The 449,708-nt window shown below is 51.4% G+C and overlaps 172 protein-coding genes and 3 non-coding genes across 175 annotated transcripts; 87 read left to right on the top strand and 88 right to left on the bottom strand.

Annotated features, from left to right (window-relative positions):
* Nucleotides 1-9,308: 9,308 nt before the first annotated feature.
* On the bottom strand, nucleotides 9,309-11,608 carry BZA70DRAFT_302650 (uncharacterized protein; the record flags this gene model as incomplete). The annotated part of the gene is made up of 3 exons (XM_064914742.1): nucleotides 9,309-10,838; nucleotides 10,895-11,011; nucleotides 11,366-11,608. 3 exons carry the CDS (start codon nucleotides 11,606-11,608, stop codon nucleotides 9,309-9,311), a joined length of 1,890 nt encoding a protein of 629 aa, XP_064766078.1.
* A 401-nt stretch (nucleotides 11,609-12,009) lies between these two features.
* On the top strand, nucleotides 12,010-14,499 carry BZA70DRAFT_312842 (uncharacterized protein; the record flags this gene model as incomplete). The annotated part of the gene is made up of 4 exons (XM_064915001.1): nucleotides 12,010-12,447; nucleotides 12,497-12,604; nucleotides 12,676-12,798; nucleotides 12,859-14,499. The coding sequence occupies 4 exons, from the start codon at nucleotides 12,010-12,012 to the stop codon at nucleotides 14,497-14,499; spliced, it is 2,310 nt and encodes a 769-aa protein (XP_064766077.1).
* Nucleotides 14,500-19,287: 4,788 nt separating this feature from the next.
* On the top strand, nucleotides 19,288-20,696 carry BZA70DRAFT_302646 (glycoside hydrolase superfamily; the record flags this gene model as incomplete). The annotated part of the gene is made up of 2 exons (XM_064914741.1): nucleotides 19,288-19,908; nucleotides 19,977-20,696. The coding sequence occupies 2 exons, from the start codon at nucleotides 19,288-19,290 to the stop codon at nucleotides 20,694-20,696; spliced, it is 1,341 nt and encodes a 446-aa protein (XP_064766076.1).
* Nucleotides 20,697-20,961: 265 nt separating this feature from the next.
* Nucleotides 20,962-22,992, top strand: BZA70DRAFT_297559 (Transketolase, thiamine diphosphate binding domain-containing protein; the record flags this gene model as incomplete). The annotated part of the gene is made up of 1 exon (XM_064914568.1): nucleotides 20,962-22,992. The coding sequence occupies one exon, from the start codon at nucleotides 20,962-20,964 to the stop codon at nucleotides 22,990-22,992; it is 2,031 nt and encodes a 676-aa protein (XP_064766075.1).
* A 763-nt stretch (nucleotides 22,993-23,755) lies between these two features.
* On the top strand, nucleotides 23,756-24,846 carry BZA70DRAFT_302644 (uncharacterized protein; the record flags this gene model as incomplete). Its single annotated transcript, XM_064914740.1, has 3 exons — nucleotides 23,756-23,813; nucleotides 23,879-24,495; nucleotides 24,529-24,846. The coding sequence occupies 3 exons, from the start codon at nucleotides 23,756-23,758 to the stop codon at nucleotides 24,844-24,846; spliced, it is 993 nt and encodes a 330-aa protein (XP_064766074.1).
* Nucleotides 24,847-24,887: 41 nt separating this feature from the next.
* Nucleotides 24,888-27,279, bottom strand: BZA70DRAFT_312839 (uncharacterized protein). Its single transcript, XM_064915000.1, has one exon. The coding sequence runs from the start codon at nucleotides 27,147-27,149 to the stop codon at nucleotides 24,981-24,983; it is 2,169 nt and encodes a 722-aa protein (XP_064766073.1). The 5' UTR covers nucleotides 27,150-27,279; the 3' UTR covers nucleotides 24,888-24,980.
* A 214-nt stretch (nucleotides 27,280-27,493) lies between these two features.
* On the top strand, nucleotides 27,494-28,708 carry BZA70DRAFT_261033 (uncharacterized protein). Its single transcript, XM_064910891.1, has one exon. The coding sequence runs from the start codon at nucleotides 27,569-27,571 to the stop codon at nucleotides 28,643-28,645; it is 1,077 nt and encodes a 358-aa protein (XP_064766072.1). The 5' UTR covers nucleotides 27,494-27,568; the 3' UTR covers nucleotides 28,646-28,708.
* Nucleotides 28,709-28,795: 87 nt separating this feature from the next.
* On the bottom strand, nucleotides 28,796-29,860 carry BZA70DRAFT_302639 (Aldo/keto reductase; the record flags this gene model as incomplete). Its single annotated transcript, XM_064914739.1, has 3 exons — nucleotides 28,796-29,566; nucleotides 29,653-29,788; nucleotides 29,850-29,860. The coding sequence occupies 3 exons, from the start codon at nucleotides 29,858-29,860 to the stop codon at nucleotides 28,796-28,798; spliced, it is 918 nt and encodes a 305-aa protein (XP_064766071.1).
* A 525-nt stretch (nucleotides 29,861-30,385) lies between these two features.
* Nucleotides 30,386-31,889, top strand: BZA70DRAFT_291847 (major facilitator superfamily domain-containing protein; the record flags this gene model as incomplete). Its single annotated transcript, XM_064914336.1, has 2 exons — nucleotides 30,386-30,599; nucleotides 30,703-31,889. 2 exons carry the CDS (start codon nucleotides 30,386-30,388, stop codon nucleotides 31,887-31,889), a joined length of 1,401 nt encoding a protein of 466 aa, XP_064766070.1.
* A 229-nt stretch (nucleotides 31,890-32,118) lies between these two features.
* BZA70DRAFT_251653 (fungal-specific transcription factor domain-containing protein) lies at nucleotides 32,119-35,145 on the bottom strand. Its single transcript, XM_064910712.1, has 6 exons — nucleotides 35,012-35,145; nucleotides 34,868-34,938; nucleotides 34,512-34,811; nucleotides 33,522-34,277; nucleotides 32,787-33,470; nucleotides 32,119-32,741 (listed from the first exon to the last, which is right to left on the bottom strand). The coding sequence occupies exons 1-6, from the start codon at nucleotides 35,107-35,109 to the stop codon at nucleotides 32,191-32,193; spliced, it is 2,460 nt and encodes an 819-aa protein (XP_064766069.1). The 5' UTR covers nucleotides 35,110-35,145; the 3' UTR covers nucleotides 32,119-32,190.
* An 11,614-nt stretch (nucleotides 35,146-46,759) lies between these two features.
* On the top strand, nucleotides 46,760-47,545 carry BZA70DRAFT_302631 (uncharacterized protein; the record flags this gene model as incomplete). Its single annotated transcript, XM_064914738.1, has 2 exons — nucleotides 46,760-47,238; nucleotides 47,524-47,545. 2 exons carry the CDS (start codon nucleotides 46,760-46,762, stop codon nucleotides 47,543-47,545), a joined length of 501 nt encoding a protein of 166 aa, XP_064766068.1.
* A 24,501-nt stretch (nucleotides 47,546-72,046) lies between these two features.
* On the bottom strand, nucleotides 72,047-72,654 carry BZA70DRAFT_284595 (uncharacterized protein). The gene has a single exon (XM_064913626.1). The coding sequence runs from the start codon at nucleotides 72,316-72,318 to the stop codon at nucleotides 72,088-72,090; it is 231 nt and encodes a 76-aa protein (XP_064766067.1). The 5' UTR covers nucleotides 72,319-72,654; the 3' UTR covers nucleotides 72,047-72,087.
* A 3,305-nt stretch (nucleotides 72,655-75,959) lies between these two features.
* On the bottom strand, nucleotides 75,960-78,183 carry BZA70DRAFT_261023 (permease for cytosine/purines, uracil, thiamine, allantoin-domain-containing protein). The gene is made up of 3 exons (XM_064910890.1): nucleotides 77,746-78,183; nucleotides 77,336-77,680; nucleotides 75,960-77,266 (listed from the first exon to the last, which is right to left on the bottom strand). Exons 1-3 carry the CDS (start codon nucleotides 77,921-77,923, stop codon nucleotides 76,065-76,067), a joined length of 1,725 nt encoding a protein of 574 aa, XP_064766066.1. The 5' UTR covers nucleotides 77,924-78,183; the 3' UTR covers nucleotides 75,960-76,064.
* A 2,507-nt stretch (nucleotides 78,184-80,690) lies between these two features.
* On the top strand, nucleotides 80,691-82,720 carry BZA70DRAFT_89908 (general substrate transporter). The gene is made up of 5 exons (XM_064915522.1): nucleotides 80,691-80,899; nucleotides 80,986-81,056; nucleotides 81,128-82,235; nucleotides 82,316-82,438; nucleotides 82,502-82,720. The coding sequence occupies exons 1-5, from the start codon at nucleotides 80,816-80,818 to the stop codon at nucleotides 82,643-82,645; spliced, it is 1,530 nt and encodes a 509-aa protein (XP_064766065.1). The 5' UTR covers nucleotides 80,691-80,815; the 3' UTR covers nucleotides 82,646-82,720.
* Nucleotides 82,544-85,042, bottom strand: BZA70DRAFT_89903 (fungal-specific transcription factor domain-containing protein). The gene is made up of 4 exons (XM_064915521.1): nucleotides 84,906-85,042; nucleotides 84,084-84,848; nucleotides 83,939-84,005; nucleotides 82,544-83,875 (listed from the first exon to the last, which is right to left on the bottom strand). The coding sequence occupies exons 2-4, from the start codon at nucleotides 84,719-84,721 to the stop codon at nucleotides 82,796-82,798; spliced, it is 1,785 nt and encodes a 594-aa protein (XP_064766064.1). The 5' UTR covers nucleotides 84,722-84,848; nucleotides 84,906-85,042; the 3' UTR covers nucleotides 82,544-82,795.
* A 629-nt stretch (nucleotides 85,043-85,671) lies between these two features.
* Nucleotides 85,672-88,211, top strand: BZA70DRAFT_251641 (general substrate transporter). The gene is made up of 3 exons (XM_064910711.1): nucleotides 85,672-86,160; nucleotides 86,225-86,310; nucleotides 86,382-88,211. Exons 1-3 carry the CDS (start codon nucleotides 86,012-86,014, stop codon nucleotides 87,773-87,775), a joined length of 1,629 nt encoding a protein of 542 aa, XP_064766063.1. The 5' UTR covers nucleotides 85,672-86,011; the 3' UTR covers nucleotides 87,776-88,211.
* On the bottom strand, nucleotides 88,212-90,822 carry BZA70DRAFT_284572 (uncharacterized protein). Its single transcript, XM_064913625.1, has 2 exons — nucleotides 89,961-90,822; nucleotides 88,212-89,892 (listed from the first exon to the last, which is right to left on the bottom strand). Exons 1-2 carry the CDS (start codon nucleotides 90,706-90,708, stop codon nucleotides 88,334-88,336), a joined length of 2,307 nt encoding a protein of 768 aa, XP_064766062.1. The 5' UTR covers nucleotides 90,709-90,822; the 3' UTR covers nucleotides 88,212-88,333.
* An 11-nt stretch (nucleotides 90,823-90,833) lies between these two features.
* Nucleotides 90,834-92,694, bottom strand: BZA70DRAFT_89840 (uncharacterized protein). The gene has a single exon (XM_064915519.1). It carries the CDS (start codon nucleotides 92,528-92,530, stop codon nucleotides 91,073-91,075), a length of 1,458 nt encoding a protein of 485 aa, XP_064766061.1. The 5' UTR covers nucleotides 92,531-92,694; the 3' UTR covers nucleotides 90,834-91,072.
* Nucleotide 92,695: 1 nt separating this feature from the next.
* Nucleotides 92,696-94,929, bottom strand: BZA70DRAFT_89872 (uncharacterized protein). Its single transcript, XM_064915520.1, has one exon. The coding sequence runs from the start codon at nucleotides 94,639-94,641 to the stop codon at nucleotides 93,019-93,021; it is 1,623 nt and encodes a 540-aa protein (XP_064766060.1). The 5' UTR covers nucleotides 94,642-94,929; the 3' UTR covers nucleotides 92,696-93,018.
* Nucleotides 94,930-95,216: 287 nt separating this feature from the next.
* Nucleotides 95,217-96,719, bottom strand: BZA70DRAFT_269626 (uncharacterized protein; the record flags this gene model as incomplete). Its single annotated transcript, XM_064911228.1, has 1 exon — nucleotides 95,217-96,719. One exon carries the CDS (start codon nucleotides 96,717-96,719, stop codon nucleotides 95,217-95,219), a length of 1,503 nt encoding a protein of 500 aa, XP_064766059.1.
* A 644-nt stretch (nucleotides 96,720-97,363) lies between these two features.
* On the top strand, nucleotides 97,364-98,799 carry BZA70DRAFT_302618 (Pex12 amino terminal region-domain-containing protein; the record flags this gene model as incomplete). Its single annotated transcript, XM_064914737.1, has 1 exon — nucleotides 97,364-98,799. Exon 1 carries the CDS (start codon nucleotides 97,498-97,500, stop codon nucleotides 98,797-98,799), a length of 1,302 nt encoding a protein of 433 aa, XP_064766058.1. The 5' UTR covers nucleotides 97,364-97,497.
* A 226-nt stretch (nucleotides 98,800-99,025) lies between these two features.
* Nucleotides 99,026-100,834, top strand: BZA70DRAFT_291827 (FAD binding domain-containing protein; the record flags this gene model as incomplete). Its single annotated transcript, XM_064914335.1, has 2 exons — nucleotides 99,026-99,103; nucleotides 99,161-100,834. The coding sequence occupies 2 exons, from the start codon at nucleotides 99,026-99,028 to the stop codon at nucleotides 100,832-100,834; spliced, it is 1,752 nt and encodes a 583-aa protein (XP_064766057.1).
* Nucleotides 100,835-100,988: 154 nt separating this feature from the next.
* Nucleotides 100,989-109,446, bottom strand: BZA70DRAFT_284568 (cell morphogenesis N-terminal-domain-containing protein). Its single transcript, XM_064913624.1, has 5 exons — nucleotides 108,805-109,446; nucleotides 107,796-108,743; nucleotides 103,679-107,737; nucleotides 101,341-103,619; nucleotides 100,989-101,286 (listed from the first exon to the last, which is right to left on the bottom strand). Exons 1-4 carry the CDS (start codon nucleotides 109,306-109,308, stop codon nucleotides 101,370-101,372), a joined length of 7,761 nt encoding a protein of 2,586 aa, XP_064766056.1. The 5' UTR covers nucleotides 109,309-109,446; the 3' UTR covers nucleotides 100,989-101,286; nucleotides 101,341-101,369.
* A 398-nt stretch (nucleotides 109,447-109,844) lies between these two features.
* On the top strand, nucleotides 109,845-111,326 carry BZA70DRAFT_284566 (chitin synthase III catalytic subunit). The gene is made up of 3 exons (XM_064913623.1): nucleotides 109,845-110,003; nucleotides 110,061-110,096; nucleotides 110,159-111,326. Exons 1-3 carry the CDS (start codon nucleotides 109,977-109,979, stop codon nucleotides 111,059-111,061), a joined length of 966 nt encoding a protein of 321 aa, XP_064766055.1. The 5' UTR covers nucleotides 109,845-109,976; the 3' UTR covers nucleotides 111,062-111,326.
* A 125-nt stretch (nucleotides 111,327-111,451) lies between these two features.
* Nucleotides 111,452-113,158, top strand: BZA70DRAFT_251633 (Ssl1-like-domain-containing protein). Its single transcript, XM_064910710.1, has 2 exons — nucleotides 111,452-112,101; nucleotides 112,153-113,158. The coding sequence occupies exons 1-2, from the start codon at nucleotides 111,506-111,508 to the stop codon at nucleotides 113,081-113,083; spliced, it is 1,527 nt and encodes a 508-aa protein (XP_064766054.1). The 5' UTR covers nucleotides 111,452-111,505; the 3' UTR covers nucleotides 113,084-113,158.
* A 1,073-nt stretch (nucleotides 113,159-114,231) lies between these two features.
* On the top strand, nucleotides 114,232-115,809 carry BZA70DRAFT_241875 (armadillo-type protein; the record flags this gene model as incomplete). The annotated part of the gene is made up of 2 exons (XM_064910548.1): nucleotides 114,232-115,348; nucleotides 115,466-115,809. 2 exons carry the CDS (start codon nucleotides 114,232-114,234, stop codon nucleotides 115,807-115,809), a joined length of 1,461 nt encoding a protein of 486 aa, XP_064766053.1.
* A 308-nt stretch (nucleotides 115,810-116,117) lies between these two features.
* BZA70DRAFT_89760 (uncharacterized protein) lies at nucleotides 116,118-118,186 on the bottom strand. The gene has a single exon (XM_064915517.1). It carries the CDS (start codon nucleotides 118,087-118,089, stop codon nucleotides 116,485-116,487), a length of 1,605 nt encoding a protein of 534 aa, XP_064766052.1. The 5' UTR covers nucleotides 118,090-118,186; the 3' UTR covers nucleotides 116,118-116,484.
* BZA70DRAFT_284562 (vacuolar import and degradation protein-domain-containing protein) lies at nucleotides 117,972-119,821 on the bottom strand. The gene has a single exon (XM_064913622.1). It carries the CDS (start codon nucleotides 119,478-119,480, stop codon nucleotides 118,284-118,286), a length of 1,197 nt encoding a protein of 398 aa, XP_064766051.1. The 5' UTR covers nucleotides 119,481-119,821; the 3' UTR covers nucleotides 117,972-118,283.
* BZA70DRAFT_284557 (ribonuclease P 40kDa subunit-domain-containing protein) lies at nucleotides 119,820-121,385 on the top strand. The gene is made up of 6 exons (XM_064913621.1): nucleotides 119,820-119,984; nucleotides 120,048-120,207; nucleotides 120,265-120,327; nucleotides 120,381-120,467; nucleotides 120,524-121,064; nucleotides 121,120-121,385. Exons 1-6 carry the CDS (start codon nucleotides 119,850-119,852, stop codon nucleotides 121,331-121,333), a joined length of 1,200 nt encoding a protein of 399 aa, XP_064766050.1. The 5' UTR covers nucleotides 119,820-119,849; the 3' UTR covers nucleotides 121,334-121,385.
* Nucleotides 121,386-121,512: 127 nt separating this feature from the next.
* Nucleotides 121,513-124,861, top strand: BZA70DRAFT_260998 (adaptin N terminal region-domain-containing protein). Its single transcript, XM_064910889.1, has 2 exons — nucleotides 121,513-121,869; nucleotides 121,943-124,861. Exons 1-2 carry the CDS (start codon nucleotides 121,571-121,573, stop codon nucleotides 124,518-124,520), a joined length of 2,877 nt encoding a protein of 958 aa, XP_064766049.1. The 5' UTR covers nucleotides 121,513-121,570; the 3' UTR covers nucleotides 124,521-124,861.
* Nucleotides 124,862-125,146: 285 nt separating this feature from the next.
* BZA70DRAFT_284553 (RNA ligase-domain-containing protein) lies at nucleotides 125,147-128,091 on the top strand. The gene is made up of 2 exons (XM_064913620.1): nucleotides 125,147-125,709; nucleotides 125,780-128,091. The coding sequence occupies exons 1-2, from the start codon at nucleotides 125,260-125,262 to the stop codon at nucleotides 128,024-128,026; spliced, it is 2,697 nt and encodes an 898-aa protein (XP_064766048.1). The 5' UTR covers nucleotides 125,147-125,259; the 3' UTR covers nucleotides 128,027-128,091.
* A 263-nt stretch (nucleotides 128,092-128,354) lies between these two features.
* On the bottom strand, nucleotides 128,355-139,905 carry BZA70DRAFT_242056 (uncharacterized protein; the record flags this gene model as incomplete). Its single annotated transcript, XM_064910554.1, has 10 exons — nucleotides 128,355-128,465; nucleotides 128,524-128,643; nucleotides 128,705-128,913; nucleotides 128,971-131,992; nucleotides 132,047-133,251; nucleotides 133,371-136,583; nucleotides 136,634-136,726; nucleotides 136,790-136,909; nucleotides 136,969-139,540; nucleotides 139,603-139,905. Coding segments are annotated over 10 exons (10,968 nt in total), but the record flags the coding sequence as incomplete, so codon positions are not given.
* A 964-nt stretch (nucleotides 139,906-140,869) lies between these two features.
* BZA70DRAFT_291816 (Di-sulfide bridge nucleocytoplasmic transport domain-containing protein) lies at nucleotides 140,870-142,289 on the bottom strand (the record flags this gene model as incomplete). The annotated part of the gene is made up of 2 exons (XM_064914334.1): nucleotides 140,870-141,055; nucleotides 141,117-142,289. 2 exons carry the CDS (start codon nucleotides 142,287-142,289, stop codon nucleotides 140,870-140,872), a joined length of 1,359 nt encoding a protein of 452 aa, XP_064766046.1.
* A 770-nt stretch (nucleotides 142,290-143,059) lies between these two features.
* On the bottom strand, nucleotides 143,060-144,046 carry BZA70DRAFT_269613 (uncharacterized protein; the record flags this gene model as incomplete). Its single annotated transcript, XM_064911227.1, has 2 exons — nucleotides 143,060-143,914; nucleotides 143,975-144,046. The coding sequence occupies 2 exons, from the start codon at nucleotides 144,044-144,046 to the stop codon at nucleotides 143,060-143,062; spliced, it is 927 nt and encodes a 308-aa protein (XP_064766045.1).
* A 1,329-nt stretch (nucleotides 144,047-145,375) lies between these two features.
* On the top strand, nucleotides 145,376-147,016 carry BZA70DRAFT_89674 (uncharacterized protein). Its single transcript, XM_064915516.1, has one exon. The coding sequence runs from the start codon at nucleotides 145,534-145,536 to the stop codon at nucleotides 146,746-146,748; it is 1,215 nt and encodes a 404-aa protein (XP_064766044.1). The 5' UTR covers nucleotides 145,376-145,533; the 3' UTR covers nucleotides 146,749-147,016.
* BZA70DRAFT_89658 (putative pantothenate transporter) lies at nucleotides 146,838-148,791 on the bottom strand. Its single transcript, XM_064915515.1, has 4 exons — nucleotides 148,409-148,791; nucleotides 148,154-148,354; nucleotides 147,301-148,100; nucleotides 146,838-147,249 (listed from the first exon to the last, which is right to left on the bottom strand). The coding sequence occupies exons 1-4, from the start codon at nucleotides 148,694-148,696 to the stop codon at nucleotides 146,928-146,930; spliced, it is 1,611 nt and encodes a 536-aa protein (XP_064766043.1). The 5' UTR covers nucleotides 148,697-148,791; the 3' UTR covers nucleotides 146,838-146,927.
* A 946-nt stretch (nucleotides 148,792-149,737) lies between these two features.
* Nucleotides 149,738-150,567, top strand: BZA70DRAFT_284547 (uncharacterized protein). Its single transcript, XM_064913619.1, has one exon. The coding sequence runs from the start codon at nucleotides 149,821-149,823 to the stop codon at nucleotides 150,505-150,507; it is 687 nt and encodes a 228-aa protein (XP_064766042.1). The 5' UTR covers nucleotides 149,738-149,820; the 3' UTR covers nucleotides 150,508-150,567.
* A 13-nt stretch (nucleotides 150,568-150,580) lies between these two features.
* BZA70DRAFT_89325 (uncharacterized protein) lies at nucleotides 150,581-155,554 on the bottom strand. Its single transcript, XM_064915514.1, has 3 exons — nucleotides 155,407-155,554; nucleotides 155,327-155,348; nucleotides 150,581-155,265 (listed from the first exon to the last, which is right to left on the bottom strand). Exon 3 carries the CDS (start codon nucleotides 155,260-155,262, stop codon nucleotides 150,655-150,657), a length of 4,608 nt encoding a protein of 1,535 aa, XP_064766041.1. The 5' UTR covers nucleotides 155,263-155,265; nucleotides 155,327-155,348; nucleotides 155,407-155,554; the 3' UTR covers nucleotides 150,581-150,654.
* Nucleotides 155,555-156,671: 1,117 nt separating this feature from the next.
* Nucleotides 156,672-157,343, top strand: BZA70DRAFT_269608 (uncharacterized protein; the record flags this gene model as incomplete). The annotated part of the gene is made up of 1 exon (XM_064911226.1): nucleotides 156,672-157,343. The coding sequence occupies one exon, from the start codon at nucleotides 156,672-156,674 to the stop codon at nucleotides 157,341-157,343; it is 672 nt and encodes a 223-aa protein (XP_064766040.1).
* A 694-nt stretch (nucleotides 157,344-158,037) lies between these two features.
* On the bottom strand, nucleotides 158,038-162,383 carry BZA70DRAFT_291809 (uncharacterized protein; the record flags this gene model as incomplete). The annotated part of the gene is made up of 4 exons (XM_064914333.1): nucleotides 158,038-161,313; nucleotides 161,373-161,485; nucleotides 161,572-161,838; nucleotides 161,921-162,383. 4 exons carry the CDS (start codon nucleotides 162,381-162,383, stop codon nucleotides 158,038-158,040), a joined length of 4,119 nt encoding a protein of 1,372 aa, XP_064766039.1.
* A 700-nt stretch (nucleotides 162,384-163,083) lies between these two features.
* BZA70DRAFT_284545 (mitochondrial F1-F0 ATP synthase subunit F of fungi-domain-containing protein) lies at nucleotides 163,084-164,090 on the bottom strand. The gene is made up of 6 exons (XM_064913618.1): nucleotides 163,994-164,090; nucleotides 163,696-163,802; nucleotides 163,525-163,576; nucleotides 163,434-163,460; nucleotides 163,321-163,351; nucleotides 163,084-163,256 (listed from the first exon to the last, which is right to left on the bottom strand). Exons 1-6 carry the CDS (start codon nucleotides 164,054-164,056, stop codon nucleotides 163,219-163,221), a joined length of 318 nt encoding a protein of 105 aa, XP_064766038.1. The 5' UTR covers nucleotides 164,057-164,090; the 3' UTR covers nucleotides 163,084-163,218.
* On the top strand, nucleotides 164,091-165,069 carry BZA70DRAFT_284542 (ETC complex I subunit conserved region-domain-containing protein). Its single transcript, XM_064913617.1, has 3 exons — nucleotides 164,091-164,551; nucleotides 164,623-164,828; nucleotides 164,888-165,069. The coding sequence occupies exons 1-3, from the start codon at nucleotides 164,296-164,298 to the stop codon at nucleotides 164,945-164,947; spliced, it is 522 nt and encodes a 173-aa protein (XP_064766037.1). The 5' UTR covers nucleotides 164,091-164,295; the 3' UTR covers nucleotides 164,948-165,069.
* On the bottom strand, nucleotides 165,070-166,901 carry BZA70DRAFT_284539 (uridine kinase family-domain-containing protein). Its single transcript, XM_064913616.1, has 5 exons — nucleotides 166,582-166,901; nucleotides 166,446-166,525; nucleotides 166,259-166,378; nucleotides 166,097-166,196; nucleotides 165,070-166,042 (listed from the first exon to the last, which is right to left on the bottom strand). The coding sequence occupies exons 1-5, from the start codon at nucleotides 166,723-166,725 to the stop codon at nucleotides 165,113-165,115; spliced, it is 1,374 nt and encodes a 457-aa protein (XP_064766036.1). The 5' UTR covers nucleotides 166,726-166,901; the 3' UTR covers nucleotides 165,070-165,112.
* On the bottom strand, nucleotides 166,890-167,844 carry BZA70DRAFT_284537 (uncharacterized protein). Its single transcript, XM_064913615.1, has 2 exons — nucleotides 167,362-167,844; nucleotides 166,890-167,300 (listed from the first exon to the last, which is right to left on the bottom strand). The coding sequence occupies exons 1-2, from the start codon at nucleotides 167,814-167,816 to the stop codon at nucleotides 167,057-167,059; spliced, it is 699 nt and encodes a 232-aa protein (XP_064766035.1). The 5' UTR covers nucleotides 167,817-167,844; the 3' UTR covers nucleotides 166,890-167,056.
* Nucleotides 167,845-168,168: 324 nt separating this feature from the next.
* On the top strand, nucleotides 168,169-168,584 carry BZA70DRAFT_300226 (translation factor sui1; the record flags this gene model as incomplete). The annotated part of the gene is made up of 2 exons (XM_064914694.1): nucleotides 168,169-168,202; nucleotides 168,286-168,584. The coding sequence occupies 2 exons, from the start codon at nucleotides 168,169-168,171 to the stop codon at nucleotides 168,582-168,584; spliced, it is 333 nt and encodes a 110-aa protein (XP_064766034.1).
* Nucleotides 168,585-169,097: 513 nt separating this feature from the next.
* Nucleotides 169,098-172,042, top strand: BZA70DRAFT_284533 (major facilitator superfamily domain-containing protein). Its single transcript, XM_064913614.1, has 4 exons — nucleotides 169,098-169,854; nucleotides 169,912-170,307; nucleotides 170,368-170,443; nucleotides 170,496-172,042. The coding sequence occupies exons 1-4, from the start codon at nucleotides 169,551-169,553 to the stop codon at nucleotides 171,937-171,939; spliced, it is 2,220 nt and encodes a 739-aa protein (XP_064766033.1). The 5' UTR covers nucleotides 169,098-169,550; the 3' UTR covers nucleotides 171,940-172,042.
* A 950-nt stretch (nucleotides 172,043-172,992) lies between these two features.
* Nucleotides 172,993-174,581, top strand: BZA70DRAFT_300224 (RING finger protein; the record flags this gene model as incomplete). Its single annotated transcript, XM_064914693.1, has 2 exons — nucleotides 172,993-173,077; nucleotides 173,131-174,581. The coding sequence occupies 2 exons, from the start codon at nucleotides 172,993-172,995 to the stop codon at nucleotides 174,579-174,581; spliced, it is 1,536 nt and encodes a 511-aa protein (XP_064766032.1).
* A 579-nt stretch (nucleotides 174,582-175,160) lies between these two features.
* Nucleotides 175,161-176,102, top strand: BZA70DRAFT_89234 (uncharacterized protein). The gene is made up of 2 exons (XM_064915513.1): nucleotides 175,161-175,755; nucleotides 175,825-176,102. The coding sequence occupies exons 1-2, from the start codon at nucleotides 175,451-175,453 to the stop codon at nucleotides 175,973-175,975; spliced, it is 456 nt and encodes a 151-aa protein (XP_064766031.1). The 5' UTR covers nucleotides 175,161-175,450; the 3' UTR covers nucleotides 175,976-176,102.
* An 11-nt stretch (nucleotides 176,103-176,113) lies between these two features.
* On the top strand, nucleotides 176,114-177,949 carry BZA70DRAFT_284526 (Thiolase, N-terminal domain-containing protein). Its single transcript, XM_064913613.1, has 3 exons — nucleotides 176,114-177,318; nucleotides 177,373-177,553; nucleotides 177,615-177,949. The coding sequence occupies exons 1-3, from the start codon at nucleotides 176,304-176,306 to the stop codon at nucleotides 177,658-177,660; spliced, it is 1,242 nt and encodes a 413-aa protein (XP_064766030.1). The 5' UTR covers nucleotides 176,114-176,303; the 3' UTR covers nucleotides 177,661-177,949.
* Nucleotides 177,950-178,609: 660 nt separating this feature from the next.
* On the bottom strand, nucleotides 178,610-179,361 carry BZA70DRAFT_242073 (uncharacterized protein; the record flags this gene model as incomplete). The annotated part of the gene is made up of 2 exons (XM_064910556.1): nucleotides 178,610-178,834; nucleotides 178,915-179,361. 2 exons carry the CDS (start codon nucleotides 179,359-179,361, stop codon nucleotides 178,610-178,612), a joined length of 672 nt encoding a protein of 223 aa, XP_064766029.1.
* Nucleotides 179,362-180,026: 665 nt separating this feature from the next.
* Nucleotides 180,027-181,996, top strand: BZA70DRAFT_297518 (uncharacterized protein). Its single transcript, XM_064914567.1, has 2 exons — nucleotides 180,027-181,314; nucleotides 181,372-181,996. The coding sequence occupies exons 1-2, from the start codon at nucleotides 180,405-180,407 to the stop codon at nucleotides 181,596-181,598; spliced, it is 1,137 nt and encodes a 378-aa protein (XP_064766028.1). The 5' UTR covers nucleotides 180,027-180,404; the 3' UTR covers nucleotides 181,599-181,996.
* Nucleotides 181,997-182,053: 57 nt separating this feature from the next.
* On the top strand, nucleotides 182,054-182,894 carry BZA70DRAFT_284519 (uncharacterized protein). The gene is made up of 3 exons (XM_064913612.1): nucleotides 182,054-182,268; nucleotides 182,369-182,442; nucleotides 182,565-182,894. Exons 1-3 carry the CDS (start codon nucleotides 182,172-182,174, stop codon nucleotides 182,598-182,600), a joined length of 207 nt encoding a protein of 68 aa, XP_064766027.1. The 5' UTR covers nucleotides 182,054-182,171; the 3' UTR covers nucleotides 182,601-182,894.
* A 446-nt stretch (nucleotides 182,895-183,340) lies between these two features.
* BZA70DRAFT_284516 (WD40-repeat-containing domain protein) lies at nucleotides 183,341-185,477 on the bottom strand. The gene is made up of 4 exons (XM_064913611.1): nucleotides 185,037-185,477; nucleotides 184,854-184,970; nucleotides 183,637-184,800; nucleotides 183,341-183,574 (listed from the first exon to the last, which is right to left on the bottom strand). The coding sequence occupies exons 1-4, from the start codon at nucleotides 185,154-185,156 to the stop codon at nucleotides 183,482-183,484; spliced, it is 1,494 nt and encodes a 497-aa protein (XP_064766026.1). The 5' UTR covers nucleotides 185,157-185,477; the 3' UTR covers nucleotides 183,341-183,481.
* An 836-nt stretch (nucleotides 185,478-186,313) lies between these two features.
* Nucleotides 186,314-186,395, bottom strand: BZA70DRAFT_t91. The gene has a single exon. It is a non-coding gene; the product is annotated as a tRNA-Ser (tRNA).
* A 150-nt stretch (nucleotides 186,396-186,545) lies between these two features.
* BZA70DRAFT_284510 (uncharacterized protein) lies at nucleotides 186,546-187,779 on the top strand. Its single transcript, XM_064913610.1, has 6 exons — nucleotides 186,546-186,687; nucleotides 186,811-186,875; nucleotides 186,956-186,984; nucleotides 187,040-187,171; nucleotides 187,259-187,429; nucleotides 187,490-187,779. Exons 1-6 carry the CDS (start codon nucleotides 186,681-186,683, stop codon nucleotides 187,668-187,670), a joined length of 585 nt encoding a protein of 194 aa, XP_064766025.1. The 5' UTR covers nucleotides 186,546-186,680; the 3' UTR covers nucleotides 187,671-187,779.
* A 136-nt stretch (nucleotides 187,780-187,915) lies between these two features.
* On the bottom strand, nucleotides 187,916-189,043 carry BZA70DRAFT_226701 (putative mRNA splicing protein; the record flags this gene model as incomplete). Its single annotated transcript, XM_064910219.1, has 1 exon — nucleotides 187,916-189,043. A coding segment is annotated over one exon (1,128 nt), but the record flags the coding sequence as incomplete, so codon positions are not given.
* A 950-nt stretch (nucleotides 189,044-189,993) lies between these two features.
* BZA70DRAFT_291794 (membrane fusion mating protein FIG1) lies at nucleotides 189,994-190,761 on the top strand (the record flags this gene model as incomplete). The annotated part of the gene is made up of 1 exon (XM_064914332.1): nucleotides 189,994-190,761. One exon carries the CDS (start codon nucleotides 189,994-189,996, stop codon nucleotides 190,759-190,761), a length of 768 nt encoding a protein of 255 aa, XP_064766023.1.
* On the bottom strand, nucleotides 190,667-192,003 carry BZA70DRAFT_89071 (uncharacterized protein). The gene has a single exon (XM_064915512.1). It carries the CDS (start codon nucleotides 191,883-191,885, stop codon nucleotides 190,923-190,925), a length of 963 nt encoding a protein of 320 aa, XP_064766022.1. The 5' UTR covers nucleotides 191,886-192,003; the 3' UTR covers nucleotides 190,667-190,922.
* Nucleotides 192,004-192,805: 802 nt separating this feature from the next.
* BZA70DRAFT_89051 (uncharacterized protein) lies at nucleotides 192,806-194,709 on the top strand. Its single transcript, XM_064915511.1, has one exon. The coding sequence runs from the start codon at nucleotides 193,205-193,207 to the stop codon at nucleotides 194,522-194,524; it is 1,320 nt and encodes a 439-aa protein (XP_064766021.1). The 5' UTR covers nucleotides 192,806-193,204; the 3' UTR covers nucleotides 194,525-194,709.
* A 1,191-nt stretch (nucleotides 194,710-195,900) lies between these two features.
* On the top strand, nucleotides 195,901-198,057 carry BZA70DRAFT_88841 (Rad51 variant). Its single transcript, XM_064915509.1, has 8 exons — nucleotides 195,901-196,098; nucleotides 196,174-196,289; nucleotides 196,350-196,426; nucleotides 196,483-196,550; nucleotides 196,604-196,806; nucleotides 196,873-197,081; nucleotides 197,171-197,211; nucleotides 197,832-198,057. Exons 2-8 carry the CDS (start codon nucleotides 196,197-196,199, stop codon nucleotides 197,954-197,956), a joined length of 816 nt encoding a protein of 271 aa, XP_064766020.1. The 5' UTR covers nucleotides 195,901-196,098; nucleotides 196,174-196,196; the 3' UTR covers nucleotides 197,957-198,057.
* Nucleotides 197,950-200,800, bottom strand: BZA70DRAFT_284495 (uncharacterized protein). The gene is made up of 2 exons (XM_064913609.1): nucleotides 199,938-200,800; nucleotides 197,950-199,883 (listed from the first exon to the last, which is right to left on the bottom strand). The coding sequence occupies exons 1-2, from the start codon at nucleotides 200,688-200,690 to the stop codon at nucleotides 198,159-198,161; spliced, it is 2,478 nt and encodes an 825-aa protein (XP_064766019.1). The 5' UTR covers nucleotides 200,691-200,800; the 3' UTR covers nucleotides 197,950-198,158.
* Nucleotides 200,801-200,950: 150 nt separating this feature from the next.
* On the top strand, nucleotides 200,951-203,434 carry BZA70DRAFT_284494 (AGC/NDR protein kinase). The gene is made up of 5 exons (XM_064913608.1): nucleotides 200,951-201,494; nucleotides 201,559-201,866; nucleotides 201,921-202,028; nucleotides 202,082-202,330; nucleotides 202,387-203,434. Exons 1-5 carry the CDS (start codon nucleotides 201,092-201,094, stop codon nucleotides 203,110-203,112), a joined length of 1,794 nt encoding a protein of 597 aa, XP_064766018.1. The 5' UTR covers nucleotides 200,951-201,091; the 3' UTR covers nucleotides 203,113-203,434.
* Nucleotides 203,435-204,487, bottom strand: BZA70DRAFT_284491 (60S ribosomal protein L14). Its single transcript, XM_064913607.1, has 3 exons — nucleotides 204,168-204,487; nucleotides 203,641-203,892; nucleotides 203,435-203,575 (listed from the first exon to the last, which is right to left on the bottom strand). Exons 1-3 carry the CDS (start codon nucleotides 204,294-204,296, stop codon nucleotides 203,525-203,527), a joined length of 432 nt encoding a protein of 143 aa, XP_064766017.1. The 5' UTR covers nucleotides 204,297-204,487; the 3' UTR covers nucleotides 203,435-203,524.
* A 455-nt stretch (nucleotides 204,488-204,942) lies between these two features.
* Nucleotides 204,943-206,088, bottom strand: BZA70DRAFT_88627 (synaptobrevin-domain-containing protein). Its single transcript, XM_064915506.1, has 3 exons — nucleotides 205,759-206,088; nucleotides 205,472-205,662; nucleotides 204,943-205,350 (listed from the first exon to the last, which is right to left on the bottom strand). Exons 1-3 carry the CDS (start codon nucleotides 205,855-205,857, stop codon nucleotides 205,293-205,295), a joined length of 348 nt encoding a protein of 115 aa, XP_064766016.1. The 5' UTR covers nucleotides 205,858-206,088; the 3' UTR covers nucleotides 204,943-205,292.
* Nucleotide 206,089: 1 nt separating this feature from the next.
* BZA70DRAFT_88652 (synaptobrevin-domain-containing protein) lies at nucleotides 206,090-206,770 on the bottom strand. The gene is made up of 3 exons (XM_064915507.1): nucleotides 206,526-206,770; nucleotides 206,261-206,451; nucleotides 206,090-206,198 (listed from the first exon to the last, which is right to left on the bottom strand). Exons 1-3 carry the CDS (start codon nucleotides 206,610-206,612, stop codon nucleotides 206,141-206,143), a joined length of 336 nt encoding a protein of 111 aa, XP_064766015.1. The 5' UTR covers nucleotides 206,613-206,770; the 3' UTR covers nucleotides 206,090-206,140.
* A 1,263-nt stretch (nucleotides 206,771-208,033) lies between these two features.
* BZA70DRAFT_88596 (DNA replication factor Dna2-domain-containing protein) lies at nucleotides 208,034-210,170 on the bottom strand. The gene is made up of 3 exons (XM_064915505.1): nucleotides 209,736-210,170; nucleotides 208,508-209,678; nucleotides 208,034-208,447 (listed from the first exon to the last, which is right to left on the bottom strand). Exons 1-3 carry the CDS (start codon nucleotides 209,973-209,975, stop codon nucleotides 208,233-208,235), a joined length of 1,626 nt encoding a protein of 541 aa, XP_064766014.1. The 5' UTR covers nucleotides 209,976-210,170; the 3' UTR covers nucleotides 208,034-208,232.
* Nucleotides 210,171-211,811, bottom strand: BZA70DRAFT_88547 (uncharacterized protein). The gene is made up of 2 exons (XM_064915504.1): nucleotides 210,420-211,811; nucleotides 210,171-210,368 (listed from the first exon to the last, which is right to left on the bottom strand). The coding sequence occupies exons 1-2, from the start codon at nucleotides 211,485-211,487 to the stop codon at nucleotides 210,366-210,368; spliced, it is 1,071 nt and encodes a 356-aa protein (XP_064766013.1). The 5' UTR covers nucleotides 211,488-211,811; the 3' UTR covers nucleotides 210,171-210,365.
* A 325-nt stretch (nucleotides 211,812-212,136) lies between these two features.
* BZA70DRAFT_269587 (uncharacterized protein) lies at nucleotides 212,137-212,862 on the bottom strand (the record flags this gene model as incomplete). Its single annotated transcript, XM_064911225.1, has 3 exons — nucleotides 212,137-212,178; nucleotides 212,238-212,366; nucleotides 212,434-212,862. The coding sequence occupies 3 exons, from the start codon at nucleotides 212,860-212,862 to the stop codon at nucleotides 212,137-212,139; spliced, it is 600 nt and encodes a 199-aa protein (XP_064766012.1).
* A 323-nt stretch (nucleotides 212,863-213,185) lies between these two features.
* Nucleotides 213,186-213,649, bottom strand: BZA70DRAFT_291784 (40S ribosomal protein S20; the record flags this gene model as incomplete). The annotated part of the gene is made up of 2 exons (XM_064914331.1): nucleotides 213,186-213,214; nucleotides 213,349-213,649. 2 exons carry the CDS (start codon nucleotides 213,647-213,649, stop codon nucleotides 213,186-213,188), a joined length of 330 nt encoding a protein of 109 aa, XP_064766011.1.
* A 292-nt stretch (nucleotides 213,650-213,941) lies between these two features.
* BZA70DRAFT_284415 (uncharacterized protein) lies at nucleotides 213,942-215,553 on the top strand. The gene is made up of 2 exons (XM_064913606.1): nucleotides 213,942-214,736; nucleotides 214,806-215,553. The coding sequence occupies exons 1-2, from the start codon at nucleotides 213,998-214,000 to the stop codon at nucleotides 215,192-215,194; spliced, it is 1,128 nt and encodes a 375-aa protein (XP_064766010.1). The 5' UTR covers nucleotides 213,942-213,997; the 3' UTR covers nucleotides 215,195-215,553.
* Nucleotides 215,440-215,916, top strand: BZA70DRAFT_269584 (mitochondrial outer membrane translocase complex, subunit Tom22; the record flags this gene model as incomplete). The annotated part of the gene is made up of 2 exons (XM_064911224.1): nucleotides 215,440-215,829; nucleotides 215,890-215,916. 2 exons carry the CDS (start codon nucleotides 215,440-215,442, stop codon nucleotides 215,914-215,916), a joined length of 417 nt encoding a protein of 138 aa, XP_064766009.1.
* Nucleotides 215,917-216,183: 267 nt separating this feature from the next.
* On the bottom strand, nucleotides 216,184-218,146 carry BZA70DRAFT_88541 (uncharacterized protein). The gene has a single exon (XM_064915503.1). It carries the CDS (start codon nucleotides 218,072-218,074, stop codon nucleotides 216,479-216,481), a length of 1,596 nt encoding a protein of 531 aa, XP_064766008.1. The 5' UTR covers nucleotides 218,075-218,146; the 3' UTR covers nucleotides 216,184-216,478.
* A 61-nt stretch (nucleotides 218,147-218,207) lies between these two features.
* On the top strand, nucleotides 218,208-218,775 carry BZA70DRAFT_312785 (uncharacterized protein; the record flags this gene model as incomplete). Its single annotated transcript, XM_064914999.1, has 2 exons — nucleotides 218,208-218,530; nucleotides 218,594-218,775. Coding segments are annotated over exons 1-2 (402 nt in total), but the record flags the coding sequence as incomplete, so codon positions are not given.
* An 869-nt stretch (nucleotides 218,776-219,644) lies between these two features.
* On the top strand, nucleotides 219,645-220,139 carry BZA70DRAFT_284409 (uncharacterized protein). The gene has a single exon (XM_064913605.1). The coding sequence runs from the start codon at nucleotides 219,825-219,827 to the stop codon at nucleotides 220,098-220,100; it is 276 nt and encodes a 91-aa protein (XP_064766006.1). The 5' UTR covers nucleotides 219,645-219,824; the 3' UTR covers nucleotides 220,101-220,139.
* On the bottom strand, nucleotides 220,140-221,539 carry BZA70DRAFT_284408 (PQ loop repeat-domain-containing protein). Its single transcript, XM_064913604.1, has one exon. The coding sequence runs from the start codon at nucleotides 221,068-221,070 to the stop codon at nucleotides 220,240-220,242; it is 831 nt and encodes a 276-aa protein (XP_064766005.1). The 5' UTR covers nucleotides 221,071-221,539; the 3' UTR covers nucleotides 220,140-220,239.
* On the bottom strand, nucleotides 221,540-223,388 carry BZA70DRAFT_284406 (autophagic serine protease Alp2). Its single transcript, XM_064913603.1, has 2 exons — nucleotides 222,962-223,388; nucleotides 221,540-222,787 (listed from the first exon to the last, which is right to left on the bottom strand). Exons 1-2 carry the CDS (start codon nucleotides 223,337-223,339, stop codon nucleotides 221,810-221,812), a joined length of 1,356 nt encoding a protein of 451 aa, XP_064766004.1. The 5' UTR covers nucleotides 223,340-223,388; the 3' UTR covers nucleotides 221,540-221,809.
* A 239-nt stretch (nucleotides 223,389-223,627) lies between these two features.
* Nucleotides 223,628-224,670, top strand: BZA70DRAFT_284405 (uncharacterized protein). The gene is made up of 2 exons (XM_064913602.1): nucleotides 223,628-224,167; nucleotides 224,232-224,670. The coding sequence occupies exons 1-2, from the start codon at nucleotides 223,996-223,998 to the stop codon at nucleotides 224,648-224,650; spliced, it is 591 nt and encodes a 196-aa protein (XP_064766003.1). The 5' UTR covers nucleotides 223,628-223,995; the 3' UTR covers nucleotides 224,651-224,670.
* BZA70DRAFT_284403 (uncharacterized protein) lies at nucleotides 224,671-225,953 on the bottom strand. The gene is made up of 2 exons (XM_064913601.1): nucleotides 225,162-225,953; nucleotides 224,671-225,099 (listed from the first exon to the last, which is right to left on the bottom strand). The coding sequence occupies exon 1, from the start codon at nucleotides 225,810-225,812 to the stop codon at nucleotides 225,162-225,164; it is 651 nt and encodes a 216-aa protein (XP_064766002.1). The 5' UTR covers nucleotides 225,813-225,953; the 3' UTR covers nucleotides 224,671-225,099.
* Nucleotides 225,954-226,883: 930 nt separating this feature from the next.
* Nucleotides 226,884-227,999, bottom strand: BZA70DRAFT_242064 (uncharacterized protein; the record flags this gene model as incomplete). The annotated part of the gene is made up of 2 exons (XM_064910555.1): nucleotides 226,884-227,590; nucleotides 227,645-227,999. Coding segments are annotated over 2 exons (1,062 nt in total), but the record flags the coding sequence as incomplete, so codon positions are not given.
* Nucleotides 228,000-229,700: 1,701 nt separating this feature from the next.
* Nucleotides 229,701-232,193, bottom strand: BZA70DRAFT_297494 (uncharacterized protein). Its single transcript, XM_064914566.1, has 3 exons — nucleotides 232,025-232,193; nucleotides 230,163-231,964; nucleotides 229,701-230,101 (listed from the first exon to the last, which is right to left on the bottom strand). The coding sequence occupies exons 1-3, from the start codon at nucleotides 232,114-232,116 to the stop codon at nucleotides 229,881-229,883; spliced, it is 2,115 nt and encodes a 704-aa protein (XP_064766000.1). The 5' UTR covers nucleotides 232,117-232,193; the 3' UTR covers nucleotides 229,701-229,880.
* A 51-nt stretch (nucleotides 232,194-232,244) lies between these two features.
* Nucleotides 232,245-234,839, top strand: BZA70DRAFT_284397 (SDA1-domain-containing protein). Its single transcript, XM_064913600.1, has 2 exons — nucleotides 232,245-232,533; nucleotides 232,588-234,839. The coding sequence occupies exons 1-2, from the start codon at nucleotides 232,271-232,273 to the stop codon at nucleotides 234,803-234,805; spliced, it is 2,481 nt and encodes an 826-aa protein (XP_064765999.1). The 5' UTR covers nucleotides 232,245-232,270; the 3' UTR covers nucleotides 234,806-234,839.
* BZA70DRAFT_284394 (uncharacterized protein) lies at nucleotides 234,840-235,826 on the bottom strand. Its single transcript, XM_064913599.1, has 5 exons — nucleotides 235,621-235,826; nucleotides 235,493-235,567; nucleotides 235,373-235,431; nucleotides 235,015-235,322; nucleotides 234,840-234,960 (listed from the first exon to the last, which is right to left on the bottom strand). The coding sequence occupies exons 1-5, from the start codon at nucleotides 235,666-235,668 to the stop codon at nucleotides 234,899-234,901; spliced, it is 552 nt and encodes a 183-aa protein (XP_064765998.1). The 5' UTR covers nucleotides 235,669-235,826; the 3' UTR covers nucleotides 234,840-234,898.
* A 243-nt stretch (nucleotides 235,827-236,069) lies between these two features.
* Nucleotides 236,070-238,561, top strand: BZA70DRAFT_260914 (GC-rich sequence DNA-binding factor-like protein-domain-containing protein; the record flags this gene model as incomplete). The annotated part of the gene is made up of 2 exons (XM_064910888.1): nucleotides 236,070-238,059; nucleotides 238,132-238,561. The coding sequence occupies 2 exons, from the start codon at nucleotides 236,070-236,072 to the stop codon at nucleotides 238,458-238,460; spliced, it is 2,319 nt and encodes a 772-aa protein (XP_064765997.1). The 3' UTR covers nucleotides 238,461-238,561.
* On the top strand, nucleotides 238,562-239,642 carry BZA70DRAFT_260911 (O-methyltransferase, catalyzes two different O-methylation steps in ubiquinone biosynth). Its single transcript, XM_064910887.1, has one exon. It carries the CDS (start codon nucleotides 238,721-238,723, stop codon nucleotides 239,597-239,599), a length of 879 nt encoding a protein of 292 aa, XP_064765996.1. The 5' UTR covers nucleotides 238,562-238,720; the 3' UTR covers nucleotides 239,600-239,642.
* BZA70DRAFT_87816 (Snf7 family) lies at nucleotides 239,526-240,736 on the bottom strand. Its single transcript, XM_064915501.1, has 2 exons — nucleotides 240,282-240,736; nucleotides 239,526-240,217 (listed from the first exon to the last, which is right to left on the bottom strand). Exons 1-2 carry the CDS (start codon nucleotides 240,345-240,347, stop codon nucleotides 239,645-239,647), a joined length of 639 nt encoding a protein of 212 aa, XP_064765995.1. The 5' UTR covers nucleotides 240,348-240,736; the 3' UTR covers nucleotides 239,526-239,644.
* Nucleotides 240,737-240,978: 242 nt separating this feature from the next.
* BZA70DRAFT_269571 (3,4-dihydroxy-2-butanone 4-phosphate synthase) lies at nucleotides 240,979-241,706 on the top strand (the record flags this gene model as incomplete). The annotated part of the gene is made up of 3 exons (XM_064911223.1): nucleotides 240,979-241,015; nucleotides 241,068-241,472; nucleotides 241,534-241,706. The coding sequence occupies 3 exons, from the start codon at nucleotides 240,979-240,981 to the stop codon at nucleotides 241,704-241,706; spliced, it is 615 nt and encodes a 204-aa protein (XP_064765994.1).
* Nucleotides 241,707-241,980: 274 nt separating this feature from the next.
* On the bottom strand, nucleotides 241,981-242,865 carry BZA70DRAFT_291768 (putative deacetylase LmbE-like domain-containing protein; the record flags this gene model as incomplete). The annotated part of the gene is made up of 2 exons (XM_064914330.1): nucleotides 241,981-242,752; nucleotides 242,816-242,865. 2 exons carry the CDS (start codon nucleotides 242,863-242,865, stop codon nucleotides 241,981-241,983), a joined length of 822 nt encoding a protein of 273 aa, XP_064765993.1.
* A 276-nt stretch (nucleotides 242,866-243,141) lies between these two features.
* Nucleotides 243,142-243,816, top strand: BZA70DRAFT_269569 (uncharacterized protein; the record flags this gene model as incomplete). The annotated part of the gene is made up of 1 exon (XM_064911222.1): nucleotides 243,142-243,816. One exon carries the CDS (start codon nucleotides 243,142-243,144, stop codon nucleotides 243,814-243,816), a length of 675 nt encoding a protein of 224 aa, XP_064765992.1.
* A 753-nt stretch (nucleotides 243,817-244,569) lies between these two features.
* Nucleotides 244,570-246,368, top strand: BZA70DRAFT_284382 (ribonuclease T2-like protein). Its single transcript, XM_064913598.1, has one exon. It carries the CDS (start codon nucleotides 244,745-244,747, stop codon nucleotides 246,224-246,226), a length of 1,482 nt encoding a protein of 493 aa, XP_064765991.1. The 5' UTR covers nucleotides 244,570-244,744; the 3' UTR covers nucleotides 246,227-246,368.
* A 3-nt stretch (nucleotides 246,369-246,371) lies between these two features.
* BZA70DRAFT_307654 (molybdenum cofactor CnxF) lies at nucleotides 246,372-248,255 on the bottom strand (the record flags this gene model as incomplete). The annotated part of the gene is made up of 2 exons (XM_064914835.1): nucleotides 246,523-248,255; nucleotides 246,372-246,389 (listed from the first exon to the last, which is right to left on the bottom strand). Exons 1-2 carry the CDS (start codon nucleotides 247,780-247,782, stop codon nucleotides 246,372-246,374), a joined length of 1,278 nt encoding a protein of 425 aa, XP_064765990.1. The 5' UTR covers nucleotides 247,783-248,255.
* BZA70DRAFT_88110 (mannosyl-oligosaccharide alpha-1,2-mannosidase-like protein) lies at nucleotides 247,951-250,337 on the top strand. The gene is made up of 3 exons (XM_064915502.1): nucleotides 247,951-248,346; nucleotides 248,429-250,077; nucleotides 250,134-250,337. Exons 1-3 carry the CDS (start codon nucleotides 248,264-248,266, stop codon nucleotides 250,157-250,159), a joined length of 1,758 nt encoding a protein of 585 aa, XP_064765989.1. The 5' UTR covers nucleotides 247,951-248,263; the 3' UTR covers nucleotides 250,160-250,337.
* Nucleotides 250,338-250,834: 497 nt separating this feature from the next.
* On the top strand, nucleotides 250,835-253,880 carry BZA70DRAFT_291763 (uncharacterized protein; the record flags this gene model as incomplete). Its single annotated transcript, XM_064914329.1, has 5 exons — nucleotides 250,835-250,842; nucleotides 250,908-251,033; nucleotides 251,103-251,232; nucleotides 251,294-251,462; nucleotides 251,518-253,880. 5 exons carry the CDS (start codon nucleotides 250,835-250,837, stop codon nucleotides 253,878-253,880), a joined length of 2,796 nt encoding a protein of 931 aa, XP_064765988.1.
* A 165-nt stretch (nucleotides 253,881-254,045) lies between these two features.
* Nucleotides 254,046-255,774, bottom strand: BZA70DRAFT_284377 (adenosine kinase). The gene is made up of 7 exons (XM_064913597.1): nucleotides 255,546-255,774; nucleotides 255,463-255,478; nucleotides 255,230-255,380; nucleotides 254,690-255,175; nucleotides 254,419-254,618; nucleotides 254,231-254,344; nucleotides 254,046-254,168 (listed from the first exon to the last, which is right to left on the bottom strand). The coding sequence occupies exons 1-7, from the start codon at nucleotides 255,583-255,585 to the stop codon at nucleotides 254,135-254,137; spliced, it is 1,041 nt and encodes a 346-aa protein (XP_064765987.1). The 5' UTR covers nucleotides 255,586-255,774; the 3' UTR covers nucleotides 254,046-254,134.
* A 207-nt stretch (nucleotides 255,775-255,981) lies between these two features.
* On the top strand, nucleotides 255,982-259,349 carry BZA70DRAFT_284375 (P-loop containing nucleoside triphosphate hydrolase protein). Its single transcript, XM_064913596.1, has 4 exons — nucleotides 255,982-256,156; nucleotides 256,241-256,401; nucleotides 256,460-257,466; nucleotides 257,525-259,349. The coding sequence occupies exons 1-4, from the start codon at nucleotides 256,134-256,136 to the stop codon at nucleotides 259,232-259,234; spliced, it is 2,901 nt and encodes a 966-aa protein (XP_064765986.1). The 5' UTR covers nucleotides 255,982-256,133; the 3' UTR covers nucleotides 259,235-259,349.
* A 58-nt stretch (nucleotides 259,350-259,407) lies between these two features.
* On the top strand, nucleotides 259,408-261,418 carry BZA70DRAFT_284372 (major facilitator superfamily domain-containing protein). The gene is made up of 2 exons (XM_064913595.1): nucleotides 259,408-260,601; nucleotides 260,657-261,418. Exons 1-2 carry the CDS (start codon nucleotides 259,504-259,506, stop codon nucleotides 261,323-261,325), a joined length of 1,767 nt encoding a protein of 588 aa, XP_064765985.1. The 5' UTR covers nucleotides 259,408-259,503; the 3' UTR covers nucleotides 261,326-261,418.
* A 1,199-nt stretch (nucleotides 261,419-262,617) lies between these two features.
* Nucleotides 262,618-265,011, bottom strand: BZA70DRAFT_269561 (TIP-1 family-domain-containing protein; the record flags this gene model as incomplete). The annotated part of the gene is made up of 7 exons (XM_064911221.1): nucleotides 262,618-263,037; nucleotides 263,092-263,865; nucleotides 263,924-264,056; nucleotides 264,118-264,228; nucleotides 264,288-264,476; nucleotides 264,535-264,830; nucleotides 264,898-265,011. 7 exons carry the CDS (start codon nucleotides 265,009-265,011, stop codon nucleotides 262,618-262,620), a joined length of 2,037 nt encoding a protein of 678 aa, XP_064765984.1.
* Nucleotides 265,012-265,141: 130 nt separating this feature from the next.
* On the bottom strand, nucleotides 265,142-266,269 carry BZA70DRAFT_87719 (orotate phosphoribosyltransferase). Its single transcript, XM_064915500.1, has 2 exons — nucleotides 265,706-266,269; nucleotides 265,142-265,638 (listed from the first exon to the last, which is right to left on the bottom strand). The coding sequence occupies exons 1-2, from the start codon at nucleotides 266,015-266,017 to the stop codon at nucleotides 265,279-265,281; spliced, it is 672 nt and encodes a 223-aa protein (XP_064765983.1). The 5' UTR covers nucleotides 266,018-266,269; the 3' UTR covers nucleotides 265,142-265,278.
* Nucleotides 266,270-266,604: 335 nt separating this feature from the next.
* On the top strand, nucleotides 266,605-267,580 carry BZA70DRAFT_300205 (methylenetetrahydrofolate reductase 2; the record flags this gene model as incomplete). Its single annotated transcript, XM_064914692.1, has 3 exons — nucleotides 266,605-266,691; nucleotides 266,774-267,408; nucleotides 267,475-267,580. The coding sequence occupies 3 exons, from the start codon at nucleotides 266,605-266,607 to the stop codon at nucleotides 267,578-267,580; spliced, it is 828 nt and encodes a 275-aa protein (XP_064765982.1).
* Nucleotides 267,581-268,162: 582 nt separating this feature from the next.
* Nucleotides 268,163-269,389, bottom strand: BZA70DRAFT_87698 (uncharacterized protein). The gene has a single exon (XM_064915499.1). The coding sequence runs from the start codon at nucleotides 269,146-269,148 to the stop codon at nucleotides 268,378-268,380; it is 771 nt and encodes a 256-aa protein (XP_064765981.1). The 5' UTR covers nucleotides 269,149-269,389; the 3' UTR covers nucleotides 268,163-268,377.
* A 365-nt stretch (nucleotides 269,390-269,754) lies between these two features.
* Nucleotides 269,755-270,393, top strand: BZA70DRAFT_242013 (Longin-like domain-containing protein; the record flags this gene model as incomplete). Its single annotated transcript, XM_064910553.1, has 2 exons — nucleotides 269,755-270,270; nucleotides 270,331-270,393. The coding sequence occupies 2 exons, from the start codon at nucleotides 269,755-269,757 to the stop codon at nucleotides 270,391-270,393; spliced, it is 579 nt and encodes a 192-aa protein (XP_064765980.1).
* A 503-nt stretch (nucleotides 270,394-270,896) lies between these two features.
* BZA70DRAFT_87536 (putative DNA ligase I) lies at nucleotides 270,897-274,250 on the top strand. Its single transcript, XM_064915497.1, has 5 exons — nucleotides 270,897-272,015; nucleotides 272,084-272,554; nucleotides 272,624-273,563; nucleotides 273,625-273,745; nucleotides 273,829-274,250. The coding sequence occupies exons 1-5, from the start codon at nucleotides 271,047-271,049 to the stop codon at nucleotides 274,037-274,039; spliced, it is 2,712 nt and encodes a 903-aa protein (XP_064765979.1). The 5' UTR covers nucleotides 270,897-271,046; the 3' UTR covers nucleotides 274,040-274,250.
* Nucleotides 274,251-274,649: 399 nt separating this feature from the next.
* On the bottom strand, nucleotides 274,650-277,679 carry BZA70DRAFT_241882 (uncharacterized protein; the record flags this gene model as incomplete). The annotated part of the gene is made up of 2 exons (XM_064910549.1): nucleotides 274,650-276,674; nucleotides 276,729-277,679. The coding sequence occupies 2 exons, from the start codon at nucleotides 277,677-277,679 to the stop codon at nucleotides 274,650-274,652; spliced, it is 2,976 nt and encodes a 991-aa protein (XP_064765978.1).
* A 1,445-nt stretch (nucleotides 277,680-279,124) lies between these two features.
* BZA70DRAFT_87557 (uncharacterized protein) lies at nucleotides 279,125-279,938 on the top strand. Its single transcript, XM_064915498.1, has one exon. The coding sequence runs from the start codon at nucleotides 279,326-279,328 to the stop codon at nucleotides 279,872-279,874; it is 549 nt and encodes a 182-aa protein (XP_064765977.1). The 5' UTR covers nucleotides 279,125-279,325; the 3' UTR covers nucleotides 279,875-279,938.
* Nucleotides 279,939-280,297: 359 nt separating this feature from the next.
* On the top strand, nucleotides 280,298-281,407 carry BZA70DRAFT_284362 (uncharacterized protein). Its single transcript, XM_064913594.1, has 2 exons — nucleotides 280,298-281,175; nucleotides 281,245-281,407. Exons 1-2 carry the CDS (start codon nucleotides 280,480-280,482, stop codon nucleotides 281,251-281,253), a joined length of 705 nt encoding a protein of 234 aa, XP_064765976.1. The 5' UTR covers nucleotides 280,298-280,479; the 3' UTR covers nucleotides 281,254-281,407.
* A 628-nt stretch (nucleotides 281,408-282,035) lies between these two features.
* On the top strand, nucleotides 282,036-282,851 carry BZA70DRAFT_269552 (uncharacterized protein; the record flags this gene model as incomplete). Its single annotated transcript, XM_064911220.1, has 1 exon — nucleotides 282,036-282,851. The coding sequence occupies one exon, from the start codon at nucleotides 282,036-282,038 to the stop codon at nucleotides 282,849-282,851; it is 816 nt and encodes a 271-aa protein (XP_064765975.1).
* A 612-nt stretch (nucleotides 282,852-283,463) lies between these two features.
* BZA70DRAFT_312754 (uncharacterized protein) lies at nucleotides 283,464-284,512 on the top strand (the record flags this gene model as incomplete). Its single annotated transcript, XM_064914998.1, has 1 exon — nucleotides 283,464-284,512. One exon carries the CDS (start codon nucleotides 283,464-283,466, stop codon nucleotides 284,277-284,279), a length of 816 nt encoding a protein of 271 aa, XP_064765974.1. The 3' UTR covers nucleotides 284,280-284,512.
* On the bottom strand, nucleotides 284,458-284,555 carry BZA70DRAFT_t90. The gene has a single exon. It is a non-coding gene; the product is annotated as a tRNA-Ser (tRNA).
* A 703-nt stretch (nucleotides 284,556-285,258) lies between these two features.
* BZA70DRAFT_228980 (uncharacterized protein) lies at nucleotides 285,259-287,161 on the bottom strand (the record flags this gene model as incomplete). Its single annotated transcript, XM_064910233.1, has 4 exons — nucleotides 285,259-286,556; nucleotides 286,612-286,731; nucleotides 286,792-286,937; nucleotides 287,016-287,161. Coding segments are annotated over 4 exons (1,710 nt in total), but the record flags the coding sequence as incomplete, so codon positions are not given.
* Nucleotides 287,162-289,959: 2,798 nt separating this feature from the next.
* On the top strand, nucleotides 289,960-292,571 carry BZA70DRAFT_297467 (uncharacterized protein). Its single transcript, XM_064914565.1, has 2 exons — nucleotides 289,960-290,390; nucleotides 290,449-292,571. The coding sequence occupies exons 1-2, from the start codon at nucleotides 290,357-290,359 to the stop codon at nucleotides 292,491-292,493; spliced, it is 2,079 nt and encodes a 692-aa protein (XP_064765972.1). The 5' UTR covers nucleotides 289,960-290,356; the 3' UTR covers nucleotides 292,494-292,571.
* An 80-nt stretch (nucleotides 292,572-292,651) lies between these two features.
* Nucleotides 292,652-294,319, bottom strand: BZA70DRAFT_241898 (major facilitator superfamily domain-containing protein; the record flags this gene model as incomplete). The annotated part of the gene is made up of 2 exons (XM_064910550.1): nucleotides 292,652-294,031; nucleotides 294,083-294,319. 2 exons carry the CDS (start codon nucleotides 294,317-294,319, stop codon nucleotides 292,652-292,654), a joined length of 1,617 nt encoding a protein of 538 aa, XP_064765971.1.
* A 2,670-nt stretch (nucleotides 294,320-296,989) lies between these two features.
* BZA70DRAFT_302581 (H+-ATPase G subunit-domain-containing protein) lies at nucleotides 296,990-298,144 on the bottom strand (the record flags this gene model as incomplete). Its single annotated transcript, XM_064914736.1, has 7 exons — nucleotides 296,990-297,383; nucleotides 297,466-297,566; nucleotides 297,645-297,687; nucleotides 297,804-297,842; nucleotides 297,912-297,921; nucleotides 298,033-298,067; nucleotides 298,139-298,144. The coding sequence occupies 7 exons, from the start codon at nucleotides 298,142-298,144 to the stop codon at nucleotides 297,219-297,221; spliced, it is 399 nt and encodes a 132-aa protein (XP_064765970.1). The 3' UTR covers nucleotides 296,990-297,218.
* Nucleotides 298,145-298,175: 31 nt separating this feature from the next.
* On the top strand, nucleotides 298,176-298,576 carry BZA70DRAFT_284351 (uncharacterized protein). The gene is made up of 2 exons (XM_064913593.1): nucleotides 298,176-298,284; nucleotides 298,349-298,576. Exons 1-2 carry the CDS (start codon nucleotides 298,189-298,191, stop codon nucleotides 298,505-298,507), a joined length of 255 nt encoding a protein of 84 aa, XP_064765969.1. The 5' UTR covers nucleotides 298,176-298,188; the 3' UTR covers nucleotides 298,508-298,576.
* BZA70DRAFT_284349 (Aldedh-domain-containing protein) lies at nucleotides 298,577-300,885 on the bottom strand. Its single transcript, XM_064913592.1, has 3 exons — nucleotides 300,095-300,885; nucleotides 299,870-300,037; nucleotides 298,577-299,816 (listed from the first exon to the last, which is right to left on the bottom strand). The coding sequence occupies exons 1-3, from the start codon at nucleotides 300,665-300,667 to the stop codon at nucleotides 298,638-298,640; spliced, it is 1,920 nt and encodes a 639-aa protein (XP_064765968.1). The 5' UTR covers nucleotides 300,668-300,885; the 3' UTR covers nucleotides 298,577-298,637.
* Nucleotides 300,886-301,035: 150 nt separating this feature from the next.
* Nucleotides 301,036-303,034, top strand: BZA70DRAFT_284347 (natural resistance-associated macrophage protein). The gene is made up of 2 exons (XM_064913591.1): nucleotides 301,036-302,847; nucleotides 302,911-303,034. The coding sequence occupies exons 1-2, from the start codon at nucleotides 301,130-301,132 to the stop codon at nucleotides 302,954-302,956; spliced, it is 1,764 nt and encodes a 587-aa protein (XP_064765967.1). The 5' UTR covers nucleotides 301,036-301,129; the 3' UTR covers nucleotides 302,957-303,034.
* BZA70DRAFT_284346 (uncharacterized protein) lies at nucleotides 303,035-305,082 on the bottom strand. Its single transcript, XM_064913590.1, has 3 exons — nucleotides 304,360-305,082; nucleotides 304,139-304,297; nucleotides 303,035-304,045 (listed from the first exon to the last, which is right to left on the bottom strand). The coding sequence occupies exons 1-3, from the start codon at nucleotides 304,851-304,853 to the stop codon at nucleotides 303,088-303,090; spliced, it is 1,611 nt and encodes a 536-aa protein (XP_064765966.1). The 5' UTR covers nucleotides 304,854-305,082; the 3' UTR covers nucleotides 303,035-303,087.
* A 203-nt stretch (nucleotides 305,083-305,285) lies between these two features.
* Nucleotides 305,286-306,593, top strand: BZA70DRAFT_269543 (uncharacterized protein; the record flags this gene model as incomplete). The annotated part of the gene is made up of 2 exons (XM_064911219.1): nucleotides 305,286-305,366; nucleotides 305,439-306,593. The coding sequence occupies 2 exons, from the start codon at nucleotides 305,286-305,288 to the stop codon at nucleotides 306,591-306,593; spliced, it is 1,236 nt and encodes a 411-aa protein (XP_064765965.1).
* Nucleotides 306,594-306,806: 213 nt separating this feature from the next.
* BZA70DRAFT_87283 (transporter protein smf2) lies at nucleotides 306,807-309,308 on the bottom strand. Its single transcript, XM_064915496.1, has 2 exons — nucleotides 307,258-309,308; nucleotides 306,807-307,202 (listed from the first exon to the last, which is right to left on the bottom strand). Exons 1-2 carry the CDS (start codon nucleotides 309,204-309,206, stop codon nucleotides 307,157-307,159), a joined length of 1,995 nt encoding a protein of 664 aa, XP_064765964.1. The 5' UTR covers nucleotides 309,207-309,308; the 3' UTR covers nucleotides 306,807-307,156.
* Nucleotides 309,309-309,752: 444 nt separating this feature from the next.
* Nucleotides 309,753-312,444, bottom strand: BZA70DRAFT_291738 (N-acetylglucosaminyl transferase component family protein; the record flags this gene model as incomplete). Its single annotated transcript, XM_064914328.1, has 2 exons — nucleotides 309,753-310,987; nucleotides 311,043-312,444. 2 exons carry the CDS (start codon nucleotides 312,442-312,444, stop codon nucleotides 309,753-309,755), a joined length of 2,637 nt encoding a protein of 878 aa, XP_064765963.1.
* Nucleotides 312,445-313,671: 1,227 nt separating this feature from the next.
* BZA70DRAFT_291737 (AMMECR1 domain-containing protein) lies at nucleotides 313,672-314,525 on the bottom strand (the record flags this gene model as incomplete). Its single annotated transcript, XM_064914327.1, has 3 exons — nucleotides 313,672-313,978; nucleotides 314,054-314,116; nucleotides 314,206-314,525. The coding sequence occupies 3 exons, from the start codon at nucleotides 314,523-314,525 to the stop codon at nucleotides 313,672-313,674; spliced, it is 690 nt and encodes a 229-aa protein (XP_064765962.1).
* A 51-nt stretch (nucleotides 314,526-314,576) lies between these two features.
* Nucleotides 314,577-316,107, top strand: BZA70DRAFT_87150 (mitochondrial carrier domain-containing protein). Its single transcript, XM_064915495.1, has 3 exons — nucleotides 314,577-315,024; nucleotides 315,103-315,142; nucleotides 315,203-316,107. The coding sequence occupies exons 1-3, from the start codon at nucleotides 314,977-314,979 to the stop codon at nucleotides 315,985-315,987; spliced, it is 873 nt and encodes a 290-aa protein (XP_064765961.1). The 5' UTR covers nucleotides 314,577-314,976; the 3' UTR covers nucleotides 315,988-316,107.
* BZA70DRAFT_284332 (uncharacterized protein) lies at nucleotides 316,009-317,111 on the bottom strand. The gene has a single exon (XM_064913589.1). It carries the CDS (start codon nucleotides 317,016-317,018, stop codon nucleotides 316,227-316,229), a length of 792 nt encoding a protein of 263 aa, XP_064765960.1. The 5' UTR covers nucleotides 317,019-317,111; the 3' UTR covers nucleotides 316,009-316,226.
* Nucleotides 317,112-317,348: 237 nt separating this feature from the next.
* On the bottom strand, nucleotides 317,349-319,796 carry BZA70DRAFT_284326 (major facilitator superfamily domain-containing protein). The gene is made up of 7 exons (XM_064913588.1): nucleotides 319,287-319,796; nucleotides 318,814-319,236; nucleotides 318,273-318,752; nucleotides 318,059-318,211; nucleotides 317,897-317,988; nucleotides 317,771-317,843; nucleotides 317,349-317,705 (listed from the first exon to the last, which is right to left on the bottom strand). Exons 1-7 carry the CDS (start codon nucleotides 319,601-319,603, stop codon nucleotides 317,630-317,632), a joined length of 1,614 nt encoding a protein of 537 aa, XP_064765959.1. The 5' UTR covers nucleotides 319,604-319,796; the 3' UTR covers nucleotides 317,349-317,629.
* Nucleotides 319,797-319,978: 182 nt separating this feature from the next.
* On the top strand, nucleotides 319,979-321,019 carry BZA70DRAFT_284324 (uncharacterized protein). The gene has a single exon (XM_064913587.1). It carries the CDS (start codon nucleotides 320,248-320,250, stop codon nucleotides 320,878-320,880), a length of 633 nt encoding a protein of 210 aa, XP_064765958.1. The 5' UTR covers nucleotides 319,979-320,247; the 3' UTR covers nucleotides 320,881-321,019.
* On the bottom strand, nucleotides 321,020-323,026 carry BZA70DRAFT_284323 (ribonuclease H-like domain-containing protein). The gene is made up of 2 exons (XM_064913586.1): nucleotides 322,592-323,026; nucleotides 321,020-322,533 (listed from the first exon to the last, which is right to left on the bottom strand). The coding sequence occupies exons 1-2, from the start codon at nucleotides 322,889-322,891 to the stop codon at nucleotides 321,028-321,030; spliced, it is 1,806 nt and encodes a 601-aa protein (XP_064765957.1). The 5' UTR covers nucleotides 322,892-323,026; the 3' UTR covers nucleotides 321,020-321,027.
* BZA70DRAFT_87007 (putative mitochondrial distribution and morphology protein) lies at nucleotides 323,015-323,773 on the top strand. Its single transcript, XM_064915494.1, has 4 exons — nucleotides 323,015-323,271; nucleotides 323,340-323,359; nucleotides 323,439-323,489; nucleotides 323,573-323,773. Exons 1-4 carry the CDS (start codon nucleotides 323,181-323,183, stop codon nucleotides 323,696-323,698), a joined length of 288 nt encoding a protein of 95 aa, XP_064765956.1. The 5' UTR covers nucleotides 323,015-323,180; the 3' UTR covers nucleotides 323,699-323,773.
* A 150-nt stretch (nucleotides 323,774-323,923) lies between these two features.
* BZA70DRAFT_291730 (nuclear protein 96-domain-containing protein) lies at nucleotides 323,924-329,668 on the bottom strand (the record flags this gene model as incomplete). Its single annotated transcript, XM_064914326.1, has 5 exons — nucleotides 323,924-324,388; nucleotides 324,452-325,759; nucleotides 325,819-329,306; nucleotides 329,365-329,463; nucleotides 329,524-329,668. The coding sequence occupies 5 exons, from the start codon at nucleotides 329,666-329,668 to the stop codon at nucleotides 323,924-323,926; spliced, it is 5,505 nt and encodes a 1,834-aa protein (XP_064765955.1).
* Nucleotides 329,669-329,997: 329 nt separating this feature from the next.
* BZA70DRAFT_86937 (uncharacterized protein) lies at nucleotides 329,998-337,390 on the top strand. The gene is made up of 10 exons (XM_064915493.1): nucleotides 329,998-330,382; nucleotides 330,436-330,561; nucleotides 330,616-330,711; nucleotides 330,771-330,922; nucleotides 330,985-331,124; nucleotides 331,177-331,370; nucleotides 331,437-331,864; nucleotides 331,919-332,285; nucleotides 332,339-332,425; nucleotides 332,478-337,390. Exons 1-10 carry the CDS (start codon nucleotides 330,080-330,082, stop codon nucleotides 337,353-337,355), a joined length of 6,771 nt encoding a protein of 2,256 aa, XP_064765954.1. The 5' UTR covers nucleotides 329,998-330,079; the 3' UTR covers nucleotides 337,356-337,390.
* A 12-nt stretch (nucleotides 337,391-337,402) lies between these two features.
* BZA70DRAFT_260826 (glycoside hydrolase family 31 protein) lies at nucleotides 337,403-339,550 on the bottom strand. The gene is made up of 2 exons (XM_064910886.1): nucleotides 338,580-339,550; nucleotides 337,403-338,525 (listed from the first exon to the last, which is right to left on the bottom strand). The coding sequence occupies exons 1-2, from the start codon at nucleotides 339,463-339,465 to the stop codon at nucleotides 337,426-337,428; spliced, it is 1,986 nt and encodes a 661-aa protein (XP_064765953.1). The 5' UTR covers nucleotides 339,466-339,550; the 3' UTR covers nucleotides 337,403-337,425.
* Nucleotides 339,551-340,213: 663 nt separating this feature from the next.
* On the top strand, nucleotides 340,214-340,990 carry BZA70DRAFT_291727 (uncharacterized protein; the record flags this gene model as incomplete). Its single annotated transcript, XM_064914325.1, has 1 exon — nucleotides 340,214-340,990. One exon carries the CDS (start codon nucleotides 340,214-340,216, stop codon nucleotides 340,988-340,990), a length of 777 nt encoding a protein of 258 aa, XP_064765952.1.
* Nucleotides 340,991-343,938: 2,948 nt separating this feature from the next.
* On the top strand, nucleotides 343,939-346,129 carry BZA70DRAFT_284298 (uncharacterized protein). The gene is made up of 2 exons (XM_064913585.1): nucleotides 343,939-345,339; nucleotides 345,393-346,129. Exons 1-2 carry the CDS (start codon nucleotides 344,218-344,220, stop codon nucleotides 345,657-345,659), a joined length of 1,389 nt encoding a protein of 462 aa, XP_064765951.1. The 5' UTR covers nucleotides 343,939-344,217; the 3' UTR covers nucleotides 345,660-346,129.
* On the bottom strand, nucleotides 345,774-347,479 carry BZA70DRAFT_86914 (uncharacterized protein). Its single transcript, XM_064915492.1, has 2 exons — nucleotides 346,483-347,479; nucleotides 345,774-346,426 (listed from the first exon to the last, which is right to left on the bottom strand). Exons 1-2 carry the CDS (start codon nucleotides 347,320-347,322, stop codon nucleotides 346,184-346,186), a joined length of 1,083 nt encoding a protein of 360 aa, XP_064765950.1. The 5' UTR covers nucleotides 347,323-347,479; the 3' UTR covers nucleotides 345,774-346,183.
* A 79-nt stretch (nucleotides 347,480-347,558) lies between these two features.
* On the top strand, nucleotides 347,559-348,720 carry BZA70DRAFT_284294 (glutathione S-transferase). Its single transcript, XM_064913584.1, has 3 exons — nucleotides 347,559-347,736; nucleotides 347,800-348,069; nucleotides 348,158-348,720. The coding sequence occupies exons 1-3, from the start codon at nucleotides 347,656-347,658 to the stop codon at nucleotides 348,578-348,580; spliced, it is 774 nt and encodes a 257-aa protein (XP_064765949.1). The 5' UTR covers nucleotides 347,559-347,655; the 3' UTR covers nucleotides 348,581-348,720.
* Nucleotides 348,721-348,868: 148 nt separating this feature from the next.
* Nucleotides 348,869-349,376, top strand: BZA70DRAFT_291723 (uncharacterized protein; the record flags this gene model as incomplete). Its single annotated transcript, XM_064914324.1, has 2 exons — nucleotides 348,869-349,144; nucleotides 349,239-349,376. 2 exons carry the CDS (start codon nucleotides 348,869-348,871, stop codon nucleotides 349,374-349,376), a joined length of 414 nt encoding a protein of 137 aa, XP_064765948.1.
* A 75-nt stretch (nucleotides 349,377-349,451) lies between these two features.
* On the bottom strand, nucleotides 349,452-350,427 carry BZA70DRAFT_284292 (beta 6 subunit of the 20S proteasome). Its single transcript, XM_064913583.1, has one exon. The coding sequence runs from the start codon at nucleotides 350,226-350,228 to the stop codon at nucleotides 349,488-349,490; it is 741 nt and encodes a 246-aa protein (XP_064765947.1). The 5' UTR covers nucleotides 350,229-350,427; the 3' UTR covers nucleotides 349,452-349,487.
* On the bottom strand, nucleotides 350,390-352,095 carry BZA70DRAFT_86723 (uncharacterized protein). Its single transcript, XM_064915491.1, has 2 exons — nucleotides 350,959-352,095; nucleotides 350,390-350,797 (listed from the first exon to the last, which is right to left on the bottom strand). Exons 1-2 carry the CDS (start codon nucleotides 351,912-351,914, stop codon nucleotides 350,794-350,796), a joined length of 960 nt encoding a protein of 319 aa, XP_064765946.1. The 5' UTR covers nucleotides 351,915-352,095; the 3' UTR covers nucleotides 350,390-350,793.
* A 286-nt stretch (nucleotides 352,096-352,381) lies between these two features.
* BZA70DRAFT_284290 (uncharacterized protein) lies at nucleotides 352,382-353,501 on the top strand. The gene is made up of 2 exons (XM_064913582.1): nucleotides 352,382-353,179; nucleotides 353,233-353,501. The coding sequence occupies exon 1, from the start codon at nucleotides 352,635-352,637 to the stop codon at nucleotides 353,127-353,129; it is 495 nt and encodes a 164-aa protein (XP_064765945.1). The 5' UTR covers nucleotides 352,382-352,634; the 3' UTR covers nucleotides 353,130-353,179; nucleotides 353,233-353,501.
* A 486-nt stretch (nucleotides 353,502-353,987) lies between these two features.
* On the bottom strand, nucleotides 353,988-355,804 carry BZA70DRAFT_291719 (putative pantothenate transporter; the record flags this gene model as incomplete). The annotated part of the gene is made up of 2 exons (XM_064914323.1): nucleotides 353,988-355,220; nucleotides 355,274-355,804. 2 exons carry the CDS (start codon nucleotides 355,802-355,804, stop codon nucleotides 353,988-353,990), a joined length of 1,764 nt encoding a protein of 587 aa, XP_064765944.1.
* A 1,489-nt stretch (nucleotides 355,805-357,293) lies between these two features.
* On the bottom strand, nucleotides 357,294-357,851 carry BZA70DRAFT_241977 (CAP domain-containing protein; the record flags this gene model as incomplete). Its single annotated transcript, XM_064910551.1, has 1 exon — nucleotides 357,294-357,851. One exon carries the CDS (start codon nucleotides 357,849-357,851, stop codon nucleotides 357,294-357,296), a length of 558 nt encoding a protein of 185 aa, XP_064765943.1.
* Nucleotides 357,852-360,128: 2,277 nt separating this feature from the next.
* BZA70DRAFT_312726 (putative pantothenate transporter) lies at nucleotides 360,129-362,546 on the bottom strand. Its single transcript, XM_064914997.1, has 2 exons — nucleotides 361,805-362,546; nucleotides 360,129-361,749 (listed from the first exon to the last, which is right to left on the bottom strand). The coding sequence occupies exons 1-2, from the start codon at nucleotides 362,071-362,073 to the stop codon at nucleotides 360,285-360,287; spliced, it is 1,734 nt and encodes a 577-aa protein (XP_064765942.1). The 5' UTR covers nucleotides 362,074-362,546; the 3' UTR covers nucleotides 360,129-360,284.
* A 363-nt stretch (nucleotides 362,547-362,909) lies between these two features.
* On the bottom strand, nucleotides 362,910-364,505 carry BZA70DRAFT_284281 (uncharacterized protein; the record flags this gene model as incomplete). The annotated part of the gene is made up of 1 exon (XM_064913581.1): nucleotides 362,910-364,505. A coding segment is annotated over exon 1 (249 nt), but the record flags the coding sequence as incomplete, so codon positions are not given.
* A 1,751-nt stretch (nucleotides 364,506-366,256) lies between these two features.
* On the top strand, nucleotides 366,257-368,033 carry BZA70DRAFT_291716 (major facilitator superfamily domain-containing protein; the record flags this gene model as incomplete). The annotated part of the gene is made up of 2 exons (XM_064914322.1): nucleotides 366,257-366,772; nucleotides 366,825-368,033. The coding sequence occupies 2 exons, from the start codon at nucleotides 366,257-366,259 to the stop codon at nucleotides 368,031-368,033; spliced, it is 1,725 nt and encodes a 574-aa protein (XP_064765940.1).
* A 1-nt stretch (nucleotide 368,034) lies between these two features.
* BZA70DRAFT_284275 (P-loop containing nucleoside triphosphate hydrolase protein) lies at nucleotides 368,035-372,762 on the bottom strand. The gene is made up of 3 exons (XM_064913580.1): nucleotides 372,165-372,762; nucleotides 368,869-372,114; nucleotides 368,035-368,814 (listed from the first exon to the last, which is right to left on the bottom strand). Exons 1-3 carry the CDS (start codon nucleotides 372,679-372,681, stop codon nucleotides 368,126-368,128), a joined length of 4,452 nt encoding a protein of 1,483 aa, XP_064765939.1. The 5' UTR covers nucleotides 372,682-372,762; the 3' UTR covers nucleotides 368,035-368,125.
* A 1,093-nt stretch (nucleotides 372,763-373,855) lies between these two features.
* Nucleotides 373,856-375,704, top strand: BZA70DRAFT_86696 (uncharacterized protein). Its single transcript, XM_064915490.1, has 2 exons — nucleotides 373,856-374,569; nucleotides 374,621-375,704. The coding sequence occupies exons 1-2, from the start codon at nucleotides 374,141-374,143 to the stop codon at nucleotides 375,470-375,472; spliced, it is 1,281 nt and encodes a 426-aa protein (XP_064765938.1). The 5' UTR covers nucleotides 373,856-374,140; the 3' UTR covers nucleotides 375,473-375,704.
* Nucleotides 375,705-376,031: 327 nt separating this feature from the next.
* Nucleotides 376,032-376,130, bottom strand: BZA70DRAFT_t89. Its single transcript has one exon. It is a non-coding gene; the product is annotated as a tRNA-Pro (tRNA).
* Nucleotides 376,131-376,449: 319 nt separating this feature from the next.
* On the top strand, nucleotides 376,450-381,309 carry BZA70DRAFT_297433 (uncharacterized protein). Its single transcript, XM_064914564.1, has 6 exons — nucleotides 376,450-376,656; nucleotides 376,746-377,811; nucleotides 377,865-377,945; nucleotides 377,997-378,128; nucleotides 378,180-380,956; nucleotides 381,025-381,309. Exons 2-6 carry the CDS (start codon nucleotides 376,758-376,760, stop codon nucleotides 381,169-381,171), a joined length of 4,191 nt encoding a protein of 1,396 aa, XP_064765937.1. The 5' UTR covers nucleotides 376,450-376,656; nucleotides 376,746-376,757; the 3' UTR covers nucleotides 381,172-381,309.
* A 717-nt stretch (nucleotides 381,310-382,026) lies between these two features.
* BZA70DRAFT_291712 (uncharacterized protein) lies at nucleotides 382,027-384,091 on the top strand (the record flags this gene model as incomplete). The annotated part of the gene is made up of 2 exons (XM_064914321.1): nucleotides 382,027-382,844; nucleotides 382,903-384,091. 2 exons carry the CDS (start codon nucleotides 382,027-382,029, stop codon nucleotides 384,089-384,091), a joined length of 2,007 nt encoding a protein of 668 aa, XP_064765936.1.
* A 111-nt stretch (nucleotides 384,092-384,202) lies between these two features.
* On the bottom strand, nucleotides 384,203-385,117 carry BZA70DRAFT_284268 (uncharacterized protein). The gene has a single exon (XM_064913579.1). The coding sequence runs from the start codon at nucleotides 385,069-385,071 to the stop codon at nucleotides 384,313-384,315; it is 759 nt and encodes a 252-aa protein (XP_064765935.1). The 5' UTR covers nucleotides 385,072-385,117; the 3' UTR covers nucleotides 384,203-384,312.
* A 218-nt stretch (nucleotides 385,118-385,335) lies between these two features.
* Nucleotides 385,336-388,252, top strand: BZA70DRAFT_284266 (V-type ATPase, V0 complex, 116kDa subunit family). The gene is made up of 3 exons (XM_064913578.1): nucleotides 385,336-385,436; nucleotides 385,514-385,614; nucleotides 385,692-388,252. Exons 1-3 carry the CDS (start codon nucleotides 385,415-385,417, stop codon nucleotides 388,056-388,058), a joined length of 2,490 nt encoding a protein of 829 aa, XP_064765934.1. The 5' UTR covers nucleotides 385,336-385,414; the 3' UTR covers nucleotides 388,059-388,252.
* On the bottom strand, nucleotides 388,253-389,309 carry BZA70DRAFT_284265 (putative CDC31-spindle pole body component, centrin). Its single transcript, XM_064913577.1, has 4 exons — nucleotides 388,969-389,309; nucleotides 388,849-388,902; nucleotides 388,666-388,780; nucleotides 388,253-388,607 (listed from the first exon to the last, which is right to left on the bottom strand). The coding sequence occupies exons 1-4, from the start codon at nucleotides 389,209-389,211 to the stop codon at nucleotides 388,375-388,377; spliced, it is 645 nt and encodes a 214-aa protein (XP_064765933.1). The 5' UTR covers nucleotides 389,212-389,309; the 3' UTR covers nucleotides 388,253-388,374.
* An 8-nt stretch (nucleotides 389,310-389,317) lies between these two features.
* Nucleotides 389,318-391,349, top strand: BZA70DRAFT_284263 (uncharacterized protein). Its single transcript, XM_064913576.1, has one exon. It carries the CDS (start codon nucleotides 389,394-389,396, stop codon nucleotides 391,263-391,265), a length of 1,872 nt encoding a protein of 623 aa, XP_064765932.1. The 5' UTR covers nucleotides 389,318-389,393; the 3' UTR covers nucleotides 391,266-391,349.
* BZA70DRAFT_86577 (ubiquitin-conjugating enzyme) lies at nucleotides 391,342-392,223 on the bottom strand. The gene is made up of 5 exons (XM_064915489.1): nucleotides 392,082-392,223; nucleotides 391,882-392,020; nucleotides 391,697-391,822; nucleotides 391,546-391,625; nucleotides 391,342-391,482 (listed from the first exon to the last, which is right to left on the bottom strand). The coding sequence occupies exons 1-5, from the start codon at nucleotides 392,090-392,092 to the stop codon at nucleotides 391,419-391,421; spliced, it is 420 nt and encodes a 139-aa protein (XP_064765931.1). The 5' UTR covers nucleotides 392,093-392,223; the 3' UTR covers nucleotides 391,342-391,418.
* Nucleotides 392,224-392,254: 31 nt separating this feature from the next.
* On the top strand, nucleotides 392,255-398,438 carry BZA70DRAFT_86340 (uncharacterized protein). The gene is made up of 7 exons (XM_064915484.1): nucleotides 392,255-392,552; nucleotides 392,623-392,695; nucleotides 392,760-392,884; nucleotides 392,948-393,152; nucleotides 393,213-393,263; nucleotides 393,314-397,284; nucleotides 397,346-398,438. Exons 1-7 carry the CDS (start codon nucleotides 392,472-392,474, stop codon nucleotides 398,285-398,287), a joined length of 5,448 nt encoding a protein of 1,815 aa, XP_064765930.1. The 5' UTR covers nucleotides 392,255-392,471; the 3' UTR covers nucleotides 398,288-398,438.
* Nucleotide 398,439: 1 nt separating this feature from the next.
* Nucleotides 398,440-400,293, top strand: BZA70DRAFT_86341 (uncharacterized protein). Its single transcript, XM_064915485.1, has one exon. It carries the CDS (start codon nucleotides 398,607-398,609, stop codon nucleotides 400,143-400,145), a length of 1,539 nt encoding a protein of 512 aa, XP_064765929.1. The 5' UTR covers nucleotides 398,440-398,606; the 3' UTR covers nucleotides 400,146-400,293.
* Nucleotides 400,294-400,880: 587 nt separating this feature from the next.
* On the bottom strand, nucleotides 400,881-401,990 carry BZA70DRAFT_284252 (uncharacterized protein). Its single transcript, XM_064913575.1, has 6 exons — nucleotides 401,884-401,990; nucleotides 401,644-401,744; nucleotides 401,460-401,576; nucleotides 401,374-401,403; nucleotides 401,250-401,304; nucleotides 400,881-401,196 (listed from the first exon to the last, which is right to left on the bottom strand). Exons 1-6 carry the CDS (start codon nucleotides 401,909-401,911, stop codon nucleotides 401,018-401,020), a joined length of 510 nt encoding a protein of 169 aa, XP_064765928.1. The 5' UTR covers nucleotides 401,912-401,990; the 3' UTR covers nucleotides 400,881-401,017.
* Nucleotides 401,991-402,221: 231 nt separating this feature from the next.
* BZA70DRAFT_86495 (LPS glycosyltransferase) lies at nucleotides 402,222-403,882 on the top strand. The gene is made up of 2 exons (XM_064915488.1): nucleotides 402,222-403,096; nucleotides 403,160-403,882. Exons 1-2 carry the CDS (start codon nucleotides 402,659-402,661, stop codon nucleotides 403,841-403,843), a joined length of 1,122 nt encoding a protein of 373 aa, XP_064765927.1. The 5' UTR covers nucleotides 402,222-402,658; the 3' UTR covers nucleotides 403,844-403,882.
* Nucleotide 403,883: 1 nt separating this feature from the next.
* On the top strand, nucleotides 403,884-405,414 carry BZA70DRAFT_86345 (uncharacterized protein). Its single transcript, XM_064915486.1, has 2 exons — nucleotides 403,884-404,512; nucleotides 404,568-405,414. The coding sequence occupies exons 1-2, from the start codon at nucleotides 404,075-404,077 to the stop codon at nucleotides 405,291-405,293; spliced, it is 1,164 nt and encodes a 387-aa protein (XP_064765926.1). The 5' UTR covers nucleotides 403,884-404,074; the 3' UTR covers nucleotides 405,294-405,414.
* Nucleotide 405,415: 1 nt separating this feature from the next.
* Nucleotides 405,416-406,841, top strand: BZA70DRAFT_86346 (uncharacterized protein). The gene is made up of 4 exons (XM_064915487.1): nucleotides 405,416-405,646; nucleotides 405,703-405,792; nucleotides 405,857-406,393; nucleotides 406,447-406,841. The coding sequence occupies exons 1-4, from the start codon at nucleotides 405,482-405,484 to the stop codon at nucleotides 406,693-406,695; spliced, it is 1,041 nt and encodes a 346-aa protein (XP_064765925.1). The 5' UTR covers nucleotides 405,416-405,481; the 3' UTR covers nucleotides 406,696-406,841.
* BZA70DRAFT_291701 (uncharacterized protein) lies at nucleotides 406,726-407,853 on the bottom strand (the record flags this gene model as incomplete). The annotated part of the gene is made up of 2 exons (XM_064914320.1): nucleotides 406,726-407,232; nucleotides 407,284-407,853. The coding sequence occupies 2 exons, from the start codon at nucleotides 407,851-407,853 to the stop codon at nucleotides 406,726-406,728; spliced, it is 1,077 nt and encodes a 358-aa protein (XP_064765924.1).
* An 83-nt stretch (nucleotides 407,854-407,936) lies between these two features.
* BZA70DRAFT_284238 (uncharacterized protein) lies at nucleotides 407,937-409,235 on the top strand. Its single transcript, XM_064913574.1, has 6 exons — nucleotides 407,937-408,105; nucleotides 408,170-408,283; nucleotides 408,369-408,537; nucleotides 408,601-408,815; nucleotides 408,868-409,008; nucleotides 409,062-409,235. The coding sequence occupies exons 1-6, from the start codon at nucleotides 408,043-408,045 to the stop codon at nucleotides 409,209-409,211; spliced, it is 852 nt and encodes a 283-aa protein (XP_064765923.1). The 5' UTR covers nucleotides 407,937-408,042; the 3' UTR covers nucleotides 409,212-409,235.
* Nucleotides 409,236-412,032: 2,797 nt separating this feature from the next.
* Nucleotides 412,033-414,674, top strand: BZA70DRAFT_86337 (Sec1-like protein). The gene is made up of 4 exons (XM_064915483.1): nucleotides 412,033-412,435; nucleotides 412,509-412,589; nucleotides 412,647-412,976; nucleotides 413,038-414,674. The coding sequence occupies exons 1-4, from the start codon at nucleotides 412,352-412,354 to the stop codon at nucleotides 414,496-414,498; spliced, it is 1,956 nt and encodes a 651-aa protein (XP_064765922.1). The 5' UTR covers nucleotides 412,033-412,351; the 3' UTR covers nucleotides 414,499-414,674.
* On the bottom strand, nucleotides 414,560-416,231 carry BZA70DRAFT_251411 (uncharacterized protein). Its single transcript, XM_064910709.1, has 4 exons — nucleotides 416,005-416,231; nucleotides 415,853-415,945; nucleotides 414,854-415,798; nucleotides 414,560-414,801 (listed from the first exon to the last, which is right to left on the bottom strand). Exons 1-4 carry the CDS (start codon nucleotides 416,034-416,036, stop codon nucleotides 414,615-414,617), a joined length of 1,257 nt encoding a protein of 418 aa, XP_064765921.1. The 5' UTR covers nucleotides 416,037-416,231; the 3' UTR covers nucleotides 414,560-414,614.
* BZA70DRAFT_260783 (uncharacterized protein) lies at nucleotides 416,232-417,029 on the top strand. Its single transcript, XM_064910885.1, has 2 exons — nucleotides 416,232-416,307; nucleotides 416,364-417,029. Exons 1-2 carry the CDS (start codon nucleotides 416,275-416,277, stop codon nucleotides 417,009-417,011), a joined length of 681 nt encoding a protein of 226 aa, XP_064765920.1. The 5' UTR covers nucleotides 416,232-416,274; the 3' UTR covers nucleotides 417,012-417,029.
* On the bottom strand, nucleotides 417,030-417,949 carry BZA70DRAFT_284230 (uncharacterized protein). Its single transcript, XM_064913573.1, has one exon. It carries the CDS (start codon nucleotides 417,912-417,914, stop codon nucleotides 417,177-417,179), a length of 738 nt encoding a protein of 245 aa, XP_064765919.1. The 5' UTR covers nucleotides 417,915-417,949; the 3' UTR covers nucleotides 417,030-417,176.
* Nucleotides 417,950-418,071: 122 nt separating this feature from the next.
* BZA70DRAFT_284229 (carbonyl reductase) lies at nucleotides 418,072-418,930 on the bottom strand. Its single transcript, XM_064913572.1, has one exon. It carries the CDS (start codon nucleotides 418,883-418,885, stop codon nucleotides 418,121-418,123), a length of 765 nt encoding a protein of 254 aa, XP_064765918.1. The 5' UTR covers nucleotides 418,886-418,930; the 3' UTR covers nucleotides 418,072-418,120.
* A 359-nt stretch (nucleotides 418,931-419,289) lies between these two features.
* Nucleotides 419,290-420,559, top strand: BZA70DRAFT_284228 (putative xylitol dehydrogenase XdhB). Its single transcript, XM_064913571.1, has one exon. The coding sequence runs from the start codon at nucleotides 419,358-419,360 to the stop codon at nucleotides 420,441-420,443; it is 1,086 nt and encodes a 361-aa protein (XP_064765917.1). The 5' UTR covers nucleotides 419,290-419,357; the 3' UTR covers nucleotides 420,444-420,559.
* Nucleotides 420,560-423,912: 3,353 nt separating this feature from the next.
* BZA70DRAFT_86126 (fructose-bisphosphate aldolase) lies at nucleotides 423,913-425,446 on the bottom strand. Its single transcript, XM_064915482.1, has 2 exons — nucleotides 424,383-425,446; nucleotides 423,913-424,323 (listed from the first exon to the last, which is right to left on the bottom strand). Exons 1-2 carry the CDS (start codon nucleotides 424,973-424,975, stop codon nucleotides 424,047-424,049), a joined length of 870 nt encoding a protein of 289 aa, XP_064765916.1. The 5' UTR covers nucleotides 424,976-425,446; the 3' UTR covers nucleotides 423,913-424,046.
* On the top strand, nucleotides 425,228-426,586 carry BZA70DRAFT_251398 (mitochondrial carrier domain-containing protein; the record flags this gene model as incomplete). The annotated part of the gene is made up of 4 exons (XM_064910708.1): nucleotides 425,228-425,491; nucleotides 425,575-425,730; nucleotides 425,792-426,094; nucleotides 426,176-426,586. The coding sequence occupies exons 1-4, from the start codon at nucleotides 425,438-425,440 to the stop codon at nucleotides 426,584-426,586; spliced, it is 924 nt and encodes a 307-aa protein (XP_064765915.1). The 5' UTR covers nucleotides 425,228-425,437.
* A 107-nt stretch (nucleotides 426,587-426,693) lies between these two features.
* On the bottom strand, nucleotides 426,694-427,722 carry BZA70DRAFT_291690 (uncharacterized protein; the record flags this gene model as incomplete). Its single annotated transcript, XM_064914319.1, has 1 exon — nucleotides 426,694-427,722. One exon carries the CDS (start codon nucleotides 427,720-427,722, stop codon nucleotides 426,694-426,696), a length of 1,029 nt encoding a protein of 342 aa, XP_064765914.1.
* A 220-nt stretch (nucleotides 427,723-427,942) lies between these two features.
* Nucleotides 427,943-429,644, bottom strand: BZA70DRAFT_260770 (S-adenosyl-L-methionine-dependent methyltransferase). The gene is made up of 3 exons (XM_064910884.1): nucleotides 429,511-429,644; nucleotides 429,296-429,455; nucleotides 427,943-429,234 (listed from the first exon to the last, which is right to left on the bottom strand). Exons 1-3 carry the CDS (start codon nucleotides 429,625-429,627, stop codon nucleotides 428,177-428,179), a joined length of 1,335 nt encoding a protein of 444 aa, XP_064765913.1. The 5' UTR covers nucleotides 429,628-429,644; the 3' UTR covers nucleotides 427,943-428,176.
* A 734-nt stretch (nucleotides 429,645-430,378) lies between these two features.
* Nucleotides 430,379-432,162, top strand: BZA70DRAFT_300177 (cyclin domain-containing protein; the record flags this gene model as incomplete). Its single annotated transcript, XM_064914691.1, has 4 exons — nucleotides 430,379-430,440; nucleotides 430,499-431,741; nucleotides 431,807-431,948; nucleotides 432,005-432,162. The coding sequence occupies 4 exons, from the start codon at nucleotides 430,379-430,381 to the stop codon at nucleotides 432,160-432,162; spliced, it is 1,605 nt and encodes a 534-aa protein (XP_064765912.1).
* A 1,101-nt stretch (nucleotides 432,163-433,263) lies between these two features.
* Nucleotides 433,264-434,227, bottom strand: BZA70DRAFT_86071 (HIT-like domain-containing protein). The gene is made up of 2 exons (XM_064915481.1): nucleotides 433,808-434,227; nucleotides 433,264-433,697 (listed from the first exon to the last, which is right to left on the bottom strand). The coding sequence occupies exons 1-2, from the start codon at nucleotides 434,130-434,132 to the stop codon at nucleotides 433,420-433,422; spliced, it is 603 nt and encodes a 200-aa protein (XP_064765911.1). The 5' UTR covers nucleotides 434,133-434,227; the 3' UTR covers nucleotides 433,264-433,419.
* Nucleotides 434,228-435,041: 814 nt separating this feature from the next.
* BZA70DRAFT_269492 (general substrate transporter) lies at nucleotides 435,042-436,680 on the top strand (the record flags this gene model as incomplete). Its single annotated transcript, XM_064911218.1, has 2 exons — nucleotides 435,042-435,989; nucleotides 436,054-436,680. 2 exons carry the CDS (start codon nucleotides 435,042-435,044, stop codon nucleotides 436,678-436,680), a joined length of 1,575 nt encoding a protein of 524 aa, XP_064765910.1.
* Nucleotides 436,681-437,415: 735 nt separating this feature from the next.
* Nucleotides 437,416-438,986, bottom strand: BZA70DRAFT_307621 (glycoside hydrolase superfamily; the record flags this gene model as incomplete). The annotated part of the gene is made up of 1 exon (XM_064914834.1): nucleotides 437,416-438,986. One exon carries the CDS (start codon nucleotides 438,984-438,986, stop codon nucleotides 437,454-437,456), a length of 1,533 nt encoding a protein of 510 aa, XP_064765909.1. The 3' UTR covers nucleotides 437,416-437,453.
* A 949-nt stretch (nucleotides 438,987-439,935) lies between these two features.
* Nucleotides 439,936-442,472, bottom strand: BZA70DRAFT_241988 (fungal-specific transcription factor domain-containing protein; the record flags this gene model as incomplete). Its single annotated transcript, XM_064910552.1, has 2 exons — nucleotides 439,936-442,253; nucleotides 442,322-442,472. The coding sequence occupies 2 exons, from the start codon at nucleotides 442,470-442,472 to the stop codon at nucleotides 439,936-439,938; spliced, it is 2,469 nt and encodes an 822-aa protein (XP_064765908.1).
* Nucleotides 442,473-445,958: 3,486 nt separating this feature from the next.
* Nucleotides 445,959-449,464, top strand: BZA70DRAFT_269489 (uncharacterized protein; the record flags this gene model as incomplete). The annotated part of the gene is made up of 5 exons (XM_064911217.1): nucleotides 445,959-447,407; nucleotides 447,466-448,539; nucleotides 448,768-448,830; nucleotides 448,887-449,012; nucleotides 449,069-449,464. 5 exons carry the CDS (start codon nucleotides 445,959-445,961, stop codon nucleotides 449,462-449,464), a joined length of 3,108 nt encoding a protein of 1,035 aa, XP_064765907.1.
* Between the last annotated feature and the right edge of the window lie 244 nt (nucleotides 449,465-449,708).

The raw sequence follows: 449,708 nt of genomic DNA, 5'->3' as shown, positions 1-449,708 counted from the left end.
GCTATTAAAATAGCTGTAGGACTTGGCTGCGGATTGCCCATTTCATCTTCGAGAAGAATCATATCTTACGCTGTTACCATACCCAGGGCTATTAGCTCGGCCACACAACTGTTTCCAATTGTGCTTGGTGGTAAGATTTTTAGGGTGTTCCCGCAATTTGATAGTGTCGCTCGTTCCAATTCTAGAACAAACTAGCAATTACAAACATCTTCATTGTTTATAGTCGTGAGATGCAACCCTTTCGGGAAGCTAAGGCTTCGGTAAGTGTTCACCTACGGAAAGATCATCTCATTCCTGGACTTAAAAGTCACGGAAACCTTGTTACGACTTTTACTTCCTCTAAATGACCAAGTTTGACCAGCTTTCCAGAATCTGACGATAGTTTCCCATCATCTAATCCCAGTCCGGAGGCCTCACTAAGCCATTCAATCGGTAGTAGCGACGGGCGGTGTGTACAAAGGGCAGGGACGTAATCAACGCAAGCTGATGACTTGCGCTTACTAGGAATTCCTCGTTGAAGAGCAATAATTGCAATGCTCTATCCCCAGCACGACGGAGTTTCACAAGATTCCCCAGAACCTCTCGGTCAAGGTATACTCGCTGGCTCCGTCAGTGTAGCGCGCGTGCGGCCCAGAACATCTAAGGGCATCACAGACCTGTTATTGCCTCAAACTTCCATCGGCTTTAAGCACGATAGTCCCTCTAAGAAGCTACCAACCCGCAAAAGCGAGCATAGCTATTTAGTAGGTTAAGGTCTCGTTCGTTATCGCAATTAAGCAGACAAATCACTCCACCAACTAAGAACGGCCATGCACCACCACCCACAAAATCAAGAAAGAGCTCTCAATCTGTCAATCCTTATTGTGTCTGGACCTGGTGAGTTTCCCCGTGTTGAGTCAAATTAAGCCGCAGGCTCCACTCCTGGTGGTGCCCTTCCGTCAATTCCTTTAAGTTTCAGCCTTGCGACCATACTCCCCCCAGAACCCAAAGACTTTGATTTCTCGTAAGGTGCCGAACGGGTCAAAATAAAAACACCGTCCGATCCCTAGTCGGCATAGTTTATGGTTAAGACTACGACGGTATCTGATCGTCTTCGATCCCCTAACTTTCGTTCTTGATTAATGAAAACATCCTTGGCAAATGCTTTCGCAGTAGTTAGTCTTCAATAAATCCAAGAATTTCACCTCTGACAATTGAATACTGATGCCCCCGACTGTCCCTATTAATCATTACGACGGTCCTAGAGAACCAACAAAATAGAACCGTACGTCCTATTCTATTATTCCATGCTAATATATTCGAGCGTATGCCTGCTTTGAACACTCTAATTTTTTCAAAGTAAATGTCCTGGTTCCCTAGCCACACAATAAAGTGCAACTAGTTACCCAGAAGGAAAGGCGCAATCGGGTCAGTGCACACCAATGAGGCGGACCGGCCGACCACGCCCAAGGTTCAACTACGAGCTTTTTAACTGCAACAACTTTAATATACGCTATTGGAGCTGGAATTACCGCGGCTGCTGGCACCAGACTTGCCCTCCAATTGTTCCTCGTTAAGGTATTTAAATTGTACTCATTCCAATCTCAAGACCATAAAAGCCCTGAATTGTTATTTATTGTCACTACCTCCCCGTGTCGGGATTGGGTAATTTGCGTGCCTGCTGCCTTCCTTGGATGTGGTAGCCGTTTCTCAGGCTCCCTCTCCGGAATCGAACCCTAATTCCCCGTTACCCGTTGAAACCATGGTAGGCCACTATCCTACCATCGAAAGTTGATAGGGCAGAAATTTGAATGAACCATCGCCGGCTCAAGGCCATGCGATTCGAAAAGTTATCATGAATCACCAAAGAGCGTAAACGCATTGGTCTTTTATCTAATAAATACATCCCAACAGAAGCCAGGATTTTTAGCATGTATTAGCTCTAGAATTACCACGGTTATCCAAGTAGTAAGATACTATCAAATAAACGATAACTGATTTAATGAGCCATTCGCAGTTTCACTGTATAAATTGCTTATACTTAGACATGCATGGCTTAATCTTTGAGACAAGCATATGACTACTGGCAGGATCAACCAGATAACTACTAGTGTTCCAAGCATAAATGCTCGGTAGAAGTTAACTAATCAGCTCTCAAGAGAGCACTCGCAAACTTGCGTAGGCGAGCATCTTGCAGCATTCTTGATTTACTCAAGGTAGAGTCCGCCAAACTATTAGTTTAACATCACTACCTAGAGAGGAAGTTACTTGCAAAAAGCACGTAAAATAAATTACGGCTGCTTTCCACAGTTTACTCCCAACTAAACTTAGCTTAATACTTGCAATTTGCTAGTAATCCACTAAATCCAGCTTTGCTCCCTCTTTCGAGCGAGACTTTTGACCCTGTTCGTTAGAACGCAGGTCTATTAGTGAGCTCTCCTGAAGCTGTCATTACAACGAACTCTTTTCAAACTCACTAAATGGCCACTTGAGGAGCAACCGCCACATACAGAAATCGACAACCCGGAACCACCACTAGCTGATGGCTCAATCTATGATTGCTTGCAACCACTGACCCTTATGTGTGCCATAAAAGCACATCCAGCTCGCATTCCACTCACTAGCGCCTCTAGTCAAGCTTCTGCTGAGTTTCATCCATAAAGAAATTCACTCACTGGACATCATTCAAGTCGAGTTTAACGCAGCATTTGCTTCGGCACAACTACTAGCTAAAGTAGTCGGCCGTCGCAGGCGCCACTATTGCACAGATTTATTTGTCTGCAGCCTCTGTTCTTGCTCTCCCACATAGGTGCTGACTGCCTACCGAAAACCTTCAGCCTCCGAAAGTTTAGACTTTCCGTGAAACTCGTGTTTTTTTTACTATGGGCCTCCCATACAGATTTTGGAAAATCAAGAACTCCCAATACTAACTCTAATCTACTCTATGTAGCTCTCTATACGTAAATCGCCCCAGCACAGACGTCTCTGAGACCGAGCTGTGAGGAATCGCATTGGGCCAAATTGCAAAATTTCCCACTTGATCGTGTCAACGTCCATCGTCGCTTTGAACGCATGTTAGCACATATACCGGTCATGCAGTGGGATTTATGAGCATACATGTTGCACACACACTGAAGGACCATCGCTTGCTGTTTGCAAGTGCAGGTGGACTACATAAAAACAATTGAAAAGTATGGCATAACTGACGAGTTTTGAGCGGCATGCTAATGTCTCTATAAGTTGGACCAGCAAACTAATAAAGACAGCTAGGACCATACTCAGGGAAAAGCACCGTTTCCCGTCCGATCAACTCTAGTTAAGCCCCTGTAGGCCTACTTAGTACTGCGGTGGGAGACCACGCTGGAATCGTAGGTGTCCTAGTTCAATTTCTTTTTTTTGCTCCTACTATTCTTCTTTTCTTTACCTCGCATTTCTTTTTTATTGCTGTTGCTTCTATTCTAGATGAGTGTATTATCATACCTGTGCTGTTATCCATAATGTTCGTTTCCAGGTCAACCTGAGTCGACTGTGCTCCAGAGGTAGAGGTACCTGAGCTTCAGCGTGTATTGGAACAACCCTACCTATAGCTTAGGTATATCATACTTATATTTTAGTTCTAGTGTATACCTAACCTTTAGGTACCAAACCCCTAAGCGCTTGCTCTCCGCTCTAGTCAGAGTACACACCCTTACCCTGAACACGAAAAGTAATGAGCGTCTTTTCTTGATATATTTCCTCTTTTGTACATCCTCGCACCTCTTGAATTCAGCTTCCTAGGTTATTACTAAGCTCACCACATGCTTCTCTCTGTTCAAAACCCTCATGCACAGCAAAACGTTTACAGCCTGCAATACATATGCAAACCGTATTGTAGTAGTGCTAACCTTTTCTTTGATACTACGCGCGCTCTCCTCCAACTAAGTTGCATAGCAGAAGCTTCATTGTAATATATTTTTCTATATGCAACAACTCTATAGAGCTTTCTAACCTCTTAGAAGCCGTTACTTTTTCATTCGAATTCTCCTATATTTGACCCTGATTCAAAACCCAGGGTGATATAGACCGCCTCTACAGGCTTGTTTTCTGTAGGGTTATTTGGAATCGGCCTGCCATTTCAACTTAGCAAACATTTTCAAAACAGGCCGCTTCTACATATTGCCCATTTCCAAACGGTCCAGCTTTTTTCCTACCGGGCCGTTTCCCAACTTCGCCAGGCCGTTTCCCAACTTCGTCAGGCCGCTTCCCAACTTCGCCGGGCTACTTCCCAGGCTACTTCCCAACTTCTTTGTCAGGCCACTTCCTACTTTCACACAACTTCTAGTTTCCTTCACATAAGAAACTTAAAAACAGACCGCTTCAAAATGGTCCATTGCCAAACAGGCCATCTCGTTGCTTATTAAGCAACACCAGTTGTTTTTACTGGGCCGCCTTCCAACTTCTTCAGGCCGCTTCCCAACTTCCACACAACTTCATTACATTTCCTTCATTGCATACCCTAACCCGATATACACTTCCTTCACCTCCTCCAGCCCACTTCGCAATTTTTTTCTTCAACACCAGCACTTGCCTGGCCCATATTCCAACACCTCTCGTAGTTACCCGGCTTTACTCTGCACTTAGAAACACAAATTGTATCTTACTACAATCATGTTCCAAACACCCACAAACAGCCTCAACTATTCATGTGGTGCTATTGCACAAATCAGACAACAAGAGCTTAATCTCAGCAGATCGTAACAACATGGCTACTCTACTGCTTACAGCATCTAATTCAAATTACCCGGCTTTTGCGTTTTTGTCTCTCCATGCGTAGTATTCCTGGTTTGCGACAATGTGTATGTCGTAAATGGAATGGAATTTGTCTCTTCCTTGCTCCCTCCTTACTCTCCTCGCTTCCCTCTTCCTCCTCCTCCCTTCTCCCCTCTCCCTTCCCCCTTCTCCCTTTCCCTCCTCCCTCTCCCTCTCCCTCTGGTCCCTCTCCCTCTGGTCCCTCTCCCTCTGGTCCCTCTCTCTTCCTCTCATTGATCCTTCTGCCTCTCATTCCTCTCGTCTCTCTTCCTTTTCTTCGCTTTCTCCCTCTCCTTCTACCTCTGTATGTTCTCGTCTCTCAATGCGCCATTTTCATTTCATCTCTATATGCCCATTTTCTCTCTTTTCAAAAAGCCTGTTTTGCCGCATCCGATGTGTACTTGTGGCTTTTAGCTATCTTAACTTTCTGAAGTGCTCGTCACATGTAGTTAATATGGATTACTCCGATTGCTTTGTGTAAGTAAGTCTGGCACTTCTCTATGATTTCTCTCTCGCGCTCGATCGCATTCGGATGATCGTTTCAAATGATGCGGTCTGGCTTGTCGCGATAGAAAGTCGTTGACACGTTATTACGTGCCATAGTTGATCGATATAGCTGAACCTGCTCGATGACAATATCATCAGATTTCTTACTCACTCCTCTTTAGGATATTTTATTGTCAAATCATACTGCTACATTCGTCTTACGATGGTCCGGCTAAAATGCTCGCTTGTCCAGGTCGCACGCCGAAGCACCGCTGTCCTAGTAGACTCTAGTATACACTTGAAAATATTGAAAATATTGTAAGTATTTCTTAAAAAAGGAGTATGCTTTCATCGAGCTCGTCATGAAGGTGCCCATGGCGACCATTAGGTTCGCCTTCTGAACCTGCTGAACCTTGCCGAGTCGACAATATCAACTTGGTCTGAGTACCATTCGACCGAGCATGCTGCAATGAGATAGAGAAGACAAATGAGATAGAGAATACAAGATTAGGAGAGATTCAGAGAAGGCGAGTAAGAAGTATATAGGAGACAGGGTTAGCCAGCTTTCTAAAGGACCAACAAGATCTAACTCAACAAATCTTAGTATACAATCCCCCCTGCGAACTCCTCAATATGACCATCGCAACTGTGTCTGGCATCAACGACCGAGCGCGTCAGACGAGGCAGCTTTGCCATAGCATAATCTGGTTGCCTGCCGATCCGTGAATTTACAGTTGTGTAGATATGCATACTGCTATTGTAAATATAAGTGTCAATGCGTGCAGGTTTGCGATGAGTCTATGATTTCCTGACGCTATACTTCATCCTATTCAACACGCCTAGGGATAGAGTTCTGGCTGTTGTAGTACAAAATGCTGGTGATAAAGAAACTAGTTCAAGTGAAGATGATATCGTGAAGTGAAAGGGACTAATCATCTAACTGTATGACATAATCAAATGACTGAGAGTGTCATATCTGTCGACTGAGTGGCCTTTGCTCCACTTGATCTGTTTGCAATTGTATTACCAAAGAAGAACCGTAGAAGATCTTTGATCCGGGAAATCGTGTGATCCAGAGCCACTCTAGCTTGACTTTGCGATAGTACAGATAGTGTAGAGAGTGAGATTGTCCAGCACACATATAACGGCAATGATCCTAACGCTACTACTATAACAACTTGCTCACTTACTACTTTCCCTGTGAATTAAAAATACCCTCAACAACTGGCGACTTATTGAGAAGTTATAATCTAGTCAGTGAAGATATATCTCCTACTTCGTTTACGAAGTACCTGCGACGCAAAACTCATTATATAAAGAGATGGCTGCTATACCAAAAATTCCGCGACAGTGACAGTGCTTGCAAGTTCTGTGGGATGAGATCCAGTATGACCACAACCGTCTTCTGATTATCACAAGAGAATCAATCATGAAGCTGCGAGGCTGGCTATTCAGACCTCGCCTCATGATGCGTTTCTTCATGGGGAGTTTGTGTAGATTCTCTTCGACGGCTTCAAGCCACCTCCAAAAAAGCTCCTTTGACTATTACTGGGCAATTTCGACTTCTTATAAACAGACCTCGCTCAATTTCTCTCCCGAGGTCCAGCATATTTGTTCCTTCCGGCGAGTGGGTAAAACAGAACTATCAGCAGAGTAGCAATAAACGCGCAAGCCTATTTGCCATAACCTGCTATCTTCTAATCAATCACATGTACTTCTAATTCGAAGACCAACCTCATTCATCGCTCAACCCCTCACTGTATCATTCAACGACAGTTTTACTGCCGTGATGACGCGACTCTAACCCAATAAGAAAAGTCGCATAGATTTGGTGCTATATGTATTCACAATCCCGTAATAATTGCGCGGGCATATCAAGGTAGCTATGAAATGGTCGCGTTTCATGTTGCCACTACCGGTACTATTGATTCTTGTCATAAAAAACAGTTCTGAATAGTCCCCCTCTTGAGAGCGAGCAAGGCAATGGGCTGGTACATCCCTCTTCACTGAAACACAATAGCGGACGTCCAAAAGCGTCTCTACTTGAAATTCAATGTACCCAACAGTCTGTAATTCTGCTGGACTACTTTGATACAAATTCTCCAAAAGTTTCTCGCTCTTCCCTCACTTCACCGACTTGTAGCTAATATGATGATTACCCAACCTCTGGGCATCCAAGCCTAACGTAACAGAGCTAGTTTCAGACTTGTACTTAGTGTGAAAAGCCAACAGTCATCTTCCACTGCTTGTGGTTCTTGAGATTAACGGTAACATTTATGATTCAATAAAGAACAAATTTGATGGCAGCTCTTTATCTACCCTTTGGGTCACTAAGAAACGCGCCTATGACAGCCGACAAGCTAACAGCTCCTCACTTGCTCGAGATATGAGAAACCCAGTCTCCGCCTGTTAAGAAGAAGACTTATCAGTGCAGAGATCAAGTTAGTGGACCAAGATCACTGATTGAAACCGCAAAAGGGCTCACTGTTAAATCTGAACTGCTGCATGCGGATGACTGACTGAGTGCTGCATGGTCTTAGCGCCGCTGTACTCTGTGTGTGTCGCTCTCTCATAATATAGGCGACAGTATACAGCATAGCAACTACCACCAGAACTCAGGACTTTCCGTGAAAATCGTGTTTTTTTTACTATGAGGCTCACATACAAAAATTGGAAAATGCATTGTTTTGACATCGTAATTTCTTGCACTCCCCATGTTTTGGGCCCGTTCTTAGAAATTATAATGTGAAATAGATCTCAGAACCGTATGTGGGTACGGTCCACGTCTTCGCATCAATTAGCCGCTTATCTGTCGTTTATGATCACAGACCGATGCCGTATCTCTTCTTCCTCATAATAACCGCAAAGAGCTAGGCAATTTTATAAATCATATGTCAAGACTCATGGCTAGATCGGCGGGAGCTACCAAGTTATTACCTAACGCTCAGGTAGGCCTTTATTCTACCACCTAATACTCAGGTAGAGGGTCCGTGTACGTAGATTACCAATCAGTCTTCATGCGATTATACTACCTAATGCCTAGGTTAAGGGCAGCGTAAGTGAGATTCGATCCGGCCTACCTAAACGTTAGGTAACAAACCTCACTGTTCGGGTGACTTCTTTCGGGAGATTAGTGACGATTAGTGACGATACAAATACCGTCATGAGGCTACGAGGCTAGGCCTCACCTCTGCTCCCCTGTCGCAAAACTGGCTATTCGCGCCTTTCCTTAAAAGATTACCTATCTCTCACATGACTTCTTGAAGTATCCTAGCTACTTCCGGCGAGTTCTCTCCCACCTCATTAGAGCCACTACTACCACTACCAAATGGTCGGCTCTTCATATGAAACAATCTCCACTCATTGAAGAAAACCTCCTCCCAGCGTCCGACGATATTGCTACCTGGACAAGTAGACCGCCTCCTTCCGACAAAAGGACTTCTTGAGACAGCCACTAGAGTAGCATATGAGGAAGCCTGACTTTCCCAATTACACAGACTTCCTAATAATCGATTTTTCATCTGCTATCTCCCTAATCGCTTGCGCCTCCACCTCCATCTCCAACCCTATTCCCCACTTATTCCGTCACCATGTCCTATCGCAGCAATCCTACTCTACGGCCTACGACGACGCAACTTACCTCTCCCCTCCCCAAAATGCAGGGCTCTAATGTCTTCTCGAAAAGCGCCGTTCTGTAAAGCGAATGATGTTGGTTTGCTTCACTAAAGTGTCATTTATATATTTTCAGCGCCTGGGGACTTGCTAGAATGCGTTGACATTGATAGCTCTCCGAAGACATCCGCGCTCATACAACTACTTAGGGAGACGCTACAGACTGAGGTATAGTAGACGGTTTCAGATACGTATTCGGCACCAAGGTCGGGATCAGCACGAGCGAGATACGAGCCTAAACAAAGACAATCGTAGAGATCATAGCAGGAATGCTGCGACAGCACAGTTTTTGAGCTTCATTACTGTAACGTCACATATTAAAAGCAGAGTACATTAATTAAGATTGAGTACCATTAGAGTCATTGCTCGTTCACACAGATAGTCTAAGCGCTATAAAGCCCCAAAATCTTGATATCCCGACTTGAGAGCTGGAATACGGTGCTTGACAACTGCGGATTGTTGAAAATCACAAGACGCTTCAGACATTTCAACGAATGACTTTCCAGCAGCAAGCCTAGCGCTCCCGCATCTGTAATTTTTGGACACCCGGAAAGATCTAGATGCACTAATTGTGTGGGCGCTGATTCGGCTATATCATCCAAATCTCTATCGATAACATTCTGATTATAGCCAATCATTAAACTCTGAAGTTGGAAGAACTTTTGGAGAAGCCATCTCATCAGCGTTAGCCCTTCTGTATCAAAGCACCTCTCGCTAAAATTGACGTTAGAACAGAACGAGAGGTCTAGAGTTGTTAAGGATGATCCGCTGACAGGGCGAAGGAATCTGTACAACGAGCCACCCTGTATACTCTGACAATAGCTGATATCAAGATGAATTATGGGAAAGGTGTCACTTGAGTCATGTATTGACACTGCATCTTGAGTATTGACATAGCCACGATTTCCAAGTATCGGAAGTCTTCCAACCATCCTCATAGAAATGAACTCAGAAGTAACCGGCAGCTCAATATCCGAGCTACAGATAGAGTAGCGCATATCCAATGCTTTCAGATGTTCATTGAGCCGAGTCAGACTCAGATTTGCTGGAAGCTCTTCGTCGGATGGAAAACTATCGCTCACTACATCCATGTACGTGCAGCGAAATTCTACCAGTAAAGGAGACATTCGCAGCAAGTATAGGATTAGTGTCAGCGAGATTCTTGCACGTTCATTCCTCTTTGAAAACGGAAACGAATGCTTGTAATCTTCGCGGAACGGAGAGCCCCCGATATTCAAGATGCGTAAAGACGGATGGCGATATGACGTAACCAAGTCACTAAAGAATGTAATTTTGGACTGTCTTCTCGTTACATCGTAGCTGAGAACAAGATTCAGCTCAGCAAGATTTGGAAAATCTCCCAGCATTAAAGACTCAATAATATCTCTAGGCTCCTCCACTGGCAACGTGAGCTTGGTAAAATTTGCAAAATTGCGCAGGTGAGGCATATGATGAGGGTTCTCCATGTTGACGTACAAATATTTCAAAGCAGCTTCTGGATGAAGAATACTCAAAGATTTGAGTTTAGGAAAATCAATCCGGGATGTGGAAGGCTTGTCGCTGGTGTTTCGAAGTACTTGTATGACGGAATCAATCTCAGAAATAATCAAATTGTCAACGACAATTTCCACGAGAGATTCATGGCAGAGTCTAAGCAATCGTATGACAATCTCTGATGATAGCGGCCATCTACTCTCTCTAAGATCGAGTGAGTTGATTGCGCTCAACGAAGCAAGGATAGCAGAGTTCCACTCGATGCTTGTGGTCATTAAGCTCAGGCGATGAAAGACAGAGAGATACTTGATTATCGAGGACCATACGTCGAACGGAATATAGAGATTGGAGCCTTTTGATGACGCAGAGCACAACGATGAGGCATTCTGCATGAGAGATATGGGTTTTGTCTGTGATTCCTTAATCAATGTAAGTAAGCTGCAGACAGCCTTTAGAGGAAATTCGCGGGACTTACCAAAAGAGATTGGATAAGCCGCCCGTCTTTTGAACAACCCGAATGCACATCCGAGAAAATGGTAGATGGAGATTTGCTGTCCGATTCTTGTAGCACGTTCTCCATGATACGTAGTGACTAGAGGAGATATTTGAAGTTAATACACAGTATACAAAGAAGCTATAACACATCGGCAAAAATCTTATCGTGCATTTTCCAATTGAGTGTTGTTGTTTGTTTTTAAGGCGCTGAGTAGCAGTTGATGAGCATCTCGTCTGGCCCATTCGTAAAATCTCATATTCATGGCCAAATCTGCTCGACGAGCTATTTTTTTGCTAACCTCCCCTGAAGACATAAATCGATGGCGCCATTCGAGCCCCTGCAGAAGACTAGGTTAGATTGGAAAATTCCCGGTATCACTGCTATAAATGGACACCTCAAGATTGCTAGCACTAATGCAATGTACCACTGAACCCACTGAAAGGAACTTACTCTTGAGTACAGCGAGTATGCAATTTCACATTGTTTTTTACCGACAGCAAGCTCCCCAAGCCAGAAATGGTATTCACCGCGTTCATTTAATTGACGCTCATCCAGAAAACGAAAATCTTCAAATAACAACGAGTCAAGACCATCGTAATGCGGAGAAGATGACGATATAGAATGCCAATCGGTAGTATGCAGCCGCTCTATTGCGGCTTCATCAATGCCATCATCAAATTGAAAAAAGCTCATCTCATATCTTAATTATGACCCTGCAAACTGAAGAGAGATCAATAAATCGCCCTGGATGGAAGTAGGAGATAGTGAGATGGAAAATAGAACGATGGCGTGGGCGCATCGCTTATTTAGCCGCAACAAGTTGATCAAATCGCCTTCAAACAAATATTCCACGCCAGAATTTCAACAACACATAATACTCAGTAGTTGTGGGATACTCTTTGTTTGTTTTCTTGCATCGGGTAACTGGAGAGTAATGGAATGTCGTCAACTATGTTCACTGGCTTAGCTTATCGGCGCATAACATCAGCGCCGCTCGATGAGTAGAGGAAAATAAGGTTTAAATGTGAAGATAATACGCCGTCAAGCAACTAACTCATCATGACGCAAGCCAGTTCAGTAACAGCAACAGAGAAATGGAAGGTCGAGCGGTAGTCGCAGAGGAAGCGTTCTTTCATGGAACAGATTGGGATGGTGTTTTCAAGAATGATTTCGACAACTTTAATCTGATTGATCTTCAGAGCTTCATAAGTACGGTTGCACATCAAGAATCATGGATGCTCATTCAGCCGTTTCTAGAGTACGGCGAGGCTGCCATTCAAACCAAGCAATATGAGTCAGCGTACTGGATATTTAGTCAGGTGAGTAGTATGTTGGGGAGCAAACGTGATGAACATCTTCCTAACCCGTCTCAGGCACTTATTCGATTTGAGAACGAGCCCCGGTCGTTTTCTACGAACGTTCTAATATATAAGCGCCTGGTTGAGTCGGCCGCTTCGCTGAAAGCTCACAAACAGGCAGTCATGGCCGCCTTGGAGTTGATAAGTCTTTATCCGATGCGTATTGAAGTATGTGTGAGTGATAATCCACGTTCTAAGTATATGTTCTGACTGCGCTCATCAGGGTTATCGGCTAGCAATGCAGCTTAGTAGCAGATTGAACGACTACTGGCTCGCTTCCATGGTTTCCCAGCTGGCTGAGCAAGAAGGACTGCCGAATAATAGTATGATTGTAAGTTTTCTTCCTGCCAATCATGCTCCCCTTAGCCGATACTTGCGCCACGATTTTTAACGCTATAATAGGAATTGATGGACATGAAAGAGGCATGTGCTGCTGCGGAGACACCACTGAGCTATGGAGGATACAACCTGCAAAAAGAAAACGCGAAAGGAACTCGCTATAATATGATGTTTGACCTGGGAGCTGTAAGTGTAATCAGAATTGGAAATATTTGTCCGAAGCTACTAGCTAATTATGCCTTGCAGAAACTGATCGAAATGGCGTTGTCCTATCCTCCAGATGACATAGTTGCCGAAAAAACCTCGATCTCATCTGCGTTGTCTTGGAACAAGCTCCCCTGGGAATTACAGTTGATGATTTTAGACTATATACCGTTTTTTGAGCGTCGCAGAATGAAAACAGTCAGCAAACATTGGAATCAATTGGCCAGCAAATCCTTAGAAATGGCCACAAGTTTAGATTTCGGGTACTCTGAAAGGCCTATCACTCTTGGGACTATGCATGAGATTACCAGTATCTGTCAGCATAATGTCGAGGAGATTATCTTGCGAAACATTCATCGGTCGGATACTTCATCGTGCATTTTAAATCTACTAAGAGGACGTGAGAAACCCGAGTTTGAACGGTCAAATCAGCCCCGCCATAAGCCGCTAGATCTTCCGAATTTGCACGCTCTTCATATCAAGCAGGTTACTCTGTCAATGGGAATGGTTCTCTCCAAGGCTGAGCGTGATCAGTCACCGTTCACATATGCACTATGTGACCAACTTCAGGAGCTATCAGTACCGATTGAGCGCTCCTCAGATATTTGGACCCTTATGCAGTCTGGGTTGCTGAAGAAACTGAAAAGGCTTGATCTCGAGGCACAATACAGTCTTGCCCGATACAGGATGCCCTGCCTGGGTATCAATGAAGGTATTCTAAGCAGCTCACCACTTTCCGAACAGCTTGAGATTTTGAGTATAGGCGGTCGACCATACCACGACGAGTATTCAAGTTTTCCCTTTTCCCAACCAAACGAGATGCCGAGCCTTGACATCTCCTCTATAACTTCCGCATTACAGTTTTTCCCGAACCTGAAGCATCTCGCCTGTACATACGTGAGATTGTTGAGTGATTCAGAATGTGAATTTGACATAGCAAAATACGCGCCGCAGCTCGAAGTGGTTGATCTGAGCTGGTCGGAGCTACAGCATACGCAGTCTATATTGCGGCTTCCCAAATGTCGAAGTTTAAGATTTCGACATTTTGTTGGAGAGAGTTTGCGCCCTTGTGTGAGTAGCTCGGGTGGTCGTTACTACTCGCGGCTAACATCTGCGGCCATCGAAAGAGAAGGGGACGCATTTGAGCTAGAAAGAGTTCAGAAATTGGATTTATCATGGTACAGCCACTCTAAAGAACAGTTGATCGATGTTTTGGCCAGATGTAACGCAGATCAACTGACTGAGCTTGATCTTCAGTATTCTGTGGATATCGACTTTACAGCTGCAGTTTTTGGCAAGCATCAGATCAGGAATTCGTCAATTTCTGTATCTGATTTTATGAGCAATCCCACAGCTTACGGTCGAACTAGGCTGCCAGAAGGAAACTTAAGTGTAATAGAGCTGATTCTGATTTTGTTTCCTCGCTTGAGAAAATTGAAGATAGGATACAATGCAACCGTCCGTCCGTTTGTCTTTGAGAAGCTGACAACTGCTACAAATTTGGAGTACTTGGACATCTCGGGTTCACCTAATGCGACGGACGACGCGGTTGCAGCTTATCTACGCGCAAACTCTACATTGAAGAGACTTGTGGCTTGCAAGTGCATTCAGCTAGATATACAGGCAATGCGGAGGGCAGCGCAAGAAGGTACTGTGGTTCGTGACATGGAAGGTATTATGTAAATAGCTCTTTTGAATGGCTGAAATTGTCCTGCAATTGCGTGAGACTATAGAGTAAACGCTTTGACAAAACCGATCAAGTAGTTTATTATTTATGTTAGCATGATTCGGTTAGTGAGCTGGAAACCGGAGACAATAAATAACAAGGATAACAGGGACTAGGCGCTGCTCATTGCCGGAGATAAATCATAATTTGAGCTCGCGAAGTTAAAACAGCTTAGCGTTCATGGAATTCGGTTTTATGGATGGCTCCATACTCCCTGAGAAACGGACCAAGCAGAGACGTGCGATTTTATCAACAACGCTGCCCACCGCTGTCCATGGCATGAATAGATCAAGCTGGAATGCTCGCTTCACCATGTTACTGATACCAATAAAGTAATGCCTTTGATAAGCTGGTAGGAAGTCGGCGGACCATTGGATCAGGTAAGGAAAACACAAAATAATTAATAAATTATTGCAACCTTGCAAGAGACTATCTGCTGACCTTGGATCAACCTACTGCCAGCGTCGCTACAGGGATGAAGTTGAGACTTCCTTCTCAAACGAATCAATATAGCTATGGAAAGTAACCATTCAACGATCAGCACATCGAACCGTGGAGGTGGTATTCGAAAATCATATCGTTCATCTTTTTCCTGCGTGAGCTGCCATAGTGCGAAAATAAAGTGCGATGCCAGTTCTCGAGGTGTTCCTTGTACCCGCTGTCGGGACAGGAATCTGCTTGACTGCGAGTTGCTGGAGTCGCAGCGCAGGTCACCAGATCGCCGAGAACTTATACTGAGGCAACACCGGCTTGCACAGTCTAACCCGACATTTCTGGACGTGAATCTGCGAGCAATGAGAGACCCGAGTGTGGTCAATGGCCTTCTTCATGACCCGTCTACTCAACAGACCTTGCCATCAACGACATCACAGCTGAAATATTCGACAGAAAGTGCGCATCATACTGATATCGCAGCGAAGCAAGATGACAGATCATCAACTTTCCTTCTATATCCAGGTCTAAGCACCGGGAAAGAGCCCGCATCTACCTCCCAGGTAGACGGATTTCGATCGCTACCAGACTCTGCCTCTTATGATATATCCAACGACTGTCATATGTGTCCTCAGCTGAACGCAAACACAATGATCCTCGATAATCGAGGAACAGGCGAACTTTCAAGTGGATTGTCGAGTATTGTTTCTGATTTGGCCATAGTACCTTCACAACCTTCCGACCAGACCAGAAAAATGGCCGCAGTTGATCGGAACCCTTCAAGTCTTCTGCATTCTCTTTCTGATTCTTCAAGTCAGATATCTAAGAAGTGTAATCTGATCTGGCTTGACAAAAAGCCTTCGGAAAGATTTGCGAAAGAGGATCCTGAGTCGCCATATCGCTTGCAATGGTCGATTCTATTCACCAATTATCTTAATCGCGACATAGAGACTAAAGACGCTAGCAGCTGCGGAGAGTCTACCGAATTTTTCGGAAAGTCGTTCCCGACGATGAAATCACTACGCAGACATCTAGGGATTGACACATACAGAGAGAATGGGCTAGGATCACAAAAGCGCAAAGCGCGACCAGATCCATTGAAATACTCATTTTCAGCCCATAAAGAGGGAACACAAGTGGAGTTTGGTCAAGAGATGGAAGAAGGAGATAGTAGGTCAGTTGATGAATACAAGATGGTGAGCGACCACAGCTTGGCTCACATGACCGAAGCTCAAATTGCATATCTGAAGTCAAAGGACTGCTTCACCTTGCCGATTGCGGAGACGAGAGAGGTGCTGATGGTGACCTATTATGCCAGGGTCCATAATCTCTATCCTGTGATTCAGAAGAGAGAATTCAAAAGACTCTACGGCGAGGGACGAGCTTCATTGATGCTGATACATGCAATGTGCTTTGCAGCGGCGCGACACTGCGAGCTCAATGTATTGTGTCGAGACGGTTTTATGACCCGAAGGGAGGCTCGCAGAGCATATTATGATCGCGCCAAGACTCTGTTCGATATGGACTATGAGCGGAAACAGGTCACTATTGTTCAGTGCAGCATACTGCTTAGTTTATGGGGTGGACAGTTAAACGCTTTTTCAGGCTTACCTTCATGGCTGAACGTTGCAATTAATGTAGCTGAGAGCATGGGTATGTACAGCTCAGCAAGACTGGACACTATACGAGCAGAAGAGAGAAGTTGGTGGAAACGTGTTTGGTGGTGCTTGTGTACACAAGACAGTTTCAACGCAGCTATGCGAGGAGAACAGCTGCGAATCAGGATGGATCAGTGCAGCGTCGAAGGAATTGATAAGAGCGATTTCCCGCTGGTAGATGAAGGATTTGAGAAGGTGCAGACGGAGTATGTGATCGAGCAAAGCAAACTTGGAAGCATTTTACGGAGAATCATCTCTAGACCGTGGAGATACAGAGAGAGAAGAGAAGTTGTTGACGAAGTACTACACAAGCTGGAAGAATGGAGAGCGGAGCTTTCTCGTGAACTTGATTTGGATGGCGGCTGTCTGACGAGTAAATCGCCGGGGTATTTGTATGCGGTAGCTCTACGGCTTACTTACTGTCACCATCAAATTTATCTGTATCAGGTAACACTCCCCAATGCGATACTCTCAAGAGAGGTGGCATGGGAGGCGTCGATGCAGATTACCGATCTGGCAAGTGAGCTGGTGACGACATCTGCGATTCGACATTTGCCAGAGCACGCACTCGCGAGCTTGCAGATGGCGGTTGTGATGCTCTTTACGCAGTTGAGGAACGGAGAGGCGCGAATTCTGATACGGTCGCAGGCTGAGATGTGCGAGATGATAATGATGCATGTGCGAGACTCTTGGGAGCATGCAGATTGGATATTAGAGCTGTGCGAGCAGGCACGGAGGGCGACTGATGAGGAGAAAGAGGAGGTTCAAGATGCTAAAGCAAATGGAGATCGGAAAATGTGGGATTACAAAGACTTTACACGACTGCTTATGCAGCGCAGGCGCGGATGAGCGATGTTGTTTGTTGTCTTAATATCGTCAGCAGAATGCGGAGCAGGGGATATGGCTAAATCTACCCTGTTTTTTTGATTATCGACCGCTTTAGGGCTGGGGTTTTGCGACCAAACCCACAGAATTCGACGCGTTCGCGTTCTTCTCTTTCAACGCGTCCCTAAGCAGCAAAATGGCCTCTCTCTCTCCCTCTTTGCCCCCCGAGACTGTACATGGATTAGAGGATCTCCAGACGAGGCGACTTATAACGACCGTGTGGATAGATTTCGGAGACAGTTTGGATCACGGTACCCTGACCAGGTTGCATATGTCTTCGATACCTGGTTGCGATATAAGACCAAGCTGGTGAAAGCATGGATTGATGAGTTTCCCCATTTCGGCATTCAGGTCACATCGTCAGTGGAAGGGGCACATGCCGTTCTCAAAAACGAATTGAACTTCTCTATGGGAAATCTATTTGATGTCTGGAGACACGCCCACAATATGCTGGAATTGCAATTGACCGACATAGGGGATACGCATCTGTCTGACCAAAAGAGGACATTAAATGATTTGAGAGAAGAGCTTTACAGCGTGGTAAACGGCCGTATTTCTCGCAAGGTTCTTAAGAAGGTACACCAGATGAAAACAAAGGTCGCTCTCTAGATGCACGAAAGGAGACCTTTCGGTCCTTGTTCTGGCATACATTCAAGAACTTACGGCCTACCTTGTGAACATGTTCTTGAAGAGAGAATCAAGAGCGGCCGGCCACTTCTGCCATCTGACTTTCACAGTCACTGGCACATAATTCGTGATGGCCCCGAGCCTATCGTTTTATTAGGGCCACGAAGTCGAATCGACCACTACTCAGCAACTTCACTGATACCACAATCAAGCACAAGACGCGAGCCTAGTGCATTTGAATTAGAGGAGAATACCGCCCGAACGAGAGCACCGTTCACGTGTAGTCAATGCGGAGGTCTTGGGCATAGAAGAAATTCGCCGTCATGCCCAGGAACTCGAAGTAATCTGGCAGAGCAAAGAGGCATTGCAGTTTGATTTGGAAACTTGTTGATTACGTTACGTTTGTGTTTACCAATGTAGAGAAGAGAAGAAAATCTGAAGAATGTGAAGCGTGAATCTATCTAGTTATAATGATATGAAATGAAGGACTGAAAGGTCGCGTAGGTGCCCGAGACGCGCTGCTCCAAACACGCAAAACCCCAGCCCTAAAGCGGTCGATAATCAAAAAAACAGGGTAGATTTAGCCATACCCCGGAGCAGGATGTATTCGATTAGTAAGCTATTAATACAAAAATCCCATGCTCTCCGAGAAGAGCATCCCCGCGCGATCCCTGCATCGCCTCTCTGCTTGTCTGCACCCCACTTGCACTGGCCCCAGCATCGCCATCCTCGTCGATTAGCGCAAGCGCGGGATAATTGTGTGGTCTCGACCGACGATGGTGGAGGGAAATTGACCTGTCAAAATCCGGGGAAGGCGGAGCGCGGGCCGCCGATTCGACCGCGTTTATTTACGAAGATCTGTCGACCCCGCCAGGAATTTAGCCGCAGGCGCAGGCTTTGGCAGGTTTTCGCAGTGGGATCAGGCACGACAGCGACAGAAGTGGTCTTCTCGGTAAACAATGAGGGAATAAGGAGAGCGACTAAGAGGAGCAGCTGCTAGAGGTGGAGGTTTGGAATCGATTTAGGATCCCCGCATTTGCCCTCCTCGAGTTCTCCACCCCGCGCTTCTGATGTATATAAGGATGGATATGTGACCCAAGCAATCTGCTCTTGAAATTCATCTTTGCGATCAATTCTCAAGCAATGCATTTCGGAAACTTCCTGTCGCTCTTCATCGTCAACGTCGTCCTCAGCGGGACACTCGTGGCCTCCGCCTCCCTCGATAGGCGTGGCTACAACCCCGACCTCGCCTTGCCGCTATACTCCAGTGGACGCTGGGTTTTTAACAGCAAGGGTGAGACGGTCACCTATGTTGGTGCCAATTGGCCCGGTGCTGCTGATGTCATGATCCCGGAAGGTCTTCAGTACCAATCAGTGTCCCATATCGCTGGCATGTTCGCTGAGGCAGGCTTGAACTCCGTTCGCCTGACGTACGCTATCGAGCTCGTCGATCAAATTTACGAAAATCATGGAAAGGATGTTTCTATCAAGACTGCATTGGTCGAGGCTCTCGGCAGCGAAAACGGTACCCAGGTCTATCACGAGATCTTGAAGCACAACCCTTCTTTCCACAAGGATATAACTCGGCTGGAGGTCTATGATGCCATAGCTGAAGAGCTTTACGGTCGTGGAATCTACTTGCATTTGGACAACCACATATCGAAGGGTATGTGGTGCTGCAGTACCGATGGAAATGGCTGGTTTAACGACACATACTTCGATATCGATAACTGGCTCCGAGGATGGAAATATATGGCTTCTCATGTACGTGCCTGAGGCTAATTGCACTAGTTTATGCATCAATGTATCATACTAACCACTATTTACAATAGGGCAAGAAGTGGAAGGCACTGGCGTCGGTCGGTCTGCGTAACGAGCTTCGTGCAGCTGTCTCGGAATATGCCTTACCGATCAATTTTGAGGTTTGGACTGAATACATGACCAAGGCTGCCGAGGTTGTGCATCACGCCAATAGTGACGTTCTCATCTTCTTCTCTGGCTTGAACTATGATACCAATCTCCACGATATTGTATACGGCAATGCTTTAAGCGACTCCACCAACGCGACTTTTGATATTCGCGAGTACGATTTTTACCACAAGGCTGTCTTTGAGTTGCACACTTATTCTTCGCCAACCGACTGTGAATCGTACTGGTCGGGCCTATACAACGCAGGATTTGCAAGCTTGAACGAGTCTGATACCGATGTCGCAAACAGATTGCCTGTGGTGTTGTCAGAGTGGGGCCACAGCGAGGAAGACAGCTCGCTGGCGTACGAGTCTGTGTATTCCACTTGCTTGCATGAGAAAGCCGTGGAGTACAAATTTGGATGGATGCTTTGGTCTATGATTGGAGGCTACTACGTTAGGTCAGGCAGTCAGGACAACGAGGATTTGTGGGGTCTACTGGCCAAAAACGAGACTGTCTTCCGGGGAGTGGAGTCCGCTGACGCGATCATTACCATGGCCAAGGATACTCTAGCTTCTGATGTAGATGAAGGAGTGTCTGCGTCGCGTAAACATATCAAGTCTTGGGATAACTACAAGGCATAAACTAGTTCAAAATCAGATAACTTCATTGTCAAATGATTCTTTGATATGATGAGTTAACTAATAAATTATATAATCACGAGCATCGCCTGGCCTTAGCCTTCTTCGGCCCGCGGCTTCTCACCAAAACGGTAGATTGTGTTCTAAGAGCCCGATTGACAATGACGCGCCTATCAATAAAGGTCGCGATGTTTTCGCTCTTGGTTCATTGCGCTGTCGACCCATTCTTGTTTCCATACTTCACTCTTCTCAGACTCAGACTCAGACCATGACCGTCTCGTCTTCCCTCGATTCCCTAGCTGTCTCAGAGATCCGCAAACTCGTTGTCGACTGCTGCCGCCAGCACGGTGGTGGGCACGGCGGATCTGCTGTAGGCATGGCCCCTTTGGCCGTCGCTCTTTGGAGGCACGTCTTACGCTATAACCCTCGTTCGCCTTCGTGGGCTGCACGCGACCGCTTCGTGCTCTCCAACGGCCACGCAGCTATTCTACTCTACAGCGTTCTCCATATCGCCGGCTACGAGCAATTTTCAATGGATCAGCTTCGCGGTTATGGGCATCCTAAGCCTTTTGGATATGAGACGCACTGCTTTGCTCATCCAGAAATCGAGTTTGACGGAGTGGAGATCACCACCGGTCCTCTCGGACAGGGCATCGCAAACGCTGTCGGTCTTGCCATTGCTCAAAAGCAGTTAGCCGCTACCTATGCAAGGCCCGCATTCGAAAATCTCGTCCCTTCTCGAATATTTTGTGCTTCAGGCGACGGCTGCCTGATGGAAGGCGTTGCTCTTGAAGCTATGGCGTTAGCTGGGAACTTTGGTCTCGACAACCTCATTCTCCTCTACGACAACAATGAAGTCACCTGTGACGGGCCTCTTTCTTGGATCGTGACCGAAGGCACCAATGCAAAAATACGGGCAATGGGCTGGCGAATCATTAACGTGTTTGATGGTGACACAGATGTGTCTGTCCTCGTCAACGCCATCGAGATCGCAAAGACCTACTCTGGCAAGCCGACCATGATAAACATCCGCACAACTATTGGCTTTGGTACCGATAAAGCAGGCACAGCCGGTGCGCATCATGGCACATTTTCTGATGCAGACGTCGAGCGGTTGACGGATGGCACCGATCGTCCCACTCATTACGTCCTACCTGCGGTGTATGAATACTTTTCTGAGGCCGGCCGGCGCGGTGCTGGATTACAGCAAGAGTGGGAGCATATTATTGACGAGTATTCTGTGGCCTACCCAAATGAAGCTCGTGAGCTCTGCTCCCGACTGTCTGGCAAACCGATTGACTACAGATCGCTTCTAGCAGATATCACGATCCCGGATACTATTCAGGCTGCGCGCGAGATCAATGGGTACGTTTTCAGAGCCCTCTTCAACAAGGTTCCTTCCATGTTTGCAGGTGGTGCGGATCTTTGGGGCGCAAACAAGCTTGGAGCGGACCATCATGTGATTTTCGGCCCAGGCAGTTACGAGGGTCGAATCGCGCGCTACGGAATTCGTGAGCATGCGATGGCAGCGATATCGAACGGGATATCGGCGTTTCAGCCGGGAGCATTTATCCCGATAACTGCAACTTTTCTCATGTTTTATCTTTACGCGGCACCGGGGGTGCGCATGGGTGCTCTAAATAGTCTGCAAGTGATCCACGTCGCTACGCATGACTCGTTCCAAGAAGGCCAGAATGGACCGACACACCAGCCGGTGGAACTGGACTCGCTTCTGCGGGCGATGCCCAACTTTCTGTACATGCGCCCATCTTCGGCAGAAGAGATTATTGGATGCTGGGAGGTTGCTCTGCGCGAACAAAAGACGAGCACGATGATCTCTGTCGCTCGTGATCCCGCAGTTTATCCCCCGCAGGGTACTTGCCGCGAAAAAACATTGCTTGGTGGATATATTTTGGAGGAGCGCGCCGACGCGGTGGTGACGTTAGTGTCACGCGGCTCGGCACTCGGCTATGCTCAGGCCGCGGCAGAAACGCTCACTGCGGCACACAGGATTGCGTGCCGCGTGGTGTCTATTCCCTGCATCAGCTTGTTTGAGGCCCAGTCGGAGCAGTATAAACAGCGGGTTCTTGGATCGGCCCGCAGGATCGTCAGCGTCGAGGAATACGTGCCGACAGTGTGGGCACGGTTGTGCACGGCGAGCATTGGAATGGATAGCTTTGGGTACTCGGCGAGCGGACCGAACAACTACGGTCGGTTCGGGCTCGACGTGGAGGGCATCGTAGGAAAGGTTTCCCGATACGTTGCTGAGAGCGAGATCAGGCACTGGCAGCAGTTGTGATGGCGGTGGTTTTGCGCTTGAATTGAATTATTTTGATAGCTTCTCAGTCTTCTGATCTCTCGTAGTCCTCTGAGCCTGGCCAGTCTGCTGCGGACAGACTGCTGGAAGAGGTAGTCACGCCCACCGGCAGACGACCAAAGTAATTAAGTCTGACTCGAAAATGCGGGGGAGCCGCATCTCGTGCGGTTCCCACTGCTGGGCTCTCGAGATGGCAGGCGGCCACGTTACTGCTCTTGACCTTGCGTTGCTCTGCGCTGCTCTGTTTTCTGATTGCAGCTTCAGGTATTATATCTATTTCACGCTTGCTAAAATGTACCATGAAAAACTGCAACAATCGCGGTATATTGCGACGACAGAAACTTCGCAGCTGATGTCCATGACTCCTCCTCTCTTTCTCTACGGCCCTCATCGTCACTCAGCATACACATGAAGAGCCCAGACAAACCGGCAATTCTTCTCTCACAGTCATCAGTAAAGTATTCAGAGCTTGCATTTGACTTGGATTGTCCTGTATCTGACCGGCATCGCTTGCTACAGAGCTTGGGATGCTACGATCCACTTCCACCCGACCTTATCATAGCGTTCACCAAGGTCTTTCTTTCCGACATATATCCCGCTTTGCCCATCTTCGATTCAAACGAGCTATTACAGCAAGTACTTGACTCTCAAATACCTCTTATACTATCTCACGCGATTTGCTTTGCTGTTTCTTCTCATCTCTCTAAAGGAAGCTCTATCCTCGACTCGTTTTCTTCTCAGCAGGATGCGCGTCGCATTTTCTACACGCGGGCAAAACACCTATACTGTTTTGCATACAGTGAGTAAGTCAGCATTACAACTCTCCAAGTTTGCATTTTGCTTTCGTTTTGGAACTGCGTTGCTCCAGGCGAATACTGGAACTCGATTACGTGGCTCAACACTGCCATTGACATCGCCGAGTCACTTGGTCTGCATCAATTAAGGGTAGACGGTAACACAAAAGTCGGGCCTCAGATCGAATTGCAAACGATGGGGATGTGCAAGCGGATTTGGTGGACGCTTGTTTGGCGTGACGCTTTTGGTAGTGCCATTTCGGGGAGTCCCTTACGGATCGATCTCTCTCAGTGTAGCACTCCTCGACCTCATCCACTGGATCCCGGACAGCAGCAGATCTCCCAGCAAATTTGCGATCTAGGCCTCATACTTCGGTCAATAATCCGCTTTCGTTTTCTTAACAAAGATTCCAAAATGGTGGAACGCTTTGTTTCAAACACGCTGCGGACCTTGTCATCTCTTAATTTAACTACGTCAAATTCAAGCTTGGCTATGAGACTTTCCTACAATCATGTCCTAATCTATCTATGTCAGACATCGCAGGACTTCTACGAAGAGAGTTCCCTTGGTCGCAATCCGACTATAGAATTGTTTATGAAGAGCAGTGTTGAGGAAGTGCTGGCAACTTTCAGGATGCTTCTCGGAAGTCAGTCCTTAACGATGGTCGCTATACCTTTAGATGTATTAGGAGTGTGTCTGAATTTGGGACTATACCTGATACAGGTCTGCTTAGAATCAAAGACGAATAACGATACGGAAAGGCTTGTTGAAGCACTTGAAAGCTTTGGAGTTGTAAAGAGCATGTTGGAAATGGTCGGCCAACAATGGGATCATGCAGTCCAGATTTGCGCGCTGCTTGATGCGTTGAATGCCCGCGCAGAACTTCCCCTTTCTCTTCCTCTTGTCGAAGGATCTGTGTCTAACCTGATTCACGACAATAGAGACAACAGACTTGCTGACTCTCCTGTTCAGTGTGAGAGCCTCGCATACGACGAAGAGGCAGAAAAGCTTTTATCTATGCTCTGGGGATATGAGGAGTGAGTGTAGATATGCTCTAACTAAAATGAATGAATACTATGGTGCTTTTCAAATAAATTTTATTACCAAACCATTGATACATATACATTGATCCCCCTACTATTACAAACATAAAAAGCTAGATTTTATAGTCACACTTAAGCGTATCCATCCAAATTAACAAACCACTCTGCCATTTCTTCAAACACATTCTGCTCAACCCCCATGACATCGACATCGACGTTATCCTTGCGACCAGGAGTCAAAGGACTCAATTCCTCAGATGGTTTCAAAACATCGAGGCCAAACAGACTCTCGCTCTCAACCTCAGAAGTAGCATTAGAGGAAGCATATGAGTGATCGTCAAAGTTCCAGATAAACTCCTCTTCATCACTACTGCTAGAGGCAAACCCGTTTGGCTCTTGTTCGCCATTACTCTCGTCCAAGCTTTCCTTAGATGAGAATTGAAGCTGTGAGAGATTTGCGGAGGTAGTCATTGCCGTTGTTGTAAAGACTCTCTCCTCTCGACGAAGAGTGGGAGTATTTTGCAGCTGTTGTTGCTGCTCCTCCAATAGCTCCTCTCGCTGTTTCATCTGCTGATTGAAAGAGTTTCGGCGTTCGATAAGTCCAAGACTTTCCTTCTTTTCGGCCAGAGCATCGAGCTTTTGACGCAAAGACTCTGAAAGATTCAAGATCCATTCAGCATGGTCCCAAGTCTCTTTCGCTTTGTAGACAACCATCTCACAAACTTTGAGCTGAGTTTTGAGAAGCTTATCAGCAGGAGTGCTTGAGGTCGACCAATTATTTTGAATTTGAGAAAAGAGCATGACAATGGACATGAAAAAACTGTTGTGGGAGTCCGGCGGTAGTAAAGGAATGGTGGAAGAAGTGACAAGAGATGATCCAAGATCAGCTATCTGGCTGACTGAGTCCTGAGCAATGGCAACGCTGACTGATCCTGCGCCAGCAATGCCACCGGAGAGCCCAAAGGTAGAAGAAGGAGAAGGAGAAGTGGTGAGAGTCATTTGATGAAGATATATGAGATGATGGTTGTACATAAGCGATAGTGCTGCGGCGTAAATGTAGAGATCGGAGCTTGGAGAATTTGTGAGGAGACGAAGAGAGACTGGAACGCGGGCTCTCCATTTGTCAAGAGATTGCAAGATTGAAAGGATAAACGGCTGCGAAATGCCGAGGGGATGGCGGGAGGCAATGACAATGTCGCGTAGATGGAGAGTGAGGGTCGATACTTCAATAACATACTGGGCGATATCAGGATGAAATTGACCAAAGAGAGAGATATCGTCACAGTCGAGGTCGTCGTCAAAGTCGTTGATAGTAAGCGGCGGCAGGTTGTCAATGCGATTGATGCGAGGCTGCTTGCCGAGGAGGGTAGCACAAAATACGTCGCGAGACACTAGGGTCCAGGCTATTCGGCGCCAGAGCCCCGGAAGAGAGGCATGCTCCGAGTGTTCAAGAACGGTAGCAGCGGCGTCGATCCAGGATGTTGTGTTCCAGGACTCTTCGCGCTTGTCGCCATAGATAGAGAGCAAGATACAGGATTGCACAACGACAAGACCATTTTTCTCAATTGCAGAGTCAAATAGAAGTTTGGCACGACGATAGTACTCTAAACGAGCCTCTTTTCGAGATGCAACAGGAGTAGAGGCCACGGTGAGAGAGGACAATGGCGGGACGACAAGAAAGGCGAGGGGCACGTGTGTCGCAGCAGCAAAACAGATCGAATGCAGAAGCAGGAAGGGGATTGTAGACCGGGCGTGCTGAGCGGCAATGAGACGGCGGTTGAGAATGGGAAGAGTAGGATGAACGTGCGTAAAGTAGGCGGAGAGGAGGGCGTCGAGGACATCGGGAGGAGGCAGATCAAAGCAATGCTGCTGGCGAAGGAAGGAAAGCGATGCAGCGCTGCTTGAGGGCAGCTCTTCAGCACTGCCCTTCTCCTCATCGGTCGAATCGTGAGCTTGATTCTGCTGTTGTTTGGCGAAGTTATCGTTGTCCGTAGTGGATGAGCAGGAGGAGCCACTGCTGCTGCTTCTACTGCTGCCGCCAACATCACTACTCGCGGAAACAGCATTAACATTAGCAGCAGCCTCAGCAGCTTTCTTTGCTTTGACTCTCTTCAGCCACTCCTTTCGATCGTAGGTGCCTCGTCGACTCTGGATGGGTTCGCAGTCGGTAATGCCGCGCTCACGACAACGAGAACAGGGAGATCCGTGGGCAGAGACATCGCACTTGATCTTCGACTGATGACAGCGCTTGCAGGCTATCGATGACCTTGAGCCGTGTCTGCCACCGGGAGTAGCAGCCATAGTTGGTGAACTTAGTGAGGAGATGATGGATGAAGAAGAGGAGGAGGAAGGAGAGAGGAAGGGGAAGGAGCGAGAACGAGGAGGAGAGCGGACTCGACCCGGACAGACGGGAAATGCGGGGTGCGAGCGGGCCAACCCCAGACTCCGGCTGTCGACGGAAAAGGCGAGCTAAATTGCCATTGTTCCTGGACTGCCACCGGAAGGCGCTCCGACTGCTAAAAACAGCACTACACCGGGTAACTCGCGATGCCCTCCCGATGCGAACGACCTAACCCTCTGGGTCCCTTCCCCACACTTTCGGTATCTGTTCCTGTCGACTTAATTTACTTATTCTGTCTGTTCACATTTGTTTTGTTTATTTATACGTACACTATCTGGTATTCGAGCCTTCTTCCTCGATATCCACTATCCCTTCCGCAATGGCAACCACAACACCCGTTCCTCCATCGCGCAAACTGAAGGTCGCCTGTGCCGGACTCGGCCGCATGGGTCAGCGACACGCAAACAACTTTCTTACAAACGTGCCCCGGGCTGAACTCGTCGCGGTATTCACACCTGCTCCTCATGAGATCAAATGGGCTAGCCAGAATCTTGCTCCTCTTGGTGTGGCTGTCTACGACGACTACGACAAAATGCTTGAGCACGAATCTCTCGAGGCTGTCGTGATTGCGACCGTCACTGCTGTGCATGCCGAGCAGGCCCTTAAAGCAATTGCCAAAGATCTGCATGTTCTCTCCGAAAAGCCGATCTCAATCTCGGATGCGATATCTCAGCAGGTGATTGATGCTGCTGCAAAAAAGCCTCATCTGAAGCTCATGTGCGGCTTCATGCGTCGCTTCGACTCGTCCTATCGTGATGTTAAAAACAAAATTGACGAGGGCCTCATTGGCAAGCCAATAATCTACTACGGCCAGACCGGTGACAAACGCGACCCTTCTGGATTTTTTGTTCAATATGCTCAATTTTCGGGTGGAATATTTGTCGATTGCACTATCCACGATATCGACCTTGCGCTCTGGTACTTTGGCGAGGACGTCAAGGTCAAGTCTATATCGGCCTCGGGTGTTGCGGCTATTGAGCCTGATCTCACCCTTCATAAAGACGTTGACAACGCTGTCGGGACTGTGGAGTTTCATTCTGGGCAGATTGCTACCTTCTACGCTACTCGGATGATGGCTGCTGGCCAAGAAGACCAAACCTGGATCTGTGGAACAAACGGCAAGCTTACTGTCAACATGGCTCCCGCTATCAATCATGTCACTATTCACGACAGCTACGGAGTTCGTCGCGAGATTCCGCAAACGTTTTTTGAGCGCTTCCAGCCCGGGTTTGCTGTCGAGGCCAACGAGTTTACCAAAGCGATCCTAGATGACCTGCCAGTTCCCATCGATCCCAGAGGTGCTGTCCACGCCGTCAAAATAGCGAATGCTTTGCAGGAGTCTGTTATTTCAGGAAAGAAGATCTACTACGATGAAAATGAAAACAGAATAGAGTAATCGTGTTCTCCATAGACTAAATCAGTCTTTATTTGCTAGATTTAGCTTTTCATATAATATATTTAGTCAAATACAAGATGAGATCATCAGATAACAAACTAGTTGTAGATAAAATAGAAAAATTGGCTATCTCGGATTCAAATGCGCAGTCTATTCGTCGTCCAAAAACACCTTCACTCCCCAGTTTGGTTGAACGATTCTCTTTTGGGTCGTCTTCGAGATCGAGTCAAGCAACTTCCCATCTTCGTCCGACAACACAAAGTCCTGGAAGTTCGCCTCAATTCGACTTGGAGTGACAGACTTTGGAATCACTGAAGTTCCACGCCAAATCGCCCACGAAATCAATATTTGCGTCGGCGTCTTTCCAGTCTTTTCAGCAATCAGTTTGACAATTTTCTCTTCCTGCAGAGGCGCGTCTGTCGATCCGAGCGGAGAATAAGCTGTAAGATGGATTCCCTTCTCCTTTGTGTAGTTCAGAAGCTTGAATTGGGGATTGTACGGATGCAACTCGACTTGGTTGACAGCAGGAACAACCTTCGTAGTCGGTGCCGCCAGAAGCTTGTCGATGTGAACAGTCGACAAGTTCGAGACGCCGATCGATCTGACCTTACCCGTAGAGAGAAGCTCCTGCATAGAGGCCCAGGTTTTGATGTAATTCCACTCCTCTTCAGGAAGAATGTCTCGGGAGCCGTCAGGCTTGGTAGGGAAGAGTGGATGATTGCCGGCCGGGTTGAGAGAAACAGGCCAATGCATGAGATAGAGATCCAAGTAGTCGACTCCGAGCGAGGTCAGAGATTTCTCCAGATCCTCGGCCACACGAGTGTGTCCAGTGCACCAAAGCTTTGAGGTGAGGAAAATATCCTCTCGCGGGATGCCCGAATCTTTGATTGCCTGGCCGACCGGCTTCTCGTTGCCGTAGCACTGCGATTGATCCTGGATTAGCAATGACACGTTCACGTTCACGTTCACAGAGTAACAGAATATCAAAGGAGTGGGGTAAGTATTACCAAGGCGGCGTCAATATGCCGGTAACCGGTCTTAAGAGCAGTGAGAACGGCGGTGTAGACCTCGCTCTCGGGGGACTGCCAGGTACCGAGCCCAAGAGCGGGGATCTTGTATCCAGAGTTGAGGGTGAATGAGCGTCTGCGAAAGTGTCAGCCATGAGTAACAAGAAAGCAGCAGCAATTAATAGCGACGAGATTACCCAGTAGCCATAGCAAAGTCGAGCAGGCGATACGATGAAGAAGAACAAAAAGAAGACAAAGGCTCCCGGGCTTTATAATGTGCCAGAACCGGAGCATCCCGCTCATCCCCGCTTCACCTCCCCATCGGCCTCCCCCACGCGCGGGGGTCGACCCCCATATCTGTCATATCTTAGTCATTGAAGATGCAGGATCACGTGTTCGGAGATATCTGCAGCCTGGAGCGGTCCCGAGCGGACACATTTCCGGCTATCTGGTTAACTCCAGCGAATGAGCGCCGAGCAACTCCGCTTTTCTAACTCCTTGCACAAACCCGGGGATAACACTCGAATACAGAAATCGACGATTAACTTGTGTGGTTTCTCTTCCTCGCTGTGTCGGGCTTCCTGGAAATGTACAAAAACCTCTTGGATCCTGCCTCCTCCCTCCGCTGCTTCTCTGCTTTTGTATCGTCTTCTCCTTCTTCCTCCTCCTCCTCCTCTTCTTCTTCGTCTCGCTAGTCGATATCCTCTTATATGTCTCGCGACCTACAGCAACAATGGTAGACCTCATCCCCTCCTCCTCAGCATCATCGGCAGCTCCCTCGCCTGTTGAGAAGCCTTCTCTACCTGATCCTGAGCCGGTGGCAGAAGTCTTTGGTGCTGATCACGACGAGAAAAAGAGCTTGCCCGATGCAAGCGATACCTCCGCAGACTCTTCCGGCTATCAGCTGCAGTCGCACGAACGCTATCCGCCCGACTACGGTATCAAAGGTACTCATTCCCCCTGCTTTCTCTAATTGTCTTTATGGATTATCACTTATCCAGTCTATTTGTTCATTATTACGGCCGCTGACGTGCTCAAAATCCTCTCTAGCCTGGACTTGCGTATTTGGTGCATTCTGCGGCATCTTCGCCTCCTTCGGCTACATCCAAGTCATCGGCGTCTTTACCGAATACTACGGCCAGCACCAACTCCAAACATACTCCTCTTCTCAGATCGCCTGGATCACCTCGGTCCAAACTTGGCTTACCGTCTTCTGCGGTGTTATCGTCGGCAGACTCTATGATATCTTCGGCCCTACCCCTCTTATCATTCCCGGCGCAATCATCATGAATCTCGGAATCATGATGACCTCTCTCTGTACCGAATATTATCAATTCATCTTAGCACAAGGCATCTGCACCGCTCTGGGTGCCTCCCTGTTGTTCAATCCTTGCGTCTCCGCCATCTCAACCTGGTTTGTCAAACGCCGTGCTACCGCCTCCGGTATTGCCAACGCAGGCTCTTCCCTCGGAGGCGTCATCATTCCAATCATCTTTCGTAATGTCGAAAAGCGTGCCGGATTTGGCTGGGGAGTGCGCGCTGTTGGCTTCCTTCTCACCTTCTTCTCCGTCTTATGCTGTCTCACCGTCACCTCCCGACTTAACCCTCCCGGCCGACAGCCTATCCGCTTCTATCAGAATTATCTCAAACCATTCGGTATCCCGGAGTTTGGCCTTGCAGCTGGAGGTGTCTGCCTAGCTTATTGGGGGCTTTTTATTCCCATCTCTTTTGTTCCGAACCATGCCGTTGCTCATGGATTTTCGCAGACCCTTTCTTCATACCTTATATCTATCCAGAACGCAGCTTCGTGCTTTGGTCGTGTTGTTCCTGGCCTACTAGCCGACAAGCTCGGAAGATTCAACATGTATGTTTTTGGGGCATTTCTGTGTGCTATCCTAACTAGTGCGCTTTGGATCCCAGCGTCGTCCCACGTTGCCATTATCATGTATGCTGCCCTTTATGGCTTCTCTTCTGGTATCGCGTTCACTCTATGGCAGCCCATGATTGCCGACATCTCCCCCCCTCAACAAGTTGGTGCTCGAATGGGGGCGGTTTCAGCTGCCCTCTCGTTCTCTTCTCTTTTCGGAATGCCTGTCGCTGGTGCAATCATCGATGCTAACAATGGTTCCTATTGGGGCGCTGCTGTCTTTGCTGCCTGCATGATGGCCGCAGGTGGTGTCGTTGCATTTTTCTCAAAATTAGTTCTTACAAACTGGAACATCTTCTCCCTGAAATAGAATTACTTCTGGGTTGTTTTCTGTAGAAAGAGTTGATTTTCCTTTGATTTTCATTCTCCCGGTTTTATCTTTCATTGTTATTTCGCTTATTTAGCATTTTCATGACTGCTTCACTCCACTTGGTTATATTTCAGTTTGCAAGTTCTTATGTATCTATCCTTTCTTCCTAATTGGCATCTGGTATTTGGCTACAAAAGTGAACTTTTATGAAGGCTCATTTAGAATAAAGGCTCATTTGAAAACTATTGCAGTTTAGAAACTTTCCATGACATCACTGCTTTCATCCTCTAAATCCTCGGATCTAGTCTGCCGTCACAAACGTCCAAACACGATCTAATTCCGAAAACTGAGGATCGTCAAACCAAGGAACTAGATCATCAATATTAAACCCAATCGATTCCGATTGCTTATTTCCGGCGGCATCTACCACGTCTAACTCAGTATCTGAACCAAACGCCGCCAGAGGTGAATTAACACGGGTATTAACCTGCGAATAGACTGGAAGGTCACCTGACAAAAAGGGCGCCAGCATTGTACGATCGGCCTGAAATGATATCGGCAATGGTGGCGACGTAGAGTTTGGAGCCAAACGTTCGCTGCTCATCTCATTATTTGGCTTGATACCCTGTGATGAACTTGATGGCTCAAAGGTGGCCATTGTAGCATAATGTTGGGATTTCGATGTTGCCGGAGACTGTGGGAGTGACTTAGCTTGATCCATCTCTCGCGTGGAAGTAGCGGCATATACAGGAGCGCGAATATCGATCTTCTCGTTCTCATTCGCCCTCATTTGTGTTCGCGCACTGATCAGACTTCTTTGAAAACGCGCAAACAGATTATCCATCTCTCCGACTTCCTCCTTGATTCGCGTCGTCGTACCACCGCCCACAGGCTTACCGCCGTAGTAATCACCTCTCCATCTTAGCGCAAGTTCTCCTAGTGCATCAATTATCAACGAAAACTCTGGCAGCAGCTCAGTGTTTGTGAAGGAAGAGTGACATAAAAGCATCCGTCCGCAAACAAACAGGCAGAAGCCGAACTGAGGGTTTACAATCCCATCCATAGCGTTCAAATACCGTGACGTCATATTGCAAATCTCCTTCGCCGCTGCAAGACATGTATCTGCAGAGCTTCGCTGCGAAGATCGCATCATCGATGTTAACTGCCACTGTGCAACCGGATAAGCTACAAATTGATGTAGTAGAATCACCGAGGTGTTGTGGGTCATATGCGCCAGAGTCAGATTTTGGTCCATTAACGGATCGAACTTTGGTTTCGGTTCCGGATGTAGTCGTACTTCTCGCCATCTGGCCGGTAGATTGGCCTTCCACTGCGCTAACCTCAAATCAAGGTCTTTGAAGCCATTCATCCATTCCTGAAGTTCGGCTAGAGACTGTGGATGTACATCCTGATGCAAGAAAAATTGCGTAACCGCAGAAAGAAACTCTGAAGCTTCAACGCAGTAAGAGAATCCTCCAAGACTTTGAACTTCATCCTCTCTCGCAGATGGTCTATGCTCATCCCCACAGCCTCCCACCGACGAAGACCGGTCGCCATTGGTTGTACTAGGGGTTTCTCCGTCTGCTCGGGGAGTCTCAGATTTGACAGATTGAAACCCAAAATAGCGCCCACGATGAGGAATATTATCGCTCCAGTATTCTCCGTTTATTGGTAGCCTCCTGCGAACATCAACAGCTGTCAAACTTGGATTCCAGCCGGTTGATATAGAACAAAAACGGTCCAGCAGAAACACGTTCCAAAATACTCTTCGTCGTTCTTCCTGTTCAATGAAAGTGTCTGCTTTCCGAAGAAATGTCATGCGAGTCATAAACTTCTGATTTGGTGATGGCGTACTCTGTCTATCATCATCAGCGCCAGTCGAGTTGGTATTCTCCTCATCTTCTTCAAATGATAGACGCAAGTGCTCTACCGTTCTAGTCATCGAATCAACCAATGCCCAGCTCTTTGGACCCCGGCCTGCACCAATAGAATCGAACGCGATTATGATTGCCGCTTGCACATTCTCAACAGAATATGACTCCAGACTCTGCAGAATCACATACTGGCGACAGGCGTTGCATAGCTTTTCCCTGATTTTGCGATTGCGTAGACGACAATCTTTTGAGAATCGAGAAGCAGCAACAACTATGGCATGAAGAATAACGGCCAAACGTGGGCGCTCGGCAATGTTCCGAACTTTTGCCTTAAATGTATCTCGATGGAGAACTGGAATCCAGGGTTGTATAAACTCAAAATGCAGATCCACAAGGTCAGATATCAAATCTTCAGGAGGAAGATATGACCGCGTACCATGGAATGTTGACAGTAATGGAGTCAAGTCGTCCTCAGAGCGATGCTGAGATGTATGGTCTTGTTCGGAGGAGCTGGCTCGCGCCTGAGCGTTCTCTGACGGCGGCTGAGATCGAAGATAAGACTGTTGCGCCTGTGGTAGTGATAGTCGATGTGCAAGAGCTGGCAAATTGCTTTGATCATTCGGACCCGCTATACAGAAGTTTCTTGCCTCAGATGACAATTTACGGGTTCCCCCGCTCGAGTGTTGCGTTTGAAGGCGTTTGTTTGGTTCACTCTGGTCTTCCTGGTCCTCCGATGGCAACCGCTCACGCTTCCTGTTCGAGAAGCCAAAATCATTTCGCAGTCCTCGCAAAGTCTCTTCGAATCCTTTCAACTGTAGTCCGTACGGGTCGTCGGCTAGGTTGCATACTGCCGTTGAAATAATATCTGGAGCAACATTGGTGGCCAGCTCGTTGATGTTCTGGAGCGCCGGTGCCAGAAGTTGTCTAAGTAGAATACTTTGGCCAAGAAACAGCTTCTCCAAATTATCTAGACGCTCGGAATGAGACTGAAGTACGCCAGCCTTCAGCTTCGGCTTTGCCTTCATTTCGTCATACTCGCATTCAAGATCTGTTGCTGTATTAGTATAACACTGATTAAATCAAGTCTCCACCCATAATACTTACTGAACTTTGTACAGTAAAAGCATGGCTGTGTGCGCGAACACTTTCTTTTGCGTTTCCGACATCCCAGACACCTAGTAAAGCAAATGATCTTAATGATTTGGACTTTCATGGAAAACCTAGCACAGCCAGGATTGCAGGACTTACGCTGGTCCCTCTATCCCTTCCGTTCCATCATCCGCTTCGTCGACACCTTCATCAACTTCACTGGGTTGTAATTGATGCAGTTTGTATGAGTTGACCATTGTTAGCCCGCCTTCTGTTGAGCGAAAGGCTGTAACAACTGCGGAGTTGAACGATGCGATTACCCCACCTTCTTGCCCCCACAATGTGTTTGGCCAACCCGTACCCTATTTCAATATCGTCTATTTACTGAATCTATGCTGGCCAGGCTATCTCAGGTTACCTGGAGCCATAGCCTTTGCAGACCGCACGGTTATTACAGCACACCTTCTGCAGGGATCTTAAAGAGGATATAATGGATCCTTTTGCAAACGATACGGAAGCGTACCAGGTTTATCGGCGTGTCGAGAGTTTTCTAAAGGTTTTCTATTCAGCAAATCGGAGGCGAAACCTATTAAGTAAGTGGTCGAGGTGGTTGAGGTCGAGCGGTCGAAGCTCTCCGTCGTGAGGACAAGAAGTTGATCATGATATTGGGGTCACAGCGAAATAAACCTGTTTGCGGTTGGTCATGACCCTCAAATCCGGTCTATCACGTGGTTTGAAATCCAAATCCCTCTGTATGTCAATGAAATGATCAGTTTGACAAGCGAGATACTCAGTGCTAAACCGCTGGAATAGGGACTCCACAACAACTCGGAGGTGCAGAGAGTATGATCTCGAGTTTGATAGAAAAATCTATGAGTATAGTATTTAGGCTGCCACAGCAGTCCTATGGAAATTATTGATTTAGCTGTACGAGTTAACAGCCGATTATTTAGCTGAGCTATGTCGTGTTCACTCAGTACACCCCAACGATTCTAGCATCTCTCCACAGTGTTGGTGCGGATCCTTACAGCAGATCTTTACAGCCGATAGTTCAGCATGCGCGCCTTTGAAAGTATCACCCGCCCAGAACGCACCCTTGATGGCAATTTTCTGGACAGGCAAAGGTTTTTTGCGCTAGTTCAATACCACTAGAAGACCCATATAGACCCTAGTCATCAATATCATCAGCAGACCTCTGTCGCTCAGAGTCAGAGGGATAAATTAGGGATCAAACTTGACAGAATGGGGAGTAGGAATTGGCGATCCCAAGTTGGACAGGAAGTGTTGATGATCATGGTTGAAGTGAATAACTGTGAGAGTCATACTTGTGAATGTTGCCATCTTCAGAGGGTCGATTCTTTATCATGGGAAGATACAAATATTCACTCAGGTTCCTTTATATGTTGACCATGAGATTTACTTATGTTGTATGTTTATAATCAATAGACCCACTTCCGATATTGATTCTATGCATTAATTCTTGAACTGAGGGAGAGGTCGGCAGGCTGTTCCACCTTAGAAACTGGTTATTACTGTCAGCTCACAAAACAGATAATTGCATCTGCACCTTTGCTGTGTTAGAGCAGGCCAACCAGGAAATACTTAACTTCTTTAATCTTGCCTTCCGAACTCTTCCAGATTACTCACACCTTGCGGAACTTCGTTCCAAATCTGTTGCCACATACACCAGATTACACATGAGATTTAATGTGTCAACTATGTGTCATTTAACTATTATACAGAATAATCGGAATAGTAATGACCATGTCACTGCAGGTTGACCTGCGCAAGGATAGTTAGGAGAGTGCTGACTTATGTACTGTGGTCCTCTCCACTTCTCTTCTTTCTGTAACAACACAGCAACACAACCTTTACAGCCTTTGAGAACATTGACAGACAACATCAGTCAATACAAGATGGGCGAAGGCAATAACCGCCTTAGCGAAGGCCACAACTTGGGCAACAAAGCATCGACTGTCAAACGAGGCCATCCATTTCTTCACTGATGTCCCTGCTGTCTTGAAACGCCTGGAGAAGCCTCGGCGCGCCTCGAATCAATGCCAAGCTACTGTGATCTATCAAGCCATCAATCAACTGTCTGAAATCAACACCAAAGTCTCTATCTATTGGCTTCGCTCCGCTACCAAAGTGGAGGGCAGCAATCGTGCCCTGGCTTCAGCAACTCAAGCAGCCTCGTCGCCAGACCGCGCCAATCATGATAGCTCCTTGAGCTTTCTTTATGAGCTCGTCGATGACCTCGCTTGTAAGGAATGAAATGCCAGGCTTCAAGCTGCACCTCGATCAGAGTATTATCAATATGAAGGCAAGCATCGACTCTCTATCGACAAGCCGCTTGTCGATATCCCTCGCAGCATTGCCAGCTGTATTGTGAGCTTCTGGACTGGACATGGCTTCTTCAGCAGCTACTTTGCAAGACATGGCAGGGAGCCACGTCCCTCTCCAGACTGTTGGTGTGGAGTTCCACTGCAGTCAATTGAGCATGTGCTTCTTTCTTGTCCCAATCACAGCAATGAACGAACTAGTGCTTTTGAAAGTATGAATATCACTGACCGCACGCTCGACCGCATTCTGTGGACATACAAAGGTCTTTCTGCACTTATCAAGTATCTTCAGAAGACCCATGTTGGCACTGGTCACTGGTATCATCAGCAGACGTCTCTGACTCAGAGCCAGAGGGATGAGTTATGAATTAATTTTATGGTGGATTTGAGAGCGGGCATCGCCAATATTGAGGAGGAGGAGTAGCCGTGAGGCCTCCTAGGGACGTTGATAGCTTGGAAAGTTATTATTGAATTGTTTTGGATTTTTATTTATTATTTGAAATGTGTTATAGTAAATTTTGCGAAATTTCTTTGTTTTATTTTCGACTTGGAGATTTATTTGTTATTGTGACACGATCTTAGGATCTATTTTGTTTTATTATATAGTGGTGAAGGAGGTGTTAGTCTGTCATAACTTAGTTGTTGCAACGGACTTAAAACAGATATTTATCGTCATCATCATCACAAGATGGGCGAAGCTTTTATGGGCAGCAAATATTTGCAAAAAGTGACGGACCCTCACTTTGAGCCCCAGTCCATGAATTTTCCTAATCTCCATGATGTCCCTATATCCAGTGGGCTTGCCTCATGAAGATGCACTTTTCTTATTAGGGGCTTGTGGGTAGTTGTTGGTATGGAATTGAGTGACTCGGAGATTGAGGAGTTGAAGCAGGATCCCTTTTTTGCCAAAGCAAATGGACTGACATTCATGGTGTTGTCCAATGCTGTTCGCTCCAAGGATTATGAGCACTTTGTGTCTGATAATGCTAGAATCATTTGGAAAATTCCTGAACATCAACACCAACCCTCTACATATGAGCATCAGACTGAGCACATCAATGAATCGTTAAGATACAAGGCTGTTTTGGTGAATGAGTTGCTTGATCTCAAGCTCACCAATCTCTTGACCTTCCAGATGTTTTGGCCCATGCAAATACATATAGAAAACTCAAGGAGCAGACCTTGTTGCGGGGTGTCACTCCTGATGATCTCATGGTTTGTATTTATATGAGGAGCTTGCCTGCTGAGGCTGAACCAATTTTGTCTGCTCTTATGGAGGGGTTAACTGAGGTTAAAGATGTAGTATTTTTTGGTGCAGTCATGGCTAATGCAGCCAGGCGACTAGCTCGAAGCCCAGGACAGTATAAATCTTTTCCGAGAGGAATGCAAAGAACAGGATGAAAAGATCTGGTCTTATGCACTTGTTATTAGGATAAACAGTGATAACCTAGAGCAGGGTTGCTGGTCTTCTGATGAAAAGCCTAAGCATGGAGACTGGGCAGTTGTCGTGGGAGCAAGTAGACATATTTTGCCCAACAGAGCTTTCATTGCTTATTATCAGCCTTTAGATTGGATATGGAGGTCGCTAATGGGCAACGTATGAGAGCAGTGAGCTAAGGAAATGAGTTAGTCCGATATTTATGAGTGATGATTAGCACGAGGTCCACTCTGTGATGCTTTGGCAAGGGCAGGTATATCTACACTTGCTCATTTCACACCACTGAAGATATTGCTGCTGGCTAGGCTTTCCATGGTTGAATAAAATTGAGATTACATCATGTATGAAGAGCATTGCTTTTTGGGCTTTCAGTCTGATCTTTACTCTGTGACAGTAACCACCTTAGCAAAGACCATAAGCTCAACAACAAGACAAGGACTGTCAAACGTGCCATCCATTTTTTCACGGATGCCCCCGCTATCTTGGAGTACCTGGAGAAGCCTTGGCATGCCTCAAATGAATGCCAAGCTACTGTGATCTATCAGGCAATCAATCAACTGTCTCAAACCAACTCCAAAGTCTCTATTTATTGGCTCTACTCTGCCACCAAAGCTGATGGCAGCAATCCTGCTCTGGGCCTAGCAAATCAAACAGCCTTGTTGCCAGACTGAGCCAGTCTTGACTTCACTCTGCTCCTCTTTATGAGCCAGTCTATGATTGTGAATTCTATGATTGGAAAGACAAATTCCAAGTCAAACCTCCCAAGGATTATGAAGGCAGACTTCAGTTCTTTGTAGTATTGCCAGCTGCATTGTGAGCTGTTACACTAGACATGGACATGACCTCTCTAAGAGCAACTTCGCAAGGCTGGACAAAGAACTTCGCTCATCTCCAGAGAACTGGTGTGGAGTTTCTCAGCGAGCAGTTCAGCACATACTCCTGAATGCCTGCCTAATCGCATTCGATGGACAGATAAAGGTCTGTCTGCACTTGCCAAATATCTTCAGAAGGCCCACATTGGCACCGATCACTGGTGTCATCTGCAAACCTCTCCCACTCAGAGGCAGAGGGATGAGTTATAGACCAATTTTGTTGGTGGATCTGAGAGCTGGCCTTGCAACTTTATGGTGGAGTAGTAATGATGATGATGATAAATCTCTGTTTTTAGTCCGTTGCAATAACTAGGTTATGACAGACTATCCCCCCCTTCTCCACCATATAATAAAACAAAATAGATGTAAGACAGTGTCACAAAAACAAAATAAATCTCGCCAGGACGGTTTAGCAAAGAAATGGGCCGGTAGACTTTCGCAACAGAGTAGTCTGGTTTGTGCAGTTTCGCATTCAGAACACAGTTCGCCTCGCGCCATGCACGAGGGTCATAGCCAGAGTTCAGCACCGTTCGATAGACTTGAAAGAACAGGTCAGGGATTGAGTGATAGGCCTGCATCAAGACAGAAAAGGTAAGACCACTAGGACCCGGCGCCTTTTTGGTGTTCGAGTCCATATTCTGCATCTCTAAGTTCGCTTTCTTGCAGTGTATTTCATCGATGCTGAAAACCTTTCTTCAGATTGCGCCTTGGAATTTCTTCCTTTCCTGGCGCGCTTAATTTTTTTTATATGGCATAAAAAAGAATGACTTCATGGTCAGAACCCGTACTTCGTGTTGCAAATTGTTTTTGCCAGTGGAAGTTCCAGACATATTTGAGCTCTCAGAGTTATTCATTGAAGATGATATTGATGATGATGATAAATCTCTGTTTAAGTCCGTTGCAGCATCCAATCTTAATATTTAAAAAGTGCATTGATAGGTAATTTGATCTGTTGTTGATTCAATGATATGTACAAAACAAGGAAGGGGACTGGTCAATATACAGACAAAATAAAATCATACAAAGCTCTTCCACAGGTTTCTGATATTTTCCAGATCCTTCATCTGGTACTTTTCGGATCCTTCCAACATCCTCCAGTTTGCTCCAGTTCATTCCACCTCTTTCCAGCTCCTTCCAGTTCTTTTCAGCTCCTTCTAGCTGCTTCCAGCTCCTTTCAGTCGCTTCCAGTTGTTTCTGGTCCCCTCTAGCTGTTTCCAGTTGCATCTGGTTGCACCCAGTAGTTTCCTTAGGGTTTCAATTTTCTTAGAGAAATCCTTGATCCTACTGCATAATGGAACACTATTTTCAACACTCCCACTTTTTCCATTATTCAGTTCATTCTCATCATTGATGATCTCAGGTTTCCAAATTGCTCTCTTGCAATTGCAATTCCTTTGCTTGAAAGGTCTGCAACCAGATCCTTGTTTCCATTTGGAAGTAAAATTCGACCCCCACAACTCGCAACAACAATCAAACAAGTAATATGGCAGAGGAAAGCTCGTCCTGGGACGTGCCGCCTGAAGCCTACTCGGAGCAGCCCCAGTCAGAGTGTACTGACCTGGTGGTGGCTCCAACCAGAGAAATGTTGAGTTTTTTGCCCTCAACTCCGACTCCAATTATTGGCCTCAAACGCCAGAAACCGTCGGAACAATCGCCTACGCCGCCTCGTCCTGGTCCTCAAGCGATGCAGGAGACCGGATTGCCCCCTCTCCTTGAAAATGGGGACCCGGAAGAGGCCTTATTCGCTGAAAACGAATACAACGCGCACCGCCAATCATCGGATTTGCCACCGGATGGACTGGCCTCTACGCCGCCCCATCGAATCCATGAAAGCGCGGAAGCGGGATCTACTGAATCTACAAACGCCAAGGACTACGAAACCATCTCGAACGACCTAATTGCCATCGAATCTGACGAAGATGCGATGTCTGAAGAAGGTGAAAATTTTTCCGCTTCTCCAGATGATCCGGCATCATCACCCCAACCGACACCTGACCGCGCCTCTGAGCAGGCTGGCCATGATGCAGAGCCTTTGTTTACTGAATCTCCTTCCATTGAGGACCGCCTTGCCAATATGGAGCGTACCATTGAAAGACTTCAGGCTGAGAATACTCAGCTTAACGGAGAGGTTGAAAAATTTTCACCCCCCAAGAGCACCTCTGAAAACGATGCTCAGTCTGAGAAGTTGGAGACGCTCCTTAAAGCAATTACTAATGGGACGCAACCGCTGCAGCTGCCTAACCAATTGTCTAATGTTATTTCGATTATTGGACAGCTCTTGAAAGTATTTGGACTCGACATCACCGAAGTGTTTGACCTTTTGAAACCCCTTAATGACTCTAGCGAGAAACACGCCATGGATAGCCGGCAAGAGGAGAGACAGGCCTTTTCAGCGAGCCCCAATACTGACGCCAATGCAAGGATTTCCGCCCCCAAAGCAGGAGCTAAATCAGGGACCCAGTCAAGCGCGCGAGCCAGCAATGTTGCCTCTCAATCCATTGCTCGCAAGCCAGTTTCATATGCCTCCAAAGCTGCTGCTAACGTTGCTAAGACGGGAGCAACTTATACGTCTACTGCAGCAGCTGGAGCTGCGAACGCTCGCCCTTCCGGTGGAGAAGAATGGAACACTGTCAGCTCGTCCAAGGCGCGTCGAAACAGGGCCAAGTCTAATGCAGCAGCGCCAGCTGCACAGACGTCAAAGAGAGTCACTCCTTCTCCTTTGATTTTGACCCTGGCTGCACCTGCCGGCAGCATCGATGCTCGCTCCTTTCGCACACGAGTCAATAGTGCATTGAAGGATGCGAAAGCGCCTGATGAGATCCGCCTAGCCAACGTGACTCTCAGCCAGCGACAGAATCTTCTTCTCCATCCGAACTTGACTACGGAAACTGATATGTTCCTTGCCTACAGGGAGATCTTCAAGCAGGAAGCCGAAGCGGAGGGACTCAAAGTTGAGAACGTGGAGATCCAGGAGAGCTGGCCAAAGGCGGTTATTCATGGCGTTAGCTTGTTGGATTACCCCGACAATGACGATGGACTCAAGTTTCTACAGGAGGAAATTGAGGGCTTTAACAAGGGAATCACTTTGAAGACTAGACCCTACTACTTGGGAGCGGATGGGACCCGAGAACATAAGGCATTTGGATCGGTAGTTGTGGCTTTTGCTACCAAGCGTGAGCTGGAGACAAAGGTTCAGCTGATGGGCCGCTGGCTCAGGATGTCTAGGTACACTCCTTTCAGGCCGATCAATCGATGCTCGAGATGTCAGTCTCTTGGCCATCAGCAGACCCGCTGCGCCCACCCAATCAGATGCGGAGTCTGTGCCGGCGGGCATACGACTCAGCAGCACCGCTGTGGCGATTGTGGGCAGCGAAAATGCGAGCACACCTTCTTCAAATGTGCCAACTGTGGAGGCCAACACGCCGCCTTCGACGACAAATGTCCAGAGTACATCAAAGCAAGGGACAGCTGGTCACGTCGCTTTGCCAGACAGCAGTCTGATGAGATGGAAATGGACTCGGAATCCTCGACTTCCACTCCTCCAGCAACCTCTCCCTCGACCGACGATCCTTCGACGACCTCCCCCTCCACCGACGCCCAACAACTCAACAGCGGAATGCACCATGAATAGTTACAACCCGACGCCATATCAAATTCGAATCATTCAGCACAACGCAGCGCGAAGCCTCGAGAACATGGTGGAAACATTCAACGCCTACAAAAGTGTTGCCGACATTATCATTTTTCAAGAGCCTGGCTTCAACGAACAACGACAAACAACTACGAAGCACCCCTGCTTCAGATTATGCCAGCCAATTACCAACATCCCGGGCCGGCCGCGTGTTTTCACCTTCATAAACACCAACAACCATTACCTCAACACACGAGCAGCAAACGAAGGAATATCAGATCTCAACTACATTCAGGGCACCTATGTTTTGACCGAGAAAATTCCCGAGTTTCTCCTCTTGAACATCTACAATGAGCAAATTCGCCAATCTCCTGATCCCTCATTCACTGTTGAACGCTCCCTGGTCAACTTTATCCCTCCAGCTCGCACAATTATGGCTGGAGACTTCAACGCTCACTGCTGGCTGTGGGATTCTCGCGCGCCTAAACAAAAGCTTCGTGAGGAGTTGGTGGCATACATGCACATGCACAGCTTTCAGCTGCTGAACGAGCCTGACAAAATCACCAGAGTCGGAAACCCTAAGAATAATGAGCGCTCTTCTGTCATTGATCTTACTTTTGCTACTAGTAGGATGATGGATGAGATTGAAGATTGGGCTGTTTTAGAGAGGGAAGGTACAGGATCTGATCATGAAGTCATTCATTTTTCTGTTATATCAAATGACTTGAGCCCGCCAAAGAAAGAAGAAGTTTCGAGGCAGAATTTGAAGAAGATTGACTGGGAGATCTTTAACGCTGAACTCAAGGCTCTTGGCGCTGAATGGATGGAGAATATAAGGAATGATAATAGTAATATTACTAACAACAGTGAAGAGCTCTCAGAAAAATCCTCGCCTGCCAGCTGCGCGACATCATCAGACAAGCAGTGGATGCTTCAGCACCTCTACTGCGAATCTGTGCGAAGTCGAAGCGTTGGTGGAACGAGGAAGTGCAGCAGGCGGTCAAGGACTTTCGACGAGCCCACAATCGATGGTACAAGGACAGGGACAATGTGGCGAAGTGGGAGGAAATGAAATGCCTCCGCTCACGTCGCAACAAGACAATTCTGAAAGCTCAAACAATTATGTGGCGAGATTATCTGGAGAATTTGGCTGGGACTGAGGTGTTTGGGGTGCTGAAATATCTGAAACCGCAGCCCAGCAACCAAACTCCTGATCTGCAAAGGCCTGAGGGAGGAATGGCAACGAGTTTTGAGGAGAAAAGCCAGGTGTTTCTTACCTCGATATTTCCAGCGCCGCCTGTTTTTGAGCCATCAGAGACTGCCGGCAGCGTTGATCAGCATCGATGGGAACCACTGCAAGAAAGCGAACTTAGAGATGCAATCATGGACTCGAACCCCAAAAAGGTGCCGGGTCCTGATGGTCTTCCCTTTGCTGTCTTGAAGAAGGCCTATCAATCGATCCCTGACCTGTTCTTTCATGTCTTTCGAACGCTGCTGGACTCTAGCCATCACCCTCGAGCCTGGCGCGAGGCGATCTGTGTGCTGATTCCAAAACCGCACAAACCAGACTATTCTGTTGCGAAAGCGTACCGGCCTATTTCTTTGCTGATGATGATGATGATGATGATGAATCTTTTTATTATAGTTTATTTGCAACAACTAGGTTATGACAGACTGTCTCCAACTTCTTCCGCCAATTTTTTTTATCTCCATTTTTCTAATCCAACTTCAACTTTTCCATCTCCCTGATAGGATATCCAAGTATGCCTGCCTGAAATGGAGGACAAGCTATCCAGTAGGTGCTTCAGTTCAACCATTGCCAGAAAGGGAAGGCGTGTAGTAAAGTCCATAGTATATAATCCATAAAATCCGGGGGATCTCATTTCTTTCACCGCTTTGTTGTAAACTTGGTGCTACTGCAGTGGGGGGTTCAATATAAATTTTGCAACCAAGACCATTCATTTTTTGCTGAAAATTATCAAGGTGAAAATTGGGGGGGTGTTCAATATTAGGCCAAAATCCAGGAAAAGCTCACAAGCGGGGCTCGAACCGTGGATCTTAAGGGAGCAATGCAGCGGCCATACCGCTGGGCCATATCACTGCTCCCTAGCCGGAGAAGTGGACGGTGAAAGAGAAATGGGCGGAGGATGATGATGATGATGATAAATCTCTGTTTTAAGTCCGTTGCAACAACTAGGTTATGACAGACTATCTCGCCCTCCTCAACTATATAATAAAACAAAATAGATCCTAAGATCGTGTCACAATAACAAATAATCAATAACAAATACATCTCCAAGTCAAAATAACACAAAGAAATTTGCAATATTCACTATAACATATTTCAAATAAGAGATAAAACTCCAAAAAGAAGTCAATAATAACTATCCAAGCTATCATCTTCCTTAAAAGGCCTCAGTGTTACCCATCCCACTCCAGGTCACCAAGTCCTACTCTCAAATCCACCAAACGATTGATCCACAACTCATCCCTCTGGCTCTGTATGAGAGCGATTTTCTGATGATACCAGTGACCAGTGCCGATGTGGGTCTTCTGAAGATATTTGACAAGTGCAGAAAGACCTTTGTCTGTCCACAGAATGCGGCTGAGCGTGCGTTCGGCCATAGGGATTTCTTCAAAGGCGCTATTTCGTTCATCTCTGTGGTGTGGACAAGAAAGAAGCACATGCTGGACTGACTGCAGTGGGATTCCACACCAACACTCTGGAGAAGGACGAGGCTCTCTGCCATGTCTTGCAAAGTAGCTGTTGAAGAAGCCATGTCCAGTTCGGAAGCTCACAATACAGCTAGCAATGCTGCGAGAGATATTCACCAGGGGCTTGTCAATAGAGAGCCGAGGTTTGCTTTCATAAGCACTGAAAACCTCGTGTTGAAACAGGGCATTCCATTCATAAAAACCGCGGTCATCGACTAGCTTATAAAGGAAGCGCAATGAACAGTCATGGTTGACATTGTCTGGCGACGAGGCTGCTTGAGTGGCTAAGCCAAGAGCGTGATTGCTGCCCTCAACTTTGGTAGCAGAGCGAAGCCAATAAATGGAGACTTTTGTGTTGGTTTTGTTGCGAATATTGCGGTTCTAATGGTATATTCGAATTGTTGAAGTTGTGGCGGTTCTGATGGTATATTTGGGAAGATTGTGGTGACTTTATTCACAAAGTTATTGCACATTTTGTGGTGAGAAAAGAGAAGGAGTTAAGGTTGTGTATTGTGCCACATCAGTGTGGCGTGTGAGTGTGGCGCAAGACAGTTGTTGAACTCTGGTGCCCTTGAGATGGATGTTAGGGCAGAGAAGGTCTTTGGGAAAATTTTGTACATAAAAAGGGCCCCTCCTACCTTCCTAGCTCGTTGTCAGAAAACCATACAACAAACCAAAGCTAATATTTCTGATCAACGACTGGGTAAGGCTTCTTTGTATTATTGTCAGAAAACAATACAACAAACCAAAGCTAATATTTCTGATCAACGACTAGTTAATAATATATTGTCTACTCTATCACTATGAGCGTCCCTGAAGAATACAAGTCTCTGGATACTTCCTTTAAGGAATGTACTGCCAGTTTCAAACACTTCCTTTAAGGAATGCACTGCCAGTTTCAAACAGGTTATGACGTCCCCCTCTTCCGTTCGCTGCGCTGAAGGGTCGCTGCTACGTGATTCGAGCAATTTTTATGCCTGGTCGCAACACATCCTCATGATGGCCAGAGATTTTGATTATGGTGATCTCCTGGCCGCCTACCTTAAGGACGGACGCACCACTATCGTCTTCTACTTCGGCGTGACGGACCCCAACGCCCACGCCGTCCTGGCTTTGCTGCCCTCGTTCACTCAGCTGGTGGCTCAGATGGATAAACTCTGTGATCGCATTGTTTCTTCCTCCGTCTCTGAGGATGCCAAGGGATCTTTCTACAATGATCGCATCAAGGACGAACCTCACCGCGGTGCCTACAAATTAATGCGCGCTGAGCATGGTCTTGCCCTCACCAAGGATATCCCGCCGTTCTTTTCCTCTCTCTGGTTTGCCAAGGGCTCCTTGCACAATCGCACTCAAAAGGATCTCACATCCTTCATTCAACAATTGCGTCAGTTGCTTAAGGGAGCGGTTGAAAAATTTTCACCCCCCAAGAGCACCTCTGAAAAAGATGCTCAATCTGAGAAGTTAGAGATGCTCCTTGAGGCAATTACTAATGGGACGCAACCGCTGGAGCTGCCTAACCAATTGTCTAATGTTATTTCGATCATTGCCCAGCTTGTGAAAGTATATGGACTCGACATCACCGGAGTGATTAACCTTTTGAAAGCCCTTAACGACTCTAACGAGAAGTGTTGAAATTCACAATTTCTTGTTGTGCCTACAAACCTTTTTCATAGGGTTTTATATTATTTTTATTGATTTTATTATATTTATTGTGTTGAAAGTGTTGATGTGGAAAGAGAGTTTTATTATGTGCGGCTGTTGTGCGGCTCAAAACGCTCACCACGTTTTTGTTATGTCTTTGAGCTTTGAGCCGCACCCTTTTGTGCTTATAAGGAGCCTCTCCCTTCCACCTTTCCTACTCGCTATCAGTCTTACTCCTTACTATTCCGGGCTACTCCCGTTCTCTTGTTTATTGTTTACTGATCCACGAGTAGCCCTCTGAATATATTCATTCTTCACTATAATTTGACGCTATGAGTTCCTCTACCGCTAGTAGACCTTCTCCTGCTGCTGCCATTGGAGAACTTATGTCTGCAAAGGCAGTAGAACTTCAACAAGAAGCACGCCATGGATAGCCAGGAAGAGGAGAGACAGGCCTCTTCAGCGAGCCCCAATACTGACGCCAATGCAAGGATTTCCGCCCCCAAAGCAGGAGCTAAATCAGGGACCCAGTCAAGCGCGCGAGCCAGCAATGTTGCCTCTCAATCCATTGCTCGCAAGCCAGTTTCATATGCCTCCAAAGCTGCTGCTAACGTTGCTAAGACGGGAGCAACTTATACGTCTACTGCAGCAGCTGGAGCTGCGAACGCTCGCCCTTCCGGTGGAGAAGAATGGAACACTGTCAGCTCGTCCAAGGCGCGTCGAAACAGGGCCAAGTCTAATGCAGCAGCGCCAGCTGCACAGACGTCAAAGAGAGTCACTCCTTCTCCTTTGATTTTGACCCTGGCTGCACCTGCCGGCAGCATCGATGCTCGCTCCTTTCGCACACGAGTCAATAGTGCATTGAAGGATGCGAAAGCGCCTGATGAGATCCGCCTAGCCAACGTGACTCTCAGCCAGCGACAGAATCTTCTTCTCCATCCGAACTTGACTACGGAAACTGATATGTTCCTTGCCTACAGGGAGATCTTCAAGCAGGAAGCCGAAGCGGAGGGACTCAAAGTTGAGAGCGTGGAGATCCAGGAGAGCTGGCCAAAGGCGGTTATTCATGGCGTTAGCTTGTTGGATTACCCCGACAATGACGATGGACTCAAGTTTCTTCAGGAGGAAATTGAGGGCTTTAACAAGGGAATCACTTTGAAGACTAGACCCTACTACTTGGGAGCGGATGAGACCCGAGAACATAAGGCATTTGGATTGGTAGTTGTGGCTTTTGCTACCAAGCGTGAGTTGGAAAAGGTTCTGATGACAAAGGTTCAGCTGATGGGCCGCTGGCTCAGGACGTCTAGGTACACTCCTTTCAGGCCGATCGATCGATGCTCGAGATGTCAGTCTCTTGGCCATCAGCAGACCCGCTGCGCCCACCCAATCAGATGCGGAGTCTGTGCCGGCGGGCATACGACTCAGCAGCACCGCTGTGGCGATTGTGGGCAGCGAAAATGCGAGCACACCTTCTTCAAATGTGCCAACTGTGGAGGCCAACACGCCGCCTTCGACGACAAATGTCCAGAGTACGTCAAAGCAAGGGACAGCTGGTCACGCCGCTTTGCCAGACAGGAGTCCGACGAGATGGAAATGGACTCGGAATCCTCGACTTCCACTCCTCCAGAAACCTCTCCCTCGACCGACGATTATTCGACGCCCTCCCCTTCCACCGACGCCCAACAACTCAACAGCGGAATGCACCATGAATAGTTACAACTCAACGCCATATCAAATTCGAATCATTCAACACAACACAGCTAAAGGCTCCGTGAACATGATACAAACCTTCAAGGACTACAAAGACACTGCCGACATTATGATATTTCAGGAGCCAGCCTTTGATACAAGAGCCAGGAAACCTCCTGACCTTGGGTGCTTTGAACTATGCCAGCCAATCACCAGCATCCCAGGTCGGCCACAGGTTCTCACATACAAGAACACCAACAACCCTTATCTCAACACACGACCTGCATACGAAGGAATATCGGACCACAACTACATTCAAGGCACCTACATTTCGACGGAGAAGATCCCCGAGTTTCTCCTCTTGAACATCTACAATGAGCAAATTCGCCAATCTTCTGATCCCTCATTCACGGTTGAACGCTCCCTGGTCAACTTTGTCCCACCAGCTCGCACAATTATGGCCGGAGACTTCAACGCTCACTGCTGGCTGTGGGATTCTGGTGTGCCTAGACAAAAGCATCATGAGGAGTTGGTGGCATACATGCACAGGCACAGCTTTCAGCTTCTCAATGAGCCTGACAAAATCACCAGAATCGGAAACCCTAAGAATGATGAGCGCTCTTCTGTCATTGATCTTACTTTTGCTACTAGCAGGATGATGGATGAGATTGAAGATTGGGCAGTTTTAGAGAGGGAAGGTACGGGATCTGATCATGAAGTCATTCATTTTTCTGTTATATCAAATGACTTGAGCCCGCCAAAGAAAGAAGAAGTTTCGAGGCAGAATTTGAAGAAGATTGACTGGGAGATCTTTAACGCTGAACTCAAGGCTCTTGGCGCTGAATGGATGGAGAATATAAGGAATGATAATAGTAATATTACTAACAACAGTGAAGAGCTCTCAGAAAAATCCTCGCCTGCCAGCTGCGCGACATCATCAGACAAGCAGTGGATGCTTCAGCACCTCTACTGCGAATCTGTGCGAAGTCGAAGCGTTGGTGGAACGAGGAAGTGCAGCAGGCGGTCAAGGACTTTCGACGAGCCCACAATCGATGGTACAAGGACAGGGACAATGTGGCGAAGTGGGAGGAAATGAAATGCCTCCGCTCACGTCGCAACAAGACAATTCTGAAAGCTCAAACAATTATGTGGCGAGATTATCTGGAGAATTTGGCTGGGACTGAGGTGTTTGGGGTGCTGAAATATCTGAAACCGCAGCCCAGCAACCAAACTCCTGATCTGCAAAGGCCTGAGGGAGGAATGGCAACGAGTTTTGAGGAGAAAAGCCAGGTGTTTCTTACCTCAATGTTTCCAGCGCCGCCTGTTTTTGAGCCATCAGAGACTGCCGGCAGCGTTGATCAGCATCGATGGGAACCACTGCAAGAAAGCGAACTTAGAGATGCAATCATGGACTCGAACCCCAAAAAGGCGCCGGGTCCTGATGGTCTTACCTTTGCTGTCTTGAAACGGGCTTATCATGCGATCCCCGACCTGTTCTTTCATGTCTTTCGAACGCTGCTGGACTCTGGCCATCACCCTCGTGCCTGGCGCGAGGCGATCTGTGTACTGATTCCAAAACCGCACAAACCAGACTACTCTGTTGCGAAAGCGTACCGGCCTATTTCTTTGCTGAATTGCCTCGGCAAAATCTCAGAGAAAATCATGGCAACTCGGATGGCATTCATTGCAGAAGAGAACAGTCTCCTGGATCAATATCAGATGGGAGGTCGAGCTCAGCGATCAGCGGTGGATGCAGCAATGCTTCTGCTGCACGAGCGTCAGCTTGCAAAGTTGAGAGGGGAACAGACTACAGCACTTTTTATTGATGTCAAGGGAGCTTTCGATCACGTGTCTCGCGAGCGGCTTCTTCAGACGCTTAGAGAGATGGGATTTGCAGCTCAAGTGACGTCATGGGTGGCTCAATTTTTGACTGGGAGAAGTATCGCCTTTGCTTTTGATCGCAAAGTGGGAGAGATGCAAGCTGTGTCGACCGGTATTCCTCAGGGATCACCGCTGTCTCCTCTCTTGTTCCTTCTCTATTTGCGCCCTCTTTTTTCAAGGTTGAATGCGAAGCACAAGCTGGTCTTTTGTCCTAGCTATGTCGATGACGTTGCGCTGGTTTATTCCAGTAAGTCGATCGCAAAAAATGTTAAAGAATTGACTAACGCGCTCGCGACGGCTGTTGAATGGGGCAGAGAAAATGCCGTGGCCTTTGACGACAGCAAGTCCGAGCTTATTCATTTTAGCAGCTTTCGGAAACGACCAACCGACACTTTGAAGACTCCTTCCGGCACAGTACTGAAGCCGGCGCGCGTCGTACGCTGGCTAGGTGTTTTCTTTGACGACAAGATCGGATTTCAACAACATGTTAAGCGAAGGCTGGTGCAGGCAACACGCGCGCTCATGTCTTTTCGACGGCTCGGCAAATCGACAGGCGGCCTCTCGCACTCATCCTTCCGCCAGATCTATATCGCTTGCATCACTTCTCTTGCAGACTACGGGACAGAGCTCTACTGGACCGAGAAAGTGGGAATAACTGGGAGATTCACAAAGCTACAGAATGACGCGCTCAGGATGATTTTGGGCGGGTTTATGTCCTCTCCAATTGCAGCGCTTGAATGTGAGGCAGCGATCCCTCCGGTGGCCATCAGACTCCGACGACGAATGCGAAAGTACGCTCTTCGACTGGCAACACTCCCAAGTACTCATCCTTTGGTTCCAAGATGCGACGCGCTTCCCAACCACCCGGAGGAGTCTCGTACATCTCCTGCTGCGCCTCATGGGAGATGGTTCCAGCCTGGACCGCAAGTGAGCCTTCAATGTCGACTAGACTACTTGTTAAAGACTATTCAGCTGGATGTTCAACCCCAAACGACGACTGAGACGTTCAATGTTAGGGAATACCCACCCTGGCGAGTTCCGAACATCTCTAGCAGGCTTGAGAGATTACCAGAAAAGGAAATTTTGGAAATCATTGGCGAGGGCTGGAATATCTACACTCGCTCATTTTGCAACGCTGAGAACAACGCCGCTGGCTGGGCTTCCACTGTCGAATATGGGGGGCGCTTCAGGCATGATGAGTTTGGCTTTTTGGGCCTTCAATCAGATCTTTATTCTGCGGCGATAACCGCCTTAGCGAAGGCCTCAACTTGGGCAACAAAGCATCGACTGTCAAACGAGGCCATCCATTTCTTCACTGATCGATCATCATCATCGACTGTCAAACGAGGCCATCCATTTCTTCACTGATGTCCCTGCTGTCTTGAAACGCCTGGAGAAGCCTCGGCGCGCCCCCAATCAACACCAAGCCACTGCGATCTATCGAGCCATCAATCGACTGTCTGAAATCAGCACTAAAGTCTCTATCTATTGGCTTCGCTCCGCTACCGAAGTGGAGGGCAGCAACCGCGCCCTGGCCTTAGCAACTCAAGCAGCCTCGTCGCCAGACCGCGTCAATCATGATTGTTCCTTGCGCGTTCTTTATAAGCTCGTCGATGACCTCGCTTTTGAAGAATGGAATGCCAGGTTTCAAGCCGCGCCTCGATCAGAATATTATCAATATAAAGGCAAGCCTCGACTCTCTATTGACAAGCCGCTGGTGAATATCACCCGCAGCATTGCCAGCTGTATTGTGAGCTTCCGGACTGGACATGGCTTCTTCAACAGCTATTTTGCAAGACATGGCAGGGAGCCTCGTCCCTCACCAGACTGTTGGTGTGGAGACTCACTGCAGTCAGTTGAGCATGTGCTTCTTTCTTGTTCCAAGCACACAGAGGAACGGAAGAATGCCTTTGAAGATATCCCTATAGCCGAACGCACGCTCGATCGCATTCTATGGACAAACAGAGGTTTATCTGCACTCATCAAATATATTCGGAAGACCCATGTTGGCACTGGTCACTGGTATCATCAGCACAAGTCTCTCACTAAGAGCCAGAGGGATGAGTTATGGATCAATTTTCTGGTGGATTTGAGAGCGGGGATCGCCAGTAATGAGGAGGAGGAGTAGCAGTGAGGTCTCTTAAGGAAGTTGATAGCTAGGAGGGGTATTATTGAATTTATTTTGGATTTTATCTTTTATTTGAAACATGTTATAGTGAATTTGTTGCAAATTGTCTTTGCCAGTGGAAGTTCCAGACATATTGAAGTTGTCAGAGTTATCCATTGATGATGATATTCCTTAAGTGTGCTTTGATAGATAATATGATATGTTGTTGATTGAATGATATGTACAAAACAAGGGAGGGAGCTGGTCAATATATAGACAAAATAAGTTCATACAAAATTTATACAAAGTTCTTCAAGTATCATCTGATCAGTCATCTGACCAGTCATCTGATCAGTCATCTGATCTTTCCAGATCATTCCAGCTCCTTCCAGATCCTTCCAGCTCCTTCTAGCTGCTTCCAGTTCTTTCCAGTTCCTTCTGGTTCCTTCCGGTAGATTCCAGTTGCTTCCGGTCCCTTCTAGCTGTTTCCAGTTGCTTCTGGTTCCACCTAGTAATTTCCTTAGGGTTTCTGTTCCCTCCAAGGAAACCCTTGATCCTGCTGCATAATGGAACACTATTTTCAACACTCCCACTTTTTCCATTATTCAGTTCATTCCCATCATTGATCTCAGCTTTCCAAATTGCTCTCTTGCAATTCCTTTGGTCAAAAGGTCTGCAACCATATCCTTGGTTCCACATCCAATAATGTTGATAATGCCATCAGTGATTGCTTGTCTGGTGAAGTGATAGCTGACATCAACATGCTTTGTTCTGTCATGGAACTGTGGATTCTTTGCCAATTTGATTGCTCCCTGATTGTCTTCTGCGATTTGAATCGGCCGGTGTGAATTCTGGCTCATGAATTCATAAAGTCTCTTCAGCCAAACAGCTTCCTGAGCTGCTAGCTTCAGTGCCATATATTCTGCCTCTGTGGTTGACAAGGCAACTGATTTCTGGCGCTTGGATTTCCAACTCACTGCTCCACCTCCAAGGACAAAGACATATCCTGAGGTTGATTTCCGCTCATCAATATCCATTGCATAATTTGCATCTGAGTAGCCGGTAAGTAAGTTGCCATGGTGTTTGCTGAAGGTGATTCCCATGGATGCCGTTCCTTTGATATATCGCAAAATTCGCTTGACTGCTGTCCAGTGCTGCTTTCCATAATTGGAGTTGAATCTGGAGACTTCTCCCACTGCATTTGCAATGTCTGGTCTCGTCCCTGATCAATTTCCATGTCTTCAGACTCCTGAGCCTCGACCGACTCATCCTGAACATCCTCAGCTGGTTCATCATTTTCTCTTCTCCCACTTGATCTATTATCTTCTGATGATAGAGCACTGGATGGATGATGAACTCGAGGCCAAAAACCAATACTGGCTCCAAGTTGTTCAACTGTAACTTCTGAAGATCTTTCCAACCCGCTATCCAAGCGTGCAGGCTTGTACCAATCAAGCCCCAATGTTGTCTCATCGAAGACAACATCTCTGGCAAAAGTTACCCCTCGTGATGGGATATAAATCCTGTATGCCTTTTTGTTTGCAGCATAGCCAACCATCACTCCTCGGATTCCTTTTGGGGAAAACTTGCCACCAGCCTGAGTTTTCGATTTGTGAATCCATGCCGTACTTCCAAAGACCCGGAAGTAGGAAACATCAGGCTTCCTGCCAAACCAGAGCTCATAGGGTGTTGTGTTGGGCGCTATAGCTCTGCTAGTGATCCGATTTGCGACATGAACCGCGCATTTGATCGCTTCTGGCCAAAACTTTTCCGGCATTTTTGCCTCGATCAACATGCTCAATGCTTTCTCAATTAAAGTCAGATTCATTCGCTCAGCGACGCCGTTCTGTTGAGGAGTCTCTGCAACAGTAGTCTGGTGCTCAATTCCTTGTTCATCCAGGAATTTCTCCAGATCTTTCGAGGTGTATTCGCCGCCATTGTCTGACCTAAGGGTCACCATTGTCTGTCCTAGTTTGTTGCTAGACTGACGAATATACGTCCTGATAGCCTCTGCCGCGTCCGACTTATTTTCCAAGAAGTAGACATTCACATAATGTGAGTAGTCATCGATCATTGTCATGAAATACTTCTCACCAGTCAAGGAATTGTAGACTGGTCCACAAACATCGGTATGAACGAGTTCCAGTGGACGCGTCGTCTTGGTAGTGCTTTCCTTGTATGGTAGTCGATGAGATTTCGCAGCAGCGCAAGTATTGCACTTGCAACTTGAGATGTGAGTGTCAAGACCTTTGACAGTGCTGTGTCTTTGCATCTGCTCCAGGATCTGATCAGAGACATGTCCGAGTCTCTGATGCCATATAGAACTGACTGCATTGATTTTGTTGATATCAATTTCAGCAAACTGTCCATCAAACCGGCACAGCTCTTCGAACTTTGAGCGTGTTCCGATCTTGATCTTCTGTCCTTCCGAGGTGCTCACAAAACACTTCAGCCCTGCATCAATTGTCCAAACATCTGAATCCTTGCTCAGCATGCTGGTAGATACAAGACCCATCTTCGCTTCAGGCACATGCAGTACATTCTTGAGAGGCACAGTGTATTCCTTTCCTCTGTCCTGGACTTTGGCAAAGGCATTTCCTTGTCCCACTGCTCTCATATACTGCCCATTAGCAACCTCTAATATTGCTTCCAGAGGTTGATAATCCTGGAGAACGGCTCTGTTGGATGTAATGTGCCTGGTGGCTCCCATGTCGATGAACCACCCACTATCCTCAAGCCTTCCAGACTGATTTCCTGCCACCAACCCTGCCCTTTCCACCCGCTGTTCAGCACCGAGGTTGCTGTTAACCACAGCTGCATGGATCTTGAACTTGTTGTCCTTGTTCTGATCCTTTCCTTTAGGGCAGTCTCTCTTGAAGTGGCCTTCCTTTCCACACTTATAACACTTCAGTTTCTTCTTCCCTGAGTCTTTCACTGCAAGCAAGCTACCTCTGCCTTGGTTTCCTTGAGGCTTCCTGGTCAGGGAGGTCCTGACTCCACTGAAGACATCCTGGACTGTGAGCGTATCCTTCTGCTGCTCAAGGACTGAGATAGTGCCCTCAAGTGCATCTGGGAAAGATCTGAGGAGAATGGAGGCATAGACATCTTGAAGTTTGACATCTAGCTGGTCCATCTGCTCAAGAACCCCCATAAACTCACGCTCATAGGACTCAAAGGCTTCAAGTGTTGCTTCCTCCAACTTGAGGAACAACAACTTGGCCACCAAAGAGGCTTTGACTCCTGCTGCATCACTCATGTATACACCCTGAAGATTTTTTCAAGCCTTCCTAGCATTACCGCATTTCAAGTGCCGATAATCCTTGACTTGTACCGCGCCCATCATTAATATAAGAGCCTGTCTGTTGATTGACTCAAAGTGGGGATCCTCCTCTTGTGACTTTATGTCAAGGTCACTCAAAGGTGTGCCCACAACTCCCCACAGGCCCTTCTGCTCCATCACCATCCTCAAGGCAAAAGCCCATTCAGAGTAGTTGAGAGCATTAAGGATTGGTAACTTCAAAGAGTCATTGCCAGGGCTCATAACCTGTTGCAAATTGTCTTTGCCAGTGGAAGTTCCAGACATATTGAAGTTGTCAGAGTTATCCATTGATGATGATATTCCTTAAGTGTGCTTTGATAGATAATATGATATGTTGTTGATTGAATGATATGTACAAAACAAGGGAGGGAGCTGGTCAATATATAGACAAAATAAGTTCATACAAAATTTATACAAAGTTCTTCAAGTATCATCTGATCAGTCATCTGACCAGTCATCTGATCAGTCATCTGATCTTTCCAGATCATTCCAGCTCCTTCCAGATCCTTCCAGCTCCTTCTAGCTGCTTCCAGTTCTTTCCAGTTCCTTCTGGTTCCTTCCGGTAGATTCCAGTTGCTTCCGGTCCCTTCTAGCTGTTTCCAGTTGCTTCTGGTTCCACCTAGTAATTTCCTTAGGGTTTCTGTTCCCTCCAAGGAAACCCTTGATCCTGCTGCATAATGGAACACTATTTTCAACAGAATTTTGCGAAATTTCTTTGTGTTATTTTTGACTTGGAGATTTATATTTTATTGACTTATTTGTTATTGTGACACGATCTTAGGATCTATTTTGTTTTATTATATAGTGGTGAAGGAGGTGTTAGTCTGTCATAACCTAGTTGTTGCAACGGACTTAAAACAGAGATTTATCATCATCATCATCAATTGCGTCAGTCGATTCTCTCTCGTCCCATCGAAGAAGCGACTTCTCTGCTTTATCTCGCGAACCTCCCGCCTGCCGTCTACGCCCGTCTTCGCCTCCATCCGGAATTCGACACCAGTCGCACCATCTCCGCCCTCGACAAGCTTGTCTCGCTTTCCTGGCGTGAGACCTTGGGCTCTGCTCACTCCGGTACTGACCGCTCTCTCAATTCCGGCTCTTCCGGCCCTATTGCGGCTGCGGCTTTCCGTCGTCCGGCCACCTCCGGTGGCCCGACAAACAACAATCGCCAGTCCAACAATCGCTGCTCTCATTGCCAGCGCCAAGGTCATGTTATCTCTGCCTGTCGTCAGCGTGCATGGGACCTTGTTCAAAAGTTGGGCGGTTATGATGCGGTTGTTAAGCTTTCTGAACAAGCTAAACCCGCTATTGCTTTGAGTGTTACTTCTAGTGATGATAATGGAACTATTCTTGACTGCTATCTGGACTCTGCTTCAACTCACCACGTAGTCAACACAAAAGATTTTTTCACTTCCTTTGTCTCCTCGGCGGGTACTCTCCGTGGCGTTGGTTCCCTTCCTATCCTTGGTCGTGGCGCAGTTACCTTCCGCCTCGGCTCGCGTACGGTCTCTCTCTCGAACTGTCTCTACGTTCCTGGTCTACCGTTCAATCTCCTAAGCATCATTAAGCTCGTTGAACACGGTTCCGAAGCTACGTTCAAAGGAGACACTGCTTACCTTGATGGCGAAGTCATTGGCAAGCGGGTTGAAAATTCTCTCTTCTCTACGGGTCTCATTGCGCTGAACGCCGACAAAGCGGATAAGGTTTTCTCGCTTATCTCCGCGGCGTCGACCAGCGCTGCTGCCTTACTATGGCACGCTCGCTTGGGCCATCCGCATTTTCAAACCTTGAAGAAAATTTTTCAACGCTGCCCGCTCGACGTTCCCGCCTCTGCCTTTGGTCCTCACCCTTGCTCGACTTGCGCTGTCTCGAAGCTTACTCAGCGCAAGCCCAAGGTGGCTCACAATCGCGCTACCCAACCGCTCCAACTCCTTCACGTTGATCTCTGTGGTTCCTTCCGCTACGATGAATACGCCTTCAACAAATATTTTCTCACTATTGTTGATGACTATTCTCGTGCTCTCTTTGTCTATCCTCTTGCACAAAAGTCGGATGCTGCCTCCCAATTGATTTCTTTCATCAATCATCAGGAGCGCGCCTTCCATGCTCACGGCGCTTATCTTGTGACTCAAGTTCGCACTGACAACGGCGGTGAATTTGTGAACCGTGATCTCACGACGTTCCTTGAGGCTAAGGGTATTGAACATCAACTTACCGTTCCTCACCAGTCCTATCAAAATGGTGTTGCTGAACGCGCTCATCGCACTTTGCAAGAGTTCTCTCGCGCCCTTCTCATCGGCGGTCACGTGCCCGTTCACTTCTGGTCTGAGGCTGTTACTACTGCTGCTCATCTCCTCAATCGCCTTCCTCGTGCCGAGTCAGTCACCTCTCCTTACGAACTCTGGACTGGTTCTCTCCCTGATCTCACCCGCCTTCGTGTCTTCGGTTGCGCTGCTTATCCGCTCGTTCCTATCTCTCAACGCGACGGAAAATTTGCTCCGGTTAGTGCTTCTTGTGTGTTTATGGGCTATGAACGGCATCGTAAAGCCTATCGTCTCTATGATCCGCGTACCAACCAGATTGTCGTCTCCAGTCAGGTCCGCTTTCACGAGTCCGTCTTCCCTTTCGCCGTCGACTCATCCTTGCGCTCTGCTCTTCCCTCACCCGAGGAGCTGAGTTTGCCCGGTGGTGTGTCTTCCTCTCGTCCTCCTGTTGGAGTCGGATCGATTCCTGCTGCTACTTTGCCCTCGTTCGAACCCGTCTCTCCACCGTCCTCGCCCGAGTCTTCTGCACCTGAGCCTGAGTCCTTCTCGCCTGAGCCTTCCTTGTCGGATCCTCCCTCCGAGTCTGTTTCTTCGCCTTCGCCTGAGTCCCCTGAGATCGAGCCTCTCTCATCTCCGTCTCCGTCTCCCGAGTCCTCCCCCGCACCATCGTCTTCTCCCTCCCCTGAGCCTACCTGGACCCCGTGTCCTCCGCCTCGCATCTCACGGCCCTCCCCGTCACCGTCGCCAGTCTTGTCGCCTGCATCGTCCGATCGTTCTCCCAGCCCCTTGCCCTCGCCCTCTATGCCTCTGTCTCAGTCCCCTCCTCCTTCGTCCGCTGATGAGATTGACTTCCTTACTCTCTCTCACCACGTTGGCCTTCCCGTTCATGACGCGCTGTCTGTTCAAGGAAGGGATGATGAGGCTGATGATGACATGACTGATAACGTGGCTGCGCAGGATAATGATCAGAATGTTGAACTGCCAGATCTTAATGAAACGGCAACTGCTGAGGACGTCGAGATGGACGAGGATCCGCTATGGCTCGATGAGGATCTTTACCTTCATCAACTGGCTGAGCAAGCTCACATTGAGGAAATGGACATGGATGATGGGTCAATTGTTCCTGAGATGGTCGTTGGGTCTGCAGACAATCATGTCGTCCCCTTGGGCAACACTCCGCGCATTGGACGCTTCAAAGTGATCAAGCCAGTAGTTCATCGACCAGTCACTCGCTCACAGGACACTCAGGACATCGGGATTCGCACTCGCTCGAAGACCAAGACAGTGAATAAGCCTAAAACATCATCATCATCAAAACAACTCGCAACAACAATCAAACAAGTAATATGGCAGAGGAAAGCTCGTCCTGGGACGGGCCGCCTGAAGCCTACTCGGAGCAGCCCCAGTCAGAGTGTACTGACCTGGTGGTGGCTCCAACCAGAGAAATGTTGAGTTTTTTGCCCTCAACTCCGACTCCAATTATTGGCCTCAAACGCCAGAAACCGTCGGAACAATCGCCTACGCCGCCTCGTCCTGGTCCTCAAGCGATGCAGGAGACTGGATTGCACCCTCTCCTCGAATATGGGGACCCGGAAGAGGCTCTATTCGCTGAAAACGAATACAACGAGCACCGCCAATCATCGGATTTGACACCGGATGGACTGGCTTCTACGCCGCCCCATCGAATCCATGAAAGCGCGGAAGCAGGATCTACTGAATCTTCGAACGCCAAGGACTACGAAACCATCTCGAACGACCTAATTGCCATCGAATCTGACGAAGATGCGATGTCTGAAGAAGGTGAAAATTTTTCCGCTTCTCCAGATGATCCGACATCAACACCCCAACCGACACCTGACCGCGCCTCTGAGCAGGCTGGCCAAGATGCAGAGCCTTTGTTTACTGAATCTCCTTCCATTGAGGACCGCCTTGCCAATATGGAGCGTACCATTGAAAGACTTCAGGCTGAGAATACTCAGCTTAACGGAGAGGTTGAAAAATTTTCACCCCCCAAGAGCACCTCTGAAAACGATGCTCAGTCTGAGAAGTTGGAGACGCTCCTTAAAGCAATTACTAATGGGACGCAACCGCTGCAGCTGCCTAACCAATTGTCTAATGTTATTTCGATTATTGGACAGCTCTTGAAAGTATTTGGACTCGACATCACCGAAGTGTTTGACCTTTTGAAACCCCTTAATGACTCTAGCGAGAAACACGCCATGGATAGCCGGCAAGAGGAGAGACAGGCCTTTTCAGCGAGCCCCAATACTGACGCCAATGCAAGGATTTCCGCCCCCAAAGCAGGAGCTAAATCAGGGACCCAGTCAAGCGCGCGAGCCAGCAATGTTGCCTCTCAATCCATTGCTCGCAAGCCAGTTTCATATGCCTCCAAAGCTGCTGCTAACGTTGCTAAGACGGGAGCAACTTATACGTCTACTGCAGCAGCTGGAGCTGCGAACGCTCGCCCTTCCGGTGGAGTAGAATGGAGCACTGTCAGCTCGTCCAAGGCGCGTCGAAACAGGGCCAAGTCTAATGCAGCAGCGCCAGCTGCACAGACATCAAAGAGAGTCACTCCTTCTCCTTTGATTTTGACCCTGGCTGCACCTGCCGGCAGCATCGACGCTCGCTCCTTCCGCACACGAGTCAATAGTGCATTGAAGGATGCGAAAGCGCCTGATGAGATCCGCCTAGCCAACGTGACTCTCAGCCAGCGACAGAATCTTCTTCTCCATCCGAACTTGACTACGGAAACTGATATGTTCCTTGCCTACAGGGAGATCTTCAAGCAGGAAGCCGAAGCGGAGGGACTCAAAGTTGAGAACGTGGAGATCCAGGAGAGCTGGCCAAAGGCGGTTATTCATGGCGTTAGCTTGTTGGATTACCCCGACAATGACGATGGACTCAAGTTTCTTCAGGAGGAAATTGAGGGCTTCAACAAGGGAATCACTTTGAAGACTAGACCCTACTACTTGGGAGCGGATGAAACCCGAGAACATAAGGCATTTGGATCGGTAGTTGTGGCTTTTGCTACCAAGCGTGAGTTGGAAAAGTTTCTGGAGACAAAGGTTCAGCTGATGAGCCGCTGGCTCAGGACGTCTAGGTACACTCCTTTCAGGCCGATCGATCGATGCTCGAGATGTCAGTCTCTTGGCCATCAGCAGACCCGCTGCGCCCAACCCAATCAGATGCGGAGTCTGTGCCGGCGGGTATACGACTCAGCAGCACCGCTGTGGCGATTGTGGGCAGCGAAAATGCGAGCACACCTTCTTCAAATGTGCCAACTGTGGAGGCCAACATGCCGCCTTCGACGACAAATGTCCAGAGTACATCAAAGCAAGGGACAGCTGGTCACGCCGCTTTGCCAGATAGCAGTCCGACGAGATGGAAATGGACTCGGAATCCTCGACTTCGACTCCTCCAGCAACCTCTCCCTCAACCGACGATTATTCGACACCCTCCCCTTCCACCGACGCCCAACAACTCAACAGCGGAATGCACCATGAATAGTTACAACCCAACGCCATATCAAATTCGAATCATTCAACACAACGCAGCTCATTCTTCCACCTGCATGACAACAGCCTTTCAAAACTTCTGCAACAAGGCCGACATCATCATATTTCAAGAACCCTACATCAACATCCAAAACCAAGCAACAATCACTCATCCATCCTATGACCTATGCGACTCAATCAACATCACAAGACAACGGCGTGTGGTCGCCTTCAAGCATCGCGAGAACCGCCATCTCAATATACAGGCGGCTAATGAAGGAATACCAGATCCAAACTACGTTCAAGGCCTCTATGTTTCGACTGAAAAGATCCCAGAGTTTCTTCTCTTGAACATCTACAACGAGCAAGATAGTTCCTCCCCCAATACCTCTTATACTGTCGAGCGTTCTCTGGTCAATTTTGTCCCACCTCACAGGACAATCATGGCTGGTGACTTTAATGCTCATTCCTGGTTATGGAACTCCAGATTGACCAAAGAGGGGCATCATAAGGAACTGCTCGCTTACATGCAGCAGTACGACTTTCAGCTGCTCAACGAGCCTGACAGGATCACCAGGCGAGAGGGAACAAGCTCCTCTGTCCTTGATCTTACTTTTGCTACTGATAAAATGATGGATGAGATGGGAGAGTGGGCTGTACTCGACAGACAACCTACAGGATCTGATCATGAAGTGATTCTATTTTCTGTGCTATCAAATGACCTGAGCTCGCCAACAAAAGAAGAAACAGCGCGGCGGAACCTGAAGAAGATTGATTGGACGATCTTTACCACCCGGCTCAAGGCTCTGGGCGCTGAATGGAGGGAAAGCATTAGCGCTTACAATTCTGATGATATCAACAACAATCAGGGACACATGGAAGCCCTCGCTTGCACAATGCGAGATATTATCAACCAAGCGGTGAAAGACTCGACGCCTGAGCTGAGGTTATGTGCAAGATCAAAGCGGTGGTGGAGCGACGAGATCAACCAAGCGATGAGGGCTTTTCGACAAGCTCGGAATCGATGGATGCGAGACCCGAAAAATGTGGTGAAGCACAAGGAAATGAAGCGCCTCCGCTTTTGCTACAACAAGACAATTGTGAAAGCGCGCAACACTTCCTGGCGAGACTTTCTGGAGAATTCAACGGGAACTGAGGCCTTTGGTGTGCTGAGATATTTGAAGCCTCAGTCCAGCAATCAAACTCCTGATTTGCAGAAGTCTGATGGGGGAATGGCGACGAGTTTTGAGGAGAAAAGCCAGGTATTTCTTACCTCAATGTTTCCAGACCCGCCTGTCTTTGAGCCATCAGGCGCTGCCGGAAGCGTCAATCAGCATCGATGGGAGCCACTGCAAGAAAGCGAACTTAGAGATGCAATCATGGGCTCGAACCCCAAAAAGGCGCCGGGTCCTGATGGTCTTACCTTTGCTGTCTTGAAACGGGCTTATCATGCGATCCCCGACCTGTTCTTTCATGTCTTTCGAACGCTGCTGGACTCTGGCCATCACCCTCGAGCCTGGCGCGAGGCGATCTGTGTTCTGATTCCAAAACCGCACAAGCCAGACTACTCTGTTGCGGAAGCGTACCGGCCTATTTCTTTGCTGAATTGCCTCGGCAAAATCTCAGAGAAAATCATGGCAAATCGGATGGCGTTCATTGCAGAAGAGAATTGTCTCCTGGATCAGTATCAGATGGGAGGTCGAGCTCAGCGATCAGCGGTTGATGCAGCGATGCTTCTGCTGCACGAGCGTCAGCTTGCAAAGTTGAGAGGGGAACAGACTACAGCACTTTTTATTGATGTCAAGGGAGCTTTCGATCACGTGTCTCGCGAGCGGCTTCTTCAGACGCTTAGAGAGATGGGATTTGCAGCTCAAGTGACGTCATGGGTGGCTCAATTTTTGACTGGGAGAAGTATCGCCTTTGCTTTTGATCGCAAAGTGGGAGAGATGCAAGCTGTGTCGACCGGTATTCCTCAGGGATCACCGCTGTCTCCTCTCTTGTTCCTTCTCTATTTGCGCCCTCTTTTTTCAAGGTTGAATGCGAAGCACAAGCTGGTCTTTTGTCCTAGCTATGTCGATGACGTTGCGCTGGTTTATTCCAGTAAGTCGATCGCAAACAATGTCAGAGAGTTGACTAACGCGCTCGCGACTGCTGTTGAATGGGGAGCAGAGAATGCTGTCGCCTTTGACGATAGCAAATCCGAGCTGATTCATTTCAGTAACTCTCAAACGCCTCCTACCGACTCCCTGACGACTCCCTATGGCACAGAGCTCAAGCCGGCGCCTATCGTGCGCTGGCTAGGCATCTATTTCGACTCCAAGCTCCGATTTCAACATCATGCTCAACAGAGGCTGGGGCAGGCATTGCGCTCGCTCATGTCTTTTCGCCGGTTTGCCAGATCAACAGGCGGTCTCCCGCACTCATCCCTTCGACAGCTCTATATCGCCTGCATCACTTCTCTTGCAGACTACGGTACAGAGCTTTACTGGACTGATCAGAAAGCGGGAATCAATGAGAAGTTCACAGGGCTGCAAAACAAGGGACTCAGGATGATTTTGGGCGCGTTCAGGTCCTCGCCAATCGCAGCGCTTGAATGTGAAGCAGCGATCCCTCCAGCGGCCATTAGACTCCGACGACGAATGCGAAAGTATGCTCTTCGAATGGCAACACTCCCAAGTACTCATCCTTTGGTTCCGAGGTGTGATGCTCTTCCCAATCACCCGGAGGAGTCTCGCACGTCTCCTGTCGCTCCCTTTGCGAGATGGGACCAGGCTGAAGAAGAGGAACGCTTCCAGAGTCGATTAGACTATCTGCTATGGACTAATCAGCTTTTCCTTCAACGCCAAATGACAACTGAGACGTTCAACGTTAGAGAATACCCACCCTGGCGCGTTCCGGACATCTCCAACAAGCTTGAGACACTACCGGAAAAGGAGATTTTGGAAATCATTGGCAAAGGCTGGGACATCTACTCTCGACCATTTTACAACACTGAGAATAAGGGTGTAGGCTGGGCTTTCACTGTCGAATATGGAGGACGTTTAGCGCATGAAGAGCATGGCTTTTTGGGCTTTCATTCGGATCTGTATTCTGGGGCGATAACTGCCTTAGCGAAGGCCACAGCTTGGACATCAAAACGAAGACTGTCAAACCAAACTATCAGTTTCTTCACAGATGCCCTTAATGTCCTGAAACGCCTGGAGAAGCCTCGGCGCACTTCAAATCAACGGCAAGCTACTGTTATCTATCAAGCCATCAACAGACTGTCCGAAACCAACACAAAAGTCTCCATTTATTGGCTTCGCTCTGCTACCAAAGTTGAAGGCAGCAATCACGCTCTTGGCTTAGCCACTCAAGCAGCCTCGTCGCCAGACAATGTCAACCATGACTGTTCATTGCGCTTCCTTTATAAGCTAGTCGATGACCGCGGTTTTTATGAATGGAATGCCCTGTTTCAACACGAGGTTTTCAGTGCTTATGAAGGCAAACCTCGGCTCTCTATTGACAAGCCCCTGGTGAATATCTCTCGCAGCATTGCTAGCTGTATTGTGAGCTTCCGAACTGGACATGGCTTCTTCAACAGCTACTTTGCAAGACATGGCAGAGAGCCTCGTCCTTCTCCAGAGTGTTGGTGTGGAATCCCACTGCAGTCAGTCCAGCATGTGCTTCTTTCTTGTCCACACCACAGAGATGAACGAAATAGCACCTTTGAAGAAATCCCTATGGCCGAATGCACGCTCAGCCGCATTCTGTGGACAGACAAAGGTCTTTCTGCACTTGTCAAATATCTTCAGAAGACCCACATTGGCACTGGTCACTGGTATCATCAGAAAATCGCTCTCACACAGAGCCAAAGGGATGAGTTGTGGATCAATCGTTTGGTGGATTTGAGAGTAGGACTTGGTGACCTGGAGTGGGATGGGTAACACTGAGGCCTTTTAAGGAAGATGATAGCTTGGATAGTTATTATTGATTTTTTTTGGATTTTTATCTCTTATTTGAAATATGTTATAGTGAATTTTGCAAATTTCTTTGTGTTATTTTGACTTGGAGATGTATTTGTTATTGATTATTTGTTATTGTGACACGATCTTAGGATCTATGTTGTTTTATTATATAGTTGAGGAGGGCGAGATAGTCTGTCATAACCTAGTTGTTGCAACGGACTTAAAACAGAGATTTATCATCATCGGGTGATTGGGAAGAGCATCACACCTCGGAACCAAAGGATGAGTACTTGGGAGTGTTGCCATTCGAAGAGCATACTTTCGCATTCGTCGTCGGAGTCTAATGGCCGCTGGAGGGATCGCTGCTTCACATTCAAGCGCTGCGATTGGCGAGGACCTGAACGCGCCCAAAATCATCCTGAGTCCCTTGTTTTGCAGCCCTGTGAACTTCTCATTGATTCCCGCTTTCTGATCAGTCCAGTAAAGCTCTGTACCGTAGTCTGCAAGAGAAGTGATGCAGGCGATATAGAGCTGTCGAAGGGATGAGTGCGGGAGACCGCCTGTTGATCTGGCAAACCGGCGAAAAGACATGAGCGAGCGCAATGCCTGCCCCAGCCTCTGTTGAGCATGATGTTGAAATCGGAGCTTGGAGTCGAAATAGATGCCTAGCCAGCGCACGATAGGCGCCGGCTTGAGCTCTGTGCCATAGGGAGTCGTCAGGGAGTCGGTAGGAGGCGTTTGAGAGTTACTGAAATGAATCAGCTCGGATTTGCTATCGTCAAAGGCGACAGCATTCTCTGCTCCCCATTCAACAGCAGTCGCGAGCGCGTTAGTCAACTCTCTGACATTGTTTGCGATCGACTTACTGGAATAAACCAGCGCAACGTCATCGACATAGCTAGGACAAAAGACCAGCTTGTGCTTCGCATTCAACCTTGAAAAAAGAGGGCGCAAATAGAGAAGGAACAAGAGAGGAGACAGCGGTGATCCCTGAGGAATACCGGTCGACACAGCTTGCATCTCTCCCACTTTGCGATCAAAAGCAAAGGCGATACTTCTCCCAGTCAAAAATTGAGCCACCCATGACGTCACTTGAGCTGCAAATCCCATCTCTCTAAGCGTCTGAAGAAGCCGCTCGCGAGACACGTGATCGAAAGCTCCCTTGACATCAATAAAAAGTGCTGTAGTCTGTTCCCCTCTCAACTTTGCAAGCTGACGCTCGTGCAGCAGAAGCATCGCTGCATCCACCGCTGATCGCTGAGCTCGGCCTCCCATCTGATACTGATCCAGGAGACAATTCTCTTCTGCAATGAACGCCATCCGATTTGCCATGATTTTCTCTGAGATTTTGCCGAGGCAATTCAGCAAAGAAATAGGCCGGTACGCTTTCGCAACAGAATAGTCTGGTTTGTGCGGTTTTGGAATCAGAACACAGATCGCCTCGCGCCAGGCACGAGGGTGATGGCCAGAGTCCAGCAGCGTTCGAAAGACGTGAAAGAACAGGTCGGGGATCGCATGATAAGCCCGTTTCAAGACAGCAAAGGTAAGACCATCAGGACCCGGCGCCTTTTTGGGGTTCGAGCCCAGTTGAGGAGGGCGAGATAGTCTGTCATAACCTAGTTGTTGCAACGGACTTAAAACAGAGATTTATCATCATCATCATCATCCTCCGCCCATTTCTCTTTCACCGTCCACTTCTCCGGCTAGGGAGCAGTGATATGGCCCAGCGGTATGGCCGCTGCATTGCTCCCTTAAGATCCATGGTTCGTGCCCCGCTTGTGCGCTTTTCCTGGATTTTGACCTAATATTGAACCCCCCCAATTTTCACCTTGATAATTTCCAGCAAAAAATGGTCTTGGCTGCAAAATTTGTATTGAACCCCCCACTGCAGTAGCACCAAGTTTACAACAAAGCAGTGAAAGAAATGAGATTCTCGGATTTTATGGATAATACTATGGACTTTACTACACGCCTTCCCTTTCTGGAAATGGTTGAACTAAAGCACCTACTGGATAGCTTGTCCTCCACTTCAGGCAGGCATACTTGGATATCCTATCAGGGAGATGGAAAAATTGAAGTTGGATTTGAAAAATGGAGATAAAAACATTGGCGGAAGAAGTTGGAGACAGTCTGTCATAACCTAGTTGTTGCAAATAGACTATAATAAAAAGATTTATCATCATCATCATCAGTGGTTGAGTGCTATTGATGAAGAACTTCGGGAACATGAACGCAATGATGATGATGATGATCATGATGATAAATCTCTGTTTTAAGTCCGTTGCAACAACTAGGTTATGACAGACTAACACCTCCTTCACCACTATATAATAAAACAAAATAGATCCTAAGATCGTGTCACAATAACAAATAAGTCAATAACAAATAAATTTCCAAGTCAAAAATAACACAAAGAAATTTCGCAAAATTCACTATAACATGTTTCAAATAAAAGATAAAAATCCAAACAAGTTCAATAATAGCCCTCCTAGCTATCAACTTCCTTAAGAGACCTCACTGCTACTCGTCCTCCTCATTACCGGCGATCCCCGCTCTCAAATCCACCATAAAATTGATCCATAACTCATTCCTCTGGCTCTGAGTGAGAGACTTGTGCTGATGATACCAGTGACCAGTACCGACATGGGTCTTCTGAAGATACTTGATAAGTGCAGAGAGACCTCTGTCTGTCCACAGAATGCGGTCGAGCGTGCGTTCGGCTATAGGGATATCTTCAAAGGCACTCTTCCGTTCCTCTGTGTGCTTGGAACAAGAAAGAAGCACATGCTCAACTGACTGCAGTGAGTCTCCACACCAACAGTCTGGAGAGGGACGAGGCTCCCTGCCATGTCTTGCAAAATAGCTGTTGAAGAAGCCATGTCCAGTCCGGAAGCTCACAATACAGCTGGCAATGCTGCGGGTGATATTCACCAGCGGCTTGTCAATAGAGAGTCGAGGCTTGCCTTTATATTGATAATATTCTGATCAAGGCGCGGCTTGAAACCTGGCATTCCATTCTTCAAAAGCGAGGTCATCGACGAGCTTATAAAGAACGCGCAAGGAACAATCATGATTGACGCGGTCTGGCGACGAGGCTGCTTGAGTTGCTAAGGCCAGGGCGCGATTGCTGCCCTCCACTTTGGTAGCGGAGCGAAGCCAATAGATAGAGACTTTAGTGTTGATTTCAGACAGTCGATTGATGGCTCGATAGATCGCAGTGGCTTGGCGTTGATTGGAGGCACGCCGAGGCTTCTCCAGGCGTTTCAAGACAGCAGGGACATATTCCATCACGAGGGGTGACTTTTGCCAGAGATGTTATCTTCGATGAGACAACATTGGGGCTTGATTGGTACAAGCCTGCACGCTTGGATAGCGGGTTGGAAAGATCTTCAGAAGTTACAGTTGAACAACTTGGAGCCAGTATTGGTTTTTGGCCTCGAGTTCATCATCCATCCAGTGATCTATCACCAGAAGATAATAGATCAAGTGGGAGAAGAGAAAATGATGTACCAGCTGAGGATGTTCAGGATGAGTCGGTCGAGGCTCAGGAGTCTGAAGACATGAAATTGATCACGACTTGGAGGAAAATCAAGAAGAGATGCGAGTCGTTACTCGCAATGAGGACCAAGGGCCGACAAGACGGCAAATCCGTGATGTGGACGCCATTGAGGAACGAATCAGACAGCGAATTGCAAGGGATGAAAGAAACTCCCAGGGCACTCTCAAAATATTCGATTTCAATGACTACGATTATGAGGACAACAATGAAGACGACGATGAGATGGATCTCGACGAAGAAGAGTCAGACGGCGATGATGCTCGATTCATCAGAGAAAATTCAAAGAAACGAAGGCTCGACGGCAACAGGATCAACAGCGATCGAATGATTCTCGACAGGAGCGACAGAAGTGAGTCTGAGGATCCACTCAGTCTTCAAGCATGGGCAGTCAAGACAAAAGATACGGCAGAGCCAGTGACAATTCAGCAGGCAAAGGCGAGTCCAGAATGATTACACTGGAGCAAGGCTTGCGAGTACGAGCTGAATTCTCTACAAGAAAATCAAGTGTGGAGATGGAGTGAGCTACCTAGTGGGAGAAAAGCAATTACTTCCAAATGGGTTTTAAGAAGAAATATGGCAAGGATGGCCAGCTCACAAAATACAAGGCTCGGATTGTCGCAAGAGGATTCACTCAAGAATATGGAATTGATTTCGATGAGACCTTTGCACCAGTGGTCAGATTTGAATCAATCAGGATCCGTTTGGCTCATGCTGCAATCAATGACTACCATATTCATCAGATGGACATAAAGACTGCTTTTCTCTATGGAAAATTGGAAGAGGAACTTTATTTGCAGCCTCCTCCGGGATATTTTCAGAACAGCAAAAGAGTATGGAGATTACAGCGAAGTCTTTATGGTCTGAAGCAGGCACCACGATGCTGGAATGAGCTGCTGCATGATCACTTGCTACAGATCGGTTTCTCTCAGTCAAGCGATGACTATGGCATTTACAGAAGCAAAAAATCAAATCTATTGCTTGCTGTATATGTTGATGATCTGATAATACTGGCAAGGGCTTGGACTCTATCAATAAGTTCAAAAAGAACATGCGCAAAAGGTTCCAGATGACTGATATGGGTGAGACAAGCTATTTCTTGGGGATTGAAATTACCAGAGACAGAGCAAAAGATACTCTCACAATTTGTCAAAAGAAATATGCTGAAGAAGTCTTGAAAACCTTCAATATGCAAGACAGCAACCCTGTCACAACGCATGTGAATTTGAGTGTTACACTCTCTCAGAAAATGAGTCCAAAGACCAAGACTGAGGACAAGGAAATGGAGAAAATTCCCTATCAGAGTGCTGTTGGAAACCTGAATTATTTGGCTATTGGGACGAGACCGGACATTGCGAATGCAGTGGGAGAAGTCTCCAGATTCAACTCCAATTATGGAAAGCAGCACTGGACAGCAGTCAAGCGAATCTTGCGATATATCAAAGGAACGGCATCCATGGGAATCACCTTCAGCAAACACCATGGCAACTTACTTACCTGCTACTCAGATGCAAATTATGCAACGGATATTGATGAGCGGAAATCAACCTCAGGATATGTCTTTGTCCTTGGAGGTGGAGCAGTGAGTTGGAAGTCCAAGCGCCAGAAATCAGTTGCCTTGTCAACCACAGAGGCAGAATATATGGCACTGAAGCTAGCAGCTCAGGAAGCTGTTTGGCTGAAGAGACTTTATGAATTCATGAGCCAGAATTCACAGCAGCCGATTCGGATCGCAGAAGACAATCAGGGAGCAATCAAACTGGCAAAGAATCCACAGTTCCATGAGAGAACAAAGCATGTTGCTGTCAGCTATCACTTCACCAGACAAGCAATCAATGATGGCCTTATCAACATTATTGGATGTGGAACCAAGGATATGGTTGCAGACCTTTTGACCAAAGGAATTGCAAGAGAGCAATTTGAAAAGCTGAGATCAATGATGGGAATGAACTGAATAATGGAAAAAGTGGGAGTGTTGATAATAGTGTTCCATTATGCAGCAGGATCAAGGGTTTCCTTGGAGGGAACAGAAACCCTAAGGAAATTACTAGGTGCAACCAGAAGCAACTGGAAACAGCTAGAAGGGACCGGAAACAACTGGAATCTACCGGAAGGAACTAGGAGGAAACTGGAAGATGCTGGAAGGTTCCGGAAAGTACCAGATAAAGAATCTGCAAGATACCGGAAACTTGTGGAAGAACTTTGTATGATCTTATTTTGTCTATATATTGACCAGCTCCCTCCCTTGTTTTGTACATATCATTCAATCAACAACATATCATATTATATATCAGAGCACACTTAAGGAATATCATCATCAATGGATAACTCTGACAACTTCAATATGTCTGGAACTTCCACTGGCAAAGACAATTTGCAACAAATGCTACATTCAACTTTGGATGATGGATGGTTGGGTAAAAGAGCCATGTGCGATGAAGATTTTGGATATTAAGTGGATCTTTAAATAAATTACCAAGCAAAATTCGAAGCTGTACAATAGAAAGACTAATAGAGAAGAAATAACACAAGATAATAGAAAGATTTATGATTATCATCATCATCATCATCACATGGAAGGTCTATGGCCGGACAGGAAGGACGTGATTTGAGAGACAAGAGCAGTATGCTCAAGGGCTATCACAGGTGGAAACACATGTGGGGGTGATAGCAAGGGAGTGCTGAGTCAACTGGACGATGATGTAGCAAGGTGTAAGAGGACGGGACATACACTTGTAAAGAATATGCGAAAATGCCCTATAGCCGAACGCACGCTCGATCACATTCTATGGACAAACAGAGGTCTTTCTGCACTCATCAAATATATTCAGAAGACCCATGTTGGCACTGGTCACTGGTATCATCAGCACAAGTCTCTCACTAAGAGCCAGAGGGATGAGTTATGGATCAATTTTCTGGTGGATTTGAGAGCGGGGATCGCCGGTAATGAGGAGGACGAGTAGCAGTGAGGTCTCTTAAGGAAGTTGATAGCTAGGAGGGTTATTATTGAATTTGTTTGGATTTTTATCTTTTATTTGAAACATGTTATAGTGAATTTTGCGAAATTTCTTTGTGTTATTTTTGACTTGGAGATTTATTTGTTATTGACTTATTTGTTATTGTGACACGATCTTAGGATCTATTTTGTTTTATTATATAGTGGTGAAGGAGGTGTTAGTCTGTCATAACCTAGTTGTTGCAACGGACTTAAAACAGAGATTTATCATCATCATCAATATGCGAAAATGGCAGCTTTATTACACTTGAATAGTTTAAGTTGAGTCGACCTATTTATTGTGGTTGTGTGATTATTCTTTTCATAGAAAGAAGTGGATGAAAGCAGTGGTGTGCCACCGCAAGGCATTCTATGTTATCTGTCCCACACCTAGTGATCAGATCATTTATCAACTATTAATAAATACAGTGTTACCTATCTCAAAAGAAGAAACTCTGCCGAGACTTATTCATATTCAGAAAAACAACCCCTTTCTCAAGCACATCTATAGCTACCAGAAAGTTTTATCAATCTAGAGAAAGACTAAGGATGTTGAAGTAAGTATGAATAGCCTGGGAAAGAGGGCAGAATTTTTAAGGGATCAAAAAATCCATCTCAGTGGTCGTTTGGCGTCGAGCTTGCGACCTCGACATCTATTGCAGAAAATCTAGGCAAAGTTGTCTGTTTTCCTTCGTGTACGGGGGTGCCTGACTATACAATCCGTCAATATGTACAGGAGTAAACGTGCGATAATCCTCAGAGTGGTTCGGAAGTCACCTCGGGACTAAAGCATGGTTTCCTGGGAGCGTCATCCGTCGAAGAGACATCTTCTGTATTTGTTGTAGAGGTCTGATGGCTCCTTGAGTAGCATCACTGCCTCGCATTAGAATGCTGAAATCGGTGAAGCCTTGAACGCGTCTAAAATCATTTTGAGTTCTTTATTCTGTAGCTCTAAAAAATAACAGGAATTACAACGATTCTAAAAACTTTTCCCCGATGTACCGAAAGGCTGCAAAGGGTAGTATCACACGCAGGCACAATAGTATAAAGAGCACAGAGGACGGCGGATAGATCACATTTTTGCAGGCGTCAAATGCGTCCATGAAGCTTGAAAGGCAATGGAAAAAACAAATACAGAAGCGATGATCTTGCAGCCACGTATCGCTCAAGAATAAGAGAGGAAGAAGAGCGTTCTGAAAGCAGGGAGTGCAATGATTAATTATGAATCGGCGAGTCAGTATTTCTGCCATGGTTGGTAAAGATAGCGGTTATCCAAAAAATTTCAAGAGTATGAATGAAATAGCAGTCGCTGACAGTTTTGGCAGGCAAAAGAACGAAGTCGTTGATATTCTGCAGGTAGAGCGTAAGCCGACGGCGAGACACCGCCTTGGGTGCCGGAAGAAGTGCGAGCAAGGACAGTCTTGATGATGATGATGATGATAAATCTCTGTTTTAAGTCCGTCGCAACAGCTATGTTATGATAGACTAACACCCCCTTCACCACTATATAAAAAGAATAGATCTTAAGATCGTGTCACAATAACAAATAAATCATCAAGTCAAAAATAAAACAAAGAAATGTTGCAAAATTCACGATAACATATTCTAAATAATTAATAAAAATCTAAAAACAATTCAATAATAACTTTCCAAGCTATCAACGTCCCTAGGAGGCCTCACTGCGACTCCTCCGCCTCAATATTGGCGATGCCCGCTCTCAAATCCACCATAAAATTAATCCATAACTCATTCCTCTGGCTCTGAGTGAGAGACTTGTGCTGATGATACCAGTGACCAGTACCGACATGGGTCTTCTGAAGATACTTGATAAGTGCAGAGAGACCTCTGTCTGTCCACAGAATGCGGTCGAGCGTGCGTTCGGCTATAGGGATATCTTCAAAGGCACTCTTCCGTTCCTCTGTGTGCTTGGAACAAGAAAGAAGCACATGCTCAACTGACTGCAGTGAGTCTCCACACCAACAGTCTGGAGAGGGACGAGGCTCCCTGCCATGTCTTGCAAAATAGCTGTTGAAGAAGCCATGTCCAGTCCGGAAGCTCACAATACAGCTGGCAATGCTGCGGGTGATATTCACCAGCGGCTTGTCAATAGAGAGTCGAGGCTTGCCTTTATATTGATAATATTCTGATCGAGGCGCGGCTTGAAACCTGGCATTCCATTCTTCAAAAGCGAGGTCATCGACGAGCTTATAAAGAACGCGCAAGGAACAATCATGATTGACGCGGTCTGGCGACGAGGCTGCTTGAGTTGCTAAGGCCAGGGCGCGATTGCTGCCCTCCACTTTGGTAGCGGAGCGAAGCCAATAGATAGAGACTTTAGTGTTGATTTCAGACAGTCGATTGATGGCTCGATAGATCGCAGTGGCTTGGCGTTGATTGGAGGCACGCCGAGGCTTCTCCAGGCGTTTCAAGACAGCAGGGACATCGGTGAAGAAATTGATGGCCTCGTTTGACAGTCGATGCTTTGATGCCCAAGTTGTTGCCTTCGCTAAGGCGGTTATCGCCGCAGAATAAAGATCAAATTGAAGGCCCAAAAAGCCAAACTCATCATGCCTGAAGTGCCCCCCATATTCGACAGTGGAAGCCCAGCCAGCGGCGTTGTTCTCAGCGTTGCAAAATGAGCGAGTGTAGATATTCCAGCCCTCGCCAATGATTTCCAAAATTTCCTTTTCTGGTAATCTCTCAAGCCTGCTAGAGATGTTCGGAACACGCCAGGGTGGATATTCCCTAACATTGAACGTCTCAGTCGTCGTTTGGGGTTGAACATCCAGCTGAATAGTCTTTAACAAGTAGTCTAGTCGATATTGAAGGCGCACTTTTGGTCCAGTCTGGAACCATCTCCCATGAGGCGCAGCAGGAGATGTACGAGACTCCTGCTGGTGGTTGGGAAGGGCGTCGCATCTTGGAACCAGAGGATGAGTGCTTGGGAGTGTCGCCAGTCGAAGGGCATACTTTCGCATTGATGCAGAACGATAAAGCACTAAGTAGTGACAAGTTGCTGCTCTAGCCAAGGCGACAGACTGGGAAGGCTTTCTACAGATTAGACAAGCGCTACAGAAGATCAGTCTGATAGAGGGCTGGTGAGTACGGCCACTGATTGTGCAGTCAAGTATCAAATTGTTATCAGTATTGCACATCATCAGCCAAAATTGGGAAACGGCTGTAATTTATTACATATATTGAGTCAGCTTACATTCTGCCTGTGTTATTAGAACCACCAACAGATTTTACTATGTATTATGCTCAATGAATATCATTAAAAACAATAAACCAAGACCAAAATAACTACCACCTCAACTCTAGCTAATTCATCTTCTTTTCATCCACGCCATATTCACCTCCCTCAAGGCCCACAATATACTCCTCAGCCTCAATGCCATCTGAGGCAATCGGCTTTCCAGGAGGCAGCACTTCATGCTCGATATAAGTCTCAGGCTGAGGGAAGAAGTAGCACAAGCCATAGTACACCAATGATGATGCTCCAAATCCATAGAAGAAACCCAGATAGTATAGTCTGATCATCCCCTCAACGACATAAATATTGGAATTGATGGCGTTAATGAACCCCGGAAGAAGAGGAACCCATCCAACGGTGAAAGCAACCAAAGCGCGCCAGTTGAAACCCCACTTATTGTAGAGATATATTCCCTTGGGGTTGTAGAGCTCATAAACATCATATTTCCGCTTGTGGACAAGCCAATAGTCTGAGAAGAGGATTCCGGCGATTGATGAAAGCCAGATAGAGTATCCCGACATGAACGACAAAAACGCAGTCGCAGAAGTCAAAATATTCCAGGGAGTCAGCGCCCAGGCACCCAGGAAAGCCACAATGATCTGTCCTCTTCTAATGTTGATGTACTTGGGAAAAATACAGTTCAGATCGTTGGCAGCAGCGACGGAGTTCGCAGAGATGTTTTGTCCAATCTGCGCAACAAGGAAAGCGATGCCACAGAAGGCAGCAGCGGCACGACCTCCTCTAGAAGTCCAGTTGTCAATCAGGAGAAGGGGATCCCAAAGAATCTCACCGTAGATCTTCTTAGATCCAGCAGCGCCGACGACACCCAAGACAGCCATGAGGATGTTTGAGAAAGGTAGAGCAACCAACTGGAAGAGAATAGAGTATTCCTTCCGAGTGTATCTGGAATAGTCAGAAGCATTGGTAGCATAAGTCGAGCTTCCACCCATGTTGGAGTAGAGAGCTGACATGAATGCCCAAGTCAGTTTTGAGCCGGAAACTGTGCTACCCTCACTGAAAATATTCTCTCCAGGCATCCCGTGCATCTTGTGTGCAATCCATCCAACAATTGCAAAACCGCAGATTGGGGTAAGGCAAGTCTTGAACAGGAAGTACCATCGAGTGTTCTCGATCTTGATAAGATGGACAGGGATACACAGCAGGAAGTAGATGAACCAGCTGATCATAAAGTTGGTAGTGATATTAGCTGATTCAGGAAGCGTGTTCTTGAGAGTGCGGAACGAGGGCCAAATAGCAAAAAGTACGGTACCTGTGTGCCACGTTAGTAACAGCAAATGAAAAGAGAGGAGTATTAATGATAAGAAGTGCGGAAACTTACGGACACACTCAGCGCCTGTGTATGTGTTGATTCCATACCAGAAAATACCAGTGATCATGCGCATGAAAACCATGACATATGAAAACCAAAAACCGAAGGGAACTCGAGAGAAGACAGGGAAGCAGACGTGGTAATGGGCGCCAGGGTGTGAGTTCAAAGTGATGACGACAGCCATGATAATGTTTGCGATTGCTATATTGAGGAGGGACAAACGCCATGAAAGACCGATTTCCATCAGTGACGAAGCTCCTCTCCAACCACCAGGCGCGAATGCATCCGAGATCCAGTAAATAGCGAGATTATACCAACGCCAAGTACGTCGCTCCCAAGGCACGGGATCCATATCTGGAAAGACAGTCAGGATAGTTCTTTATAAATCAAGTATGAGCCAAGAGAAAAGGAATGCATACCTTCGTTACTGAGTCTCTCACTGTCGCTAGACTTCAGTTCCATCTTCTTCAAGAAGCGCTTGAAGACGCCATGTGAGGAGGGGTGAGCGGTCTCGATGCCGGTAGTCCGGGCCTCCTCGCTGCTGTCGGCAGCATTAGAGCTAACGTAAACGTGCTTTTCGTCAGAGCCGAGAGCCATGGTGTGTAGGTATGGGAATCCTGCGTGAAAGTCACAAGAAAAATGCTCTTGGCGCCAGGGATTACTTTAATGCGGGTGTTCTGGGGGCTTTTATAATATTCTTGGTGTTATCGGACAGTGAGGACGCGAGAGACTCAAAATCAAGCGCCACTGGCTTGAGCTCGATATCAGCGCGATGCGACTAACGATTTCCACATCCGTGCCGTTATTTCACGCGCACCCGAAGTCTAAACAGACCACCAGGTCCATCCGCGTCAATCTCTACGTATAAAGCTGCGAAGTATAAGTTAAGTGCCGAACGTCAAATCAGATAGCTATGTTCCGACACTCTGATACCGATAAGACGCGCCTCCAGCTCGATTTCATCCAAGATGTCGCTGCTGTCAGCCCACGAGTCATCAGCAGATACTCGATGCTCGCCACCAACAGCACTCTATGGAAGCATAATGGAATAGCGCAGTATCGTGGATAGCTTATTGTGAGCTTAGGGGTAACTTCACAAAGGGGCGTGTGGGCCTCCAGGCACTGGCAATTCTTATCGGAGTTGCCGCCCGGCCGTCCCTTATCGGAGCTGCCGCGCAGTCAGTCGATTGGTACCTCGCCAGGCCGCCCGGGAGAGTCCGCCTTTCACCTGTCTCTGGCACCATATACACGGATAGCTCTTTCGTTACAGTATTTGGTTCTCTACCTTACCAATAATTGTATTCAGAGAATTTCTAGGAGAAGCAGGCCGGTCGGTCGCCGATCGTCGGCCGCCTAAGCGGCTTGCGCCAGGATCAACGAGGGTGCGCACGGAAGCGATAAGAAAGCTTGGAGAAAGCTTGAACTCTGAACTCTGATAAGCACGGCCTACAGCTGGCCATCGACCACCATGTCCGTGTTGCGAGCATTGTGAGCATTGCAATTACAGCGCAGTCGTCTACGACATTCAGAATGATACACATCAATAGCTCATGCGCCGAATGAATGATGGGACGTGGATGAGCGAAGAGTATTTGGTCTACTTAGACAGCTGGTGATTACGAGTCTTGGATAGCTCGGGGAGATGACGGGTGCTGACCCCTAACCCCCCAAGAGATAAGGCAGAACAAGACTCGATCGTGAAATGTCGCAGTCGAATCAGAGAAAGGAACGAGAGCCAGCCGTCGGAGTAGGCCGTCCCGGGAGGACGTGCATATTGACTAAACCGCGCGCTCGAGCTGTCTTGTCGATTGACAAGTCCGAGGGCATCATGATAGAAACGCTGTTGGAGCCCTCTGGATTCAGTTGTGTCTATTTACGTGATGCTCTTCAGCCGTCCAGTTCTTCTTTTAGTTGTAGTTTGCACATAAATCACCCATGTTTAATGGAAACAGAGCACGCTTTATCTTTCTGATTTGATTCTTCGACGGATTTCGACGGCTTACACTTGCGATCATGGCGTACGTTGTTGACAAACCAGAACTGCGTCTCGAGTGCAGTGTGTGTTGCAAGTGCCATTGGCGCAGATCAAAGAAAGCCGAGTTAGTACATCTCATCTCAGCTCCGAGTAGAGCAGGACGATTCTCTGGTATATATGTGGTTTTAATACGCTGCACAGCATGGACAAGCAGGTCCACAGGAGGATGCGCCGTTGAATGCTGATGCCGCCCAAAGTGCGGCTGTAAGTAGCGCTCGCAAATCGCACAAACAAGCCAAACGGGACCTGGACCTGGGCCGGGCCTCCCGACCATTCCCTGCCTTCCGGAGCCGTGCACGTATCCGCATATGTCACCGCTGAGCTCAGCAAAGTTTTCCATGGAAAAGGCAGCCTGGAACGCAAACAAAGAGGTGACCGCCATTCGAGAACATCGGCCAGACCAGCCGCATCCACTGGCGATGCACACCCTCTTTGAGCCTAAGCCGCCTAGGAAACGCACTGCTCAATTTCCACTTGGCCCAGTGGACAGCTGAAGCGGTGTCTGCTAGACTCAATACCCAATTTCCTGGGACGCGGAGAGCAGGTAAGTGACCACGACTTGTAACCGCGCAATTATTTAATTGTCGTTGTTGTATAGCCGTTAGAAAGATTGCGAGATGTCCAGCAAGTTGCGTGCTGGTTGCGAATCTGGCTGCGCTTTTGGCTGCTATATCGGATAATAGAAAAGAGAGCGGGGAGTGGCGGGTCTGGGGAACCGGCCGGAAACCTCGCCGGGAAACTAGAAATGTGGGGCCGCGGGGTGCGGCTCCCCCACCCCATATCGTTGTCCCCAGCTCCAGCCGTGCCTTGGGCGCGCCTCCAGACAGACGTACAATCACTGACCAGCCAGCAGCCTTGACCCCAAAGCGCTCGGGGTCTACCGTGTCAAGCACTCCCGATGTGCTGTAAGGACCTGTTTTCTTCTCGGCCATTGTTCGAACAGCACCGCAAGTCGTACAACTGAGCTTAATTTAGGTTACCCAGCTTCAAATTGCCGGCGAGCGAAGCTCTCGCTTGTCTGTTATCATTTAGTTTTTATTTTGTTTAATTGAAATAATAATCACGGGTTCTTTTTTGCGTTTTCCTTGCTTCTCAACTGCCGTAGTAGCAAAAGCTCGTAGTTTCATTTTTCCGTACAGTGCCTGGAAACCTGGGGAATGACCTGCGAGCCGTCATTGTCTCAGGCCGGTCTCGCTTCCGCTCGACCCCGCCGGCTAACCCCACAAGTAGGGTGGAAGGTCGCACGCAACCTTATTCCCTTTGGTCTCGATTGTCGCCTGACTAGGCTAAACAAGAATTAGCCTAGACTCTGTTTCGCTGATTTAGCCGTTATCCAGTCATACTTATATCTTCTGATGTTCTTTTGTCTGCCTTTTTCTCATCGAATGTTATTAATATCTATTTCAATTTATCGTACAGGCCTTTGAAATAGTAATAACGTTACTTATTACAATATGGGATTGCTGTCGCCCAAACTTTACCAGTTCCTGGTCTCGTGCTTTGCTTCAGTCGGCTCATTCACTTACGGATATGACTTGGTAATTCACTCTTCCATCTGATAGAGAAACCTATTCGCGATTGAAAATGTGCATATCGGCTTACTTTCATCTTATGTGCTCTACAGGGAATCATTGCTCAGGTCGTAGCCTCCGACCACTTCATCGTCTATTTCAACGAGCCTGACTCTACTAAGACGTAAGAATGTCTTTCCTACTTCAGCTCTTTTTCTCATATCTTTTTTGCTGAACGCTGACCGTTCTTATAAGTGGACTTGTTGTATCCCTCTTCACTGCAGGAGCTTTTGTGGGAGCCTTTTTTGCTGGTTTCATGAGTAGCAGTCTCGGCCGTCGTGGAACTATTGCAGCGGCAACCGTGGTCTTCATCTTTGGTTGTGCTCTCCAATGTGGTGCTCGCAACATGTCAATGCTTATCGGTGGACGTTTCATCGGCGGAATGGGTGTCGGAATCCTCACCATGATCATTCCACTCTACCAAGCAGAGCTTGCTCATCCTTCAATCCGTGGACGGGTGACTGCTCTCCAGCAGTTTTTCTTGGGAATCGGAGCCCTCTGCGCAAGCTGGATCGGTTATGGCTGCTACCTCGGATTTCGGAGCGACAACCAATGGCGAGTCCCTCTTGGAATTCAGATCATTCCCGCTGGAATTCTGGGCGGCCTGATTTTCTTCTTCCCTGAATCCCCTCGCTGGCTTCTGGACAAGGACCGTCACGAAGATGGCTTGAAGACATTGGCGAGGCTTTATGCAAACGGCGATGTTGACAGTGCGCTGGTGCGAGTTGAATATGACGAGATCGTCTCTGCTATCAACGAGGAACGCGAAAACGGACTACACAGTTGGCGCGAGCTTTTCTTTGTCAAGTCAAACTTCAGACGTCTGTTTATCTGCATCTCGTTGCAAGCAAGTATTCAAATGACAGGTGTCTCTGCCATTCAGTACTACTCTCCGACCATTTTCGCGCAAATTGGTTTGAGCACTGGACGAACGCTACTATTCCAGGCTATTAACTCGATCATCGCGCTTATTGGTCAGGGTTTCTGTATTGCCCTTGTTGATATCACAGGCAGAAGATGGCCTCTCATCTGTGGAAACCTAGGAAACTGCATGACCTTCATCGCCGGCGCGATCCTGCTCGCAAAGTTCCCTCCCGGCGGCGACAACCCAAGATCGGCCCAGATTGGATTCATTGCGACCACTTGGATTTACAATTTCTTCTTCAGTTCTATGTGCGGTCCTTTGTCCTGGATCATTCCCGCCGAGGTCTTCAACACAAAGACCCGCTCTTGGGGTGTCGCCATCTCTACTATGACTTGCTATGCATTCAATACCATGATTGGCCAGGTCACGGATAAAGCTGTAAGTATATCTGCCCGATCAATGACTCTCCTATGTCATTCCGTTTTGAGATGCTGATTTCTAATCTATATTGAATGCAGATGACCGAGATTGGCTACAAGTACTACTTCCTCTTCATTATCTGCAACTTCACCAACGCTATCTTCTTCTGGGCACTTTTGCCGGAGACAGGCGGAACTCCATTGGAGAGCATGAACAAACTGGTAAGCTCTTGTATCATTTTAGTATCACAGGCATCATCCGCTGACCGAGCTTTACTATTTTAGTGGGAGACTGCGCCGTGGTTTGTTCCTACCATGCATCGGGAGAACTACCTCGCGAAGCTCGAAGCTGAGGTTCATGAACAGGAAGCTAAGGGCGAGAAATCGTCGCATGTCGAACTTGCGCTCGATGAAAAGGCACTCGCCTAGATTTGTCAATCTTGATATTCTGTTTCTCTGTTAAAGCAAAAGGAAAAAAAAATCTGTATAGTTTATTGTTTCTCTGTAGCTAATCATTGCTCGTGTGATTGTCAAATAGCATGTAAACAATACAGCTCTTTTTAGCCTATATAACTCTCCTCAAGTGTCAACCAAACATGCTGTACCCGTAGCGCCATCGAGCTCATTCTTGTTTTTCCCGGCTGCCAAAATCAGCTGACATAGCATGTCAATATTCTGTCGTGATCCCGTGATAGACTCCGCTCGTTCTATATCTTGGTCTATTCCGGCTAATGATCCAAAGTTGTGCACATTGTCTGAGCTCAACCCGCTCGACTCGTCTGGAGATAGTTGCTGCTCAGGCTCAGGCTCAAACAGTTGAGCTTGCTCATCTGAAATGATAACAGTCTCACCGGGACTTTGAACTGCGGAATTCAATCTGGCCTTGATCGATGAGTCGTCTTGCTTGAATAAGCTCCGTGCAACGTACATAAACACGCCCAACAGCGTTCTGGCGGTTCCCCAAGTTGTGGAAACAGTACGTAAGCCTTTGACCAAGACATCTAGGGCTCTTTGAGCTTCGGCTATTTCCTTGTCCGTTATCAAAGTCTGGAGCTCATATAATATCGCGATCAAAGCAGTGAACAGAACATGAACCATAATAGAGGGTAGTTTTGAGATCTCGTCAGTCCTTGATAGATTTTCAGTAATCTTTGCGATATTGTGCGCAGTCTCGAACGCGATCTGCCTGTTGGGGGTAATCAAAATAGTTTGATCTTTTGGCTGTTCGGTCTTGCCGTGTGGTGAAAGATCCCATCTGTGGATGAGGCAGTGAAGGCAATTGAATTGCGCGTATAGTATTCCAGTCCAAAATGTGTGCTGTGAGTAACTATAATCGTAGTCTAGTTCTGGGGGGAGGTTCTTTAGCCAAAGCCTCAGTGCGAGTTCTGAACGGGTAATATCAGGGGGAGCCGATTTAACAGTCCTTCGGCTGTGCTCCACAGAAACTGAAAAGTGCTCCTCGATGATGAAAGTGGCGATCTCGCTCAAAGAAGTATAGCGTATAAAGAATTGAACCAAAGTCGAATCGGGAGGGTAGCGATACGGGCCCGGACCCTCTTCCTCGAGAAAATCAGATGGCGACAGTGGTTCGACGTCGCTATCACCTTTGTCTATAAGAAACGGACGGCCAAGAGAGATTGATACGACACGATCCCGAGTCTTCACTAAGTTAGTAACAAGCTAGAGAGACTGACTGTATAGGAAGAGGATGGTTAAACTCACGAATAAAACCCACCAGAGGCGTTTCCACAAGCGCCTGTCTACAAGTCTCATGTGCGAGTTCTCCACGCTATAGTCAAAATGTGTTAGCTAGCCGAGACAACTGCTGCTGTGACTTAAGCACAAGCTAATGCAAATCAATACGTACCTTCGATGCAAACCAAGTCCTTGAGCCACAGAAATGGCTAATTTGGTCCAGTAGAACATGTCTTTCGATATCGAAGCGGGTTCCGAGCAGCAGCAACTCATCAACAGCATGGCTTGGACGATCGTGATCTTGTCCGTTTCGCATCCGGCGTCGTATAAGCTTTTAGCGCGCTTGTAGAGTACGCGACGTGAATGATCCATGGTTCCGTTTGAGTCAAGGAGGTCAGGAATTTGGCAAACTAAGGTTCCGGCTGCCAATATAGCCTGGAGAAGCAAGATTGATGGAGGGTTTGAGGGATTCTCATAGTCTCGCATAAATTGAGTGCGATTGATCATTGGCAGCAACGGGTGGATCTGCTCGAAATAGCCTTTTATGAGGGTATCGCAGATGTCTTGCGGGGGCAGTGAAAAAGCGCCATACTGAGCTAGAATTCCAAACTCAATAGGATCAAGGCGGTCTAAAAGTCCTTTGGAAGTTTCACTGTCAGGGAGCTCAAAATGAATGATCTCTCCTTTTTCGTCGTTGCTGCCTTCCGCCAGCAAACTCAGAGCACCCGTACGTCCAGGGAATACGAGGCGGCTGAAGTCTCGTGCACGCAAGTGGTTGCTGATGGACTCTGCCAGAAGGGTTGAGAACATGGAAGACTCGGCTTCCAGATTGCTGCCAGAATTGTGGTCTGGGAGGGAAGAGCCGGAGTTGCCGGCGAGGATGGCATCGACAGACTTGTTTTCATTTTCTGTAGTCTTCACGACTTTCCGGCGAGACCTGGGGCACGTAGTGTTTAGTATGAAGAAAAGCAGTGAGAGAGATAGATGAGCGTACCTTCTGCGCTGACGGGGCCTCTTGTCGGGCAAGACACATTCACAGCCAAAGGCAGCACAGTTCTATATGAGGGCACAGACGTATCAGATCAGTACGATCTCTGGTTTAGGCTGCAGTATGAAGAACAGAACAAGATCACTTACGGTGCAGGGAACTTGAGTGGTCACGTCACACCTCACCTGTGAAGTACGGGATATAGGTTAGCAGTCTCCTTGCGCGCCACAGATATGTAGATCAGAATGTACCTTGCGCGAATGGCATCTGCAGAGGGGCGATGGTTAGGATCAAAGAACAGATGGCTAGTAGAAACATGTAGACAGAAGAGCAGGCTCACATTTTGCACGCTCGAGCAGACCGCTTGCGCCGGAAGAGCGAGTGGGAGGAGTCGTCGGAGGTCATTTGCCGCGTGCGGGGAATTCCGTGCGGGGAAGCAAGCGTAGCGGCTGCGGAAGAAGAGGGCGAAGGCGGAGTGGACGCAGAAGCGGGCGGGATATCAGAAGAGCAGGCGGAGAGGAGGAACAAGATCCGCGCTAAAGATAAGGATCCGAAAGGAGCAGCAGAAGCAGCGAGGAAGCCGGCGGCGAGGAAGGAGAAAACCCACCGAGCCTTTGAATATCTCGCATTCCCAAATAATTAACGCTAAATAAACAACCCCACACTTTGGCTGCTGATGGCACTTTGGCAGTCATGTGACGCTCAGCAGCGGGGCTCGTGGCGCTAAATTGCTGGTGACGTCAGAGATGCTATTGGTAGACACCCGCGGACGCTCTGGGCACAACTGCGGCGATTTCGGGCATCTGAAACTGATACCGCGCCGCGTGCAGCCTCGACGGCGTCAAACCGCTTCGGATCCTCACCCAGACCTGTTCCTGTTTTGTTCCTGCAGCCCTTCCTCCGGAACAAAACTACTCGCTCTCTTCTGCTCCTCTTCGTCGGTCAACGAAACCGATGTTACAGGCGTCCTCTGCTCATTAGGTGCCTTCTCTCTCTCTGACATCCCTACCTCTTATCTGCGTCTCCCTCCCTTCGCGGCGCGACCTCTCAAGCAGACATGGAGACAACCGCGAGAAAAAGCGTGTCTCCCCTCACGGGGAAGCCTCTGCTGTATGCCTCTTATTCCTTCTGTCTTGTCTGTTGTTAAGCATTTCTCTAACTGTCAACTCTTCGCGCGTGTTAGGTACTTCACATCCATCTTTGTCTCACTAGGCGTCTTCCTGTTTGGATATGACCAGGGCGTCATGTCCGGTATTATTACGTATGTCCCCGGCTTGTATATCTGGTATTCCTCGCGTGCAATTCCTAACAAATGCTCTGTCCAGCGGCCCGTACTTTCTCGAATACTTTGACAACCCCACCCGAGCGCAACTCGGTACTATGGTTGCAATTCTCGAAGTCGGTGCCTTTCGTATGTCCTAATCCGTCAAAGCCTTTTTCATCGCTGCTCATTCTAACGCGTCAATTTTCTCTCTCATCCAGTGTCGTCACTCATGGTCGGCAGAGTAGGTGACATCATCGGTCGTCGAAAGACCATCTTTTATGGTTCAATCGTCTTCGTCGTCGGAGGCGGTTTCCAAAGCTTTTCTAGCGGCATGAACACCATGATTATCGGTCGTATCATTTCGGGTTTCGGTGTCGGAATGCTCTCCACAATCGTTCCTGTCTATCAGTCCGAAATCTCTCCTGCTGACCACCGCGGTCGTCTTGCTTGTATCGAGTTCACCGGTAACGTCGTTGGCTACGCGGCTTCAGTTTGGGTCGACTATGTGTGCAGCTTCATTCAGAGCGACTTGAGTTGGAGATTGCCTCTTCTCTTGCAGTGCATCATGGGCCTCCTTTTGTGTGTCGGTTCTTTGATTATCGCCGAGACTCCTAGATGGCTGCTTGACCACGACCATGACACCGAGGGAATGATTGTTATCGCCAATCTGCACGCCGGCGGTGACACCGAAGATCCACGTGCCCATACTGAGTTCAACGACATCAAGGAGAACGTCTTCCTCATGCGTGCTGAGGCTGAGCGCAGCTATGCCGACATGTGGAGAAAGTATAAGAAGCGTGTTTTGATTGCTATGTCGTCGCAGATGTTTGCTCAGCTCAACGGAATCAACGTCATCTCTTACTATGCCCCGTTGGTGTTCGAAGAGGCCGGTTGGATCGGTCGTGACGCCATTCTGATGACAGGTCTTAATGCGCTTGTCTATGTGGCGTCCACTATTCCTCCGTGGTTTTTGGTCGATCACTGGGGTCGTCGTCCTATTCTGTTGTCGGGTGCGCTTATTATGGCACTTTCCCTGTCCATGATTTCATACTCGATCTACCTTGATATCCCAGCTACGCCCGACATGACAGTCTTCTTTGTGATTGTCTACAACGCGTTCTTTGGATACTCATGGGGACCTATCCCCTGGCTCTACCCGCCCGAGATCATGCCTCTCTCGGTCAGAGCCAAGGGTGCCTCTCTCTCCACAGCCACCAATTGGGCTTTCAACTGGTTGGTCGGTGAGATGACACCTATTTTGCAAGAGACGATCGAATGGAGAATGTATCTTCTCCATGCCTTCTTCTGTTGCATGTCTTTCGTGTTGGTCTACTTCACTTACCCCGAAACCAAGGGTGTATCGCTCGAGGATATGGACCTCGTATTTGGTGACGCCACAAGCTCAAGAACTCCTTTGAGCCGTGACGAGGACGACGAAGACGACAGCTCGCTAGCCAGCAGCAGAAGACAGAGCGATTTAGAGTATGGTGTGCCCCGCGCACAATCCACTGAGCTGCTTGGTACAGTACATTCTCGACCGTCTGAGGAGGAGGCATTCTTCGGAAGTCGAACAGCATCTCCAGCAAGACGGAACCATACGCATGATGATTAAACATCTGAAGATAGAGCACCTAAAGAAATATTGGAAAACAGAGAAAACAATCATAGCTTCCCTTCAGCTCGCTACAGAGAAAAGAATTCTGTCTGTTTCTTCTAACTTATAAATATTTTTGGAACTCAATAAGTTCAATGCATATCACACAGCTTTTTTTGTCTTTTTGATTCGCCATTCTTGTCATGTATCTGTAGCGCTGGGTTGCGTGTATTCATCTAAGGTCATCAGTGCTTCTTTTCTCTAGCTGTATTTGGGTTTTTTTCCTTTCGCTCCTTTTCTTTTTGTGTGTTTTTCTTTATCACAGCATGGTTGATAGATACTGCATGTTTATCGGCGGCATGCAGAAGGGATTTAGGAATAGTGTTGTTTTTTTATACTTAGGGTCAAATGGTGGTTGATTGAATAAAGTGTCATAGCCCATCAAGTTTCTTGCAAACTATTGGTTAGATCCGAGATATGTAATTCTTTGGTATATATTGGAGAGATCCGATAGAAAAACCCGCCTTAGATTAAATAAATGGCTAGTACATCCATTTACAAAAACAACTAGATTGCTCATTTTCCACTAGTATTCCCACCCACAGACGTTGAAGGCTCGCTTTCATCGGCCTTCTGTTTCGGCGCTGGCTTGGGCGGTCGAGGAGGCTCCTTGGACGCATCAACGACCTTGCTCTTTTTCCGCTCTCTCTTTTCTTCCTCCAGCGATTTAGCTCGCCCTGTACCTGCTTTCCGCTTGTCACCTGCCGCTGCCGACGATGATGAGGAACCCATCTGGTCCGAGTTCGGTTCGATGCCGGTAGCCGCACCAGGGCCGTCCGCGGACTCAATCTGCTCAGCAGGACAGAAAACATCGGACCAGTCGTCATCAGCGGGTTTGGATTCATTCTCGAGAAAATCACTCTCAGAGTCGATCAATGATCTTCTATACTCCTCTTCCTCGTCATCGTTCTCGCCGTTGCTAGTTTTGCGAGACAGGGATACAGGAGTGTTGCATTTCGGGGATACGGTAGATGCAAAGGCTTCGCCGCGCGCCTTGACGGACTCAAACACAAACGGTTCTCTAGAAGACGACGACGAATCGGAAGTAGAGAGATCGGGATAGATAGGAAAGTATTCCCACTGCTTCGCGTCAATAACCCCAGTTTGACTAAGGCCGCTGCTGCTATCGTCGTTGCGACCGTACACTGTTTTGTACTTCTCCCGCAAACTGTTGAACACGATGTACAGCGGCGATGTGATTAGACTGTGGTAACTCTCATGGTCGACAGGTTGTAGACTTCCGTCGGTAGAGATAGGAGCGGCGCGAGGTCGCGCAGACACACTAGACTCGTAAACCGCCGGGACGTCGCTAATCCGCTCGTTCTGAGCCAAAAACAGATATCCTCGTATATAGATTGGCAGGAGAAGCTCGTGAGCATCAAAGGTCAAAGCCGACTTCTGAGTCCGAAGGTGATCGAGTTCAGGTGGGATCGGAAGCGTGCGACGTTGCGCTTCGGACGATTGAGTGGCAAGGAAGGTTTGTAGCACGCGAAAGTGAGGAGCAAAAAAGAGAGTGCACGAGAGACTGGCTCGGCTCTGGGTGAGGTAGTAGAGATCGTTACTGTCGTTCTCTTTAAATGGTTCCTCGTCCGATATACTGACAGGGCGGGATGGGCAGAGTGAAATTCCAGCGATTGGCGATAGAGGGCCGTTTATTTCAAGAGCAGTCCTGACTTCAGGAAAGTAGCTCAAGATATGGAGCATCGTCCACTGGAACCAGTACGGACTGAGGATAACGGTATCAGAAAGCAAGACGGTGTGTGCATGTCTGGATGAAGGATTGTGCGCTCTCAAGGCCCCGGAAAACATTGCTTCCTTGAGAGTCTGGTGCCGAGAAGTGACAAAGGGCGTCGGAAGAGATTGGATGACAATTCTCTCGCGCGGATAGGACAGCGTATGGTCGATAAAATTGAGCAAGTTTGCGTCGACGACGCCGGGCGGGGTGTAGATGGTGATCCGGGGACGCGGAAAGAAGTTGTAGTATCGCGCACGGGAGATGGAAGAAAGGAGCCGGACAACCGAGCCAGTATGCGAGGTCACTGGAATGATAATATCGACCTCGTGCGAAGACCAAGCTGGTATAACTAGTTAGCTAGATAGATCAAAGAAGACGATAAGGGGGAGAAGAGAAGGCGGGACAAACATTTCAAACCAGCAGGACCGAGCAGAGCAAGCCATCCCAGATCTTCAATGTCCGAGCTCGGAATGTCAATAGGCGCAAAAGGCGAAGACGGTGGTCCAAGCAAGCTTGCGATTGTATTTCCAAATTCTGAATCAGTCTCGAGCTGCCGCGACCAGACGGTCGCCTCTGGTCTGAGGGTGCGGACGGCGACATCGAGTGCTGCTTTGGCCGAGACGGGGTTGATCTCAAACATCGTGACTGACTCGGATCCAGCGCCGTTGGCGGGCGGAAGGGACTGCGAGCGCGAATTGAGCCTCGCTCTCGCGTCGTGGATATGGAGTCTGGGGAGGGCGGTGGTGCTGTTGAGGCCGTTCGCTTGGCAGAAGAACTCGAGATCGACAGAGTAAGGGCCCATGAACAAAAAGTGCACGGCAGAAAGTGGACGTTCGTCATTAGCCTCGAGCTCAGAGGCAAGGTCGGCTGCGAGTGGCAGGAGACGGGAGGCGGCAGATGTGGATCCGGCGAAGACGAGGATGTTTGTGGATACGCGGGGTGCGGTTTTCGAGATTGAGGTCATTAGCGGCGTGAATGCTGAGAAAGCAAAAGGCTGTCGGTAATTGACGCCATTGAGCTGTTTGATCTGTGAAGAGGAGCGGGAGGATGAGGATGGTTGGATGGGGGAGCTATCGAATGAGAAGGGGGAGCGGAGGAAGAGCAGGACGGCGCAAGTTGTGAGGAAGAGGAGGAGGTTACGCCTTGGCCGACGCATTATGGGAAGCAGGTCATAAGGCGGTGAGGAAGAAGAGGAAGAAGGTCATAGAGGAGGATGAGTTGGATGAGAGAAGGTGATGAAGTGATTGTGAGGATATAAAAAGATCGAGATTGCTGCATGCAGACAATGCTCCTAATCTGGGCATAAGCCGCACGATATATGCAAAGTCACATCCACCATCACTCATGAATTCAAGCGCAATAACACTACTGATTTCTATCTGCATTCTTTTATTCTTTATATTGGTATTTATACGTCATTCATAAAATAGTCTACCAGCCGGGAAAAGGAAAATGTATGTACAAAAGATATCGCTCGTACATGTACTCAAACTATATAGCCAGCTCTCATCTATCGTTATCTATCGTCCGCCCCAGTGTACGTTATATCTGTGGCAGCTCGCCCAATGTGAATTCACCTCAGTATCCGGAGAACTCGGAACCACAATCTCAGGCGCCCCGATCGCGCCCTGACCTTCGATAACATACTGCGCAACTGGATCAGGCATGCTGAAGAACGTGCCGTTGAACTCTGCACCTCCAGAAGCACGGAAGAGGTAGTAGAACATCATGTTTGCCCAGAGAATGTTCAACGGCCCTTTGCCGATATGGAGATAGTCTGAGTACTCGTTCGAGAAAGCGAGTGTCAGACGCGCCCACTCGAATATCTCGATACCCTTTCTCGCTGCCAGCGCGCGCGACAGACGGTCCATGTTGATAGTCGCAAGATCTGAGTTTGTAGATTGGCGTCTGGTAGTGAGTCCGCGGTACATCATTGGCAGGTTCGGATCTCCGCCAAAGTAATCGCGGATGTAGTCCATGAACTTGTTCATCCTGGCTTTGAAGAACATGAGCTCGTCCCACGACAGCTGGCGGCCGGCGCGCCCGAGACCGGTCTCTGCTCGCTGCTTTTGAGCTTCTGCGAGTTGTTCAGGCGAAAGGTTTTCGTCGCCGGGGTGGGGCATGTTGCGAGTGGATTCGCGGAACGCGCGCTCGTCCCAGAGTCCGGACTGGAAAAGAATGAGATCGGGGGTTTTGCCGTTCATGCCAATCACTTCCGCGCGTACGGGCTCGTAGATTGACTTGAAGCGGTCCTCAAACGCAAGTTCTTTGATGTGGTCGAGCCAGAACCAGGGCGGTCGCATGGGGTACATGGACGCGACTTGCCAGTGGTAGATTGTAAAGTTGAGGACCGGGATCGTGCATCTGTAGGTGGTGTGTTGGCCGCCGTACTTGCCCTCGGTGCGTTTCGCAGTGTGCCCGAGTACGTTGCAAAACTCCTCAATCATGATTCTATCGACAGAGTCGCCGAGCGCGAGCACGCGCCTGTTGTGGAGCCAGTTCATGCGTCCGATGAGTCGCTGCTGGACATCAGTGAGCTTGAGTGGCTTGTGATCGCTGCCATCGCCTTTAGCGCGCTCGATAGCCTCAAGAAGATTCTTGTAGTTTGTGGTCTCGATAAGCCAGTTGTGTGGGCCGGCGGCGATGAACTCCTGTGGAGGAGGGTCGGCTGTGAAGACGGGGATCGTATCGGTCGGATAGTGCGCGGACTCGGGCACGGGCACGTCGAGTGCGCCGGTGTCGTCAGTGAACGGGATCCATTGCGAGAGACGGACGTTGTTGTGGTCGATGTGGAAGTATCCGGGCGCGCGGTAGGGGTCGTGGCAGGCGACGGGGGATGCGAGGGACGCGTGGAAGGGGAATTCTGAAACGGAGGACTTTGTGGAGAAGGAGCTGCGGGAGATGGAGTTGTAGGAGAGCAGGAGGATGGCGAGGAAGATGAAGACAAAGAGCACTGCGACGGATCTAAGAGCACGCATGTTTACGAAACTGAGGAGGAGGAAAGAAGAGAAGAAGCAGAGGACGGGCAAAGTGGTGAAGTGAAACAAAACCGAGGAGACAGAAGAAGAAGGCGAGAGCGGGGTGAGCCGCACGTTGCTTATATGCGATGTGCGATGGCTGTGCGATCGGCGGAATTGAATCTGCTTGCCTTACTATATCTACTTGAAAAGAAGAAGAGTACTATACTGCCGTATTTAGAGGATTCTTTTTATGTGTAATCCTCATCAACAGCTTTGCATGTCCTCACCGGACCTGGATAAATGCATTCGGTCACCGTTCTATTTAAAGAGTCTCCGGTTCAGGGTGCATCAGCGCCACAGATTGCACTTCTCGACCCGCATTGGCTAGTCATTTTCGACCGACAGCTGTGGCGTGCATCTTGGCTTATTGTCTTGTCTTCCCGATCCAGCAGTCGTAATTCTTCTTCAAAATGTATAGTGTATTTATTATACAGTCTCTTTTCGGCTCATAGTTCGTCGTGTACGGCCTCTGAGCTACTGTCGAGACTACTACTGCTGCTGTCGTCACTACTGCTCGGGACTGAACGCACAATTGTCACCGTAGACGTCAGCGTAGACGTAATGTGCTCCAGCTCCTCGTCCTCATCATATTCTTCATCTTCGTCGTAGTCGTCCTCATCTTCCTCATCTTCCTCATCTTTGTCGTCAGTCTTATCATCCGCCGCACCCTCCGCCTCACTACTGCTCTTCGCCTTCTCCTTCTCCTCCCGCAACCGCGCCTCATCCAACAACTTCTCAATCTTATCCTCAACCTCCTGAATCCACGCATCAATCTCGCCATCGACATGATTGAGCGCACTTCTCACGACACTAGTATCAATCGGAATCGACTCAATCACCTGCGCAAAATCATCAACCATGTCCCGCAGCAGCTTGAACTCCTTCCAATCCTTCCACGTGATACCGTCCATCACCGCCCACTTCCGCGCGAGTTCGTGCAGTCCTACGTTTGTAACCGTTCGGAAGATGTCGAGCGTCGAGTTGCGCGTCAGCTCAGCCTCGCGGAGCACTGCATTCGCGGCCTCGACCGCCGCACTGCGGACCTTGTCTGCGGTTGGCAACAAGATGTCAGACAGAATATACTGCAGGCCCTCCGTCGTCTGCGCACTATCAGATCCCAGCACTGTCTCGATCTTGTCGCTAGCCACAGTCAGGTTGGTTCTCCCGGCGTCTCTCAGCGCCACGCGCGCTTCGTCAAACAATCCTTCGAGATCTTCTGAGAGCGAGCTGATGGCCGACTTGCCCGAGCTGCGGAATTTCTCGTTCCAGGACAGTATATCAGCCTGGATCAGCTCGAGATGCGCCTCGTCCTCGGGCTCAGCCTTTGGTGTCATGTAGGGTGTGGCCGCAGAGAGCTGCTTGTTTGAGGAGGAAGTCACTGGTGCGATCGAGTGAGAAGAAGTAGGAGTGCCGTCGCTCGCTGTCGCTGCCGCATTTTCTGTGTTGGAGTCGACGTCGACAAAGGAAGATGTCTCAGTGTGCAACACCTTCTCCATCACTCTGGAGATTACGTTCTCAACTCTGTCGTGGTATATCGAGCGAGCGTAAAACAGGATATACTTATTGTACACCATCTTGACATGCAACCACACGAGCTGCACGAATCGGTGAGCTTTTGACGCAAACACCTTTGCCATCGGCACTGCCTGCTGCTTCGCATACTTGGACGCTTCCACCGCCTTCTCGGTCAAGACGGCGCAATTTGTCTGCAGCGCGGCCTTCACATCGGCCGGGGTGTACTCTTTAAGACTGTCCTTGATGCTCTCGACGCGGTCCTTTGCGTATACATCGTACTGTTTCTGCGCGAGTTCGCCAACCTGCGCAACCGAAGGGGCGAGATGTTTATCGTAGGAAGCCTGCGCGCGGATCAGGTAGGGAGTGATGTGCTGCTGTGTGAATTCGGCGTCGCGCAGGGGAGCCGTCAGGCTGTTGAGCTTTGGGCAGGCGGTTGGGTTGTGGTCGGGATCCGAGGGGCATTTGACGAATGCAAAGTAGAGGAGGTAGTTTATGAGAGTGCTAAAGACTCTAATTAGAAAGGTAGAAAGTAGAAGGAAGAGGGAGCGGAACATACATATGGACGAGGCCAGCCAAAACTGCACGGAAAGCAGACCAAGCAGACCGCGATTTCTTCTTCTTTTGCGATTTAACGCGTTTCGTCCGAGTAGTAAACTGATCAGCAGGAGCAGCTATCTGCTCCTGAACAGGCTCGGGTTCGGCAAGGGGAGCAGAGGAAGGGCTCGGCGTTCGCGAGGGAGCAGGCTCCTGCTTCAAGATGGCTGGCTGCTGCGCGGGGGAGGAAGAAGGCGCAGGCGTGAGCGAGCCAGACTTGCGGGAACGCGACCGGGTCTGCATACCTGAGCGGTCTATGAGGAAGTAAAAGAGGAGAAGAGAAGAGGAGGAGGAGAGAGGAGGAAGAGAAGAAAGTAAACAGAATCGGTGGTTTGGATGTGGACTGATGACGACTGCAAACCGGCGGCGTCTTTGTGGGAGACAAGGTCACGTGCTTACAACCACTTGGCTGGACTTCTGGTTCTGATTTCGCGTTTCTCATTTCAATTTACTGATGTTTTACGTGTATATACATAATATTCAGCTCTCGCAAATGAAAATAGTCTTAAGTTGACTTGTGGATGTATGAAAAAAATCACCTGCCTCCCCAGTGGACGTTGTAGGGATGGCACTCTGCCCAGTGCGAACTCACTTGGGTATCCGGGTTTTCAGGGATGACGATGTTCGGCACCGAGGTAGCGCCTTGTCCCTCAAAGACATACTGACCGACGGGATCCGGGGTCTTGTACAAGGTTCCGTTATAGTCTAAGCCTCCGGCGGCTCGGAAGAGGTAGTGGAAGATCATGTTTGACCAGAGCGCGTTGAGAGGGCCCTTGTCGATGTGCAGGTAGTCGAGGTACTGGTCGGAAAAGCCAGCGGTCATACGGGCCCATTCAAAGATCTCGATGCCTTTTTGTTCAGCGAGAGTGCGCGAGAGACGGTCCATGTTTATTGTCGCGAGATCCGCGACGTCGGACTCACGACGGGTAGTGAGACCACGGTACATCATGGGCAGGTTCGCGTCGCTACCAAAGTAGTCGCGGATGTAGTCGATGAACTTCTCCATGCGGGCTTTGAAAAACATGAGCTCGTCCCAGGAGAGCTGGCGGCCTTCGCGACCGAGACCGGTTCTTCTGCGCTTTGATTTCTGAACCTCGAGCTCTTCTGGAGTGAGTTTCTCGTCGCCGGGATAGACCATGTTGCGAGAGCTTTCGCGGAACGCACGTTCGTCCCAGAGGCCGGATTGGAAGAGGATAAGGTCAGGGGTGAGGCCGTTGAGGCCGGTGACGTTCGGGCGCACGTGGTCGTAGAGGAGCGGGAAGCGGTCTTCGAAGGCGACGGTTTTTATATTTGGCAGCCACCACCAGGACGGGCGCATGGGGTACATGGAGGCGACGTGCCAGTGGAAGATTGTAAAGTTGAGTTGGCGGAGCTGGCAGCTGTAGGTGGTGTGCTTACCGCCGAGGGGACCGGGGGTGAATGTAGCGCGAGAGCCGAGGGCGCGACAGGCCTCCTGGATCATGATGCGGTCGACGGAGTCACCGAGGACGAGGACGCGTCTGTTGTGGAGCCAGTTCATGCGGCGGATGAGGCGCTGCTGGGTGTCGGAGAGGGCGATGGGGGAGGAGGAAGCAGAAGCGGCCTTGATGGAGTCGAGGAGGGTGATGTAGTTGAGGGCCTCGGTGAACCAGTTGTGGGGGCCGGCGGAGATGATTTCAGGAGGGGGCGGGTTGTTTGTGAAGAGCGGGATCTCGTCAGTGGGGTAGCGGGCGGATTGGGGGGGAGGGAGGTCGAGGGCGCCGGTGCCGGGGAAGGGGACCCATTGGGTTGCGCGGACCTGCTGTTCGTCGATGAAGAGGTAGCCGGGGAGACGGTAGGGGTCGCTGCAGGCGAGGGCCGAGGAGGAGGAGGAGGAGGAGGAGGAGGAGGAGGAGTCGACAGCGGACTGGGTGTAGGAGGCCAGACGGGCTTTAGCAGAGTCGGTGAGGGCCTGGAGGGAAGCGGAGTTGGAGGCGGAGATGGAGTAGTTGACGATGAGGCCGACGAGGGTGAGGCCGAGGACGGCGGCGGTGAGGGGACGCATCCGGTGAGCGAGCATTGAGAACGGGCGCATGAGAGAGAAGAAGGAGAGGAGGAGGAGGAGGAGGATGAATGAGAGGGTGAAGAAGAGGAAGAGGAAGAGAAGTAGTGGAGGAGGAGGAGGAAGAGAAGAAGAAGCAAAAGAAAAGGAACGGCGAACGAGGGATGAACGGATTCGGATTCCGATGAAGGACGCGACTATTCAGCTCTGTCACTCGCTTTGATCTCGCGCAATGACTACAATACAGCAGAGTATTTGCAGTACAATAAGGCCTTATAAGATCCTTATTCTCTTTCAAAACCCGGGGAAGTTGTCGCGGAGTTTCTCGGAGACGAGCAGTGGACGCACAGGACAAAGAAGACAGGCCTCGGTGCTGTGCGGCGGACGCAGCAACGGCGCGTACGCTGCATGAGCTTTGGTCTCTTTTGGGAGTGTTTTACCTGTTGCTGCATTATCTACATATCCACAAGAACATAAGATAGCATTAATAGTAATAGTAATAGTAATGGTAATAGTAATAGTAATAGCAATAGCAATAGTAATAGTAATAGTACATTTAAGACTATTCTCCCTCTCCACTCTCTCTCTGCTCAACTCCGAGCTCTTTTTAAGAATTGATTTTTTAACTCCCAGCCGTCTTGGCACCGTCGCCGTGTCTTATTGTTAGTGATCTATTATGTAATCTGCTTATGTCACATCTTACAACACACTCCTCTGCCTCGGTTCTCGCCATTCACTCACCACCTCTGCTCATCTCATCTCTCTACTCCCCCTCTACTCAGGACTCCACTTCACCATGTCCCACCTCTCCACCCTCAATCCCCTCCTCCTCGACCCCTCCAGACCAACCCTCTTCGAGCTCGTCTCCGCCAGCCAGCTCTCGGACCTCCTCTCCCCCACCGTCCGCTACATCCTCGCCTCTCTGGCCTCCCGCCATCCCCGCTACCTCCTCCGTCTCGTCCTTCACTTCGATGAGCTCTACGCCCTTCTCTCTGCCGCAATTGAGCTGCGATGTCTGAAGCTATCGAACGCGTCCTTCACCGAGTCCTTCTACGACCTCGCCCGCCGCCGCGTCCTCAAAGCTGATCGCGCCGTCGTCGCCGCCAGCGGAAGCCTGCCCTCGGTCCAGCACAAAGTCGACCGTCTCGCCGCTCTACGTCCGAGAGAGATCTATTCTTCCTTATTTGCACTTGTTGGTCTCCCGTACATTCTCACCAAACTCGATCTCTACTATGAATCTCTGCAGGCTGCCTCCGTCTTCAGATCACACGCTCAGCGCAGTAATCCCGACGACAGCAACGCCGATCCCATCGCAAGACGAAAGCTCAAGCTGAAGCTCTTCATCACAAAGTACTTTGCAAAGCTCTATCCTTCCCTCAAGCTCTCTGCAAGCACCATCTCCCTCCTGCTCTCCATCCTCTATCTCTTTGGCCGCACGCCATACCACTCCCTCACAGACTTCTTACTCGCCATCCGCTATACGCGACAGTCTCCCGACTCTGCTCCTTTCTCATCTCCTTCTCGCTCTTCTTCTTCTTCTTCCTCCTCCTCTCTTTCATCCCCCTCACCACTGCGCAAACTCATCGCCCTCGCTCTCCGCGCTTCTGATCTCACCCTCAAAGGCGTCCTCCCGACCGCCGTCTTTGCTCTCAAACTACTCGAGTGGTGGCACGCCTCTGACTTTCCCCGTCAACTTGCGCAGTCTACTCGTCGAAGACAGCGCGAAGAACTGCAGCAGCAGCAGCAGCAGCAGCAGCAGCTTGACGAGATGGATGCAGAGAACGACGAGCAGAGCGCTGAAGAACCCAAGTACGCCCTCGATCCTCCTGATCTGCCCTCACCAACTTCCGACACCTCTCCCGACGACGACAAAGAAACCAACGAACAATGCGCAATCTGCCACCACAAAATCAAGGAACCCACCGCTATCGAGACCGGCCAGGTATTCTGCTACTCCTGCATCTACTCCTACATCAACTCCTCCGCCGCAAACTCGCCCGTCCGCTGTCCGGTCACCAAGCAACGTCTTCTTCTCTGCCGCTACGACGCAGTCACCGAGTCCTGGCTTGTTGGAGGCCTTCGCAGACTTGTTGTCTGATCTCTTCTTCCTGTCTCTGAACGTCTACTGTTCTTCTATTCTACTCTTCACCTTGCATTCCATGTGGGGGGCTGCGGCTCAGGGTCAAACTCTATTCTACCCCGCCTTCGCTTCCCCCGCGCCGAAATTAGTCCGCCTGAGACCGACTTTCCTCCTCCTCCTCCTCCTCTTCCCTTCTTCTTCACCATCTTCTTTACCTCCTTCTTCTTCCTCACGAACATCAGCTATGTCGTTGGTCATCGCCCGCCTCAGGCCCGCGAGACTCTCCTCCTCCCTCGTCTCCTCCCGCTCCTTCTCTTCCTCTGTGCGTCCTACACCCCTCCTACCCTCCTGCTCATTCACTAACCACTTTCACCTCCAGATCACCCTCCGCAACTTCGACCACTCCTACGACGTCGTTGTCGTCGGATCTGGCTGCTCCGGGCTCACCACATCCGTCGTCTGCGCCAAAAACGGCCTCAAAGTCCTCGTCGTCGAGAAAACAAGATACTTTGGTGGAACGACCGCCTACTCCGGCGGCGGTGCCTGGATCCCCAACAACAAGCACCAGCCCGCCATCGGCGTCTCTGACTCGGCTGAGGATGCCGCCAAGTATCTCCATAGCGTCCTTGGCGACGCCTTCGACAAAACTAAAGTCCCCGCCTACATCGAGTCCGCGCCAAAAATGGTCGAATGGGTCGAGCAAAATACCGAGATGAAGTTCAAGCCCGTTCCCCTGCCCGACTATCACCCCACCAAACCTGGTGCTTCTGTCGGTCGCACCATTCTCACCACCGAGTTCAACGGCCGCAAGCTCGGCAACCGCATCAAGCAAGTCAGATACCCAATCCAGGGCTACTCTGCCTTTGGCACAATGCAGGCCGACCCCGCCGAACTCGTCTACCTGACAAACCCCTTCGGTAGCGTCTCCAACCTCGTCAAGTCTGCTACGCGCGCGCTTGGCTACGTTGCCGATCTCGTCCGCTTCGGAAAAGGTGCCTACATGTGCAACGGCAACGCCATCGTCGGAAGTCTCATGTACACCGCCCTCGATCTCGGCGTCGACATTTGGAACTTCACTCCGGCTGTTGCCCCCATTCTCGACAATGGCAGAGTCACTGGTATCGAGGTCGTGCATGACGGCGTCCTACAGCGCATCGAGGCCCGCAAAGGTGTCGTCCTTGCCAGCGGCGGCTTCGGCCGCTCTCCTGAAGCCCGCACTGTCGTCCCTCACGAATGGTGTGCCTGCCCTAGCGGCAACACAGGCGACGGCAAGCGCATCGGTCTCGAGAGCGGCGGCGCTCTTCCTCCCAAAAACGTCGACAATGCAATCTTCGCTCCCATCTCGCTCCACACGCCGTCCAAGGGTCCTATCCGAAGATTCCCCCATTTCGCAATCGACCGCTCAAAGCCTGGCTCGATCATCGTTGGTCCAGACGGCAAGAGATTTGTAAACGAGTCCCTGCCCTACCAAGAGTTTGTCAAGACCATGCATGAAAGAAAGATCAAGAAGGCATTCTACATTGGCGACAAGCATTACCTGCGCAAGTACGGCATGGGCATGGCCCTGCCCTGGCCTTACCCCATCGGCAGCCTCAAGCGCAGCGGCTACCTCATCTCTGCCCCTTCCATTGCCGAACTCGCAGAGAAAATCGGCGTCCCCGCGTCCACTCTCTCCGACACCGTCGCCACGATGAACAAGTACGCCGAGACCGGCAAGGACGCCGAATTCGGCCGCGGCGACAACGTCTACGACCAATTCTACGGCGACGCCTCCACAAAACTGCCTAACCCCAACCTCGGCAAATGCGAATCCGGTCCGTTCTACGCCTTGCCGCTCTACCCCGGCAACGTCAGCGTCCTCTACGGTCTCCAGACGAGCATAGATGCCGAGGTCTTGAGCAAGGACGACACCAGCAAGCCGGTCCCGGGTTTGTTTGCCGTGGGCCTCGACCAGAACACGGTCTTTAAAGGTGCTTATCCTGGCGGTGGCTCCAGTATCGGACCTGGCATGACTTTTGGATATCGAGCCGGTCTCAAACTGTCGCAGGCTTGATTGCCTTTTCATTTATTTTGTCCATTTCATTTCCATTTCATACTAATTTAGATTCTTCTTGGTATTGGCGTTCAGTTGTGAGGTTGTAAGTGTTGTAAGTAGTTGTAAGTAGTTGTAAGTAGTTGTAAGTAGTTGCTACGAGGTTGCATTAAAATTCTCTTTCAATTTATTCAAATCTTCTCTATCCGTTTATAAACATTGCTATAAACCTTCAATAATACTCTTTAAAGTCTAGAAACTCTTCATTAATCCTGCACTCTTGACAGTCATAAGAAAGTTACATGAATTGTCCACATAAACCCACAACACAAACATAACCTCACATTTTCCCTTACGACCAACAAATCAAAACAAAACAGATCCCATCCTAGCAAAACATAAAAAAACACTCATAACAATATACCCTGTTCATTTTATGTAATTTTAAATCATTCATCCCATATCTTATATATCTGTACTCAAGGTTAGCGGGAATTCACTCAGTCAATACAGAATCTCACACTTACACAAATTTATTTCTCAAGTAACAACTCGCTCACTCCAAAGCAGTCGTATACGCAGTAGGCTCCTCCGCAAAGAACGACGTCAGATTATCGAGCGCAGCAACGAGATGGTTCACAGATCCATCTGTATCATCGCCAACCGCATACGAAGTCATCGTATCGCTCCTCTCCAATGCCCCACTCGATGACTGCATCTGGCCGGTCATCATCATACCCCCGGGTCCGACGCCGGCACCTGCACCAACGCCAACTCCCAGCCCGCCGCTGCCGCCGCCAAAGCTATCGGGCGATCCGCCAAAGTACGCGGTCGGCGACATCTTCGCGGCGCTGGACCGCGGCGTGCGGAAGTTATTAGCTGCCGCCGCGCCGCTGCGGGCAAGAATCGCGCTCGCGGTCGCGGACGACGAAGATCTTGTAAGCGCCATACCAAACGCACCTCCGAAATATCCGCCGTCGGCCATTCCGGACGCCAGCTGACTGTGATTGTATCTGAACTGCGAGTTGCTGCGCTGGAACTGGAGCTGCTGCATCTGCTGCTGCTGAAGATCGACTCCTTGGACCGGGTGGACAGACGGCCTTCCAGTGAGACTGAATGTGTCCACCGGGCGATAGAAGCCACCAGAATATGACCTGAACTCGTCTCTCGAAAACTCGACCACCGTATCTGGATTCAACGAGTGGTACTCCATATTCGCGACCTCGCAAGAGTAAAACACCGCGTGCACGTTGCTGCGCGCAACCGAAGCTCGCACGGCAGGCATGGCAACCGCCCACCCTGTCTCGTCCGGAATTCCAAACGTAGTCGCCGTGCTCTCGATGTCCTCCCGACGATTCATCATCGACCGACCGCCCAGAGATGCCCTCAGCACGCGTCGATCCATGTGTGTACCAGGAATATACGTAGCCTCGTCGAGAACTTGCAGGGCTTGCTCAGCATACTCGGTCTGTAGCAATCTAAGCAAGGGCGAGATCAAGTCTGCGCCGATAGCAACAAACTCTTCGCGACGCATGTCGATCAGTGGGAACAGATACTTCAAGAACTCCATCGCCTCCAGGCGCACGTACGGGATATCGTTCGACAGAATGCCAAGGAAGAAAACCATGATATTCGACTCGTTCTTCTGAAACACCGTCGACTGGAACGAGTGCACAATCTGCTTCACGAAATCCGTCTTGGCTCTAAATCTTCCTTTCGCAAACGAGTTCAAAATCCGCGCCAGCGACGGCATCGATTCTAGCTCCGCCATCTGCGCAAGCTTCTCCGCAGAAACAATAAACGCCGGCGGAATTATCCCAATCTCAAGCGCATGGGCGAATCGCGGCAGGTTGCAAAGTGTCGCGTAAAACAGCCGACTCTCGTCACCAACCAACTCGTTCGACTCTAGAAGATTAAGCCGATCAAGCACAGTCATCGTCACATCATATGATTTCCTCGACCGCACTCCAGGTAGTAGCGTCTGCTGCAGTCCATCAAACTTTCCTCCTTCCCACTTCTGAGGAAATGCGCTAATGAACTTGCTTACCACCTCAGGATCATTCAGCGAGACTTTGTCGAGAAGGTTGTTCAAAATAGTCACTCCCTCAATAAACTCGCTCTGGTTCACAGTCTGCATACTCGCGACCGTAGCCCAGAAAACTTGCGGATGATCCATCAGCTCGACCGAGTCGCAGCTCTCAACAATCCGATTGAGAGTCATTAAGATCTGCATCGCAAAGTTCTGAATATCCGGATTCGGATCGGCGATGGTGTTTGATAGGCGTACAAGCATATCCGCAAGCATGCTCTGGTCAATCGACACAAATGTCGACCGGAAGATCTGGAACGACCTGCAGGCAAAATGGCGGACTGGACACGTCGTAGCCCATGTCAACGCAATTCGACTCCATTCGTCCTTCAGTTTCGGGTACTTTTCCTCGAAAATCAGCAGAACCTTCTGAATCATGCCGTCCATGTGCTTCGGCTTTCGCATCGCAGCCTCGTCCATGTACAGATCGTCATAAGACCAAGTTGTTTGTAGGTCTCGTTTTCGAATCAGATCGATAATCTCGGCAGCCGTTTTGTACTTTGTTCCCCCAATCTCAGTTTCATTCGATAGCGAGATCTCGTGGATCAAATGCACAAGTAGCTCACGAGCTTGCTCGTGAACAAGCTGATTGTAGTGATCAAACAGCACAAACACAACTTGCATAAGTAAAGCCAGATTTGCCGACATCGCAGTCACCGGACTCACAAACAAATCAACCAGCAAGATCATCGCCAGCTGACCGATCGAAAATCCAACCTAGAAAAGCAATTATTAGAACCTGGCATTGAAAGAAAGAAAAACAATTGGCAACTTACAGGCTCAACGGCCGGAGGCAAAACCAAAGTCAAATCAGCAGTGTATGGAAACAACTCGTGAATCCCATTATACTCCTTAGCCTCTCCCGAAGTATGGAGCATACTCGTAGGCTGGATATACGCAACCAAAGCCTCGACGAGCTTCGATCCAGCCGGTGTGCTTGCGATGTATACAACAATCTGCTTGCTATATTCCACAAACGCAGGGTCCCGTCGTTCGACACCCATGTTGATCAAATAATCCAGAATTGCGCGAACATTGCCCATGTGTCGATTCGAGGCAAGCGTCACCCACAAGGCTTCGACTTCATTTTGAATCTCGTTACTGAATCGGATCGTGATCTCAAAGAGGTTCGTCATGACCATGTATGCCGAAGGAGAAGGATTTTTGCCGTTAGGCTCAAGCTGAAGTTCCATGTTCGAGATCCACGGTATCATAATCGCAAGAATGTCCCGGCGCATATGGGGGGACACAATGTGGAAATACATCGACAGTTCCGAAAATATGGTATACTTCAAGTCGTCGTACTCCAGCGAGAATTGATTCGACAAGTTGAACTGCGCTCGCTTGTAGACCGCCGTAGTTCGATCAGAGATACTGATCTCATAGTCCTGGACTTTCGACTTGCCAAAAAATCGCAGCTCGACCGCTTTCAGAAGAGCAGCGGCTTTCACGCGTACTTGCGACCTCTCGTCTCCAATCTTGAAGAGTCCCAGGGCAATAGGCTGACGCATGTCGCACGGATATTCATTATCGTTGATAAGAACGTCAGCAAGCACATAGAAATAGCTCTCGCTCGCACGAGGTCCGGACTCGCTGTGGTAACAGTATGTGATTGTCCGAGCCAAAAGATCAGCGTGTCCTTTGTTCGACCGTAGCATGTTCACTATTGCCCGACGACCGATAGTGTGCATGCGATCTGTGTTTGCGTCGAAAACTGCATTGGCCCACTGGAAGATCGCCGGGACGTCAAAAGACATCACAGCAGCCTGCGCACCATGGCTCTCGATAGTCTCAGTCAGAGGCCCGTCGAGAAGAGACGCCATCGCACTCAAAGTAGCAAGCTCTAGCTGTCCCTTCTCAACCTCAAACGAGGCCATCAAGACACCTTGCTCGGCGGTGTCGCGTGACTGCTCAATAGCGGCACGCCGCATCTTCTCGTTTCTGTCGTGTGCGATATCGGCGTATTGTCCATAACCACACCACTCCTCAATCATCTTAAACAGTGAGACACGGGCTTCGAACGGAAGCCATCGATTCGAATCCTCGGTTAATTTGATACCCTCGTACAGAGTCTGCATAAACCCGCAGAAATATCTTCGAAGCTTCTGATAGCCCCAGTCGCTAGCAATCTCAGGTTGACACAGGAAGTTCTTGGTGTCCCGCACAAACGAGATGTGCTGCTCAAGGATCCATGGATCGTTGTAGATGATCGGCTCCTTGATGAAATGCGACGTCAGCTGTAGCAAATGGGTGATCTCGATCCGCATCCAATCATGCTTTCGAGTTTTGCGCCACAGCAGTCCGGACGAAGGTGACGAGGGAGCATTAGACCCGTTTCCGTGTTGGTTGTGATTTGCTGAATTGCCATTAGAAAACCCTCCGGTCATCCCGCTCCCATTCTGTGACCGGCGGTCGCCCATAGCACTGACCATTGGCTGAATAGCCTCGATCAGACTCTTGTAGAGATTGATGTTGATACATTCCAGTCCTGCAATCACAGCCTCTCTCACTAAAGCATAATCAGTCTGCAAGAGTGGAATCACCATCCGGAACAAAACTTTTGCGGACGTAATCCTTTTGTACGGAACAGTCAGCTGCGGAGGACCCTTCCGCTTCGCAAATGACGATGCAGCACTCTTCTCAACCGGCTTCGCCTCCTGGTCATCAGTAGCCGTTAACGTTGAGCATGCGACGATCATGTATAGTTTCCACTGCTCGATCAGCACTTTCGGATGAGTACGAGCATTGTGCTTCCAGTGAGCATCTGAAGAGCTAGGAGATTTGCTGTGCGCTTCAATCGAGTCCATCAGCGGCTTGTGCAAGTAGATAAGTCTGCTACACACACTATCGCGACACAAAGCGACCGGCATGGGGAAGCGCGACAGACACAGCTCGAGGAATTTTGGAAACAGTCGTAGCCATAACGCAGAATCCACTCCAGAGTCGGATTGAGCCAGCCGAACTAGAATGCCATGGTGCGAGAGCTCTTTGCCTTCCAGTTGAAGTTGAGAGAGGCGCATTCGCTCAGCAGTAGACATAGCCTCAACAATGCTCGGCTCGAGGGCATCAGTGTTTAAGGCTTCAGGCCCATCTGTCGCTTCCAAAATCTCAATAATGCGGCTGAAGCCATTATGGCTCGGCCCCTGATTCTTAGATTGCATTTTTAGTACTTCGACCTGCTCCTCTAAAGCAACGTCGAATTCCCGGATCAATCGTAAGACTGCAATCGCATAGCATCGCACTGTTCGGCTCTGGCTGCAGAGAAAGAAGAGGCCGTTACTCTCGACTTCCTCAATAACGCTCCAGACCGATGTTGTCTCCATTTCTTCGCCTCTGCTCGAAGAGTCGGTAGAGATAGGAGTGACCACCAGTGCAGCAGGAGTAGCGCCATTAAGACCATTGGTGCTGTTCCCGTTATTAGCCGCAGTTGCTTCGCGGTAAGCAGCGGTCTTCTGCCTGATGACGTTGATCCAGATACTCAAGAGCTGAACGTAGATCTTCAAGGTGTTTTCGACGTTGCTCGACGAATCCAGCATTGAGCTCTCTGAGTATGCCGAATAGCGCTCTTCGTAGTTGAAGATGAACCGAGCAAAGCCAGTGACGATTGTCTGCTGCGAATGTTGGCCGCTTCTGGCTAGACTTTTGAGCGAGTTCGCTGCGGCTGCTGCCAGGCGAGGATCGGGATGTGCAGTCCCCTTGCAAAGAATCTCAACAATGCGTCCAAAGCTCACATTCTGGGGGATGCAAAGTGGGATAGCTTCATACACTGTCAGCAAGAGCTCGTAGTTTGCATGCAGGACTTCATTGCTAGTCTGACTGTTGCTATTGCCGCTCGATCCGCCAAGAGCAGATCCAAAGTTACCGCCGGACTGGGCAAAGTTAAACGAAGAAGGAGTCTTTGGGGTTATCTTGCCCATCTTCTCGTCCAAGACGACCTGCCCACCAAAATGAGAATCGCAGATTAGCAAGATCTTCCCGAGCAGTCGTGAAAACTGAGCGTAGTGATCTCGCAATACTGGTGGCGGCTCAGTCATAACGGGTTGCTCTTGCAGGGACCGCTCGCCGATAACAACACTGCCCTGCTTGAGCGGTGGATCAGGCGAGTAGAAAGGCGGGGGAGTGTTGTCTGCTGCGTCAAGCAGGATCGAGATAAACGCCCGGATGGCTACATGCATATGTTCAGGCGCAAGAGAATCAACGGAGAGATTGTTGTCGCCCATGCGGGTGAGCGTGTCGCTGCTCATCAGAGGATAAATGAGGTTTTTGATGCAGTAGTCCGGCTGACTCCATCCAATAAAACGGATCATTTGAACGCAAGCATCGATCAAGCTGCGGTCGGCAGTCAGCCAAGGCTTTTTGTTGCCTGCCGGGAAGAGAACTTTGGCAAAACCATCCAAGCGCTTTTCGATTGTACTGTATGACTCTGAACATCTCCGAAGATACACCCAGATCAGACGCGAGATACCGATGATGACTGCCACTCTGCTCTTTGCGTCTTTGAGCTTCTGAAAGTTTGCCTCTACTAGCGGTATCCAGTTGTCGGCGAAGAACTGAGTAGGAGCGACGCAGAGGATCGTGCAGGCGAGTTGGAAGGCATCGGCCCAGTAGCGTTGTTTTGACATCATGGCGAGAACTTTTGGATAGACGAGATCGATTGTTTTGACCCAGGTCGGATGATTGACCTCAGCGGTGATAACACCGGCTATTGATAGCAGCAGAGTGTTGAGTATCTCGCAGTAGGCATGCTTGACTCGTTGCCCGTGCGACTTGACGAAGAACTTGCAGAGGGAGTGTATAAAGTCGGCTGAATCTTCAAAGAGCTCCAGAGGGTAGACCTAGAGAGAACTATTAGTATATAGCAGTTAATGTGAAGAGAGATGGTTAAAGGCCTACCTTCAGCTGAAGGTACTCCATTCCATGGATGACGACTTGAATATTTTGCTCTTGCTCTTTTGAAAGTCCCTGGTCGCCAGCGGTTTTCTCTAGCTCGGCGATAAAACGGTCGCTGACGCTGGTAAATCTCATACGCGACATTTCACCAAGAAGTTCGGCAAACAGTCTCCAATTGGCGAGTCGGATCGGGCTTGCTGCTACTAGGTTCGGGTCGCTAGCTTTGATCTGGCGAAACACGATTTCTTCGAGTTTGTCGCCCATTTCCTCGCCAAGAACGGAGGATGATGTCTGTTTGACGACCTCGATCAGGACGCGACAGAGGATGTAGATCGAGATGAGACTTTTGCGATCAGCCTGCTGAGCGCTGTCCGGTCTGGAACCCTGCTGAGTGTTTGATTGCGTGGCTGCAGAGGAACTTTGGTGTCGGTGAATACCAAAATAGCCTAGTGAAGAGGAGTTGTGTTGATGATTGCCATTGGCAGCAGAGGCATTACTGCTGGGACTCTGCGGACCATTATTGGGACTGAATTTGCCGTGTCTGTTGCCGATTGGAGAGCGATCGGAGAGACTCTTGCTGACTTTGTGGCGAAGGCTTCTGATCTGCTGCTGACCGGAGACGACAAGAGTTGATTTCTGCTGTTGCTGTGGTTGCTGTGGCTGCGGCTGGGAAGACTGGCTGCTGGTGTTATTGTGGTTGAAGGGGAAGGAATTTTGAGGGCCGTTGCGTTCTCGGGCGGCGGCGGTGGCAGCTTCAGACTTTGATTTGCGCCAGAACATGACAGCGTCGATGACTGGACGAGGTTTTTGGCGGGAGATGTAGCCGAGGGATTCGAGGATTTTGTCAAAGACGGGATCAGCGCCGGCAGCGAGGAGGGTTGTAATTGGGGGTTCCTCCTCGGAGGAGTAACTGAGGCACAGGTTGAGCTTCTTTTCTGCTTGGCGAACAAACTAGAGACGGGTGAGTAGGGGAGGAGGTTTGGAAGAGATATAGGGAGGAGGGAGTAGGTACCTGAGTGAAGATGATGTGTAGGGAGTACTCAGCCGGAGTTATGGGCTCGTTGGAAGCAGGAGGCTGGTGCGGCTGTTGGAGATGATGGAGCTGGCGAGGGGGTGTCTGCGGAAGGGCAGGGGAGGCGGAGGCGGTTGTGTGTGATCTGCGGAGAGAGGAGGACGCGAGAGAGACGGATCGCGGGATCTGCGGTCTGGAGAGGGATGCATGGCGGCGGAGGGGGGAGGAGGAGTGGGGCGAGGTGGAGTGCTCCTGGGAGTAGTGGGCGGAGGCGGGTCTGGTAGGGGAGTGGAGGGAAGCAGGCAGGGCGGCCGAGGCAGGACGAGGAGGGGACTCGGTGATGACGGCGGGGGGTTGGAGGCCAGGAGAGGAGGTGGCGGGAGTGGACGAGGGCTGATGCTGCTGCTGCTGGTGATGGAGGGCGGGGCCGGCGGAGTAGGAAGGGAAGTCTGCAAAGTCGGGGACGACGATGGACGCGGGTTCGAGCAGGCGCGCGTCAGCCATTGGAGGGCCCCGTCGTAGCCAGAGGAGGGATCTGACTGTGGATAGTTGAGGAAGAGGGAATTGGAGAAGAAGAAGAGAGGAAGAGGGGGAGGAAGGGAAGCAGAAGAGAAGACGGGGAAGCAGAGGCGGAGGAGGAGAGTCGCAGGGATCACGCACTGAAAAATAAAAATAAAAACGAAGTAAATAATGAATAAAGAAGCGGATTAGGGTTTTCTACTCCCAACGTTCTTTAACTGAGCAGAATCGAGTAATAGCATGTTTTGACTGTATTCCTTTCTGTTTCTGTTCAATTCATGTAGTTTTATGTCTTTACTGTAAAAACAAACAGTTTCTTCCTTTGTCTTTTGCTGACTCGGCCGGTTCCCGTTTGACAGAAGCAGCCGTTGGATTCTGATGTCGTTGACTCACGGTTGTTTTGGCTCTACTTACACGGATATATATCATTATAAACATCTGTACTTTCTCCCCCACAACACCAACCCAGCCGCAATCAATCTCGCTTCACCGCCGCCGTCGACTGTTCGTCAAAGCAGCTGCTTTCATTGTCTCCTCGAACCCTTCTTCTTATCGCCTTATCGCCTTCCTCCACCTTCGTTCGCTCTTCCTCCTCCTTCGTTTCTTGTTATCGTCGTCTACACTCCTTCTTTTTTCACCGCGGCCTGCGAATCATGTCATCCAACTATGGCAACTTCGACGTACGTCAAATTATCGCTCTTCCTCTCCTTTTCTCCCTCTAACCTCTTCCTCTCTAGAGCTTCTGCCGCTACTCCAACCTCCCTGCATGCAATGTAAGTGTTCTATCTATATTCTCATTTACGTCCTTTTTCTCACATCATACTCACACTCCCAGCTCTTCGACTACGACTACCAGCAGCACTGCGCTCTCCGCGGCTTCACCACCGCCGGAAACGGTCGCATCGAAAACCTCGGCCTTATGCTGATCTCCTTCTTCGCATGCATTACCTGTCTATTATTCATCTACACCGCTCAGCGTAGAACCGCCGCCGTCGGTCGTCGCGAAATGCAAATCCTCTTCTTCTCCTACCTCATCCTCTCCATATCCGCCATCTTCGCCTCCGGTGGTTTCATCTTCAACCGCACCATCCTCGTCTACTTCAGCGCCATCGAAATTGGGGCAACCGCGGCCACTGCCTGGCTTCTTGTTGTTAATGCCATAGTTGCCTATCAGATCCTCCCCGACGGCGGCTTCTTATCAGTCTCGCTCACTTTCCTGTCCGGCCTGGCTTTCTTCATCGGGGTCGGATACATCGCCCTCGACTCGGCCTTCAACTGGACAAACACTTTCGACTCGGCTCCATCTCGCCCTGAGCTTATGCGCAATTACGCCCTCTACACCACCTACCTACTCTGGCCTATCCTCGCAATCTCACTCTACCTCATCCTGCAGTTCAACCTCGTCGTCAGAGTCTTGCGCGAGCGCAAGCCCTTACTCCTCCTATTCCCTGCCTTCATTCTATTTGTCATTGGCCAGATCTTTGAATTCGTCATCTCGCGCTACATCTGCTCCGGCACAACCGGCCATATCGATGGCTCCATGTTTGCCTGTCTCTTCACTCTCTTCAGCTTCGGCGGCCTCTGGGCCTTCTGGACCGACATCACCGAAGACCATTGGATCGATCCTGCTGTCGAATGGGTCAGACCTGATCCGCTCCCAAATATGCGAGAAGTCATTCCTCTCTCGAATGCAAACTTTTCAAGCTCTTTCGTTCATTCGGTACCCCGAAATGTCTGAGTGCTTCTACTACTACTATTTGTCTTTAACTTGTGTGTGTAATATGCGTCATCTTGAAGTAGCGGTATAATATCTGGCTTATTGTTTGTCGATTTAGTTCATGGCGTCTTTTGGGTTCTAATTTCTAATAGTCTTTGCATTATTTTTGTTTTATTATATTGTTTAGAGATGTATTTAGTTGTTATTACGACTACCCCGGGATAAAAGCAATTGTTTTTATGTTTATTTATATTTTGCATTTAATATATAGAGCTTTGAATAAGAATTGCTGTAGAATATGACTTGTAGAAGTAATAAATATGAGCTATTGCTTCACCTCGACTCGCAACTGACTTCTAATCAACTGTAAATTCACTGTGCGGCTCTCCACTCCTCCTCCCAGCTTCCGCATCCTCCCATTTATTCCTCTCTCACCACCTCTCTCTCCTCACTCCAAGTTCTACAATGTCCGACTCTGATGGATCATACAACGAGGCTTCTTCTCCAGAATCTGAAGAAGTCTCACAGCTGCGCTCATCCAGCAGCGGCGGGGGCATGAACACCCGCTCCACTCGCAGATCAAACGCTGAGCTTCGGTCCACCACCGGCGGCGGCTACATCTGGGAAGATTCGATCCAGCGGCCATGGGATATCGTACAGGAAGACGAAGGCGGTAGTCTGGCGACCGCAATTGCAGATCTTGTACAGTCAAACAAACGCAAGCGACTGTTTTACGAGCAGACCCCTCTCCAGCGCGGCATCATCCGCCATCTTATCCTCGTCCTCGATCTCAGCTCAGCAATGGCAGACAAAGACATGCGGCCCTCGCGGTATCAGCTCTCGCTGCAGTACGCGGTTCAGTTTGTGAACGAATACTTTGAGCAGAATCCAATCTCGCAGTTGGGCGTCATCGGCATGAAAGACGGCATCGCTCATCTTATCTCACAGCTCGGCGGTAATCCGGCTGAGCACATCACTGCCATCCAGGCTTTGAGAAAGGACGAGCCCGCTGGTGTGCCGTCTTTACAAAACGCTCTAGAAATGGCCAGAGGTGCACTCTAGTAAGTCCCGTATAATTTAGATTTCTACGATTTTTACTAACTATTATCAAGCCACGTCCCATCACACGGCACAAAAGAAGTCGTCATCATCTTTGGTGCCCTTCTATCCTGCGATCCAGGCGACATCCACAAAACCATCTTGACCTTAAAAACAGAGCGAATCCGCGTTCGCGTAGTCGGTCTAGCTGCACAGGTAGCTGTCTGCAAAGAACTGTGCAAGCAAACCAACGACGGCGACTTTTTGAGCACTTACGGCGTCATCCTGAACGAGCAGCATTTCAAAGAACTTCTTCTGAGCGCCTGTACACCTCCTGCGTCTACGAAAACTGAGAAGTCAGCAAAAGGCAAATCGGCATCTGAGCTCATGCGCATGGGCTTTCCTTCTCGCATCGTCGAAACGACACCGTCCTTTTGTGCCTGCCACACAAGACTGCTAAAGGGCGGTTATCTCTGTCCCCGTTGTAACGTCAAGGTCTGCTCACTACCAACGGAATGCCCCGCATGCGGCCTTACACTGATCTTATCAACCCATCTCGCGAGATCATACCACCACCTGATGCCGCTGCGCAATTGGTACGAAGTCGAATGGCCCGAAGCAAAACGGAGTAAAGCATCTTCATGCTTTGGATGCCACAAACCATTTGCTCCCGTCCCTCCTACAATCTCGTCAAGCGGCTCGTCGACAAAAATCAGAATCAGCACCACATCCTCAGGATCGACAGCAACAGTCTCGCACCAAGACAAATCTACAGCTACTCATACATCCGCAGCGGGCCCTACAGGCTCTACAGGAAGATTCAGGTGTCCGACATGCCATAGACAGTTTTGCATCGACTGCGATCTGTTTGCTCACGAAGTGCTTCACAACTGCCCGGGGTGCGAGGCCACCTCGCCCGTCTCGCGCCGTCAAAATGCGTCATCGTCAAGCAAGGCTGCTGCTGCTGCTGCTCCAGCTTTTACTACCGCACCGGTTCAGGTCTAAAGATCAAAATAAGAAGAAAGAAGGAGAGACGCTGTAATATAATAAAGCAATGTACATGGTAAAAAAATTAGAAAGCGTTGCTATGACAACCCAATTCTGGGTCCAAATCCACGAAAATTAAGGTTCAGGGACAATGCGATGCTCATCTGACCTTTGAGCTTTGTTTTGACCGACGCGCCGCGCCGCCCGTTTTCGGTTCCTCCTCCACTTCGACAACAACACCAGCAACAGCATCATCAACAACAGCAACAGCAACAGCAATGGCTTCTCATGATAACGCGTACACCAACGCAGACGGAAGCATGATCCTCCCGCAGTCCTTGATCGACGACCTCGCCCTCCAGGACGGCTCCTCTTCCATCTCCTCCGCCGCCCAGCCCGCATCCGCGTCCGCTCCCAAGCTCCAGGTCGATACCGTCCTTCCCACCGCCTTCAGGCCTTTGCCCACCGCTGCAGCCTCAGTCTCTGCAAACTCACCCGGCCGTACTGACAACGAGGCTTTGTTTCTGCAGCTTGACGACCAGGCTCGTCTGATCGAGCTCCAGAAACAGATCCTCATGGCCCAGACCGCTTATGACTCCGCCACCGCGTCCGGCGCAGAACAGTCGGCCTCTGTTGATTTCGCGTCGCTTCAGTATGAGCTCAAACTGGCTCAGATGCGCCTCAGCCGCCTCGTCGACTCTACCTCCGCCGCTGTATCGCAGATCCCCACGCCGCCGTCGTCGCAGCCTGCAAGCGCGTTCCAGTTCGCGTCAGCAGCGGGCGCTGATCCGCAGTGGTCGGCCGCGGCGGCAATGTACTCGAGCATGTCGTCTTCTTCCTCTTTGCCGCTGCACGACCGAATGTCGTCCAACGCGTCTAGTCTAGTCGACGAAGGCTTGTTTTCGAATCTGCAGATTCCGAAAAATCAGCAGCAGCAGCAGCAGCAGCAGCCGCCCGCCACTTCAGTCTCTGCTATATCCACCGACTTCACTCCACTGAGCGAGAGCATCTGGCGCCGCGCTCCTTCCTCGACGTCTTCCACTGCTTCTAGCCTCCTCGGCCCTTCTTCGTTCGGAGCATTCAGACCGCAACAGCGCGTGCCGCTCTCCAACCCTGCCGAGATGCAGTCGCCCTTCCTTCAAGCCAGGCTACGGACTGCGTCGCCTATGCTCGCTCCAGCGAGAAGCAGACATCTGAGTGGCTCTGCATCTCCGGAAAGGGACTCGCAGAAGCAGTCGGACGTGTCGTCTTCGGCGTCTTCGTCGCTCGGTCAGACTGGATCTGTTCTCTCTGCTCATAGTCTTGAGTTTACTCCGGTGCTTTCCCGACAGCAGCAGCAGCAGCAGCAGCAACCGCAGTCACAGCAGCAGCTACAGCCACAGTCACAGCAGCAGCAGACTTACGTTACTCTGACAGAGCCGATCAACTACCGGCATCTTCTAGAACGGGCGGTGAACTGCGACTGGAGTTATATCGTGAGCAAAATCGTCCACAACAACGATCAGCAAGCGTCGATTTTTCTGCAGCAGAAACTCAAGGTCGGCACGCCGGATCAGAAGTATGAGATCATTGAGGCGATCGTCGAGCAGGCGTACCCGCTGATGGTGAACCGGTTCGGCAACTTCCTCGTGCAGCGCTGCTTCGAGCACGGCACCCCAGAGCAGATCGAGGGCATAGCCGGCGCAGTACGCGGGAACGTGCTCACGCTCGCCATGGACGCGTTCGGATGCCACGTTGTGCAGAAGGCGCTTGACTGCGTCGAGGAGAAGGTGAAGGCCGAGATGGTGATGGAGCTGCTGAGCCGGGTCGCTGATACGGTCGTGCATCGCTACGCCTGTCACGTGTGGCAGAAGCTGTTTGAGCTGCGCTGGGAAGGCACGCCGCCGGTGATTATGAAGTACGTCAACCAGGAGCTCCGCGGGATGTGGACCCAGGTCGCGCTGGGCGAGACCGGATCGCTGGTCGTTCAGAACATATTCGAGAACTGCGTCGAGGAAGATAAGCGTCCCTGCATAGAGGAGGTGCTCGAGAACATCGACATCATCGCCCGCGGCCAATGGGGCAACTGGGTGATCCAGCACATGATTGAGCAGGGCTCGAAAGCAGACTCCGAGCGTGCTCTGGATGCTGTTATCAATAACGCTGTTGCGTACTCGATGGACCAGTATGCGTCCAAGGTGATTGAGAAGATGCTCAAGCACTGCTCGTCAGAAGTGGTCGATCGCTATCTGACGAAGATTTGCGAGGGACGCCCGGAGCGACCTAGAATACCGCTGATTGATAGTATGATTATTTGTTATTTCTGCAGAATGCTGCTTTTCGTTATTGATATTCTAGGACACTTTATTGTGAAGAGTTGTGAATTTGTGGCTAACAAGCGTCTTTTGTCTCTCTGTCTAGTTGCCTCCGACGCCCACGGAAACTACCTCATCCAGTACATCCTCCACAATGCCACAAAGCCCCAACAAGATCTTGTGGCCGCTCAGATCAAGAAGCATATGGTTTCGCTCCGCGGTTCGAAATGGGGATCCAAATGCGCCTGGATCGTCGAGCGCTATCGCAGCCAGCAAGCACAGGGCCACCCCCATTACAGCAACAGCAATAGCACCGGTGGTGGCTCGGGTATGTCGCAGCAGCAATCTGGCGGATCTTCTGTGAACTCGTATTCTGGACCGAGCTCGTCGATGTCGATGTCTGGAAACAACTCTGTGTCGGGCAATGGTGGCCACTACCGCCATCGTTGATCTTTCTTCTGTCAGAACTTTTTTTCTTATATATACATTATATCTTTTCTGTTCTTAAATGGCTTCGTGTCAAGTATTCCAGAAGCTGATGATTGTTGGATTTGTGTGCAGGTGTGTTTATGTTGCGGGTGTATTCTCTGTTGGTTTCTCACTTTCGTGTATATTGATTATGATCTGGTAATTTTTCAAGGAATATGTTTCCATATATGTGAATCAACAGTCCACTCATTACAAGATCGTCTTTATTGTTATCTACTTGTTTACTTTACAGTTTTTTTATATCTGCTGATCGTGCGATGAGCCAAATATGTTCAGCACCGTTTGACCTTCTCGTTCTTGTATTCAACTGCCCTCGAGCAGGAATTGTCTATCTGACGAAAGACTATGAGTTATGTATTTTGTGGTGCGGCCATGAATAGGGTGGGATTAGAGGAATTAGTCTATATTGACTGATACTGAGCGCGCGAGAGCGCGAGTGCAAGTCTCTTTGAATCTATCAAGCATTCTTTTTTCCTTTTCTTTATTCCTCTGTTTTGTTGTATCAGTTTGTCAATGTGAATTTACAGTCTATTCAAGGACTATTTATGAATCAATTTGAAATTAGTAAACCATCAATACGCCATGCTCCAGATATCCCAAAATATACAAAATAGAAAACAACAAGAAATCTATAAATCACTCCTGTTGCCGGACCGCAAGAGCAGCAACAGCAATCGTCTCCTGCTCGGCCATCAACGGATCCTTCTGCCTCCACTGCTCTCTCAATTTTTCCGTCATCTGCTCCTTCCATTTCCTCATCTCCTCCTCGACTTTCTCCTCGATCCCCTCCTTCGTCCGCTCGCGTTCCCACTCCTCAATCCGTCGCGCCGCTTCCTCTGTCTCCTGCTCGTAGCGCTCGCGATCGAGCTGCCGCTTCGCGCGCTGAATGTCGTCGGTTTTTTTCCATACTTGAAACTCGACGCTCGCGCGGGTAAGCGCCCCGGGACTATCGAGCTGTACGGCCGCTGCTCGGATCTGCGCTACCCGCGACGGCAGCCGTTCTTCGAGCTCCCGCAGACGGCGGCGGTAGTACTCGCCTCCCTCGCCGGATAACATGGCAGGGATATCAGCGCCGGGAGGGAAATACACGCAGTTGTCCATCTCCTGCAGGATCCAGAGCACGTTCGTCTGCATCTCCGCCGCGTGCTGCTGCAGCAGCGCGTTCACTGCCGCATCGGCCGCCGACAGACCTGGCGCGACCGGCCACGACGGCTTCGGGATCGAGTCCAGCACGGTTTTGATCTTCTTGCGCACGTATGCCTCGTGCTTCTTGACCAGCAGCGGGTTATACAGCGGCGCGAGGTACGGCGCGCCGTCGAGCGCCGCGCGCTCCTGCGCTTCCTTGAGGTTCTTTTCGCGGTACGTGCGCGAGGTCTTGCGCGAGCGCTCCTGCTTCGTCATCGCGCTGCGGGACTGGGAAAAGTGCTCGAGCGCGGCGACGTGGGCGTCGTCGGTGCGCGAGCGGAGATGGCGCAGGATCGCGCGGCGGCCGCGCTGGGCGTAGGTCTTGGTCGGGCAGTCGGTGACGGGGCAGTGGTAGACGACGACGTGCTCTGTTTCGACGTACTTTGGGCGCTGGCGGAGGATGGCGGGGACCATTGCGTCCGGGTGCCGGGGCGGACGCGTGTGTGAAGTCGGGAGCTCGTCGAGGAATGAGGAGGGGTCGTGGTGGTGGATGTGGTGGTGGTGGTTTCCGAGCAGGGCTTCGACGGCGGCGTTGTCGGGGTTGCCGGTTCCGTGACCGTTCTGGTCGCTGTCGTCGTCGTCGTCGTCCTCCTCCTCATCGTCGGTAGCGTGGTGGTGTGTCGAAAGAGAGGAAGGGTGCTGCGGGTGGTGATAGAGCATGTGCGGGTCGATAGGGACCTCGGCGGGCGGTGGCGAGCGGTCGCGGCTGAGAGCCATGGCAGGCTGCGAGAAGGACGGGGCCGAGGACGCGTCGGATTTGTTTACGGTGTAAATAGTAAATAAAGAGCCGGGGACGCGACGAGGGCGGAGGAAGGTGACTTTGCGGGTGATCGGGAAAGGCAAAAGTGGTCGCGACGGTGGCGAAGGTGAGTTTGGGTGAGCAAAGTGGACTTTTTGTTTGTTTTGGCTGTTCAGAGACCAGTCTACAGAAGAGTAAATATGATGAAATTGTACTTTATTAGCTCCGTCCATGAGTTTATGTATCCGAATTAAACCGCCGAAAATAATAGACAAAAAACAACAACAAAGACAAAGACAAAAAGAAAAAAAAAACATGGGAAAGAAACAGAAACTAGCCGACGTGTCCTTCCTTCCTTCCTTCCTATCCCTTTATACCCAACGAAAAACAGCCATGTCAAAGGACGAGAAATAAGTACGAAAAAGATAACGAGGATCATGGATCATGAGATTGATAGTGAAGACTTTTCTCAGCAGACTCAACAGTGGTATGTGTGTGGGTGTGAGTCTGCTCATCGGAATTCGTAAGAGTAATACATGCCGCTGTCCTTCACATGCGCGAGCTCGAGCTGCTGATACTTCTCCGAGTCCTTGTGGAAGTACAGACCCGAGATAGCACCGGTGATTTGATTGAAGCAGATATAGTAGAATCCAGCAAACGACGCGTCGTTGATGTCGCGCACGCGGTGGTCCGGTACCAGAAAGCACTCTTTCCAGCGCATGAAGATGTGGTCGCGCTGCTCAAAGTTCAGATGACGGTATTCCGGACGCTTGGCGTCCTTTGCGAGCGGTCGCCACGAAGGAAACCGCGCCCAGTGTATTATATCTGTCTTTTCCGACGCGCCCCAGTCGCGGCGCCGGGTGAAGAACGAGTGCTTTGGTCCGATCATCTCGCCTTCGAAATAGGTCGTCAGCGTCGGGTTGTCTTCTGTCAGACCCTTGATGTGAAGATATCCACACACAAAGGACTCGCTCATGTCCACATGCTTGAGTTCGACGTGCACCTCGTACGTCGACCGGCTCGACATCTGCGTGCCCATGAACTTTGACCCAGACCGCAGGAACGACGTGCTCGAGCTGGCATGGACCCGTCGCGAATGTATCTTGTCACTGTAGGCCTCGACTGGCGCGGGCATGGGCGGCGAGAGCACCGACGGCGCTGCCTGCGCGTCGGGCAGGACCTCCTCGGCCCAGACGGCGCCGAATATTTTCTTTTGCAGCGCAGAGCTCACGTCTGCGGGCTCGGCGGTGCACGGAACTGGCGCCATTTCTTCTTCGGCGATGACTTCTGACTGTGGGGGAGAGTAGGGAGCGGTAGAGGCAGAGGATTGGGAGGAGAAGTGCGAGCGAGCTGCGAGGGACGAGTAGTAATTCCTCTCTTCGAGAGACGGTCTGCGTCCTGGGTTGTGGGAGGAGAGGATGTGTGAGTAGAGGTCAGCACGGGTCCAGATAGGGATGTCGGACGCGATCTGGGGGACGGTGGTCGCGGTTGCGGTGGTGGTCGATAAGAGACTGGAAGCGCGCTCGAGCACGGGTCTGTGGACGACGACGGGGTTTGCCGAGAGCGCGGTGGTCGGGGCCGAGCGCAGAGATTGGCGCGAGAAGGAGGAAGATGAGGAGGAAGAGGAAGACGAAGAGGAAGACGAAGGAGCAGATTCAGCGGAAGACTGGCTCGGGTCGGGGTGAGAATGGGAATGGAGCGTTCGCATCTGCAACAAAACAGATATCGGGGTGCGGTTGGAGATAGAAGATAGTGAGGATGTCCGATAGCAGCAGGTTTCTGGCTTCACAATCACTCGCTCATTGCACTTCTGCGCCTGCCGGTTTCAGCACGACGAATTACGAACAGAATAAACACGCAAAACCCGCGAAGCTGTGGATTAAAAGACGAAGCAGACAAAGAAGAAGCCTTTTGACGGTCTCGTTCGTGCCTCTTTCTTCGCCTTTGCCGCCGCCGCTTTCAGTCACAGTCACATTGTGAGTTGTGATTTGATATAGGCTTAGGGCTGGACCTGAACTCCGATTATTTTGATTCTGCTCGATTTGTGCGGGAGAGGAAGGAGACAATAGAAATAGTGATGTCTACTTCATTTGCCCTTTCGAAGAAGAGGCTGCTGCCGAAGGTGTATGTCTCGCAGTCTGTTGTTGGTGGAGAGGAGGAGAAGCCGTCAAGGCCACACTCGGTCATACTGGATCACCATTTCAATCGCAGAGTATGCCTTGATCAGATGGAATACTGTGAGAAATAGCAGATCTCTGACGCTCGTTTATTGCAGCTCGATATCACAATACCAACGCAGGCGTATGAATCCAAGTTTGCAAAGTCGCCTTTGTTCAACGGTGAAGCCTGTGCGAGAGAATGGAAGTATTACCACTGCACAACCTCGCTCGCGTCCTTCATCCATCCCGAGTTTCTAAACCAATTCGTGAAGAAGAGTATTTATTTTGATGTGCTTCTGTGTTGCGGATTGTGAGGATCTGACGATATTTTAGACAATTGTCTTGTGCTTTCCCTGACAAAGATCGATACGGAGAACGTGTACTGCATATACGACGGTATCAAGCTATCCTGATCTCATTCAAAGTGCGAGTCGCTGACGCAGATACAGGTAAACTGAGATTATCGCTACGAAAAGAAGCATACGAAAGTGCTGGTCTACAAGGAAAGAGATCACAGTTCTCAAAAACCAGATACAGTATCTTGCCCTCTCCTTCTCATACCAAGTTACCTCACCTACTGACACTATCGCAGATGTCGAGCTGAACTTGCGAAGTCCGCTCCTTCTCCCGGGAAACAAGACATTTGACCGTCTGGTATTCTCATGTAATGAGACTCTTTTGAAAGACCCTGTCCAATTCCTATTCTGCGTCTTCCCGACCGCAGCCACTGCATCATCTCCTCTACCACCCATCCCCGAGCATCTTCACGCGACACCGTACCCGTATTCATTCGACTCTCTACCTCTCGGCACAGTGTGTGTTCCGTCACTCCAGCCACAGCAGCTTGCCCACTCGATGACCAAGTTTCTCACAAGTAGTAAAAAGGATGAATTGAGGCAGTACCAGGAGGAGACGTTGAACGAGGGGTTGGCTCATATCTTTGAATGGACGTCGCTCTTGTCCTTGCAGAGTCCGCGCGTGGTTTTGGGAGATGATATTAACCCGTTATTGTCTTCATACGAGGTGTTTACTGACGACCCCGAGGAGTCTCCTCGGGCGGATCAGGCGAGTTTAGTACGGATAGAGGGTATGATTACGTCTGGGGTTGTGCACAAGATGTTCAAGAATTTAATGTGAGTGCCCTGTTTTAAGTATATTGATACAGGACGATTGACTGATTTATTATAGCATAAATCTCCCCGAGGACAAATGGGCTGTGTTGACAGTATATGGATTTGACGACAGTCCGGTGAGCTGGAGGTCGGAGGAGCATTCGTATTTGCTGAGCGGCGAGAACGGGTATACGATTGTGATCAAGCCGTGCGAGAGGTCTGCTGGGGTGAGTGAGCGGGGGGTGCTGGTGTTTGAGCATGTGTGCAGTCACGATATGCATAGTCAGTAGCTGTACTATTATAAGAAGAACAAATAAATAGATGGATGTAACGATATAAGAAGGTAGAATAGCACAGCAGTAGCACAACACCAACCCCCTCCTCTGTCAGCGTGCTCAGATATGCGCGGACTGAAATCTGTGCTGCTGCGCCAAAAGGACAGCGGCCATCACGACGACTCCACGAGCCTCCTTCGCTGTCTTCTCCCCCTCGTCTTCCTCTCAAATCCCCCATCATCTCACCGCACAATGGCCGAGGTATCGTCTTACACGCTCATCCACGAGCCGTCGTCGGCGGACCAGCCCTCGCTGCAGGACTTGCGCTTCCAGCTCGAGCGCGGCAACGACCCCGTCAAAGTAGAGGCCATGAAGCGCATCCTCGTCATCATGCTCAACGGCGATCCTATGCCGCAATTGCTCATGCACGTCATCCGCTTCGTCATGCCTTCCAAGTCAAAGTCTTTGAAGAAGCTCCTGCAGTTTTACTGGGAAATCTGCCCGAAGCTGAATCCGGACGGAAAGCTCAAGCAGGAGATGATTCTCGTCTGGTATGTGTTTTTCTTTCTTCCATCCATCCATCGATTCTCCTTTCTCACACCTTCTCTCCTTCTATCTCTACAGCAACGCCATCCGCAACGACCTCCAGCACCCCAACGAGTACATCCGCGGCGCGACCCTGCGCTTCCTCGGCAAGCTCAAAGAGCCTGAGCTCCTCGAACCCCTGATCCCCTCCGTTCGCGCCTGTCTCGAGCACCGTCACGCCTACGTCCGCAAGAACGCCGTCTTTGCCATCTACTCGATCTTCGCCCTCTCCGAGCACCTCATCCCGGACGCGTCCGACCTCGTCCTCGGCTTCCTCGAAAACGAGTCAGACACAACCTGCAAGCGCAACGCCTTCGTCGTGCTCGCAAACATCTACCCCGAGGGCGCCGTCCAGTATCTCCAAAAGTGCTACGACTCAATCACTTCGATGGATGAGCTCATGCAGCTTGCCTTCATCGAATTCATCCGCAAAGATGCCGTCTCAAACACCGCAAACAAGGGCCGCTATCTTCGTCTAGTCTTTGACCTTCTCGAGGTCCCCTCCAACACCGTCGTCTACGAGGCTGCCACCGCGCTCACCGCTCTCACCAGCAATCCCGTCGCCATCAAGGCCGCGGCCGCAAAATTCATCGAGCTCAGCGTCAAGGAGTCCGACAATAACGTCAAGCTCATCGTCCTCGTCCGCGTCGACGACCTTCGCAAGCGCAACGAGGGTGTCCTCGACGACCTCGTCATGGAGATCCTTCGCGTCCTCTCTAGCCCCGATCTCGACGTCCGTCGCAAGGCTTTGGATATCGCGCTCGAGATGATTTCCAGCAAAAACGTCCACGAAGTCATCCTCTTGCTCAAGAAGGAGCTCTCAAAGACCATCGACGGCGACAACGACAAAAACGTCGAGTACCGCCAACTTCTTATTCACTACATCCATCAATGCGCCATCAAGTTTGCCGAGGTTGCTGCGCCAGTTGTCGATCTCCTCATGGATTTTATCTCGGAGTTCAACAACGCGTCGGCTGTTGATGTCATCAGCTTTGTCAAGGAAGTCGTCGAGAAGTTCCCTGCTCTGCGCGAATCGATCGTTTCGCGTCTTGTCGCCTCGCTCGGTGACGTCCGAAGCGGGAAGGTCTACAGAGGTGCTCTGTGGATCATTGGTGAGTACTGCGCCTCGGAAGCCGACGTCCGCGCGTCATGGAAAAAGATCCGGACAAGTATTGGCGAGATCCCGATCCTGGCCTCGGAGCAGCGTCTTCTCGAGGCTGTCCAGGACGGCACTTCGGAGCAGGAGGAGGAGAAGGTCAACGGTAACAGCAAGCCCAAGCCTGCGTCGAGCCGCAAGGTCCTTCCCGACGGCACATACGCGACTGAGTCCGCGCTCACTTCTGACTCGGCCACGAACGCAAAGCTGGAGGCAGTCAAGGCTGCCGCCAAGCCTCCTTTGAGACAGCTTATTCTTGATGGTGATTACTACCTCGCGGCTACTCTGAGCTCGACACTCACAAAGTTGGTTCTGCGATACTCCAAGCTGTCGAGTGATGATAAGCAAAAGAACCTGCTGCGCGCGGAGGCTATGCTTATTATGATTTCGGTTCTTCGCGTTGGACAGTCCAACTTTGCCAAGGCGCCGATCGACGAGGACTCTGTTGATCGAATTATGGCTTGCATCAAGTCTTTGTCTGACATGGACCACACGCAGTTGATTGACGAGGTCTTTTTGGAAGACACTCACGCCGCGTTCCACGATATGGTTGTGGCTGAGGAGTCCAAGCGGGCGGATAAGGACCGTCTCGAGAAGGCCAAGAACGCGGTTCAGGTTGACGATTCTCTCGGAATCAGACAGCTTGCGAAGAAGTCGGCGGTCGAGGGACAGGATGAGTTTGAGCTGGATCTGTCGAAGGCCACTGGCAACGAGATTGTCACTGAGGACTCGAGCTCGAAGCTCAACAAGGTTGTCCAGCTCACTGGATTCTCGGACTCTGTCTACGCTGAGGCGTACGTCAAGGTGCACCAGTTTGATATTGTGCTCGACGTTCTACTTGTCAACCAGACAACCGACACTCTGCAGAACCTGTGCGTCGAGTTTGCTACTCTTGGCGATTTGAAGGTGGTCGAGAAGCCTACTACGCAGAACCTTGGCCCGCACGCGTTCCATTCGGTGCAGGCCACGATCAAGGTCTCGTCCACCGACACGGGTGTCATCTTTGGCAACATTGTCTATGACGGCTCGTCATCGACCGAGACTAACATTGTTATTCTCAACGACGTTCATGTTGATATCATGGACTACATCCACCCCGGCATGGTTACGGAGACGCAGTTCCGCACGATGTGGACAGAATTCGAGTGGGAGAACAAGGTGAACATCAACAACGCGGGCAAGAACCAGAGTTTGAAGGAGTACCTGGAAGGCCTTGTTGCGTACACAAACATGTCTGTGTTGACACCCGCGGCGAGCTTGAAGGGCGAGTGCCAGTTCTTGAGCGCAAACATGTACGCCAAGAGCGTGTTTGGCGAGGACGCGCTGGCAAACTTGAGTATTGAGAAGGAGGCGTCGGGACACATTGTTGGACACATCCGCATCAGAAGTAAAGGACAGGGTCTCGCGCTGTCGCTCGGAGACCGGATTGCGGCCTCACAACGTGCTGCTGCGCGCGCTTGAAGTAAGATAGGAAGAGAAGAAGAGAAAAGAAAAGAGGAAAAGAAAAGAAAACAAAATTGATACACCTTTTTAACGACACAGAGCCATGATGATGCGATTGAGAGATAGACACTGTCTGTCTCTTTGGTGTATATATCATGAGGACTTTTATCTTTCGTCTTTCCTTTCCTTTCCTTTGTTTTCTGTTTTGTCGTCGAATGCATTGCTTTTGATCAAAATGTTGGGAGCTCGAGTGTTGCAGTAGAGTGCTTTTTGATGTAATGTTATTGTTATTATCGTACTAATCGTTACATATGTTATTTTATGTGGTATATATTTGCAATTCAATCTTCTGCGCCATATATACCGGAACTATTCAGGCATTCTCGACTATGTCTGCAGTAAATAGTATCCACGTCACGTGACCTTCCCAATTGTGGCTTCGCTCTATGACTCTGCGGCCACTGACGAGCCAGAAAAGGATATTGTGATATTGTAGACATATTCTGGACACTGTTCTTTTGTTGTTTGTATTTCGTATGTTTGGTATCTGTATCCGTAGTTCTGTAGTTATAGAAAAGACCAAACAGTCAATGACTAACCTCGGTGTCTGCCCAATTGCTCACACTCCGCGCGGCTCAAAAATTTCCAGACATTCGCCTCAGAAAGATCAAGAAACGCAACTTCTTCCTTTGATCCAAACGACGTCTCCGGGGCATTTGTATCGCGATCTGTATAGCTGAATACAGCTTGCAATACAATGGCGACATCACAATCTCTTGATCCAGCCGGTATAGCTGCAGACATGCAGGCCCAGCTGTCTCTGGATACGCCGGTTCCAGGCAGGATCCTTGATCTGTCTTTCGCAAAGATTCAGTGGCCTGCGGAAACGCGTGAAAAGGACACGATCGAGCTGATTGATAGACTGGAGAGCATGGGCAAAGGCAAATCTGGCGGCGAGCAGGGCGGCAAGACTGGCAGACGCCTGATCAAGCCCAAGCGCACCGTGTTTGAGGTGCCGTTTTCAAAGTACAAAGTATCCGGATGGCGGTTCATGGACTGGGATTTTGCGAAAGAAGGAATCCCGACGCGGTCTCGTGGTCTGTTTACAATTATGAATGATCAAGACAAGACGAGAGCGCCGGTGCCGGAGATCGTCATCAGAGGTTACGACAAGTTCTACAATATTAACGAGTCTGAGGAGACTAAGGTGCGTGTCTGGACGATTTACCGAGTCATGTCTGACTACTTATTTACTGACGCGACGTTTGATATTATAGTGGAGGTGGATATCCCAAAACACAAGCGGTCCATACGAGCTCACGCAAAAGGAGAACGGGTGCATCATCTTCATGTCGGGCCTTCCAGACGGCAACCTCCTCGTCTGCAGCAAGCACTCGATCGGCGTCATCCACTCCGAGGCCGGCGAAAGATGGATCGAGAATCATCTCTCGAAAGCCGGTCTGACGAAGCGTGATCTTGCGGCAACTCTGAGGAGTCTGAACTGTACGGCAGTCGGAGAGCTCTGTGACGACGAGTTTGAGGAGCACGTTATCGAGTACAGAGGTGATCGTGCGGGCTTATATCTTCATGGGTTGAATTTGAATGTGCCGCAGTTTGTCACGTACCCCATGGAGGCCGTGTTGGAATTTGCAAACACCTTCGGCTTCAAGCCGCTGAAATACAAGGTCGTGGAGAAGCTCGAGACTATGCAGACGTTTCTTGAGCAGTGTGGAAAGACGGGAGCGTGGCAAGGCATGGAAATAGAAGGGTTTGTCGTCCGTTGCAAGGCTACTCGCTCTACATCTACGCCTTCAGGAGAATCTGTGACGAGCTCGGATTTCTTCTTCAAGTATAAATTCGAAGAGCCTTACTTCATGTATCGATCCTGGCGTGAGCTGACTAGAGAGATGCTCAACGAAAAGCCGATCAACATCAAGAAACACAAAAAGATCAGCGAAGAGTACCTCAAGTTTGCGCGTGCCTACTTTCGTGAGAACAAGGATCTCGAGCAGAAATTCTTGCAAAATCACGGTATCATCAAGCTCCGCGACGAGTTTCTGAAGTACACAGGCAAAGCTGGATCGCAGATCATCGACGAGGAAGAGCCTGAGGATGACAGTGAATTGGTCGTTCGCTACAGAGACGACGTCGCAATCACTTCTGGGAGAAGCGTATCCCAGATGCTTCCTGATTCAGTTTACAAGTACATCCTCGTCACCGTTGCGACGCTCGGATGCGGCAAGACAACGCTGGCGCTTGCGCTCTCTCGGCTCTTTGACTGGGGCCCTGTTCAAAATGACAACATCTCAAAGTCAAAAGGTGGAGCTAAACGGAGATTCTGCGAAGAAATCAGATCGTCGCTGAAGACGCGGCAAGTGGCGATAGCCGATCGAAATAATCCCTTGAGGCGCGAACGGAAGCAGATTTTCGACGACATGAGTGAAGTTATGCCATCGGAGGACTTCCGGTATATCGCGCTATACTTCCCACAGGATCTTGAGAACCTCAACAAGATTTCAACGAATAAAACGTTCCAGGTCACAATAGAACGTGTTCTGAACCGTGGCGACAATCACCAGACGATCCACCCCTCCGCCGACGGCGAGCAAAAAATCGCCGGAATCATGGCTGGCTTTCTCCGTCGCTTCCAACCGGTCGATATCACAAAGAGTCCAGACAGCGAGATCTTTAGCAAAGTGATTGAATTGCCAGTCGAAGGAACCGTGAAAGCAAACGTGCTGCGCGTCATTAAGGCTATATCCGCAGCATATCCTTTTCTCATACCAAAGAAACCGACAGAAGAGGAGATCGATGCCGCGATTGAGTACGCGATGAATTACGTTCCGCCGATGGACGGGCCATGTGATCCCCCTAAGCCGAAGAAATGTAAACCGAAACCTCAATCCGCTACCTCATCACAGAGCTCGCAAAAGAAGAGAAAGGTGAACTACTTTGCTCTCAGGATTCCGTCTTCGCGAGACGACATGACCGCCCGCCTGCAAGAGCTCCTCATCAAACACGGAGCCGACACGACATTGCTAGACAAACTATTGGCTTGTGGCCGTGTTCAGCCTGCTTTCCACGTCACACTGATGCACAAAGCCGAGAAGGAAAAGTCGCTAGTGCCTGGTATGTGGGATTCATATTATAACCTCATGACCTCTGGCGCGCTGGAAAAGTTGAGAGCAGACGTCGTGTGTCAATCTATCGTGTGGAATGATAAAGTCATGTGCTTCAACGTCCGAGTCGAAGCCCGCGACCTTGAAATCGAGCTCGAGAAAGGCAAAGATGGTGAGCAAACTACTACTGTCAATGCCCGTTCTCTGCTCGAGCCACTTCTCGTCAGAGCAGTGTTCCACATCACCATCGGCACGGTCGACGAAGCGGTCAAACCTGTCGAGGCATTCAACATGCTGCTGTCACTCGCCGGCGCTGATAAGCCCGAAGACGTGGGTGTTACAGTCTGCGATGTCAGCGGCGACGATGTCGTCTACAGCAACTTGACACCGGAACCTTGCTTATAATATAAAACTTGCAAACAGTAACTAGCTCGATCTACAGATGTAACTATTTTTAATACAATAATCATGTAAGATAGTTATAAGCCAGTTGATTTTATTCCTGATGATAAACCGACGAATTTTCTGCCACTATGATGCACATACTCTTATGACGAAAAAATAAACACTATGAAGAAAGAAAGCAAATATGTACTAAAAAAACAAGCAAACTGCAAACACAAAAACAAAACAAAAACAAAACAGAACAAAAACAATAATCACAACCATACAAACAATAACCGCTACCGCTACTTGTTCGGAAAAAGGGAGAATTGGGCACAGAAGTCTGCGATTAGGCAAATCCAAATCCTTCTGTTCCCTCCGTGATCGCCATCAACAGAGCCGTTCTTAATGCCTCGTACGAGTCATACTCCGGCATATCGAGTTGATTGAAGCAAGTATGCTAAAAACATGAGTCAGACGCAGATCCTTTGCTGAAGATAGTATAAAGAAAAACTTACCGATGACGGGAGACGTTCCTTGCGACCATAGTCGCGATGAATGCTAAAGCGAGACACGCCGTTCATGCCCTCCAACTCTGCGAAACCATTCAAAGGCACTTTACTCGTTCCAGTGACAAACTGTACAACAACCGTTAGATTCATATAGATCAAATACTATTTGTATAATATCTTCACGTACCTGTAACAAATTCGCACGCTCTTCAAGATCGAATGATCTCACAGCTCTCCAGAACCACTGGATCTGAGGCGACGACGCAGAGTAATTCTGATAGACCGTGTTGTTGCGCCAATCATCGACATCGATATCGGGCAAACCGGAAATCAGAAGCTCGAGCTCGTTTTCGTTGAAGATCGAGATCAGATCGGCGGGGACAATGTCATAGAAACCTGTGACTGCTGTTAGACCCTTGCACGCGGCACAATTAAAAAGGAAATCAGACTTACCCTTCAAGAAACTGTCCAGCTGCTCTTGAACACTGGTCAATAATCTGTACCCAACAACCAGGCGCACGTATTCGTTCTTGTTCTCTTCGGTGACTGCAATCTCACGACCGTTCGGAATCAAATCGATGATCTTCTTGTCGCCGTAGTCGTCAGCCTCGAGCGACATCGTCTCTGTGATAACGTCGGTGATGTCGTTCTCTAGCATCCAGACCAGCGACTTGTAGTATTCCAGATCAAGATTTTCCATATCCTTCAGCGCCACCTGTCTACCTAGCATACGCTTATAGACTGCACGGCTGAAATGACAATCGAGAACACGTCCCTCATACAGCGCCTTTCCAATGATCCGGCCAACAAACTTGAAAAACAAAAGATGCTCCGGGTTAACCCACGAAGTTCGATTGGGGTGGAACGTCGTTCTATCTGAAGCAACCGGAGCAAATAGCGCGTAATCAGGATTGAACATCTGTCTCGCCAGTACCTGGAACCATTCACGAGTCACTCCACCAGCATCCACGCCTTCTTCACCATGGAAGCGAATGTTGAGCTTCGAGTACTTGATCTCGTCTCCGCTCATGAAGTACATCGCCTTGTATGAGTCGAGGAACACTTGGTCACGACGAACATTGATAACAAAAGGCTGATGAATTCTGGCGTTCTGTGCTCTCAAATGCAGCTGGCGGTAGAAGAAGTTGCGCTTGTTGTCAAAGTCAAGCACCTTTGGATTCTTCACCAAAATAGAGAACGATCCGCTCATGAGCTTGGGGTTGTTTCTCACCATCTGGTTAAGAATCTTGCGGTTCTCGTCCGTGAACTGGAAGAAAAGATGGGCCTTTGTTTCCTTGTCTGAGGATGCGACATCACTCGGAGAGGTGCTGGTAGCCGCACCCGTCAGTGCCACTATGGTAGGAGTCTCTTCAGTTTCCTTCACAACCTCGCGCTTGCAGACAACCATAAACGCTTCGATCAAAGGCAAAAGTACGGTGGCAACGTGCAGCATATCTGGGCGCTCTTGCGTCTCGTACAAGCACTGACCGAGCGCGTCCCACAAATCCTTGAAATCAAGCTTCGAGTACAGCTCAATCAATGCGTCACCCGAGTCAGAAGCGCTGTCGCTTGCCTTCTTGTCTCGATTGTTGTCAAACAAGTAGTCCACCGCAGTCAGCACACGAAGGAGCTTAGCCTGGTCAGAGCTGGCCAGTGAAAATCGAGACAATGCCATGCCCTGCACTTCAGAGCCAGTTTTCGCCGACCGAATCTGCTCCGCAAGCTCCTTTAGTTCGACAGGAAGAGCCTGGCCGAGAGCCTGCGCTTGACGAATAAGCTCCTTTCCAAAGACATCAATCGCTCCCGGAACAGCCGACAGATTCTGCATAGCTGCCATAGTCTGCTGAAGTGTTCTGTTTGGACACTCGCGGGCGGTCAAGATGTTCACCAGCGAGCACAGATTCTGTTCTGGAATGAAGGGCGGTACAAATTTGCGATGCGCCCCATTCTGGTTATCAGAAGACTCGCCAGCCATTTCGCCCTTCGTCGCCTCGCTCTCTCCAGCGGTTGCAGGAGCATCGTTGGAATCCCCAGCATCCCCGGTTGTCGTGCCGGTCGCCTTCTCCTCAATTGCCGATTTCTCCTGACTCTTCTTCAACACGACCTGGAGAGGTCTCGTGATCTCTTGCAGAAGCATCGATATCATATCCATCAGTCCAGCATTGTCGCGAATCATCTGCCGGTCCAACAAATCCAACAAAGTATTAATGGGATACTTCGACGCCTTTGATACCGGGAGATCTTTGCTCTTTCCCTTCCGGCTCAGACTCCGCTTCAAGCCAATAGGACTATCGTGCTCGATCAAGAAGTAAGACGCAAGCTGACGGTTGGCCTTGAGAATATAGTCAAGCGCCTCCAGGCATTGCTGAACAAGACTTATGGGAGAAACCTCTACAGGTTTACCCGACAAGCCACTAGCACCCTGCTTGACTGGAGTCATCGGCGTCTTCGGTGTGAGCGACGACGACTTTACAGGAGTGTTGACACTCGCTGTCTGCTGGGGTCGCGCACGCGCCGCAATCTGATTGAAACTGCGCTCAACAGCAGCGACATCAGTACTTCCATCATGCAGAATCGAGAGAATCATATTGAACAGCTCAGATCGGCTCTGTCTGTTGGCGGTCACGCTCAGAAGCATCTCAAACAACGGATTACGTTGTGAGGTCGTCTGAGGGAGGTAAAGCAGACGGACTAGCGAAGCAATGCCAGATCTATCGAGAAGTTGGATACCGTTTCTGTTTCTTTGAGGTTTGCTGCTGACTTCCTGTCTAGGAAGAGCGCCCCGAGTCGCGTTGCGGATCGCATTCAGTCGATGTGTTGGGATACTGACGTCCAAGTAATCTCTCATAGAGTGAAGATTGTGTCTTCGCTGGATTTCGTGCGCCTCCTCCGCTATGTTCTGTGGGAGCTGTGCAAGAACATCCTCATCCTGTTCAGCCAGAATAGTCTGTCGTAAAGCAGGATCGAGAGTAGCCAAGAACGATTCGTAATCCATATCCTCTTGAGCTTCCTCAGCAGGCGCCTCTTGTTGAGAGGCAGCTGCCTCGCGTGCTTCACGTTCACGAGCGGCACGTCGTCGTTCAGACGCCTCTTCTCGCAGAAGCTCTTCACGAATACTCGGAGGCAAAGCTGCAAGAAACTCAGCTTCAATTTCCGACTCGGGTTCCGGCACGCGAGCAGTCGAGCTCGAGCGCTGCAACTCACGGAGATGAGCAGTGATGACTTCTTCGCGCATATCATCAGGGAGAGCTTCGAGAAACTCAGGATCGATGCCCGAATCCGTGATATCGACCTCCTGGCCACCGACTGTGACGATGATCCGCTCAGTGTTGGTCTGCGCAGACTCAGAAATCTCGGGCTCTGTAGTCTCAGGCTCGGAAGCTTCCTCGTCCGCGTCAACAGTCTCCGCCACTTCAGCTTCCACAGCCTCCGGCTCGGCGGCTTCAGACTCAGCGGTGTTGCTTTCTGTTGCTGGCTCGACACCTTCCATTTCGATTCCTTTGGATTCGCTCGTCCCTTCGTCGGCGACAGGAGCAGAAACCGGCTCGTCTGCGGTCTGTTCACTGCTTTCGCCCTGTTCCTTCTCTTCCTCGGACTCATGGTCTGCTGCTGAAGGACTGTCGATCTGGTCCTTCATCTTCGCAGCTTGCTGTTCCTGACGCTCTTTCTCAAGCTGTTCTCTAGAGCGCCGACGCTCGGCAGCCTCAATCTCTTTCTTCTTTTCGTACTCTTTCTGAGCCAAAGGAACAAGGTAATTGAGGATATGGTTGAGAATATTCCAGACCTTATCGTTGCCGATGTTGGGGAACAGCATCCTGGACTCCTCATGCCATCTCTCAACCGTGCTACGTGTAACAAAGCTGATAAGTGAACCAAAGGCGTCATCTCGCAATTGGCGGGCCCTGGATTGAGGAATGTCGTAAATCGCCTCAAGCTCGTTTGCAAGAGGATCGCTTCCAGTAAGCATCGTAGTGCGCCGATTGGTTTGCTGGCGCAAAACTTGCTGAAACAGGTCGTTCAGAGTCTGCAAGTCGTGGCTGGTAGTACTACCGCCACCACGTCTAACAGTTTGCACAATCGCACGGTAGAGGCCATCGGGGTTCTGAGTTCCGGGTCGACCACCAAACGCAGGCATCATGTTATTATTTGATGGAACCAACAATGGGTTGGTGGCTGTATCAACGCCGCTCCAGCCTGTGCATGAAAAGTTAGTACCTATAATAACTAACGAAAACTGTTCACTGCTCGATTTGAACTTACTGCGATTGCGCGAACTCGAGCTTCCAAAAACATGATGATTTCGTCGGTTGAAGGAGTCCTCTGTGTTCATGACTTCTTCGAGCTCCCAGCCTTCTTCAAAGCTCTCCAGCTCCGGCAAGAACGAATCGACTGACTCATCACCACCATCTATCTCTCCATCTTCGTCGTCTTCCTCATCCATCGCTGCCTGAACTTCATCGATATCTTCTCTGATTTCTCGAGCAAGCTGATCGATGGTCTCACGGTCTATCTCGTCCTCCTCCCCATCCATCTGCCATGAAAGAATCTCGTCATAATCTTCCATCCCACTACTTCCTTCCTCATCATCCACCTCGATTTCATCATCACTGACTTCCTCGTCTTCCTCCCCACCCAAGTAACCGTCCGCCTCGTCAATCTCAGAAGAGGAGATCTGTTCTAACTCAGAATTGGATATCTCGTTCTCATCTTCCTCGCCATCGTCATCATCATCATCTATATGAGAATGCGGGGCCGCAACAACAATTTCAACCTGCAAAGGTGGAAGTCAGCATATAATAGGTAACAGCAAAATAAAAATCGGACACTCACATCCATATCTCCGTCCTCTTCACCTTCCTCGTCAGACGATAACTCGCTGTCGTCTTCCTCGTCACCGTACTCCATCTCTTCGTCGCCATATTCCATTGTTTCGTCGACAGAATCTTCCTCGTCGTCGTCAGAGTGAGGTTCGTCATCATCTTCCTCCTCATCAAACTCCATCTCTTCACCCTGATCATCGATTTCACTACCCTCAGAGTCCTCTTCGTCGTAGTCCATTCCTTCCTGCACTTCAAACATGCCGAGCGCAGAGTTGGTAAAGAAGTTCGGAGTCTCTTCGCGATAATCTTCCTCGTCTGAATCAGTAGAGAAATAGTCCTCCTCGTTGATCTCAGTCGGTTTAGCCATCTCCAGGATATTTGACAGCTCTATTGAAGTCCGGGAGAGCTTGGAGAGAGGTCTAAGCAGTACGCGAATAACTTTCTGAGACGAAGGTATATTCAGATCAACCTCATTCAACGTAGACGTCAAAGCACCAACAAAGTTCTTCTCAAACATGATCTTGGCGATAGACATGTCATCGCTGGAGTCACTTTTAGACCCAGAGTTGTGGCCCTTTGAGTACAAAAATCGATTGCAGAGAGTGCCCAGACTGACAAGGCGCGCATAGCGCACTCCAGCTGGTTCGGATGAGGTTGACACGTCCTTAAACGCACGCAACGTGGCGTCGAGTACGAACTTTCGAATGTGTGTGATGGTCAGATTCTCGCCATTATCACTGTCGGCCTCGTACTCTTGAGTGCTCGAAATCAGAGCGTAGAGGAGCCGCGATGCCATACTAGAGATCAGAGACTTCATCTTGATCGCGACATTGCCCATTCCGTAAATAGTCGAAGTAGAGACCAGCTCGTTGAGGAAGTAGTTGAGGACAGCATGTCTAGGCTTTGATGGCGTGCTGATTGTGTGGCCGCGACGAGAATAGCTGATAAACTCAAGCTTGCACTGGTTGTAGCTCGATAGTAGTTCTGTGATGACCTCTAGAAGATATGTGCGATACAAAAACTGTGGATGTTTTTCCGGATCAAACTGCGAACGCTGATTGGAATCCGACAAACGATCCTCAGGAGGCTCTGGTGTGTTGCCGTCGTTCTCTGGAGGATCATCCTTCGTAGCCAGAAGTTCGTTGAGAAGGAAGTTGATCACGCCCGTGTTCTTGTCGGTTGATAATACGCGGGCGGGGCCAGGATCTGAGGGCTTGGCATCTGTCATTTCCTCGTCTTCCGATTTCTTTGTCTCGGTCGCGGGCTCGCCTGACTTCTCGGCTGTCTCACCGTCACCTTCAGCTGATGAAGAATCGGGTTTCGAAGTTTCCTTTTCGCGAGATTTGAGCATGATGCTATCTTGCCGAGCAGCAGGCAGCTCCGGAATCCAAACAGCTTTGAAGTTCTCATTCACCACCTTGACATACGTCTCTGGGCTTCTAAGGATAGTCAAGTAGCTTGCGCGGATGAGTGAGTGAGCGTCGGTAGGATGAAGCTGATCAGCCTGTTCTAGGTAGATCTTCCGAGCTTCAGCAAGCATGAGCGCCTCCAGTGTCTCCGGCTCCTCCATCACATGACGGAAGAGGATGGTGATGTAGTTTTGAATCCGGATCCTACCTTCGCCATGCAAGGGACCGATAGACTTGAGTAAAGAGGTGATTGCTCCGCGCTCGAAAGCTTTGACGGCGATTTTATGGTCTCTAGTCAAAGCAATCAGGACACGGGCCACCGCAGCAGCATTAGCTTCGGTTTTCATCTCTGGCAAGTTCACGATAGCGTCGAGCAAGGTCTCTCTAGAACCCTTATATAGCTGGTCGCGGTTGACGATCGGGCCCGTCAGATTATGCTCAAGAATGATCGGCTTGGGCTGCTCTGCGCTCGAAAGACACTTCTCCACAATCAGCAAGATATCTGGAAGCCAGCTGTCTTCATTGTTAGGATCCAGCCTGATCATTCCGACAAACATATTCCAACACCCTAAGAGCTGGTTCACGGAGGCATCAAAGAATAAATCAGACTGGAGAAGAAGTCCCAATAAATGCGCATTTGTCTTCAGCTTGATTGCTCGCGCCTTCTCGTCCTCTTCTTCATTCACCTTGGCGATGAAGGCAAGGATCTCAACAACAGCTTTCTTCCTGGCCTCTCCAGTGAAAAGCTTGCCACTGAAAGCACTCATCAAAAGCTTCGAGGTCTCAAAGACAACATCAGGGTGCGTGTTCAGAGCCTGCAGAGATCGTGCAATGATATCCTTTCTGATCTCATCACGCATCGCATTGAGATCGGAGACATACATCATCGGCTTTTCTGAGACAGGTTCATCAGAAGCCGACGGTCCAGGTTCCTCGCCGCGACGTTCAGATTGTTCTCCGGGAGCGGGGGTCGATGCACTTTCTCGAGCCACGGGTGTATCCTCGCGGTCGTCAGACATATCATCCTCCCTGATGGAGCCGTTGTTCACATCAACCGAACGCGAACGCGAGGAGGATGCACCTGCAGCCGAACCATTTTCTGGTGTGCCAACGGGACCTTCTTCTCTGGACACAGCCGACGCAGCAGGCGATGAGTGGATAGACGGGCTCTCCGCAGCGTCTTCGGAAGTTTCGTCCGTTGTGATGATTACTCTCGCCTCTGGCTCCACAGCTCGAGGCACGACCTCATCTTCGAGTTCTTCGGACTCTGTGATCTCGATCGGTCGACTGAATCCCAGCTCCAAGAACGACGTTGGTCGAAAAGCAGTTTCCTCGACGAACGACTCGGAAGTCAACTGGTCCGATGACCACTCACGACCTTCCTCCTTCGACAGGCAACCAGTCTCTCCGTCAGCATTCATGATAGCCATGAGGATGCTCATCAGCATTTTCAGGATGGGCGTCGAGACGGTCTTGAGCTCCTCAGACTCCCAGAGCTTGCGGATAACTGGAAGAACCGTTAATCGCAGCTCAACAAGGAACTGAGCAGGGTTGAAGTAATCGGGCCGATTCCGATCTCGCTCTTTTGAAGCCAGGCTGCTAGTCTGCGAGGACTCAATAACCGACTTCATGCCGACCAAGGCCGAGAAAATTTGAAGAACTACCACGTCACCAAACGTCATCGCTTGCTTGGACAATAGAGATTTCTCGCCGTCTTCGGCCGACGGCACGTTGTTCATCTCGTACCAAAGACCTTCGAGAACCTTGATCAATACGTCGAGTCCTCCTGCGCGCTTGAAGCAGATAACCGTGACTGTCTGGAGGCTAGCAGAGCTGACTCGTTGATCTGTCAAAATATTAGCCCTGGTCTGTACAAGATAACCTCACTTCTAGAAGACTCACCGTCAAACAGAATGTTGCGGCTTGATGAAAGCGAAAGTAGCCAATAAGCAAATTTGTCACGCTTATCCTCAAAACATTCTATAATCAGAGTTAGTACATCAGTTTAAAACGGAAATTGTACTGAGAAGACACATGACATACCTAGTCTGTTGAACTCCAGTCCAGCAATAAACACCTTTGCAACTTTGTCGGCAACGGCAAATCCGTATTTCTTTTGAGCCACGTCCGGAACGCGGCGGGATAACGCCCATTTTGAGATACCTAATTCCGTTAGTCAGAGGCTGCTTCTCAACCTTAATAGAAGTATCAGTGATACGTACCGATGAAGATTTTGCTGATTGAGCTAGGAATCTGGCTCATCATGTATCGAGCAATCTTCACGTTTTTGTACTTGTTGTCGGTAACATCGATCTTTGCCTCCGCCTCAGCAATCTCCGCCCTCTTCTCCGTTTCACCGAGTCGTCCCCGCGGGTCGTCAGCAGCAAGGACTCTGCTCGCATCGCGCCATTCATCAGAGAGTCCCTTTGTTATGCAAATGTCCTCCCACAGACAGTTGCGTTGTAGCTTGCCCAACTCTTCCAGCAGATTGGCGCATTCGCTTTCAGTCTCAAATGGCTGGATCATAGGCAGGGTTGACTTTGCATGCGGATAGACAGTGTGTGAATACATTTGCGACACGATAAAGATGAGACCGTGGGCGCCATTCAGCGCTCTCAGAAATTCAGTCGGATTCTCCCCTTCACGAGCAAGATATTCAAAGATCGATTCGCTTTCAGCAAAATCTAAGAACGTCTTGATCTTCTTCATCGTCTCCGTTAGAGCTCTCAAAATCTTAGACATCATGAGATATGTGTTGGATTCTGAGATCGATCTGAACACGCGGGAGAGCGAAATCGCCGGTCCGCGAAGCGCAAAGTCGTACGGTAAGCTCGGGATTTCAAACATCTTCAATAAATGCGTTGCGCCTTCTCGCCTGACGAATTCCTTCGAATTAGCGCCGTTTTGGAAGAGCGATTCTAGAAAGCGCGCATAGCACTCTATCAAGGCCATGATATCAGAGTTTGCGTCCTGGACCACAAGTTCATCGTCTGCGTCGGTCTGAACGGCGTCTGCGCCGACGGGGTAGAATCTCACACCGCCAGGGATGCTTTCTCCTTCAACGCAGATGTCCTTGGCAGCCATGACGACTTGTTTCATAATCTCGTCTTTGAGCGTAGGTTGGTGACGAACAAGCTCATCGATTGCGTTTCCTAGATTGCCAGGTACGCTTGAGAGTGCCATCATACGCGCCCGCTCGCGGTTCTTGAAAACACTGAAAAAAGTCTTGATTGCGCCTTTCTTCTGGACCATTTCGAGGCCAGAGTTGTTGAGACAGATGGCGCCGATGGCGTGGGGGATTGCGGTCGACTTTGTCATCTGGATGAGCTGAGGAATGCAGTCGAGGAAGATTTCAGGTAATCCGGACTCATTTATGATTGTGTAAGAAGTAGGCTCGTTGTGAATGAAGCACGACATCATGTCGACAGCGCAAAATACGACAACCGACCCAAACACGTTAGTGTTCAAAATGATGGTCTTCAGAGACTCTAGCAGGCTCGACTCCACCAGATTCCGCATGCGATCCGCATTTCCGGGAGACTGCATCATTGCTAGTAAGAGCTTGAACAGCGACTTCAACAGATGCGCCCGCATGAAATCCATCTTGTAATCAACCAGAGCAGAGTGCTCGACATCTTCTTGATTCTCGAGAGCGTACGCGACCTCATCCTCGACTCTCTTGACAACAATATCGAGTCCGCCTTCTGTCACAAACTCGGAAAATGCAGCTTGCGAAGTCATGACCATGTGCTGAGTAACGCCTGTGATCATAGACATTGTGCTGTAGTCCTTTGAGTTTGTGCGAAGGAGTTGGATCAAAACCGGAACGATGCCCGCGCTGACGAGAACTTGTGCTGACTGTCCGCTAGCTGAAAGAACCTGGATGAGGTAAAACAAGCGATCGCTGAAGTAGCAATTTATTATTTCACCGTTCTCCAGATCTTTGACGACTTGGCGAACGATGTATAGCAAGACACCGTGGTTGACGTTTGCGCTCAGGGAAGACAGGATCTCGTTGTGCTTTGATCTATGGACAGAGACGGCTTGCAGTGCTTCGATCGTTATGGTGCGTAAATCCACTGGAACCTTGTTGTCGGGATGAATCAGCTCGCAAAGTGAAGGGATGAGAGTCGGGTTCTGCGCAAAGAGCTTGTTCTGAAGCACGTTCTCGGTAACCAAATACGTCAAGAACTCGATCGCCAAACACTTGACGGCGATGAGTTGGCGTCGCATCACAACTCCATTCATGCCTCCGGTGAATGACTTGGCGGTCCGCATTCTCAGGAACGCGTCAGCCTTGGTATCATAGGGCACGTCCAACACCTTGTTCAGCAGATCGACTTCCGAGAGACCCTCAATGTCCTCGGTCGTGACAACGAGCGACATCATGTCGCTGTTCTCAGCGGCAAGCCGTTCAAGTTCAGCCTGCTGCTGCGGTCCGTATATTTGAGGCGTGGGAGTCGCAGGAGTAGGGTGGCTCGGAGTTTCCGGATGGCCGGCACCGGCCGATGTAGGGGTATCCTTGTAGTACGGCAGAATGATTGTCGACCAGCTCTTGTGCCACTTGAGTTCGTTTTCGTCAACGAATTTGAACAGCGAGATCTTGCTCATGAACTCAAGAGGGCTTTGCGGAGGGAACGCGTTGGCGAGCCTGAACATCTTCTCTTGACTGATTGTGAATATCGAGGATCGGCCGGAACTGGATTGCGCGTACCGCTGTGCAAGGCGCGCACATACTTTCAGGTTGGACAGAAGAATCGGGAGAGAGTTCACATATAGAAGGCTCGAAAGGTGCTGTTCGAGTATGGCTTGTAAGTACTTTGCTTGTTGGTTTGAAAGGGGATCAAACTACTTACGGATCCGCTCGCGTACAGACTCCTGTGCGAGCAATGCTCTAAAAGCAACGCCGAAAAATCCAAGATCGCCACAAGTTTCTTCTCCTCGTCTTCCGGGAAGATATATGCCGTAGGATACCCACCCCGCAGACCACTCACGGTCACAGCATGCTCGAGAATATCGTCGAATCGGTTGAGAACGGTGATCCAGTGATGCAAGTCGCCACGAGGCTGGTTCCAGAGAATGCCAAAGTCTTCAATATGCCGAGCTAGATCTTCCTGGGGACATGTCTCCAAGTTGGTGATGAAGTTTTTGAGCGATGGCGGCTGGAGCGTGGAAAACCCAGTTAGTATCTAAACACCGCGGATCCAACATCGATTCCAGAAAATTTTTGCAGAAAAGAAACAGAAGCCTGCCCAGATCAAAGTAGAAATACATACCATATGCGCCACCGGCTTTGCAGCAGAAGGACTTTTCTTGATCTTCATCGTTCGAAATCCAAATGTTGTAAAATCTCGGACGAAATAGCTTCACTTTGCTTGTCTGCAGATTCTGCAAAAAGCTAAACGAAAGTCTTTGATGTCCACTTCCCTCTCAACAATCCTCTCCACAGTAAAAAGAAAAGCTAGAAATGTTAGTACGAAATGAAACAGTCAGACCTGGAGAAGGGTTAGCATTGCTATGAGTCAGACTCGAGCAGAGCAAGTAGCAACGGCAGCTGGAAGACTTCCACGGCCACGCCGGAGATGACGCACACATCCATCACTCGCTTGAACTAACAAAAATCAGATCAACTCACCCTTTAATAACCCCGTAATTCGTTCCAGTATCTCGACAATCGACGGCGAATAGACGGAATAAAAGTTCTGATGATGTCAGGAATCCGATCAAGAAACGCGTGCAAGTTCCAAGGCAGACTGAGCGAGAGCGCGTTGTAAGTGGGTAAGGGTCTTGAGCATAAGTCACATGATGTTTTAAATAGTTAAGGGGCTAAGTGTGCATGTGTTGCTGCTTCTATCCAATGGTAAGTGATCTAATGTATATTTGTAACGATATTTATATGCATTATATATATATCAAGCTTTTAACATCTTCAAAATGCAATCAAAACACGCGCCGTTACCCAAGCTACTTGACACTGCCTGATCCGGGGGCGAAGGGAGGACCACCACCGCCGGAGATCAGTCCGTAAGCAAACAAAATTCAATCCTCAAAGCTCGTCACTCCTACAAAACAAAACCAAGATATGCATTATTTCTTCTTCCAGCTAACACTCAGCTATTAACGCTAGTCATCCACGTTGATGGGCTCTATCGCTCTCGAGAAGTCCATCTTTTTCGGCGACGGTGGAGGCTGATGGTATGCGATCCGCTCCTGTAGATGGGGAGGAGGATTCACTGTTTGATGAGTCTGCTGGAAGCCTTTTGTAGACGACACATATATTGATCCGAGAATGAGAACAAATAAGAAGCCCTAAAGACCATAAGCGTTAGTGGTATATGCCTTTGAAAACGAAAGACAGTTGTGAACATACCATGCTCTTATAAGATAGCCTTTCAATAAAGCTGTTCAGGATATCAGCGACAGTCTCAGCACTAACACTCGCTCTGCCGACATCTGAAGGTTCACGGTCCATGCACTTCTGCCACGACGAGCAAGCAGCAGCGTTAAACTGCGTCCGAATATCAGCGCAGTGATTCTCAATGTAATTTGAAGTGCATAGTGCAATTTCAATCGCAGCCTTTTGCGTGTATTCCTCGACTTTGTGACGGACTTCTCCTCGCACCATCAAAACAAAAGTCATGATAAGATAGAGCATAACAAGAACCAGAAAGACGTTGAACATGAGCTGCAGATACTGAGCAAAGACGAATGGTAGGTTGTCGTGACTTGACAGAGCAGCCAGCAGCGACGGATTCTGCTGATGATTTGAAGCAACGACAGCGTGCGAAGAGACCGTACGTGAGACCTTGCGAGGAGATCCAGATCTGATGCTGGAAGATCCTTTCCTGGGGGACCTCATTACGGTAGTCTTCTTGACGACTACCCTATCAGACCATTCCGAATCGTCGCTGTCGTCAAACAGATCGTCGTCGTCTTCCTCGTAGTCTGAGTTCTGGTTATACTGTCTCCTTCTTCCGCTCTGCTTCGGGGGTGAAAGTCTTTTTGAAAACAGTTTTGAAATCGGACTGGTACCAGAAGAGCTACGTCTCATCGCCTTCATAAACTTTCTCGAGAAGGACATGTTGTTTTCCTTGTCTTCTTCTCTGTTGGAAGTCGTCTGATCGCCTTGTCCCGCTCTGGGCGTCGGTGTGGGGGTAGTCCCTGCGGAAAGCATGACGACGTCCTCGTCCATCGGACTTCCAGCCGGAAGCACTTCTTCGCTTCTGATCTGGTTTCCTCTGTTCCCGGTCGGACTAGTCATCGGCTCGCCAAACGCCCCCGGTCGCGCGCGGGACTCGTTCGTGTTTGCTGTGAAGAAAGGGGTAAACGGCGACTGCTGCGACTGCTGATGGTGAGGGGTGACAGAGCTCACAAAGCCGTTGTATGCGCCAGGAGTTGCTCTCGAGGGGGTCGGGAAGGAGCCAGCGACCTTGAAGGGGGAGTTTGAGTCGACGTGTGCGGATCCGCTGTAGGAGAAGTCCATGGGACTTTCGCTGCCACGGTAGGTAGACCGCTGCGCAGGGGAGTAGTCCATCTCCATCATGCTGCTGTTACAGTACAAAGAGGCGCAAGGCAGTTGCAGACAGATCAGAGACCGGCTGGGAACTGTCGAGGAGCGTGGGTTGACAATGTTTACATCTGCCTCTGATTGTTTGTAAAATTCAACGCGAGCCCAAAAGAGAAGCCCTAAACCCGAGTCAGCGTGCTGAGATGTTCAGTTACAGTCACGAATTGCGTAATAATCTGGAGCATTGTGATGATCAGCAAAGGCTGACATACGGGAGAGAGGAGAAAGCAGATAGGTTGCTGATTGTTATAGGATTATAGAACGAGATAAAAATACATGTATTGGTACAGGTTCGGGTCGGCTGCTAGATGCAGAGACGACGGCCGACACAAAAAGAAGAAAGCACACAAGAGAGGGTCGAGATCGTCCAGAGCAAGGTAAGTGCTCAGAAAGAAGATCAGACAAGATAGGACTACATCGATGAAGAAGACAACAGCCGACTAGAAAGGCAACACACAGATTACAAACCAGATTGAGTAAAGACAACAAGATAAACACCCAAGCCCAAAAATACAAGTAAACGCGATCCTTTTCAAGGGTTTTTAGATGGCAACACGATATTAGACGGATCAACGATAGCACTGCCCTCTGTAGTTTGAGGGATAGAAAAGAGTCAAAACAGTCATGACAAACAAAACAAGACCGAGATCTGTGAAATTTATGAGGCGACCGCGCGACTAGCAGCGGAGAGAAAGATAGAAAAACAAAGAGAAAAATGAAAAGAAAAAACGCGCGAATCAGAAAACTCAACGAGCCTTCTCAGACAGCTGCTCGTCCTTGCCGATATCAGAGAGCGAGACGGCGGCGTTGTTGTGCTGCTCGTGGAGGTTGCTCTCGTGCATAAAGTCGATCGGACGACGAGCGTAAACAGCAGGAGGAGTGGGCACGCCACTGCCACCGACGCCGGGCTGCTCGATAAGACGAGACTGGAGCGCGAGGATGTAGTCGCGTAATTGGACGTTCTCAGCGCGTAGACCGTCGATGATAGCCTTGGAGGCCTTGAGCTCGTCGAACTTTGCCTCGAGGTCCTTGATGTAGCATTCCTTGCGCTGACGGAAGGCGCGCTGGGCGGCTCTGTTCTGGGCAGCGCGCTTGGAGGTCGAGAGCTGTCTGCCGTGGCGCGAGCTCTCGCCGACGGGCGGCACGCTCTCGGAAGGCGACTGCGAGCCGGCGGAGTGCGCGGAGGGGGAGATGGGCTGCGCGGGCGCGGGAGTCGCGAGCGGCGACGCGACGGCGGGCGTGGATGCGGCCGCGGAGGCGGAGGCGGCGGCGAGGGCCTTTCCGTCGGCGAGGTGGTCGGTTTCAGAGGGGATCAACCGGTCTTCCATGTTTGCGGAGCGTAGCAGCGAAGAGAGCGAAGGGAGCGGAGGGAGAGCAGGTGCTGAGGCAGAGAACCGGCGCGTCGAGGAGGAGGATGGATGACTAGTCGCAGTGGGCGAAAACGAAGATGATGAGGAAGAGAAGGCGGGCCAGTTATGTAATAAACCTACGCGGAAGCCCTTACCTCGGATTAGGGTTTGAGCTTGAACTCTAAGTGCCACTGTCCCGACGCTGGTCTTCTCTCCGGGGCGAGTGTGGTCTGCTGTTCGCGGAGAAAGGTGCTGTTAATTTAGATTATAAAGCATTATATTCTCTTCTATTTGATATTCTTTTAACCGCACTTTCAGCACCTTTCTCGACCAAGAACGCAACAAGCAGTGAGTAGCCGCACTATCTGCGGCTGGATTTGTCATGATTTCATTGGATGTTCTAATTTCCCACCAGATCTTAATAAGGGAACTTTCTTTCTTCTTTCGGCAAAGCGGGGAAACTCTGAAAAAATTACGTAATCGTCATAACCCCGAGTGGATTTCGGATGCGTTCACAGGGCTGTGAGTTAATTTAGGAAGTTTAAGAGGCGCTAAGGAAACTCTAATGATGGATTAAAGACCTCTACATTTGGTAAACGCAAGAAAACTCAGCCAATTTACAAGATAATAGACAAAATAGTATAGTACGATGTACTCTGAACACGGCTAAATCACTCCAGTTGTGTTGGGCTTAGTCGTGGATCTCTTCTGTGCCCAAATCCTCCACATCTGCTACACGATTCCGGTGCTCTCGATGAGACGGAGGCAGCCATCAACTCATGTGCACTAAGCTCTCGTCTAGTACTTGATGCTGGTATCCGTAAGATTACTGGAAAACAGGTAGCGTGAGCTTGTGGCTCGATCAAACAGATAGCGGAATCCGAGCGATACGGGAGAGCCAATGACTGTGAAAGTCTGAAGGCATAAGTGGTTGGCCGTACTTGATTTTATCTTTGATAACATGCTCACGAGGTAGGCCGTAAGATCTTGAAAATAGGCCAGCACAGAACCCAAGAGACTGTCTTTAAACTGTCTTTCTTAAATATTTTTCTTCTTCTGAGAGCTTCATGCGAAATACATTGATTCAACACACTGCAAGCATCTCAACCGTATCCATATGCCGTCGCATTCTTAGTACGTTACCGTATGACTTTTGGTCTCTTCTGCTGACTCTCAAACATATTTGATAACTCCATAAAGCGTTCAAATACTACCATAGCTTTTATAACGCAGTTGGTGCTTAAGAGCAGAATGAGAAGCTTCCACTCGCGATGTGGACGTATTTCCTAAATGAGAGACTTGGTCGACCCAGGCTTTCACCAGACTCGCTTTTAATGGATCCAACCAAGTCCTCAAAGCATACTCAAGTTCTTCTAAGATGCTGTAATCCTCGTTGTCTTCAAAATCTGATCACGCGTTGGTTATAAGTCTCCTCGTCTGGAGACATAATGATATTGTTCCGGCACGAATTGAAGGCCTCCCACTCTTCATTTGTAGCATCTGCAGTGCCCAAACAGTGCCATATTCCATGCCAAACGCAGAAGAGATGTTTTTATGACGGTAGACTCTCTCAATCGCGTTGATAGCTGCTCAACATCGATCATTTACGATAAATGATGGAAGTCCGATATTCTGAACATCATTAGAGTTTCCTTAGCGCCTCTTAAACTTCCTAAATTAACTCACTGCCCTGTGAACGCATCCGAAATCCCCCGAGTGCCAACGCCGAGTCGCCGGGCTGTTTGGGAATCTCCCTGATTTTGATACTCTGATACTGACTGATCTCAGACTCTGATCTCATACTCTGATACTAATACTCTGCTCTACTCTGTGCTGATACTGTCTGATACCAATACCAACACTTTTCCATCATGGCTGCGACCGCCTCCTTCGAGATCATCGTCCTGCCCCCGCTCTCCTCCATGGCTACCTTCTCCCGCTCTCTCCTTCTCGCTGCCATGCCCTCTCTCCTCCAGCCCTATCTCCAACGCCAGGCAAAGCTGCCCGACCCATCTCTGAGCCCTCCTCCTGTCGCAAACCTCTCAAAGTACATTGACGACACTTTCGGTCTGAAATCCTACGCCTTCCCCGGCGTCAGACTCTCCTCTCCCGCCGCCGGCGCTGAACTTGTTGACATCGCCTTTGGCTCCAGCGCACTCCTGCGTCCGCCTGCCGTCTGTGACTTTGAATTCATAGAATCGAACGTTCTTGTCTGTGGACGCGTCTACATCTGTCCCTTTGGCACCCGCGAGGAGAAGAAATGGCACAGCATAGCCCGTGGCGCGGCGATGGATCAGATTCTGGCCACGCCCAAACTGGCCGCCTCACCTACCTTCACTCGGTTCACCGTCTCCATGCCTCGCCCCGCTACCACCGTCAGAAAAGTTACTCGATTTTCTGATGGGAATTTGGAAAACTCCATTCATGCTGCCGCTGCTGCTGCTACTTCTTCTGTCAATCCCGACGCCTCCCCCGACTCTAAACCTCGTCGCGCTCGCGACAGCCAGCCCTTCACCGCCACCATCATCCAGCAACACATCTCCGAGTCTACTCCTCCTGACTTCTGCATCACTCGCCCTCAATCTACTGAGAGCGCCGAAAGCAAAGAGCACTCTCTCGAGCAAGCCCCTCCGACCACCTGGCGCTCTCATAATCCTCTTTTCTACAGCATACCCTGCTCACCCACCCCGTCTGACAAACCCCCGCACTCTTCTGCTCAGTCAAAGGGATCTCTGGAAAGCAGCAACTATCTTGACGCGGTTCTCGATCCCCTTCCCGTCTCTAGGTTGAATATCGAAAACAGCTCGGGCGAAGGCAAACAAATCTCTAAAGAGCTCCCTGAAAGCCCGGTTCGTGGACTACGACCTGAATACTTCATCAGCCGTCCTCCACCACCACCTCCTTCTACTCCCTCTCGCAAACGCAGTTCAAGAGCAAATCCTGACCACAACACCGGTCACAAGCGAACGAAGTCGTGCGAAGAGCCAGTTACTCCAACTACATGCGACCAAGACGACTCTGGCGAGACGCAGCAGACTTCCATCAACGACTACTTTTTGGTTTCCAAACTTTCCGGTGAAGCTTGAAAATACCTTTAGAGAACTCCTGTTTATTCTCATGAATCCCGATCCTCAAATGATACCCCTCAAAACTTCTGTACATTCTGTTATGGTACTTGGTCTACTCTCTCTCTGTATTAGCACAGAGACGATACAAAATCAATAATTTTTACTACACTCAAGACATAAATTCATCATCATGATCATCAAATCTCACGCGTATGCACAATATGTTCCTTCCCCTTCTCCAAATCCCCAACCTCATCACTCCCGCTTCCCTCCAGGACTTCGACCTCAACGTTATACTCCTCCTCCTCATCGCGCTCAACGATAGGAAGTCCAAACTCGTTAAACTTAACACCCTTGCGTCGCTGCTCCCAGCGCGCCCAGAAGGCAAGGTTGAGCACGCCGACGATCTGCGCGCCAATCATGCCCGCAGACATCTTGTAGGACGCGTAGCCCTTGTATTCTGGGGCGTGCGCGGCGGGATATGCGACCACCGGCAGCCATGCCAGGATTGCGTTTGTACTATAAGAGTGTTAGTGTAAACGTCAGATAGACTATCAAAGGTATACGTACAATGTGTCGGCGGCAGCAGTAAGCGCGCCTCTCATCTCAGTACTATCCTGAAACAACTCGGTCGCCCACACCAGCGTAAGCGGCTGCGACGCCGAACTCGCAAAGAGCAAGAAGAATGCCGCCATCTTTGCTCCGAACGCAATGTCCCACACCGAAAGCATGATGCAACCCACAAGCGGCGGAATCACCGAAAGCAGGATCAGCGGCCATCTGATGCGCGTCCAGTCCGAGACCCAGGAGAACACAAAGCCGTAGACGATCGAGATTGCGTTGCCGCCGGTCGGGATGATGTTGATCATCTGCACCGAGTACTTGTCGAGCGATTTGAGCCACAGGTTGAAGTAACCTGTCGCACCGTTGATCGCAGGGGTACTGAACGCCATGATGAACGCGTAAATCTTCCAGGAAGAGAAGATACCGATCCATCCCTTGACGCCCAATTTCTTTGGCGGCTTCCGGCCCGCGTTTTCGACGCGCATCAGCGCAATCTCGCGATCCCGCTTCGTCAAATACATTGCGCGCGTGTTGTGCGGGAAATCAGGCAGCGCAAAGATGCCAAACAAACCGATCGGGATCGAGATCACGCCGTCAAAGATAAACAACCAGCGCCAGCCCGCAAGACCGCCGACGCCGTTCATGGAAGAGTACAGACCGGCTTGGATGTAGCCTGAAAACATGGCGGCCATCTGACTCGCGAGTTCGAAAGTGACCATGCGCTTTGCGAGTTCGTCGGGCATGTACCAACTTCCAATCAGCCAGGAGATACTGGGGAAAAGACCACCTTCCGCAACACCAATGATCTACACACACGTTAGCATCTCTCGCAGTTTCTCAGATCAAGAGCAGAACTTACCGCGCGGCAGATGTAGATCAGAGTAGGACTCTTGGCGCCGGCCATTGCCATGACGAACGCAGTCCAGGTCAAGGTACAGCAGGGAATGAAGATCGACGGACGAACGCGGTTCATGATCAGCTGCGCGGGGATCGCGCCGGCCATGTATCCGATCGTGAACGAGGTCGACATGTAATTGTACTCGTTACCAACGACGTTCAACTATCTGATAGTCAGTAGCTGTACAAAACCGTGAAATTGATTCAGAGTACTCACGTCTTCTTTCATTCCACTGACGTAGGCATTGCTGATATTGCTCGTATCCAGACTCTTGACGATATACGCCAAGATACCGTACAAGAACAAAAACACGTCAAGCTTAGCCACCAGCGCGCGCTCGCTTGGCTCCTTGCCGAAAGTATCCCACATCTTGCTCAGATGGTACAGCGCCCGCGAGGGCTTGTAATCTTCATTGTAGTACGGGAGTGTGACTTTTTTGTGCGTCTTCTCGACGACGGAGGTTGAGTCTGCGACTGATTGCTCGGAGATCTCGTCGACGGCCATGGTGTGTGCAGGATCCACTGTGGTGTTGGAGGAGACAGCAGAGATAGAGATGGCAGATCAGGGGACTAATATACACCAAAGGGTCTAGTCTTATCAGCCAAGGCGGCAGCTATCATCCGGCAAACCTCAAGATGCATGTACGGGAGCGCAGTGGCGGGGTTATATTCCATCAGCCAGGTTTCACGCTAAACTCACTGCTGTTCGCCCCCTTGCAGGCGGGCGCGCGTTATCAGCTCAGGCGTCGCTGGCTGAAGAGAACTGATAGGCACGAGAGAGCCGACGGAGGGTACCGGTTTACACTTTGTCGAGGATGACGAGTCATTGGTTTGATTAAATGTGCCTGTCCTGATAATGACAACTTCTCGCAGCGGGAGTGAATGAATTCGCCCAGCAAGAGATACAGACAATTCAAGAACAATGCAGAGTACAGAATGTCCGTGCTTGACAATCACAATAAGCACAGAGAAACAGACCAGGTTCGTGCAGATGGTCAGTGAGTGCACAGCAGCAGCCATCCACCCGCTATCGCGACCTCCTTGACGTGCCTGCCAGCTCGCGCGCGTTTGCACCGCACGTCAACTAAACGTCAGTCGTATCAACTCAACCCAGCCAGCTTATTTCTCTCACTCTGTGAGTTGACGGAAAAGCCGTTGAGCTGTAGATAGTTCCGCAGGCCTTTTCCATTGATTTCTCTGAGGGATCTGTATGGCTGGAGGAGAAGGAAGAGCAAGTGAAGGCGTGGAGGTTGAAAGCCTCAACTGAGTTATCTGACTTCAACTTTTGACAGTCAAGTTGCGCCTGTATTGCTCAGCTTATCTGCTCAGCTAGTCATCCGCTTCTTTCAACAACAGTTTCGATAAACACCTCCTGCTGATATGCCATCTGACAATATCCGTAATCTGGTTCGTTATCTTCCCGCTGATCTGATACTCGGTTCCGGTTACCGGCGGAGCATCGCTTGGAGGGTACGAGCTCGGCCCTAACCCGCAACTCTCGTCAGATCATCAGGAGAATTTCTACGCCTTCAAACTGCCCAACTACGCGTTGATTTCCATTCTACAAAGTCGATGGCTATAATGAAAGCAACCAGCTAGCAGAGCGAGACAACTTTATAATACAGCCAGATGTCTTCTCCCCTCACAACTCTCAACCGCGACATCCAAGACTCCCTCACCTCCACCTTCGAGCCCCGAATCTGCTTCTTCTGCACCACCTCTGCAAGCAAAGAAGGTCACCAGCTCGGCAAATACCAGTGTCCGCGCTGCTCACGCTTCTACTGCTCGTTGAAATGCTACAGATCTAAAGCGCATGCTGCGTGTACTGCCTCTTTTAAACGCGATTCGACCACCGCGTCAGCCGCCGGGGTTGGGAGTGCGAGCGGCGAGGGCAGAAGACAGGTGCTGGTGAATGATGGGGTTGCTACGAGTGATGAGGAGAAAATCAGGTTGAGAGAGTTAGTCAACGAGTACGCTCTAGAAGCCGAAGAGCATCCGCTGGGTGACTTGGAGAGATTAGTAAACAGACCAGCCGAATATGTCGAGGATAGCGAAGCTGACAGCGACGATGAGCATTCCACAGCACCCAAGAATTTTAATCACAGCAATAACGACGACGACGACGATGATGATGATGACGACGGAGAGGACGACGAAGCACGAAGAAAAGATCTCGAAGACCGTATGCGTGGCGTTGACATTGAATCCGCAGACTTTGACACCCTCTGGTCTCGCTTGACAATCACAGAGCAGGCTGATTTTTTACGGTTAGCCCAGCAACACGAGCGGGAATCGAATAACAGGCTGTTGGAGTGAACTTATATGTAATTTAGTACTGTTAATTGTAGTCACTATGTACATTCTAAATCAACAATACAAACGCCAAAAATCAAAAAATAATACCAAATATTCCAAAACACTGAAAATATTCAAAAAAAACAATTCTCAATATGTACAAATGAATCAAGCATCGCCTGCCTTTGCCTTCTCCGCCGCCTCCCGCTCCTCCTTCTCTCTAATCTTATCAATCCGCTCCTTGAGCAACTTTGTCTGCCGCACCCTGTACTGCCAGTTACTCAAGTACTCGTCCCCGGGATGCATATGCCACACAAACGAAAAGATATCCGCGTTCAACGCCATGTTGCGCACAAAGAACGGCAAGGAGTTCTTGCCAATCAACTTTAGATGCGACGCCGGCGCAAACAACGCAGACTTGTCCGCCTCGGGCTTGACGTATACTCTGACTTTGAAGAAATCAAAGCCCTTCACCGCACTACTTCCCGTCCCAAGTAACGCAGACGCCACGGACGAGTCCGGAGCAAACGACGACGCGGCCTTGGTATGTGGCGAGATCACAATATTGATGAAATTGAACTGGCTTCGAATCATATCAAAATTGAACGGCCGCCCGGACTCATTCCAGTAGATATTCACAAAGTTATTTCCGATATGTCGCTTCTTGTTCGACAGGCTCTCGTCGTCGTACAGCGGCTCGCCCAGGTTCTCGGTCGATTCGCTCCGGCCGTTCACGCTCCGCCGACGACTTGGCATCAACGTCGTGCAGTGGAAGATAGCCTGGGTGATCTTATCTTTCCACGCATACGCGTACTCCCCGTCCACATCGCCCTCGGTATCCAGACCACCCGTGTACACCTGTTTATTCCCCTTGAGCCGAATCAACTGTCCCATCCCGTCCAGGAAATCAAGATATGCTTTCGACCCGACCGCGTTCGCGAGGATCTCCTGCTCAGACGTCTGATTAAGTCCCATGTAGATAATCCCAATCTTGTGAAACTCAACTACCGGCGTGCGGTCGTACATCTGCAGCGCGCGCACAATCGCCGGATCGGCAGGGTTCGACACAAGCGTCGGCGTGATCGAGGACTGCATCTCTGGCGGCGCCACGAGCTCGGTGAAGAAATACGGCGGCAGGAGCGCGAGTTGGTCGTCGGCTGAAAAGTCGTCCGGAAAGCTCGTGATTGGACTCTCAAGACTATCTTTCCACGCCGGCAGCATGCTATGATCCGGCAGCAAACTAAACGAAGTAGTACCTGTCGGCCGACGCACCACAACCTGCGAGATCCCAGTCTTTAGGAACGACTCAATAGACACGATGCTCAGGCCATGCACCCAGATATTTCCCACCACCTCAGAAGATTTTTTGCCACCGCCGATACCCTTGAATACATCCTGCATCTTAAGCTCGGTCTCGGAGTACATGAACCGCGTAATCAAATCGATCGAGGCCCATGTGCGCTCATCGCTTGGCCTGGACTCGTTTCCAGACTCGGGAATGGCCGTCGGCCGGTTGCTGTTAGCCAGCAACAGCCCGCGCATGATGAACGGCGCCAGGTCGCAGCGATCAGTCATCTTCATAGTCAAAAACCAGGTGGTCACCACGTTGTGCGCCAGAGCAATCAGGTACTGAGAAAGCACTCTGTTATTCGAGTTTTGCACCTCATCCGTTCCAATCGTAGACGACATGTCATTCGCATGCTCGACGTACTTGAACGCCATCGCAAACACGCGCTTGAAGTCGTCCTGTGTGAAATTAGACGTCAGCGACGGGATCCTCGCCAACGCCGACAAAAACTCAAGAATATGCACGCTGAGCGCCGAGTTTGTGATCTTGGTCTGGAACGACGTGAAGATCTGCGACAGAACCCGCTTGATCGAGATCGGGAACTCGTGGCAGCACATCAGCAGACAGTGCACCACTGCCGCCGCGACTTTCTCGTGCGCGCCGAGCCCGAGCAGCACGGATTTCACAATCGTGTCCTGCTCGGCTTTGGAGAAGAACGAGTGGTACGCGATCACCGACGACATCGATCTGATAAAACACACCTGCACATCCGCCTTTGCGACTTTCTCACCAAACTGCGTCTGCGTAACCCGCACCGCGATCTGCTCACACAGCACCGATCGCAGCTCGCGCATCTCCTCTCTCGAATGCACAAAGAGCTGCACGTTCGAAATCTGCGGCGGCATGAACGCAATTACGAACGAGTACACCTCCCAATCTGCTCCTTCGCGGAGAATGTCGGTGACGATCGCAAGCCAGCTAGACATGTTCAGCACCGCGGTTCCGCGCCGGCGGTCGATCACGACCTCCTCGCACTGCTGCCGCGGGCCAAACTCTGCGCCTTCGGAAATGTCGCATTTCTCCTCCTGCTGAAGTCTCGTGTCAGTGCCCATGATTGTGACAAAGTAACTGGCTCGAGGAGGAAGAGAAGCGCCTAGAACCATCGGGTCCTCGGGATACAGCCACAATGCTTTCTCGATCGCTTCCGGCGTCATCGTCGGTTTATAGCGGCCCAGTGATTCTGCAAACCCATCCATATCAGTTGGATGCAAGAGCATGACGCGCGAAGCTGAGTTGACTCTAATCCGAAACAGCAGGTTAAACACAATCAAGATCGTCCGCGCGTCCCATTTCGAAGACGCGCCGGCGATCCGCAGCAGATGGCGATACATTATTCCGCATTTCTCGCCAGATTTCTCGAGCGCGTTGATAAACATAATGACAAACGCACGGGCAATGATCTGCGATGCCGTCACTTGATTGCTCTTGGCTGGAGTCATAGCCAGGTCTGGGGTTTGCTTCGAAGCCGAGTTTGCCCGCGCGCGAGAGACCGAGAGAAGGGGATTGGTGGACTGCGACGTCGGGCGAGCGAAGCGCGCTGACGCTTGTCTCGCAGTTGAGCCAGAGGAAAGTATTCCGTCTGATGCCGAAGGCTCTTGTGATCGTCTGGAAGCCTGCAGCTGCATACACTTGTAGAAATTCTCGACTAGCTTCTCGAACGCGGCGACGTTGTTTGTAGAAGCCACTTCGACACCGAAATCGACGACCTGCGCTAGGATGTTCATGTCGGTCTCTGTGCCGATGGTGTCAAATATTCGGTGCAGGAACCGGTCGACCACGTCTTCCTCGCAGACTTCTCTGGCAACCTTGTACACTGTCTCCATATGGCGCATGACTCGCAGTCGCAGTGCGTAAGGGCGCGCCTGGTTACCAAAGTATGATTCTAATAGAGCAGAGGAGTTTGCCTCCCACCCACTCGAGGAGGGAAAGCAAAGATACTCGCGCTCGTAGAAATCAACGACCGTCTCTGCAATCTCCTGATGGGCATATGTGTTTACATGCAAGAAAAAGCTCATGAGTACGTCCGATGGCCCGAAGAACGACTCGGACGTGTAAGAGTAGTACAGCTTAACCATGATCTGTTGAACGAGTGTCATGATTGCGTTCGAAGCCTCGGTCTCTCTGGTAGACTGTGCTCTGTAGTCGTCGCTGAGCGGGAGAGTGACTCGGCTCGCAGAGTTCATGATGACAGTCAAGGGCGAGTCGTCCGACTTGTAGTCGTCGTAACTAATCATCTTGTACGTCTCGTCGTTCATGATCAAAGCAGCCATGCTACTGCAGACGGCAAGATCGATCGCTATGTTTTGCTGGAACTTCATCGCGGCGCGGTACGACTTCATCACAGAGTTGATTGTCAGATTGTATGTCTTTGTTTTCTCTGGCTCTTCCTCAAGTAGTCGCTGGAGAAATACGATTCCACCCTTGACCGCGCTGATGCGGTTCGGCTTGCTGTCTCGCAAGAGGTCGTAGAGCGAGACGATTGTGTTGTTGGTCAGATGACTGTTGACGAGATGGCGGATAGCTTCCCAGCACGAGTCAAAGAGCTCAGGTACGACCACGCTTGCGCTGCAGAGTGTCTCTATGCTGGGATTGAGCATGGATATCGGTAGGTTTCCGTAGACGGTGAGAGTGCTGATCATTGCAATTCCTTCCACGGTGTCTGACTTGCTAGACGACCGGCGGCAGACGTTTAAGATGTCGCGTAAAAGAGAGACGATATCTTTCTCGTCGAAAGCGTAGTAGTTGAACTTGATGACGTTGATAGTATATGAGCAGATTGCGCGCAAGGACTTTTCGCACTCCTGCAGGTTCGCCGCCGAAGACGAGCGTGCCTTTTCGACAGTCTTGAAAATGACGCGCAGCCATGTCGAGATGATTAGCACAAACGGACTCTCGGACGGACCCAGGACCGGCAGCTCTCTTCCATCTTTTGTGAGAGCTCTGAACGCCGCAAGCTGTAAGTCAAAGTCATCACCGACCGGCCGCTCGACTATTGTTCGATAGTACACCAGCTTCGTCACAGAGAGAGAGTCGTCGTCTGCGTCAAAGGCGATGCAGGTCATCAAAAGCTGCCAAGCCGAACGACGGAGCTCGGGAGGGTTCGTCAGACTCAGCATATCCTGTGCCGCATACCAGGTCTCAACAAGGCTGTCAGAGACAGTAGTAGTCTTGACCGCTCTCATGAGCGCTTCAGCCGCCGCCATTCGTTCTTCTGGCACGTTGTCATCCCGAAGTCGCGCGATCAACACATGAAGGCCAACACCGGCAACCTTGCTCCGTCGCCGGTGGCTTAGTAGAGTCGTAGAGTTCGCGTCGGACGCAGCAGCAGATGTGTAGGAGGACTTGAGTCCCTTTGTGAGAGTTTTGAAGACATTGCCAAAGCTGTAGTTATTTGACCGCGCTTCGAATGCTACCGCGCTGCTGGACATCGCCTGGTATAGTTAGTAGGCTGTAGTGATACTGGTGATGAGTATTGGACCGTCGAATGCTTACCACTATTAGTGGATCTCAATTTCTGTATAGACTGTTAGACCATCATCTCTGATATCCACCAGCAAATTCAAGATACGCACCTTTTCCGCTCGCTCTTCGCGTTCCAACCGCAGTAATATAAGCCAAAGAAAATAAACCCCCTTCAAAGCACAGTTCTCGTCTCGCAGAAGTCTTCCCTGCACTCTTGTATCGATATCTTCCAGACGATCCTTGTTCTTGCTCGCAGACAACGACCGACATCAACTTAATTTTGAGTTGCCAGCCAGCGCGCTGCCCAATCTCCCTCACGTGACCTGGAATGGCTCGTGCAGATCGTCAATCACGATACGGGAACTCGTGAGCTGCGATAGCGACAGACAAGTTGGAGGCCAGCAGTTTTTTGGGAGGTTGTTTGTCTGTGGTGATTTATGGTTGTGTTTTCTTTTGGAGAGCATGCACGATAACTGTATGTGGTGATAATACGGTGTCTTGACGCTGTTTGAGTCAGTTCAAGACTCATTTGACCGCCGTCCGAGCTCGGTGCAAGCAAGAGAAAGCTAATGATAGATCCTGTTCGCGGTCGTGTGCTGTTTCTCTAGTTTTAATGCGCTCTGTGCTTTATTCTTGAGCAGGTGTGGTGTTGGAGTTTTGTCCTCTGTCTATAGATATAAGAACGTGTCTTGAAAGTCGTGAACAACTGCCGTCGTTCGCGATAGCTTTTCGTCTGAACTCCCAAGCTGCTGTTGACGCGTTACTGCGCTCATTTCTGGATACCCTAGCAAGCACCTGGCATGGATCTGTTACAACCTGACTCCAGGAGTCGACCGTTCTCCTGGCCAAAGGGCTCGAGCAGCGATCTAGCTGCACGAAAGGTCCGACCACTGACTCCTCTGCCATGATCTGAAGCGCGCCTCAAATAGTATCCTGGCAGTCCGCGTGAATTGCGTCAGAGCAGTGCGAGAAGCAAGGCACATGCGTCTGGCGTGGCAGCAAATCCTCAACATACGCGTCTGTGCGCGCCGCTCGTTGTGAGCACCGTCACAGTAGCGCCGACACTGACACTCCTCGCGAGATGAGAGCAAGCCACTAATCAGCTAGTCATCAGCTAATCTTCATTCGGTCTGCGGTTTTCTGGCGATGGCTGAAACATCCGCAAGGTAGGAGTCGGTCCTCGCACAGACAGGCCACAAGCTGAGCAGGCGGTTGCCTGCGGGTTAGGTCTGCCTTCAGCATGACGACAGACAGCCCCATATTTTTATCGGCCATCGAGGGGTGGTTAAGTATATATATAGGCAGTTCTGCTTCGGTGATGGTTTTTGATGTTCTGTATATAGTTGGGGAACTTACCTGAATCTGTCAATTACCAATGTGCCGCAATTTACTCTCCACCTGCCCAGACAGCGGCCAGCTCAGACTAGTCTCGACCGTTCCCTGTGTGAACATCCCATTCTGCAACTCGTTTGAATACGTCGAGATCCACAGGCACCAAACCTCGAGTCTAAAGCCTCGGGCAACGGACTCGAAGCTGTCGCGACTGAGTAAAAAGCGGCGCCCGTTTGCGCGGTCTGCCAATAAGGAAAACGAGACAATCCTAGCTTGGCTCTCCTCCTCCTCTCCATCAGCTTCTCTATCCTCCTCCGATGACCTCTCAACCCGATCCTCGCCCTCTCCTCTCGGCACTTCCGCAAACTCCAGCCTATCCTCCCTCTCCTCCCTCTCAAGCACCGACCCCACACCCACCGACCGCGCGCGCGAACTCGCAGTCGTGCTCGGCCAGCACCAACCAAAAGTGAAGTCCGTCCTCGGTCTCAGCTCCGTAAACACCAACCAGCTCTGCGGCCTTGCAATCGCGGCCGTCACTCGCAATTGCGGGCGGAAATGCCGCGCGTGCAGCGTCGTCGGCGGCGTGGGCGTGGACGAGCAGGCGGTCGTCGATGGCGTGCAACAGGCTGGCGGGTGCGGCAGGATGGGGTCGACACTAATTTGTGATGCGGATGTGGCTGTAAATATCGGAAGGCCAAAATGCTTGAATGTATGATTACGATTTTTGTCTCGTTTGATTTATGAGTTGCAATGATTTGAATACGACTGATACCAGTTGATGTATTATTTTGTATCTATTTTTTATATTTTTAGTCGTTTAGTGTGCTTGTCAAACTCGCAAGTAGTTCAAAATATATTAGTAAATTTATCCAGAATAAAAATCAGCATCTTCCTCCGTGGATAAACGCAAGAATTGCTCTTTGACAATACATATTCTGAATTTCCTCTGTGCCGTCACAGCATCTCCTTAACCCTGAACTGTCACTCTTCTCAACTCTTAGCCACCGGCTCTTACTTTCCGTGTTCTCCATCCACGGGAACCAAGAATGATAGTACGATAGTAAGACTGATTTAGAATAAAAACATAAAAAATAAAAGTCGCCTAAACTAACTAAAAGATACTTTGTAGAAAAAACATACATTAACTAACTTCAAAGCTGATCAAAGCTGTAAAAATAAAATAAAAAAATTAAAAATAAAAAACAAACGGAGAAAGAAGAAATTTCCCATTACTTTCAATCAACCAATCATTCATTGCTGTGTTTTGTTCAATTCAATTCGCAGGAAGACCTCGTTTTGTCTCTCCCTATTTTTCGCGTTCGCGTTCGCACTTGCTTTTGGACATTTGCTCGTCTCGTCTTTGCTCCTCCTCATCATCAAATAATTACCTCTCGTCAGATTGACTGAATTTAACTGGCAGTCTGATGGACCTGTGACACTGTTTTTCCAAACCCTCCTCTTCGCGACAACCAGCTCGGCATTCCTCGCCGACTACCTCTCGATCCGCTACTGTGATGATCGCCGGATCGGCTGGCCGCAAGAATAACAGACACATCAACCGGTATCGACTTGTGCTCTCGCATTCCCGGAAGCATGATCTTGTATGCACTGCTACCGCCGCCTCTTCGGTGCGGGTTGAACGGGTTCGATGCCGGAGAGGCCGACGACACGGCAGAGGCTACCATGCCCAGGAAATTCACCGACGGCGGCTTGCTGAGGTAAAACGTATCAGCTGCCTTCTTTCCTAGGTTCAGGGGTACGTAGTTCTGTGGGTACTCTGCTAGCTTGATTGGAATCGTCGGAACCGTCTCTGTGGCTCTCGTCTTTTTCTCCGTGGGCGAAACGTCCTCCGGGATCTCAAACGACTCGACTGTAGTTATCGGCATAGTGAGCGCCAACGCGCTCGGCATATCAACTATCGATGATACATCTTCTGCAGCAGCATCGCCAGAAAACACAGTCTCATCCTTTGACGGAGACCCCGAAGGCGACGACGGTGTAAACCGCTTATTGCTCTCGCTGGCAGCTCTGTGGCTCAAGGTCATAGCTATCCGCGACTGCACCGCCTCGATCGCATTTATCGACGGAATCTTGCCGCCGATATATCCCAGCGTGCTACCAGCGCTATCCCGCGACGTTGTCTCCAAAGGCCCACCTCCCAGACTGGCACTGTGTATCTGCTGAGGCGACCGAGGGAACGACGAATCTGATAGCTCCGGCGAATAGTGCGCCTGGCCGTATCCGGACGACGAGCTGCTCGCGTACATCTTTGACGCGTCTGCCGACGGGTTCAGGTCTGCTGTCGCCTGCGGAGGAGGTAAATGAACCACAGGTTTGGCCTGTCCAAGAGGAGTGTCGTCGGTCAGATTACTGACCGACTGCGGTAGCATGAGGCTAGCAGCGTCATCCTTCCCGTCTATCCTGAACGCAGCAATATCCGAATCCTGTATAATTCCAGAGTACGATGCGCCAAGACCAGTCGGAGACGCAGAAGGATTCATGACCTGGTACATATTCCCCGAGTTTGTCGACGCAGACGGGAAAAATCTCGACCACGTCCGCGTAGACTGCTGGCCTCCAAGAAGTGGAGACGAGTTCTCATCCCCGGACTTTTCAAAACTCAGACTTCGCGCGGGTGATGGCCGCTGAGCGTTGCTTCCTGGCGGTTTAATAGGCGACGCTTGCGGTCCAGCAGCAGACGACGACGTCGCAGACCGCGGCGACTTGACCTCGCTCGTACTACCAGCAGCTGTGCCCTCGCCTTGTTTTCGAGGCGAATCAAACGGCCGTCTCCAGTTATCTGACATTTGGGCGGGAGTCGTATTTGGTTTCCACTCGTGGTTTGATGATCCATGGTGATACTCTCCGTGGCCCATAAATGACCGATGATCAACAACGGCGCCGTTTCCAACGCCATCGATGGCGGGATACCTGCTCGAGCTTCCCACCGGTCCCCATACATTATCATTAAAGCTTCTAAACTGCTGGTTCGTCCGCGCGTTATCATGAAGGCCGTTTCGGGGCCACGACCCACTACCTCCTCTATTCGAGGCCGCTCCTCGTTCATGGTCCCAACCGGAGGTGGCATGACCAGGGGCCAGTTTCGATAGAGAGGCGCGCGTTGCAGGTGGAGAGTGTCCGGCGCTAGACTCTGAGATCAAAGTCTCGATAGCAGCCGTGACTGACGCGTCAATGCCCTCAGCATCTGACGACGCCGTCGACGCTTTTCGCTTGATCTTCACTGCAGCGTCGTTTCTCAGAACTCGACTCTGACTCATAACAGGTGATCGGTTCGCATCTGTTGTCGACTGCTTCACCGGCGAGCTCTTGGCCGATGCAGACTCTTGCTGCTCTTGTTGTTGCTGTGGTTTCTCCTGCTTATCAGAGCTGCTCTCAGTAGAGGCAGAAGGCTTATCGGCTGCCGCAGAAGACGGTGTCGCGTCCGTACCCGCCGACTGCTGTTGGAACTGTAACTGCTTCTTGCGCACAATTTCCTCCGCGCGTTTTCGCGCCGCTTCCAAACGCTCTTGCTCGCGACGCTGTTCTTCTTCCTTTCGCTTCCGCGCGTTCTCGATCGAGTGCTTCATTATCATCTCCTGCTTAGCTGTGATATGGGACGGTCTGGCTGTTGGCTCGACCGGCGAGTCGCCTTCGTGGTGAAGTTGACTGAACGTCGACGACGGGGAATGACTGGCGGACTTTACATGCTCTTCAGAATGAATCGACGAGCGGCCGTGGTCTTCAGAAAACACTGAGCGCGCTGACAGCGAGGGTGAGACTGTTCGATCCAGACTAGGTCTTCTCGGTGCTACTGGATGCTCTGAACTCGAAGCTGACGGGCGGCGGCTATGTCGTTCATTGTCTTCGTCAGCATCACGCGAGGCAACGCTGAGTGCTTTAGGAGCAGGACCTGGCGGACCTGGTCGCTTGGAGTTGAACGACTTTCGGCGCACAGGCTCGATCTGACCCGAGCGGTCATTGAACAGCTCGTGCTGCGACGGTCGTAGACCATATGAGCGATCAAAGTCCATGCTGTCTCTAGAGAGAACAATGGGCTGCTGATGACCCCGTGCATCTCCAGAGCCAAGCTGCGGCATTCGCGAATCTCCAGAACCAAGTGGGAGCATATCGTGATCCATGTATTGGCGGCGCCCGCCGTACGAACCACCATAGCCTCCACCGTAACCGCCACCGCCGTAACCTCCATAGCTGTTATCATCGTAATCATGGCGGAAGAAATTCGAACCGCGGCCGTAGTTATCGCCGCCATCTCTGTATTCTCGGTTGAAGTCCCGGCCGCCAAAATCTCTTCCACCAAATTCTCTTCCGCCAAAGTCCCGGCCGCCAAAGTCTCGCTCGCGCATGTTGTGATGTAGCTCATTCTGCTGGGCTTCGCTAGCGTTGTCGGCCATGCGTGCAAGCAGAGAGGTAGGCTGGACATGGGGAACGGGTGCCCAAGGCGATGAATGCGATGGTTTTGTCGAAGACGAGGGATTTGTCTGTGGTGTGGAGGATTGTGGAGGCTTGCTGGCTGCAATTTGGTCGGCTTCAGGTTGCGAGGATTGTTCATTCTTCGAGTCGGAAGCTGCTTGTTCTTCGTTCCGGCTGTCGTGGCTGAGAACGACTTTTGTGCCGTCGCCGAATTCGATCGTGTCGCCCCAGTCGTCGTCGTCATCGTCGTCGAGCTTGATTAGATGTTAGAGGAAAGTCTGTTTGTGAAATCATGATATGAAAAAGAACTTACATCATCCCACTTTGAGTCCTTGTGATCGACTGCGATACTGCCAGTGAGATGGATTCCCATTTTCTTTAGTTCTTCTTCTGTCAGGTCCTTTCTTGATTTTGCGGGGGCGGTTGCTATCAAATTATCAGCCAGAGTTCTCAATAAGTCCTTTGGAAAAGAGACTTCTAAAAAAAGAGGAGTCGAATGAAAAAATACATACCTTGACTAGAGCCTTGACCTTGACTTTGGCCTTGTCCCTGACCTTGACTCTTGTTCCATACTGGAGTCGAGGAACTAGACTTTGATCCCGCAGCAGATCCAGGACGAAGGCCGGCGCTGTCTGGTCTGGGTGATATCGAGAGATCTCGTCTGAGTGGAGCTAGGGTGTATGCGCCGGTGGTCGTGCTTGTGAGTTTTGGGGTTGCCATGCGCAGTTTTGCTGCGTTGAGACTAGCTTGGGCATTTTGCTGGGAGGTGAATTGGGCCGCTGTGGGAAAATTAGTGTGTTAGTATGGAAATCAAAGAGATACAGTATTGGCCGTCTAATCGTGGCGAGGAAGAATACGCACTTCTGTCTGCACCTTTGGCGGGGGTAGGCGGATTTGTTGCCTGCAGCTGGCGAAAGATGCCATTTAAAGACTGAGGCTTAAAAGTCTTCTTTATGCCGGTCGTTGATTTTGTGTTTCCCACCGCGGTGCCAGCACCGGTAGCCTGCTTCTGATCTTCTGTAGCGGACGGTTGCGACACAGGGTGTCCGTCCTGCGCTGTGCTGCCGCTGCTGCTGTCGGGTATTGGAGTTGAAGAGGAAGAGGAAGACGACGATGAGTTGGCTGAGTTGAGTGAATCGGCTTGGAGCACCGGATCGGACGACGAGGGCGCGTTGTCGGCGGCGACAGCGGTCGCGTTCACGACCTGCTGGATCTGGTCTGCGGCAGCGCTACCTGAATCGGTCGTAGATGATCCGGACGGTGGGGCCGGCGAGGGCGAGGCCTGCTCGGATTTCTGGGTTGCCGACGAGTCATTGCCATCCATAATCCTAGAGCGGGAATAAGCTATGTTAGAGCAGGGGACTCGGAAGGAGGTGTGTGAGGGTGGTGCGGTGGCAGAGGCGGCCGTGAGGTTGAGGGGGAGGGTTTTTAGAGGAGAGCAGGCAGTCGAGTGAGAGACGAGGAGCAGCAGTCTGCCACAACACCAGCACAGAATCAAAAGACCAACTAGAAGGAAGAAGAGGGAGTATGTACCGGATAATTTGTTCGAGGCCTGCGCAGCAGAGAGAGGAGCGGTGAAGGGCCAGATGGGGAGGTGAACGGGGATGGGGGTAGAGTCGTATAGCGGAGACAGCCGACAGTGAGATGAGAAGGAAAGGAGAAGGAGAAAGAAGATAAAAACAATGAAATCCAAGACAGATAAGAAGGATTAGGAGGAGGATATGGAGAAGAAGAGGAGGAGGAGAGGTGAGGAAGCGAGAGCGTGGTTGGAGGCAGACAAGAAGGAAGCGTGGAGACCAGCGGAGGCTTTTTTTGGTGACAAGAATTTCTTTTCGCTCGTTGAGCCCGCTGACCCAGAACCGGCTGCTCACCACCCCGGACTGGAGGTGTTTGATGATCAATTGCAGGTGTATTCTGTCGTTAGTTGTATTCTGATCTTGTCTTTCTTGTTTTTGTTTTTGTTTTATTCACGGAGGGGGTGGCAGACGCCGGCAGCATCGTGCACTCTACAGTCTACATAAGCATAATAACAATCAAGTCATTGTATTATCTCGCCGTCCAACTCGTACATCATTCTATAGCCCGCAAACCACAATCTGTGCTGTAACCGCACAGGGTGTACAGTGCGTAGTCCAACAAATCATGGCCTAGACCGCCGTTTAGTGGTGCTCCTCGGAGCCCTTCTTGTGGTGCTTCACTGTAGAGTGCGTTAGCGTCTGTGGCTTGCTATTCAGTTATGTAAGCGTAGATCAGATACTTACAGTGGAACTGGTAGTCGAGAGTGTAGCCGACCTAGAGTAAGGAGTAGTGAGTTAGCCAATCGCTCTGGGTAGAACGAACAACAGAATAATCGCTAGATGATCGGGTCTCGTACAAGGAAGAGAGCAATGGTCAAGTGGATCTATCAGACTGTTAGTATACAGCACGCAATAAAACTATAAACCAGACAAAGACGCAATGCATACCAAAGGCAGACCCGAGGCGTTGTCGCCCTCAAAGTACTTGGCCGAGTATCTCCTACACACACAAACAAATCACGTTAGCAAATCCCGCTCTCCCAACCACATTCAATCTCAATCTCAATCCCATTCTCAATCTCAGTCCGCAGCAATTCACTGCACAACATAACGACTTACTCGATGAAGGTAGTGGGCTTGTGCTTGGCAGGAGTTCCACGGGGAAGAGCCTTGTAGAAGTCGACGACGGACGCGAGACGCTTAGCACCGGGGGCGGCACCAAGGTTCTATAAAACACACAACTTCCCGTTAGATCTCGTTCAAACAACAACATACATTGCAATTCTCGAATTCTCAATCGATTCGCTGCTGCCGCGCTGCTGCCATCGGATCCGAAGCGCAATCCGACTTCATCCCGGGGAGCAGCCAGCTAGTTCACACGGCACGTCTCAGAATCACAAAACACAGACAAACATACCGAGGCCGAGGCGATCTTGGGAGGAATGAGGGTCGACAACTGACGCTTGACGATGTAGGACATTTTTGATGATCTCTATCGGTGTGAATGAACGATGGGGGCCGAGAAGAAAAGCAGCCAACGAGGAAGTTCTCGGGGCCGGTGCACGTTCAACTGTGCGGTTATGCCACAACTGCACTAATCACGTGCTGATTGGATTGGCCAACCAAACCGCCGCGAATGGGAGCCCCGGAAACCCTCAGCGATATTTCTCTTTCAAGACGTGAACCTCATCTTTGCTGCTTCTCTCCGCACTTCTCACAATGGCAAGCAGATGCACCTTCTCCGCGCTCGCTCGCGTCTCTGTCCGCCGCGCTGCGCTTCCGCAGTGCCAGCAGCAGCTGCTCTTCGCGCGTCTGAACTCGACCGCGGCAGCCACCCCCGTTCCCATCCCCGAGACCAAGACCGAGCCATTGAAGCGATTCGACATCATCAGCGGTGCGCCCGTTGATCTGTCGACAAAGCGCATCGTCCGAATTTACCAGCGCGCAAAGACAGCCATGCAGAGCGGAAACCACGGTATGTTGTTTGTCTATGCTGCTGCTGCTACAAATATCTGTTTACTGACTCTACTTTCTTCCATCTTGCAGAGACAAAGGTCTGGCGACTGGACTGGGACATCGAGCAGAAGAGCGCTCGATGGGAAAACGACGTCATGGGCTGGGCGAGCAGTGGCGATTACATGCAGGCCACCGAGGTCAAGTTCAAGACCAAGGAGGACGCCATCCGATTCGCGACCAACCAGGGCTGGGATTACTACATCCAGGAGCCTCACAAGCGTGACTTCCGGCCAAAGGTATTCCCCTTCTATATATCTTGATCTTCTCATCAGCAGTCAAGGCTAACTTCCTCTAGCAATACGCAAACAACTTCCTGCACAGCCCTGGCCCATTGAAGCACATCCGCACGAAATAAACAATATGTCTCCCACGCATCACCTTTCTATCATAAGGTCCTTTTCTTTTTTATCTTATCTAGTCGTTTTATTTCATTTGTTTTTCTCAGAGTTCATGGGGTTTATATAATACATTACACAGTTCACCTATATCTCTAAGATCCACTTCACCCCGCTCAGTGCCGCTAAGTGCCGTAGTACTTTGTGTCTATAAACCGTCTCTTGAACGTATCCTCCACCTTGCCGACCACGACCTGTACTCTCGGATACGCAGACAGAATCCTCCTCATCGCGCGCGCCTTGTCCGCCAAATACGTCACAAAGCAGATATTCTTCTCCACCGCCCCGTGGTCCAGCAGCACACGGATGGCCATCACCGCCGCCGCGCCCGTGATTGCCTGCGTGTCGCATAGCAGGATCTGCTTATTCTCAAAGTCAGGCGGCAGCTTCAGGTAGTGTAAGAACGGCTCGCCCGTGCGCGCGTTGGACTGGATCAGGATCTTGCCGACCGCGGTGTCGGGCAGGATCTTGCGCAGCGAGGTTTCGAAGCACGTTCCGCCGCGCACAATCTCGACCGCGCACGTATTCAGCTCTGGCAAAAGACCCGTGTAGGGCACGCCGGTTGGGGTGGGGACTTCTTTGATGCTGTAAGGTTGGGCGTTCATGGCTTCCTCGATGAGCAGGACCATCAGTCGCTCGAGGTAGAAGATAAAGTCACCGCGTTTGGTCGCGCGGTTGAAGAGGATCGTATGAATTCCGCGCACCTGGTTTGTCTGCTTCAGCACTCTTACGTTGGGTAGAGTGCAGACGTCAACATCGTTCTGGCCCGCAATCTCGCCGTTCAAATTCGACAGCTGCTCCAAATGCTGCCGACTCTTAACCGTGAGCGTACGCTGCACGTGCCGGATCAGCATATCGATCGCGACCGTATTATCCAGACCGCGCGGAACCACGACGTCGGCAATCTCCATCGTCGGGCGCACGTAGCGCTCGAAATTGGGCTTGACGAACGACATCCATTGCTTCATCGCACCTTGCAGATCACGACCGCGGTAGACGATGTCTCGGCGCAGGCGGCGCGCCATGCAGATGTCGAGATCTGTGTCGACAAAGACCTATTGTATATTAGCTTGAGCTCTGACGTTACTTGCAGCAGCAGAGAATGATACCTTCAAGTCGAGCATCTCGTTAATGCGCTCGTCGTACAGTGCAAAAATACCCTCCAGAATGATGATGTTGGCGCCATACACCGGCGTCGTGACATCCGTCCTATATCGTACAGTCATTAGTACATTTCACATTCACAATGAAGAAGAATCCAGACAGCGTACCGATTGTGCTGCGCGAACGAGTATGTAAAGATATCGACTTTCTTGCCCTGTCGAAGGTTCTTTAAAACGCATGCGAGAGAGTCGAGGTCGAGGGCCTCGGGAGCGTCAAAGTCGTACTCACTGGACATGCAAAGTCAGTAGCTGATCATTGACTACAAAGATATAAAAGAAGGTATATTCAACACACTTTGCAAAGGCACGCTTGCTCTGCGCAGGACTCAGCGGCTTGTAAAAGTTATCAAACGAGAGAATGACCGCCCAGGGAACCTACACCGACATCAATTAGCAGTCGTCAAAACCTCACAGACCACACACACACTCACATTCAACGCTTTCAGGATCTGCGACGCAACACTGGTCTTGCCGCTCCCGCTGCAGCCCGCGATTCCAATAACATGCGGACTGCTCCACGGCGGCAGGTACGAGTGCGTCGAAGCCAGGGACTGGGGTTCCTCGCTGCTGCTCATTGCAGGCTGGCAACTCAATTGTCTCAAGCGCAAGCGGTTTGGCTGGTGCCGGTGAGAGACGAGCGGGGTGGTGAGTAGAGTAGAAGGCGATAGCGGTGTGGTGGCTATCAGCCCTGATCTCGTGGACGCCGCACCTTCGGCGTCGGATTTTCGTAAGTAAAGAGATTAGAGAATAGCTACGATTTTATATTCAAAATGATTCTACTGAAGATAGCATATTGTAGATAATGTTGCATGGATCGTATAGCAATATTTATGAGGAGGCAATTTTGACTATATATACAATTCGATACCCCCGGTCTCTATATTCACCATCCAGCTCACCACATAACTACTCCGGCTTTGGCTTAGCCTTCGCCTTGACGGAGACATTAGTGTAAACATCAACGACCTTGGCCTGGTTCTTGAGTGCCTTGACCGCCTTCTTGGGCATGTACGGCTTGATCGTGGGAAACTTTTGTTGCGCGATTCCGCCGAATCCCTTGTAGACCTTGTTTTCCTGGCTCGAAGCACCGTATCTGCGCCGGGCTTCGTCCATGAATCGCTCGGTCTCACGGTTTGCGTCAACTTTCCATCTGTGGAGGGCATAGAGTTAGCAATGGATCGGAGGATGGTCATAGAAAGAGAAGAACATACGGAGAAAGATCGGGCATTTCCGGGTACATGAACGGCTGGTCCATTTCGACAGTCATCAACTTCTGCATGGTCAAGGAAAATCTGTTGACAGTCAAGCTCGAGTAGACTTTCTTAACGGTGAGGCCGTAGACATTGTGCAGATAGTCGCGGAGGTCAAACTTGTTGAAGTTGCTCGGCACGCGGAAGCGCGCCCGGTACGGGTTGTATTCGGTCGAGAATGGTCTGAGCAAGGTGATCGAGACCTTGGGGAAGTGCACCTCTTTATGACCCAGTCGGAAGTACTTGGTGTAGACGGGCGGGAGACGAGGCCGCTCGCGCTGCTTCTGTTGCCGGTATTCGTGGTCGAGCTGCTTCTTGGAAGGAGCGTGGACCGAGGGGGGTTTTTGCTGGGCTTTGTACAGCGACCTGAGAACAGGCACCGAGGGAATTGGTAATGGGGGCGCTTTTCTGGGCATTGTTGGAGATGCTGAGGGAGAGCAGTTGTGTCTTTTCGTCGAGAGATATTTTCGCAGAGGAGGTGGTGAGTGGTGGTGAGAGTAGGGCCGGGTAAAGTTACATAATCATTTAATAAGCATTATTACATAATACATTACACACCAGGTGGCGCCTATTCCAAGGGTTCGGGTTCGCTGAGGCAGCAAATTCGCCGCTCGCTGGCCGGGTTCCTGTCCTTTCTTCACCTTCACCACCTCCACCGCCTTCTTCACCTCTTCGCAGCCCGAATCCCGTCTTCTCTTCTTCTTCTTCCTCTTCCCGCACATCGGCAGCAAGTTTACCTCTAGGTTAAACAAATCCCGTATCTAGTTTATGTCTACGTCCATCGAGAATCTTAAGACCTTCGGTAAGCACCTGCCCTCTCTTTGACCCCCCCCCCCTCCATCACATCCGTTCTTGTTCTCACTCCTCCTCCTCCTCCTCCTCCAGATCCTTTCGCCGATACTGGTGACGACGACAGTCAGCCGACCAACTACATCCACATCCGGATCCAGCAGCGTAACGGCCGCAAGACCCTCACTACCGTCCAGGGACTCCCGCAGGAATATGACCCCAAGCGTATTTTGAGAGCGCTCAAGAAGGATTTTGCCTGCAATGGTACCATCGTCAAGGATGAAGAGCTAGGCGACGTTATCCAGCTCCAAGGTGACCAGCGTGTCAAGGTGATGGAGTTTCTCTCCTCCCAGCTCAATATCTTGAAGAAGAACATCAAGATCCACGGTTTCTAAGCGACACTACGTGGCTCCATTTGCTGCTTGACCCTGTCGCAGTTAGTGGATATCGCGTGTTTTGGAGGGAGTCAGGCAGAATATTGTCTCATCATTTGGTGTGCATGCCTCTGCTCAGCTGCTTCAATCTGATCTGAGTATATACTACACCATAAGGAGACTTTAGGAGACTTTATAAGACTTTATGAGACCTTTGGTGTAGTTAATGCTTCTCCGTTGATGGCTTTGTATTCCGCTTGACTCGTCCAAAATAATGTCTATGCTTTCTACCGTCGTTGTACCAGATCGATTTGTGATTTGTGAATTGTATTTTTGTTGTTATTACCACTACTATTAGTGCTTGCTTGTCTACCCTTTTCTTCTGATCAAGCAGGAGTCAAAACTCAGCTGCGAGCAGCTCTGTTTTGCTTATTCCTTCGTCGTTGCTCTCTCGTCGGTTTAGCACTGAGCCTTCTGCACGTTTGCCGGTGTTTAGGTTGCTTTTTATTTACCTCAATCTATAATAATAGTTTCCTTCACTGTACCTTCTTCTCATTGATCGCTGCGTAGAAAATGATATCGAAATTGATATCGAAAACACAAAAAACAGAGTAAACGCGTGAACGAACGGTTCGCTGGCAGACGCGGATCTGGACCTCTTCGCCGCTGTCAAATCTGCGCTTAAGCTTTCCTGCTCTTTGCTTGTAAACACCCGCTGCACGAACCTCGACGCTCTGCTGCTGCTTCTTCGTCGCTTTTCTTTGCTGCTGCTCTTTTATAACTCCTCAGAGACGCTCTGCTGAATGCACTAACAGTCTCGGCCCGGGCTACTTCCGCTGTGTCCGCTTCTGTCCCTCACGACGGTATTCACTCACGCCACACTCTACTCTCCAAGACATCCAAGACCCATCCCGGGTCTTCCTCTCAGCTCCAGTCTTCTTCTAGCCTGGTCCATCTCCTCCACACACACACACACTATCTGAGACCATGGACACAGACCGCCTTGTCCCGGATCCTCTCTCCCCCGAACCACTCCGCGTGCGCGTCCACCGACGCGACCGGTCACGGGCACGGTCGAGATCTCGATCGCGCTCGCCGCTGCCGGACCATGTCCAGCGCTCGCTCGACCAGCAGCAGTACTCCGGTGCGCATTTCCATAACGCGTACTCGCCCATGCGCGCAGAGTCGCCGAGTGGCGCGGGTGGGCATGACGAGATTCGCGAGCTGGGGTTGAATAGAACGCTTACCAGTGCCACTGCTGCTACCGTCATTGACGAGTACGCCGAATTGGGTAGGTTACTCTGACTTTTCCTTTTGTTTATGAGACTTTTGTTAACAGTATTCTCAGGCGTGCAAAAAGCGGAAGCGCTGGCTCAGACATGGACAAGACGAGGCCTGCACTGCGCCTACATGGGCCTCTTCCTTCTCGCATTCACAACCTCTCTCTCCGGCCAAGTCACCGCCCTGCTCACCCCCTTTGCGACCAGCGAGTTCCACGTCCACTCACTCCTCGCAATGGTCCAGGTCGTTCAGGGCATTCTCTTCGCCGTCGTCAAGACTCCCATGGCCAAGATCGCAAACGCCTTCGGAAGACCGGAAGCGTTTACTCTTGCACTCGTCCTGCTCTGCGCGGGATACCTGCAGATGTCGCTCGCCGGGAGCGTGTCGGCGTATGCTAGTGCGCAGATCTTTTCGGCGAGTGGGACGACGGGGTTGCTCATCCTCCAGCAGATTTTCGTTGCGGGTGAGTCAATAACTCTTTGAGACGATTGGAGGATGGTTCGTACTAACGTTTGTCTCATAGATACTACCGACCTGCTGAATCGTGCCCTGTTTTCTGTCTTGCCAGATACTCCGTTTCTGGTGACTGTCTTCATTGCGTATGTTTCCTCTTATTCTCTCCCGCTCTATCCGCTTCTAACACCATCACAGGCCCTGGTTGACCGACATTTCCATCGAAAAATTCACTTGGCGGGTAGGCTACAGCGTATGGGTACTTCTCGTCCCATTAGCCGCCTCCCCGTTGCTCATCACCTTATTCCACAACCAGCGTCGCGCCCGCAGTATCGGTCTTATTCCAAAGTTTTCCTGGGGCGGCACCTCGCTGTTCGCGATTGCAAAGTCCATCTCTGGTGCGCTGGATCTGCTGGGAATCTTACTATTCACCTCTGCTTGCAGCATGGTTCTCATCCCGCTCACGCTGTCGAGCACGCTTGCCACACACTGGCATGATCCTCGAATCAGCGGATTGCTGATCGGAGGAACGATCCTGTTCATCATCTTCATTGTCTGGGAGCTGTATCTCGCCAAACGAGCAGAGTTAGATCCCCACAGCAACACCACAAGACCTCGTCCGCTCCTGAGTCTGCGGGTTCTCGAGAACCGGACCGTCCGCAGCGGCTGCGTGACTATTTTCTTCTACGATCTAGCGTACAACATTTTCCAGCCGTACTTCTTCAGCTATCTGATGGTCACCAGACCGATGAACACCGATACCGCAGGCCGGATCGTGCAGATCTTCTCGTTCGCGGCTACGGTCGCAGGTATCACTGTCTCGCTCCTGATCAAGCGGTCGCACCGGTACAAGCGGTGGCTCTTGATGGCGATCCCGATCTACCAGATTGGAATCTTGACGATGCACTTTACACGGGTGCCGAACTCGCACACGTTCTTTGTCGTGTTCTCGCAGGTCATGACGGGCGCGGGCGGCGGTCTGCTGTCTGTGCCGACGCAGATCGGGGTGCAGGCGTCGTGCAGCCACTCGGATGTCGCGCTCGCGACGGCGATGTTCCTCACTGTCTTTTCGCTCGGATCGGCCGTCGGTGCGTCGATCTCGGGCGCGATCTGGACGTCGCTGCTGCCGTCGTACTTGAAGTACTATCTGCCGGAGGACATGCAGAGCGAGGTGTATGACATCTACGGGGACTTTGAGTATGCCCGGCAGCATTACCCCGATCTGTCGAGCCCGGAGCGACAGTCTATTGTCGCTGCGTACAAAGACGTCATGGCGGTCTTGATCTGGGTCGCGTTCTTCATTGTCATTCCCGCGTTTATCTCGGCGTTGTTCATGACCGAGTACGACCTTGAGGAACTCAGCAAGCTTGCGGAAGAGCACGCGCGAGCAGGCTACGGCATTCTCAACAAAAACAGCGACGACGAAGCAGACGACGACGACGAAGCAGGCAGTTTCATCGGCAGCGTGCATCCGCCCATCATCGTCGGCAGCCACGTCGACCGGAGTGATGACGGCGACGCAATCCTCGAGATCTCGTCTGATGAGGAGGAGGACGCGCTTGGAGCGGGAGTGGGAGTCGCGGCCTCGCATCGGGATGTGGTGCAGGATCCGCTGAGGGTTGGGAAGAGGCGTTTGTTATGAGATATACATTTCTATTTTCTACTTTTATCAGTGAAAAAGAGTCGGGTATGACTGGGCATTATATGAGTTATAGAATTACGGCAATACACAATTATACATATGACTACTACTTACTTAACAGTCTCTGATTTATCATCATTGAAGAATCCCGCAGACGGATTCGCAATCAGATCACGTGACGCTTACCCGGCTCCGACTGTGACCAAAGGCTCGTCCGCCACTCCGGAGTCCAACGCAACTCAACCACTCCCTTTGCAGCTCAGAGCCTTGAACAACGCTGTGCTTTGTGTTTATTTGCCTTTTAGATTTGCTGTTTGGCGGGGCGAATAAGCAGTTTTACTCTCAGTTTCAGTTATCATCTCTGCGTGTCCTTTGAGAGCGCCAGAGCACTTGAGTGAACGAACGAGCGCGCACGAGAGCCGCGAGCCGTACTCCCAACTATTCGACCATCCGCCTTCGAGAACCCAGGCAGTTTAGCACCCGCGTTAGTTGAGCGGTGCTTTTTTGGTTTCGGCAGCTGGTAGCGGAGTTATCTGAAGAAGCCGCGTATACAGTTCTTGCGAGTGCTTGTCCTGCGAATCGCGACAAGGCCGAGAGAGCGCGTTTGACTGTCGTTTACGGCACGCAGAGTAGACAAGGTCTTCTTTGCTGCTTCTTCGCTCTTTTACGGGGTTAGTTTGTTTTTTGTGTCTTTGCACGTTCAGAGCACACGGTCTTAGTCTTGTGGACGATCCTTCACGACTTGCTTGAGCGCAGATCGAAGACAGCCTCACAAGGTTCTGCCTCCACTGCAACACACACACACACCCGCACTCCGTCGAAAGGTCCAGGCAAGCTTACTACTATTCAGCTGCCAAGCGACCACCCTCGACATCCGATATAGCACAACTACCCAGCGTGGCGGGGACCACTAGAGACAGCAGCAGCAGCAGCAAGCACACAATCATAGAAGTCCTATCGTCGTCGGAGGACTCGGGACCGGAAAATCACAAGTCGTCAGCGGCTGGTGAAAGCAAGGGTAATAAGAGAATCAAGCGTGCTGCCGAGAACAGTATGAGTGATATGAGCGACGACTACGACGATGACTACGGTCAGGGATCGGACGATGGATTCGGATACGAGAGCTATGAGGGGTCGGGTGAGTAATTTGAGTCTTGCTAGTCATCAGAATCTTTAACTGACACAGTTTAGACTACGGGGACGACGGAAACGATGGGTTTGACGACGTCAAGCCGGAGAGTTTGAAGCGGAAGCCGTATGAGATTGCGTACGAAGTGCTATCGGTTTCCGACATCCAGAAACAGCAAGACGAACTGATTGAGCAAGTGTCGAGCATCCTCGGTCTCTCGAACGAGAACGCGATGACTCTTCTTCTCTACTTCAAATGGAACAACGACCGTTTGCTGGAGCATTACACCGAGGATCCCGAAGGCGTGCTGAAGAAAGCGGGAGTGTCGATCAGCGACGACGACAAGTTTGTGTACGAGATCAAGCCGGTTGAAGGATTTTTCTGCGATATATGCTGCGAGGACCGCGAAGGACTGATGACGTTTGCCCTCGAGTGCGATCACCGGTTCTGCGCCGAGTGCTATCGACAGTACGCGACGCAGAAGATTGTGGACGAAGGCGAGTCGCGCAACATCACATGTGCGGGCGACTGCACTGTGGTGATGAACGATAGCGCGATCAAGACGCTGGTGGAGCCGCAGGTGTATGGTCGCTACCAGACGCTGCTGCACCGGACTTTTGTGCTCGACAACGAGCACCTTATCTGGTGTCCGGCGCCGAATTGCGAGTACGCGGTGAAGTGCGACGACGTGTCGGCCAAAGATTTGACGTCGGTGGTGCCGACGGTTACGTGCAAGTGCGGGCACCGGTTTTGCTTCGGGTGCGGTCTGCCGGATCATCAGCCATCGATTTGCGCGCTGGTGAAGAAGTGGATCAAAAAATGCGAGGACGACTCCGAGACGGCGAACTGGATCTCTGCGCACACAAAGGAGTGTCCAAAGTGCCGGGCGACGATTGAGAAGAACGGCGGGTGCAACCACATGACGTGCCGGAAGTGCAAGTACGAGTTTTGCTGGATCTGCATTGGCAACTGGGCGGAGCACGGGACGTCGTGGTACAACTGCTCGCGGTACGACGAAAAGTCGGGAGTGGACGCGCGCGACAGCCAGGCCAAGTCGCGGGCGTCGCTGGAGCGTTATTTGCATTACTACAACCGGTACGCGAACCACGAGCAGTCGGCGAAGCTTGACCAGGACTTGTACGTGCGCACGGAGAAGAAGATGACGCAGCTGCAGTCGACGTCGGGGATGTCGTGGATCGAGGTGCAGTATCTTGCGCAGGCGTCGGCGGCGCTGCAGGAGTGTCGACAGACGCTGAAGTGGACGTACGCGTTTGCGTTCTACCTCGAGCGGAACAACGACACGCATATTTTCGAGGACAACCAGCAGGATCTGGAGTTGGCGGTGGAGCACCTGTCGCTGTTGTTTGGGAAGCCGATACACGAGCTTGCGGAGTTGAAGGTGCAGGTGATGGACCGGACTGCGTACTGCAACAAGCGCCGGGAGAACCTGCTGTCTGACACCGCGAAGGGACTTGCGGAGGGGCGGTGGAAGTACCAGGTGCAGGTGAAGTGAGTGAGGAGAGGTGAAGAGAAGTAGATTGCTATTCAGTTGTTGCTATCAGTGTTGATTATTTGTATTTTGTGATGTTTTTGTATAGCGCTCTCACAGGTCGGTGTTCGCATTTGGTAATTGGACTTTTATTCTTATTTCTTATAGTATTACATTACGATATCAATAAACGTGGATTAAAAGAAGAGAGTATTTGTCGTAGAGGTGGTAATGGTCGGAGAAACAGGCGAATGACGAAGCGAGTCGGGCGACGCCCCGCTCGCGGCTGTTGCTTCGATCTCGAAGCTTTCGGATTCCAGCCACCGTTCTCCGCTCTTCTTTCCTTCCTCTCATCCAGAACCTGCTCAGTTCACCATTTACGTCCACCAAACAGTCTAATTGACCAGTCTGCACTCACAATGACTTTTGTTACTATCGCCACTGTATGTCTCTCTGTGGGTTGTTGTCGGGCGGGAGCAGCGCGGCAGGCTTATCTCCGCGGCAGCGTCTCGGCTGCCCCTCACCTTGGTTCTGCTAAGCTGACTGTTGTGATTCTAGATGCACCCCGCCGAGGGCAAGCGTGATGCCGTATGTTTTATCGAAAGAAGATGATTGATGTGGATCGAGTGGATGGGATCGATTGGGTGCTGGGTGGTGACAAGTGGACTGACAATTAGTACTCAACAGGTCTACGAGGTTCTCAAGCCCGAGGAGAAGTTTGTCTACGACAACGAGGGCGACTTCAACTCTGCCTACTTTTTCTCGTCGTCGCTCGAGAGCAACGATATCATCGGCATTGAGATGTATGTCCTCCTACAAGTTCTTCAATCACACTGCGGTGCTAACAGCCATCATCCAGCTACGACACCAAAGACGACCTCCTCAACAAGCACATGAAGTCTCCCGGCTTTGAAGTCTTCGCCGCCGGCGCGACCCCCCTCTTCGCCAAGCCGTTCGACCTCGCAGACTACGAGCCCGCCAACATCGGCTTCCTCACGCGTCCCGGCGTCGGCCGCGAGTTCATCAAGGACTCGATCGTGCTCTCGGTCGAGTTCGAGCTCAAGCCCGGCACGCGCGATCGCTTCTTGGCTGATGCGGAGGTGTTGGCGGCGGATGTGCTTGCTAACGAGCCGAACTGCCTTAGCTACTACTACATGAAGTCGCTTGATAACCCGGACAAGGTCGGCATCTTTGAGAGGTACATAATCTTATTTATTGTGCTTTAATTACAGGCAGTGCAGAGCAGGATAGATACTAACATCCGCAGATACAAAACCCGCCACGACATTGACGTCGTGCACCGCGGCGCGGAGGTGTTTAAGAAGATCTTTGGCGGGTTCGAGAAGGACGGTATTCTCGTCAAGCGATCGATTATCGAGTGCACCGACTCTGGCGTTGGCTTCTTGGAGCGTGCTTAGATGTGCTCTTTGCTTGATGTTTGATGTTGCTGATAGCATAGCAGAGGCAGAGATGCTTAGATAATATGAATAAGAGAAGAGTATTATGAATTGATGTAGATGTAGATGCACATAGTCTACAGTCTAGACAGAATATATAAGCTCTTACATAATCATCATCGGGTAAGGGTACCAGAAATGTGGGGAGCGGGAAGGTGACTAAATAGGACTCAGCATCCGACGACGCGAGATCCGAGCAGACGAGGCCGCAGCCTAAAAGAACTTGTTCTCGTCCTTTGTCTGCTCTTCCCCGGTCAATTCCGCCTCCAAACCACCTCAATCACATACAATGGCCACCAAAGGACTGGCAAACATCCTCACGAAGAAGGCGAGCGACGTCGTCATCGTCTCCGCCCTGCGCACGCCCTTCACAAGAGCGATCCGCGGCGGCCTCGCAAACATGTATCCCGAGGAACTGCTGGCCTCTGTTCTCAAGGCCACCGTCGACCGCACCGGCATCAACCCCGCCGAGGTCAACGACGTGCTCACCGGTGCTGTTCTGCAGACGCTCGGCGGCCAGAAGGCCTCCGCGACCGCGATCAAGTCCGTCGGGTTCCCGTACACGACCACCTCCGGAACCGTCAACAGACAGTGCTCGTCCTCCGCGCAGGCGGCCTCCTTCATCGCGGGCGCGATCAAGGCCGGCTCGGTTGACGTCGGTATTGCTGCTGGTGTGGAGTCGATGACGATGGACTACTTCCCGCACCGCGGCATCCCCACGCGCGTGTCCGAGGCGCTCATCAAGGACCCCGGCGAGGCGCAGGACGTGCTGATGCCGATGGGCATCACTTCCGAGAACGTCGCGACCGAGTTTGGCATCTCGCGCGAGGACCAGGACGCGTTTGCGGCCGTGAGTCACGCAAAAGCCGCGGACGCGTGGGCGTCGGGGTTCTTTGACGACGAGGTTATCTCGGTGACGGCGCGGAAGGTGTACAACGAGAAGAAGGGCGAGAAGCCGCCCGAGGACGGCTCGGTCGAGTGGGTTACGATCTCGAAAGACGACGGCGTGCGCGCGGGCACCACTGCCGAGAGTCTTGCGAAGCTCAAGCCCGTCTTTTCAGAGACCGGAACCACCACCGCCGGCAACTCTTCGCAGATCTCGGACGGCGCGTCGGCGGTGTTGCTCATGTCGCGCGCGAAGGCGGACGCGCTCGGGTTGAAGCCGATTGGAAAGTTTGTCGCGAGCGTTACTGCGGGTGTGCCGGCGCGGTTGATGGGAATCGCGCCTGCGTTTGCTGTGCCCAAGCTTTTGGACTTGAGCGGTCTGTCGGTCGGAGATATCGACATCTTTGAGCTTAACGAGGGTGAGTCCATTCTTCCTGCTTCTTTTCTTACTTATTACTTACGAGAAGTCACAGCATTTGCGAGCCAGTCGCTGTACTGCATCCGCAACCTCGGCGTCGACACCGCGAAGCTCAACACCGGCGGCGGTGCGATCGCCATCGGCCATCCTCTCGGAGCCACCGGCGGCCGCTGCGTGGCCACGCTGCTGAATGGTCTCGGCAAGACCGGTGGTAAGCTTGGTGTTGTCTCCATGTGGTATGTATTCTTGAGTTGGTTTGTCTTGATAAGTAGTGAAGGTGCTAATGATATTCTATAGTGCGTCCACTGGACAGGGCTACGCTGGTCTGTTTGCGGCCGAGTAAACGAGCAAAAGACCGTCATAAATCATTCTTAGTTACTTGTTTTATTGTTCATTTGCATTTAGCAGTATGTAGGTATGTATGTAGCCGCGAATCGAATAAAAGTCAGGAAGTGAATTAGTTCGAAAGCAATAGTAGTAGTGTGGAGTCGGAAAAATCCGGGGCGGGAATGAGACGAGGATGAGCGCGGGGCACGCGATCGCCTGTTCCGGGGTAGACCGGGCAGAGCAGACGTATAAGATGTCCGTTGTTGTTGCTGTTTGAAAAGTCGTAGATTTTGTTTACTGTAGAATATTCTGATGAGAAGTACGAGAAGTAGAAACGAACCTGCTCGCGGTTCAGGTGCTGGCTGCTGGAGAAGGCCGGTTGGGCGTCGGGAAGCTGAGTCGGCTGCCTGGCGCGGAGGTATAAAACTACATAATCCAACGGTCTCGCTCTCTGTCTCGTCGATAACCTCTTACTTCTTGTTTCTTTTATACCCAGATGATTTCTCCTTTTTCAGATGATGATTTCATGACTGTTTGTGAGGAGAAGAAGGATTTGTGGACTACTTTGTGGTTTGAAGTGTTGAGGACTGACTGACTTGACTTACTGATACCGATACAAATGCAGATACCCTCACTAGTTCAACATTCTACGATTTACAAAGTGTCTGGCAGACATGCTGTGTCTCGAAGTCTCAGCTGGACTGCGGACAACTGCACAGCCAGATCTGCTTACAGGACTTCTTCACCAAGTGCTCAAGAGCGCTGCTACTCAGATCATACTGTCAGCGACATAACAAGACTTTGATATTTATATATATGTACAAGAACCCATAACTAAGCAGCAGAATGAAGAAAGCACACAGAAACAAAGGAATACACAAATCACATCATTTAATACAACATGCCTTGAAAAATTTGTATCATAAGAAGAAATCAAGATATATATGGGAGAAAGAAGAAAGAGTCTACAGGGAAAGCGCCTCTCTGAAATAGATGACGGCAAAGACGAGGAACGCGCCGCCGCCGGCGAGGGTGATGGTGCGGAGGGAGATTTTGGAAGCAAGCAGTTTGCCGCCGATGACGGCAGCAAGGGTGCAGAGGCCGTGGCCGACGATGGCGCCGAGGATGACGAACCAGTAGTCCTGGCCGGCGGCCATGGCGATGGTTGCGATTTGCGATCGGTCGCCCCACTGAGAACATGTTAGTACTTGCTGTGAAAATGTGCACAAAGTGCAGTTGGCAGGTGGCAAAGAAAGAGAATGATACATACCTCACCGAGGAAGGTCATGACAAAGGTCTGGATCCAGACAGGAGAAAAGAAAAGAGCGGCGAGGTTGGCGACGCCGGAGAACTTGCCAGACTTCTGGCGATGGTGTTTCTCACCGGCCTCGAGAGCAGCGGCCGAGGACTCGAGATCCTTTTGGACGAGCTCTTCCTCGACCTCGTGCATCTCCTCCTCGACACCCGCGTTCTTGTCCATGTTGTAGCCCTCGATGAGGAGACGGATGCCAAAGACGATGAAGAGGATGGCGGCGAGGTAGGAGGTGTATTTCTTGGGGATGAGCTGGGGCACGGCGTGGCCGAGGAGGGCGGAGAGGATGGTCATGACGACGAGGGCGGCGAAGGCACCGGAGAAGACGACGGTGCGCGGGTTCTTCATGGCCATGATGGCAGCGATGAGGAAGGTCTTGTCGCCGATCTCAGAAAAGACAATCATCATGAACGACATGGCGAAGGACTTGTAGACGGCCATTATGGACTCGGCCGAGGTGCCGAAGGCGTTTGCGACGGCAGGGGCGGCGGCCGCGATGGCGCGCTCCATTTCGGGGTCGGGGGAGTCTGCCGGGTTGACTGTGGAGGAGTGATGTTAGAGAGAAGAAGTAGCAATAGAATACAGACAAACAAGTATAAACATACGGGGACGGTCTAAAGGAGAGCCTTCAGAGATGGCAGTCGAGATGGAGTCAGCGGCGACGACAGCGACACAGCCGGCGGCCAGCAGAAGGGTTATAAACGCGCGAGCGGGCATCTTTCTCTGGTCTTAGTCTCTTTCCGATCCTTTCTTCCTGTTTGTCTTATTTGGCTCAAGCTTTTTCCTTCGCGACGGGCAAAACGGGGGCTCGAACTGGTTCTGGTCTGGCGCTGCCCGCGAACGAACCGCCAAAACAGCAAAAATCTGTGCGGCGAGGCAGCAGCAGCACAGCCACGAGCACTGCCGCATGTGGCGGTGCGCAGTCCACGCGGCGCGGAGCAGCGCTGCGAGTGGCCGGGCGGCATCGCGGCCCACCCGCCTGCGCTCCACGCCCCCTGCGCCGCCTCTCCGGTTCGCTGGTGTTAAGCATTTGAGCGAGCGCTATTTCCGCTTGGCTCTGCTTCATTTCCGCTCAGCTTCGTCTGCGTCTGGGCTCTGCGGTGCTGGGCAGGCAGAGCATCTGGACTGTGGAGAGCCGCATGGGAGGCGGCTGTGGTGTAAGCAGCGGGGCCTGTGTTGATAGCAACCTCCTCGACCTGACTGACTGACTCTTGACTTTGACTTGACTCTGGCTCTGTGTCTGCGGTTGCAATTCAATTGCTTCTGCTCTGCTGATCCACTGATCTACTGCTCTTCTTCTTGATATAAAACACACAAATCACCACAACGATGCCATAGCACCGCTCTAACTCCCCCACCACCTCTCTCTTTATGGCCTAACCGTCAAACAACCTCGCTCCTCCACACTACTTCTCTTCACCACCACCCTCCCTCGACGACCGCGGACCATGTTTACTGTCCGGCCAACTTCCTACGGCGGCCGCGGCTGCTTCGCGACCGCGCCCATCGCGGAGGGCACAGTCGTCCACCGCGCGCCCGCGCCCTTCACCTCCGCCGTCAACCGCGACTTTCGCAAAGAAGTCTGCGCATACTGCTTCCACTACGACCTCGGGCGCACGATGAAAGTCCGTTTTCCGCGCGCAAGTCTCTGGTTCTGCTCGGACGACTGCCGCGCGAACTGGGTCGCTCACGAGGACGACGTCTGTCGCGGGCTTGTCTCGGACGTGCTCGAGCGGATCGACAACGCGGTCGCGAAAGCGCGCAAGACAATGCAGCTCGGTCGCGGCATCGCCGAGCCGTCGGCCGAGTACGACGTCGACTACGTGCCCGACGACGTCATCCTCGACGGATCGCCCGAGAGCGCGGACGAGATCGAGCAGGTCTGGCAGACGATTGCGCAGCGCATCGAGCCTGCGGCACCGGCGGCGAGTAATCCGCTGAAGAATCCGTTGCTTAAAGTCCGGTTGCTCGCGCTCGAGGAGATCGAATGGGACTCTGCGCGTCTTGTCGCTGTTGCTCTTGTCCGGAAGTACTTGGAGGAGGAGGAGGAATCCACAGCTGCCGAGAGTAGAAAACTACCAGACCACTTCCTCTGGAGCAAATTCTACAGCCTCGAATCCCACGAGGTCGATCTGCTCGCGCGCGTGCCTGCCCTTCTCGAATCGCACGTCCGTGTGTTTTTGTTCCTGCTCGCAGTCATGCCGCCTGCTTTACTCCCCCACGTCACGATCGCAAACGTGCGCGCCGTCGTCTCGCGCGAGGCCGCGAACGCGTTCGGCATCTGGCAGCTGCCACTCAGTTCAGAGTCGGAGTTTCTTGGCTCTGCCATTTTTCCTTCCGGCTCTTATTTCAACCACAGTGAGTTCCCTTCTTTTACAGAGAGAGCATTAGTGAGCTACGGCTAATATACAGCAGGCTGCGAACCAAACGTCGCGAAATCAAGAGTAGGCAGATCAATGCACTTCACGACTACCCGCGACATTGCCCCGGATGAGGAACTCTGCATTAGCTACGGCATGATGCTCGACCAGCCTGTTGACTCCCGCCGCGAGACGTTGAAAGAGCAGTGGTATTTCGACTGTGGATGCGTGCGGTGTGCTCGAGAGTTGGCTGAGGCTAATAGTTCTAATTCCAGTGGTTGATCTCTGGTGGTATCTACTTTTTTTTTGGATACATATTCTGTATATAGTCATTCATCGTCACTTGCTTCTTCATCTGGTTTTGGAAATACCTTGGAAAATTGTTTTCTTTTAGTTTTGGCGCACGCATCTATTCAAGATTGTTTTATTTTTCATCGTTTGTTTTTGGTTTTTTGACTTGCCTTCCTGCCTTTCTGCCTTTTGAGGCTTGATTTGAGTACACACCGTGTCTCCACTTCACCTTTTCCTTTGTTTTACGAGCCTGCCCTCTTTCATCTTCATTAAAGAGAAAGAATACCACATGATTAGAAACTGTATATAAATAAAATATTCGTTACAATAGCAAATAGCAAAAATTGCAGTTGATAAGGAAATCGCCACAAACCCCTCACATCATCAAGCGCGTGCCAGGCTGGCATCATCTCGACCTCGACACCTTCGAGACCCGGAAAACCTACTCTCGAAAGCCACCGACGACCCACAGCACCGCACGCAATCCGAGTCCGTGTATATACAACGAAATACCCCGAACGAATATTCACAAAGGAGAATAAAAGTACAAAAGAAGAAAGCGCAATGGCCGACTCTGTTCAGAAAATCACCGAGTACCCGCAGGAGTTCTTGAAGGAAGGCGTGACTTTTGTTAACCGCTGCGCGAAGCCTAGCAAGAAGGGTATGTCTATTGTCATTGCATTTGTTTTACTGCTCTATGTTTCTGATACGTGAGTGTACGATTTGATGAAGAAGTATGGGTTGCTGACGAGTAAGTGTAGAGTACATCAAAATCATCCAGACCGTCGGTATGGGCTTCGTCGTCATGGGCGCGATTGGATACCTCGTCAAGCTTGTAAGTCCCCCTTTTGTCCTTTCCATCTTCTATTCTCGCTGAATAGATACGGTGTTGTGCTAGAGATTTCGCGATTTGGTTAGATAAGGGAGAAAGTGAGGGCTAACTTTTATCGCGCATAGATCCATATTCCTATCCGACACCTGATTACCGTTTAAATTAGTTTATGAAAAATACAGAATGCAAGAAAACAAAGATACAAAGGTGTGCAAGTTTTGCAAAGTAATGAACCAGAGACGACGCAGAAAACAGAGAGATTAATGCCAGAATGATTGTTTATCGTCCATCCACCTCCTCGTCCATTTAACATTCCTTGTTCTCATGACTTATCCATCCTCTTTATCATTCATAATTCCTTTTGTTTCTGGTTTAATTGTCTAATCTGCTAAATTCATCCACGATTTATATCTCACCCTCTTCCTCTCCACTACCTTCTTGCGCTGGCTGGCCCGTCAAGAAATCAATACTCTCAAAACGTCCTATCTTATCATTCGTAAGTGCGGTGAAGAGATATCTTGGATTGTAGCTTTGTCTGTTTCCGGTGACTGTCAGAGCGCGGTGTTGTAGTTTCTCGCCCGCTCGTAAATCATTCCTTCCCCAAGTTTAATAAGTTTAATTATCATTTTATCAGATTCAACGCTTGTAACGTTACTTCTGCACAGGAATAAGACCAAGTCACCGAATGCATACCCTGCTCCCGCTACATCTCCACACTGCCTATCCCGCACATCCACCGATCGTCTACACGTAATAAATAGATAGAGATGAGATTACTATAACAAACCAGACAAACGCAGCCAACTCACACCACCACACCATTACACCCAATAAGAAAAAAAAATCACAATGAATAAAAGAAGAAAAGTGGAAAACGAAGAAAGAAATGAGGGGGGGGGGGGGGGGGGGGGGGGGGATGAAATTCATGCAACTCGTGAACGCAGAGACGTGACTGATACCTCATACCTCTGCATAAGCATCTATAAAATTCCAATCTTCGCGCTGTGCTTTGTTTGATGCACTGCTAAATCTGGAAAATGAATTAAAAGTAGTCGTAAGAGCCGTCGTAGTATGTCTCGCCATAGTCTGGGATGCTAGCCGCTTGCATCACGGCATTATCTTCGCCCTCGAGCGTCTATTCATTTAAAACACATTAGCCTCACATTCAACACCATATTTAAACAAAGTCAAACTTACGTCGCCCGTGCGATCCCGCCACCTGTGCAGCATAACGCTGCCCTCCTCGTTCGAGAACCCGTCCCAGGAAGACGTCGCGATGATTGGCAAATACGGATGCCACGACGCGTCGCGCACGCACGGCGCCGCAGACTGATGCCGATTGAACCCCCGAACCGAAGGCCCCGATGGCTCGCCCTGCAACCGCGCGTTCAGCGTCTGCACGACTTGTCCGTCGAGCGACCAGATGTGCACTTTGCCGTTCGACGAACCCGAGTAGACGTACTGACTTCCTGTCGCCGAGGCCGGGCCAAAGTGGCACCGAATCAGGGTCCGCAGAACGTGATGTCCCGCGTAGGTCATCACGCTGCAGTCTCGGGGATGGCGCGTGCCGACCGGGCGCGGGAATCGCTGGTAGCGGTAGTCGAACTGCGAGCTGTAGTTGCGGTTCGCCATGCCGCTGAACTCGCTCGACGACATGAGCTTGCGGATGTCCCACAGCTTCATGGTCTGGTCCTTGCCGTTCGAGAGCAGGTACCGCCCGTCTTTCTTCGAGTCGATGTAGGTGATGCCTTCGACGTGGCCAAGCAGCACGCCGGCTTCCTGCTTGTATCCCATACTTCGCCGGTCCCACACCTTGATCACCTGGTCGTCCGAGCCGCTGTAGAGAATATTCCCGGACTCGTCGCCAAAGCACACCGCGTTAACTTCATCCTCGTGGCCCGTCAGCCGCAGGATCGTCTTCTTGGTCTCGATGTCGTAGACATACAAACAGCAGTTATTCGCGCCCGCCACGATCTCTCGCCCGTCGGCCGAAAACCGCAGCGACCAGATACCAAACCCGCGATGGATATTATCGAGCCCCTCGCCGAAATCAAGCGCCTCCTGCCCGCCTTCGTCGTCGGGACTCGTGCTCGCCAGGTGCACCGTCGGGGCTATACTGCTGTAGGCAATGAACCGGTTATCGTTCGACAGCGACGCATCCGTCACCGTCCACCGCGCCATCTCGACGTGCACGGTCTTGTACAGTTTCCAGGGGAAGTCGTGGTTGCTGGTGTCGAACATGCGGACTTTGAAGTCCTGCGAGGCTGTGAAGAAGAAACTGCCGTCTTCGGAGAATTGGCCGCTGTAATTGCGGGCAAGGAATGGGATGTAGGAGCGGTCGACGGCATGCGGTATCATGTTCTGAGAAGTTAGATGGTGGGACAAATCATGATCTCAAAACACAGCAGACGTACTTTAGTGAAGGTAGATGGCGGGTATTTGACATATGACATTTCTCGCCGAAACAGGCGATCTCCAAAAGTGCGGGGATACCGTCTCCGGCTCTTGAGCTCATGCTCTTTCGGCTCGACCTACACAATCTAGTCAGCACCCGCAGTAGACTCTGAAATTCACAAAAATCGACAAGGAAGACATACGTAGCCAAATTCTCCATTATTGGCAAGTTCGGCACCGATCGGGTTCGGCACGTCGTCGAGAAGCGTAGGACCCTGCGAGTGCGGTCGGACTGCAGAGAGGAATTCAGCAAGGGACATCATATTTGCAGATTGTAGAGATAGGGAAAGATTAGCAGATCAGACGGCGTGCTCCTTCCCTCCAGATTTGTGGTTTGTCGATGATCGGTGCTGGTTTAGGCGATACAGCTGGAGAGCTGTGGGCGCCGATAATGCAGCAATTAATCTAGACCCGCGGCTGTGGTGATCCGCACGCACCGGCAGTGTCTTGACAATAGATAGTCTGTTTGCAAGTTGCAGACAGTACAGAATCGACAACAAGAGCAGAGTCTTCTCTCAGCGCAAAAGCGACGACTGCGATGCGGTGCAGATAAGCGGATCCGGGGCAATCGGGTTGGGTGATTGCTGGGAGGAATGGGAAGAGGAAGGAGCAGGGTCTGAGTGCTATTATGGGGAGCGATAAGCGGGCGTTTACTTACTTCTGTAGACCGGTCGACGGGCCTGATCTCTGCCGGCCGGTTCACTGTCGTCGTTGTCTTCCATGTCTTCGTCGTCGTCGTAGTCGTCATCGTCGTCGTCGTCATCGTCGTCGTCGTTCTCGGTGTAGTCCCCGTCCTCGTCGTCTTCGAAGAACTCCTGGTATCTGATAACCTCCTCAAAGTCGATCACATCGTCGTCGTCGAGGTCGACCTCGTCAATACCTTCGCCGTCCACGTCCTCGTCAAAGTCGGTGTGTTCCTCGTTAGTCTCGCCGTGATACGACCCGTCGGCTTCGTCGTCTTCGTCGTCCTCGTCGTCGCCAAACAGGTCCTGCAAGTGCACGACAATCCGCATCGCGCTCCGCCGATTACCTTCCCTCCAGTTCTCGTCTCCGTCCTCCATATTGTTGAGCGAACAGTCAATCGATCCGGTGTATGAAAACCTGCACCTGCAGCGAGAATTGTAGTAAATTGTCCGAGCGATGGGAGTAGAAGTAGCGAGCGAGGCGAGGTCTCTATCAATCGCGAAACCCTGACCGAAGCCGAAAGTGCGTTAAAGTGAACGGGCCCAAAGTGAAAGTCGGAGACGACCAATTGTGGGGATCAGCTTCCGATACTCGATTAATTCCGCGCCTACTCTACTTTGCACTTTATGCTTGATTTTTATTCTTACAAATAGGAACTAGCTATTTGTTTTCGACAGCTAAACTACAATCAAATATAAAAAAAAGTAGAGCAATAAAAAACAAAAAAAAAAGATGGCGACGCCGGCAGGACTCGAACCTGCGCTCCCAGAGGGAAAGAGATTTCTAATCTCTCGCCTTAACCGCTCGGCCACAGCGCCTTAATTGAAGTTTTTCAGTCGCCCTGACACTCGACAGCTGCTTTCAGTTTACCCTAACCTGCTGTTTTTGCTGTATTCTTACTAAGCTCTGACGTGAAGAGCATGTAGGGTTATACAAACAGCAGTCACGCAGCAACAAATTTGCTAACAAAATAGGACGAGGTCGAATTAGGGTTACGACGACGACCACAACGGAGGTCTGAGAGTATCTCGAATTCAGCAACGCTCCTTTTCCCGTTCAAACTTGTATCTCGACAACTTTCAACAGCAAGTCCTTGTCACAAAATGCCTCGTATGTCGTCCTTTTGTTGTCGCTCGTGGAGCCTTCGAATGTCTTTGAATCAGTTGTTTTGTTGAATTTGGAAGATCGAGGAGCGCTGGCTGCGGTGTGGATGATTGCTAAATCGTGATATAGGCGCCCCTTCTACCTACTCGAAGACCTACCAGGTCCCCAAGCGTCCCTATGAACTTGCCCGTTTGGTAAATACACCTTGTGATTTGAACGAAAAGGAGAGGATTCGAGGAGGAAGTGGACAAGTTACTTACTTTGACTTATATAGGACGCTGAGCTGAAGCTTGCCGGTGAATAGTACGTTTGATTACTTACCTGCTCTGTGCGGAACAAAGTGCTAACAAATCTATAGCGGTCTCAAGAACAAGAAGGAGATCTACAGAATTGGACTCCAGCTGTCCAAGATCCGAAGAGCTGCTCGTGACCTTTTGACTCGTGATGAGAAGGACCCCAAGCGTCTGTTCGAGGGTAACGCCCTTATTCGGTATGTCCCTCACATCTATATTATTGGCTAGATTGCCTTTAAGGATGAATAGAATGAAGAGTCCTAATTCTCTTTTTTTATATATAGTCGTCTCGTCCGCATCGGTGTCCTTAGCGAGGACAAGATGAGACTCGATTACGTGTTGGCGCTCAAGATTGAGGATTTCTTGGAGCGGAGACTCCAGACCCAGGTCTTCAAGCTCGGCCTGGCCAAGAGCATTCACCACGCCCGTGTTTTGATCAGACAGAGACACGTTCGGTGAGTAGTTCTTATATTTTTCCTGAGCAATAGAAGGAGATCTAACATAGTATGATATAGTGTCGGAAAGCAGATTGTGAACGTTCCTTCGTTCATGGTTCGTTTGGACTCGCAGAAGCACATTGACTTTGCTCTTACTTCGCCTTACGGAGGTGGCCGTCCTGGACGTGTGCAGCGCAAGCGTGCTGCTGCTGCTGCCGGTGGAGACGAGGAGGAGGCTGAGGAGGAGGATGACGAGTAAATCTGAAGTCTAAAATAAAAAGTGTGTCTGTATATTGAGAAGAGTTCTTCTGGAATAAAAGCATGTATGTTCTAGGATTGTGCCAATAAAGTAATGATTATAGGATAAGTTATGATTGTAGATAAGTATGATTATAGGATAAGTAATGAGTATAGGATGCAGAGAATTGTACAGATGAAGATGAAGTGAAGATGAAGTGAAGATGAAGTGAAGATGAAGAAGATACACTATAAAACCTTTTGAGTGGCAGCTTCAATACCGTCACGACCAGTACAATAAGACTGCTTCATAGTAGAATGACAACAGGCATATCCCCATTGAAAGTCATGCCACCAAGACCCCCAAACGGTCGAGTGATTTCCGGGATGGATGTCTTCAGGGTACTGTGATTTCGGTGTCGTACTTGCTTTCCCCTTGACGAGTTTCCCCTCGGGCGTGTATTCCTTGTAGTCGTCGTCGGGCAAGACTTTTAGTTCTTGAGGTAAGTCTTTCAAGTACTCCTGCCCGCCGTATTTGTCGAGCAGCTGTTTTTTCGCTTTCTCGTTTTTCTCTGCCGATTCCAGATCAAGTTTCCGCTTCAAAATCGCGCCCTCGGTCGGATTCGCTTGTAAATGCACATTCGCCTGACCCTTCTCGGCAACCTCCCACGCAAACTGCTTCATCTCCTCAAACTGCTTCGCCTCGTCGCCCGTCTGCCGCACGAAATCGTCGTCGGCGGAAATGATGCCTTCTGCGCCGATCAGTTGTCGGGATTTCGGGTTGTAGCGAGTATCTGGCGCGTCGAGTTTCTTGAGGTACTTTGCGACGTCCTCGCGCAGGCGGACTGAGCGACTTCCTACCCGAGCGCCTTCTTCGTCGCGGTCTTCTTTTGTAGTGTCGTCGTCGTCGTCGTCGTCGTCGTCGAGATCATCGCCTTTTTCCGCGGCAAGGGCTTGTTTTCGAAGTTCTTCTACCCGCTGATACTGCTCAATCACCTTCGCGTGCTCAGCAGCATCGTACCCGTTCCACCGATCGCGCTTCGAGTCCCACGTCATCGGCACGTCCTGGATCAGATCGTCGGCCTGGATATCCTGCCCTGTCCATTTCGCGCCGACTTTCCGCGGCCGCTCCATGCAGTCTTTTGTCTTGTGCGTTATCGCGCCGCAGTTTTCGCACGCGCCCTTGCGATACTTTGTCGCCGCGGGACCCGCGCGCACGCCGCGCTTATACCACACGTCTTTCAGATCGGCTTCTTTCTTGTCGCGGTCCTCGCGCAGCCGCTGGTGCCGCAGGGAGGCTTCGCCGGACTGGTCGATGTACCATGGTGCTTTGGAGATGAATTGCGGGATGTAGGGGTTTATTTCCTTGCCGTCGGCGTCGATTTCGATGGGCACGTCTTTGTCTTTGCCGCGGCGGCTGCGGGAGAGGAGGGAGTCTTGGGAGGGGAGGGAGGAGGGGTCGGCGGGGGTGCCGCTGAAGGTGTTGAATTTGAAGGCGGGGGGGTCTTGGTCCGGCATGGTGGAGAGAGCTGAGGGAGCTGCTGAGATGAGATGAGAGAGGAGGGAAGGAAGTGGGAGATGGGAGAGGTGCTAACAGGTCATCGCGGGGTTTGTGGAGGTGGAGTATTAAGTTTAGAGAGTAGGAAGTAGAGCAGGAAGAGAGAATAGAAGAACTAACAAGAACTAACAAGGGACTAACAAGAGACTAAGAGCTAAGAAGAAGCTGAGAATAGAGGAAGAGGCTGGGGGGAGGCTGGGAGGGTGGGTGGTGGTGAAGAGGAGGGCGGGTGGAGGAGGCGGGAAGAGCAGGGAAGAGGTTTGGAGAGAAGCAGGCGAGTAATCAAATGCCCCTTTTGAGAAGTTGATGAGAGAGAGGAAGAGAAGAAGAGAATAGTAGGAGAGAGGAAGAGAAGAAGAGAAGAAGAAGAAGAGAAGAAGAGAATAAGAGAATAAGAAGAAGATGGTTATACTGTTCTGTTATTCTATTCTATAACTGCTGTTTATTACTACTACTACTCCTATGCATTATAGAGAAATCTCTGCCAACACACTACCTTCACTCTATCCAGACTGTTTATATATTGCTGCATCCACCGCTTTATTGATTTGCTGTCATGGCAACCACTAATTACACCCACCCAGCCATCTCTTTGCTTTCTTTTTATCCTTTCCTCCTCCGCCTCTGTTCTTCTTCTGACCTATTTCTTTCTTATCTGCTTCGTCCTTATTCTTGTATTCAGCCCCAATCCGCTCCTTCTGACCCTTCTATATCTTCTCTTCTTCGCCCGGTCTATGGCTCGCGTCGAATTTGTGGGTACGTCTTCTCCCTCATCTCTACTCTCACCATGTCCTCCCTCCTCCGCTACAGACCCTCTGACCGCCTCTACTTCATAGGTCTAACCTTCATCCGACCACGACATGTCTTCCTCCTCCTCCTCCTCGTCTCCGTCGTCCTGTCCGCGCTCATGCTAGCAGGCTGCTCCTCCTCCTCTGGCGTCATGCCAAACATCTACCTCATGCACATGGGCTACAACGGCGGGATCGTCTACCAAACATCCGGCTCGTCCGTCGTCAACTCCGACATCAGTCTCACGCTGGGGAATATCGTCGGCCAGTCCGCGCTCGAGCTCAGGATCGGCTATTTCGCAATGTGCATGCGCTCTTCCTCTTCTGATTCCTGGCTATGCAATCAAAACGCATCCACGCTCGCCGCGCAGCTCTCCTCAAGCGACGATCCGCTCAACCTCATCCACGCCGCTGACTCCTTCCGCAGCAAAATCGTCTTCCCATACCTCCTCCTCATCGCCGCCGCCCTCTCCTTCATCGTCTTCATCCTCATCCTGCCCTTCCCGCCCCTCCTCAAATCAGCCTCGACAGCACTCTGCTTCCTCGCCTGCATCCTCGTCCTTGTCTCTGTGCTCTGGCAACATACTTCCTCCGTCGCAGCAGGCGTGCTCGCAGTCAACGTCGGCAACGGCACCGTGTTTGCGGGGGTGGGCGTCACAGCTATGATCATGGGGTGGCTGTCGTTTGGGATGCTGACGGTTACGGTTATTGGGATTTACTACTTTGTGGTGATAAATCAGATGGTGGTTACGAAGATTGAGGGGTAGTTGTGTGTTGCTATGTTACTTGCATGATTATATAAATATATTGAGTACTCTGGATAGTGAGAGGGTATAGAAGGGTATAGCGTTATCAGCACAGAACAGCAATAACGATCGAATCGAAGGCAGCAGTCGATAAAAATACAGAACACACAGAAAGACACAGACTAGAACACAGCATCAGTCATCACCACATCTCCATCTGTATCCATGCTCTCCACCCGAGTCGCTCCCTCTGCGCTCGTCAACTCCTCTTTCTCTTCCTCTGTCGCTGTAGTTATTTCCCTCTCACTCTCGCTCTCTTGCTCTGCATCTACGGGGGAAGTGGTCGAGACACTCAAATTCCACGCTTTGAACGCGGTGGTTAATCGCCCGATGCCAAAAATCGACAAATCGCCAATCTCGTCCGCGTCCACATTCTGCTGCTCTTCTCTCTCTGCAGCAAGAGGAGAAAGACGCTCGCGTTGGTAGACGTCGTCGAAAGTATCCGAATTCAGACTCAGCACTCTGGCCACGTCAGAGTCAATCGCGGCGTCCATATCTGCCAGCATCCGCGCGTGTTCGTCGGGGACTGGAACATGGACTTGACCTGGCTTCTGAGAAGAAGAGCAAGGAATAGAAGTAGAAACAGCGCGGTTATACTCCTCCACCGCTGCAGAGAACTCAGGACCATCGACGTCCATCGGCTCGCAAGCAGGCGTCTCAACCGCGTCTGCAAAGTCAGGCGGTCTGGGCAGGACCTTTGCTAGCACCGCGTCATCAGCAGCGGGAGAAGGGTGTCTTGCGGGGAGGAAGTATACTTGAGCCGGGTAGGGCGGCGAGAGTTCGCCGGACGAGGAGGCGGGGGAGGAGGATGAGCGGTCGGGAGGGTCTGCGGCGGTGATGAGGTAGGTCCGTGCTCGCGGCGCGGGGTCGAACTCTGTCTGTCGCGGTCGGTGGTGGTGGCAGCGGGGGGGTTGTTCTAGGAGAGATGAGTGTGAGAGAGATGAGTATAGAGAGAAGAGAGGGAGGGGAGGAAAAGTAGATACGGGCGAATAAGATGCAGTCGACGAGGTGCTGGCGGTGACGTTGATGTTGACGGTGTCGATGAAGTTGACGTTGGTCGTGGCAGCAGTCGCAGCAGGGATCATCGTAGACAGAGTCGTAGTGGTCGGGAGAGGAGAGGGAGGAGGGGGGAGGTGGAGAGGAGAGGGGGGAGGGAGAGGTGAAGGGAGAGGAAAAAGCGGAGGAGGCCGGGCCTGAGCCTGAGCCAGAGGCCGGGCCAGAAACAGAGGCAGAGGAGGACGGTGCACTGTCGGGTGTTTTCGGTGAGGTTGCTGCCATAGTGCTAGTACACTTTGGTATCGAATCGAGGAGTGGTGGGGAGATGAGAGAGAGGAAGAGAGAGGAGGTTTGGTATCGGGCGGAGGTAAACAAAGGTTGTATTAAGGGGCCAGTGTCGGTACACTACTATACTCTATCTGCTCTAGTCTATCTACTCTATATGATATATATCTACTCTATTCATATCATATCTCTCAACTCTGTGACAATAACCGAGTGGCAAGAGAAGAGCGAAGAGAGTAATTTATTAGACGCAAGATTGGCAATCATGACGCGATATTTATCGGTGGTAGTGACTATGATAGAGACAGTAGACTGTAGACTGTAGACAGTGGACTGCAGCCAGTTCTGCGTGCAGTCAGAGAGTGTAGATACACAACTACTCTCTCTTCTCTACTTCACTCTACTTATATCTTCTATTCTATCTACATCTCTACTCATAATATAAACAACAACAACAACAACAACAACAACAGATCGATAAGACGAGTCACGATAGGATGTGATGGTCAGAGCTGCGACGAGGCTGATCTGAGTTCGCACTAACAAAACCCTAAACACGAAGGTCTCAAACTGCGCGCTGCTTATCGGCTTATCGTCGGGTTGTGTTAGAGTAGGAGGAGTAGAGTAGTAGTAGGAGAGTAATAGTAATAGAAGAAGTAGATGCTGTTGTGTTTGTATGAAGAGTATTCTCTGCTGTTATTCAACCTCTATTTCACTCGTGGCGGTGGCCTTTGCTATAGCTTAGCTGAGCTCCGACCATCTTCCCTTCTTCTCTTCCACCCTCCTATCTGCTCTCCGGCTATCGGTCTTCCTCAACTGCTTCTCATACTCAATAGCAATAAATACATCTACTAAATATACAATAAGCAATCTGTAATAAACATATATTCACTTCTATAACCCCTTCTCTCCTCTCGTCCACTCGAATTAAGGCCGCGCACGGACGCAGGAACCGGTGGGTCCGTCCGCCTGTCGGTCGTTGGCTCGGGCGGGTCGACGCACTTCCGCTTATCTTTGCTCCTCCTCCTCCTCCTCCTCTTCCTCATATCATCTTCCTCTCTTCCTCTACTCTACCCTACTCTACTCCTCATCACAACATCGCTATTACTCTACTATCATCACCATGCTGGAAGACTCTTCCTTCCTCTACTCTGACCTCCACCTCCTCCTCCCCGACCCAAAACACTTCCCTCCCGACTCCGACCCTGATCTATCTCCTCGCTCGACCGCCCTCTCCCTCAAACCCGATCACCCGCTCGACCCCAATTCCCTCTACCACCACTTCTTCTCCCCCTCCGCCGACATCCCCCTCGACCTCTTCAACCCCGACTCCCTCCTCTTCTCCTCCTCCTCCCACTCCACCGCCTCCTCCACTCCCTCCTCCTCCTCCTCCTCCGCCTGGTCCCCCACCCTCCTCGACCACCAACCCCTCCCCTCCATCCACTCCTCCTCCTGGCCAGTCATCCCCGACGTCTCCACAAAAGCCATCTGCGACGCCTGGTCGACCTCCGTGAACTCCTCCGCCACATCCATCTCCCCTTCCTCCATCTACCAATCCACCCCCGACCTCTCCCGCAGAGACACCGTCTCCAGCATCGCCACCACCACTACCTCCACCGCCGACACCTACGAACCCAAGCGCTCGCTCTCCGACGTTCCCGACTTCTCTATCTTCCTCGCCGAAGGCCCTTTCGCGCCCAAACACGACCTCACCTACTTTCCCGCCGACCGGCATCTCCAACTCAACTTCCACTCCGAGTCCCTTCCCGTCTCCCCCCATGACATCCCTCACGACATTCCCCACGACCTCTCCCATTTCCAAGACCACTCCTCCGTCTCCTCCGCCTCCTCCTCCTCCTCCTCATCTACATCATCCTCCTCCGTCTCCACCACCTCCACTCCCCCCGCGTTCGAGCACATGTCAATCCCGCTCTCGACCGGAATAATCAACGTCTCCGTCCCCCACCCGGAACTCGACGACCCCAACGAACCCCACATCCAGCAATTCCCGCTTCCTCTCCCGGAAATGCCCCGCAAGCACTCCCAGAACCGCACCTACCGCTGCCGCCACTGCCTCCAACTCTTCACCTCCTCCACCGACCTCAAAGCCCACGTGCTCTCCCTCCCCGACGCCACCCTCGCCCAGCGCCCGTACAAGTGCGCGGACGAGGCCTGCGACTGGCACGTCATTGGCTTCCACCGCAACAACGACTGCACCCGGCACTTTCGCCAGGTGCACGGCGTCAGGGAGTTTGTCTGTCGCTGGCAGGGCGTGCGGGATTGTCGCACGCACAGGTTCGTTACCGCCTGGTTGCGCAATCGGCATGAGCGCACGGTGCATGCTATGGAGCTTGATAAGCCGGATGCGGAGGAGGAGGAGGCCGAGGCGGAGATGGAGAAGAAGATGAAGAAGAATGCGGCGAAGAGGAAGCGTAAAACGTGAGCTTGTATATTTCTTTGCTTTTTGTTTATGTTGTTTTTAATTTTTCATGATGTTTTGGGTGTCTTCTGGTTTGCTTTTTTGTTCTTTTTGTGCTTTTGTCCTTCTCGTGCTTTTGTTTTGTTTTGTTTTTGCGTAATTACTTTGGCGATGATACATTATACGAATACACAGTCCTATTTTCAAACTATCATCCTGACAATCTCTAATCCTATCATTCTTCCCCTCAAAATAAATCAAAAAAAAATGTCATCAAGTGGAATGTACTTGTACTCGTACATGTACCAAACTGTCGTTGACGACAATGTGAATCTCGATTCAAAAAGAGATAAATAAATTCCCAGATGTGGTAAGAAGGCTTGTTCTTCTCCGTCCGTGCGTCGCGGATTTATATCGACGATTTTTATAAAAAAACAGAGAGGATTTCTGCGTGGGATGATAAGTTTTTGCAGTGGAATATATTTAGTGAGATGAAAATAAGTGGAATAAATTACGAGGGGTGTGTTTATAGTCTGGATATCAGTGTATCGAAACATCATCTTCCAAAGACGAAGCTTGAGAAGCTGAAATTCGGAGATGCAGCGTGAGGAGGATATACCGCAGCATCGACGAGTGTATCGAGTATCTTTGTGTTTGGAATGTATATGTAGTATGAAAAGGAGGAAAAGAGTGAATGTGGAGGTGACGGTGGAGATGGAGAAGGTGTCTAGGACGGAAGTAGTATTTTACGAGGTTTGGAGGATGTAGATTTTACCGCAGCGGGAATCAAAGAAAAAAAATTGATGACTTTTAGGAAGAATTAGATAGCAGATACACTAGAGAAAAACAGTAGAAATATATTAAACCACAACAGAAAAAAACTAGAGGAATACTGAAAAAGAGATAGGCATGGAAACACCTACTCGCAGCAATATCAAATCACGGATCCATCACGATCTCATATCGCTTACGCCCTCACATCGACAAACGGTGTCTCTACCCTTCTCCTGTCATGCATTTTTTTTACCTACACAGAACATAGATAGATAGATGAGTTATCCTCAATCTGAGCGTTGGGTTAAGGAGACGTGGTGCTGGTTTGCTTTTAGCCGCGGGGGGCGTACGTGGAGTGTGCTTTCGCGTCCTGATGAACGCAGATGTTGGTATGATTTGTCTTAATGAGTGTTCGGACTCGGCTCTTTGTGTTTAGAGGTGAGTGAAGGGTGACTTCGGTGGAAGGCTGTATGTGCTGTGTTGATCTTGATCTGGTAGCGTAGTCAAATCAAGAAGCACTGCACACTCACCACTCCACCGCCAATTCCAACACCGCGACAAACATAAACCAAAACACCCCCAAACAATCCAACAACCCCTCCCCCCCCCCCCCCCCCCCCCCCCCCCAAACGCACCTACAAACACCAAAACCACAACAGAAACGACCACAAACACAGTCAACCAACTAAACAACAAAAACACGCTCCCGACAACCAAACCTACAAGTTGCAAACCACGTGACTTGGAGTCACTCACGCGTCAAGCGCCGCGGGCGGTTTGTTTATGCTTTGCTTTCTGCTGCTGCTGCGGTTGCGCATATTTGTGTTTGTTTCGCCACTTTTGTGTTGTTGTTTGTATACTGCACTGCATACAAGAAGAATATTTATAAGAATATTTAGAGGATTATCTGGAACTATCTGAGATGATGACATCCGACGCTGATAGCACCGCGCACGAAGAGTATCCCCCGGACGAAGGCATCATGGGTGGTCCCACGCCTCTCGCGAGTCTCGAGGTGAGCACGCCGTGGTTCTGACAATAAAGAGAGAGAGGCTAACGACAAGGGCGTGGATAGGGAGGTGGAATCACTGCTTCTGATTTGCGCAAGGTGCTCGAGGCTGGGTTTAATACTGTCGAGTCGATCGCGTACACGTATGTCTACACTGTCTGTTCTTTTGTGTAGGCCAGTGGGATTCTGATGGGTTTAGACCGAAACGTCAATTACTTGCCATCAAAGGCATCTCTGAAGCAAAAGCAGACCGTCTTCTCGCAGAAGGTACCTCCTCTCCCTTCCTCCATCTCTCTTTACCAATGACTAACCCCCCGCAGCTTCGAAGATGGTCCCGATGGGCTTCACGACCGCGACAGAATACCACCAGCGCCGGAGCGAGTTGATTTCAATCACCACCGGCTCGAAGAACCTCGACACGCTTCTCGCCGGCGGCATCGAGACCGGTTCGATCACCGAGGTGTTTGGCGAGTTTCGGACGGGAAAGTCGCAGCTCTGTCACACGCTCGCTGTTACCTGTCAGGTATGTATTTCTTAGTGAGTGCGGGAATGAGGGAATGAGGGAGAGGCGGCTGACGTGTTGGGGTAGTTACCGATCGATATGGGTGGTGGAGAAGGCAAGTGTTTGTATATCGACACAGAGGGCACGTTCAGACCCGTCAGACTTCTTTCTATCGCTCAACGGTTCGGTCTTAACGGCCAGGAAGTTCTCGACAATGTTGCCTACGCTAGAGCGTATAACGCCGATCACCAGCTCCAGCTTCTGAACCAAGCTGCCTCTCTTATGGCAAACTCCAGGTCCGTACCCTCCTTCCTTTCTTTTTCTTCTCTTATTCTCCTCCCCCCCCCCCCCCCCCCCCCCCCCAGAAACTAACAACAACAACCAGATTCTCAATCCTAATAGTCGACAGCATAATGGCTCTCTACCGCACCGACTTCAGCGGCCGCGGCGAGCTCTCGGCGCGCCAGATGCACGTCGCAAAGTTCCTGCGCACGCTGCAGCGGCTCGCGGACGAGTTTGGCATCGCGGTCCTCATCACGAATCAGGTCGTCGCGCAGGTCGACGGGATGGCGAGCATGTATAATCCTGATCCTAAGAAACCTATTGGTGGTGTACGTCTTTTTCCTATCCTCCCCTTCTTTTTCTTCAGAACGAGCTAACGAAAGATGTTGTGTGTGTGCAGAACATCCTCGCACACTCCTCAACGACACGATTATCCCTCAAAAAAGGCCGCGCAGAGCAACGCATCTGCAAAATCTACGACTCGCCGTGCCTGCCGGAGTCAGACTGCGTTTTCACTATCAACGAGGACGGGATTGGTGATCCGAAGGAGGAGGAGGAGTAATGTTGTTTGACGTGTTTGTGGTGGTGGTGGTGGTGGTGTATCGATGTGTGGTTTTGCTTGTTCTCTCCTTCATTTCCTCGCGTTCTCTATCTCTCTCTTTATTTTCGCCGTTTTTGCTTGAATCCGCACATCGCGCCAGACCAGAAGTTGTACGATACCTTGCTACTCTTTTGTTTTTCTTTCTCCGTTGTGTTTGCAATCCACCGTCCTCACGCTTCGAGCACAACCTGGCGTGCGCGTGGAAGCACTTATTTTGCTGTCGTTGTATGTACTTGTAGTTATATAGCAGGCGCGAATAAACCGGTAAACTCTACGATGATTCTATAGTCGTGTATGTATGTGGTATATATGTATATCAACAACTATGCAAAACAAAACTAACAAACGCAACGCTTTTGAAGATTACAAACTATGTCAAACAACTACTCTTCCTCTTCTCTCTCGGTTTCTATTGTATATTCATACCCTGACCCATAAACGCCCTTCTCTCTCTCTCTCTTCCTTTCTCTTTTTAGTTTACTGTAGAAGACTACAAGGGAATCCCCGTAAACTCATCATACCCCAGCGTCAGGTTAATATTCTGCAAACACTGCGTCGCCGCGCCTTTTAGCAAGTTATCAATCGTCGCGACCACCACCGCGCGCGGCTGCGCAGAGTGCACGCCAAACCCGCCCACCGCGACGCCGTGCTTGCCCGAGATCTCTTTGACCAGCGGGATCTCGCTCGACACGGAAATCAGCCGCTCGCCCGCGTATTTTTCCTCGTACAGAGTCTTGATGTCGCGCGCGGTCAGGCGCTGGGAGAGAGGGACCGAGATCGTCAGCGTGATGCCTTGGAACCATTGCGCGACGTGGGGGATGAAGGACACGGGGGTGCCGAGGTGGGTTGAGATCTCGCGCTCGTGGATGTGGTCGGTGAGTGCGTAGGGGATCAGGTTGTCGCTCAGCACGTTGATGTCGTTCTTCGGCGACGGCTTCGTGCCTGCGCCAGAGTATCCCGACACGCCAAAGATCGTAGGCTGGCCGTCGACGAACGGGACCAGCGGCGCAAGTCCGATCTGCGACCCCGTCGCGTAGCAGCCCGGGTTCGCGACCCGCTTCGACCGCGCAATCTGCTCGCGGTCGCCGAGCTCGGGCAGTCCGTACGCCCACGTGTTGTCAAACCTATAGTCCGCGCTCAAATCGACAATCACGCCCTTGCCGCTCTCGACGGCCTCGATCGCGGCCACAAAGGGCTTGCAGACTCCGTTCGGCAGCGCCATCACCCACGCGTCAACCTCGCCTTCTTCCTCGATCCGCTTGACGTCCTCGGCCTGCAGGTTGGAGTACTTCAGGCTCGACTTGGTGTAGTCGGCCACATCCTTGCCGTTCAGCTCGCGCGAGGACACGTACGCGAGCTCGAGGTTCGGGTGTCCGTTGATCAGGTCGATCAGCGCTTTGCCGGTGTATCCGCGCGCGCCAATCAGCGCGACTTTTGAGGTCTTGCTGGTCGTCGCGTAGCCTCTCTGTGCACCGAGCGGCGATCGCACGGACGAGAGCAGACTAGGACGAGCGGTTGAGTACAGCCGTTTCTGCTGCACCGGGAATCTGCGCGACGACGACGATTTCGTGGGCTGCTCGGCACCTGTCGAAGCCGAAAACTCACGAATCATCTCGGCGATCTTGTCGGGCGAGTCGACGCCATACCAAAACAGGATCTGGCCGTCATGCACAAACGAGCCATCGGCGCGGTCAAAGAACCACGACGACCGCTCGTCGTCTTCGAACGCCGTCCACTTGAGCGACGGGTTCGCGGCCTGCACGACCGACCACACGTTCTCGGTCACGTTGTTTTGCCAGCCATCTCTGGACGCGACGAATTTGTCAAGAAGAGGGATTCCGTCCTCGCACGCCTCGACGATCGCGAGGACCTCGAACGGCTCGTCGGCGTACGCGGTGAACTTGATGGTCTCGAGCTTGCGCACGTAGGCTTTAACTGCCTCGCCGTCGTTCTTAAACACCGGATGCTTCGCGAGCGTGGACGCGAGCGAGTCGCCGGGGAACTCGGCGACAGAGTTGCGCGTCAGCAGCTTGTATCCTCTGCGGATCATGGTGCCGGCGCCGGAGTCGGTGAAGAGCTCTTTCTGCAGGTCGCCGGTGGAGATGATTGCGACCGAGGACGAGCGCGGGAGCTGCATGAGGAGGTCGTGGATCTCTTTGATTTTGAGCTTGGTGCCGTACTTGACCCAGGGCTGCTTCATCAGTCCTTCGTATTCCTATACCTCCAGTTAGCGATGAGCACGCAATGATCTAGATATAAAGCTGCTTACCTCGTCCAAGTTGATAACAGAGATCTTCTCGCCAGTCTCGCCGTGCATCAAACCGCCCTTCTCGTTAAGATAGACAATCTTCAGAGGCTGGATAACTCTAGCGAGCTCGCCGGCGGCGACGTCAGCGTTGACGTTCAAGATCTGGCCGTCCTCGGTTTCGGCCAAACTGGTGAGGATCGGGAGCGCACCGGCGCGGATGCTGGCCTCGATAGGCGCCTTGTCGACCTTGTTGATCTTGCCAACCAGCTGGTACTTGTCCTTGTCGAGATACTCCGCCGTGAAGACACCGCCGGTGATGGGTCTTGCGCGCACGCCTTGTTTCTCGAGCGCATCGACGAGCTTGAGGTTTTGCTCCAAAAAGCAGCGGCGCACGACGCTCATCGTCTTTGGATCGGTGATGCGGATTCCGTCAATGTAATCAGGCTCGACGCCCTCTGCCTCGAGGATCTCGTTGATCTGCGGCCCGGTTCCATGAAGCACGATCGGGAACAATCCCACATGATTAAGAAACGCGAGCGACGACGCCAGCTCCTCGAGGTTCTGCGTGATGATCGCGCCGCCGACCTTGATGACCGCAAACTGCTGCGAGTCGACGGAGGTGAAGTAGCGGAGATACTGCTCGACCTCCCGCTTCGAACCGATGTTGCTCAGCAATTGAACGACCGTCGACCGCGTCGAGTTGTGTCGGCGGAAGCTGCTGCTCACCGCCCGGAGCACATGGCTGGTCTTTAAACACGCCCGTCGGACAATCATCTTTGTTCTTCTAGTTGCTTCTGTACTGAAATAGAAAAAGAACAAGCGCGAGGCCACGACAGTTCTTTATATGGAAGTTTTTTTCTTTCTCGCTGCCAGTCGAGTCGAGGCCCCCGGAATCTTTAAACAAGAAAAAAAAAAAAAAAAAAAAAAAAAAACCTGAGTCACGTTATTAGTGAATGATTACATAAACACTGCGGCTTAAGCATTTGAGGCTGGTGCGGGTGGCTGGTTTGTTTACAAAACAAAGCGGGAAATCTAAACAAACCACGCGGCCCGGAGTGGATAACCCTGGTCTGCTTCGTCTTCATCTTCGTCTTCATCGCCTGGCGACCACCTGCTCTCTAATACCTGAGTTAGAAGAGTTTGCGACTACTTTATTGTTTTTGTTGTTTTAGATCATGTCGTCACCCTTCACGCCGACGCATAACCTCTACTCGAGCGGCCGCTCCCCGTCCCCGAAGCGGTCGCCGGAGCGAGCAGAACCCAGCACGGTCGAAAACATTGCAAAGTCGTTCAACGGACTATACATGTCCAACGCCGGCAGCAGCACCGCCGACAAGTCCTTTGGATCGAAGCTCGCCACCGTCGACGAGAACCACGACGATATCACGTCCGTGATTCGGTTGGATGAGAATAGAGATCCGCATGGCGCTGCTGCCGGGCAGGAGGCGAGATCGGGATATGAGTGCGGAAGTTTGTCGCTTGGGAGGTCTGCGAGGGGGACTACGGGGTTGTCGGCTGAGGATATGAAGAAGCTGAATGATCCGACGACGAAGCGTCTTGTCAACGCGGCCCAGTTGTGTATGCAGGTTTTTGTTTTTAGTCTTGTCCTTTTAAGTATCTGGCTGACGTTATGGTGATTTAGACTTCCTTGACTACTACTTTGATCTCCTGACGTACATCCACAACCGCAAACTGCGTCTCCAGCGATTCAAGCAGGCTGCCGAGTACCTTTCCCCCAGCGAGCAGCAGACGCAGTGGCGCTCCTACACCGGTCGCGAGCGCGCCTATCTGCGCAAACGCCGTACGAGACTGAGATACGGCGACTTTGATATCATCACCCAGGTAGGCCAAGGTGGATACGGCCACGTGTATCTTGCGCGCAAGGCAGATACGAAGGAGATCTGTGCTTTGAAGGTTATGAAGAAGAGCTTGTTGTTTAAGCTTGATGAGGTAGGTTGTCTTTGACTTGAGGTTCATTAGAAGATGTACTAACTGTTGGTGTAGACTCGACATGTCCTGACCGAGCGAGATATTCTCACTGCTGCGAATACGCCGTGGCTGGTAAAGCTTCTGTACGCTTTCCAGGATAAAGAAAAGATCTATCTGGCGATGGTTAGTATCCCTACACATTTCACGAACCAGCGCTGAACTAACACCTGCCACAGGAATACGTCCCAGGCGGAGACTATCGCACGCTCCTGAACAACACCGGCGTTCTCAGTCCGCGCCACGCGCGGTTCTATATCAGCGAGATGTTTTGCGCGGTCGAGAGCTTGCACAAGCTCGGCTACATCCATCGTGATCTCAAGCCGGAGAACTTCCTCATCGACGCCTCGGGTCATATCAAGCTTACTGATTTCGGTCTTTCTGCTGGATCACTTAGTCGCGAGCGCGTTGAGAGTATGCGCGTGAAGGTCAGTATTCAGATGTAGTTTATGCGATGCAGATGCTAACGAATGAGTCTATATAGCTCGATGCAGTCAAGAGCACTCGCGTCACGCATCGAACAATCAGCGAGCGACAGAATCTGTATCGCTCGCTGAGAGAAACAGACTTGAACTACGCCAACTCGATCGTCGGGTCTCCTGACTACATGGCCCTCGAAGTCCTCGAAGGCAAGCAGTACGATTTCACGATCGACTACTGGTCGCTAGGCTGCATGCTTTTCGAGACGCTCTGCGGGTACCCTCCTTTCGCGGGCGCCAACATGAACGAGACGTACTCGAACCTGCGATGCTGGAAAGACGTCTTCCGCCGCCCGATCTACGACAACAACCAGTACGCGTTCAGCGACCGCACCTGGGACCTTCTCACCAAGCTCATCAACGACCAGACCAACCGCCTGCACTCGTTCCAGGAAGTCCAGAACCACGCGTACTTCAGCGAGATCGACTGGACGCACATCCGCCGCCTGCAGCCGCCGTTCATCCCGCAGCTCGACTCAGACGTCGACGCGGGCTACTTTGACGACTTTTCAAACCAGGAAGATATGGCAAAGTACAAGGAAGTCCACGACAAGCAGGCGCAGCTCGAAATGCTCGCCGAGCGGCCGGAGAAAGTTAATAGGACCGCGTTCATCGGGTTTACGTTCAAGCACTCGAAAGCACTCTCGATCTTGGACGACGGACAGCTTAACGAGGGAGCTCGTGGCGCGCGCGGGGGGGCTCAGGGAATGGACTTTCAGACTATGTTTTAGACTGGTCTTGAGTGTGATGACGGATGCTGTTTTTTTGAGTGCGAGTGCTTCTGATTTATATATCTTATACAACCAAAGACGAGAGCGAGAGTGAGAGTGATTGTGTTTTTTCTAATTTTCAATTCTGCTTCGTTTCCTTTCCGTGTTTTTTTTGGTAATGTGTCCTGTCGTTGTCTAAATGCTTGGTTTGTCTTGGGAAGAGAACGAAGGTGAAGAGTAGAGTAAACCGAGTCGATATGGTCGCAAGCAGCACGCATTGGACATAGATATCAGGGCGAGTCAATAATAAATATGAATACAAGTGTATATATAAAGTCAGAGGATTGATCAATCATATGGACTTTTTATTCGTAAATACAACGATTCTTATAATTAATAACTGTACACAAACTCAAACAACCATGATGCCAATCTACGCCGATTTTTTCGCCTTAGCCAAGGCCTTCTTAACCTCGTACCGTCGCTGAAGGGGGAGTTAGTACATGCTGCTCTGCAATAGAATAATGAGGAGAAAAGCGAGCTACATACCTGCTTCTTCAAAATCAAAACCTGGAATCGCTGGAAGTCGTTAAGACCCCATCTTATTTCACGGCTCTTGATCTTCTGGGCCCAGGCGCTCTTGGCCCACTTCTCGTCGATGGACTCGGCGGCCCATTTCTTAGTGACGGTGGCGCTGCGAGCGCCGCGGGTGAGCTTGGTGATGACGAGGGGGGTGAGGGTGACGTGGGCGAGGGCGAGAGCCTGTCTGGGGACACCGGAGGTGGGGCCGTCAACGAGGATCTGGATGAGGTGGGTTAGTTGGTGTTCTGGGGGGTTGGATTCGGGGTGTAACGATGAGGTGCAGAGTGAAGAGATAGATGGGATAGATGGAGACGGAGGAGGTGGAGAGGAGTTCTTGTTCATGTCGTCGTCTTCATGCGTTGAGCATATGTTCGTTCACTCACTCACTCACTCACTCTCCTGCCCTTCACTCCAAACTACCTTCTCTAACCCACCACACTCTGCTAACCCCTCCACCCATCTCCGACCGACGCAGACTGACGCAGGAAACATACACGCTTGTGGTCGATGATCTCGACAATAGTCGCAAGCTTGCCGGCGGCCGCGCCCTTCGAGACGAGGACGATACGGCCGACCTCAACAAGACGCCACTGGGGACCCTGAACGGAAGTAACTTCAGCCATTGCGGATGATAAATGTGTGGAGGAAGAGAGAATAGAAAGACGACGAACGAACGGGTTGCTGGGTTGTGTTGATCAAACAGGCTCAGTGCTCGAAATGTGAGTATTCGCGAAGCCCGCGGCGGGCGGTGTAGCGAGGACTGGGAGCTGGCTGAGAGCAGTCACGCAAAAGTGTAGGGTTAAGCCCTAAGTGAGTACGAGACCCGCGCTTACATTGGAGATTCTTTAGAGGATCTCTTGTTCTCTCTTCTATTACTATGACATTAATGACAACTGTTTATATCTATAGCATCTGTTAGCGACTAATATTACACATTTCTACAACACACCAACATCCTCTCTCACCCCCGTTCTTCTCTCTACGTGATGATATAATTTGCGCTTGAGAGCCATTACTCTGAGACTATGCCAAGTCTCACATACTGAGTATTGGTGGCATGCGACCAGAATATTTCTGATTATGAGCAAAGAAGATGCGCGGGCGAGAGAAGGGAGCTGTTGCAGGCTGATAACGAAGAGTATGAATTACTAGCCAAGATAATACAAAACATCGAGACAAACAAGGCAGACGGACAACAAGAACGCACTGCGCACAGGGGCTAAATCAGACGAAAACAAACAATACAATAATACACTAAAAATCATCACAAAGCGGGCACACAAAAATAAACACCGTTACATGACTAGTAGTTTTAGTATCAGCGATAAGCAGACATAAATAAAAAGAAAAGGGAAGAGTAGATATGATGGTACAATAGTGGGTTACGAATAATTGTACATAGTACTCTATTAGTACCGCGGCCAGAGAAGGGGTAAGGATAGAAAAGCAAAGACAGGGTCGGGGAGTCGAACACAGCACGCGATCATGCTGTCTTTACTTGTCTTTACTGTGCGCAAGTGTGAATTGACATGGAGATGACTGAGACTGAGAATGAGACTGAGACGGAGACTGCTGGAAGAAGACGGAAGATAGGCGCATGATTCGGTGGAGACAGGGGATCATGTGAAGTGGATGATGATTGGCAGGATGATGACAAGAATGAGTGCGATGATGCCACTAGATATAAGAATCAGTCAGTAATGATCTTTTATCTAAAAGCTCCACGTAGATCCAACGTGAACCTCGGATGGCAACTTCAACTACCCCCTGGACACGGCCGATAAACACGTATACATACCCAATCAAGCAGATTCTCATCTTCATATCTTTCCACCACATCGCCTTCCGTGTTCGATTAGCCCCCCTTCGAAATCCCTGGGCCGAAACCACAAGATTGTCGGTCTTGTCGCGCAAGTCGGTGATGCGCTCGCCGCGCTGCGCGACCTTGTTGATGTTGTCGCGCATGATCCCCACGGTGTCATCGATTTGCTAGCCACGCGGTTGCTGTCAGCATTCGCTAGTTCTTTGCACAAGTACAGCAGATCAAGAGTGAATCATAAATCGAGACAAAGAGATGATGCTTACTGCCTGGATAGCCTGCGTCTTGCTCGGCCCGCCGGTGCTCGAGGCCGCGGCGGAGTCGTATGGGACGTAGGGGTCGTAAGGAGTAGTGGCCGACGCCATTATAAGAGATGTAAGGAAACGGTGTTTGACAAGTAGAAGCAGCGACAGACAGCAGCAGATGTCTTTATAGCAAGATTCAGAGAATGCGCGAGAGAAGGAAGCAGAGACGGATGAGGCGGAGGTGCTGCTGAGCTGCAAGGAAGGAAAAAGGTGTCCCCGGGATTGCCGCCACTCACGAACTGCGCCCGTTGTGGCAGTGCACAAACAATAAGCTACGTCATGGTCCTTATTACATTGCTGACTTTACTGTTCGCTACTTACTTCATTACTACAACAAATACATTCAAGTGTACTTCACAACAAGCGGAATGATAATCAAAAGCAGAATCACGACAATTCCCCTACACCCAAGACGTTAGCACACAATCTATACCCAACCATCACCTTATACATCTCAACATACCCAAGCAGAAACATCCGCAACCGCATATCCTTCCACCACATCTCCTTCCGCGCCCGATTCGCGCCCCGCCGAAAGCCCTGCGCAGACTCGACCAGCTGCTCGCTGTTGTGGTTCAGCTCGTCGAGACCGATCCCGCGCTCGTCGACCAGATGCAGGTTGTCCCGCATCAGCTTCACCGTGTCGTCGATTTGCTGTTTTGTATAGTGTCAGCAGTCTTCTTCTATCTCACGTAGATCAACAAGACAAGAGAGAAGAGTGCGCTTACCGTCTGTATCGCCCCGGTCTTACTCATCCCGTCTGCATTCACCGACGGCCCAGCAGCATTATAAGGAGGAGGAGGTGTAGAAGACATATTCACCCTTCGTAAAGATAGCAATAAAAGCACTCTCTGCAGCCACCTCGATATATAAACAGTCCCAAACCTCCTCTCCCCGCCAAGCTCATCCCTCGCCACCGTGATCTCCTCTACAAAGCCTGTCGCGTGCGGTGAGGCGCAGTTCTGATCGCAGCCGCTCGGAAACGCAACGCGTCCTTTCTATTTTTATTTATTTACTTTTTGTAATCTGCTGTTCAAACTCCGTAAACAATTCATTCCTCTTGTCGTGTCAGCATCAGCCCTCCTGTCAGTGTCGTTGTCGTAGTCATTGTCGTAGTCGTCATCATCTAACCTACTTCATCGCGTTCACTATATCGCACAGCACCGGCCGCGACCCCAGCGCGCGCGTCTTATCCACAACCTTCACCCGGCTCGCGCCCTCCTCTGTCTCCTCCGCACTACTGCTACTGCAACTCAACCCCGGATGCGCAAACTGCGCGCCCGCAGGCGCAGAGTACATCCACCCTTTCCCCTCCACGAGCGCGAAAAACCGCTCGAGCATCGCCACTTTCTTCAACGTGCTCCGCGAGCCGAATATCACGAGCTTGCTGCGCGCCCGCGTGAACGTCACGTTCAGCCGCCGCCACTCCGTCAGTAGCTCTCCGACTTTATCTTCGCTGTTTGACCGCACGAGCGAGATGATCACGCACTCTTTGTCGCGGCCTTGGAATTTGTCGACTGTTTGCATCTCGAGGCGGTTGTAGCCTTCTAGACCTTGACGGATTAGTTTTAGCTGTGCGCGGTAGATTGAGATGATCCCGATATCTGTCTCGGCTACTCCTCCCAGCAACAACGATTTCGTAATCTAGAACCCGTCAGCTTTGCTCTAAATACACATAACTTGAATACTCACCTGCTGAACCATCGTCGCCTCCACCTTGTTCTGTACTCGATCTCCCACCATGACTTCCGTCCCAGGAATCTCATCCGTATCAACAAACACAACCTTGACCCTAAACAGCAATCCCCGAATTAGCCAAATCCAGCAAACACTCAACACCTCTAAAACTCACCCTTCATCCAGCAAATCCTTGATCCAACATCTTTCCCCACACTCCCCACCCCCCGCGTGAATCTCCCTTAACGCACTCCCCCCCTTCGGCACCGCAAGCTTCTGCCTCGCCACCTCCTCCGACCCACACTTTAGCTTCCCATCATACACAAGCAGATTCGACAACGTCATAACCTCCTCGCACATCCGGTACTGGTGCTCGAGCGTCACCACCGACGCCGGATGCGCCTCCGACAACGTCTTGAACAGACTCGCGTCCAATCCACCCGCTTTCGCGCGCTTATCTCGCACGAGCGGGGAAAGTTGGTAATCGTCGCCGACGAGAACGAAGCGGTCTGCGTACCGTAGTGGACCAACGCACACCGGGAGCGTCACCTGCGACGCTTCGTCGATGATACAGTAGTCGAACCTGCGTTTTGTAAACAGCGGACTGCCAATGCCGAGACAGGTCGTCGCTACTATCTGCGAGTCAAAGTAGTATTTCTGCAAATCCGCAAAATTATCCGGCAGATTCGACTGCGCCACGACAAACTTCCTCACTTCGGGATGGATCTACAAAGCACGTCAACATCCACTTCTGGTCCTCAATACCAAACAAAACTCACCTTTCCGACCGGCCCAAGCCGCAGAATACTCGACGCACTGGACTTGATCTTGAGCAGGATATTGTCGACCGCAGTGTGCGTGTATGACGCCAGCAGAATCGATTTCTTTTGCGCAAGTATGGCTTCGATTACGCGAACGATCGTCGTCGTCTTGCCCGTCCCTGGCATGCCCATTATCAACGCGTAGTCCTCCGCTATATCCCTCAAGTCAGAACCTACACTCAACACCGAATCGAAGATTAGAGAAAACTCACCAGCCAACACATGCTTCACAGCTCGCTTCTGGTCAACATTCAATCCGCGGGATACCCGCAGCGCTGTCGCCTGCGACCCCGGTCTCTGCCCGACAAACCTCGGCGCGTCCAAGTTCACAATCAACCTCTTCTTCGCCACACACCCAGGATCCATCAGCAGCTGTATGATATTATTCCGAATCATCGCCATAATATTGCTAAACTCGTCCTTCTCAACCCGATACGTGATTTTCTCCGTCGCCGTCTTTGCCGCACCGTACCTGCTCCGCGTGTCGAATTCTCGATCGACAGAGATCGCGATCCAGTCCGGTCCCACCGCGTTCAGTATCCCGCTCGCCAGCGCTAAGTGTCCGAGACTGTCAGACACAAGGATCTGGTCGCCGACATTGATTTGCGAATCCAAAAACGACCCGCTGCCGTCCTCGACAGCAGCCTCGACATCCGCCGCCCGACAAAGTGTGTACTCTATCCGACTGCTCCCGTCCAGCACGGCCGAGCTCTTTGACTCGACCCTCAGCGACGCGAAACAGCGTCCGACGCGCTGCCGCTCGACGCCGCTCATGAGCCACATCTCATTCAAGAACTTCCCCATGCTTTTCTCTTCCATCGTCAAAAGCTCGTCCCAATGCAGCAGAAACTTCTTCTCCTCCTCACCCACGTTCTCCGTCATCTTCTCATACTCTGTCTTCTCCAGCGGCTCCGCCGGCCCGTTCGCCGCTTTGTAATACAGAAAACAGGGTTTTACGGAAAAACACGAATTACAGCGCCCGGTGTTACTCACCAACGGAGCCGACACCGTCGCCTTCTGCCCGCTGTGCGCAACGAAATTCCGGCCCCGGATCAGCGCGCCGATCTCGAGCTGCGTAGCCGGCACCGAGATCGCCTCTGAGAAATCGAGATAGTACAAAATCCCTTGGATCACCGGCATATCGTACCGATCAGATAACATGAGCGTGTACAGAATCGTCTGCGCGCGGTGGTTCGCGATCGCTGTCTTGCGGCCGGTCTTGATTTCAAACGGCATCGTGCGCACGCCGCCCTGGGATCCTCCTGCTGCTCGGATTGTCATGTCGAGACTTCCTTTTAGTCCGTACATCGGTGACCAGATGCGTTCCTCGGTTTCCAGGATCTCCACGATCGAGATGTCGTTGTTAGACTTTCTGCCGGGGTTCTATAAACCGTCAGTATGAGCATACATAATCAGAGAGATATCAAAAGGAGAAAACACCTTCTGTAGAGCAGCAACGTGCTTCGACGCCCAGTTCTGAATCAGCGGATACCGCTCCCTTACATGTTTCCGCACCCGATCCAACGGCTCCATCACGAAAAACAGCATCTCGATATTCCTCGAGATTATCCCTTTCAACTGCTGATCCATAAACTCGGTCGAAAAGTCCCGCTCGAGCATGCACGTCTGGAAGAGCTCATGCACGATCGTGCCGTACGCGGTCGCCACGTTCGATTCCATCGCGCTCTTCACTCGCTGGCCTAGAACCGCGCGACGGCTGCATTCGTACGATTGCGAAACGGTCGTGATGGGGATTAAATAGTCCGGGTTGGAAATCAGCAGTCCTTCGCTCTTGTCGATCACGCATTGGCCAGAGGCATCAAACTCCCCAATCACGTTCACGACATCGCCTTTCTCAAGAATCGTCTCGATCCAGTCGTCGCGAAGAAGGACGAGCAGACGAAGGGTCGAGCCAGGGTCTTTCTCATCTGTGGCTGTTATTCGTAGCTCGGGCTTGACTCGCTGCTGGTTGCTAAGATACCGGCCGTCGAATATTTCTTCAACTTTAAGCCGGTGATAGCCCTTTTGACTACTACGTTGTAGTAATGCATAATCAGCGCTCGTCAATTTCTACTTCTCTTGAGTTAGTAAGATCACATTAGAGAACCTATGCAACTGACTCACCTGGACTTTCTTTTCCGGAACGGCCTGCTCGAACTGCGTAAGAAGCCGATCTACCTCGTATGGATCCAAATTATTGTCGTCCATCTCATCGTCTAGATCATCAAATGAATCTCCAAACCCTTTTGTATTCTCGGCTTTGACTCCCGGCGGTGGACCTTGTTTCAGCTGGCTCGTGTTTATATCGTCAGAAAAGACATTTTCAAACTCTCCAAAGCTAGTCGCAGAAGCAACGTCGGGTTTGGCAGAAATTGTGGAGATGGGTTGCTGTTTGTCGCCGTTGGACTTAGCATCCAACCGCGCCTCCATCTGATCTAGATCAGCAAGATCGAAATCATCCTCGCTGCCGAAATAATCTTCCTCTTCTTCCTCCTTCGCCTCTTTTTTATTCGCATCCGCGTCGTTTGCGGTATTTGCTAATTCAGCAGACACAGCAGACGCAGCAGAAGCTGGATCGGCGGCTGCAGCATCCACAGGCACCGCCGCCTCCTCCTCCTGCTGCACCTCAACCGCTTTCTGCTTCCGCCTCTTTCTCAGCGCCGACCGCGGCCACTCCGGTTCACAACTAATCGACCTCCGCACACCAACCTTACTACTCGGCGTCCCCGCCGCTTCAGAATACACCGAATCATCCAGATGCGCATGATACCGCTTCAGCAGCTCCGTCGCCGGATCGCCAGCGGAGGTGTAACACGGCAGCGGTGCAGCCGGTTGCGCGGTGCTTTCTGCGATGGGCGACGACGCTTCGGCGTTGGTCACGGACTGGATGTCGGATTCAGATGAGAGAAGGGTGGTCTTTGGCAGGACCGACCAGGTTATATTGTCGCCGGGAGAGGAGGCGGTCGCGGAGCGGTAGTGGCGCGGCGATGCGGTGGATGTGGTAGTAGCACCGTTGCTCAGAGTATGTCTCTTTGGCAACAGGTTCGTCACGTTAAGCAGCGCGCGCGCCGTCGATGCGGTAGTGATATCATAGCCGGTTTCGCGCTTGGAGGCACTAAGAGGCGGAGAAGAAGGGTACGCGTTTTCATCATTCGAAGCGCACCGCGCTCTCGCAACGCTCTGATTCTCCATCACAGACAGCTCTAGAATTAACACCAGCAATTGTTAAACAAAAAACCAGCTTCTAGAGTCTCTGAGCAGACATATTATCGTCGATGGGCGCGGGTGAAAGACGCGTGGAGGAGCGTGAGAGAGTGGGAATTCGACGAAGGTAGAAAATGTAAACACGTGGATTAGGGTCGAGGGCGGCCAGCACGCGTCGCCGGCGATGTTCAGATTCACGAGCTCAGCTGCGTTTGCTGCGATGCGCGGATTGAATCTGTGCTGAAGGAATATGAGCTGATAGTGAGGGATGACAGGGTTCTACAACTACGAAGACTCTACAAGCAGAGGTGGGGGAATCGAGAGCAATGAAAAATAGTCTCAACTGTCATTTTTATTTCGACGCCAGAGCTACTAAACTGGTATTATTTGTTGTTGTTATCAAGTCTGGATAAGCATTGCAGGGATCAGGATTCCCGCTGCGATCTAGATGCGATCTAGAGCTGAAAACTGCACTCGCAAAAATATAGCGACGTTCGCTCTCGTCTGCCTCTGTACTTGGCCACTGTGTCCATGCTGGATCAAAGGTGCATCTAACGCGACCTACCATCCCTTTAACCTGTTTAGAGCACTCGAGTGCATAGCCATCCAGCTAGGTAGACCCGCCGGATTCTGTCCCCTACTCAGCCGGGAAATACGTCGGCAGAAGTCGTCGGTAAACCTATAATCCCAAGCAAGATTAAGAAAAGAGAAGAACAAGATTTAAACAACAGAACCTACCTCCTCGTCAGAACTACTAAACAACGCAAACACCACGCGGTCGATATTCCGCCCCCGGTCTTGTTCGAGAAACCCGCGGACGGTGCGTAGTGCTACGCGTGCTGCTTCTGCGATGGGATATCCGTAAGCCTACAGATCGACACACCGTCAGAATCAATCAAGAACGCAATCCTGTCTCTCGTAAGAGGTATCATACGCCGGTGCTAATCGACGGAAACGCAATCGTCCGCACGCCGTTCGCGACCGCGACCTCGAGCGACCGCATGTAGCACTTCCTGAGATCGTCCTCGGCGTGCTCCTTGCTTCTGTACTGGAAGTACACCGGGCCGACGGTGTGGATGATGTGCTTCGCGGGGCAGTTATACCCCCCCGTGATCTTTGCGTCGCCGGTCCGACACCCGCCGAGAGTCCGACACTCTTCCAGCAGACGCGGCCCGGCTTGTCTGTGGATCGCGCCGTCGACGCCGCCGCCGCCGAGGAGCGTCGAGTTTGCGGCGTTGACGATGGCGTCGAGCGCGAGAAGCGTGATGTCGGTGGTCAGGAACGAGATTTTGCTGCTGAGCAGGGATGGGCTCGCGGAGACGGTCGAGATGTCTGCGAGATGGAGGACGCGTCGCGCGGCCATTGTGTGTGGGTGGTTGGGTTGGCTACTGTGCTGGCCGAAAGTAAGGATAAATACTTGTGATGGGAGTTGCATTTACGCTCAACACTACACAATGCCAATAAGCATATTCAGATCTTATTTACATCTATTACACGACGACTGCTCTAATCAATCTCCCCAGCAACAATCGTCTTATGAGCAACAAACACACATCCAATCGTCTTTGTTTTTGCGTTTTCGCTCGCATAACGTACTACTAGGCAGGATAATGATGTATACTGTGTGAATTCAAGATAAATACATTTTTAATACAACACAAAACAATGATTTTTTGTCAGAGATGCTTATTCGTCGGCAATGGAGACAGTCCGGGCTGCGATGAGAGAGAGGTTAGTATTTTGAATAATTTTAGACTGTCAAGTAATCTGTGCTGTCTCGGCGCTGTTCATGGAGAAACCAAAACAACCACCGACACACAACACACATCAAAGAATAAGAAAAACGTACTGTAGGTGAGCTGCTTGCTGTGGCTGACAACGGGCTTGATAACTCCCTTCTCCTGAAGATCGCGGAGGGCAGCGCGGGCGACGGAGCCACCGACCTTCATGCGGTCGACGAGGATCGAGACCGAGACAACCTTGTAGCTGGCGACGTCCTTGATGAGCTTGTCGTAGGCGGCCTGGTCAAGAGTGACGGCGTGCTGGGCCTTGTCCTTGACCTTTCCCTTGGACCATTTCTTCTTGGTCTTCTTGCTGGTGGCAGCGGCGGCGGTAGCGGCCTTCGACTTGGTTGGGGTTTTTGGCGGCATGTCTGGGGATGATGTGTTAATACCAGGCTATTCCGATGGATATAATCGCGAATTGCAGGCGGGAAAGAGGAAGAAGCACTCACTTTTGTTGTCTGTTGAACCAAGGCTGGGAGATCAAAGAGAAAGGCCGCGAGTTGGACTTCACTAAGCTCGGCGGTGAGGCTCGCTCGGAGCCCTTACGCGTGACTGCTTTATGTGTTATGTGATGCATTAGTCATAACCCTAATAACCCTAATGACTACTGTATTGTGTAAGCAGTGTTAGGTAAGCAGTGACTTGGGCTTCTCCCAGATATTCTCCCAGCTCGAGAGAAGGTCGAGTTAGGAGACTGGACGACTGACCAACAACATGGACTTCTCAGCGATATTAGCACAGGAGATTGCGAAAAAGAAAGCAGCAGCGGCGGCCGTAGCTGCCGGATCTGCTCCATCTTCATCTTCCTCTTCATCCACCACAGCATCAACTACAGCATCAACATCAGCAGCTGCGCCGCCGAAGTACCTCCGCCGCGCAGACCTCGAAGCGCTGCGAGCGAAGCAGTACCGCGAAGAGCAAAAGAAGCGCGAAGAAGCGCGGAGGAAGGAGCATGAGCAGCGGCGAAAAGAGCGGGAGGAGGAGGAAGAGCGACGGGAGCGCAAGCGCGCAGAGGCGGAGGAGAAGTATTTTGCGCGAAAGCGCGAGCGCGAGCGCGAGGAGGAGGAGGAGCGGGAGAGGAAGAAGAGGGCGAAGAGTGGGAAGAAAGGGGAGGGTGAGAATAAGGCGGAGAGTGGAGGCGGTGGAGAGAGTAAGTCGTCTGTTGAGGAACTGCTCAAGTGCGGAGAGGACGCGATAGTCGAGCGGTTACGAAAGATTGGCGAGCCGGCGCGGTTGTTTGACGAGTCTGAGGAGGCGAGAGCAAAGAGACTGATAAGACGAGAACGCGCGATTGAGAAGCAGCAGAAGGCGTCGCCGGAGTACAGGTTGGCTGATGTTGCGATCGAGATCGAGGACGAGGATCTCGAGGATATGGATAAGATCTCGATGCAGTGCGAGAAGTATATCCGGTATCTTGTCAAGGAATGGGAGACCGTTCTTGTTCGTCGAGAGGGTATGTTATTCCTACTTCTACCGTCTACTTCTATTATCTACAGCTACTAACCACATCCACCATCTACAGACACCCCAGAAAAGGCCTTTGAGACACTAGACCAAACCAAAAACTACCTACACCCTCTCCTCCTCCAACTCGAAGAAAAAACCCTGAGCAGCGAGATCCTCCCCCGCCTAGCGACGCTGCTGATGTTCATGCAGCGCAAGCGCTACCGCGACGCCAACGACTGCTACCTGAAGCTGAGCATCGGCAACGCCGCGTGGCCGATCGGTGTGACGGCGGTGGGTATCCATGCGCGTAGTGCGCGCGAGCGGATTACGGGAGACGGGGATAGTCGGAAGGGGTTGAATAAGAGTCTGCAGGTTGCGCATGTCATGAGCGATGAGCGGACGAGGAAGTGGTTGACTTCTGTGAAGCGACTGATTACGTTTGCCGAGAGTCAGTGGCCGGAGTAGCTGTTAGTAATAATTACTGTATTATAGAATATAAAGAACATGTAAACAAATAAACAATCTAATAGTAAACAACATGTTGAATTACTGGAAATGGCTCGAAGTGGATGACGTCAGATCTTAGAAATATTCAACTTGGGACGAATTTTTCGCAATTCTCACCACCGCCCTTTGCACAGAATCCCGGCCCTCACCACCACCCTCCTCACCCACAGTCACACATTCAGACACACACACACACACACACAATGGTCCAAATCACCCCAGTCAGCGTGACGGATGAGAAAGCCGGTGCGCCGTACGAAGACCGCGACGAGGACTACTCCGACATCTCAGACAACGAGTCCGTCGCCTCTCTCTCCGGCGCGGACTCGGACGACGACGACGACGATTATCTCGCGGACGAAACCCTCGCGGACCGCATCGTTGCGCTGAAAGAGATCATCGCGCCGCAGTACCGTCCGTACATCACGTCGTTCGTGCAGTCTACCGTCGGATGGGTCGACTGGACGCTCAGCGCGGGGTGGAGCGTCACCACGGGCGTGCTGTTTTTGGGATCGCCGCTCGCAATCATGCTTGCCGGCAACGCCGCGGGTTCGAGACAGGACTTGTCGGTGCAGGCGCAGGAGTCAAGCGAGGTGAGTGTTGACTGTGAGCTCTTTCAGAAGAAAGGACATACGCTAACGCTGGTTTTATAGATTATCGCTCCCGGTGCGTCGTTGTAAGAGAATCGCTTTCTCATCAGCAGCGCGTGTAATATACTTGAAATCAAATACAACCAAGAAACGAAAAAACCATCCCCGCTCACATTATCCTCATTTCTTTTCCTTTGTCTACTGTTGTTAAATATCGAATGTGTTGTTATATATCGGATGCTTAAATCATGCGAAACCCAATCTTTATTTTTACAATGTGAATGGAATAAGTGCGATATATACAAAATGCAACCCTTTCTGCAAACGAGAAAGAGAGAGACTTCAAACAAAAGAAAGAGATATAGAATCATGAATCGTCGTTGATGAACTGAAGAAGGAGAGAGAGAGTTTGCAAGATGATATTCCAACCATGTAGAGAACAAACCAGATGCAGGAGCAGTAAAAGCAGACAATATGAATAACTAAAAACGAAAACAAGAAAGCGAGAAACAAAAACTATAGCATATGCAACGTCAAAACTGAAAACGAAAGAAAACTCGAACCGCGTAAATGAAATAAACATCTCAAACTAGAAAAACGAATAACAAATAAAGCAAACAGCAAACAGATAGAACAAAGAAGTAAAAGCAGCTCACACAACATGAGCCATCGCTGCAGTCCGCTGCTGCCGCTTCAACCGCTGCGCCATTGCTTTCTTCGACTTTGGCGGCGGCGCCGGCGGCGCAGCCATCGTCTCAAACGTCGACGACGACGACGACGAAGAAGAAGAATAAGCAGTAGAAGAAGACAGCGGCGGTGGCGGCGGCGGCGGTGGTGCGTGTGAAGATAGAGCAGGGTCGGGCCCGTTATAACTCGAGACCACCTCACCTGTGACTTCGCCGCCTACCGCGCTTTCCACGACGCCGACGACGTCCGGTTCCGGTGATGGCGTTGGTAGTTGCTGCTGTCTCTGCTGCTGCTGCTGCTGCTGCTGCTGCTGCTGCTGGGGATTCAAATTCTGCTGTCCATGGTGCGCCGCCGCCGTCGCCGCGGATTTCTTCTTCCCCTTCATCTTCGCCTTCTCCAGCAACCGCCTCCGCTCAGCCCTAATCCGCCGCTCGCGCCTCTCGTTCTCGTCGTAGAGCCGCATGAGATACACGGGCGGCACGCCAAAGATGTCTGTGAACTCGCAAAACTGGCAGATCCAGATCGGCGCGTTCGGGTCCCGCGGCTGCGAGGGCTGCGGGACGTGCTGACGCGAGACGGCGGCGCGGCGGCGCGGGAGGCGGGGTGGTGGGGCGGTTGTGGGGGGGTGGGCTGGAAGTTGGTCGGAGGGGACAGTAGAAGGCGGCTTTGTAGCGCTGGCGGGGGGAGAGAGGGGTTGTTGTTGCTGCTGCTGCTGCTGCTGCGGGTTGTGATGGTCCTGGTATTGTGCCTGATAGAGATCCCGGCCGTAATCGAGATACTGATGCAACACGCTCGGGTCAGGAAGCGGCACCGCCCTGAACGAGAACGTGAAATTAGGAATCGACGGCGGCGAGCAGCACGACGAAGGCGAAGAGGGAGAAGCCTGCGACGACAAGGAAGGCGAGGAAGATGCAGAGAGCGAGGAGGACAGGGACGGCGAGGCGGCGAGGAACGCTTTGCTTAGCGACCGCGGGCTGTGCGGGAAATGCGGACGGAGTCGTCTGCGCGCGCGCCGGCGGCGGACGGCGAGGTAGAGGGCCGAGGGGGAGATTGGGGGTTGCGCTGGAGCAGGTGAATCTGAGGGCGACGCTTGAGCAGCGGAATGCGCCACAGGAGCAGCTGCGGTGGTGGTAGTAGCCGTAGACGGAGACGAAACAGACGACGCATTTGAAGACAAAGAGGAGGAAGCAGCAACTGCTTTAGCAGCAGAAGCAACAGCAGAAGAAGAGAACGACGACGAAGGCCGAAGCGAGCTTGGGATCTTTCTCTTCTTTGTCCCGACGTCGCATTCGCACTCTCCGCCGGCCTCGTCTGCCTCGTCTGCCTCGTCTCCCTCGTCTCCCTCACCATACTCAGTCTCGTCGCTATCCACCGGAAGCAGCAGCGGGAGCTTAAACAGCGGTAGACGCGCAGAGGAGGACGGCGCAGAGGAAGAGGACAAGGAGAGAGAGGAATGCTTAGACAGCAGCGGCGGCGGCGGCGGGGGAGGAGGCAGCGGAGCAGCTGCGAGCGCGAGGCGGTTGCGGCGGGTCCGAGGCAGCGGCAGGATCGGACGAGCCATTGCGAGGTGCAGAACGTAGTAAGAAGTGTTTAATTCAGCACGTAGTAAGTAGAAAGAGGAGCAGGAAGAATGAGGTTGAGGACGAGAGGTTCTTTGAGCAGCGCAGCCGAGAATGAATTCGCTGTTGCTCGGTCGGCCGGGTAACTTTCTTGTGCTCTCCTTGTGCTCCACTCCCGCTCTACCTATCTGCCCTCCCTCTGCTCTCTTCTCTCTACAATACTCTATATATATAAACATGGACGCACCGGCGGAGATCACACGCTGCATATGCGGCCACGACGAGCTGCAGACCGACGATCCGGACATCGACTCGGGCCTGTTCATCCAGTGCGACAAGTGCCAGGTGTGGCAGCACGGCTACTGCGTCGGCATCGGCTCGGACGACTCGTTACCTGACGACTACGCTTGTGAAAAGTGTAGGCCTGAGTTGCATCTTATTGTCGTGAGACCGTCTGGGTATGTTATTATCTCTGCTTTCTTGATTTTGTGTTGTGATGGAGGAGAGGCTAACGAGGGTAGGCGCACTTCGAAATACATCCCCCTCCTCGAAAACAACCCTCCCCCGCCCCGCAAAGAACGCGAACGCCCGACACGAGAACGTTCCGCGCGCGCCGAATCCTCAACCTCAACCACGGGCGGCAGCACAAGCACCGGCACGACCTCCTCGCGCCGACAGACCGCCGCCGCCGCCGCCGCCGCCGCGGCAGCAGCCGAAGCGCATAAGCGGCGGTCGACGCTGAATTCGCGGGACTCGGCGTTCGAAGAGGTGTTGCGGAGCGTGCTTGAGGCAAGTGCGAATGAGTCTGGCGGAGCGGGTGGAGAGCGGCGACGGGGGTCAGCGAGCGGGGATGAGGGGGAGGGGAAGAGGGCGCGGCGGGGGAAGAAGAGGGCGGCGCAGGCGGCGTTTGAGGATGAGGATGAGGAGGAAGATGAGGAGAATGAGGAGGATGAGGAGGAAAGTACGAGGGACGACGGACGGCCGCATCGGCGGAGACGGACGACGACGGCGGCGTCGAATGGGAATAAGGAGTCGTCTGCTGATGACGAGGTGAAACCTTTGCAAGAGATCGACGACGACGAAAGCAGCGGGAACGATACCAAGACCAAGAAAGAGCGCGAGGAAATAGACGAGGACGAGGATGAAGACGAGCGGTCGGAGAACGAGCGGTCGCGACGGAAAAACAAGCAGAGCAGCAGCGCGGGCAAGAAGAAATCCGCGAGCTCGAGCAGTCGTCAGAAGAGCACGCCGTCGCCGCCTGAGACGGCGGAGGAGGAGGCGCCGGGGTCGCGGCGGTCGAGGAATAGTAGGAAGAAGAGCGGGCGGCGGCAGTTGGAAGATGACGACGAGGAGAGCGCTGCGGGGGAGCAGATGGAGGAGGAGAGTAGAGGGGAGGTGAAGAGCGGTGAGGGTGTGGTGGAGAAGAGCGGCGAGGGCGCGGATGTGTTGAAGATAGATCCGGACGCGGCAGGTGGTGAGCAGCCGCAGGACGAGCAGCCGGAGCAGCAGGATCAGCAACAAGTACAGCAGCAGCAGCAGCAGCAGCAACAACAACAGCAGCAGCAGCGAAGGTCGCAATCCGCGCAGCCTCGTTCGCGACGACCGCGGAAACGGCAACCCGCGGCGGACAACTACGACACCGACACCTCTACCACCGCCAACAACCACAACACCAGCAACAGCAGCAGCAGCAGCAACGGCGACAAACCGTCAAAACCACGCATCCCACAAAGCAAGACGAGTCTAGCCGAGATGCGCAAGCGGGTAGCTGCGATCCTGGAGTTCATAGGCCGCACGCAGATCGACATGGCGACCGAGCAAGACGAGCGGAAACGGCTGTACGAGTTAAGCCGGAAGCCTATTGACGGGAGGACGACGGCGGCCGCGGTGGTGGAGGTGGAGGTTGGGCAGGAGGAGGTGGACGGGGTGTTTGGGACGCAGAAGGTGAGTTTGGAGATGATGGATGGGTTGACGCGGAAGTTGCTCAAGTGGGAACAGGAGTTTGGACGGCATGGCGATCGCCTGTGAGATGTTTATGAGTTGTGGTAATGTAATATGTAATAATGATGCTTGAGTAATATACAATATGCAAAATAAAGAAACAAAAACTTTTGAATGACCAACGCCTCATCAGTATTTACCCCAACGCCTTTATATATACAAATCTTTAGACAGAATCAGCAGCATCAGTAGAAGAACGAGCGGTAGTCCGCGACTCGATCCGCGACAACGACGACTGCGAGCTCAGTTCTAGCTCCTTCTCCTTCTCTTCGACAGACTCCTGGTCGTCATTGTAGAGCCCATGCCGTCCGTATCTGAACCACCAGGTAAAATGCGAGAGCACGATGCCGAATTCCATAGCCGGCACGATGAGATAAAGTACCATGCCGAGATAATCCCGATCCTCCTCCTCGCCGTCCGCCTTTGTCTGCGGAAACCACAGCGACGCGAACGAGAAGATCGCGCCGGAGGAGTCGATGCAGAGAAAGATGAGCGACAGGCCGACGACGCGGCCGTGCTGCTTTGCGAGCTCAAAGTAGGGAGGGATAAGCCCGCCGATGAGACAGAGCGCGGCGAAGACGCCGATCATGAGGATCGGCCAGCAGTAGGGGGATGGGTTGGATTTGTAGAGGTCCGAGTCGCGGATCGGGACCGCGGCCGCGACTTGCAGACCGGCGCAGACGGCGGCGGCGGCGAGGTACGCGACCGCGGCTTTCCAGACGGGGAAGCGGTGCGCGTAGTAGAGACACTGGCACCAGGTGAACAAGCAGAGCGCGGTGAAGATCTGGGGCTGGACCTGGAGCGCGGTGTTGGAGGACTGCGCGATGAAGTACATGCCGAAGAAGACGCCTGCTGCGGCCCAGAGCAGCATCATGGAAGTTGGCAGGCCGTCGGTGGACTTGCGACGGTAGTTTTGGTAGATTTGGGGAAGGAGTTGGATGCACCAGAGCACGGTGCCGATGGTGCCGAGGACAGTTGCTGTGGAGTTGTCGGACATGATAGAAGTAGCAGTAGTATCAATGAATATAGTGAATAATGAAGAAGAAGAAGAAGAGAAGGAGGTTTTATGCTCATCCTCCTCCGGGCCGTTTTCCTTCTTTCTTCCTTCCTCCGCTCAGACCCTTCCTCGCCGCTCGCTTCCTGGACTTTATTACTCTTTCGGGAAGTTCTCTCTCTCTCTTTCCCTCTTCTTTCTCTGGCTGCCTGTGCTCGGATTCTCTACTCAGACTCTATTCAACGCAATATGAACAGCAGCTGCTCTTATGCCACTGCTTATTCTGCGAACAGGCCGTATCGGGATGCATATCTGGTCTCCGTCTGCTTTTCTGCGGTTGGTCTGACGTCATCCCGCTCAAGCGAGCGCCACCGACGCCTCTTCCGTACATTGAATACCGACGCTGCTCTCAGTAATAGAAGACCGGACACCATCTACTCTTTAGTAACTACTACTACAACAGCTACAACCAAATGTATTTCGTAAATTTATTGACTAAAGCAATCCCCAAACCAACAACCAACCATGAAGTAACCGATATATAATTATATAAAAAAACATCAAATAGTAAAATCAAATCAAATAAGAAAATAACCTCAGACAAAAAAAGAAAAGTGCCGCAGTGCAGAACTAATTCATCCCTCTCTATATCATTCAGTAAATACGATATATGCGATGCACCTCCCTTACCCATGAACCATACTCAAGAGACTCGTCGATGAATTATAGACACTCTGCACTCTTAGTTCTTCCAGAAGTCAGTGATGTCGCCACCGGCTCCGTTGAAAGCCAAGAGGTTGACGGTGTCCTCGGGGATTCCGGTCAACACATCGGCAGTCGCGTACGAGATCAAGTTGGCCTTCAACTTGGCGGGCGACAAAGGAGCAGAGGCAAACTCAGAGCCGGCCTCGGGCTGCAGCGAGACGTAGTACGCCATCAAGCCGCAAATGTGAGGGGAGGCCATCGAGGTACCGGAGATGGTGTTGAGCGCGTAGGGCGAGCCAATCCAGGTCGACTGGATGTTGAGGCCAGGTCCAAAGATGTCGACGCACTTGCCGTAGTTGGAGAAGTACGCACGCTCGTCACCAAGAGTGGAGGCACCGACAGTCACGGCCTTCTCGGCAGCGGCAGGCGAGTACGAGCAGGCATCAGCATTGTCGTTACCGGCGGCAACAGCAAAGTGCATTCCCATGTCGACGGCAGCGTTGACAGCCATGTCAAGAGCAGGCGACTTGCCGCCACCGAGCGACATGTTGGCGACAGAGCCCTTGAATCCCTTCTTGTTGGCCTTGGCCTCCTTGGCGTGCGAGTTGGCAGCGTACTCAACACCCTTGACGACATCAGACATAGTGCCGGAGCCGTTCGACTTGAGAACCTTGACGGCAACAACGTTGGCCTTCTTCGCGACACCGTACTTGGCACCGGCAACGGTTCCAGAGCAGTGAGTGCCGTGTCCGTTTCCGTCCTGGTCAACGTCGCCAGAGGGGATGGTCTTGCCCCAGAAGGCACGGCCCTCAAAGTCGACGTGGTCGGTGTTGATACCGGTGTCGATGACATAGGCAGTGACACCGGCACCACCCTCGCTGTCGAAGAGGTACTTGTTGAAGGTGCCAAAGTTCAAGGCAGGGCGGTGGGAGATACGGGCAAGACCCCAGGGGGCGTTCTTCTCGGTGGCGAACTCAGAGGCAAAGACCATGGAGTCGCGCTCGACGTAGAGGACCTGGGAGGTGTTAGTGATGATGAGGTGGAGGGATGACTAGTGCGGCGCTGACGTGATAAGGGCTTCCGCGGCGCAATAGGAATAGGGATAGGCCGCGGGTCACGCACCCTGCCACTCAGTACAGAGACATGGTGGCGAACACTAGTAGTTGGACAAAAAGAAAGAAGTACTCACGTCAGGGTGGCTGCGGATCTGCTCGATGGTGGAGGCCTCGAAACGGCCAGAGTAGCCCTTGAAGGAGTTGGTGAGGGAGTAGATGTGCTTGAGGCCGTGCTCGAGGCCAGAAGCGAGGAACGGGTTCTCAACGCCACGCTTCTTCATGGCGACGTCGTGCACGGAGCGGACCCAGCTGTGGTGGGTGGAGGCAACGGACTCATCGACGTGGTCCTTGAAGACGATGATGTAGGAGTCCGGGATGATGTGCTCGGCGGCGGTGGAGGTGGTGAGGAGGGGGGCGAGCTCGTCCTTGATGATGTCCTTGACGGAGTCGGGGATGACGAGGGCGGAGGCGATGGCCGCGAGGGCGAGGGGGGCGGTGATGAAGAGCTTCATTGATGCTGGCACGTTCAGGAAGAGCGGGGGGCAGCAGGGAGAGTGGTGTGGAGGAGAGAGGAGAGGAGAGGAGAGGAGGAGAGGAGGAGGAGCGGAGAAGAAGGAAGCGGCTATCGGGCGGTGAGGGCATAAGCGGGAAGGTGTTTGCGCGGATGAGTAGATAACGTGCGTCATCTGCACAAGTGCGCAAACATCACGTGCGCTGTACCGGTCCAGCCGATATCAGCCGATCTGCTTATCACGCCCGCAGTCTAGATGTTGCTGCTATTGTGTGTGTGCAGTGTATGTAGTTATATGTAATTGTGTAGTTAGATGTAGTTAGTATATCTAGTGTATATTCTATTCTATCTATATCTATCCATCTACGTCTATCATATCTACATCACCATCTACCCCCAGTTCGCTCTACTCTACTCTCTCCTCGCGATAAACAGATCAAATGTGACACCTAAACCTGCGCCTAAACCTCAAACACCGAATCCGATCTGCTTCTTCTTCTGCTTCTGCTTCTGCTCTGCTCCGTCAGCCATCGGACTCCGCTCTGACTAATCTTCGGCGCTCCACCACACCCTCGTCTGACCATCACGTGTGCTTATCTGCCCGTTATGTAATATCCACTCCCTCACCTCCTACATCATAGACTGCAACTACACCCAATGGACGCGGTAGAGGCGCGCGTGCAGCGTCTGGAGCAGCTGCTTGCGCTCGCTGGCCCGTCAGATACTGCAGATCAAGACCTGTCTGTACTAGATCGCCTCGCGCAGCTGCAGTCCGCCGTCGCGGGCCTGCAATCCCGTCATCCTGACCTTCAACGCGTTCTTGATCTAGGTACGACGCGTCTCTCTTCCTCTCCTCTTTCCTTCTGCTTTACATACTTACATCGATGATCTAGAGCGGACTGCAAGCAGATTGACAGCCACGCAGAGTCTGCAGCAAACCTCTGAAATCGCGCCGAAAGCTGATATAGTCCTCGCCCACGCCTCAGATATCTCCGCCCTCTCCGCCGCCCTCGCATCTCTCACCTCCCTCCAATCATCCCTCCCTCCCCCCTCCTCCCCCTCCTCCTCTTCCTCACTCCTCCCCCTCTGTGCACTCTCCCCGCACATCCCCCAGCTCTCCTCACAACTGCACTCCCTCCACGCCGAAATCTCAACCCAACTCTCCCGCACGCTCGCCCTTCTCGACCGCATCCTCGCCCGCTCCGTCGTCGGCATGCATCTCGCCTGGGTCGAGGCCGAGGACCGGCTTCTTCAGATTGACTCTAAACTCACGCGTGCACATCAAAAGACCGTGTCTTCGTTGCAGGATTAAGTCTACAGTCACCTTTATATATTTTCATTTTCTCTATTCTCATACCTCCCGCCTTCCAATACAAACAAAACAAAACAAACATCTTTTTTTTCGTACACCGCAAACAAAATCAAAGTACAGGCTGATACCACCCTGGCGCACGGTAACAATGCAACAAACAAAGAAAAGAAAAAAAAAACAGAAAGGAAAGTGGTGTTGTAAACAAAGCCCAATATCAATTTATAAAACGTAATACAGTAACTTGTGGTAATACTAACAACGACGACAACAAAAAAGAAGTGAATAGTCAAGAGACAATTCACATCTCATCTCAGCTCATACCACTAACGATAAACGAAGACCTAGACCATGATGATAACAAAAAGAAAAAAAGAAAAGACCAATAAATGCAAATCCAGAGTATATATATGTATATATATACAGGTACTGATACACACACGCTCTTTGCTCTGCATCTTCGTTAGCTTCCGTTCTCAATCACTGTCACTCTATAAAGAAGAAAGCAACTCACCTAGCCACCTTTCATAACCTCAACCTCCTCCTGCCGCACCCCGCCTCTCTTCTTATTCCTCCGCTTCGACGTCGACGTAGTCCACTGATTCGGCACAGCCACGCTCCCTTCCTCTCCTCGCGCGCCCTCGCTCGCAGAAACCACAATCTTCGTCCCCGCGTTCGTCGACACAGGCGCGGTCTTCACAACAGACGACGCGCTACTCCCTCCAACCGCCCAGAAGTCGCCGTCGTCCTCCGCGTCCGCTGTCGCAACCGCCGGTCGTCCACCTCGAGTCACGCGCGCGGCTGCAGATATCTGTCCGCTCGTCGCTGCGGACCGGTTCTGATCCATCACCGCGTCCGCGTACGACTTGAGCTTGCCGCTCTCATCCAGCGACCCTGTCCGACGACTCCCGTTCTGTCCATCATCAACACCAGCAGCACCACCGCGCACCCATTTCCTTCCGTCATTCGCTCGCCCCTCACTCGCCTTCAACGGCCGCGCCTGTCCGCCTTTCACCCGCTCCTTCACCTGCTTCGAAACCTGCTGCATCCGCCGTAACGTATCCGCCGCCGCGCCATCGCTCTCGCCGCCTGACATTGTCATCGTATTCTCTCCATCTTCTTCCTCATCATACTCGCTCTCGCCGTACTTTCCCCGTCCTTTCATAAACCCGTCCAACCGACAATCCGGCGGCGTCGCAGGCGGACAGCCTCCGGCGTTCGGGTGCGTCTCCGGCGAGATATCGCTCAGGTCTGAACTGCTGTCTTCGGAACTCTGATGCCGGCCTTTATACCCTTTCCCGTTCCGCCGCGTAGATTCTTGGTACCGAGCGTGTTGCTGCTGCTGATGAGTCTGATGCCCTTGATGGCTCTGATGAGAAGTCGTCTGCTGCTGCTGCTGCTGCTTCGGCGCCGGTCTCTGCAACATCCGTCCTGACCGCGCCTGCTGTCCCTGCCCTGCAAAATACCCAGCATGAACATACCCGTCCCCGCCGCCGCTCGCGGCCGAGAAACTACTATGCTTGCGATTACTATGATGCGAAGGCGACAGCGATCTCGCACGGCTCTTCACAGTCGCTCCTGCGTTGTCCACCGTTACTGCTGCAGGTGCTGCAGGCGGCGCCGCAGGCAGAATCGCGGACGACTCATCCACTTGAACTGCTGGCGGTTGGTAAAACATCGGCATCATGCTCGGCGGGTAGTACATATAATAAGCCTGCGGCGGCGGCGCGTTGCTCATGTCGCTGGCTTCGCTCGTGCTGGCGTGCGACGGCGTAGGCGACGACGACAACGACGCCGTCAACGAAGCCGCGCCGCCAATCGGACCAGCACCAGCACCAGCACCAGGAGGAGCAGCCTGTGGCACTGGCGCCGGCGGCATAAACACCGGCATCATATACTCAGACGGCGACATGCCGTACATCGGCGGAAACATCCCTCCCGGTGGCAGACCGCCGTTTTTCGCCGTCGTGTAATTGCTGATGCCGCTGCCGTTCGCGCTGCTGCCGGTGCTGCTTATACTGCTGCTGCTACCGCTCCCGCCCTTGCGGTAGGATTGGGCGCGGAAAGAGCCGCCGCGGGGGAACGGTCTTGCGGGGTATGACGACTGCGAGGCTCGTCGGGAGAGGCGGCCGGGGGGGATGCTGCCGAACGAGAGACCGAGGCCCATTTCTGCCGCGGCGGCGGGCGCAGAAGATGAATAGCTGTTGCTTGCCAAAAAATGATGTTCTTCGTTTGGAAACTCAAATTTCTCGCAGCATTTTGACAGACTGCCTTCGTTGACGAGGATATCGTACGCGCGCCGAAACTCGAGAAGGATGCCCTTTGCGGAGATGTCGTCGACAGTGTTTCCCAGATTCCGCAGCGTGCTCAGCGGCTCCTCGATGCAGAACCGGTTGTTTTGCAAGGTATCCCAGTGCTTCTCCGCTTTCGTCAACAGCCGTCCCTGCCGGACCGAGACCACGTCGCGGTCATAGTCAAACTCGATCGCGTACCACTTGAAAAACGCAAACAGCAATCCGCCCAGCGTCTCCTTATTCTTGTTTCCAAACCCATTACACAGCGTCAGGTCGTCGCAGAACGAAATGTCGACGCCGTTCACGATCTTCTCCTGCCGCAGGTCATTCCCGATCTTGTGCAGCGACGGCAAGATCGGCGGCGTCCGCAGCTGCAGGAAATTGATAATCAGACAAATCCACGAGTACGACGACAGCGTGCCGCCGCCGGCCGCGTCGTTCAGCGCGCGCTGCTTGGCCCAGTGCTTGATGATCATCGCGAGCGGGCGCACGCGCGCATCGATCTGCACGTAGGTCTTCACCATCTTTGTGTTTTCGAGCGCGATCGGGTTGTTGAGGTTCATGTCGCATGAGAATTCGAATTCCGGGTCCCAGATCTTTACGATCGGGACTTTGGCTCCGGGAACGCAGACTACGCGCTCCATGTTGTCTATTTCTCGTTAGTATCAATACTTTAGCTGGAGTGAAGAAGAAGTAAACTCACGATTGGCCCAGAACCGGGAAAGCATGCACGTATCCTCCAATTTCTTGTAATCAGTGACAATGCACACATCCACATCCGAGCTATTCGAGCACAGCATATTCTCCGTACTTCCAAACGGCAAGACGCGAATACTCTTGCCCGGCCACTCTTCGTTCAACAGCTTCTCGAGCTTATTGATCAGTTTCCGTCGATTAACACTGCTCTCCTCCGACGGCAGCAACTCGTCGTACAGCTTCTCGATACTCGCCGTCAAATGTGCCTCCTCCGCGCTCGGAAGCCGCTCTAGTATCCGCGAAAGCGGACTCCCCAGCGGACTCGCGCCAAGCGAATAAGGCACGCGTCGGCGCGAGTTCATCAGCGCGGTCTCGTACGGACAGCCCGCCGCGCTGTACGATGCGGCTTTGGCAGGCGGCGACGTGTGGAGCGGTATCGGCGACGGCGACGACGTGGGCGAGGATACTGACTTTGCGCGCGACGGAGCCGACGGCGACACGCTTCGTGAGGCTGCGCGGTGATTTGGCGGCGCGTCGCCGGTGGGTGAGACCGGGGAGGTACTACTGCTCGCCGCCGCCGCCGCAAAGGAAGAGCCTGCGGCGGCGGGAGCGGAGCGGGGTGGCTGTTCGTAGATGTACGCGCTGTGAGCAGACGACGGGGACAGAGAGTAACCTCTGAAGTACGCGGCGCCGGCGGACAGCGGCGTGTGCGGGAAGTGCTGGAGACTCGGGGTGGTCGGCGCTGATCTGGTGCCGCTGTCGAACGAGGCCGAGGCGGATCTGGAGGAAGGCAGAGTGCGAGGGTGAGGCTGCTGCTGCTGCTGCTGCTTCTGCTGCTGCTGCTGCTGGTCGCAGCCAAAGAAGAGGGTATCTGGCGTGGTCGTGGGCGTAGTCGAGCTCGAGACTTGCGATGGGGGGTGAGATGAGGCCGCGTGTGGCGTATGCGAGTCGGTTGTCGATCTAGTGCTGTGGGTCGTAGTCGCCATTCGGAATAAAAGTTTCGCGCAAACCAAATAAAATCAAAAATTGAAAAAGAACAAACGACAGAGAGGAAAACCTAGTGCCCAGATCAGGAAAGAGCGGGCGGGAAGAGGCAGGAAATCCGGGTGGTGGTCTGTCGGTTTTTGGATGGGAGGATGGGAATTCCGATTCGGCCTGGGAGGTGCCGAAATATGTATCTCCGAGCCAACGACGAAAAAAGACGCGACTTTTGATAGTAATTTGTTGTTGTTTGTCTGATATAGTTCGGATGTCCACTAGTCGGTCTGGAAAAGGAATCGTCGCATCAACAGGTGGAGTGACCGAGCCAGACAGGAGCCGTGAGCTAGAGAATCCGAGGGGAAGAAGTGTCGCCGACGCGTAAATTAGTGAGAGAACTCTGATTTAGTGTTAAGCGCTCAAATCAGGCTTTCTTCTCGAGCCTTGCGCTAGACAGAACCTAGGCGGGATCGGAGGTGCACTCGCGAGATCTCGTGGAGAGAAGGAGTCTTTGCAGTTGCTTGGGGGGAGTGGTGAACTGCAAGGACAGTAGGCGCGAGTGGGGGGTGGGCGAGGGAATTCCAGCGAACAGGGATTGAGTCGTAGGGATGGCCGGTTGTTCGGAGCTGGTGGATATCGAGCACGCAAGAGATGAGATGCGGTGCTGCTGGCCTCAAGAAGTCGCGCTTGGAGTGTCTCTGGAGAGAGCTGTTGAGGTGGTGAATGCGCAAAGGCGAGAGGGCGCGTCCGTAGAGAGCAGCTCAGCTGTCTGTCTGAGAGGATGTTAGTAGAGCACACGCGTGTGTGTTGCAGAGCTCTTGACTCTGATCGTAGAAGCAAATCAAGAGAGTCACAAAGGACACCAGAGAGAAGCAGGGACGAGGTGGTCGTGCATTGAGTGTTGGTGCTGGAGACGGCGGACAGACGGGCGGACTTACTTGTAATAGCCGGACGATAGCCGCGAGGACGCGGACGCGAACTTGAAAGGTGAAGTAGAAGAAGAAGTGGCTGTAGTGTGTTGTAGAACAAAAACAGAGCACTGTCGGGTGTTTTAAAGAAGAAGAAGAAGAAGAAGGAGGAAGTCACGGAGAGGAAGAAGAAGACGGGCCGCTGGATCGCTGAGCGCGCTGGGAGCAGATCGAGTTCGGATCCGACACGTGCGGAAGATTTACCCGGCCGGAATTCACTCAATTAACACTATCTTACAACAACTAAAGAAGAAATACCAGGTATATATACACTCCTCGCTCACTGTCTGATTACATTCACTTGTCCTTCTTGCCAAACAGCCGCTTCTTGAACAGCATCCCCTTGCTCTTCTCCCCGATCTTCTCCATCATCTCAACCGACTTCTCGCCCGCCTTGCTGTTCAGCACATGCCGGTTCGTGAACGTAGACACAGAGTGCTGGAACGCGCTCGTCTTGCGATGCAGCCCGCTCGACGTCCGGTTATCTCCTAGCACCTTCAAGCCGGCAAATGGCTCAACTATAAATATCATAAAAATCAGTAATCTGTCGCAGTCGTGTAACAAACAATGAAGACTCACCATCCTGACGCTGCTCCTTCATATACATCAGCCACTGCTGGATCCCAGAGTCAAACTCGCGCTCCCTCGTCCGCGCCGCCTCAAACATATCCCGCCGCTTCGATATATTCTTCTCCTTCATGCACTCCTTGAAGTTATACAACGGCATCGTCGCCGCCGCAGAGATGATCTCGTAATCAAACGACTGCGACCGCTCGTCGTTCGACTGCTGCGGATAACTGTGCGCGTCCGAATACGCAATCGAGTTGGAATCGCTCTGCATCGTGCTCCCTTCGTATTCCTCCGCCTCGCCTTCCTCTGGCTCGTCAATCGATCTCATCTCGGCTTCCTCGTCGCCGTCCACGCTACCCGCCAGCTCTGGTACCGAGCTCGCTCCTTCTCCCTCGTCGATCTCAACCGGATGCGTCTCGGGAATTGGCGGCCTCGTCGCAGGATCATACGAGCTCGTGCTCTCGTATCCCTTCAGTCCCTCACGAAGACTCACAGTCTCGTACGGGTTCGTGGTCTCTTCATACGGCGTCGGCCGCTCGAATCGGCTCTCATACGGATTCGCGTAAGGATTCTCATATCCGTCACTTTCAGTATCTGCAGATTCCTGCAGCCGCCGCGACAGATCGTATGGATTAGCACTGGTTTCCGTGACCCTCGGCGACAGATGCGCGACGCTCGACGGCGCGTCCTCTGTATCATCATCATCCGTCAGAGGCTCAGTATCCGGCCGTCCCGGCATCGCAGTCCTTGTCGAAGAACTATGATCGTCCTCATATCCCCCAAGCCCCATCGACGACGCGGCCACAGGATCAACCCCACCATCCTCCGCACGCGACTTCAGCTCGAGATTCGCATTCAGCGTCTCTAGCAGATGCTCGGTCAGCAACTCAGACTCGGATTTCACAGAGTTCACCGATATATTCCGCTCGTGAATCGACAGCAGTCCGCCCGAATGAACCAGTCCTGCCCCTTCGCCCGCACTACTCGACGTCGTTTGCTCGTACGGCGCACGTGATAAGGCGTACGAGGCGCGCTTGTCGTGATGCTCGGAGGCTCTGGTCTCTGGGCGCTCGACAAAGCTCGATGCTTCGGACGAGCTGACGGACGAGTCGAGCGGTCGGCTGAGACTCAGGTTTTCGAGGTTGTGCTGGATCGGCACGTCGATGTCAGTCGCGAGCGCGCGCTCGTAGGTGTCGTAATTGTACATCGTCGAGCTCTCTGCGCGCGACTCGGTGTCGGTGGTTCCCTCGTTGTCCTCGGTATGCGACAGCTCGGAGGAGTAGTTGTTGCTGGTGCTGTTGCCGTAGTAATCGCTGTACCGCTGCTCGTAAGGTTCGGACTCGAATGACGATCGCTTGTACTCATCCTGCGAGTCTGCCTCGTTCATCGCCGGCTCGTCCGCGGCGCCGGCCGACTGCGGCGGCTCCAGTCGCACATCCGGAACCATACTCAGACGGTTAAGTCCCTTGTACTCAAACCCTGCGACCGACGACGGAATCGAAGAGTCCAGACTGTCTTCTTGCGACTGCGCCGGTGCGGGATTGAAGTGCTCGGTATTAGTGTCTATGCTCAGCGACTTGCGATATCCCGCCGCCGACTCTGACCCAGTCTTGAGTAGAGGCGGTGAATACACATCGTCGTCGTCGTCGTCAGATCCTGCTTCGGGCGCATAGGTCTCTGGCACCGGTGGTGTATCCCATCCGCCGGGGATATGGGGCGAGCTTCCGATCTCGTTCGACACGCTCCTTCGTGCCTGTCGCCGCGGAGACGCATACTCGTCGTCCTCCTGGTCCTCTTCATCCTCGCCGTCCCTATCAAGATCGCGTCTTAGCACATCAAACACAATAAACGAACCTCAAACACGTTCTCACCAGTCCGAGTCATCGTCGTAGTTATAAACAGGCGCAGGCCCCCACCGCGACCGCACGCGTCCGACAGAGGCTTTTTTAACCGGCTCAGCCATGCTTCTTTTGCTGTTGCGGAGTTTAATAAAAAAGACCGATAGAAATCGCTGCCGAACTGTTGAGTTATCTGGTGACGCGGTCTCGCTCAGCGATGTGCGCGGAGAGCAGCTCTCGTTTCTAACTTTAGCTTGCTGAGTGAATTATTACTAAGCCATGCGCCACTTATTACCAGCCACTTCCCAGCCACTTCCAAACTCCCAACCGCATCTGCTCCCAAAGCAAAAAAATATTTTTGAAAAAAGCTGGAAACCAACCACCAGCGCGAGTGAAATAAGACAGCTTCTTTACTTTCTCTCTGACGTTGGAAGAAGTATTCTAAAGTACTTTACAATGGTGAAAAGAGGCAGAGGGACTGTTGGCGAGTCGCAGATTATCGACTTGCAGGTTCTGCAGGATCGAATCCGCAGACAGCCAGAGTATGTATCTCGGATTTGTGGATAACAAGAACAATGTGTTGACATCCTCCATAGATCACACAAAGATGAGTTTCTCGGACAATATCAGCACTACCAGTCTCTTAAAGAGATTCTGAATCTCAACCCGAGCGGGTTCGGCGAGACCGAGCAGTTCATGAAGCAGATAAATCTAATCGCGCACGTCTGCGTCGTCTACCCCTCCGAAACCAAGGACTTCGCCGACGACCTCGGCGAGATGCTCGTGAACCACCACACTGCTATCGCGGTCGAGCTGCGAGAGAAGATGGTGCAGAGTCTGGTGCAGCTCACGAATCGACAGGTCATCACCGAAGAACGGTTGATCCAGATCTTGTTCCCGCTGCTGCCAACCACAAACTCAAAGGTGTTCCGCAAGGATATCTACACGACGCTCGTGCGGTTGCTCAAGAACGCGAATAAAAACACACGGGCGCCGAAGCTGAATAAGAGCGTGCAGACGCTGCTCTTCACTCTCCTCGAGTCGTCCGACGGCCCCGCCGCGGCACCGGACGGCCTCTGGGCCGCAAAACTCACCCGCGAGCTCTGGCGCCGCTCGATCTGGGACGACGCCCGCTCGGTCGAGATCATGAAGATAGCTGCTCTGCACGGAAACACTAAGGTCTCGATCGCGGGGGTCAACTTCTTCCTCGGCGAAGACCGCGATCGCGAGAAAGCGCTGCGCAAGAAGCGCGGGCTGGATAGCGACGACAGCAGTGACGGCATGAGCAGCGACGACGAAGACGGCGCGGTGCCGAACGTGGGCGAGATTAAGCACAAGGTCGGCGTGAACAAGAAAACCGGCAAGCGCGCGCGCAAGCTCGAAAACGCAGTCAAGGTGCTCAAGAAGAAAGAGGAGACCAAGGGACTCGAGGCGCATCTCAATTTCTCGGCAATCCATCTCCTGCACGATCCCCAGGGTTTTGCCGAGCGTCTCTTCTCGCAAACGCTGAGCAGGAGCAGCGGCAACAAGTACACGCTCGAGCAGCGCATCCAGATCCTCAACCTGGTCTCGCGTCTGATCGGTGTCCACAAGCTCTCGGTCTTGGGCGTATACTCCTACCTTCTAAAGTACCTGACGCCCAAGCAGCGCGACGTCACGCAATTCATGGCCTGCGCTGCCCAGGCCTCGCACGACCTCGTCCCGCCCGACGCACTCTCACCCGTGATCCGCAAGATCGCCGACGAATTCGTCTCGGATGGTGTAGCGCCCGAAGTCGCCGCGGCGGGCATCAACACGATCCGCGAGATCCTGACGCGAAACCCGCTCGCGATCGACCAGGACCTGCTCCAGGACCTGACGCAGTACCACAAGTCCAAGGCCAAGAGCGTGATGATGGCCGCGCGGTCGCTTATCAGACTGTACCGCGACGTCGCGCCGGAGATGCTGGCGCGCAAGGATCTCGATAAGATCTCTGCGATGGAGATGAGCGCGAACGCGCGCGCGGGTATCGAAAATAAGAAGCTGCAGTACGGTGTCGAGAACGTGGTCGAGGGCATTCCTGGTCTCGAGCTGCTCGAGCAGTGGCGCAAGGAGCAGGGTCTTGATGTTGCTGAGCCGGGCGAGGACGGCAAGATTGTGTCGAAAGATGACGGGGATGATGCTGCGTGGAACGTCAAGGACGCAGACGACGAGGAGGAAGGGTGGATTAATGTCGAGAGCGATAAAGAGTACGAAGTCTCTGATGCCGAAGGAGACGACGACAAGGACTCTGACGACGAAGCTCAGGATGATGATGACGACGACGTCGACAGCGACGTTGAAGAAAACGCGCAAGTTAAAGAACGGGCAACCGAGGAGCCCGAAGCCAAGCGCGCGAAGCTCGACCCGATGCAAAGCCTTATGGCGACGCGCATTCTCACGCCCGCCGATTTCCAGAAACTCGAGGAACTCCGCCAGAAAGCGGGTATCGACAAGATTCTGCACGGCTCGAAATCCTCCACCATGACGCGCCACCAGGACACGGTTGACGCAAACAGCCTGATTGGAACACGCTCGACGAGGGCGGATAAGGATGAGCGCATGGACACGGTGATGGAGGGTCGCAAGGACCGCGAGTTTGGATCGAAGAAAGGCAAGAAGCTGGATTCGAAACCGCATAGTACGACAAATAAGGAGAAGGCTAGGAAGAAGAATTTCATTATGATGATCCATACGCGCGATATCCAGGGCAAGAACAGAAAGAGTCTGCGCGATAAGCAAAAGTCGCTCAAGGCGAATATCGAGAAGCAAAAGAAGTATAATGTTAAGCATTAATGTTGGGTTTGTACAGTTTGTTTATTATAGGCAATGGAGTGTACATCACAAATAGAAATTGAAATCAGTAACGCCGTGTCCCCTTCCCAAAGCTCATTTCTTGATGCTAACCCACTTTTTGAACTGTCGGGATGCCACATGTGCCGCTTTATACACTACACAAGATGTCAGTAACTTCTTCAAAAAAAACCAGCACAAGAGCAGCTCACATTTAACCTCGGTATCATCAAGCTTGCCCATAAACTCCGAGCTATCCGTCATCAGACTCGTACTCCGTGTGTTGTAAGCGTAATCGTTAACCACCACCGCGCGCTCTTTGAATGCGGCCGAGATCTGCGCGAGCAGGGTGTGGTCGCCGGTGAGCTCGAGCCAGCGCTGGGCCAGTCTGAAGAAATACATGGTGAGCGAGCGCAGGTCGACGTTCACCGCGTTGGCTTTCAGCGCGTTGATGATTTTGGAGGTGAAGGGGGCGGGGGTGGAGACCATTACTAGGCCGTTGGGGAATTCGTCAGAGACACTGTTTGATGGTTAGTGGGAGAGAATGAAGAGCAGGGAGGGCAGACTGACCCCATTGCTAGCGGTTCGGCCAGCCATAGCGGCAGTTCTAGTCGCGCACCGTGTCTGATCTACTTGTATATTAGCATAGCACTTGATACAGCTACCAAAGCAAAGTCTGCGGTATCCTACATCTGTGCTCTCACTCCGTCCGTGTTCGAGATATCCCATCTCAGGCACCGCAGTCTGGAAAATACACGGGATTTTCTACTCCACAGTCAGCTAGCGCACACTTTCCAAAATGATAATCAACAACGCACCTGTCCGTCGGCAATAAAATCGTCTATATCATAGTATCGAGAAGGCATCGTGTACTGTTCTGCGACAAACAACAAACAAGCAGACGACGGTGTGTTTACAGAAACAAGTCGCGTTCGACGAGAGCTCAGCTGAACGCGTCTGTGGCGGTGCGGCAACTTTGTGTGCGCCACACATCCAGAAAAGATCCTGAAGCATCTCCAACTTCTCGACTTAATCATCTCGACTGCATCTGCATCTATTCCTGCATTCATAATCATACCTACACTGAAGACCAACAGCATAAACCGAAAGGCACAGCTGCAGCATGTCCTCGTCAGACTCGTCAGACGTGGACTCTGACGCCGAGATCAGTACCTTCCTCGGCTTCCGTCGACCAGCTCGAGCAAAACGCAGCGGCGACGACGACGATGAGGAAGACGAGCAGCAGTCCAGTGTCTCGACAAAGCCCATGCGGTACCGTGGCGTCAGCTTTGCTCCCAGCGCAAGCACACCCTCGAATCCTCTCGCGAACTTGAATCGCACGACTGCAACAGCTGCTACGTCGCAACCTGCTCAGCAGCAGCAGCAGCAGCGCGAGGGCTCGCAACCGTCGGAATCGCGCCAGTCTACACCAACTACGGATACTCCGTCCACCAACAATGGCCGTCCATCGTTCCTCGCAGCGCGCCAACAAGCAGCCAAGCCCGGCGCGGCACTCGCGTCCTCGTACGGCAAAGGCGCGGCGATATTCGCAAGGATGGGCTACGTCGAAGGCCGCGGCCTCGGTTCCGACGGCAGCGGGATCTTGAACCCGATCGAGCAGAAGATGCGGGCGGGACGGCTTGGACTCGGAGGCATGAAGGAGAAGACGAAGCAGGATATCGAGGAGGCGAAGCGTCGGGGCGAGAAGGTCGAGGAAAGTGAAGACGAGAGCGCGGAGGGAGGGAAGGCGAAGAAAGCTAAGAAGCGGAAACGGGAGGAGTTTCAGGCGCGGCCGAGGGTGTCGTATCGGACGGTGGAGGAGATCGAGGCATCGGGTCTTGCTGTGCCGTCGGTGTGGAAGAACGTGATTGATATGACGGGCGCGAAATCGAAAATCATCGAGGATATGTCTGGGTTCAAGACCGTTGACGAGACGAATACAGAGGACGCGGAGCGGATACAGAAGGCAGAGCTGGCGCGGATGAAACTGGAGCAGTACGCCGACGAGTGGGAGTCCCTGCAGACACGCGCGAAATGGGTCGCAGCAGAGACGGAGCGGATCACCAAAGAAACCGACGAGGAAACCGAGAGCATCGACCGGCTGGGCCGGGTGATGGAGCTTGCTATCGAGCTTCGAGAACAGACAAAGCTCTCGGGTGATCTGATGGCCAGCAACCCGCAAGCGGTCTTGAGCTCGATCGCGGGAAAGCTCGATTCGCTGCAGTTTGAGTTTGCGTTGGAAGCCGAGAGGTTCAGGTTGGATGATGTAGCGATTGCCGCGCTGCATCCGGTTCTGCAAAAGCTGATGGTGGACTGGGATCCGATTGCGAATCCTACGTTTCTTAAAGATTACATCCTGCGGTGGCAGATTCTGCTCCGTGTGAACGCAACCGATCGGAAAGAAGACGGCGAAGACGTGGCGGTCGACGACATCTACCTCCACCACAAGCGCCATCTGGCGTCCAAGAACCGCGCTACGCTCTACGAAAGCATGATGGCCTCGATCTGGCTGCCACGCGTGCGACAAGCCCTGCTCAACGAATGGAACGTGCACGACCCGGCGCCGATCGTCCTGCTTCTCGAAGAATGGCATAAAGTCCTTCCGGGGTTTATTGAAATCCAACTGATTGAGCAGATCGTCCTGCCGCGGCTGCGCGCCGCGGTCGAGGCGTGGAATCCGAAGCGGATAAACCAGACGGAGCCGCTGCCGCATGTGTGGATATTCCCGTGGATGCCGTTTCTGAAGCAGAACCTCGACGGGCTGGTTGCCGACGTGAGAGTTAAGCTGGGCTCGGTGCTGCGCGGCTGGGATGTCTCGAAGGGTGTTGTTGAGGGTCTGTCGGCGTGGAAGGAGGTTATTGGGAAGGACCTTGACGCGCTTTTGGTACGGCATATATATCCAAAGCTGGCGGGGTTGCTCGTGTCTGAGTTTGAAGTCAACCCTGCCGATCAAGAGATGGGTCCATTACTGACCGTTTTCAAATGGCGACGTCTGTTTCGAACGCGCACGTTCAGCACCCTTTTACTCGACGAGTTTTTCCCGAAATGGAACGGCGTGCTTTTTCTCTGGCTTACCTCGACGCCGGACTTTGACGAGGTCGAGCAGTGGTACCAGTTTTGGAAAAAACAGTTTCCAAAGGAACTGTTGCGGTACCCGGAGATTGAGAGCGCGTTCAGTCGTGGGCTGGCGCTGATTAATGAAGCTGCTGCGCTGGGTGCTCGTGCCGCGGATGAGTTGCAGCCGATCACTAATACCCGTCGCGCTGCGTCGCCTTCCGGCAGCAGTAAAGAGAAATCTTCACATCACCACCACCACAATTCCAAGCCAGCTGATCGGAAATTCGCGCGCGAGCAACCCTCCGCACCGGCACAGCCAGACGCGACATCTTCCGCGCATCTGGAGAGCACGTTCAAGGACGTGGTCGAGGATTTTTGTCTGGAAAACAATTTACTCTTCATCCCGCTTCGCAAAGCGCACGATTTGCTGGGTCATCCGCTGTACCGGATCACCGCGGCCGCGAGCGGGCGAGGTGGGTTTATGTGTTATTTTGAGAACGAGATTATGTGGGTGAAGGCGAGGGGGAATGTGGCGGAGGATCAGCTGGAGTGGGAGCCGATGGATTATAATGATATTGCGGAGTGGGCGCAGTTTAGGTGATGTACGATAGCTATAGATGGGTGTTTGGGCAGTTTATTTTACCGTTGTGTTTTTTGTATAAAATGTAGTATAAAATGTAATATAGCATCGTTCATTGCAGTTGTCGAGTAGAAAGAATGGAATATTGCTGGTTTTAGCAGATAAAATCAAAGTTTAAAGATCGCAGCTGCCCTACAATAATTCAAAAAATTCGATGAATTCAATTCAATTCAATTCAATTCAATTCCACCAGAGCTTCTCCTCCGCAGATCACCACCGCAATGCTGGGCACAATCAAACACTCCTCATCTCGTCTGTGCCAGACCACACTCCGGCTCACATCCCGCTCCCACTCGACCGCCTCCTCATCCGCGTTCTCGCCCGACGAGCTCGCGCACTTCAACGCGCTCGCCTCGTCATGGTGGGACGCCAACGGTCCCTCGCGGCTGCTGCACAAGATGAACCCGCTCCGGACGTCGTTTATCTTTGATACGATCGACGCCTACGCGCTGCCGAGCAAGACGCGGCTTTCGGGGCTCAAGATGCTCGACGTCGGGTGCGGGGGCGGGATCCTGACCGAGGCGTTGGCACGGAATCCGAGGGTGGAGTCGGTGACGGGGCTTGATATGTCTGAGCAAGTGCTCGAGATTGCAAAGAAACACAAGCGGCAGGATCCGAAGCTGGTGATGGAGCAGAAGCTGGATTATAAGCTGTGCTCGCTGTTTGATCTGCCGGTGCCAGAGGCAGCGGCGGAAGGGAAGGACGAGCAGAGGTATGATGTGGTGACGATGTTTGAGGTGCTTGAGCATGTGCCTGATCCGTCTGCGCTGCTGGAGACCGCGACGAAGCTCGTCCGTCCTGGCGGATGGATCTTTGCGTCGACGGTGAACCGCACTGCGGCAGCGTACCTGACGACGATCTTTGTGGGCGAGGACTTGTTGCGGATGGTACCGAAAGGCACGCATAGCTGGTCAAAGTACATCAACGAGAAGGAGCTACGGGAGTGGTTTATCGAGCACAAGACGAGCGTGCCGGGCACGGGCGAGCACTGGGACGTCGTGACGAGTAAAGGGTGTATCTATATCCCGTTTGTGGGCTGGGAGTTTTGCGGGCCACGGGATTTGGGGAATTACTTTCTTGCTGCGAGAAGACTGAGTTGAGCGATGTACATAGACTGCTGTAGTAATATATTATGACAATTAGAATCACGCAGCGACCTCCTCTTTATCCTCCTTGACCGGCTCGTCGACAAATTCAGGCAAACCACCGCCGCCGCCTTCCATGAGATAACTCGGCATCTCCGCCTCGCCGGTCTCGAACTGCATATCATCCCCGAGCGCCTCGAGCTCCGCGTCGAGCTCAGTATCCGAGATCTCGTCGTCGATCGCGTACGAGCGCGACATGGTCTCCTGCAACTCGTTCGACATATCGAGCAGGTCCTCCATCTCGTCCTGTATCGACTCGATCTTGTCGATATTGATCTTGCCGTACTGTTTCCTGAGCTCTTTGTTTGCGCCCTTCATGGCGTCGACGGTCGTCATCACGTTGCGGAGGTTATTGGTCGTCATCGAGGCCTGCTCCATGTTCCAGCTCTGCTGCTGCAGCGAGTCCTTCTGGGCCTCAAACATCTTGCGCTGCTTCAGGATCTTGAGCGCTTTCTGCTTCAGCGCGTTCTTGCCCGGGCCGTCGTTCATGCGCGCCAGCTTTTGCTGGTAGACCGAGAGCTCGGAGTTCAGTTTCGAGAGCTTGACGTCGAGCGAGGATATCCGGGTGTCGAGCTGGGGAGGGGGAGAGATCAGGTTAGTTGCTTATCAGATAAGTAGAGGGAGGATCACTACGTACGCCGGACATGGCATCGTCGAGCGTTGGCTTTGGTGTTTTGTCTTTGCTTCCCCAGAGGCGATTCATTGTGTCTGCTGTTGTCTGCTGTCTTGCAGAAAGAAGAGAAGAAGAGAGGAGGAGGAGAAGAAGACGTGGAGGACATTGATGGCTTTGGGTCGGTCAGCTCCGGCGTGGGCCACCGGGTTCGGGAGTCGGTTCGGTGGTTTGGCGGGTTGGTTCGGGTTGCGGTTGTTTACTATGACGTGAGCCGCGAAAGTGAACCGGTGGGGGTGGGATGCCGATTGTCTGCGCAGATGTTGTAATAAGAAGAGAAGAATAGTCAGAAGTAGAAAGGAAGTAGTTTTTATTGTATTTGTTACTGCTTTTTACACTACAAAAGAGCAGCAGCGGAGGAGCGGAAACCACGGCGAACCGCGACCCTCGTCTCCAGAAGCCGAATAAAGTTCCCTCACAGACGTCACCCGCAAACCGAACCTGCAAAAACCAGAAAATACAGAAACCTGCTTCTGTTCTTTTTGATATCGCGACCAAATATCAGCAGTTCTGCTCTGTGTTGATCGTGAAGGCTGAGGTGAGTGTGTTTGGAGAGTCTGTGTCTGTGTCTGTGTCTGTGTCTGTGCGTGCAGACGGCTCTTCGCTATCGCCTTGCTCTGTAAGCTCACATCTCTTCGCAATAGCCACTACTTCATCAACAACAATGTTCACACCGATAGAGAAGGCTCTCGAGTCGTTCAGTACGTCTACTCCTCTGCACTACTGCTGACTAGCATTGACTAACCCCCGCAGAAAACGGCAAGTTCTTGATAGTCCTCGACGACGAGTCCCGCGAGAACGAAGGCGACCTCATCTGCGCAGGCGTGCACGCCACGACCGAAAACATGGCCTTCCTCGTCCGCCACTCGTCCGGGTACGTGTGCGCGCCGATGACAAACGAGCGGGCAGACAAGCTCGAGCTGCCGCTCATGGTCGCGCGCAACAGCGACCGCCACGGCACCGCATACACCATCACCGTCGATTTCCGCGAGGGAACGACGACCGGAATCTCGGCGCACGACCGGGGGCTTACTTGTCGTAAGCTGGCGGATGATGCTGTTGTCGCGGGCGATTTCATGAAGCCGGGACATGTGGTTCCGCTGAGGGCGGTCGACGGCGGCGTGCTGGCACGAAGAGGACATACCGAGTCTGCTGTCGGTAAGTCTTCCTCTTTCACTAGGGCTGAGATCACTCTATAGCAAAAGCTAACCCACCACAGACCTCTGCAAGCTAACCGGTCTCCCCCCGGTGGGCGTGATCGGCGAGATCGTAAAGGATGAGGACGGATCGATGGCGCGTCGGGACGACTGTCTTGCGTTTGGAAAGCAGCACGATCTGGACGTCATCACGATCGATGCGTTGGTCGAGTACATCAAGCAGCAGAGCTCTTAGTACATGAGTAAGAAATGTTCATGAGTTAAAAAAGGTGCAAGTAATAATGGAGGAAATAAGGAGTAATTACGAAGGCTGTAGTTTGGAAACAGATGTATCAAAATGTATATACTATGTCATCCCATTAAATAACTAAACATACAACGATACGAACTGAAATTTACAAGATCATTATGACTCCAAAACACGAGAAAACCAATACAACACCGATTCATCCAATGCACAGTCACCCATACAAGATCTCATTACACTAACTTTCAAACTTTTATTCTATTTACTCCTCCTGCTTGACCGACAGCTGGAGGTCGTTGACGACCATATACCGGCTCAGCGAGATCCAACCCCATCTAAACCACCGCATCTGGCTCTTGTGCGCGTCGGTCATGGCCTGTCGGGTGACAGCGTACTGGTGCACGTCGCTGACGAGCACGAGCGAGCGCGCGTTGTCGGTGAAGAACTGGTTGTAGGTGTACGTGACGAGGATGTCGAAGAAGGCAATGTACTTGCGCAGCACGTTGACGGTGCGCAGCGTCCACACCTCGCGGCGGGCGTCGGCCTCGCCGTCGACGAGGTACTCCTGCACGTACTTGTTGAGCGAGACGTGGTTGCCGTGTCCCGAGACCCCGGTCGGGTCGAACGTGAGGACGACGTCGACGTCGGCGAGGTAGGGCGCTGCGAGCTCGGCGATGGCCTCGGCAGGCCAGGTGACGCCCATCTGGTCCTGCACGCGCGGGTCGTCAAAGATGACGACGTTCGAGGGCGGGACGCCGAACTTTGCGGCGGAGGCGCGCAGCTCGCCGGTGCGGGTGTCGCCCAGGTTGTCGGCGTTGCCGGTCGAGAGGCAGATGAGGCGGAGGTTGATGTCGGGCAGGCCGGACGCGCCGCCGTTGGTGTCGAGCGCGAGCTGGCGGAGGGCGTTCAGGGTCGGGCCGAAGAACATGGCCTCGTCGTCGGGGTGGGCGATGATGAGCGCGATGCGCTTGTGGGCAAAGTGCGAGGTGAGCATGCGGGCATTGGTGGGTTTGAAGACCTTGCGGGTGATGACCCTGAGTGTTGTGTTAGTGGTGGTGATGATAGTAGAAGGAGTAGAAGCAGATAACGAGGCTTACCACAGGGCGATGGCGAGGACAACAAGCAAAAGAAGAGTGCGAGCACGCATTTTGAGTCGATTGTAGCGATACAGCATCAAACCGAACGAGGAAACAGGTCGATATTTATGTTTGCTGCTGAAATGGAGGCCAGAATGAAAAAAAAAACCGACGATGACGTTCGCTCGGAGTTGAGCGAGCAGCCGGCCTTTGCTCGTCCATCGCGCCGCGCCGGTTTCTATCGCAGTCGCTATCAGCTATCAGCATCAGCGTCAGCGTGGTTTATTGCAGCTGCTCCTACTACTCTTCTATATAGAGATACATACATATATTCACTCTACAGCACCATGTCATCAGCTAAACCGGCACTCAAAGTAACCTCGGCAAACGGCGCCCCGGTGTCCTTCACCGACGCCGCCGGCAACGAAGTTCCCATCACAAAAATCCTCCCCGACGACGTCAAGGCTGCAATGGGCTCGAACCCGTCTACTCCGCCGCCGTCGTTGAAAAAGAAAACAGTCAGCTTCCACGAAGACACGAAGCCGCCGTCAGAAGACACGCCTACTCGGAACGGCAACGCGAAGATAAGGCGCAGCAGCAGCAGCAGCAGCGAACCGAACGAGTACGCAGTTCTCATGCTCGACTACCTCATGGCGCTCATCCCATTGACGACCGCCTACGCAATCTTTGACATTCTCGTGCGCAAGCAGTACCAAGAAGAACTCCTGCTGGAGACACTACCGAAACGGAGCCTGATCACGTTCGGCGTCCTGTTTGTGCTGCACTCGGTCATCCACCCGAGCCACACCAAGATCGGGTTCCAGATGCTGCTGATGCTGGCGTTTGTCGTGCTCGGCGCGTATTTGCTGACGGTCGTCAACGAGGCGAGTTATCTGCAAATCATCAGTCGGGCGCCGCCGGTGGGCACGCTGCTGGTGTGGTTGTGTGTCGAGCTCGAGTATTACTTTAGTTTATCGGCTATTGTGACGGTTTTGTTTGTTTCGTATCTGGTGAAGGTCTGAGGAGTGCAATTGCTGCATTTGTGTTGTTGTTTTGTAGTTTGATGTTTAATTCGCATGTTGACGCGTTGCAGTTCAGTGCAGTTGATAGCCAGCGTGCTCTTCTGCTCTCTATATTCGCTGGCTGCTGCACTGCCGTCTGCCTTCTTCTTCCTCATTTGCCTCTTCCTCATTTGCCTCTTCCTCCTTGCCTTCGCTGTACATTTATTCCAGTTGTTTAATACTTTGTTTGATTGTTTGGGACTCTCCTGCTGCATCTGCTGCATCTCGCTGCATATTGTCTACACTTGCCATGTCTATATACACAGCTTCCACCTACTTTCTCTCGGCAGTATACAATAGACTCCAGTACACAATAGACTCCAGTACACAATAGACTCCAGCACAACAGCCACTAAACCACATCAGACTACCTCCCGGTGGCTCTCCATAAAACGCAGGCAACACCGGTGGCGGCGCACAGGACGACAGCTAAAAGCGCCTCTGGGGAAGCGAAGGCCCGACGCTCGCCGCCGGGGCCTCTTCGATCCCAGATCCGCTCTGTTTACTCCGACAAACAGGCGAACCGCGAACAGCAGCGCGGCCCGAGAAACGTGAGAAAAAGGCCGGGCGCGGACGGGGAAGTGGAGGAAGCGGAAATGGGTAAACATCGGAGTACCCCGGGAGACGTCTTCAGAGTCACTGCGGTCGAGTGCAGTGATGGCGAACACGCGTTAATTGGGAGTTTGCTGGTCTTGGCCGGGCTTCACCGAGCGCAGTTGTCGTCATTGTTGACATCGCCTTCCTCCGGTATTTACGCAAGAAAAGCTTTGAAAGAGATCCTGGTTCTGTTCTGAGGTGTTCTTGAATATATAAAGATCTCGGGCTGCCGTCGTAGTCGCTTCTTTTCATCCTCATCCTCACCACCTCATCCCATCTTCTCTCATCACACATGCCTTCCTACACATACGCCCCCTACCGCGACGACGAAAAGGCCCAGTACCGCTCCCTCGAGCAGGAGGAGCTCGCCTTCTCCGAGCCTGCGCCCCGCCGCTCCCGCCGCGGCCGCACCTTCATGACCTTCGTCGTCGCCGCCCTCCTCGCCGGCGCCGTCTACGCGACCTTCTCCGGCGCCATCAGCGACGTCTCCGACAAGGCCCCGGCCTACATCCACTCCAAGGTCGGCCCCCTCGTCGGCAAGCTCTTCAACTCCGCCGTCCCCCACCGCTCGCAGCCGACCGTCCACCGCAAGTTCGGCTCGCGCGTCTCCACCGCCCACTCCTGTCCCGCCCAGAAGGAGTTCTCTTGCCACCTCGCGACGCCCATCCCCGACGACGTCGACACCTGCTGCGTCAACGCCCCCGGCGGCCAGCTCCTGCTCGCCCAGTTCTGGGACTTTGCGCCCGCCGTCGGCCCCGCCGACAAGTGGACCCTCCACGGTCTCTGGCCCGATAACTGCGACGGCTCGTTCGACCAGTTCTGCGACGCCACGCGTGTCGTCAACTCGGTCGAGACCATCTTCACCGCCGCCGGCGCCACCGAGCTTCTCTCGACCATGCGCGAGTCCTGGAAGGCCTACCAGGGCGCCGACGACAGACTCTGGACCCACGAGTGGAACAAGCATGGCACTTGCATCTCCACCCTCGCGCCCCAGTGCTACGGCCCCGAGGACAACACCACCGCTACCCCGATGGTCGAGTACTTCTCGCGCGCGGTCGATCTCCACTCTACTCTTGATACCTTCGGTGCTCTCTCTGATGCCGGCATCGTCCCTGCTTTCGACGCCACCTTCAACAAGTCTGACATCCTCTCCGCCATCTCTTCCTCCATCTCCGACAACCACAACGTCACCCTCGGCTGCACCAAGTCCGGCGTCCTCACCGAGGTCTGGTACCACTTCAACGTCATGGGCCGCGCCCAGGACGGCGAGTACCTCTTCGCCGACCCCGACGGAACCAAGGACTCGTGCCCCGAGACCGGCATCAAGTACCTCCCCAAGATCGTCCGTCCTCCCCGCCCTGAGCGCCCTCACCCGACTCCCAACCCGGACAGCAAGCCTTTCGAGGGCAAGGGATACGTCATCGTCGACGACGGATCCGAGGGATGCCTGATCACCAGCGGCCAGTGGTACTCCGCCGGCACCTGCGCCACTTTCCACGGCACCCCTTCCACCCTCGGCGGCGTCGAGCTCGCTTCCTCGCGCGGCCCTTGCGCTGTCAACCTCCAGGGCCGTCTCGTGTGCGACTACAGCATCACCAACGCGACTTCGTTCGAGGTCGGCGACAACGGCGAGCTCGTCTACGACGGCAAGTCGTCCTGGGGCGCGATCCAGCCCGCCAAGGGATGGCTCAAGGAGGGTCTCTGGGCTGGCAATGGCCCTGCCGAGCTTGATCTCTCGGTCGAGGTTGAGTTGCACTGGAGAGGACTTTTGTGAATTACCAAGCACGAATAACTACATACATCTATATACTTTAATGTCTTTTGCTTTTAACTAGTTTTTGGGTCTTTTGTTTTTTGTATTTCATATACACGGAGAATACGGACATGGCTTTGTACAAATTAAATTCATTCTTTCAATCCTATTCTTGTGCCCATACCTAGTCAATCAATTTTACCACTCAACACATCAATAGTACTCACGGACTTTGACATATATTCATCATCATCACATCTAGTACTCTGGAAACGTAGGATCAACAAGTTTAGACCAGGCAGACAATCCCCCGCGACGTTGAACGTCTTTTCCGCGTTTAAATTCTCGCGGATCCATTTAACTGCCGTGCGTGAGTCATTGCCGTACCGACAGACGATGTAGTTTGTGCGTTGATCCTCCAGCATCGCGATCTGTTCTGAACTGAGCTTGCCGGAGAGGAAATGGGATAGAGGGATATGTATCGACCCCGGCAACGCGCAGATTTCAAACTGCGTCTTGTCGCGCACATCAATCAGATGAACCTGTTCCTGCTTGTTGAGGACCCGCGCGAGGTCGGCGACGGGGATCGAGTACTGCGCCATATCGGGGTACGACTGTGCCGTATGGCAGAACTCGGCGTAGTCGAACTTTGCAACTGTTTGTTTGGTAATTTCAGGCTGCGCGCCACAGACTTTACAGCTCTGCTGCCGCCTGCGCATGCGGATCGTGCGGAACGGTCGCGCGCTCATGGTGTTGAAGAGAAGCATGCCTGGGATTTCGCCGTAGAGCTCAGGATGTGCTCGCGCCGCCAGGAGTTTGATGGCTTCCAAAGCTTGCAGCACGCCCGCGGTGCCGACTACAGGACCGACAATGCCGGCGTCGGAGCAAGCGTCGACGTAGGAGGGCGGCGAGGGGAAGATACATCTGTAGCATGGCGCGTCGGCGCGGTCGGGTGATGCGTAGTGTGTGCGGTTGAGGACGAGGAGCTGTGCTTCTGTGCGCAGCGCAGAGGCAGACACGAGCGGGATGTCGAGGATGCTGGTGGCGTCGCCGAGGAGGTATCGCGACATTGGCGAGTCGGTGCAGTCGAGCACGACATCATACCCTGCGACGATCTCGAGCGCGATGTCGGCCGTGAGGGCGTGCGGGTAGGCGGTGTACGCGAGCGATGGGTTGCGCTGGCGAAGGTGTGAAACTGCCGCGTCGACCTTGAGGAGACCGACGTCGGCGACGGTGTAGAGAGTTTGTCGGGGCAGGTTCGAGAGCGAGACGGTGTCGTGGTCGACGATGCCGATTCTGCCTACGCCTGCGCCGGCAAGGTAGAGAAGGGCGGGAGAACCGAGGCCGCCTGCGCCGACGACGAGGACGGAGGAGGCGCGGAGGGAGAGTTGGCCGGGTTTGCCGAGTTCGGGGACGAGCATTTGTCTGCCATAGCGGGTGTATTCGTCGAGGGAGAGGATGGAGGAGGAGGGATCTGAGGATGAGGAGGAGGATGGAGGTGAGGAAGAGACGGACAAGGAGTCTAGTTCGCGTTGCAGGAGACTGATCTGCGCTTGAAGTTGAGCCCGTCTATCCATTTGCTGTGTGTTTACAGTCCTGGATTCATACTGTTTATAAAGAAGAGGAATTACTCGTGAAGAAGAACAGAGGAGGTTGGAATCTAAGTTGGAATCTACGATATCAAAGAGATCAGTGCACCGACCGACCTTGATCTGAGCACCCCGTCCACCTTCCCTGCTCCCGGCCACCCGCACAACTCCGTCGACAACTATCTACACTCCACCGACGATGCTCTGAAAGTGACGAGATCCACGGCTTTGGTAGAATCAATTTTATTCCAAATCCGAAAGAATGGACGAAAGCGCAGAGACGCGCCGCAAGCCGCACATCCAAAACATCCTCGTTCGCCGTCACACTGAGCCCGGTCTTGCAGCAGCCTTTTGTTCTTCTTGATTTGCTTTGAAGTTGTGTTGTTGTGGTTGTTGTTGTTGCTGTAGTTGTTAGCTGCTGCTCTTGAGAATACCTGCTCTTCATCTCTTCTAGCAGAGTCGTGCGGATATGGTCTGGACTGCTCCGAAACGACGAGGCCGCACACTGCGGATCCTCCGCATGTACTATACTCCATACCGTCGCTTCATCCTGTTCGTCTCCTCGTCTTCTGTTGCTCTAATCTGAATGATCTTGAGCTTTTTGATATCGAGTGGTCTTCTAACATTCATACAGCTACGCTCTTGCGCTCCTCGTCATCATCCGCTATCTATATCTCTCCTTCCACACCACCCACCCTACAGTCCAATTCAACTTCAAAGAACACCCTCTCCCGCACTCCGCCACCCTGCGCAGCCAAGCGCGCGCCGACGAAATAAAAAAGGAGTTCAAATGGGCCTTTGACCGCTACCGAGCCGTCGCGTGGGGCAAAGACGAAGTCCTCCCGGTCTCGGGCGGCTTCAAGACCACGCGCAACGGCTTCGCGGCCACGCTCGTCGACTCGCTCACCACCGCGCTCGTCATGAACCTGACGCAGGAAGCCACGCTCACGCTCGACTACGTGCTCAACAAACTCGATTTCTCAAAACACGACGAAAAAGACTACCTCATGGACCCGTTCGAGACGACGATCCGATACCTGGGCTCGCTTGTCTCGGCAGCTGATATCCTGGCCTCGACCGACATCTTTGGGCCGATTCCCAATCAAGAAAAGTACCGCACCGCGTGCCTCGAAAAAGCAATTGACCTCGCTCACATCATCGCGCCCGCATACGACACCCCGACAGGCATTCCCTGGCCTCGCGTCGATCTGTCGCGCAAAATCGGCGTGCACGAGGACAGCGATCCCGAGTACGCCTCCATGAGCCGCGAGGTGTCGCCCACGCTCGGTCCGGCGCGGATCGGCTCGAACTGGCTTGAAAACTACCGGCTTTCGAAACTCGTGGGAAATAAGGAGTACGTCACGAACGCGACGCGGTCGTGGTCGTCGCTGGTGTGGAATTCCAACGACGAGCTCTTTGACGGGTTGATCAGCTCGCCTATCGACGCGTTCACGGGCTACGCCGTCGGGAAATCCGTGTCGTTGGGTGCGGGACATGACTCGTACTACGAGTATCTCATCAAGGCCGCGATCCTCGCGCCGTCCGATAAGCACGCGTCCATGTACTCTCACCGCTGGGAACAGGCCATGCAGTCTACAAGACTACATCTCGCGCACCGCGGCTCCGCGCCTCAGTCATACACCTCCGACGGCCATCGTCCTGAGAACGGGTACCTGTTCATCGCCCACGTGGAATCGGATCTGTACTACAACGAGATGGGCCATCTAACCTGCTTCCTTCCTGGCAATCTTCTTCTCGGCGGCAAGTTCCTCAGCCGACCGGACTTGATCGACTTTGGCCTCGACGTGCTCGACACCTGCCATGCTACATACGTCATGCCCACAAACCTAGGCCCCGAGTCCTTCGTCTGGGAAGCGTACAGTAAAGAGAGCGAAGAGCTCGACGGCGGCATGGAGACCGTGCGCTGGGCGATCGAAAAACCGGGTCCACACGAGCTCGAGCAAGTCCGCAAACTTGGCTTCTGGGTCTCGGACGCGCGATACTTTCTCCGGCCCGAGGTCATCGAGTCGTATTACTACGCCTTCCGCATCACCGGCGACGAGAAGTACCGGGAGTGGGCATGGGCGGCGTACACTGGTCTCAAGCGGTTCTGCAAGGCGAAGTTTGGATACGGCGAGGTGCAGGACGTGACGTTGCCGGATGGGGGAGGGACGGTTGTGGATTCATCCGAAAGCTTCTTTTTGGCGGAGACGTTGAAGTATCTGTTTATGATCTTTGATGATCCGGAGAGAATGCCGCTTGATAAATGGGTGTTTAGTACTGGTACGTTCTTGTTGCTGTTGTTGTTCTGTCTTCATTGCTAACATTTTCTTCACTAGAGGCTCACCCCTTCCGCATTGACTGAGTCCACACCACTCCCCAGCTGGCACAACTGAGTATTCTAAAATAGTTTGGCAAATACAATAAAACACCGAGCATACAAAGATCAGGACAGACAATGAGAATCGCCGCATCAACCGCGGCGGTCTCCTTTGCGCTGAAGTAAACAATTACGTAACCAACCTCAGCGACGGAAAGACACAAACCACAGACAACGGGCGCTGAACTGAGACCAAAGACCACCATCGCTCCTTGTCGAGCCACAGACCGCAGCACCACTCCTCACGATGATTTCTATCCTGTCGCAGCAGGTTGACAAGTACTAGTTTACCGGGTGTGATTGTTTACGAATCAATCAATTAGCAGCTGCTGTGGGAGAACAGGTTTCAGTCCTTGCTTCTATCCGCGCGCCTTCCGAGTCCTCGAGATCTAGATCATCTTGACTGGGACACATGTCTTGTCTTGATCTGCTAGTTTTCTAACCTCTGAGTTTTAAATTCTTTAAAGAGAGAAAGAAGCGTGCGTGTGGGGGTATCGACCTGTTGCGTTGTGGTATGAGGATATAGTCGGCCAGGTATCAGAAAACTTGGACATCGACAACCACGAAGACGATAGTCAGAATTGCTCGAGCCTTTTCTTGAAGTGGCAATTACTCTACTCTCAGTTTTTTCAACCTTTGAATTGAATGCGGGTGAATCCAATGGCGCCGTAAGTGAATCGCTATATCAAACTGGGCGAGGATCCGATCTAACTAACGGCCTTGCTTTATACAGAAGAGATACTGAAATGCCCCGATCCGTCAAGGCCGGCGGTCCTATCGAGCAGAAACTGCGGGACCTGCGAGCATTGATAAAAGTCCGACCTCCGTATCACAAAGAGGTCGAGGAGCTTGTTATCCAGTACGTCAACCGCTTTCTCTGTGCGCTTTGAAAGTAAGAAGAAAGAGTACTAACAGTTGTCGTGGCTAGAATTCGCGAGGCTGCTATGCAGTCTGCGCTTGCTGATATTGAAGGTGCGAGTAAAGCCAATCTCGATAATGATCTGTGGATTAAAGTCCACCATCCAATGAACGAGGCGTACGCGAAATTGCTATCCAAGGTAATTCCTCTTTTCCCCTATCCTTCATAAACAAGCACGGTGTTAACAATGACATCGACAGATCGGACCGCAGATGAAGACAAAGCCGACCGAAGCGCGGAAACTACAGGAGTTTTACGTTAAATTTATAAAGTCGGCAATGTATTTTTATCGCAGCTACATCCAGGCTTTGGAAAACAAGTTTGGTGTTCAAGAGATCGTTCCTGTCGTGACTCGGATTCGCATGCAAGGTAAGCATATTTGCAATTCCCAAAATCGATTAATATAAACTGACATATGTACTAGTCGGTCGAGGTACACAAAAAGAACGCCCGAATGAGACGATACAAACCCTGGTGGTTCGGTCATGCCACAGGAGCTTGCTCAGTCTTGGTGATCTATCCCGCTACCGAGAGATCCACTCACTTGACTTCAGCGGCTCTTCATCTGATAAAGACTACCGGCCTGCGATCAACTACTACACCCTTGCAAAAGAACTAGTACCCCAAGACGGCTCGCCGTACAACCAATTCGCCGTCATCTCATCGCTTGAAGGAAGCGTGCTAGGTTCGACGTATCATTTCTACCGCTCGATGTGCGTCGAAGAGCCGTTCCCCACCGCCTCTGGCAATCTCGTTTTAAGCCTGCGGAAAACACTGAAAGGGTCCAGCGGGAACCTGGTTCCGAGAAATGAGAACGGGGGTGATTCGAGACGACGGGATGAGTTGGTAGTCGCAGCCTTGTTGGAAAAGTTTCTGCATTGGCACGCGCAGGTTACCTTACAGTCCTCTCCGAAGCTGAAAGACGCCGAGAGAGATAATTTCGTGGATATCGATAATCTGACTGCGGAGATCATTGCGCAGTTGGAGGCAGACTTGAAAGGACGGCGACTGACGACCGATATCCTGCAGCGGATGGTGATTATCAACGTGGCGGCGTATTACGTCTCCACGCTCGATGGGAGCATGAGCAATAATACGCAAGCAACAAATCAGTTTCTGGCGTTCAATTTGAAGTTCTTCCAAAGTCTGCTTGCAACAATGCTCTCGGAGATGGATGTCGTGCGTACGAGACAGGCCGTTGACGAGGTTCGCGACCGAGGTGTTTCTGCTGTTGCTAGGCGTCTGCTTCCCGCGGTACGGATATACTCGCTATGGATCAGGATTACTGTCGCGACGATACAACAAAAAAGTGTACCCGGAAACTTGACTAGTTTCAAGGACGCAGTCATCGGCGACCTTGCTGCGTTCTGGAACGAGTACTGTGATGCCATGTCGTCGGCCTCGATCGTATTCGGCAGCCTATCCTTTGAGAAAAACGACACGTTGCTTAAAGAGGATCTCGAGCTAATCGGATTCAAACCCTTACAGTCTGGCCTGACTGGTATCAGAGCAGAAGCTCTGTATAAGAACATCTCAGAGCTGGAGGCGTGTACAAGTCGCGCGCATCCCACCGAGGAAGCATTTTGGCGGATCTCCGACATCCTTGCGGACGCCGACGTGCTTGCGAATAAGGAGGAAGTACCAATCGTATACGAGGACGAAAAATACGTGTATTTCCCTCCGCCTGCGACTTCGACCCCAGCTGACGGCGCTGCGGCTGCTCCACCTCCGGACTTTAACTCGCAGCCTTTGTACCCCCATCCGTCATTGAGTCAAAACCAACCTCAAGCAGCGTTTGTGGATCCGGCTATTGCGTCGTTCGCGGATAAGAGGGGGAATACTGCAGCGGCGGCGGACCCGCTCGACTCGCGGATGATGAGTGCGATGGTGGATTCGCTTCTTGAAGACGAATTCGGGAATCCCGGGCAGCAGAGGAAAGATGATGAGTTGAAGAGAAATAGCGAGCAGGAAAATATAGAAAAGAACGGCGCGCAGGCGGGACCGACGTTTGGATCATTTTCCTCGCCCTGGCCTACAACCAGCATGCTTCCATCCATGCCCGCTACAACTACTCCCGCGTCGCCTGCCGGTCCGTCAACTTTCTCCGCCAATCAAAATCTGATGCAGCAGTTCTACAGCCCGTTGACGTCTGGCGGGGCGTTCAATTCCGTCGCTGGGACTTCGGACTACTTACACCAGCCATTCGCTCCTAATAATGGGTACTACGGATTCCCTGCGTCGTCAACCACCGCTGGCCCGGCACAATCTGCAGCGCAGCATCAGTTATATGGGGGTAATCCCCAACCCTCACAGACCTCTTTCGATCCGTTTATGACAGGTTTCTCTCCGTTTTCACAGCAACAGCGACAAAGCGAACTTCGTCCCGAGGCAAACAACAGATGGGACCTCGCGCAACCCGCTACTGGCTCCCCGTCAAACCATGCGTCGTCTTCAGCGGTAGGTGGCAGCAGTTTATCCGGGAAACCTGCGGCGTCGCAGTATAACCCCCCGCTGCAGTTCTTCCCTCCGCAGGTTGCGCGACAGAAATTCCGATCGTCGACAGGAAAACCCACGCCGCTCTCGTCTCCCGCCGCTGGTCCTACCTCTTCTTCCACTGGAAGCGGAAGCTCTGCAGTTGGTAGTAATATTAGCAACGCCAACCAGAGAAACAATGGAGGAGGAGGGACGATCTCGCCTATAGGAAGATCGTCACCGGCGAAGAAAGATCGCGTGATGGGAGGTGGGTCGAATGGGAAAACTGGAGGGGGAGTCGGACAGTTGTTTTAGCGAGCAGCTTTTGCGAATGAAATGAAATCAAATCTCAAGTCTGCGAGGTGCTTTCCGCGCTTCATTGTGTAGCTTGGTTGTATCTCCTCATTCCATATCGGTTCGGATTCATAAACTGAGAGGAATGAGAAGCGGTCTCTACGATACAGTTACGGGAATAATATTACAGTTTTAATTCTACGCAGGTCCCTTTTATATATACCAAACACGAAATAAACCTGAACAGCACGCGCTTACCCACACACGCGCAGTGTTTAAGCGGAGTAAGAGATCTTGGGGTAGGGATACCTATAAAACTGTTAGTTTTGCTGCAGGAGGTTATGAGGCAGAAGAAGAGGGGGGAGACGTACGCAGGGCCGTTGAGGCGGACGGTCCAGCTTGCGAGCCAGTGGCCGACGTCGACGGCTTCGTCGAAGGACTTGCCGCCGACCAAAGAGCCGACGAATCCACCGGCGAAGGAGTCACTGGACAGAAAGAGCGGTTAGTGAAACAGTGATGGGATAACAATGACGATGATGACGGTGAAAAGGAGGCTTACCCAGCACCGTTGGTGTCGACGATCTCGGAGGCGGCGATGGGGTTGATGGCGTAGACCTTTGAGCTGGTGACGCCGGTAGAGTCCGCGGTGACGACGACGGTGGAGTCGGCGCCCTGGGTGATGACGACGTGGCGGGGACGCTTGGCGTTGGCCTTAGGAAGGACGGCGATGGCCTTGGCGATTTCGGTGACATCAGTAGTCTAAATGCTTGAAATGTTAGTGAAAGGGTCCAGAGAGAGATTCGGGATATGGGGAAGGGGGTGAGACGCACGCCTAGGTTATGGGCCTCGGCGTAGGCGGCGGCCTCGCTCTCGTTGCCGATGACGATGTCCCAGTAGGGCGCGACGGAGTCCATCTGGTCCTTGAAGAACTGGCACAAGAACGGCGCCGACATGTTCATAGTGAAGAGCTTGTTAGTGGCAGCCGCGTGCTCGCCGAGGGCGAGGATGGCAGGCACGCAGACAGTCAAGTGGAATCCACCGACGTAGAAAGTCGACGCCTCCTCGACGTACTTCCACACCTCGGGCGACTTGAGGTGCTCGACCTTGTAGTGGTTCGCGGCCGAGAGGTCGGTGACGAGCGAGCGCGCGGCGCCGTTCTGGGTCACGATGACGGCGCACTTGCCGGTGGGGATGTCCTTCTCGACGCGGTAGGCGTTGAAGAGACCTTCCTTCTTGTTGGCCTCGCGGAGCATGTCGGCGAACTTGTCCTCGCCGACGCAGCCGCAGTAGACGACGGAGTCAGCAGGGAGGACGTACTTGATATCAGTTAGTAGAAAGAATCGGCATTATCTGTGCGTGTTGGCTCATACCTGGGCACCACGGGCGGTGTTCTGGGCAGCACCGCCGGCGAGGTATTTGGCATCATACTGCAGAATCTCGTCAAAGACAGGCATGTGCTTCTCCTCGGCGAGGATAGCGTCGTTGGCCTTCAGACCGTACTTCTCGAGGAACTCGGGAGGGCTAGTTATATCACATATCTCAGTTAGCATCAATGAATGACTGCGAAGTGTGAGCGTGAAGCTAAGCTTCCGAGGAAACTGACCAGGTAGCCTGAATGTCTAAACATGCAAAAGTAAAGATTAGCAAAAGACACACGGGCAAAACACAAAATACAAAAAGACACACCCAACAAGGGATTTCCAAGACAAAGCAGAGAGTATGGCATGTTTTTCAGTAGTTCAATTGATGTCGGTAGAGCACAATTGCAGGGAGAAGAAGGTGGTGGCCGTGGGTTTGCGTTCGAGGTTGGTTTGTGTGTTTGTATTAAATTTTTTGTTTTTATAATTTTGTTCAGGTGCTGGTGGGCTCAGTTGGCTGATGATTGAAGACGTGGACTTTTCTGCACCAAAACCATCTGTACATATTATAAAATACTACTCGCAACTCTACAATAACATAGTATATTCTAGATATTTGACAATACATCGTTGCTCTAACTAATCTCCTTTTCTTCAGTAAATAATTATCTTACATAATCTCTTACATACTACCACCGCCACACCAGCCACACCGCCACAGCTCTTCGCAGAACCTGAAAATTCAGGTCGACAAAAACAAGCAAATTCAGATCCGAGATACTCAGCAGCAGCAGCAGAGTGTCTGGAATACCGCGTCTCGGCTCCTTGTTGTGTGGATTTTGCAGATAGAAAGCAATTATCTGTTAGAAGAAGTAAAGAGGTCATACACGCATAGGATCTGCTACTGATATCCGCCATGGACGACAGCTTATACGACGAGTGAGTGCATCTCTTGAATCACGCTGAGGACGGAGAAAGAAGAGTGGATATATGGAGGGGCTCGGGCTAATCAGTTCTTTGCAGGTTTGGAAATTTTATTGGCGATGCTGATGATTCGGATGCCGAGTCGCAGACGCAGTCCGGGGAGCAGAATGAGTACAATGAGGACGCGTATCTAGACAATGATGCAATGTCTGAAGCGTCGCATGCCGAGACTACAGGTCAGGAACTTATGGAGGTCGATAGTGAGTACTTCTTTCTTGGTGGTGATGGATTTGATTCGGTGGTGCTAATTCGCATCAGATACGCCCGTGAACGCGGTTATACTACACGAAGACAAGCAGTACTATCCCTCAGCCGAGGAAGTATACGGCCCTGATGTCGAAGCACTAGTTCAAGAGGAAGACACGCAGCCTCTCTCCGAGCCCATCATCGCACCGATTAAAGTGAAGAAATTCACAGTCGAGACCACAGATCTTCCCGAAGCAACCTTCTCTCGCGAGTACATGATGGACATTATGAATTTCCCCGATCAGATCCGCAACGTTGCGATCGTGGGGCATTTACACCATGGGAAAACGGCGTTGATGGATATGCTCGTGCAGGAGACACACGAGTTGAAGGATTACACGCGAAAACGACTCGGCGAACAGATCAGATACACAGACACCCACATCTTGGAACGCGAACGCGGGCTAAGTCTTAAATGCTCGCCCATGACCCTGCTCCTGCCGAACTCGAAAGGAAAGACCAATCTTTTTAACCTTCTAGACACCCCCGGTCATGTGAATTTCGTCGACGAGGTCGCGTCCGGAATGCGTCTTGCTGACGGTGTTGTGCTGGTCGTTGACGTTGTCGAGGGTGTCATGATCAACACTCGACAAATCCTACAACACGCAATCTCTGAAAACCTCCCCATCACTCTCGTCATCAACAAGCTCGACCGACTCATCCTCGAGCTTCGCTTGCCTCCCGCAGATGCATACTATAAGCTATACTACTGCGTCGAGCAAGTCAACAAGACTATCCAGGAGCTCGCTCCCGGATCATCCATCAGACTCTCGCCCGAGAAAGGAAACGTCTGTTTTGCGTCCTTCGACCTGGGCTGGTGTTTTAGCTTGAAGTCGTTTGCTGATATGTACAATGGCGTTTACGGAGGTGTGAACGCGGATGATTTCAGCAAACGACTATGGGGAGATATTTACTTTGATCATGAGACTCGGAAATTTGTTCGACGGGGATTGTCTAGCTCGACCAAGCGGTCGTTTGTGGCATTTATCCTGGAGCCTCTATATAAGCTTTTTGGCACTGTAAGTCATCCTTTTCTCCAACAGATCATCTGCCATGTACTAACGGACAACTGAATAGACCCTCGGCGAAGACACAGACACTTTGAAGCGGGTACTAGGAAAGCTAGGGATCCATCTGAAGCCTGCGCAGTTTAAGCTCGACCCCAGACCATTACTGAAGCTTGTTTGCCAGGAATTTTTCGGCAGCTCAACAGGGCTTGTTGATATGATGCTCGAGTTCATCCAGTCACCAGTCGAGAGCGCAAAGTCCAAAATCGAGACCTGCTACACAGGCCCGCTCGACACGGATCTGAGCAAAGCTTTGATGACTTGCGATCAAGAAGGTCCGCTTGTGATCAACATTACAAAACTTTTCAGCAGCAGCGACGCGTCTGAGTTCTACAGCTTTGGCCGAGTGTTTAGCGGCACGATCCGAGCTGGTCAGCAGGTGCGGATTCTCGGCGAGGGATACTCGCTAGATGATGAAGAAGACATGGTGCACGCTACCATTTCCGAGATGTGGATTCCCGAAGCGCGGTATAAAGTCCCAGTCTCTGGAGTTCCGGCCGGTAACTGGGTTTTGATTGCTGGGATCGACATGTCGATTGTGAAGACGGCGACGATCGTGCCCAAGAACATGTCTGACGACAGCTATATCTTCAAGCCTATCAGCCATATGACACAGTCGGTTTTCAAAGTAGCGGTGGAGCCCGTGAATCCTTCGGAACTGCCAAAGATGCTGGACGGACTTCGACGGGTGAACAAGAGCTACCCGCTGCTGCAGACCAAGGTCGAAGAGTCGGGAGAGCATGTGATTTTGGGAACGGGCGAATTGTACATGGACTGCGTGCTGCATGACTTGCGAAGACTTTATTCCGAGATCGAGATCAAGGTCTCAGATCCGGTGACTCGATTCTGCGAGACGGTCGTCGATCAGTCGTCGATCAAGCCATACGCAGAGACACCCAACAAAAAGAACCGAATTTCAATCATCGCCGAGCCCCTGGACGACGGAATCGCGGAGGATATCGAGACCGGCAATGTTGTGCTCGAGTGGCCGGTCAAGCGGGTGGCCAAGTTTTTCCAGGACAAGTATGACTGGGACGCGCTTGCTTCGCGGTCGATCTGGGCGTTTGGACCTGAGGAGACCGGGCCTAATATTCTACTGGACGATACGTTGCCAACCGAGGTGGATAAGAAACTGCTAAACTCGATTCGCGAATCTGTCAAGCAGGGATTTCAGTGGGCGGTGCGCGAGGGTCCTCTGTGTGAAGAGCCGATTCGCAACACAAAGTTTAGGATTATGGATGTCTCGCTTGCGCAAGAGCCAATTTACCGCGGCGGAGGACAGATTATTCCTACCGCTCGACGGGTGTGCTACTCATCCGTGATGACTGCGTCGCCGCGCCTGATGGAGCCTCTATACGCGTTCCACATCACGGGCCCGGCCGAGTGTCAGGAGGCGATTTTCCGGATTCTGGAGCGGCGGAGAGGATATGTGCTGAAGGACGAGCCGATAGCGGGGACTACTTTACAGCTGATCATGGGCTCGATCCCGGTGATTGACTCGTTCGGGTTCGAGACGGACGTGAGGGTCGCGAGCCAGGGACAAGCGCTTTGCTCGCTTGTGTTTGAGAAATGGCTTGTCGTGCCCGGAAATCCGCTTGACAAGGAGATGACTGTGCCGCCGCTGCAGTCTGCGACCGGACAGGCTCTGGCGCGCGATTTCGTGCTGAAGACCCGTAGACGGAAGGGATTGAGCGAAGAGCCGACGTACTACACGTCGTAGGGTTGTATAGTTGATGTTTATGTATATTAAAATGTTTGTAGCGCAATAAGAGCTGAATTAGAAGCGACTTTGTTTACTTTGTTGATTAATCAAAAACGCCGGAGGCCTAATCGCGGTCTCGAAGCAACCCGAAGCCCAAACCCGATATGTGTTCATCAGACGAGTGCGCGGCCTCTGATAGTAAATGGCGCAACTCTTCTTGCTCTGTTTTGTTTTCGATGATTGTGTAAACAATTGAAAGCACATTTATTCAGAAGAAACAGAAAAGAATGCCTGATCGAGCTGCGTCGTCGTCCGCGAGGACAGCCGCAGTCCCGACACCTTTGCCAGTCACTAAACTCAACATCCTGGCCTACTTGCTCTCGTGTTTCTGCTCGATTGCGTTCCTCGTCTTTCTCAACGCGACGCAGTCGTTTGTCATCACGGTCGTGCTGCGGTTGAAGGATAACATCGGAGACTATGTCGGCACGCTCGGCTTTGTTGACGAACTCGTCTCGGTCGTGATGTGTCCGCTCTGGGGAACATTGTCTGACAAAATCGGCACGCGGACCGTGGTCTCGACTGCTTACATGCTGGTCGGCGTCGGGCTTATCTCGTTCGTCCAGGCGAAATCGGTCTACCCGGGTCTGTTGCTCCTGCGCATGTTTTTCGCAGTCGGCGGGTCAGGCACCGCGGCGATGGTGACCGCGCTGCTATCCGAGGTCTCTACTTTCCAATTCAAGCCGCGATACTCGTTCGCCTCGGTGCCCGCCGACGACGTCGAGCTTTTGAACGCGGATCCCGGGTCTACGGAATGGTACGAGCAGCAGCGGCGCCGCGAACTCAGACGGAAACCTGCGGTTCGCAACGGTACGTTGTCGGGCTTGGTCGGGCTGTGTACAGGATTGGGCGCGGTTATGGCGGTCACTGTTTTTCTGCCTATCCCCACGCATCTGGAGAATAAGTATGGCATGTCGCCAGAGGCGTCGTTGCGAGGCGCGTTTTATCTCGTTGGCGTGTTGGCGATCTTGGTGGGTGGTGTGTTGTATGTCGGGTTGCGACATGATCAGTCGCGGAGCTGGACGAAGTGGATCCGGAGTATGAAATACCATCGCAGACGACGGGATATCCTGCGCGATCAAGCAGCCGAGACAGCCAGAGACAGCAACTACAGCAACACCGATAACAGTTCTAGCGATGCTGGGTTTCAGCAGCGATATGAGTCGCTCGCGGAGGAAGGAAATGAGTTTGATAGTTTGTATCTGGAGGAGAAGAGTAGCTACTTTAGACTGCTGATGAAGGGATTTACGGCTGCTTCTGAGCCGGATATCTTCTTGGCGTATGTGGGTGGTTTGATTGCCCGTGCAGCCAGCGTCGCTGTTTCCTTGGTATGTACTGTTCCATCATGAAAACACCTGGAACATTGCTGACATATTTCTACAGTTCATTCCGCTGTTTATCAACCAATGGTTCTACGCCGAAGGAATCTGCGACATCACAGCCGACGTCAAACACAGCTGTCGGGATGCATACATCCTCTCGGCCATGCTCACCGGTGTTTCCGAGACATGTGCCCTTGTCTCTGCACCGGTCTGGGGTATCCTCTGCGACCGCATCGGCAAGACAAAGTCGCTCGCGATATCCTCCGTCATCGGCACGGTTGGCTTCTTTGGCTTTGCGTTCGTGGGCAATCCGCAGCAAGGCGTGACTTTCTTCTGGGCAGTGTTGATTGGGATAAGTCAGATCGGGGCTATCGTCTGCTCGCTGTCGCTGTGCACGGAGCGGAGGACAGAGTACAGCGGCTCGATCGCAGGAGTGTACTCCGTCACCGGCGCCGCGGGCATTTTAATCCTCACCAAGCTCGGCGGATGGACCTCCGACCGTCTCCGCGGCGCGCCGTTCATCCTCATGGCGGTGTTCAACATCATGCTGTTTGTATGCTCGGTGTGGGTCATGCACCACGACGGCATGTTTGGCGATATCCGGCTGATGGGCGCGGACTTGCTGAGCACGAGGGCGAGGCGCGAGAGAGAGGCGCTGGGCAATCGGATAGCGTATGAGAATGGGTTGTTTAGCCATGAGGATAGCGATGATGATGATGGTGCAGAGTAGAGGCGTATTTTTGTGATTATGGTTTGATATGAGATTTACAAATGGAAGAGTTAGCATGGTGTGGTTGAATACAGTATGAGCTTTTAGAAGTCATTGTAGTAATAGTGTAGCATTGCAAGTCGTATTATCATCTAATAGCACCCAACTCCTCTCACACATCTCAGATATTCCAAAACAACTATAAAAGACAATTAGCACACATCCAAAATGAGCATTAAGGTCTCACAGCCTCTCTTCAATTTTCATCATTTTCTTTTCGAATCAGGGTTAAAAAGCTCGGTTGTTTATATTTCCACACGTTGGAATTCAGGTGAAGAAATTCATTGTAAACAGTTTACATCATGAAAAAGAAAGATGATGAAAAAGAGAAGCAAGGACTGGTGGTGACTTGTATATAAAAGAAATGAGCAAACTTACCAGCTACCAGAACAGTATTCTATTCTCAAACAGACATCCTTCGTTCCCGCAGCATCAGAGACAACAGCTCCTCGTTTTCCAGCGAAAAACCCCGGAAACCGCAATTTTTGCAGACAGAAATCAGGAAGAAAGAAAAAAAGCCCCGCGAGCGCGTCTTTTAAAGCGGGCGTTACCCTGATTTCTGTGGTTGTAGGGTTTATGATTATGTCATACTTTATGTAACGGCGGCGATGAAGATGAGATGCTTGGGAATTCCATCGATGGTTTGATGACTATCGCTGCTGACGGGTGTACGCGGTATTGCTTGGATACAAGTCTTTGACTATTCCTGCGACTGAAGAAAGGACAAAGAGAAGTACTTGTGGATCTAGAGAGTACAAATAACCATGCCGTGGCGGATTCTACTCCAGCAAGTTCTGCACAAGAAGGTATCTCTTACTTAATTGCTGTTCACAGGATATAGCGTCTAGACAGCTAACGATATTTGTTGAAAACAATATAGCTTATGGAGAGCGAGACGTTTCATAAGGCAGTCAGATCTATTCACCGAACGATAAATAACCCGTCGCAGGTTACCAATGAGCTACGTATGTCGTCCCGTCATTCTTCTTGATATAGTTCAATCGAGGAAACTAGACTAATGTTTTGTTTGTGTGTAGGAAACACCGCTGGTGACAATGCAAAACTGGATAAAGCATTGACGTTTGGAAAGATCGTTTTGGAGGAAGCAAAAGAGGCGTTGCGAGGGAAGACGCCGCCGAAACGGTAGTCTCAAAAGAGTCTCTACGGAGCTACGGGTTGCATGAGTTTGTTCATATACATGGCGTTGTTTGTTTAACTATAGATCTCCAATTAATTTTAATCCACACTGTCTCTCAGAAGTTAAAAGACTGATACAAAGTCCTTGAAATCCGCGCAAACGACGTCTCCGACAACGCTCTTGACAGATAAGCCAGCATCTCCGACACCTGTGCCTGCGAATTATAAATCTCCTCCGCGTCCGCCTCTTTTGATTTGACCGACTGCCGAAACACTTTATCCGTCTTGTACACTTTCTGCACTTCCCGCTGCAAATGCTTGATGATGAGTCCCTCCGCGCGCGACTGCACGGCGTCGTAGGCTTTGATTACTTCGTCAAAGATTGTGCCGTCGTCGTCCAAAGTGTCTGGAAGCTGTTGAGAGATTTTTTGTAGCTCGGTCGTGTCTGATGACGACGACTGCGGGGCTTTGGGTGCGCCTTGCCGTCGGAACTGGGCGGCCCGGGTGTCAAGTTCTTGGTATAATTCCAGAAAGAACTGAACACTGTGTTAGTAAATCACAAAACGAAAAGAAATAAAAGAGAGACTTACAATATCCTCGCCCCAATCCTTCAAAGCATCACGAATCGTGTACGCACTACCATACGCCCGGCAAAGCCGCTCAATCCCCGCGAGCCCATCAACCATCTTCTTCCGGTCCTCGTCATGCACACCCGACATTGCTTTCCCCAACGTAGACGTAAGCGACTCGAACGCGTCCAGCGATGCCGATATCCGCTTATGATACCCGTCCAAGATCGCGATCTGGATATCCAGCAAAAACCTCACGCGATGGACAAACGACCGCAGAGGACGGTACCGGTCGCTGATGGTCTCTAGTAGATCCTTGAGGCGCAGCGACGATTTCGTCGGTTTGGGCTCGTTGTCGCCCACGGCGTCGAAATCAACCACCCAGGCATCTGGCGCGTCGATGATTTCCTGATACCGCGCCAACGCGAAATCTTTCTCGATCGAAAGCCATGACTGGAACCATTCGCTCCGAGACATGATGTCCCCGGTAACACCCTGCCATTCTTGGTCATCCGGCAATCCATACGGTCGAAACAAGTACACGTCTCGAAGGAAATCGTCAAACTTCATAGTCTCGAGCATCAGATGACTCAAAAGTTGGTGCTCGCTCATCAGCCGGGGAATAATCGCCTCTAATTTTCGCCGGACGCAGGGAAGGTATGCGTATATAAACTCGTGCATGGCTTCTCGGTTGCTCACGTATTCAGACTGCTCTAGAATACCCTGGACAACCGTCTGCATTAATTGCTCGTGTTCTTCAATCGTGGACTGGAAGTGCTGAAAGAACCATTCGGGCTAGACGTTTATCTGTTAACATCCACGTTTGCAAGTAGTGAATGAGAGTTTTGCTTACTCTTGATATATTGTTAGTCTCACGGGTGCCTTCAAAATGATATCTGAACCGAATATCCAAAGGCTCTACCATGACCGATAACGCAATTATCGGATTAGGCGCCTTTTGTCTTTCGGAATCCTCGTCGTGGTATCTGTGTAGTTAAAAAATATTAGTCCTGGGCATTTAATTGTAAGCTCAAAGAAGGCACTGACAGAAATTGAAACTCGAGGAGTTTGTTGAAACCCTCAATGAATCCCACAAAGTCGGCATCCATAGATACTTGACGCGGCCACCCAATTGTATCAAGACTTGGCCGAAATTCCCTAAAAACCACATCAGCACCCAGATCCACCCATGCAAACAAACGAAGATTTGAACATACGATGCAAGCGACTCGCGCAAATCCTTCCACAGCTCGTCTCGCGATTCTTCCAAGTACTGAACCAGATATCCCGCCGAGTCTTCGGCTTCGTGGCTTTGAAGATTGACGGACTTTGCGAGCTCGGAGAGTTGATTGAATTTGTCTAGCGATGATCTGGTGTCTTTGACTATTGATTTTTTCGCTTGTTCGCTGTATCAAGTTGAGTTAGACGAAGAAGAGTGAATCTATAAGTGATAATGATGCATACCTGATCACCAACACCTCCTCCAGCGTCACGAAATACCGTTTCGCAATCTCAAATCTCTGCAGTTTATCCATCAGTCTCTGAAGCTGATCCAAAAACTGCGGCCGCTCAATAACCACTCCAGCTGCAGCCGCCGCCGACGGCGAATTAAGCCGTCCGAGTCCATTCGAGGGCACTGCCAGGCGCGATTTCAGCTGTGAGTAGTTTGTTCTAAAGTCTTGGACTTGGTTGAGGATGGCGTCTGATTTCGAGAGTAGTCTGTCGCATTCGGTGTTGATTTGGGATTGTAGTTCTTGGATCTATACTCAGCAAGTTCATAAGCAGCTGAACGTAAAAGAAAGACAGAAATGGACTACTCGAAAATACCTGAGTAGCCAACGAACTTCGCTGATCTTCAAGCGAGGACACGATATTATCCAAGTCGCCGAGCGCGTCAAAAGTCGGAAGATACTCGTTAATGTATTCTGTGACTGCGCCCATGATCGATCCACTCTTTTGCTCGCAGGAGATAACAGTAATGTGAACGTGGGCCGGTGAAGAAGGAGTGCTGTTATCGAGGATGCTGAGTTGAACGAGTGCGGCTTGTGTAGTGCGCGTCGGTGCACGTCATCGAATATCTCTATTGTCTTTGTGTTTATATTTAAACAATTGATTATTAGAGCAGGTCTTTTAGAATCAGTACTATATATCTTGGTAAATTATCTACTATTATGGACATCAAAACATCATTAAATACAGACAGCACAATTACTGAGCAATAGGCTTAGCCTTATACAAAGCAATATAATCCTGAATCTTCTTAATGTCCTCATCAGGCAGCTTTCCGGTAAAGTACTGCACGATATCATTGAGCGTAAACAGACTGATAATCGGCACGCCAAAGTCCTTCTTGACCTGGTCGATCATCGAGTGCTCGAAATCGACCATGCGCTCCTGGCGGTCGAGAATGATGACGACGCCGGCAAGGATACCCTGCTCGACCTCGATGATGGAAAGGGACTCGCGAATCGCGGTGCCGGCGGTGATGACATCGTCGAGGATCAAAACACGCTTGCCCTTGAGGGAACCGCCGACGGTGTTGCCGCCCTCGCCGTGGTCTTTCTTCTCCTACAGTGATAAAGATATACGTCAGTATGCTGAACTGTCAATACAAACGAGCTGTAGATCGCAGTACCTTTCTGTTGTAGGCGTACTCCATATCACCATACTTCTCCGGCTTGAGCTCCGCAAGCTTGACGAGCGTAATAGCCGCGAGCGAGATGCCCTTGTACGCCGGTCCGAGGATGATATCAAACTCGAGCTCGGGCGAGTCGATAATGGTCTGCGCGAACGAGTACGCGACAGCCGCGAGCGTGCTGCCGGACTTGAACAGGCCCGAGTTGAAGAAGTAGGGCGACTTGCGGCCGGACTTGAGGGTGTAATCGCCGAACGTCAAGATGTTGTTGGCGTAAGAGAGCTCGATGAGGCGGGCCTGGTGGTCTTTCATTTTTGAGTATGATAAGAAAATTTTATTCGGGGGGTCTAGGAGATCTACTGAGCTAATACTAGTGCTGCAAAACAATATAGCCTGCTCCTTTTTGTTTTCTCCGAGTAGATATCGAGTCTGTATCTGAAGAGAAACAAAAAGGAGAGGAAAGGAAAGAAGAAGAGAAGAGAGAAAGAGAAGAGAAATCGAGAGCCCGCTGGGGTCGAGGAAGATATGAAGCTCAAGAGGTGGTTTATTCACGTGACTGTGCACGTGATCTTGGCTTGGAGGACCCCGCCACTGCAGGCAAAATCCTTTTTTTCATCTTCTTTTCGTCAAAACACCGGCTTTTAACAGCATCCACCTTTTTTGCTCTCTCAGACATTTCTTAACGAGGAGTTGGGTTTACAGGTTTATCCCCTGCCTCTGTAATAACAATTGTGCGAGTGAGCTTACTATCGCACTAAATACCTGGTATATATACATATATATTCTGTGAAGGATCTTGCTATATCTTCCAGCGGACCTTATCTTTGTTGTTTGTCGTTCTTTTTGATACATATTTTTCATTTTTTATTTGCTTTATCTTGCTTTCGTTTTGAGTAAATATGAAGGTTTCTCAGGTCTTGCAAGAGAATTGGCAGAACGAGGTGGCTTCGTTTTCGTTTGAGTACTTTGTTCCGAAGACCCAGCAGGTGAGTAATAGCAGCGCGGAGAGCTATGATTATTGACTGTGAGACTAATTGCTGACGTTGGATTGATATGCAGGGCGTCCAGAATCTGTACGATCGTATGGACCGTATGAAGGAATGGCAGCCGCTCTTCGTCGACGTCACCTGGAACGCCGGCGGTGCATCTCGGCAGATGGTGACGAGCACGACGGATATGATCACCAAGGCTTCCAAGGGTTTCGGTCTCGAGACGTGCATGCATCTGACTTGTACCGGAATGTCGCAGGAAGACGTTGATGCTGCTCTTTCAAAGGCGTTCAACGGCGGCTGCCGATGCATTCTTGCGCTGCGCGGCGATGCTCCGGTCGAGAACGAGAAGTGGGAGGCTACTTCGAATGGGTTCATGTACGCTCGCGATTTGGTGAAGTACATTCGTCAGAAGTACGGCGACCATTTCGAGATTGGAGTTGCGGGATACCCCGAAGGCCATCCTGAGCAGCACGACCAGGATGTTCTTATCGAGCACTTGAAGGAGAAGCTCGACGCCGGTGCTTCGTTTGTGATTACGCAGATGTTTTACGACGTCGATAATTTCTTGCAGTGGGTCGACAAGTGCCGCGAAAAGGGAATCACGCAGCCGATTATTCCTGGAATCATGCCAATCACCAACTACGCGAGCTTCATCCGTCGCGTGAAGTGGTGCGAGATCAATGTTCCGCCCGAGTTTATGAGCGCGCTCGAGTACGTGAAGGACGACGAGGCCGCCGTTCGCGAGGTTGGCGCTGAGCTCATGAGCGACCTCTGCAGGACTATCATGGAGAAGGGGCATATCTACCACTTGCACTTTTACACGATGAACGTGGAGAAGTCGACTAGGGTCATTCTCGACAAGCTTGAGCTTGTCAGAAAGTGATCAAGTCGCTTTGAAGCTATTGTGTGTTTTACTTTTTTGTATTCTTTATATTTGAGGATTGGCCGTTTCTTTTAGGCGAACGATGACTGCCAGGCGAGACCATCTCGGCCTTGGCAGAAAGAGTTATGTCTTTTTCAACAAAAGCATTTCATAGGGGTTCTGTTTTTTCTCATATCGTTTCTCAGTGATTTTTCATGGTTTGTAAATATTGTGAGGTTCATGTCCTCACACGATGATTCACACGCAAAAAAAGGGGGGAGGATGTACGATTAACGCTAATTATTGATTTCGCTTGCTTTTATGAAGAGTTCATTATTCAGGAGTCAACCTCCTTTCTGATGAACTCCTTTACAAAGCAAGGGAGAAAAAGCTATATTTTCTCTGCCAGTACTTGTCTTTTTGTTTTGTTTTGTTTTCTCTCATAGTTCATTTTTTTATTTATTAGGGATTCCGGTAAAGGTAGTATGGAGTGTAAAAAGGGACGGCCATTTGTTTATTGTGATCATGACTTTCTTTCAACAGAGGGAGCATGTAATTTTTGTGTTTTTTTTGTTTAAGTTAGATTTTTCAATGGAAAAGTTTTACTTTGCAAAGTGATTATGATGATAGAAGATGTAAGTTCTGTTATAAGCAGAAAAGTAGAGAAAAGTAGAACATATATAATGGAAAACAAAAAAAACCAGAAATGCCACCTATAAATACACTGTTTTATGACCGCCGTTTATACACATGCAAACCCGAAACCAAACAAAGCAAAAACAAAGCAGAGACTATGAAACAAAAGTAGAGAGGAGAAGTTATGATCGAACAGCGATAGGTGCGTTCAGATCGATATCATGAAGCATAGACTCTGCGGCCGCGTCGTGGTGGTGGCGGGAGAAGGTCTTGTCGTTGCGCTGCTTCTTGCAGCTGATCTGCGGTAGGAGATCAGAGGAGTCATCAGACTCGACGAGCTCGCGAACAAAAGCCGGGCCAGATTCAGAGATCTCGACGACGACGCAGCGAGGAGGTCGCTTTGCGCGGCGCGAGACAGAGGGCTGCTGGTGGTGGTCGCTCTCCGGGAGCGAGTCAGTTTCGAACGAGCTGTTGCTGTCGGACGAGTAATTCGAGTCGTCGTCGGATTCGGAATCGTATTCTTCGGGGAACGTGATGCGGATCTCGGGCACGGCGGGTTTCGGTTTCGGAGAGAGCGAGAAGGTGCGGGCGAGCGTGGTCAGGACCGACGGCGGCGAGACTGCGAGTTTCTTGGGCGTGGTGGAGTCAACGGAGCCGACGAGGGTGCTCGCGTTTGAGAACGAGCGCGCGAGGGTGACGCTTGTGCGGGCGGCGCGCGGGGTGGAGTCGGGAGAGGCGAGGGAGGATGCAGAGGTGGACTCAGAGGAGAGCTTTTCGGCGGCAACCTCGGGAGAGACGGAGAGAAGGACGCTGGAGGAGCGGTTGTGGGCCCGCGAGGAGGACGCGAGACGTGTTCTGCGGCGGGCACGGGCGGCGAGGAAGAGGGTGGTCGCGAGGACGGAGGCGAGAGCAAGGAGGGCGATGACGGCGATGGCGAGCGAATGGAGAGGCATTGTTGACGATGGGGAAGAGGAGGAGGAGGAGAGGAAGAGGAAGAGAAGAAGAAGCGCAGAGGAGGCGAAGAATGCAAAAACGCGTTTGGATCGAAATCTGAGATTGGAACGCAAGCCGCAGCCGAGACTTATGCGGTGTCAAAGTAGCAGTGCAGATCAGTGCAGTGTAGATATTAGAAGTAATGAAAGATATAATGGTAATAGTATCCCTATTCTATTCTATATAACTTATCTAGTAAATATAATAAATACAACATATAAAGAACAAACCAGATCTCAGATCTGCGACACCGCTTTTGTTTACATGCGCCAGCCACCGCCGCAGCAAGCCTCCCTACCCAGCCACCGTCTTCAAACTCTAAAAATACACACAGCCACAGCATCTGCGCACTTATGCCCGCTGACATAAATCCAAGGGCTTAGAATACCTCCGTACTCTGCACCCCAACTTAACCTCCTGGCTGCACGCCGACCACTCTCACACTTGTTCACTTCGCCAGATGCCCCTCGAGAGAACGAGACAGAGACATTCACTTGCCGGCACCTCTCAAATTATTTAGAAACACATCCTCGTCGTCCTCCAGACCGCAGTCTTTCTCTTCCAGAATGACATCCAACGTCTCCCTCTTCTCCATCAACGCCATCCTCATCCTCGACAACGACTCCCACCGCATCCTCACCAAGTACTACCAACCACCTCACCCCTACCCGCACAACCAGTACGCAAACGCCTACCCGACAATCAAGGAGCAGCGTGCTTTCGAAAAGGGCCTCTTTGAGAAAACCCACAAGCAAGGCACAGACATCATCCTCTTCGACAACCACGTCGTCGTCTACAAGGAGATCGTCGACGTAATCATCTACGTCGTCGGCGGCCTCAACGAAAACGAGACAATGCTCTACCAGGTCGTCCTCGCCCTGCGCGACTCGCTCGAGATCTTGCTCAAGCACTCCATGGACAAGCGCACAATCATCGACAACTACGACCTCGTCTCGCTTGCCGTGGACGAAACCGTCGACGACGGGATCATCCTCGAAACCGATCCCATCGTCATCTCCACCAGAGTCTCCAGACCCCCTACAAACGATGCCACCATCAACCTCGATCTCAGCGAACAGGGTGTAAGTTGCTCCTACTCTCATTATATAGCTCTATTACAGCACACACTAACTCTCTCCTAGCTCATGAACGCGTACCAGCTCGCCCGAGCAAAGCTCACAGAGCGGTTAAAACAGGCTCTGTAAGCCCTCATCATTTCGTCTCTCCCTTTCCTCTTTCTCTCTTCTTTTAGTTTTGGGTTTGCCTTGCCTAAATGTTAGTATTTCATCTCTTGTAATGTAATCATGATGCTCTTATTCAAACTTTTATCGACCCATCCGCTCCGCTGTGCAATGTCCGCGACCGCGCTCTCATTCTACCCTTTTACGCCGTTTGTGTTATAAAAGGGTGTTACTGCATTGTCCAAAATACAGAGAACGAATTGTCCATTTTTCTTTTGCAATATTTGTCTTTTCACTTCAGCTGCTGGTCTCCACAAATACCTAAACAGTCTTGTCGCTATTCATTCACCCAATTCTCACTACAACACTCGTCGAAAAAGCTCTTTCTTCTTCCAATTTCCAATAAATTATCACTTCAATTGAAACTGCGTACAAATACTTTGAGAGTCTTGACATTGTCAAAAGCACAACCGACCGAGGCCCATTGACCTTTCAAACTCTAACTGTCCCCTGGATCGTCATCGTTGATCAACTCCATCGACCGATATCTAATCAGAAGCCGTACTCAACCACTGTACATGCAGCCCGTACGATTCTCATCTCATCATGAAGAGTCTCTATGTTCTAACAATTGCGTTTGACTGAACACTTTCTGCAAATTAAAGTCCGAACAAACCATGACTCCCCGAGCAAAGAAGCAGAAGATCTCGGAGACTAGATCATCGGCCTCGCCTTCCAAGACTAGAAACACACTCGACTTTTTCTTGAAAAAGCCAAAAGATGCCAGTGGTGACAATGACCACTGGAAGAATGTGCAGATAAAAGAGACAGAGGTGCAGCTGCTAAAGGCGGAGGAAGACGTCGAGAGCGATGAGGCGTTGGCAAGACGGCTTCAGCAGGAATTCGATGCGGAAATGCAGACCGACGCAGCAGCGGATGAGAACGAGGTTACGCAAGATGCCGGGGCGGATCTTGATCTGTCTTTGCCATCTGCCGAAATTATAGACTCAAATGGGACTGCAGAGGAACCGGCTGCTGCTGCTCCGACGGATCATGAGTTCTACGACTACATCGACTCTCTTGATTTCTCCACCGAATCTCCCGTCTTCCCCCTCGACACCCACAAATCCTTCCTTTCCAGCCATCACTCAAAATCCTCGCCCTACGCGCTCCTCAGCCGCCTCTTTGTCCAACTAACATCCACCCGCTCCCGTCTCAAGATCCTAAACATCCTCACAAACTACCTCCGTCTCCTTCTCGCTCTCGACAAGGACTCTTTACTCCCCTCGATCTGGCTCTGCACAAACTCCCTCGGTCCGCAGTACGACTCTCCCGATCTGGGAATAGGCTGGTCGCTCGTCACAAAATGCCTCAGAAACGTCTCGGGCATATCGCCCGCGTCGCTAAAGTCCTTGTACGATAAGCACGGCGATCTCGGCGACGTTGCGTTCGAGGCAAAGATCTCGGTGCGCACGATCGCGGCGCCGCCTAGGCTTACTATTGCAGGAGTATATCGGACGTTACTCCAGATCTGCGACGCCAAGGGCGCAAAGAGCCAGGAAATAAAGAGGAAACTTGTCGAGCGGCTGCTGATTTCGGCGCGAGGTGAAGAGGTGCGGTATCTCACTCGCACTTTTGTCCAGAACGTCTGTCTCCTCTACTTATGCAATAAGCACTCTCAGGATTCTGTTTATTAATTGCGATGTACATCTAGTTACGAGTCGGCGCCGTCAAAACAACAATGCTAGTCTCCCTCGCCCGCGCATTCACATACTCATCTACCCCCGCCTGCCTCCCCGCAGACCAACTAAAAGCCAAACTCGCCCGCTCCGAAAAGATTCTGCGACAAGTCTACGTCCGGCATCCGAATTACAACGACATAGTCTCTTCCCTCCTCCGCTGCTCGTCGACAGATGACTTGGGGATCGAGGAGTTGCCTGCTCTGTGCCCTATGCAGCTTCACGTACCTGTTTTGCCGATGCTGGGTAGTATCACGCGCGACATGGCGGACTTGTACAGCAAACTGAGCTTGAACACTTCTTCTGCGCCCACTACATCTGCCTCGACAGACGACAAGAAGCGCGGCGTGGAGTTTACGTGTGAGTTCAAATATGACGGGCAGCGGGCCCAGGTGCATTTCGATAAGCAGACAGGCAAGGTCTCGATTTTCAGTCGGAATTTGGAGGTAATTTGCTTTTCCTGCTTTCCCTGCTTTTTGGACAAAACTGCTAGATAATAGTACTAACACCGCCAGAACATGACCGAGAAATACCCCGACATCGTCGCGCTCTTCACATCAGCATCTACAGTCCTACCCCCCACCACGACATCCTTCATCATCGAAGGCGAAATCGTCGCGATCGACAGCGTGACGCACGCAATCCAATCTTTCCAAACCCTGTCGAACCGCACGCGCAAAGCGGTCTCGCTTTCCGAGATCTCGATCAAGGTCTGCTTGTTTGCGTTTGACGTTATGTACTTCAACCACGCGTCCTTGCTCGAGCGGCCGTTTCGCGAGCGGCGGGGGATTCTGTATTCTGCGCTGAGGGTGGGGGAGAGTGAGGGGAGGCTGGCGTTTGCGGAGCATTTGGATGCGGGGATAGATGATGTCGAGGGGGGTGCGGTGTCGGAGTTTTTTAAGAGAGCGGTGGGGTCGAAGTGTGAGGGGATCATGGTCAAGCTTCTTGATTCTGCGAAGATCGAGGGGTCCCAACCCGATGATGACGAGGAAGACGCAGCGGACGTGAACGAGGACGTCACCATCGAGTCAACAGAACAGCAATTGACCACCTCTTCTAGAAGGAAAATCCTACAATCAACATACACCCCCGACATCCGCCACGAATCCTGGCTCAAAGTGAAAAAAGACTACTCCACCAGCACCACGACCTCAACCGCAGCCGACAGCCTCGACCTAATCCCGATTGGCGGCTGGCACGGCCAAGGCCGCAAAGCGAGATTCTGGTCGCCGATCCTGCTCGCGGTGCGGGACGCCGACTCGGGAACGCTCACGGCGGTGTGTAAATGCATGAGCGGGTTCACGGACGCGAGGTATAAGGAGATGAAGGACAAGTACGCAGAGGACGGGCCGAATACGTTGTCTGGGTACCGGTCTGGAGGGGAGGGAAGAACGGTGCCGACGGGGTGGGATGTTGAGAGTCCTTTGGTTCCGGACGTGTGGTTCGTTCCTCAAGGTATCCCCGTCTCTTTATCCAACTCACTATTCAGAATGGAGTGTGCTAACAGAGGTTACAGAGGTATGGGAAATCAAATTCGCAGACATAACAGCAAGCCCAGTCTACACCGCATCCCAAGGTCTCCTACTCGACACAGACCGCGGCCTAAGCATCCGTTTTCCCCGCTTCATCCGCATCCGGTACGTTCCCCCCTGCAATCTTCTACAACACCATATTATGACTATGACCAAACGTCACGGAAGCTAACGGTGTGAGAGGGTAGAGATGATAAGAGCCTAGAGGAAGCTAGTACGCCTGAGTTTTTGGCGCAGTTGTATATTCGGCAGCAGACGAGGAGTGTTCCTTCCGCTGATGTTGCTGCTGCTGCTGCTGATGAAGATGATGCAGCGCAACACGGCGCAGATGTAGCAAACGGTCTGGTAGACGACGCCAATGATTACGAAGACGACGAGGAGGAGGATTTATACACATAACTAATCGCCCACCTTCTGTATAATAGTAATAGTAATGAATAATATAAACATAAATCTTCAAAAATGTATTTATAAAACTGAAGAGAAATACAACGAAGACAAAAGAGAGATTCGACAAAACTAAAGAAACCAAAAGATAAATAAGAAAGATGACTGGGCACGATTAGAATAATATCGTGTACAAACGAGGAAAAAGAAAGATGGAAGAAGATACAGAAGGATGAAGGAACGAAAACAGACACCATAAAGGAGTTAGAACGAAAACAACAACGAGAGCAGGGAACAACAACTATAACAAAAAAACAAAAACAAAAACAAAAACAAAGAGGAGATAATATGCGCTCTCAACTTTGAAATAAACAACTATCTTACACCTCGCGCGCGTACTCGAAGCATCAAATGATCTGTAAAATCGTAGAATATGACGAAAAGAGAAATATGGCATGCTTCTTTGGATAGATTCGGATCCTGGCTTGGGGGAACTTATAGACGTACATTCGATATATTAGCTTGCAACGCGGCCGCCGATGTGGAGGCCGAAGCAGTGGCTGACGTGCCTGCCGGCAACGCCTGCTGTTTTCGAAGCTGATGGACGCACTGCGATAAATAATTAGCTTCTCCCTCTACTTTTCTCCTCGAAAACATGAATGCTAACCTTGTTTATAGTCTGCACAAGCAACGCCGGCTTGAGCGGTTTGGACAAATACTCGTCCATCTGCGCCTGCATGCATCTCTCGCGATCGCCCAACATCGCATGCGCCGTCAACGCGACAATCGGCGTCCGCGCACGCACTCCGATATACTGCTTCTCCCACTCTCTGATCCGCGCCGTCGCTTCGAATCCACCCATGACCGGCATCTGCACGTCCATCAGCACGACATCGTACCGTTTCTTCTTGACGGCCTCGAACGCTTCCAGACCGTTCTCGACAACCTCGACCGAGTGCTTGTATTTCTCGAGAATGCGCACCGCGAGCTTCTGGTTCACGATGTTGTCTTCCGCTAGCAGAATCTCGTACGTCTTGGCGCCGTCAGAGTTGAGCGGCGCGGCGCGCGATTCTAGCGCGGGGCGGAGTGCGTTACCCATGTCCTGCACAGAGCAAGGCGTGTTGCCGTACGACGTAATTCCAAGATCGAGACAAAGCTTGAGATTCACCTGCGGAATGCACGGGTTCAGCAGCACAAGCGGGATATACTTGAGATGATTCAACGTCCGCAGCTTCGCAGCAACCTCGAGCGAGTCGACGATGATCGTGTCGAACTTTGGTCCGGACTGGTCGACCGGCAACGGCGCGTCTTCGAGCGAGTTGACAACCCACGGCTTCAGCTTCAGCTGCCGGATGGATTCGACCAGGTCGAGCGTGACAGACCGCTCGTGGATCGTGTCGATGAACAATACATAGTGATTCTTGAACGGCGCCAAGTTCTCGAGCAACGTGTTCAGTCCGCCTTCGGCCTGTCTCACGCGCAGGGTGAAATAGAACTGCGACCCCTTGCCATACTCTGACTTGACCCACACGTCACCGCCCATAAGGTTAATCAGCTGCCGCGAGATCGAAAGTCCAAGACCCGTTCCACCGAACTTCCTCGTCGTCGATCCGTCCGCCTGGCAGAAAGTATCGAAAATGACATCGAGCTTGTCGTTCTGGATACCGATTCCGGTGTCAGACACGCAAAACTCAATCAGCATCTCGTCCGCAGCGCTATCGCGCACTTCAGTGCCCTCAATCGCTCGTGAACTTGCGCGACGGACACTCAGCGCTACCTCTCCACTCTCTGTGAACTTGATTGCGTTACCGACCAAGTTGAGAATAACCTGTCTCAATCTGAACGAGTCGCCAATCAAATTGTCGGGGAACGTGTTGTCGATCTTGTACATCAAATCCAAATGCTTCTCGTTCGCCTTCACAGCCAACGTCTTGAGCGCGCCAAAGACGGTTCCTCGAAGTGAGAATGCAATTCTCTCGATAGTCATCCGGTTCGCTTCAATCTTTGAGATATCGAGAATGTCGTCGATAATAGTCAGCAGTGAATTGGCGAGATTGTGAACAATCGACAGCATCTCGCGCTGGTACTGCGTGAGCTCGGTATCAAGCGACAGCTGCGTCATTCCGATAATTCCATTCATTGGCGTTCGAATCTCATGAGACATGTTTGCCAAGAACTCTGACTTTGTGCGGTTAGCCAACTCGGCGGCTTCTCGAGCTGCCGTGTTGCGCTGAATAGACTCGCGAAGGTTGAGCACCATCTGGTTGATCTTTGTCTTGAGCGCGTCCATCTCTCCGGAAGCTTCGACAGTGATGAATCGTGTAAAATCACCGTCTGTAGCAGCAGCCGTAATTTGTGCAAATGCTCGCACTTGGGTAGTAAGGTTCGCGGCCATGATATTGACATTCGTCGTGATCTCCTTCCATAATCCATCAACGTCAGACACCTGGGCTTGCACACCAAGTTTACCATCGATACCGACATCTTTGGCGACTCTTGTCACCTCAGAGGCGAAAACTTGTAGTCGGTCAACCATCTTGTTGATCGTTGACTTCAGCGCCAACATCTCACCCTGCGCATGCACGGCAATCTTGCGTGATAGATCACCTTCTGCGACTGCCGTTGTAACGTCGGCAATAGATCGCACCTAAACGACCGGTTAGAATGAATTCTGAAAATGTACAAGTCGAGTAATACACACCTGAGTTGTCAAATTGGATGCCATGACGTTGACATTTTCGGTAATCTCCTTCCATGCACCTTCGACATCTTCGACCTTTGCTTGACCACCCAAGATACCCTCTGTTCCTACAGCACGTGCGACCTTTGTGACTTCGAGCGCAAAGTTCTGCAACCGATCAACCATCTTGTTTATTGTGGACTTCAGGTCCAGCATCTCACCGCGACAGTTTGCGGACACCTTTTGCGACAAGTCGCCACGCGCGACAGCGGTCGTGACCTTTGCGATATTTCGTACTTGGTCGGTCAAATTGGAGGCCATAGCGTTCACATTGTCAGTCAGCTCTCGCCAGATTCCTTCGACGCCCTCGATCTGCGCCTGTCCGCCCAGTCTTCCTTCGACACCGGTTTCACGCGCAACGCGAGTGACTTCGAATGCAAACGTACGCAGCTGGTCCACCATAGAATTAATTGTTTCTTGTAGCTCGAGAATCTCTCCCTGCGCATGCACATTGATCTTTCGCGACAAGTCACCCTGCGCTACCGCACGCGTCACGTCAGCAATTTCACGCACCTGGTTGGTGAGATTGGAGGCCATGATGTTGACGTTGTCGGTGAGCTCGTGCCAGACACCTTCAGTGCCTTCGCCCTCAGCCTGACCACCGAGCGTGCCACCGGCGACTTCGGTCGCGACACGGGTGACTTCAGAGGCAAAGCGCTGGAGCTGGTCCATCATGCGGTTGATAGTCTCCTTAAACTTTACAATTTCTGGATCAAGTTCCTCCTGATGAACGATAACTTTTTTCGACAAATCTCCCTGTGCGACAGCGATAACAACCTCGCCAATCTCAAGCAGCGCGCGCTGGAAAGCCCTGTTTGCGTTCTGCGACTTGCGCAGCTCGCGATCAAGAATGTTGGTATCGACAATTCGCCGCTCGTGGGGTTCAAAGGACTCGGTGAAGTCGCGAATCATCTCGCGTGCCTGCGCAAGGTCAAGTTCAAGCGCCCGGACGGTGGCCTTGCGCTCGAGAAGATCGCGCTCCTGTGCTTTGACTTTGGCGTTGAGCTTGGTAAGCTCGACAAGCTGTAGATCGTATTTCGCTTCCAGCTTGCAGCTGGAGTCCGGCGAGCAGGCGAGCCCGTCGACATCTTCAACGCCAGGAGTAGTTACAGTGGACAAAGACGAGACGGCGGAGAATCCGGCAGAGGATATGGTTGATGCGGAGGAGTTCTGAGTTGAAAGCGAAGGGATTGAAGGCTGCAGCTGCATCTGCTGCATCTGCTGCTGCTGTGGCTGCGCGTAGAGAAGGTCGCGCACTCGGTAGAGCACGGCGGCGAGCTCCTTTTCGAGCTGGTCCTTGATGTCGCATGGCGCGCCGGGCAGTACGATCGGCTTTGTGGAGGTGATGAGGAGCGAGTCCGCGGCGGCGAGATTGTGCAGGACAGAGACGACTGCCTGGCAAGTGACGTCATCGCAGGAGCCCATTTTTGTGAGGACCTTGAAAGATAGGTGCACTCAGAAAGCAGGGTTGGGTAGATAGAAGGGAGATGAAGAAGAGGAAGGGGGGGAGGAGGCGGGAAAAGGGCAGGACGGTGAAGGGTTGTGGTGGGGGCGAGGGAGGAAGGCTAAGATGGAGCGCGGGTGAGCTTGACAGGTGGGGACCGAACGTCGTGATAGACGGAGACATACGGAGGCTTGAGCGGGCGAACGAGATCAAGAGTTATGTTGGGGCGCGTACTACGGAGGTAGCCAATGTAAACGTTCCGTGTCTTTATCCCCACAATTGAGCTGAGAGTAAACTACCAATTAGGCAGTCTGTACGGCCGCCCACCGCCCAGAACAGCTCGACAACAGCGCGACAAACAACTACAAAACAACAAACCGTTGAGTAATGTTCGAGCGGCGCGGTGGAGGCGAACGCAGATCGCAGGCGGCGGCGGTGCAGTTGTCGGATGCGACCGAGCTGAAACCACTAAAAGCCAGAAATTACGCAGGAACAGGCCGGCCAGCAAGCCGCAGAACGTCAGGATGGGGCCGATGACGTCTGAATGCTCCTTCGCTGCTCTTTCACATGGCTTCCTGGCCGCTCTGCTCTCCTACGCAGTTCAGGACTCATCCTCCTGCTGCCTGCTCAAATGCGCGCACTTCGCCACGCGGACATAACTGAGCGGAATTTATTTCGCCGATCGTCGTCCAACGGCCACCTCAGGGTTTAAGGTCCGAGCACTTCCCGAGACCGTAAGTTACAGACATCTGAGACTGTTTGGGGCGGGACAAGTGTCTGCTGAGGTAATCTGTAACTAATATTCATGACATCAGCGATTAGTAACCAGAGCATAAACCCTACGCGGCTTTCTTAGCGGAGAAGCGCCGGCTACGCGCTTCGGCAACATCGTGCGCTGCGGCTTCGAGGCTGCGTTCGAACGATAAGAGCAAACCTCCCCGCCCCTCTGCCTCGACCTCTTCGCTGCACTTGACCTCTGAGTAGCTTGTATCGTCTTCATATACACCAAAACAGCCTAGTACTGTCAATTGATCAAGTAATGCCTCTTAATCCCGCTCTGCCGTTCTTCATCGTCTCCCATCAAACAGATCGCTAACACGTTATCGGCGCAGCAATGTCTGATTTCCTCACCGCCTACGATGCCTTCAGCAAGGCCCCCACCGACCCTACCGCTGTGGCCGAGATCACCTCAATCATCGAGAAGCAGGAGTCCTCCCTTGTCTTTTCCGAGATGGATTCCGCTGCCGCCATGAAGCTCGGACTCGCCATCCTCTCCGTCACTCCCGTGGCTCTCGCCCCAGACTCCCCCTCCTCAAGACCCGTCGTCGTCGCCGTCTACATCGGCACCAACCTCCTCTTCTACTCCGCCCAGGACGGCACCGCGACCGATAACTTCATGTGGATTCAGCGCAAGGCCTTCACCGTCAGACGATTCGGCCACGCTTCTTTGTACATGGGCATCAAGGCCGAGGCCGCCGGCTTCTCCTACAACGATCGATTCGCGATCCCCGTCACTGAGGGTACCGGCGCTGGAGGTGGATTCCCAATTTTTATCAAGGGCGTCAAGTACCCCGTTGGAATGGTCGGTGTCAGCGGTCTGCCTCACATGGAGGATCATGATGTGCTGGTCAAGGGTATCCAAAAGTACCTTTCAGAGTTATAATCTGCTTAAAAGGAGCATAACTTTTTGTCGATGTTACTAGTCAAATATACTAAACACTTTTGTTAGATAATCAATGAAGACTCAAAATATCAAAGAAAACTTAAAACATCGAAAATCCAGAACCTGAATTACCGTCGTCTGTCTATACCCAGTTCACTGACCTCAACTAACATCGCAATCAGTTCAACCTTCCTCTTGACCAGACTGCCGTTCCAATACTTGCTGTTCCAACACTTACGTCGACAAACATCTGAATCCACCAGCCCTTCAGTGCATTCGGAACCAACCATCAATCTCGTTACCACAATTCAGAGAATAAGGTTGTACAACGCTGGCAAAAGTCAACTGGCTTAAGGCCGCGCTCGCGGTTATAATAAAAGCCGCACGCTCGCGCCCTCTGCTCTTGCGCTTCTTATCGGTGATTCGATCTTTGAACGGTATACCCCGGATCATATATATCGCTACTGCTTAACATTGCCAGACGATCAGGCAAGATTCATAACTTGCACTGCCTTCTAAGAATATTGGTAACTCCTTCTTCAACAGCAGCAACGACTACATTCCTCGAAGCCTACGATGCACTCTGTAATGACTACCGTGAATATATGGATTCCTTTGTCCGACATTCGATTTACCCTGGACCTGCCTTGGTGCAAGGATCTCTTCCGTTGATGAATGTCCGGCGTCGTATATCAGACGTCGTCTCTATGATCCGGGAGCAAGAATTCTCTCTACGGGTCTCATGGCTGCATCCCGAAACTATCGATAGATTAGGTCGCACTATTCTCTCCCTCTCACCTAAGGCCTTGAATCCAAGTGATAGCCGGGCAGATCCAGTTGTGGTTGCCATATACATTGACGACAATCTTATTTTCTACTCCGCCCAGGGATACGAAACTCTATTTAAGGAGATCCGATATAAGAATCAATTTGAAAATATTCAGGATATGGCATACACAGTCCGCAAATTCGGTCACTCTTCTTTGCTCATCGGTATCACGACCATGGACTCTCAGGTTAATTGGAGGAGGAACTTCTTTACTACCGACGCCCATTTCCATCAGTCAACGGAACAGGCTTTCAAAGCTGCGCACAAGGTCCCTGACAACAAGAATATCGACGCCGGAGGTGGCTTCCCGCTCTTTGACGGAGGCGGTCGCCTAGTCGGCGTGATTTGCGTCAGCGGTCTTGGGGATGCCAAAAATCACGATCTAATAGTAAGGGGTATCAGGAAGTACCTTCATAAACCAGAAGATGTCTCTCAGAAAACAGAAGAGGTCTCTCAGAAAACAGAAGAGGTTCTTCAGGAAGCAGAAAAGAAGTCTGAGTCTGAGTTTGAAATGATTGAGGAGGAGACCGTATGATCATACCTTCAATGAAATTGCTAGTCGAATCATACAACCCACGCTTGATCAAACCAATATAAGCAAGAACAAAACGAAAACCGTAAAAAATTGCTTAAAAGCAATATCAATTATCAGAAATCAAGTGTGTCAAGTACCAAGTTGGGATGGTCGGTGTCAGCGGTCTGCCTCACATGGACGATCGCGATGTGCTGGTCAAGGGTATCAAAAGTACCTTCCATAATCTATTTGATAGCTATATAGTCCACACTTTTGTCATTGTTACTAGCCGATTGTACTAAACATTTTTGTTAAATAATCAATGAAGACTCAAAACATCAATCAAGATTCATAACATCGATAATCAGAACCTGAAGAACCGCATCTGTCTCTACCTAGATCACTGACCTCCAACTGCTATAGCAACCAGTTCAATCCTCCTCTGGACTTGACTGCCATCCCATACTTACATTGTTACGTTTATCAATCTACCAGACTTTTGGTGCGGTGGGAACTGACCATCAACCTCGCTTCCGCAATTCGGAGAACATGCGTGTTTTGTGCAACGCCTTGTTTTGTACAACGCTGCCAGAAGTCCGCTGGCTTGAGGCCGCGCTCGCGATCATAAAACCGCACGCTCGCGCCCTCCACTCTCGCGCCTTATCAGCGATTTAATCTCCAGAGAGCCTACATTGATTGGTACATACTTCTCTACTGCTTAGTTTCGCTACTGCTTAGCCTTGTCAGACAATCCGGTAAGATTCTTGACTCTGTACTGCTTTTTAGTAATATCGGTAACACGTTCATCGACAGCAGCAATGTCTACATTTGTCAAAGACTTCGATGCACTTTTGAATGACTTCATTGATTGCCTTGGCTATCTTTATTTTCTGAGATACAGGCACCCCTCTGATTATGAAGTGCTGTTCAGTGCTTGGCGTCGTGTAGATGAAATCTTCAACATAGTTAGGGAACAGGAATCCTCAATACGGGTCCCAGATCTGGATTCTAAAGCTGCCATGAAATTAGCTCGCACTATTCTTTCTCTCTCTCCTAAGGCCCTGAAACCTGATGATCCCAAAGCATGCCCCGTTGCGGTCGCCATCTACGTCGACGGAAATCTTCTGTTGTACATCGCCCAGGACGGCTGCGACACCTTTCTGAGGGACGAGACCTATCCAGAGGATATCAGTCAACTTGAGTTAATCCAAGAAATGGCAGGCGCAGTTAAAAAAGCGCGTCACTCTTCATTACTGATGAATATTTTGGACATGGACCGTGGACTTCCGTGGCGAAGGAGCGACTTTCCTGACGTTGAACCATATGAACCGACCTTTGAATCGACCAGAGAGGCTTTCATAGCTGAGTACAACGGCGAAGAATACCGCGGCAGAGGCTTCCCACTTTTCCTCGAAGGCTCTGATCACCCGTGCGGTGCGATCTGCGTCAGCGGTCTCGAAGATTCCCAAAACCATGATCTAGTAGTAAGGGGTATCAAGAAGTACCTCCGGAAAATCGATAGAAAAGGCTCTTCAAAAAGAAAAAGAGGCCACTCAGGAAACAGAGGGGGTCCTTCGGGAGACAGGAAAGATTCTGAGTCTGAGAGCGAAATGGTCAAGAAGGAGACCGTATGATTATAGCTTCAATGAATTTGCTAGGCGAACTATAACTATACAACCTACCCCCGATCCAACGATTGTATCAAAAACAAAACGTAAACCATAACATATAACTGTAAAGTAATAACAATATTATCAATGCTCTCATCAGATGATCAATGAGGACTCAAGTTATCGAAGAAGAATCAAACATCAGAACCCCAGATTCTGAAGAACCGTCGTCTGGCTCTACACATATCACTGACCTCTGACTGCCATTGCAATCAGTCCAAACTTCTTCTTGACCAGAATGCTATCCCATACTTGCACTGATGCATTTCTCAATCTACCGGACTGCCAGTGCAGTCGGAATCAATGATCAGCCCCGCTTCCGCAATTCAGACGATGCTTGATCTTTACAACGCTGCCAAAAGTGTGCTGGCTGGATGCCACGCTCGCGGTTATAAGTTATAAAAACGTACACTCGCCCCCTTCTCTCTCGCTCATTACCAGCGATTTGATCTCTAAAGGGCCTGCATTGATTGATATAAAACTTGCTACTGCTTAACATTGTCAGACGATCAGGTAAGACTCTTAACTCCGCACTGCCTTCTAAGAATATCGGTAACACCTTCTTTAACAGCAAAAATGTCTACATTCCTTGAAGCCTACAATGCACTTTGTAGTGACTACCGTGATTATATGGACTCCTTGGAATATTTCCGACCTGAGATTTACCATAGGTCTGATATGCTCCCTGGATCTGATTTGCTGTTAAATGTCCGGCGTCGTGTAACAGACGTCGTCTCCATGATCCAGGAGCAGGAATCATCTCTACGGGATTCATGGCTGAGTCCCGCATCTCTAGGTCGCACTATTCTCTCCCTCTCACCTAAGGCCTTGAATCCAAGTGATAACCGGGCAGATTCAGTTGTGGTTGCCATATACCATGACGAGAATCTTTTTTTCTACTCCGCCCAGGGATACGAAGAAACGTATGGAGGGAGGCATCATGATCACTTCAAAAATATTCAGGATATGGCATACATAGTCCGCAAATTCGGTCACTCTTCTTTTCTAATGAATATCACGACCATGGACTCCGAGGTTCATTGGAAGAGGAGTTTTTTTCCTACCAACGACGAATACTATCGGTCGGCGGAAAGGGCTTTCCAAGCTGCGAACAAGATCCCTGACGACAAGAACATCGACTGCGGAGGTGACTTCCCACTCTTGGACAATGACGGTCACCTAGTCGGCGCGGTTTGCGTCAGCGGTCTTGGGGATGCCGAAAATCATGATCTAGTAGTAAGGGGTATCAAGAAGTACCTTCATAAAGCAGAAGAGGTCCCTCAGAAAACAGAAGAGGTTCTCCAGGAAACAGAAAAGAAGTCTGAGTCTGAGTATGAGATGGTCGAGGAGTACACTGTATTAATTATTACTTCAATTATGGTCGAGGAGTAGACTGTATTAATTATTGCTTCAATTGTGAGATTTGCTAGTCGAACTATACAACCCACGCTCGATCAAACCCATGTAAGCAGTAAAAAAATCAAAATCGTAACAATTCACCAGAGACCGAGAACTAACAGATTATTATCAAGAATAAAGCAGAATAAAAAAAAGAAAGCAAAAAAAATTTCGTCACAGACAAGATTCGAACTTGCGCGGGCAGAACCCAACGCCTTACAGCTACTTGAGAATAGCAGGGCGTCGCCTTAACCACTCGGCCACTGGGACTTTTTTTTATACCAAAATCTAATTCTGGCCCATTATATCCTACATTAGAGTTTTAGGGCGTCGGGTTGTATCGCGACTATATTTCAAGCAGTTTTGCGTATTTTTGCTGGGGGTTGGGGTGCTGAGGGATCTGGAAAGCTACTTTTAAGTTTTTGTGTTTGAAATTATAGAAAGGGTAGTGTCGTGATGGCTGGGTGTAGTTAGCGGTTGGATCGTCGACGCTCTAGAGCCTGCGTACATACGTACTGACCGCGATCATGAGGATTTACGACCAGTAATCTGAAGACAATATTTACCAGACGTTGTATTTCTCTCGTGCGTTTTTAGTCAGCTAAAAGTCTAATTGAATCTACTGGAATAGAAGTGAGCAATGCGAAATATGCAGCGCTAATTTTACAGGAATCAGGGATCATATCTGTAGGGTTTCGTATACGACCATGACGGAGCTGAAGCAATTAACGTAGCTGTTTAGTGGCAAAAAGCATTCAATTTATAATTTCTATCTGCAATATCAATTTTCTAGATTTTCTGATTCTCCTTCGCCTTTTTTAGACACAAGCTAGTAACAGCATACACACACACCGACGCAAACCTTGGCTTAATTGTCATAAGTGACAGAGTAAATGGTAAAGTAGGTAGCAGTCTTGGTGAAGATGCTAGCGTTGGTACCGTCGTTGGCCAAGTACTTGAAGGTATCCTTGACCTTGATGGTGTAACCCTCCGACGGGTAAAAGTCGATGGTGTAGATGCCAGCGTCGTCCTCGGAGTCGACCCAGTAGCCGTACTTGTTGAGGTAAACGTCGTGAGCGTAGGACTTGATCTTGAAGTCGTGCGAGAACGCGTCGTCCTGCTGGTAGACAACGAAGCGGTTCTTCTCCGAGTCCATGGAAGGAAGCTCCTCGCTGCGCAAGTGCTTGGAGCCCTTGAAGCTCACGAGCGAGATGTTCTTGCCCGAGACCTCCTGGGCAAAGACGAGGTAGCGGCCCTCGGTAAGAGCACCGCGGATAGGCTTGTAGCCGCTCTCGGTCCAGAGCGACTCGGTGATGTTCTGCTCGCCGTAGGGGATAGGAGGCTGAGTGTATCCGTCGTTAGCCTCCTGGCAGTCATCGGTAGCGACGTAAGCGCCATCGGAGTAACGGGGCCACGAGACGTTGGTGAGGGTGGGGAGATCGTAGCTCGGGTTCTCAAAGTCAAACATGCCGGTAAGATCAGACATGTGCTCGCGACGCCATCCGTTGATGGTGCTGAGGGTGACGTTCTTGCCGTTGGCCGCGGCCCAGGCCTCGATGAACATGAGCTGCGAGGTGTGGTCCGAGGGCTCGGTGAAGACGTGGCCTCCACGCGACCAGGGAGAGATGGCAAAGAAGGGAAGACGGAAACCGGGGCCGGCGGGAACGTACTGGGTGGTGTCGCGGTAGTCGACATCCCACTCACCGGCGGTGCCGTTGGGAGAAACGAAGGGAGGAACGTGGTCACCCCATCCACCAGTCTCGTCGTAGGAGATCAAGATGACGGTCTCGTTGTAGAGAGGACCGTTCATGACAGCCTCGATGGTCTTCTCAATGATCCAGGCACCGGATCTGGGCAAGTTAGGGGTGTGCTCAGAAAGAGGGAACGAGCCAATGATCCACGAAACCTCGGGCAGGGTTCCGTTGGCGGCCTGCTCCAAGAAAAGGGGGAACCCAGCATAGGTAAGACCCTTGGCGGCAAGCGGATCGGTCGAGTTGGCGTTCTTGAAGTTCTCAAAGTACCACATCGGGTCGTCGTTGGACGAGTCCTCGTCACGGTAAACGAACCACGAGATATCGTTATCCTCGAGGCGCTCGGGCATAGTGTCCCAGGCAAGAGGGTAGCAGTCGTACAAGACTCCGTTGTTCTCCTCGCACTCATCGTTGAACCAGTTCTCGATGAAGGGACCACCGACGGTCTCACGGTCACCCACGGTACCTCCGATGTTGAGAGATCCGGAAATCCAGGACGCACGGTTAGGACCGGTAGGACCTTTATTCTAGTCAATATCAATCACAATATGAAGCATTCTAATGAAGAATCTTACCGATCAAGAACTCAGAGTACATGTCACCGACAGTCCAGGCCTCAGCAACCTCGAAATGAGTCGGGACATCGTCGCGGCGCAAGTAACCCCAGGCTCTCTCGGAGTTGTTGGTAACCCAGCCTATATAAACCACAATTTAGTACTCCACCACACCATAATAAAGCAGCGACTCTTGCTCACCATTGATTTCACCGTTGTTCCAGGCACCGTGGTTTTCAATCCAGTCATTGGAACCGGCGTTGGTGCACTGGATACCCTCCTTGTAGGAAGAGTTGGCAGCCAGGTAGTAAGGAAGAAGGTACTCGGCCTCATCCGAATCGGTGGGCCTGTTCAAAGAACATTATCAGCACAAAACTTATTCGTAGCAAGAAATACTCAATTGGGAGATTTGTATTGACACTTACTGGTACCAGATAGGAAGACCATTGCTTCCGATCTTGACGTTGGGATCCTTGAATCCACGAACACCGGCCATCGAGCCAAAGTAATGGTCGAAAGCACGGTTCTCCTGCATGAACATGACGATGTGCTTGACATCAGCGATAGTTCCGGTCGTGTCAGCGACGACAGAGGAAGGGAGCGAGGCGATAGCCAACGCAGCGGCAGCGGCAGCGGCAGCACCGAGAGACTGCTTGATAAACACCATGACTGAAGAACTCAATTCCTTTGGATTTTACAACCTATTGAACTTCAGAGCGGGTTGGAGAAGACAAAGAAGAAAGGAACAACAGCTTTTGATGGGTGTCAAACCTCTCTTAAGTACTCGAGATGAATGAAAAACTCAAGGCCAATAAAAAGGCCGCGTATTTAGGATGACATGCCAGCTTCCCGTTTCGGAACTTTTGCGAGGCAATATTCAAGTCAATTTTCCTGTACTCGGAAAGTCACTCGTCTGTGAATCCGCGTCGTACTCAAAAGCTTCGGCCAGGTATACGGACGATTTGGAAATAGAGGACCCTTGCACGTGTGTCCTTTGACTTGCCGACAGAAGGTAGAAGTGGTGGTGTGTGTGTGGGTGCGTTCAATCAGACAGGTCATATTCTGGATTACATTTCAGCGGAGATAAACTTGGTCGCTAAGTCGGCCGGTGAAAATGAAAAATGTGATCCGGTTCATGAAAAACGCAGAGACCACTTTCCGTCTATCGCGTTCGTTTTTCCTGTCATTGTCTGGCAGACGACCTGTTGCGATGCCGTAGATGACATCGAAGAGACATCCGAGAGCAGGCAATGTACGGAACCGGCGTAATCTATGCTGGACCCTCGTTCAATGAAAGCAGTCTAATAACTCATGTGCATGTAATATAATAGCAGTAGACAGAACAGATAAAACACGATTCATATGCGGAGAGGATAGAGGGCCGGGAGAGGGCCTGGCAGCGTACAGCGCAATCGCGGAACTGACAGATGATTGGCAGCAGAGCAAGATGCCGATTGGCATCAGATAGATTTTAGTTCAATCTTCAGTAGGTTTCAGTTTCAGATAGATACAGTCTGTACAGCTCAGATATGTCCAGCACGTGGACTGACGTTCATTCTCGTCCGCCTGCAAACTTCTCCGAGTGAGTTTGGTTGAAGTCCGGCGGGCGTGTTGACCGCGCAGGATTACAGTTTTGGAGGGTTAACCCCTTTCCATCCTACCCTTTCTTTCCACAGCATTTTGCTTACATCGGTTTAGGGGGCGCGGCTGCTCTATTCTGTACGGAAAAGAGAAATACCACTCGTTCGGACTAATCCCAATGCAGAAATCGTAAATAGCGGTGTCGGAGAGACCATCGCGATCATTCAAGTCCACGGGCATGATTTTGTGGGATTTAGTGGTACAAAGCTATTAAACAGAGCCCTTAGTGGTCAGAATGAAGAGTTAGCCTTAGACGGACTAGTTTCTTTTCGTCGCTAGTTCGCGGCTCTCGGGAATGCAATTGGCATTTTCCAACATCTGGTCGCCGGAATCAGCAGGACGAGGTTCTGGCGCGTCGGAGCAGAGCAGATTGTAATTTAAAAAAGAGTACAGGGAGAACTGGAAGTAGAGGGAATCACAACTCTAATTATCAGGGCTTCATCGTTAGGCTCTTCCGCTGTTCGCGACAGGCAGGCAAGCGGGAGCTCTTGACGTGACAGCTGCATCGATACTGAGCATTTCTGGCGTGATATGTAGTCCCTCTATGCTTAAGCCTGCACAAAGAGTCTAGACATACAAAAGCTTCCACAAGAGATGCAAAGCAGTTAATCATTGATAGAGTTGATATGTGAGATATTATGGATTATATGAGCGCAAGCGATATACTGGCGCGGCTACCACTGGCCCTTGCATGGCCGTTTACCACTCATCAGTGATGTAATCTGCTAAGCGCGCCAGAGAGAAGCATGCGTCTCCAGGAACGGTAAGCAAATATTGCGCTATTTAAGAGAAAGAGAATGAGGTCACCCGAGCATGATAAATGCCGATTAAATTTCCATTGTCGTCGTCTGGCAAATTAGATGCTAGGACGGAAAACATGTGAAAGCTGTCAAAAGAGGATTTACCGGCAGTTTCATTTTTGGGGCTCAAAGGTATCGACGACGGACACTAACGAGAAGAGCTATCTCATACAGCTCTTGTTCAGCTTCTTTTCTCTTCAAAGCTGGGACCATTGAGAAATTCTTCAACATCGACCGACTGCTCTCTACACAGTTAAACGAGACCAATGAGTGCCACAGCCAGTAGTCCCGTGGATCCTTACCTTTGCTTTTTTGATGAAAAAAATTGCCTTGAGCCTCCCGCTACTGCTTGATGAACCCCCTCCCCCAGAATCTTGCCGTTTCTTGGTTTTGCAGAATTACAGTTATTGGGTAGAGATTCCGAGTCGGGAGTTCCTAAATAAAATCATTTCCGGTGAACTTTTGCGGCCAATCAATAGGTACGCGATTTGTCTTGGTAATTCATAATCGGCTATCCATTCCCAACGGCACCCGCCATCGCAGAGAAACCGAATTACTACTTTCTGCAAACGTCGGTCTCTCGACTACTTTCATACTTTCATCACCTCTACAAAGCTCCCTAAGCCCCTTATGCCCCCATAAAATTCGCGTTGCACATACTTTGATCAGTAAAAGAACTGAAGACGCAGGACTGGATCAAAAACAAGCTTCCCAGGGTTCGCCTCCGCCCCTGCAGACCAGGAAAGGCTTAACCGACGCCGAGCAGGTTATGCGATTTGCAAAGGGCAAAAAAGGCCAGGGGAGCCCCTGAGCCGTGCGGCTTTAGCTTAGAGTTTGATGATAGCGCTGAGCTAATATGAAATAGAGTTATCCCGCGAAGGCCAATCAATCTGGCTTCGCCAGTCCCGTGGATTGTCCTCGCGCCTGCGCCAGATCTGCGTGCACCAATAACAGCCGGTGCTTGTGCCCATGCCGCTTCGCTTTCCTACGTCATATTTCTGAAAAATGCATTGACCTGCGGATTTCCGCCAGGTACCGGCGAGATTGTCTGGGAATCCTAAACCCAGCCATCTCCGCGCTCCGCGCTCAGTTCACGTACCCAGCTAGATGCAGTTCACAACAGGTTCAGCTGTGCTCGCTACCTACGATGAACCCTCGTTCTTCGATGTGAGGGTCGTCTGCTCATGTCTTTAGTTGCTACTGGCTGACGCGCCAAAGTATGCTGTGAGCAGCCTACGTGAGGTATAATGCACTCAATCGCTCCGACGGTCACTATCCGTTGGTTTTCCTTCGACAGTTCTGCTTCTCTATCCTAGAGAGAGACCATGGCCGCCCGAAATCCCTTTCGCATTCGGAATGGTTAGTGTTCTTGCGTTGTATGAGTCTTTTGACCGAGCTGACTGTTTTGCGCGTATAGTGTTCGTCCTGGTGGGCTTCATTTGGATAGCCATCTTCCTGATATGGAACCAAGATGTAGTCCGCACCGTCAAGACCTCCGCTATAACGAGCATCACAGAGACCTCTCAAGCTCCAGTCTCAAGCTCCGGTGAAGTAGCTTCTGCTTCACTTCCAGATGCAGCGTCAAACAAACCTGTCGTCAACAACAACCTGCAAAACCTACAGGTATCTTCCAGCACAATCAAGTCGATCCTCGCGGCTCCCGCACCGGTAACACACAACCTCGAACTGACCATCTCGCACCACGAAATGGCCCCTGACGGAGTCATTAAGAAAATGACCCTCATCAACGGCCTCTTCCCCGGCCCCATCATCCGCGCGCGGAAGGGCGACCGTCTCCGCATCCGCGTGACGAACGACCTCGACAACTTCGACGAGAGCACAAGTCTGCATTTCCACGGCCTGCACCAGCGCGGCACGAACGTGATGGACGGCGTCCCCGGCGTGACGCAGTGCGGTATTCCGCCCGAGTCAAGCGAGTTTGTGTATGAGTTTGATCTCGCGCAGTCCGGCTCGTTCTGGTATCATTCGCATTCGCGCCTGCAGCGCGTCGATGGCGCGTTTGGTGGGTTGGTGGTCTATGATAATGACGAGTCGTACCAGATCGAGCGCGACTACGACGAGGAGATTTACATTGTCTTGCACGATCACTACCATGCGGAAGGAAAAGAGTTGTTTGATTGGTATCTCGGCGAGCAGAGCAGCGGCTTCGAACCTGTCCCTGACAGCGGCCTTGTGAACGGTGCCGGACACGTCGACTGCGACCGCGTCCGCAGGAAGCACTCATGCGACTCTCCTCCTCGAAAACGCCCGATGTTCCAATTCGAGCGCGGCAAACGCTACCGTCTACGGATCCTCAACGCCTCTGCGTTTGCTGAAATCACAATGTCGATCGACGACCACGAGATGGATATCATCGAAGTGGACTCGACCGAGGTCGAACGCTACTCCGTTCACATGCTCACGATCGCGCCCGGCCAGCGATACTCGACCATCGTCCTCGCGGACTCGGTGCTGGAGGCGGTGATGATGCGGTTGCAGATCCAGACTAGTTGCTTCCAGTACCGTCCGCCTGCGCTCGACAAGGATTTCGATACCGTGATCAAATACGTGACGCCGGAGACGTCGTCCGTCTCGCGGTTTGTTAAGAAGCTGCTGAAGCGAGACCAGGCGGATGTCGAGATCGAAGGAGACTCGTACGATCCGGCGGAGGTCGACTCGATCAGCTGGGAGGACGCGCTTCCGGAAGCTGAATGCATCGATATCGACGAGACAAAGCTCGTGCCGATCAAGTCGGCGTCGGTGCCGGACTTTACCGTCCGCTACAAGATCTCGCCCAAGACTCTGAATCTCGAGCGCGTGCAGCAGGCTCCGTTCGGGTTCATCAACCGCACTACGTTCCAGCCCGCGATCGGCGCGCCTAATATCCAGGTTGCGTTTGGAAAAGCCAACATCCTAGACACCGTCACGGTCCCGACTGTGACCGGCCGAGATAACGACCCCGTATGGGGCGGTGCGCAGCTCGTTACGCAGATTCCGCACGGCGCGGTGGTCGAGATGGTGATCAACAACAGCGACGACAACGCGCACCCGTTCCATCTTCACGGGCATGACTTCTGGGTCTTGAGATCGTACGGCGAACGCGTGGCAGGCGAAGGACGGTGGCGCGAGGAGTATGCTGAGAAATACAATACCGAGAACCCGATCCTGCGCGACACTGTCACGATTCCGCGCCGCGGCCATGTAGTCATTCGCTTCGTGGCGGATAACCCGGGAATATGGGCTTTCCACTGCCATATTGCGTGGCATTTGGCGGCGGGGATGTTGATGCAGTTTGCGACGGGGCTGGATAAGTTTAATCCGGATTCGATCAGCGATATCATGCTGGATCATTGTGCTATGGAACGGGATCTGGGGGAAAGATTGCTGAGGCCGTTGCCGGGCGATGAGTATCGGCAGCGGAAGCAGAATAAGCAGGGAAACCCGCAGGACCCTGAGGATTAAAAGCGCTATACGGTGTAAGGAAAAGAAAAATAGAGATTGCTTTTTTGGGAAAACGTTTAATAAAGAACATAATCAAACATATACTTTCAATTCATCAGCCACAAGAAAAAGTCCTAAAACACAACTAACAACGCACAAGGAAATGAAAAAGAAGGCGATCAGATCTTGTTCGACTTGACACGGATCAGATCCGAGTCCCGCTCGATGTCCTGGTTGGGATCAATCTCATAAATAGCCGGATCGGCCTTCATCTTCTCGCCGATCTCATACGTAGCCTCTTCATAGGCGGCATCCGAACCGGTCTGCGACGCACCGTCGTAGTCGATCAACATCTCGCGCGCGACCCAAAGACCGTACTTGTTCTTGACCAGGCCCTTGAGCTTGACTTCCCGCATATGCGCCCAGTGGCAGATGTAGATGGAGACGAAGTTGACGACGGCGAGCGCGAACGCGACGAGGTATCCCTGGCGCTTCTTGAACTTGGGCGAGTCTGCGGCGTCGAAGAAGACGATCGGGAACCAGGCGTACATGGCGTACCAGATGACGTTACCGATGGCGGGCAGGTAACCACGCATTTCGGTGTCGTCCTGGAAGACTTCGGAGATGTAAGCCATGAAGATGGAGAAGAAGGAGGCGCCGACGTTGGGCACAATGTTTGCCGCAAACTTGAGACCGAACGGCACGCCATCCCAGATTCCGAGAACGAGGTTGCCAAAAAGGTACGGAACCAGAGCGACCATAGCAAGCTGCCATCTCCAGCGGGTAAGATCGGAAAAGATAGCAAACAAATAACCCGAGACGAGCGCGACGGCGTTTCCGATTGTGGGCAGGTAGTTGATCATCTTGACACTGTAGTCCATACCCTTGAGCCACAGATTGAAGTAATCACCAGCACCGACGATGTAGACCGAGTACGGCGTGATGAACGCCCAGAAGCGCCAGGTGGTGAAGAAGCCAATGAATCGCTTGATGGTCATCTTCTTCGAGCCCTTTTTACCCACTTCTGCCATTCGCCGCAAACTGTACTGGATATCGCGCTCGGTGAAGTAGATTGCACGCGTGTTGTCTGGGAAATCAGGGATGCAAAGGAAGCCAATGAGACCGATGGGGAGCGAGATGCATCCGTCGACGATGAAAAGCCACTGCCAACCAGCATATCCACCGACGCCGTTCAAGTTCGTGTACACCGCAGCCTGCAGGTATCCGGAGAACATAGCAGCCATGGACCAGGTCATATCCCAGATGACGACGCGCTTGGCGATTTCATCGGGTCTGTACCACGAGCCGAGGATCATCATCATGGTAGGGTAGCAGATACTCTCGGCCCAGCCCTGGAGGAAGCGGAAGCCGTAGATATACCGGGCACTGGTGGCGCGCGACATGCACATGACGCAGACGGTCCAAAAGCACTCGCAAATGGGCATCGAGTACGACGGACGCAGCCAGGTCAAAACGATCTGAGACGGGATAGAGCCGCAGAGGTAACCGATGTTGAAGATGGTGGTGAACAGATTGTATTGGTCACCGTTGAGGTTGAGCTGCGAGGTGTTAGAGGGAGATTATTTCGATAAAGGAGCGTGGACACTTACATCTTCCTTCATTCCAGAGACATAAGCGTTGGAGATGTTCTTCTGGTCCAAGCTCTTGGTCATGTACGACAACATCAAGTAGAACAAGATACCACGATCTAGCTTGTTGACGTATTTCCGCTCACCAGGCGGCTTCCGGATGACTTCCCAGAAGAAGGAGAGCACCAATCGCCATTTCGGGCAGACCCAGTCAGGAGGATCGTAGTAAGGATCGCAGGTGGGATCCTCCTTGATCATCTCCATGGTCACCTCATTGCGGTTGAAAGGCCACTTTGTGTTTGCCATTTTTGGTATCTATGGAGAAAGTGGAGGCGGGTGGTGGTGACTTGTGGAGGAGGGAGAGACAGGAGCTTTATATGAAAGGCAGCTGTCAGTCGAGAGTCAGTAGTGCATGGTATCAGGAGGACATCAGGAGGACGAGGGTTGTATCCGCAGTCAATGCTCTTATCAAGCTTTCAGTCTGATGGACCGGCAGGCTGGAGACGGACGGACCCACCTCTAATGGGGAGGTACCGTGCGTCGCTGTGTTCATCCCTGCAGATGATTATCAGGATAAACTAAGTATCCCATAGCCCACAGAATAGTATCAAAGATAACGATAGAAACGACGAGCAGCTACAGAAAACAGGCAGAAAGAGGTGAGGTGGGATGATAGCAAGAGTGCAGAGAGAGGATAGCGCGGTACGGAGCGACACAGGATAAGGCAGGCCGCGGGGCGAGAGCGGGTGTGTCGCAGATAGGAAGAGGAGGATAAGGTAAGAGTGAACTGTAAACGCGCGATGCGGATCTGTCAAACGGGGTGACAGGCCGTAGTATGTGCAGCGTGACTACTGCTGCTGCTGCTGCTGCTGTTGTCCGATAGTCACCCTTTCTGCATTTATTCTCATGCTTTTTACACATGAGATCAGTACAATGTCAGCAAACAGACAGATTGCTTAGTGGGCAGCACAGCAGAAGCAAACGTGCCCCGAACAGATGTCTTGGAGATAAGAGATAAACGCGAGCAAAAACCCTACGAACATTCGGGCAGCAGGACCCGAGCTATCGGCTAATTCAAATCGGACCAGGATTTGCTTTAGTCACCCGCACCGTAGCGCGGATATGTGGGAAAGCCAAGTCTGAGCGCCAGTCTGAGCGTTGTTGATCATAGAGAAAAATGTGGGCAGATAATAAGCAGCAGCACGGACAACAACTCGGACCAGGGCTGCATTGTCTGACTTGTGCTCAGACGCTGCTGTTCTCGTTGTTCATATTTGCGCTTTATTGTTGTTCAGCAGCGCACTGCAAAGAAGCAGTTTACTACAAAAATAATATGATCCTGCAGCGGGATGTTCGGGTAGTCATATCTCTTATCAGGAGGTGATCAGCGTCAACCGGGGTGGGTTGACAGAATGGGTTTAGAGCTAAAAACGGTTAAGCATTGCCAAGCGCACTTGGCTCTCTTCTGTTGCCATCATATCTGACTATTAATGAATCAGTTGAATTCATATTTGTTCTTGTTATTAAGAATTAGTATATCGATATGAACAAGCAAGCAGATAGTTGGAAATCGAAAAGTAAAGGGTCGAGGATGCAGTTCCTTATCGCATCTCTTCCTCACCCACTGATAAGGCCCGCAAACCCGGTCTAGCAGCTCGACATGCCGCCTCATTCTGTCTACCTGTCGACTCCCTTCCCGTAACTATATCGTTCGTATCTTTCGTGTTTTGCTGCTAAACCCTTTCTTTGATCCTTTCTTTTTCTTGCTGACTGCATCTTTTAGTCCAGCTAACTATCTACCCTGACTCAGACCGGCTCTCATTCTGGTGAAGTTCTATTAATACCCCCATCACATATCTTTTGTCGACTACTAGCTTTACAAAACAGAGTTTCTGCTTAGCTCGAAGCCATTCATGTTACTCAGAAAAATAAACAGTAGTCCGCCCACCCGCAGATGGCTTTCGCCCCACACGAGTACGCGCTGGCCCGGCATTGTTGGCAGCGTGGATTGTTGGACTGATCCTACAGCGTACAGCAAGATCTCCTTCTTCTCAACTCGTAGATAGCCTGAGTATCAAAGAGAAAAGCAACCCCAGAGCGGTACACTGGACCTTCAATGCCGACCTAAGCAACGTTGACTCTCGAGACTGCCAACAATTCTGTGCAGCAGAGGATTTCAGAGAATTTGTCAGCAAAGCTCTACCTCGAGTCATACCTGCCTTTGTGAGTATAAAGAAAGGCTCGGACAGACAAGGCAAAGAAACTAAAACAGAACAGGTATACCAAAGCTAACCTGCCTTCTCTCAAAAGACCTGTCTACTACTGTTGCGTAGAGCCCACAATTCATCACGTAACTTCCATCTTCAAAGCTCCTGTAACAGTATCGACTCTACATCCTGCACTGTCAAACATACTCGAAACAACTCTGGCTGGTAGCACAAAAACCCATAGTTCTCGGTTTAGGTACGAATCATCTGCTGCTGAAAAAATGACTGACAGATCAGAGGAGAGGACTAACGCATCTGTCCGTGTTGGAACTATTTCAACACATCTTCTCACAGCATCTCACTTGCCATCAAACACAATATCCACCGTCTTCTCATCCAGTCCGCCAACTCGACCCATCCAAACACAATCTCCAACCATCATCTCAGCTGCCTATGAGAAATAAGTACAAACACCATAGTCCTCGTCAGCGGGATGTTTAGTCAGCCGCGTCAATTGGCCGGAGTTGGTAATCGCTACGGGTTCGACGATAGGAGGTTGGAAGCAATCGGTAGAATATAGCTCCTGACTCGATTTCGATTAAAAGAAGGTGTGGAGTAGGCTGTATTTGGGCGGTTTGTGTTTTGTGGTATGTTCTGGTGTGAGCTGATGGTTGGGGAGGGCTGGCTAAGATTGTGAAGGAATATCTTATATCCCTTTACTGTCTATCCCTTACTACTTTATGTCATGGTCCAGCTTTGACAAGTTTGTGCAAAACATTGAACTGTCAGACGCAAGTTTTACAGTCAAGACCATACACACTGTCAACCTGAAGCAGTCCAACCTCCTTAAGATACTGCAACAGCAGGGCAAGGAAGCAGAGCACAAAACAAGTTAAAGAAAATAGATTAATTAAATACAATGAACCAACACAACAAAACCACAAGACTATTTACTGAGCGTTGATGTGGAGCGACGGGCTAGGCTTGGTGACAGCGTCGATCAAGTCGGCAATGACCTTGTCCTTGGTCTTCGCGGCCAACTCCTTGATGTCGATAAGCTCCTGCTGGACGCCGGCGTTGGCCTCCTCCTCGGCCTTGGTGTTCGAGCTCGAGTGCTATTCATAGTCATACGTCAGTAAACCTGCGGGAGCAACGATTGATTGTCTGCATTGATAGTCTGCAAATGGGGAGACATACCTCAGCCTCGAAGGCCTTGAACTCGGCCTCCTTGGACGCCTTGTAGGCCTCAATCTCCTTGGTAGCCTCGGTACGGGCATCCTTCAGCTTCTGGGTACGGTCTATAAACATATCGCAAGTTAGCATTCAATCCATACGCAATCGACATCCACGAGATATAAGAAAGAGGGAGAACGTACAAGCACGGGCCTTGGCGACAATAGCCTGAGCCTCCTTCTCGGCCTTTGATCAATTGAAAAGATAGAGTCAGTTGTCGGTAGATAAGAAGAGAAAGCAATCACTCGTCGAACTTATCCGATTGAGGATGCTCGTGACGACGATGAACTAGATTAACCTACCTCGAGAAGGGTCTGAATTCCGGTGGAGCTCTGAGCAGACTACCAGCACGAAAACAAACCGTTAGCAAATCCAATCGCAGAAACTTCTAACAATTTCAGCAATCTCACCATTTCTAAACTAGTGTAGAGTTATATATAAATGCGAGAAAAACGAAGGCGGCAGAATGAGATGGGATACAGGAAGGGAAGAGAGGAAGAGAAGCGCAGAAAAGGCTGAATTTCGAGATACGCTTTGGTGCGCGCCTCGACGACCGATAACGTCCACTTTAGGAAGTTTGAGTCACATTGTGAGTCAGATTGTGAGTTTGTGAGTTCACTCTTCTCGACTACTTTACAGTCATTGGAGGCAATCTGGTATTGCTTTAATCCACACAACAAAGACAAGATGTCCACCGCTTCGAAAATCACACTCGGAACTGTGTCTGTACTGACCGCCGGCATCATCTACGGCGTGCACTACATTCAGAAGGCAGAAGAATACGTATGTCAAACCTCCCATCGCTACTCGTCTCCGATCAGACCATCAGAGCTAACAGTTCAAAAAGACTATGTACCAAGGTGTGGTTTACGATCAAGAGCGCCGACGCATCAAAGAAGAGCGTATGGCGGAATTGAAAATGCAGCAGGCTTTGCAGAAGGAGTATGAGGCCGTTCAACCGGTTGATCGTACCCCGAAGCCATCTTCTGAAGAGAAGAGAAATTGATTTCGTCGGTGCAGAATTATTTCATTGCTCAGGAGTACATTTCTTTTTGTTTATGGTTAGGATTAAAGGTCTATTGTATATAGTTTGTACATATTTGCATTGTTTTGGGAAAACCAACAACTTCACTCTATCACTTCAGATTCCACACCAGCAGAATCAAATTCCACACAAACTCCCACACCCCGCTCGCATACGAAGCTACATTCATAGCCCGCACGAACGCCCACGCACTGTCCATCTGCATAAGCGGATAATCCACAATCCCAGGAATGCTCGTGCTGATTAACGGGTACTTGTCTCTGCACACGCTCTTTGCCAGACAAAGCGCGCGCAGCCCTTCTTCTCCCCCGAATTTGCCGTAGCCGGAGCCCTTGACTCCTCCGAACGGCAGCTGGCAGACGTAGAACGTCGCAAAGTCGTTGACGGCCACGTTGCCCGTCTTCATCTCGCGCACGACGCGCTCGGTCGCTTTGCTTCCGCGCTTGCCGAATACTGATCCGCCGAGCCCGAAATCCGGGGCATTCGCTATCCGGATCGCGTCGTCGACAGAGGTGGCTTTCATCATGACCATAATTGGTGCAAACAGCTCTGTCCGAGCAATCAGCATCTCCGGCGTCACATCTATGAGCAGCGTCGGCTCGAAATATGATCCGTATTTGTACTGTAGATGCTTGTACCGCTGTCCTCCACACAACAGTTTCGCTCCATGATGCACCGCGTCGTCGATCAGAAACTTGAGGGTTGAAAACCTCGCGTCGCTAATCATCGCGCCCATGTCGACTGGCTGTTTCTCATCAAGCACCGACCCGATCCGTAAGATCGGAACCCTCTTCTTGAACGTCGACACAAGTGCCTCGTACGCCTTCGGCTCGGCCACGATCCTCTCGATGCCAATGCAATTCTGCCCCGCGGACTGGAACGACCCGCGCATCAGCACCGACGCCAAAGCATCGCAGCTCTTCCACGACTTTTGATACTCGTCCAGCACGATCGCCGCGTCCTTGCCTCCCAACTCGACCGTGACCGGAGTCAGCGACTTCGCCGCCGCGTTGAGAACTTTATGCGCGACAGGCTTCGAGCCGATAAACGTCACTTGCGAGATCGACGGGTGCGCAGTCAGATAGTCTGTGTCCTCCGGCCAGGGACAGACTAGCTGGACGATATCAGGTGAATGGCCGCAGGCGACCAGGCAGCTACGCACGATTGCGATGAAATGCGTGGATGACCAGACAACTTGTTCTGAGCACTTTACAACGATGCCGTTACCGCTGAAAAGCGCCGATATTATAGGATTTAGAAGATTGTGGAGCTGTGAACTGTCAGACCTGTCTCGTTCCAGAAATATACTGCAGCGATACGTACCGGATAATTCCACGATACAAGCGCCAAGACTACTCCTAACGGTTCGTATATAACTTCCGCATCCTTATATCGGATCAGAAGATTCGCAGGACCAACTCGCTTCGAAGGTTTTAACGCGTCTTCGCCGTACTTGATTGTCCATGATAGCTTCTCAAGAGTGACTAGGATCTGCATGCACGAGTTAGGCGATTGTTAGGCATATCAGTATAGAAAAGAGGTACTTACCTCACCAAGAGCCGCGTCAACCATCGTCTTCCCACTATCCCTGCACGCAACTCTAGCCATCTTTTCCTGATTCTTCTTCAAAAACCCAAGCAGAGTTCTCAAAACATGTTTCCGCTCCTCAAACGTCGTATTCTTCCACTTTGCCTCCTGCACAGTCTTGCATTTACTCACCGCCGAATCGATATCGGCCTTTGTCGCCGCGCGGATGCGCCCGAGATACGCGCCCGTGGCAGGGCAATAGCATTGAATCATCTCGGGCTCGTTCTTTGTGCGGAGCAGCGGGATCGGAGAAACACCGATCGGCACGCTCGTCGGGGGCTTCCAATCCGGCAAAGACTCGGCTGGAAACTTATACCCAAACGTGTACGAAAACAGCTGCGTGCCCGACGACCGCTTGAGTTTTTTGAGAAGAAGCGGAAGCACGACCGCGACGACAGTGACGGCCAGCCATCGCCAGGAATCGTCGTTCCAGCCGACTTGGACGGATAGACGGCGGTCAATCAGCTCAATTGAGATGTCGGGAACAGCGTCCATGTACCAGGACACGGCAGAGGTGAGCAGTTCGGCCGACATCCGTGTACTCTGTTCTCGGAGACGTGCAGTTGCAGTATTTACTGTTTCCCACTCTGGACGGAGTCAGAGTACTAAAGAACGAATCCCTCGGTGCTTACAATCCTACAAACCTTGGTTCCCTTAATTATTCCCTTTCCGTCTCGAGGCCTTCTGAACAGACACGAGAGTTATGTAGAGAGGTAATTTGAAAAACAATAAAAGTAATCATTATCTCGAAAGCAATCATATATCTAGTCACTTCTGTTAAAGACATCTGGAAGCAGAAAACGCAGCATGTCCGCGTTCGGAGTTCGAGCGGCGCAACCTTAAAGTTCACCGCATCGCCTTATCCTCCCCTGGTCCGTTCCCATTGTATTTTGCTCGTTCTGCTCGTATTCTATCTGTAGTCTCCAAAGATCTCGCTTGGTCTGCTGCTACAGCTGTTGTCCAGACAACAAGAGACCTGTCTGCTTTCTGCCGCAGATGCCGCGAAAAGCCGGCGCCAGCGGCGATCTCGGCCGTCCGGGATCGATGTCGTCGTCGGTCTCGGTTGCCTCACAATCCCAAAGCTCGAGGATATGGTCCTTGCCTGTGGAGTATGAGATGGACGTCTTGGACACAAAGACAACGCCCAAGCCGTCGAAGCTGCGCTCGTTTGCTCCTGCGAACTTGCCTTTCTTTACAAGCCAGTCCTCGTCGAATGGAACCGCTCCTACTGATCCCCAGCAACCGCCGTCAAGGTTCATGGGGTATCTCCTCAAGATCAAGGACGTGCTCAAGACGTACATGCGCTTCATCGGTCCCGGCTTCATGGTCGCCGTCGCCTACATCGATCCCGGAAACTACTCCACCGACGTCTCTGCCGGTGCGCAATTCCGCTTCAAGCTCCTATTCGTGGTCCTGCTCGCGAACGTGTTTGCCATCTTCCTCCAATCTCTTTGTACCAAACTAGGCTGCGTCACAGGCCTCGACCTTGCGCAGAACTGCCGCGCACATCTTCCGCGCTGGCTCTGCGTCATCTTATACCTACTTGCCGAAGCAGCCATCATCGCGACCGACATCGCAGAGGTAATCGGTACCGCGATCGCTCTCAATATCCTGTTCCACATCCCCCTCGTCGCCGGCGTCGCAATCACAATCACCGACGTTCTGATTGTGCTGATGGCGTACAAGCCTAACGGATCGCTCAAGGGATTACGATGGTTTGAACAGGCTGTCGCGCTGCTGGTGTTGGCCGTCGTCATCTGTTTCTGTGTTGAGCTGAGCCACATCGATGCCTCAGTCGGCGAAGTTTTCAAAGGATACCTGCCCTCGAAGACGGTCGTGTCGAGCGAAGGACTATACGCCGCCTGCGGTATTCTCGGCGCAACCGTCATGCCCCATAGTCTCTACCTAGGCTCAGGTCTGATCCAACCCCGACTGCGGGACTACGACGCCACGAACGGCAACGGGAACTACGCCGAAATCCCAGATGATATAAACGATCTGCCGAAATACCGCCCTTCGTTAGCCGCCATGAAGCATGCGCTGAAATACTCGCTTGTCGAGCAAGCGGTCGCGCTCTTCACATTCGCTCTCTTTGTCAACTCGTCGATCTTGATCCTCGCCGGCGCGACATTATCAGACACCCCCGGCGCCTCCGACGCCGATCTTTTCTCAATCTACGACATGCTAACCACGAACCTCAACAAAGCTGCGGGCACCGTCTTTGCCCTCGCCCTCCTATTCTCCGGTCAATCTGCCGGAATGGTATGCACCCTCGCGGGCCAAATGGTCTCCGAAGGGTTTCTAAGATGGACCCTCCGACCCTGGCTGCGCAGGCTGATCACGCGCGGCATCGCGATCGTGCCATGTATCGTCGTCGCCGCGGCCGTGGGTCGCGATGGTCTGGGCGAAGTTCTCAATCTGTCGCAGGTGATGCTCTCGATCCTGCTCCCGTTCGTCACCGCGCCGCTGATTTACTTTACCTGCCGGAAACAGTTTATGCAGGTGCCGGTCATGCCTGTGGCTGATAGTCTGCAGGAGTCGATCGAGATCGTCGACTTGAACGGTAGCAGTTCGAATCTTCCAGAGACGCAGACGCAGACGCAGACGACGACGAATGGTGAAGATCTAGCGCAGGTTACTGTTGATATGTCGAACGGGATCATTTTTTCTGTGTTGGCGGTCGCGATCTGGCTGTTCATCACGGGTCTTAATATGTACGTCTTACTTCTTCACTGCCTTTTCATCTATGACATACTAACTACTTTGATATCTCTTAGTTACTTAATAGTCATGCTCGGAACCGGAGAAGCCTCTGTCACATAGACAGTCTTGTATCTGCTACTTTGTTTTATGGCGTTGAATCTGGTTCCTGGCCGGAGTTCTTGCATGTTTTATTGGCATATTTGCTTTCATTTTGTATACACCTAAAATACATCACACATAAATCTTCTCACTCACCGTCTCTTCCTCTTCCTCGCAGGACGCCTAGTAACCCACTCCTTCTCTGCCTCCTCGCCGTCGCCGTTCTGCTTGAGGACGGGATACTTTGGCTTCCAGTTCTCAGAGTTGACCTGCTCGAACGGGAAGGGTGGGATATCGAGCTCGTGCGCGGTGGGGCCTTTGACTTCGATTGATTCGGCGAGGACGGTCATGTGTGGTTGGAGTGTTGGGCTGGCGCTCGAGGATGATGACGATGACGATGATGAGGCGGGGGAATTTCTAGATTCATCAGCTTCTTGAGGAGCCTCTTCTCCGTCGTCAGAAGACTCTGACTCTGACTCTGACTCTGACTCTGATTCTGAAGACGATGACGATGACGATGACGATGACCAGGATTCTTCTTCATCTTCACTCGCGCCTTCCCCGATATAACTCCCACTCATCTCAGCATCATCAGCTACATTCTCCCATCCTAGACTTGCAAACAATTCGCGGGCATCGCCGTCATCGCTCCCGAAAGCCTGCGACACATCAAGCCGCAAAAACTCTTCTTCTGTCCGTGGCAGTGGCGGCGATGACGAAACTGACGATGACGAAGATCCCTCTTGACTGTCACTTTCGCTTTCCTGGGTACTGTTCGCACTTTGCCTAGCATCCCCCATACCGTCAGTTTCATCCTCCGATCCGTCCGAACCTTCTCCTTCACTCCCAATAACCTGCATCGCATCAAGTCGCGATAACAGCTCTTTTCGTTTCCGTTCCAGCAGCTCAGTTTCTTCATCCGTAGGCTTTTGCCCGTCCTCTTCTTCTTCTCGCTGCTGCTGCTCCTGCTTCTGCTTACGAAGTTGCTTTGCCCGCTTACGCCGCAAATTCCGCGCCTTTGTCGCCTGCGTGCCTTCGAACGGTTTCCCTTTCTTTTGAATGGGCAAGTTCTCCTTTTCACCCTCATAAGTGTCAAACATCGCGTCGATCCTGCATTGAAACCCACGTTAGCCGGTCTCCTTCTCTTGTTCCTTGAGAAGAGCAAGGATGAAATGGAAAGAAAGAAAAAAAGGGACTGCGTACTTTGCCATCGCGGCTAGCTGCTGCTCCGAGAGGACAGGCGCGTCATCGTCTGATTCGGGTGTACTCTGCGCATCTGCGATTTGCGGCACGGGTTCAGTGCTAACAAGGGAAGTTGCGAATGATCCTGGTGATTGATCTTCACCGCTCAACTGCTCGACTCTAGATCACACCGTGGTCAGCATCACCGTCGTGATATCAAGAAACTGGAGATTGAGACTTACATCACGACCTGTCCATCCCGAAAGACATCATTCACCACACTCTCGGGCGTATACAAAAACCCAAACTCATCCGAGCACCGATACCTCCTCCACGCACCCATCTCCTCATCCTGCTCCTCCTCCTCGTCTCCATGATGATGATGATGATGATGCCCCTCTCGCTCCTCTCGCAACCGCCCAAAAACACCAGCAAACTCCTGCCCCACGTTCTGCGCAAACTCACGAATACTAGCCCTATACTCCAAATCCTCCTCGTTCAGCGAGAAAATCACCCGGCATTCGCTGTCTGGTTCTTCTCCCTCTTGTTCTTCCTCAGCAGAAGAACTAGCGTACTTGAGAATCAACCGCAGGACCAACGGCTCCGTCCGCCGCTGTCTCTTGCTGTTGCGCCGCTGCTCACCCTCGTATTCGTCCAGACTGCCATCCTCGCTTTCATAGTCTTCTATCGCCTCGCGTTTCTTTTTTCCAAACAGAAATCCAAATATTCCAGCCATCAAAGACGTATCTTCTCTTGTTGAAGCAACTGACCCAGCTCGCTCGCAGTGAACTCCTTCCAAATCTGTCACTTATCAAATCGGCAATCGCTCCAGCTTTTCCTCCTCGGCTAAGAACTTCAAAACTAATTTGATTACTTAATAGATTACTAATAATATTACCTGTTTTCACGTGCAAGACGAGAGCTGATGAGGCTGCCCCGCGTTCTCTAAACCCTCGTCGTTGTTATCGAGCAGACCGCATCTGTTCACGTTATTCCAGCAAACAGGTGAACTGTCTTTGTTTACGTTACTCTGCTGGTTGTCCGTTCTTTTCTAAGGCAGCCTGTAGAGTAGCTTGTAACAACCTGTCTTCCTGATAGCCATCCTTCATCACTATCGTCCTTATCACTTGCGCTTCCACCCCACTCCTGTTATTCATCATCCCTCGCTATGTCTTCCAACAGCGACACGACAGCACGCGACGACGCGACTTCTATCTCTGATCCGGTTTCCGCTCCCGCTCCAGAGGCGGTAAGTCTTCCTCCGATGTTTGGTCCCGTCAATCAGACAATCCCGTCACTTATGTAGCTAACTTATTCGCAGATCACCTCAGCTGATCCTGCACAGTCTACCCTAGATGATTACTTCAAAGATCAAGCAGATCACTTCCGTAACCTTGCCCAGACAGACGTTGAAGTACCACTTATGATCCCGCTTGAAAGGGTGCCGCGCGGAATCATCCGCGCTTATGAAAAGCTGAATCCTCTCAGAGACGACCTGGTTGTCAACACCATTGCCTTCCAAGCCGGACACGAGCACCTCATCCCCGAACATATTCGGTACTCTGGAAAACTCCCCAAGGACGGAAAACCGCCTCGTTTACGATTGTATACGTTTTTCCGTGAGTTTCTGGATATGGCGGATAACCTATCTGTTCAATATAAGAACTCTGATCTCAAGGAGGCGTTGCGATGGCGTCTCTCTGGTGACGCCCAGTTTTGGCTCTTCCGCTATAGCCCCTGGAGAAAGCACCCGTCCACAACCCTCCTTGACATCTACCGGTTTTTGGCCCTGAATTGTCCTGACCGTGGCGACTACGACATGTCTCTTCTTGCAACTAATGCCTTTCAGGCCGAGGGCGAATCTCCGTATGACTGGGTTATTCGGCTGGAAAGACTCGCAGACTATGCGCCGATCCGCAAAGGCTACGAGTTTGACATTGTTTTACACGCCCGCATCCGTTGCACGAGTCAGGATTTATACAATAAGCTCGAGGAGGTGTCGAGAGGGACTGACGTCGATGCTCTGAAGGATGTCTGTGCTAATCTAACGAAGCCAAAGTACTTAGGCACCGGCCGTCAATTCGACAACTCTCTGATCAACAACCCCGACGGAGCCCGTAGTTACGTGATTCCCTGCCCTGATCTTTCCAGATCTGGAACGCCTGAAGATGAAGAAGAAGAGGAGGAGGGGGAGGTGGAAGAGGAAGAGGAGGAGGAGGAGGAGGATGAGGAGGAGGAGGAAGAAGAAGAACCGACATCTCTCAAACGCAAGGCGCGCGAGCAGCCTACTCAACAGCCTTCCCGTGCACAGAGAACCACTACCGCTGGCAGCAGCAATAGTAGACCCGAACCAACGACTCGGAAAGCTTGCAGGTACTGCATAAGGCATAACTTTGCTAGGCCTTCAACTCATGCAGAAAAGGACTGTTGGAGAAAGGATGACTCGAAGCGCCCTAAGCGGAAGAGGCGGAGGTGAATCTCTATTAGAACAATGTCTATATCACAATCCAACACTTCCACCTCCACCTCCACTTCCAACCTTACTGCTCGCTCATCCCTCACTATGTCCTCTGAGACAACCTGTCCCGCGGCGACGCGACTTCGTCGCAGTCTACTGAATGGTGATTCTATGTACGATGTTTATATATATTTGTAGGTCTACTACTTATATCCCATGACAACACAGAACGGGAAACGAACATGACTAAAAAACCAAAAAAGAGCAAACAAGGGATGACATGTGAGGAAACAAGATCGTGAGTCCAAAGAGACTACTTGGTTATATACAAACTCCGAAAAAAAAACACAAATAAACAGAGGAAGAGAAAGGAGAAATCAAAAGTCAGATGTTTGAAGTGACCTTAGCACATGTCTTATTCTCGATAAAGAGCAGGGCAAAAAGATAGTTTCGTGGGCTATCGCTTTTCATCTTTTTAGGCAATCACGCTGCTCGATGCTAAATAAAGGGAGGAAAGATGGTGAAGGCTGATTCCATAGACACACATGCAAATAAAAAAAGTGAAGAGATAAAATATTGGTTTAATCTGGGTTGGCGTTTCCAGTCATGAGAAGGATGATGAGGTAACTACACACGCATTAGCAACCGATCACAAATCGAAGAGAATAAAAGTGCCACTCACATATTTAAAAAGCTGATGAAGAGCCAGATAGCAACGCTACCGATCGTAGCCCACTTCCCATTCGACATATCAACATACTCGACCCCGCTGCGCTCCAACTCAAAGCTATCGTCGTCCTCCTCATCCTGCAATCCTCCTGCCGCGGACGCGACCACGACCGGCACACGCATGTACTGTTTCCGGCACGTGAAGTAGACGAGGGGAGCAGAGACAAAGGGCAGCATGAGCGAGAGCACGACTTGCGAGAGATTGAGCACGTCGCCGAGGCCCTCGCGGCCGATTGTGCCCGCGACGGCGACGCAGGGAACGATGGCGAGCGAGCGGGTGATGAGTCGACGCAGCCAGGGAGTCATTGTCCAGTGCAGGAAACCCTCGGAAACCATCTGTCCGGCGAGCGTACATACGATACCAGCAGATTGACCCGAGAACAGGAGCGCGAGAGCAAAGATCGTGCCGGCGGCGGGGGAAAGGCTGCTGCTGAGCATATCGTAGATTGAAAACAGGTCAGAGTCGACGGCGCCGGGTGATCCAGCCAGCGCGGCGCCGGAGACAATGAGAATCGCGCAGTTGACAAACAGGGCAAAAGTTACCAACGAGACCGCCAGCTCAATAATCGAGTAGCGCAGAGTGTATTGGATCGCGGCTAGTGAGGGTCGGTACTTGATGTCTTCTAGCGAGTCAGCGGGGTTGGATGTGAAGTTTCCTTCCTTCTCGTCGAACTCGCGCAGGCGCGGCTGCACGAGTCCAGAGCCGAGATAGAGAGAGTGGGGCATGACTGTGGCGCCCATGATACCGCAAGAGTAGTATAGTCCGCGGTCGACGACAACAGTTCTCGAAGGCAAAAAACCCGCCATGATCTCGCCGACGCTCGTGTTCTGGATCTTGCTGAGCTCGATACCAAAGCAAATGACGACCGCGAAGACAAGCAGCGCGACAGCGTACTCGAACCACCGCACGGCCTTCAGCGACCCATTCGGCTTATACGCAACCAGCACGATGAGCACATCCACGATCGTGATCGCGACGCCAAAGACAAGCGGGATGTGGAACAGAATGTTGAGCGAGATAGCGGTGCCGATGACCTCTGCGAGATCGGTCGCGATGATGGCTGCCTCGGCGAGGGTGTAGAGCAGGATGCAGAGCCAGCGCGGGAAATGCGCGCGGCAGTTTTGCGCGAGATCGAGGCCGGTGACGGAGCCGAGCTTGGCGCAGAGCGCTTGCAAAAAGATCGAAAACACGTTCGACACGAGCACGACGAATAGCAGCTGGAACCGGAAGATCGCGCCCGCGGCCACGTCGGTCGCGTAGTTTCCGGGGTCGATGTACGCGACCGCGATCATGAACCCGGGCCCGACAAACCTCAGGTACTTCTTGAAAATCTCCTTCGCACGGAACGTGAACGCGCGGAACTTGTTTCGTCGATGATACAGCGGCGGCGGCGCAAGCGCATCTAGGTCAACAAACCGATCCTCGTCGTCGGCATCAAGGCTGTCCGCCGGCCGCCGGTCGTGTAATCTGCCACCATTGAACGGCTCGAGCGAGTCCAACTCGTACTCGTCCACGGACGCAATCGTATCGACCGACTTGCGCGCGGCCACCGCCGCCGAGCTCGACGTCCAGTTTTTTCTCGACGCAGCGGCCGCGCTGCCGCGTCTGGCGCGGCCACCGGAGCTGGCCTGCGCGCCTACACCACCACCACCTCCTCCTCCACCTCCTCCTCCCCCACCACCACCGCCGCCGGCAAAGGAAGTCGATATCCCAGGCGGCTGGGCGGACGAGAGATTATCTGAATCGCCAGAGAGTAGATCCAAGTCTGCGTTAATTCGAGTCGCGCGGTTAGCGAACGTGTTTGAGGAAGCGTTTGTGGAGAAATCGGCGTCGAGCGCGCTCGGGTTCTGGTTATAGCGCTCGTCTGCCTTTGGCTCGGGGTCGCGCGTCGGACAGTTCATGGCGTTGTTGTGGAGACGCGGAAGACGAGCGGGGGAGTAGAGTTGGAAGAAGGAATAGAGAGAAAGAAGGGCGTTGACGAAGAGTTGCGCGGGTTGTTTCGAACACTAAAACGGATAAAGTTTGAAGCACCCGGAGCAGCGCAGGTTCGGCTTCCGAAGCCCAGCGGAACGGTCGAGCGGCCTCAGAAGAGCTGGGAAGAGGCAATGGCGGGGTTTATGAGAGTATCAGACAAGAACAAGCAATTGAAACAAGGCAGGAGGATAGACACCGCTGAAGAAGGGCTGCGGAGGAATTGTTTACAGGCAGCCGACCGACCGACCCAGAGCCAAAGCCAAAGCCAAAGCTCCGTCCTCGTGGATCTCCTGGCCCGGCTGCGTTAATGACGCGTACCGTCGTCTGTGCCTGGAATGAGCATCTTCAATACTACTAGAAGAGAGAAGAAATAGATACAAGAAAGCACAACACCTAGTTATCATACACCTCAGCACCTGCCACGTACTCGCCAATTCATTCGTCTCATCTCTACCACTGTACCTTAAACGTGACTAACTCGCCCCCGTCACCGCTCCCAACTTCTCCCAAAACTCACTGCCGACAACCCTACTAAACTCCCGCAACTTGCTCCACAGCTCCTTGATTCCGAACCGCTGCTCCGGCAGCATCGAGTACTGCAGACTGTACAGCCTGCTTCTCTGGATCGGCACAAACTGGCCCGTCAGCAACAACGACACCACGCGAAGGGATAAGTAGTGCCGCTGGATTCGCTTGCTGAGCAGGAAGTATTGCTGAAACATCGAAACAATCGGCAACGCGACCGGCTTCAGATTCACATAGACCACCTGCGCAGCCGTACTTTCTTCATCTCCATCCGCGCTTTTCTCCTCCTCCTCCTCCTCCTCCTCCTCCACATCACCTGCATCCCCCGCGCCAACCGACAAATCAAACTCAATTCCTCCCGGAAGCCGTTTCGAGTCCTTCAATCTCAGCATGATTGCAAACAGCGGGAAATGATTCAGCAGCGCGAGCGAACTCTCCAGGATCGCATTCACGATGATGATACCCAGCCGCGACCCCGCAAAGGTCAGATAAAAGACAAGCACGGTCGGCAGCAGGAACGTCAACAAGGTGAATAGCAGCGTGCCGAGAAGGAGTTGGTCGAGATCGTAGTCTACCGAGTCAATTCGGTTTCGGAGCACATTCCGTCTCTTGCCGCGAAATAAATGGAAGAGCGACTCCAGCGACGTCAGTTGCCAGTTATATATCCGCGCCGACGCAAGATAGCACGAATAAATCTGAATCGTCAGAAACGAGATCAAGTCCGCAATCAGCGCGATCGGAAACGTAGCCCCTACAAAGCCCGACAAACCAAAGAAATAAATCAAGTCGGGAAGACACGGCCGCAGCAGTCTGAGCGTACTACTCCAGAACTCAATGACCCACAAAAACAGCTCGCCAAAGAACGCAACGAGCTCGTTGTTGAGCTTCAGACCACCGGGCCAGTCCATCAGCCACTCGATCGTCTGGCGCAGGCCGGTGGTCAGGAACTCGTCGATACAGTAATCCACAAACGATACGATCTTGTCGCGGTTGTCAATCATGTACGCGCCAACTGCTGCTCCGATGATGATGTCGTTCGCTACCAGCCACAGACTGTTGTAGAAACGAATGTACTCGGGTTGGAACGTAGTCCGAATCATAAGATTCCGCTTTTGGTTTCGAAGTGTAATGTACTGAATCGGCCAGTAACATGCCTGCTGCAATCTCAGATCGAGTTGTTGTACTAAAACCCACCGTTAGCTCATGTCTTATATCATACAACAAAAGAGAAATCTCACTCGTAGCAGACACATCCTTCAACGCCGGAAGCGTCCCCTTAGGACACCACTCAATCACCAACAACACCGCCTCCGAACACACGCGGTACACCATAATCCCCGCAATCAGCACCCACATGAGCATCATCAGCGTCGCAGTCCACAAAAACGAAAGGCCCTGCGCGACTTTGAGTCCCGCAGCGTGCCCATACTTCTTCAGCGACTCCCACGTGTTCTCGCACGCTTCGTCCTTCTCAAGCACCTGTGCGACTGCGTCACGCAGTAGAGCATCCAGCTCTTGCGCAAAGTTGATTTCGTTGATCCAAACCTGGATACTATTATTCTCCTCATCGGTCTGCGGGAACCCGAACTTTGTGTGTTTCTGAATCCGGGAAATCAGATCCTGCCTCTTCTTCAACACCTTGTCATCCTCGTCCTCTGCACTGTTCGCCGAGCTCCGATCCGCAAGCTCGAGCGTGATGGGGATAAATGAGAAATACTGTAGTCGGCGCGACAAAGGCCGTTCGTAGAATACAACCTGAAACCCGGTTGAGACACCGCCGGCGGTCGAGTGAGAAAACCGCGGCTTGCTGCCTGGCCTCATCGTAACCCGCAGAGGGAGATCGTCGCCTTCTTCAACAGGAAGGTTCAAAGTACCAACGATACCCAACTTTGACGTATCAAACAGATACCCAAACATTTTTTCCTCCTTGCGATCCCCTCCAAGCACAGTTTCGCTCGAGCTAAAAATTCGTCGCATAGTGGAAACATCAATCTCAGAGTACATTGCAATCACAACGAAATCCGACATTGAGTTTTGGAACCCAACAAGCACACCCTTCTCGCAGCGACAGTCCGTTGGCCAAAACACCCGAGTCAAACAAGGCTTGTCCTTGTGCGCGCGCGTCGCGGCTTTCACGTTTTCGCGATACGAAAAGATGGCGTCATAGTCGTATATGATGCACTCTCGCCTGTTTCCCACTCTGTAGATATTCTCGATCGGCACTTTCCGATGGTCTTTCCGTGAAGCTTTCTCACTCGTCCCTGGTACTGGTCGTTGCGACCCAGAGGCCACTCTATGCCCTGTACTCGCCGCCCTCGTTCCTTCCCGTCGCGAACTCCCAGTCGCATCGAGAATCGAGATATTCCGCCCATGAGGATGGTAATTCGGCGCGGTTTCCTCAGTCGGTGAGTTTGATGACGAAACAGGGACCGAGCGAGCACCAGAGATTGTCGTGCCGCCGTGCCGGATCATTGCTTGCGATGGCGGCAGGAAGAGATGCAGGTCTCTGTTGCCGTTTTTCTTGGGCTTTGATGATTCTGGTCTTGGTGTATGTGGTTGTTGATGTTTGGTAGATGTCGAGATTGTCAGGGTCGACTTTGTGGACGACGAATCGCCGTTTAGACTCGCAGATACAGTCATATCTCGTCTGTGTTGCCGAATAATTAAATGCTGTATTAAAAACTGCCTCGCCGACGAAGTTGGTCACGAGCAGAAGTTCGTCGGATACCTTCCGAGTAATTCTAAACAATAATAAAAAAAATCAGAAAATCATGCGAATTAGAGAGAGGAAGACACTGAAAGGAAGAGGTACCCTTTCGGATTCACGAAAGGCAATTATGCCAACCGGCACAAAGAGCACCAGGAATAATATCGTCAACGCACCAAACGCTTTTGCCAATCGAAACTACACCACACCAGATTAGCAAGACATAAACACAAGAAATAACCAATAGTATTGCTGGAACTAGTTGTGAGCGTACCAGAATTCCTTGTTGATAGATATATACCGAGACCGAGACCGTGAGAGGAAACACCCGGAACTTATGCGAGACAAAGCCAGTGATGAACAGTGCGAGCGATGCAATGACGTAGAGGATGATTCGCATCAATATACTTGCTCTTTTTCTTGTGCAAGATGAGACTGAGAAGCTGGAGACGCTGCTGCGGTGTAGTTGAATTCAAGCTGAGGAGTTGCGATAGTAGTCGTCAATTGATAGCGTCGAGACTATAACTTCATGATTTATCGCACGAATAAATGTCAGTTAACTCAGGCCGCAGTTATATCCTTTCTCAGCACACCCAGACGATCAATTGCTGTGTAGATTGGCGCAGGTTGTTGCTGAAAAGACAGAGCGCTGCTGCTGTTTGTTGACTGTAAACCAGGATTTGGGACGAAGTCAAAACGAAATTACAGGAAACGTCTAAACCTTAAGTTTGGTTCCGGAAATACCTTTGATTGGCAACTTATTTCACTCAGATGCATAGACAATGCTGTGCGGGTCGATTTAATGTTATTGTGTGTTTTTGTTTATAGAAGGTAGTGGGTTATGTGGTGGTTTACGGGGGAGGGTGCGCGCCGGGCTAAGATACCACCCTCGATCAAAACTACCACATGAGTATTACCATACTCAAAGCAATTCAATCAATAAGTTGAAACAGATACTCATACTCCATATTCGATTACCTAAAATTCACCACCGTATGCCCAGACCATATGTTTAAACGTATGACGTGAAATGAATACGCATACCATATATAACGAAATAAAACCCACAAGTTTAAAAAACGCCAATACCAATCACCACTGATCTCTATATCTATAAAAGATATACAACACCCAACCACGCGCACTAGCAGCTACCCGCCTCACACAACCCCCAACCGCTTCTTCAGCGCCGCGAACTCCGGATACCCAAGCTTCGCCTTTGAGCTCTGATATCTCACCAGCTTGATCCCCAACTGGTCCCATTTCTTCGCGCCCGAGTAGCCGGATTTCAAAACGAGACTGCCGAGCGTTTCTTCTTTCGAATCAAAGTGCTCGGGAGGTACGTCGGGGAGGTAGGTCGCTGAGTATCTGCGCCCGTTGATGACGAAGGAGATGCGCAGGCCGTGGGTGCCGAAGGTCCAGTCGAGGGGATCTGCTGCGTCCTCAAAGTCCGTAAGCAAAGAGACACTAGATTTATGAAATAAACCATCGTCAGCGACAGGAAAGAAAAGCAGATCAATGCAGATCATCAGAGGAGAATACCCGCATTCCAAAGTCGGCAGCTCTTTTGCCGAGATCGGGTTGAACCGCGTATCCTCAAAGGCTCTATACAGACAATCCGCAGTCAGCAAACCCACACAGACAATCAGACAAATTACAGCCATAAGTAATTAAAAACAGCAATGGCAGCATACGCAATCTTTGCATAACTCGCAAGCCCTTTCTCCAAAGGCTGCGCTTCAAACGTGCCAATACACCCGCGTAGCCGCACACCGCCTCGACTGGTGACAGTGTTCCAAGTCACAAACATCGGATACATCTGCCCGTCGGTCGCGGACGCGGCAGTGCGGTATGTGCCAGAGCTGGAGGTCGGGGACGCGGATGATTCGAGCGACGACGAAGACGATTCGGCTTCGATCGCCTTGCTGAAGGCAGACAGCGGCAGAGCAGAGCCGCCTTCGAAGCTCGCCAGGAGCACTTCAAAGCAGTACGCGCAGTGAGCTGTCGTCGCCATCGTCGGTCTTGCTGCTCTTCTTTATCTGCTCGGACAATCAGCTCTGAGTGAGGAAGCTGCTGGCAAGTAGATGGTGATCTGATGCGGGATATGCCGACGCTGACATTGAGGTGAGGGGGTTGTGGTGATTATCAACCCACCAGCGTCGATACAGCAACTGTTCTGCTGTTCATCAACCTGTTAAGCAACTGCAAATGTAAATATGCGTGTAAAATAGTCCTTTTAAACAGCAGTAACGACTCACCAAACAATCAAACCAAATCCACTCTTCCGCCAGTCAAAATAAGCCCGTATTTAAAGTTTAGTCATCCAATGGCGTCATTTCATCCACCTCCAAATTTCTGTCTGCTCGAAGAACTGTCCTCGTGCACGCCTCGACCTCGCGATAGACAAAGCCAGAGAGCTGTTACAAGAGGATAAAGGAAAGAGGAATAAGAACAAAGCAGAGACAATGGCTGACTCGACTGACGCTTCGTTGTCGAGAAAGGTGAAGGACACGGTTGGTTTGCCCTGTTTGTTCTTATCAGATACATCGTGAAGCGGGTCTCGATACTGACACTTTTCTCTTCCTCCACAGACCGCCGGATTCGTCGGCGGCGCAGTCCAGGTTTTGATTGGTGAGTCTTCCCCGAGCCATACCCCAGCACACCTCCTGCAGAAAATGCTAACGTCCGCAGGCCAACCCTTCGATCTCGTCAAAGTCCGTCTCCAAACCGGCCAGTTCTCCTCCCCGCTCGAAGCCTTCCGCAAAACCCTCGCGGCCGAGGGCCCGCTCGCATTCTACAAAGGCACCGCCTCGCCCCTCTTTGGCGTCGGCGTCTGCGTCTCTGTCCAATTCTACGCCTTCCACGAAGCCCGCCGCGCGATCCTCGCCTCCTCTTCCTCATCCCAGCTCTCGCTCCCGCAATTTTACCTCGCCGGCGCGGTCGCCGGTATCGCAAACAGTCCCGTGGCCGGCCCCGTCGAACAGCTCCGTATTCTTCTCCAGACCCAGCGCCACGATAACAAGCTCTACTCCGGTCCCACCGACGCCGTCCGCAAAATCTACGCCGCCGAGGGCCTCCGCGGTATCTTCCGCGGCCAATACGTCACTCTCCTTCGCGAAGCTCAGGCTTATGGTCTCTGGTTCCTCACGTTCGAGTACCTCATGCAGAAACTCCAGTCCCGCGGCGTCAAGCGCGACGATATCCCGGCCTGGCAGGTCGCGGGCTGCGGTGCGCTCGCGGGCGAGGTCCTCTGGCTGGGCTCTTATCCGCTCGATGTGATTAAGAGTAAAGTCCAGTCCGACGGATTCGGGAAGGACAGGGTTTTCAAAGGCGCGCTTGATGCCGCGAGAAAGACGTATGCTGCTGGCGGCCTCGCGGGCTTCTGGAGAGGCCTGGTGCCTACTCTTCTGAGAGCAACCCCGTGCAGCGCGGGAACGTTTATGAGTGTTGAGTTGACAATGAGATTACTTGGCTGAGGTTTTATATCGAGTTTATAGATCATGATATATAATGTATTGTAGCAATTTAATTAATCTGAGAATCAAATGCAATGACCAATGCATAACTGCAATAATAAAAATACAATTCCCAAAACGCCGTTTCATGACTGTCTAACGACAACCGAAAGTCCTACCCAAAAAGCATGCAATGAGATACACCAATGACTGCAAACAACCAAAAAGGATAAAAAAAGGAATGAAAAAGATGCGCTGGTTTAGACCATGAAAGACTCGCCACATCCGCACTCTCCCTTGATGTTGGGATTGTGGAACACGAATCTGTTGCTCAACTTGTCGTCGACCCAGTCCATCTCTGATCCAATGATGCTGAAGAGCGCCTTTGAATCGATCAGAACCTTGACGCCGTCCTGGACGACCTCCTCGTCAAACTTGCTCGGCTTGTCAACGTACTCGAGATGGTACTGCAGACCCGAGCATCCGCGGTTGCGGACGCCTACTCGGAGAAGCTTGGGCTCGGGCTGATCTAGCAGAGCCTTGATGTGCTGAACGGCGTTCGGGGTCATCGTCATGGCGGCCTTTCTGGGCTTGAACTTGCGGTAGGTCTTTGGCGCGGGTGCCGCAGGCTTGGCGGATGAGGTGGCAGTGGAGGTTGCAGTGGCAGTTGCAGTGGCAGGGGTAGCGGTGGCAGGAGCAGGAGTAGGCGACGCAGCGGCCTTTGCAGGCGCCCTCGCATCTGTCTGCTCAGATTGTACTCGCTGAGGCTGCTTCTTTGCCGAGTCGAGAGCCTTTGCGAGAACGTCTTTTGATGGCGCGACCTCGGAATCAAAGATCGAGTTGAGGAACTCCGAGTCCGGCAGCTGCGAGTTAAGCGTGTGCCGTCTCCAGACGGGGACGGTCTGCGCGTCGGCCTTGTTGGATCCCTTTGAGAGCGCGGGATCAAATGGATGGGCGGTGACGGCGGGCTGGGTTTGGAGGTAGCGTCGGAAAGCAGTTCGGCCGAGCGGAAGGGCCAGCTGCCGCAGGGAGGATGTTTGAAGAAGAGACATTGTGTGGATGTAGGGAGTAATGCGATGAATGCGCTGATATCAATTGAATATCAAAGAAGAAAGGAAAACAGAAGAGTCTGAGTGTTGCTGTTGGGAAGCAGACGAGAAGGCGGAGGAAGCGGAGAGGCCGCGCATATTAAAGGAAGCCTGGCCGCTGGACTAATAGGGCAGAGGGTTTGGGGTCTCGGCCAATGGGAGTCGAGGTAATGTAAGCAAGCTGCGGATGCACGTGATTTTGCGCAGTTGCGGCATAAAGCGGTGCGAGTTGTGTGCGCATCAGATAAGATTACCTCAAATAGCTGGGCTGCCATTCGCCGCATTACTAACAACAGATGACTGTGGATTGGTCATTTGTCATATTGTTGAGTCAACCATTGATTGAGTGTTTGATTGTATGTTACTGACTGTTGTTTATCAGGGCTGTTACTACTGTTGTTACTGTTGTTACTGTTGTTACTGCTGTTACTGCATAAGGGTCTTCTCTATGACACCATCCATTAAACTATCAAAAACAATATCCATATGCAAATCATCAAAGAAACCAGTCATAAAGCGCGTGAATGCAAAAACAGTCTTGAATATCAAAAACAACATCAAATCAAATCAGAACTCTACGGAGAATCGCCTCCAAGATATCCGTACTTGCTCTTTGCTCTCAGAATCTCGCCGTGCTTGTAAAACAGGATCCTACAATTTCGTTAGTATCGCAGTATTTTTTAACATCTTCTCAACACTCAATGATTATGACTTACGGGAATGGAATGCATGCCAAGGTGATAAACCCAAGGAGCGCTGCTGCCCACTGATACCCCAGACGTTCAAACACTATGAAGCAATGTCAGTACAGATCTGATTATAGCAGCACCATCACGACTTACTTTGGTTTCCAAACAGCGGGAATCCAGCTGCGAATGATCCTCTCATGAAGTTATTTCCCGCAAGAACTGAAGCCGCGTATAAACGATATCCTCTGCACATTTAAAAATTCTGTTAGATCCACGCTCTTCTCACTTCCTTTATCACATCTACAGCCAACTTACTCGACCAAGTAGGTAAACACAGCGGCAAGCAAAGAATGCAGACCAAATCCAAAGAACGAACTGAGGATGATGGGAACGATCCAGTGCACTGATTTATAAGTAGTGAATGCGAAGCCAAACAGACCGATCGGTACAGCAAACGAACTGACAATCCTACATCCAACAACATTAGTATCAGCTTGCAACTAGCACATCTCGAATAAAACCAACATACAGCTGAGGAAGTCTGAACTCCGGCTTCGGGACACCCCCGTTCTTGGCAGTCAGTTGGTCGTACAGCTTTGTCCAATACTGCTGCGCAATCACTCCGATGATAACACCGACCAAGACGCCCAAGAACGTCAGTCCGATAAACTCAGACTTGATACCCTTGTTATTCTCAAACACGAGCGGGAACGCGTCAAAGAAAAGATAGTTGATTCCCAGACCGATCGAGGTGTACAGACAAAGGAAGAACACCATCGAGTCGCCGAGCATGATCTGGAACGGTCGCTTCAAGCTCAGCAGGACGGTCTTGGTCACGGACTTGCTCAGGTGCTCGATCGGCGCTTTATATCGCTCGTCGCCGATCTGCTTTCTCAGCTTTTGCGCTTTTCGTCGGAGAAGGACTGGGCCGAATGTCTCGGGAACAAACAGAATGATGAAGATCAAGCATCCACCAGTGAAGCAGAGCATGACTCGCGGAACCCATCGCCTGTTATAGTTGGGTTAGCACGAGCAACAATGAGAATCATCAGAACAGAAAAAGTACATACCAGTACGCGTTTGCGGAAATGAAATTTCCAGTAATAGGACCCAGACTCGGTCCCATCAACGGCGCCATGGTGTAAAACGACATCGGCAACCCCAAGCTCTTCTTTGGAAACAAATCACTGACCGTGCCGCCCGCGAGCGCAATAAATGCGCTCCCGGCGAGACCACTCAAGAATCTGCCCGCGAGAATCGCACCAATGTTCTTGCCGAACGCGACGATGAGGTCCATGCAGACAAAGAAGGTGAAGGAGATGATGTAGATGTTGCGGCGGCCGTAGAACTCCGACAGAGGACTGTAGACCATAGGGCCGGTGGCCATGCCGAATACGTAGAGCGTGAGCGTCAAGATCGAGATCTCACGCGCGTTGCCGAATTCTGCCTCCATACCGTCGTACGTAGCTGTGAATACTGAGCTCGACCAGGCACTAGAGAGGACGTTAGTTGGAGCTCAGAGATCTGAAGAAAATTGACGTACATGTTGGTTGCACATAGACATGTTCCGATAGTTATAAACCATCTCCGAGCAGCACCCCAGTTATATGGATTTTGCGGATCATCAGCACCGTCCCAGCCGACCTCGAACTTCTCCGTACTCTCGCCATCGCTCGACTCTCCGTCACCCTCGCCGGCCTGCTCAGGGCTCCACGCGTCGAGCTTTGCCGCGTCGGAGTTCATATGCTTCTCCAAGTCCCACGAGGACCGGCTCGAGTCCGCCGCAGACGGACTATCTACATACTCGTGGCCTTGCGGACTGGCGTCTGCACTGTGTGTGTGACTTGCTGTCTTTTCCATTCTTTACGTATATCTTCTTACGTATCAGCCAAGAGAGAGAAAAAAAGCCTGCCGGATCGTGCCTTCCTTTTGAGAGACCATCTCCTACGAGCAGCCGCGTGCTGCGGTTTAATACAACTCCGGGCAGAGCAGCGGCCTGGCCCTTCGCTGCCTTTCAAAAGTTCTTCAGGATAAATTTATTGCCGACGTCCCCCGAACAAAAGGCCGCCGAGAGGCGAAGGTCGCGAGGCCACAATGCACTCGGGATGCCGAAAGGGGTTTAGCGTGGCTGGCTTCCGGTGGAACTGTTCTCCGAGCTTCCGACGAGGTGCCGGTGATTGAGCAGTGGGTATTGTAGTTGTTGCTATAAGAATATATATCTACAAGATGTGAATAGTCTGTATATAAGCAGAATAACTACTCGACTCAACCATTTCTTCCTCTCCGCTCAGTCTGCTCTGCTGCGGTCGGCCATTGTTCGCGCTTCGGATACCAGTTAGGGTTCCTGTCTCTCAACGCACCGGCAGCGGCGTTCTTGTCTGCCAAAGCCCTGGCCAGGCCCGAACCACCTCGAACACTTTCCCGACTCCAGTTTCTTCCTTCTTCACGCTCTGATCCCGCCCTTCGCGGCCGGCAATGAGCATTGCGATTATGAATAATTATTAATGCATCTCGTCACCGTCCGCTCAACAGCTTCCGACTTTGAGCGGGAGTCGCTGCTCGCGTCGCTGGCTCGCCTCATCCCTGCATCTTCTCTTCCAGGGTCTCCATCAAACCCAGAAGACTGCCCTCTCTTCGTCCTCGTCGGCCTCCGCACAGCCGACGACGACAACGACAATGACTCCCCAACTCTGCCTCAGCCGTTCTCCTTCCGAGGTCTATCTCCGCGCGCCCTCGCCCGTCTGCGCCGCCCACCCTGCCTCTCCATCCCTTCCATCCCTTCCCTCCGCGCCGCTCTCGCCGCCGATCCCATCTTCTCTGCCCGTGACATTGTCTTTGTCAACCTCATCGGCGCTCACCTCGCCTCAAAAGACGCGCATCTCGCCTCCGCCAAGGCCCTCTTTGACTCCCTATGCCTGCTTATAAATTTCATCCTCCTGCCTGCCAAGCGCAGCAACCCCCAGCCTCCTCCCGACGAGACCCCAGACCTCGCCTCTTTTGAAGCGACAGGTCGCAAAGTATATCTTATCGAGCGAGAAGAGCTGCTCGCGCCTGACTTTACACTTTCTGTCGCCGACGACAGCGACAGATCTATCTTGCTTCTCGATCTAATCCGGCGGTTCGTAAGAGTACCGTAGCGGTTTCTGTAAATTATTGCTGTTCTGGGTTTGCTAATGGCGTTGGGACGTTTACATTTTACCTACTATTTCTGCTATTTCCTGAGATATTTCAGATCTGGTTACATATAATCACACAGCTAATCACAAAGTTAACGTACATCTCCTCTAAAACACGCTTCCCCACAACTGCGAACTCTGGCTCTGCTTAACGTGAGTCCCCAGATCCCTGTTCTCAAACAACTGCTTTGCAAGCGCAAGCCTCCGCGCCTCATACTCTGCGTGCTCGGTCTCGTCTTCCGCCTGAATCTCACTCGCGCCAGACTTTCCAACTTCCTTCTTCTCCTCTTTCTCTGTTTCCTTTTCTTTTGTCTGCGCTGCTTCTGCTGCTGCTTCAGTCTGGTTCTTCTCATTCGCAGGATCGGTATCCTTCACAATCTGAATGATTTCATCCACCCGTCTCTGAATAGTCTCATTCACGCTCTTGCCCACCGCGCGATACACCCCCGCCGGATCAACAGGTCTCGATCGGATAATATTGAAAATCGACCGATTCGACAACACATAATTAACCCCATCATCCTGCTCGCGCGCCACCGTATCGCGCCACTTCGTAAGTGCCCGCAGCAGCGGCTGATCCTCCGGTCTAAGAATATTGAACTTCTCCCGCAGCGCAAGCCATCCGCCCATGCCGGTCCCGTTCTCGTCGTCGTACACGCGCGTCTTGTACGTGCGCGTGCATTCCTCGCGCGAGTTCGCCAGCACAACCTCGAGCTTGTTTTCGGCCACGAGCTTGTTGCGCAGCTTGTCGAATATGTTTAGCAGGAAATGCGTGTCGCAGCGCGCGTACGCGGCCATCTCCTTCGTCAGCGGACGGATGCGCCAGTCGGCGAGCTGGTACTCCTTCGAGGCGGTGAACCCGCAAAACATGTCCAGCAGGAACGCCAGCGATTTGCCCTGGAGTTGCAGAGCGCGGGCGGCGTAGTATGTGTCGAACAGGCAGACTAGGTAGAGTCCCAGGTCACGTTGCAGCCAGATCACATCCATCGACGAGCCGTGGAAGACCTTGACGATCTTGGGATCTGTAAACACCTTGTTCAGGATCTGCAACTCAGATCGAAGCTTCAGGGTATCGATCAGGAAATCGTTTGACCGCGTGCTGATCTGCATAAGACAGACGATTCCGATATATGATCGCGCGTCGTGATGCTCAAGATCTACCGCGATCGCGTCTTCGTGCTGGAGCTCCCTCAACATCTCCTTCAAGCCCTTCATGTCATCCACCCAGATCGGTTCTGTAGTCTCAAGCGGCATCGGCTCGATCGCCTTTGTGATCTTCAGCAGCCGCTTCGGGAATTTTGCGCTCGTAATCTCAGGCAAGTACGGGTTCTTGTACTCCGGCATCGCGCCATCGCTGGGATACGTAAGCTGCAGCGACTCCTCGAGCGAGACCTTCGCGTTGGGTTTCGACGTCAGCAGGGGTTTGAACGGCGCGGTCGAGAAGTTGTCGGGAATGTTTTTGAACTTCAATTGTGGTTTTTCAATGTCGGCGTTCAGAACTGACGGGTCGAGCATTCCACGCTTCCGCTTGTTTGTCAGTGGTTGTTGGTGCTGAGTTGCTGGGATCGGAAGAGGTTTTCTTCGGTCGTTTGTGAGCGAATCCAGATATGTGTCCTAAGAAACAGTTAGATATAGCCTGTGAGAAGCATTTTTGAACTACACAAACACATACCGTCTTCTCAAACAATGTATCATTTACATCCCCAATCTCCTTCCACCGCGTCGTCAACTCCTTAACCCCCTCAACCTTCACCCCACCCACCCCAGAAGCTTCCAGCAACGCGTTCGCGATCCCCACAAGTCTTTTCGAGCAACCATCCAGCTTCTTGTTCAACTCCGGCTGTCCATCTGATCCCAGCGTTTTGTAGTATCCCAGATCCTGCGCGGCAAGCTTCGATGCCGCCTGCGTGGTTTTCAGGACGGCGGTGAGGATCGCCTGGTTCTGCAACTCGAATGACTGTGATTCTGTCATTTCCCTTTCTTTAAGTCTTATCTCGTTCTGCTTCCTACTATCTCCAGACAGACGGAATAGTGCAGCAGCAACAATAACTAGTTGCTAGTTTTGCCTGCTCAAAACTCGAATCTACCAAACCGAGAAAAAAAAGTCCCAATTGTCTAAACCTTAAACCCGCCCTCCGACGCAGATTCGCGCATCGCCAACCTCTTCCGATCAGCACCGGTTCGTCGTCCACTTTCTGCTCTATTAAATATACCAGCCAACCTACCACTTTCTACAAATCATCTACAGATCTTCTGATTACATGGGAAACCTGATGTCTGCAAGCTTTGCCCCCGAGTGTAACGAAGTCAAGACGAAGTACGACAACTGCTTTAACGAGTGGTATAGTGAAAGTGAGTATTGTCATTATCGTCCTCTACTGTTCTTTCGATCTCTTCTGACATATCTTCGTTTGTTGCAGAGTTCTTGAAGGGGAAAGGAGTATGTTACAATTCATTTTCTTCCTTGAAGTATCCCGGATCCAGGGCACGGACATGCACACTAACTCTTCTGCAACCAGGCTATCAACCCATGCGAAGAACTTTACGAAGACTACAAAGCCTGCCTCGGTGTACGTCACCCTCCTCCCCCACAATCAGAATTCCAACAAATCAAAGTCTCATCTTTACTGACTCCGCCTTTTCATTAACACAGACAGCTCTGACCGCGCGGGGAATCAAAAACATGCTCGACAAGGCCCGCGAAGATGCCCCGTTCGAAGTCGGTGGCCGGACGCAGGAAGAACTGAATGAGGAGTTCAACAAGCCTGAAAAGAAGTGATTGCCTCTCAAATCTTTCTTCTTTTGTAAATACTATCTATACTGTAATATATCAAACTAATCTACAACTCTTCTTAACTGATTTGGAAAAATTATGATTTAATGACTCTGAACAATTTAGTAATATATGTAATCAAAAGTAATACAGCAGCAGAGATAAACATTCATGCAACTCAACCACATCCATCTTTTCGCTCTCATATCAATACACCCTCATCTTCCTCCTCTACACATCGACTCCCACAATCTTCGCCATCTCCTGCACGGCAACCATAGCATGGAACCCCAGACTTTCCGTATCAGCCATCGGCAGACTGGACCGCAGCCGGTCAACAGAGTCTTCCAGGCTCACGTCTTGTACCGGGATACCTCGCACCTGTCTCGGCCACCACGCCTCGATATTCTCAGACGCGTTCTCGTCGTCTTCGTCGTCGTCGTAGATATCTACCTGCTGCGACTTCATCACCGCGATATAGTCGAGGTAGATCTGCCCGCCAATGTTCCAGCCTGGGATCTCAGTGACGTCTTCAAATCGGCTGAGGAGCGACAATAAAGAGTCATAGTCCTCTGAAATAATCGCCCTGGGACCGACGGTTCGGATGATCACGGCATGTGCCTGCGTCCACTCCGCCGCGTCAAGAAGATAGCGAGCTTCCTGAACAGGTTCATCGGCACGATGAGCATAGAGCGCCTAGAAAAAACAAAAGTTAGCACAAAGAAGACTCTTCCAACTTGTAAACACAACCACACTCACCTTTGCAGTCAAAATCATCTTCTTCGGCACGCGCAAGGTATCCACAAGGAAACTCTCCGCAGCGCCGTCCATATCCTCAACATGCCGATTCAACAGATCCTGCACAGCAGTCTTGCATATCTTCACGTCTGCGATATGCAGGAGAACAAAAATCGCAAACGTCCATTCTCCCGCACTCTCAAGCTGATACGCAAAGTCAACGCAAAGCCCGTCTCCGCTCGTCACGGTCTGCTCGTTCACAGAACGGATCGATTTCACTCGGAACAAGATGTTGAATAACTGCCATGTCACTGACAAATCCAGCGCTTCGCCATCCGGCCGTGCTGGAATCACGGCAGACTCAATAGCGTATGACTTGTCAGCGTAGAGCTTGAGTAACTCATACATCGTATCTGTCTTTGACGATCCCGACAAAGGAGACGCGATCTCGGGACTGACCTTGAGCGCAGACTCGTACGCAATCACCGCTTTGTCGATACTATCTTCTTCGAAAATCTCGTACCACAAGCGTAAGCCAAACGCGCGAATCCAGTCCAGACCCTTGGAAATACACATCTCCGGCACTTTGTCCTCCGCGAACGTCGATCCCTGACTTCCGCTAGCAATCGACGTATTACCAGACATCAACTCATAAATCTTACGAATCGCAGGCGGCACGTGCGCCAGCACCTGCCGCATCGTCCAGTCGTTGATCTGATTCTTGATATCCCGTCGAAAATCCGCGTCGCCGCCAATCAGCGGAACAAGAGTCGCCAGGTGAAGATTGCGGTCCTTCACCAGCTCAATACAGGCCTGCTCGATCTGATGCCCGGAGAGCAGCACAAACACTGCTTCCTCGTGCGGCAGCCTTTGCAAGTCGTCGGAAACTTTTTTCTCCGCAAGCCTCTCCACGAACTCAGATAGCATCGACTTCCGAATCAACTCCGCAGCAATCTGATGATCCGCAGAAGGGCTCACCAGCTGAGCATCCATACGAACGTCATCAAACAGGATACTCGCAAGCTTCCAGATATTCTTCACACCCTCAGCACTTCCAAGCGAACGATTGTAGAACTCGTAGACATCCACAAACGTAAGCTCTGGCTTCGGTTGGAACAAAGGCAGACCGGCTTCTCGGAAACGGATCACCGAGTTGTTCAAGTGTATGCGCAAAAAGTCGAAACCCGAGGATGGGATAGCAACCTCAACTGGCGAACGAGGAACAATCTCTTTTCCAGAAAGAGCAAACAGAATCTTGCTAGCATTCTTCTCTGCAGCCTCCGCCTCCTCCTCCTTGGCACGCCTCTCTGCTTCTTCTGTTTCATCAAACTGCATCATAAATCCTGTTAGCACTCGATACCTTGAAACTCTGTTTGGATTAAACTTACAAATCGATCGCCTCCAAAGATGACGGAATCAAGATCAGCGAAAGTGAACTTGTCGTCTCCCAGTCGATTTGAGGACTTTGTATCCTCAAGCCAGGCATTTCTCGTAGCCTCTGCTTCATTCCACAGACTCGTCGGTCTCTCTGCAAACTTCAGCTGCTCGATCCAATCTTGGCCAACCTCAACATGCACAGGCTCGACCAACTCTTCGTCACCTTCATAATCGTCATAGTCTTCATCCTCAGGTCCAATTACAGATCCAGTTTCATCGGGGACACCTTCCTCTTCCTCCTCATGAACTTCCTCCTTATCCTCGTCCGAGGTCTGCTCTTCTTCCTCATCGTGGTAAGTAGAACGAACATCGGCCATGATGTTAGGTTGGCTATTCTTGAAGGTGTCCCCTCGGGCTAAAAAAGGCTGCTGAGCAGAGAACATGCCAGAATTTGCGTTCCATCCTCCAGGCAACCTAGCCACACTTGGTGAATCATCAAGTTCAGCAGGCGAAGACATTGCCTCAGAGATATTTCTCAGAGGCGTTGCGAGCGGCGCAGTGTCGGTCTTCATAGGCGAGTATCCATACAAAGCTGTCTCCTGCGGAGCTTTTGGGAACTGTAACATAGGCTGGACGTTGGACTCGGGAATTTTGACTTCAGCAGGCTCATCCGTCTCGTCATATTCATCACCGCTGTCGTCAACCAGACCCCAAACACTGAAATGCTCAACAGTGAACACCCAAGTTCCTTTATCAGCCATATAAGTAACAAACTTCGTACCGGCATAGGACTTTAGGCGCTGCAGATGACGAGGAATAGCAGGATGGTCAGGATCAAGAATGGGCTCTTTGGTATCCTTCTTGATAGGCCAGCAGTTCTCAAGAGTGATCGTCGCAGGGATATTAAGACCCTTGCCGACTTCGGGCTTGTTGATATCATCAGGGTAGACCGCACAAGTCTTGTTACCAAAGATCACGTACTGTCCAGGAATCTGCTCCGGGTGAGCAAAAGTCGAGAGATCAACAGGACGGCTGAAGCTGACCTCGCCATAGCCCTTTCTTCCCACCTGAAAATCTGCAACCTCGGACAGCTCCTTGAGACTCATCTTGCGCAGTGCCAACCGGCTGGGATAACTCCAATAGCCATCGTTGTCAAACGATGGGCTATCAAAGGTGGCGGCAGGTTTAGCCAATGAACTGGCGGGCGTCTCGGTGGACGCAGTCACGTTAGGCGTAGCAGGCTCCTCCTTCTTTTCGACAGGAGCCGAAACTGCCTTGGCAAAAAGTGAAGGTGCATTAGTGGTAGTTTCCTTCATTTCTGGCACCGCGCGCGGCTTCGGCACTTCCTTTGGTTCCTTAGACGGTGTCGCACTGAACTTTCCGAGGTCTCCGCCTCCCGTAAGCAGCTCGGACTCGGTCACCCGCTTATCAATCACAAGCTTTCTGATATCATTACGCGGGCTAAAAGCATCCGAAGAAAGAATTGCCTTGTCTGCCAATCCATCAAAGAGCAGACTCTTTGACATAACTGAACCGTTTGAGCCGCTGCCTGACGAAAGACTACCGGAAGCCGACCGACCATTTGCCGACTTTGGACGCGGGCTTGATGCCGGACGAGGCGAGAGCTTGTAAGTAGGCAGTAAAGCAGGCTTCTTCTTTTGCGCGGCATTGGAGATGGGCGTCGCAATCGGGCCAGGAGAGCTTTGGTTTGGTCCAGAGGTAGAGGAGAAGAGCGGATTAGCTCCGAACGGGTTTTGGTCAATGGACGCCTGAAGTGGGTTCTGCTGCTGTCCGCCGACTCCTCCGAATTGCGATCCACCAAACATGGAATTGCCCTGCTGCTGAGAATTTCCAAACATCGAGGAATTGTTTTGGGTGCCGAAACCACCAGCTGCATTCAATCCTCCTCCGCCAAAGAGGCCGTTATTCTGCTGGGGTTGAGCAGCCGAAAATAAACCACCTGTTTGGGGCTTGGCGCCAAAGAGTCCACCAGAGCTCTGAGTATTATTGTTTGCACCAAACAAACCACCAGACGTATTGTTGGTGTTATTGGCGCTTCCAAACAGACCTCCAGTGCTAGGTTGAGTGGTGTTGTTGGAACCAAATAGTCCACCGGCAGCAGGCTGTTGCTGATTGGGTTGCGTCTGGCCAAAACCAAAGGCGGGCTTCTGCTGGTTGTTCTGGGACTGTCCAAACATTGGAGTCGATGTGGTATTGGTGGTCGTTGAGCCGAAACCTCCTGCTCCAAAGCCTCCAAATGCAGGCTTTGTCTGAGCCGCATTGTTATTGTTTGCAGTAGCTCCGAATCCTCCAAACGTCGACGGCTGACTGGTGGCAGCGGCATTGTTGTTGGCAGCACCAAATCCTCCGAAAGCTGGAGTAGTACTCGTGTTGGTCTGACCGAATCCAGTGTTGGTATTGGTGTTGCCAAATAAGCCAGTACCAGTACCAGCGGCAGCTCCAGCGGCAGGAGCACCAAACGTAGTAGCTGTAGAACCACCGAAAGCGGGCGCAGCCGAAGCTGTGTTGTTTGCCCCAAATCCTCCGAATCCTCCAGTAGTTCCTGTGGCACCGAACGCAGGCTTGGGCTGGTTGTTATTGTTCGCACCAAATCCGCCTCCGAAAGCAGATCCAGTGGTGTTGGTTTGTCCAAATGCCGGAGCCGAGGTAGTGTTGTTGGTAGCGCCAAAAGCATTGCTGGTATTGTTGCTGCCAAACATTCCACCTGAAGTGCTGCCTGTATTCGTGCTACCAAACAACCCACCGGTTGCAGGTTTCTGACCAAAGAGTCCACCTGAAGTGTTGTTGGTGTTATTGGTGTTGTTAGCTCCGAATGCTGTTGATCCAAAACCACCGGTAGTGCTAGGGGAGTTATTGTTGGCATTTCCAAACAGACCGTTTCCACCAGGAGTGTTGTTTGTTTGCCCGAAACCAGTATTAGTTTGACCGAACGTACCGGATCCGAATCCAGTAGGTTTTCCAAACGCACCAGCACCGGTGCTGTTTCCATAGCGTCGGCCCTGAGCATAATCTTGCTCGCGAAGCTCCTCAAACGAATACTTTTGATAGGCGGGCATGCAAGAGATGCTCTGATACACACTCGTCACATTCGAAGTGGGCTCCTTCTCTTTCAGGGGTTGGAAAGGAGTCAAGGCAGTTCCTTGATTCGTAGCACCATTAGCGGACCCAAAGCTTCCACCAAATCCAGCGGCAGGGGAGGTATTCGTGGACGTGGAGCCGAACCCGCCAAACGCAGAGCTAGGCTTCGCTGCTGCTGATCCGAACAAGCCACCGCTAGATGGCGTAGTGTTGGTTTGGCCAAAGGGACTGGTGGTGTTATTCGTCGATCCAAAAGCACTATTGCCGCCAAAGGGAGAGGTGGTGCTCGCCGTGTTGGTCTGAGTCGATCCAAACAGTCCACCACCGGTATTCGTCGCGTTTCCACCAAATCCAGTCGATGCAGCACCAAAGGTTGGACGGGCTGCATTGCCAAATCCAGCTACAAGAAACCAGTCAGTTTTCGGATCAATTGTACAAACGCGACCCGAACGACTTACAGAATCCAGACGATTGATTGTTGGTGTTGTTGTTCTGACCAAACAGCCCACCGCTTGCAGGAGCGGTGTTGGATCCGAACGCACTGGTTTGGCCGAAGGCTTGCAAGAGAGCCACGTCAATACAGTGCACAACAAGAAATACATAAAAGGATCACCTACCTCCAGTGGTTGACGTAGTCGATCCAAATGCGGGATTCGTAGAGGCCGTGTTGCTCCCGAAGAGGGGAGCCTGTTGATTTGTGTTGTTATTGTTGTTGTTGAAGCCGCCAAAAGCGGATCCAGTTCCGCTTGACTGACCAAACATTGCTGTTCTAGTCTATGGCCCTCCGCAGCAGATTCTTTCCAGCTGATGCAGAAGGTCCGATGTCTTTAGAGAGGACTACAGAGATTGACCGATAGCAGAGGATTGCGGTTGAGATCAAAAAAACTCGAAAAAGTTACGCGACGCCTTCGAGGTCCCAAACCCTTGCCCTGACTTAAATGTGAAACCACTGTCGCGTTTGTGCGTGCATATTCGCTGCTTGTATTTTACAGTTAGCACGTGCTTAAACTTTATTGTTGGTGTTCAGACGCGTCAAAGTGCTCGAGCTTAATTGAATCCGCCTCTGCCTCCTGTCCTCTGCTTCACCCCCAGACCACAATACCTCCCTCGCGACCGTCATTCTCTTTTCGCGTCTACAGACATAATCTGGGCTAACAGCAAGCAAGAGACGAGATGTCGTTTGCTAAAAGAAGACCCGACTCCCGGCCGTCCAACACGCGCTACGCGTCGAGTTCTGGCCGCGGAGGCTCGCGTTTTTCGAGCAATACTAGAGTTGGAGGCAAAGGAAACAACGGCGGATTCAGCAGCCAGTCGAGTCAAATGTATTTTGGACAGTCGGCGCTGCCTACAGACGCGACGTCTACTATGGAGTCGTTCGATGCGTTGAAGCTGGAGGCTGAGATTGATCGGAAAATGGGGTTTGATCTATATGACATGGGTCCACCCAAAGTGGGATGGCTGATCAACATGCACAGCGTATGCTCTCCGGTAGTTTATACTGTTTCCATACATCTAACTTGTGCTTTTAGACATCTGTCCAAGAAGGTGAAGATACAGAGGGCGCCGCGGCCGTCAACTACTACTTTCTCGGTGAAGACGGCGAGAATTTCAAAGCTGTTTTGAGATTCGATCCTTACTTTTTGATCGGCTGCAAGGTAAGAGTGAGCTCTATAGATCTGACATGGAATCTTATCTGACAGTATGAATAGGGCGGTCGTGAGACCGACGTCGAGGAATACGTTCGACGAAAGTACGAGGGCTTAGTGAAGACCACGCAGCGCGTCGTGAAAGAAGATCTGAGCATGGTATGTAGCATCTCTCTCCGAAATATTACAATGAACACTAACCATTAATGAATCGACAGCCCAACCACATTGCCGGTTACAAAAGAACGTTTGTCAAAATCGTATTTGCAAATGTCAAGAATCTTCTGAACGTTCGCCGCGAGCTGCTCCCGCTAGCGGAAAAGAATCGGAAGATGCTTGACGCAATGGACGTATATGCGGATACAATGACGTGAGTGCTCCAGCTGTTCAGAAACTTTACGGCAATATATATGACGCTGACAACGTTAAAAGCGGCGGTATGGAACTCGACAACGAGTTCACTGAACTCTCCACGCAGACAAAGCCCTCGAAGGAAGTCGATGTCACCGATTTCATCACCGAAGTCAGGGAATACGACGTTCCTTATCATGTGCGAACCGCTATTGACGAAGGTATGAGTGACTTGAAATGGCAAAAGTCAAACACATACTAACACTAAGGTAGACATCCGAATTGGAAAATGGTACACCGTCGAAGCGGTTCACGGCGAGATCAAAATCACAGAGATGCCTGAGCGTCTGACGCGTCCGGATCCGATCGTGCTGGCGTTTGATATCGAAACAACCAAACTGCCACTTAAATTCCCTGATGTTCAGATTGACAAGATCATGATGATTTCTTACATGATCGACGGAATGGTGCGATGCGCATTTTTGACCTTCTGAGATTTGAAAGCACAATCTGACGATTGATTTATTTTTTAGGGATTTCTAATCACAAATCGAGAGATTGTATCTGAAGACATTGACGATTTCGAATATACACCAAAACCAGAGTACGAGGGCATTTTCACAATCTTCAACGAAAAAGACGAAAAGGCTCTTCTCGAGCGGTTCTTCTCCCATATCCAAGATGCCAGACCAACCGTCATCGTGACCTACAACGGAGATTTCTTTGACTGGCCGTTTGTCGAGGGACGTGCAAAGGTTCACGGGATTGATATGTACCGAGAGATCGGATTCCAAAAGGATAGCGAGGATGAGTACAAGTCCTCGTACTGCTGCCATATGGACGCGTTTAGATGGGTGAAGCGAGATTCATATCTGCCGCAGGGTAGTCAGGGCCTGAAGGCTGTCACGACGGCGAAGATGGGTTATGACCCCAAAGAGCTAGATCCAGAGTTGATGACAAGGTACGCACCAACTGCGCACTATTTCTTAAGAGTAGAACTAACAATCCTGTACAGATACGCGTCCGAGCATCCCCAAATTCTGTCAGAATACTCTGTTTCCGATGCCGTCGCAACTTACTATCTGTATATGAAATACGTCCACCCCTTCATTTTCTCGCTGTGCAATATTATCCCACTCAACCCAGACGAGGTTCTGCGGAAGGGCACAGGAACACTTTGCGAGATGCTGCTGATGGTCCAGGCGTACCAAGGCAACATTGTGCTACCAAACAAGCACAAAGAAGCCGATGAGAGATTTTATGAGGGCCATTTGCTCGAGAGTGAGACTTATGTCGGAGGACATGTTGAGAGTTTGGAGGCCGGTGTCTTCAGGAGTGACATCCCAACGAATTTTGATGTTGATCCAAAGACTATCGATAGGGTGAGTGTGCCATGGATTAAGATCTAAGGCGTATCCTAACATGTATTGTGTAGCTGCTGGATGAGTTGGATGATGCACTGAAGTTCACCATTGAGGTCGAATCAAAGAAAAAGCTAGAGGATGTGACCAACTATGATGAGGTATGTATGACTTCGTTAACTCTCCCGATGCACCGACTCACACACTTTCTAGATCCGCGAGCAAATTGCCTCCAAACTACAAGAGCTGAAAGAAACCCACAAACGCAAAGAGTGCCCTTTGATCTACCATCTTGACGTCTCCTCAATGTACCCCAACATCATGATCACAAACCGACTCCAGCCTGACTCGATGGTAACCGAAGCCGACTGCGCGACCTGCGACTTCAACCGGCCCGGCAAGAACTGCGACCGCAGACTGCCCTGGTCCTGGCGAGGCGAATTCTTCCCCGCAAAGAAGGACGAGTACAACATGATCCGCCGGACTTTGCAGGGCGAGAAGTTCCCGGGAAGATATCCCAATCAACCGCCGCGAGCGTTTGCCGATCTGCCAATGTCGGAGCAAAACGCGCTGGTCAAAAAGCGGCTGTCTGATTACTCGCGCAAGGTGTACCACAAAATCAAAGAGACAAAGACGATTGAGAAAGAGGCAATCATCTGTCAGCGCGAGAACCCGTTTTACGCCGACACCGTGCGCGATTTCCGCGACCGTCGGTATGAGTACAAGAACCAGCAAAAGCTGTGGAAGCGTAATCTTGAGAAAGTCGACAGGGGCGACGCGTTTGCGCGCGAAGAGGCAAAGAAGATGGTCATTCTTTACGACTCGCTGCAGCTCGCTCACAAGGTCATTCTCAACTCTTTCTACGGCTACGTCATGCGCAAGGGCTCGCGCTGGTACTCGATGGAGATGGCGGGTGTTACCTGTCTTACTGGCGCTACGATCATTCAGATGGCTCGCGCGCTTGTGGAGAAGATCGGACGGCCGCTCGAGCTTGATACTGATGGTATCTGGTGTATTCTGCCAAAGTCGTTCCCCGAGAACTTTCTGTTCAAGCTGAAAGACGGTGGAAAGGTTTTTATGTCTTATCCGTGCGCGATGCTCAATCATCTCGTGCACGACAAGTTTACCAACAACCAGTATCAGACGCTCGTGGATCCGGAAAAGTTCAAGTACGAAGTCAAGAGCGAGAACAGTATTTTCTTTGAAGTCGACGGACCTTACCGAGCAATGATCCTCCCGACCTCCAAGGAAGAAGACAAAAACCTCAAAAAGCGCTACGCAGTCTTCAACGACGACGGCTCGCTGGCCGAACTCAAGGGTTTCGAAGTCAAACGCCGAGGAGAACTTCGGCTAATCAAAATCTTCCAGTCGCAGATCTTCAAGGTTTTCCTCGACGGCTCATCGCTCGAGGAATGCTATGCGAGCGTCGCAAAGGTGTCTGATCGCTGGCTCGACGTGCTGGATTCAAAGGGCGTCACTCTCGCGGACGACGAACTTATCGACCTCATTTGCGAAAACAGAAGTATGTCGCGCGCACTCGAAGACTACGGCAGTCAGAAATCAACCTCGATCTCGACCGCAAAACGGCTGGCCGAGTTTCTGGGCGAACAAATGGTTAAAGACAAAGGTCTGAACTGCAAGTACATCATTTCCGAGAAACCGAAATCCGCGCCCGTGACCGAGCGCGCTATCCCGGTCGCAATCTTTTCAGCCGAGGAGTCGATCAAGAGTCATTTCCTGCGGCGCTGGCTCAAGGATCCGTCGCTGACCGAGTTCGACCCTCGTGATTTGATCGACTGGGGATATTACCGCGAGCGACTTGCGTCTGTGATTCAGAAGATCATCACGATCCCGGCCGCGTTGCAGAAAGTCCCCAATCCGGTTCCGCGCGTCGAACACCCAGACTGGCTGCACAAGCGCATCCAGCGCTTACAGAGCGGCAAGCAGACCTCCCTTGACGTCTTCAAGACCAAGCCGCTCGAGGACGTGACAAACAAAGCGCCTTTACAACCAATTTGCGACCTCGAAGATCTTACGCTCGTGACAGCAACCTCCGCCGCCGCCGTCTCGGCAGCGACAAAAGCCCGCGGCTCGGTAGCAAAAGTCGTTTCCAAGCGCAAGCAGAACCAAGTCAACGCAAAGAACGAGGACGACACCGAAGCGCTGTTCGCCTCGCTTCCGCTCGTGCAGCCAGATATTAACACCGACTACGTGGGCTGGCTGGGCTATATGAAGAAAAAGTGGAAGATCCAGCGGCAAGCGCGTGAGCGGCGGAAGCATCTGTTTGGCGACAGCACGGTGTCGCACCGTGCGAATGCGGGCGAGGTCACGAGCTTTTTGAAGAACCAGGCTGAGAAGCGGTATGGCAAGGAATGGCAGATCTTGCAAATAACCGAGTCTGAAACGCCTGGTGTGCTCAAGTGCTGGGTGATGATCACTGGACGGATCCAGAGCGTGACGATCAAAGTCGATCGCAAGGTCTACGTCGATTTCAAAGACGACGATTTCCCAGATCTCAAGGTGACCGACATGACGGTCGAGAAAGTCAACCGCACGCTTCCGAACGGAAGCAGTTCTCCGCGCCTGTTCAGGCTGACGATGAAAGACGAGTTCTACGCGGCCGAGTGCCAAAAAGTGACCAGCATATTCACGCACCAATCCGTCGCGGGCGTTTACGAAGGCCACATCGACAACGCCACCCGGTTCGTGCTCGATTTTGGAAACTCATGCCAGATCAACATGGAGAAAAAAGGCGTGCTCGGTAAGGGTCTCGAGTTTGGGTTTGAGGTCTCGTCGCTGGTCAAATGTCCCGCGAACCAAGAGTACCTGAACTCGGTCGCGCTCCGCGTCGTGTTTTTGTATCATGTGGTCTCCGGCGACCGTCAGATCTTTGCCATCTTCTCGTCCTTTGACGAGCAAGCGGACATCTTTGTCTACGAGTCCAGCTCGCGCCAGCAGCAACCTTTCCCCAATCTCGAGACCGTCTACAAGACCCAATTTGACGAAATGGCATCCCGACTACAAACCCAGTCTGCTGCCTTTAAACCGCCAGAGACGCTAAAGTTCAACGTCGACCAGCATTCGAGCCTCAAGCGGACCAAACGCGCCGTCTCTGCGCGGCTGCTCAAGCTCTACTCCGACAGCAGCAACCAGGCGGTTCTCGCGCTCATGAGTCCGCACGCGCGGGCTATCGAGCGGGATTTTGCGGTCGTGCGCGAGATGCCAGTGCTTCGGTTCGCGCCCTCGCAGGCCGATCTCTCGTTGCCGCCTCTGGGATGGCAGCTTCCGCTTGCGCGCCGGATCGTGCTGCACTTCCTTGGTCTGGGTGGGCGGATCGCAAAGATGACGGAGATGGCGCGGTACGCTAATATCCCGCTCGGAAACCTCAAGCCGGATGATACGCGGCTGGTGATTGACGTGCAGTACGCGCGCAAGTTGCAGGAAGCAGGCGTGATTCTGTGGTGGTCGCCTACGCCGTTTCCAGACCTTGGCGGGCGCGAAAAAGACCAGTCGCTGCTGATCACGGAGAACCTCGAGATGCCGGTGATCAACAACGCGAGCTCGTACGAGGACGTGTGTATCGACATCTCGGTGCAGAATCTCGTCATCAACACCGTTCTGACGTCGGCGCTGATCAACGAGATGGAAGGGACTGACAACAGCAGTACCGGCGCCGCAGGCGACGGCGCGAGTCTCTCGTTTATGGAGAACGCGTCGTCCGCGCCCGCGATCGCTGTCCTGCGCGACCTCGTCAAGCAGTGGTGGGAAGAAGCGTTGGCGCAGGACAAGCACGCGGACGAGATGGTAAATAACTTTGTGCTCTGGGTGTCGAGCGCCGAGTCGCACCTGTTTGACCCCGTGCTGCAGTACCACGTGCGGAATCTGTCGCGCAAGGCGTTTTTGCAGCTGCTGGCGGAGTTCAGAAGGGTGGGGTCGCAGGTTGTGCACGCGCAGCAGGATAAGCTGGTGATCAAGACGAGCAAGGCGGTGGTGGGCAACGCGTACTCTTACGCGCAGTATGTCGTGAAATCGATTTGCGCGAAACCGTTGTTCAATTTCCTCGAGCTCAAGATTACGCAGTACTGGGACTACCTGCTGTGGATGGACGACGTCAACTACGGTGGATTTGCGTGCACGGAGATTGCGAACGAGTCCGCGCTGCAGACGTACAGTTTGGTGATGAACTGGCACATCAAGAGTTTCCTGCCAGAGATGCTGCAGAACGAGTTCTCTGTCTGGGTCGAGGACTTTCTCGAGCTCATGCACACCGCAAAGACAAACGAGTTCAACCCCTCGGTCTCGAGCGGAACTCCGCGGGCGACGCAGCTGCGCGGGATCGGTCGCGGCGACGACGAGTTTTTCGCAAAGGGCACGATGCTATCGCTTCAGAAGCAGCTGAAAAAACGGATGACGCACCTCTTACGTCGCCAGATCGACGCCACGGCCTCGGAAGACGAGGTGGCGAGCGCGATTTACAAGTTCCCCACGCTTCCAGGCTCACACCTCAAACTAACAAACCCCACACTCGAACTCGTCAAGAGCTTGTGCGCGGTGTTCAGTCTGGTGCGGGAGCTAAACCTCGAGGTGCGCGTCGTGCGAAGAGATTTGCTGGCGTTATTCGAAGTCAAAGAGTTTAGCGACGCGGGCGTGTTCAAGAACCCGAGCACGTCGTTAAAACTCAGCCAGATCTGCACCTCGTGCTCGCTTGAATCCGAGCTTGATTTCTGCCGCGACGAGAAATTAATGCCTCTCGATCTCGACTCTTCTTCTGGCACCGAGCAGCAGCAGCAGCGCAATATCTCTTGGAGATGCAAACACTGCGCTCGCGACTTCAACCGGCTCGCGATCGAAGAGCGCATGATCAGCGACGTGATGTCGGTCGTGACGAGTTATCAGACGCAGGACCTGCGGTGCTCGAAATGCAAGCAGATCAAAGAGGATAACTTGTCAGAGTACTGCGTGTGTTCGGGAGAGTGGGAGCTTAGTATGTCGCCGGAGGAGATTAGGAAGCGGTTGAATGTGTATCGGAAGGTGGCGGAGTTTTATGGGTTACGGATGTTGGATAGTTTGATGAGGACGATTGTGACTTGATGTATTTTTATTGCATGATTTTTATCCACTTAATAGCATATTGATAGTATTTATATATAACTAGCGGGACTTAGATCTTTTCAAAAACAGGCATGGACTCGATCTGAAGATCAACCTCGATGGTCTGGCCGCCTTCAAACTCCTTCTCCCCCTCAAACTCCTTCCACTTACTCCCCACCGGCAAATACACCTTTCTAGTTTTGACCCCCGGAAACAGCACAGGACTGACAAGGTACTTGTATCCGTACATATACTCGTCCTCGATCTCCCACGCCTGCTTATCGTCCGGAAACTCGTAAAACAAAGTTCTCATGACTGGCGTGCCCTTTTCATGCGCCGCCGCCATCAGCTCGCGCGTATAATCCCGCAGCTTTTCGCGGATAAACATGTACTTCTTGCAAATCTCGTACACCTGCTCGCCATAACTCCACACTTCGTTGTCGGCGCCCGAGAGACAGGTCGCGCCGCCGGTGGTGCCGAGCTGCGGCTGCTGCGGGAAGCGGTCGCCGTGAAGACGCATGACGGGGCAGAACGCGCCCCATTGGAACCAGCGCACAAATAGTTCCTTGAATTTGTCGTCGGTGGGGTCGCCGCCGTGGAACCCGCCGATGTCGGTCGTCCACCACGGGATCCCGGCGATGCCCATGTTGAGTCCGGCGGCGAACTGATCGCGCAGGGAAGACCATGAGGATGCAATGTCGCCGGACCAGACGAGCGCACCGTAGCGCTGGCTGCCTGCCCATGCGCAGCGGAGGAGATTGACGATATTCGTTTGTCCCTCGCTTTCCTGACCTTCGTAAAATGCCCGAGCATAGTCGCGGGGGTAGATGTTACCCACGGACAGGTTACTCCCCAGGAAGTATCTATAATTATCAAAATCGTAGACGCTATACTCCGGCTCGGCTTCATCAAGCCAAAAGGTCTTGATCCCCTTTGCAAAGTAATTCTTTTTTGCCTTGTCCCAGACGTACTTGCGGGCGCCGGGGTTGGTCGCGTCGAAATGGACAGTGTTGCCCTGAAAATCCATGCCGATGCGGAAGCCGCGATCGGTGCGGATGAGGTAGCCGTTCTCGAGCATTTCGTCAAAGTTCTCGGATCGGTAGTCGACGGTGGGCCAGATGGAGACCATGAGCTCGATGTTTAGGCTTTTCAGTTCGTCAACCATGGCGTCTATACGGATGTTAGTCTGAATAGAACAGAAGAGTGTGATAATGAATAGCTTACCTGGATCAGGCCAGTACGTAGGATCAAACTTCCACTCTCCCTGCTTCGGCCAGTGAAAGAAATCAATGACGATAAGGTCGATAGGCAGGTTACGCTTCTTGTACTCGCGCGCGACCGTCAGCAGCTCGTCCTGGGTCTGGTACCTGAGCTTGCACTGCCAAAACCCGAGTCCGTACTCGGGCATCATTGGCACGGTGCCGGTGGCTTTTGCGTATGCCTCTTCGATCTCGGCGGGAGAGTCCCCGGCGACGACCCAGTAGTCGAGAGTGGTGGTCGAGTAGGCTTCGAACGACATTATGTTTTTGCCAAACACGGCGCGGCCCACGCCGGGGTTGTTCCATAAGAACCCGTAGCCGCGGGACGAGAGCGCAAAGGGAACGGACGCCTGCGAGTTTCGGTGCGCGAGCTCGATATCGAGACCCTTGAGATCAAGGTACGGCTGCTGGTACTGGCCCATACCGTAGATTTTCTCGTGGGGATCGAGAGACTCGAAGCGCAGGGTGAGATGGTAGTTTTCGGTACCCGGGATCGGTCTGAACTCGCGAGCGTCAACGCAAAGCGCCGAACACTTTGGATCCTGCACGTCGTTGCGGTTGCGGGCGTACTCTTCGAGTAGGATTTTGCCGGCGGAGTTGTAGACCATGAGTTTTCCGCGCGGGGAGATAGTAGCAGAGATTTTGCCGTTGGTGACAGTTCCGCCGGATGAAGAGACCTCAGCGGTGGCAGAGGTAGAAGAGGGAGGAAGAAGAGCCCAGTCATTGGAGGGTTCAGTCTGAGCCTGAGTCTTTGAGGAGCGGATGCGGAGGGCGTTTGCACCCCATGGCTCGATGGAGAGATGCTCAGCGTCGTGGCGGTAGATAAGTTTGTTGTCGGAGGAGGAGATCATTGCAATTGCGGTGGAGTCAGAGCACAGGATACAGAGCAGAAGAACAGAATGACAGAAGGAGGATGCGTAGACGTTAAATATGGGGAAATGGCGGGGAGACGGGGCGCGATGCCGGGGAGGATTCCGGCTAAAGTGGAGGAGACTTAATTTATTTGCAGGCAGGATTTATCCGGTGTCAGTTGACCGGGGAGCTGCATTAGATGAGAGGAGCGGAGAAGAGGAAGAAAAGAATAGAAGACGAAAACGAAGAAAAAGACGAGGAGGAGAAGAGGACGGTGAAGAGGAGAAGAAGAGGAGAAGAGAAGAGAGCAGAGAAAGAGAAGAGGCGGAGAACAGATATCCACCTCGACAATATTCTCACTCTTCAAGTATCAACACAACAACAACAACAACAATACAACAACAGTTCTCAATCTTATTCTCAACTCGTCCTCCTCATCATCTCTCCTCAACTCATCCTCAATCAAACTCATCTTCGACTCTCCTTAACCTCCTCCAGACCGTTATTCATATCAACATAAGCCGCAGCTCCTCCGACTCGGCAATCAAGTCGTCGGTAATCTCACCAACTCTGTGCTATTCTGTGTATCTGTTCACTGGATCTTCTGTGTTATGTTCTGTATTGTCAATAAAAATAGTGCTTTTAATAGTAAGTTAGAATACGAGAAGTAACTGCGCAGGGCAGCTCTTGTGTGCGACGTCAGGGAAATATGGTCTTGGTGCCTTCTGAGCAGTACTTCGCCATCCTATGGATATCCCTCCCTCCGTCGCCGCTGTCTTACACATCATAGGCGACTACTCTACTGATCAAGGTCGTGTGGTCATCAATAACGCCACCCACACCGTCCAGACTTGGGTCTATCGCACCTCTCACCCCGACTCTACAGCCGTTCCGTTATGGAAAGATCAGGATTCTTTCGACGATATGAGGTATTTGGTCAAAGAAAAATACAATAGCTCAGTAACTCGCGAGCCAGTTCAAGTTACTGTGGGGGACAGTCAACATCGATTGCGTCTACCTACTTTCGATAACGACTCTGACGCTTCTGAAATCCTGGCAACCGCAAAACAGCTCAACGTGGAGTCTGCTATTCGCTACATGAGCATTCTCGCGATCGATTATGACACCTTTGCATCTGCGGAGTTTCAGTTGCCAGACAGCATTCTTGAAGAGTTTGGATTCATTCAAATCAAAGATTCAGAGGACACGATTGCTGAGTATAATGAATCTATCCAAAACTGGTGGAAAAAGTATCAGTTCATGTTCTCAAGACATGTCAACTGCGAGCGCTTCGTCGCAACAAATTCTGGTACACCCGCTCAGACTATAGCCCGAGCCCCAAAGGATGACGGTGCGATTACCAAGAACTTCTCTCTAGATGAGAATGACGAGGGTGCACTGCTTGGTTTCTTGTTCACTCCGTGTCTTAATTTCAAGACCGATGGCGACAGTCGTCTCCACGGTTATTTAGGTCGACCAAACCAGGAATTCGCCCTATTCAAGTCAGGCTTGAAGAATTTGTGAAGTGGGTTTGCTTGTCCTGCAAGAGTCTCTATTGTTTGTTGCTGCAGTCATTTGTTTGCTATTTTGTGCTGATTCAAGGAGCTCCAGTTCTTCGTTACATCATTCATTATCAATTATCGCGACTATAGGAAACAAATAGCGTCAGCTGTTGAACAGCAGTCTACTCATACAGAATGCAGAACTAGACTCCACCACCACCACCTCCTCCTCCCTCTTCTGAAAACACCTCTAAACCCTCCTTTGAAAGCCGACGTATTCTCACAAACAAATCCCAGCTCACTCTATTGAGTCCAGCAAAACTAGTCAATGATCGCGACCCTCGACCCCGAATGGGATTCTACTAGCGGTCAAATACTCCTGTCTACTATTTAGATACAGTTGAGAAGTCTACGTTTATTTTTTTTTCTTTGGGGTTTTTTACAATACGGATCCGCTCCACGCGCGCCCTTCTCTTCTGTCAGTTACCATTACAGAAAACAGTAACCCCGCCTACTGCCAGGAACAGTCCACAGACACATCCACAGCACAGACAGGAAAGACAGAACAGAACGAGCGCGCGCGAAGCGGCGGGTGCCAGGACCGGGAAGAATGCGTTACGCATACTCTTGACCACGAGTGATCAAGAGTTATGTGGGACTCTGCGACTCTCTCGATGTCGCCATACCCACTAAGACCCGACTTCAACCCAGAGCAGTTCATGACCTGCCCCCGTATTGATGGTTTTGTCAATGTTGTCGCATGATCCGCTCGTCTTGTCGAGACAAAGACGGTTGGTCGCGCGGACTCTCTCCACGACCGTCGCCTAACTCCATGCGACGGCGCAGCATACCAGCCGCATATGTGTCGAGACGCGAACAACGTAGACGTTTTGAATCCGGATGAGTAACCTGGCTAGAAGAACCTTATCGGATTGACCGCCCTGACCAACCGCGCCAGACTAACTTGATCTCGGCGCTGAAGGGGCGGCCACGCAGAGTACCGAGCCGGCAAAGGAGACACAGTGTCTCCCTGAGCATGAGCATGCTCACTCGGTACTTGCGCTGTTGCGGAAGGTGTCAGGCTCTAGAGATGCTGCGGTGCCGCCACGACGTGTCCTCCCACGTCAGCTCAAGAGCTGTGTGGCTCTCGCACATAGCTCAAGAAATGTGGCGGCCCCTAGAGTCGACTGACTTCTTCACCCAACGACATCCGCGGTCGTTAGGTTGCTCACCGTCCTTGGTCACCGGTTACCAAAGACGGGTTTGCAGCAGTGTGCGCGGTAGAGGACCCATGCGCCTGTACAATTTCTGTTAGTTCAAAGCTCTGTACGGACAAAGTCTGGACTCACTGTATTGTTGCCGTGGTATAGAGAGATCTCAAGCTGAGCCAGTGGATACTATTCTGATCGGCCACTAAGCCCGCGTCGCAGAGATGAGGGGTGGAGCATCCGCCAGTCGTCCCGCGGGTCCAGAGGGACCTGTTCTACGGATCCAAGCGATCCGCCCTGAGAGTCGTATGGGCGGATCGCTTGGGAGTAAGTGCACAAGAAACAAAAAAAAGCAAGAGTGCCCATCAGGCAGGTACCTAAGTCGATCTATCTCTCGGACTGGAGGATAAAGGGGTATCAGAAAGCAAGGGGGGGAGCTATCTAAAAACGAGCGTCGGGGGTGGGGAGAAGAAGGGAAGAAGAGGCGGGCGCGCGAAGCGGGCGGACTTCAGTGCGCGTGTTGGTGTATTGGGGTTTCTTGATCTGGCCGACAGTAAATACAGTTAACGCGTCACCCGCTTCCCAATTTGTTTCCTTTTTTGGAAGTATCTATTTAAGCTGGAGTCTTCTGGTTTCTGGTTTTCTCCTGCATCTTGTTTAGGTATCTGTTTAGGGTCTGAGAGGGAAATAAGCCATTCATGGATTTGTATTGTATGAAGAAAAGAGAAGTTCGGTTTTGGTGGGGTGAAGAGACTGCTCTATTATCGGTCACGTGTGAGATGTGTATTGTGTAGGGCTTGTCTGTATTGTGTATCATGAACTGTGTACTCACTTATTGTTAACGAAGATGGTGATGCTTAAGACATAAGTAATGGATAAGTAAAAGTATCATTTCCTATTTGAAGCTTTGCAAACGTAAGAGAAAAGGGTTTTGTGAGACTTCCACTGTCGCTTCATTTCTCGTTTTGATCTCTCCACAAAGAGTAACCAACACAGCCATTGTTCTTTAGCCGCAACTATGGCAAAAGGACAGAGTCTCATACCCAGAAAGACTTCGGGATTGCAACGTGTAATCGAGTCTCGCAGCTTTATCGATATCGACATTGATCTGCCCAAGCGAATCTCTTATGTTCTCTGTCGAGGTTATCCCGGTCAGACTTATCTGCTTGGCTACTCTACGGAACTCGTCAAAGAGATGCCTTGATCCTCTCGAGGATTAGTTTACTCAAAAGCAGCGCAGCAGCTTTATTCTACAATGACATCGACAGAACAATCTGATCTGCAGCCTTTCATCTATGTGCTTTGCAGTAGTTCTGCACTAATCCCTTCGACTGTCGCCGCAGCATTACTCATGATAGACTACGTTTCCTCAGCTTAAGGTCAAGTGGTCATCAATAACGCCGTTTACACCGCCCAAGCTTGGATCTATCGCACCTTTGACCCTGACTCTGAAGCGATTCCTCTATGGAAGGATCGAGCGTCATACGAATATTTGAGATATTTGGCCAGAGCTAGATATAACAGCTCAGTAGCACGCGTGCCGGTTCAAGTTACTGTGGGGGACAGTCAACATCGATTGTGTCTACCTACTTTCGGCGACGACTCTGATGCCGCTGAAATCCTGACGACTGCAAGACAGTTCAACGTGGAGTCCGCCGTTTGCTACATGAGCATTGATCCAGTATATGTAATACACTATTCATCATCAATCATCGAGACCATGAGAGACAAACAGCGTCAACTGACGAACAGCAGTCTACTTGGACCGACCGCAGAACTACACTCCTCCTCCACCACCACCACCTCCCCTTCCCAATAAACAAACGCATCTCCTCTTCCACTTCTAAACACTCTGTCTTTGATCTCAACGTACACCCACAAACCAACCCCAGCTTAGCCCAGCAGAAGACTCCGCCACTCCCACCCACCAACCCCACTAGCTGCGGCTCAACCCGCAGCATCCGTCCGTCCCGCCTCTCCGGCTGCGGTTTATCCTCACCAGAGACCACTACTGCTGCTGTTGCTGTACAAGGATAGCTTGATGACTTCCGCGGTGACCATGGAAAATGATTCGGAACTGAGCCTGGTGTCGACGGATACGCTCACGCCGTCTGCGTATCTCGAGGACGACGCGCAGCTGGTGTCTACCAATGAGCTCGCGCATATGGCGACTACTCCTGCTGCTGCTGAGAGTCAGAGTGCTGAGCAGAGCGCTGAGCAGAGTGCTGAGCAGAGCGCTGAGAGTAAACCAGACATTTCATCTACAGAGACTGAGGTTGCTGAGGATTCTAGCGAAGCGCAAGACAGCAATATAGACAAAGAAGAAGACATGCATGAATCTACACCCTCTCCAACGCATAGCCACCACCACCACCTGCGCCTTCCGGACTTCAAACTCCCTTCAATCAGCATCCGCCGCCACCGCTCGATCTCGACCTCCTCGACCAAATCCGCAGCAGACGACGAGACCAAGACCGCAACCCTCAACCTCGAATGGGAAGCCAAGATCATTGAAGAGTTTGGCTTCGAAGCTCACGAGTACCTCACCTCCCTCCTCGAACGCACCGATCTCTCAATCAACTCCTCCCCTGCCTCTTCTTCCACCGACGCCTGCCTGCGCCGCTGGGAAGCAATCCACCAAGGCTTCAGCACGCAGTGGAAATTCAACTTCCTCTCGCTGGATTCCTGGGGCGTAGCCTGGCGCGGCAAATACCTCGAGCCGCGGCCGAACCCCGAGTCAGTCTGCGGTGTCGCGCTCGAGATCGTCGACCAGGATATCTGCTGGTACCATGTATTTCGAAACATCCGCGTCGCGCCGGGAAGATATCAGCTACAATGGCGGTTTAAATACGACTGCGAGACAAAGGATAAAGGGCCACGGATCGACCAGAATTTCTCATTCAACACATACATCTACGACTGCCCATCACCACCACAAGAGCAGGAGCAGCAACAAAGCTGGAACCCGACCTCGACGCCAAAAACCCTGCTCTCGTCAATAAACCTTCCCGACCTCGACGGCGTGCTCGACGACAAACCGGGTTTCCACACCGTTGCGTTTGCGGAGTTCGATGTACCGTCGTCCGGCGTCCGTGGTCGCGAGTGGAGAATGCTGCTTGTCGAAGTTCGCGAGACGGATTTCCTGTTTCCAAAGACCGAGTTTGTATGTTCTTTTTTCTTTGGTTGATATTATGTGAGGGAGCTAACGAGGTGTAGGCACTGGATCAATTAACCCTGAAGCGCATCCCTGAAACCCAGCAGACTGCATCCCTCCCAACTCCAGTGGACGAGGGACCCGCGCAGGGTAGATCGAGAAGCGCGAGCAAGTCGTGGAAGTCCCCGCCGGGGTGGATCAGCACGCTTGTTCACAAGCAGGGTGCGTTGGTTGAGTATGAGAAGCAGGTTAACGAGGTTGCGGACGCGTTGAGGAAGTTGGTGAATAGCTTTGCGGAGAGTAGTCAGATTGAGGAGTACGGCAACTAGCACTTGTAGGGCAGTCAGATTGCCGAGTACGGCAATTAGCATGTAAATAGCGTCAACATAGTCATTGTCAATCGCATCATGCCCGCGTCCCCGTTGCGCGTGTTCTTCAACAACTCTTGAGAAGAGCAGTTATATCACTGAGTATAGCAACTAGCATTTGTATAGCATCGTCATAGTCATAGTCATAGATATAACCTCATGGATGCGTTAAACCTCATGGACGCGTTGCAAGTTGGTGATAGCTTTCCGGAGAGTAGTCAGATTGCCGCGTATAGCAACTAGCATGTATATAGCATCGTCATCTCATAAACGTGATATAAACTCACGGACGCGTTGCAGGTTGGTGATAGCTTTCCGGAGAGTAGTCAGATTGCCGAGTACGGCAACAGCATGTGTATAGCATCATCATCTCATAGTGATAGATATAACCTCACAGACGCGTTGCAGGTTGGTGATAGTTTTCCGGAGAGCAGTCAGATCACCGAGTACGGCAACTAGCTGTGTATAGCATCGTCATCTCATAGTCAATCAATATTATGCCCCAACATCAACCGAATATAATCCGACTGACTCGACACAAACGGCAGCATCGAGCTCTCGTCAAACCCATTCACATGCTGCCGCAACTTAACCGCCAGCGCCTGGCTTTCAGCATACACGTCGTGCGTGTGGATCACGTCGTCTTTGTCGTCTGATACCGCGCGGATGTGGGTGAATGTGGAGGGGTCGCTTGGTTCGAGGAGGTGGAGTTGGACTTGGTCTAGACTCTGTGATCATCGTCAGTCTCCCTCTTCTGCACTGCAACACAAACAGAAAGACTCACGAAATCAAATTTATGCCGCATCGTCTCCGTCTCGCGCACTTCAACCGCAATCATCCGCCACTCCAACCCCTTCTCCCCGCTCTTCTCCCCGCTGTGCTTCTTCGCCGGCACCGAAAACTCCGCCAGTTCGATATTCTGAAACATGCCTGTGTTTTCGATCGCCGAGCTTGCAGCGCTCATGGGTACAGATACCAGTAACTTCCGCGTCGCGCGCGTCATCGTGTCCGCCGCGCGCGAGGATTGCTCGCTGCTGCTACCATTGAAGAGCGCGGCACTCGAGCTCGCGCGCGCGTCTTCGTCATCGTCGTCGTAGAGATAGACATTAAACACATACGCATTCCGCTCATACCGATACCACAGTCCCATCGGATCAAACCCGAACCGCAACCGCCAGCGCAGGAGATACTTCCCCGGCGCGACGAGCACGTTGCGAAAGACATGGTACCAGATCAACGGGTCCTCAGGCGCGATGACGAGCGCGGAGCCGTGGAGGGAGTCGTCGTCCGGTTTGCAGCCGATGGGTTTGCCGAGGGAGATTACGCGCCATTGGTGGAGAGCGGAGAAGCTGAATGTCCATTGGGAGGAGAGGGCGCGGTAGATTATATCCCAGGGCTGTTGCTGGTGGTCGTGCTGGGAGAAGGTGGAGGAGGCGAAGAGAGCGTAGTCGAGGCCTTCGCGGCCGAAGTCGTGCTCGATTCGGGTTTTCCAGTAGTCGGGACGGTTGAGAAGAACGGGGGCGGCGGAAGGCACGGCGACTCTGAATGCGAGGAGGTCGGTGGAGGAGAGGTAGGCGGCGATGTCGAGGAGGAGCTCAGGTGGGAGACGAGAGATTGCAGACATTGCTCACATTACTCTGAGACAGCAGAGAATGCAATAATACAATACAGTAATACAATACAATAGATACAACACAAGAGTTCAATACAATACAGTAAATACAATAATGCAATGATACAATGATAGAATAGAACACAACCTGATCTCTTATCAACCAGCGATATCGGAACCGTGCGGCTCGACGTGGGGTCGTCGTCGTCGTCCCCGGCTTACTAAAATCAGATAATCCACGAAAGCTCAGAGCATCTGAGGTGTTTATAAGTCTCCGTCTTCCTCTTCTTCTTCTTCTTCTCTGCAATTATAAAGGGATATTAAGATACAATAACTACCATCACAATGTCTTCTCCCGACCTTACGCTCTACACCGACACTGCGCCTAATGGCGTCAAGATCACCATGGCTCTCGAATACCTCGGAGTAAGCCCACACCTCCCTCCTCCCCTCCTCTCCTCCTTCCCAGACTAACTGACAACAACACAGCTCCCATACAAAACCGTAACCGTCAGCATCTCCAAGCTCGAGCAGAAAGAACCCTGGTTCCTCGAAATCAACCCGAACGGCCGGATCCCCGCGCTGGTCGACAACACCGGCGGCAAGCAAAAGAAACTGATGGAGTCCGGCGCGATCTTGCTCTACCTGGCTGACAAGTACGATCCAGAGTATAAGCTCAGTTATCCGGCGGGGTCGGATGAGTATTATGAGGTTCTGGAGTGGTTGTTTTGGCAGGTTGGTGGGCTTGGGCCTATGCAGGTGAGTCTTTGCTCTTGATACTCTATCAATTGCGTTGCTCTGTCAATTGCAGTTGCTCTTTGAAGTGCAGTAACTAACAACTACACAGGGCCAAACCCTCCACTTCCTGCACTACTGCGTCTCCAAATCCCCCGAAGTCCGCTCCTACGGCGTCGCCCGCTACCAAAACGAAACCCGCCGCCTGTTCACGGTCCTCGAATCCCGACTCGCGCTCCAGAAATCCACCAAATCATCCCCGTTCCTGGTCGGCGACCACCTGTCCGTCGCGGACCTCGCGTGCCTGGGCTGGGTGCTCGCGGATAACTTTGCCGGGATCGCGTCGGAGGATTATCCGCTGCTGAATGAGTGGCAGGATATGGTTTCGGGTCTCGAGGGGGTGAAGAAGGGGTTGGAGGGGTATGGAATTAAGAAGGTCGGGCAGGATCCCGAGTTGACGAAGATTGCGTCGGAGTATAACTCCAAGTGGATCAAGATCCAGTTTGAGGAGCAGTTGAAGTTGGGTCAGAAGTAAATGTGTCTATAGATCTACTGTTACTGTACATACCAGACAAGAACTCAGCATCTTTCAATGCAATAACTAGCAATACATACAATATATACACACAATATATACACACAATATATACACACAATATATACATACAATACATACATACAATAACTGCAATGAATACCATACAAGTAGTTACAACTACAAGACCCCGGTGGATTAGGGTTCACTCCACCTCCGAACTTTTTCTCAACTTCCGAGTCTTCACCACATCACCACAACAGCAACAGAAGAAGAAGAAAGAAAGAGATGTCCTTCCTATCCTCCTTACGGTCACGGATATTCACCACGTCGCTCTACGCCGCTGCGCACCATGCGCCATCGCGGACTCTGCTCGCGCCGTCGTCATATATGTCTGCTGCCCGGTCGTTCCCGATGATGTTCACCCAGCAGCAGTCGATGCAGCAGCAGCAGCAGCAGCAGCAGATAAGAGGAGTTAAGACGAAGGTTAAGGGATATAAGATAAAGACACATACCGGCGCAGCTGCGCGGTGGCGGAAGACCAAGTCCGGCAAGTACAAACACGTATGTCTCTCTCTACTACTACTACTACTACTACATCTCCACCCTCTCCCTCTCTCCACTCTCTACATCTACTGACTATTATAAACTCACACAGGCCTCGATTGGAAAAAACCACGGAAACTCGAATTGGTCGCGCAGCATTCGGTCGCGGAACCATACACAAGACTATGCGCATGGGAACGGCGAGGGAAACCATGTGAAGCGGATTCGCAAGTTGATGCCGTATGCGTAGTGCTTCGACTTGTGCTGTTTAATTCTAGTTGTTTATGTATATAGTTTGTGAATTGGATAGAATGTAGCAATGAACATTCAATTCTTAAGAATACTCTCTCTTGACATAAAACTAATCTCTCTTCAACGGGAAATACTCCACCTTGACACCCTCCTTTGTCACAATCTTAATCTCCAGATAATCACCCACATGAATATGTCTCTCCGTCACGCTCGAAAACGCATCCTTCACCAACTTGAGCGTCTCCTCCAACGGCAAGTCCGTCGCAACCTGCGGCAACCCTGTCGCCGCATCATACTGATTCTTCTTATTCACCTGGTTATCCAAAAACGGCATCAGCAGACTCGCCGCGCTCCCGCCCGCCCGGCACTGCTCCCGCTCATACGACCCCACCGGGTCAAACGAATACACCTCCCCGCGCCCGCTCTCGTCCAGACCCGCGACGATCGTGTGCACGTAATACGGGAACGTCCGCTTGCCGTACAACATCGTCTGCACCAACCTCGCGCACGCACTCACGCTCAGCGGTTTATTGTGGTTATACGTATACCACTCCGCCCGCTGCGCAAGCCTTCTCACAAGCGCATCCCCGTCCGCGCTGAACCCGTTCGCGGCAACAACGATCGCTCGCTCCGGACCACCCAGGTTCTCGAGCGTGTGGATGCTCGGCCGGAATCGCGTGTTGATAGAGTAGCCGGTGATGTGCCGCGTGTCGCCCGCAAGCAATGCGTAGTCTGCGCCTGCGATTGCGAGAATAGTTCCGCCGTTCGATGCATACGGGTAGAATTGGTGCTCGATGGGCGCGCTCGCGACGTGGCTTGTCGCGGGCTCGCTGAAGTGTTCTGCGTACATGTGTGCTGTTGTTGTCTGTACTTGCTGCTGATATTATACAGCTCTTAACTTCTGATTGTAATAATCTGACGATGCTCTGTCTGATGCGATGCTGCGATGCTATCAACCCAAAGATGATCAGAGAAGGTGATGTCTGATCCGTGTGGATGACACAAACCCACTTGGGGCGGGTAACTTCATTATGTAATATCTTATCAATCTCATTACATAATAGTTGCTCTATTGCTTATATAACAGTATTCATTCACTTTATACTCCAACAAACGCCTTAAACAGTACTCTCCAATCACTCCATCAAAATCAAAACATAGCAGACAATAGCATAAATCAACATAGCAACTAAGCGTCATTGCTCTCCTCCTCCTCGTTCGTCAGCGACAAGCCCGCGAGCTGCAAGCCCAACCGCTGGTACACCTCCTCGGCCGCCTTGCACGCATCCTCCCAGATTCCCTCCCGCGACCGTCTGTCGTCCTCGGTCTCCTCCGTCCGGCCTTCCTCCTCGCGATCAGGCTTAGGACGCAGAAGCTCGACCGTGATCGTCGACCGTCGCGCCTCGTGCTCCCGCTCAGCTCGCTCCATGTTCTCCCGCTCCTGCTGCGCCCGCAACGCCTCCTTCTCCAGCTCCGCAAGCGACTCTGGCACAATAGTGTTGAACACCTGCACGTTGCTCAACAGCACATCGCTGTTGCCCGTGCTCGCTGAGCTCTGGCCGAGGCTGTCCGTCTCAAGCGATCCTGGTAGAGAGTACGCCAGAGGCCAGTCAAAGCTGTTCGGGTTGGCGTCCTTCCGGGCGTTGAACGTTGGCAGAAGGTTTGCAATCCGCGGCGTGATTCTTTGCTGCTGCTGTTGTTGTTGTTGCTGCTGCTGGGGCTGCTGCTCCTGCTCCTGCTCAACAGCACCCGCAAACAAGTTCATAGAAAGATACGACGCAGGCGAGTCAAACTGCGTAAGAGGCATGTTCAAAACATCGTAATCCTGAAACTCAGGCACCAAAGGCGTCTGCTGCGAGACTACAGGCGCGCTCGCCGTAGCCGTCGCAGCAGGCTGTCGGGGCATAGACGGAGTGTACACCTCCTCGCTCGGGCTAGGCGAGAGATACGACGCAGGCGAGAGCGAGAGTCCCTGCAGCGCATCCGCCAGCTTCTTGTTCTCGAGCGCAAGTCGCTCGTTCTCGGCCTTGAGCGTGTTTGCCTCCGTCACCTTCTGCTCAATCAACTGCTCGAGCTGTGTGATGTACTCCTTCCGCCGCAGACGGAAATGCCGCGCGCTGACCTTGTTCCGCAGCTGTCGTCGCTCTTTGGACGAGAGTTTCTTTCCTTCTTCTGAAGCCAGCAGACGCTCGTCTTCGTCCGAGGCGATGTCCTTGATCGAGACCGGCAGTCTGCCGACGGCGCCAGAGTTGTTGCCACCGCGCTGCTGCTGCTTCTTCGACTTGAATTCGTCTTCGTTGTCGGACTCGGAGTCGGCGACCGAGGTGCCGTTGACAAAGAGATTCGGTCGGAGTCCTTGCTGGAGCTGCGGGTGCTGGTGCTGGTGTTGGGAGGGGACGGTGAGGATATCGAGGGGGGCATAAGCCTGTGCCTGGCCTTGCCTTTGCTGCTGCTGCTGCTGCTGCTGCGGGAAGAGCTGGTCCATACCAGAGGCCTCCGCGGCCATGAGGAACTCGTCAGACCGGTAGTCGTTCATGATGCTGGTGATTGTACTGCAACTGCTGTGGAGATGCCGGTGATAGACAACAACAACAACAACTGAAAACTTGCTGATGCGTGGAAGGCGGCGAAGTAATATGGCTTGGCGCAGGCCGCGCGTCGCTGACTGGACTATTCCCGATCAGGACTAGCGCGTATTTCTAATGAAACAGAGTCAGGGTAATTATGGAAGGGCTGCCGTTCTGCGCCGCGCGTCCGGCTCCTGACTTGTTCGCAAGACAGCGAAAGAGAGAATCGCGGTGTTTTGGCTATAAATAACCGTAGAATGAAGGCTTTGACAGGGAATCAAGGGATGGCTGACGTCTGGCAGCGTGGCTCTATATCAGATCAGCCGGGTCGTCAGCTCGGACGCTGGGGGGTTGCCAGGACCTGGGTTGGTCCGAAGCCGTGTTGGTAGAGAACTTGGTGGTGTGGTTGTAGTTGCTGCTGCTGCTGCTGCTGCTGCTGCTGCTGCTGCTGTTGTTGTTGAGCATCAGGCGGTGGCATCCTCGGAATAGGAATCATCGGCATCGCTGCTGTGCCGTCGTGCTTCAACTGCTGCATGTGCTGCTGCTGCAACATCTGCTGCTGCGAAGGGATGCGCCCCTGCGGAAACAGGATATCCCTCAGCCGGCGATTATATGCCTTCACCGCCCCCAGCTGCTCCCACAGCTCCGGCAGCGACACATCGTCCAAAAACCCGTTCTTCTGATAGAGCATGTTCACCGTCGCGTTGCACTCCGTAAATAGCTCCTGCCACATCTGCACCCGCCGCGTCGAGCTGTCCGGCCAGTCCCCAGAGTGCCGGACGTGGTCCCGCATGAGCTCGGCAATGCTCGACGGTTTAATCCTCAGCAACCTAAATATCTCCGGCAGCGAGTTCATATTCACCGCGTCCTGCTCAAGCATCGCAAACTCGCTCGGCATAAACCGCGACAGCTCCATGAACGGCTCGGTCGTATATAGCTGTCCGACCCGCAACTGCAGCCACTCGCGTCGTCCGGCGTCGTCGCGCTTGAGCAGGCATTCGAGCGGCGACGCCGGCACATGCCCGTTATGTCGCCAGCGGTACCTGATCTCGATCTGGTTCGCGTCCGTGTACTGTCTCGCGACGATCTTGGCCTGGCAGCCAACCTTGATTGTCTCTTTTCCTTTCCGTCGCTTCTCGGGCGGGATCTTTGGGTTGTGCTGCGAGTTGTACGTCTTTGCGTGATTGCACAGGTAGACGTATTTGAAGTCCAGCGCACCTGCTTGTATCCGTTTCTGCTCACTGTTAGCCAATGCTGCTACTCACCTTAGCCCTGCTAGATACATACGTTCTCCTTGCGATAATCCGCCCGCTTATGCGTATTCCACTTCATGTACATCTTCTGCTCTTTAAGCCACATATAAAACGCCTCCTCCGTCGGCCGAAACAGCACCACGTCTTCTTCGCCGCCGGTCGTGGTCTCGTCGTAGATCGGGAGCAGTTGCGCGCCGATGCGCTCGAGCGTGTTCCGGAGATCATCGAGCGTGGTGTTGGTCGGCGGGAGCTGGTTCGTGGGGAGCATCCGCGGGGGGAGCTGCTGCTGCTGCTGCTGCTGTTGTTGTTGTTGTGGTGGTGGTGGTTGCTGCTGCTGCTGTGGAGGTGGTGGTAGAGGAAGCTGCTGCTGGTTCTGAGCTATTCCAACCACCAGCGGACTACCAAGCGGACCCTCCATCGTGATCCTTCACAACACACAAACTACTATTCACAATCTCAATCTCAATCTCACTCTCACTTCACTCTTAACCAAACACTCAGCCAAAACCCAACTCAACTCAATAAACCAGAACAAACAGCAAACAGCGGATCAGAGACGCAGGCGAGCTGTTCGCGCTGCCGAACCAAGAACAGCGTAAACAAAGCGTGTGGGGTGTGGTGGCGAAAAAAGCCTCGCGATGCTGAGAGCAGCGCACATTTTGGCGGCTACGTAAGTGCCATGAACTTTGTGCATTGATTACTAAGTGATTATATGATCTTAACATTGAAAGACATTGTTGATTAAAGACAACTTATAACAAAACAGCAACAAAACAGGGCTTATGTACATTAATACGCCTCCTTCTCCTTGATGACGTCCGCATCCGAGTCCGAGTCGCTTCCCTTCATCGACACCGGCTCGACGCCCTCAATCACCTTGACCTTCTCGCCGCCGACCTCCTGGGTGTTGACGTTATACAACCCCTTCTCGGTCTGCTGCAACTCCTTCTCGCCGACAGTCTGGAGCTGAACCGCCTCCTCGGCATCAACAGCAAGACCGTACTTGTTAATAACACGGCCCTTCATGCGCACCTCGCGCTTCCACATAAACAGCATGAACAGCACGCCAATCATCTCGAGCACGAGCAGACCAGAGATGATCTGGTATCCCTTGCCCGTCTTGTACTGCGGCGCGTGCTCGGTCGGGAAAATGACGTTGGGCAGCCACGCGTTGATCGCGTAGGAGATCGTCGAACCAGTCGCGGGGAGCATACCGCGCAACTCGGCGTCGTCCTGGAACACCTCGGCCGACCAGGCGAGCATCATACCCCAGGACGAGTATCCGATATCGGGGCAGAAGAAGGCAAAGTACTTGAGTCCGAACGGGATATCCCAGATCGCGAGCAACAAGTTACCCAAGAAACACCACGACGCCGCGTGCAGGATGAACGCCCATCGGTGTCCGACGCGGTCCGAGATGTTGGCAGACAGGTATCCAATCACGAGCGAGATCGCGTAGCCGCCGGTGGGAATCAGGTTGATCTGCTGGGTCGAGTAGAGTGACGATCCGTCGGCCTTGGTGAGCGAGTCGAGCCACAGGTTGAAGTATCCGGTCGTGTCGTTGACGTTGAACAAGCACCAGGGCAGCAAGAACGCGTACGGACGCCAGGTCTTGAACATGCCGACCAACCGGCCCATCGTCAGCTTCTTGGGCGCTTTCCGGCCCACGAGCTCCATTCGCACGTACGAGTACTCGCGCTCGAGCTCAGAGAGATAGAGCGAGTGGTTGTTCTTGGGGAAATCGGGGATCGAGTAGTATCCGAGCCAGGCGATCGGGAACGAGATGATTCCGTCGATAACAAACAGCCATTGCCATCCCTTGAAGCCCGCGAGACCGTTCATGGAAGAGTACACACCAGCCTGGATGTAGCCCGAGAACATGGACGCGATAGCCCACGCGGCATCGTAGAGCTCCATTCGCTTAGCCAGCTCTGAAGGTCTGTACCACGAACCAAGGACGAGCGCAAGACCGGGGTAGGCCACCGACTCGAAGAAACCAATCATAAAACGAATACCATAGATCTATAAACTGTTAGCTCTTTGTTCGGATTATTCAAAAGGAGAGTGAGACATACAGGACGGGCGGAGTTGCAACCAGCGATAGACATAACAAGACCGGACCAGATAAACTCGCAAGTAGGAATCCACACAGACGGACGAACACGGTTGAGCATGAACTGCGACGGGATCGCACCAATAAGATATCCACAGTTGAACATAGTACTAAACAGATTTCGCTCGTTTCCGTAAAGGTGAAGGTCCTCCTTCATACCGGACACGTACGCGTTCGAGATGTTTGAGTTGTCGAGCGTCTTGATGAAGAACGAGAGCAGGGCGTAGAGCAAGATGTTTGCGTCCAGCTTCTGCATGTACCGCCGCTGCTTGGGCGGCAGACGGAAGGTATCCCATGCTTGGCCGAGCGTGCGCTGGACCATGTTGGGCTGGTAGGTGTGCTCGTCGTCGTCGATGAGGTCAGCGAAGCGCACCTTGATTTCCTCCATGTCCCACGTCGCGGGGTCACGGCCGCGGAAATCGTCGGGGCCGGTAACGGTGACGTTGGGCTGGACCCAGTACATAAATCTGTTGAAGCGGTCCTTGAAACCCATCTTGCCTTGTGTTTCTGTGCAAAGTAAGAGAGAAAGAGGTGGAGGGATGGGGTATGAAGACAGACAGCGACAGGGCAGACAGCCAGGTATTTATACTGACAGACGGGCGGTCTCTATCTCTCGCGTCAGGTCAGTATCGCGGAGGAACCGAGCAAACCATCCGAGCTGATAATTGATAGCTTGGCTGGCTACGGCGGCCAGCACGAGCCACCGTAGCCGCGATAAGTAGAGCGCGGAGGAGGTACTCGACGACTGAGACTAGCAGATAGTTAATAGATAGTGACTATCGGCAGAGCGAAAAATTATACAAACGCAGAGTCAGTGCACCTAAACCACATGTGTCGACTCTGGTGAAGGGCTCGAGCACAGACGGCCAGGCCGAAACTTCCTACACAAGACAAGTGGCGAGTCAACTTTCTGAGTCTGGCGTAGCTCTGAACTCTGCTCACTCCCCCTGGGCGCCTCTCTTCCGCGTCAAGAGATCGCGGGTGGTTGAAGGCGGCGGCAGAGAGAAGAGAGGCAGCAGACGGTGGCGAGCCAGAGGCGCGATGACTCGCTTCGGCGGCGTTTTTCTTTTCATTTAAGTGCCATCTCGGTGCCTTCGTTTGCGCCGACTGGTAATACATCTACACGACCTACCAGAACTAAAGGATAGAACTAGAAGAGCCCGCATAAGCACAAGCAGCAGCAGCTTCGTATTCGCGGTCCCAGTGGCCGGTGCCCTTACAAAGATAACAAGAACATGGCCCGGGTACGCGCTCAGATCGAGCAGAGCAGCGGGGCGAGCAGCAGCAACCACCGCGATACTTTCAACGCTCGGATGATTGTCGAACGCTATGTCGATCTCGGGGGCCAGCTCTGAGCTTCTTCCTGTTTGTTCTCCGTCCGGGTGGACGTGAGCTAGGAGTTGTTTGGAGTTCCCGTTTCTAGCCTCTCTGTCCAGATTGCTTCATTCCCGGATCTGCAACCTGAACCCGCTGTCGCTTTGTTTCAACCGCTGTCTGCTCTTATCAGCGAAGCTGTAGTCTTGTCTCAACTCCCTAATCCTAAGAGTGGAGAACCGCACTGTTCTCTACTCTTCCCTCTCTCTATATTCTACAGTCCTCTATTCATTATCCTCTATTCATTCTACTCTACACACTCTCCCTACCAAGCATCGCGACAGGTCTCGGCAGCGGCAGCGGCGGCAGAGGCGGAAAGCCAAGCACATCTCCTGCTCTTCCGGGCTCGGCTTCCGGCCTGGGCTTCCGCTCTCGGCGCCGCCGCGAGTCATCGGGCGTGCTGCCACCGCGGGAGGGGCTTGTGGCGTATTTGCCGACGAGTCTACTTCTGATAGTTGTTCTATTCAGTAGTTATTGTAAGAAGTATCTTGTATTCCCAAACATATAAACAAAAACAAAAGTATTATAAGCCAATATCGCGCCGTTAACCCTCGTCTTCAACAATAAAATCAAAACACTATTCTCTTCTAACTCTTTTTATGTTATCTCTAATTAGCGGGATCAAGAGGCGACTCCCCCACGTAATTCCCCTGCGGATAATATCTGCACACAACATATCCCTCGCTCTCCGCGCATCCGACCTCCGTCGTCGTCTTCCAGATGATTTGCGTGTAATGACCGTACGTCGCGTAGTCGTCCCCAATCACCGGATCGCCCGCTTCATCGTACGCGGTCTTCTCGCTCACAAACGACTCCGCCGCGTCAGCGAGCTGGCCGGACGCTGTGCTCGAGGACCAGTACAGGTTCTCGCCTTCGCCCGCGACGCCGGAGTGCACGAATAGGTCGTTCGCGGAAAGGTAGTCGGCGTACGACTGCGCCTCCGCGGTCAGGTCGGCGGACCAGGTCAGGTCCGGCACGCCGACGGCCTCGCGCGCTGCGTTTTGGACGTCGAGAGCGTCTTGCTCGTCTGCGGTTAGCGTCGTTGAGGCGGACGCGGAGGCGGAGCTGGAGGTCGCGCTGGAAGAGGTCGAGGATGCTGCAGATGCGGCGGCCGCGAGGACGGATGTCGTGGGTGCGGCGGAGGAGGAGGAGGAGGAGGAGGTCATGCTCACGTACAGGGCTTCATCTGCGCTGGCCATAGACGCGACCGATGAGATAGCAGCCACCGACGAGGAGGATGACGAGGAGGAGGAGGAGGATGACGATGACGACGACGACGACGATGTAATAGCATCAGCCGACGACGAAACGATAGGAATCGAAGAGTTCGACGAAGTTCCAGTCGTCAACGGCACCGAAATCGACGACGACGTCGACGAGCCAGCAACGACGTACATCGCCTGTGCAGCGGACGACGACGACGCAGCAGAGCTAGCAGCCACCGTGCTCGACGGGAGCGTCCACGACGACGAACCCGCAGATCGCGAAGAGTTGCTGATGCCGGTCCAGTTCGAGCGCACGGTGGAGGTCGAGTATGTTGTCTCGTACTGGGTCGAGTACTGGGTAGACACCCGCGTCGACGTCTGCGTGAGGTAGATTGTGCTGTAGATGGTCGAGGTGGTGCCGTCGACGACGGTGGTGCCCGCGGACAAGGTCGAGGCCTCGGTGACGGTCAGCGTCGTCGTGAGTTCGCCGGTCGCGACTTCCTTGATCGCGGCGGTCGCGGTCGCGGTAGTCACAGCGGTAGCAGTCGCGGTCGAGGTAGAGGTCGAGGTCTCGGTGGAGTACACGGTGACGGTGGTAGAGTACACAGTGACGGTCGAGTACACGGTCGACGTGGGATCGCAAACCGCAGCCGAGCGACGGTGCATGCGCGCATGTCGCGAGCCGCCGATGTTGCCGTACTCGCCATCAAAGCCGGTGCTGTACTCGACCGCGGCGGCGGTGGGCGCGGGCGAGGCCGCGGCGACGGGGAGGCGTTTTGTGGAGAGCGCTTGCTTGGCGACGTGGACGCCTACGGAGGCGCCGAAGATGCCGCCGAAGAAAAAGGAGATGATGGAGAAGATGGTGAGGTAGCTCCATAGACGACGGACCGAGATGTGGGAGGTCGGGGCGGAGGGGATGGGTTGCTCGAGCTGGGGATGTTAGATTGGGCGGTAGAGAAGAAGGGGGAGGACACATACGCTGGACTTGTCGTTTGTGGGCGACATTGTGTAATTGAGATCAAAAGAAGGACCAAAAGAAGACTGATAGGGAGCGACGAGGAATCAAAGACAGGTCTTGATTCGATAAGGAAAGGACGGCACCGAAAGCCACAACGAACGTATAGACAATGAATTGCACGACAAAGAATCAACAAAACCAAAACAAGAATCAAACAAGAAAGAGAAAAAGGAGGCCGGGACCAGCCAGATATAAACCAGTGCCCTCGAGGGGGCTTCGCGAAGGGGCGCGAAGCTGGGCTGAGGTATGTGAGCCGCACTAAATTTTATCTTTCCGAGGCGACGTTTCGCGACGCGTCGCGTGTTGAGGATCGCGTCTCGGACGTGAAATAGCGCATTGTTTGATGAGGTTGTGTTGAGCATTTGTTTCGTGTTGCTGTTGTTGCTGCTGTTGTTGTTGCTGTTGTTGTGGTTGGACATTGTTACTTGTTCTATTATCCCGACTACAGCAGTATCAGCTCTCAATTGATCCATCCACAACCTCCTCCTCACCACAGCAATCCACCACCCTCACCACCTAATAACCCTTCCTGATCCGCGTTAATCCAATTAACCCAGCAACGCGGAATCTCAAAGAAAAAAACCTGACGCGGGTATTTCAGGAGGCCCCTGGCTGGCGTCAGGCGCTGGGTCCCAAGCATTCCAGACGCGTCGCAGATGCTGCGGCTTTGCTCGGTTAGTTGGGATGGTATCAGTATCTTCGACATCCTGTTTTGCATCTTGTTGTGAGCCGTGGAATTTGCATATCAAACAGGTTGCTGTTTTATTCGACTAATAAGTACTTCAGTGTGATATTGAAACAACTATTTGCGTCACTGTATTACTGTGCTGCTGCTGATCAGCGCTGGACGAGCACGCCTCGCCTGTCAATTATACTTCTCACCACCAACGTCACCACCCAAAACCCTCCTCGAGCGCGTTCTTCCGGAGAAATGTAATAATGACGCGTCTCCCTGCCGTCCTCTACCCCTTGCCTCTTCTCTGCTCTACTTCACTATTCTCTACTCTATTCTCTACTTCATCGTGATTGTCTGCGTGAATTGAATATACCTCATTCATTCATAACCTTCCTCCTCTCTGCCCATCATTCATCCTCTACAGGGTTCTTCATGGTCCGTGTCCCGCCAAATTCCGGTGCTTAATTAATCCTTGCTTTATTCTCGAGAACGTAGGAGAATACTCCGTCGCCCCCTTCATCTACCTGCTGCTTTGTCTGCGGATCCGCCCCGTGCCCGTCGCAGAATCAACTGAAACCGAACTGCAACGATGATAATCCCTCGCTCACTTACTTTCTACGTAACAGTATTAGTTATGTCGCTGAGCATTCCCATTCCTATCTCAAATTACTTCAAAACTATTAAAAGATCACAAGCAAAATCACTTCTCATCAGGATCAACCTCCTTCTCATTAACAATCGCCATCTCCTTCTTCAATTCCGCGCCAACCTCATAACTCCTCTTCCGCTGCTGCTCCGTCTCGTCCACAATCCCGATCTTCTCCACCGATCCGAGATCCAGCTCCTCCGCCGAATCCCTCGTGAGCCCCTTATAATCCTCCGCCGCGACCGCGAGGCCAAACTTGTTGATCACCTTGCCCTTGCGACGCGCCTCGCGCTTGGTCTGCCACAGGAAATGCAGCACGCCGACGGCCTCGACGCCGACCAAACCGGTGGTGACCTTATATCCCACCGGATAATGCGGCGCTTTCGGGGTCGGGAACAGCAGCAGCGGCAGCCACGCCTGGATCGCGGACGCGAGGGTAGACCCCATTGCGGGCGCGAGGCCGCGGATCTCGGTGTCGTCCTGGAAGGCCTCGGCGCCCCAGGAGAGCATGAGGCCCCAGAGCGGGTAGCCGATGTTTGGGCAGAGGAAGGCGAAGAACTTGAGGCCGGTGGGCACGTACCAGATCGCGAGGATGAGGTTACCGAGGAAGCAGCAGAAGACGGCGAACATGAGGAACGGCCAGCGCGTGCCGGCGCGGTCGGAGAGGTTGGCGTAGGTGTAGCCGCTGACGAGGCCGAGTGCGTAGCCGCCGGTCGGGATCAGGTTGACTTGCTCGACGGAGTAGATGCCGACGTCGGACAGCCACAGGTTGAAGTAGGACGTGGTGTCGCAGACCGAGAACAGGATCCAGGGCCACACGAACCCGTACGGACGCCAGGAAGACATGATGTTTTTGAACCGGCGCCAGGTAAGTTTCTTTGGCGGCTTGCGGCCGACTTCTTCCATCCGCACCACGCTGTAGTCCTTCTCGAGCTGCGAGAGCCAGCGCGCGCGGCTGTTGATCGGGAAGTCGGCGACAGACCAGTATCCCAGGAGTGCGATCGGGAACCCGATCAAACCGTCGATGATAAATAGCCATCGCCAGCCCGCGAGGCCCGCGAGTCCGTTCATGGACGAGTACACGCCTGCCTGGATGTATCCGGAAAACATAGACGCGATCGCCCACGCGGCATCGTAGAGCGTCATGCGCTTCGCGAGTTCGTCGGGTCTGTACCACGAGCCCAGGACGAGCGCGAAGCCAGGGTACGCGCAGGACTCGAGCAGACCGAGCACGAATCTGATGCCGTAGATCAACCCAGGACCCTTGGCGGCGGCCATGACCATCACGAGGCCGGACCAGACGAATTCGCAGGTGGGGATGTAGATCGAGGGCCGGACGTGGTTGAGCACAAACTGCGACGGAACTTGGCCGACGATCGAGCCGATGTTGAAGGTGGTGGTGAAGAGGTTTCGCTCTTGGCCGTAGAGGTTGAGGTCTTCTTTCATGCCGGAGACGTACGCGTTCGAGATGTTTGAGTTGTCGAGCGTCTTGATGAAGAACGACAGTAGACAGTAGATCCTACCCAGATTAACACAACTCATTCACTCATTAAATCATGGAGAAGAAAACATACAGGATATTCAAGTCCAGCTTCTGGACATACGTCCGCTCCTTTGGCTGCTTCAAGAAGGTATCCCAGAACTGGCCGCAAAACCTCATGAACCTAGACGGCGTGTACACATGCTCGCCGTCGTCGACAAGAGACTCAAATCTCTCCTTCTTCTCCTCGCGCGTGAGCGAGCAGAGAATATCGTAGCGCACCGCCTCGTCTGCGCGGTCGTAGCTGACGATTTTCTTGAACGTCTTTGCGTAGCGCGTCGAGCGCTTCTCCATGTGCTCCATTGTCTCCAGGGTTGCAGCGTAGAGAGTAGGTGACAGGCGCAGAGGGGGATAGACGGGTTTAATATAACAGTCGAGAACGGGTATGCGAAGAGATAAGACAGCACGCTATCGAACCAGGGCAGAGAGTCAAGATGGGGTACGCGATAACAAGACGACAGAAGCCGGTCGACATGGACGGTTGACTCGCGCAGTAAAACAGGCAAAGATCCACAGCGGCAGACACGACGCGACGCAGCAGATGAGGAAAAAGAAAAGTACGGTGAGGGTGACAGGCACTGAGGATGCCATGGATTATTGAGTCAGGCAGGTCCTGTTGAGGAAGTAGGCGGTCGGGTGCCAAGAAACTAGCAGTCGACCGCACCGCGGGCTTGCCTCTCGAGTCTCTGTACGCGATTGCTTGGGCTGCTTCCAAGAGCCAGCATTTGTCCTCGCCGCGATAAGATATGTTGGATGCAATTGTATAAGATCATAAGAAATGAAAGAGTCGGCGATGGTCCGGTAAACAAGAAATGGTCAAAGAGCTGGTCCGCGCGAGATGCCCGTGCCGCATTGCCTTCTCCGTCCCCCACGTCGCTGCTGCCCTCGTTAGCGGTTGTCGGCAGCCGCGTACCAACGTTTGCACCGCTATCAACTAGCGCTGGCTCAGAGCTGTTTGGTGTTTAAAAGATGCTCCGCTGTTTGCTCGGATTTGTTCATCGGGATTATCATTTCAGATAAGAGTTGTCTGAGCTTTAGTTTTAAATCAGTGCTAACTTCAAATGCGACGACTGCTCGTCAACAGCCCGCAATCGTGATCATCTGCACTGAGGCTTTAGATGCTTGCACCATTCTACGACATATATCTTAATAATGGCGCCGCTTTTGCTTGAAGCACGTTATCCTTATCCCACTAAATAAACGATGGTATGGTAAACGACTCGATGGTGCGATCTCTCGTCCCCTTCTAAGTGAAGCCTTATCATCGCCTTTTTTGCACTTCTTATCTACAATGTAGCCAACGCTATCTACACCCATCCACTCAAATAAACAGGACAACTTGCAGATAAGCAGCATTATAAAACGGTGTTATAACTTCATCTGATCGGGTTGACCGGCAAGAACCCTCGGCCGAGGAAGAGTAAATCTACCTTTTGACTTTGATAGCGGAACCCTGAAAGTTTGTTCTTATCAGTTTTTTTTATTTATTTATTATTTATTTATTTATCAATTTTTAATGGTTATCGTAAAAGAAATAGATAGCTTATCGATGAGAAAATATGATCTTGTCTCGTATTTTTGTAAGTGTCTTTTTTTGTCTTGCTGGGTTACATCTGATAAATTAGAAAAGAGAATAAAGCAGATTGAAATCACTACTGTGCACTCTGAATAATTATACAGAAATTTCAGAACTTGAAAGTAGACAGAGAAGATTAGGCTATACTTCATGGTCATCAGTATGCAGGAGAGAGAGAAAACTGGAGAGATAGACGAGACATCGGAAATATATGCGAAAGCGGAAATAGCCAACATTAATGCCACACAACTCCTTCATTTCAATCTCAAGAGCATCAACCTCACCTTCAGCTTCAGCAGAACAAACCGCAACCCGCAGAACAGAACCGCCTAAACAAGCACTTATTCCCAGCTTATCTAAACAGGATTTTCATTCTGCCTGTGCTCGTTGGTTTTACACAGACACAGACGACGACGACGCTTAGACATCCGGTGAAAAAGCACGAAAAAAGCACAGAGCTGGTTGAGCGGTGGGGATGTGGGTCGGTTGGTCTGTGGATTTTTGACAATTAGATACATGGATAGGTTAGTCTGAGCACGACCCATTGTTTTTGGTGCTCTACTTACTCTCGAGATATCGGTGATGGTTTTAATGCTCTTGGAGGAAATACCTGTCAAGGCAGTAGTACTTCAGAGATAATAGTCAGAGAGGATATAGAAAGAGCAAGCCGGTTCAAGGGACAAGTGCACAGTGCGCAGCGCGCAGGGCAAGACCAAAAGTGCATTGATAAAAGGCGGGACCAGAAGCTCGGACGTGAGAAATTCTGCAAGTAAAATTCTAATAAAATGACTGTGAGATAAATGCGTCGTAAGCAGTCATACGATAAGTATTATTGCTATCAAATATTATTGCAGAGGAGGAAGGAAGGACGATGCTGGTGGCCTGTGAAGTGGCCGAAGCAGACGATGATATGGCGGGCCAGGTAGCCGATAGTACCGGTTGTGGACTATACCGTTGTTCTCTACTGAGTATTTATATTTCAAAGAGCATACAGGATGTATAAGATATATAGATATTCACTGCATGAACAACAAAAGCAGTTGAACAAGCAAAAGAGCAGGAATAGCGAGTAGAAACCAAAGCAGGCAAGATAAGACCCGACAGCTGTGAATGGTACGAGTCGACTTTGCCAAGAAACTCGACACAGCGCCGGTTTGTTTCGGGCCTCTGGGTTTAGGCTCCTATCTGCTCTGCTCTCTGTCTCTGCTCTCTGCTCTCTGCTCTCTATCTCAGTGAGCTCTGTCTCTGTCTCTGTCTGTATCTCTATCTCTTCTCTTTCTGTGTAGTGATAGATGTAGTTCTTGTAGTCGTCATCATCTGCTTCTCTTCTTCTTCTACTCTACTCTACTCTACTCCTATCTCCACCACCAACACACAAAGACCCTACGCTGCCAAGACCGGCTCTCTTATCAGACTTCAGTGCGCGCGGCCCGTGGCCGATAAACACCTGGCCCGGGGCCCGCCCGGTTAGCCAAGAGGAAAGACCACGTCCGATACGATCAGCACCATCATCCGTGCTGCTACTGGTCGGCAAACAGTGCAAACAAACCAGGTGCTGCGAGGCAAGAGAGAGATAAAAAACCGCAGGAGTAATGAATCTGCTTGGCGGGTGGGGGATATAGGGCCGTGATGACTGAGCCAGCGGCGGAGAGGTGGTGTGGCTTTTATCAATCGGGAAGTGTTTTCCCTCTGCGCCTATCGCTCTCTCCTCCTGCTCGCTGCCGGGACTTCTGCTGGCTCAACAGCCGCTGTCTGAGCAGTGAATACGCATACTACTTACGATACTCTACTCTTATTGTCATATCGGACTCACCGGGCCTTAATCAACTTATTCAGCTAAGATGCTCTGCTCGGCAACAACCCAATCAATCCGGAAGTCAATCCTACGAATTAAACCCCAGGGAAATGTTTGCTGACTCGCGTTAGTCTGCAAGTCATACTATAATATAAACAGAAGCATAATAAATAAGCAGCCCGTCTCGTAGTCATTACATATCTCATATTCCGATAGCGAGAGTGGACAGAGAGTTAGAGAGTAGAGTAGAGTAGGCAATGACGGTGCTTTGATCGCGAGATAAGCCCTCCGTCGTTATCCATATCGCTGCCGTGGCTCCCCGCGATTACTTCACCATTTATCGATGGCACCATCTGCGCATTATCGTTTAAATCAGATATTATATTGATGTTGTTATCGCTCTTCGACTATCAGTGCTCATACGTATCTCCACCAGAAAGTAGTTTCCTGCATCTAGCCGAATTACCCAGCTTTCTACAGCAAGCTACTTCTTCTCACAAAAGTCATCTCTTGCTGTTCTTGCAACCTCTTCCTGTTCTCTGCTGTATTTATATAGTCATCTCCTACAGCTCTTTGCTATCATATCTTCTTGCTTGTCTACTGCTGAGCTAAGCACAGTACTCACTCTCAAGCTTGGGCCCAACCAACCCAACCCCACAGCAACCACCATTGTCCTCCACCTGCACTACAAACACAACACCCACAACAGCTCTACACCCGCTCTACACTTCACTCTACGATCCACAGCTCATACGCATAAAACACCCAAGACAAGAGTCATACTCTCTCGTCCCGCCATCGCAGCCTGACTGAGTCTCTCTACGCGGCTCAAACGCGTCCCAAAAGTCGAGGATCTTGGCCCTCTTGGCGACCTAGCTCACCGCCCATCTTTCCGCTCTCCAAGGCCACTTATCGTCCTCTTTGACACTCTCCGCTGCTTGGCCTGTCTTTCTGATGCCCTCTTTTGGATATGAGATTTCTTGGGCTGCGGCCGTGTCGGATCATGTCGTAGTATCGAGATATCGACCGCAGCAGCGCGTGCCCGCCTCCCTTCTCTATAAAGCCCTGTCTTCTCCTACTCCATCCTCTGTCTTTCTGTAGCACCTACTCTCATCATGGGCATCGCAGGCAGATTCTGGACGTACGTCCAACCCCTCCCCCAGACCACCGGTCCGGACGACTACCGCTCAATCGACAAGTCTCTCTGGAAACGCGACGAGATCGACGCCAAATTCCACATGTTCATCGACGACCCCGGGTACAAGCCCAACAAGCTGCAAAACACGCTCGGCCAGGCTTGGGATACCTTCCGCCTGCCACCCAAGCAGCGCAATTACATGCAGAAGCTGGACGCGAATATCCTGCTTTACGCGCTGCTCTCGTTCTTCATCAAGACGCTCGATAACTCGAATATCTCCAACGCGTTCGTCTCTGGCATGCGCGAGGATCTTAATCTGTATGGTAACGAGCGGAATTTATTTACCACTTTCTTCAACTGCGGGTACATCGTCGGCTCGATCCCCGCGCAGGTCATCCTCAACCGCGTCCGTCCTTCGATCTGGATTCCCACCTGCGAATTCATCTGGTCCGGCCTAGTCATGGCCATCTCTGGTTGCAAGACCCCCGAACCGGTGAGCATCACCTTCTATCTTCTATAGTCTCCACCGCTAACTAACGTTATAGATCTACGGCATCCGCTTCATGATTGGCTTCTTCGAATCCGTCGCATACCCCGGCCTGGCGATGGTCCTCGGCTCCTGGTACCGCCCCTCCGAGCTCGCGAAGCGGATGCAGACCTACGACGCCGCATGGGCCATCGCCTCCATGTTCTCCGGCTACATCCAAGCCGGCGTGTACACGTCCATGAACGGCCTGGCCGGCTACGCGGGCTGGCAGTGGCTGTTTGTCATCGACGGCATCATCGGCATCCCGATCGCACTCCTGGGATACTACTGCATTCCCGATTTCCCCATCAACTCGCACGTGCGGTGGATGAACGACACGCAGAAAGAGTACAGCTACGTGCGCATGGAACTGATTGGCCGCAAAGCACCGCAGAGGTTGACCTTCAAACGCTTCTTCAAGATGTTCACCACCTGGCGTCCCTACGGCTTCCTCTGGCCCTGGTGTCTGTTCAACATCTGCGACACGACCAGCTACTTCAACCTCTGGCTCGACTGGCTCACGAACCCCGACGGATCGTCAAAGTACTCGACCCAGCAAGTCAACCTGATCCCGACCGGCGGCTACGCGATCTCGCTCGTGACCGGCTACCTGTCCGCCAACATCTCGGACCGCATCGGCCTGCGCTGGCCCTTCATCGTCAACGCCATCTTCTGGGTATTTTTCGGCAACCTCCTGCTCGCGATCTGGAACATCCCCGACGGCCTCAAGATGTTTGCTTTTTTCTGCCCCGACATCGGCTACGCGCTCTGGGGCATGATGCTCGCCTGGTCCGCGGAAGCATTCCAGGACGACGCGGAAATGCGCGGCATGCTCCCCGCCGTCGGCTCAACCATCTCCTACGCCGTCAACGCATGGCTGCCAAACATCATCTTCCCCTACACCGACGCGCCGCAGTACAAGGACTCGTACGGATACCAAGTGACCACCGGCCTGATCTTTGTCGAGTTCCTCGGCGTTCTCTTCATGCTCTACATGACCAAGCGCGAGGCCCGCAAGCGCGGCCGCGTGATTAACAAGTACGGTCTTGCTGTCGACGTCGAGGACGCGGTGCTCGTCGGCACGCTTGATGATGATGATAACCTGAGCAGTAAGGAGGCGAGTTTGCCGGATCGTCAGGAGTTTGAGAAGGGGCCGATCGTGCTTACCGGTGTGGATCCTGTGGAGCACGAGGTGGAGGATACTATCGTAGCTCATAAGAAGGAGTAGTTTTGTTTTTCTTCCTTGATTCTATTTACTATAGAATATGCTTAAGTACATAAATCTGATTTCTCACTACTACACACATGCAGATGCTCACCCTACTCAACCAACCCGCCCTGCTTACACAACGAATAAAACATCCCATTCTTATCCCTCAACAACCTCTCCGGCGTATCAAACTCCACCACCTTCCCCTGCGCCAGCACCACGATCCGATCCGAATCAATCACGGTATTAAGCCGATGCGCGATCGTCAAAATCGTCCGGTCCGCAAACTCCTTCCGGATCGTCGCCTGCACGATCTGATCCGTCTCCACGTCCACCGCCGCCGTCGCCTCGTCCAGCACAAGAATCTTACTCGGCGTCAGCAGCGCGCGCGCAAGCGACATCAGCTGCCGCTGCCCGACCGACAGATTCGATCCGGCTTCGAGCACCATCGCGTGCAACCCGCCTTCCATACCCCTCACATGCTCTTTCAAATGACTAAGCTCGAGCGCGTTCCACAGCTCCGCGTCTGAGAACCGACGGCCGGGATCGATGTTATCCCGCACCGTACCCTCGAACGCCTGCGAGTCCTGCGGAATGATCGCGAGACCCTCGCGTAGGTCTTTCAGGCCGATTTTGCTCGTGTTCACTTTGTCGATCGACACGAAGCCGCCGACTGGTTCGATCATGCGGAAGAGCGCGAGCGTGAGCGACGATTTGCCCGCGCCTGTGCGGCCTACTATCCCGATCTTTTCTTTGGCGTTCACGCTCATGTTGATGTTTCTCAACACCAGATCAAGTCCTAAAAACGTTAGTAAATCTTGACAGAAAAAAAAAAGAGGAAAGGCAAACATACCCGGTCGATACCGCGTCGAATAGTCATGGAACGCAACGACGCCGTCACTAGGCCATCTCGCCGGCGGTCTACTATTCGGAATCACGGCCGGCGCCTCGGTCGGCAACTCGCAGTACTCCAAGATCCGCTCGACCGACACCGTCGAGATCTCGACCTCGACCGTCATCCGCACGATCGTGCTCATCGACTGCGTCGTCTGCAGCGCATACGACATCGTCAGCCCCACCAGTCCCGACGAAAGATGCCCGTACGCGACCGCCATGATCGACAGAAACGAGGCGAGGAAGATGATTGTGCTTCCGAGCAACTCGATCCGGATCGCGAGCCAGCGCCGCGCAATCATCGACGGGTGGTAGGCTTTGTTGTTGAAGTCGATGTGGTACTCGTTCGTGCGGTTGAACCGTCTGACTTCCTCGAACGCGCGGATCGTGCTCACGCCGTTCAGACTTTCTTGGAAGTGCGCATAGATCGGCGACCGCGAGATCGACTCAAACCGCTTGAGTTCGCGCGACGTGCGCATGTACAGTTTCTGGTAATAGACATACAAACAAGCGATCGGGATCATAAACACTATAAACGACGGGTTCGCAGACGAGACGACAAAGAGCGCGAAAAACACTTTCAAGCTGTTTGTAAAGAAATTCGAAAACACCCGCGCGAGCACCTCGTCTATGCGACTGATGTCGGCCGTGAACCGGTTGATCACGCGGCCGACGGGGGTCGTGTCGAAAAACGACATTGGCGAGCGGATCACGCGGAGAAGCATGCGGTCGTGCAACGTGCGCGCGGCGCGGATCGTGCAAAAGATCCACAGCACGAGCGTGTAGATCAGCGTCAGCAACGCGGCCGTGACGCCAAAGAACAGGTACACGCTCAAATACTTTGTCGTCTGCGGATTACCGCCAAACCGGGTATTCACCTCCGACCAGTGCTTGAGCCATACGTTTCCTCCGACAGACAAGCAGTTCGATGCAACCAGCAAGAGCAGATACACAATCACCGCCCTCAAGTTCGCGGCCTTGATGTACTCCTTGTACACCCCAAACTTGACCTGTCCTTTCTCAGCATGCTCGGCCTCTTGTCTTGATCGCCGGTTCGGAAGCTCGTCCATTAAATCTGGCTTCCTGAAACTCGCGGTACTCGCTCTCCGCAGCGGCATACCAACCACCAACGGCCCGCCACCGGCGTAAAACTCCTCAATCTCTTCTTCTTCAACCTCGCTATCGCTTGCCAGTGGATCTGACTTTTCAATCTGCTGCTTACTCGCAGTCTCCTCCGGCAGCTCCTCAGTTCGCTCCAGACCAAACTCATCAATCAGCTTTTTAATCTCGCTATCGGTCCCCATCACATCCCGATACAGCCCCGTCTCGATAACGCGACCCTTTCGCAGCATCGTGATACTGTCCGCCTGCGTCAACACCGCGATCGCGTTCGTAGCCAAGATCTTAGTCCGCGACGCAAGCAAGCCCGTCGGTCCGAGCACGTTATCAATCAGATGCCGACCGACGTGCTGATCCACCGCACTCAGCGGATCGTCCAGAATGTAAACATCCGCTCGAGCGTAGACAGCCCGCGCGAGCGCCAACCGCGCTTTCTGGCCTCCGGAAAGACTGATTCCCTTTTCGCCGACAATAGTCTCGTCGCCATCAGGCAGCGTAGTCAGATCCTCGACAAGCGCACAGGCACGCACTGTCTTTTCGTAGAAATCGGCCTCGAACTTCTTGCCGAACAGAATATTGTCTTTCACCGTCGCGTTCATGATCCACGGCACCTGCGAGCAGTACGCGACGTGTCCGCGCACAGTCACCGAGCCTGCTTTCTTGTACAGATCGCCGAGGAGAGCTTGCAGCAGCGCTGACTTGCCATCGCCCACGCGTCCGACGACACACGCAAGTTGACCGGCCGAAACCTGGAACGATACGTTTTCGAGCGCGAGCGGGTGTCTCCCCGCCTCGTCCCATTGAAACGTGCCGTTCTTGATCTCGGCAGCGGTCTGTCCTGGCGAGGTCGCGGCGTCAAGATGCTTAACTGCATCTTGCTGGAGCTCAGACGTCAACAGAAACTCACGCAGGCGGCCGTTAGACACCATAGCCTCGATAAGCTGCGTGAGAACCTGCGGGATCAGCGTCAATGGATTCGAAAGCATGATGAAGAGTGTCAGCGACGGAAAGACAAGGTCGGTCGACAGCGGCTTTCCCGAGGTCCAAACAAACACCGCAAAGGTCGAGCACGACACGATGAACGGGGCGCACGAGCCGATGAAGTTCGAGACGGCGTTGTACATTCCTCGCGTGCGGAGATTCATGAGCTCCTGGTTGTTTCGGATCTCACTGAGTCGCTCGATGAAGGACTCTTCCCAGGCATAAAGTTTAATGGACTTGATTGAGACCAGAATCTCACCCGTGAGACGAGCGCGTTTGTCTTTGACCTTCATCTGACGCTTCTGCAGTGCCCGGAGTCTTCTGGCAATGAATGCGTTGAGCGACATTGTCACAAGCGTGACCGCAACGCCGGCCCACATACTGTTCCCGACCAGTGAGTGCAGATTGTAAAGGCAGAGAATGATCTGAAACGGTCCAGACCAGAGCGCGTGGAACGACTGCGCGATATCTTGCAAGCGCGCTACATCGACGCTCATGAGATTCACAATATCGCCAGTCGACTTTGCCTGCCGCCCGTCGTTTGACAAATACATTGCTTTTCGGTAAATCAGCGCCAGCAGCGCCGACTTGATATTCATAGACGTATTGAACGCGTTCAAGAGATACTGCTGCTGAAACAGCACCTGTCCGAACGAGCACGTGAACATCCCGATCGCAATCAAGATTCCTCCCGAGAGCGGCACGGGCTCGTCGTCGTTGTACGAGTTGACGAAGAGGATCAGTCGACGAAGCAAGGTCGGCTGCATGATCGACAGCACGTCTGCCGTAAGTTTGAAGGATACGCCAACGAGATACTGCAGCCCAAAGCATTCCACCAGAGTTCGAGCCAGCGACGGCTGCGGCGCTTTCTTCTCCTCCTTCCACGACTTTTCAAAGTCGATGCGGGACTGATCGGTGCGGTTCGCTTTTGGCAGGTCCGGGAGGTCGTCCTCGGTGAGATAGTCGTTATAGCCGCGGTATATTAGTTCGGTAAGGTAGGAGAACGTGAGGCGAGAGAAAATGTCAGCCTTGCCGACTGGCGAGTTGTCGGTTTCGTCTGCGAGAGTTTCGTACTGCGACATAGGTTTCGGCACGAGCGTGACCACTATTAAAGAGTCAGTAGAGTACAATCAGATATAATGTGGGAAAACGCACCTAAAAGCAGGGCGACGGCAGAGATGAAGGAGAGCAGCAGCGAGACAAAGATAGTCTCGTTTCTGACCCACACGCGTCGCTGGACCATGCCATACAACCGCGCAAACTCCGTGAGCGCACTAAAAAGCCAAAAGAAAAGCACAGTGCCGCTTGAGATCCTAGCCCGATAGTATTCTCTGTACTGGATGTACCCTGCGAGAACGACAGAGGCAAGATAGATAGACGCCGACCAGATCCGGATGTCGATCCAGCTGCCGGCGAGTGTTCTTAGAGCAAAGACATAGATGAGCTGCATGAATGCGATAATCGCTAGCAAGACAGCAACGCCGTAGAAGCGCACACTCTTTCGAATGTGCACCTCTGGAGACCTCTCGATGGCGCGGAGATCAAACGGCGCAAGGGAGATAAGTCCCAGCCCGAGGACGAGAGGGAAGACCGTGTCCGAGAAGCATACTGTGAAGTTGTAGTAAACTGGCGAAATGACACCCCACCCCTCAGGATCCGCACAGAGAGCCATTGTCAGGTATTCGGCGGTCTCTTGCGTAGAATGCAGAGGGTGCTGGAGAGTCAACAGGGGAGGGTCTGAATATTTATCGCGTGCGTGCGGCACTGAGCGTTAAATGATCACCACTGCTGGCACAAAGGCCTCGATGGCGTAATACAGATATGACGCAAGAGTGGGGAATGTTTAGTCTTAAGTCCGCGTCCCCGGAATATCTGCGCTATCTGCGAGGAGTTTGTTGCAGACGGCCTTCTGCACGCGTTTATGTGAGCATGTATAGAATCGAGGACAATAGTTGATTGGCGGTGGAGAGGAGGGCAGGAGCAGCTGCTGTTGCTGACCGGAGTTTGGCATTTGGCTAAAGACGAAAGCAACTAGTCTTGCGACGGAGCTGCAGATGCGTGAGACTATCAGCTCTTGAAAACAATGAAGGTTCTGGCAGCTATTATCAGCAAGAGGACTGGAGAGTCAGACGATAAGTAATATATATTGAATCTGGTAGGGTGAGATAATCACAGATGATTACTCCTCTGTGGTGGTATTGTCGTGAGTTAGTGAAGATGGAGTACGGCTCGACGGAGGTCCAACAATACGGCAGCAGCAGCGGCTGTTATAGCTTAATCTGATTTAAGCGGGTTCAGCAGGCTTGGCTTTACTGTAAGCGACGTGCCATAGTTTGGCTGTAAACAGGGATTTTATAGATGTCGTCTGGGTTTTGGTGGGGCAGGAGGACCGTCGAGGATGGGTGGACGCTACAATCAGAAGTCGAAGTCAGAGTCAGCCGAGCGGCAGTTCCGGCTGGTTGATTGGTGTCGGAGTAGAGAACAAGAGCAGATAGAAACAAAGAAGCCGTTGACTGTTTCTTCGCTGTTTTTTCTTTCTACAAGAACAGAAGTCGGATGAATGCAGTCTGACAATTGAGCTCGGAGATAGTCGGAATTGTATTCCGATTGTATTCCGAGCTGGATATATAACAATGGACACGATGCTACTCAGAAGAAGATCTAATACACGACTATGAGACTATAAGATAGTAGCTAAGAACACAAACAGGGATTGTGTTTTGATATCAAACAGTAAAAAACTGGCCGCCGCTTCGGAGTCGAACTATTAACGCGGAGAAGACTGCACTTCACGCCCCACACGCCAACTCCTCTACAGAACAATGATCCAGCAGACGAGCAGTGGCGTGCGCTCCACACCTCCGATCAGGTCCCACTCCAGAAGGCCTACTCGTGGTCGTGATAGCAGCTCGAAGTGGAAAAGCCGTGACGTCAGCGGGCAGCGATGCAGTTTAAGAGAGCGCACGGCTGAGCGGACCGCGTCACATACGCCAAAGCGAATAATGCGAATCAGAAGAACTGCTCTCTCTGCTCCGTCTTCTGCTCCTACTTTATCTGCTATTCCCCTCCTTTCAACTACTTCTCAATTCTCATCTTCTTGATTGTTGACGCGAATTGATTATATCGGCACAATGGATACAGCGGCCTCTCCAGATCTACAGCTCGCGGGCCTCTTCCCGGCCTGGCTCGGGCTAAGCGAACAGCCTTCCTCCGCCGTCGAACAGCAGCAATTGCAGCTGTCCGAGGATCTCGACTCCATCCTCGACTCCTGCGAACGCATCAACCCCTTGTTGACCACCATCGACCCCCAATCCTTCAATCTCCTACAATCGCCGGACGTTGTCGCCTGTGACCCCGCACTGCTCAGCGTCGGTCTCTCCCCCTCTGCGTCTTCTCCATCGGCCTCTTCCTCCGCGACCGAACTCTCGTCCTCCTCGTCGCTTGCTGCAGATGAAACCTCAAAATCCGCAAAGCCTCAAACCTCTGTCACCACCACCGTCGCCATCCAGAAACGCAAACGAGGTCGGCCACGCGTGTTTGCGGAACAAGAGCACTCTGAGGTACGTCCCTTCCTACTATATCCCTCGAACCGCACTAACTCATCATCTTAGCGTCGTCGGGCTCAAGTGCGCGATGCCCAGCGCACTTACCGCCAGAAAAAGGACCTCACGATCCAACACCTGCAGAGACGCGTGCGAAGTCTCGAGTCCGTGGTCGAGTCCATCCAGAGCGTCTTCCTCGACGTCTACGACAGCAGTCTCGAACACGCTATCGAGTACAAGCTAGGAAACGACTACATCCGCGACCTCGCATTCTCTGCCTCGCGCGTCCTTGACCTCACCCAAGCAGCGCTCGACAATTCGACTAGCGAGAGCGACGCCACGCCTACAGTCCCCGAAGTAAACTACATTGCTCATCGGCCGACTTACTCTGGCCCAGACAGCCGCCTATTCGACACCACACCCGTATTCGAGAAGTTCCCGATTCCACAAATCACATCGAGCTCTGTTGCTCTATCCACGCGCGTGCTCGACAGAAACGGCACAGACCGCTACGAAAAACTGCAGGAGGCTCTCTTCCGCTCATGTTTCCTCATAGCCAAGAACACTCTCGCGACCAAGAATCCAACCATCATCGCGCGCATATTCCCGGAAGGCCTCGACAACCCCGACAGAACCTACAGGGTGATCTCCGCAGCGCTGAAGCGCACAGACAGAATCGACCCCTCAAAGTGGTACTTCACATCAGACGACAACCGGACCTACCCGCGCTACATCTCCACCACCGCCATCGCGCGCAAAGTCAAGCTTGCAGAAGAAGTCGACAAGCGTGGGCCGTTTGATCTCGATGCTCTGGTTTCTTCGCTCTATGGACGGGGAGTGAGTCTGGGCAATTGTCCGCGCTATTACATTTTCGATGTAGAAATGGCGCTTTCGGCGGCCGAAAAAGTGAGTCCTATGTAATAATAAATAAAGCGAATAAAGCAAAAGACCTGTAGAATCCCAATATCTCCTTCACTATCCCCTCGATGATTTCAAGGTAAAATTCCTCCCATATAGGAATCATTAGTGCTGGCCATTGTCTCACCCCGGTCCGTCCCAACTCCACACAATCTCTTTGTACCCACAAATAAAGTTTACAGTGTAGCGCAGAAGCTCGGCTATTAACTTGGCTACTCACCATCCTTCTTAACAAAGGGTTTTCGTATCTTCGCATTTATTCGGTGCACCGCTGTTCTTTGTTGGCGATCTGTTCTTTGATATATCATCTTTATTAGTCCGATTATTTTTAGTTAGCTTGAGATAGGATGGAGGACGGTGATCTCCGGTGTATTCAATCACGCAGATGTCTCTAAAGTGCAATGCGTACTTTCCCACAGATAAGCTGCAACATCTTTGGTCTCCTTTTTGAAGATCAGATTGCCAAATATTACAAATAACAAAACAATAAAAATAAAATCAATGCTGTGATATATCAGACTACTAAAAAAAAATAGGTGAAGCAAAAACTTTTCAAAAAAGTGGGGTCATCCCGGATTCGAACCGGGGTCTCCTGCAAATTCAGCTGTGAAGCCGGGCTTGAAAACCCGAAGCAGGTATGCTACCCCTATACCAATAACCCCTTGGAGTAGTTGTCTTTCTACCCTCTCCTGGGCGTATATAAACTGCTGGCTGACTTTATATTTTTGCTCTTTTTTGAGCTTTGTCATCTGATTATTATTTTTTAAAAGCAGAACATTGTAGTACAGATTATGTTTTTTTGAGAATATGCATTGACGATGAATAAACGCTCATAAAAAACATCGTGCTTACCTCAATTTACTGTGCCTGATGACAAATTCTGAATGTTGCCATAACAACCCCGCCGCACTAAACGTCAACAAAAAAGCCGCAACGACAGCGAAAGCGTTCGCGCCTGCCGTAAACATTGTTTTGCTCACCACCACCTCCATACTTGCGCACCGCTTGCCATATAGACTTACAGCAGCAGCAACGCAGCGTTTTACTTGCGCAAGAGCTTTTCAAGCAGTCTAGAATTCTTTGCGAGGAGTTTTTTCTTGTTTGTGGATTTTGAAGATTGAAACTGTTGAGGTTTCATTTGGAGTGCGTTTGAAGGTTGCAGTATTGCTCTGTACACTTTCAGTAGAGTGAGTATTTGTTTTCTATTCACAGATAATACTACTGCATTGGCTGTAGCTGTTTATGAACTAATGAATTAACAACTTACACTCTCTAGATCTAGAAAAAAATGGTTCGCGGAACTCGCAACTCGACTCGCGCCATAACTCCAATCCGCGAGACCAGACTCTCTTCGTCAACAACCGACCCTTTAACCGCCACCGGCCGCAGAGTCCTCCGCTCTCACACCAAGAATGGGAGCGCGCCTGATGCCGAAGCAGAGCAGCAATCGCCGTCGAAACGGCCGTCGGCGTCGAGAACGTTAGCGGCGCGTGGCAGGACTCGAAGGAGCTCTGCTGCTGAGTTTAACCTGAACAAGCTGCCGCATGATACCAGTCCGATCAAGGAATCCTCGCCCATCAAAGCTGACGCTGAAGAAATGTCGAGAAGTGAACAGCCGATTACACCTTCAGCGGCGCCAAGGACTCGGAAAGGTCGAGCTAGTTCTGGAAAGCGTGCGAGTATTGTTTATAGATCGGAGAACCCGGAGCAGTCCGACAATATCGAAAGTTCTCCGAAGAAAGAAGAGGATAGCGCGAACAGTCCTTTGAGAGCTCTTAATGCCGAGAATATCAATAACAGGTCACCGGTTAGACTCAGATCGTCTCCTCGCAAGAAGGCGAGCGTTAATTTGGAATACGCAGAGAAAAAGTCCGAGGTTGGATCTCCAACTAAGGATTTAGATCAGTCAAACGAGGTGTCCAGTCAGAGCCCTACAGTTGCATCGTCTCCTGTCAAACAGACAGACGATGAAAGCTCAGCAGATTCGGAAGCCGTCACTATGCCTGCCGAAACGGAACAGGCTGCAGAAGTGGAACCAACAGATACCCAACTTCCACCTGCAAACACAGAGGAAGTCCACCAGCAACTTGATCCCAACGACAGCATGATCGTCGAAGTCCCAGGCGCATATCTTGATCCCGCCCTAGTGCCTCACTCCAACAGCTCCACATTCAACAGTCCGGTCCAGATCGCCAACTCTTCGAAACCGCCTTCCCAGGACGGTTCGGAGCAGTCAGTCACCTATACCGAGCAGCTGTTTTCCGCGTCTTCCCCTATTGCTATCACGACTTCGATGATTGATCCCGCCCTGCTATCGTCGCCTCCGGTGGCGCCCAACAGCTGTATGTGCTTTATGTATTTGTTTGGTGCGAGGACTTGCTAACTGGGTTTGCAGACGCGGTGTCGTATGAGGCTCCTCCATCGCCTTCTCTTCTTAGCACGCCGACTTCATTACCTTGGGAGAGAGCAGATAACTGTTAGTCTATTCTTACTGATTTTACGTGTTTGGTGCTGATTTATTTTATAGCTGTCATCGAAGAGTGCATGCCTCTCTCTACGGTTGTCTCGCCGGAAGCCGTTATTGCAGTGCCCTCGGCCGAAGAAGTGTCTACTACAGATCTCACGCAAGTGTTTTCTCCAAAGCCGTCTTCGACGCCAGGTATGTACTCCACGCCCATACTACGTCTTCAAAAAAGCTAATAAAAACTAGCGGATGACGACATGGCAAGACGGAAGATGATTGCCCGAAAACGCGAAGAAGAGATAGCGGCGCACCGCTCTGCCTACTACGACCGCCTCAAGCGCGAGTTCAAGATCCCACATATTCCCAACACGCCGTCTAGACTTGCCGTGTCGCGTACAAGTTACGACACCTCGACCGAGGTTACATCTGACTGCGCTCCGTCGTCTCCTTTGGCCGCTACAGCTGCGTCGGCGGCTGTGGCTCCATCGTCTCCGGTCGTTGCTAGGCCACCGTCAAAACAGGAGGTTGTGTTTACTCGCACGCTTTCAGCAGAGTCAGACTCGGATAGTGATGAATTTATGGATACGGTGGAGTCCATCGATATTGCACCGGTTGCTCCGTCAGCTCCCATCCAGCCAGAAGAGAACGCTGTTGTGGAAGAGACTATCTCCACTCAGACAGAGGCTCAAGAAAATGTGGATGCTGAATCTAGGTCAGCAGAGGATGTGAGCTCGATGGCAGACGTGTCGACGACAACAGACTCAGACACCGAGCCTGAGGTATTCGTCGAAGCCCTCTCCCCTCTCGCCCATGCACAATCCGAGTCAGCAGAGTCAGCGACTTCTACCGCCGCCGCCGACGAAACCTCATTGGACGTCTCGAATCTGAGCACGATCAATCGCTGGGAACGCCAAGTCCGCAGACGCGAGGGTTTCTGGTCGCAGTCGGCGATCAACACGCCGGCAGGGACACCTATGCAGCAGCAGCAGCAGGCTGGTCCTGGATCGTCTGCGCTGCGGTTTGCGTTGAGTTTGATTTCCCCGATTCGTCGGGCGTCGCCTGCGCCGGTTAGAGTACATTCGCCGCTTAAGATTAGTACGACTGTTGAGGCGGAGGAGGCGAAGGTGGTTTTCTCTTCGCCTTTGAAGGTGGCATCTGAGAAAATCGTCGAAGAGGCTGCTGAGGTTGACGAGGAGGCTGTTGAGTGCTCCAAAGCTGACTCCGTCGTGGATGAAGATATCGAGCTTCCTGATGTCGATATTGAAGCTGAAGCTGAGACCTCAGTGCTGTCAGAGAAAGCAGACACGGAGGCAGTATCGATTGAGAAACAAGCCGAGACAAGTATGTCACATACTGAAGCTTCATTCACAGACGAGGAGTCGGTAGTCACTGCCAAAAATGAGCTATCGATTAATAACGAAGACGAGGATAAAGAGGAAGAATCGTCGAGTGCCAGCTCCTTCAGTTCCTCCGATGCCGATGCGGCGAGTGACAGTAATGAAACAGTTGCGCCTGCAGTGGCAGATGAGCCTGCAGTGACAGATGCGCCTGCAGTGGTGGAAGAGGAACAGGAAGAGGAGCAGCAGATTATTGCTGACGAGTCCGTGAGCGAGAACGTTGATATCCCTGCTTCGGTGGAGATCGAAGAAGGCGATGAAGAGGTCGAGATGGATGTCGACAACAATTGCTCAGGAGAGATTGAGGCACAAGCCGAGATGTCTGCTGATGATGCGGAAAGTGAGGCTGCTGCTGAGGATGCTGCCGAGGACGCTGCTGAAAATGTCGATGCCGCAACAGTCACTGTCTCGGAAACTGCGGAAGTGCAAACCACTGAAGAAGTCAGAGAACCTCAATCTGAAGCCGAAGTCAGTGTTGAGGTCGATTTTGTTGAAGCAGTGACGGGCGAGGAAGATACCGCCGCGAACGTTTCAGCAGAGGATAGTACGCGCGGGGAGGAATTCCACGAGTGCTCTGTTGCGCCGGAGATTTATCCAGATACTAGCGAGATGGCTACTCCCGAGACTGAGGCGCAGGCCGAGGTTGAGGCTGAGGCTGAGGTTGAGACTACTGAAGGCAGTGATACTGCCGCGCTTGAGAATGAGTCTACGGAGAAGAGTGAGCTTGAGCAGGCTGAACATGAGTCTGCAGAGGACACGACTGCGATTACACAGACATCTGATAAGAGCGACGTTTCGTCTGGAGAAGTGGACTACACGTCTGTGCTTCCTTGGCACATCAGTCTAGACAAATGGGCCGAGTCAAACAAGCGCAAGCGAGCAGTGGTCGAGGAACCAGCGCCGGTGGCTTCTACACAGGGCGATGCAGCGGCTGAGGCTGAGATCGAGGCTACGTCTACCGAGAAGAAACCAGAGAATGCGGTAGAGGACGAGGAGTCGCAGCGGCCGCGGAAGAAAGTCCGGTCTAGCAGCCGCTCTGTCAACAGTAGAAACGAAGAACCCGCAAAACAACCCCAGCGCGCACAGATACCACTACCGCGAAAAAAGCAGCCTGCGACAGCTGCACGCGCGAGCAGACGTGGCCGTGGGGCGGCAGAGCAAAGCTCGCTGTCGACTGCGAGTTCTATTCCGGTAGTTAGTTCACGCGCAAGCGAGACTAGTACCGCAACAGCAGCTACGGCAACGCCAGCGCGAGCGACGAGGTCGCGAGCTGGTACGCGCGGCGGGGCAGCGCGGGCACCGGATACGCCAAAGCCGATGGTGCGGTCTGGTGGTCTGGGAGGCGGCGCTGGCAACGCACCGCTGGTGCGGATCACGGCGACGAATTCGCGGCTGAACAACGGGTATGAGAATAACGTTATTCCGCAGTACCAGAGGATAGAAGCGCCGAGACCGGACTCGCCGCCGCTGGATAAGCGACGGAAGAGGCTGTTTGAGAGTCCGCTGGGCCGGGAGCGGGCGATTTCGTTTGCGGAGAGGGTTGTTGTTGCTGGGAATGGGAGGGGGAAGAAGAGTGGAACAGCGACGAGGAAGGATGAGAAGAAGCCAAAGAAGGGTATTATGAAGGTGAGTTTCTTCGCTGTTGATTGTTTGGATGAGTTTTGGCAACTAACGATTTTTTTGATAATTCGCAGCAGGCACCAGGAAGACTTGATGAGTTTGGTAACGCACTCGACGTAGTGAGCGTTCCGGCGAAGGACACAGTCCGAGTGCGGCACCGGTTATATCTTGGCGAGCAGGAGGAGCCGACGCGGTATGCGCGCAAGGAGAATATTCGATGAGGAGTGTAATGATATGTGTAAGAGGTGGGTTGAGTGTATTTAGCAGTACAGAGAGAAGACAGACAGAGAGACAGTGTTAATAGTGTATATGTTTGTTTTATTTGTTATTCCCTAATTTAAAGTTCCTTTTTATTGTTATATTGTTGTTTTGTAGAGTGTGAAAGGTGTGAAAGCAGAGGTGATAGTGCAGCAGAGCGAGAAGTTCTGGAACGGCTAAACGCGAGTAAATGGAAATTAGAAAAGAGGACCCTTTGCACGGACGCACGGAAATCGTCTCGAAGTGTATAAATTTCCAAACCGCCCTTAAATCAAATAAATCAGATAGGACCTGATATTAGATGAAAGAGGATAAGTATTTATTCCGCAATTCTGATCAGGGGCTCTGCTTCCGTACACAATTTGTATACAATTGTAGACATTAATCTATTCGAGACGGGACGAGTACTCGGTAATATTTTTATTGGTTTTAGTACCAACGAGAGCAGAAATAAGCGTCAAACAGCAACAAGTCGCGGGGAAGATCACCAATTTCTCTTCCTTCCTCTCTTCTTCCTCTCTCTTTCTTCTCTTCTTGTCTCTCTTCCCTACAGCATCTCCATGTCAACTTGTCGGTCTGCTGGGATTTCCCGTTTTCTGATATAAAAATAAACTTCTTTCTCGGCTGCTGCAGCACCAAACGCCGCGCCGCGCGCAGCTCGTGCCATATTTCGTCCCATTGCCACTACGCGCGTTGAGATTGAGCGTCCTCGATCGTTTGCGTTCTTCTGTTTCTTGTTTTTTTCTTCTTTGGTCTTGGTTCGCCTCGTATAGATCTTCCTTTTTCTGGCTTTTTTCCTACTTCACTAAGCAAAGATCATGGTGCTCTGGTCTCCCGCCGGCCGCATCTCCTGGCGGCTCAGCAAGCAGCGCACGATTCTCCTCGTCGCTGTCAACGTCCTGCTCGTGCTGCTCATCTTCACCCGCTCGGCGTTCACAATCGACAAGCGCGAGAGCATCAGCCAATTCTCCCGTTTGAAAAATGCTGCCGTCAGCGGCGGCAAAGAGCTCGAGGAGCAGCTGGACCAGCAAGATCTGGCAACCCGGGTTCCAACTGACGAGGAGCTGCAGGCGCACCCGCGGCCGCTTGAGCTTCTGCGTCACTGCGATAATGAAGAGGAGCGCTATGAGGGCCAGTCGAACATGCTTGTCTCCCGCAGTGGGCCAGAGCAGACGATGCTGCGAATGGACTTTGGCTTTGAGTCCAATAAAAAGTTTGACAGATATAATCCCAACGTCTTGCCGTTCCCGGCCGGATACAAGCACCAGTACTTTGGTCTTGCGCGACAGACCAAGAAGGGCCCTCTGTTTCTTCACCACGAACTAGTCTTTTGCGAGATGGAGTGGGGTCACATCAAGGTGACGAACCGCAAGATCCTCAAGTGCGTCGGCAAGGGCAACGCTGTGCAACTCAAGCTTCCACAGTGGGACTCCAAGAAGGGATCTTGCAACCCGGATTTCCTCGAGATCGCACAGGGCCAGCTTGATCCGCGACTGTTCTTCTCGCCGAGCGGCGAGCCGCTGATGATTGTCGGCACGAACGGAAAGTCAAACTGCTTGTCGCAGTTCATCATCGATCTGAGAGCTGTCATTCCTGATTTAAATGAAAAGATGAAGCTCGAGCATCTGCCTATTAAGTATGTTTTTTTATTATCAGTGATTGTCTGACTACAGTAATGTTAACAAGTTATTTAGATACACGGAGCTCACAGAGCTACCTAGAAACGACCTGCATCCGATCGAGAAAAACTATTTTATCTTTTACGACGCAGAAAACAAACCGCTGGTGCACCACGAGTTTAAGCCCCGGTCGATGACGACGCTCGATAGCGAGTTCACTGGCCGCAACCTTCTCCGGATCGACAAGCAGACGCCGCCGGCATGCATCACCAACTTGCTCAAGAAGTTCAGCGACAAGCGGTTCAAGACATTACTGCACCAGTCGTCGAACGCGCTGCGGGTTACGCTGTGCGAGTTCCCGTGCGTGCCCACGATTCACAATACGGTCGAGGCGGCAATTATCCATGTCAAGTACTCGTTCGACATGGTGCCGTACTACAAGAGATATATGGTATTCATGAACCTGACGTCGCCGTACGAGATCGTGGGCGTGTCAAGCAGTTTGATGTACGCTGGATCTGACGAGCGCGACATGCTCTTCACGGTCTCGATGGCATGGGACAAGCATTTCCAGAAACGACGGGAGTGGGAAGACGCGAGCGATCTGCCGGCAGGATACGTACCGTGGTCGGCGTCGCTGACCGCGGCTACTTATAGCCAGATGCAGGTCTCGCCTGAGGCTCTTGCTGCGGCTGGGTTGGCCGATCCCAACGCACCGATAGTGCCGGCTGTTGTTCCGGCTGCTGCACCGGTTGCGCCGGTGACGGATGGAGGGTTTATGCCTATGGCGCAGGGGATGCCCGCTGAGGCTGCGAAGGCGCCGTCTAATTTCAGACTGAGAAAGCGACAGGCTCCAGCGGCAGGGTTTGATGCGCCAGCACCTGTCGCTCAAGCACCCGTAGCAGCAGCACCTGTCGCTCCAGCACCTGTCGCTCCAGCACCTGTCGCTCCAGCAGCAGTTCCCGCCGGAGCAGCACCCGACATTGCGGCGATTGCAGCGGGCACTGGACCAGATCTGACGAGACAGGGCAAGGAGATCACACTCGCGGACGAAGCCAACCACGAGACGATCGATGAACCTCCCGCCCCGCCAGAGCCAGAGCACATTGCCAAGAAGAGCAAGAACCCGCTGATTAGCGAGTACCACCACGGGTGGATCGACGACATGCTGTTGATCAATATAGGAATTCGCGACTTTGACAGCGCGATTATGCATGTGCGGATGAGAGATGTTGTTGAGTGCATGCAGGTATGCTCTCGATAATGTTGCAGAGTGTAGAGTTGCATAGGGTTATATACAGGCGATTTCTCATAATGGCGGAAGGGAAGAAAGACAGGATGGTTAGAGTGTAGTATAGGGGAGTCTATAACGTGATTATTATATAGTAACTTTTAATTGTAAAGAAACAAAAAACGTATTCCTAATCTGATATTTACAGAAACCTATGTACACGAACAAACACAAGACTAAACGGACTCAGCTGACTATTTCTTCGGCTTCAAAACATTTTCGATAATGGCTGTCATTTGTTCCTTGAGCACCGGGGGGATAGTCTTGTTGCTGCTTAACGCGAGCGATTGCATGAAGTTGTCGTTTCCAGCCGAGTTCACCCAGCGCGAGTAGTCACCGCGCTCCTCATGGGGATCGAGGTAGTAATCATAACGGGTCTCTTTGACCTCGAACTGATTGCCCTCGAGCATTCCCGCGAGCTCGGCCTCGGACATGATTGTGTTTGGCGCCGTGAAACCGGGAGGCAGGCTTTCGATGGATGCTTCCTTTTCTAAAAACGAGGGCGCGTTGTCGATGACCTCCATGTATTTCTCAAGAGCCTCGGCTTCTGTCTTTGGGGGCTCGATGTCATATTCTTCGTAATAGTCCTCCAGCGCAAAGTCTTCCACGATGAAACCCTCTTCATCCTCCTCGCTGTACTCGCTGTACTGCCTGTAAGGCCTATCCTCGTAGTCATACTCTTGCTCTTCTAGTTCCTCTTCCTCTTCATCTTCCTCCAGAAGTTCCTCATCGAGTGTACTTCCCCTTACAGGCTCCTTTTCGCGCAAGTTGGACATCTCGGGCATAGCATTCAAAAGATCAGCGACGCTGATGCCTCCCCCGGAGCTCTTCCGCATTTGCGACGCCGACAAAGACAGAGGCCGCCGACTGCTCCAGTTCACCGCGACCGCTGTCCGTCTGAGAGACAGAACGGCGCCGGCTAATTGCCTCCGAGCCAGACGGTTTAGACTCATTGCTGTGGATGCTGTGTAGAGGCCAAAGTGAGGATTGCTCGCTGAGACGACGGTGCCGAATAACAATTTTCGTGGTGCGCCGAGAAGAGAGTGAATAGAGTTTTGAGTAAAACCTTACTCAGCAGTTGTTAGTGCTCAAAGTTACTGCGAGAAATGAGACTGCGGCGTAGACTTCAGCCCGGCTTATCTGCAGCAGCGGCCGGCCAATCAGTCGAGCAGACGGCGGCCGCGCCACAGGTCTCGCACCTCTTCTGTCTATCTCCTCTCCTCCTTCCTTCCTCTCTTCACACCCACCCAACCCTCCTCCTTTCTCTCTCCGTCCTTTTAGATTATAGAAAAAAAGATGGGCAAAGAGGCTTTTTTCCGTACGTTTTGATTGCTCTTCTTTGGACTTCAGTGGTCCGTCGGGGCGTGTTTTGCTGACTGTTTTGCTTCTTCACAGGCTCCGCGGAGATGTCCCTTGTGCAGCTCTACATCGCTACCGAAGTCGGTCGCGAGGTTGTTGCTGCCCTTGGTGAGCTTGGTTCGCTTCAGTTCCGCGATGTAAGTAGTTTGTTCTTCAACTTATAGCAAAAGCGGTTATCTGCGATCAGATAAAGACAATACTAACAAGACTATAGCTCAACGCCGATGTCAACTCCTTCCAGCGTACCTTCGTCAAGGAGATCCGTCGTCTTGACAACGTCGAGCGTCAGCTCCGTTTCTTCAACGCACAGATCGAGAAGGCCAGCATCAAGGTCAAGGCCGTCCCCGGCTACGCCGATGTGACTGCTGCTCCTCACTCCAACGAGATTGACCAGCTTGCTCTCCGCACCGACGAGCTCGAGGAGCGTGTCAACCAGCTCATGGAGTCCCACGAGCGCCTCACCAAGAAGCAGGTCGAGCTCACCGAGCTTCGCCACGTTCTCATCGAGGCTGGCGCTTTCTTCGACCGTGCCCACAACGTCCCCGAGGAGCTCCGTGCCTCGCTCGACAACGACGATGCGCCGCTGCTCAACAACGACGTCGAGCAGGGTGACATGTCCGCTGCCACTTCTTTCTCGGTCATGAACATCGGCTTCGTTGCCGGTGTCATCCCTCGCGAGAAGATGCAGACCTTCGAGCGTATCCTCTGGCGTTCGCTCCGTGGTAACTTGTTCCTCAACACCACCGAGATTGCCGACCCCATCAAGGACTCCAAGACCAACGAGGCTGTTGAGAAGAACGTCTTTGTTGTCTTCGCCCACGGTGCTGGCATTCTCTCCAAGATCCGCAAGATCGCCGAGTCGCTCGATGCCGACCTTTACGCCGTCGACGAGGATGCCAACATCCGTCGTGACCAGGTCCGTGAGGTCAACTCGTCGATTGCCGATGTCGAGGAGGTCGTTAGCACCACCGAGACCACTCTCATGACCGAGCTCGAGGCCATTGCTGAGCAGATTGCTTCGTGGATGGTTGTCGTCAAGAAGGAGAAGGCCGTCTACGCCGCTCTTAACTTGTTCAACTACGATCAGTCGCGCAAGTCGCTCATTGCTGAGGGATGGGTTCCCACTGATGACATCCCGGTTATCAAGACCACCCTTGCCGATGTCACCGAGCGTGCCGGTCTGCAGGTTCCTTCGATCGTCAACGAGCTTTCGACGACCAAGACTCCTCCCACCTACTACCGCGTCAACAAGTTCACCGAGTCGTTCCAGAACATTATCGATGCTTACGGTGTTTCGCAGTACCGCGAAGTCAACCCCGGTCTCCCGGCCATCATCACTTTCCCGTTCATGTTCGCCATCATGTTTGGTGATCTCGGACACGGTGCTATCATGTTCCTCGCTGGTCTCGCTATGGTTATCTACGAGAAGAAGCTTCTCCAGATCAACCGTGACGAGATCTTCGACATGGCCTTCACTGGACGTTACATCATTTTGCTCATGGGTGCCTTCTCGATGTACACTGGTTTGATCTACAACGATATCTTCTCCAAGTCGATGACCATCTTCCCTGTCGGATGGGAGTGGCCCTACACCTGGAACGAGGGCGACCTCATCACTGCCAACTCGACTGGCACTTATGCTTTCGGTATTGACCCTACCTGGCACGGAGCCGACAACAACTTGATCTTCAACAACTCGTACAAGATGAAGTTGTCGATTGTCATGGGATTCGTCCACATGCTTTACTCTCTGTTCTTCTCGCTCGTCAACGCGAGATTCTACAACTCGAAGATTGACATTATCGGAAACTTCATTCCCGGATTCCTTTTCTTGGTTTCGATTTTCGGATACTTGTCGTTCATCATTGTGTTCAAGTGGGCTTACGACTGGATCGGCAACGAGAAGGTTGCTCCTGGTCTGCTCAACACTTTGATTGACATGTTCTTGTCGCCCGGTAACGTCACCGACTTGTTGTACGACGGCCAGCCGACTGTTCAGGTCGCTCTCGTTTTGCTTGCTGTTTTCTGCGTTCCCTGGATGCTTTTGCTTAAGCCGTTGTACCTCCGCTGGGACAACAACCGCAAGACGCGTTCTGGATACGAGAACCTTTCGCAGCAGGAGGTCACCCGCCTTTCGTTTGACGAGGAGGCTGAGTCGTCGACCCCTGTTGTTATGGAGGAGATGCACGAGGAGCACGAGTTTGAGTTTGGCGATGTGATGATCCACCAGGTTATCCACACCATTGAGTTCTGCCTTAACTGCGTTTCGCACACTGCTTCTTACCTGCGTCTGTGGGCTTTGTCGCTTGCGCACGCCCAGCTTTCGACTGTGTTGTGGTCGATGACTCTTGAGCGCGCGTTCAAGATGGAGGGTGGCCTTGGAGTTATTATGTCGTTCATCTTGTTTGCGGCTTGGTTCGCGTTGACGATTGCTGTGCTTGTTGTTATGGAGGGTACCTCTGCTATGCTTCACTCGCTCCGTCTCCACTGGGTCGAGGCTATGTCGAAGCATTTCATTGGTGACGGTATTGCGTTCACTCCGTTCTCGTTCAAGGCTGTCCTTGAGGAGCCTGCCCAGTAAATGCATTATGTGCTTTTGAGAAGATGAATAAGATTTGTTTGAGGATATTTATACAAGGTGTAGAGGGGTTATAGTTTTGTTCTTTATGTATTGAAATTATTACAATAAAGGGAGAAACTAGAAGTTCTTTATCATATGACTGATTTTTATTATGGATTGGTGATAATGAAAAGTTGATGAAAACCAAATAGAGAGATGATAGAGAGTAGAAGTGAATTAGAAGATAACAATAAGATACACCGGACCGTAAATCAACAAGACAAAGACAACTAATACTAATATACACCAACTGCTGAAAATCAATGAGAAGAAGCAATTACTTATCAGAACAAATAGCGATAAACTCATCCAAACTTATCTCGCCATCACCATCGAGATCAAACTCATTAATCATAGCCTCGAGCTCTTCCTCTTCTAAATTCTCGTTGAGCTCCTTTGCGATCTTGCGCAGGTTGCGGAGGGAGATTTTGCCGGTTTGGTCTTCGTCGAAGAGTGCGAATGCGCGGCGGATTTCGTCGAGGGGGTCGCGGAGGGAGATTTTTTCCGACACTTGTATTGTTTAGTTGTGAGATGAGAAAGAAGGTAGAAGAAGGGGAGGAAGACGTACTGACGCGGAAGAAGGAGTCGAAGGTTATGAAGCCTGGGGAGCCACGTTCGTTGTCGCGGAGGATGTCTGCGACTTCTGATTTCTTTGCTTCAAAGCCGAGGGCTCTCATCGCGACCTAAAAACTGATTAGTAATTATAGAAAGATATATAGACATATAGTAGTTTGTTGAAGAATAGAGATACCTTTAATTCGTGATAATCAATCTTGCCGTCACCGTCCATGTCGAATATCCGGAACTGCGAGATCAGTTAGAATACAGAATACAGAAAACATAATAGACAGAAAAAAAAAACAAGACATACCGCCTCTTCAATCTCATGTCGCTGCTCCTCAGTCAACTCCCTTCTTCTCGCCTGAGCACCCGCGCGCGCACCAGTCGCATTCAAACCACCCGCAGCCGGCGCGCCTGGATTACCAGCAGCAGCAGCGTTCGCAGCAGCAGCATTAGCAGCACCAGCAGCAGCAGCGGGTCCAGGCGACAGGTTCCGTCGCCGACTTGCGAGTTTACTGCTGATTGATTGGTGATTTAGCGTGGAGGAGTACATTTGGTTGTTGGGCTATCAAAGAGCAAGGAGGGACGCGTGAAGATGGGAAGGCGGTGGAGGAGCGAAGTTTATGCGCGCGCGGTTTCGCGTTTGTGCAGTGAAGTCATAGAGAGAACAGTGCTTCTTATTGTATTTGTATCTTTGTTGTTTAATGCTACTATCAACAGACAGCAGCAGCTTTTATGAGGTTCAGATTCCACCTCATCTTTGATCTTCTACAGAGCCCAGGCGACGGCACCGCGCAGGACGAGTGGATCAGCAGCGTCATCGCAGCCAACGACATCTTCGCCTCTTCCTCACCTTCGTCTTCTTCATCTTCACCACCGCCCGCCGACGACAAGACACAGCAACTAAAAGAGGAGTTCATTGAAACAGTAGACAAACGTCTGGACGATATCCACATCACGCCAATCGACTACGATCCAAACTCGAAAATGCAGGCCCCGCACGCTCGAATCCTGGGGTCCGGCGTGATCCATCTCTACCGCGAAGGCGAGGACCTCGACTCTGCTGCCACCAACTCTGTCGCCGACCCGTCTTCGTCCTCACCTGCTTCCTCTTCCTCTGCTACTGCGTCAACCTCGGTGACTACGGGCGAGTCATCCGAGTCAGGCAGTAAAGTGCTTGCGATCCTTGCCGTGCCGGGATACATGACCGCCTCCGATCTGCTGGGGTTCGTGGGCAAAGAAGCCCGCGAGGCTGTGTCGCACTTTCGCATGGTGCGCTCGGCGGCGCCAAACAGATATCTTGTGCTCATGAAGTTCAGAGAACAGGCCTCTGCTGATGCGTTCTACACGGGCTATAATCGCAAGCCGTTCAATGTGATGGAACCAGAGACCTGCCATGTCGTCTACATCCACTCGATCCGCTTCCATCGCAGCACGTTCCCCGAATTCCCCTACCTCCTCGACGATGACTTTACACCTCTCGCCGATCTATCCTCAACCTCGACTTCATCCTCCTCAGCTCCTGCTCCGGACAAGAAGAAACGCACGGCGTCGATGGTGATGACGAAACCTACGCCGCCGCCCACGCGCAGTCTGCGCGAACTCCCGACCTGCCCCGTGTGTCTGGAACGCATGGACTCGTCGGTGACAGGCCTACTGACAATCATCTGCCAGCACACGTTCCACTGCCAATGCCTGTCGAAGTGGGGCGACAACAGCTGTCCCGTGTGTCGGTACTCGCAGAAAAAGGACAGTCAGCAGTTAAGCGTGAGCACGACAAACAAGTGCCGGAGTTGCGGTGCGTCGGAAAATCTCTGGATCTGTCTGATCTGCGGGAGTATCGGCTGCGGACGGTACGACGAGGCGCATGCGTTCCAGCATTACATGGAGAGCGGGCATGTCTATGCTATGGATATCGAGAGTCAGCGCGTGTGGGACTACGCAGCCGATCAGTATGTGCATAGGTTGGTGCAAAATCAGGCGGATGGAAAGCTGGTAGAGCTGCCGTCTGGATCTTCACAGGAATACAACAGCAACAACAGCAGCAGTCAAGGCGGCAGGCGAGGATCGATGTTGGATGACGAGTACGTGCCGCGCGAGAAGCTGGATAGTATAGGCATGGAGTACACGTATCTGCTCACTTCACAACTCGAATCTCAGCGGACGTATTTCGAAGAGAAGATTGCTGCTGCAGCCGACAAAGCGTCTGCAGCGCTGGCCAAAGCCGAAGCGGCCGAGCGCGAAGCCGCCGAGGCGCATGCACGACTGGTGGAAGCCAGTCATGAGAACGAGAATTTGAAAACCGCGGAGCAGGAGTACGAAAAGATGAAGCGGAAAGCGGAGGCGCTGCAAGCGGTGTCGAAGAAGCTCGAGAAGGAGTGGAAGGAGGAGAAGAGTATGAACGAGAGTATGGTGAAGAAGCTTGAGTTTCTGACGCGCGAGCGCGAGGAGAAGGAGAAGGAGATTGCGGAGCTGAGGGAGCAGCTTAGAGATGTGATGCTGTATCTTGATGCACAGACAAAGCTGCAGGAGATGGGGGAGGAGGTGCAGCAGGGTACAGTTAGTGTTGCGGAGGGGAAGAGTCGTAAAAAGAAGGGAAAGAGGTGATTTGAAGTCATTTTGATTATTTGAGATTTATGGGCGTTATGTATACGGACGATAGTTTGGAAAAAGAGATCAATTCATGTCATTAAGATCTATACTGCAGATAGAGTAAAAGAAGAAATTAGGAGGGCAGATCAATGATATAAGAATGCGCAATTATTCATAGGTTGTGTTTTCCGGGGGCTGGGGTAGTTTGCGGTTTGCGCCCGATGCCATTTCCCTAGGTTGTTGTTAGCATCTTATGAATAAAGCAAAGAGTAGAAGTAGAAAAGAGGAGGGATACCTTCGCAGCTCGAGAAGAACGGTCTCCATATTGTAATCGCGCTTCCACTTGTCTAGGCACGCGAGCTTTGATTTGTCGACCTGGGGAGGTAAGCTAAAGTCAGTCTTTCGTCGGATCTACACATAATCTATAAACAAAGAAGTTGACTCACCTTGCCATCCGCCGAACTGACACAGGGCAGATTGATCTTTGTGATGAACTGGACGGTGGGCGGGATATCGGGGTAGTTGGGGCCGCAGTTTAGTTTTAACGAGTAGATGCGGTTCGCATGCACGGTCTAGATCAACGCAGTCAGAAACAGAGGCAACACACAGCACAAACAAATCAAATACACACATGAGGAGGTCCGATAATGGTGCCGGTCCAGTCCGACATTGTGATGTCCTCGCCATCCAAGAGGCCGTAAGAGCAGGCCTCGGCACTGAGGCCCTTTTCGCCCTTCTCGAGCTCCTCCAGAAGACGGAAGTTGCGCGGTCTACAGCACCGTCAGTTTGTCAGCAGCCACTCCCACACACACACACACAGTAAACACTCACATCTTTGCCATCGTTTGCTGCTGCTTTCACGCTGTGCACACCGCGGGAGACGAGGAAGCGTGTAGAGCCGAATGGGAGTCGAATGAGTCACATGACTTTCAGGGTTGCGGCTGCAACTGCGCAAACATGTGACCGCGACCCGGGGCCGGCCAGGAAGCCGCAACCAGCTGCGGTCGCGGATATCAGGAAACCAGCGGACTCGAGCAGATCAGCGGGAAGAACCAGAAACAAGAGAATTTATTGTTATTTTGGCTGTTTGGCAGCAATTATGTCTGTCTGATTGACCGCTGCTGTTTAATAGTCGTCGTCGCGGTAGAATCAGACCCCTCGCTGCTCTTAACCAAGTCAATATCTCGAGATCCTCACCACCTCCGACTACATTAACAAGCAATGGGCTCCATCGCCTTGCTGACCTCGGATCTCACCAGTCTGCTCTCAGAGACAAAGCGCAGACAGACTGAGCTGCGTCAGGTGCGTCCGCTTCTTCCTTGTCTTCTGCTATCAACCTCTGCTAATCGCTGACCCTTATCGCTCCAAACAGGCATGCGAGGCTTCAATCTCTGAAATCAAAGGGCTTTCGTCTTCAGGCAAACACGAGGCTGAGATCCTTGATCGTGCGTCTTCTCTTTCTGCTCAACTACATACCCTGCCTCTCAAACTCCTACTAACTATCCTCAGACCTCGCCAGCTCGCCCTCCTTCGTCAGCCCGTTCCTGCTCGCATGCGCTGCCAAAAACGTGAAATACTCCTCAATCGCAATCCAGAGCATCCAGCGTCTCATCGCGACCAGCAGTCTCAACAAAGTATCTCCTCCCCCCTCTCCTGCCCACCCCATCTGAATCATCCCCTCTAACATCACCTCCTAGGACAACCTCGGCGCCATCCTCGCTGCTTTCCAAGACGCGCAACATCTCGGCGTCGAAGTCCAGCTCAAGATCCTGCAGACCCTACCGCCTTTGATTGAAAAATATGGCGTGTTTATCAGAGGTGATCTACTTGCGCGCGCAATCGAGCTGTGCTCCACGATGCAGAATAGTAAAATCCAGGTCGTCGTCAACACCGCTGCTGCCAGTATGTCGCTTCCTCTTATTCAGTTGTGGATCTAACGCATGGCTAACAAATTACTTATAGCCCTTCAGCAGATGTGTGTTGCCGTATTTGACGAAATCATCACCGAGGACTGTATGTATCAGACCACACCTCTCTTAACTCTTCATACGCTAACATCTCAGCCCGCGCCGCCGACATCGAACCCGAATTCGAAGTCCCGATCGATGACGGAAAGTCAATAGTCAAGATCCGACCTGCCGCGTACGATGCATTCAGAGTGTTTCAAGACATCTGCTTTCTCACCGAAGGCAACAAGCCCAAATTCGTCAAAGCGCACCAGATATCAGAGACCTTTGGCCTCGAGCTCATCGAGAGTATAATCTCAAACCACGCCACAATCTTCAACAATCATCCAGAGCAAACCTACATCCTCCGCACCTACGTCTTCCCATACATCCTCAGATCTCTCTCCGAGCGCCGCGAGTTCCCCATCATCGTCCGCGTCATCCGCGTCTTGTACCTCATCCTCCGTCGTCATCTGCCCATCGTGCCCGTCGAATGCGAGGTCGCTCTCACGCTTCTCATCCACACCCTCGATCCCGATATCGGGTCGTACTGGAAACGCGTGCTCGTCATGGAGGTCTTCCAAGGCGTCTTTGCCGAATACGCCCTCGTTCGCAGATTCTACTCCGAGTACGACTCCCAGGAAGGTCGCCAGCCCGTACTTCACCGCCTCGTCACCGCAATCAACAAGCTCTCGTGTGAAAAGCCCGCCGCTATCGGCCTGCGTCGTCTTTCGTCTTCGTTCCTCCAGCCCGGCAAGGACTCCTACGTCGGTGCGCCCAGCGAGTCGTCTGTCGCGGGCCTCTTTGGCGTCTCCGGCTCCACCGAAGTCGTCGGTCTCAGCACGCAGACTTCGTCCGTGCGCGTGCTCTGCATCGACCAGCTCGACAAGAACGACCCGCCAACCTTACCCGACACCTACCTCTATTTCCTCGCGCTCAACTGCGTAAACTCCTTCGCCGAAGGCATGACGCGCTTCCTGCTCCCGCTCTCGTTGTCCGACGCAAACTCGATGACCAAGAAAAAGTCCCAGCGCGTGACATCCGGTTCCGGAGTTGCAGCACCAGCAGGAGGAGCACCCGCTCCCGCGCAAGACGAGACGCAGAAGAAAAAGCGGGCAATCAGATACCGCGGCGCACCAATCAACCCGCTCACGCTCGAAGACCACAACCTCTACCCCGAAATCGTCGTCACCTCAAAGATCGTCAAAGACTGCTGGCCGCCTTTGCTGGCCGCTTACTCTACCTTCCTCTACGCCAAGCTCGACTCGGATCTCTACCATAACCTCGTGCGCTCGTTCCAGAAGTTCACGCAGAGCGCAGGCTTACTCCAGCTCGTCACCCCACGCGACGCGTTCCTGACCACGCTGGGAAAGGTCGCTGTGCCGTCGCATATCTTCACCGGCAACCAATCTGCTGTCTCGTCGCCGTCCGCCGAGCGACATAATAGCGGCGGTCTCTTCAACGGCCTTAGCATGGAGGCGCTAGGTGGTGCAGGCAGCGGTAGCAGTGGTGCTGGCGGCGCGGGAAGTGGTGGTGTTGGCGGCAGTGGCGCGGGTATTGGCGGAAACGCAGAGACTGCGAGCGCAGAGACTCTCTACGGTACTCTGCACGTGCGAAATCTGCTCTGCCTACGTGCCCTGCTCAATCTTGCAATCGCTCTGGGACCGACGCTAAAGTCTAGCTGGACAATCATCATCGAGACTCTCCAGCAGGCAGACATGATTCTGTACTCTGCCGGGTACCGATACTCGCAGCCGCCGCGCTCATCGACCCGAGACCTCTCTCTGGCGTCTTCAAACGGCGGGTCGTCGCCTGCTACCGCAGCTGGTGGTGCTGCAGCTGGCGGACACGCAAACGACTCCCCACCACCGGCCGGTCTGGCGAACGAAACCGGCGCGGTGGATAACGCGATTCGCAAGTTGCTCGACTGTACTCGCGATTTCCCCGACGACGCGTTCGTCGATCTCATCAATGCGCTCTGCAAGGTCTCTGCGAGCACAATTAATCTCCCACGCCATCCATCACAGCAGCAGTCACAGGAGTCGTCTGATAGTACGTCAGCTTCTACCCCATCGACGCCGAAGCGTGCACCGAGCGGCCTGCCTTATATCAAGCCGACGTACGGCGACCCGCTGTTTGCGCTGATCAAGCTCGGCGAGATTGCAGAGATGAACATCAACCGCCTTGTTTTTTCGCCCCCCGAGGCGAGTGGCTGGGACGCCTACGTGGAGTACTTCATTGAAGTCCTCTCGTGTCGCAATCTAGCGCCCTCGATCCGCATGCGCGCCGCCGAGGTTCTCAACACGACGATTTTCTCTGCGATTGTGGAAGCCAGCGGAGACAACAGCCAGGAAGACGAAGGAGGCCTAAGTCTAGTTCAGAACCGATGCCTGGTCGCGCTCGAAGAGCAAATGTACTCCTGCATCCGCCAAGGCCGGCCGGCGAGCGACATGGAGCTGACGACGAAGATGGCGGAGGCGGAGATCCAGTGCACGACGTTGAATACGCTGCATGATATCCTCGACCGGACTGGTAGCTCGCTTTCGAATGGCTGGCAGATTGTGTTTAGCGTAATCACGAGCTTTTTCGTCATGCACCACCAGGGCAAGCTTCTCCCGACCACGCGCGTGCGCGAGGGGGTTGAGATCCCTGCTGCCGAGCGGCATGGCTCGCAGACGTCGACGACGGCAACGACTACGGCGTCGAGTTACACCAAAGCTGAGAGTGAAAAGATCACAAAGCTGGTGAAAGCGGCGTTTGGTTCGCTGCAGTTAATTTGCAACGACTTCCTGGCGTCCGTGCCGCAGGAGTGTTTTATCGAGCTGATTGATTTGCTATACTACTTTTGCCATCAACCAGAAGACTTGAATATCTCGTTCACGACAATCACCTTCTTCTGGACCGTTTCTGATTTCCTGCGCACGAAGCTGACCGACAGCGGCCTAAACTCTGATTTGAGCGAGCCCTTGAAGTCGCGCGAAGATCTGCTGAGGATGGCAAAGAGCGGGAACCTGCAGGACTCGACGAGTTCGCTGTGGCTGATTTTGCTACTGCGGCTTACCGTCATCTGCTCGGACCCTCGATCGGAGGTACGCAACGGCGCGATCCAGATCTTGTTCCGCATCTTTGATAGCTACGGGCATCTTCTCGGCGTGAACTCGTGGAGCGCGTGCCTGTGGATCGTGATTTATACAGTTATGGAGGTGCGTCCGCCGCCGGTGATTTCTCCCGCGTACACGGCCGACAAGGCGGTGATGCGAGCGCACGAGGTCGAGCAGAAGCAATGGTCGGAAACGTTGTCGCTAATTTTGTCCGGTATGAGCCGGCTATACTCGACTTTCCTCTATGCGTTCCTGCGACAACCTGATTTCGAAGCCCTCTGGCGCTCGCTGCTCAAGTATTTCCAGGGCTTAGTCGCTCTGCGCCGTCCGGAGGTGACGGTGTCTGTGTTCAAGACTCTGAGCGAGATTCTGACGACGATCGAGGAAAACAAATTCGAGCTCTCGGACAAATCTGTGGAAGAAACCTGGTCGTTCTGGGCCGGTCGCGAAGCGGTGATAGCCGAGGCCGAGAGTAAAAACTCGGGCGTGATGACGCAGGAGTCGATTGCGGCCTACGTGGGCTCGTATCGGCCGCTGTTTGCGCTCGCGAGTATGGATCTGGCAAAGATCACGACGACGCTGCGGATCATGCGCAGCTGCTTGCTGTTTCCGGAACTGCCGCCGTATTTCTCGGACGTGGAGTATCTGACGCCGTTGCAGATGGCGATTATCGATGTCGTCAAGTTGATTGACGATGGTAAAGCCGCGGTTAGCAACGGCGGCGCGGGCGCGGTTGATGCGGGCGCTGCTTCAGCAGGTGTTGCCGGCACGGCATCGCTTGTTCTGAAAACATACGCCGAGTTCTCTAGTCTTGCGTTCCGGAGGGATGTTTTGAAAGCGATTCCGGAAGGCAGGAGTAAGAGCGCCAAGAAGCCGGCGTTTATCGCTGTGGCGGTCAAGTGCTTTGAGTACGTGCTCGACGTGTTTAATAGGAATGTGGATGACTTGCAGGTGTTTCGGGACGGATCTGTGGCGTTTGCATTGAAGGTGAGTTCCTGTTTCTTTATTGACTACTATTTGGAAAAAGAATGGCTAACATGTGGTGAAGACGCTGAGTATTCCGATTCACGAGAAATACAATTGCCCCGCATACGCAGGTCCGGAAGAAGGAGACCACCACTTGACACTCTGGATGCTCTCGACGCGCACATTCATCTCGATTGCCGAGCGCACTGTATCGATAATCGAAGGCGGTGCAGCCGACGTGGTGGAGGAATCTCAAAAAGTCGAGATCTGGCGCCAGATTGTGAGCGGCGCAGGCGGGATCGTCAAGTCGAACGGGCCGATCATGGGCGCGTCGGTGAAGGAGGACGAGCAGTTTGATATTTCTGCGTTTAAGCAGCTCGAGAAGGTGATTGTGCCGGCGCTCGGGGATAAGCAGGTGCCGGATGAGTTGGTGACGGAGTACATCGGCACGCTTTACGACTGCTCGTTTTTGTACATGTTGTACGGGATGCACGACGAGCGCGGGAAGAACGTCAACGAGCGGCTTGCGGACGTGTTGAAGGAGCCGTTGCTGGGAAGTACAGAGGCGTTGGAAGTGCTGGGCCGGCAGAGCATGAGCTATGTGTGCTTCGAGAGCTTGTTTACGCTGTCGCGGGTGGAGACCACGGACTCGCCTGAGCGCAGGAGACTTGCCGAGGCGGCGATTCCGTACTTGCTGCTGCGGTGCGCGCTCGTGCTGCACAGATTCGCGGCAGATCAACCGCTGCGGGGAACGATACCTGCGCCGCGGTTACAGCAGAAGGAATTAGTCTACATTCTCTCGCGTCTGCTCGAGCTGACCACGCGGCGCGGTGACGACACAACCATGACGGAGGAGGATACGAAAGAGAAGGAAGAAGAGGGGGAAGGAAAGGATGCGAATTATAGACCGCTGATGCGGCTGCTGCCGTTGCTGTCGAAGAGTATTGTGGCGAGCAAGGCGGATAGCGACGTGCTGCATCTGCTGCAGGCTGCGTTTGAGCGGATATCGACCGGGTTGGTGTAGTGTAGTGTAGTGTAGTGTAGCTGAGTTGGTTGAGTGAGAAATGTGGGTTTGTGTTTGTATTTAGTTTTACTTGTGTTGATAGCGATAGATTTCAATCCGAGAAGTTCACGATTGATTGAAGATCGAGGTCAGTGGCTGATGATACACCGCCACTATTGTTATGTAATCAGCGCCACAGTTGTAGCTTGTCTGCTATCGGAACAAACAAAGAAGCTCGAGATCGTGCGTTTGGGTGTTTGATGGAATTGACGACGCGCGAAGGATATGAAGATTTGAGATATGAGGATATGAAGAATATGCAGGGCCAGGATATTCTACGATGATGGACAACGACGGAATCAGCTATGAGGGAGGAAGGAGTGTGGACGGGGAGACATCATCAATCAAAGAAGCCCACAGCGAACAGCATCTGAGTACATCATCATCATCTACGACCACAGCGAAAACAAGAGTGAAGCGGGTGCGGAAGGAGATTGATTTAGATCCAGACACGTTTTTTAATCGCAGCAATGACACAAAGCAGCGGATGTTACTTCTGAAGCAGAAGCGGGAGGAAGAGAAGCGGGAGAAACGGCGCAAGAAGCTTCATCTGCAGGAGAAGAAGAGGAAGAAGGAGGAGAAGATGGGGAAAAAGAGTAGTTTGACAGGCGATGATATAGGCGGGATCAAGCAGAGGAGATCGTCGACGCCGAGGTCAGAGTATCATAGTGCGGCCGGCGAGGTTTCAGACTCGTCGGACGTGCTTGTGCTCGAGGAGATTTCTACTCCGCAGCCGGTGTCGCCTGCGAAGAAGGCAGCAGCGAAACTACGGAGGAAGAAGGAAGGACCGAAGCTGTCGCCGCCGCCGGGACTCACGCGGGGTCAGATCGAGACGATGAGGCATGCGATGGGCTACGAGGTCGACGACTATGTATCTCTCCCGGCTCACCATACAAGATCAACAACAACAACTACAGAAACTACCACAGTACCGCGAGTGCTAAGTCCGAATCCGGTCGTCTTCTCATCCGACGAGGAGGATGGCGGCAACACCACGACCAACAACCCCGACGGAACGGTCAAGGACCTGCTCCCAGAGATTGCCGCGCGAGCACGCGAACGAGCGCGTCAGATCGCGGCCGCGAAAGCGTCAGAAGCAGGAACGCAGCGCAACAAACACAGCGGGTTCAACGTGCTAATCAGCGTCGCGACGACCGACAACACGCGGCGGGCGTTTGAGGCCTACACCAGCACCGGAGACGTCGTAGGCGCGATGTCGCTGAACTTTACGCTGAAATCGGGGGTGCCGCTGCGACGGGCACGGATAGCGTGGGCGAGGAGATGCGGGGTGGATGAGAATCGGGTGCGGATGCTGAATAGGGCGACGTTCATGGTTGTGTATGACTCATCTACGGCGGAGGATTTGGGGGTGACGGAGGATGATCCACAGCTGGGACTTGCGATTGCGCTTGAGGAGGAGATTAAGAATCTGCAGGTGCAGCACCAGATGCAACTCGAGCAGGAGCTATTGGCCGATGACGAGGATGATGATGCTGTCCCTGTCCTCTCAGCAAAACAACGCCAGACAAGCGTCGCAGCCAGCGAGACAGACGCCAGGCCAGAGACGGAGGCGGAGACGGAAGACGAGGGTAAGTTCAAGATCTTTCTACAAGACGGCAAAGGTGAGCGCATTGTCGTCCGAGTCCGGGGCGAGTCGTCGGTGGCCGACATTGTGAAATACTACAGATCCCGCCGCCCCGAGCTCGCGGCAGGCAAGACCGTCGTGCTCTCGCTCGACGACGACGACCTCGACCCCGCCGAGCTCGTGAAAGACACCGAGCTCGAGGACGAGGTCACAATCGACGTCAAGCTGCGGTAATGTTTCTCTTTCTGGTAGTTCTCGAGAGATCAGGCGAGGGCGAGTGTGGGGCTCAGCGAATCACGTGATGTGAAAATAAGCGAGCTGAGGTTATGCACAGCCTCAGCTGACAGTGACGTCAGCGAGATGATCTGCCTATAAAGACCTGGCCTCTATCTTATCTCGAGTACTTCCTCAGTATCTACTATCTACAGTTAGCAACAGCCATGGGAAACTGCCTTTCAACCTCCTCTTCGCGCTCGACAGGGTCGCCCTCATTCTCAGACAAGCGACGGATGTCGACCACCTCGTCGGTCTCAAACGTACCCCGCGAACGCCGCCGGTCGCTCGCCCCGATCCCGTCTGCGGACCCGTCGATGCAGCGGCCTGTTTTCCAGCAACCTGATCTGAGCAGGCACAAGAGCCGTCATTAGTCGCAAATAGCTCTGCTTGGCGGTGTGGTGGCGAATGGGCGCTGATGAGTACGGCGAATCGACCTTGTGGGTAGATATACAATACATCCCCACAAGGTTCTCTCACTTTTTTCTCTTTTTCTCTTTTTAGTTTCGACTTGTTCCTATTATTGGGATTGGGATTTGGCAGCATCATGAAACGATCATATGATTTAGTCCAGAGTAATTATGAAAAAGGACGTTGTTGTGTTTGTGTTTGTGGTTAAAAAGAGGCCGGCCCGCTTTCGTATCGCAGCTTTTTAGTTTACTATAGTAATGACAATATAGTTATAATAAACCAAAGTAGTTCCTATTGAATTTTGTTATAATAAACCAAACCAGTCTTGTTTATTTCTCGTATCCCTACACTGTCCCGCTATTAAATCATACACACAAAAACAAACTTATATCACTATACTTATTCACATTTTCTCACACAAACTAAGGCTTTCCACCAGCCGCGGTATGACCCTCAACCTCTGCATCGACAGCACCCTCGGCCGGCATCTCTGGCATCAGGTTCTCCATGGCGATCGAGTCTGTGACGCCGGCTTCGAGATCAGCCGGATCGGTTGAGTGCAGCTGCGCGTATTTCTGAGCCCGCTTTCGTTCCAGGAGGCCTAGGAAGTGTTAGCTTTGCAGTTAAGAAAGTGCGAATGGAAGAAGGAGTTACGTTTGTGGTAGAATGTGGAGATTAGAAGGGCGAGCGATGAACCGAGGACGTTGGCCTGGATGCTGTCAGTAATGCACTTTGTACACATTATGCCATTGAGGAGATCACTGCGACAAGTACATACCAAAATATCATACCAGTCAAATACCCGATACTAAACTAAAGTCAGCACAGCTCACAAAACACAGCACAAATGCGAGATGAGGAGACCTTGACGATAGCAGCCTGAACGAGCTCGGATCCCACACCACCGAGGACGACGCAGACGAGAAAAGTGGCGTTGACGAGCCTTCGCCGTGTTGTGTCGACAACCCAATAAAACGATGTCTGTTGGTTTGCAGTACGCAGTGTCAGTCGGTTGGTGTCCCGGGGGTAGTTCGGCATGTGAACGTACGGTGAGGAGAAAGAAGAAGGTGAAATGCAGGACTTTGTCGTGCTCGAACTGGATCGGCGCAAATCCGAGATACAGAGTGATCAATGCAAGCACAATGAACACTGTAACAACACATAGACGAAGAATCGAAGTAGTTAGCATATATCTGTCGACAGATCATGGATCATCGTGAATCTACTCCCCCCCTACTCCACCCCACTCCGTTCGCCCTCAATCGGCAAATCGACACAAAAAACGTACCCGCCAAAAAGCTCTTTCTGATCCTCATAATTTGCTGCTGTGAGTATCCTGTTGTTCAGTAGTAGTCAAGAAACTAGAAAGAGGAAGATGAACAGATCGGTCGACCTTCCGTCCCAGAGCCGAGCAGAGCAGCCAGTTGCCCGCTTTCGGTTCATATTAGTCATTGATTAGTAATGATAATTTAACCTTTCATTGTTCTCCAGCTCGGATTTGATGCTCGGAACTGCGTCTTGTCTTTGCGTCTTTTGCTGTTGTTTATTACTTATGATATGGAGGGTGGTATTCTGCTGAATAGCAGGTGTATTTCTGACAATACTAGCTGTATACCGACCATAACAGGCAGGCAGCAGAAAGACTCTCGTAACAGCCGTACACAACAGACCAGGCTGTTGGAACACCGCTTCCGCCTCGTGTTTCATTCCTTTATCAGATCTGCGCTCGTTGTGTCTCTTCATTGTATTCGTTGTTGCTGTTATTTTGGTATATGTACTGTGTTCTTGGATAAAGCAGTATGGATACAAATGCATCAATACAAATGCATTCAGCTCATGGTCGCATCTTCTGGCATCAACAGCTTGTGGGTCTCCGCATCTCAATCGACCCCAACGCTCCTTGGCGTATCTGGATTTGGATTTCCCGTAAAAGAACTGAATCGCGTATTGATTTCTTTTCTCTGCCAATAATCGTGTAGTAAGCAGTCGCTGCTCAGAGGAGGCAGCAATCATGATCCTCCTCGTCGTCCTCTTCTGTTCTGTCCTCAGATCAACCAAATACTATGACGGCAGACAGATACAGACGCCGTAGACCCCGGCGCCCTGCAAAGCCCATCCTCTCTCTTCTCGCGTTCCTTGTAACATTCACCTTCTTCTCCACCTTCTTCTTCTCCTCCTACTTCTCCTCCTCCGCCCGCACGCGCTCTCGCCTCGCAAAGGCAGCTTTCAACGAAACCCTCGGCTTTGGCGATATAATCTACATCAGCATGCCGTCTCGCACCGACCGCCAAGATGCAATGACCTTACTTGCGTCCTGGTCCGGCTTGATACTACACCATTTCCCGGGCGTGGACGGCGCCTCGATCGAGAGGAAAGCAAGACCGGATCATACACCGGACGACATGCCGCTCAGCGCATTGGGGTGCTGGAGAGCACATGCGAATGTCTGGCGGCATTTTCTGAGTACGAACCTCGAGACAGTACTCGTACTCGAGGATGATGTACTTCTCCCCTCTGTTGTTTCCTTTACTTCTCGCCTCCTGCTTACATATTTCTACTTCTAGCTCGACTGGGACGTCAACATCCACGAGATCTTCGAGCTCTTCTCGCTATACATGCAGTCCAACACCCTCCGCACCACCCCTCCCCCCCATCACGAGACCGAGTCTGCTCCATACGGCCTGGACTGGGACATTCTAAACCTCGGGCAATGCTACAACCAGCCCAATGCAGACCGTCTCGACCTCTTTGCGACCTACAAAGACCCGTACCTACCATCCTCACTGGACAGCGTTTTCGTTGACATGCGCATGATGATGCAGCAGTTCAAGCTCTCGCCTGAAGATATGCAGACAAACAGGGTTGTCAGTCCCTCATGGCAACCCACCTGCACGATGGCCTACGCACTCACCCGCTCCGGTGCGCAGCGCATGCTGTTCCACAGCTCCTACGCAGGCCTGCACGAACCGGTCGACCTCGAAATCATCTCGCACGCGCAGTCTGGCAAGATCAAGGGTTATGACTTGACGCCTCCTCCGTTTAATGCCTGGCGTACGGACGGGCAGAAGGACTCGGACAATAATGCGTTGAATAGCAGACGGGCGCAGTCGCTGCACGGGAAGGGGAATTTGGGCGGGTATAGCTTGAATATAGGAACGAGCGTCCGACGGGAGATTGCTTTGGAGATGGCGAGGTTTGATAATTGGCATGATCTCAGCACTGCACATCCTGTATCAGACAGCAGATGATTGCAAATACAGAGAATCAATATCAATAAGTAAATAGTAAACCAACTGTAAAAACAGTCTTAAACACCGCAGTCAGGTTAGCAGCCCTGAGTGGCCGCACGAGGTTCACCGCAACGCGCATGTGGCAACTCAAAATTATCGCACATCGCCCTGCTCGTCCATGTTTCCAGATATCCGCTTCTACCAAGACAAAAATAGACTGCTGTAGAGCAAACAAGAGCGCAGAAAACAATGCTGGCTCGGCTCGTGGGCCGCAAGTTCAAGGCGTTCAACCTGCAGACCGTCTGCGTCGCCGCGGCTCTGCTCTGCCTGTCCATCCTCACCTTGACCCATGTGCTCACCGACAGCAGCTACCAGGAGTATCTGCGCAAGGCCAGGATCGCGAGAGCAGCGCAGAACGAGACGCTTGGGTTTGGAGAGATCGTCTATATCAGCATGCCCCACCGCACAGACAGACAGGACGCAATGAATCTGCTCGCGTCGTGGACCGGTATCCGGCTCAGGCATCTGCCTGGCGTGGACGGCAGCAAGATTGACGAGAAAGCAAAGCCGGACTTTACGCCTGAGGATATGACGACCAGTGTACTTGGATGCTGGAGAGCCCATGCGAACGCGTGGCGCGAGATGCTGGACTCGAAAGTTGAGACCATGCTGGTGTTAGAAGATGATGTGCGTATATTCCACCGTGCTCAACTGAATGACAACTCCAGACTAACTCTGATAGATCGACTGGGACGTAAACATCCACGACATAATGGAACGCTTCTCGTTCCAGATGCAAAACAACTCGTTACGAACCCACGTCATCACCCCGCACGAACGCGACTCTGCTCCCTACGGCCTCGACTGGGACCTCATCAACATGGGCCAATGCTACAACCACGCGAACCCGGACCGTCCCGACCTATTCATAACCTACCCCGACCCGACCGCGCCTCCGATCGACTCTCTCTCAAACAGCATCAAGCAATTCCTCGAGTTCTTCAAAGTCACCCGCGACGAAATGGAGTCAAAGAGACTCATCTCCCCGTCCTTCCACCCCATCTGCACAATGGCCTACGCACTCACCCGCCGCGGCGCACAACGCCTCCTTCTCCACAGCTCTTACGCTGGTCTCCACGGGCCCGTCGACCTTGAAATCAGCGACCACGCGGGAAACGGCAAGATCCACGCCTACGACCTCTCCCCCCCGCCTTTCAACTCCTGGCGCGTCGACGGCAAGAAGGACTCCGACAACAACGCGCGGCAGGACCCGGAGCTGACAATCTCCGGAACGGGAAATCTTGGTGGCAGAAGTATGAATCTGAGGACGAGCGCGAGAAAGGATATGGTGAGACGGTTGACGATCGATAATTGGCGGGATTATGATGTTACGCATCCGATTGTGCGGAACTATGCGGTGCCGCCTGCGTATAACGACGATAATCAGCTCAGCGTAGAGCCTTTGTAGATTGCTTCTATGCTTCTGTTAGTTTTGGTTGGTTTGGATAAAGTAATTTGATATAGACATGAAATAGGACATGAAATAGAATAGACATCGCAGCCAAAACCCTACAAAACTCCAATTGACTTTAGCAACTCAAAATTTCCTGCCATATCCACCACCATCCCCTCTACAGCTGCATTTCACATCTTCTAATGAACGACACACATGCAGCCACGATCTCGCTGATAGAACGCCAGTTCCTACAACTCGTGCCTGCCTCGCGCTTCCAGTTCGCGCTGCCGAGTAGCGCTACCTCAGCAGAGATCAAGTACGATGCGGTTTGCGATCTCGAGGTTCAGCAGGAGGTTTACTCCAGAGTATGTGCTTTTCTGTTGTTTTGATGAGACGAGGTAAACAGTGCTGACGGTGTTAGGTTCTGGAACCGGCTGAGGGGAGAGGAATTGCGCCTGCGTATATCGTCGCGATCGTCAAGGCGATGGTTGCTGTCATTGAGAACGCCGGGGTAGATATCCACCACAACTTCGCAATCAACCACAACTAACTAGATGCTGACGCCCGCGACACAGGAAGAAGTCGACGGCGACGTCTTCATGCTCATGATCAACCTCCTCCGCCACCCTACACCGCCCGTCCCTCCTCCCGGCCCGGTGACCTACAAGTTCCTCGACACCTCAATCACAATCACCGAGACCCGCAACCTCATCTCCGGCTACGGCACCACCGGCTTCAGAACATGGGAAGCCTCCCTCGCGCTCGGAGAGTACATCATCAGCCAACACCTGCTACCTTCCACATCCCCAGACCGCGCACTCGACCTCTCGTCAAAACGCGTGCTCGAGCTCGGCGCGGGCACGGGATTCGCAAGCATCCTCTGCGCAAAACTAGGCAGCAGACTTGCCGTCGCTACCGACGGCTTTGAGGAGGTCGTTCTACGCATGCGCGGGATTCTGGAGAGTAATCAGGTCGAAGAGCTCGTTGAGACGCGGGTTTATAAATGGGGTAATTCGAGCGGGATCGAGACTGGAAGTGTTCTTGAAAAGGAAAGCAGAGAGGAGGAATATGTCTACAACGAGCCTGTGGATTTGATCTTGGGAGCCGATATCGTACGTCTTTCTTTTGTTCAAATGAGCTCTACAGAAATACTGACTACATGTAGACATTCGATGCCGAAGGATGCAACCTACTCGTATCCTCTTTCGACCAACTCGAGCGTCAGAACCCATCCGTGCAGATCTTGATTTCAGCCACGATCCGAAACGAGGAGACAATCGCTGCATTCGAAACCTATCTGGCCGAGAAGAACTTTGCCTTTACCGTCATCCCCGCCAACCCCCATCCTAAATGGTTCTTTTACGATGCAGTCCCCGAGATCCGTATATATTCGCTATATCGAGCAACAAAATGATAATAAACAAAGCAAGATTAGCAACCCAGATCATTGAGACGATGCAGATCTGGAAAGGTTGATAGCCGCCGTCCGAGACTCGACTGCTTTCCCAACCGCTTCTCTCACGCGAGGATGACTTCGCAGTTTCTGCTCCACAAGCTGCTGATGCAACTGTCTTTTGAAATACAGCTCGTCTGCCGCATTCGCGCTCCCTCTCGGCGACGGCACCAAAAACGGCTGCGTCTGCGCCGAAAACATAGCCGTCGCCTCCTTCTCGACCACGGCGGCCGTAGTCGAGAGTCTGTTGAGCATGACTGTCATCAGCTCGTGGTCTTGCTGGAGCTGCGTCGCCAGGTCGGGATATCTTGGGAACAGAACCGGGCCGAGTTGCGAGCCGGCGATTGTTATTTGGATCAGTAATCTGCGGGTTATCGACGAGAGCTCGTGGATCGTGATTGGATATGAAAAGAATGCGGAGATTCGCTCCTGTGCTCCGCTGTGGGTTAACAGCCAGAGCTCGATCACGCACTCCACCGCCAGAGCATAGAATCTCCACTAGACACAACGTTAGACTGTAGCAGAGCCAATTGAACTAGAAGAACATACATAACCCCCCTCGCGAATTCCAATCCACGACAACACCACTAACGCCAGCAAACTGATCGCATACTGCGGCATCGACGCCCTCAGTCCCTGCCAGATGTAATCTCCGGGAGTCTTGACCCCCATCCACCCCAGCGACTCGCTTCCAAACCGATCGTACGCAAACCTCTTCACCGGATCCAGCAGTGTTTCCTTTGCGCTATTGATCAGCATCCACGGACGTCCATCGTCTCCTGGCCCGACCTTGTCGGGATACACCCGTCTACTGAGCTCGCGAAACGCGCGCGTAATCGCCTTCGCGTCCGCATCGAGCGGGACCCCCAGCACCGTGTAGGAATTCCCTTGCTCAAGCACCTCTGCTATTATCTTGTACGTCGAGTAGGCAAAGTACGCTGCAATCACGAGCGCGTACGAGATCCGTTGATCTCTGCGATGTTTTGGGGTTCCGGGGCGCGGCACATCGGCCGGATTGCTGCTGTAGACTGTTTTGTAGTAATATGACTGCAAAGTCGAGGAAACCACCCGTGGCAGAGTCAGCCAGGCAATGTATGAGCCGAGCTGGGTTACGAGCATTGCACCGGGCTGTGTTGGTTGTTGGCTGCGTGGTAACAAGTTCGTGAAGTCGGGCACTCGAAGGTTTAAAGACTCCTCCACCGCGCCGCATCGTCCTCCAGATTTTATTTTCATCAGAAATATTCACCCACATTCACTCAGCAGCTGCAACAGTTAGCAACAGTTGAGCAACAGCTGACAGCTGAGACCATGGCAGGCCAGAAACGAAAAGACGCCCGCGACGGAGGCAACTCCAAGTCCAAGAAAGCAATGGTGCTCTTCCTCCGCGTTCTCTTCATCAAGTCCGTTCTGACGTCCTACTAACACTACTCACCAGTACTACAAAACCGCTTCGTCGACAATCCACCCCGGCACGAGCGGAATCTTCGCGACTTGTAACCGTCACAAAGAACGGCAATGTACGCAGGAGTTGATTGAGCTTTTCAACGACGTGAGTTGTATTGTATTCGCGGAGTTGTCGTGTATTCGCGATGAACTTCTAGCGAAAGAAGAAAGCTGATTTTGAGATACCACAGGAAGCAGAGAAGCAGTACAACACCACCGAGGGGGAAGCAAGCGACGACGACGCCGATGAAGACAATGACGATATCGAAGCTTCGTTAGCTAAAGAACTCGACTCCTTCAAAGCCAAGAAAGCAGACAAGGTCAAACTCTTCACGCCTCTTGATCTCGGCTGCGAATGCGGTACCCATCTCCTCTGCATCTTCTTCTCTCCTCCCCTACTCCCTCGCTAACTCAGACAACAAGTCATTTTCTTTCGGACTAAAAAACCCGTCGACCCCGTCTCCTTCGTCCACAAAATCTGCTCCGAAGCACTTACCTCCGGCACCAAATCAACCCGCTACACACTCCGTCTCTCCCCCGTCTCCCTCACCGCCTCTGCGAACGAAGACGAGCTCAAGAAGCTGGCGTTGAAAGTCCTCGAACCTCATTTCCACGCCAAGGATCAGAAACCTCTTAAAGTATCCACAATCATCGTCAGTTTTGATACTCATCTGCTAACCTGTCTCGTAGTTTGCAATCCGTCCGACGTCTAGGAATCACACAACTCTGGACCGCGATCAGATTATCAAGATAGTAGCCTCTGCTGTAGGCAATCAACATAAAGTCGACCTGACAAACTACGACAAACTCATCCTTGTCGAGGCATTCAAGGTTCCTTCCTCCTTCCTCTTTCTTTTTCTCCACTGGCTTCTAACATGTCTTAGAATATAATCGGCATAAGCGTCGTCGACGGTGACTTTGAAAAGTTAAAACGGTACAATCTCCAGCAAATCTTTGAGTCAAAGTCCCTCGAGTCTGAGAATAGCAAAGATGAACCTACCGAAAAGGAAAACGACGACACAACTACTACTTGAGTTTTGTATATTATGATGAATAAATAGCTTGGATCAAACCCGGTCATTACTTCAACTCACTAACGTACACATCCTTCACAACAATGTGCCTATAAAAATACATAAAACTGAACAGCAAAAAACAGAAACAAAAACAAAACATTCCATCCTCATTCACAAATATATACAAATACAGATATTACCACCCCCTCAGCCAAGTCCAAACTAATTCCTCTTCTCCTCCTATTCCTCCCTCCTTTGCCGCACCATATCCAGAGACCGCGAGAGAATCAGTTTCGTCCGGTGCTGGTTCGATCGCTCTTTCTGAAGATTCCGCATTCGAATCGATGCAATCAACATCGTCCCAACTGCTTTAAGTGTTGGTCGCTTATTTCGAAATTCCTTTTCCGGATATATTCCCATCTCCTCCAGCAGAAACAGATTAGCTTGGTTACTGCACAAGTCGAATGTTAGCAATCTGATCTCAGGCAGAAAAAAAATAGAAGAAAAAGTAGTCATACCAAGCCTCAAAGCTGCCAATCTGCATCAAGAAAAACTTCTTCATAAACGCACAGTCATTCCGGAACCACTGATCCCGCTCCGCTTTGGCTCTCAGATACCGGATCTGCAGCGCCAGCGCGTTCAGTTCCGCCCGATGTTGACTCTGCAGCTCCTTAAGAATACTCTCGAGCTCTTGTCGGCTACTCGTCGACTCCACAGGCTGCTTCTTGCTCTCTGCAAGCTTCTCGGCCGCCGCGGCCATCTTTCTTTTGAACACACTCTTCGAATTGACAAACTCTTGCTTAGTCTTTTGCAGAGCTTCTAAAACTGTATCGCGCTCTTCAGCAAGTTTGTCATACGCACTCTGCAGTTCGTCTTGCCGGCTCTGAATCGCCTCCAGCTCGGCATGCGCTGCAGAAAGCCGAGCCTGTGCTTCATCAGCAGCGTTCTTTGAAGCAGACTTTGAACTAACTTCAGCCGTCATCTTCTTCATCTCCGAGTTCTTTTGCCGGATCTCTTTCTTCAACTCGTTGATCTCCTTTGTCAGCGTCCTATTCTGCTTGGCAAGTTCATCCGCTCGGTGTCTGGCAGTCTCCTTCAACTCCGCCTCTTCATTCAACTGCTGCTGAAACTCTGCAATCGTCTCCTGATCAACATAACTCTCGTTCATCCGCCGCTCAGCCGAGCTTGACTTCTGTGACTTCTTCTCCAGCTCTCTGACTTTTTTCTCCACATTGCCGATAGTCTGATCAGATTTGGCACGAGCAAGTTCAGACTCAAGCCGTGAGTTTTTAGTCTTCAGCTCGCGAATCTCATCCTCCAGCTTCTGAGTCTTCTGGGGCGAGACTGACTCCTCAGCCCCACCACTCAGTAACTCTTGAAGGTCCTTTGCCGATTTCTCAGCCTTTTGCTTATATTCTGAGACCTTTTCTTCCGAATCTTGAAGCTGCGAACGAAGTCGGGCAATCTCGGCTTTCATGTCGTCATCAGATCCCAGTCCCTCTCCGTCTGACTTCATGGCTTCAATAGTGTCCTCGAGCTGCTCAATTTGCTGATTAGCCTCTTTCAGCTCAACATCCTTCTTCTCCAACTCAGAGTCTTTGGCATCGACCTCCTCTTGCAAAGTCCGATTCTCCTCCTTCAATCTCTCAACTTCATCCTCTAATTGCTCCACCATATTATTCAACTCTTTGAAATCACGCTGCTCGCTATCTGACTCGTCCAAGTTTCGTCGGAAATCCTCCATCTCTTTCTGAAGCTTATCCAACGCATCTTGAGCGTCAATCAGGTTTGCATTCATCTGCTCGTTTTCCTCCTCGAGTTGCGCAATACGCGCGCGTTCTTCGGCTGTGAGATTTTCTTGTGATGAAAGATCGGCAATGACGTTGCTTGTCAGCTCCTTGATTTTACTCTGTGACTCTTCAAGTTGCTTCTGCAGCTTTGCCATCTCATTCCGAAGTTTCACTTGCTCGGTTTTTATCTCCGCGTTCTGCACACTGTTAGTAAACAGCCTACTCATAATAAAGCTCAAACAACGTACTTCTTCAATCGTCTGGTGGATTCCCTCTGGTGTTGTATCTTTGAGCTGTTTGCTGAGAAAAAAAATCTTGAGCTTCAGCCCAAAGTTCTCTTTCTGCATCTCGTCGATGGCCTAGAGATACTCTATCAGCAAGAACTATAAATCATAGAACAGAACAAAGAAAACCTACAGCTTCTTGCTCGCGCAATGTCATAACATTATCACCAGTAACATGATTCCTCCTCATCGCAGGCGTATCAGACCGACTATCCTCAATCGGCTCCGGTCCACGAATACTAGTTCTCGACGCCTCCTCATCCATCGTCGCCGAGAACTCAGGTCCGTCGTAGTCCGATTCAGGAAGCCCCGGCGATCGCTGGTGAAAGTCCGGCATCGGAGGAATCGCACCGTCGGTTGTTGACGAGCCACTCTTTCGAAGCGCAGAAGAACGCACTGCGCTCTTGAGCAGCGGCGTGAACTCGCGCATCGCATGCGTGCTGACGTGGTTGTTGGGCGTGGCTGCAGTCGCGCTCATGGTGTTTGTGATGTCTCCGAATTGTGCTCGTCGACTGTTGGATTTGTTGCTGTTGCTGCTGCTGTTGGCGGTGCGTCGAAGTGCACTTCGCGCTGGTGATTTGAGCGGAGTGCCCTCGCGTTGGAATGCAGGATGCTGTTTGAGATCCGCAAGTTTCGAAGCAAGAGACTCGGTACCCTCGATAGACATGTTCAGTTGCTCTGACCGTCACCTTCAGGCGGCAGTTGCTAATCAGAAGAGACGGAGTGGGCTCGACAGCGAGAAAGGAGACGTGGAGACAGCAGCGGGCGAGGAGAGCGTTCTGTGTGTGTTTTGCTGCTCGCGCGTTGTTGCTGGGACAACGGCGCAGGGTAAACACAGAGCTGCAAACCTTAACAACATCGAGCCGCACGATGTAAGGCGTTTGTGTCAGCACACGAGACCCGTTGATTGTAAGCAGAGATGAATCCGGTCAGCGGATCCAGCTGATATCGCGATGAGCAGCAGCTATCGATATCCCAGTATCTCGACCAATCGAGCTGTTCGATAGAAAAGAGGAAATATACAGTGGTTGCTGTAGAGTGACATTTGTTTGTACAGCAAGATAGTCTGTATATATATCGAAAGATGTCGGGAATCCTGCCGACCACAATCAACCCAAAGTCGCTGAAGGCCGATGCCCTCGCATCGTTCCTTACCTTGCTCGAGTCGGTGCGTTCAGAATTCTTACAGATCTTTCTGCGAACTAATAACAAGTGCGGCTTTTAACATTTATGTTCTGCAGGTGCGAGGGAAGAAGTCGCTGATTCTCGATCGAACATTATCTGCGCCTCTGAGCCATATCGCGCGCTTCTCGGTTCTTCAGGTACACTCTACCTAATACTTCAAGGGTCTACTAAATCTAACATCAATGAACTTATAGGAACACGGGGTGGACAACATATTCTGGCTAGACGATGGCCCGCAGCGCGATACCGCTCAACGCAATATAATCTACCTGATCAGAGGCGACATCAAAAACGCCCAGGCAGCGAGCGCGCAGATTAAGAAACTGCTGCAGACATCAGAGGTCGAGTTTGATTTTAACGTCTTTTTGTACCCGCGGAAAATGCTTTCAATTGAAAAAGTATTTGAGGAAGAAGGCGTCTTGGGAGATGTCACGATCAGCGAATGGAATCTGGGGTTTATTCCCCTCGAGGAGGATCTTTTAAGTATCGAGTTGCCCGAAGCTGGATATAAAGGCATGTACCTGGTATGAGCATCATATTCTGTTTTCTTCCCTGACAGTTCTGTATCTGACGTCAAACCCATAGCACGGTCTGCCAACAACAGTAAACTTCTCAGCAATCGCCCTCAACGCCCTTCAGAAACAATACGGCATCTATCCGCGAATAATCGGCAAAGGCGCGCAAGCCAAGAAACTCTGCGACCAGCTGATCCGCATGCGCGCCGAAGCACAATCCTCGTCATCCGCAGACTCGGCAGCGACAGAGTGGGCAAAGGGCGAGACCTCGGCGTTTGACCAGCTCGTTGTTATCGAGCGGCAGACGGATATGGTCACGCCGCTGATGACACAGCTTACGTACGAAGGCCTGATTGACGAAGTGTTTGGCATCAAAAACTCCCAGGCTGAAGTCCCGTCGACCTTGTTCACGGCGTCGAATCCCAAACTACCAGCGAACGGAGGCGCGCCTTCGATAGTTTCGACGACGCCGATAAACGAACAGAGAAAGACTCGCAAGGTCGTACTCGACGGACACGATACACTCTACGCCTCGCTGCGAGATCTAAACTTTGCAGTCGTAGGCACGACGCTGAACAAGTTTGCCCGCAAACTGAACGAAGACTACGAAGAGCGTCATCAGGCCAAGACGGTTTCGCAAATCAAAGACTTTGTCTCCAAGCTCGGCGGACTGCAAGCCGAACACCAAAGCCTGCGGCTACACACAAACCTCGCGGAAGAAATCATGAACCGGACGCAGACCGAGTTCTTCAACCGCGCGCTCGAAGTCCAGCAAAACATGGTCGCCTCAGGGCTCGACACCTCCACCCTGAACCAAACGATCGAAGAACTGATCGTGCGCGGCGTGTCGCTCGACATTGTGCTTCGCCTGCTCGCAATCGAATGCTTAACGAGCGGGGGCATGAAGGAGAAAGAACTCGCGAATTTCAAACGGTTGATTTTCCTGCAATACGGATACGAGCACATCCTCACTCTCAACGCGCTTACAAAGCTAGACCTGATCTTCCAGCGCGGAAGCAAGACGAGCGCGAACGCAACGACTCTGCAGTTCTCGAGTTTGAGGAAAAACATGCGCCTCATAGTCGACGACGTGAACGAGCAGGCTCCGGATGACGTTGCGTACGTGTACTCTGGCTACGCTCCATTGAGTATCAGATTGGTCCAGTACGTCATTCAAAAGCGCGCGCTCGGAACAAAGATCTCAACCCTCGGCGGCTCAGGCTGGCGCGGGGCCGAGGACATTCTCCGCGGTATCCCAGGAGACGTATTTGACCAAGTCCAAAAACCCGACGAGAAATCAATCAAGACTAAAGTCCTGCAGGCCGCGCGCAAGGAGGTCAAGCGTACTGTCGCGGTGTTTTTCCTGGGCGGGATCACGTTTACAGAGATTGCGGCGCTGCGGTTTATCGCAAGACAAGAGAGCGAGCGGAGGAAGATTCTGATTCTGACGACGGGAATTATTGATGGACGGGATATAATGAAGACCGCTATGGATATTACTCCGAGCGGGGTGTCTGTAAGCGCAGAGTAGAGCACTGTTTTTTTTTGTACGGCCTCATATTTCTAGTATTTCTAAATAAATCTAATCATTTAATCCCGTTACTCCACCACAAAAGCAACTCTCAACAGCAACAACTAAGCAAAGGCTCAGTACCGGATCCTGAGCTTGATACTGAACGGCAGCGCCGGGTCAGTGACGCTGACTTCCTCGCCAGTTTTCACGAGGTCTGTGACGAGTTTTGAGAGATTCGGCCGCGTGGCTTCTTCGAGCTGGGGTGGGGATTGCAGGTAGAGGTTCTTTTCCGCTGTTCTCAGTGAGGGTGATTTGATGCGTCTGGGATCGTTAGCTGATGAATACTTAGAAGTAAAGAAAATAGGGGACTTACACGGCCTGGGTGGTGGTCAATTTCTCCATCAATAGCCCCAAAGTCCAATCCTGCTCGATCCAGAAATCAGAAGCAACAACCCCGCAAACAGGACAGTCCTCTTTCTTCTGATGCTCGAAAGTATACGTGTAAACCGAGTCATTTCCAGAGTACATCATGTAGTTATTCAGGTACGGATTGCAGCTAGTAGCAATCTTGAGCGCCTCAGAGCAGCAGCTAGCCGCGACAATCGCGTTCGTCGACGCAATCGCGGGGATGATGTTCTTTGCGACGCCCTGGGTTAACGAGTACGTCACGCCGTCGATGCTAAACTCCGAGGCGCGGGCGATAGCGGTCTCGAAGAGCCATTGGATGTGGTCGGGGTTGTCGTTGTCTATCTTCTTGTCCGGGAACCGCTTCGGCCATTCTAGCGCGAGAGCCCACTCGATGCAATGTTCTGGTAGTCGCGGAGTGTTGGCGATGGTGCAGATAGGAAAAGTCTGTTGCGTGCCGAGCATGTCGAGCGAGCACTCGTAGCAGCTCGTAAGAGTCGGGAGGATCACTCTCGCCTGGCCCTTGAACCCCTCCGTGCCGCCATCAATCAGCGGTTTCAGACTCTCAGGGTTCTCGGCGTCGACCATGTCAACAAGCGTGGCATTGATCCACCGCCGGGCTTCGACAGAGTCAAGTCCGCAGACGACGATCCCGAACTGCGAGTAGTAACTCTCGTCCTTATCCTGGATCTTGCCGTAGTAAGGCGTGATGGTGACGCCCTTGACGCGCTTCATGACAAACTCGGCAGCGACCAGAGCCTTTGGTTTGCCGACGTCAGACGGACGGAAGAGGAATTGCCGGTTCAGGTTGGAGATGTCGATTGTGTCCATGTCGATTACGTGGATGTCGGTGAATCCTGATAGCGCGAGGTTTTTCAGGATTTCACAGCCAAGCCCACCGGCGCCAATCACCCTGTCACTCTATTATCAGCATTGTTCAGATTAGACAACATCAAGAGACACCCACAGGATCTTCATGTTGGACAGGAACTCGTATGCCTCCGGGTTGAGCTCATCCACAAACGGACCCGGACGGCTGAGGATGCGCTTCAGCGCCACTCTATAACCGTGTTAGCAGTTGCTCTCAAATACTCAAGCACAGGAATCAACAAGACGTACTTGCGCGTGGGAGAGGATTCCATCGCGGTCATCGCTGGGGATTCTGGGGTGGAGATGGTGAATATGATCAGTGACGGCTTGGATGACGTCGTTCGAGTCCTGTTCTTGTTGTGGGTGCTAACGTACAGAGTTATATAGTGGATAGGCACGTGAGATGAAACCCAGAATATACGCAACTCACACGATCTTCTCCCTTCTAGACTTTTTCTCAAAGATCAAGTCTAGATCATCTACATTTTGTATATCTTTTGTATATTTTGTAACGAGATCATGGCCGGAAAGAAAACAGAAAACTCAAAGAAGGTGAGCTTCTACAGTCAAGTGATCTAGAAGCACAGGTGACTGACGAATCAATCTAGGCAGCTGGACAAGCCCGCAAAGCCGATGCAGCCAACGCAAAGGCCGCGGCCGCGGACGCGAAAGCAGCCGCCGCCGAAGCATCAGAGTGGGACAAAGGAGCAAAGAAGGGAAACGCAAAGAAGGAGGCGGACGAGGCAAAGAAGGCCGAGGCCGCACGCAAGAAAGCCGAGCGAGAAGCGCTGCTGAAGGAGGAGATGGAGAGCTTGCCTTCGAAACCAAAGGTTAGTCGAGGCGCTGAGAAGCTTGCAAATAAGAAGAGCAGCAAGAATCAGGACTTTATGAGTAAGAAGGACTCGGTCACGTTGAACGCGAGTAACATCGACGACGCGCTGGATGCGCTCTCGATCAGTACCGGCTCGGGACCTGTTGCTGCCAAGGGACCGAACGGCGGAGTCGAGCGCCATCCGGAGAGACGGTACAAGGCTGCGTTGTTGGCGTACGAGGAACGAAGACTGCCGGAGGTCAAGGAGGAGTTTAAGGGATTGCGGCAGAACCAGATGAAGGACTTGATCAAGAAGGAGTTCGACAAGAGCGAGCTGAACCCGTTCAACCAGGTCACTGTTGCGCACAACGCGACGCAGGATGAGGTCAAGGCGTTGAAGGGCAATTTGAAGGAGGCGACGGAGAAGAGATTGGCGGGTAATTAGTGTGTTGATACAGTCAGAGTGTAGTTCATAACATTCAATTACATTAACAATCACAGCAAATCTATCTATATATCAAAAAGACACCCAAGACAAACCCAGACAAACCCAAAACACTCCCAAATAGCCCGTTATTATAAGTTATTATCATGCCACGTTATAAAAAAATTAGTAGAATCGATTCTTTGCTTTCACGACGGTAAGTCCTTCAACCACACCGCGTCCTGCGGCGCCGATGACGCCGATGCCGAGGTTTAGAACCCGGACACCGAGCGGACTCGAGGAGAGCCTATCAATAGCCGAAGATCCGACGGCGAAGCACTTTTCAGTAAACTTGTACTCACGCTCTTTATCGGCCATTCGTCTGAGCAGTTCGACGACGATCGGGAGAGAGAGGCAGAGACAGGAGGTGAGAGCGCGGACGATATGCACGATGGCTTCCTCGACTTTTGTGGAGGATTCGTCGGTTGAGTTTGAGGTTTGACAGTCTGCAGATGGCGGGAGAACTGTTGTCGAGGAGTCGGATAGGGAGTCGGGGAGGGAGAGGCTGAGTTCGAGAGCCTCGACACGGGCGAGGTCGTCGGGAAGTGCGCGGAGGAGGTATGTGAGGGCGTGGATGTAGAGCTGCCGGCTGAGTTCGGGATCGGCTTCGGAGAGAGCGAGCGAGAGGAGGTTATGGCCGTTCTTTGCGTAGCGCGCCTTGCTGTCGGCGGCAAAGGGGAGTTCGACGAGAGCGAGGGTGTCGTTGGAGATGGGCGAGGAGACCGAGGGAGATGGTGTTGCTGTTGCTGATGAAGGGGAGGATGCGGATTTGCCGGACCGGTTGACCATGGAGAGAGCGTAGGAGAGGACAGATGCCGGCAGAGCAACGGGTGCTAGAATCGACACCCTCGGACTGCTTGTCATTGTGGAGTACTGAGTAAGAAGAGGAAGAGTGGTGAGAACAGAAGAACAGGTGAACGTGGAAGTGGCGATTGTTTTCATTGTGCTTCACGCGAAGGTGCGGCTCGGCTGGTCTAACTTTAATTATATGACTAATGGATTATGTAATAATATACAATTGCTTTTAATTACTATCAACTATGCATATGCAGATGAGCTCAATAAGAGGTTTAGACCAGAGTATATCCACCATCGACAACAATGTCAGAGCCGGTGGTGTAGGTCGAGGCGTCGGAGGCGAGGTAGAGATAGGCCCCCACGAGTTCAGACGGGAGGGCTTCGCGGCCGAGAGGAGTGCGCGCGGCCCATTCCTTGCGCATTTCAGCGTCGGCGAACTTTGTGATTTCGGTGATTGTGTATCCGGGCGAGACGGAGTTGACGCGGGCAAACGAGGCCCATTCGACGGCCAGGTTCTTTGCGAGCGCGGTGACGGCGGCCTTGGAGATGTTGTAGGCGGCCTGGCGCTGGGGCACGTTGACGATGAGGGCCGAGATGGAGGAAGTGAAGATCAGACTGCCTTTTCCCTGAGCCTTAAAGATCTTTCCAGCAGCCTTAGCGACGTTGTAGTTTCCGTCGACGTTGACGGACATGATCTCGCGCCATTCCTTGTCGGTGGGGGGGTCGATGAGTTCGCCGGCGGTCCAGGTGATGCCGGCGTTGGAGACGACGATGTCGACGGTGGAGAAGGTGTCGAGGGCGAGTTTGAAAGCTGCGTCGACGGCTTCGATGTCGGTGACGGGGATCTTTGCGGGCACGACCTTGACGCCGGTCTCGTTCGCGAGATCCTCGGCGGTCTTGGTCGCGGGGGTGGAGTTGTATCCGAGGACGATGTTTGCGCCTGCTTTGGCGAAGGAGGTGGCAATGGCGAGGCCGATGCCTTGAGAGGCGCCGGTGATGAGAGCAGTCTTGCCTTTGAGCGAGAATATTTCTGTCATTGCGAGAATGCGAGAGTAATTGAGCAAGGTGGTGAGAAGAAGAGCAGACGGAGGAGGGCGTCGGGGATGGTTTTACTTTGGGAAAGCCCTAAGCCGAGTGCAGTTGGGAGTTTGAATCTGCCGAATTAGCCTCAGCTGAGTCTGCGCAGTCTGAGCGCAGTCTGCTCTGCGGATAAACGGCTGAATGAGAAGAGGAGTGTGTAGAATAAGTAATAAGAACAGCAGATATCAGTAATAACAATATAGCATACAAATACATTAATCAACTGCTATTATTCAAACAACAACAACAACAAACAGTTCTAAGCGCACGCGTTGTCGCCTGCGGTTAAGTTCGGATTAGAGTTTATTATCAAACCCTATTGATTCCGGCAGTATTGCCTTCTTAAAGCTCCCCGCCTCCACTTCGCCTTTTCTTCGTCTCTTCCTGCTCCTCCTCCTCCTCCTCTTCTTCCTCACTATTACTGCCATAATGACCATCTCTCAGAAGCCAAACATTGGTGTTTATACCAACCCCGCCCACGCGCTCTACGTCGCCCCCGCTGAGCCCGCGGCCGACGCCCTCACCCCCGCACCCGAGGAGGTCATCGTCCATGTAGTCGCGACCGGCATCTGTGGGTCGGACATCCACTTCCAGAAGCACGGCCAGATTGGGCCCACCATGGTCGTCCGCGACGAGCACATCCTCGGCCACGAGTCCGCCGGCGTCGTCATCTCCGTCGGCTCGGACGTCAAGGACCTCGTCGTCGGTGACCGCGTCGCCCTCGAGCCCGGTGTGCCTTGCTACAAGTGCGACGTCTGCCTCTCCGGCCACTACAACGGCTGCCCGGACGTGCAGTTCAAGTCCACTCCGCCTGTCCCCGGCTTCCTGCGCAGATACGTCAACCACCCCGCCCGCTGGTGCCACAAGATCAACGACATGCCCTACGAGCTCGGTGCCCTGCTCGAGCCCCTCTCCGTCGCCCTTTTCGGCGTCGAGACCGCCGGCCTCAAGCTCGGCGACCCCGTCGTCATCTGCGGTGCGGGCCCTATTGGAATCGTCTCTGCGCTGTGCGCCAGAGCCGCCGGCGCGGAGCCCATCGTCATCACCGACATCGAGCAGAGCCGACTCGACTTTGCCAAATCGCTCGTTCCCTCCCTCCGAACCGTTCTCGTCGGCCGGGGCGAGACCGCCGAGGAGACCGCAGAGCACATCATCGAAGCCGCCGGCGGCCTCCGACCAAGAATCTGTCTCGAGTGCACCGGTGTCCAGTCCTCTCTGCACGCCGGCATCTACTCGCTCCAGTTCCGCGGTGTGTGCCACTGCATCGGCGTCGGCGCCTCCACACAGTCCATCCCGTTCATGATCCTGTCCGTGAACGAGATCGAGATCAAGTTCCAGTACCGCTACATGAACCAGTGGCCTAAAGCCATCAGAATCGTCAACGCCGGCCTGCTCCCGGGAATCGAGAAGATGATCACCCACCGCTTTGCCCTCGAGGACGCCGTCAGTGCGTTCGAGACCAGCGCCAACCCCAAGAGCGGCAGCGTCAAGGTCATGATCTTTGACGAGGAGTAGTTCTGTCTGTATTTGTACAGCAGCAACAGTAGTTTATAGATGCGCTTTTTATGTTTTTATTGCTTTCTTTCTGTTTATTGTCCATTATTCTACATTTAATCATCATCATAACCATCATCATCTCTAAGCGCGACCCCGGACACGTCAAACTCTAACCTAATTCGGCAATTCATCCTATTCAACCGTAACTCTAATTACATAATCAACAGCCAACCCCAGGCTGGTCACGTGAATTCCAGGCCTCCCCACAGTTTTTCCTGGTTCCTGCCCGGCGCAGACACAACCAGCGACCGAAGAACCTCTCCTCCTCCTCCTCCTCCTCTTCCTCCTCTTCCAGGGCTCCGGGGCCAAGCAGTCACGATTCAGTACCCGGTAAAGCTCTCGCCGTCGACCTTCTCGGTCGACTCCCTCGTCCACCACGTCCCCCGCATGCCCTCCGACAACACCGACGACCCTTCGTCGGCCTCGATCGCGACCGGCCCTGACTCTCTTCACCAGCACTTGCAGCAGCAGCAGCAGCAGCAGCATCAACAACAACAACAGCTGTCCTCTTCAGAGTCAAACCAGAAACAGACCGGCCAGCGGAAGCGCATCGCCAGGGCGTGCGACCAATGCAACCAGCTCCGAACTCGATGCGACGGCAAACAGCCGTGCAAGCGCTGCTCATGTATGTCCCACTTCACTTATCTCTCTGCGCTCTGCTCTAATATCCTCTAGATCAATCCATTCCATGCGAATACGAGCGCCAGGTCAAGAAGCGAGGAAAGGGCTCCCACAAGTACGCGACCATCACAGGTCGGAGACAGCAACAGCAGGCCGCCGCGGCAGGTGCTCAGAAGCCGACGGCCTCGACATCCACCACAATCACTTCCCCCTCCGCTTCATCATCCCAGCTCGGCTTTGCAAAACATCCTCCGTCGCCTATGCAGCCTCCCGTCTCACTCGCATCTCCTGCTTCGTCCACTCGGAAACTCTCCTTCTCCGTCTCCCCGAGCCTAACCCACTCCTCCCTTCCTCCTCCCGTTGACTCCCATCACCACCTACATCTACAGCAGCGACAACAATTACAACAACAGCAGCAACACCAACACCAACACCAACACCAACACCAACACCAACACCAGCAACAGCATCAGCAAAATCACTACCAGCCCATCTCCCATGTCTCGCCTCTATCCTCCTCCGCCGCCAGCAGCATAGACTCCAGAAACGATCGCGAGCCCTCCGCCACCGCGGCATCAACAACAATCACCTCCGTCCCACCAAACTCTGCAATCATTTCAAACGCACAAACCACCCAGTTCAGCGGCACAAACAGTAACAACGGTGACGGCTCAGAGTACATCCTTCGCCGCATGCAGGTCCCGAACGAGCTGCAAGCTTCCCCTTCAATGCTCGACGGTATCGAAGAGCTCATGGTCTCCGACGTCAATCAGATCTTTTCCGCAAACGGCCACTCCGTCATCCGTCGCTCACGCCAGTCTTCTATATCTGACAGTAATCCCGCCCAGACTGCGACGATATTCGTCCAGACTCCCGGCAGCACGACCCCGCGCTGGCTAAACATCAAGAGCCCCTTCCCTGCCTCTCTCTCCGCGTTCTTTGCAACTCCTGCTCCCGGAACACCGCGCACTCACCAGGATGAGGTCAATCATGGATACGTCTACCCTGTACTCGTGCCGATCTTGGGATCGCTCGACTTTCTCACCCCTTCCCTTGCAGCGGATTTACTCGAGGTCTACTTCTCCAACACAATCTACGGTATTGGTCATTTCGTGCGCAAGTCTTCCATTCTTGCTGTCGATCGCCCACCAAGACAGTGCTCACGCGCGCTACTCTACTCCTTTCTCTACGTCGCCGCTCACGTCTCTGATCACCCGCACATGACCGCGACGCCAACCTCCCGCACTGATATCATCAACCACCTCCTCGACCTGACAATCGGCAACCTTCAGCCTCTTGTGCACGCTGACAAAAGCGGCTCGATCGATGATGTCATGACGTACATCAACCTCGGCATCATCTCTTCTGCTTCTGAGTTTAAAGGAGCATCACTGCGTTGGTGGCATGCAGCCTGGGGTCTGGCGCGAGTGCTCAAGCTCAACGTCGAGGTTCCATCATCATCATCGCCATCCTCCTCCTCCTCCAACTCGGCATCAAACGGCGCCTCGCTGTCGAGCAAGTTGCTCGCGGCGTCCTCCTTATCCTCAATGTCTGAAGAAGCGCGCGAAGAGCGCAGACGGGTGTGGTGGCTCCTGTTCCTTGTCGATCGACACCTGGGCCTGTGCTACAACCGACCAATATCGGTGCTCGACCACGAGTCCAGCACGTTATATCGGCCCTGTCGCGACGAAGTGTGGCACTCTGACATGGAGCTGATTCCGGCCTCTCTAGACCCGAGTCGTGAAAAGGGATTGAGCCACAAAGTGACGGGAAAAGATGTGTGGGGGTACTTCCTTCCTATTATGACCCTTCTCGGAGGGGTTGTGGATCTGCACCAGCTCGAGATGAACAATACTCTTGCGGCAACGCGCGAGGTTACAGAGCCGCTGCGCGCGTGTCTGCGTGCGAGGCTCGACGAGTTTGTGAAAAGCATTGACGAGTACGACGCGGCTACGACTCCAGGCAGCACAGCCACGCTTTCGACAGACGGCGCGACCGATGACGAGATGAACAACAAGAGCCCAGAGAGCGTGACGTCGGCGGCTAATCTCCAGCAGCAGCAGCAGCAGCAGCAGCAACAGATGCACATGCGCCGTCTCACGCAGCGGACGGTGTGGAAGGAGTACTGTCGCTGTCTGGCACATGTGCTGCATATCCTTGTGTCTGGATACTGGGATCCGATCGAGATGCTCAGCTTGCCGCCGACTATGGTACTCGACCCGGACTTTGTGAGCGTGATTGAGCACTCTCTCGATTTTGCAAAGTGCATCAAGCGCATTCTCGAAGTCGATCAAGACCTGCGCACGATCCCGTTCTTCTTTGGAATTCACATGCTCCAGGGCTCGTTCACGCTTCTCTATATCGTCGATGTGTTAGGCGATAAGGAAGTCCGCGTGGCATGCGAAACCATCGTGCGCGCCCACGAGGTCTGCATCGTGACGTTAAACACAGAGTACCAGCGCAACTTTCGGCAAATCATGCGCGGAGCACTGCAGATGATTGACGCGCTGGAAGAACGCAGACGACGGGTGCAGGTGCCGCATAACCACATTTACGGCGGGTCGCCGCCTGAAGAGGTTGTTCTGAGTGAGATGGAGGATAGTAAGCGTCGACGAAGGGGGTTGCTTAATTTGTACAGATGGTGTAGAGGCGGGAATGGATTGGCGGTTTGATGATGATGATAAATATTTTTATTATAGTCTAGTCTATTGCAACAACTAGGTTATGACAGCGAGGTGGGTGTAATTTTATGCATTTAGTTGTTGTTTATTCATTTTGAGGTTGTACGTTGCATGGAGTTGTCTTTTTTATCTTTTTGTATACAAAATGTTTTGTGTTTTTTCCTTCCTAATACTTGATTGATTTTGTAAGTCAGCTGTTTAGGATTCGATTTGGTTTTTTGGCTACACCACGGAATGCAAACAGACTCGATTAATACAACTATTTGATGTACTTTCCATCGCAGTGCGTAATTCTCAACCCCTCCATCGCCCCCTTCTTAAACGCCTCAACCGCGCCCTCCTGCAACTTTGTCATCTCAAGAGTTTCCGAGTTCTCAGCCAGGAACTTGCGGTAATAAACATACAAGTTTCTGTTCATATTGATCTTTCGAGCGCCGAGGTTGATCATCTTGTCGATCAGTTGCTGCACGATCGGGTTCGTTCCGTGGATTACCAGCGGGATCTCGGACGGGCAGAGTTCTTTGATTTTGGCGATTCTAGTATCATCTTGTCTCAGCATCGTCGCAGTTATAAAGAGTAGAATAAACGCACTCACCTATCGAGCTGCCAGTACTTGAGCGGTCCGCCCTCGGGATAAGGACCATGAACGTTTCCAAAACTAGGAGCCAGGAAATGCGCACCAGTTCTCGTCATGAACTCGGCAGCGTACTCAGGGTCGGTGTAAAGCTCCTCCATATTCACAGGCGGCAACCCGTCTTCGCTACCATTGATCCTGCCCATCTCCGCCTCGATCGTGATGCCCTTTGCCGCAGCGCGCCCGACAACCGACGCCACAAATGCGATATTCGTGTCTGGATCTGAGGTCCCCGCGTCGACCATGATGGAGTCGAACGGCAACTCGAGCGCGGTGTTGATGTCCTCTTCCTCCAAGCAATGGTCGAGATGCAACGCGATCGGTACCTTGGCGTTGTGACAAGCCTCAGCAGCAAACCTGATGAATTCTCCGCCTTGGAAATGCAGCGACCATGGAAAGACCTCGACCATGCACGGCGCATTCAGTTCCTCTGCGGCACGGATCGCGCCGAGCAGGGCGTCGGTGTTGTAGACATTGAACGCGGGAACAGCGTAGTTGCCCTCGGTAGCGGCTTTCAGGATCTTGTAAGTGAGATTCGACTCGGGGAAGGACATGGCTGATTGTTGCTGAGGAGAGAGGGAGGCATGGATGTGGGGGAGGAGGGGTCGTGCTTATAAGAGCTGGAGATATCGGGGATTACGCTAATAATCGCGCAAGACCGGAGAGAAGTCCGCAGTCAGCAGTTTAGGCAGAAACAGTCAATTAAGTCAGTTCGTATCAAGAGTCTTATATAAGGTCGATATATGTCTTTTTAAGAAAATATACAGCAGTATCTGTCTATTTTGGCAGAGATTTGTTATCGCAATCTTCACAGCAGAGCACGTAGACGCACCGCACCGGCCAAAGCCAAGCGCAGATTAAAATAAAAAAAAAATAAAAAAAGCGAGAAAAACCAATTTAATCCACCAATTTCTCAGCTCGCATCCAGATTATCTCCTATTCCCTGCCATGTCGACCTGAACCCCCTTCTTCTCTTCCACATGTCTGAATTCAACTAGAAAAAAGAGAAAAGAACAATGTCGGAACAGCAACAAATGCTCACCTCGGCGAAGGAAATCGCATTCGGCTCGGTAAGAACACACGCTCTCTGATCTCAAGATTTTGCCCCCCGGCGCCAATAGCCTTTACTGATGTGAATACTGTCTTTTTCTAGATCTCGGGAATTGCGGGAAAATTGTTTGAGTATCCGTTCGATACAGTCAAGGTGCGACTACAGTCCCAGCCCGATGGCAAACCGCTTCAGTTCTCTGGTCCGGTCGATTGTTTCCAGCAAACATGGCGAAACGAGGGTATCAATGGATTCTACCGAGTATGTCATCATCGCCATCTTTTTCTTCTTTTGAGAAATAGCCGACTAATGACAACGCCAGGGCATCGCATCTCCGTTGATCGGGGCTGCTGCTGAGAACGCATCTCTATTTGTCAGCTACGAGGCCTCTAAAAGCGCACTCAGATCTCTGTTCTACCCGACATTATCAAACTCGGACCGACTACCGATGCAAGCTCTTCTTGTTTGCGGTGCCACAAGTGGTGCATTCACTTCTTTTATCCTTACCCCAATAGAACTCATCAAGTGCAAAATGCAAGTTCAGAACCTCTCGCTATACGACTCGCACACCAAACCACCATCCTCTTCCTCTAAAGCTGCCTACCCCGCCCAACGAACGCAATCAGTGCTTTTGCGTCGGAACATCGCAACCTCGGCCCACCGTCTTCCCGGCGCGATGGATCTGGTCTTGCAAGTCTACCGCGAGAACGGTATCAGCGGTTTCTGGCGCGGCCAACTCGGCACTCTCTTTCGAGAAACCGGAGGCTCTGCTGCGTGGTTTGGTGCATACGAGTTTATGTCTTCACTTTTAAGAGCAAGCAGACCTGCAGACAGTCAATCCAACTCGCAATTCATCGCCATGGTCTCCGGCGCTTGCGCTGGAATCGCATACAACATCTCGCTATTCCCTGCCGACAGCGTCAAGAGCAGGATGCAGACAGATTCCGTACTCGGTACTGGAGACTCTCAACAAGGCTTCTGGACGGTGGCTAAAAATATGTACAAAAGTGGTGGCATCAAGGTTCTCTACCGTGGTTGCGGTATGACGGTTGCGCGGGCTGCTCCCAGCAGCGCAATCATATTCTTGGTCTACGAGAATTTAAAAGCAAATTTCTAGACGTGCTCATACAAAAGTGGTTTATTTTCGGAGTTTACGGTGTTTTCTCTACTGTTTCGATTAATTAATTATAATAAACCAAGGAAAGAAGAATAGATTGAAAGATATCAAAATATGGCTACAGCGTTGGGGGCGGATGAGACACCGCCGGTGACAAAGGTAGGCACAGAATTGAAGAAAAAAGACCACCGCTGGTGCTTCTTACACAATTCCGACAGCTCGTCAAGATCAAAGATCTCTCCGAGCGGGATTCCCCATCCCGCCAGACAGACGTTGTGGACCGACAATCGCTGATCCAGATGTGGGTAGGCTTCAAACGCGATTGCGTCGCCTACAAGAGCTGTAAAGTGATTGTTCCATATCCATTCGAGCGTCTCTTCCGTGACTTCGATGCCGGTGCCGACTACTGGTCGTACCTCAGATAGTGCCTTCCTCTCCTCATCGCACATTGCACTATACTCTTGCGTAGCACCTATGCGAACACACAAAATGTCTCCTGGCTTTAGGGTGATGTTGTAGTCCGCCACAATCTGCTTAAGATCCTTGAGAGGAATAGCGTGCCGCTCGCCGTAGCAGGAGTATTTGATCCCTTTCTTTGCCGCCCACTCCGCATAGTCTAGTAGTACTCCCCGACCTACTATACCTCTGCGTAAGTGGTGGAGTCCTATCCGTGTACTCCCTGGTGCTTGAATCTCAGCTGCCGTCGTCCCGCCGTACCACAGATACTGCTCAGTCTCGTCCATCTTTGCGACGTCTTCGTCGGTAAGCCCCGGCGTAAACCCATAACCAACAGGCTGCGAGTGATGTCTAAACCCATCCCACTGAGACGATGACTGGGGATTATAAGTAACCTCGTCATCAAACACACTCGGATAGCCGATATAATGGATGTCGACTTTTGAAGCTGGCCGGCCAAACAGCGGATACGTGACGCCTTGGATTGGAAGCGTGATACACGCTCGTTCTCCGGTGCGGATCTCGCTTGCTGCGCACTCTGCGATGTGTGTTGGAGTAAGTAGACCGGTCATTCCTTGGCCTTCGCGCGCAGACCCGGGCTCATATGGCCAGTATCGCCGCTTATTCGGCAAGTCCGCATACGACGGCAGATCTTTGAATGATTCTGGAATCTTGCTCATTAGAAGTCGTTGTGTAGGTTAGAGATGTAGAAGAGCCTCAGTTCAGCTTATAGCAATGAGAAATGCGGGGAAGGACAGCGCGCAGGGTGCAATTGCGGGGGGTGGATGGGAGGAAGAGGGAAACGGAGATATCGCCGATAGAGATGAGATGGCTGCTTTCGTTAAACGATCTCGGCAGGATTCCCGCACTGGAGAACTTCCTCTCGGTCGACTTCCTGTGACAACAGCAAACAATAACAAGAGCCTCTGAATCTCAACGATCCTCTAAATCTCTCGATACTCGTCGCGACAGCCTGAGCTCAATACGCGTTCATTGGTCTCTGCCCGGCTTATCGGTGTCTTTGTTTTCATTCTTGAGCCGCACGCTGCTGAAGGTTCCTGGCCCTTTTTCTATTTGAGATCTTGTTACAGCAGACTATTTACATTAATACCGAAAACTCCTGATAGAAATAAACTAAACTACACTATTCGCTGTCGCAGAAAACCCGCTAAAGTATTTATCGCGGAACTGCACTTGCGAATAGACCTTCTTCTCCCGATGACTAGACACCAGACCGGCGTCGTCTCCTTCTCTAACTTTTCGTACATAGGTCAGCAGCCTGCGCGACCAGCGATTGAACTCCTGCACACAATTTGAAATCAGCTCCAACTCCGGATGCTTCGGGATAGTTCGTTCGCCATAGTCCTCGTTGGCGGTAGGCATCCAGCAGCAGAGCCGGCCTTCGTCCACTAGATTGCGCGCTGCAAACTCGAGAAGATCGTCGAGTAAGGCATCGAAGTGATAAGGCTTTTTCGGGGGAATGTAGTCGGGACGCAGATGCGACAGATCTCCGTTTTCCAAAACCGTAGGCTTCTTGTCCGCATAGCGTTCCGTGTCTCGAGAGCCAAGTACTTTTAGTCCTTCGCGAACACCGTACGGAGGATCGCATACAATCGCATCGAGCTTGAAAGATGCACGGATCGGATTATGAGTAAAGTCTCCGACGAAGGTATCGAGAAAGAACGATTGGAGCTTGTATTGATCGTAATTTGTAGTGATATTGCGCGCTTTCTTCCCCCGAATCTGACGGCCGTCAATATCAGATCCTAGAGCCATGGCGCCGAAATGACTAGCAGCAACCAGAAAACTGCCAGTTCCCGCAAATGGATCATACACAATTTTTTGAGGTCCGGCAAGAGCAATATTACATGAGATTAATGCCAGCTCTGCATCAAACGATGTGGTCCCGATATAGCGTCGCTTCTTGAGATCGTACTTGTCGACAACATCGCGCTGGCTTTCTCCAATAAATCTTCCAAAAAATATATGGCTCAGACGAGGTGGATCAGTGTTGCTGTGATAGGCTGGCTCGTATTCTTCGATGATGGTAAAGATCTCGTCAGGATCACGCATCTTGATCGGTCCGTCGAATCCTAGGTAGTCGAAGCTTTCAAACATATCTCTTTGTTGTGATTTTGTACGAGAACCTCGATGACTGATAAAGTCGAATTTGAACGATGGGGTTTTGTACTCTGGAGAGTAAAGTCAGTAAGTGTGCAATTCAACGCGTAGGACTTAGTTATTACGACGCACTTTCAAATCTCGAAGATGATCTGTGACGGACATCTTCGTGTAGAGCATTCTCAGAGTCAGCTTTGCCCCACAGCTCGTAGACTGCACGCGCCAAAATGGATCTCTGGATCAGACGCTTTGCTTCATCGTCGTCCTGTAATGTGACGTATAGGAATGGGCTCTAGGTAAGACAGTTAGCAGAGCATTCCTTTCATCGACAGCAACAGTATCATTACCTTCTCGTCGTGAGAACTCAGATCGACACTGATATTCTCAAGAACAGCAAGAGCCTCCAACTCCGCCTTCCTAAATGACTCATGCGTCTGCGCCAGAAGCACAAGATATTCGGGCATTCTTGACGTTCTCTAGTAACAAACTGGATATCCAATTTTTTTCCTCGAGGACTCCCAAAGCTTCAATTAACGTTTTGGGAAGCCCTAAACCCGTCTGCAAGAATAGCATGCGCCACGAGATCTCAGCCACCTGTTGTGAGTGCGCCACAATAACAGGCTAAACCCGAACGGGACAACAGTAAACAATATTGCGATTGGCATGGTGACCGAGTCCAAACATTCCGAGCCCAAACGCTCGAATCTCTTTTGTTCATTTCATCTTTTCCAGCCAACGCCTTCACCGCCAAAAAACACCAGCGATTCACCTGTCTGCTGTGCCGTGTATCTCGAGAGCCTCTTCACCGCGTTGACCTGTAAAACGCTTGTTTATTACTTCTTCACTCGCTCGCTGCTCGCGCATGGAATCTTATTGAGGCGAGTTTAATTTGTGTACTGCCGCGTCTTTTGGTATGCCTCCTTCACTACACAACCACCTCTGTCTTCATGACATCCGTCGCGTATCTACTCAGCAGAATCGTGTTAACAGTCTTTTCTTTATTATACAGTTCTTAACAGAGCCAAACACTCCTGGCATCGCCAAACACATCACTTCACATTTTCGCGCTTCCACCTAGCACAGGGACGACGCCGACTATCCCACCACCTCTGGGCATCTACTTGGCGATCTTTAATTCACATCCCTATAAAACACACAAATGGCAAACACAGTACGTTCTGTCTATTTCCTTGTTTATTGATTTTTGTTTTCGTGATGTATCTGAGATCAAGTTGTTTACCCGTCAAATTTAACTTTGATCTCAATCTGCGGCATCTGTTTTTTCCCACTATTCAAGACAAAACACGACTAACCTCAACCATCATCACTACAGAGACGATCAACGAGAACTTCAGCCACTACTGGCTATGATGAGAATCAAGTTGGCACGACGACGCGTGTTACTCGTGCAAAGGCTGCCGCGCTCGAGCCAGGTAAACAACAGACCTCGACCGCACTCGCGTCAAAACTCGCGCCAGTAAACACGCGAAAGCGTTCGGCTCTGGGCGACGTGAGTAACGTACACAAGGAAGCAAGCAACGGCGACGACGCCAAAGGAAAAGCTGGCGTCAAAGTCGCAAAGACTGCCCTTGCCACGCACGTCAAGTCCAGGACGCGCGATGAGCCCACAACCGGCCTACAGTCAAAGAGGGCGACTACCAACACTATCACCACTACAACAACCACTGCAGCGTCTCGCAGAAGACGAGCTCCTCTGAAGTCACTCTCCGCTTCTCAAGTTGAGCAGCGCGCACGCGCTAGACCTCACGCGACATCGGTGATCGATGAGGCTGCTGAGCCGGAAGAACTGGACTCGGAGGCCGAAAAGGAAAACGGGAGTCCGAACTCGTCGGCACAGAAAACAACGATCGCGTCATCAACAACTGATGAGCAGGAGTTTGTCGAGGCACGGGAGGCGCTGGCACCTACCGAGGTTGTCGAGTGTGATTGGGACGATCTCGATGCGGAGGAGATGGATGACCCTACGATGGTTGCCGAGTACGTGAATGAGATCTTTGACTACATGTCTGAGCTCGAGGTGCGAACGATGCCTAATGCACACTATATGGATGAGCAGACAGATCTGCAATGGAAGATGCGAGACATCCTGATAGACTGGCTGGTGGAGGTTCACGTCAAGTTTCGCCTTCTGCCCGAGACCCTGTTTTTGGCGGTAAACATTGTTGACAGATTTCTGTCGTTGCGGATAGTCTCGCTCGACAAGCTTCAGCTTGTTGGTATCACTGGCATGTTTATTGCTGCTAAATACGAGGAGGTGTTTTCGCCGTCCATCAGTAACTTTGTGTACGTTGCCGACAGCGGCTACACCGAGGAAGAGATATTACGTGCGGAGACGTTTATTCTGCAGGTTCTGAACTATGACCTGTCGTATCCGAACCCGATGAACTTTCTGCGTCGTAATTCGAAGGCCGACAACTATGACATGCAGACGCGGACGGTGGCAAAGTACTTGATGGAGATTGGATTGCTGGATCATCGGTTCTTGAAGTTCTTGCCTTCGCACACGGCGGCGACGGCTATGTATCTGGCGCGAATGATGCTTGATCGTCCTCCTTGGGTATGCTGTTGTTGAATAAATTGAGTTGGTGATGTTGAGTATACTAACGAATACTATGAATGCAGGATCGTAATCTGGTTCATTACTCTGGTGGATACACTGAGGAGAAGATCCTGCCCGTGTGCCATTTGATGATTGACTATCTTTCCAAGCCGGTTAGACATGATGCATTTTTCAAGAAATATGCCGGCAAACGATTTCTTAAGGGTGAGTGGATATGTGTGGTGTTGGGAGTAATGACGGATGTTAACGATAATTTCTAGCATCGATACTTGCACGTCAGTGGGCCAAGAGATTTGTTGAAACGAATCAGTTGCCATCGGATACGTGGCTGTCGTCTACTGCCAATGAAGGAGAAGCGGAGAATGGCAATAAAGAGGAAGACGGGGCAGAAGAAGAGGGGACGACGACTGAAAAGTAGTTCATTTTTCTTATTTCGAGTTATTTACAGTTTGCAAGTGGAGTAGGCGTGGTTACCGTTTTTTGCTACCGGCCACTATTTCCCTGTCATCTGCCAACGAGAGATAGCGAGGGTCGGGTCGGGCAGCAGACAGTGCTGAAGTGATATTTACAGTTTTCATTTTAATTATGAAGTCCGACACGGATAAGACGGAGTTGATTGACTGGAAGACTATACTATTCTCGCTCTTTTTGTTCTTTTTCGATGTCACATTTTTGTGTTTTGTTTCTTTTTTCTTTATCTTTCTAGTTATCTGCATTACGCGTATGAGCTTTTTGCTCATGGACGCATAATTATTGGGCTATAGGCCGAGAGATGGGTTTGTTTTCAAGCCTTGAGTTTGTCTGGTTTTGTCTTTCGTTCACTGGAATCTGGCGCGACGTACAGGAAGATTTGCTGATTATTACCTTTGCCTCCTACTATAAGAGGAAGGGTAGAGATGTGCTTGATAAACAGTAGTTATTGAGATGTCGAGAGTTGTGTTTGGTTTGCCGTGGTTGTGGACGGGGATCATGATTGTGTGCTTGTGTGCTTGTTTGTTGTTATATTGTTTTTATATTGTTTTTGTTATGGGTTGTTCTTTGTTAGTTACAGTACGAAATAATGAGTATTATTGATCATAGTAATTGTTGATAACGACTGCGTATTATAAAGGGGATAGAGCGACAGAAAAAAAAGTAGATGGAGAATGAAGATGGATATGTGAATAGTAGAGAAGGAGGATCAAAAGGTGGGGTGGGGAGTGGGTAGGGTTCGAATGTAATTGGACATCTGGGGTCGAGGCTAGCAAAGAAGTGGGGGTCTGTTTCAAAGTCACAGGACGAGTTTGTGAGGGAAAGAGAGGAGGAGAGCGGTATGGTACGGTACGCAAATAGAGGAGGGGCCGGGGAAGAAATGAGGGATTCATGCGAAGAACAGACAATTGGAGCTGATGAAGAATGGGACACCAAAAAAATAAGTCTCAACGAGAGACAATGAAGAATATGCGAGAGGAACAATACAAATAATTAAGTCTTAAGTCAGAGGGAAGAATAGAGGTGGTGATGGTGAGAGTAAACAAAAGCAAGGATGGAGGAATGGGTAAAGCTGTCAGTTCGCTATACAGTGACACAATATATAATATAATTAGACGAAGAAAAGGGACACGACGACAGGTCGATAAGCTATCTCGTATAATCATGAGCAAACAGAAAAGCGACAGGATGAGGAGCGCGCGCGCTATAGTTTCGGCCTTAGCCAAAGCGGCAAATGCTCGTCGAGATACTGCCTCAAGATTTTCGAACTCTGCTCCGCGCAGCTAGGGTCGAGATCCGTGCGCTCGCCGCGAGCAAAGATAGTGCTGGAGTACCTGGTCCGGTCTCGAAGTGTGGCGGGCGCGGCAGCAGCGGCAGTCACGCTTCCGGAAGGAGCTGGTGCGGCAGCAGCAGCCAAGTAGGTGGACGGCCGCGCGACGATATGGAAATGGACATGTGGAACCAGCTGTCCTGCGGCGGGGCCTAGACAAGAGCAAATAAGAAAAGAATCCAAAAGACGCGGAGGAGAATCAGATGAACAACAGAATGCGAACGGTGTTGCTGGTGAAAAGACAGAAGAGTCGAAAACTAACCGTTGTTTTGGACGACGTTGTAGTCATCAACGGCGAAGCAGTCGCAGATAGCTCTACCCAGTAACTTTAAGATTGGGCCGAGATCAGGCAGTTCGTAGTCAGGGACATCAGAGAGGCGCACTGCATGAGTCCGGGGTATGAGCAGGATGTGGGAGAGCGACGAGACCAGAGGCTGGTGGTCGAGGATGGCGATGTGTGATCTCGTCGCGAGGAAGACGTAGACGTCAGGCTCGAGCGACGTCAGCGCCAACGACGATGTTCTCGCGCCGACCGAGTGCACGATCTGGCAGAAGACGCATGACGAAGGAGGAGCAGGTGATGTCATCCTCGCTCGTCTGACGAGGGACGATAGCAGTTCGCCGAGGAGTTGTATCAGAAGAGGACGGCAGCCAAGCGAAGATGCTTACTTAAGCGCCCCGTCCACCGAATCAGCGCCGCTGAATTCTAGCAGGCACGCAAAATATGCCTGAATATGCGGGGACGCACGTGACGAGCACAGACCAGGGGATTAGAGTTCTATCCCCACATAACCAGGCTGGCTTGGCTGAGCCTGTGCGGGGAAGAAAGGCGGGGACGCGCAGGCTTTGCGCTGGCAGCGCCGATGCTGGGGGGCGGTGGTGTAGCACAGCTTCCACCGGCCTGGAGGATTGGGCGAATCCGGTGGAGATGCTGCTCGCCTGAAGCCTGTTTTATCTCTCAGTTATTATTACGAACACTAGCTTTCTGAGGTTATCACCGTCCCTGAGCTGAGCTTAAAGCGGTTCGCTCAGTTTCTTTGTATTGTCTTCTATGTAGTTACGCAGACAAGAGAAGTACAGAAAACACCATGCTTTGCTAATCTCCTGTGCGTCTATGGCCCAGTCTCCCTTCGCCGCAAACCCTTCGCCTTCGCGCTCGCGCCTCCAGGCAGCGCTTTTTGTGGGGGATCGACGTCAGCGTTGGAGGCACCAACTGACCCCAGAAACTTATGTGGGGCGCTCTGCTTTGAGACTAGCCAACGTTCCCCAGAAGCCCCGTGCCCAACCCTACGCCCTCTCTGCGCTCTCGTTCCCCTCCCCCGCCGAGCCCTGCTGCGTCTGCTTCCCCGGGGCCCGGTCTGCTATAACTTATATTTGACCTCCCTGCTCTGCTCTCCTGATCTTTTTTCCTCACACCACTTCCCCTTCCTCACACCACTTCCTCCCATCCTATCTCATAGAACATGTCCATCACAACTTGGAACCCCGTCCGCAACATGCGGGGCATGAAGCTGCAGGTTCTCATCACCCTCGCCTGCTCCTCTGGCTTCCTGCTCTTTGGTTACGATCAGGGTGTCTTCTCCGGCGTCAATGTCTCGCCATACTTTGTCGAGACCTTCAACAACCCTGACTCTGACCTCCTCGGCACCATCTCCGCCATTTATGATATCGGCGCCGCCTTTGGTGCCATCTCCTGCATGATCTTTGGCAACAACCTTGGTCGCAAGCGCATCATCATGCTCGGCTGTCTCATCTGCTCTGTCGGTGCCGCTCTCCAGGGCTCCGCCAAAACCGTCGCCCAGCTCATCGTCGGTCGTATCGTTGGCGGATTCGGCGTCGGCCAGTTGACCTCCACCATCGGTATCTGGCAGGCTGAGACCTCAGAGGCCCACAACAGAGGTGCCCTCATGTCGATCGAGCTCGTGCTCTGCGCCATCGGTCTCCTTCTCGCCCAGTGGATCAACTACGGCTTTGGCACAAACGGCGGTGCTGTTGCCTATCAGTTCCCCATTCTCTTCCAGCTTGTCTTCCTTGCTGGCACCATGTGCCTTGTTCCTATGCTTCCTGAATCCCCGCGCTGGCTCGTGGGCAGAGGCAAGATGGACAAGGCTGCTGACATTCTTGTCTGGCTCAGCTCAAACCCTGATGCTACGAAGGAAGACCCCGAGATTGCCAAGACCCTCCGCGAGATGGAGGAGATTGCTCTTCTCGAGGACATGTCTGGCTGGATTTGGTTCAAGACCTTGTTCAAGGGTGGCCCTACCCAGAACGGTCGCCGTGTTGCCATGTCTTGCGCTATCAACATGTTCCAGCAGCTCTCCGGTGTCAACTCCGTCACATACTACGTCCCCACCCTGCTCATTACCTTCATCGGTGTCTCTCGATCAGACTCGCTTTGGATCGGTGGTCTTACCAGTGTTGTCTCCCTTGCCTTTGCCATTGTGGTAAGTCTCATAATATTCTTCGAAACTACTTCACGATGAAACAGTTTGCTAATCTTTACTATAGCCCATCTTCCTTATCGATCGTTGGGGTCGTCTGCCGTTCTTGGCCACCGGCGCTGGTATCCAGGCTGTCAGTTTCTTCGTTGTCGCCGGTCTCTACGCCAACCTTCCTGAAGAGGGCACCGATGCCGCAAAGTCATATGGTATCGCCATCGTGGCCTTCATCTTTGTCTTCTTTGCCTCCTTCTCCACTTGCTGGCTCGGTCCCTCGTGGATGTACTCGGCCGAGATTCTGCCTGTCCAGGGCCGTACTCACGGCATGGGTCTCGCTGGTATCTTCTACTGGATGTTCAACTTTTTGATCGTCATGATTTCGCCCACCGCTCTCGAGCGCATCTCGTGGAAGTACTACGTGATCCTCGGTGTCTTCAACGCCTGCTTCGTTCCTTCCCTATACTTCTTCACTGAGACCAAGGGTAAGACCCTCGAGGAGCTCGACTTGTACTTTGCCGAGCGGTATCATGGTGGACGTGAGCTTCATGATCTTGAGGCAGCTATGCAGATGCGCGATGTCGATAACGACAAGCCTATGGCTTACCAGCTCGAGAAGATCAACTCTGCTACTGCTGGTCAGGTTGAGAAGGCTGCTGTCGAGCACGGCTCGGAGTCTTCTGCCACTGCTGAGAAGTAGAGCCCTGCTTTCTACTTGTTCTTAAGAGAACTTGGTTTTCTTTTCTGTTGCAAATCATGATTGTCGTCTTTCACCATGTATTTCTCTTTACGAGATAAAAAAAACTGCGAATTTGTACTGGGTATTTTTGGATCTGGCGTCGCGTTTGTTTATTTTTCATCACATTTGTTACATTACGTATATTGTCTAGTCATTTGCTTCCTGTCTTCACCGTATTAGAAACGAGCTGTGAATATTATCATCTATACTATCATCCATATTGTTATCATAGAACACAAGTCCAGAGAAATCAGATCCAGGCGTGTGCCCAGAATTCGCCCACAACACAAATCAGTGCAAACTTTGACGAGCACAGTGCGGTCCCCGCATAACTCCTTTTGCTGGGAACTTTATTTTATTGTTGGTGTCATCCTGGGACGACTTAATTAATTTTTTTTAAACTATGCCCGCTTCGTCTATGCTATTTATGGGGCTTGAAACGTGGTATACGTGGTGCAGAGCGTTTTCCTAAAATGGAGGCAGCTCCAAGCTTCTAGTATCGGGGCTTTCTTCGAATAGGGAACGTTGGGGAGCAGGTCCATGTAGACGGTGGAGAGGATGATGATACCAGTGGTGGGTCCTGGAGTTCTTGAGAGGAGCACTCCAAGTATCCGCATCCACATTGTAAATTAGTAGAGAACAACGGATAGTTAGAAATAAAACACAGATTTACAGATCACAAAGATCAAGATGTAAGACAAAGATTTCATTCACAGAGGTTCTCTATAACAAATTCACGAACTGATGCGCAACATAACAAAAGAATGCTTTCTGAAAGTATATGACTCGAGGTCTCCCAACTTGCACGTACTCTCCTCAACCTTCACAACCTCCTTGTTCTCGAACGTGTTGGTCGCCGCAATATCATCGTGGTGAACGGTGTAGACAGTCACCGTCTCCTTATAATCTCCCTCAAGCACAATCTTCGTCGTCAGATCATCCTCAAGCGAGCGATTGACGACAGCAATCGTGATGATACCGTCCTTCTTCGTCGCCGAAACATCGAGCATCGGGATCGCCGGCTCGACTCCCTTGACCCAGAGCAGCTCACCACCGACGCTCGACTCAGTGAAGCTGCAGCCAGTGTCACCCTTGTACGTCGGACTCTCAACGTGTAAGTTCAAGCTCTCGCCCCGCATGTACTTACAGAACAGCAAAAACGGGTGATAAATCGTCTGCAAAAACAGGTCCGTCTTCGAGGTCATGATCGGAGCAATAACGTTGACAAGCTGTGCGATGTTCGCCATACCGATAAGCGAGGCCTGGCGAATAAAGACATTGCACCAGGAGGCAACAGCAAGTGCATCCGAAAGCGTGTACTGCTCCTCAGCACCCAAGTATCCAGGGGCGCGCTCGCCATCCCAGACATTCCACTCATCAAAGCAGATCTTCACATCCGCATTGTACGCCTTTTGCTGAATCTTTGCAAGGTCAAGAAGCTTGGAGCAGATCTGGATACCTCGCTCGGCGCCGGCGGTACCCGTGACGTTCTTGTAGTGGTCGTCGCTTGAGGTATACAAGTGAATCGAGTACAAGTCGACCTGGCTGATGAGCGCCTGAGTGACGATGTAATCCCACTCCTCGAAACCGGTGCAGCCGCAGGCAACAAGCTTGATGTTGGGATCAAGCAGCTTGAGCGCCTTCGCCCACTGAAAGGCCTTCTTGCCATAGTCTGCAGCAGGCATCTGACCAACCTGCCATGGGCCCCAGACCTCGTTTCCAAGACTCCAGTATTTGACATTATACGGCTTCTCGTGTCCATTCTTTCGACGCAAGTTGGCATAGTAGGTGTTTTTGTCCGAGTTGCAGTACTCCACCCACGCGAGCGCTTCGTCCAACGTGCCAGTGCCCATGTTCAAACAGAGGTACGGCTCGGTGTTCATGTACTCGCACCACTCCATAAACTCGTCGGTTCCAAAATGATTGGGTTCCTCTCCAAGCCAAGCAAGCTCCGGTCTGCGCGGTCTCTGATCTTTGGGTCCCACGCCATCCAGCCAGTGGTAGGAGCTCACAAAGTTTCCACCGGGGTAGCGCACAACCGGCATGTTGAGTTCCTTCAGAGCGTCGGCAACATCGAGTCTGTAGCCTTTTTCGTTGGTCAGACCGGGGACAGTCGAATCAAAGTCGACAATGCCGCCGTAGATACACCGGCCCATGTGCTCGAGAAAGCCAGAGTAGACCTTGTCGTCGACAGCGCCGAGCACGCGCGAGGGATCAAGCTTGATCAAGTTGGCCGAGGATTCGATAAAGGTTTGAGCGGACTCCATGATTGTCGTTCCAGCTGTTCAATTGAGGAATAAATGCAGACGTAATCGATCGACTTGCCGTAGGTTATAGAGCATCCTGCCCCGCGCCGAACGGCTGCAGATATATATTCGGACCCTACCAACAGAAGCCCAGACGATAAGGGTTTGATCGATTTATTTAGCCTTAAAAACGCGGGCACCAGTCCGTTTCCAGCGTCTCCGGAAGACTGCACAGCCGCGATCCCTGCGGCTCTCGCGCTCCAGACTCTTTGTCTTCCACCGCGACTTGCAAAACAAGCGGCTACCCGCGCTGGCACGATATTCAGAGAGCTGCTGTATATCATTTTTTGAATGTTCTTTGCTAGCTGACCGTAAAGACCATAACCGCTAGAGTTGAGCTGCTCCAGCCCAGAAGTAATCTGAAACACGCTGAGCTCGGCTATGGCCAGACAAGTTCAACTTACCCTGCTTTCCCCCCATAAAATCCACATATCCAGTCGCTTAAGCCGCCATTCCCCGCCCCCACCCCACAACTCCGGCTATACGGCTGAATAGCAGTCGCCCAGCACCCACGACATCTACGGTCTCACCGTACAGTTAGCGTTTGGTTTATATGGTCTATTTACTACCGTTAGATGCTTGATTCTGAACGTTCATTTTCGTAAATATAGTGTCCAACACCCAGCGCTTGCCTATGCCTCCCCTAGCTATAGTCATGGGAAGCGCCAGCGCAGGCCATTGATCGAACTCCACCCACAGCAAGCATTCAAATTGTTTCTCCGGCGCTTACCGGATGAACCTCCCCCTGAGCCGCGCTTAACTACCGTGCGTTATCCAGACCACCGTGTTTGGACCAGAACTACAGACTGAATCTTCAATCTTGATCGCCTTTAATACCTCTCATAGTCCTACCAAAACGTCGTTATTCATATTTGTATTATATTGTACAATCCCCAAAACCCAAGCTTCACTATTCAGAGCAATTCCCATCAAATTCTTTTCCCAAACTCCGCTGGACGCAACGCTCCAATATCACAATCATCTCACCCAAAAGCTCCCATTCACATCCACGAAGCGACCATATAATCCATCGCAAGAGGTCCACCGTCAAATGCTTGCGTTCTAGACTATCCAAATCCGATGGTTTCGACGTCCTAAGATGTAAGCGCTCCAGAAATATACGTCCGCTTTCTGCCGCAGCAATTAAATCCTCGTCGCTCGTCAGGACGTTTGCAGACGGTAAGCCGCCCGCTATAATCTCCGACTCTGGCCCACAACGACAGTAAGCATACGCCCAGTAAACAAGCATACAATGTACAAGCATAGATGCCCGATGCACATATATATCCTTTGCCACATGGTACCCACAAGACGAAGTAGCTTCAATGGGAGGATTGATCTGGAAAATCCTCGTGGACTCATCCCCCAGCACCATTATCTTATACAGTGCTTTAATAGAGTGAAATGCAGCAATGCTGCCACTCTGTGAATGTGCCCACTCGTACATGTGCCGCTTCGACGCCTCGAAATCTCGCTCGACAGTCGAGCGACCGAGCACCCTTTTATCGCCACAGAAAACACGCAAGTCATACCGGGCAACATGCATCGACAGCTGGCTCATATGGTATAAGAGCACAAACATCGGTCCCATATCATTCTCAGCATTGGAGCTCGACGCAACACTGACAGTATCCGATATGACTGTTGATAATAGCTTCTGCCGTCTCTGCGGCTCGTAATCAGCCAACCAAAAATCATACGCTCGTGCAAGTGTTGACTTCCACGTATCCCGAAACGATCCCCAGCCTATCGAAGACACTTGCAGAGCCTGATGCGACATCTGAATAGCAAGGGACATGACCCCGCACATTAGCACATGCCGGCCCAAATTATCCACTTCGACCGTCTGCTGATTTAGAATGCGTTTCAGTGCAACAAGAAAGGGTAAAGGAGGTTTGCTCATAAGAGGCTTCCTTTGGTTATCTGTTGCTTCCCAGATCGTATCGTCGCATGGCAGCGACAACCGCATCTCGTGCGCATACATTAGAATGCTATGACCGAAAATCACCGAGTGAGTGACGTCCAAAATAAAAGCAACAAAGATCGCACGCTTGATAGATTCAGCCTCTACCCAGCGTTTCCATGTGCTATCGTCACCATCACCTGGTATCGTGGTTGCTGAACTATCATGCAATGTTGAACCACGTCTGATCAGCTGTAATGTTGCGCCGTGGTGAATATGTGCCCGCTCGTGCAGTTTGCGAGTAGACAGCATCTTCTCATAAATCTCAAGTAAGAGCAGGCTCTGAAGTATCCACGCCTTTGTAACCGGGTGGAAATCAGGAGAGCCAAAAATGACCCATCGCAAGGGCTCAGCTATACGGTCGGTAATTTTTCTTGCGCCAGCATCGTATGAGCCGCCGATTAATATCATACAGAGGATCAATGGTGCCGGAGTCCTATCAACTTCGAAAGATCTGCGGTGGAGAATCGGAAACTGAAAATGAAACTTTTCCCAGTACAGTTCCATGCATATTCGAATCGTATCGAGCGAGAAATCGGGCTCGCTTTCCAGACCCGGAACAAGACTGATCAGTTCGTCCCTTTTAGAGTCTGACATGATCTTTGATTGGGAGAACTGGGGAGGGCTAGATAGCTGAGAGATATCAATCATCGGGGACACAAGGAATGAGCTGAAATCGTTGGGTGCATAGAAATCTCGGTTCCCGGCAAGCATTGCGTCGGAAAAGAGCCAATCAATCAGATCAGTGGATGAAGACTCGTCCATACTGGTTCCCATCAGATTCACGGATCCTTGATTGTCAGGGAATGAGCTCTCCATGAACTTATCCAGAGCGAGAGGTGTTTGCGATTCTGAACGTGTACCAAATTCTGCAGGGAACGGCTGAAAATCCGGCTCAACCGTTTGAGAGGTAAGACTCAGGGCACCTGCACTTGGGTTGGAAGAGAACTTTTCTGTTTCAAACTCCGAGACTGGCAATTGCAACGCAGGTTCTTTGCCCATTCTCATTTGCATGATTGCCGCATCATCCATCGGAGCAGTTGACGAGTCAGAGACTGGAGAATCGTTGTTCTGTCTCGCTTCGTAACCTGACGACACCTTTCCTTCGCCATTGAGCGAGATTTCCAAAGAAGGAAGATTGTTTTGATTGACTTCTTTTCCATTCTTCCGACTGTGTCGGTCGAGATGACGTGTCCGTAGGTCCTTGCGCACAAAGACCTTGGTGCAGCCTGGCCAAGTACAAGCAAAAATCTGCTTCGGCGCATCTGTGGAGTCAAACAACAGGTGTTAGCACGAAATTATCAAATCAGTTTCACAATTATACTGCACTCACGGTTCAATTGGTGCCTTCCCAAGTGCTCTAATCGGGTGAAACTCTTGTCGCATCCAGGCTCAGAGCATGCGAATGCCTTGGCCAGCCCCTTTCGTGACTTGCTCTTTTTCTTTCTCTTCTGAGGACCATTAAAACCGGTACCATTGCTCATATTATTGCTATTCGGTGATGAGAGAATATTTTGATGATCCCCGGGCGACTCGATCAAGTGGTGAACTGACCTAGTACTGATGGTCGCATCGTGCTGCATCGACATCTTCAACTCCACTTTCGTATCTGTCGACCGGATTGCACTCTCATTTGCCAATATGACTGGTTTTGCCAGATATGAATGGGCGGAAATATTTCCCTCCATGACGTATGAATAGATGCTATAGACCAAGATACCGTTCTGAAACGCAACACTGTTCCGTCAAACTCATATTACCGAGTTCCAAATTCGATGAGCTCCTCCAGCTGATTGAATCGTGCCCAAAATGATTGTTGGAGATAGTAGAAGGCAAACGATCAGTGGAGTTGTGTAGAAGTGATCACTGAGTAGACGTGCAAGCGCTGAGAGCAGGCAACTGAACGAGTCTTGGACCAGGAGAGAACAGACAATGGGTGGGTAAACACGAGCTCAATTTTATGGTGAGGCTCCCGCGGGAGCTCACAAACCCCGCCTTTTTAGTCATTTATTATTTACAAGATCACGAGAGACAGTCCGCGCATCAAGTGTTTAACACCACTCAGTCACAAGATCGTCACTTACGAATAGAAGACTCCCTCTCAGAAGATGACTGGTATTACTTTAATCTAGTGGGGATATCTTGACTGTTCGTAAGCGAAACAAACCCTCAGAGCGATGGGCCCATGACTGTTACCATCGCGATACTTCAGGGGAGTTAATGCATGATATATATAATAGTAATAATACTCGACATAGGAGCACTCTCTATACATTACGTGTTCAAACCAGCCGTAACTAAATGAGGGGAGGTAATTCAAGTAGTAGTCCTTTCCGTTAGTCAGCGCTTTTCCGACAGCTGGATAATCTTCCTAACGAATCATGTCGCTCAAACCCTAGGCGGTCAATCGTGCCTGCATCAATTCATTCAGGGTTTTGTGTTCCCTCCGCCTGTTCAAGTGATTTAACTGACTTCACGCGTTCCTTCGAAGCTCAGTTCAGATACAAGGCCGCTCTTGTTCGAACAAGGCACGAATAGCAAACATTCAATGGCCTCTCTCGGTCCCTCTCTCTTTTCTCATCTCTCCTCGCCTCTATTTACTTTTTCATCTCAGCGCCAACCTTTCCCGTGCCCCCACCGCAATAGTTGTCGACAAGAAAGCTCGTTCTTCTTGTGCATCGCAACATGCTGTTATGAGCATCAAGCACGATAGCCGACCGAATCCGACGCACACTCACTCGCAATACTCCTAGCAAGCAACCACCCGATAGCCGAGAGTGGCAACCGGCGTCACCCGCATCGCAACCGTGACGAACACTACGACATTGAAATACGGGAATCACAACGGAAAGGGCGCACCAACGAATTGTATAATGTCAGGGTCATTCCTTTCTCCCGCCTTCCCGTCGCTTATGAATATGATGCACTCAAACACCACGCCGCATACGACTGTTTCGCCTCTCTTATCGGCAAAAGCGGACCATAAGGACCATCTAGGCGACGAATTATTAGCCGCCAGGATCAAGTCCAGGTTTATGTTTTCAATTGCCCATGATCGTGCTTTGCTCAAGAAGATTCTTTACCGCTGGTTATCAAACTAGTCAGCGTATGGGGACTTCGTCAAGACAGTGAAGGAGAGCCATTACCTCATCAACCGCTGCGAGAAATCAGCGCCATGGCGCTTAGCGCTTCAGTATCGCCATCTTCCGCTAAATCGATATAGGATTTCTTGAGAGATTAGATATACTAGCCAGCGTATGTTTCATGCTCCACTGATCCCCTGTTCCTTCTCTCAAGCTTTTACTGACGTTACCTTGTTCGCATAGCTGTCCTCCCCGCAGTATTTTATCCTGGAACGAACCATAAGGGTCGTATAGTTCGACGACTGCTCAGGCTGATACCCCAACATCTAAGGGCAGAATCGATCTATGTCTACTGTATACCTGTCCTGCTGTTTTAGCTGTTGATGATTTCCCAAAACACTTCTCTTCATTCGGGAAATCACAAATACTCTGCTGAAACCGAACTACTGCTCTCGCTCGATCTTCTCTGCTGATCGTCATTTTTTTCCTTCTAATTTTCTTTTTTCTTTTTTTCTTCTTGGTCATGACTGTAACTGCCTACTGCTATGATTGTTACTGCCTATTTTCGTATTACTCCTGTCGCTCGTTCCTTTAAATTATATATCGAACCCGACTTTAGTAGTAGGGTTTCACTTAATCCTCACTCAATAGCGACGGCTTGCTACTTCCTCTATAGTCCTATCAAATATCAAGTATTACTACTATAATAATTCGTAGTCATGATAATATCTAGGTGACTGAAGCTCGATAGACGTAGTGGAATCTTGAAGTCTCTTGACAGTCTTAAGAATAAGGCTGGTCTTATATTACCCGCTTCTTTAGAACCCCTCCCACAACGCTCCCCTAGCACCAGAGTATTTTAGTGAAGTTGATCGATTTGTTTAACAATATAAGTAAGTAAGGCATGGGTTCACTCGCCCCTCTAGTTCACTCCTACGACGGTACGAGGAGATATATTATTATATGTATGAGGAGGTTGAGGAGGAGGAGGAGGAGGAGTGAGGTAGGTAGTAGTAGAGTAGTAGTAGTAGTGGTAGGTAGTAGGTTAGAGCACACAAGCGTTGGACAGTTTAGAGGAGTATAGGTAGAGGGTAGGTAGAGAGTAGAGTAGGTAGTAGTAGTAGTAGTAGTAGTAGTAGTAGTAGTAGTAGTAGAGTAGAGAGTAGAGTAGTAGTAGTAGAGGTAATAGGTAGTAGTAGTAGTAGTAGTAGTAGTAGTAGTAGTAGTGGTAGTAGTAGTAGTGGTAGTAGGGTTTAGGAGAAGACTGAGGTGAGTGAGAGAGTGAGTAGCCAGCACAGGTGTAGTAGTAGTAGTAGGGTGTGGGGAGTAGAGGAGTAGGGCAGACGCGCCTGTGCGGGTTTCAAGGGAAAACACTAGCAATCAAAATCAAAAGCGGTTCAGAGATCGAAGAACATACAACTGAGCCGCACACTCGCTTCTGAGAGTCCTCGGGGACGCTAGATGGCGATGAAATAGAACTACTGCATTCTTCTGCCTCCCTGGACTTCTGGAGATGATAAAAGTAGATTAAAAGACTGCTGTAGAGAAGAGCTACACAGCAAGCCTAAACAAAAGCTATAAGTGTAAGTGTGGGCTCAGAGATCATTGAATAAATAACAGCATTCGCTCATTGCGAATCGGCCTGGGAGACACATTATAAGCCGCCGTCCTCCTACCGCCTCTCTTCCTCTCCTCTCCTCACCGCCGTACAGTGCCCCCCCTTCATCGTTTGCTCCAAACCGTGAAGTCTAGCTCTACTGCAATCCAACTTACAAACAACCTTCCAAGCTCCCCTTTGCCTCTCATCGCTGCCCCCCTCGTATTACCTATCCAGATTATTGAAAGAGCGGATCTCGAATCCGAGTATATTCTGAATAGCTGGACACCATGAGATTCAGATTCAAGCTTACCCCCACCAACCTCAACCTTTCCTTCTCCCCCGATCCCCAGGACGTCGCTGGCTCTGTGCATTTCAACGTTCTGCAAACTCCTCAACGCCTGGAGTTTCAGTTCATGCACGACAGCAACGTCTCCTTTTCCTCCTCTACAGTCCCCAACGCTGAAGTCGACTCGGACTACTACGACACCACCTACGACGACCACAACTTTCCTCCGTCATCTTATGAGGTACTTACCGACGACAGTATCTCCGAGGAAACCACTGGACAGCCTGACACGTCCGAGTCCACTACCAGCAACGAATACCGTGCTAGCTACGGCAGCACCTACGTCGGCCATTCCGACAATCTTGAGACGATCGACTCTACTCAGCCGATTACTCAAGCCGAAGCCGAGCCTCAGAATGCGACTGGCTCTGACGATCTCGGCTCCCCATCGGAGCAGTCTGCCAACGAGAACGACGACCCTGCAGAGCTTGAGCCCGCGACGCTCGCTACTGCCACGCCGCCCTCCGCCGATTTTCCCGTCAGACAGCCGTCCCCTGAGAACGGCAGCCGTACTCTTACAGCTCGTGAGATCATCCTGGCAATGATCGGTCACTATTCAGTGACTCGCGATGCGAGCTTCGGAAACGGCACGCAAGCTCTCACGCCCGGGCAAGCCGCCGGTCGTGTCGTCCTGGATCTGATTCAGCCTTCCAGACTCACCCCCGGACAGACCGCCGGTCGTCTCATCCTCGACCTGATCAAGCCCAAATCGAGTATCAATCATGGAACTCTAGACGTCGTCAAGAATCGTGTTAGCAGCGTATCCTCGGATCCAGCCATCGTGTCTTTTGCTCGCGCCCCCAAAACAGAGTCTGTGCAGCCAGCGGGCAGCTCCTCTGCTTTGACGCAAGAGAACGATTCATCTTCTGAGATACTCATCCAGAAACACAGATCGGTCAGTGCTCCTAATCGTCCGTCCGTTCCCGTTCGCCGCTTCAACCGCTTCTCGAGCTTTGCGGGCATCTGCACCGAGCCTCTCGACTACTTTGTGTGCAAGAAGCCGCACTGCGCTCAGACTCACCGCGCCGCCGCAGCAGAGTCGCAGCCGCCTGAGATTCAAGTCCTTTACCCGCTCAAGTCTTCTGAGCGCAAGAAGAAGAGCTATGGCGAGATCAAGCAAAGCGTTGCCACGACTACGACGGAGGAAGACTCTACGGCTCAGCCAGAGTTTGATCTGCGCTCTCATCTCCCGATCGATCACGTCCACTCGCTCGTCCAGAAGTTCGAAGCACAGCAAGCTACGATCCCCGATCCTAAGTTTCTCCACTCCAAGTTCTACCGTTCTCGTGCCTCTAGTAGATCGGTTTGGTCTGGCACTCGGGGGAACGTGGTGGAAGGCCATTCTCAAACGGCTAGCGAGCCTATTGAGTCCGAGAAGGCCGATGAGCCGGTAAGCTTTCTTCAGTCTCTTTTTTTCCACATCAGAAGCGATACTGATTATTTTACAGGAACCCGTCGTAGATGGACCATCCGAAACCATCCAGGAAGGTAACATTTCTGGCTCTGCGACGGTCTCGACTGGTATGCGGCTGGTATTGCGACATGAGGTCTGCATGATCCACTTGCTGTATCCTCGCCCCCTCAAGTCGCCTCCACCGCAGATCCAGCCTCGTGTTGTGGTACCAGACCACATGGACAACACTGCGCCTGTATTCCGTAGAATGGTGCTTCCTGGTCGGGTCCCCCTTGTTCTCCAGTCTCCGATCAGGTCATTCATCAGCCGCGAGCTTGCCCTATTGTTTAGAGGTACCCCTGGTCTGCTGGCGCCGCCAGAGTTGTCTGCCCTCGTGCTTTATCGCTCTTCGTCAACACAGACTCCGCCCGCGCTTCTTCCGGCACACGAACCGGTATCTGACCGTCAGCTTGTGCTCTACAGACAGGGCACCTTTGAAGCCGGTCTCCCGTCTTCTCCAGAGCCGGTCAGAGACCGCGGTTTTGTGCTCTACCGAGCACTGACGATGAAGCAAGGCTTGCTCGCCCTGCCTGCACCAGTTCATCTCTCCTTGCGATCCCGGTTCGCTAAAAGAGCATCCGCTCTTATTATGCACGCGCGATATGCGTGCTGCGAGATCCTCGCTTTTGTATTTGTTTACTCCGTTGCCGCCCTGGCTTTTTCGGCGCACTTGGCGCCCACCGTTCTGCGATACACGGGGCAGACGGTCTCATCTGCTTGGGGGGTTATTCTTGCGATATTTATCTCATTCCGAGGAGAGTTTCGCTATCAGCTTGAGTTAAGTAAGCAGAAAAAACAGGCCGCGCTTGACTGTAGATCCCTTGTGATCTACCGGCCTCCCCCCGCTTCCTTTTCCTCTATCGTTATCCCGTATGTTACTGCGCTGGGCAGTCTTTGTGTACGTGGAGGAAGAGTTTCCAAAGCCGTCGCTATTTCTATGGTTTCCAGTCTTTCCGGTTTTGTGGATCTCAGCTTCAAAGCTGTTCTTGTGGTGATCATTATTCTACTGGCAGGACTCGCACGCGGTCTCCAGAGATCCTTCCAGCTCGTCCGCGTTTCGACTACCGCGGTACGCACCTTCGTCACCACTAACGGGTCTTCCCTTTATTCTCTTTGGCGGTTTATTTGGTTGGTTTATTATTTGACTGTAAAGTACCGGTTCAACATGGGAGATAGGCAGCTCTCTGAACGTTTGGCGCTTTTGCAGGCTAATTGGCGTGTGTTTGGGCAGTTTTTTGTTATTATGGTTTCTTTTTTCCTTTTTTCTTCTATTCCCTATTTTTATGATGATTCTCAGCAGAGAGAGCAGAGTCTGCAGACCGTGCAGAGCGAGCACAAACAGATTTTTTCAGACGAGACGGTAAGTCCTCCAGCCTACTTTTCAAAAACGAATTTCAGCTAACAAGATGACATTAGTCTGAAACGCACGACAGAGAGCTAGAGCAAGAGAAGTCTATCGCCGCGGCCGCACCCCCCACGACCGGTGGTGCGAGCCATATCGATGCGCGACCTTCACTTACGCTGACTACAGAGCTTGCTATCGTGAGAATAAACCCCTGCTGCTGTTTTCCGTTGAATGATACTGATATCTGTGATAGTCGAGTATGAAGGACAGTAGCCCGGCTACTGAGTCTTCTTCTTTGGAGCTATCGCCCTTCTCTAGCCCGTCTCTCCCAGCCTCGTCGCCAGCCTCTTCGGTGCCTTCGCCTGACACAGTCCTGGAGAAGCCCGAGCCCTTCTCTCAATACGGCACGGAGGAGGTTGCCCACGACGATGAAGTGGATTATGAGATGGACTACTCCCCTGCGATCCCCGATGAGATCGAATATAGGGGGGAGGGCGATAGCTCGATTCATACGAACTGTCCCTCCGACTGGTACTTTCCCGATTACGAGCAAGTCCTTGACGGAGCCGATGGTTCGCACTATCAGATTTCTGATATGGAGCCGTGCTTGTCTATCTTTTTGATTGACGAGTCTACCATTCCGTGGTAAAGCGGCTTCAGTGGTGGGGTGAGGGTATTACTACTGATTCCACGCACATTTCATTCCAGGAGCATCCGACTTTGGACCTTCGCATTCGCATACAACATTGCATATACCACTGCATTTGCATACAACATCGCATACAGCATGGCATACAACATCAACTTTGGACACATCACCGCATACAACATCGCATACACTTTGGCTACAACATCGCAAATAACACTGCACATCACTTGGACACAACATCACA

Source organism: Myxozyma melibiosi, assembly GCF_037950935.1.
Source record: "Myxozyma melibiosi strain Phaff 52-87 chromosome Unknown BZA70scaffold_14, whole genome shotgun sequence".
In the NCBI taxonomy this organism is placed as follows: Eukaryota; Fungi; Ascomycota; class Lipomycetes; order Lipomycetales; family Lipomycetaceae; genus Myxozyma; species Myxozyma melibiosi.
Note: the sequence above shows the minus strand (reverse complement) of the source record. Positions and strands in the feature narration are given on the sequence as shown.

What these genes read in the sequence shown, in the direction of transcription:
- BZA70DRAFT_284323 (XM_064913586.1), bottom strand. Translation starts at nt 322,891, where the DNA reads ATGACAGAATCACAGTCATTCGAGTTGCAGAACCAGGCGATCCTCACC. An exon ending in ATACATTGTTTGAGAAGACG is followed by an intron (nt 322,534 to 322,591) that starts GTATGTGTTTGT and finishes ACTGTTTCTTAG; the next exon opens with GACACATATCTGGATTCGCT.
- BZA70DRAFT_260826 (XM_064910886.1), bottom strand. Translation starts at nt 339,465, where the DNA reads ATGATCTCCTCCTCCGACAACAAACTTATCTACCGCCACGACGCTGAG. An exon ending in TACGTACTGGCCTGATCCAG is followed by an intron (nt 338,526 to 338,579) that starts GTAAGCTATTCA and finishes ACATCCGTATAG; the next exon opens with ACGCCATGGTTGACGAACTG.
- BZA70DRAFT_284298 (XM_064913585.1), top strand. Translation starts at nt 344,218, where the DNA reads ATGACTTCCGCGGTGACCATGGAAAATGATTCGGAACTGAGCCTGGTG. An exon ending in TGTTTCCAAAGACCGAGTTT is followed by an intron (nt 345,340 to 345,392) that starts GTATGTTCTTTT and finishes AACGAGGTGTAG; the next exon opens with GCACTGGATCAATTAACCCT.
- BZA70DRAFT_260911 (XM_064910887.1), top strand. Translation starts at nt 238,721, where the DNA reads ATGCTGGGCACAATCAAACACTCCTCATCTCGTCTGTGCCAGACCACA.
- BZA70DRAFT_261023 (XM_064910890.1), bottom strand. Translation starts at nt 77,923, where the DNA reads ATGGCTCTCGGCTCTGACGAAAAGCACGTTTACGTTAGCTCTAATGCT. An exon ending in TGAGAGACTCAGTAACGAAG is followed by an intron (nt 77,681 to 77,745) that starts GTATGCATTCCT and finishes CTGTCTTTCCAG; the next exon opens with ATATGGATCCCGTGCCTTGG. An exon ending in CACAGGCGCTGAGTGTGTCC is followed by an intron (nt 77,267 to 77,335) that starts GTAAGTTTCCGC and finishes CGTGGCACACAG; the next exon opens with GTACCGTACTTTTTGCTATT.
- BZA70DRAFT_284382 (XM_064913598.1), top strand. Translation starts at nt 244,745, where the DNA reads ATGCCTTCCTACACATACGCCCCCTACCGCGACGACGAAAAGGCCCAG.
- BZA70DRAFT_284405 (XM_064913602.1), top strand. Translation starts at nt 223,996, where the DNA reads ATGGACGCGGTAGAGGCGCGCGTGCAGCGTCTGGAGCAGCTGCTTGCG. An exon ending in TCAACGCGTTCTTGATCTAG is followed by an intron (nt 224,168 to 224,231) that starts GTACGACGCGTC and finishes TCGATGATCTAG; the next exon opens with AGCGGACTGCAAGCAGATTG.
- BZA70DRAFT_88652 (XM_064915507.1), bottom strand. Translation starts at nt 206,612, where the DNA reads ATGTCTTCTACACCTCCTCCTCCTTATAATGCTGCTGGGCCGTCGGTG. An exon ending in AGACCGGGGCGATACAGACG is followed by an intron (nt 206,452 to 206,525) that starts GTAAGCGCACTC and finishes TATACAAAACAG; the next exon opens with CAAATCGACGACACGGTGAA. An exon ending in TTGCGGATGTTTCTGCTTGG is followed by an intron (nt 206,199 to 206,260) that starts GTATGTTGAGAT and finishes TCTTGGGTGTAG; the next exon opens with GGGAATTGTCGTGATTCTGC.
- BZA70DRAFT_284533 (XM_064913614.1), top strand. Translation starts at nt 169,551, where the DNA reads ATGGACACAGACCGCCTTGTCCCGGATCCTCTCTCCCCCGAACCACTC. An exon ending in CCAGCAGATTTTCGTTGCGG is followed by an intron (nt 170,308 to 170,367) that starts GTGAGTCAATAA and finishes TTTGTCTCATAG; the next exon opens with ATACTACCGACCTGCTGAAT. An exon ending in CTGGTGACTGTCTTCATTGC is followed by an intron (nt 170,444 to 170,495) that starts GTATGTTTCCTC and finishes ACACCATCACAG; the next exon opens with GCCCTGGTTGACCGACATTT.
- BZA70DRAFT_86346 (XM_064915487.1), top strand. Translation starts at nt 405,482, where the DNA reads ATGAACGACACACATGCAGCCACGATCTCGCTGATAGAACGCCAGTTC. An exon ending in CTGTCATTGAGAACGCCGGG is followed by an intron (nt 405,793 to 405,856) that starts GTAGATATCCAC and finishes CCCGCGACACAG; the next exon opens with GAAGAAGTCGACGGCGACGT. An exon ending in TGATCTTGGGAGCCGATATC is followed by an intron (nt 406,394 to 406,446) that starts GTACGTCTTTCT and finishes GACTACATGTAG; the next exon opens with ACATTCGATGCCGAAGGATG.
- BZA70DRAFT_284566 (XM_064913623.1), top strand. Translation starts at nt 109,977, where the DNA reads ATGTCATCCAACTATGGCAACTTCGAC. An exon ending in CCAACTATGGCAACTTCGAC is followed by an intron (nt 110,004 to 110,060) that starts GTACGTCAAATT and finishes CTTCCTCTCTAG; the next exon opens with AGCTTCTGCCGCTACTCCAA. An exon ending in CCAACCTCCCTGCATGCAAT is followed by an intron (nt 110,097 to 110,158) that starts GTAAGTGTTCTA and finishes TCACACTCCCAG; the next exon opens with CTCTTCGACTACGACTACCA.
- BZA70DRAFT_284346 (XM_064913590.1), bottom strand. Translation starts at nt 304,853, where the DNA reads ATGGCTGGAATATTTGGATTTCTGTTTGGAAAAAAGAAACGCGAGGCG. An exon ending in CGGGATGGACAGGTCGTGAT is followed by an intron (nt 304,298 to 304,359) that starts GTAAGTCTCAAT and finishes GGTGTGATCTAG; the next exon opens with AGTCGAGCAGTTGAGCGGTG. An exon ending in CAGCTAGCCGCGATGGCAAA is followed by an intron (nt 304,046 to 304,138) that starts GTACGCAGTCCC and finishes GTTTCAATGCAG; the next exon opens with GATCGACGCGATGTTTGACA.
- BZA70DRAFT_260770 (XM_064910884.1), bottom strand. Translation starts at nt 429,627, where the DNA reads ATGCCCGAATATCTTGTGCTTCTGGCGCAGACGCATGAGTCATTTAGG. An exon ending in TGAGTTCTCACGACGAGAAG is followed by an intron (nt 429,456 to 429,510) that starts GTAATGATACTG and finishes TGTCTTACCTAG; the next exon opens with AGCCCATTCCTATACGTCAC. An exon ending in ATCATCTTCGAGATTTGAAA is followed by an intron (nt 429,235 to 429,295) that starts GTGCGTCGTAAT and finishes TTTACTCTCCAG; the next exon opens with AGTACAAAACCCCATCGTTC.
- BZA70DRAFT_88627 (XM_064915506.1), bottom strand. Translation starts at nt 205,857, where the DNA reads ATGGCGTCGGCCACTACTCCTTACGACCCCTACGTCCCATACGACTCC. An exon ending in AGACGCAGGCTATCCAGGCA is followed by an intron (nt 205,663 to 205,758) that starts GTAAGCATCATC and finishes CCGCGTGGCTAG; the next exon opens with CAAATCGATGACACCGTGGG. An exon ending in ATGAGAATCTGCTTGATTGG is followed by an intron (nt 205,351 to 205,471) that starts GTATGTATACGT and finishes TCTTATATCTAG; the next exon opens with TGGCATCATCGCACTCATTC.
- BZA70DRAFT_87007 (XM_064915494.1), top strand. Translation starts at nt 323,181, where the DNA reads ATGGGAAACCTGATGTCTGCAAGCTTTGCCCCCGAGTGTAACGAAGTC. An exon ending in AGTTCTTGAAGGGGAAAGGA is followed by an intron (nt 323,360 to 323,438) that starts GTATGTTACAAT and finishes TTCTGCAACCAG; the next exon opens with GCTATCAACCCATGCGAAGA. An exon ending in ACTACAAAGCCTGCCTCGGT is followed by an intron (nt 323,490 to 323,572) that starts GTACGTCACCCT and finishes TCATTAACACAG; the next exon opens with ACAGCTCTGACCGCGCGGGG.
- BZA70DRAFT_284409 (XM_064913605.1), top strand. Translation starts at nt 219,825, where the DNA reads ATGCGCAAGCGGGTAGCTGCGATCCTGGAGTTCATAGGCCGCACGCAG.
- BZA70DRAFT_284495 (XM_064913609.1), bottom strand. Translation starts at nt 200,690, where the DNA reads ATGATTGTCCGACGGGCGTGTTTAAAGACCAGCCATGTGCTCCGGGCG. An exon ending in CTGTTATCAACTTGGACGAG is followed by an intron (nt 199,884 to 199,937) that starts GTAAGCAGCTTT and finishes CTGGAGGTATAG; the next exon opens with GAATACGAAGGACTGATGAA.
- BZA70DRAFT_284406 (XM_064913603.1), bottom strand. Translation starts at nt 223,339, where the DNA reads ATGAAGCTCTTCATCACCGCCCCCCTCGCCCTCGCGGCCATCGCCTCC. An exon ending in AGATCCGCAGCCACCCTGAC is followed by an intron (nt 222,788 to 222,961) that starts GTGAGTACTTCT and finishes AACACCTCCCAG; the next exon opens with GTCCTCTACGTCGAGCGCGA.
- BZA70DRAFT_284229 (XM_064913572.1), bottom strand. Translation starts at nt 418,885, where the DNA reads ATGACAGAAATATTCTCGCTCAAAGGCAAGACTGCTCTCATCACCGGC.
- BZA70DRAFT_89908 (XM_064915522.1), top strand. Translation starts at nt 80,816, where the DNA reads ATGGGATTGCTGTCGCCCAAACTTTACCAGTTCCTGGTCTCGTGCTTT. An exon ending in TCACTTACGGATATGACTTG is followed by an intron (nt 80,900 to 80,985) that starts GTAATTCACTCT and finishes TGTGCTCTACAG; the next exon opens with GGAATCATTGCTCAGGTCGT. An exon ending in GAGCCTGACTCTACTAAGAC is followed by an intron (nt 81,057 to 81,127) that starts GTAAGAATGTCT and finishes CGTTCTTATAAG; the next exon opens with TGGACTTGTTGTATCCCTCT.
- BZA70DRAFT_297467 (XM_064914565.1), top strand. Translation starts at nt 290,357, where the DNA reads ATGGCCGCCCGAAATCCCTTTCGCATTCGGAATG. An exon ending in TCCCTTTCGCATTCGGAATG is followed by an intron (nt 290,391 to 290,448) that starts GTTAGTGTTCTT and finishes TTGCGCGTATAG; the next exon opens with TGTTCGTCCTGGTGGGCTTC.
- BZA70DRAFT_284510 (XM_064913610.1), top strand. An exon ending in CTGAAGCTTGCCGGTGAATA is followed by an intron (nt 186,985 to 187,039) that starts GTACGTTTGATT and finishes ACAAATCTATAG; the next exon opens with CGGTCTCAAGAACAAGAAGG. An exon ending in ATCAGACAGAGACACGTTCG is followed by an intron (nt 187,430 to 187,489) that starts GTGAGTAGTTCT and finishes AGTATGATATAG; the next exon opens with TGTCGGAAAGCAGATTGTGA.
- BZA70DRAFT_284324 (XM_064913587.1), top strand. Translation starts at nt 320,248, where the DNA reads ATGCATCTCGTCACCGTCCGCTCAACAGCTTCCGACTTTGAGCGGGAG.
- BZA70DRAFT_87816 (XM_064915501.1), bottom strand. Translation starts at nt 240,347, where the DNA reads ATGAATCGCCTCTGGGGAAGCAAAGACAAAACACCAAAGCCAACGCTC. An exon ending in TCGACGATGCCATGTCCGGC is followed by an intron (nt 240,218 to 240,281) that starts GTACGTAGTGAT and finishes CCCCCTCCCCAG; the next exon opens with CTCGACACCCGGATATCCTC.
- BZA70DRAFT_86337 (XM_064915483.1), top strand. Translation starts at nt 412,352, where the DNA reads ATGTCGGGAATCCTGCCGACCACAATCAACCCAAAGTCGCTGAAGGCC. An exon ending in TCCTTACCTTGCTCGAGTCG is followed by an intron (nt 412,436 to 412,508) that starts GTGCGTTCAGAA and finishes TATGTTCTGCAG; the next exon opens with GTGCGAGGGAAGAAGTCGCT. An exon ending in CGCGCTTCTCGGTTCTTCAG is followed by an intron (nt 412,590 to 412,646) that starts GTACACTCTACC and finishes ATGAACTTATAG; the next exon opens with GAACACGGGGTGGACAACAT.
- BZA70DRAFT_284557 (XM_064913621.1), top strand. Translation starts at nt 119,850, where the DNA reads ATGTCTACTTCATTTGCCCTTTCGAAGAAGAGGCTGCTGCCGAAGGTG. An exon ending in AAACCAATTCGTGAAGAAGA is followed by an intron (nt 120,208 to 120,264) that starts GTATTTATTTTG and finishes ACGATATTTTAG; the next exon opens with ACAATTGTCTTGTGCTTTCC. An exon ending in CGTGTACTGCATATACGACG is followed by an intron (nt 120,328 to 120,380) that starts GTATCAAGCTAT and finishes ACGCAGATACAG; the next exon opens with GTAAACTGAGATTATCGCTA.
- BZA70DRAFT_86071 (XM_064915481.1), bottom strand. Translation starts at nt 434,132, where the DNA reads ATGACATCACCTGCTCCTCCTTCGTCATGCGTCTTCTGCCAGATCGTG. An exon ending in CAACGTCGTCCAAAACAACG is followed by an intron (nt 433,698 to 433,807) that starts GTTAGTTTTCGA and finishes GCTCTTGTCTAG; the next exon opens with GCCCCGCCGCAGGACAGCTG.
- BZA70DRAFT_284542 (XM_064913617.1), top strand. Translation starts at nt 164,296, where the DNA reads ATGGCAAGCAGATGCACCTTCTCCGCGCTCGCTCGCGTCTCTGTCCGC. An exon ending in CATGCAGAGCGGAAACCACG is followed by an intron (nt 164,552 to 164,622) that starts GTATGTTGTTTG and finishes TCCATCTTGCAG; the next exon opens with AGACAAAGGTCTGGCGACTG. An exon ending in AGCGTGACTTCCGGCCAAAG is followed by an intron (nt 164,829 to 164,887) that starts GTATTCCCCTTC and finishes AACTTCCTCTAG; the next exon opens with CAATACGCAAACAACTTCCT.
- BZA70DRAFT_89658 (XM_064915515.1), bottom strand. Translation starts at nt 148,696, where the DNA reads ATGGCCGTCGACGAGATCTCCGAGCAATCAGTCGCAGACTCAACCTCC. An exon ending in TCAGTGGAATGAAAGAAGAC is followed by an intron (nt 148,355 to 148,408) that starts GTGAGTACTCTG and finishes ACTATCAGATAG; the next exon opens with TTGAACGTCGTTGGTAACGA. An exon ending in ACTGCTGCCGCCGACACATT is followed by an intron (nt 147,250 to 147,300) that starts GTACGTATACCT and finishes ACACTCTTATAG; the next exon opens with TACAAACGCAATCCTGGCAT.
- BZA70DRAFT_284332 (XM_064913589.1), bottom strand. Translation starts at nt 317,018, where the DNA reads ATGTCTCTTCTTCAAACATCCTCCCTGCGGCAGCTGGCCCTTCCGCTC.
- BZA70DRAFT_284362 (XM_064913594.1), top strand. Translation starts at nt 280,480, where the DNA reads ATGGATTCCTTTGTCCGACATTCGATTTACCCTGGACCTGCCTTGGTG.
- BZA70DRAFT_260783 (XM_064910885.1), top strand. Translation starts at nt 416,275, where the DNA reads ATGGCCGGAAAGAAAACAGAAAACTCAAAGAAG. An exon ending in AAACAGAAAACTCAAAGAAG is followed by an intron (nt 416,308 to 416,363) that starts GTGAGCTTCTAC and finishes GAATCAATCTAG; the next exon opens with GCAGCTGGACAAGCCCGCAA.
- BZA70DRAFT_87150 (XM_064915495.1), top strand. Translation starts at nt 314,977, where the DNA reads ATGGCTGACTCGACTGACGCTTCGTTGTCGAGAAAGGTGAAGGACACG. An exon ending in CGAGAAAGGTGAAGGACACG is followed by an intron (nt 315,025 to 315,102) that starts GTTGGTTTGCCC and finishes CTTCCTCCACAG; the next exon opens with ACCGCCGGATTCGTCGGCGG. An exon ending in CGCAGTCCAGGTTTTGATTG is followed by an intron (nt 315,143 to 315,202) that starts GTGAGTCTTCCC and finishes TAACGTCCGCAG; the next exon opens with GCCAACCCTTCGATCTCGTC.
- BZA70DRAFT_284595 (XM_064913626.1), bottom strand. Translation starts at nt 72,318, where the DNA reads ATGATGATGATGATGATAATCATAAATCTTTCTATTATCTTGTGTTAT.
- BZA70DRAFT_284377 (XM_064913597.1), bottom strand. Translation starts at nt 255,585, where the DNA reads ATGCCATACTCTCTGCTTTGTCTTGGAAATCCCTTGTTGG. An exon ending in ACACCGCCCGTGGTGCCCAG is followed by an intron (nt 255,176 to 255,229) that starts GTATGAGCCAAC and finishes ACTGATATCAAG; the next exon opens with TACGTCCTCCCTGCTGACTC. An exon ending in GTCCGCCTCAACGGCCCTGC is followed by an intron (nt 254,169 to 254,230) that starts GTACGTCTCCCC and finishes ACAGTTTTATAG; the next exon opens with GTATCCCTACCCCAAGATCT.
- BZA70DRAFT_284275 (XM_064913580.1), bottom strand. Translation starts at nt 372,681, where the DNA reads ATGGCTCTCTGTGCGGATCCTGAGGGGTGGGGTGTCATTTCGCCAGTT. An exon ending in TGCCGTCGCCCTGCTTTTAG is followed by an intron (nt 372,115 to 372,164) that starts GTGCGTTTTCCC and finishes ACTCTTTAATAG; the next exon opens with TGGTCACGCTCGTGCCGAAA. An exon ending in TTCGACGCGGTATCGACCGG is followed by an intron (nt 368,815 to 368,868) that starts GTATGTTTGCCT and finishes TAACGTTTTTAG; the next exon opens with GACTTGATCTGGTGTTGAGA.
- BZA70DRAFT_86345 (XM_064915486.1), top strand. Translation starts at nt 404,075, where the DNA reads ATGCTGGCTCGGCTCGTGGGCCGCAAGTTCAAGGCGTTCAACCTGCAG. An exon ending in TGCTGGTGTTAGAAGATGAT is followed by an intron (nt 404,513 to 404,567) that starts GTGCGTATATTC and finishes TAACTCTGATAG; the next exon opens with ATCGACTGGGACGTAAACAT.
- BZA70DRAFT_284408 (XM_064913604.1), bottom strand. Translation starts at nt 221,070, where the DNA reads ATGTCCGACAACTCCACAGCAACTGTCCTCGGCACCATCGGCACCGTG.
- BZA70DRAFT_284230 (XM_064913573.1), bottom strand. Translation starts at nt 417,914, where the DNA reads ATGACAAGCAGTCCGAGGGTGTCGATTCTAGCACCCGTTGCTCTGCCG.
- BZA70DRAFT_284539 (XM_064913616.1), bottom strand. Translation starts at nt 166,725, where the DNA reads ATGAGCAGCAGCGAGGAACCCCAGTCCCTGGCTTCGACGCACTCGTAC. An exon ending in AGATCCTGAAAGCGTTGAAT is followed by an intron (nt 166,526 to 166,581) that starts GTGAGTGTGTGT and finishes ATGTCGGTGTAG; the next exon opens with GTTCCCTGGGCGGTCATTCT. An exon ending in AGCAAGCGTGCCTTTGCAAA is followed by an intron (nt 166,379 to 166,445) that starts GTGTGTTGAATA and finishes TTGCATGTCCAG; the next exon opens with TGAGTACGACTTTGACGCTC.
- BZA70DRAFT_89840 (XM_064915519.1), bottom strand. Translation starts at nt 92,530, where the DNA reads ATGCGTGCTCTTAGATCCGTCGCAGTGCTCTTTGTCTTCATCTTCCTC.
- BZA70DRAFT_284403 (XM_064913601.1), bottom strand. Translation starts at nt 225,812, where the DNA reads ATGAAAGGACGGGGAAAGTACGGCGAGAGCGAGTATGATGAGGAAGAA.
- BZA70DRAFT_284349 (XM_064913592.1), bottom strand. Translation starts at nt 300,667, where the DNA reads ATGTCGGCCGAACTGCTCACCTCTGCCGTGTCCTGGTACATGGACGCT. An exon ending in TTGACGCGGCTCTTGGTGAG is followed by an intron (nt 300,038 to 300,094) that starts GTAAGTACCTCT and finishes TCGTGCATGCAG; the next exon opens with ATCCTAGTCACTCTTGAGAA. An exon ending in TTGTATCGTGGAATTATCCG is followed by an intron (nt 299,817 to 299,869) that starts GTACGTATCGCT and finishes GACAGTTCACAG; the next exon opens with CTCCACAATCTTCTAAATCC.
- BZA70DRAFT_284252 (XM_064913575.1), bottom strand. Translation starts at nt 401,911, where the DNA reads ATGAGGATCAGAAAGAGCTTTTTGGCGG. An exon ending in CCTTCTTCTTTCTCCTCACC is followed by an intron (nt 401,577 to 401,643) that starts GTACGTTCACAT and finishes GCAAACCAACAG; the next exon opens with ACATCGTTTTATTGGGTTGT. An exon ending in TTGACTGGTATGATATTTTG is followed by an intron (nt 401,305 to 401,373) that starts GTATGTACTTGT and finishes GACAGCATCCAG; the next exon opens with GCCAACGTCCTCGGTTCATC.
- BZA70DRAFT_284494 (XM_064913608.1), top strand. Translation starts at nt 201,092, where the DNA reads ATGTCGTCACCCTTCACGCCGACGCATAACCTCTACTCGAGCGGCCGC. An exon ending in AAAAGATCTATCTGGCGATG is followed by an intron (nt 202,029 to 202,081) that starts GTTAGTATCCCT and finishes CACCTGCCACAG; the next exon opens with GAATACGTCCCAGGCGGAGA. An exon ending in TTGAGAGTATGCGCGTGAAG is followed by an intron (nt 202,331 to 202,386) that starts GTCAGTATTCAG and finishes GAGTCTATATAG; the next exon opens with CTCGATGCAGTCAAGAGCAC.
- BZA70DRAFT_284526 (XM_064913613.1), top strand. Translation starts at nt 176,304, where the DNA reads ATGGCCACCAAAGGACTGGCAAACATCCTCACGAAGAAGGCGAGCGAC. An exon ending in CATCTTTGAGCTTAACGAGG is followed by an intron (nt 177,319 to 177,372) that starts GTGAGTCCATTC and finishes GAGAAGTCACAG; the next exon opens with CATTTGCGAGCCAGTCGCTG. An exon ending in CTTGGTGTTGTCTCCATGTG is followed by an intron (nt 177,554 to 177,614) that starts GTATGTATTCTT and finishes GATATTCTATAG; the next exon opens with TGCGTCCACTGGACAGGGCT.
- BZA70DRAFT_86696 (XM_064915490.1), top strand. Translation starts at nt 374,141, where the DNA reads ATGGATACAGCGGCCTCTCCAGATCTACAGCTCGCGGGCCTCTTCCCG. An exon ending in CGGAACAAGAGCACTCTGAG is followed by an intron (nt 374,570 to 374,620) that starts GTACGTCCCTTC and finishes TCATCATCTTAG; the next exon opens with CGTCGTCGGGCTCAAGTGCG.
- BZA70DRAFT_89325 (XM_064915514.1), bottom strand. Translation starts at nt 155,262, where the DNA reads ATGTCCAGCAGCGCGGTAGCATTCGAAGCGCGGTCAAATAACTACAGC.
- BZA70DRAFT_251641 (XM_064910711.1), top strand. Translation starts at nt 86,012, where the DNA reads ATGCCTCTTATTCCTTCTGTCTTGTCTGTTGTTAAGCATTTCTCTAAC. An exon ending in GTCATGTCCGGTATTATTAC is followed by an intron (nt 86,161 to 86,224) that starts GTATGTCCCCGG and finishes TGCTCTGTCCAG; the next exon opens with CGGCCCGTACTTTCTCGAAT. An exon ending in TCTCGAAGTCGGTGCCTTTC is followed by an intron (nt 86,311 to 86,381) that starts GTATGTCCTAAT and finishes TCTCTCATCCAG; the next exon opens with TGTCGTCACTCATGGTCGGC.
- BZA70DRAFT_87719 (XM_064915500.1), bottom strand. Translation starts at nt 266,017, where the DNA reads ATGAAAGACCACCAGGCCCGCCTCATCGAGCTCTCTTACGCCAACAAC. An exon ending in AGTACGCCTACAACAGAAAG is followed by an intron (nt 265,639 to 265,705) that starts GTACTGCGATCT and finishes TTATCACTGTAG; the next exon opens with GAGAAGAAAGACCACGGCGA.
- BZA70DRAFT_284294 (XM_064913584.1), top strand. Translation starts at nt 347,656, where the DNA reads ATGTCTTCTCCCGACCTTACGCTCTACACCGACACTGCGCCTAATGGC. An exon ending in TGGCTCTCGAATACCTCGGA is followed by an intron (nt 347,737 to 347,799) that starts GTAAGCCCACAC and finishes ACAACAACACAG; the next exon opens with CTCCCATACAAAACCGTAAC. An exon ending in GTGGGCTTGGGCCTATGCAG is followed by an intron (nt 348,070 to 348,157) that starts GTGAGTCTTTGC and finishes ACAACTACACAG; the next exon opens with GGCCAAACCCTCCACTTCCT.
- BZA70DRAFT_87557 (XM_064915498.1), top strand. Translation starts at nt 279,326, where the DNA reads ATGTCTGATTTCCTCACCGCCTACGATGCCTTCAGCAAGGCCCCCACC.
- BZA70DRAFT_260998 (XM_064910889.1), top strand. Translation starts at nt 121,571, where the DNA reads ATGGCCGAGGTATCGTCTTACACGCTCATCCACGAGCCGTCGTCGGCG. An exon ending in CAGGAGATGATTCTCGTCTG is followed by an intron (nt 121,870 to 121,942) that starts GTATGTGTTTTT and finishes CTATCTCTACAG; the next exon opens with CAACGCCATCCGCAACGACC.
- BZA70DRAFT_284562 (XM_064913622.1), bottom strand. Translation starts at nt 119,480, where the DNA reads ATGCGAACGCTCCATTCCCATTCTCACCCCGACCCGAGCCAGTCTTCC.
- BZA70DRAFT_284491 (XM_064913607.1), bottom strand. Translation starts at nt 204,296, where the DNA reads ATGGCTGAAGTTACTTCCGTTCAGGGTCCCCAGTGGCGTCTTGTTGAG. An exon ending in AGATCATCGACCACAAGCGT is followed by an intron (nt 203,893 to 204,167) that starts GTATGTTTCCTG and finishes CACCTCATCCAG; the next exon opens with ATCCTCGTTGACGGCCCCAC. An exon ending in TTTTGATTTTGAAGAAGCAG is followed by an intron (nt 203,576 to 203,640) that starts GTATGTAGCTCG and finishes CTCCCCCTTCAG; the next exon opens with CGACGGTACGAGGTTAAGAA.
- BZA70DRAFT_284372 (XM_064913595.1), top strand. Translation starts at nt 259,504, where the DNA reads ATGCCTGATCGAGCTGCGTCGTCGTCCGCGAGGACAGCCGCAGTCCCG. An exon ending in CCAGCGTCGCTGTTTCCTTG is followed by an intron (nt 260,602 to 260,656) that starts GTATGTACTGTT and finishes ATATTTCTACAG; the next exon opens with TTCATTCCGCTGTTTATCAA.
- BZA70DRAFT_284347 (XM_064913591.1), top strand. Translation starts at nt 301,130, where the DNA reads ATGCCGCGAAAAGCCGGCGCCAGCGGCGATCTCGGCCGTCCGGGATCG. An exon ending in TTCATCACGGGTCTTAATAT is followed by an intron (nt 302,848 to 302,910) that starts GTACGTCTTACT and finishes GATATCTCTTAG; the next exon opens with TTACTTAATAGTCATGCTCG.
- BZA70DRAFT_251411 (XM_064910709.1), bottom strand. Translation starts at nt 416,036, where the DNA reads ATGACCGCGATGGAATCCTCTCCCACGCGCAA. An exon ending in GAATCCTCTCCCACGCGCAA is followed by an intron (nt 415,946 to 416,004) that starts GTACGTCTTGTT and finishes ACACGGTTATAG; the next exon opens with AGTGGCGCTGAAGCGCATCC. An exon ending in CTGTCCAACATGAAGATCCT is followed by an intron (nt 415,799 to 415,852) that starts GTGGGTGTCTCT and finishes ATAGAGTGACAG; the next exon opens with GGTGATTGGCGCCGGTGGGC.
- BZA70DRAFT_88596 (XM_064915505.1), bottom strand. Translation starts at nt 209,975, where the DNA reads ATGGAATCGAACGTGGCGACCGCGTACGGCACGATCGTGCATGAGCTC. An exon ending in ACGTTGCTGCTCTACAGAAG is followed by an intron (nt 209,679 to 209,735) that starts GTGTTTTCTCCT and finishes GACGGTTTATAG; the next exon opens with AACCCCGGCAGAAAGTCTAA. An exon ending in TGTGAAGCATGTGTTGGCTG is followed by an intron (nt 208,448 to 208,507) that starts GTGAGTTTTCTC and finishes TGAGGGATATAG; the next exon opens with CGGAGGACTACGCGTTGATA.
- BZA70DRAFT_86126 (XM_064915482.1), bottom strand. Translation starts at nt 424,975, where the DNA reads ATGTCCTTCCCCGAGTCGAATCTCACTTACAAGATCCTGAAAGCCGCT. An exon ending in AAGTACTGGCAGCTCGATAG is followed by an intron (nt 424,324 to 424,382) that starts GTGAGTGCGTTT and finishes AGATGATACTAG; the next exon opens with AATCGCCAAAATCAAAGAAC.
- BZA70DRAFT_284553 (XM_064913620.1), top strand. Translation starts at nt 125,260, where the DNA reads ATGGCGACATCACAATCTCTTGATCCAGCCGGTATAGCTGCAGACATG. An exon ending in ACGAGTCTGAGGAGACTAAG is followed by an intron (nt 125,710 to 125,779) that starts GTGCGTGTCTGG and finishes TTGATATTATAG; the next exon opens with TGGAGGTGGATATCCCAAAA.
- BZA70DRAFT_284545 (XM_064913618.1), bottom strand. Translation starts at nt 164,056, where the DNA reads ATGTCCTACATCGTCAAGCGTCAGTTGTCGACCCTCATTCCTCCCAAG. An exon ending in CCAAGATCGCCTCGGCCTCG is followed by an intron (nt 163,803 to 163,993) that starts GTATGTTTGTCT and finishes TGTGTTTTATAG; the next exon opens with AACCTTGGTGCCGCCCCCGG. An exon ending in TGACCATTGCTCTCTTCCTT is followed by an intron (nt 163,352 to 163,433) that starts GTACGAGACCCG and finishes TCCTTACTCTAG; the next exon opens with GTCGGCTACACTCTCGACTA.
- BZA70DRAFT_284375 (XM_064913596.1), top strand. Translation starts at nt 256,134, where the DNA reads ATGGACGACAGCTTATACGACGA. An exon ending in GACGACAGCTTATACGACGA is followed by an intron (nt 256,157 to 256,240) that starts GTGAGTGCATCT and finishes AGTTCTTTGCAG; the next exon opens with GTTTGGAAATTTTATTGGCG. An exon ending in TATATAAGCTTTTTGGCACT is followed by an intron (nt 257,467 to 257,524) that starts GTAAGTCATCCT and finishes ACAACTGAATAG; the next exon opens with ACCCTCGGCGAAGACACAGA.
- BZA70DRAFT_297518 (XM_064914567.1), top strand. Translation starts at nt 180,405, where the DNA reads ATGTTTACTGTCCGGCCAACTTCCTACGGCGGCCGCGGCTGCTTCGCG. An exon ending in CGGCTCTTATTTCAACCACA is followed by an intron (nt 181,315 to 181,371) that starts GTGAGTTCCCTT and finishes AATATACAGCAG; the next exon opens with GCTGCGAACCAAACGTCGCG.
- BZA70DRAFT_284415 (XM_064913606.1), top strand. Translation starts at nt 213,998, where the DNA reads ATGGACTTCTCAGCGATATTAGCACAGGAGATTGCGAAAAAGAAAGCA. An exon ending in CGTTCTTGTTCGTCGAGAGG is followed by an intron (nt 214,737 to 214,805) that starts GTATGTTATTCC and finishes CACCATCTACAG; the next exon opens with ACACCCCAGAAAAGGCCTTT.
- BZA70DRAFT_86723 (XM_064915491.1), bottom strand. Translation starts at nt 351,914, where the DNA reads ATGAACGACTACCGGTCTGACGAGTTCCTCATGGCCGCGGAGGCCTCT.
- BZA70DRAFT_86914 (XM_064915492.1), bottom strand. Translation starts at nt 347,322, where the DNA reads ATGTCTGCAATCTCTCGTCTCCCACCTGAGCTCCTCCTCGACATCGCC. An exon ending in TGCGGCATAAATTTGATTTC is followed by an intron (nt 346,427 to 346,482) that starts GTGAGTCTTTCT and finishes CGATGATCACAG; the next exon opens with AGTCTAGACCAAGTCCAACT.
- BZA70DRAFT_86340 (XM_064915484.1), top strand. Translation starts at nt 392,472, where the DNA reads ATGGGCTCCATCGCCTTGCTGACCTCGGATCTCACCAGTCTGCTCTCA. An exon ending in CGACCAGCAGTCTCAACAAA is followed by an intron (nt 392,885 to 392,947) that starts GTATCTCCTCCC and finishes ATCACCTCCTAG; the next exon opens with GACAACCTCGGCGCCATCCT. An exon ending in CTGTGGCGTTTGCATTGAAG is followed by an intron (nt 397,285 to 397,345) that starts GTGAGTTCCTGT and finishes CATGTGGTGAAG; the next exon opens with ACGCTGAGTATTCCGATTCA.
- BZA70DRAFT_284290 (XM_064913582.1), top strand. Translation starts at nt 352,635, where the DNA reads ATGTTCACCGTCGCGTTGCACTCCGTAAATAGCTCCTGCCACATCTGC.
- BZA70DRAFT_284397 (XM_064913600.1), top strand. Translation starts at nt 232,271, where the DNA reads ATGCGCCACTTATTACCAGCCACTTCCCAGCCACTTCCAAACTCCCAA. An exon ending in CGAATCCGCAGACAGCCAGA is followed by an intron (nt 232,534 to 232,587) that starts GTATGTATCTCG and finishes CATCCTCCATAG; the next exon opens with ATCACACAAAGATGAGTTTC.
- BZA70DRAFT_284292 (XM_064913583.1), bottom strand. Translation starts at nt 350,228, where the DNA reads ATGTACGCAGAACACTTCAGCGAGCCCGCGACAAGCCACGTCGCGAGC.
- BZA70DRAFT_86577 (XM_064915489.1), bottom strand. An exon ending in CCATTATCGGACCTCCTCAT is followed by an intron (nt 391,823 to 391,881) that starts GTGTGTATTTGA and finishes GCGTTGATCTAG; the next exon opens with ACCGTGCATGCGAACCGCAT. An exon ending in TCAGTTCGGCGGATGGCAAG is followed by an intron (nt 391,626 to 391,696) that starts GTGAGTCAACTT and finishes TTACCTCCCCAG; the next exon opens with GTCGACAAATCAAAGCTCGC.
- BZA70DRAFT_312726 (XM_064914997.1), bottom strand. Translation starts at nt 362,073, where the DNA reads ATGGAGCACATGGAGAAGCGCTCGACGCGCTACGCAAAGACGTTCAAG. An exon ending in AAGCTGGACTTGAATATCCT is followed by an intron (nt 361,750 to 361,804) that starts GTATGTTTTCTT and finishes TAATCTGGGTAG; the next exon opens with GATCTACTGTCTACTGTCGT.
- BZA70DRAFT_284568 (XM_064913624.1), bottom strand. Translation starts at nt 109,308, where the DNA reads ATGGCTGACGCGCGCCTGCTCGAACCCGCGTCCATCGTCGTCCCCGAC. An exon ending in TGGAGTACCTTCAGCTGAAG is followed by an intron (nt 107,738 to 107,795) that starts GTAGGCCTTTAA and finishes AGTTCTCTCTAG; the next exon opens with GTCTACCCTCTGGAGCTCTT. An exon ending in TGCCTCCGGCCGTTGAGCCT is followed by an intron (nt 103,620 to 103,678) that starts GTAAGTTGCCAA and finishes TTGCTTTTCTAG; the next exon opens with GTTGGATTTTCGATCGGTCA.
- BZA70DRAFT_284351 (XM_064913593.1), top strand. Translation starts at nt 298,189, where the DNA reads ATGTCCACCGCTTCGAAAATCACACTCGGAACTGTGTCTGTACTGACC. An exon ending in TTCAGAAGGCAGAAGAATAC is followed by an intron (nt 298,285 to 298,348) that starts GTATGTCAAACC and finishes CAGTTCAAAAAG; the next exon opens with ACTATGTACCAAGGTGTGGT.
- BZA70DRAFT_89903 (XM_064915521.1), bottom strand. Translation starts at nt 84,721, where the DNA reads ATGTTCTCAACCCTTCTGGCAGAGTCCATCAGCAACCACTTGCGTGCA. An exon ending in GGACTTGGTTTGCATCGAAG is followed by an intron (nt 84,006 to 84,083) that starts GTACGTATTGAT and finishes TTTTGACTATAG; the next exon opens with CGTGGAGAACTCGCACATGA. An exon ending in GCCTCTGGTGGGTTTTATTC is followed by an intron (nt 83,876 to 83,938) that starts GTGAGTTTAACC and finishes AACTTAGTGAAG; the next exon opens with ACTCGGGATCGTGTCGTATC.
- BZA70DRAFT_297433 (XM_064914564.1), top strand. Translation starts at nt 376,758, where the DNA reads ATGGTTCGCGGAACTCGCAACTCGACTCGCGCCATAACTCCAATCCGC. An exon ending in TCCGGTGGCGCCCAACAGCT is followed by an intron (nt 377,812 to 377,864) that starts GTATGTGCTTTA and finishes CTGGGTTTGCAG; the next exon opens with ACGCGGTGTCGTATGAGGCT. An exon ending in AAAGCCGTCTTCGACGCCAG is followed by an intron (nt 378,129 to 378,179) that starts GTATGTACTCCA and finishes AATAAAAACTAG; the next exon opens with CGGATGACGACATGGCAAGA.
- BZA70DRAFT_284394 (XM_064913599.1), bottom strand. Translation starts at nt 235,668, where the DNA reads ATGCCTTCTCGATACTATGATATAGACGATTTTATTGCCGACGGACAG. An exon ending in ATTTTATTGCCGACGGACAG is followed by an intron (nt 235,568 to 235,620) that starts GTGCGTTGTTGA and finishes ACTGTGGAGTAG; the next exon opens with AAAATCCCGTGTATTTTCCA. An exon ending in TGATGATACCGAGGTTAAAT is followed by an intron (nt 234,961 to 235,014) that starts GTGAGCTGCTCT and finishes CATCTTGTGTAG; the next exon opens with TGTATAAAGCGGCACATGTG.
- BZA70DRAFT_261033 (XM_064910891.1), top strand. Translation starts at nt 27,569, where the DNA reads ATGGCAACCACAACACCCGTTCCTCCATCGCGCAAACTGAAGGTCGCC.
- BZA70DRAFT_284547 (XM_064913619.1), top strand. Translation starts at nt 149,821, where the DNA reads ATGTCTTCTCCCCTCACAACTCTCAACCGCGACATCCAAGACTCCCTC.
- BZA70DRAFT_284266 (XM_064913578.1), top strand. Translation starts at nt 385,415, where the DNA reads ATGGGCAAAGAGGCTTTTTTCC. An exon ending in GGGCAAAGAGGCTTTTTTCC is followed by an intron (nt 385,437 to 385,513) that starts GTACGTTTTGAT and finishes GCTTCTTCACAG; the next exon opens with GCTCCGCGGAGATGTCCCTT. An exon ending in GTTCGCTTCAGTTCCGCGAT is followed by an intron (nt 385,615 to 385,691) that starts GTAAGTAGTTTG and finishes ACAAGACTATAG; the next exon opens with CTCAACGCCGATGTCAACTC.
- BZA70DRAFT_284537 (XM_064913615.1), bottom strand. Translation starts at nt 167,816, where the DNA reads ATGCCCAGAAAAGCGCCCCCATTACCAATTCCCTCGGTGCCTGTTCTC. An exon ending in GAAATGCCCGATCTTTCTCC is followed by an intron (nt 167,301 to 167,361) that starts GTATGTTCTTCT and finishes TGCCCTCCACAG; the next exon opens with ATGGAAAGTTGACGCAAACC.
- BZA70DRAFT_89674 (XM_064915516.1), top strand. Translation starts at nt 145,534, where the DNA reads ATGGCTGCGACCGCCTCCTTCGAGATCATCGTCCTGCCCCCGCTCTCC.
- BZA70DRAFT_284238 (XM_064913574.1), top strand. Translation starts at nt 408,043, where the DNA reads ATGGCAGGCCAGAAACGAAAAGACGCCCGCGACGGAGGCAACTCCAAG. An exon ending in TGATTGAGCTTTTCAACGAC is followed by an intron (nt 408,284 to 408,368) that starts GTGAGTTGTATT and finishes GAGATACCACAG; the next exon opens with GAAGCAGAGAAGCAGTACAA. An exon ending in TGATCTCGGCTGCGAATGCG is followed by an intron (nt 408,538 to 408,600) that starts GTACCCATCTCC and finishes TCAGACAACAAG; the next exon opens with TCATTTTCTTTCGGACTAAA.
- BZA70DRAFT_89234 (XM_064915513.1), top strand. Translation starts at nt 175,451, where the DNA reads ATGAAGTCTCCCGGCTTTGAAGTCTTCGCCGCCGGCGCGACCCCCCTC. An exon ending in AAGGTCGGCATCTTTGAGAG is followed by an intron (nt 175,756 to 175,824) that starts GTACATAATCTT and finishes TAACATCCGCAG; the next exon opens with ATACAAAACCCGCCACGACA.
- BZA70DRAFT_284268 (XM_064913579.1), bottom strand. Translation starts at nt 385,071, where the DNA reads ATGAGTCTAAACCGTCTGGCTCGGAGGCAATTAGCCGGCGCCGTTCTG.
- BZA70DRAFT_284516 (XM_064913611.1), bottom strand. Translation starts at nt 185,156, where the DNA reads ATGATGTCCCTTGCTGAATTCCTCTCTGCAGTCCGACCGCACTCGCAG. An exon ending in ATAATGGAGAATTTGGCTAC is followed by an intron (nt 184,971 to 185,036) that starts GTATGTCTTCCT and finishes TAGATTGTGTAG; the next exon opens with GTCGAGCCGAAAGAGCATGA. An exon ending in CGCCATCTACCTTCACTAAA is followed by an intron (nt 184,801 to 184,853) that starts GTACGTCTGCTG and finishes CTAACTTCTCAG; the next exon opens with AACATGATACCGCATGCCGT.
- BZA70DRAFT_89872 (XM_064915520.1), bottom strand. Translation starts at nt 94,641, where the DNA reads ATGTTCCGCTCCCTCTTCCTTCTACTTTCTACCTTTCTAATTAGAGTC.
- BZA70DRAFT_88547 (XM_064915504.1), bottom strand. Translation starts at nt 211,487, where the DNA reads ATGGAGAATCAGAGCGTTGCGAGAGCGCGGTGCGCTTCGAATGATGAA.
- BZA70DRAFT_312839 (XM_064915000.1), bottom strand. Translation starts at nt 27,149, where the DNA reads ATGGCTGCTACTCCCGGTGGCAGACACGGCTCAAGGTCATCGATAGCC.
- BZA70DRAFT_89051 (XM_064915511.1), top strand. Translation starts at nt 193,205, where the DNA reads ATGCTGGAAGACTCTTCCTTCCTCTACTCTGACCTCCACCTCCTCCTC.
- BZA70DRAFT_86495 (XM_064915488.1), top strand. Translation starts at nt 402,659, where the DNA reads ATGACGGCAGACAGATACAGACGCCGTAGACCCCGGCGCCCTGCAAAG. An exon ending in TACTCGTACTCGAGGATGAT is followed by an intron (nt 403,097 to 403,159) that starts GTACTTCTCCCC and finishes TTCTACTTCTAG; the next exon opens with CTCGACTGGGACGTCAACAT.
- BZA70DRAFT_284228 (XM_064913571.1), top strand. Translation starts at nt 419,358, where the DNA reads ATGACCATCTCTCAGAAGCCAAACATTGGTGTTTATACCAACCCCGCC.
- BZA70DRAFT_89071 (XM_064915512.1), bottom strand. Translation starts at nt 191,885, where the DNA reads ATGATCCCTGCTGCGACTGCTGCCACGACCAACGTCAACTTCATCGAC.
- BZA70DRAFT_284326 (XM_064913588.1), bottom strand. Translation starts at nt 319,603, where the DNA reads ATGGAAAAGACAGCAAGTCACACACACAGTGCAGACGCCAGTCCGCAA. An exon ending in ATTTCCGCAAACGCGTACTG is followed by an intron (nt 318,753 to 318,813) that starts GTATGTACTTTT and finishes CAACTATAACAG; the next exon opens with GCGATGGGTTCCGCGAGTCA. An exon ending in TTGGCATGCATTCCATTCCC is followed by an intron (nt 317,706 to 317,770) that starts GTAAGTCATAAT and finishes ACGAAATTGTAG; the next exon opens with GATCCTGTTTTACAAGCACG.
- BZA70DRAFT_88541 (XM_064915503.1), bottom strand. Translation starts at nt 218,074, where the DNA reads ATGGCTCGTCCGATCCTGCCGCTGCCTCGGACCCGCCGCAACCGCCTC.
- BZA70DRAFT_88841 (XM_064915509.1), top strand. Translation starts at nt 196,197, where the DNA reads ATGATGACATCCGACGCTGATAGCACCGCGCACGAAGAGTATCCCCCG. An exon ending in TCTCTTATGGCAAACTCCAG is followed by an intron (nt 197,082 to 197,170) that starts GTCCGTACCCTC and finishes AACAACAACCAG; the next exon opens with ATTCTCAATCCTAATAGTCG. An exon ending in CAGCATAATGGCTCTCTACC is followed by an intron (nt 197,212 to 197,831) that starts GCACCGACTTCA and finishes TGTTTGCAATCC; the next exon opens with ACCGTCCTCACGCTTCGAGC.
- BZA70DRAFT_284519 (XM_064913612.1), top strand. Translation starts at nt 182,172, where the DNA reads ATGGCCGACTCTGTTCAGAAAATCACCGAGTACCCGCAGGAGTTCTTG. An exon ending in CGCGAAGCCTAGCAAGAAGG is followed by an intron (nt 182,269 to 182,368) that starts GTATGTCTATTG and finishes GAGTAAGTGTAG; the next exon opens with AGTACATCAAAATCATCCAG. An exon ending in TTGGATACCTCGTCAAGCTT is followed by an intron (nt 182,443 to 182,564) that starts GTAAGTCCCCCT and finishes TATCGCGCATAG; the next exon opens with ATCCATATTCCTATCCGACA.
- BZA70DRAFT_251633 (XM_064910710.1), top strand. Translation starts at nt 111,506, where the DNA reads ATGTCCGACTCTGATGGATCATACAACGAGGCTTCTTCTCCAGAATCT. An exon ending in ATGGCCAGAGGTGCACTCTA is followed by an intron (nt 112,102 to 112,152) that starts GTAAGTCCCGTA and finishes ACTATTATCAAG; the next exon opens with CCACGTCCCATCACACGGCA.
- BZA70DRAFT_87698 (XM_064915499.1), bottom strand. Translation starts at nt 269,148, where the DNA reads ATGCCTCTCCATTCGCTCGCCATCGCCGTCATCGCCCTCCTTGCTCTC.
- BZA70DRAFT_284572 (XM_064913625.1), bottom strand. Translation starts at nt 90,708, where the DNA reads ATGCGTCGGCCAAGGCGTAACCTCCTCCTCTTCCTCACAACTTGCGCC. An exon ending in CGGTCCTGCTGGTTTGAAAT is followed by an intron (nt 89,893 to 89,960) that starts GTTTGTCCCGCC and finishes TAGTTATACCAG; the next exon opens with CTTGGTCTTCGCACGAGGTC.
- BZA70DRAFT_86341 (XM_064915485.1), top strand. Translation starts at nt 398,607, where the DNA reads ATGATGGACAACGACGGAATCAGCTATGAGGGAGGAAGGAGTGTGGAC.
- BZA70DRAFT_86937 (XM_064915493.1), top strand. Translation starts at nt 330,080, where the DNA reads ATGTCGTTTGCTAAAAGAAGACCCGACTCCCGGCCGTCCAACACGCGC. An exon ending in ACTTTTTGATCGGCTGCAAG is followed by an intron (nt 330,562 to 330,615) that starts GTAAGAGTGAGC and finishes CAGTATGAATAG; the next exon opens with GGCGGTCGTGAGACCGACGT. An exon ending in GCGAACCGCTATTGACGAAG is followed by an intron (nt 331,125 to 331,176) that starts GTATGAGTGACT and finishes ACACTAAGGTAG; the next exon opens with ACATCCGAATTGGAAAATGG.
- BZA70DRAFT_284263 (XM_064913576.1), top strand. Translation starts at nt 389,394, where the DNA reads ATGAGGTTCAGATTCCACCTCATCTTTGATCTTCTACAGAGCCCAGGC.
- BZA70DRAFT_87536 (XM_064915497.1), top strand. Translation starts at nt 271,047, where the DNA reads ATGACTCCCCGAGCAAAGAAGCAGAAGATCTCGGAGACTAGATCATCG. An exon ending in CTCGCACTTTTGTCCAGAAC is followed by an intron (nt 272,016 to 272,083) that starts GTCTGTCTCCTC and finishes ATGTACATCTAG; the next exon opens with TTACGAGTCGGCGCCGTCAA. An exon ending in TTTTCAGTCGGAATTTGGAG is followed by an intron (nt 272,555 to 272,623) that starts GTAATTTGCTTT and finishes TAACACCGCCAG; the next exon opens with AACATGACCGAGAAATACCC.
- BZA70DRAFT_284265 (XM_064913577.1), bottom strand. Translation starts at nt 389,211, where the DNA reads ATGTACTCCTCCACGCTAAATCACCAATCAATCAGCAGTAAACTCGCA. An exon ending in GACATGAGATTGAAGAGGCG is followed by an intron (nt 388,903 to 388,968) that starts GTATGTCTTGTT and finishes CTGATCTCGCAG; the next exon opens with TTCCGGATATTCGACATGGA. An exon ending in TTGATTATCACGAATTAAAG is followed by an intron (nt 388,781 to 388,848) that starts GTATCTCTATTC and finishes ATCAGTTTTTAG; the next exon opens with GTCGCGATGAGAGCCCTCGG.
- BZA70DRAFT_87283 (XM_064915496.1), bottom strand. Translation starts at nt 309,206, where the DNA reads ATGAACTGTCCGACGCGCGACCCCGAGCCAAAGGCAGACGAGCGCTAT. An exon ending in TTCATCAGCTTTTTAAATAT is followed by an intron (nt 307,203 to 307,257) that starts GTGAGTGGCACT and finishes ATGCGTGTGTAG; the next exon opens with TTACCTCATCATCCTTCTCA.
- BZA70DRAFT_251653 (XM_064910712.1), bottom strand. Translation starts at nt 35,109, where the DNA reads ATGGTCAACTCATACAAACTGCATCAATTACAACCCAGTGAAGTTGAT. An exon ending in TGGCTTCTCGAACAGGAAGC is followed by an intron (nt 34,278 to 34,511) that starts GTGAGCGGTTGC and finishes CTCAGGCGCGAG; the next exon opens with CCAGCTCCTCCGAACAAGAC. An exon ending in GAGAGGTGATTACTACGGCG is followed by an intron (nt 32,742 to 32,786) that starts GTAAGCCTGTGG and finishes TCAAGGAGGAAG; the next exon opens with TCGGAGAGATGGATAATCTG.
- BZA70DRAFT_297494 (XM_064914566.1), bottom strand. Translation starts at nt 232,116, where the DNA reads ATGGCTGAGCCGGTTAAAAAAGCCTCTGTCGGACGCGTGCGGTCGCGG. An exon ending in TACGACGATGACTCGGACTG is followed by an intron (nt 231,965 to 232,024) that starts GTGAGAACGTGT and finishes CGATCTTGATAG; the next exon opens with GGACGGCGAGGATGAAGAGG. An exon ending in GAAGGAGCAGCGTCAGGATG is followed by an intron (nt 230,102 to 230,162) that starts GTGAGTCTTCAT and finishes TGATATTTATAG; the next exon opens with TTGAGCCATTTGCCGGCTTG.
- BZA70DRAFT_88110 (XM_064915502.1), top strand. Translation starts at nt 248,264, where the DNA reads ATGGTCTGGACTGCTCCGAAACGACGAGGCCGCACACTGCGGATCCTC. An exon ending in CCATACCGTCGCTTCATCCT is followed by an intron (nt 248,347 to 248,428) that starts GTTCGTCTCCTC and finishes ACATTCATACAG; the next exon opens with CTACGCTCTTGCGCTCCTCG. An exon ending in TAAATGGGTGTTTAGTACTG is followed by an intron (nt 250,078 to 250,133) that starts GTACGTTCTTGT and finishes TTTCTTCACTAG; the next exon opens with AGGCTCACCCCTTCCGCATT.
- BZA70DRAFT_89760 (XM_064915517.1), bottom strand. Translation starts at nt 118,089, where the DNA reads ATGTTTTTTTTTTCTTTTTGTCTTTGTCTTTGTTGTTGTTTTTTGTCT.